At 39.3% G+C, this 520157-nt stretch overlaps 1 protein-coding gene, 1 long non-coding RNA gene and 1 pseudogene across 2 annotated transcripts; 2 read left to right on the forward strand and 1 right to left on the reverse strand.

Annotated features, from left to right (window-relative positions):
* Positions 1-6352: 6352 nt before the first annotated feature.
* LOC121478009 lies at positions 6353-33767 on the reverse strand (annotated as a pseudogene).
* A 5142-nt stretch (positions 33768-38909) lies between these two features.
* Positions 38910-434468, forward strand: SLC35F1 (solute carrier family 35 member F1). Its single transcript, XM_041746574.1, has 8 exons — positions 38910-39518; positions 289128-289303; positions 360002-360129; positions 388797-388956; positions 394410-394566; positions 396431-396483; positions 404768-404922; positions 431083-434468. Exons 1-8 carry the CDS (start codon positions 39349-39351, stop codon positions 431305-431307), a joined length of 1224 nt encoding a protein of 407 aa, XP_041602508.1. The 5' UTR covers positions 38910-39348; the 3' UTR covers positions 431308-434468.
* A 50464-nt stretch (positions 434469-484932) lies between these two features.
* On the forward strand, positions 484933-494720 carry LOC121485008. The gene is made up of 4 exons (XR_005986181.1): positions 484933-485063; positions 486183-486533; positions 488960-489056; positions 493941-494720. It is a non-coding gene; the product is annotated as an uncharacterized LOC121485008 (long non-coding RNA).
* The last annotated feature ends 25437 nt before the right edge of the window (positions 494721-520157 follow it).

The raw sequence follows: 520157 nt of genomic DNA on the forward strand, positions 1-520157 counted from the left end.
TGCGTGAGTGCATTGCAAAAATTTCTCCCATTCTGAGACTTGCCTTGAAGTCTTGAATTTTGACATAATTAAGAATATTAGTCATTTTTCTTTATTATTTATGACTTTAGCACTTTTTGAAGAAATCCTTCTCTAAGGTCATGAAGACATTCACCCATAATTTTTTCTAAAATATTTTAAGTTTTATTTTCATTTAGGTCTTTAATTCATCTGGTTTTCATTTTTCTAAATGGTATAAGAAGATCTAAGATACTTTTTTCTTTCAGATGGATAACTTTCATCCAAACACTCCTTACTTGGTAGATAAGCCCATATTTTCCTTGTGAACTCATAATGTGACATCTGTCAGATAAGATCTTAGGTATGCATGCATGTATTTCTGGGCTCTCTAGTCTGCTCCACTGACCTATTTGAGTCTATCTGTGCCAACACTATGGAGTTTTAATGGGTATTACTTCGTGTTAAATCTTGATAACTGACAAAGCAATTCCCCTTTTTATGTACTTCAAAATTATTTTAGCAATTGTTGGCTATTCCACTGGAACGAGTTTATAGAAGTCTGACAAACTTTTTTGGACTTTGACTGGAATTGCATTTAATATAGACTAAATCTGACAGTACTCAGTTCTTTTAAATACTGATTTTTCCTTCCACAAATATGCTATGTCTTTCCATTTATTTAGATCTTCTTTTATATCCCTCAGTAAAATTTTATAAATTTTTTGACAATAACTCTGTGTGTCTTTTATTAAGTTTGTTTTTTCATAGTTTATCATTTTTCTTATTATTCTATCAAGGACCTTTAATACAATATTGAATTTCAGTGGTGATAGTGGGAATTCTTGTTTTGTTTTTGATTTTAAAAGAATGCTTTTTAAAAAATAAAAAAAATGAAAGAATGCTTTTAAATTTTCACTGTTAAGTATAAGATTTACTCTGTGGTAGATACCCTTTACTGAGGTAACAAAGAATCATTTTTTTCTTCATTTTATTTAAGTCATGAATGTGTGTTGAATTTTGCCAAGTGCTTTTTTTTTTTTTCATCAATTAATTTCACCAAATGTTTTCTCCTTTAATTTTTTGTTGTGGTAGGGGATCCCTGGGTGGCGCAGCGGTTTGGCACCTGCCTTTGGCCCAGGGCGCGATCCTGGAGACCCGGGATCGAATCCCACGTCGGGCTCCCGGTGCATGGAGTCTGGCTCTGTCTCTGCCTGTGTCTCTGGCTCTGTCTCTCCTTCTATCTCTCAAGAATAAATAAATAAAATCTTTAAAAAAAATTTTTTTTTGTTGTGGTAAATAATTCTAATATCTAGGTCAAAACTGTGATAGATGTGTCTTGTCTCTTATAAATAGAATGTAATGGGATTTTAAAAAATTCATATATGGCTACTTCCTTACCTTCTAGCACTTTAAGATGCCCTAGACTCGTATGTTCCCTACTCCAACCCTAGAAGTAGCCATTTCTTCAAGGACCCTGCTTCTTTTTATTGGAGAATGGCCTTTAGAAAGTAGGACTGGACACTAGGTGTGCTCATTGCTGTTGGTGTATTCTAGCCCCCTCAGTGGACAGAAGGAGGAAGTATGTAACTATATATCTATGCTTATACTGAATTTTAATTTCTAAATTTGTGGTTTTAACTTCATGCAGGTGGTGAAAAATTGAGCTTAATATCCAGGCATGACTTTTAGTTTCAGTTTCTTGAGGGAAGCTCTTTGTCCATTCATCATTCAATGCTGCCAACATGCTTGTCATGATGTGTTCTTGGGCCAGTGAGCATAAATCTTTCCCTCCTCTTCACAAACCGGACTCTTCTTTCTAGCTCCTATATTTAAGCAGTTCCAATGTTCCATGAAACACAAGTTTGCAGCCTTAGTCATAATCCTCTGAGGCATCAGATTTTTACCGCCTTTCTTCATGTCTCCTGACACTCCTCAGGGCTATTTAGCTTTTGATATGGCTGGCTTTGATTTTAGGTTTCTTCGGGGTTTCTGGTACCTATGGGGATCTTTTTCTTATTTGGAACTCTAGTAAGGATGAGAAGAAATATTTGATATATTGTATCTAGTATTTTCTTGTGGGATGTGTATGTATGTGTGTGTCTGTGAGTGTGTGTGTCTTCTCATTGTCTTCGCATGGTGTGTTGAATAAAAATTATGTCTATTTACGGTTAAGGAAACAAACACTAAAAAATTTGTGTGACCCAAAATCAGATAGAAACTTAGTGCCAGACTATCTGCCCTCTCATCTCTGGTCTTCCCACATTACACTGTTGTCTCTGTGGTAACTACAATAATTTCACAGAGTTTTAAAACTTTTCATATATGACTTTTACTTTCCCCAAACTAATTCATTTCTAAAAAACTTCCAAAGGGGACACCTGGGTGGCTCAGGGGTTGAGCATCTGTCTTTGACTCAGAGCATGATTCTGGGGTCCTGGGATCGAGTCTCACATCAGGCTCCCTGCATGGAGGCCTGCTTCTCCCTCTGCCTGTGTCTCTGCCTCTCTCTCTGTGTCTCTCATGAATAAATAAATAAAAATCTTAAAAAAATTTTTTTAAATAAAAAACTTCCAGAGTTCTCTACCAACTTCACTTGAAATGTTACCATAAAGCTGATGGGGGGGGGGGCGGGGCAGAAAAACACAATAGACTGAGAATGGATTCCTCTTCATTCTAGGACAATCTGAAATATATTTAATTTGTCAGCCTAATTATAGAATGCAACAGTGCTTGGGAAACACAAATACCCCCCAAATTGCAGAATTCATCTAGAATCTAGAACTCGAATATTAGTCATGTGTAAAGTCATTGATTTGTTGGAGTTTATATAGACAATATTTACAGCCCCTTATTTTAAAAGTATTTTAAATGATTAGATTTAGTGTCTAGATTTAGAGGTAAAATTCTGGACTTTCTCTTGGTAAGGAGGAAGCTGATATGGGGTATATAAAAATGGGAGTAAATGTTTGCATTATGGTTAAAAAGCTCTCCATTGTGCTTCATTGATTTTTCCTTGTTGCATACTTTGTAACTCTTGATTGCCTATTTATGACTGTCTCATTGTTTAAAAAGTACTAATACTAAGAAAACGTTTACATAATCAAATGCTTTCAAAATTAAAAGTCTTTATTGATAGGATAAATTATATAAAATAATATGTTAAGCGTAAGCTTATAATTTTTGTGGAGAAACAAGCAAAGGCAAAACAAACTAACAGAATAACCTCCTCCTGACTTCTAACTAAACTCCTCTATTGATACCAGATGGATATCAGATATAAAACATGATTGATACTTCATTACTCATATTATTTTTAAACAGAAGAAATGACCCTATCAAATGCATTCTAAATAATTCACTGCTGGGATGTGAGAATCACTTAACTAGATTTCTTTCCTTAATCTGACATTGACATAAATGATGTATAATGCTAATTAAAATTCAAGAGTCAGTTATGCTTGGGTAAACCACAGAAGTGGCTTTTTAAGCCTAAATTCTCCAATTTTTTTATAGCAAATATCATGTATAAGGAAACTTTGGCATCTACTTGTGGGCTTCCCCAAAGTAAATCTTGGGGTACCTGAGTGATTCAGTTGGCTGAGCTTCTGACTCATGATTTTGGCTCAGGTCCCAATCTCACAGTTGATGAGATCAAGCCCTGTGTTGGGCTCCACGCTCAGTGGGGAGTCTGCTTGAGAGTCTCTCTCCCTCCTTCTCTCTGCCCCTCCCCTAACTCATGTGTGTGCACTTTCTCTCAAAAATCAATGTCTTAAAAAAAGTAAATAGTAAGTTAAAAGTGTATTTGTTTGTTTTGTGGAAAATTATTAAGTCTTTCAAAATATATTTATTAAGATATAGCCACTGGAGCTATATTTCAGTTGATTTATCCTAAGACCCAAAATGCAATGTACAACCGGAGGATTTTTATTCACGGTCATTTGTTATGATTGAGTATCAAAGTCTGATTAATGTTAGCTGGAGATGACCGAGTCCATTGAGTGTCAATATTTATACAATTAAAAAATTTTTACTCATCCACATAACCTGGCAAATGTTAATGGAAGTTGCTATTAGGCATGATGTTCTCCTTCTGGAAATAAACTTAAGTAGCCTAAGTGGAAGAGAGAGAATCCCAATCCCAATTGTGGAAGACAGAGATCCCAAATCCAAGATTATTAGCTGTCATTGACTACAAGCTCTTTTATCTTTCATATGAAAAGAGAATGAGATATAAATTAAATAAATTAAATTAAATTAAATAAATTAAAGTATTAATCTGTGGTAGTTGTTCCAAAGATGCTTACGCTATAATCACTGAGAGACAGTTTGGAGACCCAAGAACTGTGTGCACAACTGATGAACTAATGTCTCAAGTGACATCATGGGTGTGATGAAATCCCAGTAGTTCAGATTATCTTCTCTACTTTGGGATTCAGGCAGTTTAAGGCCAGGGACCTAAATTCACAAAGAGAGAGCCATCACCTCTGGAATGAAAATTCCTGCTGGAACTTACTCGTTATTTATGCTCACATCTTTACTGGACGGATTAAAGCCTTGTGCTGTGCAACCATTGGCTGTTCTAACAGTACACTCTTTTACATTCCCCCCCCCCTCCTGCTTTCAGAAACTTTGACAGCAATTTATTAGAAAATAGCATCCATTCCCATAGCAGCCACCATTGTGAACAGATCACTTCCAGGGTGCTTTCCCTACAGGGGTGGGTGGCTCGTACCTGCAGCCAGGCCGGCAGCAGCATTGTGTGCACGGGGCAGCGTGTGTGCCCTATCCAGAGCCCTGTTAAGGCATCTGCATTCATGGCCTTCTGTAGACGCAAACTGTAATGTTCTTGAAAAGAAAGGAGTAAAGTATTTTCATTGTTCTTTTTTACCCTTTGCCTTCTTCTGGTTCTGTCATGAACATGTGTTTTCTCTAAGGAAAGAGGTCACCATCTGACCCTTTGATTTATCCTATAATTCCCAATTGTGCTTCACAGAACAAAAAGCCTTTTCAGGAGGACAGTGGGAACATTTTTCATTACTCTTTCTAAGAAAAAGAAAACTAGCGTAACATAATAGAGTGGTGGTTCTATAGCATTAGAGGTCTACCTGTCTCTTTTACTCATTTCTTTCTGGAGGTTCTAAAAGCAGAGCTTTCTACTTGCTTCTGGTAGGGGGGGAAAGGATGGGGGGGGGGTAAATGTGCACACACGTGTGTGTGTGTGTGTGTGTGTGGTGTTAAATAAGATGAAACAGTTAAATAATTGGAGAAAAAATAAGCCACTTTTTATCCTCCCCACTCCCCTTTGACTAAACATGTCCACGCTAACCAGCTTTGCTAAACATCCCAGCACGTGTCCTTATTGACCTCATCAGACAGCAAGGCCAACACCTAATAATACTCTTTGGTCAACAAACAGGTATTTAGTATTTGGGGAAAAAAATCCCTTTGAAAAGATTTGACTTTTCCCTCTTAAAAAACAACCGAGTTAAAAAAAAAACCGAGTTATTTAAAAAATAGTGGCATATTAGCAATTGCAATTGTCCCCACCCCCCATGGGATCCCTCCTGCTTGCTCTTGAGGAAGAGTAGCTTCCTCTACACTGAACTTGGTGTTCTCGCTGGAGCGGTGCCCCTACTGTTGCTTAGTTAGGTGACCTGTCTTCAGTTTATTTATGTTTTCTAGATGCTCTTGACGAGTAAACCATGGTGATGTGGGAAGAGGCTTGCCACTTTCACAAGATGATAGCACCCTTTGATGCTGGTGAGACCCCACAGGGAAGAATGGATATTTTGTAGAAGTCTTTTGTGAAGTAAGTGGTAGCCATGGGTGAGATATTGGAAATTGATTGATGTCCAGTTATCAGTACTTAGTGGGCAGTAGCAAGGATGCTGAACACCCTGCAGAGCGTGGGATAGCCTTATAAAAAAGGAAGAAATGTCCCATCAAAATGTTAGAAATGCCTCTGGAGAAAAACCCTGGGTCTAGTGTGTATTGAGAAGGGAAGAGGGGCACCTGGATGGCTCAATCAGTGAAGGATCTGCCTTCGGCTCAGGTCATGATCTCGGGGTCCTGAGATCGAGTTCCGCGTCAGGCTCTCTGCTCAGTTAGGAGTCTGCTTCTCCCTCTCCTTCTGTGCTCTCACTGTCTCAAATAAATAAAATCTGAGAGAGAGAGAGAGAGAGAGAGAGAGAAGGGAAGAATGTTGTCTTAAGTTCTTCCTAAACTCTCCATCTGACAGTTCCTCCTCTGTGTCATACGCACCCTTGTTGCTCCCCATTCCATGATGGGCCACTAGTCACCCTGTTTCTAGTCACTTTCTGACATTCCTTTCAGAACCTGTTGCTCCCCGTTTCTAGTCACTTTCTGACATTCCTTTCAGAACCTGTTGCTCCCCGTCCAGGGCAACCAACATCGGGACCAGCTCCACTGTGCCTGTACTCTTCCCAGTTCCTCTGGGTTTTGTATTTGATTCAACTGAGATTTTGGCATAAGCAAAGGGAATGACCTTGTAACCTGGAAAATATTTAGAACTTTATATTAAGAATGCTTTTTTCCAGAGTTCAAGGGTGATCTCTCAAGGGAGATCAAAGCACTGATGTTTGTGATCTTGTTAACCATTCTTAAATCTGAGATGCAAGTCTGAGATGCTTCAGTAGAACATTCTCTTCTTTTCATCTCTGCCATGTGAATCTATCTTCCAGAAACTTTGTGCCATACCCATCGAATTATCTATCAGCTTTCTCAGCAGCACATTTCCTGAGCTCTTGGGTAAGTCTATCTAGAAACACAAACACACGCACACACACACACACGCATGCACGCATACACACACACATACACACATGGTAATGGTATATTACAGCCTCTGGCACTAGTAGGGATTCAATCAAGACTTGTTGAATGAATGAATAAATGGATGAATAAATGAAAAAGCCCCTCTCTCCTCCTTTTGTATTTCTTTTCCTCCTCCTTTTTCTTTTTGCTAGGGTAGTTAGATTTGGTTTCCATTGATTGAAGTTAATAATCCTGATGGATATTGAATTGAATTGCTTTTTTTTTTTTATTTATCTTCTGAGAGGCAAAATTTAATCCAAACCCAGTATTTGCCAACGGATAGAGTTTATCAGTTACCCTCTGTTCAACTCTGCCCTTGAGCATTAGATAAAAGCCCTTCTCAGAAATACAGTTGGATAATACCCGATTCATGACCCCATTTCAAATGTTTAGCAGAGTTTCTTCTGGTGCAGCTCTGTTGAACTGAAATGAGGTCTCCTAGCCTTGCTTTCTGGCTTTCTAGCACTCTGAGTAAATCACATGCACCAGAATTTCCATCCCCATGAATGCTGTCATTAGCTCTTCCTGACCCCCTCACCTGAACCTTTCTGAGGACCAAGCCTTCACATATATCACCCCTTCTCTCTTTGTGCCCAGTTGCTTTCTGCAGGTAGCCATCTCTGTGACAAGAGAAAGAGATTCTGAGGGAGAGGGAGATGGGGGTAGGGGAAGGGACTCTGACTTCTCAAAAAGCATCACTCATATGGCAAGTTGCCCACTTTTTGGATTGCAATTTTTCTGACCCAGTGATTAAACAGTGAGGAGTGGTAAAGTGGTCTTGCTCCTCATTTTCATGTGGGTATCACACAGCTGCTCTGTCTGCTTTGTCTTAGCTGTTAGAGGAAATTCCTCTCAAACTCTACAGATCAACTGAGTATCATTTTTAAGTGGCAGCCTTGGAAATGTATACATCCTTTTTTTTGGATTTGTCACAAACATTTTAGTAGAAGTTTGGAGAAATCATGTTAGAGCTTAACCTAGAGGCCTCGTGTTTATTTATGTACAAATGATATTTTAAGTATTTTGTAGTTTGTCCAAATATGACACATACACTCATGGATGATCAAACTAGGACTTGCATTCACACACTTCATGTTTCACTAATGTGATTCTCCAACTGGGAGGTATAATTTCAAGCTCTGAGCTTTCACCATTGCCAGTGTTGAGACTCTGGTCCCTTGATCTTTATTATAAACCCTTCTAGCCATCAAAAAGGTATGAAAAGGCTCAGCAGTTAAGTTGTCAAAATATGCCTCCTACTTTGAGGCCCTCTATTCACTGTTGGACCATTGTTTCCGATGATTCTGGTAACCCTGACATGACTTTCAAAGTTTATCTGAAGCCTTATCGAAGGCAGGCACAACTTTCATTTTCCTCAGTAATGAATGCTCTTGAAGTTCTTCTAATTCATTAAAATTAAATGCTTTGAATGTGGGAGTCATGCCTATAATTTGTAAGCATCCCGGAGACCACTTATACACTCTGTGTCTTGCACAGAGGGGATACTTAGTGGCTATTGGTTGATTGATTACCATCAAGGCTGTGGTTGTTAGGTGTCAAGTGGTAGGCTCACAGATGGGGATATTGAATCTCAGGTCTACCAGTCTTTAGAAAACCATTATGTGAATGGAAGCATTACAATACATATTACATGTATTTATTGGCATTTTCTGTTTGTAGTAAGCACTTACTATGTGCTGTCTCATCTAATTTACTCATTTATTTATTTAAAAACGTATTATTGAAGTACAGTTGACACACAACATTATATTAGTTTCAGGTTATAGCACGGTGATTCAATATCCAAATGCCTTACAAAGTGATGATTACAATAAGCGTAGCAACCATCTGTCACTATAGAATATTATGGCAATACTGTTGATCGTGTTCCCTAGGCCGTACTTTTCACCTCCATGGCTTATTTATTTTATAACTGGAAGTTTGTTCCTTTTAATCCTCTTCACCTATTTTGCCCATCCCCTACCCTCCTTCCTTCTACAAACCACCAGTTTATTCTCAGTATTTATGACTCTGTTTCTGTTTTTTTTGTTCATTTGTTTTATTTTTTAGACTCCACACATAAGTGAAATCATATGGTAATTCTCCTTCTCTATCTGACTTATTTCACTTAGCAAAAACCCCTCTAATTCCATCCAAGTTGTCACAAACGGCAAGATCTCATTCTTTTTTGATGGCTGAGTAATATTTCATAGGGTGTATACACCACATCTTCTCTATCCATTCATCTACCAGCGGACATTTGGGTTGTTTCCGCACCTTGGCTATTTTAAATAGTGCAGCAGTAAACATAGGGATGCCTATATCTTTTCAAATTAGTGTTTTCATCATTTAATTTACTCTTTGCTGCAGATATTTATGCCATTTGTACCAACAGGAAAGTGCAGGCTCAGAAGAAGTGATTACATGGTCATAGTAACTAGAACAATAGCACCTACGTAAAATTACATGCTGGGAGCTAAAAAGGAAAAATCAGAAGATGATATATTTGGGAGAGATTTTTAAAGTGTGATGAAGGGTAAGCAAATATATCTGCTAGGGAGATAGCCTGGCCCAGAGACATAGCTGGCACTCAGTGGAGACTTGGGGTTCTAGAAGCATAGACTTCAGTAGCTGGAACTTTCACTTATGGGGATTGTTAAGTTTTCTTTTTCCTTTTTGTAATTTTTATTCTGAAGAGCTACAGCAGAGAATTTGAGTGATAGCATAAAGGAATTTGGAATTTCTTTGAATGCTTAGCATTTTACGTTATTAATCATGCTTAAGTTAGGCATCCAAAGGTCCTATCAGAACAGTAGCCTATTCCTGATTAGGGAAAGCCATGTTTCCTCTATTACTGGAGGCCTTGTCCTCTAACTGTCCTTAGGAGGGAAATGTTTCCCATTCTGTGTTTTCAGCTTAACAATCTTCCCTTGAGGCACTGTAGTTTGATAGAGTAAGACCCAGCCAGTAGATGGGTATTTGTCTAGTGCAGCACAGTCCAATGAAATTTTCTGTAACGATGGATATGTCCTCTATCTGTTCGACTACTGTAAGCCCCAAGCCACACGTGGCTACTGAGCATTTGAAATGTGGCTAGCATGACTAAGGAATTGAAAATTTTATTTTATTTAATTTTAATTAATGTACAGTTAAATTTAAATGACCACATGTAACTAGTACTTGCCATGTTGGATGACACAGCTTAGTGTCTGGGAAAAAAAAAGAAATGAATCAGTTTCAGGTTGCCCTCAGTCTGCTCTTCCTACCGAATTCTTGCCTCCACAGAGCTTTTTCCTGTATATGATCATGTGATTCCTTCCTGTTCTCACCTCACTCAACTAACTTTCTCTCTTATCACTTGTTTCTCAGCATTTTAAAACAATTACCTGCTTGCTTCCAGCAGGAATTTCAAAATTGCTTTATTCGACAATCTTTTCATGGAAGCATTGTTTTCCTCATTTCTCCCAATATTTGGAAAATAAAACTAATAGTTTGCCAAAGCCGTTCCTTTTCATATTACTTATTAATGCAGAGAGGTATTTCCCAAAGTGTAGAGCATGTGCCCCCAGTGGCATGAAAGACAATTTTAGGTGATACGATACTACGCATTTATATGACTTTATTACTTATTTTTATTCTAACGACTATTGGGGAAATGTGATTAGTACCTCAAATGTGTAATTTCATGGATATTATTGCTTAACATGAAGCTAAAGTAGACGTTTATATTTTACAAAGAGAGTCATTTACAACAATATTAAGTAAATAGTAGTACAGATGGTATGCAGATATGGCAAAACTCATTAATTTATTTAAAAAATGTGAACTCTGGGAAATGCAGTTGTTAAATTAACTTTCTGTATTGACTCCATTCCCTGCCGTTCCCTGCACGTTCTCTGAGCTCCCGCCCAGTGCGCAATCACCTGTGAACACGCTGAGCATTTCTCCATCAGGCCTTTGTTGATTTGGTTACCCTTCCAAGGCTGCCCTTCTGTCCTGGACCTCTCATTCTCCACTAGGTGAAATTCTGCACAGCCATCGAGGCCAGATCAAATCTTTGTAGAAACCGTCCATGCCACCCTCTTCTTCCTTGACTCCTCCATAAAGTAAAACTCACCTACCTTCTTAACCTCATGACATGTTATTCATTCTTCCAGCATAGCACTTACTTTTGATGGTTGAGTTGGCTTATGTGTGGATCTGTTTTACTCCCTGGGATTGAGAATTCCTTGAAAGGAGAGACATTGTCATAATCATCTTTAAACCTTAGTGCAATCACAGTGCCTGGCACATAGCCAGTGTTTGTAAAATATTTATTAGGGGACAAACTGTGTTTTTAAATCAAACTGAGTTATGTGAAGCCAATTTTAAGCACCCTTGCCCCTTTCTGCTTATAGTCAATACATTTGCAGGCAGCCGTTGGCTACACTAGGCTAGTCGATGCTCAGAATGGCAGGTTACATGTAGTATTAGCCGAAAGGAAACACATAAGGATTTAAATCTGGGAGGAAAATGGCAAAGCTTTGCAAAACTAAAACAAATGACTTTGTAAAAATAACTCACACTGCTGCTACCAAAGAGATTTTAGACTGAGAATTTAATTTATTCAAATAATGCAGGCTAACATGCTCTGCTTTATTTCGAGGAAAAAAAAAACATCTTTTTGGTTTCAATTTCAATTATGCACCTTGTCTATGATGATTTCTGTCATCATTGCTTAATGCTTCTTTTCACTTTGTTTAGCAAGCTGTATTGCAAATATAACATTACATAGCTCTTTGCTATTGAGGTCAGATAAGATATATACAGAGAATATCTGAATACAGTACATTTTCTGCAAACGTCCTTATGTGAATGAGTCATTTACTTATGTCTAGGACAGTAAAAGTATTCAAGAGAGCCAGTATTTATAGAAACCATTTCTGTTTGAATAAAAAGTTTACTACACTACTTTCTAGAAAGCTCTTGGACTTTTCTTAAAGTGTTTTTTGGTTTAAATATGCAATATATTTGTTTAGAAAATATTTCCTTTCATATGAGCTTTCCTCCAACTTTAAATAAAGTCTAGTAGCTAAGAGCTTATTCCATCTATATATTTTGTTAACAGAATCTGATTTTTGACAATGTGTGGGACAGATTCCTAAGTCTATTTCTTCATTGTCAGTTAATCATTTGACAAATACTATTATTTGCTGGACTCTGTACCAAGTAGTGGCATAGAAGCTGAATAAGACATGAAGCTTTTAGTCTCCGGAGAACCATATAGGAAGATGATGCTGTGTTTGGTGCACACAAAGAGTGCTGTGATTGTATGAGGACATCTAACTGGATGATGGGGTCAGGAAAGCTTCTTGGAGGAGGTGACTCCTGAGGTAGTTTTTAAACAGTAAATAGGTCAGCTGGTCCAGGAAAGAAGGGAAGAACAGTCAGATCGAGTGGTATGTGGGAAGGCCTCTAGGCATGAAACAATCCCTGACAGTAGGGAAACAGGGCATTCTTTGTGGCTGTGCAAAGGGTGCTCTCACTGGGGAAAAAAAGGAAATGAGGCCAAAGGGGGTTGACATATGGTCAGAATATGAATGGACCTTCCACTAAGCTAATGAATTTGAATTTTGTCTTGATTGCTGGTGGAGCCCTTGATGGGTTCATAGCAGGGAAGTGACGAGTTAGATTTGTATTTTGGATAGGGCACTCTGGCAGCTCGATGAAGGGTGTACTGAAGTAGGGCCAGACTGGGATAAAACACCCAATTAAAAGTGGGTGTTTTATCCCATCCACTGATTTGATCCCAGTCACTGTAGTGACTGTACTAAGATGAAAAAAACTGTGGGCAAGGCTTAGTGATACGAGTGAATGGGGAAGGGCAGGAGGGGATTTTAGGAGATGACACTGTAAGACTTTGTGCCTTTAGGGTGAGTGGGAGTTGCAGTGTTGATGCTACCTCCCAGGCTTTGCTTGAGCACCTGCGTCTGATATAATGTTATTCATGGAGCCAGGTGTCATAGCCAGAGGAGGAGGTGGGTCAGTGGGGTTTGAAACACAGTGTTTATAATGCACCTCTGAGACATCAAGTGTCGGGATTCAAGATTATCTGAAAGTTCTGAGGAAGAAAGAGAGGTCAGAGAACAATTGGAAGTACCAAGAGATAGCCAAAGCCAAATATGTGGCTAAGATTATCCAGGGATCATGTTCTGAATAAGAAAAGCAAAGAGCCAAGGTTGAGGCTCTGGACAAAACCAACAGTTAAGAGGAAATTGGTAATGGATGTTATATGTGGTAATTGGTGTTCATTAGGCTTATTGTGGTGACCATTTTATAATATATACAAATACTGAATCATTATGTAGTGCACCTAAATTAACATAATGTTTTATGTTTATTATATCTCAAAATTTAACAAACAAAATAAAAAATAATAAAAGAGAAAGGAATAATAAAAAAAATTGAGTCTGTAACTTCAGAAAACTAGATGAAATAACAAATTTAGGCAAAAGCCTGACATTTTCCTGCTATGAGTCCAAATGTGTTAAAAAAAAAAATAGTCCAGAAACCAGTCACAAAAGGACAAATATTGTTATAATTTTACTTATAAGAAGTACCTGGAGTAGTTGAATTTATAAAAACAGAAAGTAGAATGATGGTTTCCAAGTGCTAGAGGGAGGGGTGAAAGGAATGGGGAAATTTCTGTTTAATTGGAGGAGACTTTCTGTTTGAGAGGATGAAAAAGTTCTAGAGATGGATAGTGGTGATGGTTGCATAACACTGTGAATATACTTAATGCCATGGAAGTGTACACGTGGCTTGTTTGATTTTATGCTGTGTATTTTACCACAAGAAGAAAGAGTGAATAAGTTTTGTTTTTATAGAAGATATTTAGAGAAATGGTTTGTTTCTCAAATTTCACCAGTTAAAATAATTTAAAAAAAGTAAAATAAAAAAAGAAAGGAAGGAAGGAAGAGAAAGAAGAAAGAAAGAAAGAAAGAAAGAAAGAAAGAAAGAAAGAAAGAAAAAGGAAAAGAAAAAAAAAGAACAGACAATTGGTGGAGAAAGAAGCCTATAGCATAAATGGAGAACCAGAGGTGGGCAACAACAAAAGAAGCATTCTTCTAGAAGCAGGAAGAGTAGAAGGTCAACAGTGTCAAATGCCACAGAGTGTGCAGGTAAAATAAGAACAGAGTGAAGTCCACGGGCTCTGGAAAATGCAGGAGATATGGAAGTTTTTGTTGACCTTAGTAAATGTTGTTTCAGTGGCAGGGTGGGACAGAAACCATGTTTGAGCAAATTAAAGAGTGAATATAGAGCAGAATGGAATTATAGACAAGAATTCAAAGCTCTTCTATATTGAGTGTTTAGAAGACGACTTGGGACGAGAGACATCTTAGTTTTGTTTTGCTTTTAAAGATGAAGGTTCTTCAAACATGTTTGTATGCAGAAAGATAACTCAGTGGGGATGGAATCCAAGCATGGGGAGAGAAATCAGCCTTAGGTGAGAATGAGGGAGACACATGTACTAGGCAGAAAAGGAGGAAAAAATGTTTTTAAAGAAAGATATTTGTAGGGCAGAAAGAAAGTTGAGGAAATTTTCACTAGATAATGTTCATTGTCTCATTGGGGAATGAGAAAAGGGAAGGTGACAGGGGGTTTGAAGAGAGGCAAAGTTCTGTGCATCTTTTTCAGGCTTATGGTGACCGGAGGGAAGGAGCAGAGAATTTGAAGGATTGAGCTGATTAGGCCAGGAATTTTGTCGGATACTGTAATTGGAGAACAAAGGAGAGCAAGGAATAATTTAAAAGAATGATTGAAATGATAGTCTAATGGACAGAAGCTATTTAGGGAATTTCAAAATGTTGCAATAAATGGGAAGAAATATGACAATTTACCAAGGTTTGTTTATTTATTTAAAAAATTCTATTTAAATTCAATTTGCCAACATATAGTAGAACATGCCATGCTTATCTCATCATTTAAAAGATAAGTAACATCTAGGGAGAGGGGGGTATGAGCAAGTTTCCATGAAGAGAGTACTATGTAAGAAGCCTGGAAGTGAAGGAGAATGTGTGTTGGGTTCCATTCAGGGGCCTCATCCCTTTGAAGGCAGCAGGCTGTAGTAGGAAGGAGGCAGTGGGAGTGGAGTGAATGGATTCAGGAGACATTCTGGTGCTTGAATGAGATGTTGAAGGTGGGAGAGAAATGTTGCCATTAAAATGATTCCTGGGCCCACTTCTAACATATGTGCAGAGGGGCGCTTCCCCAATCACCATGGAGCAATTTCAGACAACAGTAAGATGTCTGAGAATTCAACTAAATTCTGACAGAGGTTAAGGGTTAAGAGTTCAGTCCTACAAGAACCCTCCCAGCACCCCTAACACCCACACAACTTCAACAGCCAGTCATAAATCCCAGGCTGTTACTGTGCTTCTGATGGACAGACTCAGATTGGAGGTTACCACGACCCTCTCTTTAGACTTTAGATGCCAGTCACAAGTCCATATTGTTCTTTATACTTCTGACTGGCTGTAAATCAGAGGTTCCCACAACCGCCTTCTCCTTATGTTTGTTTAATTTGCTAGAGAAGCTCTCAGAACTCAGAGAAACATTTTACTTACTAGATTACTGGTTTGTGATGAAAGGATATAACTTAGAAACAGCCAGATGGAAGGGATGCATAGGGCAAGGATGGGGAAAAGGCACAGAACTTCCATGCCCTCTAGCTACGCTACTCTCTAGCACCTCCACTTACTTATTCACTCACCCAGAAGCTTTTCGAAACCAGTCCTTTTGGGTTTTAATGGGGGATTCATTACATAATCATGATTAATCATTAGTGATCATTAATGATTGAACTCAATCTCCAGCTCATCTTCTCCCCATAGGTTAGGAGGGTGGGGCTGAAGGTTCTAACTCTCTAATTACAAGGTTGTTTCTTCTGGGAACCAGTCTCCATCTTTAGGTATGGTTCAAAAGTCACCTCAGATATACACCAAAAGATGTCTTTAGTGGTCTCATTACTTAGGAAATTCCAAGGGGTTTAGGAGCTGGGAGTCAGGAACCATGGACAAAGATGAAATATATGAGAAATATATGTCTTATGTCAACCTTAAAAATACAATATTTTACTAGCAAAAAATGGGTTTATTTGGGAATAGCAGAGAATTGCAATTCAGGACATGCAAGCTATGGAAAAACCATAGGGAAGACTGAAGAGAGAGTCAGTTTTAGGAGGAAACTCAAAGGATTGTTTTGAACAAAAGATCACTGAATAAGAGTCTCGGATTGTGGCAGTTTCTTACTGGCTGTAGGCGATGCTGATTAGTGTATTGTTGCTGGGACAGGGTGGGATCTTCCTTCTTTCTTTCAGGAGAAGATGAATTTCTGTGTGAAAAGTGTCCTCCTGTGTCAAGATAAAAATTATTTTCCTCCTCCCTGCTGGTTATGCAGACTGTAACGAATCAAATGTTCATGAGAGCTCCTCCTTCAAGGGCTTCCATACTCTATTTATAAATCATAATATCGCAGCCATTCATTGGATTAGTGAAGAAGTCATTTCAGGAGAAGAGTACTGAGTTCAGTTTTAGCATCTGGGGTTTGAGATGTTCGTGGGATACATAAGTGGAGATGTTCAGTAGGGAGTAATCTATACTAGTCAGAAGCTCTGGAAAAAGACTATGCCCTACATAGAAATTTCAAAATCATGAGCTTATAAATAACAACTTAAGCCATAGAAATAGATGAGATTGCCTACAGAGAACTTGTGGAGCAAAAGAGGATCACAACTAAGGGACACATGGAGAAAAAGGTTCTTGCAAAAGAAATAGAGAAGGAACAGTCAGAGTAAAATATCCAAGAGTACTGAAACTGAAGAAAGTTTCAGGACAGTCATCTGGGTTATATGTTGTATACATTAAAAATATGAGTCAATAAATAAAGACCGAGAGAAGTGTCTGTAGGATTTAGCAACTAGGAGGTCCTCAGTAACTTTGGAAAAAGCAATTTCTGTGAAGTGGTGAGTGGGAGCAGTGTGGGCAGAAACCTCGCTGCATAAAATTGATGAGTGGGTGGAGGTTAGGAGAAAGAGACAGCAAGTGTAGACAACATTGTCAGAAGCTTCACTGAAAAGGAGAGAAAATGCCTTTAACTAGAAGGTATTCATTTCCTCTGACATAAACTCAGAGGTAGCATTATTATTTTTTCTCTTTTCAGAAGAGAAAGGTTTGAACATGTCTGAATGCTTACAATAAGGAGACAGAAGAAGGGAGAGGATGAAATACAGGAGAGGCAGCAGTACTTCCTTGATAAGGTTCCTTCGAAAAGCAAGAGGCCACGGGATCCAGCACATAGGTGAAGAGCATAGCCTTAGGAAGGGTGGGGAATACCTCCTTTACCAAAGGTGAGGAGGAACAAAAGAGGTAAATTTGTACCATCGGTTGTGGGAAACTGAAGGTGTTCTCAATGGCTTCTATTTTCTCTGGGAAGTAAGCAGGTAATGAAAGAAGAGGTGGTGGAGATGGTACAGGTGATGGTGATGATATATACTTTGATATACATATTTCAGAAGGCACTCAGCTTTTTGTGATGATAAGGATCATGGGAGTGAAGAGTTAAAGAAAAGATCCTTGGGGGACGCCTGGGTGGCTCAGTCATTGAGCGTCTGCCTTTGGCTCAGGTCATGATCCCAGGTCCTGGGATTGAGTCCTGCATTGGGCTCCCCGCAGGGAGCCTGCTTCTCCCTCTGTGTGTCCACCTCAATCTCTGTGTCTCTCATAAATAAATAAATAAAATCTTAAAAAGATCCTTGAAACTAAGGAACAGAGCTCTTGAGGCATTTGGTGGCTCGTTTATTTGAATATTTAAATGAAAGTAGTCATGGGAATAGAAAGAAGGAGAAACAGTGAGTCAGACACTAAAACGATCAGTTAATGAGGGGGATTGGCAGCAGATCTGTAGATGACAGCAATAAGAAGGGGTAGCAGGTCGTCAAGTGTGATGTCCTTTAAAGAAAAGATGTCATTTTTTTAGAAGTGGGAGGAGAAATGTTGTGAAAGCAGCAACAGGAAGCAGGTGGTGCCTACCCTACTTCTGGGACCAAAGGTGAGCAGGATGTAAGGGAAAAAGCAGCATTCACTTGAAAGAGCTGCAAGGAAAGAGATGTCATCAGGGGATATTCAAATTTCAATTAGGCCAAAAACATGAAGATGCTGAGGATGAAAAGAATAGTTTTCTGCTAACATATCACAAGTTCTAGAAGACGTAGAGAAAAAGTGAAGGGTGTGGGAAAGGTGGAAGATGATCTCAGATTAAAGGTTATACAGATATCATTGTACCTGGGTGATGGTTGATGATTTAGGAAGCTTGGAGTTTTGAAGGTAACAAATAATCAGATGTGAGACATGATGGCATACAGATGATAAGTAAAATCATGGGCATGGTGAGCTTATCTTGGACATATAGAGTGACAAGGAAGGGCTCTAGAGACTGAGACTTGAGATATTCTGACACTTGATGGCTGGGTATAGAAATATAGGAGAAGGAGCTTAGAGAGAAGGCCAGGAAGGAATCACAAGGTTAGAGCACAACCAGGAACATGTGGGTCATGATGAGATTCACTGGGAAAATATGTTTTCCAAAGAAAGGATTAGTTAATATTGGCAAAGGCTCAAAGGAGGAATAAATGCCCCATTATAACACAGAGATCATTGATAATCTCAGTGAGTTTTGTGTAAAGTCACTGCACAAAAGCCAGATTGATCGAGGAGAAGTGAGAAAACTGGAATAATGAATTAGCAAGTTCAACATTTGGCTTTAAGGGGATGATAAGAAATGAGGGGGGCGGCTCCAGAGCTAGAGAAGGCCTGTGTTTTTATGATAGGAGAAACTCAAGTATGTTTGAAAATCTATAAGACAAGGAAGAAGTTTTATGTACAGGAGAAAGAATAGTGATAAGGAAAGTTTCCAAGAAATGGAGAAGCATGATGCAATTGGTTTTTGTTGTTGTTGTTGTTGTTTGTTTGTTTTCCCCTCAGAGAACACACCGGGAAATTTGGTTGGGAGGTCAAAGAGTAGAATAACAGAAGAAAGAGTCTGGGAGATAGTTAGTGGTCTTTGTGTGACTCCTTGAAACTTTAATCTCAGATGTTTAGTTTTAGCCAATCATGGTAATGTCACTCCCTTACCTCAATAGTCCAGGACTGGTATTTGACCCAATCATGGCCAATGGGTAAGAGAGAAGTCTGCTCATGGGTTTCTGGAAAGGAAGACATGGCTCCTTTCTTCTCCTGGATGATGGTGTATTTGGATATGACACCCAGAAATGCAATATGCTGGCAGCCCTGAGGGGAACCGAGCTGAGGGCAGAACCAATTCATTGAGGCTCCATAGAGAAAGATGGAAAGAAGCTAGGTTTATGATCATATCTTTGAGACACTATTAACTCTTCTTTTTTTAAAAAGATTTTATTTATTTATTCATGAGAGACAGAGAGAGGCAGAGACACAGGCAGAGGGAGAAGCAGGCTCCATGCAGGGAGCCCAACATGGGACTTGATCCCGGGTCTCCAGGATCACGCCCTGGGCTGAAGGCAGTGGTAAACCTGCTGAGCCACCCGGGCTGCCCACTAATTCTGACTCCTACCCAATCCCTGGACTTTTTTTATACAAAGCAATAAATTTCCTATTGTGTGAGCCAATTTGAGTTAGAGTTTTCAGCTACTAGCAGTTGGATATATCCGGACAAATGCAGTAGGATTAGTTGTTCCCAAGACTTAGTACTGACACAAGTGTGCTGGCTGGCTTATAAGGCTAAGTAATATTCATATTGAGATCCCATCAGAAATATTTGGCCTTTATACTGGTTCTAAATAGAACTTTGATGCTATTTATTGTTTCTGGATTGTATAAACCTCAGTGCAGGGTGGCAGGGACATTATTTTATGACTGAATCAATACATAAATAGCTAATGCTCACAGGGTCTTATGACCTTGCAAAGTTCAGCTCTAACTGAATTTACCATGGAAAAAATTGGCCTTCTGTAAGGTTTTTGGCCTTTATGAAACTTATTAATAAGCAAACAATATGGCATGTTCAAGTCTGAGTCACAAAATAAGAAACTGGCATTAGGTACAAAATTAGGAGCTCACTTGGGTTTCCAGGTAAACAAAAATATCACAACCCTATTTTCATATATTTTTCAGGAAGTATAAGTAGAAATGCTTTAAAATAGAGTTTAGAAATAGAAGAAAAGTTGTTACTGGGCTGGAGGTAGACTATTTGCCTTTTCAATATTTGACAATTCGATGTTGAAAGATAGCCAATGTGAGATAACTTACTCCCATTGACTTTAAACAACTAATTGACAAGTACAACTACTGCAGGGAAAAGGAAAATGTAGTGCATCCAGTTGGATGAAAAACTCAAATAAGTTCAACTTTTGATTTGAAAAGTGAGAAAAAAAGCATATTTACTATCTTCCTTCCCTCCCCACTTTGATGCCAAAGTATGTTGACTAGAAAATGATGTCTCACTGCTTATTAATTTTCTACTTCTTTATGTCAATGTAAGACAAGAAAATGTTTGTTGAATTGTGGCTGAATTCATCTGTTGGGAAACTGAAGGTTTATCAATGAGGAAATGATAGATATCTCGAGAGAATGGAAGCACAGTTATCAAATTAATGAATCTGCCTGTAGGTTTACCAGTTATTTGTTAGTTTAAGTAAGAAACTGTTGCAGCTGTTGGTGGCCTCTAGTCTTCCGCCTTAGCTGCAATCTGCTCAGGAAGATGTCTTGACAACACCAAGAACTCAGTTGAGAAAATAGTGTGTCAGGGTTACACTTCTATATTTTCCTTTCTTTTTGAAACAAAATAATTTTTGATCAAATTTATACCTGCACATGGTTTAAAGAGTCAGATCTATAAGGTTTTGTTGAGTAAAACAGTAGTGCTCCTCCTCCCTCTCCACAATTTTCCCCTTCACCATAGGCAGTCACTTTCCATTCTTTTTTTTTTTTTAAGATTTTTTAAAATTTATTCATTTACGAAAGACAGAGAGAGAGGGGGTGGGCAGAGACACAGGCAGAGAGAGAGAAGCAGGCTTCATGCTGGGAGCCCGGTGTGGGACCTGATCTCCGGTCCCCAGGATCACACCCTGGGCCAAAGGCAGGCACTAAACCGAGGAGCCACCCCGGGATCCCCCTCATTTTCCATTTTTTTAGTTGATTCTTATATTGATTTCTCACCATGGAAACAGCAGTTTTAGCTTTCTTTTTTCCTGTCCCCAAATATATGTATATCATTTCATTCTCTCATCAATCAAATGTAGTTATAAATACATCTAGATAAAAATTCAGTGTCTATATGGTTATGGCTCAGAAATACTGTTCAGATCAGTTAGAAAGCTATAATTACTTTTCATCTCCTGCCTCAACAACTATTGGTTATTGCTGAAGTTAATAATTGCCATTTTCTTAAAATTCCTTTTTACTCGTTAAATTCAGTTACAACTTCTCTACCAGTTGTCTAAATTTACACTCAAGAGGTTAAGATGCATTAGGTTTTATTTTTTTTGATGCATTAAGTTTTGCTTGTTGGTTTCTTTGTTTGTTTTATCAATTTCATCTTGAAAAGACACTCTCCCAGAGTCTCTTGGCATTTTCCAATGTGGACTATTTGTCCTCGATGACTTGTGCACACCTATAGTTTTGAGATCTCCCATCATCATCACAGGTAATCCCTTTGCTTCTCTCCTGTGTTGGATCTCTTTATTCCTATTTCTCCTTCTTCATGGAATACCTCAACATGGAACACATGCTGGAATACATGTATTTGGTGGAATTCATCAACAAGTACCTTCCTGATAAAAGGTGCATGGGAGGTAAATACTGTGAGTCCTTCTATGTCTGAATGGATTTTTACCTATACTCAAGAAGATTGATAATTTGGCTGGATATAAAATCCAAGAATGAAAATAATTTTCCTCCAGAATTCTGAAGACAGTTGAACTGTCTTCTAATTTCCATTGTTACTACGAAGGAGACCCAAACCACTCTGGATTTTATTTCTCCTCCAGAAGCTAAAATTCTTTATCCCCAAATTATTTGATTTTCATGATAATGTACTTGGTATACTTTATTGTGTTTGGCCTTTTTAGACTATTAACTCATGTTTTTGCAGTTTTAAGAAATTATTGCATTATTTCACTGAAATTTCCTCCCAATTTCTCTGTTCTCTTACAAGGAACACCTATTTTTCAAATGCTGACACCCTTAACTGACTTTCTGATTTTCTTACCATTTTTATCTTTTTCCACTTTTTTTTAAAATTTCAAAGTGAATTCATTAGATTTATCTTGCATACCATCTATTGGGTTTTTCATTCCTCCTTCAAATATTTTAATTTCTAAAAGTTGATTTTGTTTTTTGTATGTGTGTCATTCTGTTTCTACTTGAAGTTTTCAAAATCTTCTCTTACTTTTTGAGGATATAGGTGATGTTTTTCAACTTTATTAAGGCATATTTTGCATATCATAAAATTCACCCATATCATGCTTACAAATCAATGATTTTTAGTAAATTTATCTAATTGTTCAATAATCATCATAAGTAAGTTTTATTTTATTATGTATTGTTTATTTATTATTTGCCGTTTCCCCCCCACCCCCAACTTTTAAATTCTTCTCTTGCTCTTTTTTGTTGGGTGCTTTGTTTGTTCAAGTCTGAGATTTGGAAATGTTGATTCTTTGTTAACAAGAGCCAGCAGGAAATATAGGATTCCTTCTCTCCCCTGGCCTGTCTCCGCTGAAGCCACCACCATACCTTGTTGGCTGGGCACTAGAAGAGTCTTCCATGTGTGTGGATACTGGATGACAAGGGCAACCTCCTTTAGTGGTTGCAGGGCTTATGAACGCTGCAGTATCTTTTGGCTTTACACATCTCTAAAGTATTTTTAAACTATTTTATGTACATGGTTCAGTGCACTCCTCCCTTTGCTTGCTTTTATAGTTTTCCACCTGATGTGAGGGGTGTATAAACAACATCTTCCATGACTATGATTTTTTCTTGTCATTTACAGTCTCTAAAGTTCTTGTGTATGGTCTGGAAGAGCTGCAGGCTCTTTAGGGAGACACCAGCACTGGGCCTAGCTCAGCTTCTTTTCTTTTCCTGTCTGTGCTTGCTGGCAAGCTTACTCACATTGAGTGCAGTTAGGTTTCTTGTTCCATTATTAATTATCTCCACTTCTAAAACATACTGTAGGGGGAGGAGGGGCAAGATGGCGGAAGAGTAGGGTCCCCAAATCACCTGTCCCCACCAAATTACCTAGATAACCTTCAAATCATCCTGAAAATCTACGAATTCGGCCTGAGATTTAAAGAGAGAACAGCTGGAACGCTACAGTGAGAAGAGTTCGCGCTTCTATCAAGGCAGGAAGACGGGGAAAAAGAAATAAAGAAACAAAAGGCCTCCAAGGGGGAGGGGCCCCGCGAGGAGCCGGGCTGAGGCCGGGGTGAGTGTCCCCAGGACAGGAGAGCCCCGTCCCGGAGGAGCAGGAGCTGCACCAACCTTCCCCGCGGAAAGGGGCTCGAAGGGAGTTAGAGCAGGACCCAGGAGGGCGGGGATGCCCTCCGGCTCCCTGGGACACTAACAGACACCTGCGCCCCGGGAGATGCACCGAGCTCCCTAAGGGCTGCAGCCCGCACGGCGGGACCCGGAGCAGCTCGGAGGGGCTCGGGCGGCGGCTCCGCGGAGGGGGCTGCGGCCGGGAGCGCGAATCCAACAGCGCAGGCCCCGGAGCACAGGGCACCGGGACACAGCCCAGGATCCGGCCTCCCCCGGGACAGGCAGAGGCCAGGAGGGCCCAGGACAGCGAGGACGCTCTTGCCCCGAGCTGAGCAGATCAGCGGCCCCACCCCGGAGCGTCCAAGCCCTGCAGACCGAGAGCTCCGTAGTTACGGCAGGAGCTGAGTCCAGGGTCCCAGAGCTGCCCCCGCCACTGTGGCTTCCTCCTGGGGCCTCACGGGGTAAACAACCCCCACTGAGCCCTGCACCAGGCAGGGGGCAGAGCAGCTCCCCCAAGTGCTAACACCTGAAAATCAGCACAACAGGCCCCTCCCCCAGAAGACCAACTAGACGGACAAGTTCCAGGGGAAGTCAAGGGACTTAAAGTATACAGAATCGGAAGATACTCCCCCGTGTTTTTTTGTTTTTGTTTTTGGGTTTTTTTTTTTCTTTTTGCTTTTTGATTTCTGTTTGCTTCCCCCACCTTTTTTCCCCCTTTCTTTCTTTTTCTTCTCTTTTTTCCTTTTTTTCTTCCTTTTTTCTTTTTTCTTTTTCTCTTTTCTTTCCTTCTTTCTCTCCTCTCTTTTTCTCCTTTTCCCAATACAACTTGTTTTTGGCCACTCTGCACTGAGCAAAATGACTAGAAGGAAAACCTCACCTCAAAAGAAAGAATCAGAAACAGTCCTCTCTCCCACAGAGTTACAAAATCTGGATTACAATTCAATGTCAGAAAGCCAATTCAGAAGCACTATTATACAGCTACTGGTGGCTCTAGAAAAAAGCATAAAGGGCTCAGGAGACTTCATGACTGCAGAATTTAGATCGAATCAGGCAGAAATTAAAAATCAATTGAATGAGATGCAATCCAAACTAGAAGTCCTAATGATGAGGGTTAATGAGGTGGAAGAACGAGTGAGTGACAGAAGACAAGTTGATGGCAAAGAGGGAAACTGAGGAAAAAAGAGACAGACAATTAAAAGACCATGAAAACAGATTAAGGGAAATAAACGACAGCCTGAGGAAGAAAAAACTATGTTTAATTGGGGTTCCCGACGGCACCGAAAGGGCCAGAGGGCCAGAATATGTATTTGAACAAATCATAGCTGAAAACTTTCCTAATCTGGGAAGGGAAACAGGCATTCAGATCCAGGAAATAGAGAGATCCCCCCCTAAAATCAATAAAAACCGTTCAACACCTTGACATTTAATAGCTAAGCTTGCAAATTCCAAAGATAAAGAGAAGATCCTTAAAGCTGCAAGAGACAAGAAATCCCTGACTTTTATGGGGAGGAGTATCAGGGTAACAGCAGACCTCTCCACAGAGACCTGGCAGGCCAGAAAGGGCTGGCAGGATATATTCAGGGTCCTAAATGAGAAGAATATGCAACCAAGAATACTTTATCCAGCAAGGCTCTCATTCAAAATGGAAGGAGAGATAAAGAGCTTCCAAGACAGACAGGAACTGAAAGAATATGTGACCTCCAAACCAGCTCTGCAAGAAATTTTAAGGGGGACTCTTAAAATTCCCCTTTAAGAAGAAGTTCAGTGGAACTATCCACAAAAACAAGGACTGAATAGATATCATGATGACACTAAACTCATATCTGTCAATAGTAACTCTGAACCTGAACGGGCTTAATGACCCCATCAAAAGGTGCAGGGTTTCAGACTGGATAAAAAAGCAGGACCCATCTATTTGCTGTCTACAAGAGACTCATTTTAGACAGAAGGACACCTACAACCTGAAAATAAAAGGTTGGAGAACCATTTACCATTCAAATGGTCCTCAAAAGAAAGCAGGGGTAGCCATCCTTATATCAGATAAACTAAAATTTACCCCGAAGACTGTAGTGAGAGATGAAGAGGGACACTATCTCATACTTAAAGGATCTATCCAACAAGAGGACTTAACAATCCTCAATATATATGCCCCGAATGTGGGAGCTGCCAAATATTTAAACCAATTAATGACCAAACTGAAGAAATACTTAGATAATAATACACTTATACTTGGTGACTTCAATCTAGCTCTTTCTACCCTCAATAGGTCTTCTAAGCACAACATCTCCAAAGAAACGAGAGCTTTAAATGATACAGTGGACCAGATGGATTTCACAGATATCTACAGAACTTTACATCCAAACTCAACTGAATACACATTCTTCTCAAGTGCACATGGAACTTTCTCCAGAATAGACCACATACTGGGTCACAAATCGGGTCTGAACTGATACCAAAAGATTGGGATCATCCCCTGAATATTCTCAAGACCCCTGCATTTCAGACCATGCCTTGAAATTAGAACTAAATCACAACAAGAAGTTTGGAAGGACCTCAAACACGTGGAGGTTAAGGACCATCCTGCTAAAAGATGAAAGGGTCAACCAGGAAATTAAGGAAGGATTAAAAAGATTCATGGAGGGATCCCTGGGTGGCGCAGCGGTTTGGCGCCTGCCTTTGGCCCAGGGCACGATCCTGGAGACCGGGGATCGAATCCCACGTCAGGCTCCCGGTGTATGGAGCCTGCTTCTCCCTCTGCCTGTGTCTCTGCCTCTCTCTCTCTCTCTCCCTCTCTCTGTGTGTGTGACTATCATAAATAAATAAAAATCTTAAAAAAAAAAAGATTCATGGAAACTAATGAGAATGAAGATACAACCATTCAAAATCTTTGGGATGCAGCAAAAGCAGTCCTAAGGGGGAAATACATCGCAATACATCTCTTTTCTTTCCTTCTTTCTCTCCTCTCTTTTTCTCCTTTTCCCAATACAAGTCAAAAACTGGAAAGAACTCAAATACAAAAGCTAACCTTACACATAAAGGAGCTAGAGAAAAAACAGCAGATAGATCCTACACCCAGCAGAAGAAGAGAGTTAATTAAAATTCGAGCAGAACTCAACAAAATCGAGACCAGAAGAACTGTGGAACAGATTAACAGAACCAGGAGTTGGTTCTTTGAAAGAATTAATAAGATAGATAAACCATTAGCCAACCTTATTAAAAAGAAGAGAGAGAAGACTCAAATTAATAAAATCATGAATGAGAAAGGAGAGATCACTACCAACACCAAGGAAATACAAACGATTTTAAAAACATACTATGAACAGCTATACACCAATAAATTAGGCAATCTAGAAGAAATGGACGCATTCCTGGAAAGCCACAAACTACCAAACTGGAACAGGAAGAAATAGAAAACCTGAACAGGCCAATAACCAGGGAGGAAATTGAAGCAGTCATCAAAAACCTCCCAAGACACAAGAGTCTGGGGCCAGATGGCTTCCCAGGGGAATTCTATCAAACGTTTAAAGAAGAAACCATACCTATTCTACTAAAGCTGTTTGGAAAGATAGAAAGAGATGGAGTACTTCCAAATTCGTTCTATGAGGCCAGCATCACCTTAATTCCAAAACCAGACAAAGACCCCACCAAAAAGGAGAATTACAGACCAATATCCCTGATGAACATGGATGCAAAAATTTTCAACAAGATACTAGCCAATAGGATCCAACAGTACATTAAGGAAATTATTCACCATGACCAAGTAGGATTTATCCCTGGGACACAAGGCTGGTTCAACACTCGTAAAACAATCAATGTGATTCATCATATCAGCAAGAGAAAAACCAAGAACCATATGATCCTCTCATTAGATGCAGAGAAAGCATTTGACAAAATACAGCATCCATTCCTGATCAAAACTCTTCAGAGTGTAGGGATAGAGGGAACATTCCTCGACATCTTAAAAGCCCACAGCAAATATAATTCTCAATGGGGAAGCACTGGGAGCCTTTCCCCTACAATTAGGAACAAGACAGGGATGTCCACTCTCACCACTGCTATTCAACATAGTTCTGGAAGTCCTAGCCTCAGCAATCAGACAACAAAAAGACATTAAAGATATTCAAATTGGCAAAGAAGAAGTCAAACTCTCCCTCTTCACCAATGACATGATACTCTACATAGAAAACCCAAAAGCCTCCACCCCAAGATTGCTAGAACTCATACAGCAATTTGGTAGCGTGGCAGGATACAAAACCAATGCCTAGAAATCAATGGCATTTCTATACACTAACAATGAGACTGAAGAAAAAGAAATTAAGGAGTCAATCCCATTTATAATTGCACCCAAAAGCATAAGATACCTATGAATAAACCTAACCAAAGAGGTAAAGGATCTATACCCTAAAAACTATAGAACACTTCTGAAAGAAATTGAGGAAGACACAAAGAGATGGAAAAATATTCCGTGCTCATGGATTGGCAGAATTAATATTGTGAAAATGTCAATGTTACCCAGGGCAATTTACACGTTTAATGCAATCCCTATCAAAATACCATGGACTTTCTTCAGAGAGTTAGAACAAATTATTTTAAGAGTTGTGTGGAATCAGAAAAGACCCCGAATAGCCAGGGGAATTTTAAAAAAGAAAACCATATCTGGGGGCATCACAATGCCAGATTTCAGGTTGTACTACAAAGCTGTGGTCATCAAGACAGTGTGGTACTGGCACAAAAACAGACACATAGACCAATGGAACAGAGTAGAGAACCCAGAAGTGGACCCTCAACTTTATGGTCAACTAATATTCGATAAAGGAGGAAAGACTATCCACTGGAAGAAAGACAGTCTCTTCAATAAATGGTGCTGGGAAAATTGGACATGCATATGCAGAAGAATGAAACTAGACCACTCTCTTGCAACATACACAAAGATAAACTCAAAATGGATGAAAGATCTAAATGTGAGACAAGATTCCATTAAAATCCTAGAGGAGAACACAGGCAACACCTTTTTTGAACTTGGCCACAGTAAGTTCTTGCAAAATACATCCATGAAGGCAAAAGAAACAAAAGCAAAAATGAACTATTGGGACTTCATCAAGATAAAAAGCTTTTGCACAGCAAAGGATACAGTCAACAAAACTAAAAGACAACCTACAGAATGGGAGAAGATATTTGCAAATGACCTATCAGATAAAGGGCTAGTTTCCAAGATCTAAAAAGAACTTATTAAACTCACCACCAAAGAAACAAACAATCCAATCATGAAATGGGCAAAAGACATGAACAGAAATCTCACAGAGGAAGACAGACATGGCCAACACGCACATGAGAAAATGCTCCGCATCACTTGCCATCAGGGAAATACAAATCAAAACCACGATGAGATCCCACCTCACACCAGTGAGAATGGGGAAAGTTAACAAGGCAGGAAAGCACAAATGTTGGAGAGGATGTGGAGAAAAGGGAACCCTCTTACACTGTTGGTGGGAATGTGAACTGGTGCAGCCACTCTGGAAAACTGTGTGGAGGTTCCTCCAAGAGTTAAAAATAGAGCTGCCCTATGACCCAGCAATTGCACTGTTGGGGTTTACCCCAATGATTCAGATGCAATGAAACGCTGGGACACCTGCACCCCGATGTTTCTAGCAGCAATGTCCACAATAGCCAAACTGTGGAAGGAGCCTCGGTGTCCATCGAAAGATGAATGGATAAAGAAGATGTGGTCTATGTATACAATGGAATATTCCTCAGCCATTAGAAACGACAAATAGCCACCATTTGCTTCAACGTGGATGGAACTGGAGGGTATTATGCTGAGTGAAGTAAGTCAATCGGAGAAGGACAAACAGTGTATGTTCTCATTCATTTGGGGAATATAAATAATAGTGAAAGGGAATAAAGGGGAAAGGAGAGAAAATGAGTGGGAAGTATCAGTGAGGGTGACAGACCATGAGAGACTCCTCTAACTCCGGGAAACAAACAAGGGGTGGTGGAAGGGGAGGAGGGCGGGGGGTGGGAATGAATGGGTGACGGGCACTGAGGCGGGCACTTGAGGGGATGAGCACTGGGTGTTATTCTGTATGTTGGTAAATTGAACACCAATAAAAAATTAATTTATTAAAAAAATAAAACATACTGTAAATTTATGAGCAAGAAGATGTCTGCATGGTTGGGCTTTCCACTGGAAGAAAAACGTGTTTTTTTTTTTAATTTTTATTTATTTATGATAGTCACAGAGAGAGAGAGAGAGAGAGAGAGAGAGAGAGGCAGAGACATAGGCAGAGGGAGAAGCAGGCTCCATGCACCAGGAGCCCGACGTGGGATTCGATCCTGGATCTCCAGGATCACGCCCTGGGCCAAAAGCAGGCGCTAAACCGTTGCGCCACCCAGGGATCCCGAGAAACCTTTTAAAGCCAGCATTTCAGACTAGTAGTGGAAGGCTACCATTCACCAAGCAGCTGAGGCTCCTGTCACCTCCCTCAGGATGCGTGGCTCCCAGTGCTTCAGTACTCCACCCAGAGCAGCCACCATCTTGGGAGAGCAGCCTACTATTTGCTATTAATCCTCCCAAACTTGTCCCAGGCAACCACTACTTTACATTAATCTATCTCCATAGATTTGCCTGTTCTGAACATTTGATATAAGTAGAATCAAATGTTCTGTGCTCCTTGTGTCTGCCTTCCTTCACTTAGCAGAATATTTGAGGTTCATCCATCTCAGCATGTGTGTATCAGTCGTTGATTCCTTTTTACTGGTGAGTAATATTTTTCTTATAGCACATTTTTGTCTATCCATTGATCAGTTGATTGACTTTTAGGTTTTTTCCAATTTGGAGCTATTATGAATAATGATTCTAGAAACATTTATATGCAAGTCTCTGTGTGGGTATATAACATATGCATTTCTCTCAGGTAGATACCGGGAAGTGGAATATCTAGGTCAAGTGGTAACTTTATGTTTAACTTTTTAAGAAATTTCCAACTGTTTTCCAAAGTGGTTCACCATTTAAATTCCTAACAACAATGTATCAGTGTTTCTGTTCTTCACATCTTGCCAACATTAGTAATTGTCTTTTTTATTATAGCCATCCTAGTGGGTGTGAAATGATATCTCATTGTGGTTTTAATTTACAGTTTCCTACTGACTAATGATGTTTACATGCTTATTAGCTATTCATACATCTTCTTTGGTGAAATGTTTATTCAAATCTTTTGCTTATTTTTGAATGGTTTGCTTGCTTCCTATTGAGTTGTAACAATCCTTTATATACTCTGCAACTGTTTATCTGTATATCCTTCATCAGATGTGTGTTTTACAAATATTTTCCTCCTGATCTGTTGCTTGTATTTCCATTTCTTTTTTTTAAAGATTTTATTTATTTATTTATTTATTTATTTATTTATTTATTTATTTATTTATTTTAGAGAGAGGGAATGGGAATGGGAGGAGCAGCAGAAGGGGAGGAAGAGAGAGGGAGAAAGAATCTCAGGCAGACTCTGTGTCAAGCACAGAGCCTGTTGTGGGACTTAGTCTTGTGATCCTGAGATCATGACCTGAACTGAAATCAAGAGTCTGACACTTAATCAATTGAGCCACTCAGGCACCTCCATATTTTCATGTCTTAATGATATATTTTAAAGCAGTTTTGAATTTTGATGAAGTTTACTTCAACTTTTTTGTTTATGGACCATGTTTTTAGTGTCATATCAAAAAACTGCTTAATTCAAAGTCTCAAAGATTTTATCCTATGTGTTCATATAAAAGTTGTATTGTTTTTGATTACGCATTTAATTAATTAATATTTTATTTATTTATTTGAGAGAGAGGGAGAGAAACCACAAGCAGGGAGAGCGTCAGAGGGAGAAGGAAAAGCAAGCTCCCTGAGGAGCAGGATGTGAGGGGCAGGAAGCCCGACGTGGGGCTTTATCCCAGGACCCTAGGATCATGACCCAATCTGAAGGCAGGCACTTAACTGACTGAGCCACCCGGGTGCCCTTAGATTGCCCATTTAAATATGTCATCCAGGTGTGTCTGGATGGCACAGTCAATTGGGCACCTGTCTCTTGATTTTGACTTAGATCATGATTTCAGGATCATGAGATGGAGCTCTGCATCTAGCTCTGCACTCATGAGGAGTCTGCTGAGGATTCTTTTTCCCTCTGCCCCTCTCCCAGCTCAAGTTCTCCGTCTCTCAAATAAATAATAAATAAATAAAATCTTTTAAAAAAATGTCATCCACCTTGAGTTAATTTTTGTGTATGGTGTGAGGCAAAAGTCTACGTTCATCTTTTGCATATGGATATCCAATTGTCCCAGCACCATTTACAGGAAAGATTCTCCCCAGTGAGTTTTCTGGGAAAATCACCCAATTGATCATAAATATAAGGACTTATTTCTGGACTCTCAGTTCTGTTTCATTGATTTCTGTGTCTTTCCTTAAGCCAGTATCATACTGTCTTGATAACTGTAGTTTGATAGTAAATTTGAAAGTGGGAAGTGAAAATCCTCCAAGTTCATTCTTCAAAATTGTTTAGACTATGAAAGTAAGATATTTTGCATTTCCATAATAAATTTGTAGATCAGCTTGTCAGTTCTTGTAAAAAAAAAAAAGCCTGGATTGATTTTTATAGGGATTATATTAAATCTGTAGATACATTTGAGGAGTACTGCTGTCTTAACCATATTATGTCTCCTGATTCATGAACATGGGATGGCTTTCCAGTTCCTTAGATCTTCTTCAATTTATTTCAATAATCTTTTACCATTTTTCAGGTATACATCTTGTACTACTTTTGTTGGATCTATTCCCTAAGTATTTTATTTATTTTTTGATTTATTTTAATGGAATTATTTAATTTCATTTTCAGACTGTTCATGACTAGTGTATAGAAATACAATTAATTTGTGTATAGCGATCTGATATTCTGCAACCTTGCTATATTTGTGTGTCATTTGTGTGTTAGTTGTAATAGTGATTTTTAATAGATTCCTTAAGATATTCTACATATAAGATCATGCCATCTGTGAATAGAGATAGATTTACTTTTTTCTTTCCTATCTGGATGCCTTTAAATACCTTTTCTTGCTGATTGAATTGGCTAGATCCTCTAATACAACATTGAGTAAAAATGGTGAGAACAGATATTCTTGGCTTATTCCTGAACTTGGGGGCATTTGGTCTTTAAATATTAAATACGGTTTTTACTGTAGTTATTTTTAGGTGTTCTTTCAGAATCAGGAAATTCCCTTCTATAACTCATTTTTAAAAGATTTTTATTGTGCATGGGTATTGGATTTTGTCAAATGCTCATGAAAATGTGTTCTTTATTTGATTAATATGGTCTATGACATTAATTGATTTTCAGATGTGAAGCCAGCCTTGTGTTCCTAGGATAAATCCTACTTGGTCATGGCATATAATCTTTTTTTTTTTTTTTTGTATGTTGTTGGAGTTGCTTTTCTAATATTCTGTTGAGGATTTTTGCACCTATGTTTATGACTAATATTTGTCTCTTTTTTATACAGCCCCAAGCCTAGAATAGGTCTTACATTTTTAATTGGATGAAAAAAGGAATATTTCTTGGCATGTGAAAATTATATGAAACTTAAATTTCAGTGCTTAGGTCTAAAGTTTTATAGAAACACAGCCATATTCATTCATTTACCTATTGTCAGTGGCTGCGTTCACACTGCAACAGCAGAGTAGTTGCAACAGAGACCATATGGCCTACAAAGCCTACAATATTTATTGCTTGCTCTTTTAACAGAGAACATTTCTAACCCCTGCTATGGATTATTAGTAACTTTTTTTCCTGCTTCTCTGTATATGTAGTAATTTTTGGTTACTTGTTGAATGTTGTGAGTATAGGCAATACAGATCTTGGATGATGGTATTTTTCTCAACAGAACATTAAATTTTAATCAGGAAGGCAAACATCGCCTTTTTCATGTTGAGGTTTGATTTTTGGCTCCCTTAGGGAAGATCTATCATTGTTACTTAGCTCTTACTGCTATGACATGGTCCTTATACTTAGGGTATGGCCTTTGAGTCTTCACCCGAAGCCTTGGGAGTTCACCAAATACTCTCTGTAATCACTGGGCATAAATCCCAACCTCTGCCCTCCCAACAGTGCTCCATCTAAAATCTCTGTCCTGCTCTACAGCTTTCTTTGCTGGGCCTCCCAGAACTGTGCTGTGCACACGTATTTTTCAAGAGTTGGCTCTGAGTGCAATTTTCACACGACGTTTTTAGGCTCCTTCTCCTAGGTCCCTCCTTTCTAAAACCCTCTCCAGAAAATCCCAGTGGTCTTTGCAGTTCTAAACTCTAGGATCTGTCTCCTCTACCACTCTCTGATTGGGTACTATTTCTCTGAACATGGACATGCCCTCAAGGTGAAACTGAGATGAATATGGGGCTCATCTAAGGTGCTAATATGTTTCATTTCTTTTATGTTTCTTTTCTCTAGAGGATCATGACCTTACATTGTCTAATATTTAATACAGCTTTTAGAATTATTCGTGGGAACAGTTAATTCTAATGCCATCCACTCCATCGTATTAAAATCCAGATCAATTGTTTTTTGAATACCTTTTATGCCAGATTCTTTATATGCATTATTGCTAGTCTATGTGTGTCCTGCAAAGTATACATTATTATCCTCATTCTTATTGATTAGAAAACTGATGCTTAGAAAGTTTTAAGAACTAAAATTAACCCAGCTAAGTCAATGGAGCTGGATTTGGAACCGAGATTTCTTTGGCTTCAATTTCTACTCTAACATAGTTTCTTCCCAGGTAGTCACTGGCGAGTCAGTATATAAATTCCACACGAATCACTACAATTTTACCAAAAATTTGCATTAATATTTTTGTGAATTAAAATGTTTAGAGGGAGAGGTTATTGGTGTCATCAGTTAAAAATGATAAATGAGGTTTTTTACAAGGATTTTGCTGCCCTATTCAGAATTGATATGTATATTTAAAATAGTGTTTGTAACAGATTATTTTAAATTATTTTAAATGTTTGAATAAACCTTGTACTCCATCTAAGAAATATTATTTCTTTTCATAATTCCTACACAAATTTTGAATTTATAATGCTACTAAATGCCTAGGTAAGAGATTATTGAAGTCACATAAACTCTTCTTGCAAATGGTAAACTTAAGAATTTTCTTTGTTCTTTTTTCTCCATGTCTTATATGATAGAGAATGCATTTAGAATCTAATTCATATCTTAACAGTTAAGAATATTTTGTGTTTTTTTTACATCAGCCTTCTAAAGAAATTATTGTTAGGGGGGCTGTCATTGGCTCTGTCTCTTCTTAAATGTGGAATTTAAAGTTGCAATGAAACTTCTCTATAATATTTTCTTAAAACCACATATAAATTTTACGTAGTAGGGATGCCTGGGTGGCTCAGCGGTTGAGTGTCTGCCTTCAGCCCAGGGCCTGATCCCGGACTCCCGGGATTGAATCCCACATGGGGCTGCCTGCATGGAGCCTGCTTCTCACTCTGCCTCTCTCTCTCTCTCTCTCTCTGTCTCTCTGTCTCTCATGAATAAATAAATAAAATCTTAAAAAAATTTTATGTAGTAATACTCCAACAAACCAAAATAATAAATTATCCTATATATTGCCAAAAAAGTTAAAACAGTGAATGTTTCTGGGGCATTCCTATGAAATGAATGTCTCTGTCCCCTCCTCCCTCTCCACCAATTTGTATGTTGAAACCCTAATCCCCAGTGTGATAGTATTCAAGGGTGGGTCTTTGGGAGATAATTAGATAATGAGGGTAAAGCCCCCATGAATGGTATTAGTACCCTTATAAGAGACATGAGAGAGATGATCTTTCTCCACCGTGTGAGGATACAGCAAGAAGGTGGCCATTTGCAAACCAGGAAGTAGGCTCTCACCAGACACTGAATCTCTTGGTGCCTTGATTTTGGACCTTCTGGCCTCCAGAACTAAGAAATACATGTGTGTTGAGTCTGTGGCATTTTGTTATAGCAGCCTAACCTGACTAAGACAGAAATTATTTACATATTTTTTTGGCTAATGTCCTGAGATATTAGGATGACCATGAGGAAACTGGTACTACTGGATCATGCCATTGCCAAATATGGCAAGATTTTTGTTGTCAGGAACTTATCATGTCACTATGAGAGATAGGCCATCTTATGCTTTCAGAAATGGAATACTTGGCAAATAATACTTAGAAATTTTTAACCTATCATAATGTAGTCTGACCCTGGAAAATTAGCCCTTATTCCCAACTAATAACACCAATCTCCTTCTCTGAGCACTCCATGTCTCTTATCAGGAAAGGTTATTTATAAACCTGCAAACAGTGTTCAGAGTTTCCCCCAAAGAACTGTTTCCCAAACAAAAGAAAGAGTCAGTGTGAACAGTCTTTGAAGCCTGTTGCTCATTGTCTGTTTCCTTGCTCTGTGCATCTTTCTTATATCCACCAATACCCTCTACAGACTGTCTTTAACAATGAGGAGCCTTGCTGAAGTTCTGCCAGTTTGATCTACCAATTATTTTATCCATTGCTTGGATCTAAATGTAAAGACCTACTCATTCTACTCCTTTCCCTTTCCTTCTGTAAGTTTCCCACCAGCTTTGTTTTCTTCTCTCCTGTGTGAATTCAATCACGTGAATCAAAACTCTGATGCTCTATCATTCTAGCTGCCATGTGTTTAGTAGTGTGTTTTGAGTAGATTCAGCAAGATTTAAGAGAGAAGGAAAAAGAGTAAGAGAATGGCACAGGTAGAGCAGATGGGCCACTGGGCACTTGGAGCACAAGCAATTCCAGGCGACTATTCAGCAATTTGGAGAGAATCATCAGTCACTTCAGGAGCATGACTGTGAAGCTTTTATCCAATACAACACACCAGTACAGTCTATGTGAAACAGAGGAGTCAAAATGCCTGGTGACTCTGAGGACTGAAACACAGGCTAGATCCTACTCTTCCCTACATGAGTGGAAATGTCTTCAAAATGAGCACCATTAAAGAAGGTGGAGCTGAGAGTCAACTTCTACCTCCTAAAGGAATCCAACAAAGCTAGCACTGGGTTAAGTGAAAATCAGATGATGTAATAGTAAGGGTGGAATGGAAATTTTGCCATGGTGTGGCATCATTAACTATACCTGGTCAAAGAGGGGTGAACTGAGCAATGTGATCTTGGAATCCACACGCCCCGGCTATGAAAATACATAGAGATCCACAGTCTATTGCCTTTCATCCCCTTTTATTTTTTCCCAAGCTCATGGAAAATGGATTTTGAGGCCAAAGAGGCAGCAGAGAGAAGGGAAATAGGCCTTCCCCACATCTCTTTTGTTTCATTCCATGTCAGACTCACCACGGTGACACATGTGCACTTTTAACACCTGTTTCCTTATCTCTCAAATGCTATTTTGCTGCTTCTTAGGAGATGAGCATGAAGCACGAAACTGGAGGGTAAGAATGGATCTGAGGCTATATAAATCCGATGCTCCCCTTTACCAGAAAGAATAATGAAAACATAAGGCTTGCGACTGCATTAGGTCTTTTCTTAACAGCAGGACAGAAATTTTACATCTCTCATCTTGTTCCTCTCCCATCCCGGCCTTCTTCCTTCCCGACTCAGGGGAGATTTAGAAAATTTGGGTTCAGTGGTCCATCCGGAGAAATGACCAGACACAAACGCAGACCCTGTAGTGCAGACACAGCACTGAGTTGTGATGTGCCAAAAAACGTTCAAAAGGAAACAAGCCAAATGTGAAGGAAGAGGACCCTTCCAGTCATTACAAGGAAGACACATGAAATGACCACAAATGTTTTAACAGAGAGATTCCCACCGTGATTTACTGCCAGGTTGAGATGAAGTGCATTTTGTTAATATCTCCTACATTTTGTGGGTCCCCCAAGGGTAGACTCATTGTGATCTATTAGAATTTTAATGCCCACGAGGTGACAAGCTTTGGTCCTGTTTGCAACAATTCTTCAGGGTGTCTTGTACAAATCTGAGGCGGAAAAATCTCAGAGCGAAAGGTTCTTGAGAAAGCACAGAACAGCATATTAATTATAAATGGGGAAATGTTCTAATTTGGGTTAAGTTTTGTAGAAAAAAAAAGACCTCAGGGCTATTTCAGGTACTAACCGGGTTTTCCGTAAATTGAAATATAGATGGGAGGGTTTCTTTGGACAGCTGTTTCTTCAAATTTTTAATAGTCAAAGAAAGGGTGCCCCAATATTGTTAAAGGGATGGCATCTTCTTAACCAAACAATGAATCTCATCTTGTCATCCTCTCCTCTCCCTTTTGTTAATCACACATAGCGCATTCCTTTCTGGAATGTTATTTTTTCCCCCAACCCCATTCTCCTTGGCAAATCACCAGTATTTTTTTATTTGTGCATTTGGACTCAGTGGCGGTCTTAGCAGGCCTTCCTGTAAGCATGCTTATTTATTTATTTATTTATTTATTTATTTATTTATTTATTTATTTATTTATCATGCTTACCTTTTAACCACGTTCAGGGCTAGTAATTCTACACGCTGCACCAACATGGAGAGAAAAAAATAAATAAAAAATGCCTGTCATTTTTCACAGTCGGATCCCTATCCAGGCAATCTAGATAAAAGAAAATGTGAAAAAAAAAATACAACTCTCTTAAGAGTCAGTTATTTAACTGGACTCTGGAGCAATGGGCGTAGGAGATGCCCGAGCCAGGAAATCAGTTTCCTTCGAGAGAAATACGGTCTTGTGTTAGGTCTAAGTTTTCTGTGCCAGATTCTCAGGGGTTTGTCTCCCTTTGGGGAGTGGAGCTGCTCTGGTCGGAGCCCCAGTGAAGAAGCCATCAGGGCCCCCTGCTGGGTGGTTTGCCTCCTTTAACTCTTACACCACCACGGGCGAGAAAGGCGCGCGTGGCCTCCGTGCACAAAGGAGACTGTGTCTCAGCGCCTTAAGTACCAGGTCGCCGCGGGAGGGTCTGCGGGCAAGTTTCAGAGGCGCAGCTGGAAGGCGCATCTGCCTGCGTTCCCTTCAGGGCGCTGCAAACACCGAGCGAGCCGATGCGCTGTGGCCTGGCGTGCTTCCTCTCCAGTTTCTAGAATGAATTCTTGGTGCGAAGTTGTTTCTCCTCCCACTTCCTCCGGGCCCGTTGCGGTGAGCGTTGGGGTAGTAAGTTAGGGTACTCGAGCCCGGGTGTTTAACTCGGGGCGGGCGGGGCCCTGGCGCTGTCCCGGGAAGCGGGTGCTAAGGTTCCGCGGGGCGGCCGCAAACCAGAGAGGGAGGGGCTCCCCCCAAGCCTCACGGCAGCAACGAATCAACGAATGAATGAATGAATGAACGAACGGACGAACGAACGAAGCAAGCTCCGCAACCGCGCGCTAGGGCCTCGGGCGCACCTGCGGGGAGGGTCGCGGCCGAGAGGCGCCTCGCGAGCGCCCTCTGGCGAGGACGGAGCGCGCGTGTCCCCGCCCCGGCCCCCCTTCCCGCCGCCGCGGCGCCCCCGCCCGGCTCTCCGGGTTCACTCTCGGTCTCTCACTCCGGGAGACACAGACGGCAGCTGCCCGGGCGTGCGGGGACCGGGGCGCCGAGGGAGGGACGCGAAGCCCGGAGCCCCAGCCGCGGTCTCCGCGCGGGTGGGCTGAGCCGACCCCCTCCCCGGCCACTTGGCGGGCGCGCCCGGACTTGGGGACGCGGCTCGGGAGGAGCCGGGGCGGCGGCGGCCGAGACAGGGGCGCGCACCCGGACGGGAGCGGAGTGAGCGGCGGGCTGGGCGGCGGCGGCCGCAGCGGCGGGTCCCCGGTGCCCCCCGCCCCCCGCCTCGCCGCCTCGCCGCCTCGCAGGCAGCGCCGCCTCCCCGGGCCGCGGCCGCCCGGCCGGGTCCCCTGCGCGTTCCCGGGCTCCGAGCCGGCGCACGATGCGCCCGGCTGCGTTCTGATCGCCGCCGCCGCCGCCGCCGCCGCCTCCGCCGCGATGATCCCCGCCGAGCCGCCGCCGCAGCCGCTGCAGCCGCCGCCGCCGGCCCCGCCGAACCATGTGGTGAGCACCATCGAGAACCTGCCGGCCGAGGGCGGCGGCGGCGGCAGCCTGTCCGCCTCCTCCCGGGCCGGCGTCCGCCAGCGGATCCGCAAAGTGCTGAACAGGTGAGCGGGGCGCGGGGCGCGGGGCGCGGGGCGCGGGGCGCGGGGCGCGGGCTGGGGCTCCCCCGCCCCGGCCCCCAGGCCCCTCGGGACGGACTCGCAGGGCGCCCGGCGACGGTGCGCCCGGAGCCCGCGGGGAGGCCGTGGCAGCTCGTCCCGGAGCGGAGCGCGGAGCCCTGGGGCGCGCGGGCGGCCGGCGCCGGCGGGTCCGGGGCGGGAGTTCGCGGAGAGGCGGGTCCGCACTCGCGCCGCGTCCCCGCGCGTGCACATCCCGTTACCCGCTGGACCCCGGCTCTGCGCCCCGGGGACCGCGGAGGGCGGGAGGGATGGGGGGAGGGATGGAGGGAGGGAGGGAGGGATGGAGGGACCCCCCCCCAGGGGGCGCGGGCGCAGGCGGGAAGGCGCGGTCGCCCGCCCCGGGCCCGAGGTCTCCAGCCTCCACGCGGGGGCGGGGGCACGAGGTCGCGGCGGGGGCCCCGCTGCTCGCCGTCCGACCCTCCAGTGGCCGCTCGCCCGCGCGCACGCGGGGACCCGGGAGCGCGGAGCTGGAGGCCGGGGGGACCCAGGCGGGGCGCGAGGACCTGCGAGGAAGGTGCGCGCGGGGGCGGCCCGGAGCCCGGGGAGGCGAGCGCAGACCGCGCTGGGAGCTGCGCAGTGGACGCACCAAGGACGAGGCGTTTTAGGAGGGGAACCCGGGTTGACGCGTAGACGCGGGCCCTGGCGCAACTGTTGGGCGAAAGGCACTTTTTCTACTTAAGTAACTTGAAATGGTCGAAGAGCTGACGCTTAAAAAAAAAAGAAAGAAAAAAAAAGGAAAAATCGGGTAATTGGTTTTGCGTGTTTCTATTCGAGTGCGTGTGTGCCTTCTGGATGCATCGGTGCGGGGGACTCTTAAGGTCGCCCTGGTCATACAGGTTTGTGCGCGGCGGTGCTCTGCGTAGCCGAGTCCCCCGTGGGGCTCTGCATAGGACCCCGCGCGGCTGCAAGCTGTAGTGGGAGCAAAAAATATGTACAGAAGTGGAAGCTTGGAGCATGGTTTAAATCAGGTATAACAAATCCCAAACCATTGGAGACGCCTAGTGAAGACTTGACGTGTATGTGAGCTTTCAGTAGGTTTCCATGTACTAGGACACCACAAGAAATTCACGTTGGAGGAGATTATGAGTTGCTAATAGGAAGTCAAGCCTCTACTTTCCTCCAAGTTGTAGGTTAGGACAACACCTTCCAGAATATTACACTTTAAAAGCGACCAGAGCAAATCAAGAAGATGCTGGCTTGGTACATAGTATGTGGGTTTCCTAGTCCTCATGAACACCTCTCGGTGGTTTTTTTTTTTTGAATTGTAAATATCTTGGCATTGGATGTTTAGATTTTTAAGCAGAGTATGTTAAATATCACTGTCCGTCATCAAACTGGAAGGAAAAAAAAAAACCTGGTGCAAGCGTTCATTTTTCTTTCCTTGATTCTAAGTTATTCTTGATTCCGTGCAGATTGTTTCTTGGTATTTAATGAGTCTTAGAGTCCGGAATAAAAAGATCACCGAGGAGACTTGGTTGTCATCATCTCTCAGCAGCCAGTAACTAGCCACGTGGCTCCCGGGCAGAGCTGCGCATCTCCCTGGGTCTCGGTTTCTGCATTTGTAAAATGTGTTTTATAATACCTGTCTTCCTGCTCTTGTCATGAGATAATACTAAAGAAAATACTTGGGCGAGTATAAAGCTCTGCATGAATTCATGCATTCAGTGGATTTTTGTTGCCTGAGGTGGGTCTGTGGGAGCATCGCAAGCAAATGAAGTCCTAGTACATCAAGAGTAGAACTTTGTGTTTTACTAAGCCTTCAGTGATCTGCGTGACATGAGCTGTACTAGTCCCAATTTTTAGAGGAAGATTTTAGATGGAAAGATTGGGTCAATGACATGTCATCACAGGCGCATCTGTGAATGGGAACCTATCTAGGGTAGTAGCCTTCCCACTTCAACTAAAACGTTTAGTTGTCTTTCAGAATTCTTGAGAATTTTCAACGTAGTATTTTGTATTGAGTTAATGGTCTTTCCTTATCCTTCAAGGGAGAGAAGAAAAGATTTCTTTTTTTAAATAAATTTTTATTTATTTATGATAGTCCCCCCCCCCCCCACACACACACACAGAGAGAGAGAGAGAGAGAGAGAGAGAGAGGCAGAGACACAGGCAGAGGGAGAAGCAGGCTCCATGCACTGGGAGCCCGATGTGGAATTTGATCCCGGGTCTCCAGGATCGCGCCCTGGGCCAAAGGCAGGCGCCAAACCACTGCGCCACCCAGGGATCCCGAAAAGATTTCTTTTGAGAGGGAGCATCTTTGGTACGGAGACTGAAAAAAAGATTAAATATAGAAATCTCAATGGAATAATTTCATTAGCATGCTGATGAGGTTGGCTTCTGCGCCTTGATTATGTCAACAGGAGGCCATTGGTAGTGGCTGCTGAGTGGGCTCTACAAGCAACAGTGTGGGAGGAAACTGGAATTTTGGAGATCTTGTGCCAGCATTTAGCTGTGGCTCCCCTCTAGTTTGAACCCTCCAAGTATGATGGATCTAGCCAGTAATAGTTATCAGGCTGGGCCACTGGGGCCAAATCATAAGCATTGTCCATTTTCTCAAAACTTATGATCATTTTATCACCCTTCTTTTTCTTCTTCTTTTACTCTTCATTTTTCCTTAATATTTCTGTAGCCTCTACCTGCGTTGCCCTATCAACTTACTGTCCTCTGGGTTTCAGTTGCTTTTTTTCATTTGCTTCTGGCATGCAGCAAGTTAGCTGTTAGCAGAAAGTGAGGTTGCAAATCTGGAAGTTTAGAGCCAATATAAAAAAATATCCCTCCAACTTTTGGCATGCAGATTTATGGTTGGCAGCATTCTATTGCTGTGAGCTGGCCAGTAGTCTCTTCAGTGACAGAATGGGACATTGCACCACTGTGAGTTAGCTCTTAGCATCCCATTGGGCCAAAGGGGCAGTGCTGACAGTCTGAGGATGGTGCAGTGAGATGGAGATCATTAGTTAGACTATGAGCAACGTAAGCCCATGATTTGCTTGCCACTGGTGGCAGTCTGTAACAATAGCTACCTGCCAACCCAGAGGAAGAAATGCAAACACATATGCTATCTATATCTATCCAGGGATAGGTAAAAAGAAAAGTACTGATTAATAATTAATTGTAGGAACTTATTCTCAAGAAGCGTAGAATGAAAATGTAGTGTTACCTTAGTGTAATCTGCCTGATGTTGTCCTGCATCATTTTACTTTCCTCAGTATAGCTCCTCAGCATCCCACCCCCCAATTTTTATAAGCTTGTAGAATTGGATTGCTGCATTTTGTACATGAAAATTGGGCATCTCATTGATAACTCACTTTCTGTAAAGCAATTAGATTAGGATCTAATAGTATCCAAGATTTTGATGAAAAAGGAGGTGCCAGGTAATTTTTAAAAATCAGTTAATGGGATGTGTCACATTCTTCTCCCTGTGGTATTCAAAATTGTTTTGGCAGTAGGACACAGGAAATCCAAGATGATTCCAATGCTGAGATAATTGTTATTTCTTTCATTCTCAAGGGTTTAGAATAATGTATCAGTTCAAGCAAGGAAAACATATGGCAAATTCTTCCTCATTTATTTCTTAGCAGGGAATAATATTTATTACCCTGTCATGGGCAAGCAGTATATGACAAAAAAAGAAAACACCTCAAGGGCAACAGTTGATGACGCTTTCACAAGAACTGCTGAATCCTGGTAGATTTCTTAGAAAGATAGAGGAGTAGACACTAGTCTATAGAGTAGCCAGAGATTTACTCTTCTAAAATGATCACTTAATGAAATGTTTGTGAAAAACAAGTAGTTGCTTGTTTGGTGTTTTGCATGCGTATGGTTTTATTTATCGTTTCCCAGTTGAATATTATTTTCAGATCTTAACAAAAATGACTGTGAATTTCTAGTTTTGACCCACTTTCTTCCCCACAAGACATTCATTGTGTTGTCTCAAGTTACAAAGGGGTTTCTGCCTTTTCGAGTCTTGTAGTAGGGATATCTAATCACTAAAATGGATCCACTCGTGTGACGCTGGGTCATCCATTCGTTTGATTTGGAACCGATTTCCAATTTACGTTTTGATTCATTTTATTAATTTTAAAACGTCTGAAGAATTTTTGAATTGAAAACCAAGAAACATTAAGGAGGATACATAGAGAGTTGGTAGCAAGCCTAAATAAAATCAACATGGGAAGTTACCTGTGTAAGATAGGACAATATGTGCATATCACATATATCATGAGTCATTAAATAAGGTGGACAGAATATGGTAAACTAACAGAATGGCTGCCAAGGAACAGGATGATGCTTGAACTAATAGGTACAGTTGATGAAGACATAATTTAGATGATCCTTTATCAAGTCAGAAAGCTCTTGTTGAAAAATTGATAGTGAGGCTCTTTCTTAAGCTGCTGCTTCTAACAGATGTCAAAACAAAAGGGAAGACCAACTAGTAATGAGTATAACTGATATACAATATTCCAAATGGAACCGGGTGGTGTGATCAAAAACAGACATTTCTAAGATCAGTAGTAAACAAAAGATGTCGAAGGATGCATTTATTTTTAACCAGAGGACAAAATTATGAAAATAAAAGATCATCCCGTATGCTTATTTTTTATACAGAGGGCTTGGAGAAATGAGCATTTATATTAAAGGAATATTTGGTTTATGTGGGATAGAGATGATACATTTCCAAGTAATGTGTAAGAAAATGGACGTCTCTTTGCATAATTTTCCTTTCAAGATCTTCAACGTCTCAGGGTCATCATAATAGAAGTCTATTTTTGCCAAACACTGCTGTAGATGCAGATGATATAGGAAATTGAGTTGGCTGCTCATATAGTTCTAAGGTTATCTAATGCAAGAGCTGATTTATTATTTAATTGCCATTTCTCATAAAAGTAGAATGCAGAATGTGAGAATACCACCACCAGGTTTTAGCTTAGCTTTCTCAAACTCATTAGTTTGAGTTCAGGCCAGTGAGCATTCACTGTACATTTTTCAAGCACATTAATTCTTAATTATGTTTCTAAAAAAAGTATTCTTAGGAAGTTAAACTCCAGTAGCCACGTGGAGAAATACCTCACAAATATTTTGCCTATTTCTTGACTGAGGCGCAAACACATACAAGTATACATTCGTTTATTCTTATCTTTAATGGCCAAACCACATGACATGAAATTTACCATCTTAACCATTTTTATGTGTACAGTAGTGTTATTTGTATGCACACTGTCATGCAGCAGACATCTAGAATTTTATCATCTTGAAACTGAAACTGAATCCATTAAACACCCCTTTTTCCCTTCCACACTGACCCTGGCAACCACCTTTATACTTTTTGTTTCTAAGAGTTTGACTGTTTTGGATGCCTCATATAAATGGAATCATGTAGTATTTGTCTTTTTATGACAGGCTTGATTCATTTAACATAATGTCTTCAAGGTTCATCCACGTTGTACCACCGTGTGAGAGGATTTCTTACCTTTTTTAGTCTGAATAATATTCCACCGTATGTATATACCACATTTACTTTATCCATGTATCCGTTGATGGACATTTAGCTTGCTTCCATCCCATGGCAGTTGTGAATAAAGCTGCAATGAACATGAGAGTGAAAATGTATCTTCAAGATCCTCTTTTCAATTTTTTGGGATATGTACCCAGAAGTGGGATTGCTGGATCGTATGGTGACTCTATTTTTATTTCTTGGAGTTTTTTTTTTTTCTTGGAGTTTTTCATTGCAGTGGCACCATTTCATAGAAGTGGCACCACTTTACATTCTCACAGTGTATAAGAGTTCCAATTTCTCCACGTACTTGCCACTTGCCAATACTTGTTACTGTGTGTGTGTGTGTGTGTGTGTGTGTGTTTTGATATTGGCCATCCTAATGGATGTGAAATAATGTCTCATCGTGGTTCTGATTTGCGTTTCCCTAATGATTAATGATATTGAGCAGCTTTTCTTATGCTTTTTGGCCATTTGTATGTCTTCTTTGGAGAAATGTTGATTTAAGTCCTTTGCTCATTTTTAAATTGGATTATTTGTTTTGTTTTTGTTTTTTTTTTTTTTAGTTGTTGAGTTGTAGGAGTTCTTTATATATTATGGATATTAACCCCTTATTAGATATATGATTTACCAATATTTTCTTCCATTCCATTGACTGCTTTTATACCCAGTTGATGTTTCTGTGTTTATTTGTTCTTAATCTCTTACTGAGTGTTGAGCCCTCTTCTGGAGGACACATACATGACAAAATATTATTCTTGGCCTCAGAGACCTCAGAATCTAACTGGGTAACATGACATATGTTCTGCTACTGGGAGTTAATCATTATAATCTATAACCTGAATTTTTATGAGTAATGTCTAATTATATGTTTCCAGATGTCTAGATACTAAAGTCCTATAAATAAATTGTTCACTCTGCAATCCATGCTGAACTTCTCATTCTATCGTTTTGACCTTATACAGGGACTACTTGAATGCACAATAGTTAGGAAGAAATTTCATTGGAAATGCCAAGGAAAACAATAAAAATAAATATGTTTTAGAAGATATTTTCTTAGAAAAATGTCATGCTCCAGTCAATGGCAATAAATGTAATTTGTTTAAGAATACTCATTAAAATTTTTTAAATATTGTTTTCTACTGGAATTAAATTCTAAACTTTCTCTAATGATAATTTATGTATATGACTCTGTGATGCTTGAAAAAGTACCATTTTGCAAGTTCTGATATTTATACCACCAATTCTTGCCATTTTAAACAAATTAATTAGGGAAACCTACTATGAACTGAATAAACATGGGATTTTACAAAAACCACATCAATCTAATTATGTCCATATTTAGAGTTACAGGGCTACAATTCCTAAATCATCCCTGATTTTGAGCTAGTGAAAGTACTGATCTATTGTATAAGACAAATACTTTACTGATTTCTCATTCATTCATTCATTTATTCAATGAATATTTATTGAGTTCTTCCTATAAGTTGGGCACTGCAGGATCAAGGTAGTGAACCAGATAGGTATGGGCTGAAGAGGACTCTTGGGTACCATTGGTAGAGTTTCTAACTGTTATTACCCTTTCAAGATAATTTATCAAGGGAACAATTTAAGTAAAGTAGAAATAACAGTAACATACATCACCTATCAAAAATGATTAGATTTTCAAGCTGATCTAACAGAGGTGTACAAAAAACTCCCCCATAATTTAGCTGTTTCACCTCTAGGCAGACTACTCAAGAGGAAGACTGAACCCATAATAAAATTACTTGAAGTGTACACAGAGTCCAGAGGTCGATCTTTCTTGATGAATACAATACAATTTGTTTCATCTAAGACTTTAAAAAAATCAGGAATAGCCATTAATGTTTATCAACCTTAAGAACGTTAGGGGAAAAAGGAGAATAGATTTGAATTTCATTCTGCCATTACAGGATGATCCTATCAAAGGTCAATACTATATAAGTCAGGAAAATAGAATTTCCTAAAAATAAGCAAACAAAAAAAGAAAAGAGAGATTCCTGACAATATTAACATTATGACAGATGCATACTCAGGTTTGAGGGACCTTGGATACATGTTCATGTGTTGCAAGTAAGAGAGATTTAAAATATGACAACAGCATGAGGATGAGTTAGTGGAAGGACTGCATGCTTTCTTATATAATTTGATACAATCTATTGAGAGTATTTGAGTTAAAATCAGCATGTAGACAATGGATCAAATTCTTAAATTTTACATTATAAAGTATACATTTTTATATTATAAAATTTATATCACATTATTCTTATAATAATAAAAGTAGTTATATTATCATCCTGTTAGAGGGAGAGAGAAAAACCAATTTTTGGTGGTCATATAGTTTAGTGCTTTTATAGGACTACAGAGGACAGAGAGCCCACACTAGACTGTAAACAGGGTGGGAAGGTTCAGGGATGGCATTTGCCTTTGGCATTGAGAGATAATGTCTTCTTGGGGCTGCTATAACAAGATACCATAGATTAGGTGGCTTAAACAATAGTCTTTTATGCCTCACAGTTCTGGAGGCTGCGAAGTCTGAGATCAGAGTGTCAGCCGATTTAGTGTCTGGGGGTGGCCTTCTTGACCTGCAGACAACCATCTTCTCATATCTTTGATTTGTAGAGCAAGAGAGCAATCCCTCTCCTGTGTCTTTTTATAAGGGCACTAATTCCATCATGGGGGCTCCACCTTTGTGACTTCATCTAAATCCAATTACGTTCTGAAGGTCCCACCTCCAAATACCATCACATTGGGAATTTGGGCTTCAATTCATGAACTTTGAGGGGACATAAACTTTCAATACATAACAGATGGATAGGAAAGAACCATGTGGAAGAAGAGGGGTAGTAGAAGGGATGAAACCAAATATGGGGTGAGATAGTAAGTGTCCAGTTTGACAATATTATGTGGGGGTAAAGAAGGTCTAGAGTGAAGTAAGGTTGGAATGGTAGGATGGAGTCAGACAATGGGCACCCTTAGGTGCTCCGATAAGGAGTTAGACTTCACTCTGTGGATTATTACCATTGCAGGTTATTGAATAGAGAAAGGACATGATCAGAGATGTGCCTAAACATGATATTCTGAACCCAGTCTGTAGGACCAATGAAGAGGGGAGGGGTTGGGTATGGGGGACAAGTTATGAGCTACCATAGCCATTTAGGGGCGAGGAGAAAAGAGTCTAAATGGGATGGTGGCAGGTAGAAGGAAGTTCTGTAGTTTGGACAGAATCTGGTCCTAGAACAGGAAAAGGAAGATTAGATTATTTTGGAGAAAGTACCCAACAGTGTCTGCAACATTGTGGTTATTTAGTATTTGTTTTATGAAAGGTTATTTAAAAGTTGCCTCAAGGAAGGGATCTGCTCATCAGGGCAGAAGAAACACAAGGTGTTGCGTGAACTAGACACACAGCCAGGAGGACAGCAGCCAGCTACTCAGACTGTGGTCCCAGGACCTGCGCCGATTCAGAAACTGTGTAACCAGAATGCAGACATGAACATGAAATCAAGAGTGAGCATTTAGAAATATTTATAGATATGTGACGGAACTTTTTTTTTTTTTTTTTATTAACTTTTATTGGTGTTTAATTTACCAACATACAGAAAAACACCCAGTGCTCATCCCGTCAAGTGTCCACCTCAGTGCCCGTCACCCATTCCCCTCCCACACCCGCCCTCCTCCCCTTCCACCACCCCTAGTTCGTTTCCCCGAGTTAGGAGTCTTTATGTTCTGTCTCCCTTCCTGATATTTCCCAACATTTCTTTTCCCTTCCTTTATATTCCCTTTCACTATTATTCATATTCCCCAAATGAATGAGAACATACACTGTTTGTCCTTCTCCGATTGACTTATTTCACTCAGCATAATACCCTCCAGTTCCATCCACGTTGAAGCAAATGGTGGGTATTTGTCGTTTCTAATTGCTGAGTAATATTCCATTGTATACATAAACCACATCTTCTTTATCCATTCATCTTTCGATGGACACCGAGGCTCCTTCCACAGTTTGGCTATTGTGGCCATTGCTGATAGAAACATCGGGGTGCAGGTGTCCCGACGTTTCATTGCATCTGAATCTTTGGGGTAAATCCCCAACAGTGCAATTGCTGGGTCGTAGGGCAGGTCTATTTTTAACTCTTTGAGGAACCTCCACACAGTTTTCCAGAGTGGCTGCACCAGTTCACATTCCCACCAACAGTGTATGAGGGTTCCCTTTTCTCCACATCCTCTCCAACATTTGTTGTTTCCTGCCTTGTTAATTTTCCCCATTCTCACTGGTGTGAGGTGGTATCTCATTGTGGTTTTGATTTGTATTTCCCTGATGGCAAGTGATGCAGAGCATTTTCTCATGTGCATGTTGGCCATGTCCATGTCTTCCTCTGTGAGATTTCTCTTCATGTCTTTTGCCCATTTCATGATTGGATTGTTTGTTTCTTTGGTGTTGAGTTTAATAAGTTCTTTATAGATTTTGGAAACTAGCCCTTTATCTGATATGTCATTTGCAAATATCTTCTCCCATTCTGTAGGTTGTCTTTTAGTTTTGTTGACTGTATCCTTTGCTGTGCAAAAGCTTCTTATCTTGATGAAGTCCCAATAGTTCATTTTTGCTTTTGTTTCTTTTGCCTTCGTGGATGTATCTTGCAAGAAGTTACTGTGGCCAAGTTCAAAAAGGGTGTTGCCTGTGTTCTCCTCTAGGATTTTGATGGAATCTTGTCTCACATTTAGATCTCTCATCCATTTTGAGTTTATCTTTGTGTATGGTGAAAGAGAGTGGTCCAGTTTCATTCTTCTGCATGTGGATGTGTGACGGAACTTTTATGTCTTTCCTTGTAATATTAAAAATCGGGTCATGTATTCTGATAAGTTTTTGTTTTTTGTCATTTTATTTTTCCAGCAGTTGGTTTTTAAAATTGCATTTTACAAAAGTATTACCTGCAAGGAATTGAAAGAAGCAACTGATACCTTATGGTAGAAAGTTTGAGAGGCACTGGTCCCAACCCAACATCCAAGAGGGGACAACAGTGAGTCTGGATTCAACAGTGAGTGTGGAAGTATATCTGATCATGGAGAAGGGGTTCCTCATAGTGGTGGCATTAGGCTGGTGCTGGTCGTGGCCTTGGAAATCTGGTGATGTGGAGACACTGATGAGAGCTACATTAAGTATCGAGGGCTTAACCCAAACAGCCTGGGTTGAGGCTCCCACCTTAAATGCTGGGCAGGATAACTTTTTAAAGTGAGGGGTGGTACAGCACAGCATCCCGGAATGGGGTATGAGTGGAGATGCTACTTTCCAGGGATCACAAAGTGAAAAAGAGCATATTCTAGGTCTAAGTAACAGAAGGGAGGGTTGCTAGCCTGAGTGGCAGAGCCACTGGTAGGGCTTCCCTTCAAGCTCTGAGGAGCACAGACTAAGAGCTGTGCCGCCATTCAACAAATAATTACCGAGCCAGGTAAGAGGCATCATGTGGATAATGGGGATACTGTAGGGAGCAAGACATAAGAGACCTTCACTCTTCTGGTGACAGCATTGGAGTTGGGGCAGGCAATGAACAAATACTAAGAAAGATATCCAGTTGTGCTAGATACCACACAGAGGATTAAAGTGGAGGGAGGTGACAGAGAGCCGGTGGGTGGTGCTTTAACTTGAGGGATCAGAAGAGGCCTCTCTCTCTCTCTCTGGTGACATTGAAGCTAAGATCGGAATGGCCAGGAGGAACTGGCCACACGAAGGTCACTCCAGGCAGAGATGCTAAGATGAGACAAGCAGGAATAGTGTGCTGAAAGAGAGGAAGACAGGAGTGCAGGATGGCAGTGAGCAGAGGAGGGGAAGAGCTCCTGGGGAACGGACTCATAAGATCTTTTAGGGCCTCAGGGGTCAGGAGATGAGCTTGGGCTGTATTCTAAGTGGGATGGGGGAGCAACTGGAAGGTATTCAGTGAAAGAGTAGTCTGGTTAATGTTTTAAAGACCAGCTAGAATGGATTGTGGGAGAGGTGAGTGGTTCCTGGAGGAAAGGGATGTTGGGGGCTGGACTAGAGGGTAGCAATGGTGGTAGAGAGAAACAATTGTGTCTTGGAGTGACCTGCGTTGGGAGATGGAGTCTATGGGACTAGATGAGTGACTTGATGAGGCTGCACAGGGAAAAGCAAAGAAAAATTCTAGCTTGGGGAGCTTGAGAAACCAGGTGAGTGAAGGTGCTACTGCCATGGTCTAAGATGGGAAAGACAGGGGGAGTAACAAATATGGGAGAAAGTCAGGAATTGACTTCCAGCAAGTTCAGTTAGAAACGTTTAGCGGAAATGTGCAGTGACAGCTGGAGTCTAGGATTCTGGGGAGAACGCAGGGGCTGGGGATTTGCATTTGGGAGTCACAAGGGTGGTCCCAGATGAGATCATCTGGAGACAAAGTGTAGAGAGAGGACAAGAGGGAGCCCACACTGGGCAGCGCATCAGCCTCTGAGTCAGAGGAGGAGGACCCAGCAAAGGAACTGGAGGAGGAGTGGTCTGAAGTGCCCGAGAAAACAGGAGAGTGTAGTGTTCGGAAGCCTAAGGGAAGGAAGGAGGAGGGAGGAAATAAGTGGTGCCCTGTGCTGAGGTGATTAAGGGAAGGACAGAGAAATGGGCAGCGAGTGGCCCAGCAATGTGGAAACCTTGGGGGCCGTGAAAGGCAGAGGTTCAGAGTGGAGGTGCACAGGGAAGCCTGGATGGAGTGGCTGGCGAGGGAAAGTGAGGTGAGGGCTACAGAACATAACTCTTGGGAAGTTTTGCCCTAATGAGGGGCAAAGGGAAAGTCTCTTAATAGAGGAGATAACACAAAAGGTCTGTGCGCTGAAGGGTAAGATATGGTGTTAAGGGAAAACTGCATATGAGGGAAGGAGGGAACGCCTTGAGAAGGCTAAGATGGCGGGATCCAAGGGGGAGAGGTTGGCCTTGGAGAGGACCAGGACACTGTCCTCGAGAGAGCAGAGCTGCACCTGTGGGCATGAAGGAAGGAGATTTGGTAGGTTTGGTGATGGGAATAGAAGTCAGTTCCTGGCTGGCTGCTTCGCTTTCTCTGAGAGCTCTGAGGCAAGGATGTCCATTGAGAACGGAGGAGCTGGGTGCGGGGGAGGCCTGCAGGGCATTTGTGCAGAGGGAAACGGGCAACAGTCATTTTGAAGAGTCAGAAAGGGAATATATGAAAGGAGGATAGTAGGATTGAGGGGCAGCGCTGTGTGCTTGATGTTTGTGGAAGGGATGAGGTGGGGGGTGTGATGGGCAGAAAGAAGTCTGCCTTGGGCAGGGTGGACTCAGAGACGGATCTGGGCCCGAGTGACGCGGCCGGCAGCAACCATCTGTGAGTTCAGCTTTGAAGAAGTCAGGATATTGGTACGGGACATATTTGGGGGAGCTCAGTAGGATTTGGGTCCTGATTACATTGGGTAATAAGGTGGGAGAGACAGAAGAGGGGATTAAAAGTCACTCAGAGATTTTTGTGTCTGGGCTACTGGCGTGATGGTGTCCCCTTCAGAATGTGACTGATACATGCTCTGTCTGAGTTTGGGGCCTCAACTTCCTCACTTGGAAACTAGTTAAAGTAATCCTAGGCCTTCGTTTCCCATTGCATTTTGGGGGGGATTTTTAAATGAAGTAACATCCGGGCTGCGGGCTGGGAATGCTGGCCAGGCGCCACGCCGTGGTCTATCCTGGTCACAAAATCCAAAGGCCAAAGGCGAGCCGGCTTTCCAGGCCTCGGCCGTCGTCACGGCCGTCGTCAGGCCGGTGATGGATGCTGCCCGCCGCCTCCCCGCCGCCTCCCGCGTGTGAGGACCGGAGCGCGGGCCCTGCGGGATTTCCTCCTGAGCCTTGTCAGTCGGAATCCGAAGGGGAAGCCACCCATCTGTGAGCAAAGCACAAGTCTGTTTACTTCAATGGGTACTCTTTGTTGAAAGCTAGGTATAATTAAAAAAAATTTTTTGTTGTTGTTGTTCTGTTTTAAGAAAGCCTCTTCTTGCGAAGACCGACTTGGCAGGCGGCGTCTGTCCTGCTGTCTGGCCGCGCCTCTCCGAGCGAGAGTGCTCCGGAGGTACCTGTGGTTTGTGAAGGAGCTTGACAGGCTCCGGGAAGGGGTTAGTGCCTCTTGAACCGGGGAGGTTTCTAAATGAGCGTGGGCCTAAAAGGCTCCATAGAGGCCGTCAGTGGGACAGACAGAGCGGCTCTGAGGGAAGGGACAGAGCAGCTTTAATGTGCTAATGAGGGGAAGCCCAGATGCCAGCGGGATCAGAGGAGCTCTTTGTGACACTGGGTTCCCGGGGATGGCTGGAGTCTCTGTCCCTATCTGTATCCTGCTGTAGGCAGGAGAAACACTGCGCTCTCAGAGAGGGCCCTTTCCTCAACAGATAGCCTCACAGGCGGCTCTGAAGGCCTGTGGGTGGTGAGGGGCTTCGGAAGATCCCAGGGTCAGGTGACTGCTTGCAAACAGGGAGGCTGTGAGGTGGGGGCAGGTGTGTGTGGGAGGACAGAGGAAGGGGGGTGGGGGGAGGGGGATCTGTTCTGGACGGTGTGCGTCCTCACAGAGAGCTAGGAGGGATCCTTGCAGCTCCACAAAATTAACTGTTGCCCCTCCAGGACTGCCAGGCTTGGCCAGTGGGATTCAAGCCGGTCTGATAGGAGGGGATCTGTCTTTGAAAATAGCGCAAGGCGGTTTTGAGCTAGTTATGGAGCAAACCAGCCAAACACAAGCTACCACCAGCACCCAGTGAGTGCTGGAGTGAAATTCGTGGTCTGGTGACTTCATTCAGTGGTTGCTCTGGAATTGCTGGTGGAGAGGGTTGGGAGGCAGGGTCAGGGGACTCGTCCTGAAGCTGACTTTGCAGAGCAAGAACACAATAATTATTAAGATTGTGTGTTTATCTGTAGAGACCCCAGCCATTGATGGAGGGATTGGGCAACCAAAGCTCCCCCAGTCACCTCTTAAGGCTGCTTCTAGATCTCAGCATAATGTCTAGGATGGTTAATGTCTGGCAAAATGAGTTCCCAGATAAGACAAACAAATGAAATGAAGATGGGATCCTGACCCTATCTTGGTCTCCTACTTTTCCTTTCTGAATCTTTCTGGGGTATATAAATATCGAACATAATATACTATGTATCATGCTCTGCAAGTAATGTATATTAGATATTATTTGCAATCAGTCATTGTCTATCTATCTGTCTCTTTCTGTCTTGCTCTGCTGTTTTTTTTTTTTATGATAACACACATACAAACCAATTGGTAGATGATCGTTTTCTATTGGAATAGTTTAAAAACAGTCCTCAGGGGATCCCTGGGTGGTGCAGCGGTTTGGCACCTGCCTTTGGCCCAGGGCGTGATCCTGGAGACCCGGGATCGAATCCCACATCGGGCTCCCGGTGCATGGAGCCTGCTTCTCCCTCTGCCTGTGTCTCTGCCTCTCTCTCTATCTCTCTGTGACTATCATAAATAAATAAAAATTAAAAAAAAATTTAAAAACAGTCCTCAGATATCCTTACCATGCCCCGCCCCCTTTTTTTTTTTGGCTGAGAGTTGGTTGAAGAAGATTTTGGAGCCATACTGAATTGGTATCATCTAAGAAAATAAAAATATTCAGTGTGGAATTACCTATGAGCTAGCTGTATATGAAAAGGGTGAATGTGCCTATAGAACAGCCACCCCATAAGAATTCTTCCCCACGCATCCCACATTTCCCCCAGCCATGGATAGTTTTATTACCACACTCCGTGCTCCGGGTGGTAATGAGTTGGGTGACTTTAAAAATTTACCTTTATCTCCCTACTGTGATTCTAATAGTTTGTGTGATTTGTGTCTTTCAGGCAAAATTCTTCTCCTCCTCCTGCCCTCTTCCTCCTCCTTGTCCTTCCTTTTGAAAACAATCCTTTTTACCTTGATGCTTCCCATTTATTTCCTGGGCCTGATGGGATACATGCATTTTGGATTGACTTCCCTACTGAAAGCTGGGTGCTCTTGATCCTAAAGGAATATATAGGCAGTGAGGTGCTTGCTTGCGCTGCTTTTAGAAGATTGATCATTTGTAACTCTAATGCTGATAAATGGACTCATTTATGTCCAATGCAAAGAGACCATAATTATTACCTCCCTAGCCTCAAAGTTAATTGCAACCTGAGAGTATGCCTTTGACTATGACAGAAGGAAAGCACCATTTAAAGCATTTATAGCAATGGGTATCAGATCACTCATTTTGGATATCAATTTGTCAAAAGTGGTGATTATATAAAGTATGCAAAAGGGAATGGATGCAGCACGGGCTGCTGTGCCAAGACTGCAGTTTGTTGGGCTATGGGTTGGTGAATTGAGATACAAGACAAAACTCTTCTTCTTTTTTAAAGATTTCATTTATTATTTAAGAGAGAAAGAGATAGTGAGAGAGAGCACAAGCAGAGGGGAGAGGGAGCCTAACCGACTGAGCCACCTAGGCACCCCACAAAAAACTTTTCTTACCAGATTGTTATCTCCTGTTTCCCTTTGTCACAACCAGACAACAGTTCATTGGGTTTAAGAACCTGAGGGTTCTCCTCCTTTTTGGTTGCAACTGGGGAAGCAGATAAAGGGCCAGAGTCTACAGGGCACTCTTGCTAAAAAAGGAACTTCTTCAGGCTGACGCATTCTACCACAAACTCTTCCAAAAGGTGGTTGGGGAAGAAAGACATATACAAAGAACAAAAGATTTTTACAGTGAAATACATAAGGAAATTGAATGCTGGTGGTGGGGTGGAGGGTAAAGGGAAGGCTTGCAGAGAATTAGCCTTGCATTTCTAATACTGCTGTGCTATCTTAACCATTAAAGTAATTGTCTTCATGAGGCATAGAACGTTGATTCTGGCCTCTCTTAAGGAAATGCTAGCAAGTGAACAAGGGAAAAAAGGCACAGAAGACATGTGATGTATTAATGAATCAAAGACACCCTCATTCCATGTCAAATTCCTCATTTTGCTGAATCACTAACTTTCTCTGTGAAACTGTTTTGATCTTAGGAAATGAATAAAGCAAAGCAATGAATGATAGTGCCTGGCACAGAATAGGTACTCAATGGATTTTAGTTTTAGGTTTTTTTTTTTTAATTGACCTATGGGATGGTAGGGGATATAGAAAAGGATAGAAAGATAATTTGAGTGATGCCAGAGTTAGGAAAGTGCCAAGGTGCGCTGCTTAAGTCCTTCTCATACTTTAAAATTCAACACACGTCTATCAGTGCTTTTCTCCTAAAATTTTTAATTCTATCTGCCAAGAAATTTCCTGTGTGGTAATCAGTTGTAAAATTAAAATGTAAGTCACTTAAAGGTTGTTTTAAGCAACAGAGGTTAAGAAGAGGGCTAGTCAAAACAAAACAAAACAAAACAAAAAAAGGGCTAGTCTACTTCCTTTAGCATCTTAGTGTTCTGATCTTGAGGACCTTAGTTTCTTATCTGCTCACAAGTTCTGTTGAGGACTAAAAGAAATACATACACACACATATATATATTTATATTTATATTTATATTTATATAGACTCAGGGTAATTTGACAAGTTATCTGCACTAGAATAGAATGTAAATTAGCATAAGATTTTTCCTAAAAGTGTCAGCTTAGTTGGCTTTTAAATTTCTGCTGTAGACACATAGATGTGACCCTTTGAGGAGCAGGACAGTGCCAGAGGGTTACTAACTGTAACAGCCTTTTCCCACCCCCTCTAGCCTTTGTTGCATCACTTTGTTGCATCACATATATATAATACTAATATATAATATATATTATTATAATTATTATATATAATAAATATATGCACACATATTATATAACTATATAATTATATATAATATATAATATATATAATATAAGTATTACATATAAGACATATATATATGAAGCACTTAGAACAGCATTTGACATATAGAAGTCCTACTCAATCTTATTATTATTATCATCATCATCATCATACTGGCAGGTATAAAGCCTGGAGAAAAAAAATAGCGAAGAACAAGACCGATTGCCAAGGAAACTGCATGAGAGTAGAGCCCATGCCTGGCTGGTTTACTGCTTTCTGCCCAGTGCTCTGCAGAGCCCTTGAACATAATGGATGTTGGTAATACTTGTTTGATGAATTAATGGTGTACTTATAGTGGTCTGGGAAGGAACAGTAAGAAGGATATATGGTAGTTAGAAGTCCTAGCTCAAAGTAGGCTAGGAGAAAGGAGAACAACATTTTTTATTACCATCCCCAAATATTTTCCTAAATAATTTCTACCAGTCAGAAATTAATTTGAAATAGATTTCTTCTTCAGATACATCACCCTGGGAAAATTAAACAGGATTAGATTTGTATCCTTTGGATGTCTGCTGTGGGGAAAGCATAGTCCTAAGTGTGGTTAGGAGATGCAAACATGTAAGATTAGGTCTCTACTCTCAAGTATACTTTAATCTAGTTAATCAGTTATTATTTCAGTCAATCAATTAAGCTGCTTTCCTCTAAAGAGCTGAAATCAGTCAGAAGGAAGGATAGGATCATTACTTGAAGGTATCTTTGGAACGTGGGACATTGGGCATGCAAGAAGGTCTGGTTGGATTTTTATAGTGTGGGAAGTTGTGCAACTAGAGAGCTATAAGCATTTTTGGTTGGAGGAGAAGAACCCACAAGCATGGGAGAGCACCAGCGATCAACTTTGCTGTTTTTGGAGTATGTCCAGGGCTCTCCACCAGTATGGTCAAGCATCACCTCCCAGGTTTTCAGAGGCATACTGGTGAATAAATGTTGGAGAATGTATCTGTGCACCAGCTCTAAGAATGTTGACATGTCATTTGAAATCCGTGGTCACTAAATCCCTGTACAGCTCTTATGGTGTATGATGATACTTGACAGTAAAACCCAAAGACCTTCTGACAAATCAAACGAAATTTATTTTTAAAGCATATATGTAGTCTTTCTTCTTTGTGTGCTGGTACCTCCAAATAAAATGACAGGCCAGCCATTTTAGGAGTGGTTCATGTGTGCTTGTGTCCTGGGGGCAAAGAGCCCATATAGACAGTTAAGTTGAATTAGAGTTCCAACCAGAGAATGATTTGTTACCTCAGCATATTTAGATAAGCCCTGCCTGCAAAGGTGGACTCAGGATAATTTGACAAGTTATCTGCACTTGAATAGAATGGAAATTAGCATAATATTTTTCCTAAAAGTGTCAGCTTAGTTGGCTTTTAAATTTCTGCTGTAGAACACACAGATGTGACCCATCGAGGAGCAGGACAGTGCCAGAGGGTTACTAACTGTAACAGCCTTTTTTCCCTCCTCTCTCCAGCCTTTGTTGCATTACTAAGGCGGGACGTTTTATTCACCGTGGAGTGATGAGACTTCTGCTTTATGACATTATCAAAGATCTGCGTACATAAAAAAGAGTAATGAAGTCATTTGGCTTGCATTCTTGCTGTCATTTGTATTGCCTCTGCGCAGGGTTGAGTGAAGCAGTTTCTGTCGCTGCTGTAAGCAGTAAGCCTCGAAATGTTAAATGCTGACTCAACATAAGCATGTCTGCAGAAGAAGATGATTAACTTGGAGAGAAGCTAGTGTCAGCAAGAAGAAATACAACCACACATTCAAAAGGGATATGGAGTATTTACATGTGACATCTTCGGGAGCCGTTGCAAATAGAAAGAGAAAAATATAGTGGTGTTAGATGCAAAGAAGTGTACTCCTTTGCTTCTATCCTTGGCAACAGAGACTTTTTCCTCCAAAGTGTCTTGTTGGTTCCATCACTAGTGCATCCATTTTGCCCCAGATGGTTCTTATAAGCCAATTAGTTTTTGGTATTCATCTAGATTCTGGGGCTGGAAGATTGTTGTTTGTCTTGGGGCAGGCACAGGCCCAATCAGATTGAAGGGAAGCACTTACATTTGATGGTGGGGGAAGAGATTTTTCTTTCTCTGTTGGATGTGATCAAGAAAACATCTGTCTTGCTACTGGCTCTTACGGTCAGCCACCTTATGACCATGAAGGAAACCAGTCTTCGGATGTCACCAATGCTGAGGGCAGCAGAGTGGAGACAGGGAAGGTGCCTGTATCCTTGAAGACAGTGTGGAGCAACTAAGTGAAGTGCCACCTGCTTAGAGATTATTGCTCTATCGCTGGACTTCCATTATGTGGCATAATAAATATCTTTAATGGTTTAGGCCAGCCTAAGTTGAAATTTGTTTTACTTGCAGTTGAGAACTTTTTTGACTGATACACACCTCTCTCACGCTGCCCTGAAACCAACGACTTTCTATCAATACTAGCCAAGGCCTTTTCATCTCTTTCAGTATGGACGCCTGTGCCAAGGAAGAGCAGAGGCCATCTGCTCCAGTGTGTAGTACGGAGGGTTGATCTTCTAGGATACAGTTGCACAGAGTAGAAGGAAGGGGCTCCTGTGACTGGTGGGGGTCATGGACATCCATACCAGTCTGTGGCACCTTTGGTAGTTCTGAGCTGGCTCAGATTAGACAAATACATTGAGGAGATTGGAGTGTTGGATGATAGACTCCCCATCACATCAGCCATTTATTCATTTGTTTGATAAGCATTTATTTTGAGTCTGCTTTGTGCCAGGCTGGTGCGAGGCACCATGTGTAGGAAAGATCTCACAGGGTATAGTGGAGAAGCATGGAGTGCCTGATATGAGGGATTAGGGAAGGCATCTGAGCATGTGACAGTTAAACTGGTAACTGGAGGATGAGGAAGACTTAGCCAGAAGAGAGAGGAATGTGTGTGTGTGTGTGTGTGTGTGTGTGTGTGTGTGTGGCAGGGTTTTATAGGGAATGGTGTTTTAGAGTAAACGACACCTCAGAAGAGTGTGCGGGTGAAAGCATGGTGCATTCTGGGGGATGGAAGCAGTTCAGATGGCTGAGGCTCCACATGTTGGGGAGAACGATGGTGGAGTAGGTAGGGGCCAGATCATGGGGGGCTTGGGAAGTTTGTTCAGTTGGGTGTGTTTTACCTTAAGAGCACTGAGCACTATTGAGGCTCCAAGCAGAAGAATGACATGACCAATTTGCATTTTCATAGGCTCTGGCTGCCAGCAGTATACACTGAATTTGAACACAGCAAGATTATTGCACCCTGGGAGGTGACAGTTCCAGAGGAGAAATGGCGAGTTATGATGCACTCCTCGTCTCTCCCTCTTTCTCTCTCTCTCTCTTTAAAGATTTTTATCTGTTTGAGAGAGAGAGAGAGAGAGAGAGAGCACACAAGCAGTGGAGAGGGGCAAAGGGGGAGGAAAAAGCAGATTCCTCGCTGAGCAGGGAGTCCAGATGCAGGACTTGATCCCAGGACCCTGAGATCATGACCTTCACTTGAAGGCAGACGCTTAACCATCTGAGCCACCTGGGTGCCCTCTAACTGCTCTTTTCTGAAGCCATGGGTCTTGATTTAATTACTACTTAGGAGAAAGGTGAATTGGGCTTATGGGGTGTTTGATTTTATTTGGCATAACAATGGCATGACCTCGGGCAAGTCACCTATATTCTCTGAATTTTGGTTTCATCATCTGTGAAATTACAACAAAAACACCTACCTCATAGGGTCATTGGGAAGAGTTAAGATAATGTATTTATAGCTCTTGGCGCCATGCCTGGAACATGTTAGCCATTATAATTATCAATACTTGAGCTAATAAATATGTAAGGAAGGGGCACAGAATGAAGGCAGAAGAGTTTTCTGTCTGAGTTCCTTTGTAGTCTGGGAGTTGAGAGTCACACGAACATCTTATTTTCTTTGGGAGCAGGACTGGTATTTATTGTATAGGCAGTTTCCAATAGTACTTGCTCCTAAAAGGTAAAGAAATAGAAATCAAGACAAAAAATGATAATGGAAGGCATGCTGAGTTTTGGGTAAGAAAAAGAGGAGAGAAGGGATGTTGAACTCACAGGGCAGGGAGAGGAGGCCCAGACCCAAGAGATGCTGGGAGCAAGGGCTTCCTAAAACCTGTGGCTTCTCTGCAGTGACAGCATTCTTCCCAGACACACCTTGAAGCTCCAGATGAAGGGAAGGAACAGGTGTATTTGTTTTACGGCAGGGGCTTTTGTTTGTTTTTTTAAATCCTGTAGAACAGCTGTCATGTAGTAGATAATCATATTCAACAAATATTTGTTGAATAAATGACTACCGAGAGATGCACGGGCTTCCTCCGAGCTTTGAGTTCTGGGGGCAGAATTTTTGCCTGAGGCATAGGCACATGATGGGTTGGGTTCCCTTCTTTTGCCACCTACAAAGCAGCCTTGTATTTCTCTTGCAATTAATAGAGAAGCTAATGAGAGAGATTAATCAATGGCTGATGAACTGATTCATGGAAGAGATTTCTCAAGCCAGAGTTTGAAAGAGAAGAATGGATTCTTCCCTTGGGCTACGGAGGCGGCTGTGTTTAGTCAGCAGGTGTGGCAGCTTTTAAGAGGCCTTTGGCAGGGTTTCCTTCTGCTTCCATTGCATCCCAGATATGTAACTTTCATTCTTTTCATCCAGGAACATGCTGCTTTATGCGTGTTTGCTGAGTAGAAAAGGGGATTGTGGGAAAGAATAATCAAGAGAAAAATAGATGAAGTGCCTTGCACGGCCTCATCGTAAGTGGGCAGTAAAGAAGAGAGAAGATGGAAATGCCATCCACGGAGTGTGGGTGGAGGAAGGAGATGGCAGGTGGACGCTGCTCCCTGCTGAACGTGGAGGAGATTGCTCTGCATCACTGGAGATGATGCGTTGCTTTCAGCTTCCTTAGTCTGAATCCATTTCTGTACCCAGAGCCTTGGATTATAATTCAAGATGTCCATACTTATGAGTCAGGAAAGAGCCAATCAGTTTTCTTTGTGCATTGCTTAAAAACAAACAGATCCCCTCCAAATGAATTGGGAAAAACACCATGACTTAAAGCTTTACACAGTTCTGAGATGAGAACCGGGCCTCTGGAGCAGTTATTTCCCATGGTAAATTTCTAATCACACCTTAGATCCATGCCAGAGACTGAGGAAGTGGGAGCCACCAATAGCAGTTTGCTCTTTGTTCATATGTACCACTGTGAGATACCATACTTAGGTCTTGGATGAAGACAGCCTAGAAATGTCTTGCTTCTTGGAGAACAGTAGTGGAAGTCAATCAAATATACCAGTGGCTTACTTCAGTGATCTGTACATCGCCTGCCATTCTGGATCACTTCTGACCACTACCACCAAGGGGTTAGGGAGCACCTAGACAAGTCATGATTATATAAGTCAGGAGAGATGTGTGTGTGTGTGTGTGTGTGTGTGTATAAATATATATGTCTATATATAAAATAAAAGTATTTTAATACACTATATATTAAATGTATTTTTATGTATCATACATATAAATATATATCTTATATGTATATATGTTATGTATATGCATATATATGTATTTTTATATATGCATAAATATATGTGTATGTGTATATATATATATATATATATAGAGAGAGAGAGAGAGAGAGAGAGGAAGAGAGAGAAGGAATGAGAAAGAGAGAGAGGGAGAGAGAATTTGTTTTAATGAGTCAGCTCACGCAGCCATGGGATCAGGCAAGTCCAAAATCTCTAGGGCAGTACAACAGGCTGGAAATTCAGACAGATTTCTGTTATAGTCTTGAGGCAAAATTATTTTTCCAAGAAACCTCAGTGTTTACTCTGAAAGCCGTCAGTTGATTGGATGAGACCCACCCTCATTATCCAGGGTAATCAGCTTTACTTAAAGTCAACTGATTGTAAATGCCAATCACCTCTATAAATACGCTGGTAGCAACCTTCAGACTAGTGCCTGACCCGATAACTGGGCGTGATAACCTCGCTGAGCTGACACATCAAATTGACTGTCAGAGTGATGGTGATAATGATGGCGATAGTGATGTTTGCAGCACTGAGGTGCCCCAGCATCCCTACGTTATCAGTCACTGTGCCAAGTGCCTCACATAGATGATCATGTTCAATCCTCTGAAACCTTCATCTCCATTTTAAAGATGAAGCTATTGAGTCAGAAAGGTGGCTCCCTTGCCCAAAGTCACACAGACCTGGAGTGACATTGCTAGAGCTTGGTCTTGAAGCCTACGCTTTTCTGTGGCGTCTGTACAGCGGAGAGAAGTAGATGCCACTCTGTTTCCTCCCAGGGACAGAAACCTAACTCAAGCTGGGCTGTAGCTTATTGTCCCATGTTTTTAAAAAATTTTTTATTTATTTTTAATTTTGTTTAAATTCAATTTATTGTCCCATGTTTTGGGGAAGTCTGAGGTGACTAGCTTTAGGTGCAGCTGGATCCAGGGGCTAAAAGGATGTCATCAGGACTCTGCCTTTTGCTCCACCACATGGGCCTACTTATTTCCTTTAAGTTTTATTCTGTAGACAGGCTTTCTCCATGAGGAAGGCAGCATTTACATCCTCCAACTCAGCGAGCACAGTGGAAAGGGACTTTGCTTTTCTGCGGCCTTAGAGCAATTCCAGAAAATGACTTGGGCCTGGCATGGGTGATATGCTTATTCCTGGTCTAATTCCTAGATCCAAAACCTTCAGCTCTGTGTTTGGTACTGCCTGGTTTAACCCTGAGTAGGAAGGCATCATGATGAAAAGTTACACTAGAACAAGCAGGATGAGGGAGGGCAACCGCCACCCTCAGGCCTCCTGCCACTGACAGCTCCCTGCAAAGGAGACTCCCCAGTGGAAACCTCCTGGGATGGACTGTGTGTGACAGTTTCATGTTCCCCAGGGGTGGAAGTTCCTTGAAGCCATTTTTGTGTTTTAAGTGTCTTGGCCTGTTTGAAGGGAAAGTCAGCCCTAAACTATATAGAATTTAAATATAGAAATCTACATTTTTTTCTCTGATTGGAAGCATAGGACCTAAGCAAACTTCTTTTCTAAGCTTTAATGCTAAATTAGCCTCCCAGTAGGTACCCAAACATCAAAGGCTCTCTTTGGGAAGGTAATGGTGCAACCTAATGCTCCTATCCCTTCATCCTTTCTAACTGCAGATCACAGACCCCCTTGAAATATGGTTGTTTGTATTCTAATCTGATCTTTCTTCGATTGTGAGCAATTAGGGGGCAGGGCCCAATCTTTTTTCTTTTAGTAACTCTGGGGTTCGTGGCACAGATTTCTGTCGCAGTGGGCGCTCAGAAAGTGCTTCTGAGCAAGTGAATGGATCTAAATCATTATGGAGTAAAATAATCCCTTGTGTGCTGCACTCAGAGTTCTTCAGGGTACATTTTTAAAGGGACATAGCACAGAACAGGAGCTAGGGGCACTGATCTGGGTCAGAATGCTTGGGTTTGAATAATTTACCCTGGCTTTTTGTAAACCTCCATACTCCATCTATCAAAAATAGATTATGATAGGGGCACCTGCGTGGCTCAGTGGTTGAGCATCTGCCTTTGGCTCAGGGCGTGATCCCAGGGTCCTGGGATTGAGTCCTGCATTGGGCTCCCCACAGGGAGCCTGCTTCTTCCTCTGCCTTTGTCTCTGCCTCTCTCTCTGTGTCTCTCATGAATAAATTTTAAAAAATGAGAGAGATTATGATAGTATTGGCTATACAGAGATCTTATGAGATCTAATGTAAGCACTTGCACCATGGTTAGTATTTAGTAAGCATTAGCCAACAGAACTATCATTGTTATTTGGTTGTTTTTGATGCCAGAAGGTCACCGGGCCCTGTTTGAACGCAGCAAGCATTTGATTTGTTAACGCTTGTAATTGCGCCTCTATCAAGGGTCCGAATTTAAGTCTATTCTAGTCTGCATTGCAAAAAAAGAAGTATCTTCCAAGACACAGCTTCCCTTTCTCTTTTATTAAAAAATACTACTAGTGTATGACCCGATCAAGCTGTAACAAAACACACACACACAAACAAGACACAAACAGGTATACAGGTGGTTGTTCTTGGAGGCTCCGGGCCTCAGGACTTTAGTATGGAAAAGCTGTGGCTGATTCACTTGGTCATGCCCCGAGATACTCTTCTTCCAGGTGCCATATCTGTTTACACAGTGAACGTGGCCCATTTGTAAGTGAGTGGTCGACTAGTGGCTTTAACTCCATCATGTTTACTTTTGTATGATTCAGTCATAGCCTGGAGCATCATTTGATAATATTTTCATCCCAAACGTGTCCAAGTCACCCTGAAGGTGTTTTCACCTTGCCTGGAGATGCTGTGAATAGTGGGAGTGAGGGAAGGTAGGGTGGAGTGTGCCCAGGTCTTCTTGGAATCCTCTCTGGATTTCCACAGTGGGGAGGCTGAGACCCACCTGCAGAAATCTTCCCCCTTGCTACATACAGTCCAGACAAAGAAACTACAGGGGCACTTATCTCCTTCATTGTTGCCATTGGTTTCTGAGAAACTGTGGATAAAGAGATGCCCCTAGATCGAGGTGGAAAAAATACTTGTGTTGCTTTTACTATTGTTGCCTAAAACAGTTTCAGTTTTTTTTCAACTATTGCTATCGCTGTCTCTTAGGAAAGGAAACCAAGGCATAAAAAGTTTAAGAAGAACAGAGCAAGTAACCAAGCTGAGATTTGAATTTTGAAGTTGGCTTTGGAGTCTGTTATCTTAACCACCACACTACCTACAAATTTGTCAGAAAAGAACACCTTGAAAAGCCTCTCGTGGTCTCTACCCAGATAAATTAACTTTCTGTACCCACAATCCAAGATGAAAAATGCTAAATGAACCAAATCTCAGGCAGATTGAGGATTGTCTTTTCGAAAGACCAAGACAATTCAAATCCTCCATTTCTAAAAATTCACTTTGTGATATAACTTACTGCTGTGTGAGCTGTGTCTTTTCAAGGATTATATGAAATGTTGCGGACATGAACATCATTGGGACTTTCAGAAATTGGAGTAGATATTCGGTCCACATTTTCCACAGGAGGCAGTTGGAAAATGAGAACGTCGGGAGGCTCTTCTGAATGTATGTGATTCGGATTCCTGGGCCGGGCAAGCCAGCAGTGTGCCCATGGTCCTTCCTCTGCACTAACTGTCCTTCCTGCTGGGCTTCTCAGAAGGTGCTGCGCAGAAAGCCAGTGGTAGCAAAACCAGTTTCTTATGTTGATTTCGCCTAAGGACAAGCATAGAACCTGTTTGATTTCTGCCTTTTGTGCTTCATAACTAAGAATTGCACAGACTTCTCCTGATCCTTGTGAAATGAATATGATGCATTATTAAGATATGTCGCAGATGGGGATACGGCACTCATAATGATAGTCAATCCTTCTCTTCCACTTTCCACTCCTCCTAATGCCCTTGCACCTGATACACTGTTAGTACTTGTAAACCTTGTATATTTATATCTGAAGTTATTTCTCCATGCATAAATGGAGTCAGTATTTAGACTCCCATTCCTCTTGTTTTTCTCCCTTCCAACAAAAGCAAGCGCAATGAAACACTCCAAGTTGTATTGTTTAGAGTAGCAAATTATCTTTAAAACATCATACTTCAAGGCCTCCCATCTTCTTTTAAGCATGTATTTTTTTTTAAAAAAAAAAGAAGGTATATCACACTCACAATATTTCTGAGGAAGCATAGATGTCTTGTGATATAGTGGTTGCCATGGTAATTAATCACCTCCCAAAAAGAATAGTAGAGAATATAAATCTATGTAAATTACCCAGAACACTAGTTAGAACAGCCCCCTGGGCACCTCAGTTTATGAGGAATTTCAGAAAAAAAAGAAAGAAAGAAAAAAAGGATGTTTTCCTCTTTTTTCTTTCATGGAAAGAGGGCTAGAGAAAGCTGCTTTTGTACTCTGATGCCCAGCCCTCTCCCTTCCCATTGGTGAGTGCCAGAAGGTTACAAAGCAAGGAGGCAGTCACTCTAGCTGACAGAGAGGGCTCTTGTGATAACAAATTGCAAAATACACTTGGGCATGGCAGGGTCCGTGACTTTATGAATATTCTGCATTCAGATTCTACATCGTATGTGCACTTTCTGGGACCCTGTGAGAACTCAGAGCTCAGTGCTCACTCCTTTGGCTCGTGTTCTGCTGCTTGTCTTGACCTAGGTCTTCTTTCCAATCGAAATGGAATTTGCCATGGACTTCTATTCAATATGAATAACAGAAGTGGAAATTATTTTAGAGGTTGAGTGTTGAGCAGAGGTCTTCTGAGACAGAGCAAGGCGTTGTGGAGGTACATTCATGAATTCCAGGAAGAGGGCTCAACAGAGAGTGAGCAGCTAGAGGGTGATTTCCAAAATTTGAACTATGTTGAGCAGTGCCAATCACACATAAGATAGGGTTTGCTGTTTCACCTGCTCCTTGTAGGTTAAAAACGGTAACTTCCAATCCTTTTAAAGATAGTCTGTCCTTCAGAAGTGTGGTGCTGTTTGATGTGCCTGGCGTATAGAGCTATTCCTGACCGAAAGGATTTCTTGTAGAAAGGCCAGTGGAAACAAGTACATGTGGTGCAGGTATTTTTGGCTAGGGTGATTCAAGGAATTACATTAAGAAGCTATTCTGTGACAATATTGGGAAGAGACATTTTGATCAAGGAATACCTGTTGTTTACTAAAGATACATTTAAAAATATATTAATAGTCCCCAAAAGAAGCCTCACTATTTCATATGCAAGTTTACCTCACTTTATGGAAGGTATTTTTAAAAGTCACTTATAGGGGCTCCTGCCTGGCTCAGTCAGTAGAGCAGATGACTCTTGATCTCAGGGTTGTGAATTTGAGCCCCATGTTGGGTGTGACATCTACTTTAAAAAGTCATTTATAAAGTGAATTTTAGCCTCAAAAACCGCAAAGTTGCTTTTTGGTAGAATTCTTTTCCTAGTTATGAAAGTTCTAATTTATTATTTTGGGACAATATTTGGTTAGGATAGAAATATCAAACACCAGAGTAAAATAAAGCTTTATATTTAGTGACTTCATTTAAAGGAAGACAATTATTTTCAGATTTTGTTGTATAAAACAAATTTCGAGATACGAATTTATTTCATGATTGACTCAAAAATAAGCTACAGAGCTCAATGCCACAGTATAGTGCTATAGAGCCTATTAGCACAAAAACTCACTTAGCCACTCTCAAATAATTTGTGCACAAGTTCTAGACCGAAGAAACCTATCACTCTGTTCCACTTGAATGGGTTTTACTCTCTGTCAAATATTATAGCTTACTTTTAACTCCTTTTAGTATTCCTTGCATTAAATAAGTCTGAATATAAGAAGAGAATTCTAATTTTTTCAGTATTTTAGTCCATGCTGGGACTTCTAGCCATGATATATGGTAAGACAGAGGACCACAACTGGAGCCATAGAAAGGGAGGGAAATTCAAGATCAGTTATAATAATTGTAGTGCTTCCAATCAAAGCCAACAGAATTAGATTTTGTGTCGTCTGTGGGAAAACTTATCTCTTATAGGAAAGATTTATCCTCTAAGCTTAACAATGTCCAAATAGAGTTTTCAATATACATCACTGAAGAGTTAGCCAGGCCATTGTGACCTATCCCTCACTTCTCAGAATTTTCCACTAACGGTGTCGCTAGTGGATATAGTGTGATCGAGTTATAGGAACCAACAATTTATGAACATCTACCAAGTGCTAGGTACTGTGCATCTCTTTTAGTGTGTACACTAGCCTTGTGCAGATTATCCATTACCAAACAAGGAAACCAGGGTTCAGAGAAGTTACATAAGTTGTTCAAACTCATGTGAACGATATCAGAGTTGAGATTCAAACCTAGGTCAGTTTTATAACAAAACCCTAGCTCTTTCTCTAGTGAATACTTTTCACGTGTTTTAGACAGCAGAATTCCTCTTTTTGTCTTATGTGAAACTTTACCAGGAACAACATCACACTTAACTGTAGAAGCAATGACCAAGTCGCCCAGATGTATGAAGTCTCCATCATTTGGTGAAAGCACATCATTGTTGGTGGAAGCCTTGAAGCATCTCATCAGAGCCTGCCCATTCTGGGAGGACTTGGTGTGAAATCTCCTGCCAGGACCGGCTGCCTACAGCCACCAGGAACGCTGCTAGATCTGGGAGACTGGGAGCAGCTTGGAAAATCACGTGTTTTTTCAACTGGTTTTAAAACAGGCTAATAGATTAGGTACCTCTGCAATAGGTAGCAGAGCTTTTTGACTAATCTCAAATGAGGATAGTGGTTTTTATGACCTAGTCTAAATGTACACAACATGGGGAAACTAGGCTCCACAGAGGGCAGGAATTTAATTTTTTAACGTGTTTCTTATCTGGTGAATGGCTTTACTCTGTGTTTCTTTTCTCAGCTTGACCTATTTTGTGCCATCTAGTTGAGCTATACCAGCTCTCTAATTCAGTTCAACACAGGATCATAACTGATTCGGTGTTAGCTACACTGAAGTTAAGAGAGATGAGGTGAGTTGAACACAAAATTGGCAGTCAGGAATTCCAAATGGTGTTCCTAATTGCTGCTCTGACTTTGGAAAAATCACTTATTTAAGATTATTATTTTTAGCCAAATGGGATAATACAGTTTCCCTCTTTAAAGCTCTTTTGCTTTTTGTTTTTTTTCTCTTTCCAGCCTCCTTCTTGAACCTGTTAAGTCCTGGGACTTCAAAGTGCTCTCTTCCAGAGGAGGGCAATATTTATTTCCCAGAGGTGACACCGGCCAGTAGATTCCATGAATCACTATAGGAGTTTTGTTTTTTCTTTGGTCTTTTTCTGTTTCTCTGACTTTACCTGCCCCTTCCTCATTGGGCCTGTAATGCTTTATGCACTTAAAAAAATACATAAGTTGTGATCAAAGAAGTCTGTAAAAATTAGATGTATGTCTAGATAATTATTTGGAGGACATTACTTAATAATGATCAAGCTGTGTCCCATGTATTTCACATGTATTTATTGTCATATTTTTTGTATTTAATTTTTTGTCTTTATTTTTATCATATATCTATGACTGTAAGTTCTTTTGGAGTGGATATATGAGTGGCAAACTTCCAAAGTCCTTGCATTAAAAAATGTCCCTTTGTCCCCTTGAATGCTAGTTTGACTGAGACTAGGTTTTATGCTCAAATTTATTTTCCGTAAGAACTTTGATGATATTGTTCCATTTTCTTTTAGCATCTATTGTTGCTCTTGAGAATTCTGAAGTTAAAATGAAGTGTCCATTTTGCTATTCAGTATACTTATTCACTTTTAATTTCTACAATCATACATTTCCTTCTAAGAATCTCAGATTATTTCTTATGCAATGTAATATTAGTCTTGAATGCAGTAGCCTGTCTTATTCACATGAGGATATCTATTGTACAATCTGTTTTCATTATTCACAGTAGTTATGCTCTATAAATTCAGCATGAATTAGTAAATTAGCAAATACTGAATTAGTGAATATTGAACCATTGTTCATAGAGGAAATACAGGACCAGGTGCCTGTGAGTTTCTGGTCATATTTTCATAAACTGATCAATAAATAACTTTCTTTTCTGTATGTTTTTGTTGAAGACCCCTTATTTAATAGGTATTATTGACTCATAAACATTTAAGTTATAGCCAACAGCACTATGACTCATATCTTAATGAAGTTTATTGAACACATGCGTTTCATGTACCTGTCACAGCCTTCTGGTGCTTAGGAACACTAGACAGCACTCTAGTGCTCCACTATGGGGGCCATCTTTATTTTTTTTTTAATTTTTTTTATTTTTATTTATTTATGATAGTCACAGAGAGAGAGAGAGAGAGAGGCAGAGACACAGGCAGAGGGAGAAGCAGGCTCCATGCACCGGGAGCCCGATGTGGGATTCGATCCCGGGTCTCCAGGATCGCGCCCTGGGCCAAAGGCAGGCGCCAAACCGCTGCGCCACCCAGGGATCCCAGGGGCCATCTTTAAACAGAGGAATCACCAACAAAAAAGCACAAAACTGTGAAAAACGTTTCACAACAAAAAAGACACTTGTTTACAGTATGAAAGCTGAAACAAGAAGGTAGAGGTTGCCTTGCTTTCACCTAGCTGGAATGTGTACATCAGGTGACTCAGAAATTTCACCACTCTCTATATATGTCTGTCAGTGACTTTGAAAGTGCCACCAGTATTGATTTGGGGATTACAAATAAATTTTATCCAATAGGCAAATTCACAGATATGGGATCCATACGTGTGAGGATCAACTATACTTTTTTCAAAGTCACCTTCTCTTTGTTCTATTAAGTTGTTTCTTTAGATATTTGTGGTTCTTTTTCCAGTTTGGTATCTTCTCTCATGGGGTTGGTTTTCTTAAGGTATTTGGTAATTCTTGTGTGTGTTCATTTTTATATTTGAGATTGCTTGCTTCCTTATCTGTAAGTAATGTTTCTCTTACCAGAATTTTCCTCCCTTGCTAGAGAGAGAGAGCTGGGATATACTGCCAGGCGTGGTGTTCAAATGCTCCTCATCTGGATATGGGGACTCTGTATTCTTTTTGGGCATTGGCAATCCAAGTCCCTTTCCACTCTGCTCTCTTCACAAGCCTAGGGATAGGTACTAATGCTTGTTGAAAGATAGGAGAGTTAGATATGCTGAAGCATCACTAGCCAATTACTGAGGCACTTTCCTCAGGATTCCTTCCTGACACCTTGTTTGTCATCTCTGAGTTGTGAGTGTCCCACCATTGCTCTTACCTTTGCAGCTGATTGCTTGTCCATACCATCTGGGTTGTAGTTTTTCCTATCAGTAGGATCGTCAGTCTTTCATTTCTGAAAATGTCTGTTCATCAATTCTATTCGTTATTTTCCAGCACTGTTGTGAATTTACTCTTTTTAAAAACAGACTTTTTTTCTGATATTTTTAGGAAATTGAGGTGGGAGTTAGATAGGCATAAAGGCTTAGTCTGTCATTTTGATCTAAATCCATACTACTTTAATTAGAAAAAAATGACAGTTATTTTTAAAAGAAAATTTATATTTTTCAAGTGTTCCAGATGAAGATGTTTCAATTCTGGGTTTCAAGACATGATTGTATAGAATTCTTTGTTGATGGCTTATGTGGGGGATCTATAAGGGCATGCCAGTAGATTCTAATTTATAATAGTTACCGTTGTATTTATTATTGTATGGATTATTTTTTATCTTCATAATTATTTAAAGATACTTTACTAATTACATTTTTATATGGGTACCTTCTGTACTCCAATATATTTGTATCATAACAGTAATGCCAGGCACTTTATGGCTCATTATCTCATTAAATTTTCACAGAACTCCTATATGGTAGTGGTTATCATTTTCATTTTTGAGGAAGCAGGTTCACTGACTTGGATTTCCCAATGGGCCCCAAATATGTAGTGAGTCTGCATCTGACCCATTAGCTTTCTGGCTCTAAGTTCATCAACGTATCACACTCTTATGGAAGATTGGCACTTGTTCCAGAATGCTAATTATTAGCTCACTGTGTATGCGCTCATGCTCAGAAAAATCAGGAAGATGCATAATGCATTATGAGAAATTGGATCTTCATTGGAGGAACTGTGCGGCAAACATTTAGACATATGCTACAGCCTTCTGTTATTGGATGCTTCTTCATGTTAGAATGAATAACTGTTTAAAAGTTCATCTTTCTAAAAGCAAATTAATGATCAGTTTAGTGTCATTATTGACCATTAAAAAATTCCTTTCCAATTTAAGGCATAACAATCAATCATTTAATTAAGGAAAATAATTTTCCTCTCCCCAGGATTTTTTCCTTGGAATAAACAGAGAATAAATCAAGAAATACTATCCATAGCAAGTCTTCAGCTCAGAACAGCTCAGAAATTCTTCAATACAAATGTATTGCAAAAACTTAGAGGGGTTACCTAATTTTAAGTTGGAAAAGTCCTGCAGCTTTCATCTATAGAGATAGTGAGTACATTGGGTAAAAGCAAGAATGCCTCAATTTCTAACTTTTCCAATTTGAGCTGTTCAGACTCGAGAGTAAACTCAAATTTAAGAATGTTCCCTGAAAACATGGACTGAACATTCCTCATGCTCCAGCCTGTCCTTTCCTCTCACTCTAGCTTCCGATGGCCCTGATTCAAAGAGTTAGATCTCACACACATGCTTTGGAGACATAATTTCCTCTCTGTGGGTCACTGAACCATTCTTAGAGACTAGTCCAATTATCTATCACATAAAGAGACATAAAAATGAAATATAAGCCTATAGAAATCAGGCTTTGGGCAACAGGCCTAAAAACAAACCTGTGTTCCCTGACTCCCTTATCTCTTTACCCCCCCCCCCTTTTTTTGGTGGAGTTAGGGAGAGGATGATTTGTTGAAATTTAAAGGTTTATATCTGTGCCAAGTATTAGCTGCTAATCCGTTAGTCTAAATCATCTGAGATACATTACACAAATAAATCTCACTGGAATCAAGTTGGATAAGTTTGTTTCACAGGACCAGAAAAAGTTGTCAATGCTAATGATTTTGGTGAATAATACTCCATTACATCATGTTTACATTAATAACTAAATCCCACTCTTCTAAGTCTCAGTGTGTTCCAACAGAAGTTCCAGGCTTTTCCAATAAGCCCTGGAGAGTTGCCTCGCATGCTTCAGCATCAGTCAGGACTTCCCCGCTGGCCTCTTTGTCCATTCCCCACAGGGCATCATGCCCCCCTCTGCTGGCCTTGCTTCCCCCACTGACATCCACCCAGCTGGAGGAGCAGATTCCTGCTGAGTCCTTGAGGCTTCTGACAAGCTTCAACTTGCTCCGACAGCTTGGTCAACTCTTGGGAAGCAGGAGGGAAGATGTTTCCTCCCCTTGAAGGTCCCAGAACAAACCGTAGCTGAGTTTAGTGCAATGGCTTTGCCAGGTCACACATAAATTCTTTTCTAGCCTGGGATTTGTGCATATTACCAGGTAGCTTTGTCTGAATGGATTTAAGTGCCATCTTACTGAGTGCTGCACTCATACTTGCCTCTTCTCCCTACCTTCAGATGCTTTGGCTTCTTGTTAGACAACTTTTGCCCTTAATATGGATTTTCTTCTGTGGATAGTCCCTCTGCACCCTAGCCTCCATTCCTTTTACTTCCAAAATTCTGTCAGACGTACTTATATTGGCCTGGACTTTATTTTTTATTTTTATTTTATTTTATTTTATTTTATTTATTTTATTTTATTTTATTTTATTTTATTTTATTTTATTTTATTTTATTTTATTTTATTTTATTTTATTTTATTTTATTTTTTGGCCTGGACTTTAAATGGAGACAGTACCCTCAAGGCCCCTCAGCCCTAATGTAAATCAGTGGATGCAAATAGGTACTTTTAAGAACAAGTGTCACTTAACTCTACTTCCTAGACAGATCCGAGTCTCACTTGAGCCCAGCCAAGTACTGCATGTAATTTACTGCATTTATATTTTGTCCCCATTAGCTCTTCTGCTTGTATTTTTATGTTTAAATAGCACGTTACCACATGCTAAGATCCTGTGAGCATGCTAAGGTCCTGTGAGCATTCTGGACCTTGATCTTCTACAGCGATGAATGTTGCTTCATGGGTCCCCCAGCCCATGGTCCAGTCCAGCATGAAAGGGAGAATGAGCTAAGAGGAACGAACATGCACCATCTCAGTTGTCTTCAGGCCAGGCCAGGAGCTCACAGTGGGCTCTCTTTTAAGTCTACTTTTCCTTGCTCTCTACTGATTAAAGAGACCTTCTGGTAATTAGCCATGGCAATTTAACCAAGTATGATGGTGGGCATTGGCATGGAGGAAGTAAACAGGGAAATCAGTCTTCATTTGAAAATGAGCACAGTAGGGGGAGAGAAATACATAAGGGTAAATAGCTGTTTCCTAGGCTCATTGCTTTTGATCTCTTATAAATCGATTTGCTGAATACCCAGTGAGACAAAAAAGAAGTAATACCGTCTTTATTAACCATCAGAAGAAGCACTAGTCACTTTCTGTTGATGTGTTAGTGGAGGATAGAGTTTTCTTTTATCTCTCAGGGTCATCTGGGACATTTCATCTATACTAAGACTGTCTCTGTGTATTGCCTTTGTGTTTTTTTTAAGATTATGTCTCAGCATCTGAAACTCTTCTTAGAAATACAATAATGGCAACTGCATTTGTGCCCATATGGTGCTCACTGACCTGAAGGCACGGCGTCAAATTTGATCCCTGGTCACAATTTCCTTCCTTCAATATTTTAAGACCTAGTAGCCACATGCTGGCTATGCTGTTTATATTTGGTTCTAAGAATTGAGACATGTCTTTCTGATTTATAAATTCCATATTTAAAGAAAGTGTTTCCTAAAGCAAAACAAAAGCTCCAGTACCTTTTGAGAAAATCAGTACTTAGAATCAATTATTTTTAGGTTTTTATGCTTCAAATGAGAAAACATATTGGAAAGACTTTCTGCTATTTTAAAATGTTTAGAAGCAAATTAGTCTTACCACATTGTTTACATTCAAGGTAAAGATCTAAATGTCTCATTCTTCTGTTTCCATGACCAAGGCAAGAAGGTTTATAGAATAAAAGCAACATCCTTGATGAAACCCTGAAGTCAAAACCAAACAATAACATTAGCAAAACCAATAACAACTACCATAATAATGACTTTTCAAGTAAATCAAGAATCATGAAGATGTCAAGGGCAGCTCATCTGGTTGTGAAATGCCTACTTACCTTTATGCCAGTGACTCTTTCTTTCTTTCTTTCTTTCTTTCTTTCTTTCTTTCTTTCTTTCATTTTATTTATTTATTCATGAGACACACACACACAGAGAGAGAGAGAGAGAGAGAGCAGAGACATAGGCAGAGGGAAAAGCAGGCTCCATGCAGGGAGCCCAATGTGGGACTCGATCTCAGGACTCCAGGACCACTCCCTGAGCCAAAGGCAGACACTTAACCACTGAGCCTCCCAGGCGTCCCTATGGCAATGACTTTCATTCTTTTCTTTCATACAGGAGTCTATTTGCCCTTGGAAATTATTGATTCTATCACCCATAATGCAATAGATTAGCTTTCAATTCAGAAACAAACTTATTCCATGGAGTGAGTTATTCAGATACCATTGAAGATTTGAGGCTGTCTTTAAGCAGCCTATTTCTTGTTTATTAGAGGCTTTTCTGAATGAAAACAGCCTTTTTTTTCATTGGGATCTCTCATTTGTATCTGGCAAACACTCATAAAATGAGCGCGACTCAGTAGTTATTATTGATCCCCCAGGAGTTAGCTTAGCAGATTTTCTTCTTCATCATCATATCATCATTTGCATAATAGTTACCTCACATTTGAATACCTACTGTGTACCAGACACACCTCTTTCTCAAGATCATAAACATTATCATCAAGGAGAAGAATAAAATGGTATAAGTGCCAATATGTGTGTTTTATATGATTATCATTTAATCCTGTCAACAGGACTTTGAAGTATCATTTCTTTTTGTAGATGTTGGTACTTGCCAAAGTGCCTGACTCATTTAGGATTACATGAGTGCTGTGGTGAGGGCTTTGAACTCAAGTCTCATTGACAACAAAGCCCTTGCTCTCATTATGGGATTTGGACCTAGTTCTATTGTTGTTGCAGAATATGAATATGCAGTATGAATTATGTAAGTACTATGAGCTTACATATTGTTAATGTCCAGGAAGAAGGAAGAGGGAGAACAATTTTTTTTGTATTTGTAGTCAAGAGATCAAAACCAGTTGGATACAGAATGTTTTGATGCTGAGTATGTTTATGACTCATGTTTAAATTAAAAATTTTAATATCACCAGTTAATTTTAGTCTTTTTTAGAAGTAGCCTCCATTCCACACAGAACAGCCCATTACATTTTTAGTCTATTTTTATTTTATTGCAATTAATTTAATTGTATCACTTATATTTTGTATAATTTTTTTATTTTGTATAGTTTTTAAGACAATGACTTAATATATGTTCAGCTTTCTGGCATATATTAACATGTAAATGATTATAGCCTTTGTCATTGAAGTTTTCCTTTTATGAAGTCCAAACTTCTTGGTCTAATATCGGCATGATTGAAATTTTATCAGGAAGATTTAATTCTTTCCTTAATGATAGGCCATTGCCAGTTTGTGTTGGTTACATCTACTAAGTCTGATTTTCCAAGATCAGTTTAGTAGTTGTCATTGTCATTAGCCAAAGGACGTGTGTAGTTTTAGCTATTGTAAATTTTCTTGTTTGTTGGTTATTTTTACCAGTATTACATTCATTTAGAAACAAATAAAATCCTAATAGTTTCCATTTCTTTCATAGCCAATCCATGAGAAAATTTTGATAGGTTTCTTTTAGTCCACAATTTACCGTCTGTCAAAATACCATGCCAGTCTCAAGTTCTTTTAATTCTCACATAATCAATAGTCAAGTGCCTCTGAGACAACTTTTCTGTCAAATGCACTAATCTTGTTATTGATCCATTTGGATTGAGTCTTATAGATCTTGTTAATGGATTTCTAAAATACACTATACTGTATTTCAAATTCCATTTGATTTTGATATATGTATCTGAAACCAAATTGTTTGGTAGATCATTACAGCTAATTGATATTTTATGTTGGTACTAGATCTGTGGAGGTAACCAAAAACACGTTTTCTGAACCAATTTAAAAATAGGGTTTTTTTAAAAAGATTTTATTTATTTATTTGAGAGAGAGACAAAACGAGAGCATGATGGAGAGGAGAGACAGAGGAAGAGGAAAAAGCAGACTCCTTGCTGATATGAAGCTCCACTCCAGGACCCTGGGATCATGACCTGACCTGAAGGCAGACGCTTAATCAACTAAGCCACCTAGGCACCCCTAAAAGTGGTTTTATGTTGTACACTGAAACTAATATAATGTTCTATGTCAATTATACCTTCATAAAAAGTGGCTGTAGTTTTTCTAACATACTAATTTACTAAGGTCTCCAATGAAGCCCTAGTGTATAAATTGGAATCTAGGCAAATGACACAATTATCTCCTCTGCATGAGCAAAATACATGTTATCAGATGCACTGTTAACACTCCCTGCTCTAACTTTCACTGGATTAGAAAAAAAAAAGGAGAAATTTAATGTCAGGGAAAATTGAACAGATTGAATTAATGCCACTTGTTAAGACTGTGGACATTGATGTCAGTGTGAAATTCTGTGAAAGTTCTTTATGGTTTTAAGCATACATCAGTAGTAGATCAGAGATAATAGAAATCATCTTATAATGAAAATTACCTAAATCTTTGCCAAAAGAGTTGGCTGTATTTTTAAATGTCCCATCAAGGAGAAATCTTTTCATCCCGTTGTTACAATGAACGTGAAGACTAGTAGTTTGACCAAACAAAATAAAAGCTTCCCATATTTGTAGATCTGAACACTTTCTTGAACCTCAGTTTGTGTCAAATCATTGATTTTATGGGTACTAGAAGTTCCTTTAGCGCTGCATCCCTTCTTGGCATCCTATTTGCTTTTAGCTGTTTTCCTTTCACCTCTTTCTCATATCGTCTGCTGCACACAAATGCGAAATGACAACGGTGTTTCAAACTTCATAAGCATCAGTCATGGGAGCGCAAACTGGCGACAGCGCCTCCATGATATGGTTTCTCACCATCCACAGATCCAGTCCCTTCATGGAGATGTGAAGTCTAGCTTTGCAGGTGCAAGCGATGCACAAAAAATGGAAGCTTTCATTGTTGTTTATTTTTGAAGAGGAGAATAAATGGCCATCACAAGATAATTTTCTGCAATTATATTTGATAGTCTGTTGTTCTGTATTTGTGCTTGCTATTCAAAAACAAAACATGAACAATTATGGAGAATTATTTCTATGATTGAACTTCGTCCAGTTCTCTTATTTGTTGTCACTTTGCTTACTATGTGCTCTCTATGCACATTATTGACAGTTCAAAAGCCATTAGTAAAAAAGGTAAAGGACCTGGGTGAGGGAAGGCACAAATCATCTCGGAGGTCAAAGTTGTCAAAGATATCCCACGTCACTGCCAAACTTAGCATAAATCCTGTTGTTGGGCTCAGAAATTGAGTCATGCTGCAATTGGAAAATGCTATGAACAGCTGAAAAGTTCAAAATGTAGTGAAAAATACTGAGTAAATTTAATATACTAACAGACTAATTATTATTTTTTATTTTATTTTCTGAAAAGAGTTTTTGACTTTGTTTTGTGAGCTCCACCTCCCCCAACATATCCACACATAAACACACACGCTGCAGAAATATATTCTAAAATGTAAGCACATGATAAGTATTTGTTGATTTGTTTTGACTTACTTTACTGCCATCTTTATGGATGCATCTGTTCTAGGGAGAGAACGCCTGCATATAAACAAGGCACATTTAACTAAACTTTACAGGATTCCAGTTTTAAAGAGTCATTTGTAAGCAGTTTTTGAGATGTGATTCTTATTTCTGTATGAAACCATTCTTACTCTTCGTTTCAGTTATGCTGTGGAATCTGAGTGCTTTTACTCTACTCCTCAATGGCCTGGATTCCTACAGAAATGTGGCTGGATCTGCCTTTGACTAAGTATAGCAGGTTTGCAGGTTGGAAGGCAGAGTTGGGAAATCCCTTCTTGCAGGGCACTTGGAAGAGCTGTTGGAGTTCTGAGGGCCTGTGCTGTTCCCTTCCGTAGGTCATAGGTTGTTTGGCACTTGCCCTGTCTCTCCTTAACGCTGTCCTTCCCAGTCGGAGTATACAATCTCTTTACCTTATGTTTCATATAGACAGGGTGGCCCCACAGGGAAAGACCTGCTACAACAGAGGGTATGTTTCTTTTTCATTAGAATTTTTTTTCACACATAGCACAAATTTACTCCTGTTTATTTAGTACTTGCTGTATTCGTTATATCGCTTAATCCTCATAATATCTTGCAAGGGAAGCAGTATTGATTACCCCATTTTATGAGGTAGACTTATTTATGAAGAGATGTGGGGAGACTCATTTAGGGAAAGTAACTCATTTTATATGTCTGTGTACATATATATTTGTGTATAGACGGACACACACAGTTTAAAATATTTTTTCTGAAATATAAAAGTTAATTGCTAATGATGACTGTTTTAGATGAGATTGGGCGCATTCAGGGTGGTATAGCCATAGACAATGATGACTATTTTAGAGAGTATTGGAAAAAGTATAAGTTGTCCAATACTATGGTTCTTCAGGCTGGAACTTTAGAGATAGACCTCAGAAGAGCTAAGGACAGAAACATGACAAGGAGAAAGACCAAGGTCCTAAGAGAAAGTGATAGTCGCTATAATGAGCCTTTTATATGAGTTGCACAAAGTTTTGAAATGAATTGCAGTTTGTGTTGTTAGTGTAGAATTGAAGGAAAAAAAAAAGTCTTACTCTTGCTTTGTGCTCCATCATTCTGACCAGACTTTCCTGGAAATAAATAAATATATAAATAAATAAAAGGAAAATGAACTGGATGGTTTTCTCAGTAACACTTCCCTCCATTCTCCTCACACCTGACTTCCAAGTCCCAACTATTTTCCAGACCTTTTTGGGACAAGGTTGAGGATAGAATAGGAGGAGAAAATAGTCAAAGTGGGTTGGCACCGAATCCTAAAGTGTACTTATTTATTTGAGAAAAAGAGAGCATGAGCGAGGGTGGAAGAGAAGGAGAGAGGGAATCTCTCAAGCCAACTCCACACTGAACTCAGAGCCTGATGCAGGGACCCTGAGGTCATGACCTGAGCAGAAACAAAGAGATGTATGGTCAACTGACTGAGCCACCCAAGCACCTTTAAAATTATTACTTTAATGAGATGGCATACTTACAAATAAAATGATGAATGACTATGTAAGCAATCTGCAAATTGCCATTCAAATATAACCCTCACAACAGGTCTAAGATAGTAGAAGGGCTGATATTGTGCTTCTTAATTCAACTATAGGTCAACTGAGATTTCGAGAGATTGATGCCTCTCCTCACAGAACTCCTAAGGTGTAGAGCTTGGATAAGAACGCAGGCAACATGACATCCCATTCTGTCTTCTTCAGTTCGCTCTTACTTTCCCATTTCAAGCTAAGTTTTCTGTTAGTGGTATGAAAGACCATAGAATATATCCCTTTTAAGGTGCCTGTAGCATGGTCCTTTCCAACCTTTGTGTAAGCTCTTTTAAGTGATTTGACCTAGAGTAAAAACATTTGTACCTAAATGGAAATATTGTGCTTTGTAACATTACAAAGAAGTAAGGTCAAATATCCTTAGAAAAATATTGACCTTTTTAGTGCACTAAGATTATTTAGGTTACATGATATTGAATTTCAACCATTTCAGACATTTTAAAGCAGTTATAGAATAGTACCATTTGCTTTTATTTTTAAAAACCTTGTCTGGAAGTAGGAAAGCTGGCTACCAACCTGGTTCATTCATTCATTTAAGTATTTATTGAGTGCCTCCTCTGTGCCAAGCACATTTTTAGGTTTTGGAGAAACAACAGTGGACAGAGTAGACAGCAATCTGCTTTTATAGAGTTTGAGAAAACCTGAAAGTAGAGAGGTGATGTGAAGTATGGTTGACATTTTAGATAAGGTGGTCAGGGAAGACCTGTCCGAGAAGATGACTTTTGAGGAACTATCTGGCAGAGATGAGGGAAGAGCTATTTGGATGTCTGGAGAAGAGCTTTCCAGACAGAGAGAATCATCAAGTACAAATGCTGAGACTATTGGTGCCTGGGGCTGCTTAATAAATAGCAGGAGGCCAAGGAGGCTGGAGAGGTTGGGCAAGAGTAGAATTAGGAAGACCATTTAGGAGGTGACATCAGCAATCCAGATGCAAGATAATGGCAGCAATATCGATTATAAAAGGTCGCAGGATTCTGGATATATTTTGAATGTAGAGCCATTGGGATTTCTAGACTGATTGGATGTGGCGTGTGAGAGAAAGAGGGGTTAAAGATGACATCAAGGCCCTTGGCGCCTGAGAAGCTGGGAAGATGGAATTGCAGTCGACTATGGTAGGGAAGCTGTAGTGAGTGAGCAGGGGTGAGGAAAGATCAGAGGTCCAGTGTTGTATTTAGAATGTTTGTTATGTACTAATGTCAGTTGTTGAGTGGGCATTTGGGTCTAGGAATCTGGAACAAGGGAAACGTCTGGCTGGGCAAATACATTTGAGAGTCATTACATAATTGATATTTAAAACTGTGAAACTGGATGGGATCCCTAAAGAAGTGATATAGATGAAGGACAGAAAAGGACCAAAGACTGAGCCCTGGGGCACTCTTACATTATGAGCTCAAGGGGAAGGAGGAGCCAACAAAAAGAGCTAAGGAGCAGTAATTATTCATGAGGCATAAGTAAACACCATGTCTTAGTAGCTTTATTTGTTTCAGTATTTCTTATAATTGTGAAATCAATGGCAGTAAAAGAATCTGAGAAAAAGTGTCCAGCGATGTGGGGAAAAAAACAGGAGGATGTTCATAAATGACAGGGCTTTACCCAAGACAAATCCTAACTGGGTTAAGTAGCAGAACTAAGTCTGCATGGAGGTTGAGGATGAAGAATCAGTAACATTCTTTTTTTTTTTTTTTTTTTTTCTCAGCCGTTGCTTGGGAGACGTACCAGTTATAATTAATTTGGGTTTGATCTGGTACTGAAAGATAATTTAGGCTTTAATATCCTGGATACTAGGTAAACAGCACCCACTCCTTTACATTATTTGGAACTTGGGTCCATTGCCCTCTAAATTGTTTCTGTATACTTCTTAAAAGGATTGGTTAAATTTTCTCTCTGATTTGATTCTCAATAACATACTTTTCTTCTGCTGCTCAAGTTTAAGAGCATCCTGGGTTCTGCTGGAGGGTCTAGACTTGTCTTCGTGACCTATATTCCTTTATTTAGCAAACACTTTTCAGAATCTATTGCATATCAAACTTTGCACTTGACATTGGGGATACCCCTATCGCCCACATAAATTAGTTCTCCCTCCTGGAAGAGTTCCCATTCTAGCGTGAATGGGCAATTATAGTGTAGTGTGATCTGTGTTATCGTGGAGATGAGTGTTGAGAGATTTGTTGAAAGAACTTAAAGGAGAGAGCAATGAACTTCCTGGCAAGAGTTGAAGAGCGCTTCTTTGGAAGAGGTAATACACACACTTAGTTCTGAGAGATCAGTGAGTTCTCCAGCAGACAAGAAGGCAAAGGATAGTCTAAGCAGAGAAGCAGTATACGTGTGAGCAGAATAGTAAAAGAAGAGGTGCGGAGTTGAGAAGGCATATGGGGGTAAAGGCAGAAGGGTTAGCAGGAGCTGGGTTTTATTTTGTCCTGTGCTAGACACAGTTCTTACTACTTTTTGTGTATTCACCCCCTGAATTCTTACAACTTTGTGTGGTGATGCAGTATTAACACCCTTTGTGCAGATGTGTGTCATAAGGCACAGAGGGATTGAATGATTTTTCAAGGTCATGCAAGCTAGTAAGTAGCGCTGTTAAATATGAGCATCTGATGCTAAAAGTGCTGGTTGGTCAATTCTAACACTTTTCCTCATCGTTTTCTTCTTGGAATTGTTAGGAACCTCCGCCGTTACGGTTTTGTTTGTTCTTCTCCATGGCACACCTGCTGTCCTCCATCATACCAGATTTGACAAGGGCCTTTAATGTTTTCTGATTATTTCTTTCTCCTCTTTCCCCAAATTTGAATTTAAAATCTCTTTATTAGATTGGCAAGCCTCCTGTCAGGCTTGGTGTATGGGAGATGCCGTCAGATCCCCACCCGGAGCCCGTGATCCCAGCATTGGGAACCACAGCTCAGAAAAAAAACTTTCTTCCTTTTAACACAATCCTTGGAACCTATTGTTCTCACCTCATATCCTCATTTCCCTCATGTAATTATCACCGTCAGGTTGGACAAGGTTTGAAAATATCATCTGTTCACTTGTGTCCCTGAGGTTTGCAGTTTCTTAACCTGTCACTGTACGTTTCTACTACTGAGTGAGTTGTGAAAGGTAACGTGGGTGGCATGTGTCTGGGAAAGTGGTGCATCTCCTCATTAGCCATGGATTTACAGTGTTTACTTTTAGTAACGTATTTCTCTCTCTGGAGGATAATTGAGGTCCTTGCACTTGAGAATGCATCCTCTTTACCGTTCTGCAGAATGAAGTGCTTCTCCTTCAGTAGATCTGGGTCCCCCTTATTGGTTGGGCAGGATCTCACATTTTTGAGTAATTGTCTTGCCATGGCTTTTTCTTCTGTATTTCAGTCTCCTATTCACAGCTCTTCAACTAAGTCTTGATTTCGTGTGACCCATTTTCTTCTTTTTTTCCTCTGAGTGGTGTTTCTGCCTGGGATTATTCATCCTTTCTAGTGATCTAGTAGAGAGGTATTCTTCAAACTGTCTCTCATTCCTTCCTGGCAAAGAGGAATATTGCAATATAGCTTGCAATACTGAGATTAGGGGCCACACATCTGCCAGAGGCATGACTTTGGATGCTTTCTGAGGTTGTCTGATTGCAGAGCTCATACCGCCTTGCAAGAGGCTTGAACCTTCATCAGCTAGATTCTACAGCAGAGCTCTTGGTTACCATTTTGCTGTCTCTCCAGTGCTTCACATTAAGGACTATTGGTTTTGCTAGTTTTGTCCAAGAAACATTTACCAAGCACCACATATTGAGTGTTCTGTGCCAGATACCATGTAAGATCCTTGGCATATAAAGGTCTCTTCTTTCAAGGGTGCTGGTTTGCTCTATAGTCCAAAGACTAATGTGCATGACTCTGGCCACTGATTATTTCAAACATTCCTGGCACATATAGGTGTAAATTCAAGTGAAACAGAGCACTTCCAATATAAAACGAAGATTGTGGATATAGGGAATTCATCAGATATAATTTAAAAAATTTAAATGAATATTAAACATTAGCAATGAACATGTTTAAGGCCTTTGATTTGAAAACATTCAGTATTGGAATTATAATTCCCTAAATTACAATGAAGGCACAGAAGGAAGCAGGTGTTGAGACATCAATGTTGATAAATAAGGAACTTTTAAATAGTCTAAGTCATTCCTCAGAAAGGGAAAGGATTTTTTAAAATTCTCTAACATATAGTCAAAGAATACATTCTTAAATATGTCTAAACTAAAATAAAAATCACAGACAGGCACCACTGAATGAATTATTTTTTATTCACTTATGTCTGGATGTTCTATTCTTAGACCTGAACAAGAACATTTCTCTTCATAAGGAATTTATTTCAGTAGTATGAATGTGATCTATGAAAAAGATGTTTTGTAGAGTTAGTGCAGAGCCCAGAATCTTCACAGAAGGAACCGAGGGAGCTTTAGAGTAAGGCTGGAAAAGTTTAAAGATTTAGGGATGAAATGCAGTTCCCAGAAGGAAGGATTTAATCAGTCTGCTCTTTTTCGAGAAGAAAAACAACAGAAAAAGAGAGTCATAGTAGAATGAGTGAAGAGTTCTCTGCTGCGTTTGAGGTTGAAAGTCTTCATTATACGTCTTGATAACAATCTAGCCATAAAACAGTTCTCGAGATGGAAAAACAGGCCTCATTTACTAGAAATTTAGCAACGTGGTTTTATTTTACAAAGGAAAATGAGCAAAGTGGAATTTAGTGAATCCAGTGGAATTAAATGACCTGGGGCAAATTCGGAATGTGTGTAAGACACAATATCAAATAACAAAGGGAACTGAAAAAACGACAAAAGAAAAAAAGGAAAAGGAAGCATTTCAGCAAGTGGAAGGCATGATCTAATTTCTCTTTTGAAAAAAAAAATTCTGGCTTCTTTGAAAGAATAGTTAACAAGTTTGCTTCTTTGTGCTGTGTAGGTCAAGGAATACGCTAGCAATAGGACTGGGAAGAGACCCCCCGTTCAAACCCAGGGCCGCGCTCAGGGACCCCACACTGATGCGCTTTTTGCCGGGCACCTGCCCCTTGCCAGGCAGTGATGGTGGTGCGGGGAAGGGGGTGGAAGGCCAGGCAGCCGGGGTATGGCAAGGGATTCCGTCCTGATTGCCGATGGGCTGTGCCTGAAGTTGTCCATTAAGTCCAGGGGATTCCCTGCAAAGCGTCTCCCGGTGCAATGCAGAGCTTCTGAAAGGAACCTTGAAGTGCAGCTGGGAGTGAACATTGCGGTGCCGGCGGCTGCCAGCCGGTGGCCCGCCCCACGCTGCGCCCTTCTGCAGAGCAGCCATCTGCTGCAGCTTTAATGAATGAATCTCTCTGGGGCCTTTTTTTTTTCTTTTTCTTTTTTTTTTAAAGAGAACAATAGCTTCTCTGGTGTGATCTGCATTCCGATGGAGGGATTGAGTCCTTTGCTCACGCTTCAGTGTGAGTGTTGTGGGGGGTGTGCGTTGGGGCAGAGAGGTGGGGTGTGTCTGAGGCCTCTAGGTGGGGAGATGGGGAATGCCTTCGAGAAGGTAATGCTTCAGGTTTGCTTCGAATTGCAATGTTCAATGGACTCTTCCCTGGGAGACTTGGACAATTGGGCTGCTACTCTTTGCTGCTACATGTCCTTCTTCCTGCTTGTTTTGTCCACTGAATGCGGATGGATGGATTCTCGCCTTTCAGAAATGCTAACAAAGTACAAGCCTATGGGAGAAAATATTTAGGTAGACTTTTTTTCCATTTAAAAATAAAAATAACCCTGTCATTCACTTGGGTTGATGAGTCTCCGTCCCTCTTGCTTGGCTGGTGTCTGTGAGTCTGTGTGGCTGTCCTCTGTGGGGTACACTGGAGGAGACCTGCAGCCCCCATCAATAACTCTTTTCCCTGTGGTGCTCATCAGCCCAGAGGCTGGTTATTCTTAATTACGAAGGAGAGGAAGAAAACACCCCAAAAGACAAATCAAAAACTTTACTAGGAGAGGATTGATTTGGTCTTGGGTTTAAACAGTAAAAAAATCTTATTTTGCCTGTCAATAATGGTCCTGTGGTTATAATCATTAGCTTACCAGAACTGAAGGGAAAGCTGATTTGGAGAAAACCTTTTGGAGATTGGCTCTTTTTCTTATGGAGTTTATTGAGTTTCAGGTTTTCAGGAAGAATCATACTCAGAACCTTCACACATGAACCAGGTGCGTTTGTAGCTGCTCTGGGTGAACAGGGGAGGAGTGGGAATGATGGAGCCACAGCTGTACACACCTGTACGCAGGTGGCCCACAGCCACAGGGCTCTGTTGGAGTGTGTAAAGCTACTCATCAAGGATATTTATTTGTTTAGGGGTAGAGTTCCACCAAATCATAGTTTGGAGTAGTCTTTATTATTTATTTGTATTTTTGTTGCTATCCTGTCTTTATCTATTAGCAGAAGTGCTATTTTATATCCTTTATTGGTATCCATCCTCTCATCAGTTTGGGCTCCATAAGGCAGAGGATGGAAGTAAAAATCTCACCCGGTCTAAAATTCAAAGGCAAATGGAAAATTTTCACTTTTACTTTTTTGTTGATAAATGCTGAAATTGTTTTACATAGCTGTCACATGACATCCTTGCCATTTAGTATTTTATTACTGTAAAAGCTATGCTTTAATTTTTATTGAACTTATTTTTTCTAGGTAGCTATTTATATGCATACATGCCATGCCCATCTATGTATTTATTTATATACACGTACATATACACAGAAGACATATAAGCATAATTCTTACACAGTTCACTCTGATAGACACACCTGTCTCCAGTGGTACAGCATCCTTGAAATTCCTTTTTACAAACCTATTTACCAGACCCTAGGAAAATATATATAGGCATCAAGAAAGTCTCCTCAAACATATAAGTTGTTGCTGCTGCTTATTTAAGGGTCAGCCAGGAGCTAGAGGAGCAGACTAAGGAAGCCAGCAATTATGGTCGCTGGCTTTATATGTGAATATTTGAGTTTACATGTGGTCCTGGGACCCCAGTCAGTGTGTGTGGGGGGGTAGAGATTCACATCTCCGCTGGGCCCTATATGAAGACCCAGTGAGTGGGTAACTTGCCTTTCTCTGGTGGCATAAAGCAGATAATTTATTTATTCATTTTAAAATTATCTTGCATTTTGTATTCAGATAATTTATTTATTCATTTTTAAATTATCTTGCATTTTTTAAAGCTGATAATTTATTGTTAAAATTGGGTCATTTTGAGAATGAAAGTGAACACTGATTGATTGGGACACCGGAACAGCAGGTTTCAACCAGGGTATGTGGTCACCCTACTAGATCCTGATATCTGCTAGGCTTCTGTGGATGCAGAGGATCCACAGAATGAAGGCAGAATATGCCTTCAGTCATATAAGCAATTATGAAGAAGATCTCAACAACTCAAGACAAGAAAAATTACAAATTAACAAAATTGAATTTTGTTAAAGCAGATTTTGATGCTCTACAGTAATCTTCATAGGTCACAGTGGCTTTAACTTGGTCACAGATTATGACAGTGGTGCAGTGAGTGACCCAGTTGAACAACCATCAGTAATAACCGTGGTGACCAAGAAGGCTTTTTTTTAGGGAGGCACCAAAATAATGTTGCTCAAGCTAGAGAGGCAGAGTCAGGAGATCTCAAGTGATGAGTAGGTGTGGAGATGGCAGGTAGGAATGGTTTTCTTGGCTGGCTGTATGTTCTATTGCACCCCAACATCTGAGTATACATGATACAGACTTTGTCTTCAGCTGGCCTGGCAGCGAGCGCCTTGCCATAGGCTGTCTGTCTGTCTGTGCCTCAGTTTTCTCATCTATGCAAGTGGTTAAATATGCAAGAAATATAGCGATGACTGTAAGGTTTTCTTATTCGTTGAATATTAATGGATACTCAGTATAAAATTTGGAATGTTAAGCATATTTTATCATATTGTAATTCTTTGAAAATATTAACTCATTTATAATTTATTTTGAACTGTCCATTAGCCTTAATATTAAATTAAGCTTCACAATCCATTCTTTGACTATTCCCAATACCTAGGAGCTCATACTTCATTTTAAAAATTTATCATGAGAAAGTTCCATCTTATGGATAATACGTTTTTTAGCATTAAGTTGACTAACATCTGAACATGACATTTATGCCACTTAACCTATTGTAGAATCCCTGCGCTGTCTCCTATATCTGGACCCATATCTCCTGATTTTTAAGTGATTTTTAAATTGCTATTGCCAGAAGAAGCACCTTTTAGGAATAGCAAGCAAAATTACTACTTGAACTACATTTTGTAATACTCATTCCTTCCCGAAGCTAGAGGCTTGGAACTTATTGCACAGTGTAACAAGTGGTGGGAGAAATGGACTACATTTTGGAGTCAGGACTGTCCCAACTATTGGTTACCACACACAGAGGCTGACATCTGGCAGGAGCTTTGCACTTGGTGGTCACCCTCTGCAACTTTTGGAGTGCAGGATTGTATTGTATTTGGCTTCAAGATTTTTATTGCTTCTTTGGATCTTGAGGGGAATCTTGATGCTCCATGGGCAACGATTATGGACAAGACTTCTCCGCTGCCAGAGCTGTTCCAAGAGCTTTCCTCACCTCTCCACTTCACCGGAGACCCAAGGAAAAGAAAGAGATTAGTCAGGAATAGAGAGGATGAGAGAACAGGCGAGATGGTGAGGATTCAGCAAGGTGGAACCCCGATCTAGAGTTAACCACGTTGTCATTCATGCCTGTGTTGACTCAGTTACTACCTTTGTTACCTTGCTCAACTGAAAGTTGCATACCTGAAGTCAAGTGCAGGCACCCCACCCTGCTTGGGAGTAACAAATAGCAGATATGATAGCATAGAGCTAAGGATGGGGAGCCATATGTGCAGGCTTCTTATAACCATGGAAGTTCATCTGCCAGTGCCAACCATAGTCATTCAGAGAAATGGGGTGAAGGATCAAAACTGTGCTGGCTTAAGCCACGAGCTGTACTCTGGCCTGTGGGGGGAGAGCAGTGCTGGGACACTTGGGAGGAGCCTCCAGCCAGAGCTGAATACAGTCTCTGCTTCCAAGGCCCACCAGTACGTGTCCCTCCTGCATCTGCGTGGATGCCTCTGGGTAGTTCACAGACCCCTGTTCTTCCATACACAACCTGGGCTGACAGAATGGAGCACCTCAAGCTCTTTGTCTCCAGTGGGTGACTGGCATGAGTGTACTGCCCCTCCAAACAGGAGTGGGGTGGAGCACTGTGGGCACCAGGCTTTTCCAGAAGATGATGAGGCACTGGCCCGTTTGCCTTGCCCAGCCAGAGAGAACAGCAGGGCGATGGTACTGTCTTTTGATGTGCTGTTGGGCTGCCTTGTGCATTGAAAGATTCTGGCCCCTTCCATTGTGGATGGCAAACTGTGATTAAACCTTCAATGAGCGCTCCTTCACTAGGCAACGGAGGGACAGTGCCTGGAATCTAGTCAGTTCATTGATAAAACTCGAGGTTGAAAGCATGACTATTTCTTTGTGTGAGTGCATCCAGGCCTCATTAGCGGGCTACTGTCCAACTCTGCCGTCTGAACCAGCTGCTGAGTAATCGGAGGCCTTGCAGAGGCCATTTTAAAGCACCCACAAGTGAAGCTTTTAATTTCTCATTGGAAAATTTTGGGACTTGCCAACTGTCACTAACGACCCCGGGTGACAGGTTAGGATTCGAGCAGAGGCCATCGAAGGTTAAGATTGCAGCACATCTCAGAGCAGGCAGGGAAACCTCATTCTTTTTAGTGCACATATTTTCTTTTTTCTTTTTTTTCTATAAGCAAACATCTGACTTCAAAGCCAGGCATTTGTTAGAACTCTTACCATCCATATGAAAGCTGAAAAAGGAAGGAAGATGAATGAGGAATCTACCCACTGTTGTCCATGGAACAATATTCTAAGCCCGCAGAAATGACTTTCTTCTTGGCCCCGGTGAGGGAGGTTTTTCTCTTGAGATATGTTTCGTGAGCAGCCCTCCTCGTGACTCAGATACCCTACATGATTTATGACTTTGCCTCTGCATTGTGTTCATCGCTTTCCCTTCCATCTTCTCCAGACATGTTTCTGGGTAAAAATGAACATTTATCAAAAGAAAGAACGACCCCAGTTGCCCTTGTGAATATTGGAATGTTTCTTGAATCTAACTTCTTTTACGGTCATTCTGCATCTCTGGTAGAAATACCTTTGTCACCATTCAGTTTTCATAGGCTACAAGCCTAGAACTGTACAACCCTGGGCCCCTGCTTTGAAGAAAGCCATAAGAATTATAGTAAAAAAAGAGAGCATCAAAGTGTAAAGCATGGTCAAAGTACTTAGTATGGATTAGAATTTTTAATTAGGTTCTACCAGCAGTATCTGAAGTGGCTTGAATTTTGGATGGGAGCTTTGATAAGAGCACCTGAAAAATGGTTTTGTTGTATCATCCATTACTGTTTTAGATTAACATTTTTATTCTCATCTTTTGGACACCTTTTAGTAACAAAGAGTGCATAGGTGAAAGATGATGGTAAAATATCCGTTTGTTTGGTAGAACTTGACATTTCTAGAATTTCTGATCCCTGACTAACTTGTCACTCCTACTTTAGCAACAAAGTTTAGTAGAATTAGAGCATGGACTTCAGAAGCAGGTGACTTGGTTCAGATCATGACTTCTCTAGTTGCTTGTTGCATGATCCTAGGTAAATCATTTAAGCTTTTTGTGTTTGTTCCTTCATCCACAAAATGGGGATATTCATAGGGCTTTTCTGAGATTTTTTGAGCTGATCTAAATAATGTAATAGAACAGTGTGGCACATGATGAACACTGTTGATGTTCACTATTTCTTTTGACATCCTAAGTCCTGGAGATGGGTATAGTAAGGTACTCCGAGTAGGATAGGGAATTACAAGCTTCGCGGGGGGCAGGAGACTGAGGCAGCCTCACAGCTCTTTGATAGGGCTGTGTTTGAGAGTTGAGTACCCTGCTCTTTTGAGCACCCTGTACCAAAGCTGTCCTCCAGGTCCACGACTTATAAATGAGACTTCCCTGTAACAAGGACCTCTTGACACGTCAGTAACTAAACCTGTCTGTGGGGTGGAGGCAAATTCCCCCCAATGCTCAGGATCGTTCTACAGCAAAGGATTTTCCATCTAAAGCTGAGTGTGTCGTATCTGAGGGGAGAAAATAATTCTAGCATCTGGAAATAGATATACTTTGCCATACCTGAGGAAATATAAATAAAACATGTTTCTACATAAATTCATAGATATAAAAATAGGACTCAGTAAACAAACTTTGTGGCTAAATAATACATGGAATAAGAATGAACTAGTATGATAGCATTTGAAATTCTCTCTTCTGTGTATAGTTGAAAGAGTTTGCTGAACTAAGAGGTTCGTAAGAGCTATTATTAGGATAGATTCAAAGTCCATATAATACCTGACATATATAATTGAATAAATAATCATAAATTGAAACAATTTTTTGATCACCGATGTGCTAAACACTTTGGCAAAGCTGCCTCAGTTAATATGCTGACAGATGTATGAGTCACCCATTATCATTTTTATTTTTGAAGCATAAAACTGAAGTTGTGAGTGATTTACTTGAGGTTATATATAGCTAATAATTGACAAGGCAGCATTCAAATCCAGGTATTTCTGACTCTGAATCCACATGCTTTCCATTATAGTCTTACTGTCTTTCAAGGATAATTTGGAGGAAAAATAACTGAGTCCCCATTGTGTGCAAAGCACCAAGGAGGGTACTGGGGACCCAAGGCAAACCAGACAGGCATGTTTCCTACCTTTGAAAAGAAACTGACAGAGTAGATGGAATGACAATTAGCAACCACTTGCTTCTTTCCTTCTTTTATGCATTCCTAGATGTCTACCTTGAGTAGATATGTCACTACCTGGAGTACAGCGTAGACAGTTCATAAGGCATTGTGTTTTCTTAAAGATACTATTTTTAAATGTCCTTTTTTGTGCAAACATATACATCCTGAATTATCACCCCTACCTAACATTGCCACCTGACATGCTAGTTTTCAGATAAGATTATGCACAGTGTAAGCTTATCATCACCTTCAAGTGTAGGTTACTTTGAAGGATCAGTGGGAGAAATATAATTTAGCAAGTTATGATGTATCTCATGTTAAAATAAGAAATGTGATCATAACCGATTTCTGACTCCCCATGTGATATAACTAACACTGACGTAGATTTGTCCTGATGCTGTGGAGCTCACTTCGAAAAGGGAAGGGAGGAGCAGGAAAGCAATCTCTCTGGCATATCTCTGAGGAAAGTGGATGGGTGTGGATGAAGCACCTTTGCAGGAAAGAAAAGTTGTGTGACAGTCGGTGCTTGGTGGAGAAGGGATGGATTATTAGCTCAGGCATTTGGGAGACAAAAGTTAGGTGACCAGAGAAAATAGGGGGAAAATATGAGGACTAATGGGGTGCTTTGGAGCTTATTTTAGGAAAGGTTACATTATTTGTTTCTTACCTCTCCATAACTATATGACACTTTTTGTGTGACAGACTTCACACCTTAGGATCTGCTCTTCACTTTTGCTTTAAGAGCTCAGGAAGAGAAAGATGTGTGCCACGTGGCACCCTGCTTCCAGTCAGTCATCTTTGACTAACTTGGCACCACCTAATCCTGATAGATCATTACAACATCTGCTTAAGGTCTCCACATGAGAAAAAACAAATGGAAAGAGAATTAAAAGGAGAATTGGAATGTGTTTCATTTCTTTTAGGAACTGTGAATTGCAAATTTCCTTTAGGTTTAGCATGTTTTCTTTTCTTTTCTTTCTTTCTTTCTTTCTTTCTTTCTTTCTTTCTCTTTCTTTTTCTTCTTTTTCTTTTTTTTTTCTAAGTACTTGGGTGGCTGCTCATTTATAATGGGAAATCCTATAAGGAACTTCATGAAAAACTTGGAAATGAGACAACTGAATCTTGATGAATGGATAACTAAAGAATGTCTGGCAGATTCAATTATTCTGACAACGCTTTTACTCTGCTTTATCACTGAAGCTATTCAGAAAGCTGGGACACTTGCAGGCAGGACACCAAGACTCTGGTCATCTCCACAGGATGAGAACATTTAATAAAACCAAATGGAAAACTTGTGATCTCTTCCTTCCCAGCTGACACTCAGGCCATCTGGACAAAGGACTGATTAATAGAAGAGAGCCCAGCCTCAAGCCTCAGAGTTTGGTCCTATCCAGAAGGGAAGTGATTTCCAGGGCTTCTCGATCTTTGTGTCAGACCTCTTCATTCCCCGCTGGTTCTCTCTGTTGGGCCTTGTGCTCTGTCAGCATGAGGCAAAGATACCGTATTTCCTGAGGGATACCACTGTCACTTTTCTTGATTCCACTACTGGTCTTTAAGAAATTTTTTTATTATTATTTTATTTTATTTTATTTATTTATTTTTTTTTGATTTTTTTTTTTTATTTTAGAAGATTTTATTTATTTATTTGACAGAGAGAGAAAGGGAGGAGGGAGAGAGCATGAGCTAGGGAGAGGGGCAGAGAGAAGGAAAAGCAGGCTTCCCACTGAGCAGGGAGCTGGATATGGGGCTTGATCCTGGGATCCTGGGATCACAACCTGAGCTGAAAGCAGATGCTTAACCACCGGAGCCACCCAGGTGTCCCACTATTGGTCTTTTTAATCTGAATACTAGTCTAAAATCTCATGTAAGGTATACAAGCACAACATATAGAAATTTAATCTTTCCCACTACATCTACTGTAAAATGAACAATTTCTTTCCAGTACTGAACATCTCATTTGCTGTACTTTTTATTCGACACAACTAAATCCATATCCCTTCTTTACATTTATGTCTCCCTTGTAAGGCCTGGTCTTACAGATTATAGGTAAATGTATGTGAATAAAGGTCTTGGCCAGTGTAAGATAAGGCTGTGATCCAGAATACAATTTGCAAATAAAGTAAATGCCTGTGGTGACTGTTACTCATGTGTGTGAGGACCTGTGTCTGGTGATACTATTGAGGGTGCTGTAGTTGTGTTTCTAACATGTGGATGTTTACTAACACTTGGATTATGGACTGAATCACTCAGTTTCCATTTAGACGTTTGAAAAGGTCCTCGACATATATTTCTTTAGAGTTCAGGATCAATCCACTGCCAGGCCAGCATGTAACCATGGACAGGAGTCCAGGCAGGCAGGGGCCCCACTTTCCCCTCCCATCCACCGATCTCCACTCTTCACTCCTTGGGTAATGGGCAAGGGAGCACAGTCATGAAATATTCCCTGCAGTATTTTAATACCAAAAAACAGCGCAGGTGTAATGTTTTTGTGAGACAATGAGAATTATTGAATTATTTATTTTTTTCCCTCACTTATTAAAAATCCCCATTGTTTGTGTAGATCTCTCAGCACGTTTATATTTTGAAATGACCCCCCCCCCAACACTTGCTTTTTAAAAATGCAAGACCTTGAACACCGGCACACACACAAACACACAAAAGGTTTTAAGATTCACTCATCTTTGATATAAAACCATGGGGTATCGTATAATCATCTGCTCCCTGGGAGAGCAGATGCTGCTCTCTTTCTCTGCAAACAAAGCTCACATGAAAAGGACAACAAAGCAGGGAAGACGTTCACGCCCACCACCCCTCTCCCACCGACAAGCCTGGACTTCCCTGAGGGCCCGCCAGCCCCTGTTAGCTGTTCCACAGAGGGTGTTCCCGAGTGATCAAAGAAGAAAGGGTCTTCAGAGTATAATGTGAGGAAATTTTGAAAAATGCAAATTAGCCAGGGCACTCTTTAACCGTAATGGGCTGCTCTGCCCACTTTTCATCCTGCTGGAAAACACTGCCTTGAATGTGGGGAGCACAAGTGGGAGAGAGAGCGCCTGAGCTGGGGCCCCCTAGAGACACCTGGGCTCAAAGCTTGGCCTCACCTCTTCTGGCAATGTGATCTGGACCAATGGCTTAAACTCTTAGAGCCTCAGTTTCTTTAACCCCCCCTTCCCCCCCACCTTGTGCTGGTAAACTGCCTCTGGGGTCTGGGTGGAGGGAGCAGTGAGGGAAGAAACCCCTGGCTTTGGTGTGCGCCAATTTCCATGGTACAACTGCTTCCACCAAGGCTATTTAGTCAAGCTGTCAAGGGTTGTGGCTCAGAGTCTCACAAAACTTCTATTTAATAACCAGCAGTGGCATTATCATTGCTCATCTGTTAAATGGGTGTTCTAGAATTTACCTCGTAGGGTTGTGGTAAAGATTAGGACACAGTGTATGCAAAGCTCTTCGCACGCTAAATTCTGAAAAATGGTAGATACTTAGCAAATACTATTTTCATCATTTCTAGTTGCGTACCACTTTTAGGGAGTCTGTGATTCTAACCCTGGCTTTCGAGTAACAAATGCTGCAAAAATGCTATGATTTAAGACACACATTCAGAGGATAAAATGAATCTTCATGTATTTTTACATCTTAAAATAATTAAGTTTACTACACAACATTTTAGAGGGAAAAGAAGGATGTTAAAAAACGTGATTCTGATTCAGAACTTCCTCTCCCCCCTCCTCCCCTATGACCTAACAGGCTTGGAAGCAAGGAGGGCTGGACCCTCTTCTCCTGTTTACACCCGCACCCTTCTCTGTTGTAGGTGAGCCCCTCCAGTGTGGAGGGTAGGGAGGGGGTGGAAGAGAGGGTGATGTTTCATCCTGCAGCCCAGTGATTCCAGGTCCCTTTTGCCATTTCTTTGGCTGAAGGGCTTCGGAGCTGTCCCCACCTTTCCCTGACATGGAGGTTTGGGCTCTGGCTTGACCAGCTTCTCCCCACTCACTGCAGTCACCAGCCCACTCACTGCAGTCACCGCAGAGGCTGTGGGGTGCCAGCAAGAGTGCAAGTGCAGCAGCCTCCAGTGAAGTACACACAACCCACGGACGGTTCATGAATTCTTGCTGTGCCAAGCGCCAGGAGCAAACTGTAAGCCCCTCAGCAAGCCTTTTGTCAGCCTTACCATCTCTCTTCAGTTCTCATAAACTCTGCTTGGATAGGCAGAGATAGGCAAGGCTGCTGCCAGCAGAGGTCCAACTGGGACCAAATACTGGTTTCCTAGTCTTTATATACTCATCTTTTTGAATACCCATCTCTGCAGGCCCTCCTACTTGTCTTAGGGCTGGAGATATACCCTCCTTCCCTCCCCCATGGGATCCTCTATCCTGAGCCCTGCTCTCCCCACGCAGCCCTGGCCTCCTATTATTCCATCTCCACAACTGGGGGGTAGATCATGGTAGATGCAGTGGTTTGCTATGGCTGCCACAAGGAAGTACCATGGATGGGGTGGTTTAAACAACATAAATTTATTTTCCCCCAGTCTGGAGGCTGGGGGTCTGATTTCAGGAGTCAGCAAGGTTGGTTTCTTCTTCCAGATTCTCTCACCAATCATACTGGATTAAAGCCTACCTTAATGACTTTAGTTTAATGACCTCTTTAAAAGTTCTGTCTTGGGGCATCTAGGTGGCACAGTGGTTGAGCATCTGCCTTCGGCCCAGGGCGTGATCCCGGAGTCCCAGGATTGAATCCCATGTCAGGCTCCCTACAAGGAGCCTGCTTCTCCCTCTGCCTGTGTCTCTGCCTCTCTCTCTCTCTCTCTGTCTCTCATGAATAAATAAATAAAATCTTTAAAAATAATTAAATAAAAGTCCTGTCTCCAAACACAATCATGTTTTAAGGTACTAGGAATTAGGACTTCAGCATATGAATTTTGAGGAGACACAGTTCAACCCATAACAGTAGAGTAGGGTTGTTTCTGTTGGCCCCAGGTGTCACTGATGCTGCTCTTTAGACAATTTGATATTTTCGTTTGTTTTAGCTTTGAGATGTTTCAGTTTCTGAGATGACAGGAAAAAGCCCCCTTATATTCATTGGCAATACAAATAGGTAACACTGACTACTATTTTTGGGAACTTTACTTTGTCCACATCATCCAAATAGTTGAAAGTATGAAATGTACAAGATAAGAAGTCACTAGAGCACATGGCAGAAGGAGCTGAAGAAAATGAGAGTTATGAAATATAGGAAAACAACTGGAAAAATGGATGCAAAGTGTCAGAAAAAAAGGGGAAAAAATAAAAAATCTATTTTAAGACCACAGAAGAAAACCTACAATGTGTTTCTACAAAGTGTTCTTTGGGAATAATTATTCATGTAGTGCAATCAGAAAACTCTACTGAAGAGACTGTGTTATGAATTTAAGTCATCTCTGGAAATGCTACTGTTATTGCCTGTCAAAAATTTGGAAGTTAGTAGACTATGCTTACTGACACTTGTGTTCTCATCCATTTTTATGATTTAGTTAACTAGTACTTTGGCCTTTTGGGGGGACTCTTAACACCTCAAGATACTGTTTGTTCAATTTGACAAACCGACCCATTATGCTACCGTTTACTCTTGTCTCCAAAACTAATTGATGGCTTTCCAGCAATTTCTGAGTGCTAAGGACTGTTAATGTTCATTTAAATAAACAAGTCACTGAGAGCAGAAAGATCAGCCAGGCAGTCTTACACAGTGAGTGAGTTAATGAAAGTTAGCTCAATAAATCTGCTCCAGGATAGAGGCTGGAACGAAAAATTTAGTTGCCTTAAGCCTGTGCAAAGAGAAGAGCTATGTGTGGTTGAGGGGAGACCTTTCAACCAGATAGGAACAACATTTAAAAAATAAATATTTGTATTCCAAAACCTCTTTTACTCTTAGTTCTTTGAATTCTTAGTTATAGCGTCGGAGAAATGGATGCGTGTGTGTGCCTGTGTGTGAGAGAAATAATGAAATATTGTATAGAAGGAAGATGTTAAATATTTTCCCAGAGTTTTTATTTCTATTTTATTTCATTTCTGAAATAACTGGCAGAGAGATTAGCATACTTTTTGGCAGTCATTCAGCATCATGTGTTTGTTTGAATTGTACTTGGGTTCTTCACCCTAGTGGACCTCTCTTGTTTGCTTAGAGTCTGACAGAAATGCACTTACAATGTGTGTGCGTGCTTCAGACAGGACCCATTCACTCTTCATCCCTGCTCTGAATCATATTCCCCTTTTCCTAAGGAAAATGAGAACCTTATTTTAATTTGTAAAAATAGTTAAGTCTCACCAAATTAGCTGATGTTGGCTTCCTCACTGAGAATAGTCTTACATATTAGTGCTGAATTTTATCCATTCTTTGCCTGAAAAGAAATGATCTTATTTGGTAGTATCAGGAATCAAGAGATGTTAGGTATATGCAAGTGAAAGGCATGTCATCATTAAGATCACTTTTGGATTAATCCAATCCAGAAGTAGTAGTGAGTGATAGAAAAGAAATTGGAGAGAGGTAAAAGAATGCTAGAAAAAAGATTTGGGGAATGCCAAAACTGCCAATATTTCATTTCAACTACCTGAAGGAAAATTATGTACCAGAATAACTAGTGAAGTATACATTGCTTATCTTTGTAAATCTAGTGAGATTTGTATTGACAGTGGTAGACCAGAAATCTAATATTCAACCCTTTGCATATTTTAAAGACTGTTGAAAACTATGGCCCACAGTCTACCTGAATCCGAAACATCTAAGACACCCACTGAGCCTACTAGTCCCAGTCCCTTGAGATTCTGATCTGTATGGTGACATTCAAAGGCCTGAATTTGTGGAGGGCTCTCCAGATGGTTCTGATGCACAAAGAGGTTTGAGAACAACTGTTTTGGGAAATAACTCTGTTCACAGACAATTTATTTTGGCAGCACTGATGTCTGCTTGTCTATTAATCTTTTTTCCCTTTCTTTCTGTTGTACAATGGTATTAAGTCCACCAACTACCCATTTTGCTCCAGAGAGGTATCAGGTGATGAGCCTTTTATATGGGTAAGCCTATATAGTTCAGGAAATGTTTTTTATCGACTTAAAGTGATTTCATAATTTCTTGCCATGTGTCTCTTAGTGTCATGTCAGATGGATGTGTTTTAGTGACATAAACGGAGAAAGGTGGCCTTTCTGAAGTGAGAAACAAGTACTTTCATTATAAAACATATTCACATTTTCACAAATTTCTCTGTAATATAGTTCAAAATTTTCACCTGTAGAATGAAACAACTTTGTTTAAAAAACATATTCTTTATGTCTTTTAAATTTTATGAAAGGGCAAACTGAAACATGAAGATACTCAGAGATTTTGCCCAGTTTGTGATCAAAACTCCAGTGACATGGTTAACCTTGTAAGAAAGAAAACATTTATTTTTTATTTGCTGATCTGTAAAAGTAATATATTGCCTTTGTGGAACTTTTGAACTATAAACAGAAAGTATTAGAAATCACCTTTAATTTCTAAACTCAGAGGAAAACATTTTTAACATTTTGGTGTATTTTTCTCTTTTTCAAAATCCATGGAACTGTTGTTAATTGTATATACAAATCTGGTCATTCTTTTAGGATAAATTCCTGGAAATGTAGCTCTTGCCAAAAGAGACATATTTAGGGCTTTGGGTAACTAATTGCTAAATAGCTTCACAGAAAAGTTGAGCTAGTTGTATTCTAACAGTTGAAGGAATAATCAGACTTCTCTGGTTCAGATTGGTGTCTTTTGTTTCTTAACTTGTAAAGACAGTACTGTACATTTTTAGCAAGTTCACAAATCTTTTGTGATTTAGTCTGAATTTTGTGACTTTTGCTTTACTCTTTGGAGCTGAAGTTATTGTAATCCGTCGACTGAATGAAGTAGTTATTAGACACCTTCTGTCTTGCCAATGACTCTGTTAACTGCAGTGTCTAAAGCTGAACATCTATAATGCCCTGTCTCTAAAATGCTATTTCTCTTAGGAGCTCTTGTGACTGTAATGATGGCAAGAGCTACTACCATCAATGTAGCAAGTATGACCTAATTGCCCTTCACATTAGCTCATAACATTCCCAATACCACCCTCTTATAATATTCTAGAATATAACAGACGTGTATGACTTGGGAGTTCTCTATATATGTTTTCAATAGCATTCTGTAGGTTAGTCTTTTTTCCTCTAGCTTTTCCTTGTCAGTGACTTTAGGACAAAAGAGCTTGAGCACAACCTATGATTCTTGTTGATAACCCTTGTAGACCCTCACTGTGGACTTAGGGATACTTCTGGCTTTCTTCTTAGACAAATATCCAGATATCATGATTTACTAAATTTACAAATGTTACAATTGATGCCAAAACTATGGAATTAAAAAAAAAAAAGGTGCATAATGTGAGAGAGACAGGCTGATGTACTAGTCTGCCAGGGCTCTCAATGGGATCCCTGGGTGGCGCAGCGGTTTGGCGCCTGCCTTTGGCCCAGGGCGCGATCCTGGAGACCCGGGATCGAATCCCACGTCAGGCTCCCAGTGCATGGAGCCTGCTTCTCCCTCTACCTATGTCTCTGCCTCTCTCTCTCTCTCTCTCTGTATGACTCTCATAAATAAATAATAAAAAAAAATTAAAAAAAAAAAACAAAATATCACAGACTGGGTGGCTTAAATAACAGAAATCTATTTTCTCATAGTTCTGGAGGCTGAGAGTTCAAGAAGGAGCTGGTAGGTTTGGTATTTTCTGAGGCTTGTCTCCTTGGTTTGTAAGTGGCAGTCTTCTTGCAATGTCCTCACTTGGTCTTTCCTCTGTGTATGCACAGCCCTGGTGTCTCTTTCTCTTTTTATAAGGTCATACTGGATTGGGGCCCACTTAATATATGGTAATATTGGATTGGGGCCCACCTAATATATGGTCATATCGGATTGGGGCCCTCCTAATATATGGTCATATTGGATCGGGGCCCTCCTAATATATAGTCATATTGGAGTGGGGTCCACCTAATATATGGTCATACTAGATTAGGCCAACCTAATATATGGTCATATTGGATTAGGCCAACCTAATATATGACTTCATTTAACTTTACTTACCTCTTTAAAAGCCATATCTTCAAATACAGATACATTCTTAGGTATACAGAGAGTTAGGACTTTAACATGAGAATTTGGGTGTCAGGGGAGATATAATTCAGTCCATACAGGTGATTCATGTATATATGTATATATATTTGTATCTAACAATGGATGTCACTGAATATGCACTGATTATCTTACCCAGACCTGGTTTGCTGGTGGTATATTTTCTGGCCTCTCTCCATATTTCAACGTCAAGACTTATTTTATAGAAACTAGGGATTTAGATTAATGGTCATATTAGGACTATTTCTTCACAACCTTTATAACCGTGAACAAGTTAAGGTGACCAGAATTCCAGTGAGTCTTCTTTTTTAATCCAATCTGCAGAATCTAGGAATAAATGATAAACTTGAAGGGATTTCTTCTAGCTCTAACAAGATAAACTAACTCTAGCAAATCTTGACATTGCTTTGGATTTTACTTTGTCATGTGCAGTTAGTTTGTGTATCTATTTCCAAGACCTTGCTGGATGGTGCAGGTTACACTGTAGACATTATGTGCACAGATTCTGCTAGTTTAAATCCTGTCTCTGCTGCTATTAGATCTTTAACATGGACAAACTGCTTAATAGCTCCACACCCCAGTTTCATTATCTGTAAAAATAAGAATAATAATACTAATACATAGAGTCATTATTAGGAACAGACTAGTTATGCTAATAAGCTCTTAAAATTGTGTTTACCACATACATTTACTTAATAAATGTTAGGTCTTAGTGTTTAGAAGCAGCAACATATTTTTATTCGGGCTGTTAGGATATCACTGTATTCCCCCAGACTAGCAATTTATCAAACATGTTGTATGTGCACATGACACATTGTGATACTGTGATTTATAATATGAAATATTATAAATTAATATCTGGCCCAGAGCTCCTAAATACCCTGGAATTTTCTAAGTGAAGAAAGGGATAAAGAAGCCTTTTGTTATGTTAATGAGGTGACTTTTGACCATACCTATGGTTAAGGACAGGTTGCCAGTGGAGCCAACCCTGTGATCAGAGAGTTGAACTTTCAGGCCTACACCCAATGATGGGGAAGGTGAGAGAGACTGGAGGTTGGGTTCAATCACCAGTGGCTACTGAGTTAATCAAACATGGCCAGTGAGTTAATCAATCATGTCTTTTTTGGAAGTCTCCATGAAAACCTCAAAGGATAGGTTAGGAGAGCTTCCCTTTGGTAAATGCATGGACATTGGGAGAGAGTCACACTCTCGGAGAACATGGAAGCTCTGGATCCTTTCCCCATGTCTTGCCCTATGCAGCTCTTCTATCTGGCTGTTCCTGACTTATCCTTTTATAACAAACCAGTAATCTAGTTAAATTGTTTCTCTGAGTTCTGTGAGCTGCTCTAGCAAATAAAGCAAACCCAAGGATGAGGTCATGGAAACCTTTGATTTATAGCACGTTAGTCAGAAGAAGCACAGATCACCTGAGCTTATGACTGACGTCTCAAGTGTATGCGTATGTGTGGTGGAGGACAGTCTTCTAGCTCTGAGCCTTTAACCTGTGGAATCTGATGCTATCTATCTTCAGGGTAGGTTGGGGTCAGAATGGAGTTGAATCCTTGGATGTCCTATTGGTATTGGAGAATTGCTTAGTTCTATGTGTGGGGAACTCCTCCCGACCCCTGCCTTACATCGAAATTGGACTCAGAACACCAAAAAGATAAGCACTCAGTAAATTTTTATTGAATGGCTGCATGCATGATATTTGAAAATTCCTTATTACTTAGGTCTGCACTGAAGTGAAGTTTAATTTGGATTCCGAGTAGCATAAAGTCAAACAAAAATGCCTTTCAACTCTGTAGCAAAGCAGAAGCTTGCTGTGATTGTGAAAATCCAGAAGGGTGTTCTGGAACCTCTGAGTTCAACATTAATATAACTTTTTTAATGCTGAGGCAAATGTCCAGCTTAACAGAAGACAGATTCATTCACATAACCTGCTTCTGCATCGTTCAGTGGCAAGATTTGCAGTGGGTGCTTGTAAGAGAATGAGAGGGAAAAAGGCAAATCACGTTTTAGTGTGATTATGAAAATACCTTTGAGTGTGTGGACCTCCTGAAAGGACCGTAGGTACTCCCAAAGGCCCCCAGACCACACTGTGAGGTTACTTGACAAAAACAGAAAATGTGATTAGCATAACTACATTGTAAGTGCCTTTCTCAAATTTAGAGCCCTCTAGCTGGGAATGTCAGTTAAGCTTTGGCCTGGGGTTGTTAGGAAGCTTCCCAGGAAGTCTGGCAGTGTTGTTGAAATAAAGGTAGGTATAGCATCTAGAGTCTTGAGAAATTATTTTCCCTTTAATATGATCTACACACTAGTTGTGTATCTCAGTCTGTCAGCCAAATGTGATTTTTCTGTAGTAAGGTTGCAATAAGGAATCCCCAAATCAGAGTGATGGAAAGTGTTGTCTTTCCTAGTAGATAGTATCATTTCAATGGAAAGACGACTGCATTCTGTCCCACGTGTGCTTTGTACTGTGCTGAACATGTCATAGTCTCTGTTCTAAGTGATCTTTAATAATTTGATTCTGTTCCCAGCCTAATAAGTTGGTTTTATCATGTTTCTTTTTAAGGTACTGATTTATCAGTCTTTAAATTAAGAATTTACAGCAGTGACTGTCTTCTCTCATTTCAGAAAGGCTTGGGCTCCTTTTTGGGACATTTTTCCATGTGAGCACAATTGAGTGTAATCCCCCCCAAGGGGATTCTCATATGCTCCGCTCTGATAAGCCTCACAAGTCATGGCAGCCGTACAAGAGAACATTCATGTTGCCTCATGCATTTTAAGACAAGGTGACTCTCTATGGAATGTCAAGCACTTTCCTATACAAATGCCTTGCATGTTGAAAGCCTAAAATAATCAGGAATTCTGGGATGATTTTACATCGAGGAGTATGGTATCTATCTGTCTGGTAGCACAATTGTGTGTTTTCTCCCATGGTAGATAATCCAGTAGATCTTTTTCAGTTCCAAATGTATTTTTAAAATTTCATCCTGTGCTCACAAGAGGGCGCTAATTCATATTCATGCCTAAAGTGGTAACAATAAATTTACTGAAATCTTTTATGGTCAAACTGGAGAAATCTTGGGCACAAGAAAACTGCTAGTTGGCTTCTTTTTCTTTTAGCAGAATAATTTCAAATTTTACAAATCTTAGGAAAATATTTGCTACATATCAAAAGAAAAAATGCAACATGTCACATACTTGTCAGAAAAATTGCAAACTCCGTTTTGAGGGGAAAATTAATTTAGGGAGTAAAGATTTTGGTTTTTGTTCAGTTGTAATTCTTGTTCCTTTTTTTATTGTACTGTTGTCATGACAGTAAATAATGGTAGTACTTACGATAATCTATAAATATAAGCCTACAAATACAAGTATTTAAATAAATGCTGAGGTGTGTGGGCTTAAGCCTCATGCATATTCTTAGATTAATCCATATTTCTGTTTTCTTTGTTATAGTAAAACAAATCTTTTTAGCTAAAGCTAGTTCTCATTTTTTTCCTGATTGACAAAGAAGTACATATTTATTGTAGAAACCTCAGAAAATATAAGAAGAAAATTTAAAAGGAAACAACAATTACTCTTGATTTCACAACATGATTAATCAGAATTGATATTTTGGTTTATTTCCTTCTACTCTTTTCATATATGATTGTGATAATGCTATATATGTAGCATTATATATAAACAGTTTTGTGTGCTACCTTGTAAAGCTTAATGTATCAGTTATTTTCAAGGGCCATTTAAATTGCTTTAGGTGCAGTTTTAATGACCAGTACTCTGAGGCACCCAGGTGGCCCAGTGGTTGAGCATCTGCCTTTGGCTCAGGTCGTGATCCTGGGATCCTGGGATCGAGTCCCGCATCCGGGTCCCCTCAGGGAACCTGCTTCTCCCTCTTCCTATGTCTCTGCCTCTCTCTCTGTGTCTCTATGAATAAATAAATAAAATCTTTTAAAAAATGACCAGGATTCCATTTTAATTATTATCCTATTAATAAACATATATACTCTTTTTTCTACTATAAATAATAGTATGATATCTTTGTTCATAAATTGTTGAAAATATACTTGATGATTTCCTTAAGATAGATTCCAACCAGTGGGATTCCTAGGTGGAAGAATGTGATCATTTTTAAGGCCTTTGACATATACTGCTGAATAACTTTCTAGAAAGGTTTTCACCAGTTTATACCATAGGAGAGTATCTAATGCTTACAAATCACCATTAATGTTGAACATTTTAATTTAAAAAAATAGCTAATTTGATAGGTGAAAATGTTAGCTAATGGTTAATATAATTAGGATTTCCTTGATTGCTAGAGAACTTAACTATTTTCTGTTATTCACTAGCCATTTTTGTTTCCTTTTCTAGGAGTTATTTTTTCATGACTTTCGTTCATTTTCCTACATGGTGTGTAAGATTTTCCTGTCTTCACCTACTGTGTTTGGGGTATTTCCTAGTTTATACTTTACCATTTAATTGCTGATACAGGGATCCCTGGGTGGTGCAGCGATTTGGCGCCTGCCTTTGGTCCAGGGCGCGATCCTGGAGACCCAGGATCGAATCCCACATCAGGCTCCCGATGCATGGAGCCTGCTTCTCCCTCTGCCTGTGTCTCTGCGCCTCTCTCTCTCTGTGTGACTATCATAAATAAAAATAAATAAATTAAATAAATTAATTGCTGATACACATACACAGTAGAGCAGTTTTAAGGTTTGATGTGTTTAAATCTATTGGAGACCCATATGGTTTCTGTCTCTGATTTTCTTTCAATGTATAGAATATTCAGAGAATTCTTTATCAACATATTTTTTTTATGATAGAGAAAAGTTTTCAGAGGCTGTGACTTTTATTTTAGCTTTATTTGTTAAAAGATTTACAGGAGAAACAAGCAGCTAAAGTAGTAAATATTGAGAAGGAAAAAAATATGTAATTTATTATTGTGTTAACTTAAGAATAGATTAGAATTTTACTTGAGTTTTAGGAAGATTTTGCTCCATATTACCTCATAGCTTTTCCTGGGAGGCTAATAAAAGCATTCATTATAGTCTTCCTCATTTTTCTTGTATGATAGGAAAATGACTTCACCTCAAGCCCTTTTTTATTTCACAGCTTCTTTTAAAGTGTTGGTTGCGTCATCTAAATGTGCCAAGTCACCAATAACTTTAGTGAGTTACTTGTCACTGAGATTTTTGTTGTTTTATGAGGCACAGTGCCTGGAATGTAATAAGTGCTTGGAGGTATTTGTGGAGTGAATGAATAAATGAATGATTTCATATTTCTTATTTTTTCAGAATAAATTCATTGTCTTATCTCTTTAGGTGTACTAACTTAGATTGAAGTTGATTTTTTTGTTCCGTTGGGTTTATCTTCTCTTCCCCAAGCATTAAAAGAGGCACCTAATTTTTTCATGCTTTAGACATACCCAATAACAGACATAAAGGCCTAGCTCCTCTTAGGTTCCATTTCTAAGACATGTGCCTATGGAGAATGAGTCCTGTTCTCTCTTGCTCTCTGTCTGCCTGTGTCCCCCTCCAGTTTGCCAACATACCCTACCTTGCCAGATGACCAAATGTTGGGGGCGGGGGGCATGTCCCAGAAGCCAGCTCTGCTTTACCCAGCGTTTCTCTTCTGGGTGGATTAGCTGCTCCTTTCCATCTGCATCATGATGAGCAATGATGCCTGCAGTTTTAGGATTATTTTCTACAGTAGTACATACTTGCTTCTGACAAAGATTTGAACTTCTCCCCTCACAGGATTTTCTTCCCAGGCCCTCTCCTTTGTCTCCCAGCTCAGTTCAGACCTTGGTCATCTCACCTTGGATAGAACCTGTGGCATCTTGGCAAGACAGCTGAACACTATGCTTTTTGTTTGTTTGTTTGTTTTAAGATTTTATTTATTTATTCATGAGAGACACACAAAGAGAGGCAGAGACATAGGCAGAGGGAGAAGCAGTCTTCCCACAGGGAGCCTGATTCGAAACTTGATCCCAGGACCCTGGGATCATGACCTGAGCCAAAGGCAGACACCCAACCACTGGGCCACCCAGGTGCCCCCCAATACCATGCTTTTAGCAGAATTCTTCTCCTGTGACAACTCACTATTGGTCTCTTCTATAAGAAACCTGTCTCGTTGGAGTGTTATGGAACTGGCTCTCCACTGTCACTCTCATCTTAGGCCCTCTTTCTCACTAAGGCTTCATTTCCCTCATTTGAGGTTGCCAGACTTAGCAAATAAAAACAAAGATCCCCCCCCCAAAAAAAAAACAAAAAACAAAACAAAGATCCCTATGAAATTTGAATTTCAGATAAACAAATATTACTTTTTTCCCCATGTAAGTATGTTCCATGCCATATTTGGGACATACATATACTCCATAAGGTGTAAAAAGGGTGTCCTATGTTTTATCTGGCAGTCCCGCCCTCTTCCTGTGGCTCATTTCATGGCTCCTTTTACCTCTTCCTGGGTCTGGAGGTGGAGCTCTGCCCCATTCACCGTACACCTCTGTACGTTTGTACACCTCTCAACCTGGTCCCTACTCTGGCTTGCCTTGACCTCTTCCCTGCACACCTGGTGTTATTAATTCTTCTACATAAGGTGCATACATTTGTTTCGGTTTACTCTGTGCTTATTGTCTGACTCACTTATATATCAGTTGATGCTCTTGTGGTCAGGCTAGGTGGAAGGCCACCTGAGAGCAGAAGCCCCACTCACTCATGCCCGGGACTCAACTCCTTTCTCAGCATAGCCTCCCTTGTCAACAGGCTCCAACTGTTTCCAATTCCAAAAGCTGGCTGTGGAACCGGGACTCAGGTCGCTAAGTTCTCCATTGTGCAGGCCATAAAAGTCACAACCTTCCATTACCCTAGGAGAAGATTTCCTTATGAGGCACGTGTTAGTTCCTGGTCCCTTGAAAACTGTAGATTTAAGATTTAAAAAAAATTTAAGATTTAAATAAAATTTAAGATTTTATTGGGTGTGTAGAGCAGATAGCAGCAGATACATCTTAAGGATTGGTTCCGCCTCATAGTGCTTTTCTTCTTTCTAATAGAACTAGATGTCAGATGCATTCATTTCACCTATCTGCATCTAGAAAGTATTAATAGCTCTCTTTCTTTCACTAACACAGCTTGTTCTCTAGCAATCAGCATGCTGGTGTGTTCCCAATCCTGCTGTGTCCTGCCTTTACACCAAAAAGAGAAAATCTTTTTAAAATTACTCTTTTTGAAGCACAGAGGCATTAAAATTCTATTATGATTTCTATTCTTTTCTTAGGCTCTTAGCACAAGGTCACATGCGAGGGTCTGTGGTAGAACAGAAGAGAATCCAGCTCTGTCTCCGTGGGCACGTGCTGCGCGATCATCATTTTGTGGTCCTTTAACTTGTAGCCAGTGAATCCAGCTGATGCGGTTTCCAGCATTGGAGTCTTTTGTTTCCCAGCATGATGGGATGATGGAGCTTCTCGTCCATCTCGGCGGGAATGTTTGATTCATGTTTCTCTTAGCTCTGGCAGCAAAAAAATTATTGATCAGGATTTTTTTTTCCCCCTTCACAGTGGTAACAAGTTGCTGTTAGCACAGTTCTGAAACTCTTTCTACCCCTGGGCTGACACTGGGGTTTAAGATCCTTTTTCACTTTCCAGATGGATTTCTGTTTGTGCATGTGTATGGCAGCTATGAAGCCAATTGCCCTGCATACTTGTCCAAAACCTCACGCACGTGTGCGTTTGTAGTGGCAAGGCCGTGTCTCTCTGTGACACACTCTCACCATCTTTGTTGATTTTAAAACAACGTATAAGGGAAGCATCAGAAATACCTGCATGACTAAACCTTCCCACCAAGGAAGGGAAGCATCAGAAATACCTGCATGACTAAACCTTCCTACCAAGGTGCAGCTGGCCCCCTGCTAAGTCTGGGATTTTTTTTTAAAGGTTTTATTTATTTATTCATGATAGACAGAGAGAGAGAGAGAGAGAGAGAGAGAGAGAGAGAGAGAGAGAGGCAGAGACACAGGCAGAGGGAGAAGCAGGCTCCATGCCCGAGAGCCCGACGTGGGATTCGATCCCGGGTCTCCAGGATCGCGCCCTGGGCCAAAGGCAGGCGCTAAACCGCTGCGCCACCCAGGGATCCCTCTGGGATTCTTCATTAAAGAAATATGGGAGACCGTGGGAGTTGCAGGCACCCTTGATCGTTCTAAATATTAGGAGAGTTTATAATGAAGAGTGCCTGCTTATTGCCATGTCATGAGACCCTGATGACCTTGTGGAATTACAAGAACTGGGTTGAGGAGTGCCTGGGTGGCTCAGCCAGTTAAGCATCTGCTATTGGCTCAGATCATGATCCCAGGGTCCTGGGATCGAGCCCCATGCGGGCTCCCTACTCAAGTGGGAGCCTGCTTCTCCCTCTGCCCTTCCCCCCCACTCATATGCTCTCACTCTGCTCTCAAATAAAATCTTTTTTTTTTTTAAATTAAAGAACTGAGTCGAACATTTAGTTCTAATGTTGTGTATGTTGAGGTGTCTAATTCAACAATTGTATACACCTCCGTAGAGGATTTCCATTTTCTAGAAATATCACAAATGGGATTCAGGAAAAAAAGCAAAGGTGGAACAGAGAGAAATTTGTTTTCCTTCCTTTCCCGATCAGACAGTTGTTGAATATACCCTCGGCCTGGTACTATGCTGGTTGTTGTCCCTCTGGCTTTAGGGAGCTCAAGGTTTAAAAAGGTGATACACATGAAAAAAAAATCAGAGCACATTGTAGTAAAAGGCTGACTAGAAATATTTACAGAGTGTCAAATGAGTACTGAAGGGTCCATCACTTAATGATGCATGAGGGCCATTTGGTTTTTCAAAGTTGGTGACATTTGGGTTGAACCTTGATGGAAGAGAAAAAGTTCAACACAGGTTGACCTAGAGGATATTCAAGGTTGTAGGAGGGATATGAATGAAGACACAGGGACAGGTGAGGAGTTTAGATTTATCCCGTGGTAACAGGAAAGCCTAGATGATTGTGGCAAAAGAAAAGCGATAAAGGGACAGCACCAGTCCTGAATTCTGGAAACAAAAGAAGATAGAAAGACTAGTTGTGGCTATGCTAAAAGCACCCAATAGAGGCCATGGCAGCGAGAAAAGAGAAGAGGTAAATTTGAGACAGCTTTGGTTGAGAGGAAGAGGAGGAAGTGCCCCAGTTCAACGTAGCCAGATGTTTTGAGTTGCCATTAAGTAAGATAGAAAACGGAGGATGAGAAGATTTGGAAGAAGGGGAAGGAAGTGTATTTGTTCTGTTTGGCTGTGTTGGGTAAACAGTGGAACATCCAGATGGAGATACTGGAAGTACCCACCTGGAGTGCCTGAGAGAGGCGGTGCTGCAGGTAGAGGTATGGTCTTTATAAGAGCACAGGTGATGGCTGGAGCTGCAGCATCAGAGGACAGCTGCCAGGGACCATAAAATGTGTAAAATTGAGAACAGGATCCTTTGAACACTGAAGGCAGGGAAGGGAGTAAGAGAAAGACTGCAGGAAAGGCTCCCATCTGGGTGGTGGTAACGGTGCATGAAGAGGGATGGGAGGGAGGGGGCTGAAGTGTGTGGGCTCCCAGCTTGATTTAGCAGTGATGAAAAAGAAAATAGGCTACCTGAAGTGGATGATGGTTAATGGTTATTGATTTATTTTAAGAATCTCACCTTAAGATTTATATTTTCTAAACTTTGCTAAAGAATGTGGCAGTGGTTGGATAAACGTTTATATGTTCACACTACCACCGGATACTACTCTCTTATAACTCCAACCTGTAGAGTAGTTGTCAGTATTGGTTTTACTTTGCTTTCTTTTGTTTTTTCTTTTTCTCAAAGAGGTAATTTTTTAGGGCAGGTAGGACTTTCTGGTGTCTGTGCTGCCTGATGGGTGTAAAGGATACTGGCGTGGGTCTGTCAAGTTATGCATTGCATTATCTGCATTTATCAGGCTCACAGCTCTGGGTTCATGCTTTTAAAGATATAACAAAATACCAGATTCATATGTAAGCTGTGAACTGTTGCAATCCCTAAGTGTATTTTTCCAATTTTATATTTATAATATATTTATTTGAGGTTTCTGTTTTCTTTGTGAATAGCCTTTTCTGATATCTTTTCATATTAACATCATCTGTCTCTTAAAAGTCAGATACAAGGAAGTTATTCTGATCCTAACTTTACATGGAGTGTTCCCGACATATATTTCTTACGAGCTTTCTCTTCTGAAATGATGAGTATCTTGAAAGTTACTGAAATGCAAGATGTAGGATAGGAGACCAAAAAGTGAATATTTAATGAAGATTTGGATTAGCATCGAGATCTTCATCTTCAAGAAATAAAAACTCCTATGATTTTAGGAAATGACAAGGTCTTTCTTTCTGGTCTTCACTCTCCTACACATAAACATTATAAAAATAAGAAGGGCAGAAACTATTTCAGTTTTTCTTGACCACAGCACCCAAAACATTAGCCATAGTGAATAATGTGGAATAATGATCTGACATTAAATTGGAACAGAATTCACATATGGATGGACAAAGGGAACCTCTGAGGAACTGACCTGAGAATAGGTTTCTCTCTGATTGGAAGGTGTTCCCAGTTGGCAGCATTATATGAATGTTACCAATACGAACTTCTCAGAAGGGAGAGCAATGGGGATATGGTCTAGTGCTTGGGGGTACTAATGCTCAAAGAGAATGAATATGGAACTGAGACAAAAACTGATTTAAAAAATGAGCAAGGTAAACATCCCAACTCTGGGACATTACCTGGGAGACACTCTACAAATACATTCATTAACTTTTCTGCATCTTCAGGCTCTTCACTACATGATCTTAATTATCCAGCATTACCCCCTTATTGAGGTGGTGGCATTTAAATTTCACCTCTTCTCCATCTACCTACTTTTCTTGATTCCATTCATTAAACTGGAGGAGCCTGGACTGGGATGCTTGGTTTAAAAGAAATGAAACTATAATTTTTCCCCTAGCTGTCCTTCTGTCAGCAGACTTATCATTGTATTCCCTTGGTCTCAGAGGGCAGCCTGCAATGGTGTGGTGAGAAATGAGTCTAAGACCTTGAAAACCAATCCCAAGCACATGTTTTTTGATAAGCGGCTGGTTCTCAGTCCTTTCTAGATGAAGAATTGTCAGTTTTTAATTACAAATGTGAACTGCGCTCATCCAACATGGGAAAGCGCCTTTAAAAGTGGATTTCCTTAAGTCCCAATTGGTTACTCGGTTCACCTGCTATAGGAAATTCAGAAGCAGTCATAAATCCAGGCCATGCTTTTTAGATAGGCAAGGAACTTTTTTTCTGGTCCATAAAACTTTTAGCATTCTGACCTCCCTAGTGAACTAGAAAGGTCTTTAAAGATAAAATAGTTAAAGCCCATTTATTGTAGATATGAAAAGGCAAAGCAGAATGGGTTATTTATCTCTATGTTTAATTAAAATCCATACTGATCCCTTATTTCTGTCCATGACTGGTCTGATTTTTTGAATGTCAGATAGGTAGGTGCGTCTAAATTTGGGAGTCAGGGGTGCCATCTGGAATGGACTAGCCAATGTAGGAGGCTGCGCTGGGAAGATGGGGCTTCTCGGCTTCTCTGCTCCTTCTTGAACCCTCGAAGCAGGTGTATTCTCTTATCTCATGAGAAACATCCAAAACTCCTGTTCTAGTCTGCCCTCCAACTACAATTCCTATCACAGGAAAAAAAGTAACAAAATTTACTCCAAAAACCACTTCTTTATCTATTTCACAGTAATGCTATCCCTCCCCTGGTTTCAGTTATTGTTATTGGCGATACGAATAATGATTTTCCAGGTTTTCTGGGGGGTAGGCTCACTGCCTATTTTTGTACGAGCCACAGGCCAAGAATCATTTTTACATTTTGACATGGTTGAAAAAAATTAAAATAATTATAGCTCGTGACATATGAAAATGACGTCAAGTTCCAATTTTAGTGTCCAGAAGTGAAGTTGTAGAGCATGGCCACGCCCATCTGTTTGCACATTGTCTGAGGACGCTACCGCAGCAGAATCAAGTAGTTGCTGTAAACACTGGCTTACCTGCCAACCCGAAAATATTTACCATCTGGTCCTGTTCAGAAAAACTTGGCCAACCTCTATAGCACATACTCTACATATGGTAGCTCACTTAATCCGCGTTAACAATGCCACTCAGTATGCACCTTTATTGTTCCCTTTCTACTGATGAGTAAACTGAGGCTTGAAAGGATGTGAGTTGACTAGAGGACAGAGCTACGAGAGTGACCCGTGCCTGTCTGATGTGGAAGGATATCCCTTTGCCCTACACCCAGTTGCCTCCACTGTTGACTAACAACTCAGTCCTTTTTATAACCATGTTGCTGTCTTCACTGCTTCTTGATTCTATCTTCACTAAATTGAAGAGTCAATGAATGGACACTTAACGCTAAGGCACAGTAGAGCCAAGCATAATATAGATCACATTTTTAAAAAAGATTTTATTTACTTATGAGAGACAGAGAGAGCAGGGGGAGGAACCGAGAGAAAGGGACAAGCAGACTCTACACTGACTGCAGAGCCCAACGTAGGATGTGATCCCACAACCCTGAGATCATGACTTGAGCCAAAACCAAGAGTGGGACATTTAACTGAATGAGCCCCTATAGATCACAATTTGCTAAATCTTTCCCTTAAGTGAATAAGGAATCCATCAAATTCTGCAGTTGACTGAGCCATTGGAAGAACATATGTCAGAATAAAAATAATGTGTTTTCTCCCCAACCTCTTGGTACGTATTAATGAACTTCCTGAGTAAATGGTGAGCCAACAAACTGATGTGAGTAGAGGCTAGAATTCAAAGAGCAGTTGAACCACAGGAGGAGTAGATCATGAGTAAAAGTAGTGCTTTGAATTTTATGCCTGTGTGACTTGGGCTTTTTAAATGAGCCCTGATTGTAATCATTTGGGTTTCTCTATTTTTGATGGTAGTGCTTAGCTAAAAACAAACATGAGACAAATCACAATTCGCTTGTAATGGGCACATGGAGGGAGAAAGTGTTTCAGAAACACCATCTGAATTTATAATTCAACTTGTATGCAGAGATGTTTGTCACGTAGAAAAATGCAACAATTAAAAAGTCATTATATTATACATTTCAAATTGGAATATCTCCGGGTGTTCATTAAACAGTGCAAAAGAACATCTGAGGCCATTGAATACCTGTATTTGAGTAGCATAAATGTCTCTCTCTATATATACTCTTAAGCCATATGTTCCATATGTTAAAATATCTTCAAAGAAACTGAATAGTACCTCTATCCATTGACTCCTTTCCTTTTGACTTTCAAGGCTTTCAATTAGTGAACAAAGAAAATGGTTCATAAAATTACCTCAGTGTTGGAATGCCTGGGTGGCTCAGTAGGTTAAGCATCTGCCTTTGGCTCAGGTCATAATCCCAGGGTGCTGAGATCAAGCCCCACATCAAGCTCCCTGCCCAGCAGGTAGTCTGCTTCTCCCTCTGCTCGTGCTTTCTCTGTCTCTCTCTCACTTGCTTACTCTCTCTCTCTCTCTCAAATAAGTAAAATTTTTTAAATTACTTTAATTCTTTTTCTTAATGCATCTTTAAATTTGTAGGAAAATTAAAGCCAACGTGCCTGCACTTATATGAGGCATCTATCTTAAAGTTAGGTTTCCTTTGTTTGGAAGGTGCAGTTGCAGAAATATCACTAGCTTGAATGAAAAGGGAAATTTATTGTAAGCATGGACATGATCCAGGGCTAGCTCATGAAAACCAAAGACAGTGTGGAGGGGCAATACAAAGGACTGGGCAGGGCTAGAAATGTTTGAAGGCAGGTGGCTGTGTTGTGGTCTCATTCTCCCCCTGTCAAGCCACATGGTCTCTTGTATCAGATTCTTTCTAGTGGCCACTTTAGGCTTCTCTTTTTGCAGACCAGTCTTTTCTGCGTCTCCATTCATATTTTGAAATATGGCCTTTCCATAGCCACCAGAGACTAACCAGTGTCCCAGTTCCTATTCCTAGGAGACAAAATCTGTTGGACTTAGCTTGGCTGTGGGGCCATTCAGCTGTGGCCAAGGATACAGGTTTCATAGTTTATTTATTTATTTATTTATTTATTTATTTATTTATTTATTTATTTATTTAGATTTTATTTATTCATGAGAGACACAGAGAGAAAGAGAAACAGAGACACAGGCAGAAGGAGAAGCAGGCTCATTGTGGGGAACCTGATGTGGGATTTGATCCTGGGTCTCCAGGATCACACCCTGGGCTAAAGGCAGGTGCTAAACTGCTGAGCCCCCCAGGGATCCCAGGTCTCATAGTTTAAACAGGACCATCAGCATCCATTCTTAGGCTGAGGAGAATTTTCAGGAAACTGGGCTGAGTCTCAGAAATGTATCTACTACTTATCCCAATTGCCCATGTCAGACCAAAAATAATGGACTGCTTATTTATTACCTTTACTATTTCTTACTTAACTCTGAAGGGCTTGCTGAGATTATATTTGTGTATTTTTTTTTTGTATGTTCTGTTTATTTTCTACAAGTGCTCGAGTCTGCTGGGATGTTGGGCTGTTTGAAGCTGAATGTTAGAAAAGCTCGCTGATTGCTGTTCCTGGTCACGTCTACCACTCGGCTTCGGAGGGCAATCTGCCTCTGTATGGCTGACCCCAACTCTGCATAGCATGTCTGATCTTCCAACTTCACTAGTGGGAAATTGTTAGTGTTTCCCTTCCACCCTGGAGAGTTTTGAAAGACGAGGAATCTCTATTTTTACCCCACTTTATTTAAAGATGACAAAAAAGGTCAAATATTTCTAAGGTACCATTGCTCTCTAGAAGCTCTGAAGAGCTTTTGTTCTTGACAACCATGGCGGCTTTTACTATTGGGGATGATTTCCAGCAGCCTGTGTTGGACCTCTTATGCTCAATTTAGGTCCTCACCTACTCTACTACATAGCAGACAACACATCATGTGCTGCGGAGAGAGACACACAAAGCATTGATTCTCACAGTTAAGTAGGTATAGAGATTTAAAAAAATATACAGGGTCCCAAGGATCACCAAGGAAGGGCATTCAGATGAACGTCTGGGTCTGAAGTGAGGTTTCTTGAGAAAGTCCTATTAAAGAGCAAAACTGTGTCCCATGCTTAACTACTTTCTCAGTTTCAGTTTCTTCCTATTCTAGGGAACACAACTGTTGTACATCGGAGCCATATGTATATGTGGGTCTGTTTCTGGGTCCTATGCATTCATCTGTCTCTGCTTATGTCCATATTGTCTTAATTATTGCAACTTTTAAAAAAGATTTTATTTATTTTATTTGAGAGAGAAAGGGAAAGAGAGAGATAGTATAAGCGAGGGGCAGGGAGAGGGAGAAGCAGGCTCCCCACTGAGCAGGGAGACTGTCGTGGGACTTTATCCCTGGACCCTGGGATCATGATCTGAGCCAAAGGCAGATGCTTAACCCACTGAGCCACCCAGGGGCCCCAGTATTGCAACTTTACAGCATGTTTGCTCTCAAGGAATATAAGTCTCAGCTTTCTTGTTCTGAGCCCTTCTTTCTCATGCTCCTCCTCCTTCATTTGCATATCAGTTTTAGAACAGCCTTTCACTTTCCACCAAGAATTCTAGTGGGATTTTGACTGGGATTGCTTTGAATCTGTAACTCAATTTTGAAGAACCAATGCCTTTACAGTATTGAGTCTTCCAATTCATTTAGTCTTTTAAAAAGTTTTCAATGAAGTTATGTTATTTTTAGCAGTAGGGTCTTGGATACATCTCATTAGATTTATTCTTAAATATTTAATGGTTTTGATATTATCATAAATGGTATTTTTGTTAAACTTTATTTCCTATCTGCTGCCAGTATAGACATAAAACTCATTATTTTGTATTTCGATCTGTAGTGACCTTGATGCATTCATTCATTAATTCTGTTTCTAAGTAGATTCTTTTGGATTTTCCACATCCACAAGAGATGTCTTCCAGTGCAATCCAAGACATCCAGCCTATCTCTCTGCATGGATTTAGGATTTCATCAGAGCTTTGAATTTGAGCTTATTTCATTTTTCATTTCAGTCTCTCAAGCAAGGCATCACAAAGCCTGCTTAAAAATAGAGTGGGAGTAGGGTAAAAGAGAAAAGGTATGAATCTAAAAAGAACAAAGTCAAATTAATACTCCATTAATTATTGTGCCCTGCAGATATAAGCCCCTTGGATAGTAAAGTACCATTCTCTCCCAGAAATATAGTTTAAGCTTGTGAATCATTTTCTGCCAAAACATTTCTCTAAAACACATCATTTTATGTCTTTTAAGTAACTAAAAATTTTCATTGGCTCTACAAATTTTTAAGTTCTGCAGTCCGAGCAGTACACTTTCTAAAGCTGGGGAAAAAAAAAAAAAACACTTTTCTTTCAGGTGACTTGAAGCTCAGGGTGCACAGTCAGAGCCCACTGGTGGCGGGAATTCAGAAAGGAATGGTCAGGCTGTCCATCTCCATAGAGAGGAGAACCCTGCAAGGCTCCATTCCTCCTCTCAGGACAGTCAGGAAGACACACATCATTCCCCCAGAGCTCCCTGAAGCCAGGGATCACGTTGGCTTGATGACTGTGGAGTTCCCAGCCCCTAGCAAAGTACAGGGCACAGCAGGTGCCCCAGCAATGTTTATTAAGTGAATGACCAAGGTGAAGGACAATGAGTATCTTGTGTGTGAATCACTCAGAGCTACAATATTATTTTATCCCCAGGTGGGAGGCAAGATGGTGGGTTTTCTATTTGTTGTCATTTCATATCTGACCCAGGGCAGCAAGACAATCTAGGCTGATAGAACATCATAATCCATTCTCTGTTTCTTAATTTAGTACACAGCAGAAGTTTAAGGATAGAGCCCTAGAAGACCTCACTTTAAGAAAAACCAGTAGGGAAATCTAATTAGAATAAAGTGAAACTCAAATATCCCAGCTCTATTTGTGACTGTGCAGAGTTAAATGAACAGAATTCTCAGCCCTAGAGCCTCAACTGGGCTGAGGCTTCTTTCAAGAGAAGCACTGGATGTGAAAATTGTTTCAGTGATATTATTTGAGGATCAGAGATGTATCTATCAACAACAGTCTCCAGTTGGACTGTAGCTCGGATTTCCTTTATGATACAGAGAGATGTGCCAGCGCAAAGGGTTTCCCTTGGAAGAAATAAATACTGTAGCTTTGTAATGTGGAATAAAGTTGGTTTCTTTCTTTTTTAAAAATTTTAATTCCAGTATAATTTACATACGGTGTTAAATTAGTTTCAGGGAAACAAAGTTGGTTTCCTTCTATTTATTATCAAAGTCCTCTTTAAGGCCAAGAGGTGGAGGAAATGAAGAGTTAGTTTTAAATGGCGACAGGTTGAGTGTGGGAAGATGAAAAATTTCTGGAGATGGGTAGCAGTGATTGTTGTGTGACCATGTGAATATATTTAACTAAATTGTAAACTTGAAAATGGTTAAAGGGTTGCCTGGATGGCTCAGTTTTTGAGTGTCTGACTCTTGGTTTAGGGTTTTGAGATGGAGCCCCTTGTCATGCTCCACACTCATAGGGGAGTCTGCTTGGATTTCTCTCTTTCCCCCTGCCCCTCCCCACCATTTCCATTCTCTCTCTCTCTCTTTCTCAGTCTCAAATCAATAAATAAATCTTAAAAAAATAAAATAAAATAAATTCTTAAAAATGGTTAAGATGGTAAATTTTATGTTGCATATATTTTACCGCAATGAAAATGTCCTATTTTGTGAGTTTCTGGAGGAGATTTCTGGATATTTCGAGGCACTTAATACTATCTCTGTAGCAAGATGGGCAGTAAAAGAATTCTTACTATACAAGTAGCTGATGTGGACCAAAATCCTAGGTGATTCATGGTTAGTGACCTCTCATACGTCGTCTCTGGAGGGGTCACTGCATCCAGGGACTCACTCTCTCTACCCCCCTCCCCAACCCCAGCAACTCCAGCGTGGCTTTGTGGTAAATAACCAGCCTCTGTCTCTAGACAGAACAGTTACAGGAACAGCATCCTTGTACCATTTTTAGCTGAACACAGTTTATTCATTTTCCTGTCCCCAAACGGGAGACCTTCTCTGTACTGTCAAACCATGCACTGTGCTTTCTGAAAGACTGTCAGCAGCGGGGGATGTGCTTTCACTTGTAGCCTGTCAGATCATTTGGGATTCCTCTGCATGTAGAGTGACATTCCTGAGGAAAAAAGGCCTCCTATTCAAAATAAGTTTTGGTCTGATTGTCATATGTAGTTTTTATTTTGAGGAGATTTTTATCTCAGGCATTTAATTTGGGGACATTCTGAGGCCCCTTTGCTTTTATCAGAGGGGCTTAAAAATGGAAATTGGATTGTGATTTCTGACCTTACAAATGACTTGCATTTTTTTTGTTAATTAAAAATTAAAAAGAAAAACTCATAAGTACAGTATTTAAAAACTAGGTATCCTAAACTGGGAACAATTACTAAACTTAATGTTGGGTTTAATTCATTTCCTCGGTGACTATGGATACAGGTTTGTAGTGGTTTATAGGTAGAATGAAGTAAAGCAATAAATATTAATGGCACTGACAAAGCTTCTGTATGCTTTAAGGAAAGGAAAGGAACAGCGACGATGACTAGAACAAAGCTTCTAACTTGATTTTCTTGCAAAGCTTCCATTAGAAACATCGAGTTCATTGGCCTGACAAATGACAGTGGTTTTCCATTTTACAAGCCATTTTGTTCTACTTGTTGTGGCAGTGTTTTTCTTTTTTCTTTTTTTAAAAATTTTTCATAGCAGAGTTGAGTCCAATTTAGCATATAATTGTGACAGGGAGGCTCTTGTTTTTGGGGTTTTCTTTCTGCCTGAGTATCTGATTCAGAGTGGCAGCTGATAGTTATAATTTCCCTTGGTTAGAAATGGTTAAGTGGATAGCTTCCATTTTTGGGGCACTTGAATTATATAAGAACATTTTTTTTTTTGAAGCCATCAGGTGAGATTCTTTCTCCCAAGTACCTCTACTGATAGATATTTAGTGAAGAACTAGAATTTTGAATCATAAAGTTTGGAGTCAGGATTATTTTGTCTAGAAAGTAACAAAATGTACATATTAAAGGTACTTCTGGATTATTCTGGAGGTCACTAGGAAGTATGAATAGTCTTATAAGAGTCTCACGCTTGGGTGAGTTTGTGCCATATGCTTCTTCTCTCCCCTTGGGGTGAAATGTCTTCTTTAGTTTATTCAGCAGTAAATTTCCAGTACAAGTCACTAGGTAACAGAAGAAGTATATTATTATTATTTCAATAATTTTAAAATTCAGAAAAGAAATAGGACATTTTGGTGTAGGAAATAGTGCAGCTATGACTTGCTTGGATTTACATCCCATTTGGAGTTTACAGAGGGATTGTGTGTATATCAGCTCACTGGTTCTTCAAATTAATCTGTGAGTAAGTGCCTACTGTGTGCTGAGCCCTGCTGGGCATCAGAGGACATATAAAAGAAGATGAAGAGATAGCTTTTGTCCTTTTAAAACCTGTGTTCTTGCTTTTCACGGAGAGTTAGAAGCTAGTGACATTAATAGAAGAGAGTTACATGAGGGCAGGGGATAAGAGGAAGCCCAGACCAAGCTGGGGTAGCTGTGCCTGTATATTAGCTGAAGTTGGGGTGTCCGTCCCAACCACCCAGTCTGCTGGTGGTTCTGCTCTACATCTTCAAAAATGACCAGGACTTTGGAGCACTTGGGTGTCTCAGTAGTTGAGTGTCTGCCTTCGGCTCAGATTGGAATCCTGGAATCTTGGGATCCAGTCATGCATCAGGCTCCCTGCAGGGACCCTTCTCCTTCTGCCTGTGTCTTTGCCTCTCTCTGTGTCTCTCATGAATAAATAACTAAAATCTTAAAAAAAAATAACTAGGACTTGGTGAGATTTGGTCAACTTGTGGGTGTTAATGATATTGTCCCCCAAATATAAAAAAATAAAGTATAAAGTTATCAAGTAAATGGTTTGATGACTCAATTTTTTTCTGATTATAAAATTAGGTGGACATTCTAATTGTAGACACTATTGAAAATGTAGGAAAATATAAGGAGGAAAATAAAAATCATTTGTAACTAGGACCAGATCAAGACATTCAGGGCAAATCAAGACATTAGCAAAGAATAGAATAAAGTCCCTTCAATACATGTTTGTATTTCAAAGTGAAAATGCTACTAAACCGTGCAGTAAATATAAGGAAGTCCAACCATGTTCTGATTTTTCTCATAACTAATTCATTGCTTTTTCTTTTTTAATCATGAAGTTCTTTCAGAAAAAAAAATTGTTGCTTTTGCTTTGCTGGTGCCCTAGTCATCCTGCTAGCCCTCCCTCCTATAACCCCAAAATAATACCTCTTCTTATTTTCATGTATATTCTTCTAGAATTTTCTTATATAGATACAAGCAAATTTTATACTTAAGTTTGGGTACTGAACATGTAGTTTTAAAAATTTTGAGTTTTCACTTACTACATCATAAGGCTATTTTCATGCCATTAAGAAATCTCTGAAGACACTTTCAGTGTCTGAGCCATAGCTATATTTAACCAGTCTGTGAATGTTTCTGGTTTTATATGCTTAAATAAAGTTCTATGAACAGCTTGCTACATACATTTTTTAATCCATCTCTGATTTTTATTAGTTGTCTGGATCCGGTTTATGTGTCTGCCAGCAAATCTGTCTTGGTACCCTTAACAATCCAGAGTGGTATTATTTTTAAAAGGAATAATAAACAACTTTTCCCATTTGATAGAAAAAAAATAGTATCTTTTATCTTACACTTATTTGATTAGTAAGCAGAATAAATTTTTGCATGTATTTACAGGCCATTTTAAAATTTGTCTATGTCTATTGACCATTTTTCTTTCACGACATCAAAAATTTTGGAAGAATTATGTGAAGGATACAAAACTTTGGAAAATATTTGTTGGAAATATTTTACCTCTGTTTTCTTTGCCTTTTAATTTTATGGCATATTTAGTATAGAAAGATTTAAGTTAATTTGGCTAAATATATCATTATGGTCTTCTGAATTTGTTCATTATTTAGAAAACCCTTCCTCGTCCTAAGGACTGATATCCGAGTAGATATTTTTTCTAGGCTTAATGTTTTTTCCCTCTTTTTAACTTCTTGTACATCTTCTGACTAATATTTTGCACAAAGTATTTTTTATTTCTATCAGTGATACGACATCGTTGTATTGAAACGTTAAATTCTTGAGTTTGGGAGTTGAGAGAGAATGATCCAAAATGGCAACCCAATGAGTCATCATTCCTAGTCTTCTTAGTAATATTCTGAAATCTTCTTCTGCATATGAAGCAGGTGTGAACAAGGCAACCACACCTTAACTTTTCCTCTTCCTTTCCCCTTTCTTTGCATTTATTTCCCTCATTGCCTCTTCTCTTCCCCTAATTAGGTGACGAAAACAAAATCTATCTTCTTTCTTCTCTGCTAGAAACCTGTGAAGACCTGGTCACAGAGAAGTCAAAGTTAGAAATATGATTACTTTGCACATAATATGCCTTTCTGACGGGCAGAAATTACTCACTTTTGTAGCTGAGATATTTGCTATTTAGCTCTACTTATTTTCTGGTGAGAGAGGTTTTTTTTCCATGGGCTGGCTTAAAGTTTTGTGTGTGTGTGTGTTTTTTTTTAATGCAACCAAGAGGCCATCAGAAGTGAAAGATTTTTAAAGCTAGAATGGTGCAGAGTAAAATTCAATTTCTTATTTTGAGATTAATTGATAGTCTTTCTAGGAGTCATCTGTGTTTCTGAAGAGTATTTTAGTTTCATTAGCTTGATCCCTTTACAATCTATATCAGAAAGATTAGAATTTTTGCAGATGGCAGTGGGCCATGCTTCATTTCTGGTCAAATCACATCATAATGATACCACTTATTCATCCATAAAAGCTTGTGGAAGTGCACTGAACATCTGCACATAATGCAGCCATTCATGCAAAGAAAGCCGAGGACCCTGTTTATCACAAGGGATCTGCGAGCTTTCTCTTCCTCTTCAGTCTGTCTCAGGAGTTTCAACTGTCCTGGGAGAGAAGTGCCAACAGCCCATTAGCCTGATGAGCCAATCCATAGAAACATGCTCTCTGTGCCCTCGCAGATGCCTGGCCAGAGCTGGGACGCAGCCAATATGCATTTCGTTCTGGACCCCATCAGCATCATCTTCCTTCTTTATCCCTTTACTCCCCAAACACTGACTGCTTGGACATATGGCTTCCTATGGTAATGTTTAGTGTTAATCATCCGTTCTGCATAAACTTAGCCAAAACAAATTTGAAAATTTTAAGATTAGCGCAATTCCTTAAACAGATGCTGTTACAGAAGTACTAGTTCAATGCAAAGCATAATAATAGTTCTCTATCGTATTAAATGGATCTGCTTGCTGTAAATATGCTTTCATTTGTCCAGTTAATTGATTTTTATTGAGCAGATACTGTGTACCAGGTAATATGGATATAGCAGTGAATGAGGAAGAAGTTGTTTTATATCCTCCAGTATAATTCAAGTACAAGAAAAGACTCTGGACTAATCCTTTGAGAACTTTTCTTTATTATTTGCTGAGAGAACAGTTCAGCTTTTAAGCTTTCACCTGTTTGTAATTATTGCATAATTTAGATCAGAGCCTTAGGAAAAATCTGGAAATCTGAGAAGTGTCCCTTCTGACAGTGTCTTGAACTCATTCAGTTTTAAATAGCTTTCTTGTTTTTGTAACTGAAATGTATTTTACATTGACCCATAACACACTCCCTAATCCATGTTTGTTGTAAATAATGGTGATGCAGTGGGTATGTACTTACAGTCCTAGGATAAGTCCAAATGTAAGTGTATTAGTTTTTGTTTAAATTCAAGCATATTTGACACATATCATTATATTAATTTCAAGCATATAATGTATTCATTTTCTATTGCTGCTGTAAGAAATTATCATAAATTTAGTGGCTTAAAAACAACATAAATATGTTCTTTCACACTTCTGTGGGCTAGAAGTCTGGGTAGACTTGTCCAGTTTCTCTGCACTGGGTTTCATGAAGCAAAAATTAAGATGTCAGACGGCCTGACTCTTGTCTGGAGGGGCTATGCTCATTCAGACTTTTGGCAGAATTCCGTGCCTGTGGTTGTAGGACTGAGGTCCCAGTTTCTCTTCCTCTCTCAGCTCTCAAAGACCACCTGCCTCCCTTGTCACATTTTTTGCTTCCATCTTCAAACCAGCAATCTTGCATCCCTTGCAACTTTACATTTTTAATCTCTCTGACTTTCCCTTCTGCTGCATCTTTCTCATTCCAGCCAGAGAAAGCTCTCTTAAAGACTCATGTGGTTAGATTGGTTCTACCTGGACAATCCAGGATAATCTCCCAATTTCAAAACCTGTATTAATTTCATCTAGAAAGTCCCTTTTTTCCATGTAATACATTTTGATGGGTTCCAGGGATTAGGATATGAACATATTTGTGGAGCCATTTTGCCTTCTACAGCTTTTGAGGACCTCCTCGGAAGAACTCTTTTTGACTGTTCAGATCCTCACCACAGTGCTCTGAGACGGGTACTATGTAGCCCAGTTTTGTAGGTGAGGAAGCTGAAGTTCAGAGAGGGAGGGTACTTGCTTAAAGCCTTGCAACTATTAATGTTGCCATTGGAATTTGAATTCTGTCTCCAAAGCTACTGTGTTTCATCTGTGAAAATAAAGTAGTGTAAAATATTTTTGATTCATCAGGTACTTGTCCATTGATATAATTAAATGATTTGGTAAAGGGAAACTTCATAAGAATGTTTTGGACTCTGCAAAAAGCTAAGATGGATGAGAAGACATATGAGTCTTCTTGAATAATTTCTGCATCAGACATTTACATTTCTTGTTTTTTTTTTTTTCAATTTTCAGGCAAACCATTAATACAACTTAAAACATTATTATGGAATGAATACTAATGCCTTGCCAGTGGTATATTTGTCTTCTTAGTAGATAGTCTAGTCTGTAAGTCAAATTTGATAACATCAGCACTCTTTGAATTAGCACACTTTGAATGTAGCACCTGTGACATTTCACCTAATGTGGGAGTCGGCTAGGCAGTATTTCCAACTCTTCAGCCTCCTCCAGCCTGAGATTCCTTTCACAACTAGGATATAACAGTGTCACAGAATTTGCTATTTTTTTCAAGGCATTCATTTTTACCAGTGGATAGCTTTAATAGTCATTTATTTTTTCATGAAATAAAAATCTTGCTTCTGCCCTTTTCCACCACTGATCTTTATTATGAAGTTTGGGAAAAATTTCTGAGATAGTTCCCATTAGGAAGACAATCAGACAAATATATCCAAATGTTTTGCTAAATACCAGTGATGGCCTTTGGGAATTTCATTCAAATTCAGTTCATTGAGGGTAAGGGTGTTGTCTTGTGTACCCAGTGTGTAGGGGTTGACACATGGAAGTGCTAAATAAATATTTATTGAATGAATGAAGTGACAGAGGGATGATGATTTACATTTTTCACATATACCAAGGGGAAATATATTTAAGTTCTGTTTAAGAAATGAGCAGATACCTTTTATTTGGACATTTTGATAGATTGGGTGGATTGCATTGTATAGAAAGAGTGTATGTAATTTTCATTTTTCACAAAAGGAGACAACTTATTGTTGAATAAATTTTAAAAGAAATAAAACCTCGGTAGGGGGGATTCCTTAATGCCATGTCCTATATGTAGAGAAACAAGTGTCCTCCATGGCTAAGGCAACATTGCAAAGACTAGCGTGGACATTTATAGTGTATGAATAATCACCTGTTCTACATGATTTTTCCTGAAATCCCCATAGGTAAAAACATGAAAACTCTACACTTATACTTTTTAAATGAAAATTCAAAGAAAACATTGCAGTGTTAAGATTCTACAATGATTTTAGCATGGATTTTTGAAACCCAACGGCATTAGAGTAGTGCAAAAGCAAACATTTGCACGATTGTGCTAAATAAGAAGAATTTCTTTTTTTTCCAGTTTAAATAATGGCTTTTCCAGATCTTATTAGACCATGTCTCAGGTGACTATTTGGTATGAGAGACAATGTCTAGACACATGCAGAAACTTAACCTTTTTCATGATGTGAGAATTTTCAAACCGTCTGGAAGAAAAGTCATAAGAGTTAAGAAAAAAGTAATATCAGAAGTAAGATACCCAAAATTATTTTTGAGAACTTCAAACAAATTTGGCAGTCGTTCCTACAACTCTAGACATGCTATTATTAGATCAGTTTTATATTTTCCAGTAATGTGTGCATTTTGGAGGTTGCTTCATCTCTTTGCACCATAGCTGTGAAGCCAGTTTTAAGCATTGTTGACATCTCTGCACACAATATCCAGATTCTGCTGGTAAATCAACTAGCAGACATACTGCAAATGAATTTGCTTAGGACACAGAACCATGGTGAAATGCAATGAGGTTGTCTGCAATTAGGTTTGGTTATAAAATTATCCATGGAATTTCAGTGTAAAACAGAGTAGGATACATGTATGATCTTCCAAGGCTCCACCACATTAAAATTCCCTTTGCTGTGGGATGACTAAGTCTCTGTATGTGTGAGAAGGTTAAGATAGCTCTTCCAATAAACCCAGAGTAATGAAGCCCCCCTCCAAAAGTAACAAAAAGAAGATCGTTATATGGTCCCAAATTCCGTAGACTTAGTTAACTCTATAGTTCCCATGGTAATGTCATGGAATGCACAGGCCCAGGTGCAGGAAGTTCCTGTTGGTCCTGGACCTAGCTCCCGTGGCAACCTACAGGCTCTGGTGTCTGGATGGGTTTCATCCATGAGGGTGAGTGATTCAGGTGGATTGTCCTTCATGTGGTGCTATCCCAGTTAGAGGTGTGGGCCCTGGTGTGCCTCTCTTTATTCTGGGTATAAGCTACCGGCATGCTGTTCAGATGTTGAGACAGAATCATAGAGAGAGAAAATCTAAATAACTCAGTTTTCTCATCTGTAAAATGGAGGTAATCACAGTGCCTATCCCATGAAGATTAAATGAATTAATACATGTAAATCCCTGAAGTTAGGCTTCATGCCTAACTTTATATTAATGATTTTACATTTTTTTCTTAAAGAAGGCACTCCAAGTTGTATAAAGCATCAGGTCCCACAGAATCTGGATCTGCCTTGCCTGGTGGGCAGCGGCAAGAAGGACAAAGTCACTGTTGCCATAAAAGAGGAGAGAGCCATGACTTGCTCAGCCTCGGTATCTTCATTCATAAAATGAGGATAATGACACTTGGCTACCTCGTAGGGATATTGTCAGGCTCCAATAAAGAATGTCTGTGAAAGTAACTTAAAAATATAAATTATCAAGCTATTATTATTATTTACAGCTTTTGTATGCAAGTCCTGTATTTTGCAAACACAGTAGGCAATCTGGGTATTTATACAGCAAGTCACCTTCTTTTTGTTATATTTTTGCTAAGCATTTCTTTTTGAAAGACGGTGATTGCACAAGATAATTTAGGTGTCTGGAAAGCGTTATTCTGAAGTTATTATTTTGTTCACTTAAAATCTTGAAATTGAGTGATCCTTCTAAATGCTCTTATGGAGATAATATCAGCAGAAACTTTCAGGGTTCCATTTGGCATCCACAGTTTCTATTTTATCACAGAATTTTAGCACTGATTGAAAGTGCTTAGTTCAATTGTGAACATTTTGCTTATCATCTGAGACTTAAATCCTTAGGACACATGCTAAGCACTTGGGACACAAAGTTCTAATCATACTATAGAGTCCTACCATCACCTAAAATTCCGGTAAACTCAATTCAAAATTCATTCAACAAATTTTATTGAGTGTGTGCTATGTCTCAGGGATGGGTCTAGTTGGTGAGCATATAAAATGAAAGAACATACAACCCTTGCTCTCAGGGGGCTCAAAGTCTAGGGTGGAGAAACAGACAAGTACGTAAAAATTAAGCAACTTGATGGATGTTGTGGCAGAGGTATTCTCAGGTGTTAGAATATGACAAGAGAAGACTCATCTGACTTAGACTGGTGGGTCTGAGAAGGGTTTCCAAAGGAGACACAGAGAGACATTTGAAGTCTGAGCAGATGATGGTGAGACAGAGAAGGGGAGGAAATGCCTGGAGGAGTGGAAGGGCCCCCTGTTTTCAGAGGACTTCCGGTAGCATGGTCCCAATATGTACATGCCTGTTCACAAGCACGGTTGTGCAGCAGAGAGAAAATAGGCCTCAAGAAGCCTTCAGTGGGATGCTTAGGAATTTGACTATTACTCTAGAAATCATGGAAGCCACTGAAAGCTGTATTCCCTATCCCTGTTGACAAAACCACTTTTCCCCCCAGTCACATAGATTTGAAACTACTGTGTCTTCTCTGTTCTTCTCCAAGCCATTTAATAACTCTCCTTTTAATCCATCCTTCATGGTATCTCTAGACATTCCCTAGTCTTACTATTTAGCCCTGTTTTTGGCTCATCTTCCCTTGTGTGGGACTACTGCGGGTCCCCCTGAAGGCTCTCCCTGCCTCCCTGTTTTCGTGTCTTCCAGCCTGTTCAATATACCTACCCACTGACAAATTAGTCTAATTCAACCACTTGGGCTTCTGAAGCCTTTAGCAATTTTCTGTAACTCATGGTATTCCTCCAAATACAATAAGTAAATAATTGACTTGGATTGGAACGAACTAAAAACTTCTTCACTTGGCCCGCCAAGCCCATAATGCAGCATCAGCCAGCCATCCATCATCCACCATTGACTCCACTGCCCTTCTCTCCCATTAGCACCCTCTGATCCAGCCAGGTTGGCTCCCCGTGCTCCTCCCAGCTCTGTCACCACGCTGTCCCTGTGCCTCGCTCCCTGAGGATCATTTCTTCCTCTCAGTTTCACTTGCTGCCCCTGCCACACGCAGCCCAGTACATCTTGGCTCATACATGCTGCCTAAAAATATTAATTATTACTGTAAGTTACTATTTTATAATTACATTTGATTTCTTCAAATAAATTTCAAATTCCTTGTAAGGTCATCCATCATGCACTTAGGACATTGCATGGCACATGGAAGACTCAATAAATTGTAATTCTTATCCTTAGTATCATTTTTGGGGTTTGTTTTTTTGGGATATTGCTTCCTTGCAACCCTAGAACAACTAGTAAAAGAGGCCCTCAAAGAGATGTGCTGTCCCAACTGAGCAGCTTGCTCATCATGACTATGAATGTCTGGCAAATTGTCGAGAGTCAAATAATGAAAAGGTTTCCCTCCTGCAGTTTGAACGTTTTTAAAGTGTCTGATTTCAGGCATGGTCTTAGATAGAACATTTTTATTGTTAGAGTGCATCTTTTATTATTAAAAATGTGATACTCATTGCAAAAATTTCCAAAGATGTGAAGTATACACAATAAAAACCAAATATTATTCTGGATCCACTCCCCTGAATTCACTCCCAGAGGTAACTCCTGAAATGAGCAGTGCTCTAACCATTCTGTTACATGTATGGTACAGAATAGTAACTTTTTTTTTTTAAGATTTTAAAATTTACTTTAGAGAGAGAAAGCATGCACATACGTGCACGGGTAGGGGGAGGGGCAGAGGGAGAGAGAATCTCAAGCACACTCCCTGCTGAGCTTGGAGCCCAACGTGGGGCTTAGTCTTGCACCCTGAGATCATGACCTGACCTGAGCCAAAATCAGGGACCCTTAGGGACCCTAAGAGTGGGACCGACCCTTAACTGCCTGAGCCATGCAGGTGCTTTGGTACACATAAGGCACTGTAGATTTCTGAAGTATATACTCAGTCATCAAATAAATATGTTCACTATTTTTTTAATTCCCATGGGTGTAGTGACTTTATAGTAGCCCCATTCATTATTTGATGGCTGTGTTCCCATAGCAAGTATAACTGAATATTAAAGGACAGTTCAACCATTGTAGCCTGGAACCCATGTGAATTTAACTTCTCCAGCACTCTACTATTCACATGATTTCATAAGTGTGCTCATGATTCTTTCCTCTTTGTATGAGATTGCTACTGGTGTGTAACAAATGACCATGAGATTAGTGACTTAAAACAGCACCCATTTATTATCTTGCATTCCTGTGGGTCAGGAGTCCATACAGGCTTTAAGTGGGTCCTCTTCTCAGGATCTCACTAGGTCAGGCTGCAATTCTCGATGGGAGTGGATAGTCCTCTTCTCAGCTCACATCAGGGAATTCAGTTCGTTGTGGTTTTAGGATTGATGTCCCTGTTTCCTCTTGCCAGTTGTTGGCCAGAGGCCCCTTCAGAAACAGGAGACCCACTGCAGCTCCTGTGGTCAACACATGCCTTTTCACCACAGAGATGGTTTCTCTTTTTCAGGGTAGCAGGAGGCATCTCTCTGACTCCCAGGCCCTTCTGGCCTGCTGACAGTCATAACCATAACCTAGTAGGGTGATGACTGTCCCATCGGATGCATGGGCTCCTCCTGCACTCAGGGGAGGAGGGTCATGTAGTGCCTGCACATCAGGGAGCTAGAATTTGAGGGGGGATTTTGGAATTCCCCGATGTATGACATCGGGATATTGGTGTCAATATTTAAGTTAAGGGATCCCTGGGTGACTTAGTGGTTTAGAGCCTGCCTTCAGCCTAGGACCTGATCCTGGAGACCCAGGATCAAATACCACATCAGGCTCCCTGCATGGAGCCTGCTTCTCCCTGTGCCTGTGTCTCTGCCTCTCTCTCTGTCATTCTCTGTCTCTTATGAATGAATAAATAAAATCTTAAAAAAATATTTAAGTTAATTGCAGGTTCGACATTTAAAAACAAAGCAGAGGCTGGGCCATGAAGAGGTTTACTACCAGAGGTAGAGTATGTGCCCACCTTTCTTATGTGGCACTCATGGGTGGTGGTTGTGAGCTGGGCCAGCAGCCTGACCTTATGGGAGCACTTTAATGCTTTTGCTGAAATAGTCCAAGGATGAAAACTTAGCTCACAGTTCAGAAAAGGGTAAGAGAACCTTTTCTGGAATTTACTTAAGAGGAACAGAATTTAAACTTACATTCAATGCTAGCAATAGACCAGATTAGGCCTAAGCAGATGGCCAGTGACAAGTGCAGATGGTAGCAGCCTCCGATTGAAAAGTCTGTCTATTGCTTTGGGGAATAACAATCTTTAATATTTTTCTTCCACTGTCCAAATTCCCTCTGGAGTTGCTTTCTTTGTACCTTTCCTCCGAATCTGGCTCTTCTGCTCATGTTTTCATTTCTGTTAGTAGAAACTAAAGACCTATCTGAAGAATTTCAGATGGCAGTGTCATAGTTACTGAGCATACCACATTGGAGATCTTAAAATACTGATAGCCCTTAAAAATATGTGTTGTCACAGCACTTATGTGCTGCCCCGAGTGCCATTTATCACTTCCTGTGTGTGTAGTCAGTTAACAAACAACAAATCAAGGGATACATACATGGTGTTTGGATTTGATGCACAGAAATATTTCTTTATCCTACAAATATTTTCTGAGTGCCTGTCGTGTGCCAGGCACTGTGCTCATGGTCGGGATGCCTCAGAGAACAGGACAGATCTGGCTCCTACCTTCAAGGGTAAGGGGTAGAGAGATTGGGCAGGCTAATGAGAGCCTAAAGATCCTTGTGTTCTTTTATTCTCTAAAATTAGACATTTTGCTTAAGTGTTACAGATGGTGAAATGAGAGTGTATCAAGGAATCCAGGATACTTGTGGTTAGGTAATGGGCAGAGTCACATGAGTAATGAAATTCCATCTCTCCATTTTTAAATCTAAGGAAAACTCAGAGGAACTATTTTGAGAAAATAAAATAGGTATGAAGACTATTAAAATCACTGATCTGCTCTTCTTTTTCATCCTGTGCCCTGCACTAATGTAATTAGACAAGTTTTGCCCAGGTTCACAGAGCTGATTAGAGGCAAGGCAGCAATTTGACTCCTCTTAGTCCAATCATCTTTTGACTATAGCTCCATTAAATACTTTAACATCCTCCATTCATTCTTCTTTGCCATTTTCTAGAGCTCCTATAATTATTCACTTGGTAAAACCACGTTTAAAACAACAGCCTCAATTCCTCAGTATAAATTTTATTCTCATTTTCTTTCAAGATTGGTAATCCAAATTGGGCCAGCCATATTTTTGGGTGTTTTCTTTTAGATTTATGTTCCATCTTTGTCTACTCAAGGGTAAATTGTCCTAGCATCCAGCTGCCAGACAAAGGAATTTTGTTGTTTTATTGAGAAGGAGGTTTGCATGGTGGAGGAGTGAGCATTTGGAAATTTATTGACTGCGTATTTCACAGTTGACCCCTGAAGGTAGAAACTGTTACCAAACTAAACCTAAGATCGGCTCTCTGTTGCTCAAAAGACCAATGTTCAAGAGACAAATGTTGGCAGAAAGGAGTATGAGCTTTACTCAGGAGGCTGGGGAGAAGGTGGACTCTTGTCCAAGGGGCTACTCCAACGTTTCTGCCTGGCCGAGGAGTTTTTAAAGGAATTTAGTCAGTTAAGGGAGTGCAGTGGTCTGTGACATTTCTTGATTATGTGCAGATTGATGATGCCAGCTCTAGATGTGATCTCAGCACTCAGAGGTTGTGGAAGAAGTTCTAGTTCCTTGGTGCCCAGGGGGATTTGCAAGAATGTCTGGTTCCTTGGTACCCATGGGTTGTGCAAGAGTACTCTGTTCTTTTTGCAAAGGAGGGCAAGATCTACAGATGCACAAAGGGAGGTCAGTAAAGTCATTTGTGTGACTTTAAAAAAGGAAAACATTTTGCTAGAAGATTGCTGGGCTAATCAGAAAGCGGAGGGGTCTTCAAATAGACTTGCCTGGCCCCTGTGGTCTGGGAACATTCTGGTCCTTCATTCCCCAAGGCCAGTGGTCTGCAAATTTCAAAGAAAGTAAATTAGTTCTGTTACAGATCAAGGTCCTTAAGTCAGCAAGTGAGGAGTGTGTCAACTGGAAGCAAGTTAACCCTTAGGACCAGCTGGCGTGTTGTTACACAACCACATACGTACGTACGGGATGCTTATGCTCTTATTTGGGATTCTTTTATTTTTATTTATTTGTTTTTATTTGGGATTCTTTTAAAAATAAGATTCACTTTTTATAGGTGGAAATTGTCTAAAAAGAAAATCCTTCCTAACTAAAATTAATTTTGATAGGACAGAGAAGAGTGCTAATTCCACAGTTGGACATAGAAAATTTTTCCTCCGTGGTCCAAGAGGGTTTTTGTATCCTGGACCTAGATGTTTTGATATAAATCTTCTATTTAAGTGCCTCTTATTAGTTTGTATTATTTCCAAATAGCAATGCCACTTGTCTGTACCTCTGCCTCCTCAGTAATAGATGACAATGATTTGTTCAGTATTGATGCACTGCAAGGATTAATTAATTTTTTGTGCAATGCTCTTAAACATATTTCTAGAGCTGACTAGTACACCCTTGTGGTTAAGACAAGAGAATATAAAAGTGGTTTCTAATATTTCAAGAATTAACTCGTATTATTTTTTTAAAGATTTTATTTACTTATTCATGAGAAAGACATAGAGAGAGAGGCAGAGACACAGGCAGAGGGAGAAGCAGGCTCTCCATGGGGAGCCCGATGTGAGACTCGATCCCAGGACCTCGGATTTTGATCTGAATCAAAGGCAGACGCTCAACTGCTGAGCCACCCAGGCACCCTGAACTCTTATTTAAAAAAAATTTTTTTACCATTTATTAGGCCATATCAATAAGTAAATGCCAAAAAACATTAGCCTGTTAACATCTACAAAAGTTCAAAAATGCCTATGGTTCTGTTAGGTTCAGCCCCCTCCTGTTGTATAAAACATGTTACTCTTCAGTGCTTTTGTTACTGTTTTTTGGGTTTTATTTCTCCTCCAAGAAACTCAGAATCCTTTAACCAATCTTGTGATGTTCACAGCAATTCTCTCAAGACCAATGTGAGGTGAGCAGACGTTATTAAAGAAAATAATCTCTCACCTCACTGATTCCCAGCTTCAAGAATGACATGTGAAAAACTCAAAATAACTTCCATTTTTCCCCAAGGCACGCAAACACCTGGATGACCAAGCAGTATGATCTCGGGGAGTTCTTGTTTGGAGCTGATTTGGGCTCCCCATGGGACATTTGGCAATGTCTGGAGACCTTCCTGGTTATTAGAACTCAAGGAGAGGGATTGCTATTGGCATCTAGTGGGTAGAGGCCAGCGGTGCAGCAAACATCTTCCAATGCACGGGACAGCCTGCACAACATAGAATGATCTGGCCCACAGTGTCAATAGCACTGTGTTTGAGAAACTTTGATATAGGCAAAAAAGCACTGAGCCAAGAGCCAAGAGATAACGGATATCTCTATTTGGTCTCTGCTTTTTATAAGCCCGTCAAAAAAAAAAAAAAAAGGAAAAAGAAAGAACAAATTACTTTGCATTTTTGAAGTGAGCACTTTTTTCATAGGATGAGGTCTTAAAAAATGATGTTCGTATTGTAATGTTAACAACACAGTCCACAGCATGCATGGACTTTTAAGAAAAAGTAAGGAATCTGGAAGGAAGGGATTTCCATAATATTATATGTCTCAGTATTACCAGAAGTGATATCCTATTACTTCTAACATCCATGACCAAGATGGGGAGGAAGAAGCAGCAGAGGCCAAAGAAAAGGAGAGGAAAACAAGGAGGAAATGTGTAGTTATTCATTCACTTAGTGAGACTTGTGATACTTTTTGCCTTGTACGAAACTTAGCAACTGTCATTTCAAGGATCTTCCTCCAAAATTGGAAGCTCTCACAGGAGACAGCAGGTGGGGACAGGAAAACAACAAGAAAAAAAAGTAAATAGAAGAAAAGACCCTCTGGCTCCATTACTGCGAGAGTCTTCATGGCAACTGCAACGGAAGGATTGGCAGGCTGTTGGCTGACCTTTCCCAGTCTTGTCCTAATCTGGCAAACCTTAGCTGAGATGCCATGCTTGGTGTGGGGGCCCAGCGTCACTGGAGGGTCCTGCTGCTCCTGTACTTACTTGGACTTGCTAACTTGCTAAGTGGTTCCTGGCAAATCGCTTAACCTCCCTGAAGTGAGATGCAGCTTCACCTCATTAGCTGTCTGTAATTACACAAGAATGGTGAGATCTGGCAGGAATGCGGAATTTGGAGGTAGCTGCCATTTTACAGGTGTTTTTACTCCATATCATCACTCATTAATAACATGTCCAACTGCCAGAATGGAAGTGAGTGCTGCTGTTCCAGACTGTCAAGCACCCCACTTACGTGTAAAATCTTCTATGTTGTTCACAGTAGAAGCTGCAAGTTTTGTATGTAGCATCTTTAGCCAAAGCTAACCTCCTCTGGTGGTTACTTAGAATTTGGATAGATGTGATTTTTTTCTTTAAATTTTTTGAGCAGTTAGTTCATTTAGTGCCACGGTAATCATGAAAATAGGCCAGACCCTTCTTGGAGTTGGGTTCTTAATGTCTCCTCCACCCCCTCATCCAAGAACAGCACTTAAATATTAATAACATCACTGGGAAAGCATGGCAGCTATTTCCCTGTTTTCTGCAGCTCAATGAAGAGCTGTTCAGTGCGGACCCCACTGCTCACCCTTCATGAATGGATGTGATTGTGAAGAAACCATCTCCTACTAAGCCAAGACGTGACAGTGTGAACAAAGGGTGATTTTTTGCCTGATGTGATGAGCTCACCCCAGGGCCCATGTGGGGACTTTGAAGCTCATCCAGGTGCCAGCTTTCTGTGTATATGACATTCTTGGGAGAGCTTTGGAGACTGGGCAGCAGGCCTTGGAACACTGATCTGCAGTGTATGCATTGCAAGGTCAGATGGGGTAAGATGTCATAATTTCTAGGCTTAATTTAGGCTGAATTTCCCTGAGAGGAGACATACTTCCTTTATCCTGAGTGAAGGAAAACCACAACATTTTCAGTTCAGTCAAATCAATAAAATGGCAAGATGTTAAATAAATTTGTATAATTATTTTCTGGGGTGGCTATGTCTATAGAGAAGAAAATGCATTTCTCCCTTTCCGTACCTGCCGCATCTTCTGTGAGGTTGTGCTAATGCCTAGAAGAAATGTGACCAAGAAACCAAGTTCGGCATAGCCACTTGAAGCTCTCATGGAATTAGGTTTGATTCACATGATATCTTAGAACCACTTTGATCATTGTGTATAACACACAGGAACAAAGCAGACACTCAGTATACCTTACCCACTATTATGAAGATCTCAAAACATGCACTACAGGGGATCCCTGGGTGGCTCAGCGGTTTAGCGCCTGCCTTTGCCCAGGGTACGATCCTGGAGTCCTGTGATCGAGTCCCACGTTGGGCTCCCAGCATGGAGCCTGCTTCTCCCTCTTCCTGTATCTCTGCCTCTGTATCTCTCTATGTCTATCATAAATAAATAAATAAATAAATAAATCTTTTAAGAAAACAAAACAAAACATGCACTACAGTTGGAGGGCTATCAGGATTCCCAGAAGGGTGTCCTCCTTGTGGGTTAGAGTGGTTTGGGAGGATTTCATTGATGTACACCTAACATTGGACTCTTAATGGCCTGTGAGAAGTGGTGGGCCCTAAATGTACAATAAATCCACGGGATGCTAATCGTGGTAATGTTTTGAAAACAAGAATTGGGAAACACAGAGATGGTATACTGGGAATAATTGAGACACGCAGATTTTGAAACCCACACTCAACACTTGTCACTTCTCATGTCATCTCCTTAAAACCCAGTTGTCATTAGCTATCTTTTGGGGTGGGTGTCGTCAGGACAGGAAGCAGCGTTGGATTTCCCTTGAGGCTGGGGCTGTGGAGGGCTGTGGGAGCAGATACTGAGGCCAGCTGAGAGCTGCAGGAGCTGCTGTGTCCCTCTCAGGGAGATTCAGAGTGACACAGAATCTGAAGGAAGCAGAAATGGAGATGTAGCCACATGTCACAGAGCAACTGTTCAGATCCACAGAGGTGGTAAAAATGGACTAAGAATCAGTGAGAGGGTATCTTGGTTTCCTCAGGCACCAGCCTCCTTGTGAGGCCCATGCATATGGGCTGGAGGGTATGGGATAATCAGGGAGATCAGACTGGCTTAAAGACCAAATCGTAGGACAGACACTTGCCTAGAAATTCTGGCACTAAAACTGGAGACTTTCCATGTCCTGGTTGATCCACAGGCTGACTTTCTCTACTTTTAGTTCTCCCTGCTTCTTTTCACCCATTCACACCAGCTGAGCTTGTGTTCTCAGTGTTCTCCAGAAACATGGTTTTCTAGTTTCTAGTCTTTTATTTATAGCCAGCCTCAATGTTCAGGGGTCCGCCCAAATGCAAAGTCCTTGTTTCTCCAGCAGGAAATAATAACACCCCCCGCCCTCTGAATTCCTTTAAGACAAGCCCCTCCCACCCCATTCCCACACTTCTCTGTTAGACCAAAAACTCCTTAAGGGCCAGGACTATATACTAGTACATTTTCATCTATGGCAGGGGTTTTCAGATATAGTCGATGGCTCTCAGAGAGCCCTGAACACCTAGGAAATCCAGATACTTGCTAAATAAGTTTGTATGTACTTTTTTGGAAGATGATTTACAAAAACTAATCTAATTCCCTGAAGATGCTTTTATCAAGGAAACCACCACATGCATGGTCACCCCTGCCTTTTGAGATCTATGTGACATCAAAAACATGTACCCATTCTCCTGTTTCCTATTCAGTGAGTTCTACTACTTGAGAATCAAGTTTTCTTTGAGATTTTATTTATTTATTCATGAGAGACAGAGAGAGGCAGAGACATAGGCGGAGGGAGAAGCAGGCTCACTGTGGGGGTCCCGATGTGGGACTCGATCCCCGGATTCCGGAATCACATCCTGAGCCAAAGGCAGATGCTCCCACTGAGCCACCCAGGCGTCCCGAGAACCCAGGTCTTTCCTGGCACTTTCCCACACCTTACTCTTGGAATCACTGCATTTCGTAGGAGCCCTTCTGTAACTCCAGCCTTCGTATTTTCTCCCTAAGTCAGCCTCAGCACATCAGGCCTCCAGGCCCCTGTGTCTGGCTGAGTGTTTTTATAGCTATGACCATCACCATTCCAGCTTCTTTTCATTTCACTCCTTGGAGTCAACGGTGTGCCTAGTGTTTACTGTTCCGTGCTGACTGCAAGGAAAAAAGTCATTCATTATGTAATATTACTTCCCACAGAACTGCTAATGTACGTAAAGGCTAGGGAATCTGAATTCTGTAAGAAGCTCATTACACATTTAAAAATGTTATTTTGTTCAGTCTGGTTGATCAGAAAAGGTGGGAGGATGAAATAACACAATTTATGTCCTATTCTTTTTAAATGGAATAGAATTCATTTCTTAAATCAACATTTTAGGGTTAAACTGCAAATATTCTTTGTTCAAGAACTTCTGTTTTTATAGAATGACATCGGTTCCAAGCCATTGTGTGACGATGATTGGTGGCGTCAGTGCCTGCACCATGTCTGGTGGTTAATATTTGCTTAGTGCTTGAATTAATCAGCATTGGATTCTTTGCTGGTGTCCCGGGTTCTCATCCCTGAGAGATTTTTTTTTTTAAGACTTACAATAGTGCTTTCAAGGCTAAAAGGCATGCCTTCTAATGAATATTTTCAAAAAGAAAAGGCTCCAAACTGTTCCTCCACAATCCCCCACCTCAAAATTTCTACCTTTATCATTATTAACAACAAAGAAGTCCCCCAACCCCAGACCACACTTGTGGTGAAGCTGCAAAGTTGTTTTTAATGTGACGGTGGTTCAAGATACCAGATGGCAGCTGACTTTGTCTCCTCGCCCCCGTGTGAAACCTAGAAGCTCACAGGCTTGCTTAGATGATGGGATTTGTGGAATACCTCCTTCCCTCCCACTGTCTTTCCTTCCTTGGAATATTTCTAGAAAAGTTAAAGTAGCTTCAAGAGCCCATCCAGGAGAGAGAATAGAGGCTCAATGTCTTGCTTTGTTTGACTCACTCTAGAATGAACAGAAACTGTTAGTGTTCTTCTGAATGTTGTCTGACGTGAGTGTAGGCTACATCCAATGGCCACTGCAGGAGGAGTCTCCGGGGCCTTTTTCCCTGAGCCTGGAGCCAAACTGCAAGCAGGATGTGATCTAGGGTGTGGACAGAGGGCAGGCAAGTCCATACTTGACTGGGTGCCATTGTCTTGGTGCTCAATTTCCCAAAAGGAAACAATTCTCCTCTTTTCCCCTTTTTCCTTTTTCCTTTTTTTTTTTTTTTTTTTGGTGTGTGTTACATTCAACATCAAAAGCAACTCAGGGTAGGGAATGTGGCTTCTCACTGGGGACTTCTCAGCAGCGCTTCCCTGGAATTCGTAGCAGGTTCATCTGTTCTTGGGCTACCATTCTTTAGCTACTGGTGACTGTGGTAGTCAGTGGGTAGCAAAAGCTCAACTTGAAATAGAGAGTGCTCTTCTAAATAATATAGCAACTTGGCAACTGCATGAGCTCGTACTAATTATGTTTCTGTCACTCATCTGTGGTAGATCTTTTGTGGCTCTTGTATAAAATAGCTCCAGGGTATTATTTCTGCACACTTATATAAGCTCTGCTCATTAAATAAAGTGCTTGAAGTTAAGTTCCCTTTTTATTTTGTTTTCTAAGATCATCATAATAAGAGAGGGACTGGACTGTAGTGAGCCCTTCTTGTTGAGTAGTTAATGGCAACTTGATATAAGATCAATTTTTAAAAATGCATAAAGAAGTCAATGGGGCTTATCATTACACTTTGCTTTTCAAGTCCTCCAGCATTAGCCCAAAGAGCCACAGTGGCAGTTCATACCATGCTTCATAAGTGGTCATTATCAGAATCTAGATTCTTTAAGTGGAAGGAGTATTAGACTTGTAATCAAAGAACAGACTTTATCATTTACTAGCTGCATAAATCCTTCAATTTCTCTGAGCTTCTCATCATTTGAAACTGGGCATAATAGTTTTTACTTTACAGGGTTATTATGAGAATAAATGACTCTTTTGTGTATGTTGATTCCTTTGTGTCTATCCAGAGCACTTTGTAGATTGGCAGATTATACACATCTCTGTTGTTGTTGTTGTTGTTGTTGATGATGATGATGATGATGCCAAACTGCTTTGGATAGGGATATTTTAAACATGCCTTTCTATGTAAACTAAGGCTTTCATGTTTTGGGATATAGACATATGGTTTTATAGGAATCTTTGAATGTTCCTCTTAATAAAAATAATGATAATGAGCAACAGTGTAAAGCAAAATCTCCTCCAGAAAGTCTCATGCTCTCTTACTGACCCCATGGAGCTAGCTGGTGATGTGTGGCTAATGGGCCCCGTTGCAGCTGCATGGTGTCCAAATGTGTATTGTTAAGCTATGCTACACACATCCTAGTTTGATTGACCTTTACTGACTCCTTCTCAACTTGGGCAGTTTTGAGGACATTCCAATTCACATGCCACGGCAGAGAATTCCAATTTGCTTTGTAACAATAGCACTTGATGAGGACTGTCACAGCAGACATAAAATCATTTAAAACAATTTCAGTTGAATGTGTCAGGTCAAACAAAACCAATGGAATTGCTGCCTCCACGTATCTTATTTCTTACCATGAAAGACAATGGTTTTCATCTTTTGCATGTATAAATTTATAACATGGCTTCCATAATGTGAAATTGACCAAGGTTTCTTACTCCCCCAATACTGGATTTGAGCAAATACAGTTTGATATTAGAATGGATATATTGAAATATATGGTGCATTTGGTATTTTACATTGTCAGTACATCATTTTATCCATAGGTACATATATTTTTAATATAATAAGTACATAAATCCTTAGCTGATATTTTCAGTGCCAAATAACACAACATATTTGTAGTGTGACCATTTAAGTGCATCTCCTGTATATGTGTTAGTAAAGAGTAATAAGATATAAATATCAATAGAAATTGATAGTTGAAGCAAGTTAGATTTCTTTTTACTCTGAAGAGTTGTATTGAATTGGTACCATCAGAAAATAATTAGCACCTATTATGTGTTGAAACATTCTTATACATATATTATGGATTGGAGAAAGGAGTGAAAGTTCTGAAAATTTAATATTACTTTTAGGCACAAATTACTCTTTTATACATCTTTCCAATAGCTCCATAGTTCTTGATTCATATTCTGTAATGCACAGAATAATATATTATCCTAAGTGACTCTAACCTCATCCATTTTAAGTCCCTTATTTCAGATGGAATCCCTTGGGCAACAATAGTGGGGAAAATGTAGGTGTATTTTTATGTAATAGTTGGATGGTGGTGATATTGTCCGATTTGGTTGCTATTTGTCTTCCGTGAAGAGTCATTTGAAGAAAACACTCATCCTATTTGTATTGTAACCTTTATCATGATGGATTTAGCTCACTATAATGTATTTTTTTTTCCATTGGAGAGTGTTTTTAAAACTATTAGACAAATATCACAGCATTTGAAATGATATCAGAGACTGGCCTCTGGCACATTTGAAGATTGAATGAAAGCAGACATATTTCTTTGTCTTTTAAACTAGCCCTAATGAGTCCTTATAGTGTCTCCATTTTTGGTCCCTTTCTTCAAGACATCATCTTATTGGGACATATCATGCTATAATTATTATATTGAACTAAAAATCAACACCAATTGCCTCCTATAGGCTGCACAGTCAGTGTGCTATCTGCTTCTAACCACTGGGCTGCAAGTTGGACTCTTCTGACTGCAGCACAAGTGCCAAGTGTTACAGGGTTACCTGAACAAGATGTGACGTGGTGCCTAACCTCCCAAAATACACCAGATGATTGGAAAGTAAAGGAAAATGACCACATAGGAAAGAAACATTGAGAACATAAGTGCTGGACCAGGATAGAGGAGGTCGAGCCCAGGGAAAAGGGGATGGATCTGGGTTAGAGTATTGAATACTGAATTTTCAAATGTGCCAGCTAGAAATTTCAGTCCCCTCTGAGTATAGATGCAGACACTGAAGTCATTTATCTGGCTATAAACAGCTACTTTAGGTAGAGCAAGGATTAGCATCATGTCTCTAATTTAGGGTCAGGAGTTACGGATGTAGAACTTGAGTTGTTTCCAGAAGAAAAGATTAATAGAGAGCAGAGCATAGATGAACTCGTGTCCATAACTGACAGAGGGCAGGGGTAGGGGGAATATGATTGAGCCCTTTCTGTGTGAGCTGAGAATATTGAACTAGTATGGTGAAGAGGCTGTACACAAAGGAATACTACAGGTTTCCACCACTGTTGGAAAGTAGAGCATCGCTCTGAAACCTTTCTGAGATGAAATGGCATAACGTCTTGAGGCAATTACCATTCATTTATATGGAAAAATTCTTGAGCATTCCCAGACCCTCCCAAAAAATAATCTATTTTAGGCTTTTCTGATACCTTGGGACATATCTTGCTAATGAATGCACAAAATAAATCAAGATGAAGCACAGATGCTCACAGACATAGTTCAAAGCTAGGGTAGCTTGATGCTGACACAGAGTGTAGTTCCAGGAGAAAGAGCTTGGTGGTGGCCGCTCTTACTGCTCAAGGTGTGCACTGCCTCTGTATATTGAATGCTGAGTGATATTTTCGCCGCTCAATTCTTTTCCTAAAAGCAGAAGTCCTCCTTGGATATATCTTTTGGTTAGTGAAAATAGGTGCTAGTTTAGTTCTTCCTCAAAGTGAAGTGACATAACTCATGCTTTCAAAAAGTGCCAGATGTCTAGCCTAGGAAATAAATTTGGATAGGCCTGTGAGGAGGAATTGCAGGGAATCCTTGACAGTAAAATAGAAACTATTGACTTCATGAAGTGGGAAATAGATGATTATTACAGATGTGTGTGTGTGTGTGTGTGTGTGTGTGTGTGTGAGAGAGAGAGAGAGAGAGAGAGAGAGAAGAGAGAAATAACAGGAGACTCATTAAGAAAATCAGTATGAGTGCTGTACTTAAAAATATTTGGAGAGCACAAGGGAAGGGCCTGGAGACTAGCTGAGGAATTGCTGCTATAATTTAGTTAGAGACCTAGATTCAGGAGAAGTGGTGGCATTGGGGATTGAGGTGAAAGGACAAATCTGAGATTTGTTTTTGAAACAAACAGTGATTGGATTGTAGAGAAATTGAGCATGGAGGATAACGTGGAGGAAAGGATCAAAGATGACTCATAGTGTCGTACTTCAGGATGTTGTGGATGGGATGTTGAGAGAACTGTTTTAGAATCCGTGAGCAGCTAAAACCTTCTATCCAGCACATGGAAAGGAATTTCTGCAGCAACCAGCATAGAGAGTCCTGAGTAAATCAGAAACCTGAACCCCCCCTAGGACCTCTGGAGGCTGAGTTCAGAGCTCCCACAGTATCATACTTCTGCCACATTCTGTTGGTCAAAGCAAGTCACAAGCTTGGCCTGCAGTTGAGGAGGGGAAAAGAAGTAGACTCCCCTCTTGAGCGGGGGGAGGATTGGCAAAACCGTATTGCAAAAAAGCATACATATACGGGTGGGAAGAACCTGCGGCATTTTTGTTTTCCATGTGTTATAGAACATGATCAGATTTTTAAATAAAATCTTTATGACTACAGCATGAAAATGCTTTTGATGATCATGAAGAAAATTTAGACTGGAAACATGGGAACCAATTAGGATGTTATCGTGGTAAACTAAGAGCATAGTTATGGGTGTATTAATTAAAGCAATGGCAAGAGGATGAACAAGCATGAAGAGATGCAAATAAACATTAAGATGGCAACACCTGGAAATGAAGTTGGTGTGGAGGAAGGTCAAGGACCGTATTTCTTGTTTGGACAATGAAAGGAAAGTGATGATAGTCGCTGAAGCAGGGAATACTGGATGAGCAGCAGGCTTGAACACGAAGGTGAAGACCGCTATTTGGGTAATGTTGAGTCTGAGAAACCTGGAGGACATCTATGAAGAAACAGGCAAGGGTCTCACCTGAGGATGAGAGGGAAGCGCAATAGAGTTTTAAGGAAACTGATGAAACAGCTGTTGTTGAGAAGGGAGGGGGAGAGGACTGGGAAATATGGGATCATGGCCAATATTGGGCAGAGAATGGAAAACAGGAATGTGGGTGGCTCAAAGCTACCAGGTTGGACAATTTTTTCTAATAATACTCAGCCATTTTTATAGAGGCATATTCCTATAGGGAATTTTGTGGATCAGTCATAACATCCAGCAGGTAGTTGGTTAAATGTCTTTACTCAATGTGAGGAATAGAATGAAGATAGAAATTTCTGAAGATCCAAATGAGAGATGTTGAAAGCAGTGGTCAGAACCAGCAACAAAATATGCTGGACTCACTGCAAAATAAGAACGTGGAACCTCTTGTTCAAAAACTATGAAGTTCAGGGATGCCTGGGTGGCTCAGCGGTTGAGGGTCTGCCTTTGGTTCAGGGCATGATCGTGGAGACCTGGGATTGAGTCCACATCAGGCTCCCTGCATAGAGCCTGCTTCTCCCTCTGCCTGTGTCTCTGCCTCTGTGTGTGTGTGTGTCTCATGAATAAATAAATGAAATCTTAAAAAAAAAACAGCCTATGAAGTTCAAATGATGACAAGAAAGCTATAAGCTGGGGCACTGGGGTGGCTCAATGGTTGACCATCTGCCTTTGGCTCCGGTTATGATCCTGGGGTTCTGGGATCAAATCCTGCATCAGGCTCCCCATAGGAAGCCTGCTTCTCCCTCTGCCTGTGTCTCTGCCTCTCTGTGTGTCTCTCATGAATAAATAAAACCTTTAAAAAAAAAGAAAGCCATAGCCAACCTGGGTGTCCTTCTGAGTGTGTCACCCTGTATGACTGTGCATGTCACATGCTCATGAAGCTGGCCTGGCAATGAGGAGAATCTAGAGACTGAGGAGAACACAGTTCACTGAGTAAAAATTTTTCCTCCTCTTCTTTTGTCACACACATAAATAACTAAGGTAATACAAGTGATGGTTGCTAGGGAGGTGGTGGGCATAGAAGGAATGTGGGGGCATGATGTATTTAAGGGCTGACCCTCACTATATGAATATGGACAGGCTGATCTCTGCGGTCTCAAGTCCTGTATCAGAGTATCTGGTCTGTGACAGCCTTGGTGAGTTCTCAGGCAATATTAATATTAAGGTTATTATCTTAAGCATAGTTTTCCTACAATTCTGTTTTCTATCAAACATATTAAGCTTTCTCCCTCATCCTTTTTCCTTCTCTCTGAATCTTTCTGAATTCTGGAGTCGTGCTATGGAGAGGCTGCTCTCTAGTTTTGGAAGACTTTTCCCAGAAAGAAAGGAGCAGGAAAAAAATTTCAAAATCAAAGTTGAGTTAGGAGTGCTGGCCCCAATGAGTCATCTCTTGTGCAGGACAATTTCTGGCTCAGAGATAGGAACTGCCATTCCTACTTCTGTGAATTTCAAAGTCAGCCCTCAATTGAGGGGCTGCGGGGTTACCAGGGAATCATGCTCGCCATACTTATTTGAAAGGCAAATTGTGAAATTAATACTCAGACTTTAGAGTTTTTTATAGGTAGAGTGAGTTTAGAGGTAAGAGATTGTGAATTATAACGTTTTCATTTTATAAATGAGAAATCTGAGGCCCAGAGCTGTGATTTGCTCCAGATCAGTCAGCGAGGAGATGACTTGAGAGGTCCTAGAGGATCACTCGTACAGCAGCTGAGCAGGCTTCACTGTCTTCCTTCCTAAAAAACAACCAGCCAAACAGAAAAACAACCCTTCCCCAGTCCTTTTGACTACACTATCTCCAATACAGATATAATTTATTCAAGAAAGCTCATTAAGATAAAAAAATAGCTTACAATTTTAGCAATGGAAAATGCCTAAGACCTTAGCAGCATCAAATTTCTTTTCAGTTTATTTTAGAAGGAGAGTGGTGAAAATTAAGAACATAAAGCATTTTTTTCCTAATAGTCCAATATAGTGTCTCTTTATTTGGAATGGGGAAAAATAAAAGAGAAATCAATCATTTCTTCAAGTGGAATTTGTTTTTGATAAAGCTGACCACAGGGTGAATTTCTGTAAATAAAGTCCTACATTTTTCACTGGCTTTCAATATAAAGTTGTATTACCTCTTGATGAACTTAAGGGAAAGGAAATCATATGTAATAAGTTTAAAATTATGCATTTAAAAACAACAATCTTAGAGTAAATATTAAAACTACTAACTTTATTTGTATTTGGAAGCTTCATCTGCAACAATTACTCTAGTTAAAATGTGTCCAGGGATGTGTTTCTCTGTAGGGCAAATCTCCTGTGATATCACTTATCTCTTTATTGCCTAGAAATATTTCTTGTTTTCAGGATAACTTTTTAACATTTGAAATTTGTGTATTTAAAAAATAAATAAACTTCTAACTTCAGACAGTTTTAGCTTTCCAGAGAAATTGCAAAGATGGGTTCCCATTTGCTCCACACTCAGATTCCCCTATTGTTGACATCCTACATTAGTATGCTACAGTTAATGAACCAGCAATTGTACATCATTATGAACTAAACTCTATCCTTTATTCAGCTTTCCTTGGTTTTCCTTAATGTCCATTTTCTGTTCCAGACTCCTGTCCAAAATGGGATATAATTGTAGTTGTCATGTCTCCTCAGACTCCTCTCAGTTGTGGCAGTTTCTTAGACTTCAGTACTTATTTCTGATGATCTTGACAATTTTAAGGAGCACTGGCCAGGTATTTTGTGGAAGGCTTTTTACTCTGATTTGTCTGATGTTTCTCTCATGTTTAGACTGGGGTTGTGTGTTTTGGAGAGGAAATGTGCCATTCTTATATTATATCAAAGGTACATACTATCAATGTGACTTGTCATCCTTGATCTTAATCTTCATCAAGAAGATTAAGGTGGCTGAGGTGGTGTCAGATTTCTTCCTCTCCTGTGTCCATACAGTACTCTTTGGAAGGAAATCACTCTGAACAGGCTACTTTAGGAGTAGGAGTTATGTTCCACCTTCTTGAGGGTGGAGTATCTATATAAATTATTTGGAGTTCCCTTGCATGGGAGTGTCTTTGACTTCCATTTATTTACTCAATCATATAATTGTGTCAGTATGGACTCATGGATATGTATTTTATATTTTTGGTTGTAATCTATATTGCTTTATTTATTTTGTTGCTCAGTGTTTTAGCTTTGGCCATTGGGAATTTCAGGTAATTTGTGAATAGTTAACCTAATAATTTTCAAACAAGTATGATGCACTTTTAATAGACACCAGAATATATCTTCTAGTTAGAGTGAGTCTATTACCTTGAAATAAAATAGAGGTCAGTAAAATTTTCAAATGGGCCATTTCCTGTGATTGCACCAAATTTTCTATGAGAGCACCAAATGAAGTCTAAATTTAATTTTTCAGTCATTCAACACATGTTTATTGGGTACCTGTTTTTTCAAGGCCCTCTGCATGGTGCTGTGGGAGGTGGTATGACTCACACACAGGCTCCAGCCTCCAGCATCTTGTAAGGCAGTAGGTGAATTATGTCAGTACCCATTTAAATATAGTAGAGAAATTTAGAAAGTGTAAGAGAGAAGCAGATAAAGGGCAATGGCAGTTTGTGAAACGCAGAGAACACTTTCAGTCCTGAGGATGTTTGAAAGGATCCTGAACTTCCTGGTGTCTGAGATGGACCTTGGAGGGCAGAAAGCATTCTTATTTCAGATGTGATGAGCTGGAGGATGGCAAGACCTGTGCGGAGAGTGCAATGAGCAGGATGCGGAGGCGGGAAAAATCACCCTGGGGGCAGGCAAGTGTTCAGTGCAACTGCTGATTTCAGTGTGGATTTATAGATAGTTTTTTAGTTTAAGTGGGCAGTTATACTTCTCTTATAGATGGAGTTCAATTTTAGCTTATGACTTTTTTTAAAGGAAAGAAGTCTATCCGACTTTAGAATGTATTATTAGGAATATTGGCATCATTCTTGGTGACCTTGCTCAATTTCTTGTTTTGTTAATAATCTCATTGTGGGTCCTGGGGTTGTTGAAATTTTGTATTGTAAATTTGTACTCCTATTTTTGCAGCAGGAAACTTTCAGACTCAGTCTTAACCTTGTTTTTATTATTTGCAAGATTTAAAAGTGTGTCATTAAGCCGATACTGAGAAATTATTTTCAGTCTGAACATGGTTGGGGAGAGAAGTTAACAGAGAAGTTGGGATAAGAAAAATAAAATATTTGCTTTCTCCTTTCTGTTTTTTTTTAAGTCTTGATTTCTTTAAAGTTAGTTTTGTGAAGGTATAACGTATATGCAAGAAAATTCACCCTTTTTAGGTAAGCAGTTTAATGAGTTTTGACAAATGCATCCAGTTGTATGACCATCACCATAGTTGGGAGATACAGTACATCTGATCACTCTAGAAAGTTTTCTGGTGCCCTTTTAGTCAATCCCTTTTCCTACCACCAGCCCCTGGCAACTCCTGATTTGATTTGTCTTTGCTTTATCTAGAATGAAATAGAATATACATAGCATCATACAGTATGTAGCCTTCTGTGTCTGGCTTGTCTTAGCCTAAAGCTTTGAGATTCATCCTTGTTGACATATGAATCAGCAGTTTATTTCTTTTTATCACAGAGATTTTTGTTCTATTGTCCACCCTTTCACCAGGTGATGGACATTTGTGGGTTTCTAGCTTTCAGCAGCTGTGTGAAAGTTGCTCTAAGTATTCATATGTGGGCCTTTGCCTGGACATATTTCCTTTCATCTGTGGTAAATACCTAGGAGTGGAATTGCTGTGTCATATGGTAAATATTTGTTTAAGTTGGTAAGAAACTGCCATACTGCTTTTCATGGTGGCTGTACTCTTTTGTGCTCACGAGCATGTATGAGAGTTCTAGTTCCTCTACATCTCACCATGTACTCTTGGTGTGGTCAATCTTTGTAATTTTCACCCTTCTTGTAGGTGTGCCGTGGTATTTCATTGTAGTCTTACTTTGTTGGGGACGCCTGGGTGGCTCAGTTGGTAGTCTTACTTTGCTTTTCCCTAATAAGTTGATGACATTAAACAGCTTTACATTGGCTGATTGACCATCTATATCTCTTTTTTGGCAAGGTGGCTGTCAAATATTTTGCCCTCCTTTTTGTTTTATAATTAAATTTGGTTTATTTGTCTCCTTATTGATTGGACTATAAGAGTTTTTTATATATTCTAGATACAAGTTCTTTTCCACATATGTGTTCTGCAGTTTTTTTCTTCCCAGTCTGTGGTTTGTCCTTTAAATCTCTTAACAATGATTTCTTTAAAAGAGCAAAAGCTTTTTGATTTGATAAAGTCCAATTTATATTTTTTTCTTTTATGGTTCACACTCTGTGCCTTTAAGAATTCTTTGCCCAACCCAAGCACATCCCAGAGATTTTCTCTTATATTTTCTTCTGGAAGTTTTATTTTTAGGTTAAGGATTTATGTTTAGTTTTGTAGTATATTTTGAGTTAATTTTGTTTAATGTGGTACAAAGTTACTGTTTTATTAAAAATTATTTTAATTCCCAGGTTTTATTTCAAACGTAAATCCCAAGATATGCCCTGGAATTTTAAATTTTCTTATATACAACAGCTGGCTCTATGGTGTTAATGCATATAGTAGAGTTTGACTGTAATATACCAACTGGGAGACAAAACTCCTTAAAAGATAAATGTTTCTGTTTCCTCTGTGTCCTATATGCTTTTTTTTTCTTTTTTCTTACTGTAATCAACATCAATGAAACTTTCTCTGTAAAATTGTTTCTATTTTTCATTTTCAGTCTTTTCCAAAAGACTGGGAAGCTCTGGAGAGAGTCTAGTGAGATCAGTGAAAATAAGTCAGTGGAGAGATAGCAGGGGGTGCATGGAAAACTGAAGGAAGTAGAGATGACTCACACAGTAGAATAAGCAGGTAGATGCAGGAATGAAGCATGTACCTTGAGAAGTCTGGCTGGGATACATAGGACAAATGAGGAAGGAGGAATGGTTGGTAGCAGAGCCGCCACACTGAGGCAGGGGGTTGGCTAGTGTTTTTATATTCCACAGGTGGAAGAAAAGAAGAGGGATGGGTAGGGGGCTAAAGAACAAAGTCGCCATCTGAGAGAATGTGCAAAGGATGAGAACACTGATGAGGGTGAAGGAGGATGTAAAGGGAAAAAAAACAGCAGACATGAGGGATAAATTCCAACATTACAAGTCTGGTGGACAGGGAAACGGTATGTCTAGTGGCAGAAGTAGAGGAGTTTGGGATGAAAATATACTTTAAGATGATGAGGATATGGGTTTTTTTTTTTTTTTAGCTATATTCTTTTGCAAAAGATAGGCACTGACCCTATCTAAGTTTATCTTTGGAAATATAATTTAGGGTTTGAGTTAGAGTCTTGAAGATAATTACAGATGTAAAACCTGAAAATAGAAGATTGGGGCACCTGGGTGACTTAGTAGGGGATCGAGCCGTGTGCTGGGTTCCTTGCTCAGTGGGGAGTCTGCTGGAGATTCTCCCTCTCTCTCAGCCCCTCTCCTCACAAAATAAAAGCATAAATTAAATAAAAAAGAAAATATGAGTCTCTCCAAGGAGAAGAAAAGTGAAAGAAGAAAAATAAGACAAGAATTTAACTTCAGGAGGTGCGTACAACTAAAAATTAAAGGACAGATAAGAAAGAACTGAGGGGAAACAGGAGTGTTCAGAGAACTAGCAGAGGCAACAAAACAGGTGGTAAGTAAGTGGATGGAGATGCTTCAGGAAGAACTTAGATATACAGGGTAGAGATCAAGTAGGAATGAGGATCCACAAAAGGCAGTTATATTTGTTTATGACTTTGGTGACCTTGAAGAATCATCAGGATAAAGTAAAAAGAATAAGGGAAAAAGGAACATCATCTTTTAGTGTTTCCCAGCTTGTATGTTTTGACAGCTATTAATAAATGTTACAAGAGTAAATATTATGTTTACAAAAGTTAAAGTCAAAAAACACTTCCTTACTGACAAAGTTTAAAATGCCTCTTTTTAAATGATCCCTGACAGCCTCCACCTGCTAGTGCCAATCACTGAGCTCTGAAGAAGAGAACTGTAACATGCAGCTTTTCCTGTGTACTGCATACTGGGCTTTATATCCCTCTTCCTTTTGTCCCTTCTAGTGAGGGAAGAGAGAAAATAAATACGTTTATAGCATACATCAAGTGTGATAAAGTAAAGGAAGGGGATACATGTGTTTAGAGGCCAATTTTAAGGGTATTCAGGGGAAGATGATGTATTAAAAGATTAGAAAGAAGTAAAGAAGCAAAACCAGGCTTCCCTCTGGGGTCTCGCATTCCGAATGCAAAGCTGCAGAGGCTGGAGCAGCCTCATGTGTTTGTAGGACAAGAAGGGCAGTATGGGGAGAAAGGAGCAGTCTTGGAGATGGGGTAAGAGGTGTATATCTGAGATTCTTTCTGGCAGTGCTTTGGCAGTGTGCAATAGCTGGGACTGATGCATTGACTTGAATGATCCAGATTGGGTTTCCCGTCAGTGCCAGCAGATCTTCCACTGCTCCTCCTGATTTCGACCTGTGGTTCATTGCCACAGGAAGAGCCTTGGCCAGAACGCTTTCTACTCTGACCCATTCATTTTTGTGGCTTCAGAGAAATAAGTAGAAGCCAAGGAGAGCATACCACAGTTTGGCTAAGGATGTCCAAAACAGGAGAGGGTTGTTGAGGTTCATCCAGGAGTCTGGGAGCAATAAATGAAGAATGTGAAGAGAAGGTGGGTGGAAAAAACAACCATCCCCTATATTGATCCGTTACACACCAAACAGTCTAATTGCCAGAGATGTTTCTTAACTAGGCCTTATAAAATTAGATATTCCTGTCATACATTTGAAGCTTTCTTCCTGTCTGTATTTTAAGAAGCAGTCTGTTATCTTTAATAACAGTGTTACTCCCTGTCTCACTCTTGGAAAATGTTTGTCCTCTAAGTAGGTCTTAACTTTTTTTCATGATAGCATGTAAAACATTCAAGTCCTTAGAAGTTATTTATTTATTTGCTTTATTTCTTTCTTACTCTCTCTTTTAGAGCAGCTTTAGGTTCACTACAAACCAAGCAGAAACTAGAGTATTCCCATATATCCCTGGTCCCCCCCACACTCACAACTTTTCCCACTATTAACCCAGAGTGGTACATTTGTTACAATCAGTGTGGAATTTATTTTTAAATAGGGTGAGATGAGAAGTGAAAAGTTAGTATGTTTTTGAGACAAGTGTGATACAGAATGCATCTGTTCACACACTTATGATTTTTTTGGAAAAGTCAGGTTTTCCCCCCCTGCATTTAACACTTCGTGGTAATTTTTAAGTAAATATATGTCTTAAATTAGAAGTTATTTTTGCATAAAATATTACTTTTTGGGCCAGGTATGAGGTCTACTATAATGTTAGCTAATTTACAGATTATTACTTTTAGCAGAGGATTCACACAGTTCTGAGGTAGAGGGGATTCCAGGTTCCTGATTGTTTGGATGGACCTGCTGGGAGGTCCTGCTGGAGCAAAAAATTATTATAATAATTGGCTAGTCTAAGTCTGTTTCAAATGGGTACATGATGAATGAATATGTTAAAATCTTATAAAGCGGGATCCCTGGGTGGCGCAGCGGTTTGGCGCCTGCCTTTGGCCCAGGGCGCGATACTGGAGACCCGGGATCGAATCCCACGTCAGGCTCTCGGTGCATGGAGCCTGCTTCTCCCTCTGCCTGTGTCTCTGCCTCTCTCTTTCTCTCTGTATGACTATCATAAAAAAAAAAAAAATCTTATAAAGCATGGTTGTAGTTTTTATCTAAATAGCTATTTGGGAGGAAGTATTTGAGTGTGTGTGTGTGTGCATGTGTGTGTGTGCATGTGTGTGTGTGTGTGTGTGTGTGTGTGTGTGTAAAGACTGTTTCACAGTCTATTAAAAATGGGTACTTAATTTAACTCAATGAACCAGAGACATTTTGTTTCTTCCATTATTCATCTTTGTAATTCATCTGAGCAAAAGTTTTTATTCATATTTTAAGGTCTGATTTCTATAACATGGGAAAAAAATGAAAGAGGATAGAAGGAAGAGTAACAGCAGGGTCAGTTTACAGCTGTAATGACCAGAGCAAAGAATAGATGTCCATTTTTTGTTAATTTAATCACTCTATTTCAAAAACCTTGATTAATGATCTCTGTATGTCAGACACTGTGCTTGGGGCTGGACACATGAAAGTGTCACAATCTCTGTGCTCAAGAAAGTGGAGTGAGAATAGATGCCTCAGCTTCAAACATCTCTACCCCTTCTGTCCTGCTGTTTTTCTTCTCTTCCCCTCTGACTGGAGAAGTAATAATAGGAATCAGACCTTAAACAGTCTATATACAACATGGGTTGTTTCTCTCCCAGCCTGATTTAACTGTTACAAGTGATCCCAGTGTAATAAAAATGATTGTTAGGAAGGCTGTTGTTGATGTTTTTTAAAAAAGCTATTTGAGATTATTCAGTCTTTTCCCTAGGCTGTAATTTGTCATCCTGTGCTCCTATAACACAGAAGAACTATTGGCTTTAAAGGTCTCTACTTATTAAATACCTTTCATGAGCCAACTCAAGTTTCTCGACCTTGATTCCTTCAATCTGTATTTTAGGCATTTTAAATCCTTTCCCTTCAATTAAGTTCTTGTGTCTTACAACCATTCCTGGTTGGCTTTTCTCACCTTTTTCAAATTTGTCCATTTCCCCTGGGAACTGGGGCTTGCAGGTAATACACCATTAATCTTCTTTGTCTCCTCTGTTTGGTGACATCTCTGCAACTCAAGTCACTGATTATTTTGGTCACCATGTTGCCTTATGAACATCATTATATTATTCAGCACTCTCATGTACATGTTCCCTCTGTTGGGTCTTCCCTCCGCCAATTTTTTTTTATCTGATGAGGTAAATAATAGATTCCAACCACTTTATCTAGAAAATACCCTCAGTTGCATTTTGTTGAATAACATTGCATTTTTTTTTACCTGTAATAATGCTGCTCTCCACTCCTTGTGACAATCTTTCTTATACCTTCTGCATTTAGATCCCAAATAATTATCACTGGCTAAGTAAATGTTAGCTAATGCTTTTTTAACACACATTAAGCTGCATATCCTTTGGACTTGGAGATTTTTACATTAACTTGAAAATAGGCAGTTATTTTTGGATGCATTAACAAAACCGCCCAGGCATTATCTTTCCCTAATGTTCAACTGTGTTCGTTTTATTTTAAATATGAGATTTAAGAAGGAGTTTCAGTTTGGGAGAAGGATTAACAATTTTGAAACATCCAACTGAGGAAGACAGAAGACTGCAATAAAATCTTACATTTGCATCCTATACATTCACATTAATTTTTTCATTTTTTATCACGAGGTGTGTTATCTTTGATTTAGAATGGTGAGAAATCTCAGGTCCAGAGAAGCACGGAATCCAGTGCAGAGTGCAAAGTAAGCTCTAGCAGCAAAAAGTTGAGGAAGATGTGCTAGGCTGATGTAATCATCGTTCCCCACATGGCCTGGATAAAACTATGCTGGAATCATTGAGTCATTCATTGAATAAACATTGAGACCTCTTCTGTAGAACCTATAGGCTCATTGAGGGCTAGGTTGCCTATCTTGTCCATCATTATATTGTAGATATAAGGGTAAAGTGACTCACACTTTAAGGCTCACCTACATACTTATTGAATAAATGAATGAATCAGATGCTAAGCAAAGGGTAGAGAACAGGAGGACTGGCAGGTGTCTGGGTCTCTGAGCATTTTGCATACCCACTCTTCCCGAGAGTGGAATAATAAAATTGCTTATTGTCATAAACCTCTTAGGCTAACAAGGATAGCAGACTTTTTGAGCAAAGGCCAAAGAGTAAATATTTTAGGCTTTGCAGGCCACACATAGATGATGTTAGTTTTTTTTTTTTTTAAACAACATTTTTAAAATGTAAAAACTGTTCCTTAGCCTGCAGGCAATACAAAAACAGGCCTGAACTGGATCTGACCTGTGGGCTGTAGTATCTCTTCTTTGGAACAAAATGATTAGAAAATTATCTAGAAAATATGTTGATACTATATGTTTCACCCAAGGCTGTATTATAATCAGGGCCTTCGAGGTCTCTCTGTAGCAAAAATAATTTGTGTATGGTCCAAGATTTTGTCACAAGAGTGTGTAGTTATAGGACTCCACTTTTTTATTTTAATCTTACAAATTCATTAAGATATAATTTATTATCTTCTTTTTCAGATTTTGTAGTGGGGTATACTGGCCTTTTAAAAAGAGTTGATCAATATCTCATACTCTCTTATTTTCTGAGAAAGTTGGTGTAAGATTAGCATTATTTCTTCCCTGAATGTTGCTTAGAATTTGTTGGTAAAACCAGTTGGGCCTGAAGTTCTCTTTGGGGAACAATTTGTGATAAGGAATTCAATTTCTTTAATAGATTCAAGGCTATTCAGTTTCTGTTTCTTCTTGTGTCTGCTTTGCTGAGTTGTAACTTTCAAGAAATCTGTCCATTTCATCTGAGTTGTAAAATTGGTTGGCATAAATTTTCTTAGTATTCTTTCATCATCTTATAATGTCTGTAAGATGTGTGTTGACACATCTTTCCCACTGATTCTTTCTCTTCTCCCTCCTTTTCCTTATTCAGTGCAGCTAGAAATTTGTCAATCTTGTTGATCTTTTCAAAGAGCCAATTCTTGGCTTTGTTGATTTTCTCTATTGTTTCCCTATTTTCTGTTCCATTTATTTCTGCTCTTACCTTTGTTACTTCCTTATTTTGAATTTACTTTACTCTTATTTTTTCTAGCTTCTTAAGGTAGAATCTTAAGTTATTTATTTTAGTTTTTTTTCTAATATCAGTATATAAGTTTTCCTTAAAGCACAACTTTAGCTATATCCCATAATTTTTTTTTGTCATTTAGTTAAAAATATCCTATGATTTCCCTTATGATTTCTATCCACCATTTAGAAATGTGGTTTAGGGCACCTGGGTGGCTCAGTGGTTGAGCGTCTGCCTTTGGCTCAGGCAGTGATCCCGGGGTCCTGGGATCAAGTCCCACATCGGGCTCTCTGCATGGAGCCTGCTTCTCCCTCTGCCTGTGTCTCTGCCTCTCTCTCCGTGTCTCTCATGAATAGATAAATAAAATCTTTAAAAAAAAAAAAAAAGAAAGAAAGAAAGAAATGTGGTTTAATTTCTAGATATTTGAGGTTTCATAATACTGATTTTGATTAAATTTGATTGTGGTCAGAGAGCATATTTTGTATGATTTTTATCTTTTCAAATTCTTAAGAGTTGTTTTAAATCCTAGCCTATGGTCTATCTTGGTAAATGCATATACGCATTTGAAAAAAAGGGTATATTCTGCTATTGTAGGATGTAGTAGTCTATAAACATCAGTTAAGTCAAGCTGATTAGTGTTGTTCAGATCTTTTATGTCTTGCTGATTTTTTTTTTCTGTCTGGTTGTTTTATCACTTGCTGGAAGGAGGTGATAGGCCTCTGTCTATAATTTCCGAATGGCCTGATTATCATTTTAATTGTTAATTTTTGTTTCATGCAGATGAAGCTCTATTATCAAGTACTTACATTTTTATAATTGTTTCCTGATGAATTCTGCTTATATCACTATGAAACATCTCTTTTTATGTCTGGTAATATCTTTTGTCTTAAGTCTATTTTATCTGATATTAATATATCACCTTCAGCCTTCGTATAATTAATCTTTAAATATTATATACTTTTCCATCCTTTATCTTTCAGCCTTTATGTATTTTAATATTTAAAGTATGTCTTTTCAGAGTATATATTTGAATTTTGCTCTTCATCCACTCCTGTCAATCTCTATCTTTTAATTGGAGAGTTTAGACCATTAGCACTGAACATAATCTTAGACATTTTTGTGGTATTGTTTTACCTTTTATCAGTTTTTTTTTCTGTGTGTTCCCTGCTCTTTGTTCCTTTGTTCTTCCTTTCCTGCCTTCTTTTGGATTATTTCAACATGTTTTGGTGTTTGCTTTTCAATTATTTATTGGCTTTTGGTTATATGTCTTTGATTTTTTTTCCAGTCTACTTAGAATTAATATTGTACCACTTTAGGCAAAATAGGGAAATTTGCAGCCAAATAGATTCCATCATCATGCCCCCCTGCTATTTTTTCATATTATGGTTGCTATATGTATTCCATCTACATATATTGAAAGCTTACTCGAAAATGTCACATTTTTTAATTAAAGCAGTTAGACCATTTTAAAGAATTTAAGTGGCTAAGTCTGTAGTCTTTTATATGTTCAAAGGTATTTCCCATTTCTTATATTCTTTCTTTATTGTTAAAGACCAGATTTCTCTCTAATATTATTTCTCTTCTGCCTGAATAACTTTCTTTAGTATTTCTTGTAAAGCAAGGCTCAGAGCAAAAATTTCTTTAGTTTTCCTTTATCTGAAAATGTTAAGATTATTTGAATCTATAGGCCAATTTGAAGAGTACTGCATTTAACACTTATTAAGTCTTCCAAAGAGGGTGGGATGTCTTTACATTTATTTAGGTCTTCTTTAATTTCTTTTAAAAATGCTTTGTAGTTTTCAGTCTACATGTATTTTCTTTTGATAAATTTGGTCCTAAATATGGTATTCTTTTCGAATCTATTATAAATGGAACTGTTTTCTTTTCTTTTCTTTTCTTTTCTTTTCTTTTCTTTTCTTTTCTTTTCTTTCTTTTCTTTTCTTTTCTAAGATTTTATTTATTCATGAGAGACACAAAGAGAGAGAGAGGCAGAGACACAGGCAGAGGGAGAAGCAGGCTCCATGTAGGGAGCCTGATGTGGAACTCGATCCCAGGACTCCAGGATCACACCCTGAGCTGAAGGCAGACGCTCAACCTCTGAGCCACCCAGGTGTCCCTGGAACTGTTTTCTTAATTTCATTTTTGAATTACTCTTTTTAGTATATAGGAAAAAACTGTTATGCCTTGTTGTATCCTGCAACCTTGCTGAACTAATTAGCTGTAATATATATTTTTTTAGATTCCTTAGGCTGCTCTAGAAAATTATTTTCTTTTGCCTTTATTCCTGAATGATATATTTGTTGTGCATGGAATTTTAGCTTGACAGCATTTTATTTCAGCACTTTAAAAATGTTGTTCTACTGTCTTCTGACCTTCATAATATTTTATGGGAATTCCATGATTAGTCACATATTTATTCCATGTATGTAATGTGTCACTTTTCTCTAGATCTTTTCAAGATTTCTTTATCTTTAGTTTTTAGCAGCTTTATTATGATGTATCTAAACATAGTATCTTTTAATTTATTGTTTATTCACTGAGTTTCATGAATCCATGTCTGTATCAATACTTAATTTGAGATGTCTTCAGCCATTTTTCCTGCCTCATTATCTTTCCCCTCTGTTTCTCCAATTAAAAATAGCTTTGATCTTTTATATTGTCTCAAATGTCTCTGAGATTTTTTGTCCATGCTTTGGTTTTTTTCATTCCACATTCTCTCTGTTCTTCAGATGGGATCATTTCCATTATTCTATTTTCAAGTTTCTCTGCGTTTTTCTTCTGCTGTTAAGTCTGTCAGTAATTTAAGATTTTTTTTCAGATGTTGTATTTATAAATTACAAAATATTCAGTTGGTTCTTTTTATAGTTTTTATTTTTTCTGTTGTGGGTTTTTTTTTAATTTTTTTTCAAGTTTATTTTCCTTTTCATTATGTAGTGGAATTATAGCACCTACTTTAGTATCTTTGATATGATATCTGAGTCATCTTGGGATTGGCTTCTGTTGATTGCTTTTTCTGTTCAGACTCAGTTTCATATTCTTCTTCCTTTGTATGTCAAGTAATTATTGATTGTACTATGTACATTGTGAATGTTACCCTGTAGAGATTGATGGTTCTGTTATCACCCTTTGAAGAATGTTTTGGTTTCAGTGGGCAATCAATTTGATTACTTCTATCTTGCTCCTTCTCTGTCTTTTTACCCTCCGGGATTCCTTCCCCTGTCTCTGATTCCTGGGGCTCCTTTCTCTGTATCTCTAACTAGAAAGGAGGCAGAGTTTCTATTAGAGTTTTAGCTGTCTACATTGAGCAGCTGCTCTGTGGCTGGGGTCTACCCTCAGGGCAAAGTTGCAAAAGAAAAATATACTTGGGAAGCTAATCTCCATGCTAATTGTCTGCTCTTCTTTGTCCTCCTTCTCTAGTTTATTTTTCAGAGTTCTCAGGTTGGTTGTTGCAGAGTTTATAGGCATAATCAATGTGGAGGGATTGATTGTAATAAATTACATTGCCATGGAAGATCTGGAAATTATGCAGTATACTTTTATTTTTTTAATTGTTTTTGTTTAAATTCAGTTTGCCAACATATAGCATAACACCCAGTTCTCATCATATCATATCAAGTGCCCTCCTTAATGCCCTTCACTCAGTTACCCCACCCCCCCCACACACATCCCCTTCTACAACCTACTTTTATTAATAAAGAAGAAAGTTACTTTTATAAAGAACAAAACAATGATAGGGCAGTATGAGTATCCACCATAGTTCTAGAAGCATTTAAGTATTTTTATCATGACAGTAGACAATGTTTTCATAATCTAAGGCATCAGCACAGGATAAAATCTTAGAAATTTGGGGCTGAAGGACATTAAAGGTTATTAATCTAAGCTCATCATTTTACATATTTTTGCCCCAAAGTGAAATGTATGACCTAAATTAACTCAGTCCACCTTTCAAATTAATCATATGGCTTGCATCTATGTCCTGAGTGTGTATGTTACATTTCCATAAGCCCAAAATCTAAAAATTAGACAAAATTATCTGATGGAGGGAATCTAACCCATTATGAGTATACATATTTGTTTTACTAAATTTAACCAGCTAAGACTATTTTAAATTCTACTTATTTTAGTTCAGGGGTATAAATACAAGTTGAATTTAGTTGCTATTCTTTTTCTAGTGTTATGAAAATATGAAAAGGCCTTAAATAAGTATGCTCTGTGTTTATTTTTTAAAGGTTTTATTTTTTAAAGTAATCTCTACACCCAACATGGGCTCACACTCAAAACCCTGAGATCAAGAGTCTCATGCTCCACTGAATGAGCCAACCAGACACCCCTGCTCTGTGCTTTTGTAAGAATAATAGACTACTAACTAAATTTAGAAAAATTAGTGGTAATCTAATTAATCTAGAATCTAGAATCTAGATTAATCTAGAATCTACAAAACTTGGTGATGATTATAGTGGTGGAAGTAACTGAATTAACTTCAGCAAAAATCAAGTAAATTAATAAATACAAATATCTGAGAGTGGTGACATGTATGAAAGAATAAAGCAGGGTGTTCTAATAAAGAGGATGAGCCTAAAGCCCATCAGAGAGGGGGCCAGCGAAAGGTCTCTTTGAACAGATTGTATTTTATCTTAACATTAACTGCCCTTCAAGGATCTTGCAAGCAAAGGGAACAGTAATGGAAAAAGTCTTCAAGGGAGAAATGAGGTTGGTGTTTCAGAGAGACAACTGAGTCAGACTGGGTAAATTGGAGTCAGGGACTGGGAAATCAGGGAGTTAGAGTAGTCACATATAAGTAATTGGTACCTTATCGGCTATGATGAAATCGTTAGATTTTATTCATGGTCCCTTGCTCCAACCAAACAGACCTTCTGCCTTTTTTGTTTTTTTAATCAGTTTTACTTAAAGTGTGAGCCCTTGGCCACATAGTTATCCCCACATTGATGGATACTCTCTGTCTCATTTCTTCCTCTTATCCAACTCTTATCCCATTTCTGAAAATGAAGTTCAAATCCAATATCATCCATGAGGTCTTTCTTGACTGCTCTGATTAGATGTATTTTTTTCTGTTTTCTATCCGTCATCCACTCATTCTTTTAATTGAGTACTCACTATGTACCAGGCACTGTGCTATGCCCTAGGACTACAAAGAAAAATAAGAAACTGTCTTTCTCTCTCTACACAGCCCACTCTTTGGTGAAGAAGATAGCCATAGGAATAGATAATTATGATTAAGCATGATGAATGGTTTAACCAGTGAAAAGTGAAGCATTTGATTGGGCACACAGCAGAAACAACTATCTCTACACAAGTAGAGTTTCAAAGGATGAGTAGGAGTTTGCTGTGTGGGGGTGTTGAGGAAGGCTAGTTCAGATCTTATGTCTTAATATGCAAAGACATGAAGACATAAGTAAGCATTGCGAGTCTGAGTAATGATGGAGGGTCTGGCATTACCAAATAACTTGGGTATTAAGTTTCAGGAGGTTATTCACAACCTTCCATGCCTTGCCAAAGAGTTTGGACTTTATAACAAGGAAAAGAAATTTAGAATGTTACTTGGTGGCAGTATGGAGGATGACCTTAGATGGGTGACCCATAGAAGATGGAAGGTCATATTGGTCTGTTGGAATAGTCCAAATGAAATAATAAAGACCCGAATTTAGTCAGTGACAGAGTGAATGAACAGCAGAGGCTGGATTTAAGGGATAATTCTGCTTAGAAACTACCAGTGTTGGTGACCAATTGAATGGGGAACATATGGGAAATCATATAGGAAAATCAGAGCTTTGGAAGAGCTGGTTTGGGTGAAAGTTGCCACCTTTAACTGAAGTAGGAAGCAGAGAGGAGAGGAGCATGGTTAAAGGAGAGACTATCAGTTCCATTTTGAATAGGTTATCCTGAAAGTTACCTCAGCACACCCAAGATACCTATTTCCCTTATTGAGTTTATAACTGAATTGGCAGCTACTGCTGTGTATCCTGTGTGGCTAGTATTCTATTTTATAAGGATGCCCCATCTCACTAGGTAGAATGTTGGCCATAAAAGAACAGAAACAGCATTTCACTTTTCCAGATGCTTCTTAGTGGTACACACATGCTCTGTTCCTAACAGATGCTCAATAAATATATATTAAAGTATAAATAAATGGAATTGTAGCATTGATGATTCTTGTTTTTTTACAAGTTGCTTAACTATTCCTTTGAGCCTCTGTGCACTAACAGAATGTTAACTAAGCTCATTGGTTAAGTGCCCCTGGCTTTCTACATGTGTTCACCTTCACCCGTAAGCTAGGATGAGTGGGTAAATCTTAACAACAACTCTCTTACCGAAGAGAGTTTTGAATAGGACTTTACATTTTCCTTAAATGGATTCTTCTCACAGTTTGTATAGCAGAAGGTGATGACACTTTGTGGCATTTAAGTGATACCTCTTTAAGATTTGAAGTAGAAAAAGGAGGATGGAGCTGTCTATCTTATTTTCAACTGTCTACCGGGTATCTAGAGCTGTGATTAGTACTTAATAAAATTTCAATAAATACTTAACAGATGAATGAACGAATATAAATTTCCCCGTGTTCTTATATTTTATTGGGTATTTATATACAGATTTGGGATTGAGGGTGTTAGACATAGTCCCTCACATTAAGTCTTTCTGTTCTAAAAGTACTTAAAATGTATTGCACACCTATGTATTTTTAGAAAATTAAACTCTCTGACCCTTGTCAGCTTTATCAGGTAGGCAGTGTGAAGAAGAATCCTAAAGTCCTTTGCTCAAGTCTACAGAAAAAAAAATTGTTTTTCCCTCTGCCACTGCTTTAAGAATTGTTTTTACGTCAGGCTTTTTAGGGGAATTTGATTTTCTCTATTGTCTGTCCAGGATATGACCTATTTGCCTCAGCTCTGACAAGTCCGCAGTGATTACTGATGGAAGAGGGCAAAGGGGACTGTCAGGGATCTCTTGATTGACCCAAGTGTGGTGAACTGGCCTCACTGACTGATGCCAGGATGGCCCCCGCAGTGTTCTGGCCAGCGCCTGCAGGGAGGTGAAAGGAAAGCACTTGGCAGCCACAAAGCAAGTGCCCCCTTCAGTTCAGTCTTGAAGCTTCAAGTGCATGTGGCTCATGTGGATTCTCACTTTGCTTGTCATTCTTAGCCATGATGGCCTGCTTACCTATTTGTTAGGACCCTCCTCTGCACTAGAGTTTCTGTCAAGGGCATTCTCTCTTCAACCTTATGCCCTTCCCTACCACCTGATCTCTTCTTTTCCCTGTGCTTAAGCAATTTTTTTTCTCTCTCTTTGTTTTTTTTTTTCTTTCTCTGAACAACTTACATCCATTACACTAGTTTGAAATTCTTCTCCAGGACTTTTTCCTTTGGATCTGGGGAGGTGTTATTGGAATCACCAACAGCTGAGTGGCTCCAAGGGGAAATCTGGCAGCATTTCTATTTCTCTCCATCCCTATCATGTTCAGATGTACCTGGTTCAGCCTCATGAGGCAGTGTCTCCAGTTGTGCAGTTGAATAGCCAAACTAATGACCAGTTAATGGCCAAAAGAATTGAGAATTATCTAGGCCTTTTGAAGTGTTTTGAAGGTGAAAAATACATAACCTACAGCTGCATTTATAAAATCCCCTTTCTCCTCGTGTCCACTGTCCTCACACCTTAAACTCTTCTCCTCCCTAATCCAGTTACACACCTTTTATTCCTCAGTCTCTCCATTTTCCTTTTTAGGACTTCATCACATAGCAGAGTTGATCTCTCTCCACATGATGTAATCTTTCTAATTTAGGAAGAAGAGATTAGACACTATAGGGAAAAGGAAGTTTGTGAACATTCTTCATGTGATAATTTTTGTACTATTATGTTACATGTACAAAAATCTGTTCTAAATAAACCCTTCAAGATTAACTCTTGCATATAGCAGTAGATATGAAGAGAATTTTTGAAGGAGACAATTTTAAATTTTTTTATTATGCCATTTTTTAAGAGCAAAATATGAACTCTCAGGGGATAACTTCAAGTTTATTTGAAGTTTATTTAGGCAAATTTATTTTTAAATGATTGATTTGTGATGTCAGAATTGATGAAATTTCACATTCTAGGATTGCGTTGTACATCAAAGGCTGCATTACTTTTAGTGGAGAGATTTTGAACTAAGACATGCTTTGCTACTAGAAAGGAAAAACATACAAGAAAATGTTCTTAGGCTGCTAGCCATAAACATAACCATTTGTCAGTTGTCTCAGTTAAGAAAGTCTAAGATCAAGTTCACTAGATATATGCCTTTTATGGGGAGGAGTGTCTCAAGGGCATGGCACGGAGCCTGGCCTATAAGAAACTCTTGATGGATAACACATGAATTGAACTGATACAGAAGCTTTGAAGTCCAGAAATTTACTTTTGGGCATTTACTTCCCAAAGCTATTTGTCTTAATTTCTGAAGCTAACTGTTACCTTCCTCCTTCCCTTCTCAATCACACACCCGCCCACCTTACTCCCATATCTTTGGAATTTACTGAGTATTTCCTGCCTGTGACTGTGTACGATTGTGAGCTTCTAGAAGGAAGGTAGAAGGGACAGTGTCTAAGTGCAGCATAGATACATGCTTTTAGCTGATGTTAATGGCTTTATTCAGTAAGACTGAATAATGGGTAAATGGAAGAAGGATCCTAGAGTATTCTTATATGACTTTTCTCCTTCTCTTGACATTGTCATAATTTGTTCATTTCTCCAAATATTGGTTATCTCTGGGCTGACTCTGAGACTCTGGGTTGTCTCTGAGGTAGGTAGACAGGCACAGGACCTTTTTCATGAAGTTGTGACTCAACCAGATGGTTATAAACCTGCTATATTATAAACCACTTCAATTAGTTGAAGCCAAATACTTAACACATACAGGCATTTAAAAAAATCTGTGAATTCTTTCCTTAAGTAATACAGGGATCTACAGACAGTTGTCCTTTTGGAAAGTGAATTGGCTTTGTAAGCAAGGTCTGACATCTTTAACACTAGACTAACTTAACACCTTTTTGTACACTGTTCATTACAAAGTAAAATTTGGCTTGTCTCAGATCTGACCCAACTCAAAATTCAGTAATGACCATAGCATATCACCAATAAAGCTATGATAGCTTTATCACCAAAAAGTTCATCACCAAAAGTTCATGGTACCATGAAGCCAATATGCACTCTATTAATGAGGCTCCTTTACTTTCTTGTCTACCCTTACTTTCTGGAAATAAGAAATTAATTAGATGATGCTTCGGATGTGAAGTTCATTATGTTAGTACTTATTACAAAGTGCCTTTTCAAAGCGTAGCAGAGAGATTTGGGCATGGGCTATGAAGTTGAATGGCTTGGGTTTGAATTTCAGGCACAGCATCTCACAGCTGTGTGAATGTAGATGCATAGCTAAGCCTCTCTAGCTTCAGTTTCCTTATCTAAAAAGGAAACACTAAAGACTTCTCCCATTTACCCAGTAGAAGTCTTACTGAATAAAGCCATTAACATTAGCTAAAAGCATGTATCTGTGCTACACTTAGACACTGTCCCTTCTACCTTCCTTCTAGAAGCTCACAATCTTACACAGTCACAGGCAGGAAATACTCAGTTTCCTTATCTCTCAAATTTGTGAGTGTTAAATAAGAAAATATATGTAAAAATAGATTTTAGAGAGGAAAGAAATCATATTTTGTTTTCTAATCTCATTGCAGAGAATTTATATCCGTGTTCCTTCGTCTCTTCTCCTGTAGGTTCCCAGAGCTTCATCTCATCTCTCACTGTCCTGCCTCAGAGGCTGGCCAGCTGACCCTTCTCCTTTTTTTTGCTCCTAATCAGTGGCATCCTATCTGGGACTGTAAAGGGCAGAGATGTGTATTTGTGTGCTAAATAGACAACTCCTTGCATGTGTCTTAGCTAACTAATACTCTCTCCCAAGCTTCATCCACTTGAAATCCTAATGAAGAGGAGGACACTGGAATGGATGAAGACAAGAAAATAGGTGGGAGCATCAGCCTACAAGGAAATCCTCTGTTGGGGGACATTTACCCAAGGCGAAATCAGGCATCTTAGAGTACAGGAGTAGGGGCCATAAGTTTTGGACTCTAGCCTAGGTTGAAGTTTGATCTAATTGGACAAGTCATTGCTTCTGTTTGTGCTAAGTGGCCTCCTTCATAAAATTAAGAAGGTTGCTCTGGTTCTTGGATTCAAAGTTCAGAAGTGTGACATTTCATTTGAATGGACACAGTGGGTAAAGGGAAAAGTGCTTGTGTAGATGTGCTATGAGTGGTGGGATCTGTGGGGACTTGGAGAGCTGCATGTATTTAGTTCCAAGCATTGCTGACCCCAGGAGAGGGGCCAAGATTCGTCCAAAAGCCAATCCTGAGATAGGGATTTGGGTATAGGCAGTTTATTTGGGAGTGGGTCCCAGGAAGTATGGTGAAGGAAAGGGGAAGTGATGAAAGGCAGTGGTGTATTAGCACAAGATTTTTAGGGCAGTAAAACTTCTCTGATGATACTATATTAGCAGATAGATGTTGTTAGACATTTGTCCAAACCCATAGAGTGTACAACATTAAGAGTGAACCGTAATGTAAACTCTGGGTGATGATAATGTGTCAGTGTAGATTAATCAATTATTTTTTTGAAGATTTTATTTATTTATTCATGAGATACACAGAGAGAGGGAGGGGGGAGAGAGAGAGAGAAAGAAGCAGAGACACAGGCAGAGGGAGAAGCAGGCTCCATGCAGGGAGCCCGACGTGGGACTCAATCCCAGGTCTCTAGGATCACGCCCTGAGCCAAAGGTGGTGCTAAAACACCAAGCCACCTGGGCTGCCCAAATTCATCAATTATAAGTAATGTACCACTGTGGTAGAGGATGTCAATAATAGGGGACCATGGATGTGTGGGAGCAGGGGTTGTGGGAATTGTATGTGCCTTCTGCTCAATTTTGCTTTGGACTTTTTAATATAGTCCATTTTTTTTTTTTAAGAAAGACTCATTAATGGGTGTGGGTAACTGAGGCCAGTCACCTTTGAGAGCCTCCTGAGAGACTTTTTAGAGCATGCCCCAGATCCATGCTTCTGAGGGCCTAGGAAGCTGACAATGGCAGCCAGGTAACTTTGGGTTCATAAGGTCCTTCCATGCTGTGGGGAGTGCAGTGGGAGATGTGTGTGGACACCAGCTAACTGTATCCACTGCCCAACCTCTTGCTTTTTCAAGAAGTCAGAAATCTCACTTTTTATGGGAAACTTCCCAACTTTTAAATTGGCAACTGAATCAATTTTTTATAGATCTGAAAAGATCAAATAAAAGATGTTTTTGGTCCATTGATCACCTGGGCCAGACACAATGCTAAGTGTTTTTACTTGCTATTCATTTCTCAAAGGTACAAGAAAGCCATGAGTGCCATTATGATCCACATTTTATATATAAGGATCCTGAAAGCACACAGAATCTGTGACTTATCCACAGCCAAATACTGGCTAATTGGTTGACCTAGAATCTAAATCTAAGTGGCTGGCTCTGAGCCACTAGCTTATTGCCCTGGGTTTCACTGAGTGTACCCAAACCTAGGTGCACAGGAAAGGACAAACCCAAATCCTACTAGCTGCATGCTTTGCCCCACCTAAAAATTTAACTTTTGGATCACTTAAATTTCTGGCTCTTTATGAAATGGTTGCCAAAATAAAATTTTAGACACTGAACAACACTTTTCCCTGATATCATTTTTATTTTCAAGGGATTTCATTCATGTTAGAGCAACTGGGACCTAGGGAAAAGTAATTTATTAAACTAACTCTGGCGACTTGGAAGTATTTCTCTAGGGAAGCTTTGAAAAAATCCAGGAAAAGATATACTCTCAGAGATTCCAATAATTATTACACACATGTATTTTTTTCAGCTGAACAGAGGAAGATGAGACGCTTCGAAAAAAAAAAAGTTCTATTTTAGTTACTGAAACTCTCTTCTGTTTTGCTATCCCATCAATTCAGACTGATGAGTAGTTCTATTGTAGACATGTCAAGGTGGGATGTGGCAATTTTTCGTCTATTGTTCTTATCTTTACAAATGTTAGGTACAAAGAATTTATAACATCCTCTCCAAATTCAAAGGGGAATTATGTTTGTAGACCTAAAATCTAGTGCATTCATCTCACAAATTTGGTGCTCCGTGTATTGGCTTTGAGCCCTTGAAGGATGACTGCAATTACTAAGTATTTCTAGGGTATTAGGTTTTCTTAAAGCATTTTAGCAATTTTTAGTAGATATGAACTTTTTGTAGTTGGCTTTGTGCTCTCATGGATAAATACTAAAGTTGAGTGAGCAAACTTCATAAAGCATCTCTACAAAGATTGAGCTGTGCCTCTGTGAAAGCAAATGTTTCTTTTTTTCCTAGACTTTATTAACAAATACGCACGATGTCTTCCACTCTAACGTTCATCTTTGCAATGAATGGAGCTTACGTACTTTAATGACCTTATCTGTGGTCAACTCTAATCATCAAAATTTACAACTGGCACTGGAAATAATAGCAACACACAAAATGGTACCTGTCCTCAAGGAATTCATGACTTCGTGGAGGGATTAAGACAAACCAAACCAAACCAAAAACTGATATTTTATTACAGTGCAGTAAGTGCAGCAGAAGTCCAGAGACAATGAGGGCCCCAAAGAGGGGCAGCTAACAACCCTGGCTGTGAGCGGAAGGCACAGGACCTGAGAATACTTGAAGTGATAGCTGTGGAAGAACAGAGATTATCAGGAAAAGGAAGAAAGGGAGGAAGAGTGTTTCATTTATTTATTTTTAAAGATTTTATTTATTTATTCATGAGAGACACAGAGAGGCAGAGACATAGGCATAAGAGTGTTTTAGACAGAAGGAACAAAACATTTAAAGGGTTGGGGAAAAGTAAGCATAAGGCTTGAGACACTGAAAGAAATTCTCTCTGGAACACTAGGTGGGAGAGGGGTTAGTGTAGCGGAAGCCAAGGAAGAAGGTGGGGACAGACCAGGCCAGGTTTTGTGGTCGACTGTTTTGGAGCTTAGCCTTCATCCTAAGAAGAGTAGACAGGCATTAGAGGATATTGCAGACAGTATTGCTGTTATTCCTGGTTGACCTTGACTGAAGAGACGTGAGAGAGAACACAATGAGTAGAGGACTCCTGGCAACTGTAGGGTAGAGACAAGATCTTGAATGGATTAAACCTCTGTGAAATAGATGTCCCTCAGCATATAAGCAACTGTAAAGATGAATATATTGACATCTAGATGATTTTCCCCTTCTACAATCAAATAAAGTTATAGAAAAAATGTACGTGTTTCATTAAAGGACTTTTTTTATGTTAATTTGTGCATTCTAGGGTAAAAATCTACCCCCGAATCAGTTTCTCGGTTAGCTGGTTTGTCAACTTCTTACCATCTGTAAAGTATTGCCTATTTAAAAATTGTACCTATTTAATTATCATTCTAAGTCAATTTCTCTTAAGAACGTGTTATTTAACTTTCTCAGAAAGAAGCTTTGAGTGTATTTCTCTTTGTTCCTCTAATCATTGTGCATCAGTTCTTACCAAGTATTAGTTGCAGAACCAGCCCTGTCAACAGCTTGGTACTTGACTGTTGCTCGGTACCTCACTGAATAATTGAGTCAATTTCTAATTATACATGTAATGAGTGTGATGCTTGTGTGTGTGTGTGTGTGTTTTAAAAGATAAATAAGAGAAAATTTCAACTGTGGTAGTTAGAAGGAAACTAAGTTATTAAAAAGTAAAAAAAAATTTTCAGTCATCCACTGTACAGCCATCGCTTTGCATTTCTGGCAGGGGGTCACAAAAAATATAAAATATATAATTCTTACTCCCTTGCAATTTGCAATATTGGTGAGGAACCAGATCATAAATAAAAAGGAAAGAAGAGCGGGGAATAATGCAAGGCAAATATTGTTAAGAGCTCAGAGTTATGGTTGAAAGGACAAAGTGAAATAGGATTGCAGACGGGGGATTTCAGTAAGAGCCAGCATAATAAAATTAAGTGTACAAGAGAGATGCTAGAGCCTGGCTGGCAAGCGGACTTTGGTTGTTGATGGCTTATCTTGCTGCAGAAGGTTTTATGTGTGAAAATAATCTTGGTGCTTATCATGGTGATAACCAAAAACTGCATGGCCTCAGTGTCCTACTGTTACAGGAACAAGATCTAATGTTACTGTTTTGCCATGATTTAGTTCCAAACTATCTTCCTAGTCTTACTGAGATCCTGTCACTTACCAGGCTTGTCTCCAGTCAGCCATACTTTGGACACCAAGAGATACATCCTGCCTTAACTCATCTCACATCTCCTTAAGCCATTTGTCTAGTAGATGCCCTTTCTACTCTATATATGATGGTCAGAAATGACAGGGACCACTTGCAACCAACTCCCTTCATCATTACTTAAAGCCATTTAGTAACAAAACATTACCTGTAAACCACCCATTACACAAAAAGTAACATTAGCTCCCCTAGATGTTGTTCACACACAGTCTCAAACCACCAAAAGAATAAAAACAGAATTTAATTAAAAAGAATTCAAACAGAATTCCCTAAATAGTAATAGGAGCCTAAGGAAATTAAGCGAAGTCTCTAATCTGAACTTTTACTACCCCTCTGACTCTGCCTTAAAAGAAAAAAAAAAAAAAAAAAGGAAAAAAGATAGAAAAGAAAAGAAAAGACTGCTTCACTTCCTGAGGTATACCTAAGTGCAATACCTGGTTACTATTGCATAGGGGTGCTCTGAGACAAAGTAAGTTTTAGATAGGAACTACATGAAAAAGTCAATTTAAAAGAAGCCTCAAAAAATATAAAATATAAATGGAAACCAGTAGAGAATTTTAATATGCATTATTAGCTAGCATTATCAGACATTATCACCTTCTTTTCAAATTACTCTCAGACCTGATCAGTGAGGAAAGCAAAAATAAAGTTTACGGAAAAACTTTGGCCTTATCAATAAGATATATTAATTTCTATACATTATTGTTTTAATTTGGTAGAAAAGGTATTTAGTTGTAAAAACAAATAAACCCAGAAACTGAGGACTTAAATTTAAGGTTATTTTCATTTTATGAGAAAATGGTTAATGTTGGATTAATGCAAAATATCAGTGAATGTGTTCTCTGGAAAATGTAGAGATTCCTTCCCTATTATGTATTTGTCATGAAGAGAACATTTAAATAAGGTAATGCTTTCCATAAACTCTCTGTTATGTTCAAAGATTCTTTGCCCTTCCCTCAAAGCACCTGTCTAAATCAATGGTGTACAAAAATAATTACCACTAACTTTGCTACAGCATTCTGGATTGATCGGGCAATATAAAGGATTTGTGTCAATATTGTGAAGAAACTTCATTTTGCAAAGGAAATTTATCTGAGAAGAAAACTTACCCAGAGAAAATTTCATTTTAGGACTCCAAACAAGCTGAAATATTGGTAATATTAGATTTTTAAAGAACTAGCAATGCAGTTTATGAAATTCCACTGCTCTCTGGCATTCCTAAGAGAGAATCATTACTTTACTACTTCTTAGACAAGATGAGATTGAAGAGGGGTAAGAAATCTACATTATTGTCTAAAATTGAGGGCATGTAATGATCCTGTAGGGAGCTGGGTCAGTGCTCAGAGTGACACAGAGATGAATAAAATATTGCCTTGGGCTTTAAGACCATAACTCAAATGTCTGGGGAGGAGAAAGATATCTTTGTTATGTCCAAAATCCTTACTTTAAGTTATAAAAATAGTATTATGATGATATTTATGCTTAAGGTCATTAAGCAAATCCTCCCTGATCCTATTATCCTAATACATTTATTACACTTAAAAATATTTCTTCTTTTTTGTCCCTATCCACATGTATATTTCATCAATTATAATCACAATGAGTATATAACAATATTTATTTTCACCCAATAGTGTATGGTTAACATTTTCATGTTGTTTTTATATTGTTCATTTTCATAATGTTTACTGGCTGTATGATATGCTCTTGAACCAAAGCATCAGCATTTACTTAGACATTCCCCTATTTTTGGTGTCTTTATTTTTCATATTACAGGCACTTATATAGTAAGTGTCTTCATGAACATATTATTTTTATACTTGAGAGTTTTTTTAGGATAAATTCTAAAATTCCTGGGTCAAAGAGCAAGATCACTTCTGAGATTCTGGATATATATTACTATATTACTTACCAAAAGAGCAGACTCTAGTGAATACATCATTATTAGCAGTATATTTCTGTCTTATGCCACATCGATAACATTGAAAATTTTCACTATTTTTCTAATTTAATATATGCCAAATGGTCCTTTATTGTTGTTTTAATGTACATTTCTTTGATAATTAGTAATGCTAATTAGTAATTGGAAAATTATTCCAATGTTTGTTGAATATTTGTCCTTCCTTGTCTTTGGAGATTTGATTTCCTTTCACTGATTTCTCTTTTGGAGTCTTGATTTCTTTCTTGCAGTCATCATAACTTTATGCAATTGGTTAGCAATGAGCAAGGCTTTTGGGGCAGAAGAAGCACTTTCTAGACAATGAGGCATTCAGAGAGAGGGAGCCCTGGGAACAAAATTTATTTGGCTGGAGTAAGATGGCATGGTAATAGAGTTCTTTCCTATAAATGTCTGTCCATTGTGTGAACGGAGATAAAAAGGATACTGTTTTAGTCACATATCATACTGCAATTTCAGAATCCTTAAAGAATGTTTTTTGACTGTGGATTGAAATGTTTTACTTAGGGATAACTTATAAAGGTTCTTTTTCTTCTAGGAATATAATTCCCTGCTCCTGGCGTAATTACAACCTGAGCTTAGAGAGAGGACATTATTTTTTAGTCTCACATTCTCTGTATGGTATTTTGGTACTAAAGGTGGTGTGAATTTCACAGGAGTTGTTTCCCATGTACCTCTGCTATTTCACATTACTTGTCACCTCATTCCCTCTCTGGAACTAATTCAGCCTATTCTGTTAGAACTGATGGGTGGCAGATTTGACATTCCAGCTAGCTCCATTTTCCCAACTGTGTGAGCGAAGCCTGCTGCTGGGTTGGTTGTATGAATCAATCTCTCATTCTTTTCAATGGATGAATATGTCTGGATATTGAAAAGATGTTTAGATATTGACATCTAGTGTAGACTATTAGTATAGGTTACTTTTTCCTTGTTTGGAAATTTATTTGTCCTTAGATACTACTTTAAAATTGAAGAGGTGGAAACATTCTTGAGGATGTCATATTTAAAGAATGAGTCATGAAGCACCTTAATGTAGTTGTGCTTGATTTATCAGTGGCTTCACTGATTAAATATTTACAGTACAAGCATTGTCTTTCATTCTTAGTAACCTTTTTTATGTAGATAGATTTTGATTTAAGGTACCTGGTTTTGGTAGTATAGTGAATATTTGGAAGAAAAGCCTCTTTGAAATTGGATGTCTCTGAAAGTCATTGTCATTGGCCTCCCATGTGTACTCAAAGACAGGAATTTTTCATTTTAGGAAGGAACCTATTATTAAAATGACCAATTATTTTTACTTTTTCAAGTTAATCTGAAAATCACAACATGAATCATAATAATACTTGGCTATCTTGTAAAAGTGCTGGGAGATATCTTAAGTAAGTTATTCTTGGAAACATTGCTGATAGTTTGGGTGGTAAGGCATCAGATTATTAGATACTGAACCATAACTACGGATTGTGAGGGTATGGTTGAAATGATAAGCACAGGAAGAGTTAGAGGTACATTATGGACAAGGCCTGAGCCAAAATATTTGGGTAAGAAGGCCTCTGGAGACAGCAGTTCCTTGGTCATTGGCTGGCACCCATGATCAAACCAGGTAGGCTGAAGAATGATCCCAAGCAAAGGGTCAAGGTTGCCTTCGCATCCATGACAGGCTGGACTTTGGTTCAGAGTCAGAAGTCAGGGGCCATTCTGTGGCTTCTAAAGAAAGAGTTGTGTGGCATTTTCCTCTGTCCTGGCTCTGCTCCTCCCCTTCAGCTTTGTCCCTGGGATTATCCTTGACATTAAAGATCTCAAAGTGAGTCCTAATTCCCTGGGTGTGTAGCTGGATCCTCGGTTATTCTAGGCCTTTTCTTTTCTGTCTGAGGTCTTGTTCCAAATGGGAAGGAGCTTAGACAATGCAAGGAGGGGACATACCTCCCTTATTCCATAAACTCTGCAAAGTGAGGAGATGGGAGATCAGGAAACTACTCCAGGGCAAAGCCCACCGAAAGCCCTAGCTGATATAACTGAAGTGCCAATCTGAAGGGTGGAAACTGGGTGAGGAATTGACAGATTTTGCATCTACCAAACCAGGACAAGAAGAACTAGAACATGCCATGGCAGGCAGACACTGGAGAAAATGGCTAAGGTGTTGACTTAAGAACGCTTTCAAGCATGTCTGGGGTTGATCTTTGGTTGGGCAGCAAGACATTAAGGATTTTCAGTCAATTCAGACAATGTTAGGTAGTATTGATATTACATCTTTTGTCTTTAGCATGTATAATTATCTATAGGGTTATTTTATTATTAAAATGCCCTTGGCTTAAAATACAATTTAAATATATAATTTTAAGTTTGATGTCATTCTTAAAAATAATTTTGTGTTCTTCCAACATCACTTCTAACATCACTTCCCTATTTTCTTTAAAAATTAATACCATTTCTTCTGAGAAGTAAATCTTGACTCAGTATGGACAGATTGATATACATCTCAAAAGCAAGGCTAGCTTCATAACATCTATTCAGTATTTCAGATTACAGAAACATAAAAAATAGGGCATTTTGATGCTTCAGCTCAATTGATCACAGGTTTCCAGAGGAAAGCAGTCCTCTTTGATATTCTAGATAGTGCTTTGAATCTATGAATATTCAGCCAACACTAAATCAATCTATAAAGGCTTGATAGAGGCTAGTTTTGCAACTCAAATCTGATTCCATTCTGAGGCAAACAAAATAACCACAGCCAACTTTATTATAATAAGTGGTAAAGTTGATATCTTGTATTCTAGATCAATGAAGCTCAGAAGAGTGTGTGTATTCAAGTGTAGAAGAGCAAAACGGTTTGTATTTATATGAAGACTTTTTATGGGAATTTCCTTGAGCTTGATAATCACTATCTTGATAATTAATGCCCTGGGGTAGTTGAGAATCGGTCTTTATCATGTATCACATCGCATTTTGGAAAACTGAAAACAAAAGCAAATGATTTGCCCTTGTTTTGCTTATTAGACCATGTTGTTTGACAGCACTGACTATATTCTTTTTACCTTGTAAGTAATCACTGTTTAAAGAGAACAAGCAAACAAAGATAGTAAGAAATTAAGGGTGAAAAGTGTGCTAGTCCTAATTTAGTTCTCCACGTATAGATTTGGTGGTAATGAGTTAATTGCATTTGGGAGTGATTACCTCTGCCTCATGTAAATTTAAACTCCAGAGTCTATGAGAAGGCTGCCTTTAAGGTTGCCACATCACATGAGCCATTTAGCAGGGGCAAATGAAATTAAGCACTGAATTAGTTTGATTAGTGTTTACTGCACTGTTGTACCAATGTCATGCTAGAGATGTTTACAACTTGCTGTTCAAATGCCTTAATATGGGCTTTAATAGTGAAATTATTGCATGGGCCTGAGATCCTACCTGGACAGATAAACACTTGGGCCCATCTCAGAAGATACTTCTGAAGGCAGCAGTGACTTTGATGGCCTGGAGCAAGAGGAGGCAGTGCTATGGAATTCTAAGGATAATATTGAATGCTGTATGATTTTTGTGGGTGAGTTCTACAGCAGAAATTTAAAGACCTAATATAAATTAACCATCTAAGAAGGTATAATAAAAAGAAAAACAATTTCTCTTCCTAATTTGATATGAGATTAACCTGCCAAAAAGCTATCACTTTAATCTTTGACTTGTATATTTTGTCAAATAAGGTTTTGGAATGCTGTGAAAAGTTGCTATGGTGGAAGTAAAATACTGGAAAAATTCTGATTTCAAGGGTTCTGGGAAAAGTCAAGAGCAGATGAGGTCTGGTGGTTGTACTCAGTATCTTGTGTTGGTAGAACAAGTTAATGATTCCTCACAGGAAAGTCTTTGAAAAATGGAGACAGCTAAGTACTAGAGCAGGAAGAGAAATTTGAGGTTTGGGTTTCTGTTGTTTAGAGGGAGGTGACTTGCAAAAGACAACCTTCTCTGCCCAAAGTATGGAAACTTTTGGGTCAAAGGCAAGCAGTGATGCTTGGGGAGGGAGACAGAAGAGATTCTTCATCAGCAGGCAATGTTAGGAAGACATCATTGTGCTTTCCTGTCACATTGGGTGGGAGTGGAATGGGGAAAATGATTCCCTGGGGCACAGGAACAATATAATACACTTTTGATTATTTTATGTTGCCTTTTTCATGTATTTTATATTGTATATTGTACATTGGCATAGATTTATGCACATATAAATCCATGAATAGATAAACAGATGTACTGGGGGTCCATTTCCAATTTTTGGAATGTGGTAAAGAATGTAAGAAGTTTGGAGCTCCAAAGGATCAGGTCCTTTTTCTTGCAATAACAGCCTGGCTTCTCCAAAGATGTTCCGTAAATCAGAGACCCAAGGAATTGATTCATTTTCATTATATAGGTTCTGTGCACATTGGAAATTGTTGTTTTAACTTAAGGACTGAGCTGATCTCTATCTTATTTCCAGACATTTGTATTTCATAGACCGAAGGTCCTCATTTCTTTTTTAAATCCCATTGATCTATACACATTCCTTCAGATCACCTTGAGATTTTTATGGAACAAGGTGGGGAATATAGAAAGAAAAATGTACTTAGAGAATTAGCTATTAGGACTTTCCAAAGCAACTTCACAGTTACTAAGTGGATATTTCAATTGTGGGATCCCTGAGTAGCTTGAAATAGTCAACTTATTAAAAGTGCTATTTGTCTCAATAATCATATTTTTCTTTCTAATAAATAGTTACTTTGCTCTTTTTCTATTGGCCTCTGATATTACAATAAGCTGGAATTGGAAGAATCCTTCTTAAAATAGAATGCAATTCTTTTTCTATAATAAGATCAGCTTTAATTTAGGTTCAGTGCAATGAAAATATAATGAAAATCTCAACTTCAGAACATAGAATCTGGAGAAATGTGCTGTCAGTACCAAAAGCTATTCATAACCTTTTTGAGATATAACAATAATTCATTTCTCACTGAAATTGTTTGTGGGGGCTTTAAAAATATTCTTCTGGTAATAAAAGATGTCACGACGTTAACCTCAGTGAGATGATTTTATTGCAATTCATAGTTATAAGAATAATTTAATTAGTAATTCAGGATGTGAGAAGGCATATACCATAATATTAAATCACTGAGCCCAGTAAAAATGCATTCCACACGTTTCAGTTACCTCAGATATTCACTGTGACAGAACAGAGTGCACCTTAGCTAGCTAGTACTCTTGTCAACCCTGGATTCTCTTTTAAGAAAAAATAAATATCAGATCTGTTATTTAGTACACTGAAGCAACTTAGGAGAGTGGCTTCTGTATTGTCAGCTGAAACTTCCCACCCTTACCCAAATCATGCCTTGGTAGCACAAAAGGGAAAATGGCTAAAGAATACAGTTTAAGGAAGACGAAGTCTAATGGTATGGGCTATCACCTTGTAAATTGTTATAAAATGCTATAGTAACATTTCTTTCCTTTATTGTCTTCAAATTGACCTTTATAATGCTAAATTGAGACCTTAAGGTAAATGCCATATTGATTAGATTTTAAGATGCTACATCAGTCATACAAAATAGGTTATGTTGTATTAACAACCAACTCCAAAATCTTAGTGGCTTACAATAACCAAGTGTGTATTTTGCTCACTCAGCATGTCCATTGCCATCACAGTTACTCAGAAACTCAGCCATGGAGGTGCTGTCTCCACCCACGATTTCATAATGGGTGAGGCAGGAAAAAAAAAACATGGACACTCATGTGCTGGTATTAAAATCATTGTTTCCACTTATGGCCATACTGCTTTTGAGCAAGCAGAGGATTCCAAAATTCTACCCCAAACCCAGAAGAAGAGACCTAGAATTTGTAAACAACTTTAAAAAGCAGTCACAGAGGCCACTGATTGAAAGATGTACTATCGATCTGATGATATGTTAAGAAAGGTGGGGGAGAAAACACTATATTATGTACCTGTAAAGCTTATAAAATATGCTTTAGGGTTGCATATTAATAATAAACATTGTTAATACCTGACATTCTGAAAGGGGATGTAGGTATACTATTATATGAGACTAGCTAATGACATCCAGTTAGAAGGAAATATCGTAAATTATAAGGATAAAAACCACACAACAAGCAAGGAGAAACAGGTGCTTTAGCACTAGACTCGAGTTTGCACATAATGTTTAGTAGCTCTATGATTTAACCTCTCCATGTCTATCAACATGGAATAATTTCTATACTATTGGGTTGTTGTAAGAATTAGTAAAATGGCAAATAGATAGTGCCTGCCACATAGTAGGCACTTGATCAATGATAATTATTATTAGAACACTTAAGCATATAAAGTATTATGCTTTGACATAATATACATGTAGACAGGCATTGACTAAGTGAGTTTGATCACATATGATGTTTTTATTTTTACTGAATATATCTGAGTGAAGAGAACTGCATCTACTTTCAACACAATTCTCTTTTAAAGGATACAATGATAACGCATTTTTAAAAATGATTTTGAAATGGTCCCTTTACCAGTGCCCAAAGGATACCCGCTCTCCTATTTTACAGTGGCTAGGGTTAGTTATTATCTAGATTCACCCCAAAACATTCAGAAGCCTTAAGTGTCTTTCTCATTAGATGAGATTTGGTAAGTAAAAGATGCTCAAAATAAAATCAGACAGTATGAAGTGGATGGATGGGTGAATGAATGAAAAAGACCAACAGTTTTTGAAATAAGATAGAATTCTGTATCATTTTGCCCCTTGAATTGGAGATATTTATTAAAACAGAGATGATAGATAACATGCATTAACACATTTAATCCTTATAACAAGACAGGCGCTGCTCTTTTCTGCATTTTATAGATGTGGACACTAAATTAAGTAACTTATCCATGATCACACAATCCAGGGTTGAAACCAGACAATGTGGTCCCTAAGCCCAAGCTCAAGCACCATATCTCAGTCATTCATTTGTTCATTTGTTCATTCATTCATTTTCCTTCTCTCTCTCTTTAGTTACATATTTGCATATCACAATTCCAAATATATTCTGAATCCTCTTGATAAACTTATGGGCAAGTTCAAGCCAAGTAACAGAATGGACAGTCACTAGGAGTCTCACTGCCTTCCATACTAAGGAAGACATGAAAAGGAGCACGATGGACCATCTACTCCCCAGAGAGGCTGGAGGCCACCATCGTGGACTTGAAATTGCTTTTTACATGCATCAATTGAAATGGCCTCCGCATAGCAATTAGATTTAATGAAGGGAAGCTGCTGATAAGTAAGACAGGCTGCCAGGCCTTCTGTTGGTTATTTTTAGAGGAAATAGATTATACAACCTGTTTGGCCCCAATTCCTATCCCTCTAAAATTGCTTTTTCTTGATGGGTTTTGCTTCTTTTTCTGAATTCAAATCAAGAATGAACTAAAGATAGATTAGTTGATCGCTTCAAACAAATGCTATCACTAGAAAAATGGACACATAAAGATGCTCATAGACCTATTATATAGAGATATAAAGACTTTACACATTATATACATACAAACATATTTATTACATTTATGTATATACAGTTGACCTTTGAACAACATGGATTTGAACTGTGTGGGTCTATTTTAGGTGTGGATTTTTTTTTTGATATTACAGTTTTGTAAATATATTTTGTCTGATGATTTTCTTAACATTTTCTTTTCTCTAGCTTCTTTTATTATAAGAATACAATATACAGGGGCATCTGGATGGCTCAGTCATTAAGCGTCCAACATTTGACTTCAGCTTAGGTCATACTCTCAGGGTCCTGGGATTGAGCCCCACATTGTCCCCACTCTTCTTCTCCCTCTACCCCTCTCCTCTCTCTCTCTCTTTCTCTGACTTTCTCAAATAAGTAAATAAGTAAATCTTTTTTTTTTTTTAAAGGATACAGTATACAATATATACAATGTGCAAAACATGTGTCAATTGACTTTACCTTATTGATAAGACTTCTGGTCAACAGTAAGCGATTGGTAGTTAAGTTTTTGGAGAGTCAGAAGTTACACTTAGATTTTCAACTGTGTGGGGTTTGGTTCCTCTAACCCTTATTGCTGTGCTAGAGTCAACTGTATATGTGTTTGGTATCTTCTTTGATGTTATTTAACTGTTTGTATAACATGGGACCTTTCTCCATTGTTTAAATCATAGTTAAACTACAGTTTTATGCATTTTCCACTAAATTTAAACTTAATTTTTTTCTTGTTTTTAGAAAAAGTAACTAGAAATAAAGAATCCATATATCAACTCAGAGGGTTTTTTTTTGATGACTGAGCTTCCTACCAGTGATTTAAGTGTCTGCAGAATCTATTATGTTAGGAAGGTGCACAAACTTCAGTTAAAAGACCTTTAAAGTTTTAAGAAAGAAAACCTGTTGTCAGTGTTAACAGAGGGCTGATCCGCTATTATTTCCTGAGCTCATATGTACTCAGAATGAGATCTAAAAGAGACCAACTTAAATGGGATTGTAAAATGCCTTTTATTTGCATATATACCATGTTATTGCCCTAGCAGAATATTAAATTGACTGTTCTAAATTGAGCAAAGTGTGTCTTTTTTAAAGTAATGGTGGTAGAGCCCTTGAAATCTTAAGGGAGATATTTTTTATTTTTATTATTATTATTTTTTAAGATTTTATTTATTTATTCATGAGAGACATAGAGAGAGAGAGAGAGAGAGAGGCAGAGACACAGGCAGAGGGAGAAGCAGGCTCCACACAGGGAGCCCCATGTGGAATTCAATCCCGGGACCCCAGGATCAGGCCCTCCACCGAAGGCAGCGCTAAACTGCTGAGTCACCGGGGCTGCCCTTATTTTTTTAATAATAAAATCAGAATGAGGTTTTTGAAAATAAAAAATATATTTTAAACCTGAAAATAGGGATCCCTGGGTGGCGCAGCGGTTTGGCACCTGCCTTTGGCCCAGGGCGCAATCCTGGAGACCCGGGATCGAATCCCACGTCGGGCTCCCGGTGCATGGAGCCTGCTATTCCCTCTGCCTGTGTCTCTGCCTCTCTCTCTATCTCTCTGTGACTGTCATAAATAAATTAAAAAAATAAATAAATAAATAAATAAAAACCTAAAAATATATGCTTTTAAAATGAAACACTCGCACACAAAAGAAATGCAGTCATACCAAATGAAAATACCTTATAAGACAGTGAGAGAGAAACCTCACCTTATAAGAAAATCATATAAGAGATGTTCTAGTTTTAATTAAGGAAGATGTTGATTGCTCATGATGTTCAAATAATTGGTAACAAGTGAAAAAGAAAAACCACCAACTAAGTCCTTAAGTTTCACTACATCAATATATTTGGTATTCTCCTTAATCTGTAATTATTTTTAGGGAGCATGAAGGTTTGTTTCTTAAAGATATCTTCTAATATATGGATTTAGGGAATATGACATATAATTCTTCTGTATCTCGTATTTCTATTATAGAAAAAAAACAGCTAAGTTTTAATGTCGCATCGTCATGTTATTACTAGAAGATTGGACAGCTACAGTCCATAGTAAGGGGAGAAGGAATCCTCTTTGGGTAAAACCTACCATTTCTTTTGTTTTATACTTTCCCATAAATTTTCATATTTAATTTGTCATCAGATGTTTATGGAAATATTCTAAGTTTTTTTCACTATAAATTTTCAATGAAGTAAGATTTATTGCTCCATTGTAGACAATTTTGAAAACAAAGGAGACAAAAATCTTAATTAACAAAAAGATTTCATTTCTTTCCTTTCTATATATGCTACTCTCCTCACCCAGTCTGATGCCTCTCAAAGACTCCTCTCTGGGTTAAGAACCTGACAATATTGCAAAATGTCCTAAAGGAAATTAGGTAATGTGTATGCATTTTTTTCTCCGTATTTTTGTTGACATATTTTTTAAATTATTCACTGCATAAAAGGCTGGTTGTTTCTGAAAATCAGAAATGGGTCAAAAGCCATCCTCCATCACTGCACCACCTTCCTTCACCCCCCCAATCAAAGCTCTGTATACTGCTGGCGCAACATTCCCATACAGTGAAGCCATTCTTCCTTCTCAATAATCACTGAGGACTGACTATTGTGAGTAAATGATGCACGTAACTGTGTACTTTTTAAAATTGCACCCAAGAGAGGGAACTGTGGTCTGGTGCTTCCAGTATTTTTGTCTCTACTCTGAAACCAGATGTTGTTTCAGACAAATGCCTGAAAAGAAACTTGGAATAATCAGGAATAATTTTATTGAAAACTTGGTATCAACTTTTTTTTTTTAATTTTTTAAATTTATTTATGATAGTCACAGAGAGAGAGAGAGAGGCAGAGACACAGGCGGAGGGAGAAGCAGGCTCCATGTACCGGGAGCCTGATGTGGGATTCGATCCCGGGTCTCCAGGATCGCGCCCTGGGCCAAAGGCAGGCGCCAAACCGCTGCGCCACCCAGGGATCCCAGGTATCAACTTTTTAAAAGAATTGCATTAAACGTGATAAATACACAGGAGTGACATGATTAAATCATGTAAAGAAAGTGCCTAGACTGAAGAAAGCAAACCTATCAGGCCCTTTGCAGGTTTTAATCATTTTAATTTAATGGCTCTTGCAGAACTGGAGATTCCTTTTGCATCATAGCCTGGCACAGATGGCAAATCATAAGTTCAAACCATAACACACCAACCATGGCCATCACACCTTGAAATACTCCTTAGAATTGTTCAGGGTCCCATGTATTTGGTAGCAAATACATGGTCTATTGTGGTCTATTGTGGTCTATTGTTCAGGTGACTAGAGGACATCTGAAAGTCAAATGTGAATAACCAAGCTGGACTTTGGCAGATGAACGAGTGCATAGTTAATGCTTCTCTTAGGAAGTCTTGGATCTTCCTGGACTCTGCCAGCCATCTGCTGTGCCTAGAAATTTCAGACCTTATTTCCTTAGAATAATAAGCAATAGTGTCAAATTCTGAACATGTATTCTGAACTTTGTAACAGCTCTGAGGAATTTTCTACATTATACCACGTGCAGATTGGTTATCTGTTGTCATACCTTTTCTCTTTCCAGCTGCCGAGGGCTGCTGTCTTGTACATATTTTCATCCCCCTTAGTGTCTCATACTTATTGGCTACTTGATATAGTGTGTTGAATTGAATTACTCAAAGCACAGGGAACCAATGAAAGGTTATACCACCGATTGATGTATTAGGGAATAATCACTCAGCTAATCTAGATAATTTGGGATGGAAGTGGTGAGGAAGGTCACCATATTATATGAATTAACTGGATTTACTGTGGGGAAAAATCCTAGAGGTCGATAAAGGGATACGAAAAGAAAGACATGGGATCCCTGGGTGGCGCAGCGGTTTGGCGCCTGCCTTTGGCCCAGGGTGCGATCCTGGAGACCTGGGATCGAATCCCACGTCGGGCTCCCGGTGCATGGAGCCTGCTTCTCCCTCTGCCTGTGCCTCTGCCTCTCTCTCTATCTCTCTGTGACTATCATAAATAAATAAAAATTAAAAAAAAAATTGATGTGATGAATTAAAAAAAAAAAAAAAAGAAAGACATAAAATCCTGTGCCTCAAGTTTCTATGCTTACTAGATGTGACCACACAGAGCTTCCCAGGGAGGCAGATCAATCAATCAATCAATCAATCTTGCTTATGGATGTTTTGGTGCAGGACAGTAAACTAAGAATATGGATTTATATTCCAATAATCTGTAATCTGCCTTCTGTAAAAGCTAAGAGATACTAAAAGATAGACAGGGCTAGATTAATTTTTAACATGATTATATAGACTTTTTCCCCCTTCTGATGTTTGGTGGTTGATAGATTTATATTGCATTGTGTTGCATCACTCAGGCCATGCTCCCATCAAAAATACACTCTGAATATGAAATGGAAAACTGTAGAAATTAAAATATTGCTGTTGAGCAAAGGAAAGATTGAATTTGTTCCTTATTGAATGATTTACGTAAAACTGGTTGAAATTTTTCAGCTAATTAAATTTAGTGGAATTCTACTGTTACAATTCAGATTAATTTCATAAATATTAGGGTAATGATCTATCACCATGGAATGTTAGATTTGTAAAATTATACCGTTGATTTGAACTATTCATTATTGCATTATTTTGAAGGTAGAAAAATCATCACTAGCGTCATTGAAAGGTTTTTTTCCTCTTGCGTGTAATTTTATAAACTCTGTTCAAAGAGTTGGTTTACAATCTAAAATAAGACACTTTAACCTACATGCATTTATTTTTCATTACATCCTATAACATAGTGATTACCAAATCATTATCCTTAGGTTAGGTGCTTGTTAAAAATGAAGATTTACTGAAAAAGAAATCTGGGGTATAGAGTTCCAGAATGTGCACTTTTAACAAACATCTCTTAGAGTCTCATACACAGACTTTGCAAATAATATTTTCTGTAACATTGGGATTTACCTTTCTCCAATATTTAAATCATTTAACTATCATGAAATTCAGTTGAAATCTAGATTCACACCATCTTCAAAGAGAAAGATCTCCTTTATTTGATATCAGTAGGGCATTTATCTAAAGGAGAAAGACAGAATTTCCTCTTTTTATCAGTGCTTGAAAAGCAAGTAGCAGAGAATTGCAGGTGACCTCTAAAACCTGAAGGCAAGCTCCAGCCTTTGGTCAGTGAGAAGCCAGTATCCTCGATCATACATCACAAGGAAATGAATCCTGGCAGGAACCTAAAGGAGCTTGGAAGTAGATCTGCTCTAGTTGAGCCTCCACACGAGAACACAGCCCAGCCAACACCTTAACTGCAGCCTTGAGAGACCCTGAGTAGAGAAGCCAGCCCAGCCGTATCTGGGCTTTTGACCCACAGAAAGTCGGGGATCATATATGTATGGTGTTTTAAGTCACTAATTTGTTTTGCAGCAGGAGAAAGACTATTATGCAGGCCAAGGAATAGAGTTCAAGTCCACAGTGAAAACCAACCTAGGGCAGAAGTCCTTAAAACTTGGTAGCATAAAAACCACCTAGGTTATTTACTTAAAATGTGAATTCTCAGACCCCTGGCCCCACAACAGTCTAATTCAGGTAAATCTTGATTGGATTCCAGGAATTTTGACAAGTTCCATGGGTGATTCTGGTGATTTTGGTGATTTTGACAAGTACCATACATGATTCCTACTGTTTGAAATTATACTTTGAGAAACACTGAAGTAGAGCTTATAGGCATTGACAGAGGAAAAAGGGCAAAAGGGATAAAGTTAAAGATATTTTAAAAATAGAAATGATTAGTGAGCACCTGTTTGTGAAACATAAGGGTGAAAGAGGATCAAAGATGACTCAGCCATGTGATGGCTGATCAGGGCTTAAGAGGAGGTGTGTAAGAGAAGGAGCGGGTGTGTTGGGGTAAAAGTGGGCTGGGACAGGGGGCCAGGTTGAATCTCAGGCCCCCCTGGGAACAGCGGTAGATACATAGAAGGCAATTTGGAATTTAGAACTGGAGCACAGGAGAGGCTGGTGCTGGAGGTAGAGACTGGGAGTCATTAGTATTTGTTTGAAGGATGACTTGAGAGTAGGTATAGTGAGTGGTGGGGGATGAGTTCAGATTGTAGTAGAACGACAAACTGGAGGTGAGGAAGTGGAGGCAGGCAGGTGTGCAGACTTCAGCAGGAGAAGCACCTGGAGGGCTTGCTAAAGCACAGAGTGCTGAGCACCACTCCTGGAGCATCTGGTTTCGTATGTCCTGGGTGTGACCCAAACAATTTTATTTCTTACAAGTTCTTAATGGTTTTCTTCGTTTATGGTGCAATGGAGTGCTACACACTTGGTGTTTTGAAATGACAGAGATTTAGTATTGGACAGCTCTGGAGGCCTTAGGGGAGAATATAGTTCCTTGCCTTTTAGCTTCTAGAGACCTCCCACATTCCTTGCCTTGTGACCCCCCCCCCCCATCCTCCATCTTTAAAGCCAGCACTTTTGCATCTCTTTGACCATTTTTTCCATTGTCCTGTCTCGTCTCCTTCTCTCTTCACTCTGGGAAGGCTTCTCTGATTTGAAGGATTCATGTGATTAGGTTGGGCTCCCCTGGATAATCCAAGGTATCTCGAGGTCCTTAACCTTAGTTACAAATCTTTCTCCACTTTAATCCTTCTTCAACTTGGCAAACAGAGTCTGATCTTTGCCAGTAAAAAAGCATCTGCTGGCAGTGCATTTGGCACTTCTCAGGAGAAGGAAAGGTGAGGGAGACGAGATTTATTCAGAGAAACTTTCTTTTTGTTATCTCCTTCAGGACGATTGGAGAAAATCATATGCAAAGGGAAAATACACCATTGAAAATGATCTTTAGTGAGTAAACACCTGCCATGTGTTAAGTATTCTCTGGATACTATTCTCTGGATGCCATCTTACAAGGAAAATATCTTTATTTGTTTTGTATACCTTAGGAAACTGAGACTCAGAAAAACTAACTTGAGTTATGGAACATTGTTGGTAAGTTCTGGGGCTAGCGTTTAAAAACAGGTTGGCTTGGCCTTAATTGCAAACATTACTCTTTTACCATACTTTGTAGAGTTTACAGAGGAGTGATACAAATATCACTAAATAAAAACCAATTTCATTATTTTTCTGATAGAACAAGGCATCTAGTATTTCAGTTTAAAAGTAAATCAATAAAAAGAAAAATATTCAGTTAGCAGTAGATATACAGTATATGGCAAAGTCATAAATGTACTAACGTGACCAAAAGTTGTTCAAGAAACAATTTTGACTCCCTAAGTCAAATTGAGACAGGTAAGGGGATAAAAAGATGACATGAAATGGATTCATTTGAGAAGGTTAGCCATGATTTCAAGTACATGAACATGAAGCCTTTATATGTGGTTATTTATCATGTATACTAGAGGCCATTTAATATTTGTAGATATTGTACAATATTAATTATATAATTATATATGCATCATTGCATCACATATAACTCTTCCTTTGATTCTACTCATTCTGTTTGTGACAATTTCCCTATTATGTCAAGGTAACATTAAATTCTCCTTGCAGGACAGATCTGATCTAAAGCCTTCACATGAAGTTCAGAACCTATCTTGAGGATGACCAAGGACATCAAGGAAGTTTTTTGCCTCTTTTCATCAGGAAAACAGTTTTTCTTTCAACATGAGGTGGGTGGGGGAAGAGAAAGGAATCAGATGACTTATCAACTTTTTTTTTTTTTTTTCCACAGTCTCCTTCCCCCTGGAATATCTAGGCCCAGAGAGAGAACATGCTTTCCATTAACATTTCCTTTCTACTAAAATCTCCTAGGCTAGTCAGAGTTATTCTCAAAGCTTTAGCTTGCCACTCAGCTTTGACTGTTGAGACATATATAAAAATAAAGCAGAAGATTGTAATAGCAATGATTAGCAGGCCTCATTGTTGATTTCTCTAGCCAGTATCTAGCCTATTTAACTTTTTATTGCAGCGGGAATAATTATATTTACCAGTTCTGAGCAATTGAGGAAGTATAGTTTACCTAATATAAAGCACTTAAAATGAACTCTGTCCCTTCCGTGTCTGAGCAATCAGATTCCCAGTACTCAGCTGCTTACTCAAGATGAGATCATTTAGGCAGGAATATTCATTTAATTAAAGATAACTTAATTGGTGCATAATATATTATGCAGTGAAAGCTAAGGAAATCTAAGACCAGGTGAAAAAGGCAAATTGCTTCTCTCTTCTCTCTTCTGATAGAGGTTAGAACTTAAATTTTCAGAGAAATAGCAACCTGTAATAAATCTTATCAACAGAGTTTTATTTCCAACTGGCATTTATGTTTCTTCTGTGGCACAGTAGGTATGAAAACATAAATCTTGCATCAAGAAGCTGAAGTCTACTTTAAACAATGACAGTAAGCTCTACACTCTTGGATAGGAGTTAAGCACAGTAACTACACAAGTCTCTTAAAAAGAAGTATGCACATACACGTACCTACTTAAACATGTGCCATGTACATATTTTAAAAATGGAATAGTATCAAGATTTTATAATTCCTTCCTATTGCACCATATCCCACCCCACTACCACCCAGTCCCACTTCCCACGTTATCTATTTTAAACTGTTATAGCTGCTTCTTCTGGCGGTTACCTTAGTTTCTCTAAATAATATGCCTTTCCTGTTATTTCCTTTTAAAAAAATTTTTAGACATTTAAAAATTTAAACATCTACTTCCTTCTTGTTATGATAGGTGAGGACTTTGAATTTTTTAACACCCGCCTGTCTTACATACCAACATAGTAATATTACCCTTTTTAAAAATTGATCATTATGCTTACAAAGTAGCAACAGTGTATTCAAAACAGCAATCTTGTGTATATATGGTCCACACAGTAGTGTACTATGGTAACATTTCCTTTTCTGTATGGCTTTTGGCTTTTCTGGAGTTCCTAATTCCTCTTTTTTCTTTCCTGTTCTCTTTTCCCATTATTGTATCCCTACTTTTCCCCAAAGGCTTCATCATATTGGGCATTTTTCAAGTCCTTTTTCCTTTACTGGATCCTACTGTCTTTTAGCCCTGATCAGGGTTGCTCCTCTCTAGTCTCTGCTGCACATCATCCCAGAAATTTTGGATCTTATATCTTTCTCATCCTCTTCTGTGGTTCACTCTTTCTCAGAAAGAAGGTAAATTTCCAGAGCTCCTCCCATGGCTGAAAAACCTCTTGATTTCACCTTCAAGTTGATAAGTTTGGCTCTGGCTAGTATTACATGGTAAGAGTAATTTTTCATAATTATATCTAAAGGATTCTTCATTGTCTTTTAAGCATCTGCTGTTGTTAAGATTCTGATGCTACCTGATTCTCATTCCATTTCAGTAACCTCCACCCCTTTCCCCGAGAAAGTGTCTTGTTATTTTATCTTTTGACCAGGATTCTGGAATTTCACAGGGATGCCACTTGCTGTGGATCCTCCCCTCTCTTCACTCACGGGCATTTCAACTTGGAGACTCATACTGTTTAGCTCTGAGATATTTTTCTATATTGTTTCTTTGTGAATTTCTTCCTCTCCATTTTATCTTATACTTATTTCTGGAATTCTATTATCCAGATGCTTGACCTGATTCTTTATACCTACTATATCATCTCTTGCATTTTTTATGTCTTTATCTTTTTATTTTGAGAGATTTCTTTGATTGTCTCCTTAATTTTTTTTAAATTGGGAATACATAGAGATTTATGTTTAATTCCCAAGACCACTGACTTTTTCTTTGCCCCCTTTTTGAAGATAATATTTTCTCAAATCTCTCTGAGTGTGGAATTAGAGGTTTTCTTTTTTCTTAACTCCTTTTTAATTCTCTTCCTTAATTATCTTTCCTCAAATAATTTTTCCTTTATTGTGTTCTAATATTGGAGACCTCTTTGAATGTCCAAGTATATTTAGAAAAAGGCATTAGAAAGCTAATTGTGAGCTCTCTTTATGTAGATTGAGTGTGTTAATTGGAGGGTTTTTATTTGAAGTGTTTAAGAGTTGACTATTTCATTAAAAACCCGATATCCTAGATTATAGATTCCTTCCCACTCCCATTTTCAGTTTTTCTTCAGAAGAAATATTGCCTGGGATGGGTAAATGCATAGCTATCAGACATGCTTTATATGGAAGAAGGGGGAAACCAAGGTTCCATATCTTCTGCATGCTAAAAGCCTCCTCTGACCTGCTATCATAGTAACTACTCCTCCATGTAATTTCTCTCCTCCAGAAATGTGTTCATATTCCCTGTTCACTGAAGGCCCCTCTCCTGCTTACTCAAGTTATGACTTTATACATTTTAAATTCCTTTACTGTCATTTAAGTGATGTCTCTGGAGGGAGGAAAGATGGATGCTTTTTGTTAAACCTTCACATGTAATTCAAAGTCTTGAACTCTGATTTAAATAAGGTTCTCAGGAGGATTTTTGCTCACTAACATTTGTGAACCACTGACCTAATGTATGGAGGACACATTGATAAACAGTGGTTCAGGGAAGAGGGAGACACAAAATAGAAGCACTTAATTGCACCTCTGAGTATTATCCTCTATGGAGAAGACTAAAATATAACCCAGAGTTTAAGAGTTCTGGCTTTGGACTCAGATAAACTAAATTTGAGTCCTTCTCACTGCTGGTCTTAAGTGAATGATCTTTGGAAATTGTTGAAACTCACAAAATTCAATCGCTCATCTTTAAATTTGGCATACATAAAGTAACCACTTCTTAGGATGATAATGAAAATCAAATATAATGCTTGCCAAAGGGCTTAGTATTGTGCTTGGCATATAGTAAGCACTTAATAATTATTCACTGTTTTTAGTTAATATTAAAATAGCCCTTCCCCTTGGAATTGCAAAGAACAATAAACAAAATGCCATTCATAATTTATATATAACATGAGTCAATCAGTTATAAATTCCAACAGATTTAGTTATATAACCTAAAATCAAAATGAGTCTTATATGTGAGGTTTTGTCACATAATTGAACAACTGTGTGTCAGTGTTATTTTCAATGTCATTATTTGAAAAGAATTTCCTGCCATTATTATTTAACTAACGAGTAATATATATTTTTACTTGTAGCCTCATCTTGTGTTTTAAGAACACCATTTATAGGGCAACCCAAGTGGCTCAGTGGCTTAGCACTGCCTGCAACCCAGGGTGTGATCCTGGAGACCTGGGATTGAGTCCCATGTCCGGCTCCCTTCATGGAGCCTGCTTCTCCCTCTACCTGTCTCTCTCTCTCTCTTTCTCTCTCTCTCTCTCTCTCTGTGTCCCTCATGAATAAATAAATAAAATCTAAAAAAGAAAAGAACACCATTTATGACCTAATGATTTATCTAACATAAGGCAAATTAGTCTTTTTTTTTGTTAAATTGGCCCACACATTTTAAATTGATTTATAATATAAATGACACTAAAATCATTTATCATATTAAAATTTAAGAAAAGAAATATGGCCCATTTAAAAAAAATTGTTCTGATGTCAGCAAATCCAGAGAAAAAATCCTTGTCAAAATTGAAAAATATTTCCTGCTGATTATGTAAATCCAATTACTTTAGCTTTTCCCCATAGAGTATGGTGTTTTTTTTTTTCATTTATTGTAGCATGTTTTTATAATTATGCCCTACAGTGGAGAAGCAGCATTGTGCTGTAAGTTGGTAAACGTAGGTTCTACTCCAGTCTCTGTTGCAGACTGCAAGTGTGTCCTTTCTGTTCCCTGAAATGTGTACAGCCTTGTGTAAATGCAAGGCAGAGATGCTTTGTTCAGATTCACAACTGGGATACCCAGGTGCTCAGTGGTTGAGTGTCTGCTTTTGGTTCGGGGTGTGGTCCCAGGGTCCTGGGATTGAGTTCCGCGTTGTGCTCCCCACAGGGAGCCTACTTCTCCCTCTGCCTATGTCTCTGCCTCTCTCTCTATGTCTTTCATGAATAAATAAATAAAATATTTTTTAAAAATCACAACAATTGTCTAAAGCTTGCACAGGATCTATTCCTACTGGTTGGAAAGAAGTAGGGTAATATGGATTGTGCAGTGCATTGCTGTTGTGTTCCAGCAAAGAGCATTGACTGAATTTCTCTTATTTAGCCTGTCAGATCTTTTCTGTAAATGTCTCTGTTCTTGGACATGACCTCCTCAAAAGCACACCATAAGTATGACTTACCTGATATGATTCATTCTCATTGATGATAAGGATCATCCAGCATTCTCTTAGTCTCAGTTCAGGGTCTTCAAGATTGAAATGTAAGGTTGAGGTTCTGGTGGTTTGGCATAGTACAGAGTAGTGATTTGCTAACTATCCAGTTACTCAGAGACATATAGATTTAAGATGGAGATATTTGGAGGGCTGTGGGCTTCAACTCTGCTAAGTACCAAAGCTTTACTTGCCAACACATTGTCCACACAGCCCTTTCTCTATGTGTGCCGTCTCAATGAATGACAATGGAGCCATGTTCTGTGTTAGAACATGGTGCTTGTTTAGTGAGAATTTTGGTTCTTTAAAAGTTTGGTTTAATTAGTCCATTGAATTCTTGAACCTGTGGTCAAGACCTTATTTATGTTGGTCAGAATATAAATGGTCAGAAAATAAAGAAAGCCTTGCTACTCATTTCTCACTTCTAATTATAATTTAGGGGATTTTTAGTTTCTTCAGTGGTTTTGCATTAATTGTCACAGTATATTAATAGCAATGCAATAAGAGCTTAAATCTGCATGATAAATGGAAACTAGTGTTGTTTCCAAAAGAAAACCTGTTATTAATTTTATATTGGCATCTTTTTAGCATTACTAAGTAGTTTATCAGATTTTGTGATCACACATCCAGTTTTTTTTCTTCTAGAAACATTTTATAATAGCAAACCAAGATGCACTAGCAGCCTAATGCAAAGATTAAGATGACAAATATTGTAATTAGAAGCACAAACAGTGGTAAAGCTCTGACTAATATCATATTTAAAACTGCATTTGTATTTGTGTTTGTACATTAGTCTTCCAGTTATACAAATGTAGTATTTTTGATCTGTTATCACTAATTTTAGTGAGAGTGATTCTGGGAAACCAACTGGTTGGTGTTTGGAACTGATTGTGGCTCTTAATGTATATAGACTTTAAAACATACATTTTCTTTAGATTACTCATAATAAACACAGAAGGTGGTAACCCATATTCAACTTCAACAAAGCAATATATAATCTAAATGCTAGGATAGCAGATTGAGGATAAGGTAGTTTTATTTCAAAGCTTTGTCAGCATATGGGATGCACTGTAGTGTATGGCTGCCCCTGGAGGTTCCTATGACAGACAGATCATGAGACTGAGAAATAAATTAACCACATTTAGTGGTGAGGGAGAAAATTCCCAGAAAACTCTGAAACAGCAAGAAATCACACTCTAAAGACCTTCACATCCAACCATAAATGTATTACTTAGCCCATTTTTCACCTAGTCTGGCTGTGTTTTAATTTTCTAGCTCACTAAGTTTTCTCAGTAGAGGGTTAAACTTGCCATTGGTAGTCAATTTAAGTTCTGCCTTTTGGGAAATTAAAAAAAAAAATGTGAAAAGGCAAGTGTCTCTCTTTAATTGATGTCCTGCACAGACTAAAGCAATGGAACCTATTTTGTTTGTTTGTTTTTAATGGCTTCTCGTTTCACTGATGTTACCTCAAAGGCATGGCATACTTGGTGGGCGTACTTTTAGAATTATTTTTTAAGTTTATGGATGAGAGAAACACTCAAAGCTCATTCTTTCTATATTTCTATTCAGAGTTTATATTAAAAAAATGTAAGGCAAAAACTATGTACCCATGTAGAGATGGCTCAAGCTGAAGGTAGTGAAATCAGAAAGAGATGGAAAATCTTGTAGGCCACTAATAAAAAGAAGAATGAGTAGCATTTCGAGGCAGCAGTTCAGAAACAGGAATGAACTCAACTCTTTAGTTTTAGTTGTGTAGGATGGTAAAAATCTTTAAAAGAATATGTGCACTGGAAGCTAAAAGAGAAAGAATTAGTAATACGTACAGTGTACTATGTCACACTGAGGACCAGAGTACTCACACACCAGTTCCGTAGGAGACTGGAGCGTGCATAAAAAAAAATAAATAAATAAAGTAAAAAATTTATACAGCTGACCTCATCCTGACCTGTTTTCACGGTTCATCCATTTTGTAGCATGTGTCAGAATTTCACTGCTTTTTATGACTGAATATTATTCCATTGTATGTATATGTGTTCTGCATTTTATTTATCCACTCCTCTATCCACTCATCTGTCAACAACTTGGGTTGCTTCTACCTTTTCGCTATTATGAATAAGGCTGCTATGAATACAGGTGTAAGAGTACCTGAGTCCCTGCTCTCAGTTCCTCTGGGTATATACCTCAGAGTGGAATTGCTGAGAGGGGGTCCACATTTCATCTTAGAGATTTTTTGGTTTCCGTTGGAGATCTGAGACCTTTCGGCTGCTTACTCCATACTTTGCTGAGGTGTATGAGGCTGTCCTCAAGTCTATTTGTCTAGACATTTTTCCTCATTATTTTTTTATTGTACTGCCCTGGTGCTGGCTGAATGTGGGGACTTAAATGTTGCTGAGCTGTTCCCTGGACAAAGGAACATCTTCCCCTTCTCTCTGATTCCCTCTAACCCCTGTGGTTTGAGGTTTCAGCCCTGAGAGAGGGTGATCCAGGACACTTACATGGGATCACTTGACCTCCACACCCTCTCCTTTGTCTTGTGCACCAGTAACAGGACTTTCTACTTCCCCTTCTTGTCAAGGATTTTCCCCTCACCATAGCCTCTTGCCTTCTAAGTTAAGGCTTATAGTTAAGCATGCTCATCTCCTCAATTTGCCTTTTAATATGTAAAGCAATTCTTTTGGAATTTAGAAAGCCTCTTATTTTCAGCAAAGCCAGTCTTTTCAAAACTGTTATCTCACTCTGAACATTAAAACATTTAGCTTGAAACTCAAAATTGAGCTCTAGTTTCTTTCTTCCTAGATGGTATCCACCAAGTCCTGAAGTAAGTAATAAGTGCCATCAATTTGAGAAATGGGGGAATGGCAGGGAAGCAAAAAGTACATCAGTGAAATGTATCAAAACGACTATCACCATTACATTAGCAACACCATTTATTCTGTCGGTTTCTGGTCAGCTTCTCTTTTTGTGCTCTGCTCCTATGTCCTTCAACCTCAACTCTGGTTTTGATGAAGCCACACTGCTGTGTCAGGCCAGTTGGGATCACATTTGGCTTGACGAGTTCTGGAAGGAGGCTTTAAATGTCTTATTAGCATATGCATGTAGGATCTGTTTTCAGATATGGTGAGTGTTATCAGATCATAACACACTCTAGTGAAAGCTTTAATGCACATGTCTTCATATAAAAAGGTGAAGAATGATAAATTGGCATGGTTATAAAAAAGAACTGCAGAAGTTCAGACTACTATTTCATATGATTATTGATTTCTAATGGCTTTGCTGTGACCTTAATTGGGCTATTAGGGGCTAAGCCAGGTTTGAGATAAAATGAAAGTGCTTGTAGCATATGCAGGGGCTCTTCTAGATTGATTGAAATAGTGACTGGGAAAACAATGGGAATCCTTACTGATGTGCTTGGGCGTCCAGTGGCTACAGAGCTAAAATGCGTCATCACCTTGCAGGGAAACAGTGATCATTTCTATCGCCTTCAGCCTAAGTGTGAGGCAGAAAAAACTGATAACAGTCAATAAAGAGAGAAAACGCTAATGAAGAAATCAGCAGTGATCCTAATAGCACATCAGTACCATTCTACTTATTTTGCCAGTGTCTAGGAATGGTAACTCCCAGTCTCCTTGACCTTTTTATTGTATATACTGTTTTCGTTTCTAAGAAGAACCCTTGACTAAACCTGAGACACTGAAGAGTCAAGGTCCTCTGCTCTATTTCTTTGTGGCTAATTCAGAAGCTCAGAGCTTCAGACAAAAGCTTCTCTGTAATCCTCTCTTTTACCCTCATTTACTTCCATTTGGTCTAGGGAGTACTCATTGAAGTTTTCCGTAATAGAAGGACAAATTCCTCCTGTAAATAGCACTTTGTATTTAGGACATACCTTATAGAGATGTTGGAGCAATACTTGAACACATTCACAAATGCACAGAGAAAAGACCAGAATGCTGAAACCTATAGTTGTAAACTTTAGTGGCTTTAAGTTCATGTTTTCTTTAAAATGACCTGATCTGTTTTTGTTTTGTGGATGGTATGACTTGGCCCCTTCTTTCCACCGAGTCTGTCCATGCTGAACACATGTCATTGTGCAAGTAAATGCTGGTCAGTACCAAGCCTTCCAAATTTCATGAATTCTCAGCTTGTGTTTATCCCTCCAAAGGCTATTTGCTCTGTGTCTACAAAATGGCTGTGAACTCAGATTCACTAAGGGTGACTTCGCCCCTCATTAAATCTAGTAGTTCTTAAGTCAAAGTGGCCATCAGAATCATCTGGGGAGCCATTAAAATTTCTAAAAGATCCATTAAATCAAAATCCCCAAGAATTTAAGTATCTACGTTTTTAAAGACCTCTCCATGATTTTGCTCATTAAGCAGATTTAGGACCCAGTTGACCTAATCCATTCCTCTTCTTTAAAGAAGGTACCTGCCTAGAATAGTTACATGTGATTGCTAAACCAGGAATACATATATGAAACATAAAGCTTTTAAAAATACATTTCAGGGTTCCAACCTCTGAAATTTAATAATAGCTCATTGAGATTAGGATCTTAGGCAATTGTAATTTTCTTTAAAATGGAATAGGTAATTCTAATTTATATCCTAATACCAAGTAACACTCACTGATCCAAACTATTCTGTACAGATAAGAACAAAGCCTAGTTTTAAAGATGCCCAAAGGAGATGTACTGATTTAAACTATGTGTATGTCTTTATTATAAGATGCTAGTGGCTAGTGATAGAAGTAATTGAAATTTGAAGGGCTTGGGGAAGAATTTTAGAAAAGAGTAGAAACAAATGACCTGGAGTTTATTCCTGATAGAAAACGAGAATTTAGGAAATTATGGTAGCAGTGATTGTAAGATGAAACTATCATGTCTCTCCTTTCCTTAAGCAATTGTAATCAGGTCTCTTTTAGTTACACATAACAGAAACTCAACTCTAAAGAGCAAACAAGATATTTTTTTTTCACTTAAGGAGATGAAAAACTGGTATTACAGGGATCACTGGATCTAGAAACTCAAAAAACAAAATGGAAGAGCTCTGTCTCTTTGTCTTTCAGCTCTGTTTTTCTCTTTATGTTAGTTTTATTCTCAAGCAAGCACTTTCCAAAGGGCAAGAAAAGAAATGGCCACTGGAAGTCCCAAACTTATTCCTTGACATAATTGAAAAGGAAGGAATCCCTTACTCTTATAATGTCCATAGTTCAAATCTCAAGGAAAGCTCTGATTGGCCTTGCCTGAATCACCTGCCTATCCCTGTATCTGTTACAATGGCCTGGGGTGTAAAGGACTCTGAATAATCAGCCTACGTGACACATATCCTCTTTGAAGCTGGGGATACAAACATATCCCCCAGGATCACTGAAGGCAGAGTAGAATAACTCCCCCAAAAAGGGAAGGGAAAGAACTGCTAGACAAGAAAAAAACAACCTGTCTTCTAAAATACAAATTGAATGATTTTGCTTTGTCTGCCCAAAACTCTAGTATTCATTAAGCTTTGTAATCTGTTGGGACTTACACATCAGACACTTTTATGGCGTGGAGAATAAGTTTCTTCTCTAGCTGTGTTCAAACTGAATTGATGAAGTAAACAAATGTGCAGACAGATATTCAAACAGGCATTTTATGAACCTTTCCAAGATAAGTGGGCTGACCTAAATGGTAAAGTAATAAGGATTTTGCTTTCCCAATATATTTTATGCAGGTGTGTTCCTGTATTGAGAATATGACCTTGAACTCAAGCTGCCCATTTCTAAAACCTGTTTAGTGATGCTTGTAAGAAAAAATGATGAGGAAATGTTAAGGTAAAATACACATAATTCAAAAATCATTAATATCATCTCTGAGGTACTTTCCTCTCAGATATTAAAAGTAAATAAGGAAATCACTTTTACTAAATCCAGGATTGCTCTTATGTGACTTCTATGAAGTCAAGGTCAAAAAATAATCTTGTACCTGGTTTTCTGCTGTATGATGTGCCCTTAAAAAAATGTTCTGTGGTTGATCTTGATTGGTACTTGGCAGTCTGTTTGGCTTCTGGCTACAGACAAACAATAATTTTCAATTTAGCTATTTTAATTAATTAGTTAATTACTTAATCAGCATCATTTAAAGGCAGTTGTTTATTGCCACTTCACATTATGAAAGACACCTTTCTCAGCTTCATAAATATAAGCTCTTTTCTGTAGATTTAATTATTTACACTGAGGTCATTTTTAAAATATATATATTTAAATTCAATTAATTAACATATATTGTATTATTAGTTTCAGAGGCAGAGTTTAGTGATTCATCGGTTGCGTATAACATCCAGTGCTCATTACATCACATGCCCTCCTTAATGTCCATTGCCCAATTTTCCCATCCTCCTACCCACCACCCCTCCAGAAACCCTTAGTTTATTTCCTAGAGTTCAGAGTCTCTTATAGTTTGTCTCCCTCTTTGATTTCATATTATTTTATTTTTCCCTCTCATCCCCTATGATCCTCTTTTGTTTCTTAAATTCCACGTATGAGTGAAATCATAGGATAATTGTCTTTCTCTGATTGACTTATTTCACTTAGCATAATACCCTCTAGTTCCATCCATGTTGTTGCAAATGGTTAAGATTTCATTTTTAATGGCTGAGTAATATTCCATTGTCTATATACAGACAATGGCTATTGTGGACATTGCTGCTCTAAACATGGTGCTGCAGGTGCCCCTTCGGATCACTATGTTTGTTTCCTTTGGGTAAATCCCTAGTAGTGCAATTGGGTCATAGGGTAGCTCTATTTTTAACTTTTTGAGGAACCTCCGTACTGTTTTCCAGAGTGGCTGCACCTGCTTGCATTCCCACCAGCAGTATAAGAGGGCTCCCCTTTTTCCACATTTTGACCAACATCTGTTGTTTCCTAACTTGTTAATTTTAGTCATTCTGACTGGCATGAGGTGGTGTTTCATTGTGGCTTGGTTTGCATTTCCCTGATGCTGAGTGATATTGAACATTTTTTTTTTATGTGTCTGTTGGCCATTTGTATGTCTTCTTTGGAGAAATGTCTGTTCATGTCTTCTGCCCATTTCTTGACTGGATTATTTGTTACACTGAGGTCATTTGAATGGAATTTTGAGCGTTGGACATTTGCTATCTCTCCACACATGGACACATCATGATAACATTTTTGAGCACCAGCTGTGTGATAGATACTATTCTAGGGCAGCCCAGGTGGCTCAGTGGTTTAGTGCCGCCTCCAGCCCAGGGCCTGATCCTGGAGTCCCAGGATTGAGTCCCACGTCAGGCTCCCTGCAGGGAGCCTGCTTCTCTCTCTGTGTCTCATGAATAAATAAATAAGATTTAAAAAAAAAAAAAGATACTATTCTAAATCCTTTATACATCTATTTTGTTTAATTCTCATAACAGCCAGATGTGATGGATTCCTTGATTCCCCACTTTGTCTGTGAAGAAGCTTAGTCTTAGGGAGTTCAAGTAACCTGCCCAGGGTCACACAGCTAAGTTCCAGCATCAGGATTCCAGCCCAGTTTTATCTGGCCTCAAAGACCAAGTTCTTGATCCCAGATCCTTTCCTCTTTTTCTGTTTTTATGACCCATAACTTAATGGAAAAAGAAGAAGAAGGAAAAATAAGTGGCAGAGGAGGAGGAAGAGGAAGAGGAGAAGAAGAAGAAAGGAAGAAGAAGCTTAAAGTTCATAAATTAAGTGAAGGAATCCAGTCATACAAATGACATATACTTCCCCAATCTGTTTTCTATACGGAGCTGGACTAGATACTTGAAAAGATGTAATAGGTGCTGATTCTTGTTTTAGCTGTAGTTTTACACATAAATATTCACAGACATTTCTAAAAGGTTCTAAATAATACGAGGCTATTCTCTGAATTTCTCTCATCCCCACTTTATGTGTCAAAAGAAATACAGAATAATTTAAACAGTATTTGCTTGTGAATGCTTTACTGTCTGTATTAGTCAACTTTCGCTGCTATAACAAAATACCATAAACAACAAAAATTTATTTTGTCATAGTTCTAGAGGCTGGAAGGTCCAAGATCAGGATACCAATCTGGTTGGGTTCTGGCAGGAGCCCTCTTCCCAGCTTGTAGACAGCTGCCTTCTTGTTATCATCACCTGGTGGAGAGAGAGAGAGGTCTGGTGTCTCTTTCTCCTCTTATAAGGCCACTGCTATCATCTTGGGGCCCCATCCTCATGACCTCATGTAAGTCTAATTACCTTCCAAAGGCCCCACCTCCTAATACCATCACAGTGGGTGTAGCTTCCACATATAAATTAAGGAGGGGTACATCGAGTCCATAACAACTTCTAGTGGGGGAGATGAGGCAGACATAAAGATAACTACTAAGAAGTACAGTGTGTTTCAAGTGACATGAAAGTAGTAATACTTATAGAAATATATAGGCTTCTAGGGTAAGTTATCCTGCTTCTGGATCAGGTGATGAGGAAGACCAAATGCAGAAGTCATTTAAAGGATTGACAGATTATTAAAAGATTTAGGGCAGGAGTTAGAGGTGAGCAGTGTCCTGGGGGTGGGAAATGAAACAATTTATCCTTCCTCCAGTAGTCACTGAATGATCCCATAGACCCAGGGAACTCAGCAGCCTGCCTTCCAGGGACTTTGAAGTCTCATTACCACTATCTCTAATTTTATGGATGTCTCTGCCTAATATTTCCATCTTGTGTGTCATCTTTAATTTCATTTCATAGAACAACAGCCCCACCCTAACCTGGTTATATGTACAGAGGAGGTTAATAAGAATAATCATAAAAAGAAAATGTAAGTTGAAAATACAGTTCTAGGAAAACAAACAAAGAGCCTTTGGAGTTTATGCCTCTCCCTGTCCTCAGCCAGTATTACATTACTGGGAGCCATTTATTAAGCATCTCTATGCTTTGATTTGTTTAATCAGCCCCTTTTCCAATTGTAGGCATCATGAGAGATGGGGTCCATGTTTGGAGCCGAGACTGGGTTGGTCAGAACACAGGCAGCAAGATTCTCACTGCCATTCTTCCCTGCGTGCCCCAGCCTTTCTCCTCAGGAGTCACCAGGACTTTCCTAGAAATTCAAGCCTACATCTAAGATCCCAAGGAATTGGTTCTCCCTTGGAAGAGGCCTCCTCTGATCTAGGAAATTCCTTTACAAGGCTGTTGCTAAAGTGGCCTACTTTCAGGGCTGCCAGCTGGTTCTGACAGATTTAGGGCCAACCTGTTCCAGTTTGAACCAAATTTCTTGAGTTCTTCCCGATGAAAAAAAAATTATTATTGTTTAACATGTTTAACATCCTTCTCACAAATCCATGAGTTAATGTTCTCTATGTAAAGGCTATTTCAACTAGTTACAAATTTAGCTAAGTGTACAATCATCCAGCCTATAGTTCTCTATCTTATCTTCAAGTTACACCATGCTGAATACTAATACGCTGACCTTACAACTTGCCCCAGATGGATTTCTGTGGTTATGTCCAATATGATTATGTAAATGAGCTGCCTTAAAAGGTAATGAGTTTGTGACCATTGGAGGTGTTCAAATGTGAGTTGGATCAGAAACCTGTGAGAATTTAAATAACATTTGGTGGATTTGGAGGCCGAGTTACCTGAAAGACCCCTTTTAATTCTGAAATGCTGCAATTCCTTATTTTTCCCATATATGTCTGTACTTCTAATAATCAAATTTCTCCTTCATAAATGTTCATAGTTCCTCCATTGGAGGATTTTCCCCTGAGATTAATTTCCAACTGTCCATTTTGTAGTTTGTAGATGTCTCTTTCTTCCTTTTGGTGCAAACTAGGCCAGCATATGCCCGTCTCCTTGTCTACTTCTTCCATTCTCTGTGCTCTCTCAGAGGTTGGCGTCAGCAATTCTGACACTCATTTGCAAGTTCTGCAGTTACCTTGAGATGTGATTTATTGAGGTCAGGATACTTGAACTCACTAAGAGCAGCCATGTGCTCTTTTATCATCCTTCCCCTCCCTTGCATGTCAATTCCTTCTTACCAAGCCTCATTCCTGTCTCTTCATTCAGAATCTCCTTCTTGCTGACAAAGACTGAAGCAGAAAAAGAATGGAGGTTCTCCTTGCAGCTATTGTTTGAGAATATTAGAGCATAAGACCAGTCCAGGTCCTGGCCTCCCCTGGTCTTTGGGCATCAGCTCTAATTTAGGAAGCTCTCATTATTTGCCCACTTAGTTTTTCAAAGCCTCACTTCACCATGCTCTTTAATCTTCCTGAGGTTTCTGACTTGTTTGTGTCTGTTAGATACTTTCCCTTGATTATATGCCCTTCTCTGTATTTTGTGCATGTACTAGAAAAGACAGGCTCATCAGGGAGCCTGCCCATGCAACTCCTTTGGCCCCCTTTTCCTTATCAGGCTCACTCAGAATTATATGATCTTGGAATATGTATCATGCCTGCCTCTATTCTGAGCTTTCCGCTATGCGTAAAACCTATTCATAAAAGCCTCGTCTCCATGTCCAACTATATTGTCCCTTCTCCATTAATCTGCTCAGGCTCCCATAACAGCACTCCACAGACCAAGGGAGGCTTACACAATAGGAATTTAGTTTCTGGAGGCTAGAAGTCTGAGATCAAGTTGTCAGCAGGGTTGGTTTCTTCTAAGTCTTCTCTTCTTGGCTTGTAGGTCATCATCTTCTTCTTGTGTCTTCACATGGTCTTTCCTCTGTCACCCTCTGTGTCCAAATTTCCTCTTCTTATGAGGACACTGATTAGATTGGATTTGCCACTACTCAAATGACCTCATCTTAACTTAATTTCCTCTTTAAAGATCCTACTCCAGATATACATTGTGAAGTACTAGGGGCTAGGACTTTACCATATTAACTTCTGGGGGACACAGTTGAGCCCATAATAATCCCCCTTTCCACCTCAGCAGCTGGTCAGAGTTAGATCCATAGTAACAGTTGCGGGTTGTTGCTGTTGTGGCCTCTCTATCTTGTAGAGATGCAATGCCAGCAAACAGTCAGGATCATCTTTGCTAATCTGCTCTTGGCTAGGCTCAGCCCAGCGTTCTGGGACTGAATTTGCTTGACTCTCCTCTTCCTATCTTCCTAGAAAGCAGAGTGAAAACACATCTTCTGTGCCTTTGCTCCAGTTCCTTCTATCAGAACCCTAACCATCCATCAAGCACAGCTCAGATACTACCCCGTTTTCCTGGTCTGTGCTGACATAGACCTCTGTCTGTATAATAACACTTATAGTTATTTATTGTTTGTATTGTGTTAGTGTTATTTATACATAGGCCTTCTTGCTCCTATATGATAGTGAGCACCTTGTGGAAACTTTCTGTCATCATGTTCATCTTTATTCACCCTAAAGCACCAAGCATTTGGTTTGTACCCAACAACCATTCAACAAATATTTATTGGTTTGAATCTTAGCAGATTTAAGTGGTATTCAAAGTAATAAATATTTAGGAACACCTGGGTGGCTCAGCGGTTGAGAGTCTGCCTTCGACACAGGGTGTGATCCCGGCATCCAGAATCAAGTTCCACATCGGGCTCCCTGTGAGGAACCTGCTTCTCCCTCTGCCTATGTCTCTGCCTCTCTCTGTCTCTCATGAATAAATAAATAAATCCTTTTTTAAAAAAGCAATAAATATTTAAATTGCACTTTATATTACATATATTCTTAAAGATACTATATGACAAATTATTGATATGGTGAATATAATCATTAGATTATTTTAATAGTTGCTTTTAATGGTTACTTAAAGTATTTAGCTTAATTAAAGTCTGTATCTTTTCATAAATTTTTCATGGTGATCTTGCCTTCTGAACTCCCAAAGCACCATTTGTTCCTAGCACAAATTTTACATTTATTATTTATGATGGAGTACCTGTAAACATTGTCCAGTCCCTTATATTTAAATGTAGTCCCTTGGTAAAGAGGCAATGGCTTGTAAATGTTTCCATTTCTGACACCCCTGTAGTAAATAGATAATTCAAGGTAAGCCACAGGGTTACTTTCATCAGCTGCATAGGATTGCCATCTGCTTACGGCCACAAAAGTAGTTTCTCAGGAAAGAATCCATTTGAAAGAACTGTTGAGTCCAGCAACCAGGCAGCTTTCCCCTTAGTGTATCTCTCTACCTATTTTTTCCCACTGTGCCTCATCCATGGAGTAAATATTGAACACTCATCCATTCATTTTTCCATATTGGAATATTTAATCAGCACTACTTATAATAAATCTGATTTTGGAAATAAAAAGGATGTCTTGACAGAGACTAATGTGGGGACAGGGCAGGGAGACAAAACTACTACATTTGCAGATTATACTCTGAACAAGGGCATCCAGCCAAAGGGGTGAGGGTGCTGAAGCCATTCTGATAAAACCATGTCATGTACCCTGGCATGTGTTAGCCCAGAGAAAGAAGAGAAAGGAAGGCTTTTTTTTTTTTTTTTCTAATTAGCATTAAGTTATTATGCACTTACCATGCTTGGTATCTGTAGGATTGTATCCACCCAGAGGGGTCACCGTTCTTTATAATTTATATAAAATACCCTGTAGACTAGCAGCAGCCCTGGGGATGAGAGAGATAGACCCACACATACTGCACAGTTTGGAGGGTAGAATGGAAGCAGAGAAATTATTTAACAAGCTATTGTAGAAACCCAGGAAAGAAATGATGATGCAGGCAGTGGAGACAGAACTGATTGACATGTTGATGGATTGATTACAGGGGGTGTGAAAAAGATGGAAAAGATGGGGAGACTAGAAGAAGACCCCAGAACTCTGGCCTGAGCATTCAGTGATTATCACTACCATTTACTAAGATAGGGAAGACTGGAGGTGAGGACCAGAGTGACAGAGAAATGTAATAGCTCTGTTTTGAGGAGTCTCACTGTAAGTGCTGCTTGAGGATTTTCTACTTTATACATATTTGGAGTCCCCATTTTTCTGTGTGCCCAAAGCCTAAAAGAAACAAAAGAGCCTGGGCTGAGAGTCTAGACAAGTCATTCAACATCTATAGATCCATCTGCCAAAGGAAGTAGATACTCATTACTTCCAAAGTCCTTTCCTGCCATAAAACACTATCATTAATTTCTATTTCCTTCTGCTCATTTTTGTGATATTCTCTGTGAAGGATGCACAGTTCAGGAAGAGAGGGTGGCATTGACACCTAATAGTAAATTAATACAGATTCTCCAAGCTAAAAACAAAATCAACAACACATGTAAGAGGCCACAAGCTGCTCCCTAACTTATTTTTGCAATAGTGCTGGCTCACAGATAGACACTTGGAAGACTTGTGGATCTATTTTCATGCCTGTATTGCTAGTAAAAGACCCCTCTTCTACCATGGATTTGGATCCTAGGGGCATATGTGGATTACAGAGTGTTCTGTTAACAGCTCTCTTCAAAATAACCATTAGCCTGCAATTTGACTTTGCAAAATTGGAAGGAAAGTCCTTTTTCTGTAAGCCAATTTTACAAAAACAAAAAACAATGCTTTGATTCTTGACTTGAAGCCGAAAAAACGGTAATGGTCCCATAAATGATTAAAACAGCAGCTGGTAATGTCTTGAAAACAGATTGATCAGTTGGAATGCCTTAAAATCTGTCTAGATTCTGCATGCCTTTGAGCAGTATGAACTAACTCTGATGTGAGACAAAGAGTGGGTGTTTAGAACTCAAAGATATCAAGATAATTATTAAAGCTCTGGCAGGGACTACATCTCTCTGGGGCAAATGCTAGCATATTTTAACCCCAAAGTAGGATATAAATTTTGGAAGCATTTGGAATTATGGAAACTCATGGTGACCTCAGCCAGGATACTCCCAAAGGCATGTCTTCTGGTATTGTCATTTACTCACAGCAAATGGATTTTGAGTGCCTATGTTGTATCCATCATGGGGATGTAGTGGTGAATGAGACAGAGTTCCTGCCCTCATTGAGCTTATATGATGGTAGAAGGAAACAGACAATAACTTAAGAGATAAAGAACATATATAAATTCACATAGCTATAAGAGCTATGCTGCAAATAAAGCTGAAGTGGCGAGATGCTACTTTAAATTGAAATATCAGGAAAGCCTTCTCTGAAGCAGTGACATTTGAGTAGACACTTCAATGATGAGAAGAAAAGAGCCAACAATGTAAATTCCTCCAGAAAATTCTGCATGGACAGAAGAAACAGTACATTTCAATGTACTTGAGGTGAGAATAGACTTGGCATAGTTGAACAGTGAGAACAAGGCAGATGGGACTGGAGTCTGGTGAGTGAGGAGAAGAGTAGTAGGAAATAAGGCAAGAAAGATTGACAGAATCCAGATGAACTGTTGCCCTCTTGATCATAAGGAATTCTTTAGTTCTGTGGAAAAAATCAATGAGGGGTTTTAAATAGAGTTTTGTGCAAGAATAGGATTGATTGAATTAAGATTTATAAAAACACCCTTCTAATTGTTATGTGGTGAATGGGCTGTGAGGAGCTTAAACAGAAGGAGAGAGACTAAACAGAAGGCTATTGCAGTTGTCCAGGCAAAAGAATATGGTGGACTTGGATTAGATGGAAGTGGGAAGCTAGTCAGAAGTGGTTAGACGTAGAATAGAATTTGAAGGAGGATATGATATAACTAGGGATTGGATTTGGAGGATGAGGAAAAGAGAAAGAGATAATAGATGATGGGATGAGACAAGTTTTTGCTCTAAGCAGCTGGGTGAATTAATGTTAGCTGGATGAATGTAGTGAGTGTTAAGTGAAATGAAGAGTAGGTTTGGTGAAGGTGGAGGAGGGGTCTAGAATTTAGATTTGGACTTGTTAATGTGAGATGTCTATTGGACATCTAAGGGGCAGTATATAGTGGGTTGTTCAGATTCACTGAATGAGTTACCATGATAGTAAAATAAGCACAGGCATGGGACCAAATCCTAAAACCTTTCAACATTTAGTGAGAACACAAGAAGAACAAGGTAGGAGAAAGCCAGGATAATGTGAAGGCTGGAAAAGAATACTAAGAGGAAAAATAAGAAGAGGACTGGTAATTGACCATGATATTTGACAAGACAGAGGTCATGGCTATACTTAACAATAGCAGTTTCAGGAGAGAGTGTGGAAAAGAGCCACAAAAGTCTGAAGTGGATGCAGGGTGGATAGACAAGTCTTTGAAATCTTCCTGTAGAGGAGTTGAAGGAAATCAGATCATAGCTCGGAGGGGATGACCCTCTTTCACACTTCTGTTTTCTAGGTGGCAGTTATAGCATGATTTTATGCTGTTGAGAATGATCAAGAGAAAAAATAGAGATGCAAAAAAAGAGAGCAGGGATATTATCAAGAACAAAATCCTATAGTAACTAAGAGAAGTTGGTGTCCATGGAAGGCTGGATATTGATCACAGCAGGGAATGGTGTTCCAGTGACATATTAGGGAAGACAGAGTATATAGGATCATATAAACTAGGTTTGTAAAATATGCAATAAGTAGATGATGTATATCTTTTCATTTTATTCATTTTATTCATTTTATTCAGTGAAATATTAAGCAGATTATCAGCTGAGAGTGAGGAAGGCAAAGGAAATGGTGTTGAAAGTTCAAGGAAAGAGAGAAGGCAAATTTTCCAGGGAAATAGGGTCAGAATACTGGGTAGTACTTAATGCTCTCAAGAGGTCTGTGGTCATTAATCTGAGTTTATGCTCTTCTTCTCAGTAAGGGTCAGCATTGAATATCTCAGTGAAAAGAGTAAAGGACAGGAGGGCGCAGAGAGGTAGAGGTTAGCTGTATAACCTTGAGCACTTTATTACATCTCCAGAGCCTCATGTTCTTTATGTGTAAAATGGAGACGCTAGTTCCTACCCAAAGGGAGAACTGTGCATATAAAATTAGACAGCACATTGGATGAGTTTTTTGCTTCAAAAAACTTGCTTTTAGTCTTCTTTAGCCTGTTTATCACTGGGTGAAGAGCTGTGGAGATCAGTGACCAGTATGTTCTGTGCAGGTTGTGGATGTTGCCTTCAGTGAGCCCTGAAATGTTAACATATGTGGGAAAGGAACCTCAGGGGGAGTCTCTGACTGAACTGGGCATAACTATCAGGGCACTCTGGGGCTTAAGATGAAGTGGAGCTGCTAAAGGGCTAAGATGGTGTGCAGATGGAGTTGCAGTTAGAAAGAAGGAACCAAGAGGGAAAAGAGAAAGGGAGTAGCAAGGCCGGAGTGGTGGGATGTGGTTGTGGGCCAGAGGAAGGTCATGCACATATTTCAGTGTTTCCTTTTAGGATTGAGATGGCTCTTTTTAGTCTTAGCCTCATTATTACCAATTGAGTACCTGTATCTCCAATTTACATATTTTACTCTGGCAAAGAAGTATTGTGAGAATTTGGACCTCGGGAGAAGTATGGTCTTGAGTGGCTCCATACTCTCTTAGAAGTAGGAAAAAAGAAGGAAGTAAATCAATAAAAGATTGGAATATTGCTGCTGAGTCCTGCTCCTCTGAACTTTCTCTGTCCCAGTCTCAACCTTTTCTTTCCTTTAATCAAGCAAGTTGCAGATTCAAGACTGAGCTTGCATTTGGCAAATGTTGAAGAAATAAAAACAATGAAATACTAAGATATGTGAGGAATATGGTCACAGATATTTTTAGGTAAGCCTTGGTGAAACTTGGCCTAAAAAATGTGCACCCTATGGCTGAATCCACATGGTTCCGTTAGTTAAGGCATAGCAGAAGGCAGTGAATGTGAGTTGTAAAGAATAAAACCTCTAGTGAAACAAATCTTTGTAGACATACTGCCTCTTTTAACTACCTCAGATCTTTTTTGGAAAAGGCTAGGCTATAAATAAATAATCAGTTCTCTTGGCTGACTTTCCAAAGTGATTGGGCATTCAGTTTTGACTAGCTACATACTGAGCAGCCCCTGGTCACTTAGGCGTTGTAAAATCTCCTTTGAATGCACAATAGGTGTGCCTTCATTATTTTTCAAAATCCTAAGGGTTGACTGTTGGGGATCACACTTCATCTCTTGTTCTCATTCTAGGACTTTCCTACTGAGAAACTTTCAATGAGCTAAGGAAGATACACCACTCTCCTTCCCTCTTTGCATGTTTGTTCATTCAATGTCTAACTGTAGACATGAGGTAACACTACTGGAAAATGCAGAACCATGAAGGGAAACATATTCTATTATTCATGGTATCCCTGTCTCCTACTACAAATCTGCTCTTTTTTTACAATGCCTTGGCTCAAGTGGAATTCTCCTTTTACTTTTTTTTTTTTTTTTAATTTTATTTATTTATGATAGTCATACAGAGAGAAAGAGAGAGAGGCAGAGACACAGGCAGAGGGAGAAGCAGGCTCCATGCGCCGGGAGCCTGATGTGGGATTCGATCCCGGGTCTCCAGGATCGCGCCCTGGGCCAAAGGCAGGCGCCAAACCGCTGCGCCACCCAGGGATCCCTCCTTTTACTTTTATTCCACACGCAGTATTGATCCTGAATGTTACCAGTTTTGCCTCCTTAGCGTCTGGATCTATCCCCTCTTCTTCATCTTGTCTACCTTAGTTTAAGATCTCAGAAATCTCTCACTCTCAGCTATTACTGGCTTCTTTTCCTTTCTTTAATCTTCTTTCGGCGTTTTCTCATTGCAACCCAGAGGATCTTTCCCAAAGTCAAAACTATGACCCTTCTCTTAAAAATGCACATAACTGCTTCCAGGTACCTCCAGATAAGGCCACACTCTGAAGATAACTCACACCATCTCCCTCATTGGACCCCTGCATCCCTTTTTGGCTTCATACCTTCCCACCTTTCTTTTGTTCTATGCCCAGGCCACACTCTGGTTCTATACCACTATGTCACTGAAGGAAGGAAGGAAAGCCTGCTTCTGAGGGGAGAAGGAGGTCCTAGGCAAAGAGGATTTGCCTCTTCCTTTTAAACAACTTCAGCCCCATTTCGAATTTCTTGAGCCAGAGCATTAAAGACCTTGTTTTTCTTCTCTTGTGGGAGGTTTCTAGTCACTTAGGTCTTGGGGGGTGTACATTTATCTCTGTCTCTTTTCTTGTTGGACCAAGAGGGCAATGGAAGCCATTTTGGTCTAAATGTCAGCTGTCACAATGGGATGTCTGAGTGCACAGCCAGAGCTGACTCTGACAGACTGATATTTTTCTGTGAAGATTGCTTTATACAGGAGAGTGTATTCAAATCACAGATCTCATTTAGAGAATTATTTTGCTGCCAACACCAGCCGCAACAGCTGATAATACCACAGTGCTCATTCTTCGTACCAATAAAACAAAGTACACTAATCTATTAAAAACAGCATTGAGCTTAAATCTGTAATAATCATCCAAGACAATTACCAGTTACCTGGTAATTATTATAGAATGAAGTTTTCAGTCTTGCTAAGTGAGTAGGTGTGGTTTAGGTATTCCTTAACCGTCTCATATCTATTTATAAATAGGTTTATTTCCAAGTATCATGTGTCTCTTCTCTAAAAATAAGACAACTATGTCTATATATCTCCTGTGTGCTGGTCTCTAACACAACATGAATAGAAAATTAACACTGATGCCAGTACTCTTAAATAATAACAAGAGTACTTTGGTTCATTCCAATAAATGTTTGAATGTCTATTATGTGCCAGCACAGTTTTAGGTGCTGGGAATACAACAAACAAATAAAAAATCTCCATGTTCATGAGCTTTATGTTATTACTTCAGAATTATGCTATTACTTACTTCACAATTATATAGGACGTCGATTACAAAGCATTTTCATATTCATGCCTACCTTTGATCCTCATAATAACCTTTTGAGATAGATAAGTCTATTATCCTCCTGAATTAAGAAAACCTAAGTTCAGAATGTCTTGATGACTTCAACAAGAGCATATAATCACTAAGTCATAAAGCTAGGATCAGAATCAAAGTCACCTGAGGCTAGTACTAGTGTGATTTTTCAGTTTCATCTTTCCCATGATATTCCAATTCCTTGAGCCAGTAAGCCCTGTGCATTGTACACTGGGATTGAAGATAGCTAAAGTACCCCACTGCAAGGAGAACCACTGTTTTTCTCTTAGCTTCCCTTTCTTTATACCTCTGATGACTTTTTACTTCTTTGTCTGACTCCTGTCTTGTGTCTTCCTCTACATTCTTCTCTGTATCCAGATAGCATTCTCCACTGGCTTTCAGCTCAAGGTTGGTTTTCCTCATCGCCTCTATCCTCTCCAATATATTCCTTATTGGATGACTAATGTATTCAATAATACACCCTTGAATAAAGTGACTAGAGATAAAATTTTACTTGTACTAATCAAGTCAAAGGGTATTATTGATGTAGAGAAATAAGACTGTATTTATTTTTATATTTTATTCATAACACATATGAAGAGTAGAAGGGAAAGATTCCTTGTCTGTATTCAGTGTGACCCTTCATGGTTCCCTCCATTTTCTCACCACTGGGTTTGGCTTCTTCTATAGGGTTCCTGCTTCATGCAGCCTCTAAGTCTGTCTGTGGATGTTGAGTGATGGCTTGAAATGGACCATGAATCAAGGGAGAAAACAGCATCAGGAAATGTACCTCTGGTAGGGAAGTTGGACAGAGGAAAGTTCAGAGGGAAGTATGTTCATGGTGTGAGGGACAGAACTGTGTACCCTAGAGTTTAGAGAAGATTTCAGCAGATTGGTGGTGAGGGTGGCAGTGCCACAAAGACAAAGATTTTCTGATCTGAGGGCAACTCCACATATTATGACAAAATCATTTAGAAAAGGGATTCTCAAACTTGAGCATCAGAATCACTGGGAAATATTGTTAAAATAGGTGGTTGGAGGGGCACCTGGGTGAATCCATCAGTTAAGCATCCAACTTTTGGGTTTGGCTTAGGTCATGATCTCAGGGTTGTGAGATCAAGCCCCACACTGGGCTCTGGGATTAGAATCTGCTTGGGATTCTCTCCCTCTTCCTCTTCCTTCCTCTCTGCCTCTCCCCCTACTTGCTCTCTCTCTCTCTCTCATTCAAATAAACAAATAAAATCTTTAAAAAAATAGATTGTTGGATTTCACCCCTAGAGTTTCTGATTCAGTAGGTCTGATACTGCTAGTTGGGGACCTTTGCTTTGAGAAGTACTGATTTAGATGCTATACATGTCAAATAGGGAGTGTATGTAATAACCAAGGAGAGTACATGCACTTCTTTCTCTCTCTCCCCTTACTTCCCAACAGAATCCCTTTACTTAGTGTTTATAGATGACCCTTGGAGCCTGAAATGCTCAGTCATGCAGTTTCTCATTTAGATAGAACTGGCTGCCAAGGGGCTGACAGGAGTGACCCCCAAGGCTGAAAATAACCCAGTGTCCATGGGCACATCCAAGGTCAGCCATGAATTAAGACTGCTAGTGTCATCTGTATCTGCACATTCCCACCCTGTTACAGCTTGCATTGGAAGAAGATACTCTGTGAGTGGCTATGGTTCACAGTCACACATGAGTGGATTGGAGAGGAATTCACACATATTCCTCTAGCAAGCAATAAAATAGCTTTTGGTTAAATGGCTAGAATCTATAATTTGATACCTTAGTAAATAAAAGACAAAATACATTGGTATTACTTGCTTCTTGGTTAATGTTAATAGGAAAAAAATAATGCATTCGTTTGCATATAAAAAGTAACATTTATGAGCACTTATGAGAATTGTACATGTATAACATATTTATCCACACAACAACCCAATGTGGTAGGTATTGCTATTATTATGCTCTCTCTCTTTTTTTTTTTTTAAAGTAAATGAAGAAACTGAAGCACAGAGAGCTTTAATAACTTGCCCAAAGTCATTCACGCTGTAAGTAAAGGCAGAATTTGGACCAAAGCTGTCAGATGTCAAAATCTGGACTTGTTTTTAACTTATATCAGACAATTTTGTGTTTATCACCTGAGCACGGGCCTTTCATACACCTTAACAAAATGGTTTCTAAGTTTTAAACCAAGTAGATCACTGAGAAAGCTACTTAGAGTTAGCCAAACCCAAGGTCAGGGGCACAGCCCTCCATAAGACTACTCTAACTTTAGATACCAGCCAGGACCAGTTAAGGAGTCTCCAGAGCCACCCTCACTTCAGACTAGCTGACTAGTTTGGGAGTCTTTTTTTTTTTTTTTAGTTTGGGAGTCTTTATGAAATCCCTTAGTTTCAATAATTCAGTAGAATAATTCACAGAACTCAGGAAAATACTCCACTTAACAATTAGTTTTATTATAACAAAAGCATACAGATTAGAACCAGCTGAAATAAGAGGCAATGAGGGAGAAGTCTAGGAGGGTTTCAGATGTAAAGCTTTCATCATCTTCAGGGATGTGCAATCCTCTCCATATCAAAATAGAAAATTCTCAAGAGTTTTGCCCAACCAGGCCAGTTCACTCAAACTTTGGTGTCCAGAGTTTTTATTGGTGTTTCTTTATTTGGGTATGATGGATCAAATCATTGGCCAGATGATTAGATTCAATCTCCAGTCCTCCTCCCTTCCCTGGAGGTAGGGCTAATATCATGTTACTCAAATCCTCAACCCTCTCTAATCTCCTAGTTGGTCTTTCTGATGTGGCCACCACCCTGTCTGAGCCACCTCATTAGCATAAAATATCAGGTGTGGTCCAGGGACCCACCATGAATAACAAAGATACTCCATTCACTCTGGAAATTTCAAGGGTTTAGAGGTTACCTCCCAGGAACTGGGGACAAAGGCCTGCTAAATTCTTTATTACACAAAAGCACAGCAGAGGGTGTTAGAATAAGGATGCCTGCTCAGAAGTGAATTTTATGACATCTTTTAGGTCAGCGCCACTATTTCTGTGCCAGGCAGACTTTGCAGTGTCACAGAAAGGGAAAGAATTCTTTCCTGGAATTTCTTCAAATCATCAAGCACTAAATCAGGAAAGGTGACACTGGAGAGAGCCTCTAAATTAGGAGAAAGCTAGAGAGCTCTAAGTGGTGGAGGCTGCTGGTGAGCACAACACAGCAATTTGCAATGAACTCACTGGCAGACAAACCAAACACAAACTCCATAGCAAGGGAGTGAGTATCTGCTGTGCGAATTGAAGGCCACAGGACTCTGCAGTTGAGAAGCTTTTATGTACCCAACATGTAAATTACAGTGCTTGTGAATTGGGGTTGGTTCACATGTAAATGAGAAAATGCTTGAGTTAACCAAGTCTGCCTTTGAAAAGAATGGATATCTAGGAACTAAAGACTGTACTGAAGAACTTACAAATAATAGGGAGAGAGCTGTTGTAATTCCAAGGGACTTCTAGAATGAAAAATAATGAGGGGCGGCTGGGGGAGGGGAGAGCAAAACATCAGAAGAAGCAATCTTCCATAAAATCTGCTTGTATGTCATTAATGTGTGTCTCTCCAAATAAGAGGAAGCAAATGAGAAAATAGCAAGGAGGTATAAAGGCTGGGATGAGCTCTGAAGGAAGCATGTTATGCATGGATGGAGACCTTTATTTTAAAGGGCTGGCTGTTCTTAAAAAAAAAAAAAAGGAACATTGCACACTTGTGTTTACAACTCACTCAAAACATGGGATTTGTTTATTATGTTTGAGTCCTCTTTTCTCTGAAATTGAGCCCCCTCAAATCTGAATGAAATCAGGATTTGCAGTAGGAAGGAGAAGGTAAAGGAATGCTTAATTTTGCTTGCCCATATGCATCTGAGTATCTTGGATGTCTGTCGGGTTGATTGGGTTTGCTCTTGCTGGCATACACCCTTTACTCTTCACTCACTACCTGGAAGTCTGAGAGGAAGGGGATTTTATGATCACTGACAGCTTTTAAACTGCTACGCTCCTCCCTTTAGGTCCAGTGCTACTGTTGAGGAGGAAGAATTTATACTGCCCTTCAAGGTCCTTCTAGCTGGACTAAGAATCAAATTGACATGAGACAGATCAACAGGAGAAAATCAAATTTAATTTTGTAGGTACAGGGAATTCACACAGACATGGAAATTCCGAAGACAGCCAGGCAAAATGAAATATATGTATCATACTGAACTAAGGAGAAGAGGTTAGTTGGTCTGGGGCTTCAAGAGAAAGGAATGAAACTCACAGGATATGAAAAAGTAAACTTTGGCACACAAATGTTTGCTGAGCCACACAGAAACAATGGGACATAGAGGGCTTTGATCAAACAGGCCTTGCTAGGCTCCTCCCTGTCTCCCATACTTAGTCCACGGTATAATGTAGTTGTCTATGGTGAGAGCCCTCTTCCTGGAGTAGGTTCTTTATCTAAGTTATTTTGTCAGGCAGTTGAGGGGGAGGTAAAGAGTTTTTCTTGAATCTGCTGGGTTTTGATTGCTTTTTAACTCAAAACACTCTTCATGCCAAAGTGGCCCATCTTGGGGTGGCCTGCCCTTGGCCCCTACACTGCTGGTTTAAGCAACATAAACTGGTTCACAATAACTATATATATATATATATATATACACACACACACACATACACACACACACAAATATATAAATTTTTATTTATTTATTTGAGAAAGGATTTAGGAGATGGACAAGCAGACTTTGCACTGAGTGTGGAGCCCCATACAGGGCTCCATGTCATGACTCTGAGATCATGACCTGAGCTAAAATCAAGAGTTAGATGCCTAACTAAATGAGCTACCTGGACACCTTGGCACAATAACAATTTAAAGAAAGGGCTTTTTCCTTTTTTTATTTTTTTTTTTAAGAATAAAAAAAAAAGAATGGGTTAATATTCAGATGCAACAACCAGCTTTGTTTAGAAGGCGACAGCTCTGGGTGATGAAGAATTCAAGATGTCCATGGATGCTGAGTGACACTTTTATATCATGGCACAGCACACAGCAGTCTTTGCTGTGAAATCTGTTGCTTCAGATGTAGAGAAAGCAGCCACTGCTGTGCCTCAAGAGCTCATCTTTGAATTCTCCTTTTGAAAGTCTGTCCCCATCAGCCAGATGCAAATCCAGTGTTTGGCAGGAAGGACAATATTTCCCTAGGGGGCAAGGGTCTCCGTCCAGAAAGAAAGCTGTAAAGGAAGCTCTTATTTAACACAATGAGGTAGCAACAGGAATGAAAAGAAACTGGACTTTTGTATCTGCCCAGACCTACATTTGTACTTAATACTTTCGCTTTGTACTTAGGAGTTTGGGACAAGTGTTTGTTGTTTTTGTTGTTGTTTACTTTTCTGAACCTTCATTTACCCAGTTGTAAAAATGGGGTGATCACTAGATCTATTAAGGTTGTTTTGGATTAAATAAGTGAACATACCTGTGGTTTCTGAAACCCAGTACAGGCTCCTCCCAAGAATATGTTGACTATCACGTAAATATATTTCTAGTGCAAAATTGAAGCATGCAAATAATTTTCACTGACTTTAAAAATTGTTGACTGTCTTGGAAAAACACTCTGTATTTTCCTTTACTCACATACTACTACCACACTTCTGGTATCCAATGGAATGGTTTTCCACACATCAAGAAATCCTGTGACACCAACTGGGTGTCCTGCAATTCGGCTCAGTGCTGACACTACGTGGATTTAGCATCAGATGTCGTAAGTTAAGAGCTCAGTCCCACAACACCATCTCCACATCAGATGCCAGATTGTCACCTACGTGTCTTGCTTACCTGCCATAAATCGGGGTTCCCACAATCCGCTTCTTAGGTTCAATTACTTGCTAGAATGGCTCACAGGACTCAAGAAAACACTAATGTTTACAGGTTTATGATAAAAAGATACCATAAAAAGCTACAGATGAACATACAGAAAGAAGTATGGAGCAAGATAGAGGGGAAGGGGCTCACAGATTCCATGCTTTTCTGAGTGCATCATCCTCCCAGCACCTCCATATGCTTTAGCAACCCTGAAGCTCTCCAAACTCTATTTTTTGGGGGTTTTATGGAGGTTTCATTACATAAGCATAACTGGTCAAACTGTTGGCAACTAGTGATCGATCAACTTCCAGCACCTCTCCCTTTCTCAGGTGTTGAGGAAGTGGGGAGAGGGTGACACTGAAAGTTAGCCTTCTAAACCCATGGTTGGCTCCCTTAAGTACCCCCCTTTATCCACAGGGCCTCTTCAGTAGTCATTCATTAATAGTGCACCCAGGTATGGTTGAAGGGGACTAGTCATACATAACAAAAAAAAAATACTCATTTTATCTTTATTGCTCTGGAGCTATTTCAGGAGCTGGGAACAAAGGCTGACCCTGTAGCTCTTGTCACTTAGAAAATTACAAAGGTTTTAGGTATTACAAAAGTTTTAGGAGTATATACTGGAGCCATGGATGAAGACCAAATCTATTTCTTATTATAAATCACACTATTCTAATGCCTAATTTATCTTATGACCTGTCAAATTAGTGACCTGCTGCTTTCGGGAGCATAAGGTCCAGCTGAGTACACTCGTTTATTACTGTTCATTTATTATTACTAGTGCCATTTGGCTGTCCTATCTTGACAACTGCCTCAATGGAAGGCCAGTTCTGTCAGGGTGGGGAGTGGGTGGCTGTGCCCACCCAAGCCACTGCCCCATCGCCTGTGCCCAGCCTTGGAAGCCCGAGGGAGCACATTCCATCTACTTGTTGAACATGCTGTTCCAGAAATGGCAGGGGGGGCCACCACATGGTGCTGAATGAACCCAAACGTGTGTTTGCTCATCTGTGAAAATGCCAGCCGTCTTTGCAAGGGTTGGCAGCTTGTCTGGAGCTGTTAGTGGACACCTTTCTACCCTTTCCTGTCTCTTTGTGGGAGAGAGTGGACCTTTGAAGGTACAGGTCATAGCCCAATGGATATGCACTTGCTTTGTTTAGGAGTGCAACTTGTCCAAACTCAGAGGATTGTTTCGGCAGCCTTGAAATGGTTTGGATTTAACATTTCCATTTGCCATGATTCAATTTTGCCAGCAGTTATTTTTAATCAGTAATGCCACATAAAAAAAAAGCCTCAGATTACTATGTTTTATCAGCAGATGCCTCCTTTTGAACTTACACTGAAAAAGTAAACATACTGAAATCTTGCATGTTATGTCACAGAGCTCGGGATGGAGCATTATAAATAGCATGTGTACCAGTTCAGAGTCATGTTAGGTTTTTCACCTTCCTTCCTTCCTTGCCTCCCTCCCTCCCTCTCTCCCTCCCTCCTTCCTTCTTTCCTTCCTTCTTTCCTTCCTTCCTTCCTTCCTTCCTTTCTCATGTGGGAGCTGGTTAAGCTAAGGTGGTAACAAGCCTTATCCTTTCCAAATTCAGATTAATAGAAGAAAGACTTCACATTTCTTTAAGTTCTACACAACATAAGAGCTTTTGGAAGGAAATGAAAAAATAGTTAAAGCAGTATTTTATACTAAGTTTGATGAAAATTGGACTGTTAGGGAGGAATATGCTAGGGCAAAGAGTATGAGGTAAGCAGAGTAAATCAGAGGAAATTTGGTGAGACCTCTTTGTTTGGATTCTTCCCAGAGCCCCTTTGTCTTCAGAGATATGGCTGCTCCTTTTCTCTGGGTGTAAGGAGGGTACCTCTCACTTAATTTTTTTTCTTGTTTCAGTGGATCAGGGGAGGGGGAGATCAGAGTGACCTTCCTGCTTCTTCTGTTTTCTCAAACTCCTTCAGCTTAAAATATTGAATATGTCAAGGTGCCATAATCTGGGATATCCTGAACCTCATCACTTCCTTCCTTCCTTTTTTTTTTTTTATATACTTTTAAAGTATTTGAATACTCCAGTGATAGGTTTAGAAATTAAAGTGTGTTTAGCTTTGTCCAATGGCTGTCTGGCTTTGCACTCTGGAATATGATTGACCAGAGATAAATTTACTATTCATTGGCTATAAGGCCCTGGGCAAACTGTTGAACCTCCTTAAGTCTTAGTTACAGCGTCCATGAAATGTAAATAATAATGTTGGGGTCATAGGATTCTTGTGAGCTTTAGATAATCCATGAAACACAGTGCTTCATAAATGTTAGTTACTTTTCTTGATTTACTTGTGGAGAAATTTGTACAGTTTAGTAATAGTATTTGTGATGGTTGTGATTCATTTCTCAGATTCAGCCACTATGGAAGTTGTATCATAACCAAAAAGTATAAAGGGAGACATAATGTAACCCCTAGAAGTATTTTTTTAAATAAATAACTGAAAGTAAGAAGAATATAATATTCTAAAAACTCTCAGTATAGCTACTGAAGGCAGGAGCTTCAAAGCTTTGAACCAATGTCACCCAGCAACTAGTGATCTTTAGTTACTATTTAGCCTAGTGCCCTTTCAAGTTAAAAGGATTCTTCAGGCTGTTCCTTCTGTCTAGAGCCTACAGAGTAACTCCTCCCCTCCAGGTCCAGACCTCCTAGTATCTACCATAGCCATGATGTTCTAAGTATTTTTGTCCTAGACATGGACCTCCTTGCTCCTCCTCTTCTTGATTCCTTCTGTTGTGTCCCTCAGGTCCTTTCTTATCTTTCTTTCCATAGCTTGTTCTCAAAGCCTTCCTATATTCCACTTGGCTTTCTCCTCAGGACACTACTTTTCTTATAGTCTTCTCAAAGAGTAGCTGAGTATTATTTCACATCTGTGGCACCTCAGGGTGACACCATAGATCTGTTCCTCTGTTGGTTTCACTGCATCCAACTATAACCCAACCCTTCTTTTGTGGACATGCCATTAATGAATACTGCCCCTTTCCCATCTTCTGGCTATTGTCTCCTCCATAGCCTTGCTCATTCATTAATGATTTTGGTAATCTGTTCAGTCTCCATCCTCATCTCAGTGTCCACATGAGTGACCCATTCAGCATCCTGGACCTCAGTTCCTTCACCCGTTTATTTCCTCTTCTTTGACTCTTCTATACCCCTGTGTTTGCCCCCTGGAACTTGTCATCACCATTTCCAAAATAAATAATTTAATTGTTTTACATTCTATGTGAAACCTTCTCTTTTCTACTTTCTTGCTCCATCACTCGCACTATGACCGTTCTTTGGCCTTCTTTCTTCTTCATTAGTCCCTCTAATTCATTGTCCAAGCATCTTACAACAGCATCTTTATCTTATCTTAGAGTCCAATACCCCTAATTTCCTTCCTTCTCATATTTTCATCACACCCATCAGATAAAACTCTAGAGGAACACAACCTTATGCTTAATATGTGCCTATTTCTGACCAGTGGAGTACTGATAAAGAAAAATCATACTAACCTTGAAGATATCCTCAACACTACCTGACTACCCTCTTACTTTTTTCTATTCAGCTCACTCTCTGAAACTATAATCTCACATCCCCGTCATCTGTCTATCTCTGCTTCCTTGTACTTCTCAGACAAAATAACAGCCCATCAGAATATCAGGACTACAACTAAGTGTTGATAGTACTAATGTTATTAAGCCTGAAAAACTGTAATTTAATACCCATTCTCTCCCTCCCTCTCCCTGTACAATAGAAGAGCAGATTATCCTAAAACTAAGAATGACCCCTATACATAAGGTTTGTATACTATCTCTCTGCTTTCTCTAGAACCTTAAACTATCAGCTTTCCTTCCTCTCTCATTACAGACAATGCTTTCTTTCAACAGAACCTCATAAATTGCTTGATTCCTCTCCCTACACTAAGCCAAAGGTCTCATTCTCCTAATGACACCACCATCCACCCAGTTGCTCATGACAAAGTCCTCAGACATCCTTGTATCTTTTCTTTCACAGCCGTACAATCTGTCAGTGAATCCTGTTGGCTGTACATCAAGTGTGATCACTCCTCACCATTTCACTGCTATATCTCTCTTACGTGTACTATATACTAGTAGTTATCTAACTGGTTTTACTTTGTTGTTGTTTGATCTCCTATAATCCATCTTCACACAACAGAAAGGCTAATTGTTTTAAAGTATGAATAAAATCATTCCACTCACCACTCTGTTGAAAACTCTATAATACATTCCTATTGCAATTAGAATAAAATTCAAAGTCATTTTTATGGCTGTTGGGCTATTCCCAACTCTTAGATTTTATTTTCTACCACTTCCCCTCATTTATTACATTCACTGGCTATCATTTAGCCCTATAGACACATCCAAGTTATGTGTCCCTACCTTAGCGATCCCTCTGCTTTGTATGCTCTTGCCTCATATTGTTTCATGACTACATTTTCTCATCATTTCAGACTCTACTGAAATGTCACCTCCCCACAGAGGCCTTACATAACTACTCTGTATAAATAACACCACACCCCTCAGTATCACTTCGTACCATCTTCTTCACAGGATTTATCACCAACTAATACTAATGTTATTTGCTTATTGTTTATTGGTTTTCCACAAATAGATGGCAAGCTTAGTAAGGATGGGAATCTAGCCTGTCTTCTTTGTTAGTCTTCTATAATGCTTTGAAAAATTCTGGTATACTCAAGAAATGTTTGTTAAATGAGAGAATGGATGGACCAAAAACATTAGATTTTTCCTATTAATATTTAAAGTTGCTTAAGTTTGTGCCTTCTCAAAAGAAAACAAACAAGCAAAAAACTTCACTGCCTGCTTTCTAATAATTCCCTCCATTACTGCTCTATTTTCTGTTCCTTGTTCTAAATCCTGCATTCTCAACTTCCAAACCCTTTCCTCCCATTGTCATGTGGCTGAATATATACTCAGTATTGCCTAGGGAGAGAATTGGAAAGCATGTATAAATATTTTTTTTCCTTAACTATTTGTCCCTCAAGTGGAATCCTTTATCAGGAAAGTTTTTTCATTACCCAAGAAAGTTAGAAAAATTAACGCATAGCCTATCAATGTTGGATTCTGTCTTTTTCCTTGGGGCAACATTTTAGATGGATCCTAGTTCTAAGAAGAATGGAATAGAGACCAGACCAATTTTTCTTCATATAAAATTTTCAAAATAATATTGGGCACTTTTTGACTCATGTAGACATGTAGACATACACATATATGCATGGGCAAAGTGTGTGTGTGTGTTTGTGTATGTGATGTGTGTGTGTGTGTGTGTGTGATCAGAATTGTCAGTTTTGGTCAATGGAGATAGTAATATGGATGGTGTGGGGATCAGGGAAAAATTATAGATATTTTCAGAGTCCAACAAATCTCTAAGCATTCCCTCAAATTACAGCAAATTCTACCCTGCCTAAAGTTTTATCAGTAGAAGGTCTTCATATGCCCCCAGTTCTCACACTGTTCTGGCACAGTGAGAGCTTGATCTTACCCTGAGGGCTATGATGGGTTAAAATGCTTTCTGAATCATTCCAGAAAGAATGAGCAGTGTAAAATTTTAGTGTACAATCTACATAATTATTTGGAGATTGATAGCCTGTGTTTGGTGTATATTGTATGCAGCTCAGATATTTGATTCATTAAAAAATGCTGCTGCTGCCAAGTAGCAAAGAATTCATTGTTTTGCCAGGCCAGTCCAATATCCCTCTGTAGTTTGATATTTAACTGTACCAGTGTACTGGTTCCATAGTTCTTCTATAATTAAAGTATGATTATCAGGACTTGTTTGTCACAATCATCCTGCTGATGCCAGTGCCGAAGCTACTTCTTGGTAAATTGCTTTAAGAATCTGAAGGAGTCACTGTGGACTTTTTAAACGATGATTTATCACTATCTGAGGCCTTGGGTCAGTCTGCCTGTATATCTGTAGTCTCCCATGGTGAGAAAAGTCAGAAAACTCTTTAAGAAGTGGAGGACCCTCCAAAATGCTAAAAGTGCTAGGAGGTCCTTGTTTGCAGATACTTTTTTGTTTATTTATAGATACTTTTTAGTGTACATGTGTAAAAATATCTTTGATATCTGATTAAAAGAAAGAAAATTACTTGAAATTTTTTTTTCTCAAGAATAGTCTTTTCCTAAAATATCTTGTCTGTTCCTGCACTGTTATTACTAGAGCATGGGTTGAGGAATTGTTTCGGAGCCCATTTATGCTGTTTTTCCCATGCTGAAAATGTTCAGTCAACTACTATCCATTAAATTTTTTTTCTTATCAAGCTATAGATGGAGAAATGAGTTTAGCTTCTTATGTTTCAGTGACATTTTATGGGTATATTGTTTTCTCACACTGGAAAAATTAAACTTCTTGTAAGATTAAATTGCAATACTTATTGCTTTTCTTTGTTTTGAATCATTCTAAAGTCCTCTATGACTATCCTTCTTTGAAGTCGTTCCTGCTGGATAAATTATAACAGTTTCAAGTCAAAGAAACTTAGAAAACATAGTAAAAGTTAATGAAGAAGAGTGTCAAAGGAGCAGATTAATTTAAAATGCAACTTCACATGTAGGAACAACTTCCTCATTACTGGGAATCATAGTAGAGGGAAGATGAGATTCAGATAAGAAGCAGTAAGGCAAAGCTTTATGATAATATCTCAATGTTTGAAGTAAATGGATTTAAGGAATTCATCTACTTATAATAGAAATGGATGATATAAACATATATGGAGCATATGAAAAAACGTAGATGTCCAAAGGTTTGTAGTGGTGCCAGGTCACTGACCATAGTCATGGAAGCTGGAGTGGAAGGACTACAGAATACTAGCTCTCAAAATCCCAAAGGCATTGACTGGTACCTCTATGGGGTTTTCCTTGTGTTTATTCTTTCCAATGCCAGAGGTACAATAGCCTTCTGTTTGAGGCTCATACATCAACTTTCCCTGCTCAGTACCTAAAAAAGAAAGTGCCATAATCTGAGTAAACAATGCTCAGGATTAAGCCCTCAGTTGGATATGAAGCCTTTATTAGAGTTTCAACACCTAGCAATTAGAATGTAAGAACTTTGGAGAACATATAAATCTTTACTGATTGGGGGCAGGTGAGAAGTTGTGGTAGAAAGAGGGGTTATTCTGAGTTAACTTGTCTTACAGTAAGAATTAATCATGTAAATTAGAAAGACCTGTAATACATTAGCAAACAGAACACCAGCAACCCACACATAGGTGATAATTCACCAAATATTTATTGAATGAATGAAGACAATAATTGTAAGGGATAAAAAACTAAACTTCAGTTGAGATGTAAGAATTAAGTTTTTCTTAGTCCATATGAGGAAGTGAACTGATTGTCAGGATGTCCTGAGGGAAATGCACAAAAATCAGAGAGGAATCTGTGAGGAACACTGAGAAACTAGTAGATCTGTGCTTTTACTTCCTGACAGGAGAACCCAGAAACCATGCTAAACATACTAAAATCTGGGTCGCTTTTAAAAACCTATGGGAAAGGAGATTTCACAACCTGGCTTAGTGATCCAATCCAGGCCATTAATAGCCTTCAGAAAACTTTTCTTTATACCTAACATTACCCTTATCTTTAGTCTTTCATTCAACATATAATTATTAAGGGCCTTAACTCTGTGGGGAACTATGTTAGCCACTGGGGATATACTGGAGAACACACCAATAGGGCTCTCCTATATAATAACAGAGGATTAAAGACAAAAGAGCTGCACATCTCAAACCTTCTTTATGGAATTTCTAGAGACACCCAAAGACAACAGAGGAGATAAAAATAAGGACATTGGAGGAAATTTTAGCCTCTGACACTATAGCAAGGGCCAACGGTAAACACATCTAACTCCTAGCCAGATAAACATCTAAATCTAAAGTCTCTCTACTTCAGATATTTTTTTTCTGTTACATCATGTCTAGCTTTCAACAAAAAATTTTCAGGATGTGAAAAAAAAGCTAAACAACAACAACAACAACAAAACACCATATGCAGAAAGAAAGTAAGCATTATGACCAGACTTAAACAAGGCAGGGATTTTGGAATTAACAGACTGGGAATTTCAAATAACTATGATTCATATGCTAAGGACTGTAATGGAAAAAGTGGACAATATGTAAGAATAAGTTGGTAATGTAAGCAGAGAAATGGAAACTCTAAGGAGGGATTGAAAGGAAGTACTAGAAAGCAAAAGCCCCAGAATATACATGAAGAATACCTTCAGTGGATTCATTAGTGGTCTGGAAATGACCAGGAAGAAAATCTGTGAGCTTGAAGATACATCAATAGAAACTTCCAAAACTGAAATGCAAAGAGTTTTAAAAAAGAGTGAAAAAGATGGAACAGAATATCCAAGAACTGTAGAGTAATTGTAAGAGGTGTAACATACATGTAATGTGAATACTGGAAGGAAAAGAAAAGGCACAAAATAAATCCTTGAAATAATAATGGCTGATAATTTTCCAAAATTAATGGCAGACACTAAATCACAGATCAAGCAAGTTTGGAGATTTGAGAACACCAAGCAGAAAAAAATACAAAAAAAAAAAAAAAAAAAAAAAAAGGAAAGAAAGAAATAAAGAAAAAAGAAAGAAAGAAAGAAAAATCTACACCTAGGCATATCATATTCAAACTACAGAAAAACAAAGAGAGAGAGAAAATCTGGAGAGAAGCCAGAAGATAAGGGGGAGGCACCTTATCTATAAAGGAGCAAATATAAGATTCACATTAGACTTCTTTTCAGAAACTATGACTGCAAGAAGAAAGGGGAGGTAGATGTTAAAAGTGTTGAAAGAAAAAATAAACCCCGGGATACTAGAATTTATATCCAGTGAAATTATCCTTCAACAGTGAAGGATTAATAAAGACTTTATCAAGCAAAACCTGAGGGAATTGGAATGCCTGGGTGGCTCAGCAGTTGAGCATCTGCTGGCTCAGGGTGATCCCAGTCCAGGGATTGATTCCAACATCAGGTTCCCTGTGAGGAGCCTGCTTCTCCCTCTTTCTTTGTCTTTGCTTCTATCTCTGTGTCTCTCATGAATAGATAAATAAAATCTTTAAAAACAAAAACAAAAAAATACCTGAGGGAATTTGTTGCCGGTAGACTTGCCATATATGAAATGTTAAAGGGAGTTCTACAGAGACACAGAAAATAATGTAGGTCAGAAACTTGGATCCACATAAAGGAAGAGCACTAGGGAAGGAATACATGAAAGTAAAATAGCATATTTTATTTTTCTCGCTCTTAATTTATCTAACAGATAACAGTTTGTTCAAAATAATAACCATATATTTGGCGATTAGAGGTTATGAATTAGTGAAATGAATAACAGCAATGTTGTAAGGTAGAAGAGGAAGGAATTGGGAATACTCTGTTATAAGGTACCTATATGGCCAAGAAGCAGGGCAGTGTTATTAGACAGTGAACTTGGATTAGTCATAAATGTATATTGCAAACTACAGAGAAACCAAAAAGTGTTTTTAAAAAATGTAATTGATATGCTAAGACAAGAGAAAAAATAGAATCATATAAAAAGCTCAATTAGATCCAGAGAAAGCAAAAAAAAGTGGAAGACAAGAAAGGAAGCAAAGAACAAAGGCAACAAATAGAAAACAGTTACAAATATGATTGCTATTAATCCAGCTATATCAATGATCACTTTAAATGTGAATGTTATAAATACAGCAATTAAAAGAAGAGACTTTCAGAATGAATAGGAAAATAAGACCCAAATATACAATCTACAAGAAACCTGTTTTAAATTAAAAGACACAGGGCCACCTGGGTGGCTCAGCGGTTGAGCATCTGCCTTTGGCTCAGGTCATGATCCGGGGTCTGGAGATCGAGTCCCATATTGGGCTTCCTGTGGGGAGCCTGCTTCTCCTTCTGTCTATGTCTCTGAATCTTTCTCTGTGTCTTTCATGAATAGTGCTCTGTCCCTTCTCTATAAAGTATTATTCCATTCAGTATGTGACTGTGTCATGTTTTCCATGGTGATTCCATTGCATCTTTGTATTGGAATCACCATGGAAAACATGACACAAATACTGAATGGAATAGTACTTTATAGAGAAGGGACAGAGCAAGATCCTCTTCAGTAGTGGATATCAGCCCGCTGTGGCCAGTGCATCTTTCCCTGTGGCCAACAGAGGGCAGTTGACCTGCATACTCTCTTTTAGTTTCACAATGAAAGAAACCCTATCCTCTCCTTGTGGAGGACAGGTGTAACAATATGATGCCATGTGATGCACATGCTTTATCAGTGACAAGAGTGACCATTGAGCCTGAAATAAGTAAAGATATTCCCATACTAGGTGATAAACCAAGCACAGGCTGTGTGGACTCTTTATATCTTGGTAAGAAAGTGTTCCAGGCCCAAGGCCCATTGTTTGTTTTAAGATTTTATTTATTTATTCATGAGAGACACACAGAGAGAGGCAGAGACCCAGGCAGAGAAAGAACTAAGCTTCCTGAAGGGAGCCCAATGTGGGACTCAATCCTGGGACCATGGGATTGTACCCTGAGCTGAAGGCAGATGCTCAACCACTGAGATACCCAGGCATTCTTAAGGCCCATTCTTATGTGGGCCAGTGGAGGTTGAAAGACTGGACCCAGGAGACTGCCTTTCCCATGAGATAATTAACTATGTTTCTCACTCTCCTTCCCAAATCCTTCGTATTTTAGAGCCCAGAATTATAAATTAGTTGTCCAATACCATTTTATAATGCATACAATTTTCCTTATTTAAAAAGCATATTGTCTCTCTTCTTTTTTTTTTTTAATTTTTTTTTTATTATTATTTATTTATGATAGTCATACAGAGAGAGAGAGAGGCAGAGACACAGGCAGAGGGAGAAGCAGGCTCCATGCACCGGAAGGCCGATGTGGGATTCGATCCCGGGTCTCCAGGATCGCGCCCTGGGCCAAAGGCAGGCGCCAAACCGCTGCGCCACCCAGGGATCCCTATTGTCTCTCTTCTATGCTATAACTCTTAAGATACTAGTGTCAGTGTCATCTGTTAAATGATGTGTCAGCAGTGTTCAGTGACTCGTTTACTTGTCTTTACTCAGCATAGTCTAATACATAATGCTACAAACAATGAAGCAAAAATACTTTTAAGCATTAGCTAACTTAAACCAAGCCTTTCTATCTGTAGTATATCATTTAGTCATCATAAGAGATAGGTACTGGTTTTATTTCCAGTTGTACCCATGGGGAAACCAAGCCTCAGAGAGTGAACCTTGAAACTCAGGCAAGGTTGTTAAGTGGCAAAGATGGGGGTTGAACTTGGCAATGTTGAACCCTAGAGCCCAAATACTTAACCACTACCATTTTACTTCTTTCCTTATAAACACTATTTTATCAAGATAATGTTTCCATTTACTTCATGCATTTAGTCCATGTTCTTGGAATAGTTTAGCCCCCAAGCGAATTATTGTTTTCTGTCCCCTGGTTTCTTATCTCTCACATTGACTGTAGTTGTGTTCTTTAGCTTCACCCCAAAGATGTTTGGTCTCCTCAGTTTCTTCCAATGTTTCAAGCTCTCATTCCTTCCACTATACCAATCAGTTGAAGTCTTTCTCTTATAGCCTTTTACTGTGATTCAGTCTCACATGATTTAGGTTTGGAAAGGGTAATCTTGTTATTTTGAATTGGAATCATGAACAAATAGGGGAAGAGAGAGAGTTTAACATATCCATTGCCTTCATTAAATGTAAACAAACCTCTACATTTTTGAAAAGTAGAGTAGCTTAAAAGACACATAATCTGCTGCACTTAATAACCATGCAAATCTAATACAGAGTGTATGTAGAAGCCACTTGGCACAGAAGGCGTTTGTTTTAGATATTTCTAATTTGATATCCAGACTGCTGTTCCCAAACAGTTACACTGAGTTACTGGTTGACTTTTAAGTCACTGTTCTGTTTTAGGAACTCTCCCAGCTCTTGCCTCAGATAATACTGAGCATCAATCAACTGATTTTACTACCAGCACACCTCTGAATTGATATGATAGGAACTAATAGTATTTACAGTGTGCTACTTTTTCTGGCAGGTGCTTTGCTGATGTCTTCTAATCAAGCGATGGATTATAACTGGAAGTGCATTTCTATATAATTGCAGCACACTGTGGGTGCCATTATAAGAAATTACATTTTTAACCACAAAAGAGTAAAATGACTATTTAGAGAAGCAGCATCTAGGATATCATTGCTTTTGTGAAATAGAATTACAGTGTATGTGCAATTGAAGAAGCTAGCCTTGACCTTCAGCGTCTCCATCAAGGTTATTACCTGTTGTGTTCAGAGACACAGCTTTGTTTCAAACCTTGTAGCTGTTCTAGCTGAGTCTGTCAGGTGTAACTGTGTCCATAATTCCACATTGATGTGCTTGTCACAGCGACTCAGGAAGAATGATTCATGCTTGGTGTTTCAAAGCTAGCCATCAACTATCAGCAGAGACAGGAGATAAAGAGAAGATTTGTAGAGGTGAAGAGGGTCCTAAAGCTGCTAGAAAGAAGGAAGGTGCACTGACCAGATAGCGGGTGTGTACTGAGCACTTGTTGGTTGACAAAAGGAAGTAGAAGAAAACCAACAGTACCAACCAAGAGTAAAGATGAGGTGATAAGAGAAAGCAAGGATGAAGTGTTTTTGTTGATTATACCATATTCTCTTCTATTTCTTCTATAATAAAAATACTTGTATTCATAGTATTTTACAGTTCATACAACATGTAACATTAGTTGTTTCTTTGAGGCTTTACCAGCAGAATTTTAAAGTGGGTGGTGCATTTTACAGACACTGAAACTGGCCAGCAGGATGTGCTTTTGGCAGGACACCAGGTGTTGCTTTTCTTCAAAGTGGTCATTGTGTATGAAAGCTGAGACCAATCATGCGGTTTGATTTTACCTCTGAAATTTTTTTCTCACACTTTACCCCACTACAACATAACTCTGCTAAGCTTAGTATAAGACTTTTAGATAAGAAGAAATAAATGAGCAAAGAATTGGTTGACAAAATGACAGCAAGCCAACTTCCACCCAGGTAGAAAATGAATATGGATTTCCCACATCCAGTAAATATCTGGCTAAGGTTAATAAAACTGTTAATATTAAAAATATTAGAAAGTTAGTAAACTGTTTCTTATTCAGGTCTGTAAAAAGAAAACATGAAACATCAATTTATCTCTAATAGTTTTTGTTTTGTTTTGTTTTTTGTAGAGCTAATGTTGAATGGCTAGAAGTAAACATGAAAATTTCCCCTTCCTCCTTGAGATAATCCAAATATGCAGCTGAGAGACAGATGTGGTGCCTTGATAAAGGAACACTTGGGAAACACAATATTTCAAACTGTCCCTTTTTGTATTGTCCTCAAGTACTCTTTATACCCCAAGGCTTTCTCTACCACCATACTGAAATGTGGAATGGGTGAGAGGCATGCACATCTTCTGTAAAGTGGAAGAGAGGACATGACTAAACAGAGGAGAAAGGAGCGCTGACATGACTATCAAATATTGATTCTCAGGCAGATCTAGTTAGGAAAGCATATATAGGGAAAGCTGTTGGTCTTCAATTGATGTCTTCAAACTGGCCTTGCTTACAAACATTTATAGAGTTTCTGTGGGTACACATAGCCCAGTTTGATGATCATTGGATTATAAAATGAATACAGGAGTGGTCAACATTTTACAACTTTGCAGTAAGTAATAATCTTGAAGGTATTTCTAGAAATAAAATCTGTTTTCTGGGTGCATTAAAGATGTACTGCTTAAATATACTGCCTAAAACTATATTATATTATATATTATATTATTTAAGTAGTGCTTTAATACTATCTCATATTAAATGAAAAAGATAAATATATTATTATATTAATCCTTTCTAAATTGTTACTTTAATATAAATTATGGCTCTGAAGACTTTCTTTTTTTAAGAGAGAGAGCATGAGCCAGGGGAAAGGGGCAGAGGAAGAATCTCAAGCAGACCCCACACACAGCATGGGCCTCTATCTCAAGACCCCAAGATCATGACCTGAATCTAAATCAAGAGTTGATGCTTAACCAACTGAGCCACCCAGGCACCCTGCTCTGAAGACTATTTTAAAAACAAAAAGAGAGGGGATTCCTGGGTGGCTCAGCGGTTTGGCGCCTGCATTTGGCCCAGGGCGCGATCCTGGAGAACCGGGATCGAATCCCACATCGGGCTCCCGGTGCATGGAGCCTGCTTCTCCCTCTGCCTGTGTCTCTGCCTCTCTCTCTCTCTCTCTCTGTGTGACTATCATAAATAAATAAAGAAAAAAAATATTTAAAAAAAATAAAAACAAAAAGAGAAAAGAGAAAAGAGAAATTTCAAGATATGTCAAACAGTACAACAAAAAATGCAATAAAAAGATTGAAGAAAGTGGAGGTCAAAAACCTGTGATGGTTTATATATTATAAAGGAACAGTGACTTAGGATAGTTAATTCATTTACATTCCTGTGGTTTTTCACAGAACGGTTTTCCTTATTGGGCTTGTGGTAGCTCTCAGTTTTGTTTTGTTTTGTTTTGTTTTCCCTCTCAGGTCACCTCTGATTGTATTTACTGAGTCCCTGCTTTATGCTTGTTAATACTGCTGGGTGCTGACCACATGGTGGGGAACATGACCATCTTGTTGTGAGAAGCTCACTGCTCTGTCTCCCGCTCTGTCTCCTACATCAGGCTCTACACACAGAAGAGCCAGAGTTCAAAAGAAGAGAGGATGGTTTGGTAATAGAAGACCTTGTTCACATCCCAGTATCACCATAGGAGCCTTGTAACCAAGTCTTTCATTGTACCTAAGCCTCAGTTTCCTAATCTTAAATTAGGAGATAATGATGCTCTGCAGAATTGTTGCAGCAATTAAATAAAACCGTGTCTATAAAAAGCCTTCATAAAATGCCATCAAATGTTGGTTGCTGTTGACATTATTTCCATTCTTCTTTATAAGACATCTTGGTAACGCTGTCTTGCTTTACCACATCACTAAACCTTTCTAGTTTCACTGAGTCTTCAGAGTTTAGTATGTTAATGCTGCTTTTTTCTACTGCTGGAATTCTCTCTTCTTTGATTGTTAGCTGAGAATGTACTAAACCTTACTCTTAACCCTGGAGCACCTACTGTGTGCACTTTTTGTATCTGAGCTGCCAGGGGAAACATAAAACATGTGAGTAACCCATCTAAGATGTTTAATTTTATGTTGACACTTACATGTGCTCAAACATCCTCTCATTCATCCACTCTCCACTGTATGTTTCTCTAAACCTTTTCTCCTCTCTTCCTCCTTTTCAAAAGACCTTGCCTCCTACTTTACTGAAAAAGTAAAAATCATTTAGTGACTTTACTTCATGTACAGGGACCTACACTGTATCTTCTCATTTCCTTTCTCTCTGTCACTTCAGTGCTCACTTTTCAACTTGCTTCTTTCCTGTTGTCTTTGAAACCCATGTTCTTAAAAGGGAGGTGCTCCTTAGACCCTGCTGAGACCTTATGAAATGTACCACTATTTTCTTATTTTCTTCCTCCTCTTTGTGCCAACTTCTCGAACTGGCTCAAAGAAGCAGTCTTTGATCACTAGCTCAGTCCCTGTGCAATCTAGCTTTGTAACCCATAACTTTGGTGAAACTGCAGATGAGAAGGTCATTAATGGTTTAATTGAGTAATAGAATCTCAGTGTCAAGTGAGACCTAGAGGTCACACTGTCTCACCTCATACCTGATGCTGGGATAACATCTATAACATTTGCACAAATGTTTATTCAACCTCTGCTTTATTATCTGTAGCGAGGGGAGCTCACTATTTCACAAGGCAGCCCATTCGAATTTCAAACAGTCGTAGATTTGAGGTTTATTTTTGTGTATATACAAGCGGTGTAACTTCCAAAAATGACCCCAGTTCTGCTATCTGAGGCCTCATGTAGGTCTCACTCTTCTTTTTTTACTGGAAAGAGATGGTCATTCTCAGACCTGCCGCAGGTGAGAGGTTAGTAATTTACACCTTGCTGTACCAACAGCCCTATTTGCATATACTTGATTCTAATCAAGTTATCAATGCAAACATTTTCAAAACAGAGTCTTGTTAGGAATTTTTACTATATTTTCCAAAGTCAAGGGAATATTCATTTTTGTGTTTATTTTCCTGGTGGTACTATAGTTATTGCTTATGACATAGAACAGAGAGAAAAAATAATACATGGACATTTGCAGCAACTGCATTCTGAAAACAAAAGTAGAAAGAAAGGGAATGGCTTGCTTTGTGGGAGCAGCCATGGAATGAGGCTTCTGAGATTATCAGTGTTAATTTTCTAGGTAGCAAGGGTCAATAATTTGGAGTAAGTTTTATCACTTTATCACAAACAGGAATCCAGGAAAATTTTTCATTGAAGTTTTTTCACAGATGTTAAGTATAGAGTTTGATAAATTTTGGTAACTATATATAATTGTGCAACTATCACCAAAGTAAAGATACAGAGTATATCCATCATCCTAAAGATTCCTCATGCCCTTTGAAGAAAATCCCCTCCTCAAATTCCCCAAGCTGAAGCAACCATTGACTGCCTTCTGTCAGTATGGTTTTGTCTTATCTAGAATTTTCTATAAATGTAGTCACACAGTGCATTCTGCTTTGTGTTTGGCTTCTTTCACAAGGCATAACGTTTGAGATTCATTCATGTTATTGCATGTATTCATATCTCATAATTTTTTTTTTTTTTTTAAATTAACTTTTATTGGTGTTTAATTTACCAACATACAGAAAAACACCCAGTGCTCATCCCGTCAAGTGTCCACCTCAGTGCCTGTCACCCATTCCCCTCCAACACCCGCCCTCCTCCCCTTCCACCACCCCTAGTTCGTTTCCCCGAGTTAGGAGTCTTTATGTTCTGTCTCCCTTCCTGATATTTCCCAACATTTCTTTTCCCTTCCTTTATATTCCCTTTCACTATTATTCATATTCCCCAAATGAATGAGAACATACACTGTTTGTCCTTCTCCGATTGACTTATTTCACTCAGCATAATACCCTCCAGTTCCATCCACGTTGAAGCAAATGGTGGGTATTTGTCGTTTCTAATTGCTGAGTAATATTCCATTGTATACATAAACCACATCTTCTTTATCCATTCATCTTTCGATGGACACCGAGGCTCCTTCCACAGTTTGGCTATTGTGGCCATTGCTGATAGAAACATCGGGGTGCAGGTGTCCCGACGTTTCATTGCATCTGAATCTTTGGGGTAAATCCCCAACAGTGCAATTGCTGGGTCGTAGGGCAGGTCTATTTTTAACTCTTTGAGGAACCTCCACACAGTTTTCCAGAGTGGCTGCACCAGTTCACATTCCCACCAACAGTGTAAGAGGGTTCCCTTTTCTCCGCATCCTCTCCAACATTTGTTGTTTCCTGCCTTGTTAATTTTCCCCATTCTCACTGGTGTGAGGTGGTATCTCATTGTGGTTTTGATTTGTATTTCCCTGATGGCAAGTGATGCGGAGCATTTTCTCATGTGCATGTTGGCCATGTCCATGTCTTCCTCTGTGAGATTTCTCTTCATGTCTTTTGCCCATTTCATGATTGGATTGTTTGTTTCTTTGGTGTTGAGTTTAATAAGTTCTTTATAGATTTTGGAAACTAGCCCTTTATCTGATATGTCATTTGCAAATATCTTCTCCCATTCTGTAGGTTGTCTTTTAGTTTTGTTGACTGTATCCTTTGCTGTGCAAAAGCTTCTTATCTTGATGAAGTCCCAATAGTTCATTTTTGCTTTTGTTTCTTTTGCCTTCGTGGATGTATCTTGCAAGAAGTTACTGTGGCCAAGTTCAAAAAGGGTGTTGCCTGTGTTCTCCTCTAGGATTTTGATGGAATCTTGTCTCACATTTAGATCTCTCATCCATTTTGAGTTTATCTTTGTGTATGGTGAAAGAGAGTGGTCCAGTTTCATTCTTCTGCATGTGGATGTCCAATTTTCCCAGCACCATTTATTGAAGAGACTGTCTTTCTTCCAATGGATAGTCTTTCCTCCTTTATCGAATATTAGATGGCCGTACATTTCAGGGTCCACTTCTGGGTTCTCTATTCTGTTCCATTGATCTATGTGTCTGTTTTTGTGCCAGTACCACACTGTCTTGATGACCACAGCTTTGTAATACAACCTGAAATCTGGCATTGTGATGCCCCCAGCTAAGGTTTTCTTTTTTAAAATTCCCCTGGCTATTCGGGGTCTTTTCTGATTCCACACAAATCTTAAAATAATTTGTTCTAACTCTCTGAAGAAAGTCCATGGTATTTTGATAGGGATTGCATTAAACGTATAAATTGCCCTGGGTAACATTGACATTTTTACAATATTAATTCTGCCAATCCATGAGCATGGAATATTTTTCCATCTCTTTGTGTCTTCCTCAATTTCTTTCAGAAGTGTTCTATAGTTTTTAGGGTATAGATCTTTTACCTCTTTGGTTAGGTTTATTCCTAGGTATCTTATGCTTTTGGGTGCAATTGTAAATGGGATTGACTCCTTAATTTCTCTTTCTTCAGTCTCATTGTTAGTGTATAGAAATGCCATTGATTTCTGGGCATTGATTTTGTATCCTGCCACGCTACCAAATTGCTGTATGAGTTCTAGCAATCTTGGGGTGGAGGCTTTTGGGTTTTCTATGTAGAGTATCATGTCATCGGCGAAGAGGGAGAGTTTGACTTCTTCTTTGCCAATTTGAATGCCTTTAATGTCTTTTTGTTGTCTGATTGCTGAGGCGAGGACTTCCAGAACTATGTTGAACAGCAGTGGTGAGAGTGGACATCCCTGTCTTGTTCCTGATCTTAGGGGAAAGGCTCCCAGTGCTTCCCCATTGAGAATGATATTTGCTGTGGGCTTTTCGTAGATGGCTTTTAAGATGTCGAGGAAATTTCCCTCTATCCCAACACTCTGAAGGGTTTTGATCAGGAATGGATGCTGTATTTTGTCAAATGCTTTCTCTGCATCTAATGAGAGTATCATATGGTTCTTGGTTTTTCTCTTGCTGATATGATGAATCACATTGATGGTTTTACGAGTGTTGAACCAGCCTTGTGTCCCAGGGATAAATCCTACTTGGTCATGGTGAATAATTTTCTTAATGTGTTGTTGGATCCTATTGGCTAGTATCTTGTTGAGAATTTTTGCATCCATGTTCATCAGGGATATTGGTCTGTAATTCTCCTTTTTGGTGGGGTCTTTGTCTGGTTTCGGAATTAAGGTGATGCTGGCCTCATAGAACGAATTTGGAAGTACTCCATCTCTTTCTATCTTTCCAAACAGCTTTAGTAGAATAGGTATGATTTCTTCTTTAAACGTTTGATAGAATTCCCCTGGGAAGCCATCTGGCCCTGGGCTCTTGTGTCTTGGGAGGTTTTTGATGACTGCTTCGATTTCCTCCCTGGTTATTGGCCTGTTCAGGTTTTCTATTTCTTCCTGCTCCAGTTTTGGTAGTTTGTGGCTTTCCAGGAATGCGTCCATTTCTTCTAGATTTCCTAATTTATTGGCGTACAGCTGTTCATAATATGTTTTTAAAATCGTTTGTATTTCCTTGGTGTTGGTAGTGATGTCCCCTTTCTCATTCATGATTTTATTAATTTGAGTCTTCTCTCTCTTCTTTTTAATAAGGTTGGCTAATGGTTTATCTATCTTATTAATTCTTTCAAAGAACCAACTCCTGGTTCTGTTGATCTGTTCCACAGTTCTTTTGGTCTCGATATCATTGAGTTCTGCTCGAATTTTAATTAACTCTCTTCTTCTGCTGGGGGTGGGGTCTATTTGTTGCTTTTTCTCTAGTTCCTTTATGTGTAAGGTGAGCTTTTGAATTTGAGATCTTTCCAGTTTTTGAATGTATGCTTGTATTGCGATGTATTTCCCCCTCAGGACTGCTTTTGCTGCATCCCAAAGATTTTGAACGGTTGTATCTTCATTTTCATTAGTTTCCATGAATCTTTTTAATTCTTCCTTAATTTCCTGGTTGACCTTTTCATCTTTTAGGAGGATGGTCCTTAACCTCCACGTGTTTGTGGTCCTTCCATATTTCTTGTTGTGATTAAGTTCTAATTTCAAGGCATTATGGTCTGAGAATATACAGGGGACTATCCCGATCTTTTGGTATCGGTTCAGACCCGATTTGTGACCCAGTATGTGGTCTATTCTGGAGAAAGTTCCATGTGCACTTGAGAAGAATGTGTATTCAGTTGAGTTTGGATGTAAAGTTCTGTAGATATCTGTGAAATCCATCTGGTCCAGTGTATCATTTAAAGCTCTCGTTTCTTTGGAGATATTGTGCTTAGAAGACCTATCCAGGGTAGAAAGAGCTAGATTGAAGTCACCAAGTATAAGTGTATTATTATCAAGGTATTTCTTGAGTTTGGTTATTAATTGGTTTAAATATTTGGCAGCTCCCACATTCGGGGCATATATATTGAGGAGTGTTAAGTCCTCTTGTTGGATAGATCCTTTGAGTATGAGATAGTGTCCCTCTTCATCTCTCACTATAGTCTTTGGGGTAAATTTTAATTTATCTGATATAAGGATGGCAACCCCTGCTTTCTTTTGAGGACCATTTGAATGGTAAATGGTTCTCCAACCTTTTATTTTCAGGTTGTAGGTGTCCTTCTGTCTAAAATGAGTCTCTTGTAGACAGCAAATAGATGGGTCCTGCTTTTTTATCCAGTCTGAAACCCTGCGCCTTTTGATGGGGTCATTAAGCCCGTTCACATTCAGAGTTACTATTGATAGATATGAGTTTAGTGTCATCATATCTATTCAGTCCTTGTTTTTGTGGATTGTTCCACTGAACTTCTTCTTAAAGGGGAATTTTAAGAGTCCCCCTTAAGATTTCTTGCAGAGCTGGTTTGGAGGTCACATATTCTTTCAGTTCCTGCCTGTCTTGGAAGCTCTTTATCTCTCCTTCCATTTTGAATGAAAGCCTTGCGGGGTAAAGTATTCTTGGTTGCATGTTCTTTTCATTTAGGACCCTGAATATATCCTGCCAGCCCTTTCTGGCCTGCCAGGTCTCTGTGGAGAGGTCTGCTGTTACCCTAATATTCCTCCCCATAAAAGTCAGGGACTTTTTTTCTCTTGCTGCTTTAAGGATCTTCTCCTTATCTTTGGAATTTGCAAGCTTCACTATTAAATGTCGAGGTGTTGAACGGTTTTTGTTGATTTTAGGGGGGGATCTCTCTATTTCCTGGATCTGAATGCCTGTTTCCCTTCCCAGATTCGGAAAGTTTTCAGCTAGGATTTGTTCAAATACATATTCTGGCCCTCTGTCCCTTTCCGCGCCCTCGGGAACCCCAATTAAACGTAGGTTTTTCTTCCTCAGACTATCATTTATTTCCCTTAATCTATCCTCATGGTCTTTTAATTGCCTATCTCTTTTTTCCTCAGTTTCCCTCTTTGCCATCAACTTGTCTTCTATGTCACTCACTCGTTCTTCCACCTCGTTAAGCCTCATCGTTAGGACTTCTAGCTTGGATTGCATCTCATTTAATTGATTTTTAATTTCTGCCTGATTAGATCTAAATTCTGCAGTCATGAAGTCTCTTGAGTCCTTTATGGTTTTTTCTAGAGCCACCAGTAGCTGTAAAATAGTGCTTCTGAATTGGCTTTCTGACATTGAATTGTAATCCATATTTTGTAACTCTGTGGGAGAGTGGGCTGTTTCTGATTCTTTTTTTTGAGGGGTTTTCCTTCTAGTCATTTTGCTCAGTGCAGAGTGGCCAAAAACAAGTTGTATTGGGAAAAGGAGAAAAAGAGAGAGAAGGAAAGAAAAGAGAAAAAGAAAAAAGAGAAAGAAGAAAAAAATAGGGGAAAAAGAGAAGAAAAAGAAAGAAAAAGAAAGAAAGGAGAAAAAAGAAAAAAGGGGGGGTGGGGAAGCAATCAGAAATCAAGAAGAAAGAGAGAAAAAAAAAGCACAAAACAAAACAAAACAAAACAAAACAAAAACAAAAACAAAAACAAAAAAACAAAAAACAAAAAAAAAACCACGGGGGAGTATCTTCCGATTCTGTGTAGTTTAAGTCCCTTGACTTCCCTTGGAACTGGTCCGTCTCACTGGTCTTCTGGGGGAGGGGCCTGCTGTGCTGATTCTCAGGTGTTGGCACTTGGGGGAGCTGCTCTGCCCCTGCCTGGTGCAGGGCTCAGTGGGGGTTGTTCACCCCGTGAGGCCCCGGGAGGAAGCCACAGTGGCGGGGGCAGCTCTGGGACCCTGGATCCAGCCCCCGCAGTAGCTCCGGGGCTCTCCTTCTGCAGGGCCTGGGGGCTCCGGGGCGGGGCCGCTGATCTGCTCAGTTCCAGGCAGGAGCGTCCTTGCTGTCCCGGGCCCTCCCGGCCTCTGCCTGTCCCGGGGGAGGCCTGATCCTGGGCTGTGTCCCGGCTCCCTGTGCTCCGGGGCCTGCGCTGTTGGATTCGTGCTCCCGGCGGTGCAGCCCCCTCCGCGGAGCCGCCGCCCGAGCCTCTCCGAGCTGTTCCCGGAGCCGCGCAGCCCCCTCCGCGCGGAGCTTCTTCCTCTGAGCGAGCCGCCGCCGCTGAGCTGTTCCCGGAGCCGCGCAGCCCCCTCCGCGGAGCCGCCGCCCGAGCCCCTCCGAGCTGTTCCCGGAGCCGCGCAGCCCCCTCCGCGGAGCCGCCGCCCGAGCCTCTCCGAGCTGTTCCCGGAGCCGCGCCGCCCCCTCCGCGCGGAGCTTCTTCCTCCGCCCGAGCCGCCGCCGCTGAGCTGTTCCCGGAGCCCCGCAGCCCCCTCCTCGGAGCCGCCGCCCGAGCTGCTCCGGGTCCCGCCGAGCGCTGCAGCCCTTAGGAGCTCGGCGCACTCTCCGGGGCGCGGTTCCTCTGTTACTGTCCCAGGGAGCCCGAGGGCGTCCCCGCCTTTCTGGGGATCCTGCTCCAATTCCCGGGGAGCCCCTTTCCGCGGGGAAGGTCGGTGCAGCTCCTGCTCCTCCGGGACGGGGCTCTCCTGTCCTGGGGACACTCGCCCCGGCCTCAGCCCGGCTCCTCGCGGGGCCCCTCCCCCTTGGAGGCCTTTTGTTTCTTTATTTCTTTTTCCCCGTCTTCCTACCTTGATAGAAGCGCGAACTCTTCTCACTGTAGCGTTCCAGCCGGTCTCTCTTTAAATCTCAGGCCGAATTCGTAGGTTTTCAGGATGATTGGATGGTTTTCTAGGTAATTTGCTGAGGACAGGTGACCTGGAGACCCTACTCCTCCGCCATCTTGCCCCTCCTCCCATATCTCATAATTTTTTATTGCTGAATATTGTTCTGTGGTATGGATGTAGCACAATTTGTTTATTTATTCGCCAATAGAGAGAGCTTAAAGTTGCTTCCAGTTTCTTGCTGTTATGAATAATGCTGCTCTGAACATTCGCATATACATTTTTGTGCAACATATGTTTTCATTTCCTATTGGATAAATATCTAGCAATGCAAATTGCTGATTCACTCAGGAAATGTATGTTTATGACATTTTCCAAACTGGCTATACCATTTTGAATTTCCATCAGCAGCATATTAGAATTCCAGTTGCTCTGAATCCTCATCAACACTTGGTGTCATCAGTCATTTTAACTTTAGCCATTCTAATGGAGTTGTGGTGGTATTTCATTATGGTTTTAATTTGCATTTCTCTGAGGACTAGTGCCGTACAGCATCTTTTCATATGCTTCTTAATCATTCACGTATCTTGATTGGTTAATGTATCTTGACGAGGAGTCTCCTCAAATTTTTTTGTTCACTTTTAAATTGTGTTGTCCTCAAAACAGATTTTTGAAAGAATCCAGGAGGCTTTGAGTTCTCATGAATGCCTTCTTATGTGAAGGAAGTAACAAATCTGGTAGGTAAACAGAGCGGAATTCATTTCAGGAAGGGGCAGCCCTGGGAGCTAATGAGCCTCTTTCCCAGTATAGCTGAATGGTGTGCTGCTGTGGACTGCACACCAGTGATTTATTGATACCCATGGCAAGATGCAAATGAAAGACTCTGTGATGAAAATGGCAGCTTCTAGGGATAGATATGCTTTGCATTTTTGCTACAGGGTTCGGGCATGGATACTTCTTGAGCTAAGAAATAATAAACCATTCTTTTTCAACAGAACTTCCTCTAAAATAGCATAAGGTAACTCTCAGACTATACTGGAGTAAGAGATGTTGACAAAGCTGTATGGCAACAGATCCCAAAGCACAGAGGGTTTAAAATAAGATAAGTATTTCTCAGTGGTCATTAAATCTTATGTTCAAAGACAAGAAATGTAGCACAAGTATTCTGTTTTTTAAAAGATTTTGTAAAAGAATGCTTACATACAAGATGATGTAAAGTAATTCAACAGTAACAATATTTTCTTATTTAAAAATCAAAAAGATTTATACCTTATTGGCTCATCTACAATAATGCTATCTTGTACACAATTTTAGTCATTATCACATAATGTTTGTTCAGCACCATTGTGTATATTGTAAGGTACCCTTTAGAATTACCCAGTATAAGCTCAGTAATCCTGGAAGCTTATCTTAAAATGTGTAGGAAATATATAATATTATGCTCCTTTTTACAGGATGAAATGATAGGCATGCAGTTTTTTGAGGGACATTCAGACCACTGTAGCTTATCTTTTGTAGATACTCAATTGAAATGAAATAAGTAACTTAGATTTTGCACTACTGAGCTTAGTAAGTTGAGCATACAATAGATAAAACAAGAGATAAAATGAATTTGGAGTCAAACATGATGAGAGTCTTTGTGAAAATAGTAAGGTTACATATTGAAAGGGATAATCTTGGAAATGGAAACCTGAAAGACAAATAGCATAAAAAAATAGGAGTTTCCGAACATAATACCAACAAAAAGCTACTCCAGCCTCTAGGTTTAAGTTGGGTCAGATGAACCTCAATTCAAAGGTATGTTCTCATTTCTTCTGGGTTAATTTGACACCTATAGTAAACATACAGATGGTTTCCCACAGTGTTTGGCATGGAATAGGCAATTGGTACAATTTGATGAGCTAGTTAGAAATTCGCAAGAATCTAAGGAACTATATACACAACAAAACTTTTCTTAAATCTTTTATGTCTGGTTTCAAGCAATGATGCTACAAAATAACCTTAGCTGAGACCAGGCTAATACAGCCTGCACCATCTGAGTAATTCCCGATCATCTGCTTGGCTTTTGTAGATTTTGCAAATATCACCTCTTTAAGAGTCACTGCAGCTAGCCACCAACTCATCACTCAGAATCAAATTTCGCTAATTCACAGATGAAGCAAGAACTTATTTTATATTATTAGGGATAGCCCCATCATTCCCTTACAGCTGCATACTGATGCTTAAAATACTCTCAGAGTTAGGAGTTCCCTTTATATCTAAAGGGGTAAACGTAGGAGGGAACAATTTGGCCATTTGATCCTTAACAGTTTACCAACCCTTTCTCTACATAGTTCTTGTGAACATAAGTTTGTTGGATTGTGTCTTTCCATATTTTCTCAAGATAATTCAGAATAATAAGAACCGAAGGCTCAAACTCTTAATTCATTATACATTGTAGGAGTACATTAAAATTGATGATGGAGGGTGATGAGTGAGTTGAAGCCTCATGAAAGCCCCATGAAAGCAACCACCCCTTGCAGGGTTCTTTTTTTTTTTCTTTTTTAATTTTTTTTTTAATTTTTATTTATTTATGATAGTCACAGAGAGATAGAGAGAGAGGCAGAGACACAGGCAGAGGGAGAAGCAGGCTCCATGCACCGGGAGCCCGACGTGGGATTCGATCCCGGGTCTCCAGGATCGGGCCCTGGGCCAAAGGCAGGCGCCAAACCGCTGCGCCACCCAGGGATCCCTGCAGGGTTCTACACTACAGCGACACTGACCCAATTCATTCCATTAAGGTTCTACGTATGTAATGATAAAAACAGCTCTTTGCCAGAACTCTCCATATAAAACTTAAGCCTCAATTGTAGTAAACTCAATGGTTATTACTAATTCCTAGCCTGCTGATCTTTTCCTTTAACTGCTGCCATTTAAACTCTTTTGAGTTTAAATAATGGGTTTTTTTTTTTGAGTTTAAATGTTTAACAGTTTGGGGTACCGTGGCTCAGTAGTTTAAGCCTTCCACTCAGGTCATGACCTCAGGGTAGTGAGATCCCGAGCTCTTCGCCCTATGGGGGACTGCTTCTCTCCTTCTCCCTTGTCTTCTGCCCCTCCCCCTCATTGCTTTCTCACTCTAAGATAAATAAATAAATCTTTAAATATTTAACAGTTCTACCAGAAATATGTAATATATAGCTTTTTGCTTAATTTTTACTTTAAGTGATCTCAAAGGTTTCCTGAAAGTAAATAGGGGAGCAGTTAAAAGTAGATTAAAATAATAACAAATCAAAAGAGGTTTAGCATTGTGAGCTATCAAAAAGCCAAGAATTAGGAAAAAATTGATTTGCTTTAGCAGCTGTTTCTTGTATTTATTTTCTGATTTAGCATCATAAGCATCAGTGTGGAGATTCACTGCTTTATCTTATTAGGCATTCAAGAGTTGCTCTTTAGAAGTATAAATTAGAATCTGTGGTACTACTCTATTTTCAGAAAGTTGAAAGGGACCTTAATAAAAATAACTTACTTTCTGAAAATATATTATGATATAGCTACCATGGTAAGGATTTTTTTTAAATATAGATCTAATTTAACCTTCACAAAATTGTACATTTTCATGATCATCATTTTAAAGTTGAGAAAATTGAAACCCATGAACATTATGTATGTTGCTCAAGGTGACAGCAGTAGGGTGTTGCAGGACAGGGATTTAAATCCAGTGGTATCTGGATATATTCTTCTGCACTGTACAAATAAACCACCTCCTTAAGGATCATTTCAGCCAACCACCCTCCCATCTCACAGAATCAGATTTTAAGTTATCCATGTAAATGAGAAATTATTTTGTTTTCAAAGACAGCCCTACCATTCCCTTAGAGATGCATTCTGATGCTTTACATTCTCCTCAGAGGTATGAAATTCTTCATATCTAAATTTATCTTTTATATGGTCTATCACGTTCTTTCTCTTTTGTCTTTCTCAGTTGAAGGGAAGACCCCCAGACACTGACACACTCTGGTAGACATAAGGGAAAATAATAATTCTCAGATCTTTAAGATACCAATAAAGTAAAAATTACTTGATGACTTAATAACAGTGCATTTGGGGATTTCATAATAAGTTCTTCGTGCACCCTGTTTGAATAGCTGTCCTAATCTTTCAGAATCAAATGTTGCCATTGAGTCCTGTAAGAAATCTCCCCATTTCAAAGTTGCATTTTCTCAAAAAAGTGAAATTACCTTCAGAAAAAGGAAAGTTGATAAAATGAACTCTCCCTTTACTTGTAAAATGCAATTCAGGACCCAGGGATACCTTATTTTTATATCCTAATTGATGTAAAATTTTTCTTTCATTTTATTAAGAAAAAAATGAAGTACAACAAAAACATAAATTCCATTGTTAACTAGAACCATTGCATCTTGGCTGTCCTGAGCTTTCAACAATGTGGTAGCTTGATTTCCAGTGGCTGATTGCCCTGTGCTTGCTGATCTGAAAGGATTCAGTACCAAGCAAAACTGCTCATTAAACAAGCTTTTGCCAAGTTAGAGAAACTTTATTTTTTCCTGCCATAATATAAGGTACCAAGTGCAATTCTGGCAGCTTCCAATTTAACACCAGCAAAGGGAATCTGGGAGAGCTTGGATAAATGAGATATACATGATAAAGAAAGTTTACTATTATTGTGTGCTTTTAATACACTGCCTTGCCAAACTTTTAACCAGAGCTGCCAACAAATAACAAAATGAACTGATTTGAGTCTCCAGGCTTTTATCCCTACCCTACTCCTGCCCCTCATTCCCTCATGAAGGAACTAACAAGCTGTGCTGTGGCCAAAAGGCAGGCAGCAGAAAAGAAACAGAGAGAGAGCAGAGTCAAGTTAATTCCAGACCCTGGCTAATTGGCATCCAAATAATTAAGAGCTGGCTTTAAAATAAAATACTCAACACTTAACAGAGGCTTAGCAATGAATAGGGCATAGGGAAGAGCATTGAAAATTTTGGAACATTTGTCAACTAGTAGGAGTCCAGGCTATGGGCGAAAGCAGGAAGTTAGATAGAAAATAGACCCCAACAGGAGAGAGGAAATTAGACAGCTAGCTGGCAGCAGAAAATTCATCTAATAGCTAGGAAAAAGATCATTTTTCACTTTCAGTGATGAGATGATGGGTAATTGGTAGTTTGAGTAGGATTTATTCTCAAAAGGCCTTTTTAAAAAAAAAGAAAAAGCTTGCTTTATGTTCCATTTATGTTGTGTAATAAATACCTATCTACAAACTAAAGATAAAATCCTGAGAGAAACACTTCTCTGGCTATGTCTCCAGGTTCAATTAAAATGGAGGGTTAAGGCAATTACCCAGAAGATTTAAAGTAAAACAATTTCACTTTTGCCTGAATTAATAGGCAAATTCAACCCAAAGCTTATGCTTTGCTTTAACTCCAACACTTGACTGTTGGGTAGAATTGATGATCAAAGGTAAAATATTTGGTAGGTATTATAAGGCCATTCTTAGAAATTCAATAACATATGACAGTTTTTTTTACTGTTACCATGGAGATGGGCTCTAAATAAACAGATAAGGTATTTAATAAATGACAAGGAAAGAAATTGCCTATGTGCACTTTGAGGTGACTCCCTTCTGTGCCTTGCTGTTCTACATGTTAATGCTTTGGAAGTGCCATTTTTGGAGTCAATGAATCTCTGCAACCCTCAGTCTTCCCTCAAAAGAATAAGACTCCCAGGCTTAAAATAGAAACATTTCCGAATTGACATCTTACAGACTCCAGTGAGTGCCTATCACTGTCAAGACATCCACCATACTCTGAAATAGAACTGAGGTCCACTTTTACTACCATAGTGAGAGGCTTTGGAAACTCTGGATCAAAATGGTGGTTCTGGAAGCCTTCATTTTTAAGTGGGGTAGTCATTCTCTTTTTCTGAACTGCACTTTCACAGCTGAGAGCCCAAGAGTCTCCTCTATGTTATCGGACATACATATCCCTATCCCTCGTTAGAGAAGAAAGAAATAAAATATTAACAACCTATGCCCACACTGGAAGGAAGGAGATAACCTCCACCGTCTTCCCCCAGTTGAGGCCTCAGGTCTCTGTATTCTTACTGAGCTGACTTATCCTTCTTTCAGTGGCATCCCAAGGTCACCTGTTATGACGACTTGCAGGTTCTAAACACCTAATGAAAGCCCCTTTTATTTTTTCTACAAATCCTTTGCTCCCTTCCTCTTGGTTAGGACCCGAGTAACTGCATGTGATCAAATCTAGTCTCAGGAATACATAAAAAAATTCTATATATTCTCAAGGTATCACTTAAAACCTAAACTAAAAATGACTGACAGTTACAATTATAAATGCTACTCTTTATGGCGTCTGACCTATTTCTACAACTCAATATTCTTTACAATGTGCAAAATAGATGACAGCAGGATGAATGAACAGTAAATTATAATGAAGCAAAACTTGATCAACCAGGGACTGTGGACAAAAGAAATGCTGGAACAGGGTATCATGCAGCTCAGCTTCTCATATTTATTCTCACATTCTAGAATCTTGACTGGAGAAGCAATAATTTGCACAAGTTTATGGGTCTTTAGATATATAGACCTAGAAGTAGGTACTTGCAGATATATGTGTTAAGAGAAAAATCAACAACACATTTATTTACAGGAAAAAAAAGAAGAAAATGGTATTCTCAGAATTAAGTTAAAACTAAAACTTAGTTTTTATTTCTGGTCCCTAATTTAAAACTACTAGCTAAAGTCTGTTGTTATGGGGAATAATATGTCACTCTTATCACTATGCTATCTTAATTTTACACCATTATTTGGGAAGAGATAGCAATTACATACATCTATATATAAATTTGGACCACATTTTTATTTTTATTTTTTTTATTTATTTTATTTATTTATTTATTTATTTATTTATTTATGATAGTCATACAGAGAGAAAGAGAGAGGCAGAGACACAGGCAGAGGGAGAAGCAGGCTCCATGCGCTGGGAGCCTGATGTGGGATTCGATCCCGGGTCTCCAGGATCGCGCCCTGGGCCAAAGGCAGGCGCCAAACCGCTGCGCCACCCAGGGATCCCCTGGACCACATTTTTAAAAATGAATTTATGTTTTGATCACATTCTTACCATAGATGTAGTACATTTACATAGGTTTTATAGTTATTCATTGGCATTTTTCTAAAAGGTGAGAATGAGCAAATTTTGACCTTGAGAAGCTTTAGGGGGGAGCAGGAATCAGACTCTGACTGAGTTTCTTTATTTCTGAGTATTGGTGAACTTACCTGGGCAGTATGAGTTAAACCTCAGAACCTGTTCCTCCAGAGCTACTGGAGCTACTCCCTTTTATTAGCATTCATAAAATATGAGGACTTGCCCAGATATCTAGTGGGTGGACAGTCTCATAGCTAGAACCTCAAGCTGATTCTGCTTTTTCATGTTTCTAAGATGGGGGAGGGGGGTTGCCAATGCCCCAGAGATGGAGCAAGCCGGGCCACAGGACATCTGTGACTTTGATAAGATTTTGGGGGGAAAAGGTATGTTTATTACATGACCTCGTTAATATCATTACATCCACTCTCAGCCAGCCACACCAGTGATGAGAAGGGTTGGCAAGTCCATGGCCTGGAGAGGCTTTGGGGCTACTGCCTGTGGATAATCTCTATTCTTTTTTACCACTTGTTTGGCTTAATTCCTAGAGCAGTAGACATTTCTGTTAGCATTTGGCCATGGAAATACTGCTGACTTAAAAATGATACTGGATCAGAAAATTTAAAATAAATGTAGGATATGTACAGTCAGAAGTTTACCATGAGAAGCAGAATAGTTAGTGGTTAAGGCTTCAAAGATGACAGCCCCAATGCACCCCTCACTAACAAGCAACTACTGACGTTTCTGTGCTTGGTGTCTCATCTGTAAAAAGATACAAATAGCCTCTCCTGAGAGGTCTGTTGTTAGGATTAGATGAATTAATCCATGTAAAATATTTAGAAAAGAGCCTGCCACATAATATGTACTGCATTAGACTGTATATTCCCTCCCCTCACCGCAGAATGTCAGTGTTTTAACTTAGGGTATTGCATGGATATAAATGATTAAGTAATGTGCACTCAACACATTCATTGCTCCCTTTCTAATACTTCACAAGATCGTTATTGATTCATTCATCAACTATTTATTAAGGGTCTTCCATGTGAGAGGCAAGGTGCCTGGCAGGCAAGATACAAAGTACACAGGGGATACCCAAACCCTTCCCTCAGGGAGCTGACAGTTTAATGGGGAAGATACATGATAAATAAGTAAGCAAATGAATTGATCAAATAATTGTAAATTATGATTAGTGCTTTAGAGGAGTGCAGTAGGAACAGTGATGAAGAATAATAATAACAAGGTCTTCAGTTAGGTGGGGAGATGAGAGGAAGCTTCTCTGAGGAAATGCTACTTGGGCTGATGTCCAAAGATTGAGAAGAGCTGAGGGAAGAGCATAATGAGCAGTGGAAATAAGAAAAAGACATTGCCTAGAAGAAGAGTGCAGAAGGAAGAAATAAGAAGTCGGAACATCAAAGGCCTTTTTGCTTTTTTTTAAGATTTTATTTATTCATTTATTTGAGGGAAAGAACATGTGGCAGACAGAGGGAGAGAGAGAAGCAGACTCCCTGCTGAGCAGGGAGACCAATGTGGGGCTTAATCCCAGGACCCTGAGATCACGACCCAAGCCAAAGGTCAGACGTCTAACAGACTGAGCCACCAGCCATCCCCATCAAAGGCTTCTTAAACCAAGTTGTCAAGATCTGTGATTTCCATTTCCCAAGGTTCCTTTAGCTGAGTTACCTAAAGGTAGATTGAAGAGGGTGGGCAATTAAGGGAGCAAAGAAAGCAGGAGCAGCACAGAGAGGGGATGGGGGGCTTGGACTAGGAGGTTGGCAGTTGTGGTGGGAATACGGATGGGTTCCAGAGATGTTTTGGAAACCAGATCAGCAGGACTTGCTGCAGATAGATTGGGCCTGGAATGTGAGGGATAGGGAAGAATCAGGGATAGGAAATGAAATTCTCTACCTTAATTTTGGTGAGAAATATGATGAGTACTAAGTCAAGATGCCAATCGAACAGTCTTGACATATTTAAGAGATCATTTATCTATAATGCAAATATAGGATCCTATACCCTGTGTTATGGGACAAAAGATAATAGATGGAGAAGCCTTTAAATGCTTTAGGGATTTCTTCACTGAATATAAGAATTTTGGGTAAGTTTCATATATTTTTCTTTTTGTAAGGTTGCCTGTTGCCTCAGATATATCACCATTAAACTTCCAGACTCTCCATCCCCCTACCCGTACTATAGGTTATTTATAAAACACTTTACAATTCTAAAATATAGGAATTACAGGAAATTTGAGATATTTATATTTTTAGTTTGAAACCTGGGGCAAAGTATTAAACTTTCTTTGGTGGTTTTTATTCTATAAACTGGAATTTGACAGTAGTATCTTTCTCAGTGGGATGTTGTGAAGACCAAATAACATAGTACCTATAAAATGCTATGCGATGTCACAGAGTATGATTTCAATACATTTTAGTTCCTTTTATTAGTCTAGACAGACTTCTTAGGATATGTGTGCTTCAGTTTCTTCATCTACAAAATAAAGATGGTTTCCTTCTTGGAAACCAGTAGAGAGTTTAGTTTACTATAGAAGGCTGTATCTCTCTAAAAGAGCTATAATTTAGCAAGGTGTAAGTAGTTTTTTAGGGTATCTCACACCAAATATACAGCACGTGGCTAGTCATATTACATTATACCAAATTTTCAGAAATGTGGAAAAAATACAGTAAGCTTAAGGCAGAAATACTTTTTTTTCAGTTTTATCTGCAGTTTTGTATGCAGAGAATGGCCACTACTTGTTATGCATGAAGCACTATTATTATTCCTTACCTATTTATAGTGTGCTACAGTCAGAAAGGATTTGAGGTGGATTACAATGAAGGGCTCAGAGATCATAAATCATTTAAGAACAAGTAACAGAACCAAAGCCAATATAGGAAAGGGAAATGTATGTAAAGATTTTATAAATATTTTATGTTTTTTATAACTAGGAATTTTTTTCAGGCAATTACTTCAGATAACTTCACGATCTTCTGATTAATCTTCATAAATATGGGTATGGAAAGCTAGCAAACATTGCCCTCACGCCAGAAATGTGAAATGTCACTGTCTTGCTGAAGTTCAAGGTTGAAAGTAGTCAGTATATGTGCTGGTTGTTCCAATATTACATTTTCCCCAAAGACACATGCTTTTTTTTTTTTAATCAATAATATTATCTCCTGCAATTTAAAGTTACTCAGTGATTAACTTACTAGAGAGAACAGATTCAAAAGTAAGAATTTTTTTATTCATCCATGAAAGTTGGAACATACACCAAAAGAAAACAAGAGAAAAAAACACCTGTCAAAATGCATTAAATAATTTTATGCAATTGTGGTCAAAGCATAGAAGCAATTTTATTATAGAGATTTTCACTTGGTATTATATTTTAAGCATTTTATATCTTCTATAATCACTTAGCAATGATATGAAATTGCGGCCCACTATTCAGTCAAGTTGATGCACTGTAACTTAATGAACCATTAAGTTATAATAACATTTAGGTCCTTTCCAAGTTTTTGTCATTATGAATAAAAATCACGATGCAAGTCTAGTTTTTCCATCCTTTGGATAACTTCCTTATAATAAATTCTCAAATAGATTGCTGAAGTGTTGAAGAATATGAATATTATTGTATCTTGGTATATACTGCTATCAGTAATGTAGGAGATATTGTGCCCAATCTTTAAACATGGATGCTCTTACCTTTCCTACTTTAATGAGGATAAGCGGATGAAATTTTTGCATACTGATGTAGTAACTCTAAATTTTGCATTCAAAGACAGGTAAATTTACTCATCTTATACTTATTTTATATTATATTGTTATACTATTATATGCTATATAATATTTACACACATACCCATATGTAAATATATAAACATATACCGATTTAAGTAGTGTATATCACCCTACTGTGAATTATTTCATCTTCTTGCTCAAAGAGCAATATTTTTTTTTCTTAAACTTTTGTTAGAAATAAGTAACAGCACATAAACATGATTCCTTTGTTAAGAGAACTCTGTAAACTCCCTAAGTGTCAGACAGAGAATTCATGCTTTATGCTACTATTTTTAAGGACCTCAAGAAATGGATATATCGATTTAGCAAATAACTTAAAGGATGAACCTTACTTTTCAGAAGTTGTTATTGCAAGAAACACAAGCAGATAGATCCAAGTCTTTCAGAATGGATCATACCTCCTTTCTTCTTCCCCAGCTTCCCCAGCCTCTATCACATCATTTCACAGCCCTTGATCAGAGTGATGGAAATGTTTTAACAGTGAAGACGTAGTGGGGGAAAATATATGAGAAAGAAAATTAATGCAGTAAAATGAAGAAGTGATATAAAAAGGCAGTGTTCATGCGCACGTGTGTGGTATATGTAGATGGTTGTCTGGGAATGGCAATATTTGTGGTTTGTGGTTAAGAACTCAGACACTGGAACTCGGTTGAGTTTGAATTACATTCCTATCACTTGCTAGCTGTGTAATAATTTTGGGCAAGTTACGTAACCACTCTGTGCCTCTGTTTCATTTTCTGTAAAATGGACACAATGAAAATATTATGTCATGGGGTTGTTGTAAGATTAATCCACGTAAAGTCTTTAGAGTGCCTGGCACATAGTAAGTGCTTAATAAATGCTAGTTATGATGGTTATTTTTATTATTGTCACTACATGGTAAGAACTGAAATCTCCAGAATAACTTGTTCTCCTCAGTGAAGAATGATTGAATAGAGACATTTTATTCTCTTATTTGTGACACATCTTCTTGGCCACCCTGAGCTATTTGCCTGTAGGGTGCGATTTAAGCAGCAACTGAAAGGTTCTGTCCTCAAATGTGTCTTCCACCAAATTGTCTAGTTCCACTATTACTGCCATTTCTCTTTATTGGGTTTTACCCTACTCTTTTTACTATCTTCTGAAATGCTGAGTACATGAAGTATTACTTCACTGTCTCCTTGCATTGTTGATAGGGTTATCAGGATTTCTTGAGGGGCCAAGACAACACAGGAGCAAGGCATGGATATAGAAAAGGAAGGGCTGAGAAGGGACTGTGAGGCTGAATGTGGTTCTTTCAGTAAAGGGAGGGAAGAGGTGGACATATGACTCCATACGCTTCCGTGTATGTTGTATCTGGGTAAGATGTACAACTGGGATGGACTTGAATCTCTGGAAAGGATAATCCAGGAGTTATGTGATGTATCTGAATGAAAGTTCTCTGCATTACACTTGAAGTGAAGTTTTCCTAGAATTAATAACCTATGATTTGCCCCTGGATCCAAGAGAAGGGTCTGGCCCATAGAGTTTTCAGGCAGGACCTTGCTGATGGCAAAGAAAAAGAAATGAATGAAAGAATAAAAAATGAAACCTACCTACAAAAGCACACATTACTAGTGCTGTGAATGAGCAGAACACTGTTGCCTTGATTTAGGTTTTCTTCAAAATTAAGTGGCAGAACTATTTTTAGGTTCTAAAAAAAATGTCATTTATTTCCACTAAAACTAGTTTTTAGATGCATAAATGGCAACAGTTCTGGCCAGAAAAAAATGAATTTCCGCACAGAACTAGTTTATAGAAAGGTTAATCATATTAACACAGAATAAAATAGGCCAATTTTCACTGCAAAGAAATATTTCAATGTGCAGAATTTCCAGAGGGAAGGACATTTTCTCTCAATTTCCATTTTGGAGTTAAATTTACAGAAAACAGACTTCAGTTTCAAGGAAAAATAGTTGTGATTTTTTTTTCTCTTTTCTTCTTATGCAGAGATCCAGGACACTGTTTTATTATTGTTGTTGTTGCTTATAGACTTGTTTTAAATTTGAATAATAGTGGATTATTCAATTTACTGATGGTCTGCTTAACTTCTAGGTGTGACCATGCACATCTGCTCTGACCTCTCTCGTCACAGTCTCTGCACCTAAGTCTTTATAACTGTCACTCATGGGATACCCAGTAGCTGCATGGCATGGCCATATTGAATAATTTAGTGCTCTGCTTTTTGGAAGATTGGCCTTTCTGTCCATAGCAAGCCTTCTTAATTAGTGCTGGTCCATCCTTTCCTTGCATCATGTTACTGTTTCCCCTACATGACTCTGAGACCATCAAGGCAGTCTTAATGTGAGTGTCATATATTTGAGTGTCTCCATCTATCTATCTCCTTTCTGGAAGATGAAACACAACGCACTTTTGAAAGTTTAGATACCAGGGTGCCTGAGTGGCTCAGTCACTTGAGCATCCAACTCATGATTTTGGCTCAGGTCATGATCTCAGGGTCATGAGATGGAGCCCAGCATCTGGCTCTGTGCTCAGTGGGGAGTCAGCTTGAGATTCTGTCCCTCTGTCCCTCTCCTGACTTGTGTACTTGCCCTCTCTCTCTTTCTATCTCTTTGTGTCTCCCTCCCTTTTTTTCTCTCTCTCTCTCAAACAAATAAATAAATCTTAAAAAAAAAGTTCAGATCCGTATAAAATCTGAAGTTAATAAAGATATATCAGTAAAAGGAATAGATTACAGCATCATCAGAAAAAGAAGAGTACCTGTGCAGGCCTGGCTTTTACCACATTCAGAAGTGAAATGCTTAAGGTGAGTGCTAGGCCTTAAGAAGAACACAATGTGAGACAAGGTCTAACAGGAAGTTTAGGAATACCTTGTCTTGCTTCAGAGAGGAAAGCAGTTTGCTTGTATCTTATAATCTGTTATCTCATTACATTACTTACTATGAAAGTCTCCTCCCTGTATTTGGGACGTTTGCTTTATCACATGTCAAGTCCAGTTGGAGGCAGGGAATTAGACATGTTGTTGGCTGCCTCCAGCACTCTGGGGGCATAAGAACCAGGAGAAATGTGTTGCTCCATAATCAAGCTGCTTACAGTGGCAAGGAGTTGACGAAAGGGGCTCAGTAAATAATACTGAGTCTCAGAATGATCCCATACATGAGGCAGAGTTTATTAAGAGAATCCCAAGATGAATTTAAGGCAGAGACTTGGGTGGAGGTGGCGTGATGTGGGCAGCAACACATAGGAAGTCCATTCTGTGTTTGTGTCAGCTTTCAGAGTACGACTCTGTGATGAGGCCTCTCCTGGGATGTGGAGCCAGGGACTAAAAAAATCTAATGATACGTGAAAAATCATCCTTCAACACCTGGGCAGTGGCTTATAAATGAGCTATACAGTTTTAGAGACCTGCAGTCACTTACCCTCCATGAAACAGAGGAGGCAAAACATCAGGATCTTCTTTCTCTACTTCTCTTTCTCTTCCTTTCTCTTCTTTCTCCTCCTGTTCCCCTTCCTCTTCCTCCTTTTTTCTTCTTTGAGTTTTGTCTTTCATATTGTCAAACTGGGAATTAAAATTTGAGTGCTGATCTCCTGTTCTGTCTGTTAAAATGAAGGACAAAGTTGGAAAGCTTACGTCTTAACAAAGACTAAATCAGTAGACGGAGAAGGTCAAGTAGGTAGAGATTAAGAACAAGAATGTCATCTCTCTATGGACTTATGAGTAAACAATCCCCCTTTTTATTATGATGTGTATTTCCAAAAGTGGAAAAGCTGGACCACACTAGGCACGTTGAAAAGCATCCTGCCACACACCCCCATCTTTAGTGTATAAGCTTACTTGGGACACAAGTTTATCACAGAGTCATTAAAACTCACAATACTCAAAATTCAAATATGGCTCTTGCCTACTAAGATGCTAGTAAACTAAGAAGTTATTACATCACTTTTTATTTTATTTATTTTTTATTTGTTTTTTTTTCCTTTTTAAAAATTCTTACTAAAATTCTAGTTTGTGAACATACAGTGCAATATCGGTTTCAGGAGTAGAATTCAGTGATTCATCATTTATATACAGCACCCAGTGCTTATCATAACAAGTGTCCTCCTTAATATTCATCATCCATCTAGCCCCTACCCCATCCACATCCCTCTGTCAAGTCTGGGCTTGTGCTCTAAGAGTCTCTTACGGTTTATTTCCTTCTTTCTTTTTTCCCCCTCCCATATGTTCATCTGTTTTGTTTCTTAAATCCCACATATGGAGTGAAATCATAGGGTGTTTGTCTTTCTCTGTATGACTTATTTTGCTTAGCATAATTTATTCTAGCTCCATCCGTGTCATTGCAAATGGCAAGACTTAATTTTTTTGATAGCTGAGTAATATTCCATTATATATATCATATCTATTATTATATATAATAATATATATTCCTTCCTTATCCATTCATCAGACAATGGAAATTTGGGCTCTCTCCATAGTTTAGCTATTGTTGATAATGCTCCTGTAAACATGGGCATGCATATACCCCTTCGAAGCTGTATTTTTGCATCCTTTGGTAAATACCTAATACCTAGGAGTATACTTGCTGGATTGTAGGGGATTCTATTTTTAGTTTTTCAATGAGCCTCCATACTCTTCTCCTGAGTGGCTGCACCAGTTTGCATTCCCACCAACAGTGCAAGAGGGTTTCCCTTTTTCTGCATCCTTCCCAACACCTGTAGTTTCATGTGTTGTTAATTTTAGCCACTCTCCCAGGTGTAAGGTGCTATCTCATTATGGGTTTTTTTTTTAAGATTTTATTTATTTATTCATGAGAGACCCTGGAGAGAGAGAGAGAGGCAGAGACACAGGCAGAGGGAGAAGCAGGCCCCATGCAGGGAGCCCGATGCGGGACTCAGTCCTGTGTCTCCAGGGTCCTGGGCTGAAGGCGGCGCTAAACCGCTGAGCCACCCGGGCCACCCCTCATTATGGTTTTGATGTGTATTTCCCTGAAGATGAGTGATGTTGAGCACCTTGTCATGTGTCTGTTAGCCATCTGGATGTCTTCTTTGGAAAAGTGTCTATTCATGCTTTCTGCCCATTTCTTAACTGGATTATTCATTTTTGGGGTGTTGAGTTGGTAAATTCTTTTCAGATTTTGCATACTAACTCTTTATCAAACATGTCATTGCAAAGATGTTCTCCCATTATGTAGGATGCCTTTTAGTTTTGTTGCTTTTTTCTGTCACTGTGCAAAAGCTTTTTATCTTGATGAAGTCCCAATAGTTCAGTTTTGCTTTTGTTTCCCTTTTCTCTGGCCACATGTCTAATAAGAAGTTACTGAGGCCGAGGTCAATGACATTGCTGCCTGTGTTCTCTAGGATTTTGATGGATTCCTGTCTCACATTTAGGTCCTTCATCCACTTTGATTTTATTTTTGTATATGGTGTAAGAAAGTGATCCAGTCTCATTCTTCTGCATGTGGCTGTCCAGTTTTCCCAGCACCATTTGTTGAAGAGATTATCTTTTTCCCATTGGATATTTTATGCTTTGTTGAAGATTAGTTGATCATATAGTTATGGGTCCCTTTCTGGATTTTCATTCTGTTTTATTGATCCATGTGTCAGTGTTTGTGCCGGCACAAAACTGTGTTGATGACTACAGTTTTGTAATATAGCTAGAAGTCTGGAATCATGATGCCTCCAGTTTTGTTTTTCTTTGTCAGGATTGCTTCGGCTATTTTTGTGGTTCCATACAAATTTTAAGATTGTTTTTTCTAGCTCTGTGAAGAATGCTGGTGGTATTTTGATAGGGATTGCATTAGATGTATAGATTGCTTTGAGCAGTATAGATATTTTAACAGTATTTGGTTTTCTAATCCATGAGCATGAAATGCTTTTCTATTTCTTTGTGTCCTCTTCAATTTCTTTCATAAATGTTTTATAGTTTTACCTCTTTGGTTAGGTTTATTCCTAGGTATATTATTGTTTTTGGTGCAATTGCAAATGGGATCGATTTCTTTTTCTGCCGTTTCAATATTGGTGTCTAGAAATGCAACAGATTTCTGTAAGTTGATTTTATGTCCTGTGACTTGGCTGAATTTATATATTAGTTCTTTCAATTTTTTGGTGGAGTCTTTTAGGTTTTCTACCTAACCTATCATGTTGTCCACAAATAATGAAAGTTTGACTTCTTCCTTGCTAATTTGGATGCCTTTTTTTTTCTTTTTGTTGTCTACAGAGGCTAAGACTTCCAGTACTATGTAAATAGTAATGGTGAGAGTGGGACATCCTTGTCTTGTTCCTGACCATGAAGGAACGGCTCTCAGTTTTTCTCCATTAAGGATGATGTTAATGTGGGTCTTTCATAAATGGCTATTATGATATTGAGGTATGCTCCATCTGTCCCTAACTTGTTGAGGGTTTTTATCAAGAGTGGATGCTGTATTTTGTCAAATGCTTTTTCTGCATCTATTGAGAGGATCGTATAGTTCTTATCCTTTCTTTTATTAATGTGGTGTACCACATTGATTGATTTGTGAATATTGAACCAGCCCTGCAGCCCAGGAATAAATCACACTCAATCATAATGAATAATTCTTTTAATGTACTGTTGAGTTTGACTTGGTAGTATCTTGTTGAGAATTTTTGCATCTGTGTTCATCAGGGATATTGGCCGGTAATTCTTTTTAGTGGGGTCTTTGTTTGGTTTTGGAATCAAAGTAATGCTAGCCTCATAGAATGAATTTGGAAGTTGTCCTTCCATTTCTATTTTTTCGGAACAGTCTGAGAAGAATAAGTATTAAGTCTTCTTTAAATGTCTAGTAGAATGTCCCTGGGAAGCCATCTGGCCCTGGACTTTTGTTTATTGGTAGGTTTTTGATTACTTTTTCAATTTCTTTGCTGGCTATGGGTCTGTTCAAATTTTCAATTTGTTCCTGTTTCAGTTCAAGTAGATTGTGTGTTTTTAGAAATTTTTCTATTTCTTCCAGATTGCCCAGTTTGTTGGCATACGATTTTTCATAATATTCTCTTGTAATTGTTTGTATTTCTGGGGTATTGGTTGTGATCGCTTCCCTTCCATTCATGATTTTATTTATTTGGGTCCTTTCTCTTTTCTTTTTGTTAAGTCTGGCTAGGGGTTTATCAATTTTATTAGTTCTTTCAAAGAACAAGCTCTTAGTTTTGTTCATCTGTTCTCTTGGTTTTTTGTTTGTTTCTATATCATTTATTTCTGCTTTAAGCTTTATTATTTTCCTTCTTCTGCTGGCTTTAGGCTTTATTTGTTGTTCTCTTTCTGCCTCCTTTAGATGTAAGCTTATGTTGTGTATTTGACTTTTCTTGCTTCTTGAGGTAGGCCTGTATTGCAATATACTTCCCTCTTAGGACTGCCCTTGCTGCATCCCAAAGGTTTTGGACTGATGTGTTTTCATTTTCGTTTGCTTCCATGTACTTTGTTATTTCATCTTTAATTTCCTGGTTAACCCATTTATTCTTAAATAGGATGTTCTTTGACCTCTGTGTATTTGTGGTCTTTCCAAATTTTTTTTCTTGTGGTTGATTTCAAGTTTCATAGTGTTGTGATCTGAAAATATGCAAATATGCATATGTACTTGTTGAAGTCTGATTTGCGACCCAGGATGTGATCTATTCTAGAGAATGTTCCATGTATGCTTGAAAAGAATGTGTATCTTGCTACTTTAGGATGAAATGTTCTGAATATATCTCTTAAATCCATCTCATCCAGTGTGTCTTTCAAAACTATTGTTTCTTGGTTGATTTTCTGCTTAGCTGATCTGTCCATTGCTGTAAATGAGATATTAAAGCCCCTTACTATTATTGTATTGTTATCAATGAGTTTCTTTTTGTTTGTTATTAATTGGTTTATATATTTTGGTGCTCCCAAGCTGGGGGCATAAATATTTATAATTGGTAGATATTTTTGATGGATAGACCCCTTAATTAGCACATAATGCCCATCATCATCTCTTGTTGCAGTCTGTTTTAAAATCAGTTTGATATAAGTATGGCTACTCTGGTTCTCTTTTGATGTCCATTAGCATGATAGGTGGTTCACCATCCCCTCACTTTCCATCTGCTAGTGTCTTTAGATCTAAAATGAGTCTCTTGTAGACAGTATATGGATGGATCTTTTTTTTTTTAATCCATTCTGATACCCTGTGCCTTTGATGGAGCCTTTAGTCCATTTACATTCAGAATGATTATTGAAAGATATGAATTTAATGGCATTGTGTTACATAAAGCTGGTGTTTCTGGGGATGTTCTCTGTTCCTTTCTAGTCTTTGTTGTTTTTGATCCCCCACTCGAAGAATTCCTCTTAATATTTCTTGCAGGGCTGGTTTAGAGATCATCAACTCGTTTAGTTTCTTTGATCTGGGAAATTCTTTTTCTCCTATTCTGAATGACAGGCTTGCTGGATAAGGTATTCTTGGTTCTATATTTTTCCCATCCAGGACATTGAATATATCCTGCCATTATCTTCTGGTGTGCCAAGTTTCCATGGACAGATCTGCTACTCACCTGATTTGGCTTCCCTTGGTTAAAATCTTTTTTTCTCTTTGCTTTCAGGATTCTTCTCTTACGTATTTTGTGAACTTGATTATAATATGCCTTGATAATGGCCACTTTTTGTCAGATTTAATGGAGTTCTCTGTGCTTCCTGGATTTTGATATCTCAGTCCTTCCCCAGATTAGGGAAGTTTTCAGCTATAATTTGCTCAAATAAACCTTCTGTCCCTTTTACTCTCTCTTCATCTTCTGGGACTCCTATGACACAAATATTATTCTGTTTTAATAGGTTGTGAGTTCCCTAAGTCTACTTCATGATCGTTACCTTTGTTTCCCTCTTCTTTACAGCTTCATTATTTTTCATAATTTTCTCTTCTATATCACCAATACTTTCCTCTGCGTTGTCCATCCCCATTGTTATGACATCTACTTGGGATTCCATCTCGGTTATAGCACTTTTAATTTTGAATTCAGGTCTTTTTTTAAGATTTTATTTATTTATTCATGAGAGACACACAGAGAGAGATGCATAGACACAGGCAGAGGGAGAAGCAGGCTCCATGCAGAGAGCCCGACGCGGGACTCAATCCCGGGACTCCAGGATCACACTCTGGGCTGTAGGCGCCGCTATACCGCTGTGCCACCGGGGCTGCCCAGCACTTTTAATTTTGAACTGACTGTATTTTAGCTCTTTTATTTCTGCAGTAAGGAATTCTCCAATGTCTTTTATGCTTTTTTCAAGCCCAGCTAGTATCCTTATAATTGTTTTAAATTATAGTTCAGATATCAGACTTGTGTCTGTATTGATTAAATCCCTGGCCTTCATTTCTTCCTGTTCTTTCTTTTGGGGGGAACTTTTCTTTCTCGCCATTTTAGAAAAGAAAGGGAAAAAAAGGTAAAATGAAATAAACAAGCTAGATCCTAGGTGTGTTTTAGTCTGCCTGTTATGAGAAGCTTAACAGAAAAAAAAGAAAAAATGATTAAACATTAATTTTAAAAATACTAATAATAAACAAAAAAATTCCTCTTTCTGTATCCAAAACAAAAACCGAAAATAACAAAACAACAAACAAAAAAGACCAAGGAAGCTAGATTCTGTTTCCCCTAGAGCTGAAGTTTTGCAGCACTCTATGATCAGTAGACTTACTGCATGGGAAGGATTTGTGCGGGCCTTTTGGGGGAGGATCCTGCTGCTCTGATTCTCAGATGTACCTGCCCTGGTGGAGATGTGCCTGCAGGACTCAGGTGGGTGGGGCTTGGTGTAGCAGCTTCGTTCTCTACCTAGTGGTGCTGTTTAGGTCACTGGAGTCAATCAATGCTGCTGGATGAGGGGTGAAAATGGTTGCACCCCATTCCTTTGTCTCCAGAGTTGAACACTCACACCCACCACTCTTCCATATGCCCTCACAGATTGTCAGTGACTCCTCTTGTGTTCTTGCTTTCCATCAGATCCTTGCTTCACCCTTTCTGTGTGGAAGCCACTTACCTGTCAAACAATGCAGTACTCCTGTTTTATCACAGGGGAGGCTGCATTTCAAAACCTCACACTTTAGTGGCCACCACATCTTGGATTCACTCTCATCATCTGAAGGAGGGTCTTTCTACACTCCTGTGGGTGCTGACTTATCCCAGAAAACAGTCGCACAACTGGGCAGTGGTTCAGTTTATGGTAACTTGCAACACACAGCTGGCACCAGGGTTTGCTGCCCTCAGCCAGTTTGTTTGTTCCTGTACTGGTGAATAAGGCCACTCAATGGCACTGCAGGGTCTTTTGCCAGCAGAGTGGGGTATCCCCTCTACTAAATGTACTCTAAGCAGGGAGTACTTCTTGCTATGGGACCGAGGGGATCTTCAGACCATGCTGTGGTGCTCTGGGGACTCTGTGTAGCTTCCCACCTAAGAACCACTCAACTCTCCAGGCATGACCCTATGGTGCTGACCCTCCAAAACCTCAGACTGTGCTCTGTTGTTAATTTAAAACAAAACAAAACAAAACAAACAAAAAACTGGCAGAATTGAAATCCTCTCCTTTTTTACAGTCAAGGATTTGGGGAATAGTTTTCTTGTGCAGTCCCCTGCGTGTGTTTTCACTCTTTTATTTCCCACTCATTCTCTCTCACTACTGTCTCCCCATCACATGTCCTCCTCACCTCCACAACCCTCAGCTTTTTTCTCCCACAAATCAAACTCTCAATAGTTCCTACCTTTCATGAGTCATTTTTCTGGTTTGTAGATATGCAGCTTTGTTCTCAGAGACTTCTGATCAATTTCTTGGGTGTTCAGAATGATTTGATATTTATCTAGCTGTGTTCAAGGGAGCAGTCAAGTTCAGGGTCACTCTACTCCTCCACCATTTCCATAATACTTCTATCTTTCAAAATTATTCTCCAGTTTATAAATTATTTCTCAATCATAGCATTCTCTCTAAAGTTCATTCATAAAATTTCAGCGCCACTTGAACTCTATATTATGTTTCTACAGTGGAAAGATTGTTTATGTTGCTTAGCAAAAAGATGCATCTAAAATAAAGGGAGGATTAGGGACCTTGGGTGGCTCAGCAGTTCAGCATCTGCCTTCTGCTCAGGGTGTGATCCTGGAGTTCCATGCCAGGCTCCCTGCATGGAGCCTGCTTCTCCCTCTGCCTATATCTCTGTCTCTGTCTCTGTCTCTCTCTGTGTCTCTCATGAATAAATAAAATCTTTTAAAAAAGAAAAAAACTATAAAAAATAAAAAATAAAGGGAGGATTGAAGCATTATGAAGTCCACCTTTGGAAGCATTTAGATGGAGGGTACTGGAGCCATCTGTGCTGGTTGTTGTGTAGGACCCTGCCCAGGCCCTTAATTTGGCTTGGCTGTTTTGCAGGCCTGCTGAACCTCCCACTTGCTGCACAGTCCAGTTGGATTTCAGCATCTGTCTCTGTGTGCACACAGATTTAACACCTGCTAGTTTCTAAACATTCTGAAGACCTCTGCTGCTCATGGAGTAAAGGGAGGTTGGAGCTTGAACAGCAACATTTGGGTGATTTCTGATACTCGCTACAATTAAATATACTGTACAAAATTCATATTATCTCCAGCATAATTCCCTCACCAATTCTCCTCGAAATATTTCTGTAGAGGAAAAATAGAACCAGGTGTTGAGCACCTGTTTCAGATAGTTGGGGGATGGATCTTCAATCACATCTTCCTCATAGGCCCAGAAGCCAGATATTCACTTTTGCCAGAGATCCTGTAAAATACTGACTGCCTGGGTTCTCCCTCCATGCACTGGGATGTAGGGATACTAGGACGCAGAGGATCAGAAACTTTTAGACTATTGCCATCATGGGACTTTGGGGGCTGGCACTGACAAAGAAGCACCACCATGGAAAGACAGTCTGTCTTACAACACTTTACCTGTTATGCTCCACTGTGAGCATGTAGTATCTTTTCCTCATTGCCTGCCCTTAGCTGGCCATGTTGTACTATAAATTAGCATTTTAAAATATTTCTTTGGGTGTTAGCAATGGTCTACCTTTACTGTAGAATAATTGTGATGAATTCAGGTGTTTCTCTACCATTGTCTTGCCTGTAATCTATAGTTGATTAACACATTAAACACACTGTTCTGTCTGTATCTGCTCCTTCTTTGAAAATGTAGACAGAATTTTCCCCATAGCGCTGAAACATTTAACGTACTGATTAAAAAGTACCCTCTGGTTTATTTAAGTGCCTTCATTTGGGATTTTTAGGTCTCTGTGCATGCCTTGGTGGGAAAAATTTTTTTCTTTTAGTTTCTAGCTTTTTTAGAGTTGAAGCACAGTATTTATATCTAGAAGGAATTTTTGTACTAGTAGAGGGTGGAGCCCTGTTTCTCCCTCATTAACCCATCCACTCCCACTCCCTCCCTTTTTGTTCTTAAAGATTCCCCAAGCAGTTATTATTTTATTTATTAGTTATAATAAATATTTCCATAAATATGAAATAAGAACATGTTTGCAGATGTGCCTGGATTTTATCAACTGAACCAAAAGTTTATGTGCCAAATATGAAAGGGTGAGTTAGTGAGATAACTGGTACTTTTTATGTCTCTCACTGATACGTCTCAGGGAATGCCCAGAAGAGAGTGTTTCATAAGAAAACATTTTATGAAATATGTATCATAGCAGCCATCATGTTCTATTCTTCAAAGGACCTCATTTCTCACCTCAGATTGGCTGTGAAACTGGAATATGGATTAGGTAGTATCGATTCATGGTTAGGTAACTTTCACAGTTTCTTAACCTAGTCTTCTTTGATTTTTGTATGTCATTGTTCTAGAAAAACTAGCAATTGTCATATGAATAGCTCTATTTTTCTAAATATTATTACACATGCCATCTTACTATTTCATTTATCCTTTAGCACGTCATTTAAGTGTTCTTTAGCTTTGTAAACTTTTCTTTTTTGCCTCTATTCCATCCCCTCATATTTCACTCATCACCCTCCCCCCAAGTCAGAGAAACTATAATCCTTGCCCATGAAAAAATTCCAAGCATTTTTCAAAGGAGTAGGAAAAAGAGGAGATTTGGGGGTAAGTAAGATGCTTTACTCATGAATGACTTCTTAGCTAACAAAATGTAAATGAACTCTTTCAAGAGTGGAAGGGAGACCTTCTGTTCCAGATTTACACAAAACACTTAAATCTGCTTTCACGTTCTCTTGGCCTAGACTCAGAGGAAAGTCTCTCTCAGCCATTTGGGAAGGGTGTTCCCACTCCTGACTCGCACTTTACCCCAGACCCTTCTATTCCACTTCCTCTAGCCCCACCCATTTCAGGCCAAACAGAGGGCTCTGGATCTTATGCATATCAAAACATACTGGACTGGGGCAGCTGGGTGGTTAAGTCCCACTCTTGGTTTCAGCTCAGGCTATGATCTCAGGGTCGTGAGACTGGAGCTGCATCAGCTCCGGGCTCAGTGCAGAGTCTGCTTGAGATTCTCTCTCTCTCTCTCTCCCCCCACCCTCCCTGCTAGTGCTCTCTCTCTCTATCAAATAAATAAACCTTTAAAAAAATAATAATAAAGTACTGGACTACCAGAGTACATATTTTCCAAGTCTGCATTGTCCCTTGAAATCCAGAGGCTTTGTGGGGTTTATGCCATCCCTAGACACATAAATCCATACAAGCTGGAAGCCCTGGTTCCTGCAATACAGTTTACTTAATTGGTCGACCAAGTCATTCCACCTTGATGTCTGTAACCTGACCCTTCCTAGAGTGCATGAGGGGTTGGGTCTCTATCTCTTTCACTTGTAGAACCTGCCCTACATTTAAGAAATTTTCCCTCAACTTGATACTGCTGTGTCCTCTGCCTTTCCTACCCCTAACCTAATCCTTTTCCATGGAATCAGAAACAAAAGAATCATTTGTTTTAGTCCTCTGTTCTCCTTCTTAATAAAAACTGTCCTAATGCCAGGGGACTCAAAACCTAAAGGAAAAAAATATTATGGGAAAAACTACATAACTAAATGCCTCAGTAAATTATTTTTGTATCAATGTAAAGAAAATCCTAAGCTCATCTTAGCCAGTTTTTCTGAATTTAATGTAATATCTGTCTCACTCAAGGAAGAAATGACTCAAGGTCTATCTGACCTCTTATTCACTCTGAGAGAAGATATCAGCAACCAAGTCATTAAATAAAACCCATTCTGCCTTTTTCACTCATAGAACTTCATTAGGTGAAGTTCTAAAATGTGCTTGAAAAATAATCTAATTTATCTTGCTCCAAGGAATTTAATTAGAACTCAATTAAATTCAGCAGAATGCATACATCATTTTACATGTTGTACCTTGATTCATTTTATTTGCTATCTTTACATTAAAGATGCAATGAAATTATTTGGTCCTGCAGTATTCTATCCAGAATAATCCACTTCATGCATACAGTAATTGGTCCTCAGAAGCACTATGGGAAACAAAATATGTACATCATTATGCATGCCACGTACAACTCATTTGAATTTAATCTCTTTGGCAATGTGTGCATTGGCGAGACAGGTACTTCAGGTATCAGTTTACCTGTGCTTCCAAAAAAGATATCTTTTTGGCACCTCTCTTGCATCTCATTAGACACATACATAGATGAATCAATACAGGAAAAGAAATGATATTTAGCCTTTATTCAGGTCACCTCACAGTCACTATCAAAACTTTAAGTTGTCAATCCAAAAGCACAGGTGACAAAAGCAAAAAGAAACAAATGAGATTACATCAAACTGAAAGGCTTCTACGTTACAAAGGAAACAACAAAATTAAAAGGCAACCTACAGAATGGGAGGAAATATTTGAAAAACCAAGTAGCTGATAAAAGTGGGTAATATCCAAAATATATAACAAATTCATACAACCCAGTAGTAAATTGTGATTTTTTTTAATGTGAGCAAAGGACCTGAATAGACATTTTTCCAAAGTAGACTTACAAATAGCCAACAGGTATATGGAAAGGTGCTTGACATCACTAATCATCAAGGAAATGCATATCAAAAGTACAATGAGATAACACCTCACATCTGTTAGAATGTCTGTTATCAAAAAGACAAAGATAGCAAGAATGTGGAGAAAGAGAACCCTTCAGCACTACTGATGGGGAATGTAACTTGGGGCAGCCACTATGGGAAACAGTGTGAAGAATCCTCAAAAGATTAAAAGCAGAACTACCATGCGATTCAGCAATCCCACTTCCAGGTATATATCCAAAGGAAATAAAATCACTATCTCAAAGAGGTATCTACATTCTCGTGTTCATAGCAGCACATTTCATAATAGCACAATATGAAAACAACCTAAGTATCCATCAGTGGATGAATGGATAAAGAAGATGTAGCATGTGTGTTTATATGCAATGAAAGATTATTCTGCCATAAAAGCTAAAATTATTCTGCATTTGACCTAAAAAAGTTGAACTCATAGAGCCTGAGAGTAGAACAGTAGTTGCCCAGGGGCTGGAGGGTAGGAGAAGTGGGGGAGATGTCGGTCAAAGAGCAATAACTTTTACTTCTAAATTGAATAAGTTCTGGGGATCTAATGTATAGCATGGTGATTTTTGTTAATCCTGCGCTGTGTACTTGAAATGATTTTAAGTGTTTAAGATTTTAAGTGTTCTTAAAACACACATACCAAAAATTGGTAACTGTATGAAGTGATGGATCTGTTAATTGAGTTGATTGTGATAATCATTTCACAACATATATATATTAATGTACATATATTAAATCATTGTACATCTTTAAGATATCACGTCATACAATCTAAATCTATATAATTTTTGTCAATAATACCTCCAATAAAGCTGGAAAAATAAGCAATTGGAGTGCCAAAAGAACCAAGGATGGAGTTTGAAACTCTGTTCTTTAGAGGTATTCCAAAAATACTAACATGTCTAAAAATGTTTTGTTGCCATTGCTAAGAAATAGATGTGCCGCACTGTAATACAGTTGGCCTAACAAGGGCTTGGTATCACATGAGTACTACTACAGAAGCACCACTGGGAGAATGCTTTGGGTTGTTTATTGGCCTTGATGGACTTAATACAGCAGAAACCCCCCAAGGCTACATATTTATGTGATTCAAGAAACAAAGATGGATAGCAAGTGTCTTTTCCCTATTGTTTCTTGATCTCAAATTGCCTCTAGCTGAGGCCTTCAGTAGTAGAAGGTAAGCCCATTGCTCTCTTGGTTTACCAATGTGCTGAAGCTGTCCTAGTGCCTTAGCCTTGTTCTCAGTCACCAGGCAGCTGTTGTATCAAAGGAGCATAGACAGGTACAACAACGTAGGTACAGTGTGGAGGAGGGGCAGGTAGATAGAAAATGTACCTTTAGTAAAAAATACTGTTAGAATTAAATTGGAGTGTTTATTGTTCAGCCCTTGAAGTTTTATTCATTTCCCCTTTGGAGAAACTTTACAAAGTTGAATGAGGCTTTTCTTCTTTCTTAAATTTGAAAGACAAAATCTTAATGTTCTCTTTTGGTACTTTGCCACATACTCACTGGATGCCCTCTGCGTTTTGGACAGTTTGGAAACATCGTTGCAGTCCTAAATAGGTAAGCAGGTGAGCTAGGTGAAGTGTGTCAAACCTCTGAAATTACTTGGATTTACCCACATCTTAACATAATAGAAAAGGAAAGAAAGATGGTTTGTAAATGTTTTCCACTGGAGGCTAGTAAGGGAATGGCTTTCCCAGCAGTCTACATCGTGAAAGAGTGGCTGTAACAAGGCAGACCAGAGTGAAGCCCTGGTCCAAGTTAAGAAGGCACTGGACCACGTCCCTTCTCACTCTGGAGACTGCATTGCACTAAGTCAGGTACACTAGAACTCACCCTATTATGTTAACAGATTATTGCACAAATTTGCTCAATAGGAGAATGGTGAGCGTAAAACTGAGGTTTACTAAAGCAACCCTTCATTGTTCTTTTCTTCCTTCTTAAAAAAAAAAGCATCAATGGGTCCCCACAACTTGAGAACTAGACACTGGTCTTCAGTCATAGCCTTGGCAGCAGCTCAGCTTATATGAACAAGCTCATCTCTTTTACGAAGAATGTGAATTTAATGAGAATGCTCCTTTTCCAAATAAAAAATCACTTTGGAACCTTTCATTCATAATCTGCATGATTTTCTTTTTGGCCTGATGTTTTTACCACAATGCTTATTCTTGGTAGCTTTTAAAAAGTTGGAGCATTTTTTACTTCATGAACCAACCTGAGTTGTCTTTTAACAGATTCATCAATTTAATTTTGTTTTTGTTTTTTTTCTTTACCAGCCCTCATCGCCACCCCTTTGCCCTCTCCCAGAGTCTTTAAAAATCCTCCTTAGCCTGCCCCGTCTCACAAGCTCTCTCTCCCATGTGCCTTTCTATCCTTTTCCATCTTAAAAGCAGCTGAGAACCTTATGGGATTTCCCAATTAAAGACATCCCTTCTGGGACGCCTGGGTGGCTCAATGGTTAAGCCTCTGCCTTTGACTCAGGGTGTGATCCCTGATCTGGGATTGAGTCTTGCATCGGGCTCCTTGCAGGGAGATTGCTTCTCCCTCTGCCTGTGTCTCTGCCTCTCTCTGTCTTTCATGAATAAATAAATAAAATCTTAAAAAAAAAAAGACATCCCTTCCTTCAAACTGTATTTTCAGTGGCAATAATAGATTTTTTTTCCTGTTAGAATCATTCCTACAGTAGAAATTTCAACAAGTTGAATTTCTTTTTGGTCATTATAATACTTAATTATGATAAATATCCAATTTTTATTCTTACAGAAAACCTTTCCCTCTCAAATAAATTGTGTCTAGCTCATGATGCAAAAATTAGATTTTAGTGTAATTTTGAGTTGTTTGACACGGCAGTCTATCAGAGGTACAGAGACTTTATCCCCGATCCTTGTAAAGGGGCAATTGGAGTCATCTTGTGATGTAAAGAATTATGAAGAAAAATGTCTGCTAGCTTCCACTCTCAGAATCCTTTTATGACTTGAAAGCAAAAGCTAGATATATTTGTCTTCTACAATGAGTCCTGGGTTCTCTACCTTTTTTATTCTGAGTTCCCTGAATATTCTTCCAAGTAAAAAGCATAATTGATGATCTCAGTTGATTATACATTTTTCAAGCAGGTTTTAATTGTGTGCAGAGAAGTTCAGCACTAATTTTCCCACTTCAAATATACTATACTGCATGCATACAAATTTGGTAAATATGTAACAAAATAATGGGATTTGACATGAGTCTTTATTTTTAAAAAAAGTGAGTCACCAGTCCACTTGTATACTTTTTTGTTTTTATTTATTCAGTAGATTTTAAAGTTAAGTGTTTGCCATTTGATGGTTCACTAACATAATTAAAAATGCAAAGTTAAAAGCATTTTGTAATGAAAAATGTCAGTCACTTAAGAATGCATAAAGGAAAAAAATCAGTAACATAGTTGACCTAAAACTATCACAATCTTTTTTCTATTCTCCAAGAAGGTGTTAGCAAGTGTGAGAAGGTCAAGTGAAAATTCCTACTAAAAATAAGATCTGTTAGTTTCATAATAGTCATGTCAGGTAAGACTCTCTAAATATTCTCATTTCTTTTTTGTTTTTCTTCCCCAATTTCTAAAGGTTGGGAATCCTTTAAATTTTCCAAATTTGGGAATAAAAGTATTAGTCAAAATTTGTGAAAATAAATCTGAGATGCATGTTAGCAACATTTTCTCTAGTTTTCTCTAAATGTATCATAATGCAATCTTATAGATTTAAGTAGTAAGAGTATAGGTACTTCTAAAATGAACCAAAATGTAATAAGAGCTATTATTCTGAGCATTTACCATGAGCCAGATATTGTAGTAGAGAGACAGTTAACAAAAACTATCTCATTTAAGCCCTTATGACAACCCTGTGAGGTACATATTATTATCCCCATCTTACAGATGAACATAATGAGTTCAGTGAATACTGGGAGAGGCAAGATCCAAATCCATTTTCAAAACATTTTCTTATTTTATGGCACCATGCTGATTCTCTGGAGGAAGATGACAGATGTCCTTACCTTCCAAGCTAATGATTGAAAACTTATCTTTTAAGTCAATAAAAGTGGGAGTACACATTTCAAGAGATAATATGAGATGACTCCCTGGATCCAGGAAGAAAACTTTATCATCATGTTAGATTTAAAAGAAAAAAAATAAGAAAATAATTAAGCTTGATTAATTTTTAATGTATAAATATACCCTGGTGCAATCATTCAATTTGTAGACGAATAGTTGAACTTTTTTTTTACCTGCTGTGTAATTTTTTCTTATCTTTATATTTTTTACTTTTGTTTTACTCCTTCCTCTCTTTCTTTCTTTCTTTCTTTCTTTCTTTCTTTCTTTCTTTCTTTTTTCTTCTGTCTTTCTTTTTTCTTTCTAACAGCTTTATTGAGATGTCATTCACATACCATGCAACCCACTTATTTAAAGTATACAATTCAGTGATTTTTAGTATATCCGTATTTAGTATACAGGGATGTGCAACTAACAGCACAGTCAATTTTAGAACATTTCATCACCTCAAGAAGAAACTCCATACCCTTTAGCTGAAAACTCCCTATCTCCCCATCCTCCCAACCCTAAGCAACCAGCTCTCTATTTTCTCTCTGTAAACTTGGCTATTCTGGACATTTGATATAAAAGGAATCATGTGATATGTGGCCTTTTGTGACTGGCTTCTTTAGATGGTCAACTTTTTTAAGGTGAATGAGATTCTTTGACAAAAGAGTGGATGATCTACTTTCAGAGGAGTTTCGTGATAGCCCCCTGACTTCACTTAGCCTATGTGGGCCTAGTTAAAGGATTTAGTGATTATACCACTCAGTTACTAAATTTCACAAATAAACTAATTCCTATACAAAACCTAAGAGTCAGAGATAATACAAAAATGTGCCAGAAGCAAATAACAAGTAAAATTTGTTCAATTGAAACTTCTTTCTCTTAATCTGACCCTTCTTCATCAGCCATATTGCAAAATAAAACAAACATAATGAAATCTAATCATATGAAACAAAAATATCTACTAAAATTTGTAATTTCAATAAGATAATTTCAGATATGAATTTGCTTGTGCATTTATTAAAGATGGGCTTCACTCTAAGTGTAAATTATACCTTAGGATATTACCTGACCCAACGTTAGCAAGCAAGTAACAATTAAACACCCACAAGATAAATATAACTTTTTGCAGTTTAGTGGGGGGATTATGTTAAAGTCATCGATCCATTACTCTTAAATATTCCATTAAATGTAATAATAATTGTTTAATTAGCCTCGATTGGTATTTCTTACTTATGATCATAGAGATCAAAATCCCTATGCTACGGAGAAATTCTTCTTCCTGTCACTGTAGAAATAGTAATAATACACAAGAAAAACAAGTGGCAATGCACTAAAACAGATTCTTCTGTCAGCAAATAGTATTGAATAATGCATACAAAGCCATGTTGATGATTTGAAGATGCAAGTATTACAAGACTGTAGCTTTGCAATGTTAGGATGAAAGGTGTGTATAGCATGCCTAGATCAGATGTGGATATATTATGAAGCTAGTGAAGTTTCAGTATATCATACTTGCACAAAGAACTCTGGTGCTTCAATCTTGCCTCTTACTGAAATTTTTCCTCCATAATATCAGGATTTGGTCCTCACTAAGGAAATGGGGAGAGAAACTTGGGGCATTGTAGCAAGAGCTTATTTCATTTCTCTTGCTCAGAAATTTCAAAGAACAATTCCTACTGAATTAAAACTCAGCCGCATGCAGTAGGTTTCTCTGCTGCTTACCCATCTTTATCCATCTCTGGTACTACGAGTCTCACCGATCAGCCAAGTGATTCCATGTGTCACTCACAGCATTCTTTTCCTGGGATGGCATGCCAATTTCTCAGTACTAAATTACATCTCTTCTGTTATTTAAAACAAACAAAAAGACTCAAAACTATGTTCTCCATGAAACCCTTCCAGATTTGCTTTGTCTCATTTTAAGACTAAAATGATCCCAATAACTTTGAGCAATTTTATATAAACCTACTTGAATATATAGGTATATTTATGTTCTCTATTCAGATAGTTTCACTTATTTATGTTCCATGTCTCTAAGCTTCTTGGAGGCAGGGGCCAAACATTCCTTTCTCATAACTTGCATTTAGCATGCTTTGGCAAATGCTACTGACTGATTTATTTCTTAGTGGCTAATCCTGTAACTCACAGAGTTTGTGCATAGTAAATGAGCAAAAATTGCTGATAACTCAGCTACCAAAGAATTTAATGAAATACACAAAAGGAATGGACTTTAAAATCAAAGATACCAGTTTCAAGTTGATGATTATACACCAGCATCTTCTAAAAGTAAGTCAGAATTATGGAGTAGAAGGAAATATAAAGCTAATTAGCTTAGCCTGAGTTACCCAGAAAGCAGAGGTTTATATGCTGCTACTTTTTTTAAAGGCCACAATCCCAGGGAGCAGGTATGAGGAAGGGATGGAGGCAGAGACAATACAAGGGCACAAAGTACCCAACAGAGCATCTTGAGAGGCAGGATGGAACAAGTGGCTTTTTCTCAGGACAGTCTGTCTGGGGATAAAGAAGAATTTATCTGCTGTAGTTTCCTAGTGATGAAGTGCTATAATTCTCCTGAACTTCCCAGTTGCTGATGAGTAGGCACTAAGGAGATGCTCATGGGGTCTGGCCCTCAGCATTAAGGTGGAATCCCCAAGGTAGAAGGTACAAGGTATATAGAATGGGCATGAGGCATTGGGCCACTGAGCTCAGCCCCCATAATGTTGGGTGTAGTCTGTGCACAGTTGGTGGAGCCCACCACTGGAGCTAGAGTAAGTGATCACAGACCTTGGAGGTAGGTAAAACCAAGAAGATTTGAAGAGAGAGTATAAGAGATGTCTTAGTCACCAATTATAAAATACTTACTTTGTATATGAAGGAACTGAAGCCCAATGTAGAAGATGCCCAAGATTATGGGGCTTAGTTAGTGGAACTCAAGAGTCAGGAGCTTCCAAATCCCTATTTGTTGCTTTTTTCACTCTTCTGTGCCACTTCTTTAGATATACAATATACAACTCACATGTGTGGTTGTGACCTATCCTCTCACACTAGAGTTTCACATGTCTCCTTCACTTAGTGCCTCAAAGACTCACTGAAATATTGTTTAGGAGGCCTTTTTGTGGCTTATTTGGTTTCCTCTAAAGAAAAAACAAAAACAAAACAAAACAAAAAACCTGATACCTCAGAATCGGAGAACAGATTAAATTAATGAATATAGAATCTGAAGCAAATATACCCAGCTTTAATGTTAAAACTGTGGCTATGTGTATTTGCTTCTAGCCTAATGATCTTTCTACAAAGAACTCTAGTTAATACTTAAATGTGATAAAAACTTTCCTCAAGAGCTTTAAGAAGCCAATGTCCTAACCTCTGAAAACATGAACCTTTTCAAAGAACATAGTAGAACACATGTATCTCCCATGTTCAAGTGGAATTGTTTCTAGTTAAGGGAGTTTACTTAAGGGTTCTCTGTATATATATATCTGAATTCATATGCTGACCCAAATCTAACATGGCTTGCCTGAATATAGTTACCAGAATGAAGATTACTCTACAGAAAGGTTGATGTGCGCAATATAAGCATCCCTCAAAAAATTGGAAAAAACTCAAATACACAAGGTAACCTCACACCTAAAGGAACTGGAGAAAGAACAGGAAATAAAACCTACACCAAGCAGAAGAAAAGAGTTAATAAATATTCGAGCTGAACTCAATGAAATAGAGACCAGGAGAACTATAGAACAAATAAAAAAACAGGAGTTGGTTCTTTGAAAGAATTAGTAAGATAGATAAACCATTAGCCAGCCTTATTAAGAAGAAAAGAGAAAAGACTCAATAAAATCATGAATGAAAAAGGAGAGATCACAACCAATACCAAGGAAATACAAATGATTTAAAAAACATTATGAGCAGCTATACGCCAATAAATTAGGCAATCTAGAAGAAATGGACACATTTCTGGAAACCACAAACTATGAAAACTGGAACAGGAAGAAATAGAAAACCTGAACAGGCCAATAACCAGGGAGGAAATTGAAGCAGTCATCAAAAACCTCCCAAGACACAAAAGTCCAGGGCCAGATGGCTTCCCAGGGGATTTCTATCAAACGTTTAAAGAAGAAACCATGCCTATTTTACTAAAGCTGTTCCAAAAGACAAAAAGGAACAGAATACTTCCAAACTCAATTTATGAGACCAGCATCACCTTAATTCCAAAACCAAAGACCCCACCAAAAAGGAGAATTATAGACCAATATCCCTGATGAACATAGATGCAAAAATTTTCAACAAGATACTAGCCAATAGGATCCAACAATACATTAAGAAGATTATTCACCATGACCAAATGGGATTTATCCCTGGGATGCAAGGCTGGTTCAACACTTGTAAAGCAATCAATGTGATTGATCATATCAGCAAGAGAAAAAACAATAACCATATGATCCTCTCAATAGATGCAGAGAAAGCATTTAACAAAATACAGCATCCATTCCTGATCAAAACTCTTCCGTGTAGGGATAGAGGGAACATTCCTCAGCATCTTAAAAGCCATCTATGAAAAGCCCACAGCAAATATCATTCTCAGTGGGGAAACACTGTGTGTCTCTCAGTGGGGAAAAAAAACGCCTTTTTAAAATTTTTTTAATTTAATTTTATTTTTTTAATAGGAAGATAAAATTTATTTCTGATATTTTTACTATATGCTATGAGAGTATATTTGTCAGTTATTAACTAAACATGCCAAGCCACAGGTGAAGAAAATATTTGTTAAAGAAAAGGTGATTATATCGTTTACCTGGAAGCAGTGCATTTGCTTGTTAAACAGTTTTTCTGTATTTAAATTAATAAGAAAAAGCCAGTTTCAGTGGCTGAAAAAGCCAAAAATAATTATAGTGGTTAGTGGTATTTGTAATTTTTAGATTAATACACAGAAGCACCTATATAACTAAGTGGGAAATATTATTTGGTAGCTGCAGTTCTTTATGCAAAATGAGTGCACAATACAGAAGTCCAAAATTTTCCTGCTCTTAACATATTAAGATAATTGGTAGTAAATTTCCTACTATAATAATTTGTAGAGCCTTTCCTCTAAGATCAGGAACAAGACAGGGATGTCCACTCTCACCACTGCTATTCAACATAGTACTGGAAGTCCTAGCCTCAGCAATCAGACAACAAAAAGACATTAAAGGCATTCAAATTGGCAAAGAAGAAGTCAAACTCTCCCTCTTCGCTGATGACATGATACTCTACATAGAAAACCCAAAAGCCTCCACCCCAAGATTGCTAGAACTCATACAGCAATTCGGCAGTGTGGCAGAATACAAAATCAATGCCCAGAAATCAATGGCATTTCTATACACTAACAATGAGACTGAAGAAAGAGAAATTAAGGAGTCAATCCCATTTACAATTGCACCCAAAAGCATAAGATACCTGGGAATAAACCTAACCAAAGAGGTAAAGGATCTATTCCCTAAAAACTACAGAACACTTCTGAAAGAAATTGAGGAAGACACAAAGAGATGGAAAAATATTCCATGCTCATGGATTGAAAAAATTAATATTGTGAAAATATCAATACTACCCAGGGCACTTTACACATTTAATGCAATCCCTATCAAAATACCATGGACTTTCTTCAGAGTTGGAATAAGTCATCTTAATATTTGTGTGGAAAGACCCCGAATAGCCAGGGGAATTTTAAAAAAGAAAACCATAGCTGGGGGCATCACAATGCCAGATTTCAGGTTGTACTACAAAGGTGTGGTCATCAAGACAGTGTGGTACTGGCACAAAAACAGACACATAGATCATTGGAACAGAATTGAGAACCCAGAAAAGGGCCCTCAACTTTATGGTCAACTAATATTCAACAAAGCAGGAAAGACTATATCCACAGAAAAAGGGCAGTCTCTTCAATAAATGGTGCTGCTGGGAAAATTGTACAGCCACATGCAGAAGAATGAAACTAGACCATTCTCTTACACCATACACAAACATAAACTCAAAATGGATGAAAGATCTAAATGTGAGACAAAATTCCATCAAAATCCTAGAGGCGAACACAGGCAACACCCTTTTTGAACTTGGCCACAGCAACTTCTTGCAAGATACATCTATGAAGGCAAGGGAAAAAAAGCAAAAATGAACTATTGGAACTTAATCAAGATAAAAAGCTTCTGCACAGGGCAGCCTGGGTGGCTCAGTGGTTTAGCACTGCCTTCATTCCAGGGCCTGATCCTGGAGACCTGGGATCGAGTCCCACGTCGGGCTCCCTGCATGGAGCCTGCTTCTCCCTCTGCCTGTCTCTGCCTCTCTGTCTCTCTGTCTCTCTCTCTCTCTCTCTCTCTCTCTGTGTCTCTCATGAATTAATAAAAAAATAAAAAATCTTAAAAAATAAAAAAAGCTTCTGCACAGCAAAAGAAACAGTCAACAAAACTAAAAGACAACCTACAGAATGGGAGAAGATATTTGCAAATGATGTATCAGGTAAAAGGCTAGTATCCAAGATCTATAAAGAACTTATGAAACTCAACAGCAAAGAAACAATCCAATCATGAAATGGGCAAAAGACATGAACAGAAATTTCACAGAGAAAGACAGACATGGCCAACAAGCACATGAGAAAACCCTCCGCATCACTTGCCATCAGGGAAATATAATCAAAACCACAATGAGATACCACCTCACCCCAGTGAGAATGGTGAAAATTAACAAGATAGGAAACAACAAATGTTGGCGAGGATGTGGAGAAAGGGGAACCCTCTTGCACTCACTGGTGGTGGGAATGTGAACTGGTACAGCCACTCTGGAAAACTGTGTGGAGGTTCCTCAAAGAGTTAAAAATAGAGCTACCCTACAACCCAACAATTGGACTGCTGGGGATTTACCCCAAAGATACAGATGCAGTGAAGTGGCAGGATACCTGCACCCCAATATTTATAGCAGTGATCTCCATAATAGCCAAACTGTGGAAGGAACCTCGGTGTCCATCGAAAGATGAATGCATAAAGAAGCTGTGGTCTATGTACTTAATGGAATATTACTCAGCCATTAGAAATGACAAATACCCACCATTCGCTTCAACGTGGATGGGACTGGAGGGTATTATGCTGAGTGAAGGAAGTCAATCGGAGAAGGACAAACATTATATGGTTTCACTCAAATGGGGAATATAAGAAATAATGAAAGGGAATAGAGGGGAAAGGAGAGAAAATGAGTGGGAAATATCAGAGAGGGTGAGAGAACATGAGAGACTCCTAACTCTGGGAAATGAACAAGGGGTAGTGGAAGGGAGGTGGGTAGGGGGTTGGGGTGACTGGATGATGGGCACTGAGGGGGGCACTTGACAGGATGAGCACTGGGTATTATGCTATATGTTGGCATATCAAACTCCAATAAAAAATATACCAAAAAAAAGAAAGGTTGACGTGCTTTGATTCAAAATGATAACATAATTGTTTCACTCTCATGCCAATGAATTACAAAGCAATATGATTATATAACACTATGTTGAAATTTTTCATACCCTTTTAAAAGAATGTATTCTTATATTGAGAGAGGAAAACAAGATTCAATTCATGTTTTATTTTAAATCTTATTATTTTGAATATCTAATTTGTAACAGGCTTATTCACAAGGTTCTAAAGTCTATTTCTTTAACAGAATAAAGTGCTTGTGGTAATGGTTATGTCAGTCTTTATGAATATAAGCTGTATTATAATAGGTATTCAGCTCCCAGCAGCACTACTTTTCCTGAGACTCATGCATTTTTCATTGTCTAGTCATTTTGAATTTAAAGTGGATAGGATGTCCTTTTAAATGCATAAACAAAGAAGATGAAAGTGTATATCATAGTCTCCTCTCAATTTCTGCTACTAAAATTATAGGACCTATGTTTCCTATGTTAGAATGCATCTGGAGTGTTATTCTATATATTGCATGAATAACCAACAGCTCTCTGTGCAGAATTCCACCCAACACCATATTTAGCATCATTCTTGCAAGATAGTACCTTACCAGGCTTGTTCAAAAAAGCAACAGAATATAGCTTAATAACTCAGTGTCTAACTGGAAGATGGAATACAGTAAAAACAAGGTTGGTTTTGTCTTTCAAAACTAGTAGTTTTTCAAGGTAAGATAAGCAGTTATCTTTCAAATCTTCTAAGACTTTGCCCTTTCTCATTTATAAATATTAGTTCACTCATAAACATGTTTATTCATTCATTCTGTATTTATTGAGCATCTATTTCTTTTCCATCCAGCAATCCTCAAGGCACCAGGAACATAGGAATGAATAGAATATATTCCCTTTCTTTCAGGAGCTATGAGTTACAGACCTTGGTGAGTAGGAATAGAGATAGGAGCATACAAATGAGGGCACTTAACTCAGCCTTGGAGAGCAGGGAGTGGCCAAAACGAGGCTTTCTGGAGAAAATGGGTCTTCAGATTATAAAGAGTTAGATAAAGGGACACAGATCTACTGTGGTGGTTACCTATGCAAAAAAACAAAAACAAAAACAAAAAAACAAACAAAACAAAACAAAACACCATAGTTCAGAGTGATAAGGCAATAATAAGTGAATTGAAAAAAATCCTAAAATAGAGAGAGTGGTAAAGGGGTCATTCTGTTTCACAGATTACCAAAAGAATTTGTCCAGTGCTTAAAGACAACAAAAGAGAATTTGATGAGAAGAAGATGGCATGGCTGGGGAGGCAGAACTAGCAGAGTTTGCTAAGTCAACATCCAGGTTTATTTATATTTTTATTTATTTACTTATTTTGCTTTGGTGACTCTAGTTGCTTAGTTTAGATGTGTAGACCACAATAGCTGCAGAATCTAGCTTTCTATGATTCGCAAAGAACTCATGAACTCATCTGATAAAAGGCTCCTTCCAATCCTTCCTGTTTTACAAATCATTTTTATTATCATGACAGATAAAACAATAATCTGCATTTTGTATCAAATCATACCAAAGCAGCTAAATGACATGGTCACTAATTAAAAGCAGAAATTAAGTACTGAAGATTTGCTGTTTTGTTTAGCTGAAGAAACTAGAATTAGACTGTGTTGATCTCCTGTTAGAAGGCATACATGACAGAGGTCTTGGTGGAAGAATTTTCATTAGTCAATCTAGATGGCTTTTTTTTATCTTTACCATCTCCAGAATACTTCTAAAACACAGCAAATGTGATTTCTAACACTGTGCTCTGTGCCTTTGTGAGGGCAAAGAGCCCCCCCCCCTTTTTTGGGCAGCGTAATACTGGTAAAGCATAGTAATAAGAAGTTGGGATTTGGACTCTTACAACCTAGTTTTCATCTAAACTCTTCCCCATGCTAGCTCTGTGATCTTGAGCTAGTTGCTTAACTCCTCTAAGCATCAATTTACTTATCTATAAAAATTTAATTCTCAATAAAATAGTAATATCTGTTATAAGCTGTTTTATGTAAATCTATGACAACCACAAAGCAAAAGCCTATAGTAAATATAAAGATAAAGATAAAGAGAGAGGAATATAAGCTAACCACTATAGAAGGTCATCAAATCACAAAGAAAGAGAGCAAAAGAAGAAAAAGAAAATGGAAAAGAACTACAAAAACAGCCAGTAAACAATTAACAAAATGGTGATAAATACATAACTATCAATAATCATGTTAAATGTAAATAGACTAAATTCTCCAATCAAAAGACATTGGGTGGCTGATTGAATGAAAAAACAAGACCCATTTTTATGTTGCCTACGAGGGACTCAGTTTAGATATAAGGGCACACACATACTGAGAGTAAAAAGACAGACAAAGATATTCAATGCAAATGGAAACCACAAGAAAGCTGGAGTGCCTATGCTTAATATCAGACAAAATAGAATTTAAACCAAAGACTAGAATGAGACCCAAAAATGAGCATTACATGATAATAAAGTGGTCAATTCAACAAGAAGTTATAGCATTTGTAAATAAATATTTTTGCATCCAACATAGGAGTGCCTAAATATATGAAATAAATATGAATAGACCTAAAGGGAGAAATAGACAACAGTACAATAATAGTAAAGGATTTTAGTACCCCACTTACATCAATGGATAGATCATCCAGAGAGAAAATCAGTAAAAAAATATTCATTTGAAGAAACACATTAGATCAGATGGACTTAACAGTTGTATGTATGGAACATTCCATCCAAAAAAATGACAGAATACATACTATTCCCCAGCACAATTAGAACAGTTTCCAGGATAGATGATATGCTAGGCCACAAAACAGGTCTTAATAAATTTAAGAGGACTGAAATTCTATCAAGCATCTTTGTGGACCACATTAGTATGAAACTAGAAATTATTTAATTGAATTAAACTGGAAAATTCACAAATATGTGTAGATTAAACAAGATGCTGCCAAACAACCAATGGATCAATGAATAAATATAAAGAGAAGCAAAAAAATACCTTGAAGCAAATGAAAAAAAAAAATAGATAAATGCCTACCTCAAAAAACTTTTCAAAAAAGAAAAGTTTCAAATAAACAACCTAACTTTATACCTGAAGAACCAGAAAAGAAACAAACTTGAAAGAAGTGAGAGAAGGAGAGGAAGGTAATAAAGATTAGAACAGAAATTAATGAAATGGAGACTAAAAAGGCAATAGAGAAAATCAAAGAAACTAAGAGTTTGTTCTTTGAGAAGATAAACAAAATTGACAAGCCTTTACTTTTATTCATGAAGAAAAAAGGACAGAGGACTTAAATAAAGTTAGACATGAAAGAGATTTTATAACTGATACCACAGAAATACAAAGGATCAAAGAGACTGCTGTGAACAATTATGTGCCAACAAATTGGACAAACTAGAACACTGGATAAATTCCTAGTAACATATACCCTACCAAGACTGAATCATGATGAAATAGAAAATCTGAACAAGACAATTACTAGTAAGGACATTGAATCAGTAATCAAAAACCTCCCAATAAACAAAAGTCCAGGACCAGATGGCCTCACTGGTAAATTGAATTAAACATTCAAAGAAGAATTAAACCAACCCTTACTCAAGCTCTTCCAAAAAAATAGAAGAGGAGGGAACTCTTCCAAACTCATTTTATGAAGGCAGCATTATCTTCATATCAAACCAGACAAGGACATACAAGAAAAAAAAAATGGGCCAATAACCCTGATTAACATAGATGCGGAAATCCTCAACAAAATGTTAGCAAACCAAATTTAACGATACATTAAAAAGATCATACATTATGATCAAGTGGGATTTATTCCAGGGATTCAGGGATGGCTCAACACCTGAAAATCAGTCATTGTGATATACCACATTAACAAAATGAAGGAAAAAAATCATATGATCATCTTAATTGATGCAGAAAAAGAATTAGACAAAATTCAGCATCCTTTTTATGATAAAAGCTGTAAACAAAAACATCCCTTTACGACAAAAACAAAGTGGGTATCATCAACATAATAAAATACATATGTGGGGATCCCTGGGTGGCTCAGTGGTTTGGCGCCTGCCTTTGGCCCAGGGCGCGATCCTGGAGTCCCGGGATCGAGTCCCACATCGGGCTCCCGGCATGGAGCCTGCTTTTCCCTCCTCCTGTGTCTCTGCCTCTCTCTCTCTCTCATAAATAAATAAATAAATAAATAAATAAATAAATAAATAAATCTTTAAAAAAATTAAAATTAAATTTAAAAAGTAAAATCCATATGTGACAAGCCCATAGCTAACATCATACTCTATGGTGAAAAGCTAAAAGAATTTCTTCTAAGATGAAGAACAAGAAAAGGATACCTATTCTTGCCACTTTTATTCAACACAGTATTGGAAGTCCTAGCCAAAGTAATTAGTCAAGAAAAGAAATAAAATGAATCCCTGGGTGGCTCAGCGGTTGAGCATCTGCCTTTGGCTCAGGGTGTGATCCCGGAGTCCAGAGATGGAGTCCATTGGACCTCCTGCATGGAGCCTGCTTCTCCCTCTGCTGTCTCTGCCTCTCTCTGTGTGTCTCTCATGAATAAATAAGTAAAATCTTAAAAAAAAAAAAAAAAGAAAAGAAGAAGTAAAACTGTCATTATTTGCAGATAACAATATTATATACAGAAAACATTAAAAACTACATCAAAAACTGTTGCAACTAATAAAGGAGTTCAGTAAAGTTGCAGGCTACAAAATCAATACTCAGATATCTGTTGCATTTCTTTATATTAGTAACAAACTAGCAGGGATTAAAAAAAACAATCTCATTCACAGTTGCATCAAAAACAATAAAATACTTAGGAATAAACTTGACCAAAGAGTTGAGAGACTTGTATTGAAAACTATAAGACGTTAATGAAATTGAAGAAGAAGACATAAATGGAAAGGTATTTTGTGCTTATGTGTTGGAAGTATTGTTAAAATGTTCATACGGTCCAAGGCAATCTACAGGTGCAATACATTCCCTATCAAAATTCTAATGATATTTTTCAAAGAAATGGAATGAATATTTTTAAAATTTGTATAGAACCAAAACCAAAAACAAAAACAAAACCAATAGCCAAAGCAATCTGGAGAAAGAACAAGGCTAGAGGCATCATGCTTCCTGATTTAAAACTATTACAAAGCTATAGTAATTAACAAGGTATAGTGTTGGCATAAAAACAAATACATAGATCAGTGGAACAGAATAGAAAGCCCGGAAATAAATCAATGCATATATGGTCAATTAATATATAACAAAGGAGCCAAGAATATACAATGGGGAAAGTGCAATCTCTTCAACAAATGGTGCTGGGAAAATTGGACAGCCAAATGTAAAAGAATGAAATTTGACCACTATCTCATACAAAAATTAGCTCAAAATCCATTAAAGCCTTGAACATATATCCTGAAACCATAAAACTCCTAGAGGAAAACATAGGTCTTGGTGATGATTTTTTTCAACCTGACACCAAAAGCAGAAGCAGCAAAAGCAAAAAGGAGTGAGACTACATTATACTAAAAAGCTTCCACACAACAAATAAAAATATCAACAAAATGAAAACAACTACTAAATGAGAGAAAATATTTGCAAATCATGGATATGATAAGGGGCTAATATCCAAAATATATAAAGAATTCATACAAGTTGATGCCAAAAACAAAAACAAAATAAACAAACTCAATGACAAATGTACAAACAATCCAATTTTAAAAAGGACAGAGGATCAAAATATACACTTTTCCAAAGACATAAAGATGGCCAAAAGGTACATGAAAAGATGTTTGGCATCATTATCAGGGAAATGCAAATCAAAACCACAATGATATATCACCATACAACCTATTGGAATGGTTATTATAAAAAAAGTAAAAAAAATAAGTGTTGGCAAAGATGTGGAAAAGAGGAAACCTCTCTGTACTATTAGTTGTAATGTAAATTGGTGCAGCCACTATGGAAAACAGTATGGAAGTTTTCAAACAAATTAAAAATAGAACTACCATATGATTCAGCAATTCCACTTTTGTGTATTTATCTGAAGAAAATAAAAACACTAACTAGAAAAGATTTCTGCACCCCCATATTCGTGTTTGTTGCAGTGTTATTTACAATAGCCAAGATATGGAAACAACCATAATCCATCAATTAATGAGTGGATCCAGAAATTGTGGTGCATATAGGGTGGTGTGTATATTATTATTCAGCCATAAAAAGAATGAATTCTTGCCATTTGCAACAACATAGATGGATCTAAAAGGCATTATGCTAATGAAATAAGTCTGACAGAGAAAGACAAATACTGTATGATCTCTTTTATATTGCTCTGGTACTCTCCACTCTACCAAAACTGGTCTTTCAAAGGCTAGCAGTGACTACAAATTATCTTCCATCAGTCCTCATTCTCTCTCTTCTCTAAGCAACATTAAATATCACTCCATTTTTTTTCTTATTAAAAAAACAAGCAGATAGATAAATAGAACATATTGGTCATTGTCAGAGCTGTGGAGATTGGGGGTTGGGAGAAACAGGTGAAAGGGGTAAAAAAGTAACGAGATAAAAAAAAGAAAAGAAACCAGACAAGTTGAGAGGGAGAACCTTTTGTGTGTACCTATAATCACTTTAGTTCCTCTTTTTGAACAAAGGGCCCTACATTGTCATTTTTCACTAGGACCGGTAGTTATGTAGCCAGCTCTGTTCCTACTTGAAACTGAGTTCCTTAGCATCTGTGCACATGCTTATTCATCATACTAGTCATCATACTATTCTGTGTCTAGTATAATATCTGACATTTATTAGGTAATAAAAAATTATTTTTGAGATAATTTTTATTAATTTGATTTATAGTATATACATGTGTATCTGTAAAACATCTAAATATTTGCATATTTATTTATACAGTTATATAGTATAAATTAGTAGAAATATATACTGTGAATGTATAATGATAAATACAGTAGATAGGTATAAAATATTTGGAAAACAGATTTCTAAATATTTTGGTCTTCCAGTATTCTGTATTAAGAGACTACTGCTTTAGTCTCTTTGAATTTAAACGGTCACTAATGTAATCAATACTATATTTTTAAAACTCCAGAAAGTAGATTAATATCTGGTAAGCAGATTCATTGCACCATAAGCTTTCAGAATGTGCCCACAATGAGTCAGCACATTTCTATAAGAAATAAATACAAAAGTAGTACCTGCCTTGTAGGTTATTATGAGGATTAAATAAGATAGTATATGTAAGATTAAGCCCAGGACTTGGCATAGAGTGAGAACTTATTAAATATGAATTATTATTGTTATTTCACCTTAACCGGCCTCATTTTGTAGTAAGTTATTTGGGAACTCAGCTCCAAAATCTCAGTTAGTAGCTCCCCAAAGACAAGGACCATTTCTTTTTCATCCATGCATATATAGTGCCTGACGTATAGATGGCTGTTTTATAGTATATTGGTACATATACATCAGAAGGACTAAAATTCTATTCTCTTATGTGAGTAATCAGTCATTTTTGGTGGCTTGATTTTGTTCAAGAAAGGTATAGGATATTGCCAAGGTTTTGAATACCATGTTGTAATTTAAGCTACTGTAGGAATTAGCATGTTTTCGACCTTCTTTCCCAAGGAGATTTACTCCATACCCAGTATTTTCCAGTGGACATTCTCAGCATTGGGAGCAACCAATTAGTTGTAACTCTCCCCATTTCTCTTCCACTTAAGGACATAACTTATTATGCAAGTAATCAAGAATGACCCAGTGAGAGGATAATCATGAATCTACTCTAAGTAAAATTTTTAAATCATTTTATACATTATTATCTTAGCTAGTATTGTAATGATGATGTTTTGTGGTGACTAGATCAAACCTCTTCAAAGAGCTCTTTGAAGAATTCAAAACTCTTCAAAGTCAACACTTTTTTATCTTACCACTTCATGCCTACTTATCACAGCTAACTATTCCCTCTGTGAAATTCTGTTTCCTTGGTTTCCATGATACCAGTATTGCTCTGGTACTCTCCACTCTGCCAAAACTGGTCTTTCAAAAGCTAGTAGTGACTACAAATTATCTTCCCTCAGTCCTCATTCTCTCTACCCTCTTAGCAACATTCAATATCACAACCACCTCCTCCCTTGACAGTCTCTGCTTCCTTGGTTTCCCTGACAGCAAATACTATCCTGATTTTGCCCTTAGCCTTCTAAACACTCCTGACTCCAATGATGTGCCTCTTCTTTCTCCCTTAACCCCAATCTGGGGATTCCTCAAGGATTTTTCCTAGGCCCTCTTATTCTCTCTCCCTTCCTTCGTGATAATCATCCATTTCTACTACTTTACTCATCACTCTTAGGTGTGTCACTTCTGCATATTTATCTCCTGGTTGATCTCCCTATCCAATTCTTATCTCTTGTTTCTAATACTGCTGGATCATTTGGAAGTTCATCTGGCAGCTCAAATTCAATATACCAAAAATGTTTGTTATCTTTCCACTAAAACCAGATCCTTATCATGATTTTTGTTAGTGAATATCACACTTCTGTTAGTGTGACTTAAAAACCGTTTTTTTAATTTGTATAATTTTTTATTGGAGTTCAATTTGCCAACATATAGCATAACACCCAGTACTCATCCCATCAAGTGCCTCCCTCAATCCATTCACCCCATCCCCCCTTCCACTACCTCTTGTTCATTTCCCAGAGTTAGAGGAGTCTCTCATGGTTTGTCACCCTCTTTGATATTTCCCACTCATTTTCCCTCCTTTCCTCTATAATCCCTTTCACTATTTCTTATATTCCCTGTATGAGTGAAACCATATAATGATTGTCCTTCTCCCCATTTTACTTACTTCACTCAGCATAATACCCTCCAGTTCCATCCACATTGAAGCAAATGGTGGGTATTTGTCATTTCTAATAGCTGAGTAATATTCCCTTGTATGTGTAATTCTAGTACTTCTCTTTACCTCTGCCTTTCTTTTTTTATCACCTTTCAATTCAGTAAAACTGCTCAGGGTTGCCTAGGCCTATCTCTGCACTGTTTTTGAATTCCTTCATTTTCTTCTTCCCCTGAATGGTATTGCCCAGCTATAGATACAGTGAAGCACATCATACAGACTTCACAGTCTGGCAGAAGATAAAAGGGGGTAAAATCAGTAATTATAATACAATGCTAGAGATGTAAAGGAGAAACATCCCAGGGAAAAGAGGACAGGTAAGACTTCTTAAAGGGGGTAACATCTAAGCCAAATCTTAAAAGATGAATAGGAATCAGATAGATCAAGGCAGGATGAACATTCTAGAATAATAATAACAAATGCAAAGGAATGCCAGCAAAGAAGAGCATGACTCATTGTTGAGGTGTAAGTAGCTTTGTAGACTGGAGCTCTGGCTTCATGGGGAAGGCAGAAGGTAAAGCTCTAGAGGTAATGAGAGTGAAGGGAGGGCAGTTAGGGCCTTGTTTTCAGTTACCTGTTGGCTCCATAACTAACCACTGCAAATGTCATGCCCTAAAATAACAGCCATTGATTGTTTCTCATAATTCTTCAGTTGGGCAGCCATCTCTGGGAATGGCTTATCTCTGTTCCATGTGGCACAGGCTGGTACTGCTCCACTGGGGCAGGAGAATCCAGGATCCTCACTCACATGTCTGTCTGGTGCTTCAGCTGGGGTGTTATTGGCTGAGTCTCTTTTTCTTTTCATGTGGCCTCTCAATAGTCAGTTGCCTGAGTTCTTTACGTGGAAGCTGTATCTGAAGAGAGCAAAAAAATGGAAGCTACAGAGCTTCTTATGGATTAGCCCAAAGGTCACATGACATCCTTTCCCCTACATAGTTGGTCAAAGTAAGTCACAAGATAAACTGAGTTAGAAAAGGAGAAATAGATGAGAGGAACAGCATGAACGCACAGGGATAGGAGGAAATGTTGGCAGCCATCTGTGTAGACGATGTACCTACAGGCCTTCTAGATCACTGTATTTTATGGGGTACCATTATAGGATTTTAAGCAGCAGGCTGACATTTTAAACATATGTGTTTTAAAATATCTCTTTGGTTCCTTAATAAAGATTGAATTCAGGGGTCAGGGCCAATACCTGTAAACAAAGCAACCAGTGAGAAGCCTCTACCAGCATTTTACAGGTTAATCTCATGAAAGAAAGCCCTCATGTCTTGCCACAATTTTCCTCCCATGGAAACAAATGGAATGACCAAAATGTGAAGGATGCCTTTTCTTTTTTTCTTTCTTTTTTTTTTTTAAGCAAGACATGATGCAGATACCTGCTCAGGACTCTGTGCGCCTTCCAGAAAGATGGGTTCACATTGCTGTGGGGGAGGAAATATGTAACATTGCAAGTCCTCTGACTAATGCTTTTTGTTTAGAAATACTACTGCTTGCTTATTTTACATTTCTGTTTCTAAAAATAAAGCAGGAAAGTCAGATGGGACTTTTGGGGAAGGCAAAAGCCTGCTTTATTTCCAGGGGTTCTTCCTGAGTCAGACGATGCAGGTTTATATGATCATAAAACCCATATGGGCACTTTATTTCTCTGCAAAGTGAACCCCTTGACTCTGGCCTTTTAGTCCCTACTACAATGGTCGACAATGCCTATGAAAAAGCCACAGAAAATATTTACAGAATTTGAAATGTTTTATTATACCACCTCAGTAACTAAATTTCCTTCACAAATAGCAGTTTTCCTGTGCAAGCGATTGTAACTTGTGTAGAGGAGCAGAGATCAGTGCTTATTAGTGCTTGCTAGAGCAAATTATGATCCAAAATCTGGAAATGGAAAGGAGATGGTCCCTCTGGATTGTCGGGGTTTGTACATCCCCTTCCCCTAAGTGTTCCTGGATCCAAGATTTCAGTCTTTAAAAAAAAAAAAAAGAGTCTGTCTTTATTGGAATGAGAACCTGAGGATAAGATTACAATATAGTGCTTCTTTGTCAGTGTGCCGGTGTTCTCTCAGGTTTCTGAATGCTTAATGAACGCGATGGTGGGCATCAGGGATGAGGTTAATTTCCCCCCACAGGCTCCAGAGTGCCATGGCTAGAAGCCAGGATTACTTGGAGAGATTTGGTCTCAAATCCCAGCTTTGCCATTTCCTAGTTATGTGACAGTGAGCAAATTCCTTAACTCCTCTAAACTTTGTTTTTTTTCCCTCTATAAAACCTCACTAATAATTGCACCTTGCTTGTAGGATTGCTGTGATGGATGAAAAAAAGTACTACTTATTGCATTGAACCTAGTGACTGGCGCAAGTGCCCAATAAATTTTAACTGTTAGTGTTTTAATGGACTTCCTGCTGATCTTTGCTGTTTCTCTTTATTTTTCAGGGAGATGTTAATCTCTGTGGCTCTGGGCCAGGTGTTATCTCTTCTTATTTGTGGAATTGGCTTGACCAGCAAGTACCTGTCAGAAGATTTCCATGCCAATACACCAGTCTTTCAGAGTTTCCTCAATTACATCCTTCTCTTCTTGGTCTATACCACCACACTAGCTGTCAGACAAGGTAAGCATGCAAAAATGCATATGTAGCTTGGAATATAGCTCAATTTATTTTTTACAAACATCTAGAAGCATGATGAGCCATGACTAAATTAACTTTTTTTCACATACAGCATCATAAGACAATTCAAGACCTCAAATCTCACTTTTCTATTTTGCAATAATAAAGCAAACAGAATGAACAAATAAATCACAAAGAAGCATAAATTGTGTGAATTCAGCGGGAAGTAGGAAATGCATGTATAGGCAAAATGTACAATTGCTCACTATCTGAATTTCTGTTAACATTCCTTGTACCCCTCAGTGAATCTAAATAGAGTGCTTCCCTGGATGCTGGAAAGGCCTGGAACATCTGTCCTCACTAATGCTGGTCCTGAGAAATCCAAGGGAATTACAGACAAATGTATATTCTTTAGGAAAGTGTCACAAGAAACATAAATATAGTAAACACAAACAACTCTCATAATAATAAAGGGGAAAAAAGGAAAGAAAACTACCACAAATGGTCAGGTGAGATCTTCTGTCTAAATTTAAAATAGCTAAAGCAAGAAAAGAAGTCCTCCAAGAATCAATACAAGAAAAACTTTTTAATTGGCAACTGAAGTTGAAATCCTTGGGATGTATCTCTGGGGAGTGTAATTCAGAAACTTATGACTATAATGCTGACTCTGGTATAAAAACTCTTTTCCCTGGCTCAGAAATAGCCAACAGTTCGCCTCTAGGAGCTGTTGGCTGTGAAATATGCATTGAAAAATAATCATTAATAGGTTTAAAGACACTTATATACCTGAATAATAAATAAGGATACATGAATAGCTTTATTCATCAATCCTAACAGTCATACTTCTCTGAAACTTTGTAAGAACTGTATCAAGTATCTCATTTTTACTCTAATTATTTAAATGGTCATCCAGAATAATATTGCTTAATTAAAACAATGTGTCCAAAACTAGATTTTATTCCATTGGGACTGAATTCCACTTTAACTTTGGATTTGTTTAAAGTATTGGAAAAGCTAGTTTCATTTACTTCTCAAAAAATTGTATTATTGGTGTTTGTTTCTTAAAGTTTAACTACAGTAGACATAATTAATTTAAGAATAAAATTTCAATGCAAAACTCAGACTACAAAAGTTGTAGACATTGAGTCTCAGCTATATTTCCTCAGCATGATCTGGAAGCTAATAGTTTGAACACTACAAATGCCAAAAAGAAAGCCCACAAAACTCACAGGAAAGTGGTGAATTTATCTTCTCCGATTTTTAGGACTAAATAGTCTAGGCCATGAGATGGTGACCTGTAATTAGTCCTCACTAATGGGTTCTTGTCCATCTTACTTTCCAGGAATCCAGAGATTTAACAAAAACCTTCATGAGGAAAAAAATAAAATCGAGTCATTCTAAGAAAGAGAGAGAAAATTTCAGTCAGTAAAGCTTTGAAAACTAAATGTAGCAAAAGACCTAACATTTACAACAATACCTTTTATCAAGATTCTATAATATGCCAGACACTATGTATGTAAGTTATCTCTCTTATTCCTTCAGTCCAAGGAAATAAGTATTATTACCCAAAATTTTATAAATTAGGACACCAGTTCCTTTGCCTGCCTGTGCCTCTCTGGACTCCCTATATCCCATGTAGGTCCTAGGGAAGGCAGCAGGAGGAAAAGAAGATACTTTTGAATAAAAGGAAGGGGTTTTGCTTGAATTTTAAAACCCTGAATAAGAAACCAGCCCTGGTGCAAGGTCTATTGAGGCACAGCAATGAAGTTAAGAGGATATAGTCCCAGATATGGGGATACAGGGTAACGGGAGAGAGCACAGCTGACAAAAGACCAGGGACTAGGACAAGAAATTTGGAGGCTCTTTGGAAACAAGATTGAGGAGCGCCTGGAAAATTCTGTTTATCCCAGTCAGTGATGGAGAGATTCAATTTCTAAAATGCCCTCTCTGGACATTTCTACCATTCCCTCAGATTATCACTAGATTCACTTGACATGTCTTTATGTGGGTGTTTACTCAGAATGTTTGTTTTAATCTTCATCTTTAGAAGTTTTAATAGGCTGGCATTAAGCTAACATCTGGAAATCAACATAGTAATTACATTAATTTTGTATAGGCTGATTCAGTACTATGTTATAGAGATATAATAATCTCTTTCATTGTGTACCTCAAGATTTGAGAGGGAATGAACAGCAGAGCAAAGAGGATGAGAGGATGGAAAGTCTGGTGTGTGCAGGGGAGGTGCTCTCATAGTCACGATTCCTTCCCCTTTCCTGGTGCTTCCTGACCACTCCTCCCAGAGGCCTGCAGATTAGGACTGAGCAAAATTACTGTCTTTCCAGTTCTCCCAGAGCAGACGTCACCTATCCCGCCAAGCCACCATTTAATTTGACATTACCTTAGGCCACCTTAACTGCAGGAAGTTAGTCTCCGGAGCATTTTTTAAACAAATATTTCTTTCTCATTTTAACTGTACAACTTCTAAAAGGTTATAATTGTCACATGTGAATAGAATGTGATAAATCCCAGAAGCTCTTCAGAAGTGTTCCTGGTGACATGACAAAAGCCTTGTGGACATTGGACTTCAAAGTTAAACTGCCTTCTCTTTACCAGATTTGCTCTGAACCAGTGACCAAAGACTTTGAAACAACAGATTCCAATAGAAATTCCAATATAACTCCAGTTCAAGCTGGAGTTCTGAATTGTCCCTAATTATTAATTGGTTCCTACAAAAATTTGACCACCATCCTCCTTAAGAAATGTGTATCTTGTTGAACAGGCTTAAATCTAACCCTTTCATTGATTGATGCTATGTTTTTATTCCAGATAGTTCTAAAATTCAAAAAGATTTTGCTGTTCATAACAAAGAACCTCAGTAGTACAACTTTACAAGGGGAAAAAATGTACTTCAAACAAGTAGTTCCGCTGAGAATTTAGCCATAACTTCGATGGGTTAATAGTAACCATTTTTTAAGAAATTATTCAGGCAAATAAAATGTACTCATTGAAGTAATGTCTGAAATCCAAACTCATGCTGTATGTAGGTAGTAGGGCTTCAGGAATTATAAAGAAAAGCTCAGCTCTCTTCCTGTGTATCTTTCCTTTACTCTCACACTATCACACTTTTATCTCACACTTGTATCACACTTAGAACACTTTTGTCACCAGATATGTGGTTTTTTCATACCAAGCAATTATGTGGCACGAGCTGGTTGTCCTACACTTGAACTCAGTTCTGACACTGTCTTCCTAGACATAGCTAGCATAAGATCCCACAGGCTAAGAACTAAGTCTCATATGACTGCCCCTTTCACTTCAGATGCCAATTGCGGTCTGGGTTGTAACCTCTGCTTCTGACTGATAGACTGTAAATCAGAGACTCCTAGGACTTCCTTCTGGGGTTTGATTAATTACTTGCTGGAGTGGTTCACAGGACTCAGGAAAATGGTCTACTTACTGTTTATCAGTTTATTATAAAAGGATATGTTAAATAATATAGTGAACATCCAGATGAAAGACGTGAGTAGGGCAAAGTATGTGGGAAGAGGCACAGAGTTTCCATACCTCTCTGGGAACGCCACTCTTTCTGCACCTCTATGTGTTCATCAACCCTGAAGTTTTCTGAATCCTCTACTTCAGAGATTTTTATGGAAAGTTCATTATATAGGCATGATTGATCATTAACTCCATTTCTAGCCCCTCCCCCTTCTCCAGAGAATTAACAGGTAAGACTGAGAATTCCACATTTCTAATCATAGCTTGGACTTTGTGGTAACCAGTCCCTATCCTGGAACCCACCAAAAGTCACCTCATTAGGACAAAAGACATTGCCATCACCCTGGAAACTCCAAGGGATTTAGGAGTACTATGTCAGGAATCAAGGTCTCAGACCAGATATTGGGATATAAAGATGACGTACTCTATGTACTCTTACTACTTTGGGAAATTATAAGAGTTGTAGGAGCTCTGTGCCACAAACTGGGGGCAGAGACCAATATATATTTTTTCCTATTGTTTCACAAGAATATAACTACAAAAGTACAGTGAAACTTCCAAAAACTTATGGATTTGCCTAGGAAATTCTCAAAAGATTCTTCCTCATATCTACTTTTTTTCTTAAAATTCCATGTAATGCTAGCTGAAATCAGGAAGCAGAGAAAAACAAAAGGCAAAGACTCTAAACAAGAAGAAAGAACAGGGTGGGGTCTAACTGAAGCCCAGCCAGTTCTTGCATTTATGTTGTAGAAACAAGAAATGTGACAGCCTATTAAAAACAAAGTGAAGATAGGATATCAAGAAAAAGATATGTCATCACACTTTTTGCCCATAAACTTCTTTTATCAATTATTATAAGAATCCTGCTGCTTCCCAGAACTAGTTTCAGCAGTTCTTAAATAATAGATACCCATGGTTCCTCTCCTGACAATTTTTAACTTCTGAGTATAGATAAACCATAGTTTTTAAACATTAGTTTTTTCTTCATCTGCCAGTTTTCTTCAGTTCTTGTCTTCCTAATTCCTCTTTATTTTTCCATTCACAGTTTACTCTGTGATAGAGGAGGAAAAGATTGTGGGGCAAAGGCAGGATGCTGAGGGGAAAAATAAAAGCCTTTCAATCTTTGTTTTCCTCCTTAAGGCATGGTGATAAAAAAGAAATGGGTATCGGTAATGAAAGAACAAATAAGGAAGTGTCTGCTTCATTTCATATACAGACCCTGGAAAGAAAATAAAATGTCACCATTGATCTTCATTAGATATATTCCTGGTGACTCATTCTAGAAGTTTTGCTTTTTCATTGAAATATATTTTTATAAACTCTTCCAATTTTAAATAAAAGACAAGCTTCCAGCTAAAAGCAATTTGATGGGTAGTGTATATATTTTGCTTTTCAGCAAATTCTTGAAACATGGACATTAAAGTATTTACTGAGTCATTTATATATTTCTTTGTGTTAGCATGAAAATGAAACAGGTTTCTAAGAGTACTAACAGAGCACTCTAAACACATCACCATGTGTAATCCCCTTGATTTTTTCTAAAGAGAAAATACTGAAAAGTAAACACAAGATATACTCTTCATGAAAATACCCTCATTTTGAGCATTAAACTCCAGAAGACAGAAATCCTAGTTCAAATTTCAGTTATAAGTGGGGAGGCCATGAACTCTTTTCAGTCATTTTAAGCACTCACTCTCCCTGCCTGCCCTACCCACCATCAACATTTTCCTACCCAGGGCACTCAAGTAGGGCAGGACAGGGAGAGAGTAATACATAAAATGAGAGAAATACATAAAAATGACAGCTTTGCCTGCACACAACAGCTGGATGCAACTCATAGCCCAATGGTCCGGTACCATAGCCCTCAGCATTTTCAATGAATGCTCTTCTCAGAATTTATGCCAAAAAAGCATTTCTCCTTTTGGTGGTAGCTAGGGAAACATTAATCAGTAAGTAATTGCTACCTCTTCCCACACTAGACAAGCTTCATATTTGTTCTCTGCAGAAACACTGCACCTCTTACATACAATTACATAGGCTAAATTCTCAATTACCAATGTTGCAAGATTGAAAATATCCATGTAAATAGAAGAAATGTAGGACTTCAGGTAAAATAATATAGACCTCTCAGAAGCTACAATGGCATCTTGGAAACTTAGGTATCTATCAGATCCTAGAGGCCCCTTGAAGATCTTGTCTCCCAAGTTCTGTTAATCATATACTATATTTAGATTCTACTGAGATAGTCCTTCTATGAAATTCAATCCTTTTTTAAAATCCTGGTTATTATATTATCTGGATATGTAATTTTAAAGAGTCCACTAGTCACTGTGATTTAAAATAATCCTTTTCTATTTTCTAAATTAAGTTGATCTTATTTTTTTTAAGTATGACTTAAGAAACTGATCCTTTTTTAAAAAATCCTCTGTGAATCTTTGCGCCTTGCCTTTCTTAGAATGTTCTTTGACCCGTACCATTGGAAGTTGAAAAACACAAGCCAGAGCAGTGAAAAGAGTTAAAGCAGGATCCAAGATTTTCTCAGAGCAAAAGCCCAAGTTATGCTCACACAAAGCTCAGTTTCCAGCTCTCTGGATAACCTTGACTAAGTCACTGAGGAGGACTGTTAGTGGATTACCAGTATAAGAAAGCACTTGGCAAGTGTAAATACTGAATTATAACAACCTTGAGAGTTGTGGGTGGAAATATTATTGTCACTTACCTAAGTCTGGTGAGGTAATATTCATGGGAGCCTCTTAAAAATTCTCCCTTGTGGGAAATTACCTGGCAAACCTCCATTCCTATTCCTTGTTAAGTTGCCTTTGTTTTTATTTAAGTATGATTGCAAAGTTCTAGCCTCCATAGTATAGGAAGGTTGTAGTTCAGGAATTGAGGTACTCAGATGAATCCTTAGTAGACACTCCATGGGAATTATGCTTATGTTGTTGGGGACGGGAGAAGAAAACATGGGGCATGGGCAAAAGGGGAATATACACAAACCATACCAGGAAATTATTAGACAAAATCACAAGAGAAAACTAGAGTCCAATTCTACTGAAACAATCTGCCAGCATATGGAGTAACTGAAACTCTCATGGACTGCTGCTTGGAATGCAAAATGATACCACCACTTTGGAAAATAGCTTAGCAATTTCTCATAAAGTTAAACATACACCTACCATATGACCAATCAGTCATACTCTTCTAGGAGAAATGAGAACATGATGTCCACACAGAGAACTCTATACAAATGTCCATTGCAGCTTTATTCATAATAGTCAAAAACTGTAAACAACCCAACTGCTTACCAATTTGTGAAAGGATAAACAAATTGCGGTGAATTCATACAAGGGAGTACCACTCAGCCATAAAGAAGAATAAGCTACTGATACATGCAACGATACGGAATAATCTCAAAAGCATTATGCTAAGTTCAAGAAGCCAGACATGAAAGCTTTCATACTATGTAATTATATACTGAATTATAATGTGATGTTCTGCAAAAGGCAAAACTATAAGGTGAGGAAATAGATATGTGGTTGCCAGAGCCTGGAAGTGAGACAGATTGACTGCAAAGGAGCACAAGGGAACTTTCAGGGTAATGGAAATGTTCTATAGATCTGGATTGTTGTAGAGGTTACAGGGCTGTATATATTTGTTAAAACTCTTCAAGCTCCACACTAGAAGAGATGGATTTTATCACATGTAAATTATACTTTAATACACCTGACCAAAGGCAAAAAAAAAAAAAAAGAGTTAATTGTCTTTTATCTCTCTATTATTACCGTGTTAAAATAATGTCTCATTAGGCTCAGAGTTTCCAACAGGGGAAACTATAGTAGTTATTCCCTCAGTCCCTTATGGATATTAGGAAGTCACAATTAAAACTTCCCACTTCATATGACATGCTTTTAGACTACAAGAATGAATATAGTTTCCAAGAAAAAAAAAACCTACTCCAAGGACCTTGCTTATTGACATGAACTATTATTTATCAAGTTTATAATCCATTAAATAACGTGAAAACACAAACACTCCATACATATGCAGTGCTTACAGAGTGAATCTGCACCAAATCAAGTCTTCCACAGTCTTAATCAAAGTGAAGAGTATCCAACAGAGCATGTCCCATTTGTGCTAAAGTGGATGAATCTCAAATAGACTGATACCTTACACAGAACTTTCAATATCACTTAAATCATCTTTAGATTAAAGAAAAATGACATATGCAATGCTTTCTTGTCTTCTTAATGAATCTTTATATAAACATACACACATGCACACACACACTATACATCAGACCGTCCCTCATTCCCCATGCCAAATGCTTCACTTAAGGGATGGCCTTAAGTGAATTCTTTCATTCCAAACAGCTTACAAGCTTGGAGGATGGATTGTCTCTCTGTCTTATCTGGAGTCCTTGTTGACTGTTAATTTGGGAAATCTTTAAGCATTCACCTATCCATGCTGAGAGCTGGCATAGAGCAACACTCATTCTTGGCACGAAGCTTCAGTGTTCATGTGGGAGATTGAAGGGTGGTTACAAGATGATAACTGTATTGCCTGAAGGAGATAAGTCCCCTTCTGCCAAAATAGTGCTTTGTATGTAATTAGTGTAAAAATTCAGAGGAATAGAGCTTATCCTTACAATCATCTTTCTCATTAAAAAAGAATCATAATGGAAGAACAAAGCAGTCCCTGCAGTGAGTTGAATTGCTTTCCCTAAGTTTTCATTAAATCAAAGACTCAGCAGTTAGCCATCCTGTAGACACTATTGCAGTCTGCTACATGAGTTTTGCAGGGGAAAAAATGAAGCAAACATTTTTTTTTTCCTTCCCAGGATTAGAATTACATTGTGGTTACTTTAGATCAGAATTCCCTGTCTATGCATTTTTTGAGTATCTGGTTTCAGTGATTTTCGCTTCTGAGATTTTTGAGGACCAGAAAGAAGATCATGTAACTCACCAAATTTAAATGTGGTATTTGCAAATGGTGGTTTCTGACTACAAGTTGGAATGACTGGGCCCCTTCAGTGACCTATAAGAGGAAAAACATAAAGGAAATGCCTTACAAATAAAAGAGAACATGATGGGACATCTGCCTTTGGCCCAGGGCGTGATCCTGGAGTACCAGGATCAAGTCCCACGTCAGGCTCCCTGCTTGGAGCCTGCTTCTCCCTCTCCCTGTGTCTCTGCCTCTCTTTCTGTGTCTCTCTTGAATAAATAAATAAAATATTTAAAAAAAAGAGAGAGAACATGATCAGAATTTATGTTTCTGACTACTTTTTATTTTACTATTTGACATTTCTATAAAGTAACATAGATGTTACTTTTTTACCTTAAAGTCTCTAATTAGCCATGTCTAAAATATTTATGTTTAAGAACCATATTTAGGAACACTACTTAAGTATACTAAATTAAAATATAATTTTAAACAATTAGGATGTGGACTTTTTCTGTTTCTTAATTCAATCCAAATTTAAGAACCATTGTGTCATTTCAGTAAGTTTCCATAACTTTTCTGGGTTGTTTTTCTTCATTTCATATGTCAAGGTAATAATAGCAACTGCCTCACAGATTTCCTGTGGACTAAATAAGGTGATATATGGAAAGCTTGTAGCACAAGGTCAGGCATATAGAAGTATTGAATGCATATGATCTGCCATCATCGGCATTAGATTGACATAATAAATATTGATTCTCCTCCCTACCAGGTCGGATTTTACACATGTAACCCTTAATTTGAATACATTCCACCATGAGGACCCTGAAATTCATTAGCCATATTCCAGCAGTTGTCTTCTCCTTAACTCGTCACTGGATGTCACAGTAGGCACTGATATGATTCATAGAAAGATCAAAAAGAAGAGACATTTTAGATGTGTCCTCACCATTGTGGTGGCCAATATGAGTCAGGGAACTCACTGATAGAATTATTACATTGGCACATGACTCATTCTGAAATGCACTAGCCCAAGTCCTTGTCTCCCAGGGTGTACAGTGGGGGGTCTTTTGCCTAAGAAAGCCAAGCCAAGGGGAGCAGTGAGCACCCAGAATCTGTCCAGAGAGAGCCAGAGCCACCCTTCAAGTTTCAGGCATTGCTGCACCCAAACTATAAAAGATCCTAAAAGGGAAGGGAGCATTGCCAAAGGAAGAATCAAAAGAACAATTCCCTAGGTCAGTGCTTGTCCCCAGAAATAAAAGAGTTCTTTGCTCTATAGCTTTATTTTTGACCATAAAATCTCAAGGCAAAATTGTTTCCCACCCTTTCTTTTCCTCTTGTGTGTATTTATGTTTCCTTTCTCTTCTCCCATTTCCTCTCTTTGCCCAGCTTTTTCCTACTTCTGTAATCATAACTGATACAAAAAGGGAGGAAATGGTAAGAGAAACATTCTCATTCACTTTACTGAGACACAACTGTCACTACAAATTTAGATATTACAGAGAAGATCCAGATTCGGTTTAAGCCATGCCTGCAAATTACTACTCCAAGTTACTATTCTTTGCTCAAGAAAAGGTTTGGAAGCACAAAGACACCAATTAAGATCTGTATGTTGCAAACTACGTTTGATTACCTTTTTCCCTGAATGTTTTTTCTTCCACAACACACACAGAATGCATCTGTGAACTGCAACCAACTAAATATGCATATGGAAAGCAAAACAGATCCAAAGCAGCTGGGAAAATCACATTCCTATTTGGCCTGCTGACCAAGGCATATGCCAGCTGGAGAAGTTGAGGACAAAGAAGTGTGGTTTGACCAAAGCCAAGAAGGGATGGCATTTCTGTCCAAGATAATTTCCAGCAAGGAATCAGTTCTTGGGTAATGGCCATAGATGCTTTAGAAGACCTATCATTACAACAGTAGGAATTCTTCAGATGTATTCCTGAGGGGGAGGGAGCGGGGGGGGGGGGGGCGGTGTCACTATATTATAATCAGAATCCCAAATCTCACTAGTTATTTGGAATAAACAGTGAGCAGCATGTACCTTTTAAGGGCGTTTCAATGGAAGCCATAGTACAAAAATCTATAAGCAGAGATCAGTCATACTAATGAACTATGACACAAACAAGAATTGTCCTTGAATGAGCTCATTAAAAGGAATCTTGCTCCCATTTTTTAACAGGTAGGAACATTTGTTCTATTTTAAAGTTGAAAAATAAAATCAGGGTGGGGAGAGGAAAAAAAATAAAAATAATCCAAGATGAAAAAGAGCTGTAAAATGCCCTGAGAGAGCACAAAGCTCTGGGGGCTCCATAGCCAGTGAAATGGCCACCAGTGTGTCATCCTCTCGCTGAAAAGAAGGGAAGGCCATGCCGTCAAGATCATGGAGCTCTCATTCACCCATCTTTCAGCAGGAAGAGCATGTCACAGACAAACTCAATGGACTACCAGGGTCTCACCAAATTCAAAGCATCTGGTTCTGTACCTACAAGCATATTTCAACTTTTGGCTTAGTAGATGTCATTCGCTGAGGTCGAAATTTCCAGCTGTGCTGTGTTAAATTCAGGGCCATTATAGCACAGCTTTAAGCAAGCCATTGATTTTAAACTTTTGTCAAACTAAAAGAAACTAAGTTAGATCATTCAGAAGCAAACAAAGAACTCAACTTCTAAAAATAAAGTTAAGGAACTTGGTAACTTCTTTTTAACAGAAATGTGTGGGCAGATCTTATGTAAGTGGCATAAATGTACAGGTCTCTGCACTGTTAAAAATTGCAAGTTATTTACTATATGGAAACTTAATAGATCCCAACTCCTAGTTTCTGTTAGATAACTGGCCTCAGATATGCTTAGTAATTTAGATACACACCAGGAAAGTGTGTTCCTATACTCAAAGTGTCTCTCAACAAAAGGAGTCAGCCTGATACAAGCCAAGGATGCAACTGCTCCTCAGCCTACTGAGTTTTATAGTTTTAGTTCTGCCCATGTTTACTTCATACAGGACCTTCTAGAAGGCTCTGACCTTATTACATCTTGCTCAAATATCTCTTACCTAAATTTAATTTCTCTTGCCTTCCTCAGTCGCACATTTCTTCCTTCATGTATTCATCCATCTATTATTCCTTTCATTTATTCAGCAAATGTTTTTTGAGGGCCTTCCTCTTTTAGGCACTGTACTACCAGGTGTGAAGGATGCCTCACTGAGTAAAAATGATCTCCTTTCTTCCACTCCTTCTAATCAAGGAGAGGAGAGTGACTAGGAAAGAGTCCCTGTAATTGCAGGAGGCCCAATGTGAGGGCCTCAGTTTCCCTCCTCTCCACCACATCTTCATATAAAAGAATTTGCTTCTCTTCTGTCATCTATTTCCATGACTCGTTTCTCCATCGGCTGCCAGTCTTCCCTTTCCCAATTATTCACAACAGAAGACTTTATTACAAGCAGTTATAATCAATACGTTGCTATTTTGTGGCCTCCTCTTGACCCATGCACATACCCTTTGTTCTAGAATCCTGACTTTACACTAAAAGAACATCAGTTGTTCCTCCAGTCCCCGTACCACCCACCTACACTGTTGTTCCAAGAGAATACAGCACAGATATCATCCGTCCTTTATTTAGACTTAGCTGTGGTGACTTCTTGGCTGCTAAGCTTCTATGAGCTAGAGCAATTGGCTAATCTCATGATTATTAGTGACTTCCAAGACTCTCAAAGTTGTCTTGTCCTCTTATAAGCAGCTGTATATGGATCACAGGTCTCTGTCACTTTGCCTGGCTGGTGACCCCTTTGGGTAGTGGCAAACTGTCTTTTCCTTTTTCAGATTTATCCATTTAGGAAGCCCTTTTACCCTTTATGTGTCATTTGGGGATGTACTTTCAGCACTTGCTGGTTATATGAACTTAAGCTCCTTTCAAGTTTCAACAACTCCTGTAAAATATTAGAAACCACAATAATTTAGTGTTATAAAGTGAAAAGCAACAACACAGTAAAGAATATCAAAGCTCACTAGCTTTATCTCAGTACCTGACAGGGGAGAACCAACCTGGGACCACTCATTAGGACTATTAGCAGCTGTGAAGCAGCAGGAAGGAAAACCAGAACATCAACTTCTTGCTTTTGACCATTTTCTCATTTTCTTACTGTACAGCATGCTCTGTTCAGCAAATATTCATCACTTCTCCTCCAGGGTAGGTTACCATTTCATGGTATTCTGGAGGAAGAAATTAATGGTGCCTTTGATAACCAGTCTCACAATATGTACAATATCCAGTAGTCCCAATTGTTTTCAGAAAGTGGCACAGATAAATATCTAACTAAATGCAGCAATGATTATGATTCCTTTAAAAAAAAAAAAAACATTATTGCATCCTACTAATCTTGTACCAAAATTCCTAATCTATTCATGGTTTCACCTGAAAACCAGAAAAAGAGTATCTCTCCCTAGCAAGTGTGTCTCTAGCCACAGGTATCCCCTTGTGTAACTATGCAGTTCCCATTGCTAAAGTTTAAACACACCTAACAGACTAACTTAGAAAACTCCCATCATCATGGGGTTGAAGTTATATTTGGTTGTGGGATATATTGACTGATGCAAAGTTGTCTTCAGTTGAATTTCACAATTATTTATTGAGCCCACTGTGTACCAGATACTATGTGAGTGCCTTTCAATGTCCTCTCTCTGTCTCCATTTGCTCTAGCATGCCTAAGCTAAGCCGCCTATTGCCTCCTACCTGAACTGCTGTGACCATTCCTGAGCTGTGCTCTCTCTGACACCTGCCACCACTTCATACACCCTTTTTTAAAACTTTTTTTTTGTTCTAAACTAAAGAGCATTAGTCAATCAGTCTTTGGATAATTATGTAAATCCTTCTTTATTTTTTATTTATATCAAATTCAGTATTTTAAAAAAATAGTTGAGGGAAGGAACTGGTGATTTTTTTTACATACCCATCAAAATCAACACATACTTCTCAGCTTTATTCATTGAACCAAAATAAGATCTTTCAATAAGGTTCAAGAAGCTCAAAATCAAGATACTAGAATGTTGTTGTTCCTACTTTCCAATTAACCTGCTGACTTGAGGAAAGGAAGTCAAAGATGTAATATTCTAATTATTGTTCTCTGAGCAGGGTGTCTTCTAAAGTGCAGACTAAGTTGCTTTGGATTTCAGAGTGAAAATATTGATCCAAATGTAAAAAAAACATAAAAATTTAATATATTTGGTATGAGTTTCATAAAAAATAACTTTGGGGGCAGGGGGTGGCTCAACAGTTTAGCACCTGCCTTCGGCCTAGGGCATGATCCTGGAGTCCCAGGATCAAGTCCTGCATCAGACTCCTTGCATGGAGCCTGCTTCTCCCTCTGCCTGTGTTTCTGTCTCTCTCTCTCTCTCTCTTTCTCTCAAGAATAAATAAATAATATCTTAAAAAAATAAAATAACTTTGGGACCACTGGGTGGTTTACTTGGTTGAATGTCAGACTCCATTTTATAAGAAACATCCTTGTAAATATATTTTAAATATATGTAAGAATACTTTGTAGTTTAGATTCCTAAAAACTTAAATGCTGAGTCAAGAGCATGTTAAATATTAATAAATATCACTAAATCTCCCCTCTCCAGAAAGTAATATCAGTTCAAAAGCCTATTAACGGTATTTGAGAGTATGTTTCCCCCTTCCTTATCAACATCAGATATTATTGGTAATATTTTTGTCAATCTAAAAGGTGAAAAAACCTCATTGTTTTAAATTTCATTTCCTTAATTACCAGTGAAATGAGTATCCTCTTGTATGTTTATTGACAAGGTTTATAGCTTTTGAATCCTAAAATAAAAACATGAAATGATAATGACCCCTTACCAGTCTGTTCTTGGTATAAGACTAAGTCCCATGGACTCCTTTCCTTCTTTCTCTCACTCAGTCTGTTGTCTTTATCTCCTCATGAATTAGTGCAAATAGGGGAAAACAAATGAGCCTTGTGTTATGTTCCTCTGGAAGAATGCTACTGCCAGAGTATTGAAGTAATAATACAGAAATTTATATCGTCCATAAACCTTTTATAGTAGTGTAATTAGCAGGGCTATTAATATTACCTAAGCCTAGCTTTCTTTATTGCTGTAAACACAGCTTGTGATCATATAAATGACATCAGTATTAATCCTTTAGGGCATCATGTAAACCAAAGCACATGAGTCAGTTAGTTTAGCTAGAGTTTAATCAGAATCTCCATTCAAAAACAAGGATCATTTTTTATTAGAAAGCAGAAGGATAACCTTTGGGCATTTTCCAACTTTGGGTTCCAGGAAAGGTTTACTGGTGTAGACGTGCCTGGGAAGAATGGAGTGGAGAGAAATAGAGAAATTTTAACCTGTATCAGTGTAGAATTATGACCATTAGCTAAATATATTTTGGCTATTCTATGGTTCAGTGTTATTTACATTTGGTTTTCTTCTCTCTTGTGCATCTTTATCAATATTCAATTCAAAGAATGAAGTGAGTTTAATGCATATACTTCATATCTCTTTTTCAAAAAACAATGAATGTGACATGCAAGTAGGTTCCAGGGATTGCAAATCAGTGTAAATTAGCAATATGGTTTAGATGACTGGTGTGGAAATCAGGACAGTAAAATTACACTGAAAGATGGTCTCAACTATGAATATGTTTCTTCCTTAAGCAAGTCAGCTTCATATCTCTTTGACTCAGATTTCTTGGCTGAAGAAAAACAATGAGGATAACTATCCAATAAAAAATTGTTTATTAACATATATTGATCATTTTATTTGCTCAAAGATGATGTCATTAAAATGTTAATCTATTTGATATTTGAGGGACATACTCAATTTATGTGGCTTTTTAAATGTCAGCTATTATACTCAAGCCTTAGCTCCGAATAAAACCTGCATATTTCAGAATGAGTAAGATTTTCTGAAACAATAGGTGCAAAGTCAATCCATTCAACTTGGATGATCTTTGATAAAGAGAAGAGCACAAGTAAAGAAGGGAGAAAGAAATAATGCACAGTGAGTTTGTTTGATTCTATGAACACACTATATGCCATTTCAAGTACTACCTCAAAGGAGAAAAAGAAAGGAAATGAAAATGTACAATATAGCTACTACATACTTAAGCATTGTATGAGTCATTTTATATATGAAAAAACTGAGGTTTAGAGAGATTGACTTATCAAAAATTATATAGTGACTTCCTTTTAGGATATAATTAGTTGCAAAGGACAATCACCCTCACTCCAACAACAGTAACATATAAAATCATATATTTTTTCTGAACTCATCAGAAAGCTGAGAAAGAAAAAAAATCTAAATGTATAAAATTCTAGGAAATTCCATTTGTAAGACAGAAAAGATTCAGTTTCTTTCATCCATTGCAGAGTGACAAGAGAAGGAATCAACAAAGAGAGAGCCAAGAAAAAAACAGCCAAAACTTTAAGTATTAATGCGCACATGTGAGGTAGTGTGACAGATTATATTCTAAAGGACCTCAGCCACAGAGCGGTTTTATACACACTTCCAGACTGTGTTCCATGGGTCTTTGCCTAGTGCTGGGCATTTATACCAAAGACTGAGAGGTGGCGCAAAACTAAAAGATTCTACCTAATGTGTGTGGAGACTCCTTAAGTGCGTGACAGCCATGTTTTGAAAATGGAGAGGAGCAATATGGGAGATCTGAGAGAAACCAACTGGAGGCAATCCAGACTTTCAGATGCCAAGGATTGGCAAAAAAGTTGAGAGAAATCCTTCTGAGATGTTCCAGGCAGAGAGAGATTTCTAAAAGTTCAAGAAGTCTACCCTAGGACTAGAAAGCAAAGAGAACTCCCCCAGAAACCCAACTGTAGTCAACTGAATGCAAAGTAAAGGTGTATTTTTCATGGTTCAGAAAGTTGGTATCTGGAGATAAAGTGCAGAAATCTCCAGAATCTCAGCAGTACTCAGACCTCAAGTCCTGAAGAAGGGTAAGGACTGATCCTGCTTTCAAGATATTTTAAGTCAGTAGTGAACTAACTCAAACTGAAGCTGCAGGAAAGCCTCGTCTCAGTGATTAAGTTGACTCCACCCACAGCCAAGCAGCCAAACACAGAAAAAGGACTTAGTTTTTGAAAGTAAATATGTTTTTCATTCAGTCCTTACTGCTACTATATACAAAATACCTGAGTGCAATAAAAAAGGGATGAAGCAAGAAAATGTGACACATGGCCAAGAGAGAAAATAATCAATAGAAGTGGACCTAACAATGTCATAGATGTTAGAATTATCAGACGAGAACTTAACTATAATCGTAATCCCAAGTTCAGGTGGATGATCTTAACAATACTCATGAAGAAATGTGGAATTTCATCAAAGACAAGGAAACAATTCTAAAAATAGTCAAATAGGAATGATAGAAATAAAAAAATAAAAAATGAAGAATATAGGATTCAGTAGAAAAAAGAATCTGTGAATTTGAAGATAGGTCAATTCAAAGTATCCATTTGAAGCACAGAAATAAATGAGTGGAAAAAGAAAAGAAAAACAGAATATCTGGGACAATATGAAATTATCCAAAAGGCATGTTTTTGAACTTACAGAACAAGAAGAGAGAGACAGTGAGGCAGAATAAATATTTGAAGAGATAATAGTTAAGTTTCCAAATTTGTTGAAAGACATCTAATAAATCCAAGAAGTCTGGGAAATCCCAAATAAGGTAAATACAAAGAAAACTACATCTGGGTATATCATAGTCAAACTGCTAAAAACCAAAGACAAAGAGAAAATCTTGAAAATAGCAAAACAAAGAAAAGATATGGGGCACCTAGGTGGTTGAGCATCTGCCTTTGGCTCAGGATCTGCCTTTGGCTCAAGATCCCTGGGATCCAGCCCTGCATGGGACTCCTTACTCAGCAGGGAGCCTGCTTCTCCCTCTCCCTCTGCCTGCTGCTCCCTCTGCTTGTGCTCAGATGCTCGCTCTCTCTCTCTCTCTCTCTGTCAAATCAGTAAATAAAATTGAAAAAGAAAGAAAGAAGAAAGAAAGAAAGAAAGAAAGAAAGAAAGAAAGAAAGAAAGAAAAAGAGAGAGAGAAAGAAAGAAAGAAAAGATACATTATACTAAAGGAAAAACACCTCTCACCAGAAATAGTAGGGACAGGAAGATAATATAACATAGTTAAAGTGCTAAAAGAAAGAAAAAAGATACTTGTCATCATGTAAGTCTATAAACAGTGAAAATATGCTTTAAAAGTGGAGGCAAATAAAAGGCATATAGCTAGTAAGAAGCAGAGCTAAAATTTGAACCAGAACCATATAAATGGGAAGATTGCTTCCCACCACAGTCGGCCCTGCTTATTGTATTTGTGTGTTGGCATATGTCTATGGCAATGCCAGCCATTCAATGTTTAATTTGTATAATTTATTTTTATTGTAAAAATGAATGCCTGGTAAAAAAAATTAAATCAGTAAGAAGTATGGAAAGTAACACCCCATTTTCTACCTCCTGTAGAACTCAAATTGGCAAATTAGAGATAAGCTCCATTGAGTAACTCACTATGCCCCGCTTTCCTTGATCTTATTTCTTAGACTTGAAATGTTAAAAGTCATCCAGAATCCTTGTCAGCCTTTCTCTGTCATGGTAAATCCTCATTGCCAATAAAAATAAGAAATTCAATACTTTATGCAAATTCAGTATATTCCACTTCTTTCTATCTTAAAGCTATTAGAAAGAGCAAAATTTTCTAATCAATTTACCATAATGGTACTGAGATAATTATTTAAGTTATAAAAGAAAGCACAACATTTTATGTGGTTTCCTACTGCCTAAGATATCTGATACTCTCTAACTCCACCTGTCATTGTGCAATGTTTTTAAGCTTAGTTATATGAGACTTCAGTTTCACAAACACTATTTTTGTCATAGGCATACTCATGTATAGTACCAACAGATATGGTTGGCAATTTAAAAAAATCACCATTTTGCAGTATGTATTCACAATAGCATTCTGGGGCAGATGAGAAGTCATACCTAAAGGTTATGAGCAGTGGCTTCTTTTGACTAAGCACTTCGCCTCCACTTGAGAAAGTATCTGTAGTCACCACACGGTTCATAGTTAGCTAATCTATTTTCAGATAGGGCCAAAGAAAAAAATAATTTTGTTTCATTTATAGTACTACTGATAAAAGAAAAAAAAAGTGTTGGTAGAGATTTTAAGAGTCACCTACTACAACTGTATAAAATCTCCACTTCTCCAATATCCAGGCAGGGACTCAGAGTATGCTTAAGTATTCTGAACTCTGTATTTCAGAGGAATACATCCCATCTTGGGCTGCCCTGATTAAATTTCTTTCTTGTAGTAAGCCAAAATCTGTTTCCTTTTTTGCTACCCACTATAGTGAATCTATTCTGGGAGGCCCCATAAAATATTAATTTCCTCCTTATAAGATAGTCATTGAGGGGCCCTGGGTGGCTCAGTCAGTTAAGCTGTGAGCTCTTCATTTGGATCTCAGGGTTGTGGATCTCAGGGTTGTGAGATCAAACCCAGCATGGAGCCTGATTAAGATTCTCTCTCACTCCCTCCTCTCAACTCTCCCAGCTTGTGCCTTCTCTCAAAAAAACTTTAAAAAAGAAAAAATAGTTATTGAAATACTTGAAAAAAAACCCTCATGCACACATTTCCCTCTAGGCTAAGCGTCTCTAGTCCCTCAAAACTTATCCCTTCTCTATTCTATTACTCTCCTCTCAACCTCTTCTATTTAGTGCATATTCTTCTGAGAGATGATTATCCACTTTTCTGCTTTTCATAGTGAAGGAAGAATGATCACTTCCCTCTTTCTAAATATGGCACTCTTATTTATAAAGTTTAAACTTGAATTCTTGAATTTGATCTGGGCTTTTTTTTTTTTTTTGTACTCAGAGCTCAGCTAACCTTCAATAATCCCAAATTAAAAAGTAATTGATGGATTTTTCTTAGTATCTTTATTATAGGAAGGCATTTTCCACTAGTTAATTCCATAAATTTTAACTTGTTATTTTTTCTGATACCTGACCAGAATTTCTTCTGCTGTATTATAAACTCACTTCTTTCTAATTATCTTTTGTATCCCTCAAAGTCACCTTAAGTTATGTTAAATCACCAAAACCTTTTCATCTCTGATTAAGGACTACTGCATACTTTTTAAAGCTTTCTTTATAAGTCCTATTCTCTATGCGTATCATAGCTTTCACTGTATCCCTTCATACTCTCTTTGATCTCTCCACACTCCCTAAAAATGTGAAACTCTAAATTACATACTCTTAAATATAGTATAACTGACAAAAGTTCATCTTCTCTGAGCAAGCTTCCCTGTCTTTGTGCTGCCTTAGATGAATTTTATCTTGTCATATTGCTTCTATTAAATCAAAACTTACTATAATTGTTAAGAAAGTATACAAGATAAGTCCACTGATGTTTTACAGTTGCAGGATGGAAGACTTGTATGTTTCATTGTGAAAACTCAGAATGAAAGGAATGGAGTGCATTTCTTTAAGAATTTTCCTCTTGAGTTTAAAAGGGAAAATGCCAGAACTTTGGAGAGGGAATGATCTCTTTTCTAGTCTGGTCCAGCCTCTTTTTATTGTCCCCTAACCTCCTCTTCTTATTGGGTTTGTGACAAATTGGTTACAAATTACAGAGAATTTTGTCTCTTCTTTAAATAATCAATACTGGGGTGGCCCGGGTGGCTCAGCAGTTGATCATCTGCCTTCGGCCCAGGGTGTGATCCTGGAGACCTGGGATCGAGTCCCAGGATTGAGTCCCACATCGGGCTCCCTGCACGGAGCCTGCTTCTCCCTCTGCCTGTGTCTCTGCCTCTCTCTCTCTCTCTCTCTCTCTCTCTCTCTGTCCCTCATGAATAAATAAATAAAATCTTAAAAAAAAGTAAATAATCAATACTAATACTTTAAGCAGAATCTTCCTCAGTCAAAGTTCCATTGTTCCAGGTAATGATCTTTTTAATTTGCTACTACTTATAGGTTGCTAGTCCCTTCGGCATCTCTCATCACTGTCACATTCAAGGCTAATGGGTACATAGATCACATTGGCCTTTGGCAGGAAGGAAACATCTATATTAAATGCTGCTCATAAAGGCATTTCCCCATTCCTCTTTATTTCTTAGCTTCCTGTTTCACACTGTTAAACATCCTTTTGTAACAGTATTGGGGCAGGTGGGTGTTGAATTATCTCAAGCTTACTTTTGTAAGATGTGAAATACTCCTCTACTACAACAGTAACCTTCCCAACCTTGCAAATGAAGTAGCCCAAAAGCTGAATACCACAGCTAGTGAGATCTCCATCATTGCTTCTCATCTTTTCTGTTCAGATCCCTTAGATATTTATACTACTCAATATCAACACTTCCTAGGATGTGCTGATTTGGATTTTTGGCCCTTCTCTGAAAGATGCCATCTCTTCTGTCCCCTTCTCTTCCTTCATTTTCTATCTGGAATATCCCACTTCTCTTCCTTCTCTAAACCTCTCTTGTCAGAATGCATTGTTTTTAGTGGCCAGTTGTTTGCCCATGTGTGGAGGATATGGTTAACTTTGGACATTGCGTTTCTATAGTTACTTTTTAAAAAAAGATTATTTATTTGAGAGAGAGAGAAAGAAAATGGGGGAGGGGCAGATGGAGAGAAAGAATCTCAAGCAGACTCCCTCCTGAGTGTAGAGCCAGACATAGGGCTCAATCTCACAACCTTGAGATCAAAATCAACCTGAGCCAAAATCAAGAGTCAGACTTAACTGAGCCACCCAGTAGCTTCTCTATAGTTCATTTTTTAAAAAGTTTTCATGTCCTTCCACTTTTGTATTCAATTTGGCTGACAGTTTTATTTACAAGAATTTTTTACTGAAGTTATCTTTTTAACATTTAAAATGACTTTTTAGAATTTTAGATAAAATTTAGATAGATTTTTCTTGTGATACTTTTTCCACATCACTTGCTTTTAAAGGGGAGAATAATGGGTAGCTTAAGGAGAATCATAAAGAAAGCCCAGATGCCTTTTTTATTCCACTGTACCATAGATAAAGAAAAAATTCCCTACGTTAAGCTTCAGTGAAGATCTATCCTAACTATGGTCAAGAAGGAGCTGACAATATTGTAAGGAAATCCAGACAGTCACAAGACAGGTAGAAGATTTATCCCAAAGGTAACTTTCTTATCTTGTTCCCAGGATTTTTCAGTATCTCTGTGAGTAGATTTATACTCTAAAAATCTGGGTCTATGATTGACATATAATCGGATTCAGTCATGGTGGTTCTGCAACTCAATCTCTTAAAACTAAATTTAGGTAATAGTCAAATAGTTCTGAACACTCTCCTTAAAAATATTTTTATGAGGTGCCATAATAAAAAGGCTATGTCCAAATTGCTAGCAATTTTAATGACTTTTTAATGCAGAATAGACATGACTGAATTTATTCATTTCTTTTCTAAACAGAGATTAAAGTAATTTTCCCTGTTGTTTAAATCCCTGTTTACCCTTTCCCATACCTGGGGACTAAAGAGAAGCTTGCTGGCTTATGTCAGAGGTTTATGGGACAGGGGTATGGCTATGCTTCTCCTCTACACATAAATCTAGCGGTCAGGACCCTTATCAGAGCCTCTCCTCTAAGCCCTTTTGGGGGTTGAGGAAGTGGTTTTATTGAAATAGTTAAATGATTGATTTCAAGAATTCCATAGCCTGTAAATAAATCAGTCCTCTATTTTTTGTTCTTTATTCAGTATATTTTGCCAAGGCAGGACTCCAGTATCATTTTATGTTACTGGGATCCAAACAATGAGTACTTTCCAGAATATCATGTTAACTTTTCTAATTTTTTCATTTATAAATATGATATAGAGTATATATTTTGAGAAATCTTTCCCATTATATAGGATTTATTCTAGGTCCCTGGTCCTACAGTTCATACTTGTGTTCCAGGCCTTTCCTTCTGAATAAATGCTATGTGGAAAAACTATTCTGTTAGAACAGAATCAATAGAAATAAATTCTCCCCTGAGATTTCTGTCCACAAAGCTACATGCATGCATATTTGGGGCCAGATGTCATATTATCTGCATGAATTCAAAAGCACTGAGGCTAAAACATAATTTTAAGTAGTCTCAGATTACTAGTTTCTGTAGGTGCCTGGCATAGACAATTACAGATTCTCTGAGGGAATGCACTTTAAGATCTCATCTCAAGAATTCCCATAGAGGGCAGCCCAGGTGGCTCAGTGGTTTAGAGCCGCCTCTGGCCCAGGGCGTGATCCTGGAGTCCCAGGATCGAGTCCCAGGATTGAGTCCCACATTGGGCTCCCTGCACGGAGCCTGCTTCTCCCTCTGCCTGTGTCTCTGCCTCTCTCTCTCTCTGTGTCTCTCATGAATAAATAAATAAATAAAATCTTCAAAAAAAAAAAAAAAAGAATTACCATAGAGAATGTTCTAAGGAATATGAGCTAATATTTTTTTTTATTTTTTTAATATTAAACAAAATGAGGAAGCAAACTGCTCTGAGTAACAGCCAGTATAACAATAAACTACAGAAACAGAACTGTGAAGATTACAGATACTTGAATTTCCAGAGAAAGAATTTAATGTAAATGTGTGTAATATGTTTAAGAGATAAAAGAGGATTTTCATTGTATGACAAAAGAGAAAGATTACCAGAAATTGATCACGTAGATCCAAAAAAAAAAAAAAAAGAATCAAATAAGATTCCTAGAAATGAAAAATATAATTAAAATTGGAAAATTAGTGTTGAGGTTAAACAAAGGAGTCAATCCTCATAAAGAAAGAATAAGTAAAATGAAAGTTCTTAAGAATTTATGTAGGAGACAAAAATATGAAACCAAATGTTAATAGAGAGTAGAGAATGGGCAACATGAACTTGAGGTCTAGAAGAAAATTATGGGAGGAAAGGGAGAGAAGCACCAAAGAGATAATGACAAAAGAGTTTCCAGAGATGATGAAAGAACCAAATCCCTCAGTGCTGAAAGTCTAGTGAAACCCATGCAAGGTAATAGAAATAAAACCACATCTAGATACATCATAATAAAGCTACAGAATACCAAAGAGAAGAGAAGATCTTAAACATAACAAAAGAGGAGATAAGGACTATCCACAAAAATAACAATTTGATGAGCTACAGTGACATACAGAAAGTAAGTGTTCAGAGAAAATAAAACCTATCATATTATCTGCATGAATTCAAAAGCACTGAGGCTAAAATTGTATTTTACATATACAATAAAATAATCTATAAAAAAGAGTGTATACTAAAGGTATTTTCTCATATAAATTATATCCTTTAGGAAAATAAATGTGATCGTAGAAATGTCTAAGAAGAAAGAATGATGAATAAAGAAAATGATAAACATGAAGGCATGTCGATGCAAATATTAAATGTGCAAAATACAGTGTTGTTTATTTGTGAGATTTAAATTTTGAAAAGAAAATTAAAACCACAAATGACAATAGCATTTACATCAGGAAGTGATGGTAGGGGTTAAAACATCCCAAGGTCCTTTTATTGATTTGAAGAGAGGCAAAATTAACTTTAAGCACTGGGAGATAACATGTCTTAAGAAACCACTGAAAGAATAGAAATAGAACACAAATTTAACAGTGATTAGAGGGAAGACTGTGAAATGAGGGAGCAAAATTCAATAAATGCAAGAGAACGGAAGACGTACAACAAGGAGAAGAAACAATACATGAGACAAATCAGTCCAAAAATAACGGCAAAAACTAATCAGAAATCACACTGTAAATGCACAGATCTTTCCACTTTACAGGTTTAATTTTATTTATTTATTTGTTTGTTTATTTGAGAGAGAGAATGAACAGGCAGGTGGAGTAACAGAGAGAGAAGGACAAGCAGACTCTGTACTGAGTGCAAAGCCCCATACAGGGCTTGATCTCACAATTCTGAGATCACAACCTGAGCTAAAATCAAGAGTCAGACACTTAACTGACTAAGTCACCCAGGCACCCCTAAAATTTCCACTTTAAAAAAACGGTCATCCAAATGAACTTTTTAAAAAATTTCTAGCTATATGATAATTACAAATGATACACCTAAAAATGGAAAGATTAAAACAAAAAGTTGAAAGTAAAAAGTGGAAAAACAAACTGGAAAGCCACTAAATAATGAAAAAAAATCTCTGGATATATTTGATAAAAATTTTAAGACAAAAATTTTTCTTACTGATGAGAAAGCCTGCTACCTATGGTTAAAGTTTTAGTTAATAAAAAAGTTAAAGAATCTTAAGCATGTAAACACCTCATAATGTAGATTCAAGATATAGAACATAAAAATTGATCCATTGAAATGGGAGATTTTAAAGGACTCAGTAATTGATAGATCAAGAAATACTGTAAAAAGTAGGTTTGCTAATTTTATTTTTCTAAAACAAAATTTTGACTTGGATGAAACTTCTTATATATCTTTGCTTTCTATTTCATTATCTTCTGCAGTTGTTCTTTATTATTTTCCCTTTCTTATTCTTTCTTGGCCTTACAAATTTCAATAGAGTACAGAATAAACCCAAGGCATTAGTAAACCCAAGCAATGAAAACCAATGTGTAAGCAGTTAAGAGGTAAATAGATGTAGGTGCTCTATATTTATTGTTATGAAATGACACTGTTGTTTTTATATACATAATAAGCACTATGCACAAAAACATTTGTAACAGAATTATACTTTTATAGGCTTAATCACCTTGATGGTACTTGTTCATGACCAAATTTAATTCTTAAAGATCATTACATGAACCTTAGGTAATTCTCATGATTCTTCTGTTCAGATGAATGAACTAAAGTCTCTCACTGGTGTTTTGTTTTGTTTTGTCTAATGCTCATCCTGGAAGGATTTCTCTTTGGTCTGATTCTAAAACTTTAAACACCTTTCTCAAAATCTATTTCGAAGTAAGAGAAACTACATGGTGGAGATTGCTATAATCCATCATGGGAACTCCAGATGTCTTGAAATACCACCAGCAGTGAAGATCTTTATTTTCTGAAGCTTACTAGGGGGCTTTGAAACCCATGACACATAGCAAATGATTGTATGACATGTGTTTGTGTATTTTGTGGTTGCAATTTAAGCTAAAATTCCACTCTGAAGTGAAGGTTAGAGGTGAATTCCACCTGGATAGTTGAGAGCCATTATTGATGACAGAGGGTGGCAGTGTCAGAGCAAAATTTTTCATGGTGTTAAGACATGCATGGAAGAAGAAATTGCTTTTTTAGAGAAAAATTGGATAGATCCCATGAAATAACAACACTAAGAGTAGAAAGCAGTGCTCAATAGTGGCTAGCAAGAAACATTCATTTCAAAATATATTCTTGGAACCCAAAGCATGTTCTTTCTGATAAGCTCTCATTACCTAGAATCCCAACCTAGTTAACTCGAGAAGAGCCAACCTAGCTAGAGATGTTTTCCTGGAATAGGGCTCAGTAGGCCTAATGTCTACAAATGACTCTAATTAGTTTAATATTAACAGAAGCATCTTAGAGATTATTGTAAACCTATCTTCTCTTCGTATTCTTCCATTTCATTTCTTTTATGGGTTTTTAAAAATAATTTATTTGAATTCCTTCTTTCAAGGAGAGGTAAAAATATTCCCTATTCTTTGTGCTTTCATTCCTTTTCCTGATCTTTCAATAATCAGGAAGCAGAAAGAAATGTATTGCTCTCTCACTTATCTTAGAACCATGCATCTTTCAGCAAAGACCTTTGTAGAATTGCTAGTAGACAAGCATATGGCTTATCATAGTTACTGGTTCCAATCCCTCTGGGTTATTTAGAAATCACCAATTTCTTTTTTCTTTCTTTTTTTTTTTTGAAATCACCAATTTCTAGCAGTTTTCTAGGATGTGATGTATTCTCAACAATAGTGAACAGCCATGATATAACATATACCATGAGAGGATCACCCCATAGTAAGTGTAACATGACCATAGATCCCAGCTTGCTGATACTGTAGCACATTATGTCCCATGTCCTGGAATAATTATTAAGAACATGACTTTCAAAAGTGTTTCTAGATGATGGGGTACCTGGCTCTAACCTGCATGGATCAGACTTTCGAAATCCAGTCCAAGGAGTTTCCCAGGCTTTACCACAGCTTGGAAACGCTCCCTGCTACTCTGTTAAAGGGGAGTAACATATCAAGTGACGTCTTCTCTTATCAGTACCCAGAGACTACTCTGAGGAGTCAACAAATGTGCCAAGTCCACTCTCGCCGGTTCTCTCCATTAGTCCCTCCATGGAAAGAGTATTCTGCGTGAGAATTCCTAGGAAAATATACAGCAGGAATTGTTTTTAGAGCCTCTCAAGGTCAGGATATAATGAATATGTGCCATATCTGTATTTTTAAAAAAGAAGGCGGGGTTCCAAAGGACTTTAGATAAAAACATGGACATTTTTCATCTGATATAACTAAAACCTGTTTTGGGTTTGAATTCCAATCCACATCCTCAGATTTGGAAGAAATAACTCATCTTCGTATTTTCTGTGACTGAAACTATTTTAACTTTAGCTACCATGATGGGGAAGAAAGAAAACCTTACCTTGATTGTAACTTGACGACCTTCTCATACCCTTAGGGCTATGCCATGGTTCTAAGATCTTTTCCACTGTCAGACTGGCACAGAGGTTCTATGGTCATAGTCATTGGTAACCAGGAGATATGGTGTCCAGTGAATTACCTGTTGTCCTGTCTGTATGGCTCTTCCTTGGCCACCAGCTCTTGGCAGCTTCTGATGCCATGCTTGGAGTACAGTTATATTCTTTCAGTTGCTTGCAGACCCCTCTGTCTAGATGCACCAGGGATAACACTAGCTAGAGGCAGAACTGGGGTTCTCACTGCTCTGAAACCCAGTGCTGTTTCTTTTCTTTGCCTACTTCTTCCCAGCCTGGGAGGAACTTCTTTCTTTCTTGGGGCAGGAAATAGGTGCTACTTTTTTGGTTATCCACGACTCTGCATCTACTAAAAAAATTCCTTCTTCCTTTTGCCTCTTAGGCAAATTATGTCTACTAAAGTTTAAAGCTTTGGGTAAATAAAAGCCAAAATGATTCGCAAGTTAATTCTATATTGGCCCTACCACTTCTCCACCCCCGCCCCCCACCCAAGGCAATAAAACAAACAGCATAAGTGGAAAGAATAGGAAAAGATACAGGGAGAGAAAAAAGAATCTCAAAAGAGTAGCTAACCACAAAAGCCAACAAGAAATGAAAATCAAATAATGTAACCACCTGTTTCATATAGTAAGTTTGATATAGATGCTTCAGGACAGGATTCCTTCGTTACTAAAGGTCCCCCCTTTATGGCTTCAGTTAGTACCCTGGTTCTCCTTTTTGTCAGTGATCTACTAGAATTGTTTAACATGGAAGTGATACACTGGCAGACTGCAGGCCATATCTAGACGGTAGATGGTATTGTGTTTGGCCCACACAATGTTTATAAAAATTTGAATTCATTGGAAACATTTTAAAAAGGGAGAACAGTTCACATAAAAGTGTGGATTTCCAGCTTCTTTTGAAAATCAGACCTGGCAACAGGGGGTTGGGTTGGCTGACAGCAACAATCCCATAACTTAACCCAAGTTTGTCTGTCCTTGGCACAGAAAAGCCAGTCTCAGAAAAGACTGAGATACCTAATATGCACCAAGGAAAGGATTTATTCAAGAAACAGCCAAATGAGGAGATGGGAGAGCAAGCTTCCAATTCACCTTCCTGAAGGAGGAGGGAAATTTAAGGGCAAATGAAAAGAGGTCTGGATAAAAAGCTGCTGTTGTGCTTATTGGTCCTTGATTACCAGTTTCAATCCCCACTATCTTTTGATCATTTCTCATTCTTGAGGGAACTGGGATGATGGCCACTCTAGTTGCTTCTGTCCAGATGGGCAGGAATCAGGGTTAGAGGAATGAACCTCTCTGTACTCATCTAGAAATATTCTTTAGTTCCATGTTGCAAATCAGCATTCCACATCACCAAGATTTTTGTACCTTGGTTAATAGTTCTTGTACAACATTTTATAATCCTAGTAAGAGTGACCTAATTCCTCAAGGAATCCTAAAAACCAGTCTGAGTCTAGGGGCCAAGGGAAGCTTTGCTGTAACCAAGTATCTTGTCTCATCTTGTAATATATGTGCAGTACAATGAATTAGCTACTGCACAAACATCTCCTTGTTCTGCTAAAATATAATCTAAAGCAATTGTATTATCCAAAATTACTCTTGCCAGAATGCCTAAGGCCTCTTATTATGTTCAAGCCATTTAAATGTTCATATTTCCAAGGGAAATATTTATATGGATCACAGGTTATTTGTTATTTTTTTTATTGAATTTTGTGGCCCAGCTTTCCTAAATAGTAGTTACAGGTCTGTCAGAGACCCGCTGGTCTGAGCCAGGTTCTGTTCTTTTTGATTTTCTTCTTGGTGACAGGTGTAGGAAACCTGTGGATTCCTATGGAACCAACTTAATTTGAGTGTGGTGAATCCATGGCTTAATTCCCTTTAGTTTCACTGAAGAATGAGTGATGAGTATTAGTACCTCATAAAGTCATATCTAATGAGGTTGGAGTTTGTCCTCTAGGTGCCTACTCTTCTAGATCTTTAATAACACTCGGTCTCCAGGATTCAGGTGGTATTGGGGCACATCTGTGGGGTACATCAACCTGCGGGAAGCAAACTTAGAGTATTTCCCAAAGATTGAACACAGCAAAGTATCCAGTTCCCTAATGTGATCACCATCAGAAACTCCTATAATTCATGAAAAGAGCATAGAAATGGTCTTCCATATAGTATTTCATAGAGGCTTAGACCAAGTCTACTTCTAGGAGTCATTCTTACCCAAAGCAAGGCAACCAGCAAGGCTTTTTCTCAAGTTAAGTTGGCTGATTGAAAGTGTTTTTGACAACTACGAGGCCTTCTCTGAATGGCATGGAAATCTTCAAATCAACTTGTAAACATATCTACAAATACTGGCATATAATGGAAGATTACGTATTCTGGCATATGATAAAGTCTGTCTGCCAGTCTTCACTACGTTTGGTGCCTCTAGTTTGTCTACCTTTGAGAACCGGTGTGGGCCCAGTCTTAGGATTGTTTTAGCATAGATGTCACATTTTTTGGACTATCTTTTGAACAGTTCTCTGAAGATTGGAACCCATGATATATTTCTGGATCCACTGAGGAGGGGCATCTTAGGCATAATGGGTGCTTTGGTGAATATGACTAGTTATTTTTTTCTATAAGATGTTCTGGGATAAGGATTATTTCTTGTTCATTATATTTCCAGCCAACTTTAGTGCCAGCATGGTGTCCAAATCTCCTTTCTTTAGCTCCTCACAGTGTCTGGTACCAAAGTCATTCCAGAGGGTTTTAGAGTCTTTGTAGTGTGGGTCCTGTTCCCTTGGGCAAACAGTTCCAATTTCTGATGTCCTCAGCAGTGGACAATAGCTGATGAGTCACCACTACATCCAGCAATTTCTTGTCCTGATTCATAAAACAGCTCCTGTCCAGACCAGCTCAAGGTCTGAATTTTCCAGTGGCAGATCCATCAAATGAGAAAGGCTAGAATAAAACTTGTTGGGCAGCCCCAGTGGCGCAGCGGTTTGGCGCCGCCTGCAGTCTGGGGTGTGATCCTAGAGACCTGGGATGGAGTCCCACATCGGGCTCCCTGCGTGGAGCCTGCTTCTTCCTCTGCCTGTGTCTCTGCCTCTTTCTCTCTCTCTCTGTGTCTAGAATAAATAAATAAAATCTTGAAAAAAAAAAAAAAAAAACTTGTTCCGCTGATCTTTTTCAGTGGCCCATACAATGAGAGGCAAACATGAGCTATCTTGGCAATTTTCTCTGAAGTTTACATCAAGTTCTCTAGCTTCAGTTTGCAGGGCTTTAGGGGAAAAAGAACAGTTTTAGGTCTCAATAATTTCAAGTCAAGAGACTGGGAGAAAATTAGAAACCTTAGTCTGGAGACCCTTAGCCAGATATCTGGGGAAATCAGAAAAATTCAGGAACCAGACCAGTTTTATAGATGGACAACAAATACTCAAAGACAGTTGATCAGGAGTAGAATCTAATGTTCACAAAAGGAGTTGCTGAAGCATCGTCTCTCTAAAATCACCCTTATTTCCACCACAGATAGCCAAATTAATACTAATTCACTTATGAAATAAGTCCAGTTTTAACAAACTTGGCCTCATTATTTATATAAATGCGGCAAGAATAAGGATTGGTTGTATAGGGTTTTTTTTCTTTTTTTCTTTTTTCAGTCTGCTTTGCTAGAACTTTTCATAAGACATTTTGGATTGAACTTTTTACAGTTCATAGCTAAGAAGCTAAGCCAAATACTTGCCATCAGACTTTACCTACAAAACCTATAGATTTGGGTAATTCTTCTCTTTTTGAGGTCTCCAGAGTATCCTGAGGTACCTGCACCTGCCAGGAAGGGACTTTTTTTTTGCTCATCTGGTAAGGCTACTGGGAACCCCATAAGCAAGGTCCCAGGCTAGTTTTTCCAAGGGGCTTCATTGACTCCATAACGTCAATCTTAGTTCCTTAAAGTTGTTCAGTCATATCTGATTCTGTGCATGTCTCCCTTAAATAGGACATTGCAATCAAAGCCTTGGTAATATAACCAGTGTTTCTACTTGTGTCCTAAGGAGAGTAGATTCTCATTGAACTTGTGCAAATAAATACCTTGCCACAAAGATATAAGGATATTCGCTGAGAGTTTCTGCACTCTGGAGGGATCAGGTGGGGAGAAAAAGATAAATGTTTCATACTTGTTTACCAAGGATTATTTAAGTCACAGAGAGCTTAAGAGAAAAAGATGCCTTAAATCTTGAAGAGCAAACATTAAAGAACTAGGAGAGTTTCAAACACAAGTCATAAAAAATTATAATCATCTTCCTCAATTCATTCAGTCTCATGTTACTGATTCTTGCTCTGTTTGAATGCAGTTTTCCCATTAGCTCGGAAAATGCTTCGTTTGATGATCATAAACGTATCAGTGACTTGTATTTGTCATTACCATGCAATTGACAACTGAACCAAACAGCTTCCTAGTCAACCTTTCTTTATGTGCCAGAAAAGGAGGCTAAGGGAACCAAACTTCCTTATTTGGAGGAAACTTATTTGGCGGAAGAAATCTAAGAGAGCCAAAACAAATGGAGGAAGAAAGAAGCTCACCTGCCATTACACATGAAGCACTCACCAAGAGACATCTGTCCAAATCCAAACCAAAACCCATTTCCTTACTGAAAGAGTTAAATTAAGCACTAAAGTTTTGTGGCATCCAGTCGGCGTGGGCCCTGGGGACAGTCCCTGGGACAGAGAGCCTAGGCAGTTGCTTGGACTCATCACGGGACTCCCATTACCAGCTGGCATGGATGAACCACAGGCAAACAGCTCCTGGCTCGTTCCCCAAATTTGTAATTTAAATCATATTTGTCTGCCCAACATGAAGCAGAGCCAATCACTTAGACACACTGAGTATGCAGCAAGGAATGGGTTTCTTCAAGAGGCAGCCAAACGAGGAAAGGAGAGAGGAAGCCTCAAGTCTGCCTTCCTGAAGGAAAAAAGTCAGGGAAATGTAAAAGCAAACAAAAAGAGGCCAGGGTAAAAAGTTTCAGTGGTACTTAGGAGTCTGGCTGGCCTCAATAGCCCCATTAATCCTTTGGTTACCAGTTTCAATCCCAAGAATGAACTGTGGCTCGCCCCCTAGACAAGATGGCCACAATCTATCTGCTACTTATTCGATGAACATTTGAGTATGTGAGCCCTGCTCCGAGTTGTTATGTTTTAAGTTCTGGGACGTCAAAGATAGGGTCTTTTGTTCATTATGACAAACACAGTGTCTAGCAAGTATTAGGACTTCAACACATATGTCTAGAATGAATAGATTCAAGTCCTGCCTCCCTCCAGGTAAGCCCATAACATTTAATTTGTATTCTACTCTGCTTTATTCCCCACTCCACAAAAAAGAATTCGATATGTTTACATGACAACTTCATACTGCCACTATCTGCAAGATATAATGCCAGTCGGCATAAGTTTTATCTTCAGGGGTCTCATGCTAGAGTACATAAGACAAAGGATATAGTCACATGGCCTTCTTGGCTCCTCCCTGAGTCACCCTATCCAGAGCCAGAATTGCTCCTTGAACACACACACACTCTACCACCACGACCACCTCCATCACCACCACCACCACCACCACCATCATATGCCCCGGCTATATCTGGAGTTACTTTCAATGTATGTTTAATGTTTCTCTCTCCATCTAGAATCTGACCTCCAAGAGAGGAGAAAAAATTCTTAATCCATTGTACTCTCAAGCCCAACACAGAAAAAGGGACTCAATATATATGAATGGAAACGAAAGGGCAACAGCTATTCTTATTTAAATCCCAGATAATTCTCAGAACTACAGTTCCAGGGCATCAAAATATACTTTGCTTCAGCTTCTTTTATCTTACCCAGTGCCTGAAGCTATTTTGCAAAAGCACTTGTTCCTGCTGTACCATCGATGTCACTCTCTTTTTCCCCTCTTGCCAGTCTCCCCCTTTCTTTTTTTTTTTAACTTTTCCTAAGAAAATAGAAGTATCTCATAGTAATTAAGTGGACTGTGAAAGAGTCTGCCCAGTGTTCAAATGATAAATATTTATGGCATTAATTCAATGAACACTTGTTGAGCTGCTTTTATTGGCAAGGTACCAAGCAAGGTGCCAGGGGTAGAAAGGTGATCGAGACGGGCAGCCCACATTCTCTAAAGGAGGCCACAGTGGTCTATCTCGGGGGACCTGATGAACTCGGGGAACTCTCCCCACAACTTTTCCTGTCTGGTGAACTGCTAAGGGCTTATGACAAGTTTCCTAGACAACTTGAACCAGAGCCAGCTTCCCAGGGCTGGGGGCTATCTTCTAACGCTGGCATGGGCACATTTTTTCTATAGACTCCCATTTCCCTCCAGACATCCCCCTCTTTTCCCATATCAGTCCCATTATTTCTGTCCAGCTGTCTCTCTCCTTCCATCTCAACCAGCTGCCTTTGGGAAAGATCTCATTTTCTCCTAAGGTGTACAAGTTGGGATTTGTTCCCTGCCCATGCTCTCTGTCACTGAGCAAAATCTGTTAAATGAGATAACTCATGTACAGACACCCTGCACAAGGCAGGCACGTGAACATTACCTCTCTTCTCTCTCCTTCCTCGAAATGCCAAGGCTGAAAATGCTTTTCTGTCAAATGGTGCACTCGCATTCTGAGAGCCTGTTTTTGTTTCCATTTCTTTCTCCCTCTCCATCTTTGCTGAGACTGACAAGTGTTCCAATTAATGCCAAACGCCTTCCCCTAGATAAGAAGAAAAAAAAAAAAAGAAGAAGAGGCCTGGAAACTATAACTAACCCATGAAGTCAGTTTTATGAGCATATAAAAGAAACAACAGAAAGGAAGCTGAATTTTGTCTGTAGTATTCCACCTTTTTGGTCACAAAGCCTTTCTTCAGTGATAAGAGAGTTTACTTTTTGCTCAGTTGGGGGTGGGGGGGGTGGGGGGAGGGTGGGGGGGGGTTCCTTGACAGCTCCTACATCAGATTTCCCCTAGTTATCCCCGTGGGTGACCTGGGGACTTCTCCAGAGGCTGAGATGAAACTGCTCTCTGAGGAGAGATGTGTGAACCAAGCCCACCGCCCAAAGTACAGATCCTGATGAGTCATTTCAATTTTAGGCAGCATATTAATCTAAAAGGTGCCTGAGCCAGAAAACAGAATTTTCTCAGCTGAGAGAGTTAAAAATAGTCTTTGTTCCAGACAAGAGAGAAACTCTTCTCCTCCTGGCATGTAAATCATTCGCCAGCTCCACACAGGGAAGACACCTACTCAAGAGCACTGTGCCTGGCCCTTGCCAGAGACAGAGCTGCTTCAAGAGTAATGGCATAGATTCCTACTGCCCAGTGCCCCTGGGACCACGAGGTAATGTGTTTAACGCACACTCCATCCAGTCTTTGGTCAGCTCTTACCAAAGAATTTGACGCTGGATCTGATTGCTTCATTGAGTGTGACTCTCCTGTAGCAATAATGCTACAGTATCACTTAGAACTTGAGGCAGAAGATGAATGGATAAAGAAGATGTGGTTTATGTATACAATGGAATATTCCTCAGCCATTAGAAACGACAAATACCCACCATTTGCTTCAACGTGACTGGAACTGGGGGGTATTATTCTGAGTGAAATAAGTCAATCGGAGAAGGACAAACATTATATGGTCTCATTCATTTGGGGAATATAAAAAATAGTGAAAGGGAATAAAGGGGAAAGGAGAGAAAATGAGTGGGAAATATCAGAAAGGGAGACAGAACATGAGAGACTTCTAACTGGGAAACGAACTAGGGGTGGTGGAAGGGGAGGTGGGCAGGGGTGGGGGTGAATGGATGATGGGCACTGAGGGGGGCACTTGATGGGATGAGCACTGGGTGTTATTCTATATGTTGGCAAATTGAACACCAATAAAAAATAAATTTATTTTAAAAAAAATTTGAGGCAGACTCACAGATTCAGGGGGAGAAGTGGGCTGCTGTGGACACCAGCTGGCTCTCAAGAAAATGATTAAATCTCTCCTGGGGATGGCACTTCTGAGTCGCCAGCAGATTCCTTTCCCATTTGTTATGTTTCTACTGTCTCTCAACCTGTCTTCATTTATTAAAATCCAGCCGAAGAAAATCGTAATGCAGACAAAACTATACTTCCGGTTGAAACCCCATAGGTAATTGGAGCACTGGCAACTCAGTAGAGATAGAAGAGTTCTCAGCAGGGCCTTAGTTATTTTGCCTAGTTGTTCAGTCAGCTATTTGCCCTCTCCCCCCCCCCCTTTTTTCCTTTTCCTTTCTTTACTTTTCTTCCCCTTCTTTCCTTCCTTTTCTTTTCATTGGGAACTAACCTAGGATCGATCTTTGACTTTCCAAGTGTCTGCAAACTAAATCATAGGAGAAGCCTATAATGTTAGAATCTTGCTCTTTAAAAAAAAAAAAAATCAGTGAGCTTTTGTGCTGCCTTGATAGCAAAATACATGAATGAAAGGAGGTTTTACCTTATTATGAAGTTATTTTTCCCACGTTGAGTTTAGGAAGTACAGAGGATCAGACCAACTCCACTATCTCTGGGATTAAGTCAAAGATTCCCTATCTGATCCTGGTATTATATTAATAGGGTGAAAGAGGATTCGGGAAAATATAGAACTCTGAGCTTATAAAAATCAATCTCCCGAGGCTTTGGCCTGAATAAAGACCATGGCCTGAGGCCCAAACTGTACTCAGCCCTTAGAAATGCCCTTGTAACAATTCAGGGTTGAATTTTTAAGACTTTAAGTTGTCTGCTTTCAGAGGGAAGAAGGCAGGGGGAAAAAAAACCCTACTTTACATTTGAAAAGCTCACTTTCTGAAACGGCTGGTTCCCCACTGGGAGAGCCTTAGATGGGGCTGGCAGTGGATTTGTAAAGGCATCACTCTAATAAACTTGCAGACAAGATAAATGCTGCTTTAAATCTGAAGCCTCTTCTTTATCTTAAAATCCGTAAGTTGTTTGCAGTTATGTAAAATTTACCGAGGAAAGAAAATTTCCTTTTATTTGTTTTTAATAAGCAATTCTTACAGATATTCTTGCTCTGAAACACTTGCCCTTATTCAACTGACTTGAGGACTTTTAGCCCTGTGGTAAGTGTAAATGGCAAGAAATCCTGTAATCATCTTCCGCATTCATTCGGACAATAACATCAGCTTGAAGTTCAATTGCGCAATCTGTGAAGGCAAGCATCTTTTGGGTTTTTTGCAAGAATATCTTTCTGGATTAGATGAAATTCAGATTTCGAACCAGGTGAATTATGCAATTGCTCACAGGTATTCTAGTTTCTCTTTATACTGCTTACTTCTTGCACTGAAACATGATATGTTTCAAATCTTGGGATTTTATATCACAGAAGTAAAAGAAGCAAAATTTTTTTTTCATTCAAACCAGAGACAGTTTCGAGAATGAAAGGGGCCCCATTATCCACGTGGAGACAGCAGGAAGAAAACAAGACTGTCCCAACCTAATTTATATGAGGGATTGAGTTTTTAATTCTGAAAATAAATTAGTACAAGATAAAAATGTTCTTGCTTATCCACTGCATTTTTTAAACATGCATTTTCCTCACGTAGATATAATTTATTTTAGAAAAATGAGAAAATACAAATGTATTTTCTATGTAAGCATAGAAAGAATTAAATAGAGTTCCATCCCCCAAAATAATCCCTGTTTTTACCTTGATGTCTATCATTCCAGAGCTGGAATATATACATATCCATCACAAGGTACCATATTTTGGGGTAGTGTTTCCTGAATGCCATCTATCCATATATACTGATACACATTCACTTATACATACATATGTACATATATACCTACATTTTTATTTACATTTTTATAGAAGGTGAACTCATACTGTGCATATGGTTCTGCAACTTGACTTATTCTGTATCAATAAATATTCTTTCATAGCAACAACTTTTAAGGCTATGTAGCATTTCGTTATATGGATGTGCCATAATTTATTTAACCAATTGCCACATTAAAGGATATATTTTAAAGAATATAAAATTCTGATTCCCATACAAATTTTAAATGAACCCATGTCAAAGATTGTATCTCATCAATTCATGAAGAACCTATAAAATATTACAACTAGTTCAAAAAGACCTCAAATTATCTCACATTTTGAGTATAAAGTATACTAAAATAAATTTACAAATGAATACAAAACTGTCAGGATCCTGCAGTGAAATAGTCACTTGCATTCCCCCAGACACAATGTATATTTCTATGGACAGGAATTATTTGCATTTCTATCCATTTTCTACAAGTGCACTTCTATACAGAGTTGTTACACAAACGCAAATAATGGCACACATAGCTAGTCAGGACACCTGGTTCTTACAATCCCATTGTTGAGTCAAATTCAAATAATAAATTATACTGTGAACACATCTAGACTACTAAGTCCTTGTTTTCCTTAATTTTAAAGTTTAGAATGAATTGCTAAAAATGTAATGACTTGGTCAAAAAACACAGTTTTGTGATTGGTGAGGTAAAGAATTACTACCATTTTAAAACGTTGGATGCATTGTGTCAAACTGCCCTCCAGAAAGATTGTACCACTCACACTCTCACAGTGTAGGTGAGTGCCAAATCATCTCCAAAAGTTATATTTTTATAAATTGCTTCAATTCGTGATGATGACTGTGTTTAAAATGTCTCATAAAATATGTCTGTTCAGACTCTTTCTCATCCAACATCTCTTTTATAGCACTCTGGAACCACACCTCCAACGTGCCTTTTCTGTTTTGAAAGTCCCTTGGACAGTAAGAGCTCCAGCTTGCTATTGCTAGATATGATCTTTCTATTTTTTTCTGCGTCAATTTTAATTCCCCCCTAGGACTTCTGGGCATCTTCTTTGCTGTTAGCTTAAAACAGTTCCTGGCTGTTTTTTAATCTGTAGATTAAAGCTTGGGAAGTTAAAAAGAAATAAAAATAAAAAAAATAATAAAGCTTGGGAAGTGGAGCACAGGGACTTTGTTCATGGTGCAAGTGGCTATAACCTTGGTGCCACTTGCCCTGGCAATACTTTTCTCTACCATGTACCTCCTCTTCTCTTGGCTCTTCAATGGTTACACAGGTCTAAATACCTGCAACCTGTGAAAGTGTAATAGAATTGTCCTAGTTTATTTAATTCCACCATTTCTTGTTTCTGTGTGATTGGAGGATTTGGGGGCTTGGCATTAAGCGCAGAAATTATGATAGGAAGTGATTCTCCATTTTCTCCACAAATGAATGGATACCTGGGCCACTGCTTTTGTTTATTTCTTGGTTGTTTTTTTTTTCTTTCTTTCTTCCTCAAATGCTTGATAACATTTTCATGGCAACTTGGCCTTCCTAATGTGGGCTTATCTGAACAAATGTCAAAATTCTTTTGCGACCCCTGAGTTAGAATCCATCTTTCATTAGATGATGGTGTCTTTCATTATCTAATGTGATAAAATGAATGGAACCAGGTTTAAATTACCATCAAAGTTAGTCTTAAAGCAGTAAAGAAGGAAAAGCAAAATGGGAGAGTTAATTAGAAGAGGAGTTTAGTTGACTCCTTTAAGGTGGGTCATCAGGAAAGTCCTCTCCAAGGAGACCTGAATGATGAGTTCTAGAGAAAATGCTAGTGCAGAGGCCCTGAGGATTTACAATGCTATTACAAATAGTACAAAGGAACACAATGAAGTAAAAACTTTGAACTAACTTCCTTGAAGAAAGGGAGACCATTGTTCCCACCTGCAGCTAATTGATTTCTGGCAAACTGTATTCAACAAAAGGCAGCCCAGCTGCTCCTACACAGTAGCCAGGATCTCTCGACAGGGTTGAGTTTTCATGCTCACTGCTGTTCACTTCTGAGCTTGCCATGTCTCCAAGCACCCTTTCACCCTATTTATGCAAGAGCCAACTGTTGTCTGAAATTCACAGGACTCTGAGGACAGTGATTATCTAGAGTAAAGCACAGCTCCTTGGGAGCAGTGCCCTCCTAGGTGTTAGCACTCTGCTATCAAAACTCATCTGAATGAATGAATGAATGAAGCCAAATGCATAAGATGCCCCACCTTAGAGCTGCCTCTCTGGAAGTCAAGGCAGGATCTTAAAAACTGAGGCCCTACACAACCTCTGCTGTATGTGGATTGCCCAAGTCTCTTTCCTTCACTCCATTCTCTCATCTTTCAGAAGGATCCCTCAGATCCTCTTGGTGCTTTAGTGTAACCATTTGCCTCTGAGGACTATTTGCGTTCGACAAACATCTGAGGTCATTGGAGTGAAGCCTTGCTCTGTGAAGGTGAGGGAACCATGCTGTTGAGAGGGATATGTCTGTTTCCTGCCAAGACTCATAGCCTCTTCAAAGAGGGATGTTTGAAGAGAAATAACTGCAAACTCTCTGGTACTCCTAACTGAATAGCCATGTAATTCAGATGGTGCTATGGAAACCATACTATGGGAAAACATGCTGTTTCTATCCAATTAATTTAAAGCCATTCATATCTTCATTCATTTGTGTAGCAAATAAGCATTTATGCAACAGGAATAGCTTTGAACAGTGCAAGTGATAGGGCAATGTAGTAGCAAGCAGGATTGACAAGGCCCCTGTCTTCATGCAGGATTATATGCCGGTGGGGAACACAAGTCAGCAAGATAAAGGCTAATAGTAGTAAACATCGTAAAGGAAATAAACTTGGAGATGGTATGGAGAGTGACAATGGGAACAGAGGGTCTACTGTATATAAGATGGCTAGAGGAGATGTCGTTGAAGAAGTGACACTTGAGATGAAGCTCAAGGTGTCAGGGAGCGAATCGGGACAGGCAGGGAAGAACAACTCAGCAGAGGGATTGGTGGATGCAAAGGTGAGGAGGGGTGGGGGGCTGGGTGGACTTGAGGGGCAGAGCTGTTTTACTGCAGCATTGTAAGCCAGGGAACTAGGGAAACAAGATGAAGATGCAGAGGTAAGCAGGGGCCAGATCACGTGAAGCCTCTTGGGCCAGAATAAAGGGTCATGGAAGTTGTGGAAGCTTTTTATTTGAGAGGAAGATATCAAATTTGCCTTTTGGAAAAAGTCACTCTGCCTTATGATAATAGCTGGACAAATGAGGCATATTCTCAATTCTTAACTGCTAGAAAATTTCTATTTTCATTTTCTAAAATATTCAGGAACTTTTAGGCTTGAGCCCAGATGTGCCCTCAGAGGTGACTTAACGACTTAATAAATAGTCATGAAGCTATTGAATCTGTTGAGTGGGCAGAGACATTCCTCTGATGCATAATGATGAGCACTTCTTCATATGTTTGAACTGACTAACATTAGTTCATATGTTTGAACTAACTAATAGGCATTTCTTTCATGAAATGAAAACTTTTTGTCCATTTTTCTATTGGATTTTTTCCATGTCTTATTGATTTGTAGTTCTTTAGATATTGTGAGTACACGCCTACATCACATTATCTATTCCTAAATAAGAAACTACCTCAAACGTTAGTGGCTTAAAACAATGAGTATGCTATTTGCTTGTGATTCTGTGGGTTAGTGACTTGGGCTGAGCACTCCTGTGTTTGATATTGTGGCTGAAGATATCCTAAAGCTCCACAGGAGCTGGACAGTCTGAGATAGGCCACCTTGCCTATCTGAATGTTGGCTGGAGCACCTCTGTTCTCTTCTGTGGTCTTTTCAGTGGGCTAACTTAGGTTGTTCATATCGCAGATTCAGGTTCCAAACACAGACAAAAAAGTGCAAATCCCAATATTTATACCCTTACTTGTATCATATTTGCAAATGACCCATTGGCCAAGGCAAATCCCCCAACCAGTCAAGAGCCAATGTTGAAGGGACTATGTAAGGATGCACACAGGAAAGTGTGAGTCTTTGGGGGCTGTTAGTGAAACAATATACCACAACCTACCACCAAGTCCTTGGTCTCCTTTCAAAATGCAGAGTTAGAAGAATCTTTTCATTATAGCCATTGACCAGCTGAATGAAGGCTCCTTGAGAACCAAGGACAAAAGGGAAGAGGGTCTGAAGAACACAGGATCTCATGAATAGAATGAGGCTGACAGACAGCCACCCTGGAACACCCGTAGAGAGGGGCTTGATAAGGGGCTAGTCTCTCTCCTCTGATTCTTTGGTCAGAGTTTCTTTGGCTTCTGCAGTATCCAGGGAGCCCCAGGAGATGTTCTCCTTATGTAGCTTTACCTGCATTCCCTGTGCTTCAAAAAGGACGAACATCTCTGGGGAGGGAGCTCAGAGGACACTGCAAACCCATGTTCATCCAGAGTTCATCTGGAGGGCGTGAGCTGATGGGCAACTTCAGGTAGAGGAAGGTGCCTATGCTATTAGCTGGAGGTAATGCAACACTTTAAAAAACCACCACCCACAACAACAAAAACCAATTCAAAGATGGGCAAAGGACTTGAGTAGACATTTCTCTAAAGAAAATTCACAAACAGCCAATAAGCGCATGAAAAGATTTAACTCATTAATCATTAGGGGAATGCAAATCAAAACCATGGAGAATTACTACTTTACACCTACAAGAATGGCTATAATAAAACAAAACAAAAAAATAACAAGTGCTGGCAAGGTTATGAATACAATGGAACCCCCACATGCTGCTGGTAGGACAATAAAATGGTGCAGCCACTGTGGGAAATAGCTGTTCCTCAGGAAGTTGAACATAGAATTATCATATAATTCATCAATTCTATTCCTAGGTATATATCCAAGAGAATTAAAAGCAGAGATTCAAACAGATGTCTGTATGCCAGTGTTCATAGTAGCATCATTCATAATAACCAAAGGTGGAAACTACTCAAGTGTCCATCAACAGGTGAATGGAGAAACAAAATGTGGTATAATCCACACATGGTATAATTCCATAAATGGAATATTACTCAGTGATAAAAATAAATTTTGATATATGCTAAAACAGGGATGGACCTTGAAGACATCATAATAAATGAAAGATGCCAGACACAAAAAGACAAATATTTTCTGATTCCACTTAAATTTTTAGGTACCTAGAATAGGCAAATTCGTGGATACAACTAGTAGAATAGAAGTTTCCAGGGACTGGAGGGAGAGGAGAATGGATAGGTACTATTTAATAGGTACAGATCTTATGTAGGGAATGATGATGAAGTTTTGGGTATAGTTGGTAGTGATGGTTCCACAACATCATGAATGTATTTAATGCCATTTAAGGAATAAGGAATTGTGCACTTTAACAAATGCTTAAAATATTGATAGTATGTTGTCTATATTTTACCACAATAAAAAAAAAAAAAAAAACAACTCTTTCCTGCACCCACCCAACTCTTTGATCCTTTTTCTTTATATTTAATGGCCTGGCTTTTAAGCTGTTTTCTGTAACATTTTTTTGGTCATTTTATGTAAACATGCTATCTTTAAAAACATTTTTGACAAGGGGGCTAATAATTTTGGCAAAAGTACTTAGGGGCCATACTCTTTATACTTACTTCTGCTACTTGTGGCTTATCCCTGGAAAGCATCACCTAAGCACATGGATAGTGTAGAGCCAGACAAACTTTTGGACATGAAATCAAATTGTGAATTTATGAATTCTCATTATTCATACATAATAAATAAATATATTACATTCAATAATGAATATATCATTCTATTCGAAGTCATAGAAAGTCTTTCTGGATTCCTATATCACATGTAAGAATGATGTGAGTATTCTAACCTTAGATTTCTATATGTCTTTACAACACACACACAAAAATCCAACAAGCTTTGAAAATCCTGTGATCAGCTGTGGCAGTTGTGCCACTTAAGAGCAGGGGACGTTCCACCTTTTGTGTCAAAGAAGCTGTCTCGTGAACAAACCAAATGTCCTTCGTTCTTCATGGGGGACCAGGAGGCAAACTGAACTAGCGATAGTGTGAACTGGAGGGATCATCACATTTACACACAGACATTTATTTTTCCCTATTGAAGCTCTTAGCATATAGAAGGTTCAAGAATTTCATTGCTTGTCACAACAGAGTATCAGAAGCTGATACTCTGAACAACTTATTGACTTATTGTCTTTAAAAAGTTAAAAAATAACTCTCAAGTGATTAATATAACAAATTCTGACATGTGTGGTTAATCAAAGGCTAACCTTCACTTAATAAATCAAAATTTCTTAATTGAGAAAATCAAAATGGAAGAGCTCCAGTGTGGCTTTCAGCCAGCCTGGGTTATTTCATACTCTTCACAGGATCCCTTGCTCTTTGGGCCCTCTTCCCTTTTTGCCTTTGATTTAGGTGAAACACATGGGTAAACTGAGAAAAATACTTGAATCTATGTTTTCATTAAGGATAAGCCTAGGCAAAAGTATGTTGTAAAAGTAAGGATTCGGAATGTATGACCATAAAATTTAAACACAGACCTCAGAAGGGACCTTGAAAAGCATTTGCTTCCTTTTCTAAGAAAGGAATGATTGGACCAATTAATCCAAGTAAAAATTCCCAAATTATATGTTAGACTAAAAGGACACATTTGAAATAAATCAGTTACTGAGGATTAGTGTATGAGTCAGTTTGGTTGGTTGGTTAGTTGATTGATTTTAAGAAATAATTCCTTTCAAATATTTATATATAATAAATTACAAGGAGATATGTTCTCCAGAATATGACTTAGAATTCTTTCTTGGAGTTCTGAGCAGCTATGACACATGAATACCAAACCACAAAGACAGTATTTCTCTAGACACCCATGAAGTATATACCATTCTACTCAAAGGCAGCAAAACTCAAGCAGGGATGATGGCCCAGGGATGGGGAGAAAACTGTGAAGTCCAGAGTAAGAAGAAAATTGAAAGACAGTATCAGAAGACCTTCCTGGGCACTCCGCAAACACTGAAGCTCTTATCATTTTTCCATATTGGGGACCTAATCTGCTTTCAGGGACAAGGAGTTATTTCTCCTGACAACCTCCCCCATCCCTTGCATCTAAACTACCTGCTGCCCATCACCTAGAATCCCCTTGAATGGAGATTTTTTAAAAAAGTTTCCCCATTGTTAGACACAAACACCATTAACATTTAAGTATTTAATAGTTAACCACCTAGCATGAATAGAATTTAGTAAATTGAAAGGATAATAGCAAATCATCCTTTTTTGAGTCATTGTGATGATTTCTGTCCTGAGTAAAAAGCTGGAAAGCCCAGGACCCCTAAATAGGGGCAACAGATTCCTTAGAAGAAAAAAATGAAAGCATCAAGGGAGGAAGTTTCACACACACGATAAATCACAACCTACATGACCTGCCAGTACCTTCCGTTTAGTCCGGCCATGATGAGATCTCCAGTTCTTTATGTTCCACTCATATGTGACCCTGGGAAGTAATTTTATCTCTCTAATTCAGAAGCACCTGGTAATGAAGTGAGAGCCTACCACAGAATGTGAGCAATGCTCATAAAATAATGACAAATGACTTTGCAATTTCCTTTGACCAAGGCATTTATTGTTTGGTATTGTGGATTAAATCATTCCCTGATTTCTTTATAAATCTTTGCTAAATTATGTGGGTTCAAACTTGTGAAGAGAAATTTATTTTAAAATAACCCTTTTATTATTTAGATTGCACCAACTTGTATGTAATCATAAGTGCTTTTTAATTATGAAAGTAATTCATGCTTATTAAAGAGAAATTGGAAAATACATGTAACTAGAAGAAAAAAAATACCCATTGTGCCATCACTCAATCTCAAGCACCTCTGTTAATATTTTGATGTCATTTTTAGAGGCTTTTAATACTTAACTATTTGTACTTTTATTTTATGTAATTGAAGTCATGCTGCGTTTACAATGTTCACACCTGATTTTTGTACCCTTAAGATTCCATCACAGGCATTTTTACATTGTTTGACAAAGCTTTTTTACAAGTACTTTTTAAAAGCTATTAAATATTCTAACAAGTAGATGTATTGAAATTTACCTCTATAATTGGGCAGTAAAGTGTTTAGATGCTCAGAATTTTGAAAACAAAGTCTTAAATAATAATAATATTGTAGGAGCCAGAACCCACTCCAACCCCCCTCCCTCACTCTTTGGTACCCATGATATTTTAGAAGTCTTGATAATTAAAAAAAGAAAAAAACACTGACCCCTGGTCAACAGAATAATAAAATTGCATGAAATCACCTTAAAGAGTTTATAAACTCATCATGTCCCTGGTTCTATGAGAGTCCAACAATGTCCTATCCTAGTTTTCACAAATATTTTATTATATTAAACATTATGCTAACTTACCCAGACTCTTCTCAATTATACCCCAGCATAATCCATATGACAGAAAAGAACAGAAGTGATTTCTGGTTGTATTTTTCCGAAGATTTTATCTGTACCTTTGCTATGCTAAACTAAGTAATAGCAATGACAATTTCAGTAGCCTGCTGTAATACTAACTTAAATTTATGTTTTATATCAGTGGAAACAGTAACAGCAGTATTCTAAGACACTTGGTTAGAACAAGTAAAAGAATAAAAGGAACTCAATTATGCAAATATGTGCTCTTCCACCTTGAGGAGGTTGGCTGAACTTGGGAGAAAATGGCAGGCTTATAGTTTTCTGCCTGAGTTATTAGTTCTCCTTATAATTAAAATCAGACCTAATTATGATTATTATTATTCCTCAACAATTTTCAACAATTACAAATTATCCACAGACATATTCAAATGTTCATATCCCTTATTTTCTAATCCCTTTTGAAGACTTTTTTCCCTGTTAAGATGTTACCACCTGATTTATAGTAAGTCATGTTTGGAGTACTTACCAATAGGAACTCTTATGGTGACAAGTGACCAAAACAAACAAAACTGGAGAAATTGAAAGGTGGTGCTAGTTTCACATAGCTTGACCTGGTTCAAATTGGGCATTAGGATCCAGTTTTCCATTCTACATCTCTTCACTCTGGCTTCCCCTGGGATTATGACCCATGCTCAAATGCATTTTTTTTTCTCTCTCCTTGTGATTATAAGGAATCTACCTCAATTCCAGATTCCAGCCTTCAAATTTTCAGGTTCAGGCATTTGGGGGAAGAGCAATGCTTCCTCCTGGCCACTCAAGTAGAAATCTAGTATATTTCTTTGGTTCTGTGGGTTATGTATGCAACCCTTATTCAAGCATTTTGGCATATGAAAGTTACATGCTGATTATTCCATACCTCTGTCAGAAGAGCCCCAACCCACGTGCTGTCCTCCCTCATGAATCTGTCCCTTACCACCTGTTATGGGTTGAACTGACCACCACCCTTTCATATTTTGAAATCTTCAGTACTTCAGAAACTGACTGCATTTAAAGTAGGGTCTTTAAAGATGGAATTAAGCTAAAATGAGGTCATACGGGTGGGTGAATTCAACTTTACTCGTGTCCCTATGATCAGAAGGGATTGATCAGAAGGGATTAAGACACAGGGGAAAAGACCATGGGGAGAATACAGCCATTACAAGCCAATTAGAGAGGCCTCAGGAGAAAGTATCCCTACTGACACCTTGATCTCAGATTCTGGCCTCCAGAACTGTGAGAAAAGAAATATCTGTTATTTAAGCCACTCAGTCTATGGTAGCAAACTAACAGATACCCAAGTCAGAAGAAAGTTCTTTTTCTTCTGAATTTCTGTTGCCTTTTTTGGTCTTTCTTACTTCTATCTTGCATTACAACTATGCATGTGTTGATGTTTTATATTTCTCTTCCCAGACCAGAAGATCTTTGTGTGCAAGACCTAAGTGTAATAATGCATTTCTCAAATGCCCACAGCATACTCAGTAATTTATCAAATATTATCATGTGCCTCTATAAGCCCTGAGAGTAGCACAGTCTTACTAGGCACTCAATAAATATTTGCTAAATAAATAAATATGACCCCAAAGAGACAGGTAACTGACATAAATCATTATGAAATGTCAGTTCTCAAAGAATGCATGATCAATTGAAGAACTAGGAACATATAGACCCTTTCAAAGTAGTGCCAAGATCATGTCATACTCACTGCAGTATTTTAGTTATTTTCATGTTGCTTATTCCTGCAGGACGAGGAGCTTAAGTGGTGTTAACAGGTCATTGTTGTAATAAATTCCTTGTCTGACCTTAGCCAGAACTGTGCACAGCTAAGTGGAAAGGAGTTTGAGAACTTAGTTGATACATTACCTAAATAATTGGATTTCCCAGGTAAGAGCATTAACTGTTTATTTTCTCACAATAAATTTAAAACAGAGGCATCCACAGATTAGAAAAAGGAAACAGAATTGTATATATAGTAAAACCTTCTGGGTGGGCATTGTTGTTTTTGGCCAGCCAGCATCCACTCACCCTGTTTCCAAAAGATTTATCAGGGGATCTATCCCACCCCATAGCCAGGCCAGGGGGTACTTAGACTGCTCCAGTTTCATTGAAGGGCTGGATGCCTGACCAAAATGAAGCCCATGGGACATTCTCTCCTGGGACCTTGAGCCTTAGGCTGTGTCATGAAAGGATACAACACAAAACCTAACAGAGTTGGAAGCGCCACAATCCATTCGCGGTGACCTAATGAAAAGACCAAGTATTTCATGCTGACCTAGTTCTTAACGATCTGATTATCCAATAATTCACCAGTCTCGGGAAGTGGATTACTCCAGAGGCATGGACCACAGAAGAATACTCGTCAGAGCACCCATTCTGCTGGGGCTACATAGCAAAATGGACACGGTACATTCTCCCCTAGGAAAAAACCAGGGACTATAGAGAAGCCTTCTCCAACCAGAAATGTGGCAAACTACATTGGCTGAACAACAGTATTTTACTGCCAAGGCAGAAAGTTCTCCACTTTCTCAAGTGAGAGTTTTAGTATAATTTTCTCGCTCTTCATCATTGCATAACTCAGTGTACTGGGGTGGATAACTTATCATTCGGAGAAAGGTTGCAGACCTTTAAGAATTGTGAGTCTCAATTTCACTAAGAAGACTGCTCATTACTCAGGGACGTTTGACCTAGATCTAAATGTATACTCCAAGTTTAACACACGCCACAGTAATTTCAGCATTAGACTTTAAAGAAAACTGTACCGTGATAACTAGATGAGACATTATAGTAGCTTCCTCCATGAGGAGAGAGGGAATGAAGTTTATTTAGATGCAGACATTTTGGTAATTGTAAAAAAGCAAAGAGGATATGTAAGGATAGATGAGTATCGAGCAGCCATGAAGGTAGGTGACAATAGACATGTGAGATTCAGTCCCAGCATCAAATAATCCTCCTCAATTCTCCTCCTCTCTCAGCGTATTCAGGAAAAGTAGTCTAGCACTAGAAAATGCACAGGAGCCAAGTGCCTCAGAATGGGAAATGGAGAAGTCAGTCAGGAGACTAGCACAATAGTTTAGGTGAGAAGCAGTAAAAGACTTGAGTGGAGTCAACATATGACACTTATAGAGGCAGTGATTAGAGCAGAGGAAATGAAGATGAGAAGGGATTCAAAATTGACAAGCCAAGAAAGAGGGAAGAGTCAAAGATGGTTCTGAAATTTTGCTGGCACCATTAACAAGAAGTGGGAGTGTAATAGGAAGAAGGTGTTTTTAGGACAAGAGATAATTGAGTTCAGTTTTGGAAAAAAAAAAAAAAAAAAATCCGGGATGCCTGCCTTTGGCTCGGGGCGTGATCCCAGGATCAAGTCCCACATTGGGTTCCTTGTGTGTGTGTGTGTTTGGGGGGGGGGGGGGGGGCTGCTTCTCCCTCTGTCTGTCTCTATCTCTCTCTCTCTATGTCTCTCATGAATAAATAAATTAATTAAAAAGATCCATTTGTTTACAACACATCCTTTTGGATATTGAAAAGGCAGTTGGTTATGTTGAGGGGGATGGGCAATTTGTTGGAAACACACAGAACTACTCAAACTGTAGGTTCAAGCTTTGTGCAAGCCCTTTGGAGCACAGTGGCCATGTCTGTGGTGTTGGTCATTCCTGGCATATGGTAGACATTAAATATATATATTTGTTCAACTCCCATGTAGCAGATATTTGTTCCATGCCAGTCAATATCCACTGTCCTCCATTTCAGCCAGATTGTCTCTCATTTTCTTCAGAGAAATAAGCTCTTTTTCCTATGTATGCATTTTTTTGTGTGTAACTTTATGCAAGGCACCCTCTCTTCCTCCGACCAAGAGCTAGGCATGTGATCCAAGTATTGTAGGCTGGTGTTTCTTTTTCTCCCAGGTTTTGACTCTTAAGTGGAACAAGGCAAAATGTTAAAATAGTTGGTCTTGATTTGCTTCAGCAGTGAAATATTAGAAAGACTGTTTGTCCCAGAAGTCCTGGTTCCTTAAGGACTTGTTTTAAACCTGGCTCCCCAGCCTTCTAACAATTGCCTTTTCTACTTGCAACCACAGTTGGGGTCTTTAAATTGTAAAAATCTTGACACAGAAATCATCATGTAGCTAGCAGATTATCCATACCCTTCTAACAGCAGTATTCAAAAGCATTTAAGACAGTAATTAATCTAGTTTTCTTAGAGAAGTAGATACCATAAGTTACCTTGGGAAGTCTCATGTTCAAACACCATTTACTTTAGGAAGCAATTCATAGCTAACCTGGATCTCACCTATAAAAACTTAAAACTGTGAGTACTCAAGAAAACACTTAAAGGTTGGATACTCCACCACATTATTATAAACACACTAGGGCAAGTTAAGGCAAGTCAGATGCATCTGGGCATCTGTTTTAAATTCAGTAATGCATAAGGATGCACTCCAGTTCTGATCAAGTGATCACTTCTCAGCTCTCAGCCCTTTATCTCACTTACCTCTTCATTAGAATCCACTGTATGAAAATCAGCAAGTCTACACCATATTATAATTGTTGGCACTATACTGGCACTGATTTAAGGACTGTTGAATTTCAGTGTCTTGATCACAAAACAGAAAACTGAAGGGAGATTACCCTCCTTGTCTTTTGTGAGGTAAGCATCCAGGATGGATTTGTCTAGCTTGTGTGGTCAAGAAGGGAGAAAAAGAACTTCCCATGCTGCTGATGGAGTAGAAATTGGTATCAACACTTTGGGAGTTTATTTGGCTGTGGCTAGGAATGTAAAAAATTCTTACATTCTATGAATCAGGAAGTTTGGAAACTGGTTTTACACAGGCACAGAAACATGTTTATTGCAGCATTGTTTATCATAGCAAGAATTGGAAGTAAACTATGATCCAGGAATGGGGAAACAGATAAATAAAAAGTCACATGCTATTCAGCAGATTTTTTTTAAATGGCCAGAATTATTTGTGTGTAACATGGATAGCTCACAATCAACATGATGAATGGAAAAAAAGCTAGTTGCAAAATAATATATAGACTATGATACCGGTATTATCGATCTTATAAAACTCTTACCAAAACAAGTTATTATAGATATGCACACATACGTATATACATGTGTATAAAAGCAGAAATAGATTGTGAGCCAATTCATAAATACCCTCTCCTTCCCCCTGAGGATGAGGGAAGTAGTATTGAGTATGAAGGGAAATAAAGACGTCGACCTTGTGTGGAGTATTTTATTTTTTATTTCACTTTGTTCTTAAAAATGGTGTGCAGATATTTCAAAAAGTGTTAAAAATTATCACTTCTCTATTGTAGCTACATTGGTGTAGCCACCTATTTTTCTGTATTTTTCAAAACTAAAATTTTCTTAAGTTCACTACTAAGACACATGATGCTTGATTCATTCATTCAGTTTTCAACAAATGTATATTACTTACTTGCTATATATATAAGACAGTATGGTTGGTACAATAGAAAATAACAAAGCTATATAAAACATAGTTCTACCCTCAAGGATCTTGGAGCTTTAGAATTTAAAAGTCCTTTTTGGAAAAAAAAAAAGTGTGTGGGCTCAGGCATGCCTCAGTGTGGAAATATTTTCAGTAGGCTTGGGATATGAAATTATTTCAAGTATCATGAAATTACATGTGGGTAGGCTGCACACTAGGAAAACATAACAAGAAAATCACCACTTACAAAAGATTAAATTAGGATGTGAGTGGCACTTTCAAACGGAATGATTCCCTTTTTTTAAAAAATTATTCATTTGTAAGCCTTTTCCCTGAACATGTAAAAGGTGATGGTATTTACAAAAAGTTTCTTTACATCCACTTATTTGGGCAACACATCCATTATGCAAAATAAGGAACAGCAGTATAGGACAAAGACAGTTTCACCTGGAGAGTGCTGCTCTGCTCAAGTCAAGCACACGCAGACACATGGAGCTGAAGAGCCTTGTAGTAGCACCATGCCCAGCTCTGCAGTCCAGGTGGATAAATTAGATCAAACTTGGCTGGAAATACAATGGAAAAGCATCATCTGGGATGTCTCTCTATTGTAGCTGCCACGGGAGCTTTAGGCTGCTATAGTCAGGATGATGAGTAGAACGTGCAAATGATGGCAGTTGCCAACAGTGGGAAAAGATGGTGAAGAATGAGTCATAAGGCAGAAAGCTGTCTTAATAGATATTGAAGAATCACACCTCTGCTCTGACAAGAAAGGGAATGGTGTATCAGTTTGGGAAGACAGGGCAAAAATCCAAAGCACACACTGTATTTTTCACAGAGAGAACTGGAAAGGACAAAATCATCAGTGGAAAAAAAAAAAAAAAGAATTGATATGGGCTCTAGATGAGATTAGGAATTCCAAGACTACTGACGAGACAGACTGCCCAACAAGGTCTCTACCTCAGTTAAAAACTCAGTAAATGTGTGTTGATTGATGGAGGTTCTGACTACATATTAAATGCATCCTATGTGCATGGATCCTCCAGGGTATCGAAAGGAATTTAATGCAGTGTATATAGCCTACTAACTCAGATGGTAAAGGCGGAGTCAAGGGGCTGGCAAGGGCATTGCCTTTAAAGGATGGTTCAACACTCATTGTACTGAATTCCTTTTCTCCACTAATACAATGGCTCTGACATGCTTTAGTGCTCTCTCCTCTCTGTGCCTCCTTTTCCCTGAACAGCCAGGTTCAGTGTGGAAAAACCCCTGGTAACTGCAAAGAGAGAAGAAAAAAATAGCATGTTCTTTGTGTGTGTGTGTGTGTGTGTGTGTGTGTAAAAGAGATGGAATAAAAGAGAGATTGAAAGAGATTGAGAGAGGGAGGGAAAGAGAAAGAAAATGGGACAGAAACATAAAGGGGAGGGGAGACAGCGAATCAGTGACACACATAGTCCTTTTTATGAATGTATGACTTTTTTGCTTATTAGTTTTTGCTGCTTCTCCCTCACTTTTCTTAAAAGTGATCAAGTGATAATTGGCAGGCAGTGCCTCGCTATTCTGGTGAGCAATATATGTCCAAAGACCTTTCTCCAGGGGACATGGTTATACTACTCTCCCTGGAATCTGGAGGCAGAGAACCCTAGCCTCCCTCCGGGGTCTGCTCACTGGCCTTGGCTAAAGCAAAGTGGAATTTGAGGTTGGAATCACTGCGAGACTGGGAAAAAAGCTGTCAGCTACAGTGTGCTTTGGCATTCAGACATGTTCTGTTCCTTGGGGATTTCTATATTTGGCCAGACTGCAAGGTATTGAGGTAGATGAAACAGAAGAGATCTGAAAACTGCACTGTGAATTTCCCCTTGCAGTCTTACATCTCAAAAAAAAAAAAAATGCAATTTAAAATGCATGTGAGAAAAGGGTATTTTTGAAAGTTTTCAAAAATAAAAGAAAGACCAAGAAGTGCTTTCAACTAATACGTATTAAAGGTTATTTGCCTGCATAGATAAGATGGTCTTGTTGCTAGGCAACAGAGACACCGAGACAATGGTGGACCAAGAAGGTAGAGGAACTTACTAGTATTTTAGTGTGAATTCTTGTCACGGTAGGAATCAGGCTGACAAGCCTCCCCATAATGGGAAATGGCAGAAATGAAGATACGATGGACTGGCAGGTGAGGCATCTTGATTTGTTTGCTGCCTAATACACGCATTTCTTGTGTGATGGTGTTAATATTTTGAATGCCAAATAAACTGTTTATCCTAGTGGAGATTTTTCCAACTTTCTAGCTTGTATTTGGTGATTCTCCTAATGGAAGAGGTTGTAGGATATCAGAGTATATTAGGCAGCTATCTTAGGTAGAAGCAAAGCTTGGTTATCCAAGCAGTGAGAATATGGTGTATTCTGAATTAGAAACAAGGACTCAGTTCCTCACTCACCTATCAAAGGAATTTGGCTGTCACTCAAAAGTGAAATTTATTTGATAGATGGCAGATGTGAAAGTATATTTCCTATCCTGGTCTTTTTTTTTTTTTAAAGATTTTATTTAATCATGGGAGACACAGAGAGAGAGAGAGAGAGAGAGAGAGAGGCAGAGACACAGGAAGAGGGAGAAGCAGGCTCCATGCTGGGAGCCCGATGTGGGACTAGATCCAGGGTCTCCAGGATCAGGCTCTGGGCTGAAGGCGCTAAACCACTGAGCCATCAGTGGTTTAGCCGGGCTGTCCTATCCTAGTCTTTCTGTAGAAGTATGAACATTTTCACTTCAGGAATCCTATAGATTTTGGATATCTGGTGTGCATGGTTTTTATTCTAGATCCCCATAGTTTTTAGGATTTGTATTTTGTCTTTCTTACTACTAAGCAGTTGAATGGGAGACAAAGAAAACTAGTAAACCACCCCCCCCCCAAGAAAAGAAATATTGTTGGAGAAAGTGAACAGAGGACTTTAAAATTAGTTTAAGGTGAAAGAGCAAAAGCAGTCAGGGAATGGTTGACATTAATTGTGTCAGAGACATCTGACAATTGCAATCTGCAACAATTTATTTATAATAAAGTACTGGTCATAAGAATTGATGAAGGCTTGTTATCAGGTGTCAATAATATATTTACTGCATAAGAATTATCACCTTATTGTCTTTACTTGAAGAGCTCAAAATACTGAAAATGGAGTAGCATTTTATTATAGTCATGACTTTAGAGGCTCACAAGATTGTGAAAAGTACCACATTTTATGTGAAGTGAAATATATATATATATATATATATATTAGAACTTCAGTTCAACAATAGCAGCTAGCCAGGTTCCCCATAGAGTATGAATTTAATAATGTATAAGTCCTACTCCTATGCTTATCCTCATTCTCAGAGAGTGGCCGTAAAATGAGTTAGATTCCAAAGTGATTCAAACTGAGTAATCATCTAACTGGCCTGAAGATACACTGATTTGGAAGACCCAATGTGGATGACTACCAAGAAGGACCAAAACAAGGGAAACTCTCAGAATTTATAAAAGATTATCCCCTCAATTCCACTTCTGTGTATATGCCCTAAATAATTGGAAGTAGGAATCTGAACAGATACTTGTACACCAGTGTTCATAGCAGCATCATTAGCAGTAGCCAAAAGGTGGAAACATCACAACCATGAGCATATGAGTGGATAAACAAAATGTGGTATATACACAGTGGAATGTTACTCAGCCTTAAAGAGGACTGAAATTCTAATACTTGCTACAACATAGATGAACCTTGAAAACTTTCTGCTGGGTGAAATAAGCAGACACAAAAGGACAAATGTATGATTCTACTTGTATGAAGATTCTAGAGTAGTTAAATTCAGAGACAGGAAATAGAACAGTGGTTACCAGCGGCTGAAGAAGAGGGGAATGGGGAATTATTGTTAAAGGGGTTCATTCTGGAGATGCATGGACGTGATGGTTGCGCAAGAATGTGAATGCATTTAATTTCTCTGAACTGTAGGCTTAAAAATGGTTAAAATGGTAAATGTTATATATATTTTGCCACACGCACACAAAATAATAACCATGAAAAAAATTGTACTTTCATCCTAACTCAACACTTGGATTATTCCTTGCTGAAATTGCACTCTTTTGCTTATTTCTTTCCCAACCTCAGGTTCAAAGTATAGCAGTGGCATCACTATGTGCCTTAATTTAAACTCTGGTGGGCTATCACAAGGTCAGTTTAGTAATTTCGTCTCCTGGAAATGTTTATGTGTTTTATTGAAGCATTACTTATTTATCTGCTTACTTGCTAAGGCCAGCCACATGCTTGGGGCAGTGCTGAGATGTCAAGAGGGAAGTCCAGTTCCTCCTGGCCTGATTGGAGCTTGTAGGACAGATGGTGTGGTACAGACAGCAGGTCCACAGACTAGACAGATGGCCCAATCTTTATTCTGAAGTAGAATACAAGTCCTGGGATTTTGGTTCAGTTTTATCAGACTATGTGGAGTTTCCGTTTCTGTTATCAAGGAGGAAATGAGAGTTACAGAGACCTCTTAGGAAAACAGGTAAGCAAGGAGAATGGAAGAAGTGTGCTTATAGACATGGTGCACCCAGAAGATCAGGGGAAAGAAGTACTCTATATCCTTTGACACTATATTTGTTTACATTCAAGTTTCTTTTTTTTTTAGGATTGTATTCATTCATTCATTCATTCATTCATTCATGAGAGACACATAGAGAGGCAGAGACATAGGCAGAGGGAGAGACAGGCTTCCAGCAGGGAGCCTGATGTGTGGAATTCTATCCCAGAACCCTGGGATAACGAACTGAGCCAAACAAAGGCAGATGCTCAACCACTGAGCCACTCAGGCGTCCCCACATTCAAGTTTCCTATTAAGAGGTTAGCAGCTTCATTTCTCAGCTAGGTAAATATCCATGGCCTTCTGGCACCCTTCAGACTTCAGCCATAACCTTCACAAAAGATCACTCTGTTTCATTTGAAGTCAGATCTAAAAATAGACTGGATCTAGTGGGTGCAGAGGTGGGTACTTTAAGTGTAGTATTTGGATTAGATCTAAGCTGTAAGAAGTGAAGAGGGCAAAAAGGTTGATGGACCTGCTTTGGAGAAGAGCTTGAATTGTCTTCCAGGTTTGCATTAGAAATCCTAATCTTAGCCAATGCCTTCCTTTTACCGCCTGTTGTGACTACTAATCTGAAAGCTAAAGTTTTCTCTCATTCACCTTTAAACTCCTAATTTTTCCCTATGTCCTAAGAAATCCACAGACAAATGGCACATTACGTTAGAAGTTACCATGTAGCCCTGGATTTCTGGAACACATTCTGTTCAATTTCAGTTCCTAAGAGGTCACTTCCCTTTAGTAATTAGCCTCAAGTCATAAGAATGTGTGGATGGACTCTTGCTGAACAGTATAGGCCACCTGCTGGGCCTCAGAGACAGACACCCTTCAGGGACACTCATCCTTCACTTCTCAGAGGCTTGTATTCCTTCAATGGACACGTAACCAAGAATACATATCCACTCTTCAAGAAAGACAGTATAGGTCATTAGGGTTTGTATTTGTTGTGTTTTTTTTTTAAAAAAGCTATTATATCATAAAATTGACCTTTTACTTTAGGGTATACAATCCTATGAATTTTATCTTAGGTCATTAGGTTTTATTAATACTCGCAGTGCACATGAGCTGAATCACTAGCACCATAGTTGATACATAATAAATGAATGAATAAAATTTAGGAAAGTTAAAATCTAAAATATAAGGTGTAAATGTAGTAGATGATAAAAACAAAGGCCTTTGGTTCTATATTATATGTGTTTGAGGATTTATTTGTGTTAGAAGGTCAACAAATATGTGTTAAGCAGATAATGATGTATGTTCATAAGACTGTAACAGAAAAGAACTACAGGGGCCCCTGGGTGGTACAGTCAATGTGACAAACCCAGTGCACAGACCAAGCATCTGACTCTTGGTTTCGGCTCAGGTCATGATCTCAGGATCACAGGGAGTCTGCTTGAGATCCTCTCTCCCTCTGCCTCTGCCCCTCCCCTGTGCGCTCTCTCTCTCTCTCTCTCTCTCTCAAATAAATGAATAAATCAAAAGAAAGAAAAAAAGAAAGAAAGAAAGAGGGAGAGAGAGAGAAAGAAAGACTATAAAACAGAGGCTTTGCTTTCCCTACATTTACTACTATTTCAGGACAGAATAAATACATACATGTAATATTTTAAAAATATAATATAGGTTGATTAAGTTACTAAAACAATAGAACAATGTATAAGGACTGTAAGAATTCAGAGGAAAAGTCAATGTGGGTCAAAATGGAGAAGTTTCTTTGAGAAGGTAGAATTTGGGGCAAGGCTTAGAATAGTGCGTTTGTCCGTAAATAGCCCTGCCACTCTGTTGGGTTCTAACGGGCTTGGAACAGATAGCAGATTAATCCTGTACTACGGACAAGCCTGTCAGATGGTTCTGGTCACCTGCTAGTCTAATTGGTTGTCTTTCTTTGTAATGATAGGAAGTAATGAGTCACCCATGCCTCAGGGAGGAATAGTCCAATTTATTTATTAGTTTAAATCAAGGTTGCTAAAATGTAATGGAATCAGCAACAAGCAGCATTGTAGTCTCCAGGACACTTTTTAAAATACAGATGCCTGAGCCCCAACCCAACCTGCTGAGTGAGAATATCTGAGGCACAACCCAGAAATCGGTGGTCTGGAAAGCTCCCCAAGTGATGCTAAAGCACACTCAAGTGTAAGAACTGGATTAGAACAAGCTGAGGGGAAAATAGTAAATATCTGATTCCATCAAGAAATAAACATTTATACAACATTATAAACAACTGACTCACTAGCTGTTTTGTTTTCTTGCTTCCCAAATATTTTAGCATTGTTTAATGACTTATTCTAGGCCTCTGTATGCGGTAAAGGCTGATAACATCCTCGGTCTGCAATAATTGTGTGATATCCGAGGCTCAGAATGGATTCACCACCCAACACAGGAGGCTTCACTTAGGATGGATGTTAGCTTATTATTTGCCACCTTTTCCTTTCCTGGTTCTTGGCAGTCACAGTTCAAATCACACCATCTCTTATCACTGAGTTAGATTTTACCTTAATGGTATCTAGTTGTTTGGGTTGTTTTCTTTTTTTTTTTTTTTTTTAAGATTTTATTTATTTATTTGAGGGAGAGAACATAAGCAGGGGGAGGGGCAGATGGAGAGAGATAAGCAGACTCCCCACTGGGCAGGGGACCCTGACACGGGGCTCCATCCTAGGACCCTGAGAACAGGACCCAAGCCGGAGTCAGAAGCTCAAACAACTGAGGTACCCAGATGCCTCTTAATGGTATCCATTTAACTGAGCACAGCACTACTAACCCTTGAGAGGAGTGATTTCTCCACCAGCAGCTTTACAAAGCTTCAGTAGTTGGTACAGATGCTACAATGCACCAACAGAAGATTCCCTGTGAGGGCTTGGGAGTCCCAGCAGAGACAGGCTTGATCTGTAAATAAAGCAACGAAAGGAGGCAATATCTTGGCCATTAGCACAAGGACAAGGCACATCCACAAACAGAATGCAGGGACGCGAGCAACAGAGGTTCTTAGTTATTAAGAACTTGTCAAAACCTGTGCTGGAAGAGTTGCCAAGTATTCCTCTCAACCTCCAAGACGGAAATGAGGACATGGAAGTAATAGAATTCAAACTTCTGCATTCTCTGGCTGTTAAAGAGAATATCACCTACAAGTCAAGGACACTGTACGGAGGAATGTGACTACACCAGTAAAATACTTAAAGAAGTCTGCAGACATAGAGGTGCTGTTGATACTCAAGCTGTTCTGGCCAAGGCTATTCCATTAGCTAAATTTCCTCTTCGCAGTCGAACCTCTTCTTCTTTGTGCCTTTCTTTTTCTGAAAACTTTCAAACATACAGAAAAGTAGACAGAACCATATAATGAACATGTATGTGCCAATATATCAGCTTCAATAAATTTCAAATCATGGTCAGCCTTATTTATTCTTATCCTCACCACTTTCCCCTTCTTGTATTATTTTACATGAAATCTCAGACATTATATCAATTTATCTATAACTAGTTCAGGATGTATTTCTAAAAGATAAGAGTTTAAAAATAACATAACCATGATACCTTGTTCACATTTAAAATGAAGAATAAGGGATGCCTGGGTGGCTTAGCAGTTGAGCGTCTGACTTCGGCTCAGGGCGTGATCCCGAAGTCCTGGTATTGAGTCCCGTAGCAGGCTCCCTCCAGGGAGCCTGCTTCTCCCTCTGCCTATGTCTCTGCCTATCTCTGTGTGTGTCACATGAATAAATAAAATCTTTAAAAAAATAAAATTAACAATAATTCTAAATATCCTGTCAATCTTCAAATCTCCAATTGTCTCATAGATATATATATTTTTACAGTTTGTCTGAGTCAGGATGTGAATAAGGTCTGCACCTGCAGGCGATTGGTATTTTTCTTAGGTTCTTTTAACCTATAGATTTTCTTCTCTTATTATTACTGCAGTTTATTTCTTGACAAAACTGCCATGGGTCTTATACAATCACTGCTTCTCAAGCTGTAATGCATGCAAATTCTCTGGCCCTTGAGCAAATGCAGACTTTGAGTTAGTAAGTTTGGGGTCAGCCTAAGAGTCTGCATTTCTAACAAACCTTTATTTGCTGCTGTGGCTACTGCCATCTGACCGACCAAATTTAGTAGCCAGATTAGAGCAGTTCTTGCAATCTGGGTTTTGCTGATTGAATCTTCCTAATGTGTTTTAACATGCTTCTCTAACCTCTGAATTCTCTAAATTAGTAGTTGAGTCCAGAAACTTTATCAGATTTAGGTTTTTTTCTATAAGTAGCATTTTGTTCTTCCATCAGGAAACACGTAAGACATAATGCTTGATGGTCTCTTCCTTGTCATGTTAGTAGCTTAACTTTCAAGGCCAATATCCATTAATTCATCCTGGGGTACAAAATTATATTTAATTTTCGCATTTCTTTATCATGGTGTTAGTTAGAATATTACCATAAAGACCAATCTCCCTCCACCCCCCATCTACTATTTAGTTACCTAGTGGTAGAGTTCATATGAGAATCCCAGGGGACAAAGACTTGATTTTTTTCCTCCCTTGATTTACCAGCTTCCAAAATGAATTGGTTTACTAATATCTTCTAATGATGGCCAATTAGGGTTGTGGTTTTTTTATTTGTTTGGCAGTAATTGTTGCTGCTGTTGCTTTCAAATTCTTCTGCACTTATGGATCTAAGCATATCTGATGCATTTCGATCCATTTCAGTTGTTATCTTCATGTGGAAGACCCTTTAAGTTGCCTCTGTGTCCTTTTGACACAACCCTACTAGTGTTCAATTACTTTCTTGCTCTTTTGTATGACACGATGTCCCAGGCTTGACTTGTATTACTTGATTTCTGATCAAATCAGAAAACCATTATTTCTTTTGGTGGAAAATGATATTTTAAGATGGTTATCTGGGTACTAGAGTGCTCATTGCCACTAGGTTAGTATAGTGGGAGCTTTTTAATCCCCAAAATATATTCTTTAATATTTTCATGTGGAAACATATATATGCATTTCCAGAAATACTGATACTATTCTTTCATTACTCAGAAAACACTGCCTTGTTTCTACTGAAACTAATTTCAGAAAGATCACATAAATAAAAATATTTCTGATTTGTTTCATACAACATACCATGTAAACAAAAAGCACCATTCTTCAAACAGTGAATATTTTCCAATAAAAAGTCAGGACCGACCTTAGACAAATTACTTAACTTCTAAATCCAATTTCATGCTCTGAAAAATACTTTCTTCATAGGGCTATTAATAACAAAGCTATCATTTGCTAAGTATTTCCTGGAAGCCAGATACTTTACATGTATTTTTTCATTTAATTCACATAGCATATTTTCAAATAAGTAGTGTTTGACTCATTTTACGAATGAGTAAACTTTCCCAAGGTGACACAGCCAGTTAAGTGGCAGAGTCAATACCTCAACACAGGTCTTTTTGGCTCTGTGCTTTTAACCTAGAGTGGAGGGTGGCAAGTAAATGAGAGAATGAATATATAGTGTCAGTGCCTGACAAATGGTGTTCAATGAAAAATAGATGTCAGGTAGCAGACATGGCCTTGGGTAGATCTGTGCTTGGCATTTGGGCTGGAAGGTGGGAGGGTGGACAGGGGAGAGGAGGCTGACCAGCTTTCTGCCTTACCAGAATTTCTGGCCTGTTGACACTTCTTTCGCTAATTTCTCATGTTGGTTCTAACCTATATGTCCACCATGACAGATGTTCTCATGTCAGAGCTCAAGGTCAGCCCTCAAGAGTTTAGGCTGGCACCTTCTGTCATGTTGTCTTCTGAATATGCTCAGCAAGTAGCAGGAGTCCAGAGGCAAGCCTGCTGTGGCCTCTTCCCCTTACATCATGTGTCATTAGCTGCTACACAGCTCTTTATTCGAAACAAAATTCATAAAACTGACAGATTCATCTGCTAATGTCAAGAGGCATCAGAGCCAATTACAGGAAACCTCCAAAAGGCAAGTAGGGTCACTTTTCACAAAATGGGATGAAGAAAAGGAAAATAGTCTTGTCATTAAAAAGGACAAATACATTTTCCTCTCAGCGGGGCTCACCCAGGAAAATAGAGAGATTATATTAGCACATAGTTTTATTATGATTGCTTTGAATAATTTCAAATCAAAGCATTTGCCCCCACACACAGCCAACCTATCATTAACCATTTTAAGCTTGTGAGCAGTATTTCCCATTGTAAGCGATCTCCTTATAATGACAGAAAATTTAGGGATAAAGCACAAAGTTTTTATATTCTTTTTGAAGATAAAAATCATATGCATTGTTTAACATCATCTGGAAAGGAGACTAGTTGTTTGTTTTAGTTTGAATTCAGACCTGGAGGATTCTGGCATCTGGTTATTGAGATACACCTAACATGTACTCAAGTTCTTGAGCAAGAGAGAGACACATTAGGTTGTGTTTGAGGAAAGTCTCCTGCAGAGATTTAGGGGCACAGCCACAACATGACCCTTACCTCACACCAACTGTGAGAGTTTAAACCAAGTGAGAAAGTTTAGGGTTCACATAGGACTACCCTCTCTGCTGACACCAACTGCAAGTTCATAGGTGAGAAGTATCCCCAGAACCATGCTCGGGTTCAGTAATGTGCTAAGAGCTCACTGCAAGCTGCTATAGGCATGGTGATAGTCATTATAAGGAAAGCATACGGATTAACAATCAACCAAGGGAGGAAGCACATAGAGCAGAGTCCAGGAGAAGTAACCAAGCCAAGAACTTCCATTGTACTCTCCATGTGAAGTCAGGATGTGTTACTTTCCCAGAACCAATGTGTGAGAATATGGACAAAATATCACCAACCAGGGAAACTCACTAGACCCTCTGCATTGAGGGTTTTTATTGGGACTCGACGATGTAGGCATGATTCATTGCCCATGTGGCTGATCTCAATCTCCAGTCTCTAAGGGTGACCCAAATTCACCACACTGAATCACATTGTTGGCCCTTCTGTCCCAGCCAGCCCCTACCCTAAATTATATTGTTAGCCTAGGACAAATATCAGACCTCTTTTAAGGCAAGGTTAAATTCTTTACTATACAACTACATTATGTAGGGAGTTGGGCATGAGGAAAGAAAGACCTGCTATGATAAAAATCAAGATAATAATAACATGAGCTATTTGCTAGGCACCATGCCTTTTGCAAATATCTCATTTAGTCCTAACAAATATTCAAGAAGGCAGGACCACCTAGTAGCTCTAATGTGGAGATAAGGAAAATTGAGGTTTAGAGCGACTAAGTTTCAGAATGCATAGGCAAGACTGGCTTAGAGCCCACTGCTGAAAGGCTCCAGTGCTCTCCCTATGTTGCCCTCCGAAGGGAAGGTGTGACTGCCATATACACGACTTCAAAGGCCACCATTCTTGTTGAGTTCTCTAAGAAGTCTGCCTCCTGGAGCTGAATAGCCCAGCAGCCCCAAGGGAAAGGCCCTGCCTCATAGACTCACTACCTAAGTCAGAAGGGAAGAATTGTTGGTGAGACTTTTCAGAGCAAGAACCTGCACACATAGATAACTGCAAAAGATACACAAAGTTAAACTGGTCCCCAAGGGGTAGTGACTCCATACAGGGTATAAACTAGACAGGAGGTTAGGGGAGAAAGATGGGCTTGGTTTTAATGGGTCACGTTTTTGTGTGTGGCCATGCAGCAACTTCCCATTTGTAAGGTTTTCAGAGTCTCCTTTCAGTTCTTCATAATGACTGTTTAGCCATTCACGTGCATTTATTCTTGCATACAGTACTCTGTCCAAGAATGTAAAATGCATGCTGAACTGTATACATGTTTTAAAGGATACTTTATGTTCTGGGTGGAATTTGTCTAGGGGAGGTGCTCAGATCTCATGCACTATTTTCTAAGAGGTAAAGCAACCCATAACACACAGGTATAGGTTGACAGAATTTAATAGTTGGTACGGAGTTTTTGTATATGGGTTTTTAGATATCCTATAGAGTTCTTTGTTTATCTGCCTATGTGTTTTAACTATCTGTATGATAAAAGTTAGGCAAATATGCCACCAATTTTTATATTGCTATGAAGAAGAAAATGGTAAGAATTGTGTTTTCTGAGACACATCAAGACAACAGGAAGTTTGGATATTTTGGAAATTTGGATATTTTGGTATAAATGTGCCACATAAAATCATATATCTTAGCTTCATAAAAGATAACAGTTGGGTTGCCTGGGTGGCTCAGGCGGTTAAGTGTCTGCCTCTGGTTCAGGTCATGATCCTGGGGTCCTGGGATCGAGTCCTGCATCAGACTCCCCTGCCTGTCTCTCTCTCTCTCTCTCTCTCTCTCTCTCTCTCACTCTCTCTGTCTTTAATGAATAAGCAAATAAAATCTTTAAAATAAATAAATAAAATCTTAAAAAAACAAGATCACAGCTGAAAAAAAAAAACCCAGAAAGATAAGTTTTCTAAGATTTAAGTCATTTGGTACATGTTAAAAATAGTAACATACACTGAGACTTTTATTTTCATATTACAGTGCGTAAACATTTTTATCTCAGAAGAGGTAATAGATTGAGCTCATAATTAGAGCTAGAATGTTGTATTTTAATTATCAATGCCAAAAACATAACTTTGAAAGAAATAAAATGAATTTCTTGTTAATAAGCCTATCCTGTGTGTAATCACTTCCACACATCTAGGCTTTTTGTTTTCTCTCATTTTCATCTGAAAGTAACAGCTACCAGAACCTGATGTGATTATAATTCATTTTTAGCTGCTTTTCGATATTTTTCCAAAATTTTATTAGACATTTCTGGAAAACAGCCAGATGACTGAGCAGATTTTAAAGGTGTTATTCATACACTGACTAACTTGTCTAACTCACTGTGTGAGGCACAGGTGAGGATATGTAAACAAGATTGGGGCTGAGGGGGACGGGGTTGCCGTGGTAGAGAACTGGTGCATTCTCAGAGCCTCCTCTCTCCAGTCAGTGATGTGATCCAAAATATCAAGACACGGGTTTGTTCCAGGCTAGAGGTGTCAAAGACAAGACCCTCAGCCTGCCTGTAGTTTGGACAAATGTCCTACATCATATGCTGGCTCCAGTGTGATCCAGGGGAAGAGACAGAGAGGGATGTGTGGCCAGCGCCCTAATGTATAATGATGAGGGTTCACTTTCCTGGGCTTCCTCTATGCAGCATCTACCCCACATAGTGAGCTAGCACGTTGTGGATGGCTAGAAGGATTACAAGGCTTTCCGAACCCTGTCAATAGCTGTCATGTTTTGTGCACGTACCTTATATTAGATACTTGCTTATATACGTTACTCATGCTACCTTTAATCTATAATACCCCATGAGATTGTTGTTATAACCCCTATTTTGTAGTAGCGGGATTGCAGTTTAGAGCCATTTACCAAGTTACCTAGTACCACATAGCAGAAGGCTGTCTGTGTTCAAACCCAAGTCTGCTTGCTACCGAGACAAAACACTGTCTTTTGTGCTCTTTCTAATCTCAGTACCTGTTTGTAATAGCAAAAATGACTAAAAGCATACAAACAAAATGGGATCTTATTATCTATCTTTTTTGTGTTTTGTATATTGGGTTCATATTATCAAGTGAAACTGGTTGCAACCCTTTCTGTGAACAATTTATATTTTCATTTCCTTATTAGTGCATTTATTTTGCTCACTTTTCTCACTAAAGAGAATTGCTTTAAGCTCTACATCCTAATACTAAACTTTAGCTTTTAAAGGTGAGTGATTAACAGTCATTTGTTTTTTACGGTTTCACTGATTAATACTTAAAACACTTCCCTTTAGAGCTCTGGTAAAGAAAGACAGTTTTATGGCTCCAAATTGTGAGACAAGGGGGTATCCATTCAAGGATAAGGGTCTCCCCTCCTGTGTCGGGCGGGGCTTTGCGCCTGCTGCAGACTCTCTGCGCAAAGTGTACTGGGTTCTGTTCTTGCCTAAGAACACCATGAAGGATCACACCACCCATGAGAGCCCTTAATGAAAATGTCCCAAGAATAATGCTGCTTCTTGTTCCTGGAGCTGAATTTACCTCCCATGTGGTCTTACAGTACTATTATTCTTTACTCAGATGACCACTGGGGGTGGGCGAACAAGAACACTGTGGATCAAAGATCTTCAGTCTTCCAGGCACTGCCATGAATATGAACCATGTTTCAGTTTTTATGCAAGTTTTCTCCTCCTTCATTCAGCACGTATTCATCACCACCACCCTCCCCCCACCCCACATGTGACCATTGATCCCATGCCTGCAGCTTTAGTAAGCAGTACAACATAAAACGGTAATTCTTGTCATTAGAGTTTTTTTAAGCCATAGAATTGATTTTAAAGCTTATTTTACATTTCACAATGTAAAATTTCACAAGGGAAATTCTGTCGTGGACTTAGATTAGGCAAGGAGACACCAAATCCTTGATACTGATTTGATGGCGATGGTACACATATTGATCCCTAAAGTGCTTCAGGAGCTGCATCATTGGGCACTGGCAACTCCAGGGGGGGGTGCCACACACATGGGCTTCAATGTGATGGGCCCCCCGTGGAGTTAGCAGAGGGGCATCCAGCAGGTGTCTGGACAGGTAGGTCATGAGAGGGCCTTTATTAATAAATCTGTGACTCCTGAGGACAATGCCACATTTACAAATCAGGGAGGCAAGATTATGCAGTACTTATGAGTATGAAGCCTAGTGCCCAATTGTCATGAGTCCAGATCCTGCCTTAACTGTGTGACCTTTGGGGCAAGTTCCTCAACTCCTCCATGCCTTGGTCTTGTCTTCTGCAGATAGGGTTAATGGCAATGTCTACTATATCCGATTATTATGGGGATTAGGTAAGTTAGTATTTGTAAAGCATGCAGATATGGCCTGATACAGAGTAAGTATCATAGAAGTTACTTGTTACAAAAATTCAAAAACACTTTTGATTGATCATGCTGTTGGTGCTTAGTAAAATTAGATATAAATGACATGATCAAGACTGTCAGTAATTTCTTTCCCTATTCTTAATTGTTGATGTGGTTATTGTCAGTGGAATGCTGTTGCTTCAAACTAAGGTAACTTTCTTTGCTGCACTGTTCCTTAGATGTCTGTTAGTGGGAGACTGGATGAATTGTGGCGAAGTCATAAATATGATAATATGCAATGTTTAAAATAAATGAGTTAGCTTTACTTGAAACAATAGGGATGCATTTCTAAGACAATGTTAAGCATTAAAAAAAAAAAAAAAGAAAGAAATCCAGAGGGACATCTACAGTATATACAGTAAACTTTCATTCAAAGTCTAAAAACACACCAAAAGAAGTTATATACTATTTCAGATACAAATACAAATATATGTAGAAAATGTATAATAAAAACACAAGCATGAAGAATCCACAATATCAAGACAGCGATTTGAGGAAGGAGGAAAAGGAATGGAATCAGGCAAGAACAGAAAAAGAGCTTTGGTTTTTGTCTGTAACATTTTCTTCCTCAAAAAAAAGAAAACCCCAAATTTCTGAAGCAAAATGTGGCAAAATGTTGACATTTATTAAATCAGGCTGGAGGTTACCTTATTATTCTCTAAAATTTTTATTTATATTTGAACATATCGATGATAAAAATAATTAACAGAATGCATTTAAATGGGAAACTGTAATTCTAAAGTTTCTACCCATGGATTTTATTATTCCTTCTAGTTAATTAAAAAAAAAAGAATTTCAAAACATTAACATACCACCAATTGTGCTGGTGTTTCTTATGGATGGCCCTATTTTATGAGATTTAGGGAGCAGTTTGGCACAAAGGCTGTAAAGAATGCATTTTCATTATTCTAGAAAGAATTTTAATGGCCTATTGTACATCAGTGTTAATGAGAGTCATGTAGATAAATCCCTAAGCAGTCCTTTTAAGGGCTGGATTTTTTGCTTAGCTGAAAATACAAAAGTGCTCTCTTGCTATCCTGGATAATTCTGGTATGCAAGAATGTCGTATGTTTTCTGGTGCTTCCGATGAAACAATATGGAACAACATGGAACATTTATTTAGGGTGTTTTGCTTTGCAGACTTCTTCAGCAGAACTGCAAGGCAACTAATCATTCCTTTAAATCTGTGTAATGAATTACACTTTGAATATGTTATTGATTGGTAGAACAAACACAGGACCATGACCCAGATTTTCAGTCTTACATCATTGAGATGTGGCTGGTATGCTCTGAGTTTGGCAATTCTCTGTTCATCGTGTAAATTAACTGGGACAATGACCTGTGACTATAGAATTGCAGCTTTGCAGTTTAAATATGCCATCGACCTTTTTATGTCCTATGTATAGTATGTCATGTGTAAAATGGTCACCAAATTAATTGTGTCAGATGCTGCCTACATTCTAACTAGAAAACAATTTTCATTGTCTGAAACATGAATGTTTATAGTAGATATATTTTAAGTGCCTCAATTTCGATCTATTTAGCATTGCTGAGATTATTAAACATGAAATTTATTCATACATTTCATATTATTTATTGACCACTCACCATTTACTGTTAGATCTTAGAGATAAAGTGATCACCAAAGCAATGCCACTCTCTTCAAATTGTTAATAATCTAATAAGTAATACAGTCAAGAAAACAGGTAATTATAATATACTGAGATAAGTAGTATATGTGGGATAGGCAAAGGGTGTTAAAGAAACACATTACAGGGAAACCCAGACCTAGGAAGACTTCCTGGTGGTACTGTCTATGCTGATTCTTCATTTAGAGACTGAAGGAAGAATAGTCTAAGTAGAGGAATCAACACAAGAAAAAACCCAGGTACAAGACAAGGGAAAGCATACTTCAGGACAGATGTGCAGATGTTTCTTTTGTATGAAGAGCCTTCAGTACTCTGTGGTTATATCTCTTTGGAATTCCTACTTCAGGTCATCCTGAGGATGACCATTGGACATCAGTCATTTGAAAGTCAAAGATTTGATCCTCAACCCAATGCCCAGACTCCACCCAAAGCCAATCACATCAGAATTTTGGGCGGCTGTTCCCAGACATTGAGATTTTTTAAAATCTCTCAAGAAGACATGACTATTCAATCAGGTTACAAATAACTAATTTACAAGATAAATAATGAAAGGTCTGTTGATTGATCAGATGCAAAGGCAAGTAAGAAAGGCAGAAATGCTGTGCAGGGGCATTGCCAAAATGAGCTGGCTGTAAAGAAATAACCTTAGGGATCACATCCACCAGCTATGAATCTCAGTGCAAAACACTGAGAAGTGTGACTCATATTCTAGAGCTGACTCTTGACATATTCAGAGAACTAGCTCTTCATGTTTTTTTCAGTTCAATTATTTACTCATTCCAAGACACTTAGCTAATCCTTACTATATGTCAGTATACTAAGAGCTATGGATACATGTATGAGTAAGACATTGATGTCTTATCATCCCCAAACTCCCAGTTTAGTGAAGAGACAATTGCTAAGTAATCACGTTCATATGAAAGGAAAATACAGAGCTGGATAAACATTGCCCAGGGAGCAGTGGCATCAGACAAAATGACAGAGAATAGCTAAATTTTGAAGGATGAACAGGAATTAGCAATTCACTGAGTCAGAGAGATTTTTAGTGTACGTGGAACAAAGGATATGAAAAGTGTGGCATCCAAAAGAAGCTTGAAAACTGGATTAGCTACAGAAGGTCCCGAGACCTCTCCCTTCTTGTTGCCAATTAGACACAATAATACATTCTCTATGCAGCTGGAAAGCTTTGCTTTACAAGTCTCCATAAGGTTGACAAAGCCTTCACCTCCTGTCATGGCCACTGGAGTAAGGCCAGGGGTAGAAATTAGGAGTCCAAAGTTCTGAGAATGTCTCAGAGACAGGTGAGGATATGGAATCTGTTGAGGTTCTTGCAGACCAGCTTAAGCACAGCCATAGTACTAATGGTGTGTGTCACTGGGTAGCCAACCTCCAAGATGGGCTCCAGTTATCTCTGCCTCCTGGTATTCACATCCTTACAAAATTCTTTCCCTTGAATGCGGGTTGAATTTATTAACCCTCTTCTAAAGAAGAGAATAGAGGAGAGTTCCCATTTCTGATAATAGATTATAAAAGAGGTTATAGTTTCCATCTCCATCTATTATCTCTATCTATCTATCTATCTATCTATCTATCTATCTATCTATATCTATCATCTCCCTCTCTCTCTCTCTCTCTCTCTCTCTCATTGCTTATTCTGGCTGAAACCAACATCCATGTTTTCAGGCAGGCCTTTCTGGTGAGAACTGGGACCTGCCAATAGCCATGCTGAGTGAGCTTAGAAGCAGATCCCACGCTGGTCAATACTTCAGATGTGACCACATCCATGGATGACAATTTAGCTGCAACTTCTTGAGAGACCATGAAACAGAACCTGTTTCACTTAAGCTGTGTCTAGATCCTTGACCCACAAAACTATGAGATAATAAACATGTGTTGTTTTAAGCAGCAGTGTTTTAGGATAATTTGTCATGCAGCAGTACATAATGAATACAGTCACCCTTCTTTCAGGGTTTCTGCATATTCTGGATCCTCTATAAACACCGCACAGGTTGGCTCCAAAGAGCTATTATTATTAACAATCATGAATTCCCCTTGAGAATTGAGATTTATTTCAAGCTTGAAATATGTAAAGATATGGATAAAAAACTAAGGGATTCAAAATCGGTTCTGATGCTATATAAGCTTAAGAGGCAAGATGGTGAAGATGATGGTGTGGGGCAATATTTAGACCATGGTCCTATGGTTCTTGTCCATCTGAGAGTAACCCCCTACTTCCTTTCTTTTCCCATCACCCACACACCACCAGAGTAGAATGTTTAAAGCATTGTAACGTTCAAGATTGAGCAAGGGCTCAGGATGGCATCTTGGAGTCTCACTGCAGATCTGCTGTCAAGCATAGGCCTTTGCCCATTGGACTACCCTCATTACATTTCTTTCTATTTTCTTTCTATTTTACCACAATTCTTAAGTTCAGAATAATTTGGACTTTGTGTGTGTTTATGCAGTCTTTCTGTCATATCTTTCTTTTTATTTTTACATGCATAATTTTTTTTCATCACATGTTAATGAGAAAATGCCTCTCATGGTGAACTAAAAACCTGCTCAGTCTTATTCTGGCATAGAAACCAACTTGAAAGGCCAAAATCTACAATAAAGACTATTAGCTAAGTAAAAGCATGTCAATCTTTGACACAATTCATTTGTTTAATTAAACATTTGTTAAGGAACAGTAAAAAATATATAGTACAACAATATTTTAGAATCCTTTTAAATATATAGTTTATTATGTATTCAGTACTTAACCCACTTCTCGCTTTCATAATGTAGGAGAAGAAAACCTCCTGGCAATTTTACGACGAAGATGGTGGAAGTATATGATCCTGGGACTCATTGACCTGGAAGCAAATTACCTGGTGGTCAAGGCCTACCAGTATACGACTCTGACCAGTATCCAGGTACTAGTGGTTTTTTTATCCTTCTCAACCTCCTTAGTTTCCAGATGTAGATTACTTTCAGTTTAGTCACCTGGGAATCTAAATATTCTATAGGTTTTACAACAAGAGGGAAATTGAGTGTATAAAAACTAAAGCTTAAAAAAATAAAAATAAAAACTAAAGCTTTATTTCTCTGTCTTATTAATTTTTCTTAATTCAAATGTATTTGGATGTCTTTCTCCTCTTTGTTCATAATAGACTGTAACTATTGACAATGTAGGAAAATATTTTCTAGCTATGGAAACTATCAACCAATCATATGTCATCAGTAAGAGAGTTATTCATAGGCATAAAAACAGAGCTATTTTAAATACAACTTATAACATTTTAGAACATGTTAATGGACTTTGACTAAGTAATCAAGGTGCTTAATAATCTTTTCTTTAAGCTTTCTTTAATGAGGAGATTTTGCAGCCTGAAGGGACAGAATTTTTCCTAAAAGAACAAGATATAAATTCCTAAATGGTGTTATTTATGAAGACATCCACTGTCCTCCCTTCCTCCCTCTCATTTTCTTTTATGCACATGCCTGTACACACACACACAATTACACAAGTTTAAATTTAGGTTTTCACGATTTTCACCAGACGCCATTTATATTCTTCATTACACCATAAATAATAAGCTTGACCATTTTTGTTTCACTCCCATTTCTCCTTTTATGGCAATATTGTGAATTTTATACCCAAAGGTCTGGGATGAAGACAAAATATTATTCATGTATATTATATCTTACTTAGACTTGATACCACAACAACATTCCTGACATTCTAATAATTTGCTAAGAAACAACAATAACAAAAATGAAGAATCAAACAGGCAAACCAATCACCTAAACATATTTCGGTTATATAGATTGAATTGGGAAGCTGTCTAAGCTGGAATTAGATGGGGCTACAGGCTTCTTACATGCCCAATGAGAGATAGCAAAGATGCTTGTCTATACCCACTGAAGAAAAGTCCAGAGCTCCATTCTGATTGGACCACAATGACAGTACGGGAAGATTGTGAGCTAATTGGCATAAAAATTGAACTCCTCAAAAAAAATAAAAATAAAAATAAACTGGAGTCCTCAACCCAATACAGGATGAGATTTCTGATTGATTTGGACTTAGGTTTTTCAATAGGAGTACTATTGTTATCTGAGGTGAGACAATTTTTCATGATTTGGGTCCCTTTCCTACTTTATTGGTCATTTAATATTCCTAGCCCTTGTCCACTTAATGCCAACAACATCGTTTTCAGCCTGGTAACAACCAAATGCCCTCTGGCAGGAAGGTCCCATCCTTGCTTGAGGATCACTGGCTCACCAGTCAGCACTCACTCATGGAGTCAGGGTGAGATCAACCCCACTAATCATATATCTGTCACCTGCTGCAGAGAGGAGAGGTGAATGGATACTGGGAAATCTGCTGCAGCACCTCCACACTCAGCTTCACTCTCCCTCACTGCAATGAGCCCCATGACAAAACATATCTCTCTCTTCTGTGCTCCCATGGCACTTTGTTAGCTCTGTCTACACAGTCTGTATTACCTAAGAATGATGTTTGAATATGCCCACCTACTCCACCCTACTGTGAGTACTTTCACAGCAAGGGTGATTTCTTGTTCACCTTTGCATCTCTTGTTCCTAGTAGAAAACTTAGCACATGCCAGGTACTAAATAAATGTTTAAAGAAGTTAATGCAATTGCATTGATTTCCACTATTTGGGGGACAGAAATTCCCAGCAGTTCTCTACCTAAATGTAGAGGCCTCCAGGATGTCTACACAGATATGGTAGGAGAAGGAAGAGACAAATATTAGCTTTGTGGCAGAACTGAGCCCATTAGCCCGGAGCTAAAAACTATGAATGAGTGTAGCGGAGAGTGAGGAGGAGACTTCCTTCTTTGAAAATACTGTTGTCTTTTGTTTTTGGTTTTTTTTCTTATAAGCATTGACAAGTCACAACCAATTATTGGTTTCTTAAGTTCTATGGAGCTTTTTCCAAAATTTTTTTTCAATTTTTTCTGAACAGTAGCAATTAATTCTTAAGGCTGGTCCCCTGGTATGACTGGCTCAATCCATGGCATACACCACCATCCTAATCCATCTTGCTACTTCTCTCAAATTAGCTGTTCGATGCCTAATTTAATGTTCCATTTTATGAAAAGGCTTATTTTAATTCTATGGTGAGAAAGGAAAATAATAATTCTACTGAGATACCAGTTGGTCTTCATTGTAATTTACTGAGCAAGAAATAGTGGAAAGTAAAAAAAAACCAAAAAAAACTGATTCTAACATTTCTAGAATTACTTTGCCACCTACAACAAATAAACCTATTAAATAATAATAATTGGTCAGAATAGAAGGCATTTGCTCTGGGAACCATGTATGTGCTGCTGTTTAGTAATTTAATTTTGTTTACTCATTCAAATCAGTGGAACTAACAAGTTCCCTTTATTTCTATATAAATTCCCTTTATTTCTATAAAAATCAATTCAGCTTCTAATATAGGCTCTGCCATTAGCTTTTACTTATATTAATCAATAAGGAAAATATATTAATTAAGCATCTGAGAAATGAGCTAGTTATTGCAGGTGATTTAAAGTGAAATGAATAAGCCTTGCCCTCCAGAAACATAGGAATTGATAAAGGGCAAGAAGCAAGGTCTATTGATAGCAACACCAAGTATGGCAAGAAAACAGATGCCTAAGTGCTACAGTTTCCAGAGGCAGAGACAGTGTTTATTTCCAAAGGCAAGAAGGTATCCATTCATATGAGTCTATAATATTGAATAAGACATAGAGAGGATAAAATGTGAGGTATAGCTTTGCACATGGAAGGAAGAGCATGACAGAAGCATGGGGGCAGGAAACCCAATGAATGTGACTGGAGAGCAATTATTCTAGTTTGATTCATCCAGTCACTTAAAAAATGATTACTGACTACATCTACATTCAAGACATTGTATTAAGTGGTGAACAAAGTTGCAAGCAGAAATAGATACGATCTATATTTTCATGGAGCTTTCAGCCAAATAATCAAATGAATGGAAGTATAGTTATAATGACGGATAGATGTTCTAAAGAAAAGGAACACAGTTCTGTGAGATCAGTTCTCAAAACAACTTGACCTTAACTAGGGGGTTGGGTAAGATTTTCCCAAAGAATTGACAGTGGAGCTGAAATCTAAAAAATGAGTGGAAAGAGATTCAAGCAAAGAAGACAAATGTACTTAAGGCCCTGCATGGGAAGGACTATGGCAAGGAGAGGTCATTTGGCTGGGCATAGAGAAAGAAGAGTGGTACAAGATGACCTGGAAAAGGAGTCAGGGACCAGACACTATGAGTCTTAATGGCCAGATCAGAGGTTTGAGTCTTTAGGCTAAGTGCCATGGGAAGCCAAATTTGAGTTTTAAGGAAAACTCGGGCTCTGGCGTAGAGAACAGATTGAAGCAATAGATTCTCTTAAAGCAATAGAGGAAGATGCAGCTGAAAAGTTAAATTGGGGCCATACTGTAGATTTTCAATGTCAGTATGAAGAGTGTGACTTAATTTTATAAGTAAAAGAGAGCCATGGAAGTTTGAGGAAAGAAATGTTAAGATGCGACCCAGTAACCCTTTTTCAAAGCACTTCTTCACTAATTGGATAATGTATACATTCCCTACAAGTCAACAGACAATTCACAAAGACAATCTTCACTAATTGTTGGACAGCACCAAATACTTGTGTTTCATGATTCTCTTAAAAACAGAGATGTAAAACAAAAAGACAGAAAGAGCCTCTCCTTGCCTTTTCTTCCTGGCCTTTCAGTTCATTCACCAAATGTAGGGTTAGAGATCACAAACAACTGATACATGAAACTTGAGAGGAAAAATGTTTTTTCCTTTCTTTTCTTTTTTTTGGAAATATATATTTTTGAAATGATTATAGACTCACAGAATTGCACCATTTCCACAGGTGGATGGTTAAACATACTCCAGTACTTCTGGAGTATGCACCATTTATGCAAATTTCCCCAATGGTGACATTTTATATGACTTTAGTGTAATGCCAAAACCAGGATATTGATATTTATACATATGTTTATACATATAAAATGTATATACAATACATTTTATATGACTTTAGTGTAATGCCAAAACCAGGATATTGATATTATTACAATACTGTTAACTAGACTACAGACCTTTTTCAGTTTTCTACCCCTTTTCCTTCCATCAAGTGTGCATGGTGTGTAGTTCTGTATCATTTGATCTCACATGTAAATTTGTCTAAGCGCTACCACAGTCAGAATACAGAACTGCCCCATTCCCACAGCAGAACTCCCTGTGTTACCTCATTTATTTAGCATAACATCTTTAAGTGCATCCAGGGTGTTGCATATATCAATACTCTATTCCTTTGTATTGCTGTCTAATAGTCCATGGTCTAGAAGTACTGGAGTATGTTTAACCATCCACCTGTGGAAAGACATTTGGGTCATTTCCACCTTGGGCTTTTACAGATAAAGGTGTTATGAACATCCATTTGCAAGTTTTTTTTATTAACATAAGATTTCATTTCTCTGGGATAAATGCTCAAAAGTACAATTGCTGGATCATATGGAAAGTGCCTGTTTGGTTTTACAAACTGGCAGACAGCTTTCCAGGACAGCTGTACCATTTTACATTCCGAGCAGCAATGAATGAGAGACCCAGTTATTCCCTAGCCTCACCAGTACTTGGTGTTATTGTCTTTTATTTTAGCCATTCCAAAACATACATAATGATATTTCATTATGGTTTTAATTTGTAGATCCCTAGGGGCTAATAATGTTGAACATCTTTGGGGGGGGACTTTTTTTTTTAACTTTGCCTTTATAGTTGGAAGCTCAAGAAAGCTTCTGTGGCAAAAGAGATAATGGCAAAAGAGATAACATATTAAGGAAAAAGATGATGGAGGAGAGACATTGAAGAAATCCAACTGTTTCCTTTATTAGAAAACAAAGAGATTTATAAGGATTTATAAGGATTGTATTCTAAAGACACATTTGTGAATTTGTATTTGTTGACTTGTAGGGAATGAATACATAGTGCCTGTGACTTTGAGGTAGATTAGCAATGACATTTGGATAAATTCTAAAAGCTATGCTATTTTTATAACTCTGCTATATGAACGATTTCAGTAGAAATATCAGCTTTACAACTTCTCGCCTAAAGATTATCCATCTTTTTTCACCCATGTAGTACTAAAATGCAAACAGATGAAACTAGTGCTTCTGTGAAATAAGAAGAAAGCTGGTCTCTTCAAACGTGGTATTTGGTAACTAAAATTACCTCACGTTGGAAACGATTTGCAGTACTCTTGCTGATAACCATGCTGTGGGGTCTGTACCTCTAACACACCTCCTCCTCAGAGCACTTTCCATTCTTCAGGTAGTTTCCATCAGGAGCAGAGGACAAGAAAGAAATCCCTCTGGCCCTGGTTATTTTCTTTCTGTCCTGCTCCTCTGACTCAGGCATGTTAGGGCAGGTTGATGCAGAATGCAAGCCAGCCTCCCCAATGCACAGTGTGCTATGCAATCGTGAGTACAAATTCTACAAGGCATACACATCCAACATCTACAGGTAACATACACAATATGACATGATATACACATCCAACAGTTTTTCCTCATTGCTTGACATAATTCTCAGGCCTTTCTGGGTCTTCTCTTTGTCAATTTTCAGTAGGTTATGAGTTAAATAAATACAGAGAAAGGCTGGGTAGTTTGTACCTTATTATGTCTACATTTTAAGCCATATGAGTAGACTTGTGCTACAGATGTGTTTATTAATTTAAAAATGCCAATGCTCCAGCAAGGGGCTGGAGATACAACTCCTGACCAGACCCAAGCCCTGCTGTGGGACAGTGGGCATCTATGTTACCAGGTAGGATACAATATAGTAGTGTGATGAAGAAAGTATGTGTTGCTTAGTGGAGACAGGAGAGAGGTACCACTCCTCCCCAGGGGTCATGTACCCATAGTATCATAGTCAAGAAATTATGATACATGAAAGAAAATCACTAAACTTCTTATTTGTAGCCAACTTGCATTTCCACCAGTGCAGATGAGCTCAGAGACAAAACCCACCTATGCACATTAGAAACAGGTCCATGGGCTTGAGTTTACGATTACAAGCTCAGCTTTAAGACTGTAACTCATTCTTTACCCTTGCTATTTTTATCTTTCCCTGGTGCAGGACTGAGGCAGTTTGTGACTATTCCAGAGATATTTTAAAGTACATTGAAAAAGCAAAGCTTTTAAAGCATACAAAGTTCTTACCCTTAAAGGGAATATGATATTCTGAATGTCTTTCGGATTTCTTAGATCTGGACTTTTTATTCTCATGATTGTAGAAATAACTTAAATATGTAGCAGTTCAAATCTAAATATTTGATTGAGCACTGCAGGTTATCTGTCAGCCTTTTATCCTGAGAGAGAATATAAGCCCTTGGTTATCATCAAAGGAACATACAAAAACTATCTTCAGCCTCTCCTTAGTTCCATTACTATGCCCATCCCTAAGCCTGTCTTTGTTTTTGTTTTTTTTAAGATTTTATTTATTTATCCATGAGAGACACAGAGAGAGGCAGAGACATAGGCAGAGGGAGAAGCAGGCTCCCTGTAGGGAGCCCAATGCAGGACTTGATCCCGGGACTCCAGGATCATGATCTGAACCAAAGGCAGATGCTCAACCACTGAGCCACCCAGGCATCCCCTGTCTTTTTTTTTTTTTTTTTTTGAGATTTTATTTATTCATTTGAGAGAGAAAGGAATAGAGAGCATGAGCAGGGGACTGGGACAGATGCAGAGAGACAAACAGACTTGCTGCTGAGCAGGAAGCCCAATGTAGGACTCGATCTTGGGACCCCAGGATCATGACCTGAGCTGAAGTCAGATGTTTAACTGACTGAGCCACCCAGGTGCCCCCCCCCCCCGCCCCCCCCCCCCCGCCAGCCTGTCTTTAAGTGTGTTCTATAGAACCGCCTTCTACATAAGAAAGCATTTATATTCTACCTCCATTGACTCAAAGCCCATGGGCTGCTCCCCCAGATGCCAGAGGTAAAGCCATTGGAAAGGAAGAGGAGCACCTCTCTCCCTCCTTTCCACTGTACTCTGTAACAACCGTGCTTGGAGGACAGGAAAACATGCCCTGGATCCAGTCTTGACTCTGTTTCTTTATCTTCACTTTTCTTATGGTCACTGTCATTTTCTACTTTTCATGATAGTTTTTTTTTTTTTTTACATACTTCCTCCCTCCTGCCTATCTGTAAGGACTTGAAGGTGGGACTTGTGTACCTGGTACACAGTAAGCACTGAATAAATCTCTGGTGCTTGAATAAATGAACAAACAGTTCATCTTTGTTTCCTTCACAAGGTCATGTATACATAGATGCCAAAAATGTATGAAATATTTGAATAAGTAAGTTAATAAATGAAAGGATGAATTTCTAAAGGTGAGTTGTATATGGGGTAAGACAACACAGTGACCTTTAGTAGTTTTATCATCAGTAAGCTCATTTATTCACACAGGACTCAGATACGGAATTCTAAACACCTTTTGAGTATTCTACTATGCTCTGGGGATGTAAGGATGATGAAAAACTGTCCCAGCTCTCAGGAAGCTCAAGTGTTATAGGCATTGCCCCAATACAGATTCAGTAATGGTATACTTAGATGTTCAAGACATCTACACCTTCTTTATATCAAATATTTCTAGTGAACCTTCCCCGAAAATGCCCACAAACTGGCTGAATAGCAGTAGGTAGAGGGAAAGGTCTGATCTGATATAAAAATTACTAATTTCTTCCAGTTACAAATTTTCTATGGAGAGTTCAGCAGCTTTTGGACAAATGCTCAGCCTCTCAGAAGTCCCTTCCTCCATACTCACTTCTGAGATGGTGTGTGGGTGGGTCTGTAGTGTGACCTTGGGGCTATGTTGGTCCTTTGGCTGCTCTCCACTGTAGGACAATCCTCCTGTTGTTGGGTGTGCACTTGCTGGATATGGAGCTCCTGCCCCATTCTGGGCCTGGCGCTCTGATGTTCACTCTGCCACCCGTGGTCTCCCTCTCCTTGCTGACTGGCCCTCTGATGCTCCTTGATGCTGTGGCCTCCAGGTATTTGTTGGCACCTGCCACTTGGAACCCCTTACCCAACCCCAGGTAAGCCAGCCTGCACCCCTTTGCAGAGCACTCAGACGTCTGGCAAACAGGAGCCAAAAAGGATTCTGGGGAACTAGAGTGCTCTCTGCCAATGATACTTTACCTCTCATTGTTCTCTGATGTGGCCTCTTCAGGTTGGTGTGGCCATCCCAAAAGGAAACCAGCACTTTGCTTGCTTCCTCTCTATCTAGCCTTCTCTCTCCCCTGGGACTTTAATCCAGAGAGGGCACCTCTGGGCACACGTGACTCAGCGCTCACTTCTCCAATGTTACTTTCCTTTTCTCTTCCCACAGTCCATGGTGGGAGAGACAAACATGTCCCTCCATCTTCTCTCTAGCATGGACTTCCTTGTGTCACATCCTCCTTCCAGGACACCAGGCATCCTGGTTGGGTCCTTAGGTAGGAAAGAGCAACCTCCCACATTCTGGAAGACACTCTGATGTCATTGGCAATATTAATTCTTGATATGGTGGAAGAAGAATTACAGAATTTATCCCTTCTCTGTCATTGAAGCTGGCTCTAGACCTTTCTTTATTGAAGAAGTCAGGATAGGCAGCTTGGTGTTTGAAAGCTGATGAATGACCTCTCTGTTCTATAAAGGACCTAAGACATGTTCTCTTTTTCCTCATGGCTCCGTTTAATGGGTAGAAGGCTGTATGGGGCATGATTGAACGGATGGGAAATTGAATTTCCAAAAAACTTTATGCTGTTTTTCTGGAAGACAGATGTATACACAGATTTCAGTGTAGAGTGAACAGTAATAAAATGGAGCTATATTACAGAGAGGAGGGGCTGAATCCACAGTGACAGAAAGGACTCTCCAGAGTAGACATTTGGTGGGATCTATAAACCTAGACTTTACTGACAGCGTGAATCCCACAGCAAGGCAGGGCCACTTGGTTCCCTGGTTATTGTCAGCTCCAATGGCTCATGTAGACAGGTTATAAATAAGTGAGATCCCCTTGTACATTTGCTTTCTGTCTGAACATCAGTTTTCCTGCTTCTAAGAATTTAGAAAACCTGCCTTCTGGTGTGGTCCTAGGTATGCAAATGTAACATCAGGTGCAGTGGTCCTTGTTTCCCTGCAGCCTGAGGCAAAAATAGTGGCACAAACAATAGCACATCATATTGTTCTGATCCTGCCACCACCTCCAACACCTTCCTCAGTCAAGTTCCTCCGTCCTTCCTGTAGGTGGAACTTTCACTGGTCTTCCAGCATTCCCAGACTTGTCTGAGATCGGTGTGACAGTTAGTCAGCCAAGCTAGGACACCCACTCCTATAGCCATGCCTCCAACATGTGGTAGGTGCTCAAAAGATACCAGCTCCCTTTTATTCACATATTTTCCACTTGGTGTGTTCTTTCCATTGATCCAATTTAGGAAAAAAATTAAAAAGACACCTGTCACCCAAACCAGTCCATCCTCTCACACACTCTCACTCTTGGACAGCAAATTGGCAATGAAAAATTGTACAGTTGCGTACAAACTGATGTAGGTGGAAGACCTTGCTTGAGACACAAGGCAAATGTTAGGAAACCCACATTCCAATTAGCTTTGCCACTGATTGATTACTGTGTTACCTCATGTAAGACCATTTGCCAGTCAATAGAGGTGAAATCTCATAAAGATTAATGAGATCGCTCCTGGTTCCAAACAAAATTCTTCCAGCCCACTCTGTTTGGGAGTGAAAATATCAAGGGAAATTGCACAAGCAAATACGGTAGTGTCCTACTTGGAATCATGTTTTCACAGTACCAGGGGCTAAACAAACCTTAAAACCATGGAATGCTGTTGCTGAACATGTAAAAAAATCAAGGAAATTTTCTTCTGTGGTACAGATGCACCATCTTTTTTTTTTTTTTTTTTGCAACGAACATGTTCCTGAAATACCGTTTCCAAATAAATTTTTGTAAATGATTTATATTTTTAACACACTGGGAAATGTACAAGGTATTTCTTATAAATGATTTCTTAGAAACCATTTTGAACCATGAACAGTAACTATATTTGTTTCTATAGGTATTCTTTCTATACACTGAGTTTGTGAAAGACAAAACACTCCTTAGTCCAATACTATACTGCACACAAGGATTTGTATTTTCAGAGTTAGTGGCCAAAATGCCTAGCCTGGTGTATTTGGTGGATAAGAGTGAACAGGGCAGAGGGAAGATACAGGTGGCCCAGACTTGGATATCCCAAGGTCTGTCTCTGTACTCCACAGATTAATCTGTTAACTGCTGACTGCCTTACACCTTCCAAATATACATGCCCTCTACAGAATACAATCAGTGAAATTATGGGCAAATGGATACGTTTAGTCAGTGTTCCCATTCATGTAAGTAGGGACTTGCAAGTAGATTTAGTGAGCACCTCTAAATGTGTGTGTGTGTCTGTATGTGCAAAAGGGAAAAAGAGAGATGGAAAAAATGAGACTGAGACAGAAAGCATAGTATTAAAAACAAAATCTTCTAATGTCCAAGTAAATAAAATTTCAAAACTCAAAGTTTTCTTTACTTTGGAAATTTATGACTTCTAAGTCTTAATAGAAACTAACTAATTAAATGTTTGAAAGTCAGAATGTTCCAGTATGATTCAGTAGTTCTACTACTGGGCATCTACCCAAAGAAAACAAAAACATTGATTTGAAAAGATATATGCATCATTATGTTCACCACAGCATTATTTACCATAGCCACAATATAGAAGTGATGTAAGTGTCTATCAATAGGTGAATAGATAAAGAAGATGTGATACACACACACACACACACACACACACACACACACGAACACTGGAATATTACCCATAAAAAAGTGAGATCTTGCTACCTGCAACATGTACGGATCTCAAGGGTATTATGCTAAGTGAAATAAGTCAGACAGAGAAAGAAAAATACTATGTGCTTTCATTTATATGTGGAACCTAAAATACAAAAAAAAAAAATAAACAAACAAATGAAAAAAAAAACCCAGAACCAGAATCATAAATACAGAGAACCAACCAGTGGTTGCCAAAGGGGAGGAGGTTGGGTGATGGGTTAAATAGGTAAAGAGGATTGAGAGATACAAAATTCCAGTTATTTTTTTTTTTAATTTTTTTTTTTTTTTTATTTATGATAGTCACAGAGAGATAGAGAGAGAGGCAGAGACACAGGCAGAGGGAGAAGCAGGCTCCATGCACCGGGAGCCTGACGTGGGATTCGATCCCGGGTCTCCAGGATCGCGCCCTGGGCCAAAGGCAGGCGCCAAACCGCTGCGCCACCCAGGGATCCCCCAAAATTCCAGTTATAAAATAAATAAGTCACAGGATTAAAAGTATAGACTGGGGATATAGTCAATAATATTGTAATAATGTTGTATGGTGACTATACTTACTGGAGTGAGCTTTATGTGTAGAATTGTACTTTATGTATAGAATATGATTCACTGTGTTGTACACTTAAAAGTAATTTAAGGATGTTTATCAGCTATACTTAATTAGAAAAAAAAAAGTATTCCTTGGGGCACCTGGGTGGCTTAGTGGGTTGAGCATCTGCCTTGGGCTCAGGTCATGATCCTGGGGTCCTGGGATCAAGCCTTGCATCAGGCTCTCTGTACAGTGGGGAGCCCGCTTCTCCTTCTCCCTCTGCCTGCTGCTCCCCCTGCTTGTGCTCCCTCTCTTGCTGTCAAATAAATAAAATCTTTTAAAAAAAAGTGTTCCAATTAGCAATGCTTTAAAATCCTGCCAATTAAGGTATGCTCATTGCCCAAATGTGTTCATTTGGCCTTTAAGTGATTTTTATACATATGAAATCTTTTGATAGAAGTTTAATCATGTTTTTATTTCAAATCATCCTCTCTGCCTTTCTCTAAGCAAAATTCTATAAATAACATTATTGATAATTTCTCATAGTTTTCTCCAGGTAATTAACTTCCCTGGTTTCTTGGAACATTAAAGATTATTAATAAAATAAAAGAGAGAGTAAAAGATTTTATGTATTGGTTAACAAGAGTTGAGAATTTTTTAAACCAGTGATCTAGTTTGGGTTCATTTAAAAAACAATCCTATATCCTATAAAGGATTTAATTAGGGGATACAATATGAAAAGATAATGGACTTGAAAAGAGCTAGTTTGTAAGAAGTAGCTTCCCTAATTAGACAGTGTAACATGAGAATTAAGAGTCAGCAAACGCCAAATGGTTTCATTAGAAACGTCTTCCTATATAAGAATTCTCTTTCTTTTCAAATAAAAATGTCCTTGAAGTAATAATAATATTTTACTGTATAAGTTATAAACAAAGGAGTTTAGTAAACATAGCCAAATTTATACTTTCAAATTAATATTATTCTTCAAAGGGCTTCTTATTGTACACTTATTTAGATGTGTCTACCATTGTTCAAAATATTGTAGAATTTCCTTCACATCTTCAGAGCCAATTTTAAGTCATGCAAATTTCTTTATAATTTATCCTTCCTTTAGATCCCAAAAATATTATCTAGCTTAATCCAGCATTTGTGTTCTTTCCAAAATATAAAACCTACTCTCAAAGAATGAGCAGTTACTTCCACTAAGGATATTCCAGTGAGAGCTCTCAAGGTGATTTCAGAAAGTTCAAAATGTTTTTGAGCAATGAGAACTTCATTAAAATACACCCGTGACCTTCTAGCGTGACTACCTTGAATGACACCCATGTCCAGATCGAGCAAATTCCAATATGTTAAAGAAGATTAGATATGTAAACACCTGCACACCCTGTTCAATAAGTGGCAGTTTTCTTTCCCTTAAAAAAAAAAAATCCTCCTTATTGTCAAGGCACACCTTTAATTATGTATGAACATAGCTATAGTATGCAAAACGATGGCCCTCCAAAGATGTCAGTGTTCTAATCCCCATAATATGATACTTTATTAGACAAAGGGACTCTCAGATGTGATTAAATTAATGAAGCTAAAATGAGGAAATTATCCTAGATTATCTGAGTGACTTCAAATATAATCACAAAGGTCCTTTGAATAGAGGAGCCAGAGTCAGCATGGGAGAAGATGTGGCTATGGAAGCAGAGATCAGAGTCAGAGAGATACCTGAATTTTCTACCCTCCCGGCTTTGAAGATGGAGGAAGGAGGCACAAACCAGGGAATGCAGGTGTCCCTAGAAGCTGAAAAAGACAAAAAAGGAGATTCCCCCCACCGAGAGCTACCAGAAGGTACACAACTCTGTGAACACCTTGATTTTAGGACATCTGACCTCCAGAACTGTACAATAATGAATTTGTATTGTTTGAAGCCACTGTTTGTGGTCATTTGTTACAGCAGCACTAGGAAACTAATACAATTGAAGACAGTATTTAATTCGCCCCCCAGCCCAGGTAGATTTGAAGGTTCTGACCTTTTGAGGGCCTTCAAAAGGCACCAGGAACACAGGGGTACAAGAACAAGCTTCCCTGGTTTGTCTGTGTTGGTGTTTCCATTCCTTGAGAAAATGATTCTCCCCAAGATCGATTTCCCCTCTGTGGCCACTAAGATGCCAATGCTCTCAGTGCCGCCTACGTGGACTCCTTAGAGGGCCACTTTGGTGATGTCTGCCATGGATAAAACATACTTGAAAACACTCCTGCATCATGACTGGTTGCCTTTACAGAAGTGCTCATTTGGATTCAATCACTACACAAAATTCACCTGTAGTAAGTGCTTAAAGTAGGAGGGTGTACTTGCACTATAAAAAAGAAAAAACGTGCATAACCTACTGACCTTAGCAATACTTTTGAAGGGATGTGTTTGTTAATAAAACATAAATCAGTAAAAGTCTCCGAGGTGCCTTAAGACACTCCTAAGTAAATAAATAAATAAAATATTTAAAAAGGGTTTGTTTGGGACACTCAATTGGTTGAGCGCCCCACTCTTGGTTTTTCGCGTCAGGTTATGATCTCAAAGTCGAGAGATGGAGCCCTGTATCAAGCTCCCAAGCTAATGGGGAGTCTGCTTCTTTCTCTCTCTCCTCCTCTGCCTCCCCCTGCTTAAGCATGCTTTCTCTCTCTCTCTCTCTCTCTCTTTTTTTACTTTTTTTCTCTCTCTTATTAATTAATTAATTAAATCTTTTTTTAAAAAAAGCTTCTAGGACTTTTTAAGACTTAGACCATGAGAATTCATAAACACCAACGTATAAGAAAATAGCAGGAATTATTTCTGTCCTCCTTCCTGTCCTCCCTCTTATTTAGATCTTCTGGGTCAAGGGCCATTTCCAAATCAAGATCCCTTGAACAGAAACACAGAATGTAGCTGAGCATTTTCTGGAGCCGTCAAGTGGGGGCCTCTGTGGTCACTTTAGGAGTTGTGACACCCTCTGGGCCAGAGAATGAATATAGGAAGTAGGAACTGCACAGAGCGCTCACCTTCAGCTCCTTTGGCCAAAGTCATCTCAATAAGCAGCTTGAGGGAATACTAGTTACCTCAGTGACAGCAAATCTCCATGAATGGTTCAGAGAAGCAGAAATTTTTCATCATTCAGCATCTTTTACCTGCCAGACAATGAGATAAGCACCTCTGGACCTTGCTCAGACGTCACCTTCTCAATTAGTCTTTCCCTGACCATGCTGTTTAAAATCACAATCTCCTGCTCTACCCAGCACTCCCTCCCCTCTCCCCTGCTTTATTTTTCTCCATGGTTTTTATCTCCATTGGCATACTATATATTTGATTTGATTGTCACTTCCTACATAAGATTACAAACTCCATAAAGGTAGGGAATTTTTTATCATTACCTAGATTTCTTATTTCCTAGGATAGTGCCAGGCACCTAGTAGATGCTCCGCAAATACTTTTTAGTGAATTAATAAAATATGTAAGGGACCCTACTGTGTACCAAGCATCATCTAGCTCTTCAGAAAGTAAAACTGAATGCAAGGAGGAGAAAAATTCCTTTCTTTATAAAAGGTAATTGGGTTTTACCATAGTAAGTACAATTTGGTGATACTAAGATCAATGAGACCCCTGAAGGGGCACTTAATTTGGATTTAAGAAGCCAAAGAGGGCTTCCTGGAGGAAGTGTTGTCTCAACTGAGTTCTGAAAGATAAGTCTGAGTGGGCCAGGCAAGTGGTAGTGAGAGAGATGGACATGGGAACTCCAGGCAGAAGGAACAGCAGGTGCAAAGGAATGAGTCAAGAAGAACCCATGATACATTAAAGGAACTAAAAATGCTTCTACATGGAGTTTGAAGGAGGAATGGTCAAAGAAGAGAATGAAGGGGCAGCTGATGACAGATCACAAAGGGACTTATAAACCATGTTAAGGATTTGGGCTAAATCCTGAGAGTTTCTAGAATAGCAATGATATGATGAAATTTGCAAGTTAAAGAGTTCATTTGCATGGCCTGATAAGGAAGGGGCAGACAGAAGGGGGCAAGTAAAGAGGTTCTAGAGAAAGATAGGTGCCTACAATGACAGGATCCAGTGACTTATTTGATGTGTGGGTAAAGAAGGATCAATCCATGTTTTATTCACCCATATGTGTAACAAATATTTATTGAGCATAATGCTATATACCTTTCTATGAGTTCTAGACATAGAACGTAAAGAAGATCATGTTCTTGCCCTCATGAAGCTTCTCTTACAAGTTATACTTAGTTTTAATTTCCTCCTCTCCCATCAGAACATGAGGAAGTGAGCTGTGCAAAGATTCGAGGAAGAGAGTTTTAAGCAAAGGGAACAGTTTAAGGGTGGAGGCCCTGAGCATGGCATGTTCAAGACACAGAAAGAGTGAGTGAAGTTACTGGCAGTAAGAGATGCCACTAAAGAAGGAGGTAGGGGCTAGATTACATAAGACTAGTATATATTATTTTATTTTATTTTTTATATTATTTTATATAAAACTATTATATAAGATCAAGGAAAGCAGTTTGGATTTGTTCTAAGAAAAACCATTAGAATGTGCAGAGCAGCTGCTTGATTTGTCCTAATTGGTATCTTTGGATCACTGTGGCTGCTGGCTGCTCGTGGAGAGTTTACTCTAGAGGAGCAAGAGTGGCCGTGGTGAGACACTTAGGACAACACTAAGTGAAGGATGTGATGACTTGAACCCACATGCTAACTGTGGAGGTGGCTAGAGCTGTGTGATACATTTATAAGATAAAGCCAATAGGATTTTCTGAGGATTTGTATAGGGGAGGTTTGAGAGAAAAAGAAGAGTCGGGAATGATTCCTTGGTTATTGGCCTGAACCACTGGGTGAAATGAGGAACATGGGGGAAGAGCAAATGTGGAGCAGAAAATCAAGATTCTGCTTTGACCACATAGGCTTGGGCTTCCTGTTAGACATCCAGGCAGAGCTTGCTACAGGTGGCTGGGGATATGTATCTGGAGGTCAGGAGAGAGGTAGGAGCTAGGAGTATTAATTTGGAATCATTTTCAAATAGATGGCGCTGAAAGTTATGCTCTGATTACATCACCCTTGTGGTGAGAATGGAGAAGAGAATGGAAACTGAAAGCTGAGCCCTGAGACCTGCCCATGTTCAGAGACTGGAGGGAAAGTAGGCTAAGGAGAGGCCACTGTGGTAAGAGGAGAACCAGAAAAATGTGATGGACCCTGGAAGCAAGTCAAGGAAGTGTTTAAAGAGGGAAGGCGTGACCCCTGGATGTCAGGGTTCAGGGTTCAAACCTGAGCAACTATGTCTCCAGTGGTCCCATTAAGTTGGGAAAGAACCACGTGAGGAGGAACAGTTTGGAGACAAGGATATGAGTTATGTTTGAGCCATGCTGAACTGTAGGTATTTTTGGTACATGCACACCAGATCAGCAGACCCTGGAGTTTAAGAGACAGGTCCAAATTTGAGATGTAGATTTGAAAGCCAACAGTGGAGAGATGATTTTTAAAGCCAAAACTGTGGATGACATCATTCGGGGTAAGTGTGGAGAGATGAGAAGACACACTATGGCAAAGTCCCAAAAACACAGCATATATTGAGAAACTAGAGTGGATCCAGGAGCCCACAGCCCAGGAATTCATAAAGGAGTCTGACAGGGAGGCTTAAAAGATGAAGTGATGGACGGGGAGCCTGTCAGGTAAGAGCACCAGCAGGAAGGAGTGTCAGATGCTGCGCTGAGTAAAATAAGGATTAACATGTCTCTGCTGGGTTCAAAAACAAGGAGTATATTTTTGAGCAGTTTTGATGGTGCTTGGGATACAGAACCCAGATTGCACTGAGAGGCTGAATGAAGCTGAGGGAGATGGAAGCAGCGGCTGAATGCAACTCTTTTCAAGAAGTTTGGCAGGAAAGGAAGTAAGAGGTGGGTGACAGCCAGAGAATGGCATATGGAGAATATGAAAATGAGAGTGCCAAGGACTGAGCCCTCAGATATGACAACTTTGATGGACAAAAAGAACAAAATGAGTCCACCCCCCCCCCAAAAAAAAAAAAAAACAGAAACAAACAAAACCAGAAGGAAGAGCCAGAGAGGAAAGAGGAAAGAAAAAAGATATAAATCAGGGGAGGAGAGAATTCAATGGGAAAAGGATATTAGTAATGCCAACTGCTGCAGAAGGTTTAGTCAAAAACAGCAGCACAATGTAGCTTTGGTGATCATGGCAAAGAGAAGTGTCAGCATTACTGTATCTTGAGGAATGAATGGGGCCAAGATACTAGAGGCAGTGACTGTAAATTAAACTTTCCGGAAGCTGGCTATGAAGAGGGGGAAAATAAATAGCTACAGAGAAATTGGACATCAAGGATTAAATCAGCATTTGCTATTTATTTGCTATCTAGCAAGGGAAAATAGCCCAACAGAGAAGAAGGGATCAAGAGGGATGTGGGATAGATGCTGGAAGCAAAGTCCCTTGGGGAGTAGACTGGGATGGTCCAAAAGAACAGAGGACAGAATCACCTTCAGGGCAGACAAGTTCTAGGGGAAAAATGGCTGTGAAGTTCAGGAAAGAAATGTGTGTTCATTGGCATCTGTCCACCTGGACCAAGATGTAGAATGTCTTGTTCACTTTGGTATCTGCTGCATCTGTACCAATGCTGAATATGCACTGGGCATTCAATAAACACCTGCTGAATAAATAAATAAGTGACAAGTATAAGGCAGTGAAAATCTGATTTCATCTTTTTTTTTAATAAAACCTGGAATAGTTGAGTTAAACCTAGAAATAGAACCCCCAAAAGTACAAGATGTTCTCCTGTAGGTTTTGAAATTGTTTCTCCCTGCTGTTTTAATGCTGAGAGGAATCAAAAGTAATGCAAAATTAATGTTGAATTAATATTTCATCAGAAAACTTTCATTTCCTTCAATATGTGCTTTGAAATGTGTGCTTTCTTTAATGTTATTGTCGATGTTCTTATGTTCGATGAATTTTATAAATAAGAAATACAAGTTAGTAGTGCTTGGTTGACGTAAGGCAACCACCTCTCCAAAAACACTCAAAGTAGCCACACGGTATCAGAGGCCCATGGCTAAGACCAAATTATTCTAATTCCTTTTTATTCCTTCGATGAAAATGCTGGATATGTAAGAAAAAAAATTAGGTGTGCGATTGTCTTCCTGGGAAGAGGTATTATGTTACAGAGTGGATGTTGATGAATGGATGTTTTCAGCAAAATAGAACCATAGTTTATGCTGTAATGATTGGAAAGGCAGCAGTCTCCATTCTTATGGTATGATTCTAATTCTCGTATACTTTTTCTTATAATCTGCACCTTATTTAATATAGAAAAATGCAGGCAACCAGTGATTATTTTTTCAATGCTCTGAAATACTCTGAGTTCTCTCAGTGTAAGAAAGAGCACACAAGGGACACCTGGGTGGCTCAACAGTTGAGCCTCTGCCTTTGGCCCAGGGTGTGATCCCAAAGTCTAGGGATTGAGTCCCACATTGGGCTTCCCGCAGGGAGCCTGCTTCTCCCTCTGCCTATGTCTCTGCTTCTCTCCCTGTCTCTCATGAATAAATAAATGAGTATCTTTAAAAATAGAAAAGAAAGAAAGAAAGAAAGAAAAAAGAAAGAAAGAAAGAAAGAAAGAAAGAAAGAGAGCATACAAGCCTACTAGATTGAGTTGAGGCTGACCCAACGTAGGCCATGTTATAACCGGTCAGTCACCTGACCTTGACTGCTTACACTCACTTTGTATAAGAAGAGTGGGAGACCTGGGATCACCTCTGGTTCTGACACTTACTACTGTGTGACTTAAACTAAGTTACCTATTATCTTCAGTACTCTGTTCTAGCATCTGTAAGATGGGAAACATAAGAAGTTAGCATTCTGCATATTACATGGTAGACATTCAGTAAATGTACCTCCTTGCTCTCTACTTTTAAAATCTGGTTTACTGACAATCAGAGCTTGATTTTAAACCTGCTGAAAGTGCTAGTGATGCTCACCCAGAAAGAATTTGTCCTCTGGAACAGCTCTGCTCTCACCTGAGGCAGATTTCCCTGTAGCAGAGCTAGAGAGTGTGTGTCTCCTAATTATCTGTCTTCCAGTGGTCACCTAGATTTCTGGGTACTTGTCCCAGATTTTCAGTGCATGGTAATGTCTTTTTCTTTTTCTTTCTTTCTTCTTTCTTTCTTTCTTTCTTTCTTTCTTTCTTTCTTTCTTTCTTTCTTTCTTTCTTCTTTTCTGTCTGTCTGTCTGTCTTTGAGAGTTGAAGCCAAAGAAGCAAAGTGAATATATTTCAACAACTAGGAAGTTCTGATGGACAGGCACAAGGGGATATAGAAGGCTCACACGTTTAAATCCTTACCAGTAGTAACAAGAGAAGTAGTTTGGTGAAAATCTTTCTCTAAGTCCTGGAAATAGGACATTTCCTGGAAAATGGCTGTCACATAACCAGCACAATGACACATTTTATTAGCTTGGCTCTATTGGGCAACATGATGGAAACATGGCTTCCTCCAATATGAATATTTTAAGACAATAAAACCTAAACATTAAGTCCTACGGTATGAGGTTGGTGTGGGTGGAGGTGTTATGAATAGAATAACTCCAAGAGGAAAAAATATCCGAGAGGTGGAGGGAATGAGGTTGTCTACTAGGAAAGTCTGTTCCTGATGAAAGATATTCCCAGTTGGATTTTCAGATGCCTCTGGGATGGGTACATGTCCAGGCCACTGAATTAAAGTGGTTCTTGATTGCATATGAATGTGCATTTCCCAAATTATATTCCACTCTCTTCAGCTGGACTGTCTGCCAAAAAAGGACTTTTGTTGTGTCTGTGATACTGAAGATTGTCCTTTTTAAATATCTTTCCCTGTGAATGCTTCAGTTTTACTCACCGGAGATGAATTTCTAATATATATCACTTTTAGTAACACGGGAGAATTGCCAATTAGAAGCAAGAGGAGGGAACTTAGGGAAATGTTCTCTTGCCTGGAATCACCTACTAGTTGCCTCAGGTTTAGCCTCTGACAGCTGGGCCATGTGAGGGGAGCTTTTTCCCTGTGAATAGCCGGAGGGGAGCGCTAATGAGGAGCTCAAGGCTGGCGGAGGAGTCTCTTTTTGGCAGACAATTAGAAAGAGGGATGAGATCACCTCCTCATTATGCTCTACTGGAATGGGAGCAGTTGGGTAGCGGGTTTTTTGTTTTGTTCAATTTTTTTACAAACCATCTGCTTCTCTTGAGAAAGACTGATCTGACTCTTGTAGGTTTTTTACACTCTCATAACATGTGTTGTTGTATATATTTTGAAAGCAGTATATACTCAAGAGAGGGAATTTGGAAACCACAGAGGATTTAGTCAGTGGGGTTGTGACGATTCAGTTATTTCATCCAATGACCATTGTTAACATTTTATTCTTACAGATTCTGATTTTCTCCTTCTAGAGATTTTTATGACTGATATTATGATACGTAGATCTTTCATCAAGCTATGAACATTCATGTGAACATGTATGTCAGCCAAACCAAGCATGGTATAGAAGAAGGAGGAGGAACACTTCTTTTCCCCTGATACCACTGAGGCCCAGGGGAATATCCATTCCCTTCCAAACACTGAGAGAATGGAAGAAAACTCTCCTTTTCCTCCATTTCTTCTTCCTTCATCCCAAAGAGGAAATAGCTAATTCAATATCCAATTGGGAACTTTACCACTTGAGAGGGGGTTGTTATGTCTTAATAGGAAAGAAAAAGGAGGGCAGCCCTGGTGGCGCAGCGATTTAGTGCCAGGGTGTGATCCTGGAGACCCAGGATCCAGTCCCGTGTGGGGCTCCCTGCATGGAGCCTGCTTCTCCCTCTGCCTGTGTCTCTGCCTCTCTCTCTCTCTGTGTGTGTCTCTCATGAATAAATAAATAAAATCTTTAAAAAAAAAAAAAAAAGGGGGGGGGAGAAAAATGAGGAAAAAAATTCATCCAAGTGTTTCATTTCTGCCTGCCTTATGGGTTGGTAAGACCATTGCTCGAAGGACCCCTGAGACAGAGGCCTCAGTTTGATGACTGTTTTCCCCAGTCTATCTGCCTGGGGAAAAGAAAGACTAGGCTAAGTTAAAACCGAAGTGGGAAGTAGGAGGCAACACTGTCTTCTGCAAACCAGATCTAATGTTAATACAGCTGGCATCTGATTCTGCTTGGTTCTTTGGGTCTCTTAGGTGACCAAGTGGAATTATCAACTTCCAACCAGTTTGACCTAGAAAAATAGCCAGTCCAAGTGGATCAAGGTACTATTTTGTGCCAGATAGAATCTGGAAGAGAGAAGTGGTTGGAACCACAAATATGCAACATTAAAGAAAACAGTACCAGTAGCTTTTTAGCCACAAAAGACAGCCTCTAAATATAGACATTTTATCAGAGTGACTCAGTTTTTCTGAAGATATTTAAGGCCCATAAGTTGGAGCTAAAGGACAAGCTATGTTGAGTCTTTTAAGTCTGTAAGAACAAAATGGAAAGGCTAGGGAGATTTCCTGAAATGCCTGTTTTTTATTTGCAGAGCAATTTTCCCATCCAGGTTCCCTACACTGCTTTGTCATCTTCATCATGTTACACAACTTGTAAGCACAAAAATCAGAAAACATAAAATAGCATGATAGGCTAACTTTTTATCACCCTTATGATGCTCTGGTGTTTGTTCCTTTTCATAAATTAAAGTAACTCTTTGAGAGGGATAAATCTAAATCACAAATTTGATCTTTTAGAAGAAATCACTTCTCATGGGAAGAAGTAGTCTCCTGGTCTTTTGCTGTGCTTCTAAACAAAGTTACTCATTCTTTTTTTTGAAATAAAATGAATTTTGTTTGTACTTTGGATTAATTTGGTGAAACTGTATAACTAACTCAAAGAAATTACAATATCCTAAAATGCACCATTTACTCTACGTGCTATTTGACTGTCTACCTTTTCTCTTTTGATTAAAATAAAAATACTAGAAGTACCTGTGTGGCTCAGTCAGTGATTGGCCAACTCTTGATTTTGGTTCAGGTCATGATCTCATAGTCCTGGGATTGAGTCCCACATCAGGCTTTGTGCTCAGCAGGGAGTCTACTTGAGGATTGTCTCTCCCTCTGCCCCTTCATCAACTTGCATGCACCTCTTTCTCTCTCTCTTTCTATCTCTCTCTATGAAATAAATCTTGAAACAAACAAAAATACTCTACCATACTTATCTGAAATCAATGTCACAGTGCCCTTTTTAAAAAGTATAATTTATCTCCAACTGATATTTTCCAGCAACCATAATAAATGCAGATATCTAAATTCAAAATTTCATTTAAAGCTCTGTAAGAGTTTGGAAAAAGATATGGATTTGCCCCAAAAGGCTTAGATCAATATTACCCAAAGTCCAAGAACAAATGTAGGAGATATTGGGCCCTTTTGCATTAAGCATATTTTTCTGGATTTAGTCTAATAAAACTTGAATTTCTTCATCTACCATACCAAAGGAAGTCTCTGTCTAGATGTTTTATTGGAAGTACCAACTGTATAAAGATGAGATAGAACTAGAGAGACAGAGAGAGAGGATGCAGTAATCCCATGGGAAGTGTGATATTGGCAGGCCACTATGGTATATCATACCACAAGTGAGGTTGTTGTACTTTGCATGGCTATGAGATATGTCATGGGGGTAGGATTTATATTATTATTTTCCTTATTTAATCATTTTGCATTAATTTTGAGTGTCCCGTAGCACAATTACATTTAACCAACACAATCTTATAATAACCTGCTGGTGATTGTACAGTGGAATTCTACGTAAGTCAGCAGTGTATCATCATAATCATCCAAGTGTCAGTTGGCCTCAGCTAGTCCTGTAGCGGCTCTGAGTTCTACCACTTAAGTTTATTCACAAAGAATTGTAGAGCTATAGACGCATATCAACTAAATATACACACAGATAAAGACATAGACATATCAAATAAAGTTGAAGGGATAAAATTCGTATTTTGTACAAGAAATAAATTAGATAAAATTAGTGGAATGACGAGCAAGAAAGTCATGGAAGCAGCAAAATTAGAGACAGAGTTAAGCCAGAAAAAGTTCATTGTTTAAAAAATTCAGCAATAATTTACTGGGCATCTACTAAATCCAGGTTCTGGGATTTAGAAAACATACCACATTTAGAAAATACAGTGAAAGAGGAATGACCATGTTAGAGGAGGAGGGGGACATACAAGTGAGCATGAAAACTCAGATTGGCTGTGTCTGATCCAGAGAGAGGTGGTCTGGGAAGTGTTGGCAAATGGAGTTAGCTTAAGAAGGAAAAGAGAAGCTTGAGGGAGTATTGGCAAGAAGTGGGGTTTGGGGTGTGCGTGTGTGTGTGTGTGTGTGTGTGTGTGTGTGTGTGTGTTTAGAAGAGAGCATAACCAAGTGTGATTGAAGACTGCAGGGAAAGATCCAATGGTAAGATATTGACTGAATCTGAAAAGACAGAGAGGGAGAAAGAGAAACAAAAAGTTGAATGATGCTGCAAGCCTCCATTGTGTACTTTTTTAAAAAAAGTAATGTTGACTTGCATTGTTCTAAAAACAATGCCAACACAGACTTTTTTTTAAAGTTATTATTAAATAACTCTTGGAAGCTGCACTTGAACTCTGCAGAGTATAGGAGTCCAGACACTAGTATTTTAGCCCCAACTCTGGGACTAACTTGCTTTATTATTGGAGACTCAGTTTCCTTCCCTATAAAATGGACATAATCATAACTCCCTTCAAGTGCTATTTTTGAAGATAAAGTAAAAATAATGTGTTTTGCAAACTATAAATTTACAATAAATAAATACAAACTATATATAAATACAAACAATAAATAACATTTGCAATCTACTGTAAATGTTATTTAAAGCTACCAAATTTAAATAATCCTGGAGCTATCACCTTGGCTTCAGAGAATGTACCCCTGCCATTGAGCATGGTATGCCTCAGTGCCTCCATCAACAAAATGAGACAACTTGGGATCGTAGACCTCTCTGGCAGGTAGTGTCTAAAGACTAATGACGTGGCAAAATTAGTTTAAATCTTTAGGAGAAAAAAGATGTAAATCTGCGGTTGTAATGAACATTTTTCTTTCACAGCAGTATTAATACTTTGAGATTTTTCAGAGCATAAGAAGAATGAAATCTTTCCATTTGCAACAACATGGATGGGGCTAGAGAGTATAATGCTAAGCAAAATATGTCAGTCAGAGAAAGACAAAGACATATGTTTTACTCATATGTGGAATTTAAGAAATGAAACAAATGAGCAAAGAGAAAAAGAGAGAGGCAAACCAGGAATCCGACTCTTGGTTACCAGAGGGGAGATGAATGGGAGGATGGGTTAAATGGGTGATAGGGACTCAAGAACACGCTTGCTGTGATGAGTGTTGATATATGGAAGTATTGAATCACTGTATTGTACATCTGAAACTAATATAATGCTGTATGTTAACTAATTGCAATTTAAATAAAAACTTTAAAAAATGAATACACAGAAAAGGGAAAAAAGATAATTATGAAATAACATTCATTTGTTTATTTTTTGGTCTCGATATTTTATCATTTCTCTTTGGATATAGAAATATATGCAAAGAAAGGTAAATCTAACTAAGGTTAATGACAGAATCAGAAGGACTTTTCTTCTTTGTCTTTTTTAACAGTCCCAATTGTGGGCATCTGTTACCATGCTTCGCTCTCTTTTATTTACTCCAACGACCACTTTACTAAGGAGTTAAGCCAGCAGAAAACTATTGGAAAATTATTTTGTCAGTATGTTTCATGCTATATGACCACAGGGGAAAGGCTGGAGCCAAAAATCACTTAAAAGTAATAGCTTGTTTACTAACAGAAGCTCCCAAATGCTTATTTTCTTCTGTAGTTACAGATGCAGTGATGAGACCTCTACTTGTGGCAATTCCTATCATTGACCTTCATTAAAATATTGTTTTAAAAAAACCAAACAAACCATGACAGGACTCCCCATGACAGGACTCCCACTGATACCAATGGTTTTGAGTGACCTTGAGCATATCACTTCATCTCTTGAAACTTCTGAGTCCCCAGCTTTTCATAAAGGGGGTAGACAAAGTCTACTTGATTCAAAACTGAGGGCACTTATAAATGTATATGAGCATTTTTTTAGTGGCCAGTGCCCAACGATGCATAATGCCCTGCAGAGAGCATGGGGCAATCCTGCACAAAGCACCCCCCCCCCATTCAAACTGCCAGCAGCAGCCTGAAACTGACGTCTCTGCCTATAATCAGTGATACCAAGTCAAGTATCTGTCCATTCATTAATTCATTCAACCACCCATTATTGATCCCCTACTGTAGGCTGGGCACCAAGCTTCCCTAGCTGAATATTCCAGAAACCTTGGCTTGAATCGTATCCTTCTTTAGCCTTTCCCCTTCCTTTTAAAGGGTTTATTCATCCACAGGACCACCTGACAGGTATGAATAAGGATTTTGCAGCTCAGCCCATGAAAGGACTGGATCCTAGGACTCATCCAGTGCTTTGGGGTTTCTAATGACATTGAGAACCAAAAAGGTCCACTCAGTCCTCCCCAAAGTTGGAATGATGACCACCTGGTTTGCTTTTAATAATTCAGAAATGGGGGGATCCCTGGGTGGCACAGTGGTTTGGCGCCTGCCTTTGGCTCGGGGCGCGATCCTGGAGACCCGGGATCGAATCCCACATCAGGCTCCCGGTGCATTGAGCCTGCTTCTCCCTCTGCCTGTATCTCTGCCTCTCTCTCTCTCTCTCTCTCTCTCTCTAAAAAAGCCTATAAAAAAAAATAATTCAGAAATGGAAGCCTTCAGCTTCACGGACCAAGGGCTTCCACCTAGACAGTGAAATCCAAATTGTGGAGCATGTAGCTAATATTCAACTGTTGATTCAATCATTTCTCATCGTTAAAACAAAACACCAACTGTTTTATGCCAAGTGAACAATTTTCACTGGCAAACTCAAATTTCCTAATATACTTAAATGGCATTTGAGGCCAGTTGTACTAACTGCCTTAGAGCATTTTATCATATCAAGTAGGATCATTAACTTGCTAATTAACTGTGCAGTGAGTAACCCTGTGCTATCATGCAGTCCTAGCAGCCACCACCCAAATACATAGTCCCTCTGGGAGTGCTGTGACCTCTAGACTCAGACCCCAGCCATCATGCTGTTAGTCAGCATTCACATGACCCTTCATCACCTGTTGTCTCACAGCACCCTAGGGAAAGCTTACGATTCTGATTGCTTGTGTTGCAAAGGAGACCAATGCACAGAGAATCGTGAAAGTCCTACAGATAAGAAAAAACTTTTGGGATGGGAGGATTCTGAGTACTGTTTACAATCCCAGAAGTCATGCTGATGGTCAGGCATGCTTTGTAAATACACAAACATTTTTAATTTAAACTTTAATGAATCTTGGATATTACTGATCATTAAAAATCCTGTATGTACTGGTTCAGCCACTATCATTGGCTACTTCTCCTGAACACAGCAGGGTCTGAGTACTAAGAATGTAGTCCTGCTCTCATAGACCTCTGGTCACTTGGGGAAGTCAGACATCGTGCCAGTAATTCAGTACTCATTACCTATTATTGCAATTGACACTATAAAGGACACAGAACACAAGGAAAGCATTGATGGACCTGACCTAGCCTGGAGACCCAAGAGGCTTCCTTGAGAGAGCAGTATATAAGTGCAGGCCTGAAGGAAAAGGAGGCAGGAGTTCAGGAATTCAGGTGAGACATTCTAGATAGAGCGGGGTGCATGATTGAAGACCCTGAGGCAGAAAGGAAAGACTGACTCCAGGTAGGAGAGGATGCCAGCTTCGTTCAGGTGGCAAAAATGGGAGAGGGTGGCATGAATGGATATGGGGTGTTTAGAGGATGGAATTGATGGAACTTAGTGCCAACAGGATGTAGGGAATAAGAGTGGAGGCTTATACTGGCCTGCATCTGACTGCTGGGTGGTAAAGTTACTTGTTTAGGATTCTAACAGAGGCATGGTACTGGGCAATGGGTCAGGATCACCAGTTTCTCATTTGGTACATAGAATTTGAAGTCCAGTGGGACATAGTTTGTCTAGCGGAGACATGGAGTATCCAAAGGTCACTGTATCTTAATAGGGTGTAGTAGAAACAACCTGTTCTGTGGAGCACAGAGCCTGTGTTTGGAAGCATGGCTATAGACCAGCATTGAGGCTCTTGTAATTTATAAAATGTGTTCTCATGTGTCATGTCTAAGCTTCACAGTGATCTTTGGGGGAAGTCAATGGGTAATTATCTTCATTATACTAGCAGGAAATTGAGGCTTCCTGAGTTTGTGATCTGCCTACGGTCACACTACTATAAGTAAGGATTCGGTACTCAAATTCAAATCTTTGACTCCAGGCACAAAGGTCTCCTTATTTTACCACCTTCACTTGCCACATGATTGGGGCCAACTCTCTACCGACTTCCGGGACTTCCATGTCAGGTGGAATCTCACTATTAGCACAAAATACGTAAGAAGTGAAATCAAGGATTTTTTTTTCTATACTCTGTTTATTCTTCCTCTCTCTCTTTTTAACTCTTTTTTACAACAGTATTTTTAAAGTATTGTAAACTTGAGAGTCATATTTGTGTTTAAGGCTAGAGCATATATTTTTACAAGCAGTGAGAAGAAAGTTGTCTGGAAGAAATTAAGTTAAACTTTTGTCTAAATTCTAATAATTTATAAAACATAAGACCTCGGCCTTCTCGCCTCCCATCCCCAGTTTTACTCCTAAAATAGTAGAACCATCTACAGTGGCTCAGTGTATCCTCCCCTCCTGCGAGCTTTTCCTGTGGAGTCTGGGCACTGGGGCAGGAGACTCTTCACTACCAGCCTTATCCTATCCATTGGCCTTCTCCCCTTTCCCTCAAAGCTTGGGAGATGTTTCAGTAAATTTAGTTTGTGCTTGTTTCAGAATCTGTTTAACTGAATCAGTTCTGGGTCTACACAGAAACTCGGGTTCAGGGAAGTACCTTCTCTACAGGGCTAAGTTATTTTTCTTTATCACGTGGAAAGCTTCCCCCTGAACCTCCTGCTTCTGTTTACCTCCCTCTTTCCCTATAGCTCTTGGACTGCTTTGTAATCCCGGTGGTGATTTTGCTGTCCTGGTTCTTCCTGCTGATCCGGTACAAGGCTGTGCATTTCCTCGGCATCGTGGTCTGCATCCTGGGCATGGGCTGCATGGCAGGAGCGGATGTGCTTGTGGGAAGGCATCAGGGAGCAGGTGAGTCCCTAGCTGTTCACCACCATGGTGGGGTAGAAACAGCAAACTTGGTCTTCCCAGTGTCTGCATCTTACTCCTGTTTGTTCCTCAACACCTAGAATAGTGGATAGAAGGTGCTTCATCCATGTTTTCTGAGTGAATGGAGGAAGCAAAATACAAACTGACTGCCCTTTCTACATGTATTCAGAAACATTGAGATGGTGTTTAAAACTGAGGGTCAGGACCCATTTGGAGGATATTTTGGAGGCCATTGCTCCTGGCCTAAACCAGCTAGTTAGAAATGATGTCAGTGATCCTCTCCTGGACCACAGTGGCCTTCCCCACACCCCACCCTCAAACTCTTGCTTTCTCAAGTCAGAGAAAGACTGAGCTTTCAAACCACTGGATGGAGGTTGGTTATATAAGCTAAGAGTGGATATTTTAAATTTGAAGACTATATTGGGAATACTGAATATTTTTATGTAGGAGAGCTATGTTTAGTCTCCTTGTGCATGGTTTTTTTGTTTGTTTATATTTTTGGTGGGGAGGATTTCTGGTTATCAGTCACTGCTTATAGACCTGTAAGGTAAAGCTTCAAGATTTACTCATCAAATTGTTATGAATCTGATGGGGATCCCTGATTCAGCAGGATTTCCAGAGGATCCTTTTTTTAAGCTTTGGAGTTCTTTAAAATATATAAAAATGCTTATGCTACATATGATTGGGGGGCACAGAAAAAAATGACCTCTTTTGTGAACCTCAAGAATGGAATGGAAAATATTCACATCTCTATAGCTCTTGGAATTGACCTTCCTCCTATGGAATTTGATGATAGTCAAAATTGGAACATTTCTCATAATGAGGCTAGGTTGTAGGAAGTACCCGAAATAAATATAATTTATCTTTTTAAGTTGCATCATAGAACATTATAGCTGAAACAGACCTTGTTCAGCAACTTTATATGTGACACACAAGCACACTAAGATACAGGGAAGCCAAGTGAATTCCCAAGGTCACAGAACTACAAGAGCAGAATCTAGAAAAGAACTCAAGGCTCTTAAACTCTGGGGCAGGCTTTTTTCTCTGCCCCACATCTCTAGGAGCTAAAGACAACACAGAGCAAAAGAGAGACAGCCTTGGCCCTCACAACACTGCCTACACAACATAATCAATCCCACCTCAACAGAGAGACTAAAAATACACACACCAGCTTTTCCCACCAACTTTTCTATGAAACACTGGTTCCATGGTGTATCAATAGATGTCATATGAAAGGGCCAGCATTATGCTCTAAACTCATAGTGGTCCTGATACGGATAATCTCTTTGGATCAATCAGATAGTTCTTTTTGTCTGATATAATGTGGCTGGTTGTTCTAAAGTCATAATTTAATTACAGTTTCTCAGCTTTACTTGAATGGTGTAAACACCGACTAAGGAGAAGCATGTACCCTTCTTTATGAAAATTATGCTCTGCTGAACCTTAATCACTGACCTCTAGCCATCATCTTGCATTTCCTAGTCAAGGAAGACAATTACCCTGATAAATCTGAATGTTTAAGCCTAGAATGGTAAGCTACATTAAACTGGTTTCACTAGGCTCTATCCATCTCTTCTGGGGGGTAAAAAAATGTTTTCTTGATTTCAAATGCAGTGTTAGGAGAGGAGTAATACTATTAGAGAAAAAAAAAAAAGTAAGTCCATCTGAGAGTCTTTCAAAAGCAATGACTTTTAAAAACAACGCAGAGTGGTTCAAACATACTAGAGTAGACTTTATCTGTTTAAGATTCACAGCAGCATCCTTCTTGTGACAAATGACGTCCTCGTGTTAACAATTAAAATTTATCATCAGGGAGTACCTTTAGTGCTAGAGTAATGGTGCCCAAGTGCATGATATGATGTTCTAAAGGCAGCCCAAATATAGGATCCAAGGGCTTATTTTATAAAATAAATTAGACAGCCATTTAAGCTGTCATATAAAATGTTTTGAAAAAAGAAAGAAACACACTCTGGTTTTAAGGACAGTATAATCTTAAAATTGGCGTGCATCATTATGGAAAATATTCCATTTGTTTTCACCTTGACGGTAGAATTGGTTCAATGTTATTACTTAGCCAGGGAGAGAACTTTTCGAAAATACTTCACTCACCAGAACTTCATCAGCCTATCAAGAGCTTTTCATAGGAGAAGAGAATGTCTGATTTGAACCTTTTTATGTTGCTTAATCCGTGGATCACCTTAGCTTGGGATCTTGAAAATTCTTTCCTCAAGCATGATGATAAGGGCCTGTTCAAAGTTACTTTGACTTCATTATAATTAAAGTAATTACTCTAATTCTCTTTGTTAGAATGTTTCTTCCTCATTTTGATTTAAGTCTTGCTGAAGGAACTGTCGCAGATGGCAGCAGGCTCTCCAGATATGAAATGTCTGTATCAGGGCACACGGCGATGTGCCAGGAGTTGTGCTTCTGATGAAACTTTGCCAGCAGATTAGCCCACCTCGGACAGAAGTGGAAAGAAGGCATCTGCAGTCTGTGGCACTGGAGGCTCTGCCTCGGAGCCTGTGGAGTGCACTGCACAAAGTGGGAAGAAGCCCTAAGACTGAGATAAAACTCAATTAAAACTGCTCCTTGTTATAAAATGTATTTCCTGCTCCCCAAAATATCATCTTTCTACCATAATGCATTGATTACATCTAGTTTATTTATTCAAGATGTTAGATATCTATAACAACATTTTTTCTTATTGCTAGACATAATTTTATAGTTATTTCAAGGAAGAGAAAACATTTTTCAAGGAGCTAGATAATTAAACACAATCCAAAAAAGAGTGATAATTTTTTTTGGTGCCAGGCACTTTCCCATGCATTATCTCATTTAAGTCCTCCTAACTATGCAAAGAAGGTTTTCTTATACTCACTTTTGCAGCTAAAGAGATCAAGGCTAAGGGAGATTAGGAGCGTGTGCAAGGACACACCAGTACTAAATGGTGTGGCCTAAATGTGAATCTAGTCAGTATTCTTTCTGCTACACCACTTAATACTTATTTTTCTATAATGGTGGCCCTTAAAAGAAATGCACAACTGTTCTACCATAGTAGATGAGGAGAAATGACTGTCCCATATTGCTCAGGATGAAGAGGTTTCCTCAGGTGAGGGAATTCGGTGCTAAAACCAAGAGAGTCCCAGGAAAACAGGACAGTTGGTCACATTTAAAACTCAAAAATACTCAATGGGATGGGTCCATTTTCATAAATTATATTAATAGTCTTTAAACACTCCAGAATAGTAGAATTCACCATTTATTTCTCAGTCTACTGGTAAGTAGCAGTTTTCCCAGGAAGCTGACTCCAGGAAGTTCTCCTGGCTTTCAGGGTCTCTTCTCCTTTTTCCGATCCTTACCAGGAGTGGGAATTTGCCTTAGGAAAAGTAACACCTTTAGAGTACAGCTGACCCTTGAATGGCATGCTTTTGAAATGCACAGGCCCACTTAGACATAGAGTTTTTTCTTCTTTGATAAATACGGTACAGTACTGTAAGTGTATTTTCTCCTCTTGAGTTTCTTGACACTTTCTTTTCTCTAGCTTACTTTATTGTAAGAATACAGGCGCCTGGATGTCTCAGTCGATTAAGCATCTGCCTTAGGCTCAGATCATGATCCCAGGATCCTGAGATCAAGTCCCACATTGGGCTCTCTTGCAGTGGGGAGTCTGCTTTTCCTTTTCCCTCTTCCTGCTGCCCCCTCTGCTTGTACTCTCTCCCTCCCTCTCTCTGTCAAATAAATAAATAAAATCTTTAATTAAAAAAAGCAGTAGAGGGATCCCTGGGTGGCGCAGCGGTTTGGCGCCTGCCTTTGGCCCAGGGCGCGATCCTGGAGACCCGGGATCAAATCCCACGTCGGGCTCCCGGTGCATGGAGCCTGCTTCTCCCTCTGCCTGTGTCTCTGCCTCTCTCTCTCTCTCACTGTGTGCCTATCATAAATAAATAAAATTTAAAAAAAAAAAAAAAAAAAAAAAAAAAAAAAAAAAAAAAAGCAGTAGAGGGATCCCTGGGTGGCGCAACGGTTTGGCGCCTGCCTTTGGCCCAGGGCGGATCCTGAGATCGAAGTCCCACATGGGCTCTCCGGTGCATGGAGTCTGCTTCTCCCTCTGCCTGCTGCCTCTGCTTTTCTCTCTCCTCCTCTGTCTGTACATAATAAATAAAAATTTATAAAAATTTAAAAAAAGCAGTAGATTTTATATATGTATATATATATATATCATACAAAATATGTGTTAAGTGTTTGTATTATTGGTAATATTTCTGGTAAATGTTAGGCTATTAGTAGTTAAATCTTTGGGGAGTCAAAATTTCAATGCAGATTTTTGACTGCATAGGGATCAGCACCCCTAAGCCCTGCATTGTTCAAGGGGCACCTGTAAATACAGAATCTGCCAAGGTGACCAAAAAGGAATGAAGAACCCTATCCCCAAGCCTAGCACAGATTCTTTTATGTGAAGGCATTTCCTAGAGAATGCTCAGTGCTCCTAGATGAACACTGAGAATCTGGTTTCTACAGTCTTAGATTATTCCAGCTAATCTGGGAATCCGAGGCCACTCTATGTTGTGTGCCCCCTTCCTAGAATTATGCTGGAGAGAGCACCCTTCCCATCTGGGATCTCTTGTGCCCCAGAACTACATGCCTGCCACACTCCCAGGTGCTGACCTATACAAGAGCTGGAGACTGCGAAGGTACAAGCCCACATGGGCTGCTAACGTCCACACTCATTCCCTGGCTTCACACTTCCTAGGGCCTAATTATAGGAAATAGCAGGGTAGAGTACTTATTAAGAATTGGACAAACCCAAACCAACCAAAATTGATTTTAAAACAAATAGACATTTTTATGAAAATAAAATGTTAATGTAATGGTGAATTACATATATTTTCACTCTTACATTACTTACTGTAGAGAAGTTGAAAATTTCAACCCATAATCCCTTTCACTCTCATTTTCTAAGCAAGTACATATTTTGCCCATAGTCAAAATAAAGAGTCTCGACTAATTCTGTTATAGCTTCCCTCCCTGTGTAGCAGAGGGTGGAAATTCAGACTGACTCTGTTTGTTCTACACCATGTTCACCAAGCTGTTGGAAAGCATCCTGCGGCAAATATAACACGTACATGTATTAGCATATATTTCTAGACATATATATATAGACAGAAGACATGGGGCTTTGTAGAGAGAGTGCAGTCTAGAATCGACTGGTCCCTTTTTTCAGTTAAGGAAGATTTCTGGTTGGGCAGACGTCGGCAACCTTTTTAAACCAGAATATATCTGGAGTGCAGATAAACAGACTTTACTAAATTTCAGTTGGCAAATGACTGGACTTCTGTAAAAACATCAGAATAGAATAGACAAAGGAAGTTCAATTTGCTGGTGCCAGATTCTCATTAAGAACATTTTAATGAAGCTGCGTTTGTGTTTTTGGTTCCTAGGGGAAAATAAGCTGGTAGGGGACCTTCTGGTCTTAGGAGGAGCCACATTATACGGTATCTCTAACGTCTGGGAAGAATACATCATCCGAACCCTGAGTCGAGTGGAATTTCTGGGGATGATTGGACTCTTCGGGGCTTTCTTCAGCGGAATTCAATTGTGAGTAAAAAAATAAGAAGAAATTCAGACAATAGAGACTCAGGCTTATTCTAATTATTCTCATTAGGGTGAGGTTGGTCACTTTATAAAAATCAAGGCTGGAAACGTTTCACTAACTTCCTGCATGAAATCTGAAAACTCAGTATCTTTCTTGCTAAGCATCTTCAAAACTAAAGAAGTTTATGATCAATTATTAGAAAACCACTTAGTGACTTTGTACACAATTTACAAAAAAAAAAAAACAAAAAAACACAACAGTAGAAGTACATTGATCCTCCCAAACCAGCCAGTGGTTTTACTTAGAGAAGTAGAATACCTAAGTGTAAATGCCATGATTTAATACACTTCCAAAAAGGGACATCTGTTCACTAGTGACAACAACTACTAAGAAGCTTACAGTGTAAGTTTGTCCTTTCATAAATTTATTCTTCTATTGCCCATGGATTTGCCTGAAGGAACCATATTTTCAATTCATCTCTTAGAAGTTTGGTGTTCCTATTTTCCTTGAACAGTTGAAGATAAAACACAGACACTCACCAAGCATCAGAAAGTCCAGAACACCAATTTTGTAATGGTCCTGCATTGGAGCGTATAAGTCATCACTGACTAGTGCCTCAGAATTGTTGTAAGAATAAGTGTCAAACAAACCATACTTTTCCATCGATAAAGACCATATGTTTTAAACATTTCATGTAAGGGATGAAGAGTGATAGTACAGCCTCCAGTCTAATTTCACCAAATCCTTTTCTACAAAGCAAATAATTCTAATTTCACCAAATCCCTGTCTATAAGGCAAGTACTTTGTAATTGTTTTAGTTCAGTATCTGATTATTTATAGAAGATATTTTGGCATCACCTTAAATAGTTTTTACCAATAGGCTGTTTCCAAGAATCCTCCAAATTTTGGTATCTGGAGATAGAAGTAAAGCTCCATGGCAAACAAGGCACAGAGATGGGGAGAGTCTCTGAGAAGGATTTATTTTTGATTCATTTTGAAAGTGGGATGGCATTTCAAAGCTCCTAAATTTGGTGCTTCAACTTTGTGAGAGGAAAAGAAATTGCCTAGTTCAACTATTCATAACCAGCATTCTGTAGATAGATGGCTCATTTTATGGATTATTATTCTTGAATCCAAAGAGTAGAATCAGAGATCCGGCACTCATTTGCCTCAGTTACAGTCCATTCGAGCTAACTGAGCCCTTTAGGACCACTGCTGCCAAAATAATGGAAGTGGCACATGGTTGTCTTTGGCAACAGAGTACATTGAGGGTGGAGCGGTGCCAGCTTCACCTCCTGGTCCTCTTCCAGAGCAGTGGTTCTCAAAATGAGCTTCTCTGACCAGCAGCACTGATACCACATGAGAACTTAGCAGAGATGCACATCTCGGGGCCCCAGCCACATCTACTGAATCCAGATCTCTAGGGATGGGGCTCAAGAAATTGTTTCAATGTGCTCTCCAGATGGAGTATCTTTGAATTAGAACCACTGCCCTTGAGAATCCTCAATCAGAAAACTGACTCCAAACACAAAGCAAAACAAATTTCTGCGAGCACAGATATTTTCCTCACCTTACCATTGACTTTTTGGACTTCATCTAAGCAAGAAGAAATCAAGGTGGCAGGTGGACTGCTTGGTGAAAAGGCCAGTGGAAGGATTGGGCACCACCGTATGCCCACTGACCACACCTTCAGGGGGATTCTCAGGCTGAAAATTAGACTTCCCTATCCCTGGCCCAAAGCTATTTTTGAAATTCAGTTGGTTGTTTCATGACTTCTATAAATCTGGTAAATGAAAAAAGAAAAGAAAAAAGAAGTAGGACGCATTATAATCTTGCTCATGAGGTCCACTTTCTTTGAATTTGCAGAGCGATCATGGAGCACAAGGAGCTGCTAAAGGTGCCCTGGGATTGGCAGATCGGTAAGGGGTTTGCTTTTCTAAAAATGCCGTGTTTCGTAAACCTGAGGGATGTGTTTGAAGGGCGACGTGGGCAGGAGTGGGCCACGAACCATGAAAGCATCCAGAATGCAGGGGACAAAGGAAAATGAAATCCCTGGTCATTTTAGGAATTCTTGTACCCGGTGAGAGACTAAACTGTGTGATTCATAATGTTTCCTAATTGAGCTTCTGCCCATTATCATCATCAGGATGCCATTAGTGTAGACACAGAAGTATGTTATTAGGTTAAAAGACCAACAAGAAGGAAAAAATGCCCAGAGGCAGTGGTAGGGCATAAATGACAGCTATTTTCTCTAGCCAAGAAACACAGAACTGATGGGATCATTAAAAAGTGGCACTTTAGTTGGGGTAGGAATGAACAAAAAGGCATACAAGAAAACAATGTAATGGGCATTTTGAGCCGATAAAAACCTTTTCAGAAGGGAGCATAAGAAATGGTTAAATGATCTCCAAGTGGACTTGGTGGAAAATACCAGACACGCTTCGAGCTAGTTAACAGTCATCCAGGGTATCTCACATTCCACCTGTTTCGAAAATCACTTTTCTCTAAAAGAAATATTTATTTTATTTTTTAAATTTATTTTATTTTCTATTTTTTAAATAGAGCTTATATATATATATATATATATAAGCTTATATATATATATTATATATATATATATTCACCTTTTACAGAATTAAATTCAAAACAATTCAACAGAAAGCTTTAATAGGTCTCTCCTAAAGTCATATTTACTTGCTCTCAAGGGTTTTCCAAATTTTTGAAAAGGCAAAAATACTACTTTCAAAAATGGACTGTTTTTTAAATCATAGCTGTGATTAACCTAAGAAATACAATTCATTGGTAAAAGCATTAGAATCATTGTAGGCTGGAATCCCTGGGTGGCGCAGCGGTTTGGCGCCTGCCTTTGGCTCAGGGCACGATCCTGGAGACCCGGGATCGAATCCCACATTGGGCTCCCGGTGCGTGGAGCCTGCTTCTCCCTCTGCCTGTGTCTCTGCCTCTCTCTCTCTCTCTCTTTCTGTGACTATCGTAAATAAATAATAAAAAAATTTAAAAAAGAAAAGTATCATTGTAGGCTGCCTCTGCCTTTTTTTTATCCATTTGTTTTTATTGAAGTTCGATTTGCCAACATAAAAATAAAATTAAGACAAGGATTTAAGGTCTGAGATACTGCTTAGTGATCTCACAGCAAGCCCCAGAAGGAAATGGCATTTAAAACCCTCTGCCTCGCTGTCCCTTCAGTTTCCAGACCAAGTTGCACGGGGGGCCAGCGGTGAGCACAGGGCTTGGCTCCTAAGGGTGCTTGGAAAGTATGTGCACCCGGACTGCAAATGCGAGGTGAAGCCAGATGGCCCACACCAAAGCTGCCTGCCCCAGCCACCTCCTGCTTCTGTGAGTTTTGATGAGATTGACAGCTCCACCAGCAAGGACAACAATGACATAGCTTCCCTGCACCACTTACCTACCCCCGGGCCCAGAAGCATCCAAGGCAGACACAGTTCCCTCTGGTGGCCCCCCAGAGCTACAGAATTATGCAGGACTCCCCCTGGGGGTAATCGCAAGTGACTTCAAGGGCTGACCAGCTATTGTGTCTGTCACAGAATCCTGCCATTTATTTCCTATTGAGTCTTGCTATTGAATGTTACAATTAAATGAAAAAATCACCAGAAGGGGGGGTTGCAGGGAGGAGTCTGGGGGGGGGGGTGCGGGGGAGGAGGAGGAAAGGAAACCAGCTTCAGGTTACAGATGTGTTTGCCTTTGTGACTCAGACCCAGGAAACCAAATGTGACCCATGCTTGGTAACACTTCACACGCAGTGGTGTAAATTCGTTTTATGCTAATAGTCACAGCAATGATAAAAAAAATATTAATAATAATGTGTCCTGTAATTATGTGGATGTCACAAGCATGTCCACCGAGGTCCTATTATAACCCAGTGTTAGTTAAATGTGGCATCAATAGGTGGTTTTACTCTTAACTCGCCTGTTGCCATTAAAATGTCAATCCCCTGTTGTCCAAGGTGATGATAGGTGGCATAAAAGGAATACATTATAGAGCCATCATTTTCATTCCTGGTTGGAAAAGAGGCTAAAATGGGCAAAAAATGGGAACCAGATATTCATCCTTTTCTTTCCAAAGCATCAGTAGGGTTGGGTTTGAGTTTTTTGGTTTTTTTTTTTTTAACACAAGGGTTACCTCTGTCCCCATTACCTCATCCTGACCAACTACATGGTGTCATTGTTTAGCTCAGTTCTGTGTACATAACGTTGAGTGAATAAATGTTTACTAAATGAGTGAATGAGTGAATGACAAGCAAGGGAGATGGGGCCTGTTTTGCCCTCTGTCATCTTTCAAAGTAGAGACAACAGGGAAGGGATGGGGCAATGGCAGGAGGTCTAGGCTTGACATTGCTCTTTCTGGAGAACCAAGAGATGGCCTACTAGCTCCGGGGACTCGAGAGGCAAGGAGCTATCAGGCTGGGGGGTCAGCCTCCTCTCACAGCATCCCTGCACTCCTTAGGAAATCACCCAAGAGTGCCGAGTTCTGATTGCAGGGTCTGCTGGAAAGCTCACAGCATCTTAGTTAGGAGACCAAAATCCAAGACTGTCTTCATCTCTCACCATCTGTCAAAGCATTTCTCTCTCCCTCCCTTGTCCCTACATCAGCAATCCCCCTCATACGGTCTCTTGGACAGCTCATATGGTTGACATTTTATCAAAGTAAGAAGATATTTTTTTCCTATGGAGCAAGGGCATAATAAATGTATTTTATATTTTCTGCACTTGGAAGGCATTTTCTTTTTTAAACAGACTCCGTTATTTCCTAGAACATTTGCAAGATCCAGAGAGTAATTCAAAGCAAGAAGACCACCGGTATTGCTGGGTGTTTTCTTTCTTTGTTTTACCCTACCCAACGGAGAGCCTGGGTCTGGTTATATAATCATTAAATTTGGGGAAAATGTACAACCTAAAGGCGCTCAAATGTCCTAGGGAGCAGGTGTGTTCAAATCACTCTCAGAAATCTAATAAATGGCTTCAACCTTCCCTTTATCCCATTTGCCATATTGTGTTAAAGGACATGTGAACAAATACAAACTGATGTGAGAACCAAAACTGATGTGAGAACCAAACTGATGTGAGAACCAAACATCAAAGGAAAGAAAAAGTGTGCTGTGTGTCAGGGAGCACAGGTTCATGGTATGCAGGGGGCTTCTCCTCTGCTCTTGTGGGTGATGATCGTTTTGGTTTTAGTTTGGGTTTCCTCTTGTAGGCCAAAACAAGAGATCTGGCTTTTCCCTGAAGATGGAGTAATGGGATGATGGAGCAGGGAGGAACTTAAAGATAACTAAGAATGTACCCTTTTTACTGAGGCTGAATCAGAGGCCTGGGAGGTGAGGCCACGGGAGGAAGCACATGGTGGCCTGCAAGGGTAGGGGCAGTGGGTATGGACATGCCCTCTCTGAGTGAGTACCCCCTTGGCAGACTTAGCCTGATGCATATGTGCTAAGAAACCTTCTTTAAGAATTAAAAATGTTGGGCAGCCCTGGTGGCTCAACAGTTTAATGCCGCCTTCAGCCCAGGGTGTGATCCTGGAGACCCAGGATCAAGTCCCACATCAGGCTCCCTGCACGAAGCCTGCTTCTCCTTCTGCCTGTGTCTCTGCCTCTATCTCTCTCTCTCTATCTCTCTCATGAATAAATAAATAAAATATTTTTAAAAAAAGAATTAAAAATGTTTAAAAAATCTGGTATATTCAAAGGAAAGTAAAAGACAAAACACTGGAGCCCAAAGGAATGAGATAAAACCTATTCAGCACACACGGACACATACTACATACACGTGTGTATCGTGTCTATCATACCTGAAGGTACATCATATATCATGTGTTTATCATATATGTACTATATATAAGATGACACGCTCATTAGAATCATGTCGGATGCTCCATCAAAGCCCCGTTTCTCTTCATAATAATTAAACAATATAGATATAGAATAATTAAACAGTAATTCTGAGCACACCTGAGATGTGCTCAGAATTTAAAGTCCAACAGCGTGTGTCCTGAGGGCAAGTTACTCACCCTCTGTGCGCTGGTGTTTCCTGTTTATTCACAGATCTATCTGTTTCTTACCCTTCCTCTGCTCTGCATTGCACAGGCTGACTCATGCAACTACACGTCCCAGGCTGTCGTTTAAGTGGCTTCCTGCTAGATTTGGCCAACGGGAGACAGGAAGGGGTTGGAGGGTGGGAAGAAGAAAGAAACCAGGGTGTGTCCCCTGTTTCTCTCTGTTTTGGGGTCAGGTCTCTAGAAATGGCTGAGTGCCCTCTGTGATTGTACCTTTCTGGGCTTTCCTGCCTTCTGACTCCTGGTAACAAGGTCTCCTCCCTGGATCTCTGTGGCTCCGGGAGTGTGAGGACGTCACTGCCATTGCTAATCTCCAAGGCGCCTTATCATCCCATTTTCCCCTGTCGCCCACTCAAGCACCTTTGCGACTTGTGCCCCAAATTAAATTTCCTGTATTAAACCTGTGGTGTGGTTGGGGTTTCTTAACTGATACACTCATTAGCCTCTTTCCTTCTCTGTATAAAGGGGGGTAATAATAGTAGCGGTGTTCTGCGGTTGTAGATATTAATTAATGTATGTAAAGTATATGGCATGTGACAAGCACACAATCAGTCTTAACCAATAGTATTCTTTCCAATTTCTTTTTTTTTTTAAGATTTTATTTATTTATTCATGAGAGACAGAGAGAGAGAGAGAGAAGCAGAGACACAGGCCGAGGAAGAAGCAGGCTCCCCACAAGGAGCCTGATGCAGGACTTAATCCCAGATCCTGGGATCACGCCCTGGGCCAAAGGCAGACGCTCAACCACTGAGCCACCCAGGGGTCCCTCTAATTTCTTTAACTTAAGTCTCTTTAGGGCATGAGGACACAAGCTACCAAATGCTTCTGTCTTTTGTGAGGGAGAAAACATTGCAAATAAGCAATGCCTATACACATGCCTTGTCTATCAATGCGGTTGTGGCAGCCATGGTATAGTTGTCAGTCAAAAAAATTATTCAGTTAATTTGTTTGATCACACTGATTGATTGTTTGAAAACCCTGCACGGACAGCACAATGGGTCTTCAGATGTGTTGTGAACAGCCATTGACAAGCTAATGTCCACCTACAGACGGCACATCAGCAAATTGCAGCCATTCTCATTCCCACTTCAATGGAATCATAAGTTCATCTGGCAGACCATGCGTTGCTCACCAAACAGGATGTTCACACACAAAAACATTGGTTGACCTAAAAAAGTGATGAACTCTGATGGTGTAGATCTTCCATTCCCTCCTCTCTAATTTCTGCAGTTTTTAGAGATAGGTTTAGAGTGTTTAAGCTTGAAGCATACCTGATGTAACCCGACGAGTAGAGCAAAACTCCACTGTGTGTCTGTTTCCCTACTCTCCGTGGCTCACCAAGGGTACAGTTGCCTCTTCTCGGAGCCTGCTAATTATAAATCCAGCTCCCTCCTGGACAGATCTGGTGCATGAGCATCTAAAACTAACATGTTCAAAATGGAGCTTTTTTATTTCCCCTGAAAATCTGTCCTCTCTTCAGTTCTCTCCATCTCGGTAAAGGGGCCATAATTCTAAATTAACCAGAAAGTCATGGGTTCTCACAAGAACCCATGGTATTTTTGAGGGCCCCTTTCTCCAGTCTGCCACCAGGGCTTGCTGCATCTCCACAGACCCAGCCACTCCCTTCATCTCCCCTGCCATCCTGAGCAAAGCCACCAGCATCTCTTGCCTGGACTAGGCCACTGCACCTCTCCTGGACTGCCATGCTTTCTCCTGCCAGCCCCACCTCCACACACACAGCAGCCAGAGCCATCTTTTAAAGATGTGCATCAGGTGTGAGCCACCTGCTACCAGCTCCTCAATGGCTTCCTGTTACCACCAGAATAAGATGTCCGTTTCCTTCCTAGACTACAAGGCCCCGCAAAATCCATCTTCTGCCTAATTTTCCACCATCATCCCTTCCCACTGCCCCATTCTGTTCATTCTGCACAGATGTCTTGGCCCCTGGCAGCTCCTGGAACACCTCAGGCCCTGTCATCAGGGTTTTTCACTTGCAGATCTCCCTGCCTAAAATGTCCTTGCCCTGGCTCCTCCCTGGCCATCTCCTCTCAGTCCTTCAGCATTCAAGGTAAATGCCTCTTACACAAGGAAGCCTTAGCTAGTCACCCTTCCTGAAGCAAGCCCTCTACCATTCCCGAAAGGGAACCCTTTTTTCCTTTCTTTGCACTAAAGCAACTCTAAGTTTTTCCTCTATTCTGTTTTCCATTGCTTTGCTAGCCGAGGGTAGAGTAGTACCGAGTGACTACGTGGTTGAATAATTGAGTGAATATAAAACAACAGATCCCACATGTAAGACAGGCAAGATGATGGAAGGGTTTGAATATGGAGCTTTCTGGCTCAATCACATTTAATCTAAATCAGTGATGCTATCAAAAAAGTAAATAAAAAAGGCTCTGGTGCCTTGACTATGTTGTGACCAAGTTTGATTATTTTTAGTGGATTTTTAGTAGATTAGCATAAGGTGATAGCTTGTTCTTAGTCTTTTAATCCCAGATTTTTTGATGGAATACTGAATTAATTTTATGTCTCTTCCTGTATTGATCCTAAATTATTTAGTATTGTACTTTTAGTAATTTGGTTAAAAGAAAAACGAATTATCAGTAGTATAAAACCCAATTACAAGAAAATTGACTGCTTTGAGGGAATTAAAACTTCTGATGGAGAGTCAAAAGCCATCTGATATCACTGTGACGGAATATCCGTAAGAGGACTTGTATTTTACCGAATGAGGAAAGTAGTCCTGGTTTCCTCTTAGGGCATCTCCACCACACTAGAGGGGGCTATTGTACTGAATTTGCTTACTTAATGTTCAAAATAATCTTTTTCTATAGATTTGACGTGGCTTTCCTTAAATTGAGAATCAGAAATGTATAGAATGATGATTTATGCCCTCATATACTTCTCATATGGGGCAACCAAATTTCCCTTCAGAGGGTCACTAGTCTTCATAGTCAAAGGGACTAGGTGTCCAGTACCCACCAAATCCTCCCAAATTCGCAAGAGTCAGACAAAGCAATCATCCCACAGCCTACACTGGACACTTTTAATCAAGGATTCCTTTGGAAAAGTTGGATACTTTTATTATACTAAAACACCCAAAGATCCACTGAATTACATTACTTATGTTTGTTCTATGCTTTATTGTGTCAAGGTAGAGAATGAACATTATTTTTGTACATTTGTAGTGTATCACCACCTAGTAAAAAGGTGAACCAAGTTCTACATTTAGCCATAAACTCCTGCTGGAACCCAGCAAAATTGTGTATTTATGGAATTAGTATTAGCAATCGTAAATCTAGCTATAATGAGAGAGAATTTTAGAGGATGGGAGGCTGACCATATAACATTTGAAGGACTTGTTAAAAATCTTCTGTTTTACAAAACTTAGTTCTCTGATGGTCTATGAAGCATTTACCTAACAACTTCTAAGAGAACAGAGCCTACATGTGAGAACCCGCAGTATGCTAGGGAAGGCGATGGGGACGTAGGACTCTGTTTGCTGGGGTATAAGACTAAACAGGATGCACAAATCTGGAAAAAACTCACAGGTCATCTTGCACTCAGAAAATGAAGTGGTCCGCCCAAGGTCACACAGCTAGGATTCCAATTCTGACTGAGTCCACCCACATCTCTGTGCTGTGTAAGCGCTTCCATTTTGAGGACTACATCGTTATTCGTCACTGTGAGCAGTACATGGAACCAAGCATTTTGTTCCTGCTTTGCAAACAAAAAAAAGATTCAAGAAAAAAATCTTTTAAAGACATAGGGGGAAAAAAAAGGAAAGACCTAGATAGTAAAAATATTCCTTTGGAATAGAATTAAGAAGCCTTGACCCCATATTCTGACTCTAGCCACTAAGAGGCACTCCTTCCCAGAAGAAGCAAAGTATCAGCTCCGTGGTGTGAAGCAGAAAGTTCCTTTTCCACATGAAGATTTTTACTTTTTATTTTATGGCTTAACTGTATATGACCCAGTAATAAAATCAGTTAGCAAAACGAGGAAAAACTCCCTGTGCGAGTGGTAAACGCTGTGCAGTGGCCCCCTTCTTCCACACACTGTGGGTACGCAGAGCCCCGGGCGAGGCCGTCATGTCACCTCTCTTTCCTGTCCCCCCAGGACTGCTCTACGTTGGCTTTAGTGCCTGCATGTTCGGTCTCTACAGCTTCATGCCAGTCGTCATAAAGAAAACCAGCGCCACTTCGGTCAACCTCTCCTTGCTCACAGCAGATTTGTACAGCCTGTTCTGCGGATTGTTTCTCTTCCACTACAAGGTAAGTGGAGTCAGTGCTCCTTTGTGAAGATGACACCTGGTGGGAAATAACACATAGAGGTGGGAATGCCCTGCTATGGAGCACAACTCGGTGTGCCCACCCCGGGGATCTGGGTATTCACACCTCTGCTAGGACAGAGGCAACATTTTGTCACAAGAGACTAATGACTACAGGCACTTGATAGTGAAAGATAAACTACCATGGAGAGAAGGGCTTTAGGATAGTAGGAGGCACTTTTTCTGATACTGTGCACCCCAGAAGCTACTCTTTTTTCCAGCTTAAAGCTAAGATTTGCACAGTTCCCAAATTCTCACCACAAAATGGATTCTACCAAAGAGAAAAGATCCAGTTCCTGCAATTTCTGTTTTGCAGACATTTTCATAGCAAGCAGGAATGGAAAATGCTAATAGACTCAGAATAATGTTTCTTTACTGAAAGTTTAGGGCTTGGAGTAAAATGAATGCAGAGATCTTGTGAAACATTTGCAGTTCAGCTATCAGCCCCAAGAAAAGAAGGAAGTATGCCCACCCACGGCACACAGGACTCATCGGTTATGGCAACCTAAAGTCAGATGCTATCCTGTAAACAATGTACTCACCTCCAACATTGAACAATCCGTGAGGATTGGGATAGGAGAAGAGACCCATTTCCCATCCCTTCACTAGTCGTACAAGATAAGGGTCAGTGGAGACTATGAGCAGGGTGAGAAAGGATGAGTATGAAGTATCCAAACCAGAAAAGACCAAAATAGGAGCAGGAAAAGAAGAGACAGAAGGAAGCGATATTACTCTGACCATTTTTAGCCAAGGGCTTCACCGGTGATATTGCAGGTAACACCACTGGCCCATGGGTGGGGCCCACTGATGGGGCCTCTTGGTGGGCAGGCTTCAACCAGGTCAAACTGATTTTGGAAATTCCCTGAGAAATGCTGAGCTAGAAAGAGTATGTGCTTGAGAGGACCAGAGGCAAAGCAGCTGAAGTGAATAATCAGAAATACTACTGGAGGGGTGCCTGGGTGGCTCAGTGGATGAGGGTCTGCCTTTGGCTCAGGGCATGATCCCAGGGTCCAGGGATCGAGTCCCACATTGGGCTCCCTGCAAGGAGCCTGCTTCTCCCTCTGCCTGTGTCTCTGCCTCTCTGTGTGTGTGTCTCGTGAATGAATAAATTTAAAAATCTTAAAAAGAAAAAAAGAAATATAACTGGATAAGCCAAAGTCATAGCCAAGAAACAGACTGAGTAGGGCAGACGAGGTGGAACAGAGGTCACAAACAAGGTTAGCACAGAGGCCCAGAAGCGCACCTGGAAAAGGAGAGGTGGAGAGACTGGCTGTGGCAATGACAGAGATAAAGTGCTGAGTCCCTGTTTTACGAGGAGCCCTGTGCCCAGTGCGGTGGCCAAAATGACAGCTGAAAGGACTGGACAGCCTTTCTACATTGTCTGTAATTTGTTTTGTCTAGATGGTACAATCTCAGTGTCCTGAGCACACCCTGGCCCTCACTAGGGCAAAAAGTAAAGTCATGGCCTGGTCCCTCCTGTCCCCCATTGCATGGTTGGGAAGACTGGCTCCCCTGAGAAGCCCCCTGCAACACACCCAGTTCTTTTCCAGAGCTCTGGGGACCACCTGGCCCTGGTCTTGGGTGGGAGCCAGTGGCTGTCATTTTTCTTCTCGACTCTACAGCTAGGCATCCGCATCTAGCGCCTTCCCAAGTGGGACTTGGATTCCCAGCAGTTATTCCTGTGGTGGTTTTTATAAGCTCCTGAACTAGACAGATCATTTTAATCCTCCTTCAGGAAAGACACCTAGAACCTCTTGCTCTGACTCAGGACTGGAGCAAGTTTTCCGGGCAGCCCAGATCCAGTCTGGCCCTCCATGTCCCCACCGCAGTATCCCTGCAAGTCTACCTTCACTGGGGGATTTGCAAACAGTGCAGATCCATGGGTCACCTCAGAGCCACAGAACCAGTATGGGGGGATGTGTCTGGGGGAGTCTACACTCTTGATAGGCTCCCTGGTGAAGCCCATGTTCTCTGACTTTGAGAACAAACAGCTGAGAGGGCTACCTGAAGGGCGCCCATCCCTGTATGAATGTTACTCCTTCCGCCTGCACTGACTTTTGGCTAGACTCTGGGGCTCTCCTCGTGACCGAGCATCAGAAATTAAGAAGCTGATGCCTCAGGTCAGAGGGTACTAACCCCCCAGCATCTGTGTGTTAGGATAAGGAAGTTTGCAGAAGAGGAAACCATGTAGTAACCCTTCATCAAGCCATCAGACGACAGGCTATCGTATCTGAAAATTGAATTCTTGCATTCATCAGTTTGGAGGTGTAATGGATGTTTTTACCTCTTAAAGCAATGTTTCCCTATATACACATATTTTGTTACTATCTAACAGGTAAATTTCTTTAATGCAACAATTGATTCAACACAATAAGTATTTTCTCTAGTTAAAATTGATTGCTTAATTTTTTTAATTAAATTTCCAAGGTAAGAATAGATTCATATGTAGTTTTAAGAAATAATACAGAGAGATCCCATTTACCCTCTACTTAGTTTCCCCCATTGGTAACATCTTGCGAAACTATAGCATAGTCAGGATATCAACACTGAGGCCAACGGTATTCGAAGCAATTTCACCCCCACCAGGGAGGCTCCTGTTGTCTTTCACAGCCATGCCTTACCTACGCTCACCCACCTCCATAATGCTGCCAAACCTTGCTTCTATTCCCCATTTTTCTAAATTTGTCACTTCAAGAATGGTATATAAATGGAACTATATAGTGTGTAACCTTTTGGGTTGGACTTTTTTTCACTCAGCATAATTCTCTAGAGATTCATCTAGATTGTTTCATATGTCGTTAGCCCATTCCTTTTCATTGCTGAGCACTAGTCCATGATATGTCCCACGATTTATTTAACCATTCCTTCCATGAAGGACATCCAGGTTTTCTCTGTTTGGGACTATTATAAATAAAGCTGCTCTGAACATCCATGTACAGGTTCGTGTATGAACAGTTGTCATTGCCCTGAAATCAACACCCAAGAGTCCAATGGCCAGGCATACAGTTGTAACATGTTTAGTTTTATAAGAAACTGCCAGACTGTTTCAGAGTGGTCTGTTGTCTTTTATTACAAATACATATTCATTGTGAGAAAGTCAGAAAATACAGAAAATACTATTACACATTGGTACAATATTATAGTGTGTATATATATTTACGTAATATGTATATAGAGATGTTCTTATAGTATATATATATTTTAGAGTTCATTTACATTTTAACACGAATTTAATAAAAATGTAATAAAATTTTAATAAAAACTGCTTTGTTATATGCTCTATGTAAACTATCTATATATAATATATATGTGAGTCTGAATGAGTGGTTCTCAGCTCTGGCTATTGTTACTTATTATCTGCAAAGAAATAAGTTAAATACTCAGCTTAAATCTAAAACTTAAAAAAAAAAAACAAAAAAACCTTCCTTTGCCTATTTTCTAAAAGAATCTTCCAAGCAGTGATTGAATTTGCAGTCAAATATTCATTGTTGGAAAATCCAGAATATTTTCTCCCACTGGGCCCAGCTTACCTGCCTCTGAAATTGGCCTTGGGCTTCCCAGATGTGAAGCTCTCTAGAGCTAGAGAGAAGGGTGGGTCTGAGTGGCTCGTAGATTTCCCACAACAGCCAGATGGGCCATATCAGAAAATTGATTTTTAAATAATGCTTATTGGAGGTACTTTTATCATAATGAGTAATTTATGGTCAATGGAAAAATCTTGGCAAATTTTGCAAAGTTCAAAAATGATGATGTCACAGGATGGGTGTGTGTGTGTGTTTAGGGATAAGGAAAAGGTGGTTATATTTTCATGTATCTTATACTTTGAAGAAATGTCTATTTAATTGTCTTGCCCATTTTAACTGGTTATTTGGGATTTTTTTTTATCAATGATTGTAATATTTATTTATATATGCGGGGTAGTGTACACCTCTCAGATACATGATTTGTAAATATTTTCTTCCACTCTGTAGTTTTTAATTTTGATGAAGTCCCAATTAATCAATTTGGTTATACTTTTAAAAACATGAAAGGAACCAAGTCAATTCCACCATGGATTCCGGGCTACCAGGTCTTCCCTGGTGGTCGCCAGCAGTGCTCCTCTCCAGGGCTGCTTAGTCATGATTGCCAGTTGCCTCAAATTGCCTACTCTGAGGGGATGGATGAAAGTCACAGCCTAAGGAGGAGAAAATAGGGTGACTTTAACTATATATAGAGAGTGTAGTGGGGAAGAGAGTTTAAGCCAGTACCCTCAACCTTGGCTGCACATTGGAATCACCTGAAGAGTTTTAAAAATACTGATGGTTGGGTACCACTCCCACTGATTCTGATTTATGCAGTCTGCAGTGTGGCCTGGGCTTTAGATTTTGTAAGTCTCCCTAGATGATCCTATTATGCAGCCAGCATCGAGAGCCACTGCTTCATACTGACTCTATGTGGCTTGTAGGCACGTGGAACTAGGACCAAAGGGCGAAGATTATAAGATTATAGCTAAATATAGAGAAATATTGTTAGCAATTAGTCATCCAATGTGGAATAGACTGTCTTGGGAGCTCTTTTCCCTGGAGGAAGCTGGACAAGAATAAGAGAGGGACAATGTAAAGGGGCCTCACACTTTAGTACAGAGGATTGACCAATCACCCCTGAGTTCTCATTGAGTTTTTCTACAGTCTGCACTTATAGTTTATTCCTTCACTTAATCATGATGTCTTTACTCTAAATAATCTTCTGGTCCAGTTATAAATATCTGCAAGTTGAAAGGGGAGGGCTATTTGCTCACAGATGTTGCTTACCCATGCAGAACTAAATGATTAAATGAACCTCTCCTGCCCAACATTGATTATTTGCTTTTTCTCGCTTTCCACCCTTGGAAAAAAATCCATTCCCTTCCCACCCATCAGTCCACTGTCTGCACCTTCTCTGCAAAAGATGCATTGTGTTGACTGGACAATAAAGCCCCATGTCCCAGGGAGGCAAATGACTAGATTCTGCATTAGTCGGCCTGCATGGGATAGCGCTCTTACAAACTCTATTTTACAAGCCTTTTGAGAGATGGTTACATATTTCTGTTCTTATAACCTGATGATAGTACTAAATCCAGAACACTAAATCTATAGCAATCCATGGAAAGTATAGGAAGTGAGTTTTATTGGGCCTCAGAGATCCCCCAAAGCCTGAAACTCAGGAAGGGATTTACATGAGAGCTTTACAATTTGATGATGTGTTGGCTTTTCAAGGTTAGAGCTCAATCAGTTATAAACTCTATCCCCTTATTTTAATGCACAAACAGGACACTTTCGAAACAGAAAGGATTAGATTCCTATGGCTACTCTCACAAATTACCACCTAGTGACTTACACCACCACAGATTTATTATCTTGCAGCATTGGAGGTCAGAAGTCTCACTGGGCTAAAACTGCTAACAGAGCTATGTGGCTTCTGGAGGCTTTAGGAAAAGAATCTGTTTCCTCACCCCTTCTAGATTCTAGAAGCTGTCTGCAGTCCCTGGCTTGTGGCCCCTTCCTCTATCTGGAAAGCCAGCGGTATCGCATCTTCAAATCTGACCCTGTGTGATCATATTGGGCACACCCAGATAATCCAGGATAATCTCCCCTGATTTAATCGCATCTGCAGAGTCCCTTTTACCACAGAAAGTAACATATTCACAGGTGCCGGGGATTAGGATGCAAACACCTTTGAGGGCCATTATTCCACCTATCACAAGAGGAGTGTTCATAATTACACCAAGATAAGTGAGGGTACATTGGCTCCAAGCCTGGCCAGCTGAGACATGAGGCTGAGCTCTCTAGAAGCTGCAACTGGCCAATAAAGACACATTCTCCACCTAGACAGGCACTGTGCTCTATTGAATTTCCCAACTGATTTTTAAAGTCGTTGTGGTTACCTGCTCGTATGTGACTTTAACAAAGAGAACAACACTCAGTCATGCGTGGAGAAAAAGGTTTGGGGCAGGAGGGCTACTGGATGCCTCCTGGGTGAAGTATGAACTCAGCCTCCTGGTGTGGGAAGCAGAGCACGGCCTGCCAAGTCAAGGGAGATTTAAAGTGCGCCTTATTTTTACTCTTTAAGTACTTTGGACCAGTTATTTATTCTTTTCCAGTTTCAAGGCGATGAGACGTGGCTTATGGAGTGTTTGGAGGGAGTAGATAATTTATAAATAGTGACTGGTAGTGATGCATTTCTCTGATTAAATGCAAGCCTCCGGATTGGTCATCCCTAACTCATTCCATTTTTTTTCAAGACTTTGTAACGAGGTGTACCTTTTAACAATTTTTTCGTTGAGTTTTACTCTTACTCCTTGTTTGAAAAGGCAAAACTGGATCTCATGCATACAAATGTACCAGTCATTGTCAGCTGAGTTCCTTGATTCTCTCATTGCTTACAATAGACTTTTTACGTGGTAGCCATAAATACCAAACATTTGGGGGCTGTTAAGATAAAATACCAATAAATTCTTTTATAGTATGCCATCCTATGCTGAACATTCTTCAGGAAAATAGCAGCCGATGTTGAGTATGCAGAATATTCCCTTTTGCTTGACATTTAAAACAGAAAATGGCTTACTCCGCACATTTTGCTATTACTTTTTCAAGCCTTAATATGCCACAGAATAGCTACAATAAAGTTGGGAGTAGTTTCATAAGAAGCGATTATGTTTGTAGCTATATCAAAACAAACATGAAATTGATAGAGAAGACATGAACATTATAAATTCTCTCCAAGTTCCCTTTAAATGCTCCCCCTACGCCACTGGCTTATATGGTTCCCCACACTGACAGCCTGAAACCGCAGCTGATCCTGTTGGAAAAGTAACATTTTAGGAAAGGAAGGCCTCCCACAACTTACAGTCTTCCATCGGGAAAATTTTTTTTGTCATCCAAATATTCACTACTAAAAAAGGGAGGGAGAGAAATGTCAAAATCATGCATCCAACTAGGCCACTTCAGCTACTCCGGGTACTGTGATTCAAGGTGAATATTTTGGAATTTCATCTGCATGTGTTCATTAGAAAGCATGCTGCATGGTGTTGCCTCATCTTTGTACCCCATACATTTTTTTTTGTAATTACTGTGAGTTGCTTTTGACAAATAATCATAAACTTTTCTTGCATTGTCAACTACCTATTGCAGCAATCCAGATTACACCCTACGAGGACAGGTGTAGAGTCCCATGATCCTCCCTGACCCCTTCAGTCAGCCACTAAAAATTTGATCCCACGCGTGCCAGTTGGTCTTACTGGTTTTGTTGTTCTCGTTGTTGTTGTTGTTATAAGAGATTTGGCAAGAAAAGTTTAATCACCCAGGATGTGGGGATAATTTAATAATATAGGATTACACACAAAATTTAAAAGGACTTCATTCAGCAAATATTTATTTATTCTATGCCGGCTCTGTGCCAGGTACTGTTTTGGTGCTTAACTTTTCATTTATAAATAAAGATGACAGGAACACCAAAAATCACCAAGTGGATTAATGCAAAGGCTCAGAGTCCAAACTACTGAAACTTGAATAGCCCAGCAATCTCAAGCATCCTTAACATCTGAGCACCAATGCCAGAGAGTTTGCAGAGATTGCGTTAACAGTGGAATCTTTCATTAGCTACGGATCAGAATCTGGAGCCAAGCAACCATGTTGATCCTCTGCAGTGCTGAGCAATTTGAGTAATGGAACTTCACTTGAAAAGCTAGGCCAGGCAGCCTCAGCCTGTGGCAGCCGATGAGCATAAAAGCGGTAGTGCACATCTTACTTAGAAAAGTACCCTCATGAGCAGCTTCTTATATTTCTTTTTTGTGAGAACGGCATCTTCAAAGGCTATGATTTTTAAGTTGATAGTATTAAAATGTAATTATAAATGGGAGACTTTAAAATTAACACTTAGCCTTTATGACTCTTTTCATATTTTTTGAACTGTCTCTGGTGAGTAGAGAATTGGGGAAATTGGCATCATTGAGGCTCCCAAAGCATTTCACATGAAATATCGAGGTAATAGAGCAATGAACATTTGAACCCGGTTTCCCCCAGCCTGGAAACTCAGTACAGTGCCTTTTAAGGTCTCCATCTTGCTAAATTAGTAAGGGTAAGTGTTGCTACTTTCTGTGGGTGGAAGAAAGTGCTTCCCGTGCAACCATTCAGAAACCCGGACTCCTTCCATCTTGTGGCTCTGCCATCCTCTAGGGATTAACAAACTGTGATCTGTGACCTAGCCCCTTGTTTTTGTGAATATAGTTTTATTGGCGTACACCCATGCCCATTTCTTTTATGTTAACCGTGGCTGCTTTTGCTCTACAACAACAGCACTGAATAGTCATGACAGAGGCCATGTGATGCACAAGCCACAATGCACAAAACATTTACTCTCTGGCCCTGTAAGAAAAATTTTGCCAGCCCCTAGGCTAGGTTTTCGAAGTCCTTTGCAGAGCTGTCTGTTTAGACAGCCTGGAGGCCTTTATGGCTGTGTCTAGAGTAGTATACATAACCTCCTCATCATTGTTTTAGCCAGAACTCAGTCTATTGGCCCCACCTAATTGCAAGGGAATCTGGGAAATGTAGTTAAGTTATTTGTCCAGGAAGAAAAAAAAATAGGTTTAGTGGACATAGAGCCAATCTCTGCTACATCAGCAATTTCCATTTACTAGGAATATTGGAAGGATTAAAGAAATTGGAGATACATTGTGAGGCAAGTCCAGAATTATGGGCAGAAGTCAAAACTTCTTTTACGTAAATCTATTCATAAACTCCACATCACAAACAAATACTGTGAACTCACGTCATGAGGACAAGCTAGCTGTAGGGAAAAATGGAATGAGCTAGAGGAGTTGCAGAAGCCTAAAGTGGAAAGGTTTGTGGTTGCACTGGAGTGGAGCCAGGAAAAACCAGCTATTGTCTCCCAAGAGAATGCATGGGATGTGTTTGTCATCAGATGCAGAGTCCAGCCTCCTCTTACATACTCAGACACCTAATTTTGTCACCAGACCCATGTGTGTCCATCTCCTGTGGACTAGAATATTAATGACACAAGCTCTCAGAAATCAGAGCATCAGCTTGCTGAGATGAAGAACAAAGGTTGGCTCAAACATAAAGGCTGAAGCAGAGCCACCACCCTTCACATCTTCAGGGGCTACTGCGGATAGACTTGTTTTCAACTCTATATTTAAAGTGCTGAGAGTTTTTATGTACTGCCTTCTATGAAAGGTAATACTGTCCCTCCCTCATTCCCTGACTTCTTTATACTGTTTTTATATTAGCAATGATTTTAGAGTTAATTTTTATCAGTATAAGCCCTAGGGATTTTAATCCCATTCCCCTGAAATGCAGGCTCTTCTTTTCTGAATTCTTTATTTTACTTTATCTCTTAGTTGGCTGGATTTCACTACTGGTAGTGTCAGAAAGCAATGTATGGTTGCACAGGCTGTCCACAGTGCAATTTGTTCATCTCTAGGGAATATTTTCCCACAGATGGTAGTCAAGTGCCTCAAAGAAAGGGAGACTTCATAGTCACTCGAAAAATGCCATCGGGCTGGTGGTGGGTCTGTTAAGAACTGTTTATAGGGCCAGTATCTCCCAAGTCTTTGCTTCCTTGAAAACATGTATTTATTCATATTCAAAAGATAATTTTCCTCGGTTACATTTTGTTTTTCTTGGAACTTTATAGTTATTGGGATTTGTTTTGTTTTGTTTTTTGAAAACCTGAGCACTGCCCCCAAGTCCTTTTCAGTCTTTTGAGTTACTGGATTTTGTCATTCAGTTGTTTGAGAGTTTCCCCAGAAAGAGCCTACAAGGGGCTCTTTTTGTTTGAGAATATCTCTCATGTCTTTACACTTGTAGGTCAGGTTGGCCTATGACCTATTGCACTCCCAGGGGTGCAATTCCTTGGTCGCCTTGAAATACCCCCCGACACTGCATTTCTCCAAAGAGCCCCAGATAACAGTAGATTCCAATCCTCTCCCACTCTTGCCTCCTTGAGAAGATGAGGTAGTGGGAAAGGGTTTTTGTTCCTGAGAATGTTTCCTTGGCTTTTTCCTAAGTTTGCCCAATCACCACTTAGCCTGTTCTCTCCAAATTCGAGAGAGATCTGAAAGTATATTCACCAAAATGTGAACATGAGTCCAAGGGCAGACAGAATGGCAGAGTGGTTGCGTGCCTGAGCCCAAGCTCCAGGGTCAGACCACCCAGGTGCTAATTTCAATTCCCTCTCTACCAGTGGGTCCCTAACTTTTCCATGCTATGGGCCCCTTTATTGGTCTGGTAAAGCCTAGAGATCCCTTTCACAATGTTTTTAAATGTCTAAAATAAAATACGTAGCATTACAAAGCAAGCTGGTTATATTAAAATAGAGTTATCAAATATTATTAAATGTGATGATATAGTGATATACAAATCACAGGATCCCGAAGCACACCTAATAACTACTCTCATTTCAAAGCAGTGATGAGTACAGATCTGGAAAGATCTGCAGCAGTTGTAATGTGATATGTGATATGAAAATATATGTGATTTACGTTGGCTCAAAGTCTAAAGTGCTGCTAATACTAATGTAGCTCATTGCTTACATTTATAACAAAGAAATGCTATCCGTTAGAGATCAGTGAAAATAAAAATCCAGGGTTTATGCCTAGGTTTATAGCACCCCTGAATTCTATGCAGGAACCCCTGATGCTACCAGTTATACAGCCTTGTGCAAAAGTTACTTAACTTCTCTCTTCTATAATTTCACCATCAGCAAATGGGGATTGCAAGAGTAGATACTGTGTAACTGGTGGCCTCAGGGCTCCCTGTATAGAAAAGTAAATCACTTACTGCTGTATCTGGCACAGTGAACACTCAATAAATAATGCCATTATTAAGGATGGTAGAATTTTGAGTGCTTATATTTTATGTTCTGCATATTTTTAGGTATTGCATAAATTACATATTGGTGAAATAATATGCATACAGTAGTCTTACAATCATAAAACAATGAAGTTATTTTTACTTTGAAACTGTATAAAGCTAGCAATACCCTTCTAATAAAAAGGGATCTAAATATAAATCTCTGCCATTCAAAAATGGGCCCAAATTGCAACCAGAGACGTTTCAAAGGTTCTAAGTGGTTTATTATTAGTTTTAATGGACATACAGGAGCACAAAGGGATAGCACTTCTTTGGGTCTGTTTTCCTCATTATTTTCACATAACTACAACTCTTTACTCATTCTATCACTAAGCCCTAACTTAGTCATATGTCTAGTCTCTTTCCCGTTTAAATCTATTTGGGGATGTGGTTTTATTTTAAAAATAAATGCATTGTAAACCATTCTGTGGAGTCTCAAATTTAGCAAGGTAACTCAGTTGAACTTGAATGTAAATTTGGTTAGCGGTTTCACATCCAGGGCCTTCTTGATGCTGCATGGAACCAGGCATTAATGTGCAGGAGCGTAGCTGCTTCCCACTGCATTGTGGGGATCTGTCTCAGCAGTAATTGATTGTACTGTATTTCCTTTGTGTACTAACCAGTTATGCCTTTAGATAATAGGACTGACCTTATGTAAGAAGTAAGTAGTAAGCTCTGGATGACAGAGGGCAGGGCATGTCTCCTTCCCTGCTGGATCCTTGGGATCTAGTACAGTGCCTGACACAGTAAGCGTTCAGCAACGATTTATTCAATGAAAGGCTTATTTCTACAAGAAACATTAAAGGTTAGACTTCACTTTTCAAGACTGAACATTAGGAATTTTCACATAAGAAGCAAAAACCTGTTGATTGATATGGATGCTTTACCTCTCAAGTTGATGCAACCAGCTGAAAAACTTTTTACAAAAACTAAAAATAAAAATAGATTCCACACTAGCAGGCCACTATTTTGATTCATCCTTTCGTTGAATTGATGGATTGCTTAGAGAACATCTTAAGGGGACATGGAGATTAGAAAAACCAGTTCAGTGTCATAGTAGCTATTACAGTATCATGGGGGAGTGGGGGAGTGTAAGAGTGGAGCTCACATCAGGGGTTGAACACTTGCTGAGAAACTTATTCTATTCATAGGAAAAATCATATCTAACATTCGGCTTTATTATTCATAAGCCATTCCACAGTAAAATTGTGAATTGAGTCATCATCACATACTATATTTCCATGTCTATATTTGTATTGTTGATGTGTCTACATGCACAGAGCTCAGCAAACTGGTCTGTAAGGGATCAGATTATACGTATTTCAGGCCTTACAAACCAAGCAGTCTCTGTCACAGCCATTCAGTGCTTCCATGGACATGGCTATCTTCCAATAAAACTTTACAAAACCAAGCAGCTGCCACATTTGTTGGTTTACTAACTCCCAAGGTAAACTATGCCTGTCCTTGCAAACTTTTCACTAATCTTCAGCACCCGGAAACAACCATTTCCTCTGCAAAGTGTGTCATTAATAAAGCTGTAAACCAAATGTTATGAAACTCTTTGCCCTTCAAGTGGACAGACTTGCTTTTATGGCTAATTGTAGTCATTTCTATCTCATTATTATAGAATAAGTGGTGTATGTGCCTTCTTGGTGGCATCGAAGGCTGTATCTGTTAGTTTTGTTATAAGGCTATCCATGGTATGCATGCAGTCTTCAGCTTATTGGTTTATTGTTTTCATTTTACAGAGAGGAATGAGTGGGGTCCCAATGCAAGACAGTAGCCCTGAGGGAGGATGTGAAAAGGAAAGGATATTAAAGCCATCTCTTACAGAGCAGGGTGGAGCAAAGGTATCTGTAGACATGGAGTGCCTTCCAAATGTTATATGCATATAGTGTGCCTCAGAAGAACCAACAATATCAGATAATGACAATAATATCATCAAATTAACTTTCCCAGATTCATGTGTCTAGAGAAAAGAGGCCCTTATATGCACAAGTTAATCTGACAGTAAAGAAGAACATTTCAAGTGACAGATCTCTCTACAGTTTGGGGGTGCCTACCATTCCCATCTCCCTCAAAGTTACAGAGAGAGAGACATCATGGATGGTTGTGGTTCTGTCAGTTGAGGAACACCAAATTTAGGGGACACCTCTAGATTCTGACTTCTTAAAACATGTTCCTATAATAGTAATAAACCCAAAGTTCAAAATGTTCTTAACTCCTAATGCAATTTTATTTTTATAACAAGTATAAATTTTAATTTAAAGAGGGAATAAGAGGGGCATCTGGGTGGCTCAGTCATCTGCCTTCAGCACAGGTCATGATCCCCGGGTCCTGGGATCAAGCCCCCACATTGGGCTCCCTGCTGAGTGAGGAGTCTGCTTCTGCCCCTGTCCCCCTACCCATTCATGCTGTGCACGCGCACTCGCTCTCTAATATAAATAAATAAAATCTTTAAAAAAAGAGGAAATAAGAAACTAACAATGTCGTTGAATGTCTGTCACATTTCTAATAGCACTTCATGAATTTTGAGGAATATAGAATACTGTAGAAATGTAGTGATAATGATGTTGTAAGATTTTATTACAGAATAACCAACTATTCTGGGCACAATGCCAGTATTTCTTAGTGATATTCTGGAATTAGGAAGTGTTGAGGGTTATTTAGGAGAGAGTGGCAGCTATTCATCAGATACTAATTTTTTATTTAGAAAAAGAATTGATTAATTATTAAAACCGTTATATGACTTCCCATGTGACAGATGGGGATACTCGTGATACACATCAATTAGTCATCCGTTTATTTCATTTTTCTCTTAATTTCTTCTGCCATTACCAGGTACATGTGAGAGAAGGAAAAAAAGAATTCCAATATGATTGTAGGAGAGCTCATTTTTCTTTCTGTCAAAGGTTTCCCCTCCCATAGGCATGATAATATTTCTTGTTGATTGTTCATTTCTATGAATTGAGAAAGAACAGCATCCAGCTTTATCAATAATCCATTAAGGTTGTTCCAAGATCTGTTGAATTAACGTTGAGTTCTTGTGCAATGCAATAGAGACATGGATTGCTCTTAGAAGCTGGAAAATAAGGAATGAATGAACAAAAAGAATTACTATCAATTGCAATTCAATTAATGAAGTAATTGGGAGATGAGAAGAGAATTGGGTAGAGGGTCAAGGCTTTGGGCACTATGTCAGCTGTCACTATAAGACCATGCCCTAAGCACTTTACTGCACCTGCCTTGCCTCCCGCTTCCTCAACTTCAAGATGTTCATCATAGTGCTTTGTACTTCTGTGAAGGGTTGGTTTTTTTAAAAAAATGATAAGAAATGAAAATACTTTGGAGGAAGTTGACAGTAGCTCTCTTTGCTAAGAATATCATACTTAATTAGTATTGTTATTAATTGCTTTCCTAAATATGGTTCCTTTCTTAGAATACTTCTCAGGTTGCAAGAATGGAGACCAACGGGGCACCTGGATGGCTCAGTCAGTTAAGCAACTGCCTTCAGCTCAGGTCATGATCTCAGGGTCCTAGGATCAAGTCCCACTATGGGCTCCCTGCTTGATGGGGAGCCTGCTTCTCCCTCACCTGCTCCCCTTGCTTGTGCTCTCTCTCTCTCTGGGTCAAATAAACAAAATCTGGAAGAAAAAAAAAAGAATGGAGACCAATGGAGAAATGGGAGAACTTTTTAGAATAAATATTGGCAAGAATTATACCTACAACAACACACACAGTTTATGTTAGTACCATAGATGATGTTACGTGTAGATCTTCTCTGTTTATATGTGAAAATAAGGGAATAAATGCACCATGTGAAATGCTTAGAAAAGAATCACATAAAAAAAAAAAGAATCACATGCCTAAGAACAGTCAACTTAGTCATTGAGATTCAGTCTTAATTTCTGTCTTTTGATCCTCCACTAAAATGCATTATTTTCTATTTCTACTGCCATCATCTTAGTTCAGACCACCATCACCTCCCATGCAGACCCCTGCAATAGTCTCTTGGTCTGCCTATGTCCCCTTATTCCTCTTTACAACTAATCACCCACGAGCAGCCTGAGTGATCCTTTTAAAAGACCAATTAGATTACACTCTCTTCTGCTGAACACCCTTCTTTCTCATTGCATTTGGAGCAAAATTCAAGTGCCCTGCTGACCTCTACTGCCCTGCTGGCCTCCACACTGTTTCTGAGTGCCTATGCTCTATGGCTCCAACCTCCACTCTTGACACTTGCCCTCCATACTGTTTCCTTGTCTTTCTCTTAGAAAGGGGAAAATAATTGCAGCTTCCTCAGAGGTTATCAGGAAGGTGAATAGTGTAAATCCCATTAAACAGTGCCTGGCACAGAGGATACATGCACTCAACTACGAATTACTACTAAGTGTTAGACATCAGCGACATTGGCTGCCCTTGCAGTTCTAGAACTGGCTGTGCCCTTTCCTCCTTGGGACCTTTGCTTTTCATGTCTCTCTGCCTGGACTGCTCTTTTCCAGCTCCTCTCATGGCTGCTTCAGTCTCAATTTCAGTCATCATCTGCAAAGAACACGTCCCTCACTAAGTAGCTTCCACCAGACTCTCACATCTCCCTGCCGCCTGTTTGTCTCCTTCATGGGGCTTCCCAAAGTCATATTACAGATTAATTCCTTCAGCTGTTTTCAGGCTGTCTCCCACACCAGACAGAGTAGAGTTGTATCCATCTTATTTATCACTGCATCCCCAGCTCCTGAAACAGTAGAATCTCAGTGTTTCTTGATGGACAGGAAGGTGATAACAAGGTTCTGGGCTCACAGTTAAGCTCAGTTATCGAATGAAGTCATCGCGGAGTCTATGAGCTCTATGGCTCCTGTAACAGATCACCACAAGCTTGGTGGCTTAAGACAACAGAAATTTATTCCTTCACAGTTCAGAGGACCAGAAGTCCAACATCTGTTTCATGGGAGAATGCAACTGCACTCCAGCAGACTCTATGCCTAGAGTGCGTGATGGTTCAGTGAGGCCAAAGAAAAGACCCGGAGACAGCGATCAAGATGTAGGTTTACTTATGCACAGGGAGCATCTGCTGCTGAGACCTACGTGCAGCCAGTTTCTGTATCATAGCAATTTAACCTAGCAGCTCTCAGTAGCCCTCCCCCTCCTTGCCTGGCCAGCATTTCCAGAAAATCAAGGCCTGCCACAAGAACACTCTTCATTATGAAGGAGACACTCCAGTTTGGCCACCCCAGAGCCCCTGACCTTGAACACTGAGTAATACGTTCTGCTGTGCATCCTGCCTGATAGGAATACCAATGGAGCATAAAACTTCTATATTTTCAAGATAGTGGTTAACAGGGACATTCAGCGTATGCTTGCACCAACGAGCTATCCAGCATGTACCGTACACCGAGCTAGAATTCAGCAAAGCCATGCTCCACCCACAGTCTCTAGGGGAGAATCTGCTCCTTGCCTCTTCCAGCTGCTGTGGCTGCCAGCATTCCTTGGTTTATGGCTTTATCACTCCAGTCTTCAAATCTCCCTCTGCTCCATCTTCACCTACCCTTCTTCTATGTGTGTCTAACATCTCCTTCTGCCTCCCTCTAATAAGATACCTGTGATTGCATTTATGGTCCACGTAGCCTGTGTCAGGCTACCATAACAAAATACCACAAGCTAAGTGGCTTAAGCAGCAGAAATTTATTTTTTTCACATCTGGAGGCTGCAAGTCCCAGATCAGAGTCCAGCAGTTTGGTTCAGCAGGGTTCAAGCTCTCTTCCTGGCATGATCACTATGTCCTCACTTGAGCTTTTCTCCATGTGTGTACATGGAGGTGGGAGATGTGGAAGAGAGAGCTCTCTCGTGTCTCATGGAGTACATTGATCCACCTTTATGACCTCATTTAACCTTAATTTCTTCCATGGAGGTTCCATCTATAAATATAAGACACACTGGGAGTCATAGCTTCAAAATACATATTTAGCGTGGGGTAGACACAACTCAGTTCACAGGATAATCTGTCATCTCAAAATGTTTAGCCTAATCATATCTGCAAAGACCCTTTTTTCAAATGAAATAATTAGTATTTAGAGGTTCTAGGTATTAGGATGTGGATGTATTGGGGGGAGCCACTTTTCAGCCTATGACACCAAGGAAGCAAAATGAGTTGTTAAACTTAAATAGACTTGTGGATTCTCAAAGATCGTTTGTGCTGCCAGCGGGGGGATGGAGGGTGGTGGCAGGTAGTTGGTCTACATTAATAAAATAAAGCAGAATAGGGACTTATGAGGATTCCTGTGACTTACGTAAGTATGCATCATTGCAAGAAAATTCAACATAAAAATAAGTTCAAACTATAAACCAAGAGTTTGTTATTTGCATTGACGAAAAGCCTTCCGCTCCAGATGGATTGATTGTTGTACTCTTCATTTAAGTTGCCAATTCTATAAATGCATTTGCAGTTCAATTTGATTCATGCTGAACTTTTCAGAAAGAACTATTAAGGAAAGTTTTCAAATCTATCCGTGCTTTAGCATTTACTCTTTGTGATGTAAAGCTAACAATAGCTGACATTTACTGAATATTTACAATGTGCCAAGCACTGCATCAAAAGTTTGACACACACACACACACACACACACACACACACACACCCCTGAAGGACCTGAGCCATGAGTAGCTCTGCCTGGATTGGGTTGTTGACATTTCCCATTGACTATAATCACAGGGCTTGGTAATACTAAGGAATGCCTAGGGATCTCCTGTATTCCAGGTCTATTATTCCTTACCTCTATCATGAAGGAGGAGCCCAATTCCCCTTGGTAACCAAGATTAGTCAACCCAGCCAGCACAGTGACAAGAACTGCCTTCTTTGTTAATTGAGAAGCATGAGCCAAAAGCAGCTAAATGGCAGACTTCACTTTCAGCTCAATGGAATCACTGTTGGGTCTCTTCGTAGAAATATTCCAGCCTTTTTTAAAAGACTTTTATTTATTTGAGAAAGGGAGAGCACACAAGTGAGGGTGAGTGGGAGGAGGGAGAGGACGAGAGAATCTCAAGCAGACTATACCCTAAGCAAGGAGCCCCATGAAGGGCTTGATCCCACAACCCTGAGATCATGACCTGAGCTGAAATCAGGAGGAGCTTAACCAACTGAGCCATCCAGAAGCCCCTGAAACATTCCTCCCTTTGGAACTAAGGCCAGCAGAGCATTGTGGTAATGGGAAGCAAAAATTTTACTAGTGGATCCCTCGGGGAAAGAGGACGCTTGTGCCACTCCCATTTCCGCCTCTTGATTCCATTGTAATCACTGGCTATAACATTCAGTCTCCTGCAAAATCACGACAGCCCAGTGTGCACCTCTGTGTTGTGTGGAGAGAAAATGGATCATCTGATTATGCAAGAGTCGGAATGGGGCTGGGCCACTGCTCAGCGTCCCTCACATGCAAATGTCATCCCTTTTGTGATTAGTGATAAGAAGGAAGCACAGAAAGGTGACATAGATGAGCCATCTAATGGCCTTTGTGGCAACTGAGCCTATAATTAAACACTCCCACAGAGTAGGCCCCTTTGATTCCACTTCTGGTTGGCTGTCCTGGTCTTCCTTTGCTGGACTGCAGAGAATAGAAATCTGCATGAATGAGTAGTTCTATCAATTCATCAAACCAAGTGAAAATGTCTGTTTGTCATATAAAAGATAATGTCAGAAATCCATTTTTAGCTCCCCGTTGCTGTACTCATGTGTGAAATTACTCACAGGGGAAGATGTTTGCCCGTAAAAGAGCCCTTATTGGCCTTGGATGTGATTGGCTACACAAATTATACTGCTAGATAAATTGGTTTTGCAAATCAAACAGAAGGCCTCATAAACCGAACTGGGATTGCAGTGGGGGGCACAGCCTGGCCCTGTGACAGTGTCAGGGCCCTCCTGTTTGCCACTTTTCTCCTTAACAACATGTCTCCAGGCTAAGGTGTTCACCGACTATTTAAATTTTTGTAATTCATCAGTTTACTGATACAGATCAAGAGACCATTTGGCATTTTGACTGAAGCATTCACCGATTTATTTATTTATCTGTCTTGATTAGATTAGCATGAGTTTGGGATTATTTTCTATCTTTTGGAGAAAGAATGGGGAGGGAGGGATTCAGGTCAGTACTGTGGGTCTCTGAAGATGACTGATTTTGGTGTTTGCGAGTAGATTTTGTGCCATGGTTGCCTTTGGTATTTTCCCATTCTATGACTTATGACTTAGAAGAAATAAATATTAGTATTTAGTATTTAGCCAGAGAGATGTAGCCCTTTCATTTTAATTAAAAAAAAAAAAAAGGAATGAGGAGAAATACAAGGAGGCAAGAGTAGGAGACAGAACAACAATAAGGCAGTTCTAAAGAATTTGAAAAAGCTCTGGCCTCTCCAGGCAATTTATTTCCAGTTCAATAAACTCAGGAGCCAAACTTTTGCATTTTTAAAACTCTTAATAATAATAAAAATGATCTTGTTAGTTTAGCACAGAGCCAAAATTAGGAGGTCAAGCATCAACTTGTTTATGTTGGCATTTCTGTGGAGCCAAGTCTGTCTAGGGGCCCTGCCCTGAATAGAATTGGCTCAGACCCAGCAGCGATAGATCAGGACCAGCGGAGAGCCTTTCCTCATAGGCCCCCAAGCAGCCCATGGCTTACAGCCTGCCTAGCAAGGATCAGCCTCCCCTGTCTGGGCTCCCTACCACTGCACTCTCAAGCTCCAGGTGTGGTCCACAACCTGCTGAGACACACACCGCTACTGAGAGATGAGTTGTCATTGGTGAACTGTCCTCTCCCTTTCACCCCAGGACACTTGGCAGATTGGTTGTTACCCAAAGGGTCCACTCCAATTCACATATCAAATGGGATGCCCAAGAGACCTTGAGTTCCCTTTTTAGTTATTAAAGCCAATTTTATCAACCCATAATATTTAGCTTTAAAAACTCCACTATGGTAGCATGATATTTAATTATGATTCACTCTTAATTGGCATTTTGCATTACTTAGTCACTGATGAGTCTTTAAACTATTATACTGAGGACCTCCAAACTGCATCACCTGGTTTTCTGTTGGGGACAGAATTGGCTTATTTACTTGTTCTCAGTCTAGAAATCATGGTTAGATGTGTCAGTTGATTTGCCTTTATATGTGCACTTTATATCACAGTGTATGGAAATATAGGGGAAAGGACACTGTGTTACATTGTAGATCACTCAGGATAGTTTTCACAAACTTAATTAAAAGTCTGATTTTCTCCAGCCATAACTTGCTACTGAAATTGCCGAACCAATCTCTTTGCATGGAAATTCCTCCTGACAGCTTTTGAACCTCACATTTACCAGCCTGTGCCATCTAACCTTGGGAATGACCAGCCACTGCCCTTTATTGTTCTACTTACCCATGGCTGCACTGACCTTTGAAGCAAAGCTAAGTTTGCAAATTCCCAGACTCTATCCTCCTAGGTATTTTCTGCTAAAGAGTGAAAAATGTGGAATGGTTTAATTACATCTGTGTCTGTTTAAAAGAATAAACTTGAATAAGAACAAGAAAGGAAATCATTATTGTAGCCACGTATCTTTTGTTACCCTTTGTGTATTTGGAAAGCCATGCGTTAGAGCACTTAGAAATGTCCTTGAATTCATTTCTAAGCAGCTTCTTGATGCAATGCAGAAGCCATTTTCAACGATTACCATTATTAAGATTCCTAATGGAACGCCTCTTTCAACAGCGGACTTGCATCCAATAGAGCACCTTTGCTGGAGCAAGACAGCGTATTTTTTAAATTTTAGCAATAATGCCTTCAAGATGAGGCATGACCTGAGATACTGCTCTGTCCTTCCTCCACACTTTATAAATAGCCTTGGGAGCACATGAGGGTTTGAAAATGTTGTCCTTTGCTCACCTGCCATATGTGAGAAGGCTTCAGGAATCGTGTTCTCTCACCTACTCAGCTTCTCTCAAGTTCAGAATGCAGGTCCTATCAGGTCAGCAATAGTGACTTAAAGGTGTGTGTGTACACAAAAATGAGAGATGGAGAGAGAAAAGAATACATGCTACGTGATTAATTTAGAGAATTACTCCTTTTCTGCATATCCAGTTATGCAGTCCCCTTTCCTCGTGGATGTTGAGGAACTTTCTTTACCTGTATCTATTTTCTTTCTAATTTGACCTTGTTTTCTCTCTCCTTCCAAATGCATTTTTTCTGAGGTTCCTTGGCCCTCCAAGTTGATCACAATTGGATCTAAATTAATATCTCCTTTGTTGTAAAGTAACTCCAGGAGCTTTAACCAAACCTCATTCCCCTGTACCCTGGTTTCCTAGGAAACTTCACCAGCTACTCTTTTCCAGATCTTCTTCTACATGTCACAAGTGACATAATTTCTTTTTTCCATTGACTTTTTTTTTTTCTGGAGATAGAACTGCCATACATCTCCCTTTAAGAGCTAAAAGAATCGGGATCCCTGGGTGGCGCAGCGGTTTGGCGCCTGCCTTTGGCCCAGGGCGCGATCCTGGAGACCCGGGATCGAATCCCACGTCAGGCTCCCGGTGCATGGAGCCTGCTTCTCCCTCTGCCTGTGTCTCTGCCTCTCTCTCTATCTCTCTGTGACTATCATAAATAAATAAAAAATTAAAAAAAAAATTAAAAAAAAAAAAAAGAGCTAAAAGAATCTTTTAACTGAGCATTATTTATGAAATAAAAATTATCTCTGATCATTTATAGGCCCAAGTGCAATCACTGAGCAAAAATGACCAAAGCCCAACATCAGGAGCTTTATAAAAGCCATATTATACAGAAGCATGCACCAAAAGTGCACTCCCCAGGAAAGAAGGTAAAAGCAGGCCCATCATATAGAAGCAGTTGGAACATAAATTCAGTAAAAACAGAGCTTTAACCCAAAGTCACTTCATCCTCGAAACCTTATGCCTATTTGAGGATTGTCCACATTCTTCTCTGCTCACCCCTGCCATCTTTTTGGTCAAGCTAGCAAAGGAAAGATGCCATTGAAAATTGCCCTCTTCCTCACATATTCCAGTTGGTTTACTTACAAATGTACTTTGAAATGGCTTACAAACCATGGGGTTTTCTTCTTGTATAGGCTTAAGGCTCACTAAAGTCATTAGTTTATTAAAACTCTGTTTAGATGTTTAATACCAAAGCCAAAAAAAAAAAAAAATACCAAAGCCAAAATGAACATTTGTCCTGTCCTTAACTGATGTGCTAAATGTCTCATTAGCTAAATAGTAATCATATTGAGATGCCAGCTGGCTAGACCTAGGTTTAATCCCTAGCTTAGAGGTTGAGGAACTTTGCACAGTCTTAGCATCAGTCTCCCCAGCCACTCCCTCCTTGACAATGGCTTGTGTCCCAGTCAAATTGCTTTAGGCAACACGCAGGCATTCTCATTATACACCATGAGTCCTTTCTGACCCTTGTTAGCAAAGAGACCCATCAGGATGGAAAAAGCAGCAAAGTAAACACTGTGGAAAGCACGGGGGTATTAAGGCGGGCACATCCTTCCTCAGCATCTCAAAGCTCCAGGTCAGATAAAATGTAGGCAAAAGTGTGTGTGCGGCACAGAACATGAAGTGTCTTCTGATGGGCTGCTGTTGACTGGGGAGGACCACAGAGCACACGTCAGACAGCAGCCTGTGCCCTGCAGTGGGGACAGCAGGCCTCCACCTGACCTTGCCTTGTGTGTCACAGACATGGCTTTAAGGCTTCCTCTAGTACCCAGAGGATTCCTTGTTCTCTTTGCTTAGGCAACTAGGCATGAGTATTTCTTTGCAGTAAATGAGTTAAGCAGCCTAGAATATAAAGAATTTTTGTTTGGTTGATTGGAGTTTTGTTTTTGTTTTTGTTTTTTAAAGAATGCTCTATCAGGATAAGTGCAGCATCCAAAACTGGGAATCATCCTATTAGGAACCCTGATTCAATTCTCTTTCTTTTCTTTTTTCTTTCTTTCTTTTTTTTTTTTTGGTCAATCTATAAAAAGAAAAAAAATCAAACCTTTCTGTCATTATTTCTAATATTCAGTATTTATCCAGATTAATCATAATGCATGCCTTTCTGTTCCTTTTGGGCTTGTGTGCTAAATAAGACTTTGTCCATACAATGACAAAGGTATAGCTTTACAAAGATGAATTTTAAAATATTTGTCATCTACGCCAAGTCAGACTATGGGAGCCAAAACCAGAAATCGAGAGGAATTCAAATCCTTTTTGCAGGATACCCTACATGAGGTCCTCTTCTGTCCCACTCCCTTCATTGCCAAATCCTGTCCATCCTGAGTTTATGAAATGTCCTGTGTCAATCCACTGATCAGCAGCCCCCTCTTCTATCCAGACTCCTGCATTCTCCCTCCCAATTTGTTGTCTTGTCATTCTCCTTTGACTGACCCCAGGTTTGTAGATGACTTTTAAAGTTAATGATTAAGGATCAATACTATGACTTCCCTTTCAATGAGTTTTTGTTTGCCATTTGATGTATGAGAAATGATACTGGATTATCAAGGTTTTTTTTTTTAAGATTTTATTTATTTATTCATGAGAGACACACAGAGAGAGAGAGGCAGAGACACAGGCAGAGAGAGAAGCAGGCTCCATGCAGGGAGCCCGATGTGGGACTTGATCCCAGGACTCCAGGATCATGCCCAAGGCAGATGCTCAACCATTAAGCCACCCGGGCGTCCCTCAAGTTTAAAGCTAAAAAATTTGAAGTACACCGCTGACACAGGATGACTTTTTACGTTTATTTCTTTAATCTGAAGCGTCTCCATAATTTAATCCATCCATTCATTCAAAATAAAAACAAAGAACACTTAGTAGATGTCGACAATGTGCCAGGCTCTCTACTTGACACTGGTCAAGAAAGACACAGTCCCATAGTTAAGGGAGCAAGGCAATTTAATCAATGATTACCTAAGAGTGTTTCATATATGATCATTGATTATAAGATAGTGGTATAAACAATAATGACAAAACAGTAATCATGATAACAAAGGTAACATGAATTGAATGCTTGTTGCAAGGTAGGCATCGGATAAGTGCTTTACATGCTTTATCAAGTTTAATCTTTATAGCCACTCTCTCTATAGCTACCTACATAGGTAACAATTGTTAGCCTCACTTCACTAATAAGGGAACTTGGACCTGAGGAGGTCAACATACTTATCCAAAATGACAGCTAGAAAGTAAGGGGAGCTAGGATTTGAATCCAGCATGTGGTTAGAAGGCAGTTCTAACCTTGAGGCCACATTTGTAATCTCCTGGCCCCCAGCTGCTGCAGCAGAGGCCAGCTCACCCTTGCAACCCGCAAAGCTCTTCACTTGAAACTAGGGACGTGTCAGAGGAGTTTGAAGATGAAAGTCATTAATAAAATTTTTGAAATTAATCGGATGTTGGGAACAAACCCATCTTGTCCTCCAGAGTTTCAGGCAAACACTGCAGCTCTCAAATATAGAATTTTAGGAAGCAAGTGTAGGGGTAAATCGGTTTTCTGAGATCACCTACCATAGTACTGAGTGGTCTTTTCCTCCCATTTCATTTTACCAACAAATTCATGAATCAAAGAATAAAGCACACATCTTTTCATTGGAAAAAACCTAACTGGTTGTTTCAGGTTCTTTAAGTGAAGCTATTACAAGCTGAGTCTAATCTATAAATCCCCCTCAGGAAGGACTATCCCATGGTTTGATATGAAGAAGAAAGGAATTGAAAAGCAAGATGAAGAATGATCTAGAAAGAAAATCGGAATATGGTCTTTAGTTTTAGCTACCTTGCTGCTGCTAAAGAGAGAGAGAAGGAGGAGGAGGTAGAAGGAAGGAGGGAGGGAGAAGGAGGAGAAGAAGGCGGAGAAGGGGGAGAGGGTGAGGAGGAGCAGTAGCAGGGGAGAGGAAAAGAAAAAAGAAAAAGAAAAAACCACCACCATAGCAGGGGCTCTTCACCTCAGGGATGTCTTTTCTACTGTAGCTGTCTTTGAACTCTTACAGCCTTACCACTTCCTTTATAGACTCTCTGGACCCTCTTCTTGTCTTTCTAGCAGTTTTTCGTTCTTTTAGAGTATGAGCATGAAAAATAAAATAGGAAAATCCTATCAAATTGGTCTTCTGTTTGCCCGTGGATGCCACACGCGGTGAAGGCTGGGATGACAGCTCTTGACTAAAATGAGATTCGGCATTCACAAGTGCATCCTAGTTGGTCTACCTGGACCTCTGTCTCTCCCCTGAGATGATTAAGTCCTCGACCATATGTTTTCATTTCTCTTTCCTCAGTATATAGTTCCATGTTTGCTATGGAAGGGCGTACAACAAACTCTTAGTTGAATGAGGGAATGAAGGAATGAAATAGAAATGGCAACCCCTGTGTTGTTACCTTATTCCCCACACCCAGTGATTACTCAAGGAACCACTTCCAGTGTAAGTACTCAGGAAGGCCCAGAAGTGGTAGTTTTTCAAAACTGTTCATAAATTCACAGGCACTTGTATCAACCAGTATTTTCTTTTCTTTTCCCCCACAAATCTTTGTGAATTGTCAAGCCACTACTTTAGGAAGCAGGACGCTACCTGTACAGCTTTGGTTGGTTGTTTCCAGCTTAGTGAAGCAAGGATGGGATGTCACACTATTTTTTTTTTCAGCCCAAGGACAGTCAATTCTTGCAAAGATAGCCACAAAAGTCAGTTCCTACGGGGAAGACAAATAGTGTCTGAATCAGATTAAGGTACAACAAGAGTGCCCAGTGCAGCTGTGTCGGGGAGGGGTTTGGTATTGATGGCTTCATTACCACCTTACATGGAATATCTGTGTTTCTCCTGGGCTTAACAAAGCCACAACCAACCAACTCTTTGTTGAGAGATGTTGGAGGGGGGTGGTTTTGTTGTGTGTGTGTGGGGGGGGTTGTTTTTGTTTTGCTTTTAACTTGACGTATTTTAATTGGTGCTTCACTAGCTCTCCCATGTCAGGTACTCAGACTGGCACTTTTGGGGACATTAGCTAAGTGATCTTCAGGGTTCACCATAGAACCGAGAAAAAAGATAAGGAAAATCACTAAGACCGAGCTCGTGTAGGAAGAGAACATTCCCTCTCCATCAAGGGCCTTGGCGAACCTGTCAAGCTGCCAGCTCCTCTGGGACATGCTCAGCTCTGGTGCCTGTGTGCCTCCTTCACGCCCAAGTGGCCCTGCTGGGACCTGCCCAATGACCTCGCTGTTGTGTTGTTCAGTTTTCAGGCCTTTATCTCCTGTCTTTCTTCACCATCCTCATCGGGCTGGTGCTCTACTCGTCCACCTCCACGTACGTAGCCCAGGACCCCCGTGTGTACAAGCAGTTCCGCAATCCTTCAGGACCCGTTGTGGACTTACCGGCCACGGCTCAAGTGGAGCCCTCGGTCACCTACACCAGCCTGGGCCAGGAGACCGAAGAGGAGCCCCACGTGCGCGTGGCCTAGGGAGCGGCCCTCCCAGCCCATTGAAGTCCACGCCGTGGCCACGTGCTTGCCCTCCATCTCTGTATTGTACATAGAGAAAGGTATTTATTAGGTGCGGTTTGCACAGGTGGACTGCAAGGTAGCAAATCTGAAAGCCTGTAAGGGGCATGCGCTCACCATCGCCGGAGACGCAGGCCCCGAGCCACCTGACTTAGAGAGACGCCTAGCTAGTATGTATCCTGATCACAGCCCTCCTGCATTAATTACTGTGAAGACTTTTGAATTAAAAGCAAGTGTTATTATTATTTGTATTATTATTGTTACTCTTATTACACTAACGTTCAGGAGGCTGTTTTGTACTCCTGATGAGAACTATTTGCCAGACCCACATGTAGTTAACACAAATCCCACTTTTCTATGGCAAGTCACTTTTTAAGAATCATACTTTATTTTTTTGCACAGTCTGTATGAGTGCTGCACGCCACAGGAGCTCCACCCCTGAGACGTTTCCTTATCCTAGGGACCTGGTGGCTAATGGTTTCCTCTGTTACCTGTTGGATTGCCTGCTCAATAATATTTTGTGCTGTGACCCTTGTGGGGAGGGGCAACTGACCATATAATTCTCTATTCTAGGAATAGATATAAAACAAACACTTGAGCCTTTTTATATTTCAATCTCTGATTACTCCAGGCCATTGCCTTTCTGTTGTGCCACGTGATTCTGCTGATGAAGTCCCTGTAATAACAGGAAAAGGAATGTTTCCTTTCTGTGGCTTCTAGGAAACCCCAGAAATAATATCATGTATGTTTAGGGTAATATATATATATATATTAAATCTTTCTGCCCCTCCCTATATCTTCTCTTCCAAAAATTTATTTGATCTTACCTTTAATTCCTAGATTTCTTTAGTGATACTATGGAAATTACTCAAGTCATTGGAAAAAGCCATGGCCCTCTGCCCTCTTAAATTGTGTGACACCCTTTTTAATTGTGTGACACCAGCATGGAAATTACCTTTATTGTGGAGTATCATTGGTTGTGTAGCCTCCCAACAAAGTCAAGGTGCTGATGTGGAGCAATCTCTGACAATAGCTTGATGGATCTGACCACCTCGTAGTGATAAAGATGTCATGAATGAAAAAGTTTGGCATTTTGGTCATATTGGGCCTCCCTTCAATAGCAGAATATAGCCACACCATATTCTTAGGGACACAGAGAACAATGCAGGGTCCTACTAAGGCATTGAGGGATATGTCACTAGTCTAATTTTGTTGCTCTTAATGTAACTTTTTTCAAACACATACAAAAAAAAAAAAAAAACCAGCAACACCACAGACCTCGACAATCTGGAATAGATTCTATGTGTCAGTATGTGAAATAGTCTTTAAGGTTGGCTGGCTTCAATGCCTTTCAGAAAGATCCGCCATGGGGTCCAGGGTTTGTAAAGGAAGAATAAATGCTTATGAAACTGTGGGCAGTTCAGATCAACACATCTTAAGCAAACAAAGCAAAACACCAGAGGGGTCCGTGTGAAGTAGGACAGGTTGCAGCCCCATGGGGATTCCCATAGAGCCTGCACAGGCTTAAATCCCAGGCAGGGTAGGGAGCATGGCGTGCTGGTAGCACCAGATGGCCTCTCCACCCGCCTTCTACCCAGGGGGTGTGGTCCTGCCCCTGGAGAGGGGGAAGAAAAACTATCTCCTCGGATATAAAGATTTGATGGTCATCACTGATTAGCCCCCTCAGAAATGTATTTTCTTTTCGGAGGAAAAAAAGAAAACAAGAACTATGTTAAAGCTGTATCAAGTCAAAACAACCTGCCAGTGTCTGCTCTCTGCTACCTTTAAACCAATTAAATACCTTTCTCTGACTATTTTGTCCATTCAGATCTGAAGACCTTTAAAGACTGTGGTTTTATTTTTGTGTTTACATTCCTTCAGTTGGCATAATTTGCTTGATTTATTGCATCCTTAGTATTTATTTTAAAGCCAAATGTTTTAGACTTTTTTTATTCATTTTTATGACACTAATTTGTAGACGCTTAGTAAAGTCTTATGAGAAATAAGTGGATGAAGCTATTCCAAGTCAACTCAGTGGACTGGGAATGTTTTTTTAAAAAATTTTAATTTCATAAAAGGTTTGCAATCAGCAGATGGCCAAGAGCAGCCATCTGGCTTATTTTCTAGGCTATTTTAATTGACTCCATTGTACGGAATCCCAGTGTGAATGTTAAGGTGAACTCACCCTACACCCTCTATCATCCAGAGTCCTTGTGCACAAGACTTTCATGTCACTGGGGTACTTCACTGTGTTCATCCGTCTCCAGGTAGAAAGGCTGGTAACATTGTGACCTGTCCGAGATCAGGTGTTCCAGGTTGAACAGGGTGGGGGTGGGGGGTGGGAAATAGCACAGAACAGACTCTTCTGTGTTAAAACACTGGTCCTGCGGGAGTGGGGTGGGAAGTGGGATGTACGACAACATTATCTCTAGCTCTTTTCGTTTTGGAAATCTCACAACCTCAGTAGACACCAGCCAACAGCTCCTCCTTTCACCCCTCCGCACCTCCCACACCCCCTTACCAGCGCTACTTCAGCAACTTGTACACAATTGGATCCTCTGAGCAAACCATAGGCCACTGGCGGTAAATGCAGGTTCTCACTTCCTCCCTGAAAACCTGCCCCCGGAGGGGGGGCACCGGGGGGGGGGGGGCGGAAGACAGTGCTCGCCTGGGTCACACCTTCCCACTGCTCCAGACTCTGTAATACACAACCAGGTAGACCAAGCAATGGAAGAATTTGCACCACTGTGTCCCCCGAAAACCTTTCGATGTTTAGTTTAGATATTGCTAACTTGTGCTATTAACCTTTTGACAGGCGTGTAGTATTGTTTGTTTTGGGTTTGGTTTTGAGTTATAAACACTTAGGAGTCCCCAGCTAGCTACCAGGACAGATTTTACCCCATGGGTAGGATTCTATTGTCAAGCCACACCACAAAGCACACTAATCCAGACACCACAAATGGAAAATACGAACCCCCCCTCAACAAAAAAATAAAAGATTTACACCAATAAGTCGAACAAACTTTCCATTTTTGATATTTGCATGCTCCCCTATGGACTGGCTGTGGCAATGTAATGCCTGTATAATGTTTTCAAATAAAAATAAATGCTTTATGAAAGCACGCAGTTCTTGGTTTTCTTGAGTGTTTGTCTGCACTATGGCGACCAGGGAAGGAGCTCCCATGGGATGCCAAAAATAGCCACCAAAGTAGATAGCCGGGTCCATGTCAAAATAAACACCAGAAAGAAAATATTTCCAAATTAGGAAGGGCACAGTTGGTCTCAGAGCTGAAGCTTTGAAAAGCCAAATTGAGCAGGGTTGTAATTTGCAAAATTAATTTTTTAACTGACCACTGAAGGTGGCTCTGGGTCTACAGCCTCCAAGCCCAAGTTTAAAACACATGTAGGACAATAGAAATCCACTCCCCAAGAAACAGGTCTTATAAAGGAGAAAGTTCCGCGTCCACTGCCCTTGACACAGTGCCGGACCGAAAAGATGAGCCCCCTTCCAGAACACAGCATTTTTTAAGCAGGACTGTCTATGTTTCTGCCCTGGACCCACAACAACACCTTATCGGTGTCCTTCCTCCACTAACTGCAGCCACCAGCAACCCCTTAAGGACTTGGAGATGATGTGTATAAACTCACATGCTCTCACCATGTGCATTCACCATCACACCTCAAAAATTAAACGAGCTGCAGAGACTGTGTACCTGGGTTATATATTTAAAATATTTTTAAAAAGAAAACACATTTTTAGGAGACTAGGAATAACTGTACACTGATCCTTTATAGAGTATTCATAAGTTGAGATCCATTAGGATCTACCTTTATAATGACAACAGTATGTACTGAACACTAATAGTTTGCTTGAAAAATATGACTCAGCTTAAAAGAAAGTTTTTTTCCTTGAAAAAATATAAATATTTCTCTCGTGTGTTGTTTATTTAGGAATTTCTTTCATCGAAGATGAAATACTTTTGAACTTCAACCCCAGCCTATGTCCAAATGCCCAGTAATTTTATATAATTGGAGTCCAAAGAGGATACGCAATAAACGCACAGGACATGTTTACTCTGTGTCCCCAATGAATTCTAATTTTCTTAAAAGAAGAAACTTGGTTTCTCAAACGCTTGGAAGTTCTTGCAAAGGTAAGATAAGGCAGCACTTGAATGATTTTTGTGACTATTAGCATGAAGAAAAAAGAGAAACAAGTAAACTTCAGCAGGAGAGCTGTAATTTATTATATTGTCTCAGTGTTCCATAGGAAAACAAATTGTAATGTCGAAATAACAGGATCTGAAACCAGATCCATTTTCAGGGAAACATCTTGCACAGGGAAAGCACTTGTACATTTTTTTTTTCTAATGGAATCTAACGTCTAAACTCAAAATAGAAAATACAAGAGTAATATTTCTATTACAAAATGTTCCCTTTTTTCTTCCACTACTTGAGAGTACTTTTTTCTATAAAATTCCTGTTCTTGGAAAGGAAGAAATCACTGGTCCACTTAAAACGCACCCTTCAGGGGAGTTTATTTTTATAAACCCTTACAATGTTTACCCCTTCAGGTTGGCCCTGGGATAAAAAGGCAACGAAGTGAAGTTCTTTTTTTTCCTTGCAAATAGTGTTTTTGAATTTATAACACTGCTTCTTAATTATGTACACTGTTCTTTTTTGCTTCCTTTCTTGCTTTTTCTTTGAATTCCTTTTATTTTTTTCTTTTTCTGTCTTTTTTCTTTCTGCAAGCCTAAACAGAGGGATCACTATGGGCCACCTAGGCGGTGTCTCTGCCCTTTATTGTCTATGTGGTCAAAAATGTTTAATTCAAAAAAATTATAATACAGCTGGGAAATCCCACACCTACCAGATGGCCTTACATCAGTGCCTGAAAGGACAAGCCATTGTGTGTCACTTTTCAGACAGCCAGACAAGTCGCGTCCAAACACGACTGCAGCCTGATTAACAAGGAAAACTAATGATCAGAGAGAGCAGGTCTCTGGGAATAGACTAAAATTAGCGGCTTCCATCTGGATAGACAAAGGCCTGGTGTGGGTAAGACTAAAATCTATCAAATGAGCTTGTTCACCCAGCCTTAGCGTTAGAGCTGGAAACAATCCCATAATGCTTGAAGGATAATTTCAGGATAGATAAAGATAAATATTACTTTACACAATGGGGAGTAATCTTCTTGAACTCATTACCCCAAAGTGATGTGTTAAGTCACCTAATAGATGGGGGAACTACAATAAGGCATTAAGTAGGCTGTGTAATTCATTATCCAATCTGTTAACGCTTTCAAGAGTGGAAGCAGACACTATTAATAATGACGCCTGGACAATAGATATGGGCCCAGTCTGTCCCAGGCGGATCTGAATGTGCGTTCACCCTGGCTGTAAGAGATAACACCAGCACGTCCCTCACAGTGGGAAGCTGGCAGCGCGGTGGATGGCCATGTCTTCTTGCCACTAGATGTCACTGAGGTAGAGCATCAGGGTGAAGCCATCCACCTGCCCAGGGGGACCAGGCTGTTCCTGGTTTCCTACTCCTGGAAGGCAGCACATGAGGCTAACCCAGGCCGTAGAACTACTCAGAAGCAAATTCCATTGAAAGCTGACACCTCCATACATTTCAAGAAGTGCTGTGCGACAAATAAATTCACGCCTGAATGGATGCATACCCCACCTGGGAGGAAGAGGTAGAGTCCTAGGTGCAGAGGAACCAACGCCTCGTGACAGTGGATCAGAACCCTTCAGCAGGTCTGCACCAACGCGTTCTCCAACAGCGTCCACCAGGGTCATTTCTGCCATGTTTTAGCAAGGTTGGGTCTCGTTCGTGCCTTTCTTGGCCTTGTCTTGGCAGGCAAGGAGAGCGATTGCCATAGCACCTGAAGAGGTTTGATAAATTTTAAGTAATAGTAATAATTGCAGTGTCACAGATGGTTGGCCACTTGCCAATTTCCCAGCAAAGTAGAAAAGCAATAAAGAAAATCTACTTGTTCTTAAAATGACTACTTTTCCAAATGAAATTACCAAAGAGAGAGGAAATGGGCTAATCACTGGAATAATCAAAACAGTCTCATTATGGGACTCCCTGTGAGCTTTTGTTTGAATTCTCTAATGTAGTTTTTGGCATTAAATAGGATTTTAAAAGCTAAATAGGTCACACATGCATACAAATGGTTGAGTGAACCACGTAACTGCTTTATGCACCTCAAGATTATGCCTATCAGGCTGCGTTTTAATTAAAAAGAAAATTGTCAGGGATAGAGGACAACTTAATGTGGGGGAGTTTGGTGTCACAGTTGAAGGCTGAGACTTGACTTGGCATTTAGTTTTCAACTCATAATCATGACCTCCAAACAACAATGGAATTCATTTTCATTTTAGCCAAAAGCTTAGATGTAGAATTGGAGACCTGGAAGGAACACTGGAAGTCATTTTGTTCAAAATCTCAAGTCATTTTCTGACATGTAAAGGTGGGGAAGGAAAGATGGTTTAGCCTGGAGAAGCTACATAGCCTTGTTCACCACTGGCAAGCAGAGAAGCTGTACAGCAGCACAGAGTTGGCATCCCCAGTTAAAGAGGCTGCCCTGGGATCACTGGAAACCAGAGTCACAGGGTTAATGCAGATCCTTCCCATTCAGGGCTCAGGCAACCTGGTCCTTAGGAAGATCCCTGTTTCCACCCAAGTGTAATCCCAAAGTGAAAAGAAAGGAAAAGAGTTTGTGCCCAAGGTAAATGCCTTTGCCCTTCTGTAGTGAATCTATTAAGGAAAATGCGCAGATAGGAAATTGTTTCTCCGCTAATCTACCTCAAAACTCAAGTGTAAGAGGGGTCTTTGGGATGAGCATTGTCCATGAGACTCCCAAAAGCAGACGAGCTACTAAAAGCTGCAATGGTCCATCTGTAAGTGCTCTCTTAGGCTTAAGCGCTCACTGTTTTTATGGGGAAACATCTTCCCTCCAGAAACTCACTAGCCATCGCTCCTATATTCTCCAATGACCTATGGTAGATTAGCATCACTAGGAGGGCTGCTGCCCTTGAGAAGCAAGTCATCCATCCTTGAATAAAGACCAGACTTGACTCTAAAGTCAAGGAGCTTCTACGTTCCTCCTGACTACTGGAGCAACATAAATCACTCAGGTGAGTAGACCTCATGAGGCAAGGATGGGGTGAAATAAAAGTCATCAAGCAAGAGATCATGATATTAGAGCTTTGAAATTTTTATTTTTTTTTATTTTTTTAAGATTTTATTTATTTATTCATGAGAGACCAGAGAGAGAGAGAGGCAGAGACACAGGCAGAGCGAGAAGCAGGCTCCATGCAGGGAGCCCAACATGGGACTTGATCCCGGGTCTCCAGGATCACAACCTGGACTGAAGGCAGCACTAAACTGCTGAGCCACCTGGACTACCTGAGCTTGAAATTTTTAAAAGTAAAAGTTGCCCCTGCCTTCCCTGAAGAGTGCATGTTGCTCTCATGCAGGAACCACAGTCTCTTAGAGCCCTGGGGGTTCTATGGGGCCACCTACTCCTGGGTTACCAGGGGGTTTTAGTGAAAGTGCCCTTCTACTATTTCTCTCTTGGTTGATTGAATGCATTGCTTCTGTTTGTAATAGTCTTTTCTTGATTCTTTTTTTTTTAATTTTTTAAAAAGTAATCTCTATGCCCCATGTGGGGCTCAAACTCATAGCCCTGAGATTAAGAGTCACATGCTCTACTGACTAAGCCAGCCAGGTGCCCTTTGATTCTTGACATTGTAGAGAAATGGACTTCTTATGTCCTAATGCAATGCTATGAACAGAACATTATCATGATAAAGTAGACTATCTTCTACAAGGTACAGCATAAGTCCCATGTATTTCACATGAGAAGGTACTAGCACCTGCTTTTTGCAAACATATTATTTCTATCCACTCCCCTTGAAATGATTGTCCCAGCTTCATGGCGGCATTCCACGTTTGCTGCCATCTTCTCAGCTTGATTTTTCTACTACACTAGTTCATTTTTGATGACTGCTTCTTGGAGCATTTCAGAAAAAAATTTTTTTTTTCTTTAGGACTTAACTATATTGGATCTTTTTTAAAAAAAACTGTTTAAGAAGAGGAGCATGCATGATCATATCTCAGATGGTGTGTCTAGGCTATGTGCACATTTGTTTTTTAAAAAAAGAATAGAATTAGACTTTTTAATATGACACTGCATATTTATTAAAACACTCTGGGTCCTAAATAACAGTTACTTTAAAATCAAATCATGGTTTTAAAAAATTAAAAATCATTATATTTTCCAACATCTTTACCTGTCAACACTATGCTTCAAGATTCCCACATTAGTGAAACACTGTGAAATGCCTTGCTGCTGGTGAAGCTGGTTCATGCCATCCATCCTGCGGAATAAGCCAATTTTCTTCAATGGGGTTATTAGCTAATTTAAATTTTCTTTCTCTTGCATTTTTATTTCCAAAGTTGCAAAAAAAATTGTTTTTATACCATTCTTCCATTCATCCAAAGAAACATTCTTGAGAAGAAGTTACAACCAGCTAGAATAATGTGGTAATAATAATATATAGCAAATTATTCACTGCTACCTTGATTACAATGAACCAAAAGCTTTTCTTTTTTTTCTTAAGTGCTTTATCCTTAGAATAGTCTAATAAATAAAAGTATTAATTTTAGAGATGAAAGTCTGAAAAATAAGGCATTAACATCAAGCTCCCAAATAAAACTAAAGAGAAGTTTTGGTTACAATCAGATGTTTTGCAACAACCAGCTTCTGCCCTTGACTGGCCCACTTACAGCAAATGGACAGGTGTAGACCAGAGTCTTAACTCAGTTCAGCTCACATGGTCAGTCAATGTGGTAAAACAGGTGTTGGCAAAGCTATGCACCCACACAGAGGCAAAGTCAAGATGTGAGAAGAGAATTTGAGTCAAGTGAAATTATCCAGGACACCTTATATTAGCCATGGACAGTGGTGATAATGCTCCTATTTGGACTCACTGCAGAAGATTCTAAACCCTACCTTCACGAGAGAATTCGAGACCATCATTCAGTTATTTGCTTACAGATTAAGTTCCATTTGAGTTATGTACACTAGATGACAATTTTCTGCAGGATCGGAAATTCAAAAAATCTTCCACTTCTACTCCTTTGCAACTTGATCTACTAGCTATGTCTATTTTTACCTTAAAGGGATTTGTTTCTCTTCATGTTCATCACTTGAACATCTTCTTCCACCTGTCAATCTCCAGCAAAGTTGTGAACTCAGGCCTTCAAGATTTTTCTGGGAGGCCCAAGGGCAACTATTAACAAGACCAAAGACATTGACTTTGTCCACAATCCCATGGCACATGTGGTTCAGAATGAGATGAGTGCCTGAGAAAAGAACAGTCAGATTACATTTCTCCTTCCTGAACACAGCTAGGACTATACTTAGGATTTGATTCCACTGAATGACCTTTTCAGCTGGACAAATGAAGCCTTGGAACATGCCAAACCTAACTTTTCCATTTGCATCTCCAGTTGCTCTCTTGATTAAATCAAGTTCTGGTCCTCTGATATTGACAATTGGCAATGGATGGAGACCCTCCCATCACTCAGGGATGGTGTGGAGCTGCACTAATTAGTGTAAAATCTTTAAGGGGAAAATGAAGTTCAACGACGACCATCAGACCTCAAAGTCTCTTCCTTTAGATACTCTTTGCTCATTGTCAATCTCAGAGCATATTCATCTGAATTTTTAGGAGAGTCAAAGCATTTTCTTTGAATCCATTACAGATTGCTATGTAGCTACAGTTACAACCACTGTCATTTGTTGTACTGTGTGCTAGGCACTGAGCCTTGTAGCAATTGTCTCATGTGATCCTTGAAACAATCCCATGGCATGAAGTGTAAAGTGTATTTTAATTATTTTGAGGAGTGAATGGAGGCATAGATGGATTACATAAAATGGCCAAATTTGTACAACGAGCAAGTGATTATGAGGCCAAGATTCAAATCCAGGTGTATCAGACACCAAAGACGTCAGAATACACAATTGTACAAGATGTCTCATGATACCTCAGAGAAGGATTTAGTTGACCAAACCTTTGAGGAGCTGTCCTCAAAAATGGAGTGATGAGAAGCATGTGGGAGAGATATGAAGTGACTCTGTATCCAAAGAGAGAAACAGTTATATTGTAATGATTATGTTAGTAAGAAACCAATGCCAACGACACTCATAGCTCATCGTTTTTATGGGAAATGACAAGCAGATTCTCTTTTGTGCAGTACCCACAGCAACAGATGGCCTGAAGGAAAGAAATAATTCTACCCACCAACAGAAGAAATTCTTACTTGCTCTGGAAGTAGAAAGATGCAGTCGGGGCAATGTCTCAGACTTCTGCAGCAGGCTCCATTTCCACCTGCCCAAGGAGCAAATGTCCCTCCTCATGCCCTCCCCCACACAGACATTTTACCCAGGCCACATCCTACAATTATTGCTTTATCTGCCTGCTGCTTAGCTTTGCAGCAGCATTTGGCACAGCCAACCACATCCTCCTTCTTGAAACACTTCTTTCCCCTAAAGTTCATGGAACCACATTCACCTGGCATTCCTGTACCTCATAGACCACTCCTTCTTGGTGTCATTTCCTCGATCCTCCTTCTCTTCCATGATTGTAAACATCGGTGCTCTCCATGGCTCTGCTCGCCCTCTGCATGTCCGTTAATCAACACTCGGTAATCATAGCTTTAGATACTGCTTCACGCTGATGGCACACTTGTATCTCCAGCCCAGACCTCTCCCTGCCTGCTCCACAATTCTACTTGGATGTCCATTGGGCCTCTCAAACCCTAACTTCTCCAAAGCAGAGCTCATGATTCCCCCCATATCTGCTTCTGCTCCAGTCTCCCCCACCTCACTTAAGGGCACCATCATCTATCTGGTTACTTGATCCAAACATCCCAGATTCATGCTCGATTTCATCCTCTCCATCAGCATCCGCATCCAATCCATCAGTCAGTCTTATCCTATGGCTTGTGTCCTGAATCTGACTACTTGCCCAGTGTTGGCCACTGGCCACCCTGGTCCAGCTCACCTTCCTCTCTATCCTGAACTATGGGAACTGCCACCTTGCTGTCCCATTTCTACCACTCTACAACCCAGTCTCTGCACAGCAAGGTCTATACTAAAATGTACATTATATCTTGTCATTTCCCTGCTCAAACCCCTCCAATCTCTTCCCATGGATGTTAGAATAAAATTCAAATGCCTTATCATAGTTCTCCAGTCTCATGAGATCTGGATCCCACGAAGCTTTACAACTGCATTTTTTCTACCCTCTTCTCACTCACTGACCACACAGGTACCACGTCCTCCTCCCACGGACAGAGTAAGGCCTCGGTGATCATCGGCCTAGGATGCACACCCCCTCAATCAGCACAGCTCTGTTGCATCTCATTTGGTTTCAGTTCAGATGCTACCTCCCCAAAGGGCGTTAGCCTCACCTCGGGGCTCACTCTGCTTTTGTTTTTCTTCATGGCCTTCCTGCTATTTAAAATAACCTCTTAATGTATTTGTTTCATTACCATATTCCCCACTAGAGCACCCACTCTGTAAGACTGGAAGGAATATTAGATAGTTATTTTTGTTTGAAGCAACAGAAACTGGCTCTGAGCAGATTAAGGAGAAAGAGAATTCATTGAGAAGACTCTGACTCTTTGAGGTAGAATTTGAATAGTGTTTATATTCCTAGTACCACCTGAATATCTTTGAAAAACAAAACAAGGCATATAATCACCAACAAGCACTTAAAAAAATAAATAGAATTTTCAAAAATATTCAGTCCAGGGCCTGTGTGGCTCAGTTGGTTAAGCATCCAACTCTTGGTTTTGGCTCAGGTAATGATCTCAGGGTTGTGAGACTGAGCCCTGCACTGGGCTCTGTGATCAGCACAGAGTCTGCTTGGATTCTCTCCCTCTCCCTCTCCCTCTTCCTTGCCCTCTGCCTGTCCCCCTGCTTTCTCTCTCTCTTTCTCACTCTCTGCCTCTCTCAAATAAATAAAATAAAATAAAAATAAATAAATAAGGTTGTCGGAATCCACTCCTAGAGTTTCTGATTCAATAAGATCAAGCCCCAAGTTGGGCTATACTCAGTTCGGAGTCTGCTTTAGATTCTCTCTCTTTCTTTATCTCATTCTCTCTCTCTCTCTCTATCTCTCTCTCACATAAATAAATAAATGAAATATTAAAAAAAAATTTCAGTCCCTTCACAAATATATGGGGGAGGGAGGTAGTGACTTTGGACCTGGGAAGACTCATGGCCATTTATCTAAATATGGGCAAAAAAAGAATCTTTAGAGAAAGTAAAAAGTTCCTGTGTAAAAAATATGAAGTAAGACAACAATAATGAATCTTTTCTCTTAAATAAATTATTCAGCTAGAAAATTAGACACCGAAATAAAAGAAAATCAGAAAATTATTTATTTGGGGCCTGGTGGCAGTGGACTCTAAGCTTTGGTTTAATAAAACATGAACTCACCCTTGATATTGTAGGGGAAGAAAGAGTTTTTCTTGATTCCCTTATGAACCCTGACTGGGTGTGAAAATTAAACAGACAAAGACAGGTTAACAGGAGAAAAGTATGCAAATTTATTTAATATAAGTTTAAAAAAAATAAGTTTTATGTGACACAGGAGCCTCCTTAAAGAAATGAAGAGTCAAAAAAATGGTTATACCTGAGTGTTTTCATGCCAGGTTAGATGAAGAGTGGACAGTCATGGAGAAAAGGATAGAATAAATTAGGTATAAACTAAACGTAATAAGTGGGAGAAATTCAGTAAGGCCTGTTTATTTGGATCTTTTTCCCTCTATCTGAGAGACAAGGCTGCTCCTTTCTTCCACGTACAGCGAGGGCACTTCTCACGTGAGAGTCTTGCAAACTACTTCAGGGGGAAAGGGCAGGTGAAGGTCAGAGAGACTTTACTGCTTCTGACATTTTCTCACACTTCTTCAGCTTAAAATATTCAATATATCAAGGTGCCATATTTTGAGGTAACATGTTCTGAACCCTGTCAGTAACGAACTTGCAATTTATTTTCAAATAAAAAATGCAAAATTTAACTGAAATGATAAAGGTCTTTCCTGAACAGCATATGAAATTTCCTTATTTAATAATAGCTCTTTCCAGATGCTCTTGATATTCAACACAATATACTTTCTGGAAACAATAATGACTGAAACACAAAGAGTCTTTTGTGCTAAAGACCAATTATTACAGTCCTGCCATAAGAGGTTTGAGATCCAGTAGGCTGGGACTGAATCTTTTCCCTACGTGACAAAGTCTGGGAAAAACTCAAAGAAACAAGATTTCCTAGTTTTATGAACCAAATTTGATTACCTTCTAGCAGTGCTGATGAAAAGCAGTTAAAAGAGATGTCAGCTTGACTTTCATTATGAAATAAACACACCCTTTACATGGAAAACAAGATTCTGCAAAATAGTTAATAAACATTCAAAAATACAAATTTTGAAAAGCATTTTCATTGCCATATGATTCATCAGTTTTTACCCCCAGAGACTCTGGCATCGTGCCAGGAGATAATCATCTCCCAGAATAAAAGGAGAAGTAATGAATGTCATGAAAACAGGAATGCATGGAGATAAATAATGGGCAACCCATTCATCACTTCAAATATCCTTCATAATGTCCTCATGTTCTGACTTTGGGATCCTTCAAGAATTTTCAAAATTAGAATATCAAAGTGATGCTTCACTTTCCGTCATCTGAGATATAGGATGTGAATTGTTCAGAAGGAGTGAAACACTAAACACTTCATGTTAGTCAATAACTCCAGGCTTTCCCTCCTAAGATATTTTTCCAGAGAGCCTAGTAAGCAGCAAAGTTGGCTGATTCAGGTTTTGATTCCTCTCCCTTCTTCAGCTCACCCCTGACAGCTTCTAGATCCGGAAATGCACGCAGGCGGTCTGCAGTCAAGAGCTGTCTGTAATTTCCTCATCCTTTTCTGCCTCTTGAGAGAATACTTGAAGGAACACTTCATATAGCATATTAAGATATCAGATATTGCAATTTCCTCTGGGAAAAAAAAATGAATGTCGGTGCACATTATAGTCAATCTCCTTTAAGAGTTACTTCCAAGGTAAAGAAAAAATATGACCTGGGGACAGAGGAGAAACAGCCAGGTAACACTATGCCTAAAAGTCAAAAAGGGATTGGGCTCAAAATAATAGTGGTAGGTTGGCATTAAATTCTAAAATGCTTGAGATACTGAAAGAATTTCCTTCTGTGCATAAATATGAAGAACCTCTAAAATAAACAACCATAGAAATAAAAAGCTAACAGAAGTTTATTTTTAATGCTGTAAATAAAACAGGAATGGGAACCTTTAGAAAATAAGGACATAGGAGCTTTCCCTTCTGTTTTACCATGTAGGGAGTTGAGAATGAAAAGCCTCCACCGGGGATGAAGGCAGGATGAGCTACCAGCTTCCGAGGCTCTCTCCCTTCCTGGCAGTGGGGACCGTGGAGAGGGAGAAGAGCCACCTCCAGTAGCCACCAGACTACTGTTTGATCCCAAACAGCCGACACCAGCTCCAGGCAGTTCTCAGGCCAGCATAAATGCCAACAGACAGCATCCTGTGCTCACATGGAGGCCTGGGCCTGTGGGACCAAATGGTGTAGTAGTGAGGGGACTAGGAGCCCCTTTAAAAGATACATTCACCCATGACCTGTGAATGTGAACTTATTGGGAGAAAGGGTCTTTGCAGATGTAACTAAATGAAGAATCTTGAGATGCAGTTATCCTGGGCTACCCAAGTAGGCCTTACATCCAATGATGAATGTCCTCACAGGAGACAGAAGAGGAGAGGGCAAAGGAGAGGACCACGTGAAAGTGGAGTCTCCGGCTGGAGTCACAGCCACAGCCATCTTTGTAAAGATGGCATGTAAGTTCCTAGAAGTTCAGGCCTAAGTTTATATTTGGTAGGATTGTCCGGTCAGCTTCACAAATTAAGACCAACTAGCACAGATGCTATGATTTTCAGAGGAGGAGAAGATACTTTTTTCTTTACCCGTCTATGTTCTTGACTGGGACCCCTGTCACAAAAGATTAACAAGAGAAAAAAACATACAAATGTATTTAATATAAATTTTACATGACACAGAAACCTTCAAAAGGAAATAAAGACCCAAAGAAACAGCTCAAGCTGAGTATTTTTAATGTTGGGTTTCATGATAAGTGAAGGGTATTTCTCACATGAGGGTTGTGTGACTTGCTTCAGGCGAAGGTCACAAAGCACTTCCTGCACAAGCCATTTCTCAAATTCCTTCAGCTTGAAATATCCACTATGCTAAGGTGCCATATTTTGTGGATAGCATGTCTCGAATGCCATCAGAGTCTTCAGATGCTTGGTTTCTAGTCCAGGATTTTCTACTTGATTAGTAAACTCAAGCTAAGTGTAATCTCCTGGAGGATAAGTTTCTGCCCCTGAAAGGTGTTCAAGGACCACTGTCAATGTGGACTCTGATTTTGATCATTTGTTCTGCCTCTATCAGCTCTACTAATGTGGGCCTCTCAAATTATATACAGAGTAGAAGATATCCAATTTTCTGAAGGTCCATAAATTAAAGACCTACTTTCTAACTAAATGTTCTATCTCAAATGTCCCTTGCCCTGTTATAAAGATTAGATTTCTCTGGCCTGTGTGGTATGACCGGCAAGAGTAGTTTGGTACAAACTCCTGGATCATGGCTGACCTCTGTATCACTTTCTGGAGAAGTTGGTCCAGACTAAAGTAACCTTTTCCTTAGTTTTTAGTCCACAAAGAAGAGTCAGTTGTGGCCTATAGCCTCAGGATTCTTTATTACAACCTGGCTCCTTTAAGCAAAAAAGGATTTATTGGGGGGAAAAATTAGGTAACTCAGAAGCCCAATAAGAAAGCTGGAGAAGTAGGCTTGTAAAATAGGGAAACCCCAAGATAAAGACATTGTCAGAAAGCAGCTACTGCTGTCATTGCTTCTCTGGCCCCTCGACTCAGCCGCCACTGGACACTGTCACCAGTTACAGACAATGCTGCTCACCACCAACACAACTCCGGAGAACAAAATCTTATGCTCCCTCCATCTACATACCACATACTTAGATTTAAAGTTTGATTTGCAGGGGGCAAGCGAGGCCTATCTGATGAGCCTCTTTGAAGACACCAACCTGTGTGCTGTTTGTGCCAAACCTGTAACAATTAAGCCAAAAGACATCCAGCTAGCAACGCCACATCAGTGGCAAACATGCTTAAGAATCCACTGTGATGGAAAAGATTGCATTCTTTAAAAAAAATTTATTTTCTTCCTGTTATTGGTAGTTCTCAACATTAGATATATTTTCTCCATGGAATCAAAAGGTACTTGAATATATGATTGCAAGTGGAAAAATAGGGAACAGAAATCAGCTATTGGCAGTTTTTCCATTTTCATATGTGTGCATTTTTAATATAAATGCAGGAACAGGGGCAGCCCTGGTGGCTCAGCAGTTTAGCGCTGCCTTCAGCCCAGGGCCTGATCTTGAAGACCCAGGATCGAGTCCCACGTCGGGCTCCCTGCATGGAGCCTGCTTCTCCCTCTCGCCTGTGTCTCTGTCTCTTCTCTCTCTCTCTTTCTCTCTCTCTCTCATGAATAAATAAATAAAATCTTTTAAAAAAAGAACTTAAAAAATGCAGGAACATAAAGCATTCATGTAAGTCAAAATGTTTCAGTGGACACATTTCAGCAGTTCAACTTTATAATAATTATAAATAAACCTGTTAAGTGTCTGGACAATGCCAGCATTTGAATTTTTTTAAGACAAGAAAATTTCTTGTTGATGGCAACTAAATGGTGTTTGTAGCATTTTTATCATACGATAGATTCCATCCACGCACTATACTTTTCTGAATTGTCCTACGTGCAAGTACATGTTTTTAATGTTGTCTGTCTTCTGTGCTGTTCCTGTAAGTTTGCTATTAAAATACATTAAACTATACAACATGAATTTAAAACATTAACATGTGAATGTACGCTTAGCCAAGTCATGTGCAAGGAAACAATGGAGCTCTCCAAACTCATGGATTTTCCAATGGTTCCTGTCACCCAACAGTACTCACACAGTGAGGGAGTTCCCCACACCTGAATTTCGACAGCCAAAAATCATAACAAATGGGCTAATCTTTATGTGTTCTATAGAGACTGGTCATTTCTGTCTTCTAGAACTTTAAATAGCACTTATATAGAGGCGCAGGTTGGAAGAAATAGATTAGATAAATACTTCCATTGAGTTATAAAACCATATGATCTGGTTCTCCTTTTAGCTTATGCTTAACATCACTTTAAAAAGAGTACATCAAAAAATAAAAAAATAAAAAAAAATAAAAAATAAAAAGAGTACATCACACCACTAGGCCTTCCCACTTCCATAAACAGAGCTGAGCAGTCTCTTAGGGCTTCACCATCACAAACTAAAGTCCTAAACAACACCTTCTTACTTTTCGCACGACTCAGACACAGGTAGACAATGTTAACATTTCTAAGACATATTTAGGTAAATAGATGGCAATCGTTGGGTTGTAGGCATTCAATCTGGGATGTTCCCTGATACTCCAGTGGTGTGAGGCCACCTTAACAACTGTGCATATCTACATTTTAGTTCACCTTACTTCATCCTAGGCCTTCTAAAACCTCTTTCTGGACTGGCCTGGCTAGTAAAGACCTGGGCACCAGAACCACACTTCTGTGTTTTTTTATTTTTTTATTTTATTTTTTAAATTTTATTTAAATTCGGTTAATTAGCACATAATTTTTATTTTATTTAAATTCAGTTAATTAGCATATAATGTATTATTGGTTTCAGAGGTAGAAGTGATTCATCAGTCTTATATAACAGCCAGTGCTCATTACATCACATGCCCTCCTTAATGCCCATCACCTAGTCACACCATCCTCCCACCTACCTCTCCTCCAGAGACCCTGAACTGGTTTCCTATGATGATTTGAATTCAATTAACCAGCATATAATGTATTAATAGTTTCATAGATAGAGTTTAGTGATTCATCAGTTGCATGTAACACCCAGTGCTCATTACATCAACTGCCCTCCTTAATGTCCATCCCCCAGGTACCCCATCCCCTCACACATGCCCCTCCAGTGACCCTCAGTTTGTTTCCCATGATTAAGAGTCTCTTATGATTTGTCTCCCTCTCTGATTTCATCTTGTTTTATTTTTTCCTCTCTTCCCCAATGATCCTCTGTTTTATTTCTTATATTCCACATGAATGAGATCATATAATAACTGTCTTTCTCTACTTGACTTATTTCACTTAGCATAACATCCTCTAGTTCCATCCATGTCATTGCAAATGGCAAGATTTCCTTTTTTTTTTTTTTTTTTTGTTGGCTGAGTAGTAATCCATGGAACCACACTATTTTTACTGAACTGATCTTTCAGGCTATATACATTAGTATTTCTTGAAGGTTATTAATAAGAGACAGTTCATAATGATTCATTACTGTATAGCTGTACTGTACATACTGTATAGGCTGTTGTATATTAAACCACACATATCGTCTCAATTACAGGCCAAAGGAGAACTTTCTGATCTCAGTGTCAAGAAAAGCTGTGTGCTCTGGAGCACCTATTTTTTTTTTTTTTTTGTTTATGTCACAGACAGGACACTCTAAATCTTGTAATTGTTTAAATTTCTCTGCTAACCTGGCTCTGGGTGGGTTAGAATAAAATTTGAAGCCTCTCTCTAATATGTTTATAGGACTCCAAGGCATGTGTTTTTCTGTACTAACCTCACGTGGCTCCACCTCATTCTCCTATCCTTAGGCAACCTGATAAATTTTCATTTATTTCAGCCTGCTGTATTATATATATTCTGTAATTCACTTTAGATCATTTTAGAAACAGAATGAAAATGGAAGGAGGGAAAGAAGGAAGAAAAGGAAAAAAGGAGGGAAGGAAGACAAGTAGACTGCCTTAAAATTCTTGACTGATTATATGTTCAGCTAAGTCACACCTAGAAGGTAAGTCCTCCAATGTGCAAACTATAACTTACTTATATATACACTCAAACTTATGGCTCTCAATTTGTAAGTTATTTTAGATAAAAATCTTATCACAACAGTATGACTAAATGTTACTAAATTGATACTTGAAAATGGTTAAAATGTTAAATGTTATGTTTATTTTACCACAATAAAATATCTTTAAAGCCATCTGTTAGGATTAGAAAAAAAGACTCTCTAGTTCTACTAAATCTGAAGCTTCTTAAAAGAAATAACTGTCTTATTTATCTTTGTGATAAATTGTAGGTCCCATCAGGGTCTACAATAATAAAATGCATACATCTGGTTTGATATGTTTCTTGAATTGCGTTTCGTGAAGATATAAGTAGACTTTACATGTAGGCAGTTGCTTATGGGTGTGATTTGGGATTCCTGAAGGTTCTGGTAAGTATCCCTCCATCATTTGTGCTAACTGAACTTCCTACCATTCCTTTGAGTTATGCCCATAGTAAAAGGCAAATATCTTATCCAAAAAAAGAGAAATATTTTTTGAATGCATAATTTTTAAAGCTATCTTCCTAAGAATGTGGCTCTGGGGAAGGGAGCTGCAAAACAGGTAAATTTGGGTTGAGGATAAAGTTAGGAAGAGAAATGAAGACAGACAAAAAGGGTAAATTCTAGAAGATAGCAAGCTTACAAGGTCTGGTAGGAGGGAGAATCCATATACCGTAGGGGAAAGCCATGAGCTTGTAAAGATTTTCTTTACATGTTTTAAAGCAATCTTTACACTTACTTGGGGTTCAAGCTCACAACCCCGAGATCCAGAGTCACACACTGCACCCACTGAGCCATCCAGGGGCTCCAAGCCATAAGCTTCTAGAAGCATAGTAAAAGCTTTCACAGTGTGACCCTGGGAGAAAAGGACATTCCAAAAAATGGGAGAGGAATGTTCTGAAATTCTGGAAAGTTTGTATCATGAATATAAAGACAAAGCTACTTTCTGCCCAGAGTAGCCTAGAATCACACAGATCATAGGATTCAGAGCCAGAAGAAATCTTAAATATCACTTAATCCCATACTCCTCTCCTAGAACTATGAAAGTAGAGATACACAGAGGAGTAGTTGGTGGCCTAACCAAGAGAAAACTCAAATCCCAAGTTGGTACCATTGCCACTGTACCCCATAACTTGCTTATCTTGAGTAGAAAATTTTTATTTCCTGACTTGTGCCTGATTATTTGATTCTAGCAGCTGGAACACCAATGATTTCTCAGAGCAATGGAGTGCTTAATGCACAGGAGGTTGTAAAAACCCATGATGATGGGTAGAATTCAAATTGCAAATTGCAGAAGGTGAAAATCCCACATTGACTCGGGAATAATATGTGTTAATCTTTCCCTGATGAAGGAGGATGATTTGTTTACATCTTAGAAAATACTTGGCAGCCCTTACTGCCATTTTGCCAAGAAAAATCTCCTTCCAACATTATTTCCACTTGGGCATTCATCATTCCAACCCCACAGGCTAAAAATATAAAGGCATCATGGGAGGGAGGAGTGGGAGAGGGGGCAAGCGTATGCCTTGCTGCGTATGCTACCATCTTATTAGCAACTCTGTCTCCCAGCATCCCAAACTGGTTTAAGCCACTTCACCAAATAGTCCCCTTGCCCAGCTTTGGTACTCATCTTACCTCTTATTGATCCTTTTCTGATCATTTTCTTCTTTCCTGCCTCCTGAAAGTGTTTTATGCGTCTCTCTAACCATCTGGTTCATTTTCACTAGGCAGAGTTGCCTCTCCCTTCTTCCTCTCTTTCTATTTCCCTCTTTGGGAAACACATTAAACAGTCACCGGTGAATCACATACACTCACTGTGTACATAGTTCTAGAATCAGAAATCCAAACTCAAGGTTATTCAGAAATACTGCTGCACTGGGGAATACTTCCAACCTAAACTCCTCTAAAGATCTGAAGTTGCAGATAATAAATTCACATGGAAATTACGACTGCTGTAAAATCTTTAGCTATAGATGTGTGTATAGCACTTACTATATTCCAAAAAAAACATTTGTACTGCTTTCAGTTATTAACTCACTTAATAATCATAACAATACGACAAGGCAGATACTATTATTATCCCCATTTCTCAGAAGAGGAAACCATTGCATAGAGATGTTGTATAACTTGCCAATGAACTTGGCCAGTAATTGGTGGAGCTGGTTATTCAGTTAGACACTTCAGCTCCAAAGTCTGTTCCATTAGCCCTTACCCTATGCCATTACCACACCTACGCAAGTAGGGGGAACCTGATGCTTTTCCTTGCTCAACTACACCAGCTCTAATCACATTCTAAACATTAGATTCCATTGCCTTGAGGATTTAGAAATAGACATTTGTTGGCAAATGAAGGGCACCTGGGTTGGCTCAGTGGTTGAGCATCTGCCTTTGGCTCAGGTCATGGATCCTGGGATCCTGGGATGGGGTTCACATCGGGCTTCCTGCGGGAAGTCTGCTTCTCCCTCTGCCTATGTCCCTACCTCTCTGTGTCTCTCATGAATAAATAATAATAAAATAAAATAAAATAAAATAAAATAAAATAAAATAAAATAAAATAAAATAAAAGAAAGAAATTAGTTGGCAAATGAGCATTCTCTGTATAGGTTAAATGACCAGTACCAACCCATCCCTAGGTGGGAGAGTGGTGTTTCATCCTTCTCTCCAAGGCCCCACTCTCTTAGCACTCACTCTCTTTTCCTTTCTCATGAGACAATTTATGGCCATCTCCAACACCAGTCCCCTGAGACTCTGAGTTTGAGAGAAGAGTGTCAACAACAAAAAAATAGTTAACAATTATCGGATGCTTCTTACATGGTAGGCACTAGCCTAATTATATATTATCTCATTAAATTCTCAAAATCATCCTACGAGGCAGGCATTTTTTATCCCCACTGGATAGATAGGAAAGAAGAGAAGACTATGTGACTTCTGAAGACCTTACTGCCTACTGGAGCTAAAGGCTGGCTCCAGTGTCTGGACTTCTATCCACTAGCCATTGCAACAGGGCTGCTGCAGGGAATCATATTGCCCCTCCCCACACCAGATCTGTCACACAGTCCCTGCCACTGTGTCCCAGGGCTGGAGAATAATGCAGGAACTCTTCCCCCAGAGTCATTCCATGAGTCCCTCTAATTGTCTGCTGCAGGTCATCTAATGCAGTGTGAGGGGAGCTTGGAAACGGCTAAGGATACTGTATTGAAAATGCAGCTCCTCCCTCCTTTGTGTCATTCACGCCACTCAGCATGTCTTGAGGCCCTAGGAGTCTATGATGAAAAGATTCAGGAAGTAGCTTCCTTACAGGTCATCCAAAATCCAACCCTCACTTTAGAAGCTAAGTGATGTTGTTGCCTCCCTCTCTCTCTGTCTCTTTCTCTCTCTCTTCTTTTTCCGTTTTGTGACTATATTTTTCTTTCCTTAATAAATCCAAATGCCTTAAACATATTTTCACCTTTAGGGGGATGTTAGCTGCAGTAAGTCCAAAAAAAAAAGGACTATCTCACTCTGTCACTACTTAAGGAATAAAATTTACAAATAAATTTTATGGAGGTAATCTCAATTGAATATTACACAGCCAATCCAAATAACCTAACATAGAATTAGCAGGGGACATGGTTCTTCTCTGAGCTGAAGAGATAGATTAGAAAGAGCTACAAGGGAGATTAGCTAGATTTACAGCCTCTGACAGCTCGCTAGCATATCTTGATATGCCTCGCCAAGAAAATGAGAGTATCGGGCTGGTTTTACATTTGTTGATATTATTTTACTCTTAGGCAAACTATCTAAATTGTACTCATTCCTTGATAGAGAAAGAGTGGGAGCAATATGATTGCCACTGAAACTTCCTTCACTGAAATTGAATTGATAACAGTGGGAAAATCTTCTTGGCTTGAATCTATCTATTATCACCCTATTACCTTCTGTCAATTGAGGATGTTAGGACATACCGTGGTGCCAAATCCTTCATGTTAAAGTTAACTCTTAGAAGGCAAGCAAAGCACTAGGCTAGAGATATTTCACTTACACTGTTCTAGTGCTTCCTACTTCTGCATATTGTGGTGAGATTTTCGCCCACAGGAACTTAGGATTTTAATAATGTGACAAAGAAAGAGAAACACCAAATGAATGGCCAGCTTGAATTCAAATTGAGTTGAGGGTGTTATGCTATATGTTGGCAAATTGAACTCCAATAAAAAAAATTTTTTTAAAAAGTGAGTTGATAAGAATGTCCGTGCTAAAGTTCAGCTTGAGGCCAATGTAGAGAGAAATAATTGTATTAAATATCCTATCTGGTGGGAAGTTGTTGGACAAAGTTATCTCGGGAGATCCTAAAAATACTGCTCAAAGAGAGAGAAAAATCGGTCCCAGCTGACAATGTCCCATGTGGTAGCAGTAGATATCATCCAAATATGGAGCAGTGCCTCTAGGATGAAAGTCAGTATCCCATCCATTACGAGTGTCAAATGCACAAGCCAGGGCAACACCACAACTGGAGATTTCTCAGGAAAGTTCAACACATCTTTTTCCTCACTGTGCCAATGTTTAGTCAATGGGAGTCACTGAAGTAATTTGGGTGATTTTTTTCACTGTAATAAAGTATACATAACATAAAATTTGCTATTTTAACCATTTTTAAAGATACAGTTCAGTGAATTCAGTGGCATTGAGAATATTCACAATGCTGGACAATCATCACCACTACTGATTTCTAGAATTTTTTCATCATCGCAAACAGAAACTCTGTACCCTCTAAACAACTCCCTATTTCCCCGACCGCATAACCCCTAGTAACCCCTATTCTACTTTGTCTCTATGAATTTGCCTATTGTAGGTACATCGTATAAGTAGATTCATACAATATTTGTCCTTTTGTGTCTGGCTTATTTCACGTAGCATAGTGTTGTCCAAGTTCCTCTATGTGGCAGCATGTGTCAGAATTTCATTCCTTTTTAAGGCTGAATAATAACCCATTATGGATGAATATACCACATTTTGTTTATCCAGTTCATCAGCTGATGGATATTTGTTTCCACCTTTTGGCCATTGGGAATAGTGTTGCTATAAACATTGGTGTAACCGCTGAAGCATTTTAAGCAAAGGAGTAACATGATCTGATTTCTATTTTAGGAAAATCACCCCTTATATCAGTCAGGGCGTAGTCAGAAAACAGAAATCACACCAGTTATACAATAAAGACGATACTCTGTGAAGAATTATTGACCAGGGAAATGAAAAGTCGGGGACAGAACAACACATTATCACAGGAGCAGAAACCGAGGAAAGGAGCTGTTACCCCTGTGGATCAGGTGTAGAGAGAGAGGCTGGGGTTGCTGAGATGAAAAGCTTTAGGAGAGTAGAGAAGGGGCCCCATGGGGTTGAAACTCAGAAACTCTCTTGAGAACTGAAGCTCTCTTGGTGGCAAGAGTGACCAGCTCAGCAGCTGGTTCTGATGCCCAGGAGCTCAGAGGGGAGGTTCCAGGGGCTGAAAGCCCAAACTCTGAGAAGAGGTTGCTGTTTGACCAGTGCTGATGTCTCTGGGCTTTGGTGGGGGACCCTCTGGTACCAGACCCCCTAACATTGAGGAGGGCTGCTGCTCAGCTAGTGTTGGTGTCTCCAAGTTCAGAGAAGAGGGCCCATGCGGCTGGGACTCCATGCTCCGCTGGGGGCATTGCTTGGCTGTTGCCAGTGTCTCTGAGGGAGCGTGATGAGACCAGTTCTGGGAGTGTTGGAAAGACTACAAACGGACTCAAGAGCTGCCGAGGGAATGAACTGGCACTGTGGGATGAAGAAGCAAGCCGGGGGAGTCATGCTGACAAAAACAGGAAGCTGCCAGGAAGGAGCAAATCCCTTCTCCCACCTCCAACCTTGGTGATTCTTCTGGTGCCCCCGTTGCCAGAGCCTGACAGGGATCCACCTAGCTGAGCAGAAATGTGGTTTGCAGGGGCCCAGTCCCAGGGTCACACGACAGAGTGTGGAAAAGATAATAATACTACAGTAGTCCTATAGCAATGGGGGAGGCAAGACTGAAGTCAGGAATAAAGTACACGTTGGGCATATTCTCAGTGGTAGACAGTCCTTAGAGGTGACCGGCTTAGTTTGCTCTCTACATTGGGAATGATCCCCAAAAGTATTGCCTGTATTATATAATTCCATCCACTGACCATAACCGATTTATACAGGGTGACCACCTAACCCAAGCTGAATTCTGAGTCTCTTTCTGATCTTTGAAATTTGGAAAAGATACACCTGAAATCTGGGATCAAAGATCTGAGTCTAGTAATCGATCTGCAGGCTCCTGCTACAGAGGTCACTAAACACTCACCTGTTCCTTCCCTTTCCGTGTTCCTGACTGTTCGGTTCCAACTTTGATTCCATAAGATAATTCAGAAACCTTCCAATAAATTCTCGCTGTTCCTTAAGCTAGCCAGAGCCACTTTCTGTCGCTCCGTATTTCCTCTAATGTCCCAGAGCTTACATTCCACGGGAGTTTGAGAAATCTAAACAACATCAACACTAGGGTTGCTAAGTGTTCAAAGACCAAGAATTCTTGGAGAGTGAGTGAACTGTGTGAGCACCGAGCAGAGAAGAAGCAGGAATGGGGTGAGGGGTGGGGTCAAATATTCCAGAAGGGAAGAGGTCGAAAGCCCACAGGCAAAAGAAAGCATAGCATGTTGGAGCAAATGAAAGCAGCCCAGAATGTTTCACAGAGAAGTAGGTAAAACAGGAGGACATGATTACAACAGCTCATTGATGAAGGCCTATTTCGTACCAGATTTATCTCATGCCAAGCCATCCTAGGTGGTACCTGATTCAGCCCTCGCAGTGACCCAATGAGGAGGTAATGTGGTTAGGAGACACCTCGCTCTGGGAAGATGGAGACAGATTACTAAATCATTCTTTGTCTGTTATAATAAAGATACTGTTTCCTGCCTGAGCCAAGTTCAGACAGATGTGCTCAGGGCCCATCTAAAAAGAGTTGGAATTCCCAAGCTCAGGGTTTGCCAGCCATTATTCAGACCCCCTGTTTGTGCAACATCTATCTGGCCTTGCACCCCCCGTCACCTGGGGGATCCTGGTGACAAGAGGACAAGAGGAAGTGATGCGGACATGAAGTCTACACCATCTGCTGTGCTGTGAGTGACAACATCCTTTTTCTCTGAGCAGAGCCTCCTGCCACTTAAGTGTGGCAGGCTGGTTTTCAAGCAGAGTGAAATTTCAGACCCTTCAGAACTCTTGACGAATGCGATCTCCTTCTTCTAGAGGGGAAATGGAGACTCAGAGAAGGTAAGTGCCTTACCCAAGCACCTAGCAAGAGAGCTAGAATATGGACACATGTGGATAAACTCCAGAGCCTTATAATCTTAACCACAAGGATGAAGCTGAAGAAGCAAGAGGGAACTAAATCACGCAGGACCTTGTGAGCCATGTTACAGAGTTTAAAATTTTATCAAATAAGTAATAAGCAGTCTATTCATTTGGGTAGGCTACCTACTGTGCCAGTTAGACCTCAAATATTTATATATACTTACACATAACAGAAAATTATTCCTTGCTCATATGATTATTTGAAGGAGAAGGTTCTGGTCAGTGGGCAGCTCCCTTATACATGGTGATTCAGGAACGCAGGCTCCTTCTGTCCTGTGGCTCCATCAACCCCAGGGTCTTCCTTGCTTCCAGCCAAAAGGGATGAGAAGAGAACATGACAAACCACGCTGACTTCTTCAAACCCATGGTCTGGAGATGACCTACATCATTTTTACTAACATTCCATTGGTAAGAGCTAACCACATGGTCACACCCAGAAACAAGGGAGCCTGTCAAACATAGTCCCTGTTTCCTAATGACAATCTCCATCCTATGGAAGGAGGCATGAACTTTGGAGCAGAGGCAGCCACTCAGAGATTTAAACAAGTGGTATAACAGGTCAGATTTACACTGCAGATCCCCGGCTGTAATATGGACGTTTGTTTAGAAGGGATAAGACAGGAGACAGGAAATAAGCCAGAGAAGCACCGTAGTAATATAGGCGAGGCGGATGGACTCCAACAGGCCAGAGAAAATTACAAGGAAGGAGGGAGGGAGGTAAACCCAGGAACCATTCAGAAATTAAATCCATCGGATGCTCTCCGTGTAAAGTACAGCCCTCCTCTGACCCAACCATGTATTTCTGGCCTATTTCCACTCTGTCCCTGACCCTATCTCTCTGTTTATATTCACTGCATAATAATAAATGTTAAAGGAGGCACGAGGAAAGAGATAAGACTAATATTTTTTTTAAAAAGAAAGAAAATTCAAAATGAACACTTTTATGCAGATTGACACACTCTCAGAGACACATGCCAGCCCCCAGGCTCTCCTCTCTCCACGGCCCCCCTGCAGGTGGAACAGCAAAGTAGGGTGCGGCAAATAATGTATTTGTGAAAAACTATTTGTGAATAATAATTATTTGTGAATAATCTTTGTTTGCCTAAGGAATACATTCTGTGGGTGGGTGTGTGAAAGGTTCTGTGTGCTAGGCTTTAGATTCACACATAAAGACTATCTATATAGACTACAAAGACTGCACACGGGTTTCCCAGGAAACTAACACTGAGATGGAGCTTGATGCACACAAAAGTTTATTTGGGGAGCTGTCCTTAAGAGGCATCTCCTATAGAGGCATGCAAAGCAACAGAGCCTCCATCAATCCTATAGGAAGGTCTGGAACTTGGATGATATATTAGGTTCTTCAGAGAAATAAAACCAATGAAGAACTGGCTCATACAATTATAAATCTGGGTGGTCCCACAGTCTGCAGTCTGGAAGCTGGAGACCCAGGAAAGCCCCCCAAATCAAATGCCAAGCTCTTCCAGAAACACCCACAGGCATACCTAAAAATAACCAGTTATCTGGGCTTCCCTTGGCCCAGTTGAGCTGAGGCAAAATTCAGGTAACCTCCTGATCTAGATTTTGGGTCCTTTTCCCACTCCCCTATGTCTATTTCCTTTTATAAGTGAATATTTAGTCTCCTTGGGTTCTATTTTTAACTTTTTGAGAAACCTCCATACTATTTTCCAGAGTGGCTGCACCAGTTTGCATTCCTACCAACAGTGTAAGAGGGCTCCCCTTTCTCCGCATCCTCCCCAATGTCTGTCATTTCCTGAGTTGTTAATTTTAGCCATCCTGACCAGTGTGAGGCAGTATCTCATTGTGGTTTTGATTTGTTTTTTCCTGATGGCGAGTGATGTTGGCCATCTTTTCATATGTCTGTTGGCCATTTGTATGTCTTCTTTGGAGAAATGTCTGTTCATGTCTTCTGCCCATTTTTTGACTGGATTGCTTATTTTGGGGGTGTTGAGCTTGATAAGTTATTTATAGATTTTGAATACTAGCCCTTTATCTGATAAGACATTTGCAAATGTCTTCTCCCACTCAGTACGTTGTCTTTTAGTTTTGTCGACTATTTCCTTTGCTGTGCAAAAGCTTTTTATCCTGATGAAGTCCCAATAGTTCATTTTTGCTTTTGTTTCTCTTGCCTTTGGAGACATGTCTAGCAAGAAGTTGCTGTGGCCAATGTCAAAGAGGTTGCTGCCTGTGTTCTCCTCTAGGATTTTGAGGGATTCCTTGTCTCACACTTAGGTCTTTCATCCATTTTGAGTTTATTTTTGTGTATAGTGTAAGAAAGTGGTCCAGGTTCACTCTTCTGCAGGTGGCTGTCCAATTTTCCCAACACCACTTGTTAAAGAGACTGTCTTCTTTCCACTGGATATTCTTTCCTGCTTTGTCAAAGATTAGTTGACCGTTGAGCTGAGGGTCCATTTCTGGGTTTTCTATTTAGGATTTCTTTAAAGATTTATTTATTTATTTTAGAGAGAGAATGCTCAAGCAGAGGGAGGGAGGAAGAGAGAGAGGGACAAAGAAAAATCCTCAAGCAGACTCCATGCTGCAAATGTAGCCTGATGCAGGCTTAATCCCACAACCCTGAGATCATGACCTGAGCTAAAGTCAAGAGTCAACTACTCAACTAACTAAGCTACCCAGATGCTCTGAGTTAGAATTGATAGAGACTTTTATAAACTAGTGTAACATTAAGGCAAGGACACCTAAAATACACATGTTCATCTTCTGGGAAAGTGTCTGCAAGGAGGATGAAACATCAAGAGAATGAATGGAAGGGAGAGAGGACAAAGAGGCTGATCCTTGTATAAATCCAGCTCATGTCCACCATGAAAAATTCCCAGATCTTTTCTCACAGATGAATTTTAGTGTTATAAAGTATATCACACACCCAACAGTGCAGGGCACTCCAAGGAACAGAGTAGGGACTGAGGTTAGAATATGTGGGTTCACACCTGCTAGCAGCTGGGTGTTTGGTGGTAAGCTAGTAGCCTCTCTGGACGGTAGACTCCCCACCTGGGAGATGAAAGTGTGTTTTTCCTCTGACTATTTTCTATGAGCCAGTCTTGTGCTAGGCTCTGGAGGTACAAAGATAAAATATGATAAAGTCTCTCAAATCGACAAAGGCTAGAAATGTCTCAAGAAAGAGTGTCACCTGAGGCTAAAGCAAGGGGAAAGCAAAGGTGTGTGTGTGTGTGTGTGTGTGTGTGTGTGTGTGTGTGACTCCTCTCTTTACCTTGGTAAGTGAGATTGCGGGAGTGACTGACTTTGCTGCGATGCTGGGATCTGTAGGCTGAGGAGCAGGGAGCAGGGTCCCAGATGCAAGGAGTCCTCTGAGCATCCCTCAGGCAGTGGGTCTTCACACATATATCCAGCACCACCTACATGTCAGGCCTTGTGCTTCCTCTGGAATTCAAGGGTGAGAAAGATGCTGGCCCCTAGTTCTTCAAGGTCCAGCAAGGGAGATAAGAGTGTCATAGGAAAGGGAGCAGTGGCATCAGGGAAGAGTGGGCCACAGAGGAGGAGCCCCTGGGGCCCAAGGACGGGGACCTGGAAGGCCTCCCGAGCAGCTGATGCTGAGCTGAGCCCTGAAGCCAAGAGCATGCTGGCCAAATGGCAGGGAGAGGGAAAGTGATGGAAAGAAGAGGGGACGGCTGGCATGGCTGGAAGGCCGGTGAAAGTGAGCAATCCTCAAGGGATGGGGCCCTGGGTGAGAATGCAGGAGGCAGGGCAAGAAAAGACCTCTCTCTGGTGGGGACCGGGAGGCATGTTAAGGTGTCTGCAATCAATTCATCATGAAAGTTGTAAGAAGCCTTTAAAGGTGTCTCAGCAGGTGTCTGGCACAAAGGAGCATCGGCCCAGGCCCACACAGCAGAGAGGAGCAAGGATTAGAGAGGGAAGAGGAAGACCATTTTGAGGTCTCTGTGACATCCAGGTGAGAAATGACAGAAGCCTGAAGCAAGGCGAGGAGGGGATTACATAGACGTGAGGGTGGGGTCCACAGGGCCTGGGACTGTTGGCAGCCAGGGGTGTGCAAAATAGATCCTCCACACAAGAGGCTCAGGTTTTCCAGGGAGGCAGAAGGTAAATAGCAAAGCACAGACATCAAAGGGCAGAGTTAGATTGCAAAGTGAGTGGAAATGGTCTCTGTCCAAAGCCGTGAAGACATAAAGGAAGATTTGGTAAAATCCTTCAGTCAGGGCAACAGAGAGGCCCTGTTTGACCTCAGGGCAGGTGGCTGCCTCTCCTGAAATCTGCTGCAGGATGAGAATTCTGGGAAGAAAAGCATGCAGAGCTCAGCCACTAACTCAAAAGCTTGACAATGTTTAGCTTTTGGGGAAAAAAAAAAAAAAAGATATAATGGTCCTGATTCACCCAGATACTCAGGCCCAGTTCTCATTAATAACCACATTCTTGTTAAGCTGTGATTTGATTAAGCGATTTGTGATTTGATTAAGTAATTTAAAAGACAGTTTATTTAATTTGGAGTCCTCTGGACTTCAGAGTGCAATGCATTTGAAACTGTGCTGTTTCTTGTCAAAATTTTACAGCATCTCTGCCTACTTACAATTAGAAATTAGAATTAAAAACTGGAAAGAATTCATTTCACTAAAAAGGGAAAAAAATGTTTGCTGTGTCTTAAGAGCTCGCCTTCTCTAGTGGTTGAGCGGCTACAGTTTCATTTTCTGGCTGGTCCAAAGATAATGAGGGGGTGGCCTGTAGTAGAAATTTGAGAAAGCAATTGAATTAGAGAATTTAACTTGTCATTTGTGGTTATTCAAAATCCAGAGGATACAGTTCCCTAAGAAGCCTGTCCTGGGGATACCTCTATCCCACAGAATCGTGGTCCCTGAAAATTCAGAGAAAGCCTTAGAGATGGAAGAGTCAAATTTGCATTTAACATTCAGAGGGCTGAATCTGCTTGTAGTCAGCATGACGTGGGTTAAATGAGCCGCCAGTGGCTGTGGAAAGGCAGTGCCCATATCCAGGCCAACATGGCCTTTCCCAGAACCAACATGGTGAGCCCCAGTGGTAGAGACATGGAGACAAGGGTAAGGAAGAGATGTGTGTGTGTGTGTGGGGGGGGGGTGTCCAGAAAGGAACGTGGGCTCTGTAGGCAGGCAGGCCTGGGTTTGGGACCTGCTTCTGCCATCTGCTAACCTGCTAGCTGGGCCATATTACCCCACCTTGCTAAGCTTCAATGGAACCATCCTTTAGTCAAAATGGAGCTAATACTTCCTTACTGAGAAAAGATCTGGTCCCTTTTTCTTACAAGCCCACCCAAACTGATACACGTGCTAGTCTCTTTCAAGTCAGAAGCAATCTGGTCTAGTTAGAAATCCCACCTTACAGACAGCATTTTAGGTAACAAATTCTACCAAAGAAGATTTTCTCTTCCAACAGGTAGGAAGCCCTCGGGAATTCTAATCCTAGTTGATCTACTCTCTGCTTTCACATCAAAACATCACTAAATAAATTGGAAAAAAATCACTGGTGTGTCCTGTTTAAAGAGAGGAGATAAAGGAATGGTTCTAATCCCAGGAGATTCTAAGAGGGTTACAATTTGAAAACTGTTACCATAAATATAGTCTTATGCTTCTCCCCAGCCACATCCAAGATGAAGAAACATAAAATTATGGCACATTCAAGATATAAAACCTCAGTAGCACACCCATCGTAAGTAGATGGGCTTTGTTTATCTGCATTTATAAACTTTATCCTGGGCCAGTTTCAAAAACTCATTAGGAATCTACAGCACACTCTAAGTTGTAGGCTGTGTCGCTTAAGTGTCAAAACAAAGGGCAGATTTAATGACCATAAACAAATCAGCTAAACATCACAGATTATACACAGACCGTGTTCCAACAAAGGTACAGCTGGCCAACTGAGGTTTTCTTTTTACTTATTCAGGAGTTACAGAGACAGACAGGCTCCTACAGCTTCTACCAAATAGGCAAAAATATTCAGGGTTTGAAATTCAGCTTCCTACTATGCTTTTGATGAACTATGATCTCAGTGATCTTTCTCTTTCTGGACCAGCTACTGAAAATGGTTCTTGGTTGTAAAGCACAGAGCCTGCCATAATGAGTTTGAGCAGAAATGCAGCTCCTTAAAGGGTATTAGGTAACGTTCCAGAATTCTTAGAGAGATGAGGGAATGGGAACTATGCAGACTGAGTCCAGGCACAGTCCAGGGTACAGGGCCCCACTGGTACGGGCACGGCCACCAAGGCTCTAAAAGCTGCTGTCTCCTTCCTTGATGGAAAGTAATCCCACACCTTAGCTCCTTCAAATGGAAAGTTTGTGTGAATGGGTTCCTTGGTAGAGGTTGGGTCCGATGCTGCCATCCTAGTTCAAGAAAGGCTGAGAAACAGAATCTGAATTCCCATATTAGTGAGGCAGGACCCAAGTGGGAACATCCTCAAATATAAAATGACTACCTCAAAAGCAATGGACTGCTAAAATATGACATGTGTATTCGCAACACTATAAAGTACGTCCTCTGCTTCACCTTTATTTTTGGAACATAAAGAAAGACCAAGTTCACAAGGATAATGGCAGCAAGGTAGCTGCTAGTTTTGAACTGATTTAGGACTATAGCATGAACTCTAAGTTCAAATAAATGTGTATGTCATTAACAATCATTTTCCTAATAGCCTGTGCAAAATGGATCAGATCACCAGAGATGATGGGCTTTGTAGTGCTATTAATTAAGCAGCTTAAAAATGATGTTACTTATTACATTTTCAGATTTTATTTATTTATTTGAGAAGGAGAGACAGCAAGATAACTAGAAAGAGCACAAGCAGTGGGGAGAAGGAGAAGCAGGCTCCCCACTGAGCAGGAAGTCTGACTTGGGGCTTGATCTCAGGACCCTGGGATCATGACCTGTGCCAAAGGCAGACACTTAACCGACTGAGCCCACCCAGGCACCCCAACTGTTATTTATTCTTTCCGTTAGCTTGAGTAACTTCACCTGGGTACATCCCATGAGACTTTATTTATAGCAAATAAAACAGAAATCTTCTTCCTTTGCCTAGTAGTTTACATTTTGTATTTCATGAATATCTACTTTACGCATATGTCCTTTTTTCCCTCGAAAAGTATGTTTTTAAAAATTGTGCTTAGAAATGAGGTCAGCCTATAAATCAAGGGAAGAGCCCTTGCAGAGATTCAAAAATCCATCAGGTGTCTGGATCAAACTGGCAGTGGATGAAATTTAACTGAATCACCTCCAGCATTCCAATAAAATGCCCATGAATTAAATTATAGCTATAGCGATCCACAAGCCATTATTAGGTTAAATAAGAAAACACTGGAAGTATTCCCATTACCATCAGGGACCTGTATATCACCACTGCTACTTAACATTGTTCTGGAGGTTGAGAGCTAGTAGAATATAAATGTTAGATCTATATATCTATATAGATATATATAATATCTATAAAAATATATATATTAGATAAATAGGTACAGATTTTAGATAAATAGACGAGTGGATGGATAGATAAAACACAGATACAAAAATTGAAAGAATCAGCACTTGCTGATGATGTCATTATATCTCAAAAAAATCAACCTGCAAATAATAAGGAAACTTACTAATAGATTTTTTTTTTTTTTTTAAATGTGATAGCCTGGAGAACTGACAACACAGGTATTTACTTGTCACAGCTCTGAACATGAAGTCCAGGATCAAGGTGCTGGTTCCTGGTGAGGCCTCTTCCTGGCTTACAGATGGCCACTTATTCCGCTGTGTCCTCACATGACAGAGATTGAGACAACTTGGGCCTCTCTTCCCCTTCTTTTTTTTTTTTTTTTTTTTTATGATAGTCACAGAGAGAGAGAGGCAGAGACACAGGCAGAGGGAGAAGCAGGCTCCATGAACCGGGAGCCTGACGTGGGATTCGATCCCGGGTCTCCAGGATCGCGCCCTGGGCCAAAGGCAGGCGCCAAACCGCTGCGCCACCCAGGGATCCCCCACTAATAGATTAATAAGACTAATAAATCAGTGGTTTTAGCATACACAAGAGAACTGAGTAGGACATATCACAGGGTGAAAAAGTCTTCATTTACAATAGTATAAAATAAGATAATGAGAATTTAAAAAGATAAAAAGAAGTAAAGAGGTTATGTATAAAAATCTTTAAGAAGGAAATTTTAAAACATTCCTGAGGAACACAAAGGAAGACTTGGATGAGTGAAAATCATGCCATGCTTGGGACACCTGGGTGGGCTCAGCTGGTTGAGGATCCAATTTCTGGATTTTGGCTCAGGTCATGATCTCAGGGTCGTGGGATTGAGCCCCATGTTGCACTCAGCAGGGAGGCTGCTTGAGGATTCTCTCTCTCTCCCCTGTGCCCCTCTCCCTGCTCTCTCTTCCTCTCTCTCAAATAAAAAAATAAATCTAAAAGAAAGAAAGAAAGAAAGAAAGAAAGAAAGAAAGAAAGAAAGAAAAGAAAAGAAAAGAAAAGAAAAGAAAAGAAAAGAAAAGAAAAGAAAAGAAAAGAAAAGAAAAGAAAAGAAAAGAAAATCATGCCATGCTCTTGGCGTCTATATAACTAAAGTGATCTCAATGCAAATACTTCCAGGATCTCCTTAACCAGAAAAGGTAATTCTAAGAAAAATTCACAAACCAGAATATCCTGGGAAGTTCCTCAGATGAAGAATAATGACGTAATGATGGAGTGGGTGGTGGGGATGGAGGCAATGATTAACTCTGTTGGAACAGAAAGATAATCTCAGTGATAAAAAGTGAAATCAGAAATCACACAGTTGCTGTGCCTGGGTGGCTCAGTTGGTTGAGCATCTGCCTTCGGCTCAGGTTGTTGTCCCCAGGTCCTAGGATTGAGCCCCACATCAGGCTGGCTCAGGCGGGGGTCTGCTTCTCCCTCTTCCTCCCCCTGCCCATGCTTGTGCTCTCTTTCTCTCAAATAAATAAATAAAATCTTTAGAATAAAAAAGAAATAACATAGCCGACAAAATAAATATGACTCGAATTAAAAATAACAAGATAGAGAAATATATAGCAAATCCTTTTCCTTTTGTTTACAAAAGAGGAAGCCTGCAAATGAAACTAAAAAGGATAATGACTCTATAACAATGAGTGTGGGTAGTTTACAATTATAAAGGGTACACTGTGCCCAATCTAATGCTAAACATTTTAATATCTTGATGAAAAGGAGTGTTTCATGGAAAATGTAAATCACCAATGGTGAATCCAGACAGGAAACTTGAACCAGCCAATGACAAAGAGAGAAAAGGCGATCAAAGAATTACTCCTCAGAAGCTCCAGGCTATGATTGTTTTATAGGCAACTTCTTCCAAACTTTCACAAAATCACTAGTTCCCATGCCATATCTGACAGAGGGCAAACAAAAGGATGAAAACCTATCCAGCACATAGCATGAAACTAGTGTGTCTGAATTCTAAAACCTGGGATCGATCTAGGATTTTCTTTGTAGTGTGTAATCTTTCACATTTTTGAACTAGGTGTAGAAATATCTTTAACAAGTTACTAGGTAAGCGAATTCAAAAATACATTTAAAAAAATAACAATCTAAAATCAAGTAGTATTTATCCTGGAGATGATAAGCATTTAAGAGACATATTAATTCATCATCTCACAAGTGACATAAGATAAAACATAGTTGGTTTGATTAATTTATCTTAAGCATTCTAAATTATGTAGAAAGACACCAACACTCATTCTTAATTAAAAAAAAACTCCTAATAAGAAGCAATAAAAATATTATCTTAACGACATAAAAAGATATAAACAGCCAACATTTCAAATGACAATGAAACACTAAAGACATGGCATTAAAAGGAGAAGCAGGACAAGGATGCCCCCTCTCATTATGTTTATTTTAATGCGTTGTGGAAACTTTAGTCCACACAAATAAAAGAGAAACCAGAAATAAGAAATAATAAACAGTTATTAGATATAAGGATGGAACATCACAATTGTTTATAAATTAGGAGTAGCTACTTATTATATCTGAGATCAACAAAAAACTGAACTAACTAAAAAGTTCAGTAAAACAGTTAAATTAGGGGGATCCCTGGGTGGCTCAGCAGTTTAGTGTCTACCTTCAGCCCAGGGCCTGATCCTGGAAACCCAGGATCAAATCTTGCATCAGGCTCCCTGCATGGAGCCTGCTTCTCCCTCTGCCTGTGTCTCTGCCTCTCTCTCTCTCTCTCTCTCTCTTTCTCTCTCTCTCTGGTCTCCATGAATAACTAAATGAAATCTTTGAAAACAAAAACAGCTAAGTTAAAAAAAAAAAAGCTTCCCTTTATAACAGTAAAAATTAAATACTATACACACAGACACACACAGAAAAAAGACACTATTCAAAATAACTATACATGAAAGATTAGAGATGTACTTCAACTCTATATGTACTGGTCCCATATGGAGACAAGTACAAAACATTTCGCTATTAGACAAATCAGTTCCTTATGTAACAAAATTTAAAGATAAACACAAAACATAAAAAATTAGGGGAAAAGCTGAATGTTTCCTTTTTAAACAAAAATAAAGTTTACAATTATAAGGGAAAGAGTAAAACGGTTTACTATTTAAAATTTTTTCAACTTTAACACGCTTAAAATGTTAAACATAACAGCAAAACAAGAAAATATTTGCAACTCATTTGGCAGCTCCTTGATATTTTCAGCATAAAATAGCTTTTATAAATTAAGAGATAACCCAGAAGAAATTGGCAAAGGACAGAAAAAAAAGTATACATGGCCAAAAGTAAATGAAAAAAAGAACAACCTTACCAAAACGTACAGAATTAAAAATTAACAAAACAAAATGAATGCCATTTTCTTCTGTTAACTTGGCAAAGGATTTGCAAGTGAATGACATCAAGACTCCTGGCCCTCTGATGCATGTGAAAATTTGCAAAAACTTCATAGAAAGAAGTTCAGCGACTTGATTTGCATCTTGAAATAAAATCCATACCCATTGACCAAATGATTTGAGTGCTAATGCTATTTACTCAGGAAATAACTTTGTGGTAATAAGCGAGGCTACAGCAAGAGGGAAGAAAAATGTAGGATAATGGGAAGTACCCATGACTGTCAACCAAGAGAGCAAGAGTGAGACACCCCCTGTCACATTATGTCACACACTACATAATATAGGAGGTTTTGGAGAGGAGGTGAGTGAATGACTGTGGAAGGCCCGGATGTGCTGATGAGTCCCTGCAATGCCAGGGGCACTATCTCTTGGTATTCCACACTTTGTCTCTCTGCAGACAAAGCAGGCAGAGTAAAAACTGTGAAAGTTTCAACCTGTTACAGATCTGTATAATCAAAATCTGAATTTTGATTAGTTGCTTATTAACAACTGGGGGTTACCTGCAACAAGAAAGAAAGCCCAGTTGCCAGACCAGCATGGGATAATGGACAACAAACAAATCAGATAAGGCTTGTTGACTTAGAGTCTAATGAAATTTTAAAAGTAATCTTTATTGGGCAATTATCCTATAATTTCTCTGTCTGTGTCCCATCCCAAAGCCTCTATCTGAACCATCAAACCCTTGCTGCCATTCCCAGTGACAAGTTGGGATTTTCTAATTAAGTGAAAAATAGAGTGTAAGAGAAGAAACTAGCTGAACAGAGAAACCATACCTTAGACAATGTCTCACTGGCCAGAGAGAGGAACCTTGGCTGAAAATCAACATATTGCAACTGTTGTTATTAGTTTAAAATTCCTAAAACACTTGTGATGATTTTTAACATACGTAAAATTGATAGTCCCAAATGTACCAAACACTCGTTATACAGCCTGTGGACACAGACCTACAGCCTGGCTCTGGTTCAGCTTTAGGTCTTTCTCATTCTTACTCATTACACTAGATCCACACTGGCCCTCTTTTAGTTCTTCAAATACGTTAAGCTTATTCCTTCCTCAGTATTAAAGTATATACTGATCCCGCCTCCAGAAGTGCCATTCCCTGCAGTCCTTGGATACTTACTAATACTTCAGGTCTCAGACTAGAGGAGACCTTTCTTGATCTCGAAGTTACCTTCAATTAGCCTGAATAATCAGTTCTCAACCTTATATATACGTTGCAGTCATCTGGGAATATTTTACACTGTTGATATCTTTGTCCCATCCCAAAGATTCCGATTTAATTTGCCTGGGAGTATAACCTTGGCATTTGAGATACATTAAAAGTCTCTGAGGAGATCCTAATTTGCATGAAAGATTGAGAACCACTGGCCTAGATCTCATCACCATGTTTATTTCCTTCATAGCACTTCGCAGCTGTAATAGTGACATACACTTGTTTATTTATTGGTTGTCTGCCATAAAGGTGGGACCGATGCCGATTTTATTCATCACCAAAAGCATTTGATAACTGAATGGATAATAGAAAGGAAACCTGTTCCATATTCTATATTAAAATATCACAATACCCTAAACCAGTGCTTCTCAAACTTTATTAAAATGTGGATTCAGACTCATTTGGCCTTGGGAAAAGGTTGAGATTCTACACCTCTAACAAGCTCCCACGTTTTCAGTAGCAAATGCCTGTTGGAGTGTTTGCCTAAACTTTCCAGAAAATTAGGATCACCTGGAGCTTCTAAGGAACTAAGAACAGATTACTAGTCCTCAATTCAGACCTACTGAATCAAAATTTCTATGGGGAGGACGCCTGAGTGACTCAGTGGTTGACCATCTGCCTTTGGCTCAGGGCATGATCCTGGCCTCCAGGAGTCCTCCATTAGGGTCCCCACAGGGAGCCCGCTTCTCCCTGTGCCTGTGTCTCTGCCTCTCTCTCTGTGTGTCTCATGAATAAATGAAAAAAATCTTTTAAAAAAAAGTTCTATGATGATAACCTGCATATATAATGGGCATCGCGTTGAGTATTACCTTTAAGGAGATTTGGTAAACCAAGGAGTAACTCAGACACTATTTCTTACCGTGTCTCTATTCAAAGTAATGAGAGAATTATAAAGTAAGGTCTTATCAGACTGACTCTTCCTCATATAACTATAACCCTGAACAAAATAGAACAAATAACCACTTGAAGATTCTGGAGAATAACAAAAGCAAGTAGAATCTAGAGGAGAGTTGACATTTACAACTAAAAGGGGCTATTTTTTCATTGTATGGCATTTAGCTTCAGATCACTCGCTGATAGTGAAATCAGCACTATGCAGGGCAGCTAAACTCTCCTAAAAAACCCAGAAGTCAAAAAACAAAACAAAACAAAACAAAAACAGAAGTCATAGAGCACAGAGTTCAGGGCAACCACAGCCACTAGAATGTGAAAGGAGAGAATGATAGCAAGTAGAGACCTAGAGAGAAAGAGCCACAAGTCCTATGTACAAACTTCTGTTCAAATCTCTGGCTAAGACCTGAACCGTGCATGGGTAGGGGTGTCTGCAAGCAGACCAGACAAGGATGAAAGGACTGAATAAAAACTGGAGTGGCTGCCAAGAGGCAGAGTTAGAAATTTAAGTCAAATCAAGCAAATTAGCAGTTAGGACAAAATTGTCAACATCCATTAGATGACCAAAATAGAATCCAGATTCACAACAACAAAATATTCACAGTATCCAGGAGAGAGTCCAAAGTTAGACACAAAAGAGCAGAAATTGTATAATTCCACTCTATGAGATACCTAGAACAGGTAGATTTGTAAAGACAGAAAATAGAGAATTACCAGGGGCTGATTCTGGTAAAAGGAGAATGAAGTTATTACTTCATGGGTACAGCGTGTCTGCTGGGAGGATGAAAAAATTCTGGAAATTGATAATGGGTGATGATTATATAACATTGTGAAATACATCACTGAAATACATACTTAAAATAGTTAAAATGCTAAGTTTTACACAATAAAACTCAGTAGAAAATAAACTCAATGTAATAGAAATGAAAAATGCCTTCATCAGGCTCAGTAGAGTAGTAGAGTAGACGTAACTAAGAAATGAATTGGTGAGCTTGAAGATATGTCCATAGGAACTTCCCAAACTGAAAAGCAAAGATATAAAAAAAAAAAAGAATGGAAAATAAAAGGGTTGTGGGACAATAACATGCATGTAATGTGTATACCAGAGGAAAAGAAAAAGAAAAAAAAACACAGAAATATTTAATTTAATAATGACTAAGTTTTTCAAGATTAGTGACAGACATCAAAACACAGATACAGGTAGCTCAGAGAATAACAAACAAGGAGAAATATAAAAAATCCTCACCTAGGAATATCATTAAAATAAAAATCAACACAAAGAGAATATTTTGAAAAACTCCAGAGAATAAAAACACCTTACTTCTAGAGGAATAAGAGCTGTATCAGACTTATCTTCAGAAACCATGCAGCAAGAAGAGTGTGGAGTGAAATTAAAAATGTTTAAAGCGTAAGAACACCAAACTAGAATTCTGAATCTAGTGAAATTATGTTTCAAAAATGAAGTAATAAAGATGGTTTCAGGGACGCCTGGGTGGCTCAGCTGTTGAGCGTCTGCCTTTGGCTCAGGGCGTGATCCTGGTCCTGGGATCGAGTTCCACATCAGGCTCCTTGCATAGAGCCTGTTTCTGCCTCTGTCTGTGTCTCTGCCTTTCTCTCTGTGTCTCTCATGAATCAATAACATCTTTAAAAAAATAAAAAATAAAGATGGTCTGAGGCAAACAAAAATTGAGGGAATCTGTTGCCAGTAGACCTGCCTTGCATGAAATGTGAAGAAAATTTAAAAATTCTTCGGAGAGAATAAACATGATATAAGTCATAATTCAGATCTACATTTAAAAAAAGAACATTAGAAAAGGAATAAATAAAGGTAAAATAATTTTTTTAATTCTTAAGTAATCGACAGATAACAGTTTGCTCAAGATAATAGTACAGACAATATATGGTAACTGTAGCTTATGGAAAGGTTAAATGAATGACAGCAATGTAATATGGGCTGGGAGGGAGGAGTTAGAACAGTCAGTGATAAGGGACCTGCACTAACTCTGAAACATATAGTGATATTTGAAAGTGGAATTGAATTAGCTATAATTGTATTCCGCAAACCCTAGGGCATCCCAGAAAGTTAAAAAAAAAAAAAAGTATAATTTATATGCTAAGAAAGGAGAGAAAATAGAATCACATAAAATGCTTATTTAAAACCCAAGAAGGCAGAAAAGACAGGGAAGACCAAACAAAAAAGAAACAAAGGCAGCAAATAGAAAGCAGATACAAATATGGTTGATATTAATCCAATCCAAATGAAACTATATCAAAAATCACTTTAAATGTAAATGTATAAAAACATCAATTAAAATAGGTTACCAGAATGGATAGGAAAAAAAAAGACCAAAAAAAAAAAAAAAAAGGGCTCAATTATATGTTATCTGAAAGAAGTCCACTTGAAATATGAAGACGCAGATAGATTAAAAGTAAAGGAATGGAAAAAGATATGCCATGCTAACACCAATCAAAAGAAAGTAGCTGTATTAATTTCAGACAAAGCAGATTTCAGAGCAAGGAAAATTATTAGGGAAGCATTATATGATGACAAAGGGGCCAATTCTCAAAGAAAACATAACAATCCTTGCTATGAATGTATCTAATAACAGAATGTCAAAATAAATGAGACGAAAACTGATAGAACTACGATGAGAAATAAAAGAATCCACTCTTACAGTCAGAGACTTCAGCACTCCTAGTTGAGTTCCAACAGTCAGAAAATCAGTAAAGATATGGTTGGACCAATCACACCATCAATTAGCTGGATCTAAATGACATGTATAGACTACTCCATCCACCACCAGCAGATTACAAACTCTCCTCACTTGGAACATTCACCAAGATAGACCACACTCTGGACCATAAAACAAACTTCCACAAATTTAGAAGTAACAAATCATACAAAGTTTGCTCTCAGTCCACAATGGAAGTAAATCAGGAACAAAAAGATATCAGGAAAACCGCAAAGTATTTGGAGGTTAACGTAATTCTAAATAACAAACAGGCTAAAGCACTCTCAAAATGAAAGTTTAAAATATTTGAATTAAAAATACAAGCTGTCAGTTGGTGGGATGCCGTAAAAACAGTGCTTACAAGAAAATTTATAGTGTTGGATGCATATATTAGAAGAAAGATCTAAAATCAATAATCTCAGCTCCCACCTTAGGAGACTAGAGAAGGAAGAGCAATAAAAACCTAAAGCAAGCAGAGAAGAAAAATAATAAAAATAAGAGCAGAAATCAATGGAATTACAAAGAGGAAAACAAGAGAGAAAAATCAATGAAACTCAAAGCTATTTCTCTCCAAAAATAAAAAAATAAAATGACAAACCTCTAGACAGGCTAACCCTCTGAATTACAGAAAATCTGACTTGCTCAAAGTCCTACAATTAGGAAATGATCTATGTTCTCAGGATGTGAGCCCTGGCACCTGGCCCTGGCATTCACCAGTCACCACCACAGCTCACTGCAGCTCCCCAGGGGTGCTGGATCTCCCTTGCACAGTGGCCTCCTCCTCCCTTGGCACTGCTTCCCTCTTACCTTCGCAGCAAAGGGCGTTGGTCAAGGCCCTCTTCCTTACTGAGTCTGGAGACAATGTCAAAACTTCTTTTCACACAGAACCGTATCAACTGAGAGAAGCTGGCGTGCAAGTTGAAACCAGTGTGTCCCCCCCTGACCAGGTCTCAATCTGCCCCCAAGAACACACTTTCATTCTATAATCTCTCAAAAGCTATTTGCTGTGCCCCTACTATTTGCCAGGCACTTCTTTTCCCCCAAAGTTATTCTGATTAGGATCTAGAAAAGACAGAGACAGAGACAGAGACAGAGACAGAGACAGAGACAGAGACAGAGACAGAGACAGAGACATGGAAGGAAAGATGGGAGGAAGGGAGGGAGGAAAGGAGGGAGGGAGGGAGAGAGAAGGATCTTTAGTCTTTCAGAGGCAAGAACTCTTCCATTTGTCTTCCCAGGGCAACCACAGCCTCAGCCCTCTCCTGTGAAGTTGTATCCCTGAAGATCTGCCTTCCAATCTCTCAAAGAAAATATGAGAAAGAGGAGACTGATCTCAGAAGCCTTGCCCTGTCTAGACAAGGAGTATGAGACAGCAGCTCACTTTGGTATTGATACTAAACTCCACCGTCTCACGTCTATATTCAGCAGCTAATAAACCTCTCTAGCCTTCACTGAGCCTGCTCTAAGGCGCTGAAGAAGAAAAACTCGTCATTGGAACGTTTACAGGTGACTGAGCCCACAAAGTGAGTTATGATTTGATTCACAAGTTAGATTCCTCACCCCCCATCCCCGCCTTTAGCACGTAATGACTGTGTCACCAATAGTAGGGAAGCTAGGCCAGTTTTTTGGCCTTATCCCAAACATTACACATGGAAAAAGAGATCAGATCGTCTTAAGTGCAAATAAAAGTGAATTGTACCAAGAGATACATTTGTAAAACTGAGAACAGTAAGTATTAGTTAAGCAAGTGGCATGAAATATTTGGTTGGACACAGGCTTTCCAAGCACAGGATGTAGACCTAATGTGGTGATTTGTACAGAGGGTACAGAAGGAAAAGGTTAAGCCAGCTCTCTGCAAAAATTGAGATTTGAGAGAAGGTCAAGTGTGGCTCCCAGAGGGAGACTGTTGAGCCTGAGTTCGAGACGGTTAGAGAAACGAGGTCTGGGAAAGCTTCTGGCAGCTTTTCCTGAATCGCACCAAGTGTTCTGGCCACCCCCCTCATAAAGATGGTGCTGCAGATGGTGCACCACTTAATTAGAAACTATTCCATCAATGGTTTCAAAATTCCCTGTCTTATCCTCTAATTAACACACAGAGAAATCATTGATGAAAACTCAGGCTCCTGATCAAACCTGCAACTGTTCTCACATGAATTGGAACATATTCAACCAAAGGAAACCAGAAAAGTGTTGTCCAGGAAATCCCTGGCGATTTGGGGGCAAGCCTTTGAAGGACCCAATGTGGGGTATCCTGTCCTGAGGTCAGCTGATATTTCCCAAAGATATGAGGTCTGGTTGGAGATATATATATATATATATATATATATATATATATATATATATATATTTATTTATTTTTCTGTTTTGTTATTGTTGTTGGCAATACTTTTAAGAGGCTTCCCTCCGCAAGTCAAAAGAAGCCTGGTCATTTAATGATGGGGTAAATAGATGGCGACCGGAGACAAGAGTTTCCTATGGTCTCATTTGCAAAATCCTTGCAGACCTAACATTCTTCCTCAGATCAGAATGTGCCAAAAAAATAACTTAGGAATACCGAGAAGCATCTTGCCTCCAGAAAGTTCACTATTCAGGCAAGAACCTCTCCAAGCTTTAGTTAATAAATTTTGCTGTGCCATCTTGATCAAGATACCAAAATCTATGCATCCAAACATCTAAGTATAAAATGATTACTCTAAACAATTTTTTTTTAATTTTAAAAAATTAAAAATTAAAAAATAAAATGATTACTCTTTGATAATATATGACATCACCATTTTTGAACAGCTACTAGCTGTACGGCATTCTGCTAAAAATTCTATAAGTAATAACCACAATCCATACAACATCTTTATGTGATGTACTAATAATCCCTGTTTTGTCAATGTGCAAATTGAGGCCAAGGGAATTTAAATTATTTTCATGACTTAGTCTGCAATGGAATAAGTAGTAAAGATTGAATGGGACCCCACTTAGTCTTATTTCAAAGGCTCTGCTTTCGCTCCTCTCTACCTCCTTGTCTCTCTCTCCCTCTCTGTCCTTTCCTCCCTCTCTTTTTCTCTTTCTGCATAAAAAAAAAATCTTAACTGAAGTGTAACTATATACAAAAAAATGGCACATGTTTAATGCATACAATTTGAGGGACTTGAACACAATCATACACTCATGAAACCACCACCACAAAGTAATAAACATATCCTCACCTGCAGAAAGCTTCCTTCTGCACCCCCCTCTCGTGTATGTGTGTGGTAAGAACATTTAATTTGAGATAGTCTCTCAACAAATTTCTCAGTGTACAGGAGAGTCCTAACTATAGGCTCTGCATCGACAGCGGATCTCTAGAATTTATCTTGCATCACTGAAACTTTGCACACGTTGACCTCACACCTGTTAGGATGGCTATAATCAATAAAACAAAACAAAAGATAACAAGCGTTGGTGAGGATTTGGAGAAACTGGAACCAATTGGGCCAATTGCAGTGGGACATTGGAGTCACTGCTCTGTGAAGTCTCCCACGTCCTGCCTCCCATCTTTGCATGACTGGCTCCTGAAGCTTCAGGGTATCACCTCCTCATGGAGGCATTCCTCACCCTCCAAGTAAATGTGCCCTCTCCCATTCCAGTCACTCTCCACCACCTCACACTGCCTTATGTTCTTTGTCACAATTTTCGCTTTCTAAAACCACTTAGCTCTTTTTTTTAAAGATGTATTTATTTATTAGAGAGAGAGAAAGCATGAAGGTAGGGAAGGGGCCAGGGGGTGGCGCATAGAGAGATGGAGAGAGAATCTTAAGCAAGACTCCACGCTGAGCGCTGAGCACAGAGCCAGACTCGGGGCTTGATCTCACCACCCTGAGATCACCACCTGAGCTGAAAGCAAGAGTCAGATGCTTAATCGACTGTGCCACCCGCGCACCTCCTTAGTTCATTTTTATTTACTTGTCTCTTTTCCGCCTCCTCCCACTAGAACATAAGCTCCATTAGAATAAGAACCTTGCTTTTCTGTTCTGCTGGGAGCCGTGCCTGGCACAGAGCCGGAGCCAATAGATGTATCTATCAAATACAGGGGTGAAGTAATCCTGGAATCATAAGGTGCCCTCCTGGGATCTGCAGCGTGCCTTTTGATGTTCTCAAGGAAACTTTGATTCATGCAGCAGCCAATTCTGAGCAACTTCTGGGAGCAGTCTCCTTCCAGTCTTTAAATTTCCATTTTCTTTTTCTCTATGTAGAACTGAAATATGGTAACATCAGATCTGAAAGGCTCATATCTTAAGGGTACCACTGGGACAGTTTTGAGCAGTCCAGGTGAAGACACAGAACATTTCCATCACCCCAGACAGTCCCTCTGTGCCCCTCCCCAGTCACCTTTCACCTCTGCCCCAGACAAATGCTGGTCTGATTTTGTCACCATCAGTTTGTTTTGCCTAGAATTTCACTTAAATGGAATCATCCTCTTTTGTGCCCAACTCTTACTCAACATGTTCTGGGGATCCCTCCATATTGTTGCATGTACCATAGTTCATTTCTTTTTGTTTCTGAGTAGTATTCATGGCATGGATGTGCCACTATTCACCTACCCATTCTCCTATTGAAGGACATCTAGGCTGTTCCTAGGCTTTACCTATCATGAGTAAAGCTGCTAGAAACATCCTTATACAATGCTTTTACTGGACAAATATGCTTATTTTTCTTGGATATATACCTAGAAGCCGAATATGGGGGTTATAGGATAGATGTGTCTAGCTTTTTAATAAACTGCCAGAGTTTCCAGAGTGGTCTTCCAGAGTGATTGTACCTTTTAAAATCCACTTTTAGGGATGCCTGAGTGGCTCAGTGGTTGAGTGTCTGCCTTCCGCTCAGGGCATGATCCCGGAGTCCAGGGATCAAGTCCTGCATCAGGCTCCCTGCAAGGGAGCCTGCTTCTGCCTCTGCTTGTATCTCTGCCTCTCTCTCTCTGTGTCTCTCATGAATAAATAAAATAAAATCCATTTTTAATTGCTCAAACTGCATCGTGAAACTATTTGGCAGTCAGATACCTAGAAGTCATCTGTCGGTATACTCATCAATAAATATAGGATAAAGTACAAGAAGCCAGAGCGCTCAGAAGGAAACACCAATCCCCCAGGCCTCTCCATTCAAGCCCTACTCCCTTGTTCCTCTGGCATTTGGAGAAAGACGGCCTGGATGATCCACTCTGCCAGAGCAGAGGGAAGTCACTGTGCCCTTCCCTTAGTCAACTAATGCTTTAATCTTGTCCACCATGTGCTTTCTGGATGAGTAGAAACTAGAAGCCAATATTCCAAGCAAGATGGCCTGGGTTCTGTTTTGCATTGAGCTTCTTGGCCCATGCTCTTACGTAGATAAGGAGTGGCACATGCCTCGGGCTATTTTAGGCTCTCAGAGAGATGCAGGAAGATGTCCCTCAGATAAAAGGAAGCAACCAATCATGTAGCATGCATACATTTGAGCTTTCAGGGGAAAGGTCTAATCTAAGGAGGGATTTTCCCACCACTAATAGCCATTTTTTTTTTAGATAGATAGTTGATGTTAGTGACAAATGGGGGGCCCTTTGGTTACTTATTTTCCATCAAGATTGAATGGTTTAACTTGATACAACCTGAGGAAGTAAGTCTAATGCTCATAGGCCTCTCCAGTCAATAATATTTAGTCAAGTAATATTCTAATGAATCAACCTACTAAGGCCTTTGGATGGCTTCAAGCATTCTTTGGAGTGTTCTCCTTTCTACTGAATGTTGGGAAGGGTCCAAGAACTGTGGCTGTCAATATTAAAGGTGCAAGTCAACCAGAGTGGAGAGTCACGGGAGTGAGTACCAGCATCGCAAGTATCTTGGTCCCTGTCAGATCCTTTGATGTTTTTTTAAAGATTTTATTTATTTATTCATGAGAGACAGAGAGAGAGAAAGAGAGAGGCAGAGACACAGGCAGAGGGAGAAGCAGGCTCCATGCAGGGAGCCCGACGTGGGACTTGATCCCGGGTCTCCAGGATCACACCCTGGGCTGAAGGTGGCGCTAAACTGCTGGGCCACCAGGGCTGCCCTTTTTTTTTTTTTTTAATATATATATTTTTAAAGATTTTATTTATTTATTCATGACACACACACACACACACACACACACACACACAGAGGCAGAGATCCTTTGAATCCAATTCCATTCTGGCCTTTTTGGGCCATTATCAATCCCCAGCAGCCCTAAAAGACTCCTAAAGTCATTCTGGAGAAGATGCTCAGTTTCCCAAGAGCCAGAGAAATCCTCAGGAACCAGAAAAGGTGTGACCACCCAAAACTTCCTGATGCAAAAATCAACCACCAGGATGATCAAAAGGCAGTCTGGTTTTCTCGGAGTTCCCTACAGTTTAGACCTGGGCTTCTCGGCCATCTCAGAGCTGAAGAAGACCCTGAGACTTTATGAGTCTGGATCCACATTTCGAGGGCTAGTATATGTCCAAGACAATCCAAAAAAATGTTGGGAATGAGGTTTTCCTGCACAGTTGTGGTTAAAGCTCCCATCAGTGAAGAATTTGTGGTGGAAGCCATCTGGAATCCTCTGGCACAAGGCATGTGAGGTTTTGATCCCCAAAGCTCTGGCCAGGAGTCACCGAAATCTTTGAGATCAGACATAAGGAAATGATTGCCTACCCTGTTGTTCAGACCAAGGCCCAAGTTCTCAGTTGGGTTGTTAAACTGTTTTTACTCACAGCCTGAACTTTTTATAACAAGGTTCACCTTAAAAGCAGGATAGACTCTGCTTTCTAAAGGCACCTTTAGAAAGACTCTGAAAACAGGATAAACATCATATTTTCTTGATAAAGCATTTACTCCATCCTCTGAGCTCCTAAACTTGATGGGTCAGAAAAAAAACAAACCAACCCAGGTGCTGTTCTGGTTTGATATAAGTAGTTATCACATGCTATTTAGAGAGTGTGTGGATGGATTCCTTGGCTCCTTTTGAATCCTGGAATTCTGTTTCCAACAGGCTTTCAGCAGCCGTGGCTCTGAGTCATCTGCCCGGTGACCAGAAGCTGGGATCCAACATCATGTGTTGCCCAGATAATGAGGTCAAATGTGCCAGACCCGCTGGGAGCCTGATAACTGGCTTATTAACATCCCTAAATGATAGCACTTTTGATTAAACCTCACATCTCTGCCTGTTCCCCCTCTCATCCCTTCTAAAATTAGAGCTGGTATTTTGATAGCCATGCCCTTGCTTGAACTTCAGGATGGTTCAAGGATAGTGGAAAATCATGATGTACCTAGACTGTTACTTCCAAGGACAAGGGGTTTTCTGGGTCACAAAGCCTTAGGCTTTAATTCAAGCCTTGCTGGTCTTCTTTTCCCATGGGAACATACTTATATATTTTTTCTAAAAAGTCAACAAAGTATAAAAGAAAACATAAGATTTATATTTTGGAATCTTGTGCCCTAATAACAGCTTCTGCTCCTAAACTAGGTATGTAGAAAAACAGAAGTCAGTTATCTCACTGTGCCTCAGTTTTCCTCCTATAAAAAGCAAAGAATGCTACTTCCTAGAGCTAGTATAAAGATCACATAGGATAACAGATAAAAATCCCTTGTATTAAATATGAATATTATCATAATTATTATTCATTTTCCTACGTTTTCTATTTTGTGCGCAGCATTTTTTTTGTTTGACAACTATAATCGCCAAAGTCAATCTGTCCCATTTTAATTTCAGTGCTCAACACATAAAATATTATACAAGAATTTAGGAATATCCTCTAAAGTAACCATGGACCTAAGAAATGAAAATGTTCCAGGATGACAGACAGCTCTAGATCTCCATGAATATGAGGAGAAGGCCAAAGCCCGGACTGATGAAAAACAGAGGACAAGTGGACGGTGGATGTCAGTGACCCAGAGTGGTCTTCAATCATGTGGGAGAAAGGGAAAGAGAAAGTCTAGGTCTTCCTGCCATGGAAGAGAGTGTTTGAGGCATCCTAGGATTAGGTTATATGAATGTGCAAAGCAAAAACTAGAAGTGGAAGGTCCTTTCAAAGAATACTAAAACAGTTCAGGAGGAAGGCAGCTGGCTTTGGGACATGGATTGAGCACAGGCTGAAGAAGATAGGAAGGGTAGGATAGAAAGTAAAGGATGAACTGAATAAACCCTCTTTAGACTAAAAAAATAAAATGAGGATGAGGATGAGACTCAGGATGTCAGTGTGAGGATCGGCATGAGACTGTGGGGGAATGAGGGCTGGGAGGAGAGTAAGATGTGGGAACTTGAACTCTCAGAGGAGGGGAGTTCTTATTGATAGGAGTGCATGCATGGGTTTGGATGGCAGAAATAATGGGGTGGAGACGATGGTCTCTAAAGTGGAGGAAGTCAAGGGCCTATAGGATCAGGGTCTTCCTGAAACCCCACATTGTGAGTGGAGTCTCCCGGGATGAAGGTGGGACTTAAGGCTGTGGCACATAGAAATCAAAGTTTTCCATGAATTTGAAGGAATGACTAAGAGTTTAGAAGATGAGAGTGTCAAGGAAGGGAAGGCAGTGGGACAGCCTGATGACAGAGGCCCATAGATAAGAGGTAAAGAATGTTATTTGGAAGGCCAACTCAAATCTCACTTCCAATCTCTTCTTCCTCAGACCCAAGAGATGGTGAAGATGAAGAGGATAGCAGCCTCCCCGTGACCCTGAAAGGACTAGAGATTTGTGATGTTTTTTCTTTGCATTGTCAGAGGTCAGGATGGAAAGAGAAAATAGAAGGGACTGCTCTGACAAAGTGGAAGGTCCTGAGGACTCTGATTCCAATTTGTACAGATGCAAGAGGAGCTGTGGGATGGACTGGGTGGGACGACAGCCAGGGAAAGATGAAATCAGAGGCAGAAGACGGGGTGAACAGAGAGGCTTGCATTTGGGGCTACGTCAGTGACAAGAATAAGAAGCTAGAGAAGGAACTGACCTCAAAGGGTCTGAGTGGAACTCTAGGTAGGCTCAGAAGTAGGGTCATTTATATGTTCTTCAGGGGACAATGAGTTTGAAGGCCCCATGGCCTCTTTTGCCCCCTTGAATAGGACATAGTTGCTGAACAAGGCAGTGAGTGACCTTCAGCAAGCACACCGACCAGCATGATATCTGCAGCGGAGTGGCCCGAGGTCAGCTCGCAATTATCTGAGGCCTGACTGAACATGATTCTGACCATGCTGTGACATCTGGCTCTTAGATAACATAATGGTTCTAGGTTGATGCTCTTCATGCTTTTTCCTTATCCCTGCTTCCTTCCTCCCTTCCTTCCCTCCTCCCTTCTTCCCACATCTGCAACATCACTGGTGCCACTTAAATGCCCACAATAGGAGAATAGCTAAATAAATTACAGTATATTTGTGCTTTGGAACACCACAAGGCAATTTTTTAAAATGGGGCAAACTTGCAAATGTGCACCTAGAAGTATCTCTAAGACAACAATTGGGTTTAAAAAAAATTAAAAAAGGAATCGGCAAGATAACGGTTAGAGTCATATCACATTATTGGAAGGAAAGCAAAAGAAAGGAAGGCAGGGAAATTCATACCTATGTCTACAGTGTGTATTTGAGTATATGTTTAGGTGTCTATGAATGGAGAAGGATTTCTCAAAGATACCGAACTGATGATTCTAGTTACCCCAGAGGTGGGCCTCGGGGCCGTGGGAAGGGCGAGAGGAAGAATTTTTACTACTGACACTCTACCCTTCTGTAATTCTTAAATTGTAACAACTATTATTATGTATTACATTAGTGATTAAAGATGTGATTCTCTAAGTGATTCTATCTAGATTCTAGTCTCTACAAGTTGTAGTTTTATTTATTACACACTCAAGTTTTATTCACTTTGGGATTTGGGCATAACACAAGCAAGTAGCGAATGTTTACTCACCGAAAGCGCATTGTTTGGGGAAACTTGGAGCAGGGATGATGGAAGCAATTTGCAAAATCATTCAGCAGAAACTGGAGAACGTTGTCAATGAGTTAGAAAATTGTTCTGAACAATTCGTGATGAAGGTTAGCGGCTGGGCCGAAGCCGAGAAATTTGAACTGCCTTGCTTTTGTATGCCATTTGCTATCTTCTCTTTATAAGTGAGAGGGAGAAATTATTAAAGTCTAAAATTTCCTAAGCAGGCAATTTCCCCATTCTTAAATGATGAATTTGAAAGTCACACACAAATAACTGCAGATTATAAGGAGTCGTGTCTGAAACCTACACTATAAATATTTTGAGAAGTGAATTCAATTTCATTTTAAAACACTGAAAGGTGAAATTTTTTAAAAAACACTTTTCACAGTTGATTTGTTTTCATAATTTTCTACCCAAAGGCTGAGTGAGCAACCCTTCCACCCCACCACTTAAAAACCTGTTAGAGTTCACACCAATGACTTCATCTTATATTAGCTCTCTGTCTAAATATAACTCTGAACAAATTACTGCAGACAACCTCAGTGTTAAAGCGGCTTTTTGAGCAAACACAATCTCTCCAACAAGTGTGAATGAGCTGCACTTGAAAATTCATTCCTTGTCATTACTCTCCAAAGTCAAGGACATTTCAACGAAGCCCCCTGGCCTTGATCTCAAGAGAGAGAAAGGGCACAGATTGGCAGTGGACGAGGTCTGTCTTCACGGCCCCGCTCTTGTACACTCTCCTCTGCCCCATTTGGCCAGGGAGTTGGTTCAGCCTCTGCTGGGGCCGCTCTCCCACCCACTCGCCAGGCCTGAAATCTCCCAGTGCCTCTGCGGGTTTTTTTTTTTTTTTCTGTGAAATTAATGCATTTTAAAAACCAGATCCAACAAAGAGTTATTCGGCAAGAACTAGTCTATGCATGTTTTGACATGGGAAAGAGCTAGACTTCACAAAAAAAAAAAAAAAAAAAATCCTAGACATTTCAAATTGCAGGAGATTATGAAAATCTTTGAATTAAATTCCCTTCTTTCAAAGCTGAAGAAACCAACTCCCTGGGAGCTATGTGACTGGCCAGGACCAAATGGTAGTTTGTAGTCTGACTCATGGGTAGACAGAAGAACCTCTTCAGTACCCGGATACCTCTGGAACATTTTGGTGACACTGAAAATATGATTATATCAAAAGTGTAGTAAATTCATTAGCATACACCTTACCAGGTAACAACAATATTATAAGTTGCAATTTCTTGGCATCTGGTTTTTATACTAAGACTTAAACGTTCATTGATTCATTCAGCAAATATTTATTACCTGTTACGTGCCAGGCACTACTCAGATGCTGGGGAAAGATGGGAACAAGTGGCTGTTGGAGAGTCTTGCACAGAGAGGTGATATGATCTGACTTACAATTTCAAAGGACCACTCAGGTTGCCGTGTTGAAAATAGATCATGAGACAGGGATGAGAGAGGCTGGCAAGAGTAGAGGCAGGAAAACCAGTCAGGAGGCTGTTGCCACACAGAGAAGCAAGCCCGGTGGCTTGTACCAAGGTAGTAGTGGAATGAATGATATTTTGAAGGAAGAGCCAGCAGGACTTGCTAAATGCACTGGATGTGAACGTAAGAGAAAGAGTGGCTCAGGGGTAAGGCTTCCAGAATATTTGGCTTCTTAAAATACAGCAACTGAAAGAATTCAGTTACTGTTAACTGCAATGGGGAAAACCAGAAGGATAAGGATTGAAGGATACAATTCTGGAATTCTGTTTGGGGCATATTGTTTGAAAATTCCAGAAGATATTCATGAGTGATATTAGCCAGCACAATCAGACCTAGGAATGTGCAGTTTTGAGAACATTCTGAGTTGGCTATTTTCCATCTTTACTTTTGAAGTGATGGGCTTAATTAGAGCTAGTCATCACCCAGAAGGGCTGGAATATAGCATTTCTCTCTAGAGTGTTAGTAACCATGATGTTTGATTGATCCAATCAGTACTTATTCATGAGGTATAAGGCACCATTAAAGGTTCTGTTCTGGGGGATAAAAAGATGATTATGGCCCTTGTCCTAGGTGCCTAGATCTAGAGAAGGAGACAGAAAATGAACAACAACAGAACCTACAACACTGTTAAGTGCTGCGAGAATTTGTTCAGGCTGGTAATGGAAACCCAGAAGCAGAGATCACTCACTGTAGCCGGGAAGGCCAGAGACCGGCTAGAGCAGAGCCCTGAGGTTGAGAAAGAGTTTTGCGTACAGACGAGGGCGGGTGGGCATTCCAGGCAGAGGACCCAGGCACAGATGCCCGGGGGCAGGGAAGGGCAGAGGCCACCGTGGGACTCACAGAACGCCCTGTGGCCCAAGCCCAGGCCTACAGAGGATGGTGGCTGCTAATAGCGGGATGAAGAGAAAATCGTGGGTGTGGTGTGCAGAAGTCTGATGTGTTGGGTGCTGCGCTGCTTCATGAAGGAAGAGGGGACGAACATAGGCAGGATGAGTGAAGGCACCTACATGGGTGCCAAGTGGGGGCCGCTGTGCTCGCCTGAGCTAATCTCCTGGTGGCAGAGGAGATGGCCCGGCTGTCAGGGAGGGAGGGCTACGTGCCAGGAGCTGGCACTGGCTTGAAAGGGTGCCCTTCAGTGGGTTCTCTCCAGTTCCTGAGTCCAGGGCCAGCTGCTGCGGGGCCCGGCCTACCCCAGGGGGGTGGGGGGAGGACTCTGCCTCTGCCTGGGAGGCTGGAGAGGCCCTCACAAGCTCTAACTCCAACAGGGGCAGAGTGAGCTTTTCCTGAAGGGTTACTCCTTCCCGGGAGACCTCGGCAGGGAAGGATCCTTCAAGTCTGAGAAGTTCATCTCAGTTTTGTAGCATCACTGATAGATCACAAGCCTGTGCGGAGAGCACTGGGCCGACGTCCCTGACACCACAAAGGCCAACCGCTCCTCTCATTCAAGACCAGCCTGAGAGCATGAGATTCTGGCCCAGGCTCAGCCTGTGAGAGTCACGAAGGGAAAGCTTTTCCTGAAGATCCTTCAGAAACACGGAGCATCTGCAAATGTTTATCACATTTGAACAAAGTGTTAAGATTCAAACAAACACTGTGTAAAGGCTCATCTGTTAGAAGTATGTTCATTGTGACTTGTGTGTGTGCATGGGCTGGCACTGGGGGGGGGTGGAGGAAAAGGAAAAATCTAGGGTTATAAAGAAGAATACTTGCCTCCATCCATGTTCCTGGGGAGCTATTTTTCATTGGCAGATTGAGGCCTGGGTCCCTGGGAGGGGCGGGTGTGGCTCACACTATACACGAGACACCTCAGGAGATTGTGCACACATGAGCGTGGCGGGCCCCAAACGGGGTACACAGGATGATGATAATGTGGTGTTGATTTTCCAGGGGGAGAGACGTCTTTTCCAGGGTGGCTTTCTGCTACTGGCTTTCAGGGTACAGAGTGAATAGTGTAGCTTGTCATCATTCTTTCCTGTCTATTCATCCTGGCTTCGTGTCCTTGAGAAAACAGCTAAAGAACTTGTATCCTCTTGTGCAGGTTTCCAGAAATAACCAGCTGGAACTTCAACTAAGTCATTTCGTTATTCTGGGGGGAGAGTGTAAAGACCATAGACGCCAAAGGCCAACCGCTCCTCTCATTCAAGACCAGTGTACGTGTACAAGGGCTACAGATGCACACACATGTGCATGCACACGTACATATATGTTCTGGGGATGTGCCTGTATTTTTAAAAACATCCTATGTATGATGCTAGGCCTTTTCCTGTGCCTTATGATCCAATCAAATATCCTGGCTCCACAGTTACGGGGAGTCCAATGGCCTTGCCCAAAGTGATCTGAATTTCTCAGGGTATTAGGTTAATGTGGTGGCCTCTTGATCTGACCTCTTGCTTTAGCTAGACTGTTTTGTTTATGGAGTGAGTCACCGCCCCGGAATATGAGGCACCTGGTCGGCATCAGGGGAGTGATGCCAAACAAACCACTCACCCAGGGTCTTCGGATGTGAAGGCAACTCTACTAAAGTTTTGGTGGAAATGATGGGAAGTTTACATCAAGTTTACCTCTAAAGCTAAATAATCTTTGCTTGTCTCCATAAAAGTCCCTTGGCCTCTCCATTTTAATACTCATCTGTCTTACCTCTTTTTCTGTCTTTTGTATCCTCTTCCTAAGAGCTCGAAAGATTAAAAATAATAATAATAATAATAATGCAATGGGGAATTTTTTTAATTTAAAAATTAAAAAATTTTTATGTGAAATTTTAAAAATTCCCCATTATATTATGCAGAATAATTCACTATCTCCATGCCCTTCCTTGAAACTCAGCTTCCAACTACGTTGCTCACGCAACACTCTGAGGAAGCTCTGAGGCCCAGGTCTGGCCCTCCAAGGCCCACTGAGCCAAAGCTGCGGGCAATGGCTAAGAAGCTGGCAGGAGCTATCTCTGCCTCCTAAGATTACAGCTGACGCAATGTTATTCTTTGCACTTTTTCAAAGTTCTCAAATTGTATGCCGTACCATTTATGCAGGCAAAAATAAATAATCCAATGCTTTAAAAATGTTCTGAGAAAATCCAGGTTTTTATGGAAAACCATTTCTTGGGAAACGTTTGTAAAGGCAATTTGACAAAAGCTGAAATTGGTGCTAAGTGTGTGGGTTGGCAAACTTTTTCTATAAAGGGCCAGACAGTAAATTATTTTAGGCTTTGTGGGCCACGCGGTCTCTGTCATAACCCCAGACTCTGCCACTGTTACCAGAAAACAGCCTAGACAATACACACCAAGGATGTGTTGTAATAAAACCCTGTTTACAAAAACAGGTGGCAAACCATTTTGGTCCATGAGCATCGGAGCATAAGCCCCTGCCACAAGGATGTGACCCACGGTGGTCAAGCTGTGTATGTGCTTGATGGGAACATGAACAAGCATTCTCAAGAAAAGGAAGGCTGAGATGATGTGTTTCTTTTGTTTCTTTTTATAAAATTTGTTTCTTTTAAAAATATCTTTCAGAAAGTTCAGGAAAAAAAGTTTGGTCCCTTTAAAAGCTCATAGAAGCCTAAAAAGAACTGGGATAGTAAAGTGCTAGATTCAATGAAAAAGTAAGTTGGAATAAAGAAAAAAATAAATCTGGTAGAGGAAAAAAAGCCCTCTAGAATTCCATGAAAGATTATCTCAGAATCTTATGGAGAACTAGGTACATAGACACTGGGACAGATTTTCCTTTTTTGTCCCTTAATATTTAATAAACCTACTGAATGCTTCTTGCAGGCCAGGTGGTTACCCCTACCTCATCTTACCTCACACCCCAATAACCATCCCAGCTTTCTCTCTGGGACACATCCAGGTTTAAGATCTAGAGGTTGGGCATCATTATTAAGATCTTTTACAATAAAATGCAACCTCTCAGAAGTTAAATGACTTACTTGGTGATTCAAGTAATAGCAGGTAGGCCTGAGAGTCAAACTCAAGGCCTGCCATTTCAGGCTCATCCCATGTAATCATAGCTGCGTACCTTCCTTTTTGTTTTTTGTGTTTTTTCTTTTCAGGAAAGGAAAAATTGGACATCAAAAGGCAAATGGGAACTTTCTTCTGAGAGCACAGACAGGAGAAGTCAGTAGGAAGTTTTCAAAGCATTTATTGCAGGTATATACTACTGGGGGCAATTTTTGATGGTAAGAGTAGATTTAAGGAGAGTTGAAGGAACTTTTTTTACATAGGCCTAAAAACAGAAATTAAGAAGGGGAAAGGACTGGTTGTTGAAAAGATTGTGAAGGAAGATGAAGTCAGTTCCAATCTGTTACTCGAGTGACTGTAAAAGGAGCAAAGGAGAGGGACCTGCATCCTCCTAGAGGTTTATTTCCCACACCTGGGAAGGCTTCCCTACACCTGCAGCTGTGTTTTCCAAGGACAGGGCCAGCACACCTGGGACAAGCTGTGATTTTCTGAGGGAGGATCGAATTCTGCCTTCTTCTGCTGCCTTCTGACCTCTGGTTAGTTCCCTAATGAAGACCAATAGGTCACTTCCGATCCCACAGAAGCCGGGCAGGGTGATGCCTGGCTCAGAAGGAAGTCGATATCATCTTTGAAAATGACTTCAGAAACAGCGGAAGCCAGGGATAACCTTTTGCTTTTGATTACTGACCTTTTGAGTAAAAGAACTGGTTGTTGCTTAGCTGCAGGTTTTTGGTGAGAAACATGTTCTGGCTTTTCTTTCATTTTTGTGTGTGTATGTGTACGTGTGTGTGCGTGCACATGCTCACATGCTCTTTCTAGTTACAAGACCCCCTTTTTAGGAAAGCAAGAGAGACCATTAGAGGATATTGCATTCTCATTTTGAGCCAGACAATCCTGGTGGATGGAGAGACCTTAGGTGCTGTTGATGTGTTTTTGGGGGGGCATCTGGATAATGATCTACATAGAAGAAAAGGGAAACGGAAGTGAATCAAGGCAGGATGAACCAAGCAAGTCCATGGGGATGGAAGATGAGTGAAATTGAGCAAGACAACCATCCTTCTCGGCCAACAGAGCCACAAGCCCTGTCCACTATTCTCAACTTCAGACATTCTGCTGATGGTTCTGGGTGAGGTCAGCAGGTCGGTCAGTCCAGCTCACTCTCTCTGCTGTCTCCTCTGTGCCCCCACCATCTTTTTCCATGAAGAATCTCACAGAGGTGATTTGCATTGACAGTTCAGGCAGTTTTACTGGCTGAAATCACCACTGTATCAACCTAAAAAAATTATATCTGCTTTTAGGAGGCATTTTAGTGGATCTTGCCTGTCAAGTTAGGATGAGGTTTTGAGACTAAAGCCAAGCTGCTTTTTTAATGTTGTGTGTTTTAAGAACTTCAAATCATCATTATACTTTATCAACCATTTCATGATAGAAATCAAGCCAGCAAGAGCATCTCTGAGCTGACTGGGCCAATCAAGGGACATATTTGTATCAGTCATATTAAAAGTATGTATGTATGTATGTATTTATTTTTAAAGAATTCATTCGTCCATTCATGAGAGACCCAGAGAGACAGGCAGAGACATAGGCAGAGAGAGAAGCAGGCTCCATGCAGGAGGCCTGATATAGGACTTGATCCCAGGACCCTGGGATCACACCCTGAACCGAAGGCAGACGCCCAACCACTGAGCCACCCAGACATCCCACATTAAAAGTATCTAGTCAAAGTGTTTAAAATTGGGAGAGAATGAACAGCTAGCCTAGGTGGGTATATCCCAATGTGGAGAAATGGGGAACTTCTGGTTAGAAGTTGCATTTGGCAAATTGAAAGGGGAAAAGTGATCTGGCCTATTAAAAGGTCCTGCTTTTAATAGTGTCATGGACTCCCCGAGCAGTACTGAGGAAGACACAGAACAAGGAAAGGCACTTAATGCCTTCCTGGAAGCTTTCCAGTCATTTTCTGCCTTTTCAATCCCCCACCACTTTTTCTTCTCACAGACCTCCGTAAAGCTTCCGTTTTCTACATTAACACCCAGGGTCATGTGCTCACTGTCCCTTACTCACTCTCTCTTCAGGATGCACCTATAATATAAAGCCAGCTTAGACCCTGTGACCCCCCAAATACCTCCATTTCATCAGATTTCTCTGAGTCTGTTTGGACATCAAGGTGAAATTGGAGAGAAGACTAAACCAAAATTCTCTGAGAAGAATTACTTCCGTGGCTCCATTCTTCCTGGCCTTAAAAGAAGCAGCAGAAGAAAAAAGGGATACCAAATGCCATACAATATAGCACCTTTTAGGATAAAGTTAGCTTCTAGTTTTAGTGATGATTTTGTGTTTCCGAAACACATTGCTGATATGCAAGCTCTGAAGAAAAGATGATGTGATTGCCCTTAAGCTGTGGTCAAATATTTATAGGCTTATTCTGAAGTGTACTGAATTTCTGGTTACTCCAAAGGGAAAAATTGAAAGAAATAAAATAAATATTTTGACTCAACATTAAAAAAAAATAGTCTTTACTATCTTGAAAAGTACTAAACCACCCAGCACTGGAAATGTTCAAGCAAAATGGCAGTCTGGGTTGTATAAATTAGGGAAGGCTAACCAGAAGTAACAAACACACTGGAAAGATTCAGTGACTTAGAGAACAAAGGTATTTTTCATTTCTGTTTTTGTTTCCTCATGTAAGTCCAAAGTAATTATTGAGGAACTCAGGCTAAGGATTATTCTAGCATTCTAGAGCTGTTCTGGACGTCACCATCGAGTGTCCAAGAAAGGTGAAAGAGCATGAAGAACTACACAGAGGAAGTGGCCCATCCCCTTCCCCCAACACTCATTGTAGCATTGGCCATAACCGACTGCAAGGAGGGCTGGGACATATGTCCTACCGACACCCTGCTAGGCACAGGCTCACTCAGCACTCCTAAAACAGTGAGTGGATAACAAGGAGTGGATTGGGGGGTAGCTGGAAAGCTCTGCTGTAGCGAACAGAAGGCCTGTACTCAGAGTCAGGCCAACGAAGTTTGAATCATGGTGCATCAATTCAATGGCTGGGATACCTTTAGGTGAATCATTTACCCTCTCTAACATTGTGTTTCCTCATCTGGAAAATGGAGGAAGGCACTGTAGCAACATCTACCCTACTTATGTAAAAATAAAGGAGAAAAGTCAATACATCAGAGAGCACTGGGGTTAGTAGGCCAACTCTGTTGTGGTGGTGGTTGCTGGTGCAGCCAGAATCACAGGTGTGGGTGTACACAAATGGCATCAACAATACCCTCTATGGCTGTGAACAAATGACGAGTCCAATAGATTTAAAGTGCAGCATGAGGGTTTTATTTTTTTTTTAATTTTTATTTATTTATGATAGTCACAGAGAGAGAGAGAGAGGCAGAGACACAGGCAGAGGGAGAAGCAGGCTCCATGCACCGGGAGCCCGACGTGGGACTCGACCCCGGGTCTCCAGGATCGCGCCCCGGGCCAAAGGCAGGCGCCAAACCGCTGCGCCACCCAGGGATCCCCAGCATGAGGGTTTTAGATGAGAGAACAGAATGACTTGCACATGGACATTAGAAATTAGAGGTGAAGAGGGGATAGGAATGAGCTATTGAAGAGGACCACAGAGTTTCTGTCTAGATAACCGGAAAAGAAGACGTGACTCTCATTTCCTTGGGAGTGAGTCTGGAAAAAGGACTGAAAAGAGGACTGCACCGGATGATCATTTCTCCAAGTCTTTTCTAGAACTGTTTCATGTTTTACTTTTTCTGACCTGGGCTAATGCGGGCATCTCCAAATAGAAGGCATAGCTGGACATTTTTAACAGGAAAAGTTAAGTTGTTTATCTTTCCTGACTTCACTGTAGCACAGAGGAAAGGAAATAGGCATTAGAGGTTGGAAAGCTGGAGACATTTGTAGACCATGCAAAACATTCATCCGTGGCGCCAAGGAGAGCCCTTGAAGAGAACGGAAAGTTTGTGCATGGTGCCTGTATCTTGCTGTTTTTAGTATGGGTTGCAAAAAACATAGAACTCAATAAATAATTGATTGGCTTGTAAGCGGAGATGGAAAGAAACGGAGAAAGTATGGAAATGTATAGTTTCACATTCATTCATTTGTTCATTCATTAAACAATCATGTCCCTGGCATGGGGAATAGCTAAACACACAAAGAGCTTCTATTACACTTGGTGAGAAATAAGCAGAAATTACGATAAATAAGTTATATATGCCAGAAAGTAGTAAGTGCTCTGGAAAAGAAAATAGTGGGGGACAGTAAGATTTGGGGGTGGTGATGAATAGTTTGTGATTTTTTAAAAGATTTTATTTATTATTCAGGAGAGACACACAGAGGCAGAGACACAGGCAGAGGGAGAAGCAGGCTCCCTACGAGGAGCCCGATGAGGGACTCGATGCCCGGATCCCAGGATCACTACCTGAGCCAAAGGCAGACGCTCAACCACTGAGTGCCCCGGCATCCCTAGTTTGTGGCTTTTGAATAGGATGGTCCACACAGCCTCACAGAGAAGGCAACATTGAGCAAAGGCATGGAGGTGAAGGAGCTGGATACATAGACATGTAGAGAAAGCATGTTCTGGGTAGAGGGATCAGCAGGGCAAGGGCCTGAGATGAGGACGTGCTTGTGTCACATCCGCTGGATATTGGGGGGAGGGTAACTAGATGTGACGCTCTCAGCTATCTCCCCATGGTCATGCTCTTCCCTTGGGGAAGAGTGAGAATCAAATGGGAAAAAGAACTAGAAGTTTTTTCTTGGACAAATAAAGAATGAAGAATAAGAATTTTTTTATCAGGATTATCAAACAGTACAAATAGGAATATCTTTAATTTTAGAGTAGAAAAATTCTTCAGCACGTCTTTAAAAATCCCATTCTAGAACTACATTGTATAACAATAATTAGGTCATTCTGATGTTCATTATATTCTTCCTTGATGGGCTGAAGTGTCTCTCTGAGAGGTAGCATAATGTTATGAAAGCAACCTAGATTTGGGGGGGGGGGCAGACTTAAATCAGTTCTAACCTTGACCTTTACACTGATGAGCTGTTTAAATTACTTAACAGATTTAAGCCTCAAAGTCCTGGCTATAAGAGAGGAGCAATCATACTGGACGAAAGAGACAGCATATGGAAGATAAACATCATGGTGTCCACCCCATAGAATGAACCAACAAAGGTTAGTTTCTCCTTAAAGCAGGAGACCCAGTGGTGACGTGGGATGGCTTCTTTCCGCTACCTCTGAAAAGGAGCTCTTCTTGTGGAAACACCGGTGCTTATATGTGAAATGCAGTTGGCCAAAGCTGAAAGAGGAAAGTCTGCTCTCCATTCCAGCACATCTGCTTCATTTTGGGGCTCCTTCTGAAAGCTTAGTGACCTTAAGCACCATACCTGTGATGAAGAACTGTCTGTGAGAGTTTGGTACAATGATGAGAAGCATCATCTCATGAAAAGAACTATCCTTGTGATGTCTCTAGCCCTAACTCAATGTCCTGTGGTTGCCAGTAGATCAAATAAAGCCTGGGATAAAAGTAAAATCTCTATGGAGATTTGTTCGTAGAAGCCAACTTGCTAGAAGGCTGTACTTCTCAATGATTTTACAGCCTGGTATTTTTATTGATGGTATTTCAGTTATATACTGTCAATTACAAATTTTTCTAACACCATAGTAATGGCTCAAAGCTCTTCCTAATTATGCAAGATGCTGTGAAGAATCATAAGGGGATTTCAAATGCTTTGATTAAAATGACATTCACAGAATTGACATTTAGATGACTAATTTAGTTCTTCTTCCATATTCTAAGTTCATCTATATTTTGTGTTGTATGTGAAAAGATGTTTGGAGAATTTCAGAAGCAAAACCATCACCATCAGCAGCATTCTATTTATAAAATTAAATCTTCACTGTTCAAAGAAAAAAAAATCCTGTTGCTATATAGACAACTTTATTTTTAAATGAACATATTATTAGATTGGAGTAAACTACCTCATAACATTCTTTGATATTCTTCTTCATTCCACCATAGCAATTTATAACTGTGTAATGTGGGACAGCAGAGGAAGTGCTTTTTGGAGTTTAAAAGTTGTTGGTTTTATTCTCAGATCAACTGGTTGTTTGATCTTGAACAAAAGAGCCTCAGCTTTCTCAAATGTTACACAAGATAACTCCCAGGATGGTCCTACAGATTTAATATGAACATTTTTAAGAAAACATCTAGTATTGAGATTTGACATAGACATATTGTGAAATGATGACCACAGTAAGTTTAGTTAACATCTATCACTGCACAGAGTTACAATTTTTTTCTTGTAATGAGAATTTTTAAGATTTACTCTCAAGCACCTAGGTGGTTCAGTCGCTCAGTGTCTGCCTTCAGCTCAGGTCATGATCCCAGGGTCCTGGATCAAGTCCCACGTGAGACTCCCCGCTCAGCAGGGAGTCTGCTTCTTCATCTCCCTCAGCCCCTATCCCCACCCCCACCCTCACTCATCCTTGCTCTCTCTCAAATAAATAAATAAATCTTTTAAAAAACAATTTACTGTCTTAGCAACTTTCAAATATACAACACAGAAATTTTTTTAAGTTTTTGTTTTAATCCCAGTTAGTTAGCATACAGTGTTATTATATTATTATATTAGTTTCAGGTGTACAATATAGGGATTCTACACTTCCTTCACTTCCTTTTTTTTTTTTTTTTTTTTTTGAGATGATTCTACACTTCCATACAGCATCTGGTGGTCATCACAACAGGTGCACTCCTTAATTTCCATGACCTATTTAACCCATCCTCCTGCCTACCACCCCCTCCAGTAACCATCAGTTTGTTCTCCACAGTTAAGAGTCTATTTATTGACTTGTCTCCCTTTCTCTCTCTTTTTCCCCTTTGTTCATTTGTTTTGTTTCTTAAGTTCCGCATATGAGTAAAATCACATGGTATTTGTCTTTTTTTTCTGATTTATTTTGCTTAGCATTATACTCTCTAGCTCCATCCATGCCATTGCAAATGGCAAGATTTCATTCTTTTTTATGGCTGACTAATATTCCATTCTGTGTACACACACACACACACACACACACACACACACACCATCTTCTTTATTCATTCATCATTTTGATGGACACTTGAGCTGTTTCCCTATCTTGGCTATTGTAAATAATGCTGCCATAAACATAGAGGTACATGTATGCCTTTGAATTAATGTTTTTGTATTCTTTGGGTAAATATCCAGTGGTGCAATTGCTGGGTCATAGGGTAGTTCTATTTTTAACTTTTTGAGGAACCTCTGTGCTGTTTTCCACAGTGCCTGCATCAGCCTGCATTCCCACCAACAGTGCTTGAGGGTTCTTTTTTCTCCATACAACACAGTATTGTTAACTACAGTCACCATGCTATACATTAGATCCCCAGGATTTATTTATTTTATAACTGGAAGTCTGTAACTTTTGACCACCTTTACCCATTTCCGCCACCCTCTACTCCCCGCCCCTTGCAACCACCTGTCTGTCCTGTTTCTATGAATGTTTTCTTTCTTTAACTCCACACATAAGTGAGATCAAACTATATTTGTCTTTCTCTGTCTGGTTTATTTCATTTAGCAAAATGCCTTCAAGGTGCATCTGTACTGCCACAGAAGGCCCTGTTTCTCATGCTTGAATAATATTCTTTTGTATATACATACCACATCTTTATCCATTCAACCACTGATGGACACTTAGGTTGTTTCCATGTCGTCATTATTGTAAATGTTTTCATTTCCTTTAGATAAATTCTCAGAGGCAGAGCTGCTGGATCATATGGTATCTCTGTAGCTCTCTTTTTAAGCTTTTGAGAAGCCTCCATACTGTTTTCCATAGTAGCTGCACTAATTTACATTCCCCCCAACAGTGCACAGAGGTTCCTCTTTCTCCACAATCTTACCAACACTTTCATCTCTTGTCCTTTTGATAACAGGCATTCTAACAAGTGTGAGGTGATATCTCATTGTAGTTCTGATTTATATTTTCCTGATGATTAGTGATGTTGAGCACCCTTTTCATGTGCCTATTGGCCATCTGAATATCTTCTTTGGAAAAATGTCTATTGGGCCTTTTCTCATTTGTAAATTGGATTATTACTTTTCTTTATTTGTTCTTTAGTTGTATGAGTTCCTTATATATTTTGGATAGTAAACTGTTATCAGATGTGTGGCTTGCAAATATTTTCTCCCATTCCACAGATTACCTTTCCATTTTGTTTTGTTGATTCTCTCCTTTGCTGTATAGAAGCTTTTAATGTAATCCCACTTGTTGATGACATTATTAAAGGAAACCAACCAACAAAGAAGAGGTCATTTCATAGAGCAATGTTAAGAGTATCATGAACCAGAAATGAGTGATCAAATTCTGAGTGGCTATGGTCCAGTACAAAATAAAAATAAAGAAAAATAGCTAATAAATCATCATTTAAAAAAGAAGTCAAGTAGCATATTAATGAATTTTTCTAATAAGGAGAGGATACAAGTAACATGACAAAAGTGTCAGCTTTACCTTGTTGGTCTGTGGGTAAACTGTCCTAAGGACCTCATATAGCACTTGACAGACAGACTTCAAGCAAGGATTCAGAGAATAGGTGACAAAAGCAAAAAGTGCCCAGGACATGGGCCTCCTCCCTCACCAACACCCCAGTGGGAGATTGACTTACAGCTATGGGCACCCAGGGCAGGGTCTGGACCATTGGACTACTGTGGAGACATTAGTCTATTCCCAATTCCTGCACACACAAATTCTCTAACTAAGGGGACTTTTTCTATTATCAAAATCCAACCCTAGTCCTTCTCTGGGCTGAGAAAGCTTGAAAGTGACCTCCAGACAGGTCTCTTCCACTTCAGTGTACCATAAAACCAGTACTTCATGTTCAATATTCTCTTGCTCAACTTCATGGTTTTACCACAGGTACACATATCCCTGAACAAAATGATTTTAATTGCTTCTCTTTACAGTCGACTTATTTATTTTGTTTGTTGTCTCTCTTTCCTTGCCAGAGAGAAGCTCTCAGAGAGCAGAGATTTTTGCCATTTTGTTTACCTCCATATTTCTGGTGCCTTCAACAGTGCCTGCCATGCAGGAGGTTGTTTTGAATCTATTAATGAACTGATAGAAGTGAGTGGAAGTGGTTCTTGATGTCCCTCATTCCTCACAGGCCCACCTGAAGATCTGTGTGAACTTCAGCATCTCTGGAGAAAGGACTTCAGGAGGCCATAAAAGTCTCAAATTTTGCTGCCTGTAGTCAAGGATTCACCTATTAATTCATGAAAAAGACTTGCTGCATGGTAGGTATGCACTATTGCTTCCCATTTATTGCTGTGTTATCAAGTGTAAAGCAGGCCTGGCTATAGATGAACCACCAATTCCATAGTAGTAGTACACAGCACCGGCTCTATGACACTTTGTAGTGTCTGAATTCATCCATTCCGGGGGATCCCTGGGTGGCTCAGCGGTTTAGCGCCTGGCTTTGGCCCGGGGCGCGATCCTGGAGTCCCGGGATCAAGTCCCACATCGGGCTCCCGGCGTGGAGCCTGCCTCTCTCTCCTCCTGTATCTCTGCCTCTCTCTCTCTCTATGTATATCATAAATAAATAAATCTTTAAAAAAAAATAAAAAATAAATAAATTCGTCCATTCCAAAGCCTCTACACACGACCTCCCTTTTTCACGTCTTTTTCACATAAGACAGATCTCCCTTTTTCACGTAAGACAGTTAAAAGGCCATTGTACCAATGGCCTCCTGACATGCATGGGTTTATTGCCTGAATCCTGTGCACCTGGAGGTCCAGGGGCCCCAATAAAAGTCCTCCCTAGACTGACCTTCTTAAGCTAACCTGAGCAAGAAAGGAAAAGAAAGAAGGAAATAAGCTCACTTGCCCATTGGTCCCTATGACCTATGAGAAGAGAAAACAAGATTATAGAACTGAATCTGAGGATCACTTGGGTCCTCTCCTGGCACTCTCTTACATAGTTTGATGTAGACCTACCTCCTACATTCTTTTAGATTCTTCTTCCTTGTCCTTGAATTCATAGAATATGAAGTTCCTCTATCAAATGATGGCTCTGTCCTCTTTCCTCACATGGCCTCATCTCTCTTTCCTTCCTTTGTCTGGGCTGCACCCAAATGATGCCCAGAGTCCATGAAGGCCAGTTCTGGGTTCATCAAAGAGGAAAGCCCCTACCTTAAGTTGGAGGGAGGCACACTTTTCTCAACCTCATAGCGTTTTCAAAACTGCCATTTTGCAGACTTTGCTGGAATAGCTGAGACAACCCAGAATTGTAAAATAAAAAGTAACTTCCATCTAGACACATTCTTCTGAATAAGGATGCACTAGGATGTATAAGGATAAATTTTTAGTCTCAGAAACAGTCATCTTCTTTCTTACAGCCTGGAATAAAGACCTAATGAACCATGGGGATTTTTAATGCATATTGAACAAGTAAACAGAAATGAGGAGTATTTATAATCCATCAGATTGAGACAGACAAATTCATTTACACAAGCTAATTGTCCCCTTGTGATAGGGGGGCAGTTTGTTTCATGGGGTTGCCATTTTACCCATTTCTAAAAGGGCATCTGCTCTTCAAAAGGATTTTCTAATTTATGAGACACCTCTTTGTTTCCTCCTGTCTTGGGTGAAGTCACAAAGCTATCTTTATAACTTCATCATCATTTTCCAAGCAACACACTCAGCAGCTATAAACAGAACATTAGGGAAAGTCAAACCCACACAACTGGGAGGGAAATTGGATTTAACATTGGTCTATAATCACAGTCAAAAATGGCCACAGTGAAAATTAATTAAAGAGAAATATTTCTGTTGTCTTTACTGTTATTCGCTGCTTAAAGAATAAGTCTTCCAGATAATAGCACTTGACTCCCTAAGTAAAATGGTGATTTATGAATTTTCTCCCTAAGGAAATTACTGGTTATTAACAGGGGAAAACTCCACACTTTCTAGTTTTCTTGTGAAAATAATTTGGTATGACTTGCAACTCGAGTAGATGCAATGGAAAGAGAGAATTCTCATCTTTCCATTGCATCTCCTTGACTCCCAAAGTAAAATGGTGATTTATGAATTTTCTCCCTAAGGAAATTACTGGTTATAAAACAGGGGAAAGCTCCACACTTTCCAGTTTGCTTGTGAAATTCATTTGGTATAACTTGCAACTTGAGTAGATGCAATGGAAAGATGAGAATTCTCTCTAGAACAGAGTTCTCTCTCATTCTCGATTTGGTTTCACTGCACACCTTTCATCCCAACACATGTTAATTATAAACAACTCACTTGACAGCATTAGCTCTTCTATCCCTGAGTCCTTGCAGTTGTTCTCTGAGTCCTTCCAGTCTGTCCATTTGGGCCACAATAATTTGAAGAACAAAGTATCTCAGAAGTAGATCAAACATGAAATGACATCTTTCTGACCTCTTTCTGGCCTTCTCCCTGGAAGGAGAATAGCAGTTGCTTGTCAGCAAGTCTTTGAACTTTTGTATTATCTTTCTTTGAATTTTGAAGTGTCATTGTACAGCAAGTTGCTTTGATTTTTGTTTAATTGACAAACCTATTTGAGTTCTTGGTTTCGACTGGTGATGTGACATTATTATTTTTTTGTTCCTTTACAACTGTATATTTGCTAATTTAATGTGATGTGGTTTGTGTTTGATCTACCGTGGGAATAAATTTTGTATGGATTTTTTTAAGTTTTAAATCTAAAAGAAGATAAATTATGAACAAATTTTATCTCCTATGTCAGTAGTGCTAACCTGGTAGCCAAAGAAAGTGAGTTGCTATGAATTCAGAACACAGCTCTATACTTGACTTTTAAAAATAGAAAAAAAGGGTAAAGCACTTTGTTCTACCAAAAGTAGAACTTGGATAATCTGGTTCTTGATGGGGGCCTTTTAAGTCCAGACAAAAGTGTAAATTCCCCAAGGTAAGGAGTGACCATTGGGTGGATTTGACAGCAGAATAGCTGGATAATACAAGCTAGGTTATTAAAACCATTATTAAAAAAATGATATAAACTTGCAATTATATGTATATATATCAAAACCAAATGTAATGAACAGTCAAGCCTTGTCACTAATTGTTTTTACTCTAGTTTCCTATTATCTATGCTCTTGAGGTAATTTACATGTATCACATCTGCGTGGTAGAAATACTTTACACTGACATGGTATTGCACACCTCCTCCCAGCTCCAGGTGCTGATATGAGCCTGGTAGCTTGAAATCGGTCTTGTTGGAGAATATATATCACAGAAGTTTGCATATGATACAAATGAACATTTTTTTCTCTCTGGATCTCCACTTGTTTCAAACATTTACTAGCACACTACTACCTAACAGCATAAGAGTCTTGCTATTACAAAACATAAGTAGATCTGAAGAATCTACTTCAGAGATTTGCTTGCTCTAAGCACTTTTCAGTCTTTTGCCCTTTAGCACCCCTTTCCCTTTCATTCTGTACCATCATTCCTTTCTCTGTGGAATTGCATCTTTCTTATTCTATGCAATTGGCCCAAAGGGTAGAGGTCCAAAGACCCCAGCCCTCTCTGGTCTCAGGAGTGGGCTCATGACTTGAGTCAGACCAATCCTAGTATTCCAGAGCACTGGCTTCAATGACTGGTTCTAGCATGAACATGTGAGGCCAGCTGGGACAGAGATCTCCTTAAAATGTAATTGATGGGTGCTGGCTGGGATTAGGAAGCAAATGTAGGCTTGAGGCTGTCATTGGCTACACTTCCCACATTTGATGATACATAGGCAGAAGCAGGGCCTTGGAGACATTACTTGAAATTTGCTTGAAGCCTGATGCCCCTTGGACTTCTCAGGTACCTGAGGCTTTCTTGTATGACCAATAAGAATTTTTTAAATCTCAACTAATTTTGCTAAAATACCTTATAATATGACATATCCGTAGAGAGAGCACCATTGGTACTTTGGGGATATAGTGACAGAGATGCAGAGAGGTTGCAATTTGATCCACATCATGACCAGATCTGCAGACCAACAGGATGTTCTTAAAAGAGTTCTTACTGTATATATCAACCAGAATTTTATGGAAATTTATGAGATTGTACTTAAAAGACTAAACACAGTCTTTGCTTGAAACTTTGAAGTTCATGAAAGATAAGGAAAAGGCAGAGGCTCTCATTACACCCCCCGGATTGATGCAAGCACCATGTGGTGTATAGTAAGAAATTTCTCAGGAAATCTTTGTTGAGAAAAAGGCTGTCTCCTGAAGACTGTGCATTCAGCTGTACCGTGGCAATGATTCAGCAGCTTCATACAACACCCCACAGCTTTCTTTGTGAGAAAAGCATATGGACAACACTGTTTGATGTGAGGCAGAGTAAGCAGATTCAATAAATAAATTCTAGCTCATCAATATGCTGTTTGACCTTGAGAGTCGAAGTTGTTTCTGTATAAACCAGATTTCCCATTTTTAGGCCTCTGGGCTCAAAAGAACCAAGCAAAATACCCTATCTTGTTTTATAACAAGAAAAAAAAATAGTTAATTAAAAAAATAAAGGTAATCCACTGGCTATCTGTAAAGTAATTTAAAGCTAAAACTAAGCTTTTGAAGTTTTAGAAATATTTTTCTAATTTATCTCACATCCACCAACAAGGAATCTCCAAAACAAGAGCCTTGTCCTCATCACAGTTGGAAGTCGTTGGGGGAGCATCTGCTTCCCCTTTCACATTTCTGTAGAGATGAAGGAGCAGACCTTGGGTGAAAACTCCTGGAGTTTCTCTCTGCCCCTTTATTCACTCTTTGTCATCACTGGAATAAAAACAGATCTGTCTGGCGAGGGATGCCTGGGTGGCTCAGTGGTTGAGCATCTGCCTTCAGCTCAGGGTGTGATCCCGGGATCCTGGGATCGAGTCCTGCATCGGGCTTCCTGCATGGAGCCTGCTTCTCCCTCTGCCTATGTCTCTGCCTCTCTCTCTCTCTCTCTCTCTCTCTCTCTCTCTGTGTGTGTGTGTGTCTCATGAATAAATAAATAAAATCTAAAAAAAAAAAAAAAAAAGAGGATCTATCTGGCAAGACAGTGAATAATCTGACACATATTTACCAAGCAGACCAGGGTGGGGAGGAGGCATAGCATTGAAATGATGACAACATGCTAGTCTCTTTCAGCTCGCTCTCTCTGTTCTGCTGGTCACTGGTTATTAACGTCATAATTCAGGTGGTTGGGGAAAATGCGTGCTCTATAGAAACAGTTCTCCCTTCAGATAAGGAATAAGGCCCAGAGCAGGAAGAAAGGAGGAAACTCTGACCTTCACTTAAGCGTTAGTTCCACTACCTAACACTGTTTCTCAGGGGCTGCCAAGCCAACAAGACTGTCTCTACTGCAGGGTGCATTTGATTTCTTTTTCCCCTGTTCTTTGGTTAAGAACCCAGAAGTAGCATCAGTGGGTGATTAGCACTGTAGGTACTAAATAATAACATAGGAATTTGGGCAAGGAAAACTTATACCTAGACGGTATTTGGAGGGCAAGGAACCATATTGGGAGCCGAGCATTTCAGAGTGCCTCCTGCAGTTGGTGCTTTGAGTTTTTGTTTTGTTTTGTTTTGTTTGGTTTTTTAAGATTTTATTTATTTATCATGAGAGACACAAAAAGAGAGAAAGAGGCAGGGACACAGACAGAGGGAGAAGCAGACTCCACGTAGGGAGCCCAACATGGGACTTGATCCTGGGACTCCAGGATCATGCCCTGGGCCAAAGACGGTGCTAAACCGCTGAGCCTCCCGGGCTGCCTGGTGCCCTTGAGTATTAATTACAGCTTTGTCTAGTACTTTAAGGCACAGGCCTGGTTTGTTTAGAGAGGAGAGGATTTGTTTTGAACTCAGGATAGGTTTTTCTAGAACCTAAAATTAGGTGAGAGGAAATGTTCTTGTGTATAGAGAGATCCACTCCTGTAGTTGAGAGCCAGACTTTCTGTGAGCTTAGACCAGAGTGGTGGCTTGACTTCTTTAGGACAAAAGAAGTCCTTGACCTCAAAGGACAAGGCCCCACTGTATCTTGACAAGGCTTGTCTCAGGGCCATCAGAACCTCTGAAGATAGGCCTAAGTATGAAAAGCAATTTTTAATAAAATTCCTTTTAAATTTCATTGGTTAATCAGGAATGCAGCTATAAAACAGATGGAATTTATGGGGCAAATGATAAAGTGGTAGTGTTGCAGTTGTTGGGACTGCTATTTGGGACTTTTACGTCCCAATGCTAGGACTAAGTTCTTTCCACTTTACTTTACTTTGAACTATAACCAGGGATGGAGACGAGGTTTTAAGGAAGTAGTCTGAAATGACTTAACCACAGGCATTTAGAATCACTGCTACTCTGTGGCTTCAATATGGCTCTGAAATAATTATAAGCCCTAAATACGATTGTAAACTTTCTGTGGTCAGGACAAATGTTTTTTATCAATAAAGAAAGAAGCATGGGCCTCTGATGGTAGAGGGTATATACCAACTCTTGAGTTGAAAGTAGTAAAAAAAAAAAATACCAGTGAAGCTGTTATATCCCAAAGAGGGATCAAGCCAAAGAGGACATTAAGTGTCTTGCCAACAGAGTACACAACCCAAATATCGCTGGCCATACAAGAAACAAGTATCATTTTTCTGAATCTGTGGAAGCCTCACACAAACTCCAGGGCAGGACTCTGATAAAAGCTAGTTTGGAACACACCACATCTATTAGGGCTCAAGTGGGCTTTCTAGTGCTTTTGTGAATCCAGTTAAAAGAATTCTGACACTCTCAGGACCTCCTGAAGAGACAGGAGTACAATTTGAAGAGATTTTGAATGCTGTTGTCCCAATCACTGCAAAGAGAAGGACCATCTATCATAGAGTGTGGCCCCATCCAGATGTGCTTATGGCTTGAGGACAGAAAGCAAAGGAGCATCTCTTGTCCTTGGATCTAGAAGTGAAGGGGGGAGAAGAGATACTCTGAACCCAAACAGATGGAATGAAAGAAAATGAATGGGTAGAGCCTGAATCTTGTTTCTGGGGCCCAGTTCTTCTCCCACCAGCATCTTTGGCTCAAACTCAACTGATGTCCAGGTGAGGCCAGACCAATGCCTCCTTCTCCTAAGGGGAAGGGGGAGAAGAAGATGGAGGGGAGCAAGGTTTCCAATCATAGTAATGTGGGAAGCAAAGGCAAAAGAAAAGTTAAATTTCCTTACAACTTACACTCCCTGACAAGTCCCTGAAACAGGCAGAGTGACATTCCTCTAGGGACTCAGCTGCCTCTATACTAACACTTTGCTATGGGCAAAAGGCAATCTCAGCCTGACCCCCAGGATCCTATAAATCTTCTTTAACAAAAACATTCCTTTGGAAACTCCCTTTATCTCTACTCCCCAAGATACACGTGTCAGCAATCACCCCCCAAACATATGACTCACTGATACATATCTGAAGGGTCTTATGACTAAGGGTTTACCAAACAGTCATCAATGACATTTTCCAAACAATAGCTAGCTCTCTCAAGGTCCTAGAAACCTTGCTTCCAAAATTCCTTAGACTTAACACTATTCCTAGCCCCCTCCTAACTTGAAAAGACTATGATGGGCCAATCCTCATGACCCCAGTGCAGGTTTCTGCCCACGGGTCCTGCCCCCGCGCTTTAATAAAACCACCATTTTGCACCAAATACGTCTCCAGTTTTCTTTCTTGGTGGTTGGCTCCAAAACCCTAACATCTTCCCTACATCAATAGCCATTACACTACCAAGAAAAGGGGGCAGATCTCTTCTTATGTGGAAATGAGACTCCCAGGAAGTCTTCATGATAGAAAAGGAATTGAATTAGCTGAAAAGACAGAGTTTGAGTGTTTTAACAGAGGAGAACAACAGTCCAGAGGACAAAGACAGGAGAGAGTGACAAATCAGGCAGGTTCCAGTCCCGCCAAATGACCTGCATTTTCTTAGAGCTTCCATTCCAGGGTGGGGGGACTAGGTGAGAGGACCCAAGCCTGACTTGTGATACAAAGTGTGCAAACGTGGAGGTCATTTGGAAAGGGAAGGAGCAAATGACTCCTGGATACATGGCATTACCACCAGAACTTAAAAACATATTTAGGGCGGCAGAAATAACTTCAAGGCAATCCTCATTCCATAAGCAGAAATTTCCTAAAGTGTCTCCAACCCTTATCCGTTGAAAATTAGTTTCCCCAATCATCCCAACCCCCTAAAAATGCGGCCCTTTAGTTAAAAGCATTGTGCAAAAGTATGGCGTTTAGGGAACAATGAGTCCCCACGTAATTCTCTACAAAGCTGTAGTGCCTCCACTGGAACTGCTCATGGAGTATGAAAAAATCAACTAAGACTCTAACTTCAATTTGCAATTCATTGTTATACTTCACAGAAGGGGGGAAAAATGCAGAAAACACATTTCAGAGTACCAGACCACAAATTCCAGTTCAGCTCAAGAAGCTGAAAGAATAGGACCCCTGCCTTCCGAGTGATGCAAAACCCAGCAGGGGCTCTGCTTTGAAAATGCTGTTAAGAATAAAGCAGGCACAGCCACAAACAGCCGGGGACAGGAACCAGCCAAACTCTTGCCAAAAATTATTGTATTAAATACTAAATTCTACTTTAAGGTGGCAACCACAATTTAGTCTTTTAGAATCCTTCCCAAGTAGAACCTTTGGTTATTTCCTGAGATGGAAGAATTTGTTTGCAAGATGATCAATTCTTTTGGCAAGAGCCAGAATTTAAACCTGGCATCAAGACCCAGCCAACCTACAGCCTGGGAGAAGAAAGCAACACTGGTTATTTTATCTAAAGATGAGCCATTCACATTTTTGATAGATCAATGCCACATTTGCCTGAGAACAACTCCTTAAGTTAAATCTGATTGCAAAAATACTTCCTATCCCGTGACTTTCCTTTTTTGAAAATCTTTTCTTAAATTTTTTCATTTTTATTTTTTATTGAAGTATAGTTGACATATTATGTCATAAGCACAAAATAGTGCTTGGACAAGTATATACATTACATTACAAAATGCTTGCCACAAAAAGTGTAGTTACCATCTGTCATCATACCAAGTTATGACAATATTATTGACCATGTTCCCTACGCTGTGTCTTGTGACTTTTCACCTGCCTCTGTAAGTGCATGACTGGATAATGTTGGAAATTATTTGGAATAGTCACCAGCGGCTGCTTTCACGCAGCCCAGTTAAGCAGCATTTCCACAATCTTTCTTCTCATAGTGACAAACAGACCCCAGGTCCATGCAGTCTCTGGGAAAAGGAGCACTTCCTTGGAGTTCCACAGGACTGGCCACGTTCAGGCAGAGACTTGCCAAGGAGGGCGGAGAAAAGGTTCTTGTTTGAGAAGAAGAAATTGAGGGGTGGAAATAGTACAGTCAAGGGAGGTGGGATAGTGTGTTTTTAAAACATTCAATTCCAAATAGGCATGTAGGCTGGGAAGATTCTTCAGGGATACCAAAAATAATGGCACCTAATCTTCACTGCAGAGTGCTTTAAAATGACTAATAAAATAAGAGTTAACTATCTTCCCTTCGACATGTTTTCAAGACTTTCAGTGATGAAACCAGTTGCTTCTTTGTCAATTTCCCATGCTTAGAGCAAAAGTTATAATGCCATTAGCATGGGAATTGTGAACTCTAAGCCACCAAGCACTAAAGCCATGTAAAAATGACATTCGATTTTGAGATTTAACTTCGAGTGGGTGCTCAGTCCTCCTAAAACATCCTCTAATGATCAGACATCTTGATATGTTGATTATGTGTCTATGAAGAAGGTGATAGCCTTATGCAAACACATACCAGCTGGCATTTTAAGAGAAAAAATAATTGATTATTAAGGGAAAATGAGCTGATATTTGGCATGAGAATCCAGAAAGAAATATCTACAACTGAAACAAAAGGTGAGAAACAAAATACATTCTGGGAAAAACTTATGGCCAGAGTACCTAGGATTATTCCATGAAGCCACTACCTTTGTTTGCTATTTCTCCTTCATTACATAGCTCCATATGCCCTAATTATATGATATAGCTTATTTATTGTTCTAGTAATACTTTTTTCTCAATTCTTCTTTCAGCAGAGATCACTGGAAAAAATATTTTAAAAATATAAAATATGTGCACGTAAACAAATGCTATAATTTATGTTTCTGTATTCCTAGTGAAGATCAGAAAATCAGTCTTTGGGTGATAAACCTCAGTAGCCTTTCTTCCCCATATTCCCAGAGTCTAAAACAGTGACCAACACATAGTAAGTGCTTGCCCTAAACTGGAATCCCCAGAAAGCAGAGCTTACCCAGTGACATTATCCACCAGGAGCAAACCCTTTTTCCATACAAACTAAAATGGATAAGGTAAATGGGTCATGATTTTGCATATTCACTGAATCTTTAGCAGGGAGAATCATTTAAAGATCGAAGTTTATGAGAATCCTTGCCACAATCAAAGATTTCTACCACCTGGAGTTTCACAATTATTATTCTGTGCGAGCATCATGACTTTTCTCTCTCAGGTTGATGATTACATTAGCCATGGGCCTCCTGAGCTTTTGCTTCTCTATTCTCTCTCTTACCATCAGGGAGCCACCATGAATTTAATTTTCTCCTTGCAGACTAGAGCAGGGTTCTTTCCAAGTTTGGACATTTAAGATGATGGATGATTCCCCACCCCGGGCTCAGTCCAAACAGAAAAGTGAGAGATGTTGTCCTGGTAGTAGTTTGGAAGTCAGGCTGACAAGCGTCAACTGGCTTTTTTCAGTTTGGAAATACATGATCATTTTTCAAATATTCTACAATTAGCACATACTATTTTCATAAACTTAAAAAAGTATTTTTTAAATAAAATAAATGATTTGTTGACAATGACCGAGTAAGTGTGGTCACTCTTCGTTATGAAATGAAGTGAGTGAAATTTTAAAAACTGTTTGTTTCTTCTTTACCTAAAGAGGGGGGATAGTAAGTCATCTTTTTATTTCAGAAAAATGAACAGGTAACCCATTATCCTGGGAATAAGGTATAACTGGACCTTTTTACTTTCTGTGGCTTAGAAGAGGTCCCTTCTCTTTCCTTGGAGCTCTGGGAAGTTGCATACTTTTGAAGGGAAAGCCCCATTGCAAACCTCTTTCCTAAAATACCAAGGTATTTTCTAAATGATTGAGAGGGCTGGAATGGCTCAGACCACAGTCGGCTGGTCAGAGAACATACCACAGACCCCAAAGGAGAATCTGCCTACAGTACCAGGGATAATGGCCTGTGGTTCCATCTCAACACTGGGCACACCAAGGGCCTGGCAGAGGATGTGCTTGTGGCTGCAAATCCCTCTACACTTGGCCCAACTTGCCAGTGTCCTGCTGGTACGAAGGCAGAACTCACCCTCTCTGAACTAATTCAAATTAGCTCCACATTTCCAGACCAATCCTGAGAAGGAAGAGAGCTCAAAAGGAAGATGCTATACTCTGCTAAAATTTAGCCATTAATAGGGAAAATATATTTGTTCTCTAAGTGGGTGAAATGGATTTAGTTGTCCTTTTCTTTGTGTCTTCTGTAAGCAAGGTGATGAGGTGGTTTTCCTTCAATCAAGTTTTATGCAGTGATTAGGAGCATGGATGTTCGTTGATGATGTTCTGAATAAAGCTTAGCAAATTCCATCTGTGTGCTGACGGCACTAGACATGATAGCTGTGAGTTTGAACATCCTGGGGCATGGGAAAAAGACTCAGGAGACCCATGTGCAGTGTCTATTCCTTAGACATGTTTGGAGGCAGGCAGGAGGCAGGAGGGGAGTTGTGGTTCCTGTTTGTATGAAAGCCCTCACCCCGGAGAGAAAGGGAGTTCTTCTATAGCTTCTAGGAAGATTCCACTCAAGAGCCTTCCCAGCTCAGGTACTGACAGGATACCACAAGCCTTCAGTCCTTTGAAACAAATTTCCCAAAGTGCCATTTAAAGCACTGGAATGGGGATCCCTGGGTGGCGCAGCGGTTTGGCGCCTGCCTTTGGCCCAGGGCGCGATCCTGGAGACCTGGGATCGAATCCCACATCAGGCTCCCAGTGCATGGAGCCTGCTTCTCCCTCTGCCTGTGTCTCTGCCAATCTCTCTCTCTCTCTCTCTCTCTCTCTCTCTGTGACTATCATAAATAAATAAAAATTTCAAAAAAAAAAAAAAATAAAGCACTGGAATGAAAACCCATTAGCGAATATGTAAATCAGAGTAAAAGGGAGGGATTTCAGGGACCCATTTCCATAGGCTCCTTTAGTGGATACCCTCTGTAAACATTTAGACCTGTATGAAGAAAGAATCCAGAGGAAACAACAAATACTAATTAATATGTTAATAATAGGAAGTATTATTTCCTCAAAGAGAGCTCTCACACACTCATTGCCTAAGTATCAGTTATACAAGCTGAAAAAAAAGTGAGTCATAAGCTACAAAACTATACAGTCAAAAAATAGATGCCTGGATCAATGGAATAGAACAGAAAATCCAGATATAAAGTCACAGCTGTATGGTCAATTAATCTTTGACAAAGGAGAAATGAATACACAATGGGAAAAAGTCTTTTCAACAAATAGCATTGGGAAAACTGGACAGCTACATGCAAAAGAATGAAACTGGACCACTTTCTTCCACCACACAGAAAAATAAGTTCAAAATTAGAGACCTAAATGTGAGGTCTGAATCTACAAAAATCCTAGAAAAGAGCATAGCAATTTCTCTGATACTGGCCATAGCTGAGTTTTTTCCAGATATGTCCTCTGACACAAGGGAGATAAAAGCAAAAATAAACTACTGAGACTACATCAAAAATAAAAAGTTTCTGTACAGTAAGGGGAACAATCAACAAAACTAAAAGCAACCTATCAAATGGAAGAAGATATTTACAAATGGCATATCCAATAAAGGGTTAGTGTGTAACATATATAAAGAACTAAGACAATTCAATACTCAAAAACCAAATAATCCAATTTTAAAATACAGACATTTCTCCAAAGACGACACACACGGCCAACAACCACATCAAAAGATGTTCAATATCACTCATTATCAGGGAATTGCAAATCAAAACTACAATGAGCTATCACCTCACTGACGTCAGAATGGCTAAAATAAAAAACATAAGAAACAACAAGTGTTGGCAAGGATGTGGAGAGAAATGAACCCTTGTGCACTGTTGGTGGGAATGCAAACTATGGAAAACAGTATGAAGGTTCCTCAAAAAATTAAAGAGAGAACTACCTTACCACCCAGTAATCACACTACTGGTATTTACCCAACAAAAGATAAAAACAGGGCGCCTGGGTGACTTAGTGGTTGAGCATCTGCCTCCAGCACAGGGTGTGATCCCAGGGTCCTGAGATTGAGTTCTGCATCAGGATCCCCGCAGGGAGCCTGCTTCTGCATCTGCCTATGTCTCTGCCTCTCTCTGTCTCTCATGAATAAATAAGTTTTTAAAAATCTTTTAAAAAATATAAAAACACTAATTAAAAGGGATATATGCACCTTTATGTTTACTGTAGCATTATCTACAACAGCCAAATTATGGAAGCAGCCCAAGTGTCCACTGATACATGAATGGATAAAGAAGATGTGGTATATATATATATATATATATATATATATATATATATATATATATACACACAATGGAATATTACTTGGCCATAAAAAAGAATGAAATCTTGCTATTTGCAACAACATGAATAGAGCCAGAGTATTATACTAAGTGAAATAAGTCAGAGAAAGACAAATACCATATGATTTCATTCATATGTGGAACTTAAGAAATAAAGCAAATGAACAAAGGAAAGAAAAAGAGAGGGACAAACCAGGAAACAGACTCTTCACTATAGAGAACAAACTGACAGTTTACAGTGGGGAGGTTGGGTGGAGGGTTGGGGAAATAGATGGGGATTAAAGAGTACAGAAATAAAATGATTAAAAAAAAAACCCAACTGTACAGTCAATAATAAGGGGAGAAAAATAAAGGAAATGTGCCTCAAGAAAGAGGAGGAGAAGAAGAAAAAAGAGAACCAAGCGAAGACATTCTTCTGAATAAACATATTTTAACATAATATATTTCTGGCTGTATTTTACAAATCTCTCACTGTTTCAGTCCTATGTTGTTTTACCTAAGGTATCCTTAGTGATGAAACAAACATCTCATTGTCTAGATTGGGCTCAGGAAGAATTTGTAAAAGTTGTCTAAACCTATAGCCTCAATAATCTTTGAAGTGATATAAATATCCTATAAGCGAAAGAAAACTAGCAGCACAGAAAAATTCGTAAGGAATTTTGGAATAAACAAAAATGGTTACTGAGTACCTTCAATAAAAAACTATGCACTATTTAGAGTACATTTTAGGTTACCTGATATAAGCCTGTTTATTGCCCGTGGAGCTATTTACAACTCTTATAAGTTGTAGATAACTGATAATTAAGGCAAAATAATTGTCTATTGACAATTCTTGTCTACCAATATGCAATAAATTCTGACTGGTGAAGGTTCAATTGACTTCCCTTCCCCATGATGAAAAAACATTTTGCAAATTCATTTCAATACTCCTGATTTATAAGTATGTTTGTTCTTTGGATTCTCTTCTGAATTAGTTATAATAGCTTTTCTGGTTCCTTCATTTAATTAATGAGTTACATAAAATCTCTGATGCATGTTCATTTTATATTTGTAGGATTCATGCTACTTTTTTGAAAATTAACCTTTAACAGATCTATGAAACAAAATAATCCACCATTTTCAGATTGAAAAGCCTTCAATTTTTACTGAATGTTGAATCTAGCCTGAAGTTATATATTTCTGTCACATATTTCTGGAATAGTACTCTTGTATGAAGGCAGTAATTCCTGCATAGATGGATTGACACTTCCAGGCTATTAAGTGTACTGTTTTTCCATAGTATTCTCATTTTTCATGCCTTCTGCCTAAAAACATTTTCAAACCAGCTCTACTCCAGGGTTAAGGAAAAACTGGGATATAGCCATAGAAAATACAAATTTATTTGGCTTGCTTTGTGAATTACCACATCAAAGCTAAGACTGACAGCAGTATAATTCTAAAATAATTGATGATAATGCAATAGCTATGACATTGGAATAACTTCACAATTTACATGTCAGAGAATAAGTGAAGGAGCAGGGAAGGTAATCTATCCTCCAATCCTTTATATAGGGGAGGGAGGCCCAGTTGGACCAAAATTCTGGGTGCAGGTAATCTCCTCACTTCCACACACTCAGATCCCAGGCAAAATTAAGAATAGATTGGAGTGAGAGAGAGAGAGAGAGAGAGAGAGAGAGAATAAGAGAATAGATTGGAGAATATGACTTTGGTATATTTTAGCTGTCAACCCATCATGACTGCCTCAATAGCCAATATTCTCTAATCCAGTCTCTGCTGTCAAGAGAAGACTTTATTGAATAATTTTTTCATGCTAAAATATTAGTAACTTTTGGAAACAACAGATGTTACTGAGGATACAGAGAAGGGGAACTATCTTACACTGCTGGTGGGAATGCAAGCTGGTACGTCCACTCTGGAAAATAGTATAGCGTTTCCTTGAAAAGTTAAAAATAGAACTATCCTATGACCCAGCAATTGCACTACTAGGGATTTACCCAAAGGATACAGACATAGGGCATCAAAGGGGCACCTGAACCCCAATGTTTATAGCAGCAACATACAAATTATGGAAAAAGCAAAGATGAATGGATCAAGAAGATATGAAATATATATGTATATATGTAAATATATATATCTACACACACACAATGGAATATTACTCAGTCATTAAAAAATGAAATTTTACCATTTGCAGTGACTTGGTTGGAACTAGAAGGTATTATGCTAAGTGAAATAAGTCAATTTAAGAAACAAAATAGAGGATCATAAGGGATGGGAAGGAAAAATAATATAAGACCAAATCAGAGAGGGAGACAAAGCATAGGGAGTTAAGAAGGAGACTCTTTTTTTTTTTTTAAAAGATTTTATTTATTTATTCATGATAGACAGAGAGAGAGAGGCAGAGGGAGAAGCAGGCTCCATGCCGGGAGCCCGACGTGGGACTCAATCCCGGGAACACAGGATCGTGCCCTGGGCCAAAGGCAGGCACTAAACCGCTGAGCCACCCAGGGATCCCCAAGAAGGAGACTCTTAACTATAGGAAACAAACAAGGTTGATGGAGGGAAGGGGTAGGCGGATGAGGTAACTGGATGATGGGCATTAAGGAGGGCACTTGATGTAATGAGCACCAGGTGTTATATGCAACCGATGAATCACTAAACTTTGCTACTGAAACTAATAATACACTATATGTTAATCTATTTAAGTTAAATAAAATAAAAACATAAAAAATAAAATATTCATAACTTTCAACATGTTTTCTTTCTCAGGGGGGACATTACTTTAAAAAAGCACCACAATCCGTACATACATAGTCAATCAATCTTTAACAAAACAGCAAAGGCAGTTTAATGGAGAAAGGATAGTCCTTTCAACAAACCGTGCTGGAACCATGGGACATCCACATGCAAAAAAAATGAATCTAGATACAGACCTTAAAGCTTTCACAAATTTAACCCCAAATGGATCACAGATCTAAATGTAAAACACAAAAGTATAAAACTCCTGGAAGATAACATAAAGAATCTACATGACCTTGGGTTTGGAAATGACGTTTTTAGAGAACCTCATCAAAAACATAATCCATTAAAGAAAAGTTGAGAAGTTGGACTTCATTATAAACACTTCTGTTTTAAGGAAGACACTGTTAGGAGAATGAAAAGCCATGGCCTGGGAGAAAATGTTTGCTAAATATATATCTGATAAAAGACTTATATTTAAAATATACAAAGAACTCTTAAAACTTAGCAATAAGGAGATCCCTGGTGGCTCAGTGGTTTGATGCCTGCCTTTGGCCCAGGGCGTGATCCTGGAGTCCCGGGATCGAGTCCCGCGTCGGGCTCCCGGCATGGAGCCTGCTTCTCTCTCTGCCTGTGTCTCTGCCTCTCTCTCTCTCTCTCTCTCTCTCTGTGTGTCTATCATGAATAAATAAATAAATAAATCTTAAAAAAAAAAAAAACTTAGCAATAAGAAACCAAACAACCCAATTAAAAAAAAAAAGGCAAAAGATCTGGACACCCCACCAAAGAAGATATACAGATGGCAAGTAAACATATGAGAAGATGCTCAACATCACATATCATTAGGAAAGTGCACATTAAAGCAATAATGAGATGCCACTCCATACCTATTAGACTGTTTAAAATCCAAAACACTGAAAATACTAATGCTGACAAGGATGTAGAGCAGTACGTAGGAATACAAAATGGTAAGTTATTTTGGAAAACAGTTTGGCAGTGTTTTATAGCGCTAAACATGGTCTCACCATATAATCCTATAATGGTGCTCCTAGGTACATATCCCAAAGGGTTGAAAACTTGTCTACATATGAAACCTGCACATGAATGTTTATAGCAGCTTTATTCATAATTGCTAAAACCTGGTTACAACCCATTGTCCTTCAATAAGTGAATGGATAAAATGTGGTACATCCATACGATGGAATAGTCAATGATAGGAAGAAATAAGCTATCAAGCCATGAAAAGATTTGGAGGAATCATACATGCGTATGGCTAAGTAACAGAAGCCAAATCTGAAAAGTTTACATGCAGTATGATTCCAAATATGTGACATTTTGGGAAAGGCAATACTTGAAGACAATAAGGAAAAAAAAATCAGTGGCTGCCAGGGGTTTGGGGGAAGCGAAGAATAAGGAGAGCACAGAGGACTTTTACGGCAAATTATTTTGTAAAATACTGCAGTGGTAGATACATGACCCCATATATTTGTCAAAGCTCACAAAGCCATTCAAAGATGAGCCCTAATGCAAACTATGGGCTTCAGTTAATAATAATGTATCAATATTAATAAATTATAAGAAATGTACCATACTAATGCAAAATGTTAATAATAGGGGAAACTGCATACAGGTGGAGGGAGAGTAGGTATGTTTTCTATGCAATTTTCCTGTAAACCTGTAAGTGCTCTAAAAATAAAACCTATGAAAAAGAATTGGTGAATAAAATGTCTAAGACAAAAGTATGAATCACTACTTGTGAAATACTGGCAGATATTTTGTCACAAGCAATTTCCCCAACATTGCTTCAATCATAATCATAATCATATTCAATAAAAGCATTCTTCCCATCATATTTTGGCTATCTGAATACTATGGAAAGATTTAGTTTCATTATTTTTTTCTACAGAACCATTCTTTTTGTCTATTCCTGCCCCAGACTCACCAATGGGCAAATATTAGCACTGAGTCTTTTTTTTTTTTTATTTATTTATGATAGTCACAGAGAGAGAGAGAGGCAGAGACACAGGCAGAGGGAGAAGCAGGCTCCACGCACCGGGAGCCTGACGTGGGATTCGATCCCGGGTCTCCAGGATCACGCCCTGGGCCAAAGGCAGGCGCCAAACCACTGCGCCACCCAGGGATCTCAGCACTGAGTCTTAAATCCTTACACATTTCACTGCTTCCTTTGCCATTTGCTTATAAAAGGTACTATCACATTCATTCTGAACTCGAAACCCAGATAAAGACACTTTCTATCCCAATTGGAGCATTCAACAATCCTTGGTGTCCTCCTCATGGTCAGCTTTACATTACACCACTCTTCATTCCTCACAACAATATTTATTCTAGGCACTTTTTCTAGCTCTGCCCCAGGAGTACCTGACCGTTTTATTAATTGTTTTATACACTACCTGCCACTTGCCAACATGACTTAACTATTGAGGGCAACTGTTCAAGATACTAATACAATTTTTCATCACAGATTTAAATATGGCACAAAGGTTGTATTTATGGAAAGGATTGATAATTATACTACTTTATACACATTAGGGAACTGGACATTTCAATCTATCTCTGAAAGTTTTAAAACCTGTATCCTTTCAAGTAGACTTTCCATATTTTATCCTCTGGATTCTTAATTAACTAACCTATGTGTATTCTTGATGATTCTTTCATAAAATTACCCAGAGATTTGAGATTAGCATAATTAATAAAAAGAGTCTATATGTTTGAAATATTAGGATTTTTAGATACTGGTTACACAGTCTACCTTGTTACTTGAATTAAAATAGGAATTAGTGGATTTAAATTATTCAATTGTTACCAACAGTTTAAAAATTTTAAGAAATTTGTCAATATCAGCTAAGTGAAATAAGCCAACCAGAGAAAGACAATGATGACATGATCTTACTCGTATGTGGAATTTTAAAAAACAAAGCAGAGGATAATAGGGGAAGGGAGGGGAAAATAAAACAAGACAAAAATCAGAGAGGGAGACAAACCATAAGAGACCCTTAATCATAGGAAACAAACTGAGGGTTGCGGGAGGAGTGGGGGCTGGGGGGTGGATGGGGTAACTGGATGATGGACATTAAAGAGGGCATGTGATGTAATGAGCACTGGGTATTATATAAGACTGATGATGAATCACTGACCTCTACCTCTGGAACTAATAATACACTATATGTCAACTAATTGAATTTAAATCGAAGAAAGTTTTAAAAGAAAATTTTCGATACCATATCTCATAACAGCCTTTGTTTAATGATTATCATCTAGCCAACTTAATGATACAAGTGATTCACTAATTTTAGCAATTACTTTAATAATTCAAACACCTGTAGGAAAAATAAAAGACTGACAGTACTCTCCAATTAAAAAGTTTATTTTTGCTTTTCCAGCTGAAATGTTTAGAAAGAGAAATTATTCAAAGCAAATATTCTAGAATCCAACTCTTACTTCCAGAGAAAAACATATTTATTGATTGTGCACTAGGTGTATGCCACTGTGAGGCAAACAAAGGATAAGAAAGATGTGCTTAGACATAATTCTATCTAAATTGAATTTTGAAAACGGGAAGCTCATTCTAAAGGAGAAAGAAGCATTAAGTTGGCTGGAAACCATTTGATATTTATTAAGCAGAGCTGATTGTCTATTTTGACCCATGTATGTACACCAGATTAACAGGAAGGAAAAGCTTGAAAAATAGATAAGGGGAAAAAAATAACATTGAATGTCACATTAACAATTTCTTTAGTAGACAATGGAGAATAATTAAAGGTTTTTAAGAACCTGATCAGGGCTGCTATTTTGAAGGTGATTAAAAAGCAGATTCACAGGATCGATTAGAAGGGGGGAAAACTTATTGAAGTAAATATATTAACATTATCAAGAGCCTCAAATTATGTCTTTATTTTTTATATAAAATATTTAGCTCTCAATAAAAAAATGATCAAGCATATAAAGAAATAAAAGCTTATAGAAATAAAGAGAAATAACAGACAGTAGAAATAAACCAACTGAAAATACAAATAATGGGCTTTAAAATAGTCATACTTAATACACTCCAGAAATAAATGACAAAATCGAGAATGATAGCAGAAAAATGAAAAATTCTAAGGAAGGACCAAATGGAAATTCTAGAACTGAAAAATACAATACCAGATATTGTATATCAATGGGTGGATTTCACAGATAAAATAGTTAAAAGCAGAAATACTGAATAGAAAGATACACCAGAACTTTCAGAAAAAAGAAAAACAAAAGAGTAGTCAAGAGCATGAGACACAGAGGATAAATTTACACATAACTGAGAGTCAAAAATTGAGAGAAGAGAGAAACTGAGGCAGAAATAATATGAAAAGAAATAATAAACTGAGAATTTTCTAAAAAGAAATACATCAACTCACAGATTCAAAGAGCTTATAAAACCTAAACAGGACAGGGGGCCTGGGTGGCTTAGTTAGTTAAGCATCTGCCTTTGGCTCAGGTCATGATCTGGGGGTCCTGGTATTGAGCCCCTCATCAGGCTCTCCACTGAGCAGTGGAGTCTGCTTCATCCTCTCCCTCTGTGATCTCTCTTGCTCTCGCTCTCTCTCTCAAATATATATATATATAATATATATAAATATATATTTATGTTTATTTATATTTATTTATTTATATTTTATTTATATTATTTATATTTATAATTTTTATAATATATAAATATAATAAATATATATATTTTAAATATTTTATTTTCTCATGAGAGACACAGAGAGAGAGGCAGAGATACAGGCAGAGGGAGAAGGAGCCCAATGCCTAACTCGATCCCAGGACCCTGGGAACAAGACCTGAGCCAAAGGCAAATGCTTAACCACTGAGCCACCCAGGCATCCCTAAATAAATAAAATCTTAAAAAAAAAAAACCATACTGGGACAATATAAGCAAAATCACTCCTAGGAGAATTATACTACCTATTACTACTACTACTAGGTGGAGATGGGAGGGCAAGGGGAGGATTATACCCCATGACCAAGTAGGGTTTCTTCCTGAGAGGCCAGGATGGCTCAGTATACAGAAGTCAATGTAGTGCACCATCCTGAAAAATCTACCATCCAGGTAAATAAATATGAGCTCTTTAAATAGTTCATATTTTTGGGGTGCCTGGGTGGCTCAGTTGGTTAAGCATCTGACTCTTGATTTTTGGCTCAGGTCATGATACCAGAGTTGTGGGATCAAGCCCCACACTGGGCTCTGTGCTTAGCACAAGTCTGCTTGAGACTCTCCCTCTGCCTCTCCCTCACTGTCCACCCCCCACTGCTCATGTTCTCTCTTTAAAATAAATAAAATCCTCAAAAAAACTTCATATTCTCCATTATCTCAATCTTCTCCTTTTGTAATTGCAATTAAATTTTTAATTAGATCATGTTATTCTAGCCTTCTTGTTTTTCAACCTCCTTTTCTGGATGATTTCTTCTTGACCAATATTCCAATTTACAAATTCTTTCTTTGTCTGTATCTAATATGCATTTAATTGTTCCATTTAATTTTTATTTTCCCTTTCTAAAAATTCTATTTGATTTTCCCCAAAGTTCCTTGCTCCTTTTTTTAGTGCTAACTTTTTATTTAATTACACATACATATAGAAAAGTACACAAATTATAAGGATACACTTGATGAATTTTCAAAGTGAACATATCTGTGTAAATATTATCCAGATCCAGAAATGGAGCATCCCCTGAAAGCCAGAAGTTCCCTTATGCCTCTTCAGGTCATATCTCATATATGAGTTTTGCATGGTCTAACACTTTAGATAAACTTAATCATACTTAATCATATAATATTTTCTATTTGTAACACATAATAATTACATTATCTGAAACATTTAGGCTCTAACTCTTATTTGTT

Source organism: Vulpes lagopus, chromosome 2 (genome assembly GCF_018345385.1).
Source record: "Vulpes lagopus strain Blue_001 chromosome 2, ASM1834538v1, whole genome shotgun sequence".
Taxonomy (NCBI): domain Eukaryota; kingdom Metazoa; phylum Chordata; class Mammalia; order Carnivora; family Canidae; genus Vulpes; species Vulpes lagopus.

Coding starts and splice junctions, on each gene's coding strand:
- SLC35F1 (XM_041746574.1), top strand. CDS start 39,349: ATGATCCCCGCCGAGCCGCCGCCGCAGCCGCTGCAGCCGCCGCCGCCG. Junction 388,957..394,409: donor GGGAAGGCATCAGGGAGCAG/GTGAGTCCCTAG, acceptor TTTGGTTCCTAG/GGGAAAATAAGCTGGTAGGG. Junction 396,484..404,767: donor GCCCTGGGATTGGCAGATCG/GTAAGGGGTTTG, acceptor CTGTCCCCCCAG/GACTGCTCTACGTTGGCTTT.